At 36.9% G+C, this 576,716-nt stretch overlaps 4 protein-coding genes, 2 non-coding genes and 1 pseudogene across 11 annotated transcripts; 3 read left to right on the plus strand and 4 right to left on the minus strand.

Annotated features, from left to right (window-relative positions):
- Window positions 1-48,006: 48,006 nt before the first annotated feature.
- On the plus strand, window positions 48,007-89,013 carry XPO1 (exportin 1). The gene is made up of 25 exons (XM_043917699.1): window positions 48,007-48,788; window positions 52,126-52,257; window positions 57,374-57,475; window positions 61,002-61,074; window positions 74,178-74,239; window positions 74,468-74,512; window positions 75,191-75,372; window positions 76,725-76,773; window positions 76,857-76,976; window positions 78,070-78,198; window positions 78,852-79,010; window positions 80,002-80,199; window positions 80,536-80,674; window positions 80,879-81,060; window positions 81,140-81,296; window positions 81,388-81,551; window positions 81,858-81,992; window positions 82,322-82,505; window positions 82,985-83,091; window positions 85,077-85,271; window positions 85,968-86,136; window positions 86,545-86,679; window positions 86,765-86,924; window positions 87,004-87,100; window positions 87,940-89,013. Exons 2-25 carry the CDS (start codon window positions 52,132-52,134, stop codon window positions 88,084-88,086), a joined length of 3,216 nt encoding a protein of 1,071 aa, XP_043773634.1. The 5' UTR covers window positions 48,007-48,788; window positions 52,126-52,131; the 3' UTR covers window positions 88,087-89,013.
- A 32,790-nt stretch (window positions 89,014-121,803) lies between these two features.
- Window positions 121,804-346,454, plus strand: USP34 (ubiquitin specific peptidase 34). Of its 5 annotated transcripts, none has more exons than XM_043917700.1 (80): window positions 121,804-122,378; window positions 163,250-163,337; window positions 173,311-173,731; window positions 179,511-179,561; window positions 179,720-179,869; window positions 190,850-190,917; window positions 194,380-194,572; window positions 196,033-196,094; window positions 206,437-206,518; window positions 206,603-206,695; window positions 219,029-219,154; window positions 219,340-219,469; window positions 220,120-220,155; window positions 220,518-220,648; window positions 220,923-221,527; window positions 223,932-224,146; window positions 227,835-227,950; window positions 228,043-228,170; window positions 235,410-235,499; window positions 237,814-237,909; window positions 242,801-242,883; window positions 246,861-247,015; window positions 248,481-248,594; window positions 250,334-250,433; window positions 250,567-250,726; window positions 253,536-253,662; window positions 253,759-253,906; window positions 260,875-260,975; window positions 261,187-261,396; window positions 265,422-265,547; window positions 266,437-266,559; window positions 266,680-266,763; window positions 267,275-267,361; window positions 273,662-273,862; window positions 276,958-277,040; window positions 278,351-278,391; window positions 278,551-278,675; window positions 279,679-279,831; window positions 280,775-280,879; window positions 282,767-282,822; window positions 282,914-283,034; window positions 287,308-287,491; window positions 287,991-288,151; window positions 290,319-290,384; window positions 292,374-292,520; window positions 292,610-292,666; window positions 292,762-292,839; window positions 293,254-293,348; window positions 295,341-295,513; window positions 298,109-298,262; window positions 300,188-300,266; window positions 301,526-301,579; window positions 301,688-301,783; window positions 307,772-307,836; window positions 307,932-308,007; window positions 308,099-308,146; window positions 308,237-308,302; window positions 310,045-310,125; window positions 312,008-312,093; window positions 312,448-312,616; window positions 312,716-312,790; window positions 313,886-314,037; window positions 317,624-317,672; window positions 317,757-317,861; window positions 317,946-317,990; window positions 318,733-318,837; window positions 320,251-320,398; window positions 324,661-325,295; window positions 327,027-327,184; window positions 328,416-328,494; window positions 330,021-330,147; window positions 330,828-330,935; window positions 332,056-332,160; window positions 332,277-332,401; window positions 333,418-333,541; window positions 341,218-341,297; window positions 343,640-343,780; window positions 343,888-344,031; window positions 344,942-345,101; window positions 345,285-346,454. In XM_043917700.1, exons 1-80 carry the CDS (start codon window positions 122,336-122,338, stop codon window positions 345,890-345,892), a joined length of 10,635 nt encoding a protein of 3,544 aa, XP_043773635.1. In that variant the 5' UTR covers window positions 121,804-122,335; the 3' UTR covers window positions 345,893-346,454. The 5 variants fall into 5 exon arrangements, 4 of the variants coding, with proteins under 4 accessions (XP_043773635.1, XP_043773637.1, XP_043773638.1 ...); XM_043917702.1 differs by having other exon boundaries at window positions 122,194-122,378; window positions 253,837-253,906; XM_043917701.1 differs by lacking the exon at window positions 220,120-220,155 and having other exon boundaries at window positions 122,195-122,378.
- Window positions 245,253-245,885, minus strand: LOC122702533 (annotated as a pseudogene).
- Window positions 346,455-347,046: 592 nt separating the features above from the next.
- LOC122703431 (activator of 90 kDa heat shock protein ATPase homolog 2) lies at window positions 347,047-367,034 on the minus strand. Of its 2 annotated transcripts, none has more exons than XM_043917704.1 (9): window positions 366,814-367,034; window positions 365,369-365,559; window positions 352,446-352,531; window positions 350,602-350,716; window positions 349,440-349,528; window positions 348,598-348,708; window positions 348,119-348,220; window positions 347,511-347,562; window positions 347,047-347,358 (listed from the first exon to the last, which is right to left on the minus strand). In XM_043917704.1, the coding sequence occupies exons 1-9, from the start codon at window positions 366,891-366,893 to the stop codon at window positions 347,186-347,188; spliced, it is 999 nt and encodes a 332-aa protein (XP_043773639.1). In that variant the 5' UTR covers window positions 366,894-367,034; the 3' UTR covers window positions 347,047-347,185. The 2 variants fall into 2 exon arrangements, with proteins under 2 accessions (XP_043773639.1, XP_043773640.1); XM_043917705.1 differs by lacking the exon at window positions 366,814-367,034 and adding an exon at window positions 365,689-366,288.
- Window positions 367,035-375,623: 8,589 nt separating this feature from the next.
- LOC122704089 lies at window positions 375,624-375,730 on the plus strand. The gene has a single exon (XR_006343721.1). It is a non-coding gene; the product is annotated as a U6 spliceosomal RNA (small nuclear RNA).
- An 8,663-nt stretch (window positions 375,731-384,393) lies between these two features.
- Window positions 384,394-386,065, minus strand: C11H2orf74 (chromosome 11 C2orf74 homolog). Its single transcript, XM_043916116.1, is given in 4 exon segments — window positions 384,394-384,567; window positions 385,370-385,508; window positions 385,588-385,737; window positions 385,971-386,065. Coding segments are annotated over 4 exon segments (558 nt in total).
- Window positions 386,066-441,083: 55,018 nt separating this feature from the next.
- On the minus strand, window positions 441,084-441,155 carry TRNAY-AUA. The gene has a single exon. It is a non-coding gene; the product is annotated as a tRNA-Tyr (tRNA).
- Window positions 441,156-576,716: the final 135,561 nt, after the last annotated feature.

The raw sequence follows: 576,716 nt of genomic DNA on the forward strand, positions 1-576,716 counted from the left end.
CACCCAGGACTGATTTCCTTTAGGATGGACTGGTTTAATCTCTTTGAAGTCCAAGGGACCCCTAAGAGTCTTCTCAACACCACAGTTCAAAAGCATCAATTGCTATCAATTCCTTCTTGCAGAGGTGCTTGCTTTCTGGTCAGTAGAATAGCATTGCTAATTCTGTTGACAGAATGAGACCTAGGTGGATTGAGTTAATTTTGCTATCATCAATCCATATCATTCTCAGGTCTGTTAAATATTAATACCTCAGGCCAAGGTGACCTCATGTTCTCCAAGAGGTATCCAGGTAACACAGTTCAACTACATCAGCAACTAGAACTAACATAAACATATAGACACACAGAACTGTATTGACAGAGGATGAACTGAACTTAGTTGTATTAGGGAAATAAAATTATTTTATCCTATTTTTCAGTATAATACTTTTGAAATTTAAAAAACTACATATTGGGTTTTTGTAAATGTAGATCACCAAGAAGTATTATTTAATTAATTTGTGTCATAAAACTCCAAACAATATATCCTATAGAGGAGATTGCTTTTTTTTTTTAATTCAGTTCATCAATATAATATGTAGCCATTAAGATATGTTGGAGAGGACCAACGAGTGACTGAGAGAATGTTCAGGATACATTGTGAAGTGAAAAAACAATGAGTACTATATAGCAACATTAAATATTTTAATATATAAGGACAGAATGAAAATGAAAATGACTAACATATTAAGTATTTACTCTCAGAAGATAAAGTTACAGATGGTTTTAATTTTCTTTGCACTGATCTTTATTTTCAAAAACTTCTACAATGAGTGTATATTATTTTTGTAATAAAAAAATTATTTCAGTTTTGTGTTCATTAAAATTCAGCTGCCTATCAGTTCTAAAAGTCAAATTAAATTTTCTAATTAGGAATACAGATGAAGCAATTGAGAAATCTACTTTCTCTCCTGGAGAAAATGGCTTGAAAAAGGCACACAGTCATGAAGATTTGTGCCACTGCCATTTGACAATGACAAGCACTGATTCCGTGATAGGTACAGTTGTGAGTGCATTGCTTGCATTGCCTCACCTAATCTGCACAACAACCCCATGAAGAAGGTCCCATTATGGAGCCCATTTTAGAGATGAGGAAACAAGAGCAGAAAGGATAAGTAAATTGCCCAAAACTAAAGTTAGGAAGAGGTACAGACCCTGGCAGTGTGGTTCCAAACCTGAGTCCTCACTGTGGTTGGCTGCTCACTACCCCTCTTTGCATCCAGGCAGCCCTTGTCACCTGTTTATCTAGTGGCCTCAACAGTTGCAGCAAGTCTAGCCCTCTCCTCAAAACCCCTGCTTCCCACCTTCCTTCTCCCTTTCAGCATGTCAGGCGAGTTTATGCTCCTCGGCTCTTGTCTCTTCACACCAAGGATTTGGAATGACGGACATTAAAGCCCCCTCGGCGTTTCACAGCTCTCGGTCTTTGACAGACCATGTTGTAGCTCTCAGGTCTCAAACAGACTGTGTTATAGCTCTTAGACAAATCAGTGTTACAGCTCAGTGTTACAGTTATATTTTATTTAGAAGATAGCAGGCCAATCCATCTTCGAAATGTGAGGGCACATCCATCCAAAGATGCGAAGAGAAGATTGCCCCAGCACGGAGTGGGGACAGCGTACACACTCGGGGGCTGGGGGAGAGAGAGAGAGTCCTTTGGCTCCTCTTTTATCTGTTTTTTTATTCCCCCTGGGCCTGCCCTATGCAAATTGGGCTTAGTCAGGAGTGCTGTTCTACCTGAAGTCCTCACTCAGGTCCTCGGACCTTCCTTTGTTCTATTTTCGTGGGCTTTTCCCTTCCTTGTCTTTTAGCCACCGCCACTTTGGACTCCTTTTCCCTATTCTAACTACCTAACAAGCAGCTGCTATCATTTTAGAGAAGAGGAACTTCCTGGACTTTCCTGACAGAGCACTAGATAAGAATCCACCTGCCAGTGCAGGGGACTCAGGTTCAATCCCTGGTCTGGGGAAGATTCCACATGTCGCAGAGCAACTAAGCCTCTGTGCCACAGCTACTAAGCCCGTGTGCTGCAACAGCTGAAGCCCGCTTGCCTGGAGCCTACACTCTGCAACAAGAGAAGCCATCACAGTGAGAAACCTGAGCACTGCAACAGAGTAGCCCAGCCTTGTCTCAACTAGAGAAAAGCCCACACAAAGCAATGAAGACCTAGTGCAGTCAAAAATAAAAGTAAATAAATAAGGAGCTTCCTGCATTCTCCCCTAAACTTATCTATTCTCTTTAAAAAGGAGCAACTATATGATTGCAATATTTGGAACATACTAAAAAAAAGCATTCATTATTTATCTGAAATTCAAATGTAACTGAGTGAGTGGCCTGTGTTTTGGGCAACCCTACTCAGAGAAGATTCTCAACTATCTTTCCTCCAAAGAAAACACATCAAATCTTAATTCCTCATCCCTCTCCAACAACCAATCACCAAGCCAGGTGATGCCTATCACATGTACCACATCCACATCTCCCAAGGTAAGCTTTATGACAACAAACCACATCTGCCCTTGACCTCTGTGTTTGAAGCTGTCAGGATCTGGCCTTGTAGCTGATGGAGGCTGACCCAGGGGATTATTTCAACCTCCACTTCTGAACTCACAGCCTGTCCACTGTTCTAACCAAGTTGCAGCTGCCTTCCATTTGTGGCAGTGTCAATATCTCAGGAGACCTCTGGTCATAGGTTGCCCTTGGTTTCCTCTGGATATTTCAGACAAGGCCTCTGCCTGACTCAGTACTTCTCCACCATAACCCTGGCATTCCTTGTTGTTGTTCAATCTCTCAGTCATATCAGACTCTTTGTGATCCAGTAGACTGCAGCACACCAGTCTTCCCTGTCCTTGAACATCTCCCTGAGCTGGCTCAAACTCATGTCCATTGAGTCGCTGATGCCATCCAACCATCTCATCCTCTGTTGTCCCCTTCTCCTCCAGCCTGCAATCTTTCCCAGCATCAGGGTCTTTTCCGATGAGGCAGTTCAGACTGCCCTCCACCCAGCCCCACCTCCTTCCCAGGAGATCACCTCTGCTGGTAATTTATTTGTATCCTTCTTTTATGATTTTTGAAAGTATATGTAAATCCTTTTGAGGTACTTGAATCTCTGTGTCTATTGTTAGTTGTAAAAGTCCCCACTGATCACATAAATACTCATTATGGGGAAAGGGAAGTTTTAAAATAGGGGAGCAATGGTATTTGTCATAAACTAGTCCAGCAGCAGGGAAAACCCCAGGCCATTTTTAGATCTCTGAGAGCAGGACAGGGATGACTTAAGGTAACTGGCCAGAGGCTGGGAGTGGACAAAGAAAGGAAGTCCAGAACAATAGGGTCACTCCACCTCTGCCCTTCTGGAGGTGGGGCCACTATAGTCAGTGTAGAGTCAGCCTAATTAATGTAATTTAGGGATTAGAAAGTTACCAGGGTTAAAATATTAAGTCATTACCTTGAATTCTAAGAGAATATGGTGAGAAGAGTGGAAAAGTCTCTGTGTTGGATGCTTCTTTAGATCCAAACACTGCACTGGAGTTAGAAAAGGACACAGAAGATGGTGCCACTTAAGTTATTTTGCTGCTTATAATTATAATAGGGTTAAAAACATATGGGCATCATAGAACCCTTTCATTTAGAAAGTTGCTTTCTGCATCATTTTTTATTATCAGCCTATTTTTCCAAAATATTAATTTATTCTCCTGATAGGGAAAAAAAAAAGACTGAATTTTACCCTGTTCAAGCTAGGAGATGTATCTAGAGAGTTGGGAAATTCCTAATGTGGGCCTCTGATTTAATGGGGAAAGTCTGATACTGGGACTCTAGTCTTTACCAGCTGCTACATGATCTCTCACTTAATTGCTCAATGCTTCATTTGTCTCACCTGTAAAATGAGACTACATATAAGGGATTTCTATCATCCTATGGCTTGAAAATCTATTAGTTGAATCCATCTCGTTAATATTAAGACTGTCAGCCTGAATCATATACTCAAAATGAAGTGGAGACTTGGATCAATTGTATGGATCATTCTGGAAAAAAATGAAAAGTAAGTTGGACCTCAATTAGATATATTTCAGGCCAAATTATTTATTCTGTTTTACTTTTCTGGGCCTAGAAGACAGAATCCTACCAGATGGATCGAGGCAACTGGCTTTCTCAGATTCATTCTCAGCTCACCTAGGTGGGCCCCTCAGAGATTCAAACACTCATACCTAAAAATGCCAGGCATAGTTTTGCTCTCTAGGTGCTGGAAAGACAAAGATGTTCTTAAGATATCACACGTAGTGTCTACCACCATTTAGCTAACCAGCCCTTCTCTTACTTTATAAAGTGCCTAAAGAGTCACGTGGAGACCTCTTAAAATGCAGCTTCTGACTCTTTAGGTCTGGGATGAGGCGCATGCATTTCTAACAAGCTCCAAGGTGATGCGATGCTGCTGGTCTGTGTTTCAGACTTGAAGAAGCAAGGGGCTAAACCACTAGTCTCTTGCTGTCTTTCATGATCCTCTGTTTCAAATGCAAGCTATTTTTCATGAAAAATAACAAAAGCTTTAACTGACAAAACCAATGCTACTTTCAGATAGTATTTGTGAAATAAAGCCAGAATTAAAGTTATTCCTAAAATAAATGTGCTGGGTCTGGATGCCTAACACTTTGCTAATAGGTTAGGAAACTTGCAAGTGTGTTCCTTTTTCTTTCTATCTGTAGACAGACACTTTATACAAAGGCAAAGATTTATTAATAAATGTAAATCCCTTGACCCCCAAATCCTTTGACTTCCCTGGTGGCTCAGCTGATAAAGAATTTGCCTGCAATATGGGAGACGTGAGTTTGATCCCTGGGTTGAGAAGATCCCCTGGAGAAGGGATCAGCTACCCATTCCAATATTCTGGCCCAGAGAATTCCATGGACTGGAATCCATGGGGTCTCATAGGGTCGGACATGACTGAGCAACTTTCAATTTTACTTTCTGACCCCAAAAAAGATTTAAGGAAGTAAGTTGTGAAATAACCTGCATTAAAGTCCTTAGCCTCATGTCTAGGACTTACAAGATACCTAACCAAAAGACACATAACCAAGCAAGGTAAAAGATACAAAGGTGCATTTCATGGATGGGAAATACTGAAAGATAATAAATATTAGAAAAGATACATAACTTCATTGGTAATCTGAGAACTGAAAATTCAAACCACAGTGAAACACTACTTTGTAAATTTCAGATTGGTAAAAAGAAAAAATTATTTAATAGCACATGCTGGTGAGGATACATTTGTTATACACTGCTTACAGAATTTAACCCCTTCATGGATCACAGCCTTGTTGTGGCAAAGGGGCTTGGGTAACTCAATGAAGCTATGAGCCATGCTATGCAGGGCCACCCAAGATGGACAGGTCATAGTGAAGAGTTCTGACAAAATGTGGTCTGCTGGAGGGGGAAATGGGAACCCATTCCAATATTCCTACTTGGAGAACCCCATGAACAGTATGAAAAGGCAAAAAGATATGACACTGGAAGATGAACCCCCCAGGTTGGAAGAGGTCCTATATGCTTCTGGAGAAGAGTGGATGGTGATTACTAAGAGCTTCAGGGAGAATGAAGGCGCTGGGCCAAAACAGAAACGATGCTCAGTTATGGATGTGTCTGGTGGTGAAAGTAAAATCCAGTGCTATAAAGAAAAATAATGCATAGGAACTAGGGGTGTTAGGTCTATAAGTCAAGGTAAATTAGATGTGGTCAAGCAGGAGATAGCAAGACTAAATATCGACATCTTAGGAATCAGTGAACTAAAATGGACAAGAATTGGTGAATTTAATTCAGATGACCATTACATCTACTACTGTGGGTAAAAATCCCTCAGAAGAAATGGAGCAGCCCTGATGAGAGAGTCTGAAATGCAGTGCATGCTAAGTCACTTCAGTCATCTCTGACTCTTTGCAACCCTATGGACCATAGACCACCAGGCTCCTGTGTCCATGGGATTCTCCAGGCAAGAATACTGGAGTGGGTTGCCATGCCCTCCTCCAGGGGATCTTCCCAACCCAGGGATCAGTTGGATTCTCTTATGTTTCCTGCATTGGCAGGAGGGGTTCTTTACCACTAGTGCCACCTGGGGACTCCAGAAATGCAGTATTTGGGTGCAGTCTCAAAAACAACAGAATGATCTCAGTTTGTTTCCAAGGCAAAACAATTAGCATCACAGTAATCCAAGTCTATGGCCCAATCACTGATGCTGAAGAAGCTGAAATTGACAGGTTCTATGAAGACCTACAAGACCTTCTAGAACTAACACCAAAAAAAGATATCCTTTTCATCATAGGGGAATGGAATGCAAAAGCAGAAAGTCAAGGGATACCCGAAATAACAGCTTGGCCTTGGAGTACAAAAGGAAGCAGGGAAAAAGCTAACAGAGTTTTGTCAAGAGAACATGCTGTTCATAGCAAACACCATTTTGCAACAACACAAGAGACAACTCTACACGTGGACATCACCAGATGGTCAATAATGAAATCAGATTGATTTTGTTCTTTGCAGCCAAAGATGGAGAAGCTGAAGACAGTCAGCAAAAACGAGACATGGAGCTGACTGTACTTCAGATCATGAGCTCCTTATTGTAAAATTCAGGCTTAAATTGAAGAAAGTAGGGAAAACCACTAGGTCATTCAGGTATGTCCTAAATCAAATCCCTTACGATACATAAATACAGTGGAGGTGACAAATAGACTCACGGGATTAGATCTGTTAGACAGAGTGCCTAAAGAACTATGGATGGAGGTTCGTAACATTGCACAGAAGACAGTGACCAAAATCTTCCCAAAGAAAAAGAAATGCAAGAAGGCAAAGTGGTTGTCTGAGGAGGCGTTACAAAGAGCTGAGGAAAGAAGAGAAAAGAAAGGCAAGGGAGAAAGCGAAAGATACGGTCAACTGAATGCAGAGTTCCAGAGACTAGTGAGGAGAAATAAGAAAGCCCTCTTAAGTGTACAATGCAAAGAGTTAGAGGAAAACAGTAGAATGAGAAAGACTAGATCTCCTCAAGAAAATTGGAGATATCAAGGGAACATTTCATGCAAGGGTAGGCATGACAAAGGACAGAAACAGTAAGGACTTTACAGAAACAGAAGAGATTAAGAAGGAGTGGCAAGAATTCACAGAAGAATTATACCAAAAAATTTTTTCTTAATGACCCAAATAACCTGATGGCGTGGTCACTCACCTAGAGCCAGACATTCTGGAGTGTGAACTCAAATGGACCTTAGGAAGGATTACTACAAACAGAGCTGGTGGAAGTGATGGAATTCCAGCTGAGCTACTTCAAATCAAAAAGATGATGCTGTTAAAGCGCTATACTCAATATGTCAGCAAATTTGGAAAACTCACCAGTGGCCACAGGACTGGAAAAGGCCAGTTTTCACTCCAATCCCAAAGAAAGGTTATGCCAAAGAATTTTCAAACTAACATAAAACTGTGCTCATTTCACATGCAAGGAAGATTATGCTCAAAATTCTCCAAGTTAGGCTTCAGTTCAACTCATAACAATCACTCAGTCATGTCTGACTCTTTGTGACCCCATGGACTGCAGCATGGCAGGCTTCCCTGTCCATCTCCAACTCCCAGAGCTTGCTCAAACTGATGTCCATTGAGACGGTGATGCCATCTAACCATCTCACCCTCTGTCATCCCCTTCTTCTCCTGCCTTCAATCTTTCCCAGCATCAGGGTCTTTCCAATGAGTCAGTTTTTCACATCAGGTGGTCAAAATATTGGAGTTTCAGCTTCAGAATCAGTCTTTGCAATGAATATTCAGGACTGATCTCCTTTAGGATGGACTGGTTGGATTTCCTTGCAGTCCAAGGGACTCTCAAGAGTCTTCACCAACACCACAGTTGAAAAGCATCAATTCTTCAGTGCTCAGCTTTCTTTATAGGCCAACTCTCACATCCATACATGACTACTGGAAAAACTATAGCTTTGACTAGATGAACCTTTGTCACAAAGTAATATCTCTGCTTTTTAATATGCTGTCTAGATTGGTCTTAGCTTTTCTTCCAAGGAGCAAGCATCTTTTAATTTTGTGGCTACAGTCACCATTTGCAGTGATTTTGGAACCCAAGAAAATAACGTCTGTCACTGTTTCCATTGTTTCCCCATTCATTTGCTGTGAAGTGATTGGACCACATGCCATGATCTTAATTTTTGAATGTTGAGTTTTAAGCTGGGTTTTTCACTCTCCTCTTTCACTTTAATCAAGAGGCTCTTTAGTTCTTTGCTTTCTGCCATAAGGGTGGTGTCATCTGCATATCTGAGGTTATTGATATTTCTCCCAGCAATCTTGATTTCAACTTATGCTTCATCCAGCCCGGCATTTCTCATTATGTACTCCACAAGTTAAATAAGCAGGGTGATAATATACAGCCTTGATAAACTCCTTTTTCCAGTTTGGAACCAGTCTGTTGTTCCATGTTCACTTCTAACTGTTGCTTCTTGACCTGCATACAGATTTCTCAGGAGGCAGGTCAAGTGGTCTGGTGTTCCTATCTCTTGAAAATTTTCCACAATTTGTTGTGATCCACACAAAGGCTTTGGTGTAGTCAATAAAGCAGAGGTAGATGTTTTTCTGGAATTCTGTAGCTTTTTCTTTGATCCAACAGATGTTGGCAATTTGATCTCTGGTTCCCCTGCCTTTTCTAAATCCGTGACCATCTGGAAGTTCACGGTTCACATACTTTTGAAGCCTGGCTTGGAGAATTTTGAGCATTACTTTGCTAGTGTATGAGATGAGTGCAATTGTGTGGTAGTTTGAACATTCTTTGGCATTGCCTTTCTTTGGGATTGGAATGCAAGCTAACCTTTTCCAGTCCTGTGGCCACTGCTTAGTTTTCCAAATTTGCTAATGTATTGAGTACAGCACTTTCACAGCATCATCTTTTTGGATTTGAAATACCTCAACTGGAATTCCATCACCTCCACTAGCTTTGTTTGTGGTCATGCTTCCTAAGGCCCACTTGACTACACATTCCAGAATATCTGGCTCTAGGTGAGTGATCACACCATCATGATTATCTGGGTCATGAAGATCTTTTTTGTATAGTTCTGTGTATTCTTGCCACCTCTTCTTAATATCTACTGCTTCTGTTAGGTCCATACCATTTCTGTCCTTCATTGTGCCCATCTTTGTTTGAAATATTCCCTTGATACCTCTAATTTTCTTGAAGAGATGTCTAGTCTTTCCCATTCTGTTGTTTTCCTCTATCTCTTTGCATTGATCACTGAAGAAGGCTTTCTTATCTCTCCTTGCTATTCTTTGAAACTCTGCATTCAGATGGGTATATCTTCCCTTTTCTCCTTTGCCTTTCGCTTCTCTTCTTTTCTCAGCTATTTGTAAAGCCTCCTCAGACAACAATTTTGCCTTTTTGCATCTTTTTCTTGGGGATGGTTTGATCACTGCCTCCTGTACAATATCATAAGCCTCCACCCATAGTTCTTCATGCACTCTATCAGGTCTAATCTCTTGAATCTGTCACTTCCACTGTATAATCATAAGGGATTTTATTTAGGTCATACCTGAATGGCCTAGTGGTTTTCCATACTTTCTCCTATTTAAGTCTGAATTTGGCAATAAAGAGTTCATGATCTGAGCCACAGTCAGCTCCTGGTCTTGTTTTTGTTGACTGTATAGAGCTTCTCCATCTTCTGCTGCAAAGAATATAATCAATCTGATTTTGGTATTGACACCATTTGGTGATGTCCATGTATAGAGTTGTCTCTCATGTTGTTGGAAGAGGGTGTCTGCTATGACCAGTGTGTTCTCTTGACAAAGCTGTTAGCCTTTGCCCTGCTTCATTTTGTACTCCAAGGCCAAACTTGCCCATTACTCCACGTATCTCTTGACTTCCTACTTTTACATTCCAGTCCCCTATGATGAAAAAGACATCTTTTTGGGTGTTAGTTCTAGAAGGTCTTGTAGGTCTTCATAGAACCGTTCAACTTCAACTTCTTCAGCATTGGTGGTTGGGGCATAGACTTGGATTACTGTGATATTGAATGGTTTACCTTGGAAATGAATAGAGATCTTTCTGTTGTTTTTGAGATTGCACCCAAGTACTGCATTTCAGACTCTTTTGTTGACTATGAGGGCTACTCCATTTCTTTAAGGGATTCCTCCCCACAGTAGTAGATACAATGGTCATCTGAATTAAATCCGCCTATTCCAGTCCATTTTGGTTCACTGATTCCTAAAATATTGCTGTTCACTTGACATCTCCTGTTTGACCACTTCCAATTTACCTTGATTCATGGACCCAACATGCACTATTGTTCTTTACAGCATCAGAGTTTACTTCCATCACCAGTCACATCCACAGCTGGGCACTATCTTTGCTTTGGCTCTGTCTCTTCATTCTTTCTGGAGTTATCTCTCCACTCTTCTCCAGTAGCATATTGGGCACCTACTGACCTGGGAAGTTCATCTTTCACTGTCCTATCTTTTTGCCTTTTCATCCTGTTGATGGGGTTCTCAAGGCAAGAATACTGAAGTGATTTGCCATTCCTTCTCCAGTGGACCACGTTCTGTCAGAACTCTCCACCATGATCCATCTGTCTTGGGTGGCCCTACATGGCATGGCTCATAGTTGCATTGAGTTAGATAAGGCTGTGATCCATGTGATCAGTTTGATTAGTTTTCTGTGATGGTGATTTTCATTCTGTCTCCTCTCTGATGAATAAGCTGTCTGGGTCCTGGTTTTGTCTGAACCCTCCGAGCATCTCTGGGGGGAATGGGGTATGATTGTAAACCTGATTTCACCCCTCCTACCATCTTGCTGAGGCTTCTTTGCCTTTGGATGTGGGGTATCTTTTCTTTTTTTTGGGGGGGGGTATCTTTTTTGGTGGGATCCAACATTCTCCTGTCGATGGTTGTTCAGCAGCAAGTTGCAATTTTGGGGTTCTCGCAGGAGAAGATGAGTGCACATCCTTCTACTCTGCAATCTAGGGCCCATTCTTCAACAGCATGTAAACCGAGAACTTCCAGATGCACAAGCTGGATTTAGAAAAGGCTGAGGACCCAGAGATCAAATTGCCAACATTCGCTGGATCATAGATAAACATTGCCAGGAGAAATATCAACTACCTCAGATATGCATGTGATAACACTCTAATGGCAGCAAGTGAAGAGGAAATAATGAACCTCCTGATGAGGGCAAAAGAGGACAGTGAAAAAGCTGGCTTGAAGTCAATGTTCAGAAAACTAACATCGTGGCAACTTGTCCCATTACTTCATGGCAAGTGGGAAAAAAGTGGAAGCAGTGACAAATTTTATTTTCTTGGGCTCCAAAATCACTGTGGACAGTGACAACAGCCATGAAATTAAAAGACACTTGCTCCTTGGAAGGAAAGGAGCAAACGTAGACAGCATATTAAAAAGCAGAGTCATAACTTTGCTGACAAAGATCTGTATAATCAAAGCTATGGCTTTGCCAGTAGTCATGTACAGATGTGAGAGTTAGATCATTAAAAAGGCTGAGTATGGAACAATTGATGCTTTAGAATTGTCATGCTAGGGAAGATTCTTGAAGAGTTCCTTGGACTACAAGGAGATCAAACCAGTCAATCCTAAAGGAAATCAACACTATATATTCATTGGAAGGACTGATGCTGAAGCTGAAGCTCCAATACTTTGGCCACCTGATTCAAAGAGCCAACTAATTGGAAAAGACCCTGGTGCTGGGAAAGATTGAAGGCATAAGTAGAAGGTGGCAACAGAGGACAAGATGGTTAGATAACATCATTGATGCAATGGACATGAATTTGAGTAAACTCTGGAAGATAGTGGAGGACAGAGAAGTCTGGCATGCTGCTGTCCATGGGGTTGCAATGAGGTGGACATGACTTAGTGACTGAACAACAACAACAAATAGAATTTAAGTTGGTATAATTAATTTGAAAACAATTAGGTATTATCTGATAAAGTTGACAAATAATATCCAACCACCTAGTGATTAAAATCAAAACTGGAAATCTGAGAAAAACTCTTCCACTATATACCAGTAGACATGCTCTAAGTCGATGGTATCAATGCTCTTAAGAGTGAAAAATGAAAACAACCCAAATGCTCTTTCATAGTAGAATGGACAGGTAGTTTTATCCTGATGTGATTGAATATTATATAACGGTGAAAATTAAGCACTATAGTTACATATATTATCATGGATGAATCTCACAAACAATGTTGGGGCACGTAAAATGTGAAAAATGCAATGAAAGCATGAGACATTTAATACATATATATATGTGTCATAAAACTGAAGGAAAATAAGAGAGTGATGACTACAAAAATCAGAGTAATGATTATATTGAAATAAAGAGAGGAACAAAACTGAGGTTGGGCACTATGAGAGCTTCAAATATTGACAAGGATTGATTTCTGTTTTTCAGCTCACTGATGAAATGTCAGTTATCCTCAAGGCTATCTAGGCAAGATCTCATTCCAGAATTCAGCTCCTAGTTACAGCACAATGACTCTCAAATCTCTGACTCTAGCACCTCTCTGTTGAAATCTAGATTTGTTTGCTTGGTTTTTCTTTGTTTTTTGCTTCTTCCTATCTTCATTATCAAAGACAAAGTGTTCAATATTAAAGTTACTACGTGATTTCCCTGGTGGTCCAGTGGTTAAGACTCTGCACTCCCAACGGAGGGGGCAGAGATTTGATTCCTGTTTTGGGAAATAAGATCCTATATGCTGCACGTCATTGCCAAAAAATTTTTTAAATAAAAGTTATTATCCTCACTTACCAGTCTATGTTCCTTTCCTGTTGTCTGAGGCTGGACATTTAGTCATCCAACCTCTGTCTACATCATAACGAATTCTTGTGTTATCTGTCTCCGTTAAGGATGCCATTAATCCTATCACCCACACCAGAATTGTGAAGGTCATGTTTAATTCCTCAACCCTACCTCGACTCAAGTTCTCTCATCTAGAGATCTCTCAGATCTCTGCCTTCATTTCCAATCTTATCACCACTATTATGTGTTATGTGCTCAATCTCAGACTATTGGCATCACTTCCTACTTTTTCTTCCCACCTCTGATCTCTCTTTCTCCAATTTTCCCCTCTATCCTCTTTAGCCAATAACTTTTCTAAAATGAAATCCAATCTTGTTCCTTGCCTAGAAATCTTAAACAGCTCCTCATTTCCAGGATGAAAAGCATACCCTTTGTCATTAAAGAGGGCATTTTAACCTTACAATCATTAATACTAGTAACTAACATTTAGTCAGTACTTACTTTGGGTCGAGCATCAATCAAAATGTTTTACATTTATTAACTTGTCCTCCCAACAACCCTATTAGACAGGTATTTTTATTAAGTGCTTGGCCCATAGCGGCTGATCAATAAATACTGCTGAATGAATGCATTCTTCTTTTACAGATGGGGTGACAAAGCTGAGGCTTAGGATGTTGAGTCATCCAAGATTTTATAGCTGCTGCTACTGCTAAGTCACTTCAGTCGTGTCCAACTCTGTGACACCCCATAGACGACAGCCCACCAGGCTCCTCCGTCCCTGGGATTCTCCAGGCAAGAACACTGGAGCGCATTGCCATTTCCTTTTCCAATGCATGCATGCATGCTAAGTCACTTCAATTGTGTCTGACTCTGTGCGACCCTATGGACGGCAGCCCACCAGGCTCCTTTGTCCATGGGATTCTCTAGGCAAGAATACTGGAGTGGGTTGCCATTTCCTTCTGCAGATTTTATAGCTAGAAAATAGTAAATTAGTTACACAGGGCAGTCTGACTCCAGGGCCTAAATGTCATCCATTATGCCACAAGTATCTTTGAAATTGGGCTCTTTGGGTACAGATGGAGTGAGGGGAGGTGACAGGCAAGCACACAGCCCCAGCAGAGGCCCCACTGTCTTGTCTCTGGATTCCTTTGCTGGGAAGATGGGAGCTCTGCTTCACCAGGAAAGGGTAAGTGAGAACTCCAGGAAAACACACACACATAAAGTTCATTCCAACGTTCATGTCTGTGCAGGCATTTGGTAAAGATCACCTGTAAGTATCACAGTTCCTATAGAGTCTTGCCTGTCAAAATCATAACAAGCAACACACAACCTTCACTTTGCAAAGAAAAAAAATTAATAATAAATAAATAAATAAAGTTGAGCCCTAACCTACTTTTCTGGCCTCATCTCAGGATACTTCCTAGTGTCCTTTTTCTATCCTAATGACTGTTCTCAGAATTTATGAATCCATGCTTGTCCAGCTTTATTCATTCAGCTCTTGGCTCTGGAAAACCTTTCTCTTCTCCCCTCTTGGTCAGGGTAGCCCTTCTCAACCTTCAATATCCAACTTTCTTCTGTTGTCCTATGAGAAGCCCTCCTTTACCTGGAGGCTGAATTACTCGCTCTCTTTCTGCTCCCATAGCACTTTATTTGTGCTTTTAATTACAGACACTCTAACACTGTATTATGATTTATTTATGTGTCTGTACCTTCCTAGGTTGCATTCTCCTTCAGGGCAGGCACTGGGTTTCATTCATGTTTGTATCCCTAGCCTGCCATGTAATCAAGATTCAATAAATATTTGTTAATGAATTAATGGATGTCTTTGATTTGACTTTACAAAAGATACAGGAAGCATTTCTTTGAAAAGACATTTCCTATAGTCACCTTTTTATAAAAGCTAAGAGTATAAGATTAAATCTTAATTTATCAAGGGCCCTTGGCAGGAAACTATTTCAATATCAACAAGTATCTTGCTTTTTGACATTACTTAATATGAGAGTGCCAAGGACCAGTTACAAAGACAAATCATAAGTGTACTGTAATGGAGGGGGCTGAACAAATAAATAGGAATGATTTGCTGATACTTACAATCCAGGGAATGAAGCCTAGGGAAGTAGGAATGAAGCCTAGGGAAGGCTCTTCCAAAAGAGCCTCAAATATTTTCACTTATTTTTTTTAAACTTTAGACAAAGGATTTGGGAATTAAGAAAACATATTACTGGGCACCCCATGCTAAGTTTATTTTTATGATTTCCAGTTCAAATGCCTTCTCAAAAACATTAAGGACTTCTAGTCCCTTATTGTGGATTATGTGTCATCTTTTCTTTGTCTATGAGGTGTAGATAACAGCGAGTTCAGTTTCTGAGACCAGTCATTTAGTAGGTTATTTGGATCCCTGGGTCTCTGAAAATTGTTAATTTCTGCTAACCCGTCTTACTAACTACTAGCTTCAAGAGAGATGCATCTGACTCATCAGCAGATCCAGAAGTTGGGCCATCCTTTTCATTGTTGTCCTTATATAATACTTTACAATTATTCCAATATTATTTTCAGTAACTATGTTAAGTCTTTTCACCTTCTCTCTCCCCACCTTTCTCTGTGTAACTAAAAGCATCAGTTATAAAAACTCTGAAAGGAACCTTCTCTCCATTCCATTTCACAAATGTGACCCAAAGCATAGTAATTTTAAAGTTTTTTTTTTTTAAGCTCCAAAAGAACTATATGCATAGAGATTTCTTCTAGCTTTTTGTCCCCGCTTCTTTGGTAAATTTAAGTTGCTTGTCAAAGGAGCCAGCATAAAGAAAAGAACGTTTGGGTCCATGGGCCTAGGAGCGTCACAGAAGTGCCCACAAACAGACAGGAGCCTTCATGGTGACTCAATCAAATTGTTGAGTTATAACTGACTGAGTGAAAGGCTAGTAAGCCACAGCGATTCAAGATTCAGAGAGAGAGGATGATTAATAGTGCAAAGCCCAAGACAACAGGAGTGGGGTGTGTGATCCACAGCATAGGTGGAAAAAATAGCCTTAATAGGTGGAAAGGAGGGGTGTTATTTTGGAGGCAGGAAGTTGGGGGAGTTCCTTTTAAAGCTTTCTGTTTTCACTAAAGTAGGAGGTGAGGTCATTCTTTAAGGGTGAGGCAGGAGGGTCAGAGATTTGTGGAGGTTTGAAAAGGCAGTTGTAGAGAATGGGAAACACTGCTTAGCCTGGCTGCCCAGAGGGCCCCTTTGCAGGTGGAACCACAAGAAGGCAAGGGAACTAAGAGCTCCAGGCTGAAACAGGGAGGAATGAAGGCAGAAAGAAATTGGCTCAAAGGGAGGGAGAGAGAGAAGAGGAGGTCAAAGGACTCACGTCTGAGGAGCAACTGAGGAAAGGGCAGCGTGGGGGAAAGGCTTTGGCCCAAAAGTGGGATCCAAATCATCATTATCATTTGAAGTGTAAGAAACACTATCAGGTTGAAACAAAATTAAATATACTGTAATTTTATAATCCTGCATTTGAGCATTTGTTTTATTTGTAGATTGTGGTTTTCAAACATTTTTTTAAAAGAAATTTTATACAGACCCACTTGGTTGGATACAGAGTGGATGATCTAGAGCCCACCTACCCTCTGCCAGCCTTATGCCCCCCACAGCAGTCCCTGGGATGCTTTCACTGTCTCCCTGGACTCCTGAGACCATGGTTTAAATATCATTGTTATTCAAGTTTTTTTTTTTTTTTTTTTTTTAAATTTTTTTATTAGTTGGAGGCTAATTGCTTCACAACATTTCAGTGGGTTTTGTCATACATGTTATTCAAGTTTTAAGGCTGAAAAAACATTTACATAGAATGAACACAATCCTGACCTTGTTCTGATAAGGTCACATATTTACTGTCAAAGTCATGATATCTTCTCAAGAGCACATTTCTATATTTTCCACAGTGGACGTGTGTTACACTTAGAGTTCATTTTACCTGGACTCAAATGGATTCTGGGACTTCCCTGGCAGGTCAGTGGTTAGGACTCCACGCTTCTACTGCAGGGGTTGTGGGTTCAATCCCTGGGCAGGGAACTAGGATCCTGCATGTGGCACTGCTTGGCCAAAAAAAAAAAAAAGAATTCTGGATTCAATAAGGCACCAAAACCTACAAAAAGAATTAGTATTTGGGAAATCCCCCCCAGATATGGAAAAATTCCTCCCCAGCTATGGGAAAGAAACAGGTAACTTCTATACTATTAGTACTATCAGACAGAAAGTAAGTTTTCTGTCTGAACTGTTTCCTTCTTATTTAAAATATTAGAAAATAAGACTAGTCCTTTACTTCCTATGTCCCAAATGTAAAATATTTTGCACACAGGTTAAAGAATTAAACATAAAAAGTTGTAATATATAATTAGAAAAAAAAATGTGAGAAAAAATTTATATAAACTTATGGTTAAAAAGACCTAAAAACTTGGAAAAGTCAGAAGCCCAAAAAAGAAAAGAACAGACATATATGACTACAGAAAAGGATGAATAATAACAATAATGAACAAGGCCCAAAGCCATAATCAAAATCCTGCTAAAAATATTTGCAACACACATGGCAGCATTTTTGAACAATATTCTATCAATATCTATAAACTTTCTTAAATAATATTAAATGCAAAAATATATTTTTAAATTTAAAAGTGATCAAATCTATAGAAAAGTTTCACAATTTCATTCCTAGTGAGATGTTTTGCCCTTGAATTAGAACAACAAAAAACACAGCAGTAAGGTGGGGAAACAGACAAATAAACAAACAAATAAGATGCTCTAATGGATTTAACCTAAGTAGGGAGTTATTATGAACACAAAGGTGGAGAAGGTAAACCAGTTTGATCAATAAGGAAAGGCTACTCAAAGGAGGTAATATTTAGGGTGCTCCTTACAGATGAGTAGAAGTTAGATAGATGGATAGTATTCTAATCAGAGGAAGCAACATTCGTTCATTTATTTATTCATTCCAAGTTACAGGGCTTACTATGTGCTGGTCAGTGGGCTCTGGAAATAGATCAGTAAACAAAGAGTCAAGTCTGTGCCCTCCTGGGGGGAAAGATAATTAACAAGTAGGCACATAAATGTATAACTGACAAACAGGATAAAGGATGAGAGAGGGTCTAAGGTGGTGTGTGCCATTTTAGATAAGATGGTGAAGAGAAGCACTCTCTAAGGAGATAACATTTGAGCAGAGACTTGAGTGAAGTAAGGGAGAAAGTGTGGAAGGAGGACAACAGCAAGTGCAAAGGCCCTGTGGTGGGTAGTGGGGACAGAACTGTGTGAGTGGGAGACAAATACAGCAGAGGATTAAATTAGAGAAATATGCAAGGGGAGATCACGTAGAGCCTAGCATTCATAAGCATGGGACTTTGATGGGATCACCAAGGACGTGAATAGAGTTAGAAGTCTCACAAGTGAGCTGGGAAATCCTAATATTTAGGGATCTGGAAAAAGAGAAAGACCCAGAAAAAGAAACTAAAATAAGAGAAAAACCAGAAATGAATGATGTTTCAGAAGTTTAGTGGGTGTTTTAAGATAAAGTTATTTACTGTACCAAAATGTAAGGAGTGAGAAACCCTAGAAAGTTCAAGGAACAGGGAACAGATCAGGATAGAGGGACAAATTCTGGACAGGGCAATGGCATGAGAGGATGGTCACAAAGCAACGTTCTCAGTCACTACTTTGACAATAATATTAACAAGAAGGCCTTAAACATAATACAAAACAAATGTAGAGTAATCTTAAAAACGTACTTTTACAAAAAAACAAAAAACAAAAACGTACTTTTACATACATAGGATGAGTTGGCTCTGTCAGCGACACTATGCAGGAAAACCTAAATTAATAGGTGAGGAATTTGGGGCTCAAAGTCAGGGGAAACGTGACCATTTAAAAGATACAATGACCAATGACACAGTTAGGTCACCCCTTCTCTGATTCCACCTGCAGTGCCCTTTCTGCTACCTCTGCCTACCTCCTCTTAATGTTACAACATCCAAAGTAGGCATAAATCTGATAAACAACTTATTTTTCTAGATTTGTTTTTCTCATAAAAATTTCCTTAAACAATTCTATCTATTTTTAAATCTATTAACAAATCAAGAATAAAATCAACCCATAAGAGTCCTGATACAGGTAACACTGAAAGAGATGAATCTGTCACCATGAGGCTTTATTCCTAGAGGCTAACTGGGGTCAGAACCTAATAGATTCAGCAGATGGAGCTTTCTCTCTCTCAGATGTCATGGAAGTCAAAACACTCTACTTTTTCAGTGGGTTTTTACCATATATTTTACTGAGTTATTGAATGTTTTAGCAATCAGAGACAGTGCTTAGAGACTTGAAAAAAAAGTAAACTTGGGAATTCCCTGGGGGTCCAGTGGGTAGGACCCCATGCTTTCACTGCCAAGGGTAGGGGTTCAATCCTTGGTCAGGAAACAAAGATCCCACAAGACACCTGGTGAGGCCAAAACAAATAAATAAACAAAAATTTTAAAAATTAGAAAGCATGAATTTGATGTTTCTAAATATTTCCTCATTTATTGAAAATTGGATGAAGCACAAGCTGGAATCAAGATTGCTGGGAGACATATCAATAACCTCAGCTATGCAGATGACACTACCCTTATGGCAAAAAGTGAAGAGACATTAAACAGCCTCTTGATGAAGGTGAAAGAGGAGAGTCAAAAAGCTGGCTTTAATCTCAATATTCAAAAAATGAAGATCATGGCATCTGGTCCCATCACTTCATGGCAAATAGATGGGGAAACAATGGAAACAGTGACAGAATTTCTTTTCTTGGGCTCCAAAATCACTGCAGTTGGTGACCGCAGCCATGAAATTAAAAAGATGCTTGCTCCTTGGAAGAAAAGCTATGACCAACCTAGACAATGTATTAAAAAGCAGAGGCATTACTTTGCCTACAAAGGTCTGTCTAGTCAAAGCTGTGGTTTTTTTCAGTAGTCATATATGGATATGAGAGCTGGAAAATAAAAAAGGCTGAGCGCCAAAGAATCGATGCCTTCAGACTGTGATCCTGGAGAAGACTCTTGAGACTCCATTGGAGTCTAAACCAGTCACCTAAACCAGTCAATCCTAAAGGAAATCAACCTGAATATTCATTGGAAGGATTGATGCTGAAGCTGAAGTTACAATACTTTGACCACCAGATGCAAAGAGCTAACTCATTGGGAAAGAACCCAATGCTGGGAAAGATTGAAGGCAGGAGGAGAAGGGGAGGACAGAGGATGAGATGGCTGGATGGCACTACCGCTCAATGGACATGAGTTTGAGCAAACTCCAGGAGATGGTGAAGGACAGGGAAGTCTGGCGTGTTGCAGTCTATCAGGTTGCAAAGAGTCAGACACGACTGAGCAACTGAACAACCACCATCTCATACAGAATAAAAGTCCTGAGTATCACTTTTTTTCAGGCTATGATGGGTCTTTGTCGTGGTGCGAGGGCTCAGTAGTCGCAGCATGCAGGGTTCTCTTGTTGTGGCTTAGCTGCTCTGGGGCATGTGGGATCTTAGCTCCCGACCAACGATCGAAGACAGATCTCCCTGCTTTGGAAGGCGGATTCTTTACCACTGGACCACCAGAGAAGTCCCACTGATTATCTTTATTATTTCTGATTTTAACTAATGTACAAACCCACACCTAAGATCCTTAACAAAATTCTGAGTATGTTAGTGATGGGTTGGAGTTACTTTTTCAGCTTCGTAAATGCCTGGCTGTATATCCTTGTGGGAAAGGTATTGTGGTAGGGATGTATGAGGAATATGTGTAGAAATTAAAAATAGATGAAAATTGCTGATATATAGATGTTAAGTTTACTAAAATAGTTTATATATATATATAGTTTACAAAACAAAGTTTACGTGCTCATTCCACTTTTCCTTTGGACAACCTTTATTTAATGCTATTGGCCAAACAGCCTGCTAATTTTAATAACTTCCACATGCCTGAGAATCTACATCTACATTGTCCCTAATTTACAGCACTTATCTTGTCCATTTTCACTCAGGGCAAACAGTAGGAGCTTAATAAATATGTTTTTAATAAAGATAGATCATCAATGGCTGAAAGAAGAAAGGATAGATAATATATTATTTCAACTGGATAAACAGGTGGGAAATAATTCATACATAGCCAAAAATTTTTTTAAATTCAAAATATCCCATTTATTTTGTTCTTTTAATTTTGAAAGTCTTATGCAGTTATAATTGCAAAAGACTTCAAACAAAACAAATGTAAAAGCAAAGCAAAGGAATCACTTGAGATAAACTGTATGATATTCTATAGCAGATTTTCCAATATGCATTATTAAAGTATTTTTGCTTATATTCTTATCGTTTTACTTTTTATACATTGGTAGTTATCCTAGTTACAAATGGTTGGGTCCACAGACTCTAAAGGCAAATTGTCTGGATTTAAGCCCTGCCCTGCCACTCTCTAGTTGTATGTATGGCTTTGAAAAAATGACTGACCCTCCAGGTGTCTCAGTTTCCTCACCAGTTAAGTACCATGGATCTAATAGGATTAAAAATATAATTAACTGAATTGATATACACGAGGAATTTAGAAAATGCCAAGCAGAGAATATATACTACCTAAGCATTAATTCTTATTAAAATTATAATTTTTCTTCCCCAATTATGTTATGTGCCTCTTGTTATTATACAGTCAGCCCTCTGTATCCATACACTCTGCATCTGTGGATGTATCATTTTATGTAAGAGACTTAAGCTTAAGTGGATTTTGGTATGGGTCCTGAAACCATTAATCTCCCTGAAGTTACTGAAGGACCACTGTGTATCATCTACCTATTTCCAGCTGGATACGTTTCTGGATGACTGATTCATCTGTTTAATCTTGTCCTTATACCACACTGCTTTAATTAATATTGTTGTACAATATATGTTAACATCTGTTATAATATATGTTAACACAATGACTCCTTAGAATTAAAGCATATGTGTATATATACATATGATTTTTCATTTTTATACATGAAAATACTTTCTCAAATTTAAAATTACTTAGTTTTGTTTTAATGGCATTAAACCTATAAAATAATTCAGGTGACCTCTTTCAAATATGTAAGCTACTCATTCAATACATTAATCTGTGTTTTCATTTACTCAAGTCTTCTTTTTATAAAGAAAACAAATTAAATTTTATATTTTATTTTTATTCATATAGGTCATACTCTTTCTTTGCCAAAATTACTTCTAGGTACTTTCTATTTCTTATAGTTATTGTGAATTAATTCTCTTTTTCGTCATATTTTTATTATTCTTAGCATGTAGAAATGGTGTTAAGCTGTGTATATTCTCTTATATCTTCTTTTTGGATCCTCCAGCATTTTCAGCTTCCTGTATCAAAAGATATTCCATTAATTGTATTAATTTTTAAAGTTATCTAGCTATATAATCATGTTCAAATAATGATATATTGCCTTCTCTTTTTGCATATTTTTACATCACATCTAATACATGTTCTTATGCATTGGTCAGAACTTCTAACACATTATTATAGGAAAGTGGCTAAAATTTATATCACAGGTAAAAACTGATCTCCCTTATACAGAAAATGCTTCTGCCAAACCCAGAGAAAAAGACCAACCAAAGAAAAACAGATAAAGGATGTAGATAGTTCAGAAAGAAGGAGATATAAACTCATAAACGTTAAAAAAAAAAAAAACACAATCCACTCAACTTCACATATAATGCAAAAAATGCTGTAGTGCCATTTTTTACCCATTAGCCTGGCAAATAACCAGAACTTTGTTAACACTGTGTTGAGAGACCATGGGAAACAGGTGCTCTCATTCACTGCTGGTGGGAATTTAAACTGATTTAATCCCTACAGAGGGCAATTTGGCAGTATCTATTAAAATTATACGTGCATATGCACTTTGACCCAGCAGTACCACTCCCAGGAATTTATCCTGCAGATATAGTTGCACACGTGCTAACTGACCTATGTGCTAGGTTATTCATTGCAGCATTGTTTGTAATAGCAAAACATTGGAAACAGTCCAAATATCTATCAATAAGGAATCATTCAAATAAATAGTAGTATATACATGAAATGAAATACTATGATGCCAAGAAAGAATGGTGTACTGACAATACAGAAGGATCTCCAAAATATAAATCACTAACTGAAAAAAACAAAGTGTGCAACAGCAAGTATGTATGCTATCTTTCGTGAGGGGAAAAATGGGGCAAATATTCTATAAAAGCTATAAACAGAGTATAACCTTTAAAAATTGTACACCTATAACTTATATTATACATCAACTATACTTTAATTTTTTAAATTGAAAATAAAATTTAGGGAATTCTATGGCAGTCCAATGGTTAAGACATCACACTTCCTCTGCAGAGGGCAGAGGTTCAATCCCTAGTCCAGGAACTAAGATCCCACATGCTTTGCAGCAAGGCCAAAACAAATTAAAAAAATTTTTTTAATTTAAAGGCAAAATAAGAATATATATTTGTATCTGTATATTTATAAAGAGATTCTGGAATAATACATGAAGTATAATAGGGATTAGTTTTGATAATCTAGGTTTGAGCTAATGGGAGATAGGATGGACAACTTTTTTATTCAAGTATAATTGATTTACAATGTTATTTTAATTTCTGCTCTACAGCAAAATGATAGTTATATACATATATATATGCATTCTTTTTTATATTCTTTTCCATTATAGTTTATCACAGGATATTGAATATAGTTCCTTGTGCTATACAGTAGGATCTTATTGTTTATTTGTTCTATATATAATAATCTGCATCTGCTAATAAACTGTGGAAAATTCTGAAAGAGATGGGAATAGCAGACCACCTGACCTGCCCCTTGAGAAACCTATATGCAGGTCAGGAAGCAACAGTTAGAACCAGACATGGGACAACAGACAGGTTCCAAATAGGAAAAGGAGTACGTCAAGGCTGTATATTGTCACCTGCTTCTGTAACTTATATGCAGAGTACATCATGAGAAATGCTGGGCTGGAAGAAGCACAAGCTGGAATCAAGATTGCTGGGAGAAATATCAATAACCTCAGATATGCAGATGACACCACCCTTATGGCAGAGAATGAAGAGGATCTAAAAAGCCTCTTGATGAAAGTGAAAGAGGAGAGTGAAAAAGTTGGCTTAAAGCTCAACATTCAGAAAACTAAGATCATGGCATCCGGTCCCATCACTTCATGGCAAATAGATGGGGAAACAGTGGAAACAGTGTCAGACTTTATTTTTCTGGGTTCCAAAATCACTGCAGATGGTGATTGCAGCCATGAAATTAAAGACGCTTACTCCTTAGAAGGAAAGTTATGACCAACCTAAACAGCATATTAAAAAACAGAGACATTACTTTGCCAACAAAGATTCATCTAGTCAAGGCTATGGTTTTTCCAGTGGTCATGTATGGATGTGAGAGTTGGACTGTGAAGAAAGCTGAGCGCAGAAGAATTGATGCTTTTTGTATATTATCTATGGTGAAACAGATCACCAGCCCAGGTGGGATGCATGAGACAAGTGCTCGGGCCTGGTGCACTGGGAAGACCCAGAAGAATTGGGTGGAGAGGGAAGTGGGAGGGGGGATCGGGATGGGGAATACGTGTAACTCTATAGCTGATTCATATCAATGTGTGACAAAACCCACTGAAATGTTGTGAAGTAATTAGCCTCCAACTAATTAAAAAAAAAAAAGAATTGATGCTTTTGAACTTTGGTGTTGGAGAAGACTCTTGAGAGTCCCTTGGACTGCAAGGAGATCCAACCAGTCCATCCTAAAGGAGATCAGTTCTGAGTGTTCACTGGAAGGACTGATGCTGAAGCTGGCCAAATATTTTGGCCAGCTGATGCAAAGCTGACTCATTGGAAAAGACCCTGATGCTGGGAGGGATTGGGGGCAGGAGGAGAAGGGGACAACAGAGGATGAGATGGTTGGATGGCATCACTGTCTCAATGGACACGAATTTGGGTAAACTCCGGGAGTTGGTGATGGACAGGGAGGCCTGACGTGCTGCGATTCATGGGGTCACAAAGAGTCAGACACGACTGAACAACTCAACTGAAATGAATCCCAAATTCCCAATCTATCCCTCCCAACCTCCCAACTCATCCGTCCCAAACTTCCTCCCCCTTGGTAACCATAACATTGTTCTCTATGTCTACTCTGTGTCTGTTTCATAGGTAGGTTCATTTGTGTTACATTTTAGATTACGCATGTGAGTGATATCATATGGTATTTGTCTTTCTCAGACTTCACTTAGTATGATATTCTCTAGGTCCATCCATGTTGCTGCAAACGGCGTTATTTCATTTTTATGGCTGAGTAATATTTCACTGTATATATATGTACCACATCTTTATCCATTCATCTGTCAATGTCCGTTTAGGTTGTTTCCATGTCTTGGCTATTGTGAATAGTGCTGCTATGAACACAGGGGTGCATGTATCGTTTTGAATTATAGCATTGTCTGGATATACGCCGAGGTGTAGGATTGCTGGATCATACGGCAACTTCATTTTAGTTTTTTGAGTAACCTCCATACTGTTTCCTTACCAGCTGCACCAACTTACATGGAGTGGGAAACTTAACTAAATCTGCTTATTTTTTGATATGTTTGAATTTTAAGAATGCACTGTCTATTCAGAAAAACATGTGGGAAAAACATGTGAATGTATTACATATTAAACATTTAAAAAATTTAAGTCAATATTTAAATTGGCTATTATGGCCCCCTTTTAAATTGTTAACAGAGCGCGGTGAAGTGGCTGGACATATTCCCAGGGACTCATTGTGTCAGCTGTTGTGTTTCTATGTGTAGCTTTGTGCTTTGAAATAAGAAGACCTGGATAAGCTGGATTCAAATATTGGCTGTAGCCTTAGGCAAGCTATTTAACCACCACATGGGGTTGTCATTAGAAATTGAATGAGGAATGTAACGTTGTACAGGTTTTAGTTCAGAGCCCAGCATGCACTAAGTGGAAATGTTTGTTTTCATTTTTCTGAGAGTTGGTGCTTGTTCCTCCCTCCACCCAAGGCACCCAGTACCCACTTCCCTTCAAAGCGCTTGTGCTCTGTGGTTACAGTTGTTTGCAAGTCTGATCCCTTGAAGACAAACACCCTATTTTACTCAGCTCTGTCCCTGCAGTGTCCAACATACCGCCTGCCAGGTAATAGGCTGTAGTGAGCTCGTGTTCCTTCTTTCAGCAAAGATCTGTTGACCACCTACTATTTGGCCAGGTACTCTGCTTGTTGAGCACTGAAGAGACCTGTGGTCGTGTTGACAGTCTAGCAGAGGAGACAGACGTGCAATAGATACCGGACTGAAGTGGAATGAGGATGAAGAAGAAACTGTACCTAAAGTACAAGGAGACCCTCCATGGAGGGGTTGATCAGGGAGTGTCTTCCTTAGAAACTGGCTTTTAAAGTGAGAATTGAAGATAAATGGGATTGCTTTAGCCAAGATTATAAAGAATGTTGCATGGGAGGGAACTGCCTCCTCAAAGAAGCGTTTTATGCCAATGGGGAGCCAAAAGATCAGCTGACCCCTAGGGAGGGAGGAAGAGAGAAACTTCTGCAGCAACCCTGGAGGTAGACTTGATAAGACTTGTTAACAATGGTGTGCTTCATGTTGAGAACAATGGGCTTCCAAAGAGGGTTTTAAGCAGGAGAAAGAATTGATTAGATTTGCATTTCTTCAAATCTTTCTGGTTGCTCTAGAAAAGTCAGACAGAAGTGTGTGAATGAATGAGTGAAAAAGCTGGCTTAAAACTCAATAATCAAAAAACCAAGATCATGGCATCCCGTCCCAACACTTCATGGCAAGTAGATGGGGAAACAATGGAAACAGTGACAGACTATTTTTTGGGTTCCAAAATCACTATAGATGGTAACTGCAGCCATGAAATTAAAAAATGCTTGCATCTTGGAAGAATAGCTATGACCAACATAGACAGCATGTTAAAAAGCAGAGACATTACTTTGCCTCCAAAGGTACATCTAGTCAAAGCTATGGTTTTTCCAGTGGTCATGTATGGATATGAGAGTTAGACCATAAACAAAGCTGAGCGCCAAAAAATCAATGCTTTTGAACTGTGGTATTGGAGAAGACTCTTCAGAGTTCCTTGGACTGCAAGGAGATCAAACCAGTCAATCCTGAAGGAAATCAGTCCTAAATATTCATTGGAAGGACTGATGCTGAAGTTGAAGCTCCAATACTCTGGCCACCTGATGTGAAGAACTGACTCATCCGTTCTTCACTCAATAGGAAAAGACCCTGATGGAAATACTGAAGGTGGGAGGAGAAGGGGATAATAGAGGATGAGATGGTTGGATGGCATTATCAACTCGATAGACATGAGTTTGAGCAAGCTCCAGGAGTTGGTGACGGACAGGGAAGCCTGGTGTGCTGCAATCCGTGGGGTCGCAAAGAGTTGGACACAACTGAGCGACTGCACTGAACTGAAACAATAATCCTTTGCTAATTATATTCAATAGACTATAATACAGATTTACTTGGTTTGCACATTCTTTTTTTTTTTCTCATTTTTTTTTTTTTATTAGTTGGAGGCTTATTACATTACAATATTGAAGTGGGTTTTGTCATACATTGACATGAATCAGCCATGGAGTTACATGTATTCCCCATCCCGATCCCCCCTCCCACCTCCCTCTCTACCCGAACCCTCTGGGTCTTCCCAGTGCACCAGGCCCGAGCACTTGTCTCATGCATCCAACCTGGGCTGGTGATCTGTTTCTCCATAGATAATATACATGTTTCGATGCTGTTTTCTCGAAACATCCCACCCTCGCCTTCTCCCACAGAGTCCAAAAGACTATTCTGTACATCTGTGTCTCTTTTTCTGTTATGTATATAGGGTTATCATTACCATCTTTCTAAATTCCATATATATGTGTTAGTATGCTGTAATGTTCTTTATCTTTCTGGCTTACTTCACTCTGTATAATGGGCTCCAGTTTCATCCATCTCATTAGAAATGATTCAAATGAATTCTTTTTAATGGCTGAGTAATATTCCATGGTGTATATGTACCACAGCTTCCTTATCCATTCGTCTGCTGATGGGCATCTAGGTTGCTTCCAGGTCCTGGTTGCACATTCTTTTATATTGCACTGAGACCGTGTCCTTTCTAGATCTAGGAATTCACAGATCTCTTTGAGCTATAGATTATTAACCATTTCTAGAGTGGTTTCCCAGGTGGTCCTAGTGGTAAAGAACTTGCCTGCCAATGCAAGAGACATAGATACAGGTTGGATCTGCCATGCCCTGGAGGAGGGCATGGCAACCTACTCCAGTATTCATGCCTGGACATAGACCGAGGAGCCTGGCAGGCTATGGTCCATAGGGCAGCAAAGAGTCCAGCGCAAATGAAGTGACTTAGCATGCACACGAGCAGTTACCGCTATAGATAGATTCTGCTACCTGTTTTTGTAAGGGTTTACTTTAGAGGATAATTCAACCTTGAAACTCTGAGGCGATCTCTTCTACTCCCGTGTAGGCAGGCCAGCCCTTCCCCCTGCTTTACTTCAGGACAAACCTCAAAGAACTTGAGAAGAGAAATAGTTCTAGGAAAGAAGCAAAAGCAAATATGGAAACTAAGGAAAAGCAGAGTAAAGCCAGTTTGCCTCTTAATTAATGTGATTTTTACAGTAACTCTGATTGCCTCAAGCATCTAGAAATGAATTTGGGTAACAGTTCAGGAAGTGGTACTTGGAACTGTAGTATAATTAGGGAGCTTCTGGTCTAACAATAGCTAGCTAATATACTTGGCTAAAGTTAATCAATTAAAATGATGTAACAGAATACTCTGATTGTCTTATCAAAATAATAATAATAATACATATAAATTGTATTATTGTATTACAGTTGTAATAATAGTAATACAATTTTAAAGTCGGGAATACTTTTATTCTGTTCTTCATCTTGTAAAGAATTTGACATTATTGCTTATATAGGTGCTAAGTGATAAAGTTCTGAATGTCTGTTTAGAGGGTTATGACCTTAGAGGAAATATATTTTCTTTTCCTCCTTTGACATTTTTTTAAAAAGGGGAAAAAGCCATTGTTTTGTAATATAATTAATGATGTAGATATAAATTGTGGTGCTTTAAGCTTTTTAAATCTGAATGAATGAAAAGTCCAAGGACAACAAGCAAGATTTTAAATATCTTGTAACAACACATTTCTTCAACAAAGGGAGAGAATACAAACACCATCTGAAAATGCATCTCAAACATTGGACTCTCTTTTCAGAGAGACTTGATGAGGTTGATAAGCACTCTCTGTGAGAAAATTATTCTTTGACTCTGAGGGGGTAGTTACTTGGTAATTATATAGAACATGATTTTTTTGTTTGTTTGTTTTAAACCAAGGGAAACACTGTATTTTGAAGAAGTGACAGTTCTGTGTCTCACTGATACTTAAGTCAATTTGTCATGGTTACAATTTATCAATCAAATAAAAGATGAGTCATGAGAGCAGTGTGTCTTTGGAATACTCGAGAATGCCTGGTACCATAGATTATACATCGACATCAAGAAAACAACAGGTAACTAAAAATAATAATAATAATGGGGTAGAACTGGATGCTTACCAAATGGTAGGTACTTTATTCTCTCTTACAAGTACCATGCATATTAAAAACCAATTCTTACAACGATGTAGATCCTGCTCTTATCCTTAGTTTACTGGTGGAGAGGCTGGGTCAAAAGAGAATGGGAAACTTACACAAAATCCCAAAAGTAGAAGGCAGTGGAGCTGCCCCTAGAGTCTTTAATTAACCGTTATGGTTCCAAATAGAAAAAGGAGTACGTCAAGGTTGTATATTGTCACCCTGTTTATTTAACTTATACGCAGAGTACATCATGAGAAATACTGGGCTGGAAGAAGCACAAGCTGGAATTAAGATTGCTGGGAGAAATATCAATAACCTCAGATATGCAGATGACACAACCCTTACAGCAGAAACTGAAGAAGAACTAAAGAGCCTCTTGACAAAAGTGAAAGAGGAGAGAGAAAAGGTTGGCTTAAAGCTCAACATTCAGAAAACTAAGATCATGGCATCCGGTCCCATCACTTCATGGCAAATAGATGGGAAAACAGTGGAAACAGTGGCTGACTTTATTTTTCTGGGCTCCAAAATCAGTGCAGATGGTGACTGCAGCCATGAAATTAAAAGACACTCTTTGGAAGGAAAGTTATGACCAACCTAGATAGCACATTAAAAATCAGAGACATTACTTTGCCAACAAAGGTTCGTCTAGTCAAGGTTATGATTTTTCCAGTAGTCATGTATGGATATGAGAGTTGGACTATAAAGAAAGCTGAGCTCCAAAGAATTGATGCTTTTGAACTGTGGTGTTGGAGAAGACTCTTGAGAGTCCCTTGGACTGCAAGGGGATCCAACCAGTCCATTCCAAAGGAAATCAGTCCTGAATATTCACTGGAAGGACCAATGCTGAAGCTGAAACTCCAATATTTTGGCCACCTGATGCGAAGAGCTGACTCATTTGAAAAGACCCTGATGTTGGGAAAGATTGAAGGCAGGAGGAGAAGGGGACGACAGAGGATGAGATGGTTGGATGGCATCACTGACTCAATGGACATGGGTTTGGATAAACCCCCGGAGTTGGTGATGGACAGGGAGGCCTGGCGTGCTGCGGTTCATGAGGTCGCAAAGAGTCAGACACAAGTGAGTGACTGAATTGAATTGAATGCTCTTTATAAAATGTGGGGTAACTAAAGCTGAGATTTTCGAACAGCAGGTCATAGCCTACTGTTTTAGCAAGTCTTTAAAACATAATTAGAATAGAACAGAAAATACCAGAGTGCATCGTGGTAATGTCTGGTAGAACTACTGTCCTGTTTCAGTCCTTTATGTACAGGCTTGTGGATTAGGTCATAATGTAAAATGTATTTCTTACTGTGGGTTGAGGTTAAAAAATTTTTTTTGCAAGCCCACTAGCCTGAAATATAGTTGACGGTGTTTTGTTTTTTAATTATCAAATCAAAAGCATTGAATTAACTAGTCTTTTAAGTTCTCTTTATTAATTAAATTGTAAAAAAGTTGGGAAAAGACCATTTAAATTTTATCTGTTATTTAAAAACTTGACCAACTAAAAGTTTTTAAAAACCTAGAAGTAAATGAAAATTCAAGGCAATAAAATTAATAGTTTGAGGTCTTATGTGGTAAAACATCTATCTTTCAATTACAATTAAAATATGAACATCATAGTTCAAACTAGCCTCATCTTTGGTCCTCTTTATACTTTTCAATATTTTCAAATGGAACTTCCCTGGAGGTCACAGTTCAGTTCAGTTCAGTCGCTCAGTCGTGTGCGACTCTTTGCAACCCATGGACTGCAGACGCCAGGCTTCCCTGTCCATCACCAATTCCTGGAGTTTGCTCAAACTTATATCCATTGAGTCTGTGATGGCATCCAACTATCTCAGCCTCTGTTGTCCCCTTCTCCTCCCACCTTCAATCTTCCCCAGCATCCGGGTCTTTTTTCAATGAGTGAGTTCTTCACATCAGGTGGCTGAAGTATTGGAGCTTCAGCTTCAGCATCAGTCCTTCCAATGAATATTTGGGACTGATTTCCTTTAGGATTGACTGGTTGAATCTCTTTGCAGTCCAAGGAACTCTCAAGAGTCTTCTCCAATACCACAGTTCAAAAGCATCAATTCTTCAGCGCTCAGCTTTCTTTATAGTCTAACTCTCACATCCATACATGACCACTGGAAAAACCATAGCCTTGACTAGATAGACCTTATGGACCTTTGTTGACAAAGTAATGTCTCTGCTTTTTAATGTGCTGTCTATGTTGGTGATAGCTTTTCTTTCAAGGAGTAAGCGTCTTTTACTTTTATGGCTGCAGTCATCATCCGCAATGATTTTGGAACCCAAGAAAATGAAGTCTGTTACTGTTTCTATTGTTTTCCCATCCATTTGCCATGAAGTGATGGGACCTATCTTTGTTTTATGAATATTGAGCTTTAAGCCAGGTTTTTCACTGTCCTTTTTCACCTTCATCAAGAGACTCTTTTGTTCCTCTTCGCTTTCTGCCATAAGGGTGGTGTCATCTGTGTATCTGAGGTTATTGATATTTTTCCCAATAATCTTGATTCTGTAGATTATGCTTTATCCAGCCGAGCATTTTGCATGATGTACTCTGCATATAAGTTAAATAAGCAATGTGACAATATGCAGCCTTGATGTACTCCTTTCCCAATTTGGAACCAATCCGTTGTTCCATGTCCTGTTCTAACTGTTGCTTCTTGACCTGCATACAGATTTCTCAGGAGGCAGGTAAAGGGGTCTGGTATTCCCATCTCTTTAAGAATTTTCCACAGTTGTTATGATCCACACAGTCAAAGGCTTTGACATAGTCTGTAAAGCAGAAGTAGATGTTTCTCTGCAATTCTCTTGCTTTTTCTCTAAGATTCAGTGGATGTTGGCAATTTGTTCTCTGGTTCCTCTGCCTTTTCTAAATCCAGCTTGAACATCTGGAAGTTCACGGTTCACATATTGTTAAAGGTTAGCTTGGAGAATTTTGAGCATTACTTTGCTAGTGTGTGAGATGAGTACAATGGTATGGTAGTTTGAACATTCTTTGGCATTGCCTTTCTTTGGGATTGGAACGAAAACTGACCTATTCCAGTCCTGTGGCCACTGCTGAGTTTTCCAAATTTGCTGGCATATTGAGTGCAGCACTTTCATAGCATCATCTTTTCGGATTTGAAATAGCTCTACTGGAATTCCATCACCTCCACTAGCTTTGTCTGTAGTCGTGCTTCCTAAGGCCCACTTGACTTCGCATTCCAGGATGTCTGGCTCTAGGTGAGGGATAACACCATCGTGGTTATTTGGGTCATTAAGTTCTTTTTTTGTATAGTTCTGTGTATCCTTGCCACTAGATCCTGGCATTCTAGTGGTTGAAAAACCACCTACCAAAGCAGGGAACACAGGTTCCATCCCTGTTCATGGAAGATCCCACATTCCCTGGAGCAACTATGCCGTTGGATAACAAGTACTGAGCCTGTACTCTAGAACTCTTGTGCTGCAACTACTGAAGCTCGCATGAGCCCTAGGGCATGTGCTACACAACAAAAGAAGCCACATCAATGAGAAGCCCATGCACTGCAACAAAGAATAACCCCTACACACAGCAGTAAAGACCCAGCACAGCCAAAAATAAATACATAAAACTTAAACATTTTCAAGCAAGTAGAGTTGGACTGATGTGTAGTTAGACTTAATTGTCTAGGTAAAAAAAAAAGATAACTGTGACACAGGCCGATAAATCAAAGAGGTATTGAGGCAAGGAATATGACATTATTTGGAAAACTGGCTGAGAAGAGGGCGGACTATTGTTCTTCGAGTTGCTAAGTCATGTCCAACTCTTTGCAACCCCATCGATTGCATCATGCCAGGTTTCCCGGTCCTTCACTGTCTCCTGGAGTTTGCTCAAACTCATGTCCGTTGAGTCAGTGATGCTATCTAACCATCTCATCCTCTGCCACCCTCTTCTCCTGCCCTCAGACTTGCCCATCATTAGGGTCTTTTCCAGTGTATTGGTTTTTCACATCAGGTGGCCAAAGTATTGGAGTTTCAGCTTCAGTGTCAGTCCTTCCAATGAAAGCAGACTAATGTCTCAAAATAATCATTTGTGAGGGTCTGGATGCCAGGTTCTTGTACAGAGATGGGGAGGAGTTGAGGAAGTAAAGACCATTATCTTGCAAATATCTCCTGGAGTAGGTGATGGACAGGGAATCCTGGGGTACTGCCATCCATGGGGTCGCAAAGAGTCAGACGTGACTGAGCAACTGAACTGAACTGAACTGAACTGAACTGAATCTCCCAGAATGACCAACCTCAGGGAGGGGATGTGTTAATCTCCTCAGTGGAGGGGCAGGGTTCCCTCAGGCAGCCCATTATGTATAATTATAATGACAAAAATAATGAAAAACAAAGGTTAAAGTTGAAGAAAAAGATCCATCTTGGAGTCAGAATTGGCTTTTCCCTACAATAATACTGTCCCTTTTTGGAAAACTGATTCTGTTAGGTTCTTATCTATATTCAGGTATTGTAATGTACTTTTCCATTTGACATTTTCATGTTTTAAAAAATAATCTATGCTCCTTTCCCGGTTTATCACCAGGAGTATGGAAAAGATGGACTAGTCTTCGTGACTTTGTCTCTTATTTGTGTGTATGACTAATTAGGACCTGTTTGAAAATGTTTTTAACAGGATATTGAACTTGGAAACAAACTTTTGTCATCATTTCTTTGTGGAAATAAGTAAATGTTGACAATGAATCAAAGCATTCATTATGTAGGCTAAGTGTGTTTATTATGTTAATTATTAAGATTATTTCTAATTTCCAATTATGGGTTATTGATTAATCCCCAACACATCTTTTTGTGAGCTGGTTTGCCCTATAACTTCTAGAATCATATTTCAATATTTCATGAATTACAAGAACATTTCTGGAGGGAATCTGAAATGTATTCAGGATTTTTCTGTATGGAAAGCACAGAACATTGTTTCTGACGTTTCTGACATATCTTAAGTGACAAGATTTCTCCAAACAGAGGTAGCATATTATAACACACAATATACTTTTACATTGGTTGGACAAGGGATCTCTATGTAATGTGATTCTAGGTGGCTAGTTGCACAGACTTTTCTCTTTGTACAAATTGTGTAAAATGAGGTCGTTTTAAGCATTTGCTTTAGAATGAGTCTTCTTCCTTTGAGGAATAATAGAGGACTTTATAAGCTTACTGTATTTGTCTTTTTTGATAAGAGGAACAGTCCACTAAGCTAGCCTTTTCAGTTGTCTCTCAGTCTTGTATATCTAAGTTGTGTGAGTTATATATATATGTTGGTTTGTTCTGAACAGTAAGCATTTATCAGCTTAATCTTGTGTATAATTACAGTTTCATTCATTCATTCATCTATCTATTAATTCAATAAATATTTATTGGACACTTAGTCTATAGGTAGGCACCATAGACAATTTCAGTTCAATTCAGTCGCTCAGTTGTGTCTGACTCTTTGCAACCCTATGGACTGTAGCACACCAGGCTTTCCTGTCCATCACCAACTCCCGGAGCCTACTCAAACTCATGTCCATCACGTCGGTGATGCCATCCAACCATCTCATCTTCTGTTGTCCCCTTCTTCTGCCTTCAATCTTTCCCAGCATCAGGGTCTTTTTCCAATGAGTCAGTTCTGCACATCAGGTGGCCGAAGTATTGAAGTTTCAGCTTCAGCATCAGTCCTTCCAATGAAATATTCAGGACTGATTTCTTTTAGGATGGACTGGTTGGATCTCCTTGCAGTCCAAGGGACTCTCAAGAGTCTTCTCCAACACTACAGTTCAAAAGCATCAATTCTTCAGTGCTCAGCTTTCTTTATAGTCGAACTCTTACATCCACACATGACTACTGGAAAAACCGTATTTGACTAGACGAGACAGACCTTTATTGGTAAAGTAATGTCTCTGCTTTTTAATATGCTGTCCAGGTTGGTCATAACTTTTCTTCCAAGGAGCAAGCGTCTTTTAATTTCATGGCTGCACATTGCTTGAATCTTTTCACTTCGTGTATCCTCAGTGCTGCTAAATTAGTTCAGGCCATCACCAGCTCCCCTTGGTTTTCTGCAATAGTCGCTCTAACATATCTCCTCATCCCCTGTCTTGCTTCCTTCAAATCTATTCTTCACAAGGTTCTCTTTCAAACCATAATCTAATTACTCCTTTTCCTAAGACCCCTTACATTACTGACTCAATGGACGTGGGTTTGGGTGGACTCCAGGATTTGGTGATGGACAGGGAGGCCTGGCATGCTGCAGTTCATGGGGTCGCAAAGAGTTGGACACAACTGAGCGACTGAACTGAACTGAACTGAACTTAACGACTGAACTTAGTGACTCACTATTGTCAAATTATCAAACTGGCTGCATCTGTCCTTGCTTCTCTCTTTTGTCCCATCTCTAGCCATTCATCTTCTACTATGTTTTCCATATACTCTGAATTCTTTCCAGAGACCCTAATGCACCATGCTCGTCTTTTCTCATTTTGTTCTCCCGGCTAGGAATGTCATCTGTAAATGTGTGCTCATTCATTCATCACTCAAAACTTTCATTAAGGGTATCTATGTGTCTAGCCCTGTACGTTGTCCTGAAATTTCCCTTTGTGGTCAGGAACTAGAAGTGTCAGTGGGCCGTTGTACTGTACTAGGTGAGTCCCAGGATGTGATGTAGGCACAGGAATTGTGGGGGTCATGGTGATAAGTGAAGGCACCAGAAGGAGGAAGAGGGTGAAGAGTAATCTTCATTGAAGGAGCAGCATGGATGAAAGCCCAGAGCTGAGAAACTGGGAAATGACAATCAGCACGGCCAGAGGGGACAGTGTGCAAGCCTCAGAACATGAACGGGACTGGGGGAGGCAAGGTCCAGTCACAAAGGGGATGTGCTGGAGAGCTGGGGTTTCTTTTCTTGTGAAGTAAAGGGTAGACACTGAAAGTTTTTTGTTTTGTTTTTAAGTGGAACAAATGTATGGGGAGCTAGAAAGAAAGAAGAGTTAAATGGTCACATTTATTTTAAAATCAACTCACTGGCAGCATTGCTAGAAAAAGTGACAGTTTGTCACAAATTGTCTAAATAAGAAAACACAGTCCTGAGTTGAAAAAAGAAAATCAGCTGAAAAATGTCAGGGGTACCTTATGAAGCTGGGGCAATTGACTAGTGTGATGAGAAAGTTTAAACTGCATGAGTGCAAACTAGTTTTAAGTTTTCATGCTTTCATAGACCCAAGATTATGAGTCTTTGATGGCAAGGCCTCTGCCTGTCTTGTTTTTACCATATTCTCACCACTTACAGCAAATCCAGCATGCACTAGATTATCAACAAATATTTCTGACTAAGTGATTCTGAAATGTCTTTTTCTAAGATCATTCAGTGAAAATAGCTCCCAGGTATTAAAAGAAAGGCAACAGTGCTCCCCCAGTTGTTAAGGATAACATGTTCAAATTTATGAAGCAATGTGTGATTACCTAGAATCTATTGTAGGCACAATTATAGGAAAAAATCACATCTGAAGAAAACATTTTTATCATTAGGTCTTTTTCTGTCCAGGGAAGTGAATAGTTTTTCCCATCATTGTATCCCCAGCCCCAGTACAGTACCTGTTTCATGACGGGGACTCAGAATATTAGCTAAATGAATGAATGTCTGAACAGGTATAGGGAATGCATCTTTAAGGCACTTGTATTCACAAAATTGCTAGTAAAGATTTTTTTCTGCACTTTTCTTTATCAGCTTTAATCTTCCAGAAGAAAGCAATGCACAGAAGTTAGGGATTGTCTATAGGCCAGAAAGGACTTCAGGAATCTTTTAGCAGTAGGAATACTTCACGGATGGTGAAGAGCTCTGCCTGAGAACAGGGAGGAGAATTCAGCTCTCCTGATCCAAGACATTTTTCACTGTGTCATTTTGTAATTTCAATTTTAAAAGCTGTGACAACATTTATTAAAATACTGATTGATCTTGTGAAACTCACTTTTTTGGTACAGCTCTGACCTATCTCATTGGAGCTACTAGAAAGTCATGTATTTCCTGGAGGAGCAAAATTTTAAATGCAGATGTGGAATTAAAAAATGAAAGTGTCTTTGTCCTTCAAGTAAACCTCATGTGTTTTTCTCTATGCCAGTTATTTCCACAGTAAAAGTTGTTGACTTCAGTCTTCAACAACCAAGGAAGTTTATGTTGTACACAAGACCTCAGGGATTTCATGTTTGCTGAAGCCAGTAAAAGCAAATTCTCTCAGTGCCCTCCTACCGAGAGTTCTTGACGACATTCTGCCAGTTGCCTTCTAGATTTGGTAGTGATTCTGGTTCTCTCTCTAGACCCCAGGATGAAGCCCCATTTACTCTATCCTTCCTCACTGGGTCCCCATTTTGTCCCGTTAGTTTCCCTTGGTGGTCTTCTTTTCTTCCCTTAGCCACCCTGATCACACAAGAAATATGTTTTCAGATTTCTCACTCCCACTAAAGCTTTTTTTTTTTAATATCTATTTTTATTTATTTTTTGGCTGTGCCAAGTCTTAATGGCAGCATGTGGGATCTAGTTCCCTAACTAGGGATTGAACCTGGGCCCTCTGCATTGGGAGAGCAGAGTCCTAGTCACTGGACCACCAGGGAAGTCCCAGCTCCCACTAAAGCTTAAATGTCTGAAACCATTCTTCTACTCTCTCCACCCCGTGCCATTCGTTTGTGAGAAAAAACTAGAAGGGAGAAATAACAGCTGCCAGTTCTTTGTCTCTAAAGGCAGGGACTAGAACACAAGTCTTTTAGGAGCTCCCCTGATGGCCTTAGGGCTGCCCACAGTCTTTTGGGTCCTCTCTGGAGAGGCCTGGTTAGAAAGTGAAGAAAAGCCCTGTTGGCCTATCTTCTTATCTTAGTTCCTGTCTGTGGAAAGGCATTCACATCTCCTGCCTTGAGGGTTCAGCCAGAGGGCCCAGAGGATCCTGCTCCTTAACAAGAATAATAGGAGGCTGGGAGCTAAACAGGCTACAGTCCACATTGTTGATAAGGTGTGGGTGATAGGTAAGTTCCTGTTGAAAAGATGATCTAGAGCTGTGTGACCTTCCAACAGCCCCTTGCTTGTTTATCAGACGCTTACTTCAAGGACTAGCTTTTGTGTTTTCATATTTTCTTTTAGCATCAGGGGTGACACCGACAAGACTGGACAAATTCTCCTGACACAATGAGTGACAAGCTCTACTGACCTGCCTCCAGTTTTCTCTAGCTGTACCAGTGGAAGCAAGGACTCCTCAAAAAAGTGAGGCCCTTTTGGGCCATCTTGGACTTTGAAAATGCTATAGTAGGTACATCCTGGAGGAAGGCATGGCAACCCACTCCAGTATTCCTGCCTGGAGAATCCCACGGACTGAGGAGCCTGGTGGGCTACAGTCCATGGGTCCCAGAGTTGGACACAACTGAAGTGACATAGAAAACACAGTAAGTACAAGGCCTGGGGGCTCTCCAAAACCCTGACTAATCTGGGTAAGGCATGAATTTCTTGGTCTCCTGACCCACTCTCTTTCTGACCAGAAAACTGTAAAGCTTTGCATGAAACAGGAAGATTTATATCCTAGTGATAAAAGATGAAGCGGTGGGACTTCCCTGGTGGTCCAGTGGTTAAGATTCCGCACTTCCAGTGCAGGCAGCGTGAGTTCGATCTCTGGTTGGGGAACTAAGATCCCATATGATACGCAGAACGGCCAAAAAAAAAAAAAAAAGATATTCTTGCCTGAAGAATCCCATGGACAGAGGAGCCTGGCGGGCTACAGTCCATGGGGTCTCTGAGAGTCCGGCACAAGTGAAGCGACTTACCACGCACGCACACACTCATCAGGAAACTAGATCCCGCAAGCTGTGTGGTGCAGCCCCCAACAAAACGCAGCTGAAACTGTTAATGCCCATATCCTTCAAATGTCCCCCTCTTCCTTCCCCATAGCTTTCTTGAGTCTGTTGGTTTATTATTAAGATTATGCTTCTGCCACCTGGGTAATTAAGTCTGTGATCTTCACTGTCTCCCACCTCATTATCTCAGAAGGCCAACCCGCACTGATTTGTTACTTCCTCAATCTGGCGAAGTTGTGGGCTTGTTTTGACTCAGCCTCATGGATAGCATACGGTTCCTGCTAAGGCTGCACCTCCCAGCCTGTGACTGCGCACCCACAACCACCCTGCCCACCGCTGCAGTGGTCCCCTTATTCCAATTCCACCACCCTGCTTCAGCCTCAGCTTCATACACCTTTGTTCATTTCACTTGCTTACCCTGTGCTCGCCTTGTCTTTCTAAACTCATGCAAAACCCTCCTTGGGGAATCCTATTGTTACCCAGTAAAGAAAGAAGTGCTGCTGAGAAAAGGCTGTGTAGTGCATTAGTGATGAGCTCATCACTTAGTTTCTACACAAAACCTATAGATGAATTATTAGGACAACTACTTCCAGTGTGGCCTTTGGTATAATTTGACTTAGGTAGGAAAGACAAATATTTTCATATATTTCAGTTTTCATAGATCTCAGAATAGATTCAAAACTTTTAAATATTAAAGCACATTAAAATACTTTTTACAAAGTGTGTTCAATAGGCTACAGGCAAAAGATGTGTGAGATAATTATCTAGATAAATCAGGAAAAAATAATTTTGCTTTGAATTTATAGTTATACATTTCCTGTGTTTATGGTGTTATGTTACAACCTAAATTTCACTGTATATAAAGATTTTTAAATTTTGCTTTTTATTTTATTAAACATTCAAATATTTAGAAATTTGAATTTACTTAGGTATTATTTCTAATTTATTTGTGACTTTCTACATGTACAAAGCATCTGGCAAATAGCAGATACTGATAAATGGTCAAATTACCAAGGAATTTCTTTTCTTTCTCTTTTTTTACTGAAATATATTAATAGTTGATTTAAAATGTTGTGTTATATATATAACTAGTTATATATATATAGATACATGAAACTGAATATATATATTCTTTTTCATATTCTTTTTCATTATAGTTTATTACAAGATATTGAATATAATTCCCTGTGCTATACAGTAAATTCTTGTTGTTTATTCTATATATAGTAGTTTGTATCTTCTGCTCCCAAACTCCTAATTTATCCCTCCCCATCCCCTTTTGTAACTGTAAGTTTGTTTTCTATGCCCGTGTGGGTGTGCATGCCAAGTTGCTTCGGTTATGTCCAACTCTTTGTGAGCCCGTGGACTGAGCCTGCCAGGCTCCTCTGTCCATGAAGTTCTCCAGGCACAAATACTAGAGTGGGTTGCCATGCCCTCCTCCAGGGGATCTCCCCGACCCAGGGATCGAACCAGTGTCTCCTGTGGCTCCTGAATTGCAGGTGGATTCTTTACCACTGAGCCACCAGGGAAGCCCTCTATGTCTGTAAGTCTGTATTTATTTTGTAAATAAGTTCCATTATATAATTTTTGTAGATTCCACATATAAGTGATATCACATGATATTTGTCTTTCTCTCTCTGACTTACTTAACTTAGTAGGAGGATCTCGAAGTTCATCCATGTTGCTACAAACAGTGTCATTTCATTCTTCTTTATGGCAGAATATTATTTCATTATATATATCACATTTCCTATATCCATTCATCTGTTGATGGACATTTGGTTTGTTTCCAAGTCTTGGTTATTGTAAATAGTGCTGCTGCCAATATTGAGGTATCTTTTCAAATTCGAGTTTTCTCCAGATATATGCCCAGGTGTTGGGATTGCTGGATCATATGGTAACTCTATTTTTAGCTTTTTAAGGAAACTCCATACTGTTTTCCATAGTGGCTGCACCCATTTACCTTCCTACAACAGTGTAGGAGGGTACTACCAGGGAATTTTCTTATAAACAACTATTACTATTTAATTTCCAGTAAATTACTTTATCCAACTAGAAAAAACCAGTTCAGTTCAGTTCAGTTGCTCAGTTGTGCCCGACTTTTTGCGACCCCATGAACCACCGCATGCCAGGCCTCCCTGTCCATCACCAACTCCCAGAGTCCACCCAAACCCATGTCCATTGAGTTAGTAATGCCATCCAGCCATCTCATCCCCTATCATCCCTTTCTCCTCCTGCCCTCAATCTTTCCCAACATCAGGGTCTTTTCAAATGAGTCAGCTCTTCTCATCAGGTGGCCAAAGTATTGGAGTTTCAGCTTCAGCATCAGTCACTGGAGAAGGGAATGGCAAACCACTTCAGTAATCTTGCCTTGAGAACTCCATGAACAGTATGAAAAGTCTATGAGGCCAGGATAACTTCAAATATTTTATAATTAAATCACAGTTTCTCAACCTCTGGACTATTGATGTTTGGGACTGAATAATTCTTTGTTGTGGGGACCTGTTCTGTGCATTGCAGAATGTTTAGCAGCATCCCTGGCTGCCACCCACTAGATATTAGTAGCACCCCAACAATGTCTTTGTGTTGTTAGGTTGGTGCAAGAGTAATTGTGGTTTTGTATTGTTGAACGTTGCCATTTGATATTGGAATACATTCTTAAATAAATGTGTTATGTTATAATCATTTTAATGCACATTTCTCACTTTATATTTTTTTGTTAATGACATTATGTGTTGGGCTTCCCTTGTGGCTCAGCTGGTAAAGAATCTGCCTGCAATGCAGGAGACCTGGGTTTGATCCCTGGCTTGGGAAGATCCCTTGGAGAAGGGGAAAGCTACCCACTCCAGTATTCTGGCCTGGAGAATTCCATGGACTATATAGTCCATGGGGTCACAAAGAGTCGGACACGACTGAGCGACTTTCACTTTCACTTTATTACTTGCTATTTATTTTATATTTATTTTAGACTATAGAAATTTAAAAAAAGCAAATTTGATCAGTTTTTTTTTTAAATTTGAGTTAAAAATGGGTTGTACAGCAGTGGAGACAACTCAGAACATCAATGCATATGGCCCACGTATTGCTAATAAACATACAGTGCAGTGGTGGTTCAAGACGTTTTGCAAAGGAGAGGATAGCCTTGAAGATGAGGCGTGCAGCAGCCTGCCATTAGAAGTTGACAATGACCAACTGAGAAGAATCATCAAAGCCAATCTCACAACCACACGAGAAGTTACCAAAGAAATGACTCTCAGCCAGTCTATGGTTGTTTGGCATTTGAAGCAAATTGGAAAGGTGAAAAAAGCTTGACAAACTGGTGTGTCATGAGCAAATCAAAAAAATTGTCATTTGAAGTATTGTCTTCTCTTAGTTTATGCAGCAACAACAAACCATTTCTCAATCAGACTGTGACATGCAGCAAAAAGTGAATTTTATGTGATAACCAGTGACAATCAGCTCAATGGTGCTCGGTGGCCTGCTGCCCATCTAACCCACTACAGTTTTCTGAATCCCGGTGAAACCATTACATCTGAGAATATGTTCAGCAAATTGATAAGAGGCACTGAAAACTGCCTTTGGTCAACAGAAAAGGCCCAATTCTTCTCCAGGACAATGCCTGCCTGCACGTTGCACAACCAACCCTTTGAAAGTTGAAAGAATTGGACTAGGAAGTTTTGCCTCATTTGCCAAATTCACTTGACCTCTAGCCAACTGACCACCACTTCTTTGAGCATCTCGACAACTTTTTGCAGGAAAAATGCTTCCACAACCAGCAAGATGCAGGAAATGCTTTCCAAAACTTCACTGAATCCCAAAGCACAGATTTTTATGCTGCAGGAATAAACAAACTTATTTCTCATAGGCAAAAATGTGTTGATTGTAATCGTTCCTATTTTGATTAATAAAGATATTTTGAGCCTAGTTATAATGATTTAAAATTCATGGTCCAAAACCACAACTACTTTTTCATCAACCTAATATTATTACACTTTCTGATCTATCTGGGCATGTAATGTCCTCTGTTTGGTTCTGGCATTGGCTAATAATGTTATTTTTGCTAAATGTCTCCTTGGGGATTAAATTGCCCCCATTGAGAACCACTGAAATGGACCCACTAACTTTGCTATGTTCTTTTCCTCCAAAATCAGCGTATGTGACAGGTAATTTTTTACTCTTATTAGAACTTATTTTCAGTTTATTATAAGAGAGTAAGGTTTTGAAACATAATTTTGATAAAACATTATCAAAATTTGGTAATATATTACTATTCTTATCTTCTTTTTAAGTTTTCTGCTTCTGATCAGACAACTAGAAACAACTAGACAACCAGAAAGCTGCAGAGCAGTGTCACTACCAAGTGGTGAGAACTAAATGAAGGAAAATGGACCTAGTTTGGAGTGACATCTAGGAGTTTTCCGCCTTTTATGACTCTCCAGAGTCATAGAGTCACAGAATTTCACATCTGGTAACATCTTCTCATCAACATTAATTTCCAGCACTTTGTTCTATTACAAAAGCCAAAAAAGATTAATTCATGAATTCAACAAATAGTTCTCAACTCAACTAAGAAGCTGGTACCAAGCCCCTGCCTTTAAGGACAGACAGTGAGAAATTGAGATCCTTATTCAGCCCCATTCACTTCAACTTGTGTCTCCTGAAGCCCATCTTGGAAAATGGAAACTACACCTTTCCAGTCACTGAAGCCAAAAATCCACGGAGTCATCCTCAAATCCTCTCCTTCACACATCCCAATTCAATACAGTTCTTTTGACTCTCCTTTCAAAATATGAATATATTCAGACTTTGAATACTTCTAAGACTACCACTACTATCCCTGGATTAATGTAGAGTCTCCTAATACATCTCTCCTTTTCTGATCATGCTTCCCAGTCTAGTCTCATCATAACACCTAGAGTGATCCTGTTATAAGTTGAAGTCGGGTCAAGTCATCTTGTCTGATTTCAAACACTTGGCTCCCAAACTCACTGAGAAAACACGTCAAAGCATTTTCAACAGCCTAGAGTAAGGCCCTATATTATCCACCCGCTTTGTTGCTATAACTGACTTCCATGGTATAAGTATTCCCATTATGGCGAATTTCAAGCTACCAGTGATTGTCACAGGTTATGAAGTTGTGAAGACATTTGCCATAGCACATCATTATACAGTATTTTCATTATGCAAATACCATTGATATAAATAATCTCAAGAGCATGAAAGTGAAAGCTGAAAGTATTAGTCATTCAATCATGTCCGACTTTTTGTGATCCCATGGACTATAGCCTACCAGGCTCCTCTGTCCATGGGATTTTCCAGGCAAGAACACTGGAGTGGGTTGCCATTTCCTTCTTCAGAGGATCTTCCTGACCCAGGGATCCAACCCGGGTCTCCCACTTTGTAGGCAGAGGCTTTACTGTCTGAGCCACCAACAGCATAGATAATACTAAAATGAAGTAATTAAGAAGTGATAATTTTGAGTATTTATTACCTTTGTTTTTCATATAATTTATTTACTTAATAGTAAGTTTACATAATTTAATTTTTTAATAATGACTATGTTTGACAACCAGCTTGCAAAATTCTTGAAAAGTTAACAATTGGCTACCAGGAATCAGTTGAACTGGCTCTAACTCATAGTGTAAATAGAGCACCAAACCTGCACTTGCCTACAGGTCTTTATTTTTCCATTTTCTTAGAAAGGTCATCTCCCAAATACTTGCAAGTACTTCCTCCTTCATTTCTTTCAGGTTTTTTATTGAATGTTACATTCTAGGTATCACCTTCCTCAATCACCCTATCTAAAATTGTACCATCCCTTGATTCCCTTCTCCAATATCCATATTCATTTATTTTTATTTATTTATTTTTCTGTGCCAGGTCTTAGTTGTGGCATGTGGGATCTTTTAGTTGCAGCTGGTGAACTCTTAGCTGAAGCACATGGGATCTAGTTCCCTGACCAGGGATCAAACCCTGGCCCCCTGCATTGGGAGCATGGAGTCTTAGCCAGTGGACCACCTGGAAAGTGCCCTAGATTCATTTTTAACCTTACCACTTATCACTGTACTATATAACCTTTCTCTGACTTGTTATTTACTCCCAGTGTTCTGCATTAAATTCAAAGTTCAATAAAAGTAGATATTTTGGTAGAATTTGCTCCCTCTCAAATCATTAGCACTTAGGTCTGTGACCAGCAATTACTGGGACCTCAATATAATGTTGTTGAATGAATGGATCAGTATCAACTTTTCCTTTATTTTACTTCCTTTCCTGATTCTAACTGCCTAATAGTTAATGGTATGCTTTTATGTGAAAGAAATGGCGTCTTTCCAACCCACAGGTACCAACTTTACCTTCCCCTACACTGTTTGAGTTGTTAACCATAATCATGTGTTACTTTTTAAATTAAAAAAATTTTTAATAGAAATAAGTGACAAGTAGTGAAAAGGAATTTATGGGTTTCTGTTCCTCTTACTTTGGATGTGTTTTGTGAGACAATGTGAACCAGTAAAAAGAACACAAACATGGGTTCTAAATTGACTCAACTACTGTGGGGCCATAGGTACCTGTGCTAAATGTACCTGATAGAGGGAGCAACAGTGGAATCTGAAAAAGACTCCTTCACAGGGTTGCTTTAAGAATTCAGTGAAACATTGTACGGAAAAGTCTCTAACTGCCTGCTATCTAGCAGGCAGACACTCAATACTAATTTACTTACACTTCCTTATTCATATCCCACTCCAAGGCTTGAAGCCTGTTTGATTCCAACAAATGAACACAATGAAAAAAGGATTAGAAATATGCCAAACCTTTGTTCTGAATTTGATTCTTAAAATACAGAGATCAAACATAATCATCTGCTCCTGTCACTTCTTCTTGCACTTTTTGGCTAACTTTAGGCAAAAATAATGGGCTAAATATTTACATCTGATTCACTATGGTGAGACAAATACGACTTCGTAAGGGCTATGATTTAAACACGGGATTAAAACAGCCAAAGAAGGGGTCAGCAATAATTCGACCTTTACAATCCACAAAGTGCTTTATGGGTCGCACTGCTCCTTCACATCCGTTTGATTCTTACATGGATGAGAGGCATGAATTGGTGAGAAAGAAACTGAGGCCCAAAGAGGTGAAGTGACTTGCCCAAGATCACAATCTGAGCAAACGCAGGTCTTAGGACCAGTCAGTTTTTATTCCTATTATTCTGTCATCTAAAAAAAAAAAAGAAAAAATCAGTGACCTGTTTGTGCTAAGAGCCGAAAACATGGAGGGAAAATTTTTTTTAAAGTTTTTATGGTAATAGAATGGAACTATTCCAAGTGATCAGTGTGTATATCATGTATATTATACAACTTGGTTTGATATGATTCAGTTAGGCAATGAATAAAAATTTTAGGTCTGAAAGGAATCCAGTATCATTTTGGTACATCTAGTGGAAGGCGAGGGAGTTATGTTTCAGTCCATTGTGAGAATTTGCTGCAGAAAATTGCGATTTAATAAACCATTTATCAACCTCTTGGTGGCACAATGGGCCTACTAAATTTGGTGGGCTGCTTGCTATTTCTTCAGCAAAGAACAATCAGTAAAGTACTTGATGGGCACTTGGGGACAAGACAGGCAACCATGTGAAGGGCCACGTGCATGTGGTATTTTCATAGAAAATACTATTTGGTGATGATGAAGTATGCAAAGGGCTGCTATGCTGAAAGAAAAAACCTAGGGTAGGGGAAGATCAAGGGTGGTTGGCATGGAAGCTTACCCAGCAAAAACACGCGATGTTAAGCCAATTACAGGGATTACATAGTGTCTTAGTTTTTAGGAAGGATTCCTTGTTGAAGAGGCCACATTCAGCCTGGGGAGACATCGAGGTAAATTTGAAAGACTTGACCACGAACTATTAGGTACCTTTTCTACATCTCTGAGAAAATTACGAGGCGAAGAGTGCGCGCCCCACACCCCACCTCAAGTTCTCAACATTCTGGTCCCCAAACCAGGCATTTAAAATGGATTAGAGAGGTCTGGGGCCTACAGTTGGCCTCCACTGAGGTCTTTTTGCTCCTTTTTTCCACCCCACCCTTCCCCGATGAAAAACACAGCTGGGTGTGCCCTCTCTTTTAGGAGCGCAGCCCCCATCTGAGGGGGGCGGGCCCGGATCCCGGCGGGCTCAGGCCCCGCAAGTTGGCGGGACCCAGCGGGGGCGGGCCAGCGCGGGTCTGAGAGAAGCCGAGAGAATGCTGGCTGGCGCGCGCCGCGCTCAAACTCGCGCCTCCACTAGCTCACGAGCTGCGCCCCACTCCCTCCGTCACCAAAGGCGCCCAGCCAATGAGCGGGCCGGAAAGGCCGGGCCTGCGGGCTAAGCAATGGGAGGGGGAGCTGCGGGAGGGGGCGGGAAGTCGAGGGCGGGCCAAGTTTGATTGACAGCTCGTTGTAACCAATCCTCCGCACGGCTTCTCTTAGCTCTCCTCTCTGCTCGGCTCAACTCTTCGTCCCACCTCCTTCTCCTCCACCCCCCTCCTCGTTCCTTTGCGACCCGCCCCACTTCCCCTCCCCCATTCTGCGGGCAAATCGCTGCTGGAAAGAGGCGGGGGCCGAAGCAGCGGGCTTGTGTGGCGCCTTGAAGTGGGATTGACAGGCAGCCTGGCCAATAGAAGGTACGCTGATGGCGCGGCTGTGGCTGGAACCAGCCAATGGGCGGGCGGGCTGGGGGCGGAGGCCCAGGTTCCAAACGCTCCGCGGCGCCATGGGCTGAAAACTCAACCGAGATGGAATCTCCCAGTCTGAACCGGTTTCAACCGGTTCCGAGTTTGAGGCACTAGGAGGAGGGGGAGAAGCGGCTGCAGCGGCCGCGGCAGGAGCAGCGGGAGCTACAGCATCAGCAAGAGCAACAGTAGCTACAGCCCGGGCGGCGGTGCCTGTTCCAGTCTTTGCTGCTGCAGTCCGTGCAACCACCCAGAGGGGGAGGGGGGAACCACCAGTCGCTGAGGAGCAGGAGAAGGGGGGAAAGTTTAGGCGAGCCTGGGTGGGGGGGGGGCCAGCGCCGGAGCCGCGTGAGAGAGGGAGCCGTATTTTGGTAGGGGGAAATCGGACTGCAACTGGCAGCAGAGCGTCCCCCGGCCTTGTGGACTCTACAGCCCCTACTCCTGCCGCTCCTGCTGCCGCCTGTGGCTGGAGGGTCCCCCTGGGGCTGAATCTTTGGGACTTGACCCCGTTCCCCTCCCCCTTCCCTCACTCCCCAGCCAGGCGGGAGCATTTATCCACAGATTAATTCCCCTTCTTTTTGGGGGGGGCGGGTGAGTGTGCGTGTCGGGGGGAGGTGTCCCTGAAATAGTAAATATTGTTGAGCCTTTTTTTTTTTTGCCCTTATCCTCTTCGTTTGTAAATTTCTTTTTTAAGGTGGGAAAACTGTGAAACCCACCTTGATTTTCCTCCCCTCTTCCCCCTCCCCGTCCTCCCTTGCCCTAATACCCCGACAAGGAAGGAAGAAGCAGTTGGTTCAATCTCTGGGTAAGTCGACTGTGTCTTCGGGGCCGAGGGTCGGGCGGCGGCGCGGCTGGGCGGGAGGAGGCTGGCGTGGGGCGCGGCGGCGGCGGCCGCGGGAGGCGAGCCGGGGAGGCGGCGGCGGGCCCACAGCAGAGCTTGAGATTGAATGGAGCCGCTTCTGTTGCTGGGGGATGGAGGCGGGGAGGCGGCCGCGGGAGGGGAGCGCTGGCTGGGTCATTCGCGTGTGCGGGGAGCGGTGGAGGAAGGCAAGGAGCGAGATAGTGAAGTGGGGCCCGGCGCGGGGGTGGAAGGGCTTCCCCCAGCCCACTGGGCTGGGGAGAAGTTGGGGGAGATTTCAGGAACATTTCTGTAAATTATTAGGAGTGGAAGTTTCCAGAAATATTTAGTGCAGCAGCATTGAAACGTCCGCCTGCATCACGTGGCCTTTCGGTGGAGAGCTTGGGATCGCGGGAGGGAGGGGCTGTGGAGTCCTTGCTCTTCCTGCAGGTAAACTCAGAATCTCTGGGTTTTTTACGAGTAGAATTAGGAGAAGGAAAGGTTAGTTGATTTTTCAGGGATCTGCAGATGAGGTTCCGTGCTGTAGCTTGTTTGGGGGACTTGGGTGTGTTAAAAGTGATCGACTCATTTACTGCTGGCATTGTACGGTAGGTGATAACCTGATTCTCCTTTATTCCGATGCCTGAGTTTGGGGTGGGTGGGAGGAGATGGTGTGCTGGAGGAAGTATTAAACGATTTGCCCATCGCGGACCTCCTCTGATCACGCAGAGGCCATGCTGCATAGAGAATGGGGCGGTGAACTTCAGGCGCCTGGTCTAAATGCCTCCTCCGAGTATGGGCGGGGTGAGAGCGTGCTCCAGTCTGCTATAGTTAGAAGTGCTGCACTTCGCTTCGGCTGGGAAGAGAGGGGGAGGGCGGGCCTTAGTGAGGTGTGTTTCTACTGAATGAAGCAGGCAGTTGCTCACACACCTAAAGTAGCAGTTTTTCCTTGTAGAGACTTGCTTTTTTGACCTACTATGTAGTTATCATAAAGCAGCGGTTATGATTTTCTGGTTTGGGGATGGGAACCCGCAGTGTGTAGTTGCCTGCCTCTTCAGTTTGAAGTGGCAGTGGAGGTATTTTGGTAGTCACTTCTGGAGTCACCACATGGCTGGTTAATACTTTATATTTACTATACTGTGAGTGGAATTTAGGATTGGATGTCTCAAGAAGAAAAGGCTTTTGTGGTCTCTTACCTCTCCCTCTATGGCTTTTTGCTATCTGCCTGATTGTATATCTTAAGCGTGTGGGACACTGCTGTTAGTGGAAAGAATGTTTTGGAAGCTATTTGATTTGGGAGACTAAATGTGCTTGGCATTGACCAGAAAGCCGCCATTTCTGTACTACTTACAGTTCAAGAATAGGTAGGTCATTTCGAAGATAGCACCTAGTTTTAAGGGTGGCATTCCCTGCTGTATTTAACACAGTCTTCTATTCTGAACCTGATTTTTTCGCAGGAGTTTGTTTCAAAGGAATTTGTAAGGACAATGTACTTAAAAACTTTTTAAGAGTCACTTTTTTTTGGTTTTGGCTATTGCATTGTGTTAGGACTAAGGAGAATAAAAGTTCGTTCAGTATTTAACACCTCCCCCCCATCGAAAACTTTTGATGTGTAGAGATATCTTGGTTCTTTGTGGACTTTGCTTTTCAGCCTCAAATTTTTAAGATTGCTCTGATTTTTAAAATTATGGCACTCGAATGGGGGGAATTTACATTTGACATTTGTACAGTATATATATTTTTATTAGTATTTAGATCAGATAGTGTGTCCAGTATTTTGTATTTGAAATACATTTAATAACTACTGTAGAAATTTTTGAAATCTCACCACTGTCAATAGTAGATGGAAAGACTTAATAATTCTTAAATTCATAATTCCTCAACTTCTACGTTATATCTAACCTAACTGATTGATCCTTCAGACTTTTACTTTGTTGTAGCTGACATCATTAAATAAAACATTTGAGTTAAAAACTTAAATTGCTGCCGTTATTAAGAACGTTTTTAAACTGTTGTAAAATACCTAAGAAATAAGCCTTTTTCCTAACAAGCTAGTTTGTTCAGATACAGTGTAATCCGGTTAGCCACCCCGTTTCCTGGTCTTGGAAGGTTAAAAAGAGGGGGAGAAGTAGAGACGACCATATGACCTTGTTGGGTCTAAGTATTGTAAACCAGGAGTGCTTAACCCAAGGTTTCATGCGTGGCTTTCTGAGTATCCTGAATCGTCTGTCTGTGATTGTATACGAAGTTGTAATTTTTTTTTTTTTAATTGGCAAGAGCTGTCCTGTTCCGTTGATGTGAGGCATCTTGACCCAAAAAAGGTTGAGTACTGATTTAGCCAGACTTAAGCATCACTGACTTGGAAGAAAAGTAAAGGGAAAGATTTTTTGTAATGTTAGACAATAAAAATGTGCACATGTGCCAGCCCCTTGGAATAGAATCCTCTTAAAAGGATACCATTGCATATGAACCAGTAGATTGCAGCCAGTACATTATTTGAAGAAGCTCCTTTTTCTGTTACGATAGAATTTGTTTTTTTTTGCAGGGTGGGTTGCCAGGGGATAGTTAGCAAGCTTTTTGCTTTGCTAGCGAATACCTGGACATTTTTCTAAAACATCTTTAGATATTACTATGAAGTTTTTTCTTCTAGACCATATATGTTCAAGGAGCTTGTGCACTTGTAATTTAAACCCCCACGTTTATTCAAAGAAGAAACAAATGTAGATGGTTTCATTGTATGTAGAAGCTTAAATTCTATAGAAGTTAAGGGTATGAGATCTGTTAGACTTGTGGTTCCTGCAAATCATTGCTATATATAGGAAAACTTCGATACTACATTTAGTTTTTAAGTGTCTTCGATATGTTTTGAAAATTAAAGTAGCATGAAATAAGGAAAGTGAACTTTTACTGAGCTAAAAGGCCCTGCTTAGGAAGGGGGGACATCCATTTGAACTTCATCTCCACTTAAAAATTTGAAATCAAGACTTTCAATTGTATCAGGTTTTAGGGCCGTTAATTCTTTAATAATGTTTTTAAAAAGGGTTAAGATAACTTTATATGCATGTTAATAGAAAGAACAGTACGATTTTTCTCAGGTCTAAAAGTAAATCCTAATAATCAATGCAGTTACGGAGTACCTAAGTAGCTTCAGGATTTGCTTTTGCTATCTCAGTTGTTTAGGTAAAAATCTCCAAAATACAAAGTAAAGTATTTGTAAGAGCATGGTGGAAGTGAAATAACTTGAGTAAAAACTTTTTGACTGATAATGTCATAGGTGCCTTAAACTTTTTTTCTTTATTTTCAGTAATCTATGCCAGCAATTATGACAATGTTAGCAGACCATGCAGCTCGTCAGCTGCTCGATTTCAGCCAAAAACTGGATATCAACCTTTTAGACAATGTGGTGAATTGCTTATACCACGGAGAAGGAGCCCAGGTAAAGTAGCTGACCAAAATATTATTGCAACGTAATAGTTGCTGCATTTAGAATAGAATTTGAAATAACCACCTTTTAAAGAAGTGTTCCATAGTTTGTATTAAGTTGGAATTATATATTAACTCAGAGGGGGTCTGTAAAAATAAATTGCATTATATTTTGAAACGGTTTAGAGTGGAATGTTTTGGAATATTGTTCTGTCCTTCAACCTGTATCCCATTTACTAAAAGATCCCAATGTATTAAATGTTTTGTAGATACTAAAGGTTGTATGTCCCCTATATATTGAAATTAATAAGTCTTCTATTTTGAAACATTTAAATTGCGGAAGTACTTCACAGATAAAACTTATTTTAAAAATCCAACAATACCAAGTGTCTGAATTTTAGCACGTGTAAAAGTGCTACTGTTAAAGTAGGAGATTGTCTTAACATACAGTGTTTTGATAAGTTTAAGGCGTTGGTTTTTTTTTTAAACAAGTGTTTGTAACTTTAAACTTACATGTTATAAGAAACAACAATCTAAGGAAAAAAAAAAAACAATCTTGAGTCTTCACCCTGTGGACTTAATAACGTAAAGTTTTAAATGAGTAAAAGTTTTTGCTTTTGGATTAAAAAGATCTTTTAAAGTGATGTGACCGATATTTTATTAGTACAATTTTGTTGCCAGAAAGTACATTTCTGGGAGATAGTATATCTTTAAGATACTTGGTTATATTGAATACTTGCCTAATTAAACCCTGGCTACTTTCATAATTTTTAGAAACCTCTAAAAGGTGGACATAGTAGAAAATAGTCTAAAAAACATGGTACATAAATATTAGCAAGTATATAAGTATTTCTGTTCCTTCTAAAATCTAACATTGAAGACCATGTAAGTTGTATGAGTGGAAAAAATAACTCCAGTGATTTTTGTAAGCTTGTTAGTGCAGTTTTACACCCTAGGGGCTTTTGATCAAGAGCATTCTGAAAAGTATTTCTGTTTACTACACATACCATGTAGTAGTTGTTTCCTGATGATTATATGTTCAACGTGAAGTTTTAAGCTCCATTTCATCCCAACATGAATGTATGGAAAACAGCTGCTTTGGGAAGAAAGTATGAAAGTAAGATTGAAATGCATGAAGTGAGGGGTATGGACTTCCTTGGTGGCTCAGTGGTAGAGAATCTGCCTGCCAGTGTAGGAAACACAGGTTCTATCCCTGGGTCAGAAAGATCCCCTGGAGAAGGAAATGGCAACCCACTCCAGTATTCTTGCTCCGGAAATCCCATGGACACAGGAGCCTGGCGGGGCTACAGCCTATGGGGTCACATGTTTAGTGACTGAACAACAAGGTTGGGCTCAACTTTGTATTAGAAGCACAAGTCTGTAAGCCACTAGGAAGATTGGTGTTTAATTGTATCACATCATTAAGCTACCACTGCTGTTTAGTCTGTTCTTTTTTAACCTGTCTCACAGTGCCTGAAAGTATGATAACTAAATAGACCAGGGCTCCATGCTTATAATTGGAATAGTGATTATGAAGAATAGGGTGTAATACTACTATTAGTAATGTTTCATACTAATGTGTGGAGATATAGTGATTTGTTTTAAATTTGACTTCTGAATAAAGAGTACATTTAGAAAAGTTTTTACAAATATTTTCCCACTTAATAAAAGCAAAATTAACTTTCCCAAAAGTAAAAATTTTATGTTTAGTTAGATCTCTCATAGGACAAATCAATTGTATAAAGATAATCAGTAAACTGATAACTTGTTACAGATTAGGAAACAGGCTTAGAGCCTGAAGGCAGCTAAGAACCCCTTTTCTGATTGGGGTGTCTTTAAACTTCCTTGTTCAGTCAGTTTTTTATATACCACATCTTATGGGGGGGTTTAATGTTAGATGTCTTAATTTTATTCCAGTAAGGTTTCTGGTCATTCCTCTGGAGTCTCATCCACAAAGTGTTCCCTACCTTGGAAGAGACTAGAGGGTTAGTGATGAGGTTTTGTAAAGCACTTGTTACCAGTGACTGCTACTTTAAGGGTACTTTTGAAAGTGTAGTAAAGAAGATAGGTGATGTAAATGCACATATATGTGATGTGAACTCATTGTTTTAATATATGGTTTGATGGGGAGTGTTTGGTTTTGGTTTGTCATAAAATATGTACTTAAAATAGCAACTAGAAATTATGCTAATTAAGCTTCCAAACTCACCTTTATGTAGCCTAACTTTTAAAAAATGATTACGTAACTTTGTAGGGAAAGAAATTATTAGAAGGGTGTAGGTAGAACTTCTGCTTAGATGGGTAGTATAGTAAACTTTTAGCACTGTAATATTAGGACTACCTTCTGTTACAAACATTTTTAGCCAAGTAAGCCGCCAGGAGAAAACAAATGATAGAGTTGGGTGTTTTCTTTAATTCTGTGTTAAGTGTCTTGAACTCTTTTATCTATTGCTTAGCAACTAAAATACTTTCACCATTCAGTTAGTAACACAGGGAGATGGATGCCAGGTTTTCTCTTTGGTTTCCTTTTGTGTCTTTTAACCCCTCCTGGGCTTTTAAATTAAGAAAAGAATGTTATGTAAGGGGACAGTGGGATTGGGACAGTTTTTAAATTTTTTTTAGGACAGTTTTTTTAAAGGATGCAAATATTAGAAGTAACTTTTGAGAGTAAAATTATGACAGAATGAATGACATAAAAGGAAGGAACATGATTTATGCAGTTTGAAATGAATGGTAATACTGTGGAAAGTATTCATTTATAATATATAGAATGCTCATCACTTCAAAACTGATGAAGTTGTGTCATGACCAAATAACTTGCTAGGCGTGGATGTTTAATACACCTTATCCTCTTAATATGGGTTACTATATTACATTCAAGTCTTTATCTAGTTGTATATTCTTTCTAGTTAGATATTCTCAGGGGAAGAATCAAAACACTGCTAAAATGGGCTTTGACCCTAAATAACTCGCATAACTATTTTTTCTACTTTTGTTGGTTGTTTATGATATAATACAGTTAGAACCCTTTAAAGCCATCAGTGCTTTAATGAAACCAAATTTTAAATGTCTAGTTGTATTTCAAGACTTTACATTCTGGCTCTAACCCTGGACCCTTAGGGTGAAACCCAGGCACCTGATTTTTCTTTCAAGTTCCACAGTGTTTCTGGTGTTATTGTCAGAGTACAGAACCATTATCTAATTTAGTGAGTGTGTATTTGTCAGAGTTTTCTTTTAAACAGTTGTATTGCTAGTTGATTAATGAGAAAAAAAATCATGAATGTGCTATCTGTTCCCTGAGGAAAAGACTTCTTTCTTAACATCAAAGCTACAAGAGAAAAACGATTTTTTTTGTAAATTGAAATAAAGCCAACTTAATATCATGAGGTGTCTCTGTCAGAGATGGTTTAAATAAGAATGTTTTTCTCCCCCCTTTTTGATGATTTCTTATTAATTACCCATAGAGTCAAACCCTTGATCAACTAAATGATATAATCTGAAGGATAACTGACTTTTGTTTTTTGGTTATGACATGTGGTAGAAACAGGCAAAAGATAATTAGGATCCAGTTGAGCTACGGATCAGCCTTAAAGGTGAAACAGATTAACCTATTGGCTTTGGGGGCGGGGGGGGGATCATTAGACTTCAGCCTTTGGTAAAGCATAGTGTTCATATCATATGAAAAACTAGCAGTTAAAATGAAGAAACTAGATAATGTCAACATGGCTGCATCTTTAAAACTGTCAGGTGTCAATCATAGCTCAGTAAAGCTGAGGGGAAGAACTGTCAAATGGAAACAGCAAGTTGCAGAAGGATTTCCATAGTATACTATTAATATAAAATTCAGTAACCATACAACTGTATTTATGAAATTCATACACATGCTGTGAAAATCAAGGAAAAGACACCAGATCACGAAAGTGATTGTCTAGAAAGAAGGAACAAAGAAAGGAAATGGCATTGAAGAAAGGTACAAAGTTCCATAAGTTTTAGATCTGACATTTAAAAGGAAAACATACAAGTGTACAGCAAAATGTAGAATTGACAGTGTTTGTTTTTTTTTTTAAGTTTTATTTATTTATTTATTTTACTTTACAATATTGTATTGGTTTTACCATACATTGACTTGAATATGCCATGGGTGTACATGTGTTCCCCATCCTGAACCCCCTTCCCACCTCCCTCCCCATCCCATTCCACTGGTCATCCCAGTGCACCAGCCCCGAGCATCCTGTATCATGCATCAAACCTGGACTAGGGATTCGTCTCACATATGATAATTTACATGTTTCAATGCCATTCTCCCACATCATCCCGCCCTTGCCCTCTCCCACAGAGTCTGAAAGACTGTTCTATACATCTGTGTCTCTTTTGCTGTCTTGCATACAGGGTTATCGTTAACCATCTTTCTAAATTCCATATATATAGAATTGACAGATTTTAAAAACACTAATTTTATTAATGTTCTAGATGATGTTTTTGTAGGTTAAATTATTTCTGGGTTTGCATTTTAGAAATACAAAAGCAAAAAAGAAATCTCAAACTAGGAGTTAATATGTAAAATTAGAAGATTTCTCAGAGATAAAGCTGTGTTTACAATAAATGAAGAGACTGTCTTAATGTTTTGTATGTATCAACAGGTATTTGAGATTTGTAGACTTACTTAGACTTAGCTTTTGTCTGTCTCCCATGAAATACAATTTTATAGATATTGTTGAAGGTATCTTGGTGACTCTTACAAACCAGAGTATACCATTACAGTTTATCTACTAGATGTGAATTTTTCTGTGTTGCTTTTTTTTGTTTGTTTTTGGTTGATTGTGTGCTGAGAACCCCTTTATGTCAGAGTAGCTCTTTGTTAGAATTGATAGAATTTAAGTTCAGTTTTGAGAATACCAAATAAGGCAGATTAAGGGGAAAAAACGCTTCTGTGTTTCAGAGGTATATTTCCATTCTTAACTGAAATTTTAAGACCGATCATGGACACATTTTTATTTCTGTGAGGAGTTTTTTTTCCCCCCAGTATTTCCAAAAGTTGATAAAATCATTCTCCTATTTAGACTTTTGTCTTGCTCAATAGCTTTGAAAAGAACAAGTTAGCTTAAAATTCTTTTTGTGTACTATTTTAGCAAAGAATGGCTCAAGAAGTACTGACACATTTAAAGGAGCATCCTGATGCGTGGACAAGAGTCGACACAATTTTGGAGTTTTCACAGAATATGAACACGAAAGTAAGCAAGCGGTGGTTTTAAAATCCATTATTTCTTCTTTTCTTCCAGTCATAAACTTTGAGGAAGGTATCTCATTTTTAGTATTAGCCTTTGTTATCTCAAATCATTTAATAATGTTGAGTTATTTCAAAATTTAGTCTTAAACATAGAATTAATTCTTGCAAATAGTCCTAAGAATTATGAATGAAGTTTTGTAATTGGGACTAGTATGCAAGGTGGCTTTTTCTTTTTGTTGTTTCGGGGGTTTTTTTTGTTTGTTGTTTTTTTTTTTTTTTTCTTTTTAGAATATGTGTACAGATCTCAGCATAAATTCTGAATGTTATTCTGAATGTTATTCAGAGATGAAACATCAGAAGAGTTATTTTGGGCAAGTGATCAATATAACACAGGCTAGGCACCTCCAAAACCAAGTTTTGTGGGCAGCGTAAAACCCGACTCCATGGTACCAATGTTTTTAATGGGACAGCACTCAGTTTTTATTTGCAATTGAAAATGTTATCATTTGGGTCCTTTTTTCTTAAGTTTGAACAGAAAGGTTGATCAAAATGTGTTTTGACTGTTTAGGCTTGATGATTCACACTTCTCTTTAAACTGCCTTAAAGTAATAAAATACCATGCATGGCATTCTGTTTAAATACACACAAGGTTTCCACTTGGTATACATTGTGTTAAAACAGAAATTAGCCATGTTCACCTCTGTTTCTGAAATCAGACTGTGTTAATTAACAGTTTTAAAATATTAACTAGTTTTGACATCTTATAAATTTTAGGGCAAAAATACAGTCCAGAACTTCCTCAAAGTGCTAACCTTAAGTAACATAACAGTGTTTGCCTGTTTGCTTGCCTGGTAAATTTTGCTTTTTATACTGACAGACATTACTAATGTTTAAGTTGATTTATCAACAGTATTTTTAAAAACTCAAATTTGTCTTGTGAAAAATGAGATGATTAGAGGAACAGAAAGAAAGCAACAGGTAAAGAATTCTTCAATTTACATAAATTACAAATGATTTGGTGCTAAATTTATGCACTATGACATTTGGCTTTTATGCAATCATTTTTTTTTCTTTAAAGATGTTAACACTACCTGATATTAATCATAATGTTCCATTATGTTGATTGCTTGTAATAGGAAGAAAAGGGGTGTCTTCCTGTGCAACTGACACAGCTAGGCTTTGACGGCAGGCCTCCACAAGGTCTACCCTTTTGATTCCCTTTAACTGAATTCTGTTCATCAATTGTTTTTGTTTCATGGGTGGTGGGAGGGGAAAGGGGAATTCAATGCATAAAATAAGTATTTCTAAGGGCTCAGTAGAAATTTCTACCATAGGGATCATTTCATGCATTTATTTTTTTTTCATTTAGTCTTTGCTGTTATCTGTCCCTCATCTTCATAACTCAGCAGTGGATTTCTCAAGTCCTGAGATGTAAAGCAGAAATGTAATACTTCAAAATGATACTTGGATTATTTATGTATATTTCCAAAGTAGTTGTTTATCATTGGCCCTCAGATTTGGCTGTCACGTCCAGATTTTCTCATTAAAATACTCCTTTTCAAAGAACTGAATTCTCATCATTTGTGAAGTCTCAATGTCTAGGAGAGATTGGATCTTAGGGTATTCTGAAAGTTATCTGTGTCTTCCTTTGAACTAACTTGTAAGCAGATTTTATTGGGCTTCCTACTGCAGCCCTCCTAGCAGAAAGATGAAAATATGAATTGTATCTTCAACAAACTTGTGCTACTTTTTTACAGTTGAAGAAAGGACTAGAGGTCAGTAGATTGGTAATTTAGGTAACAAAGTGTCAGATATAAAGGCAGAAGTAGATGAATGCCCCAAAATAAAGGGGGGATATCCTTAGATTAAAAAGGGGGTAAGCTAAAAATATATTGGCTAAATATGGTGAAGTTGTTAGGATTATTACTTCTTAACTGGTGTATTTATGGTGGGTTTTGTTTCTTAGTTTCTTAAATATCTTTGTAATTGGTTGAAAATCGGCAAGAGGGTGTATATTCCATGTAGTAGGAAGTGCATTTGTTTTGACTTAGTAAAACTTTGACCACTCTTGACTTCATGACTACAAAATTAATTTAAAGCAAGTTTAGAGTAGTATGTTTTTAAAGTTAATTTAGAATTTAGTCAGTGAGAAACTTACCTTTGTTTATTTACATGTGTCAGAGCTAGACATTTAGAGAAGTAGATGAATAGGATAGAAAGCTTCACCATTTGCTGCTGATTATGAAACTTTTAATAGCGTCAAATTTATAATTTCAGAATTTTGCTTTGGCCTTGTTTTTATTTATGAAGTCTTTTTAAGGAATGTTCTGCAAATGTAGGATTTGGGTTGAAATGGCAAAATTTCCCTTAAGTACAAAATGTTAAAAATGAAAGAAAACAGCAAAAACATTGTTTGAGCACAATGTAGTTTGGGACAGTCTATATTGTGCTTTGGATAAAGTGTGCATTCACATGATCCCTTTGGTTGAAATACTAATGCTCCTATTTTATTGTGTGGTGACTAACCATTTTAAAGATGAACTCTTATTCTCAGCCAAAACTTGCAATCTGAGGTTATATGTCTATATATGAATGAGTTTGCCTTTCAGGTATTATAGCTGATTCTTCCCTAGTTCAACCAGTTGAAACATACCACAACAATTTTGACCCTTTTCTTCCTCCTGTCTATCCACACTAATTGGTCATGGTAATAATTTTGGGTAGTAACTCCTGTAGCCTTATAAATTGTTATAAATATTGTTGACTATTTAGAGTGAGTAATCAACAGGGGGGACAAAATGGCTTCAAAGTGGTATTTGTATTTATTAATTTACATTTTTAGTTATTTCTATACTTGGAAGAAATACCTGAAAGGTAGATACAGATTGCAACATGCATTTGTGTATTATTTTGACTGTGCACAAAAGTTTATCTTTAAATTAGTAGAAATAGCAACTATAAGGGTGGGGTTAAATTTTTAAATTAAACCCGTGGGCTGTCTTGCTGCTCCTTAAGTAACACACCAGTGATGTTTGTAAGCACTTTTCTATAGAAAGTATCTGTGACAATACTTTTAGTACTTGGCCGAGAGTTTACAACTCCTAGAAGATGGTAGGGAGCTTGAGAGCATCCAAGCTGCTAAATTCCTAGGAGCCTGGTTCTGTTAAGTACGCGAGCCTGTACGCAGTCATTTATGCTGTGAGCTCATATCTGGCTGCTGCTTTCTCCTTCTGCAGACCAAGCCCATTTGGCTGCTAAGGGCTTTTTATTTGGTTCTTCCTCCTGGTGTGAGCATGTATAAACAGCAGGACGTTAAATAGAGTAGTAAACAATAAAATGAGGAAAATGCATGAAAACTCAGTATATGGGCGAATGAATAGATCCTTGTTTAATATATGTAATTAAAACTTGGTAGCATACTGTTTTTGAAACTTTAGATGTAAATGTGTGAATGTCTGTCCATTTGTGAATCCTGGAAATTGCCAGTCTTACAGCAATATATTCACATACTTTTATTCTCCAATTTTCAGTATTATGGACTACAGATTTTGGAAAATGTGATAAAAACAAGGTGGAAGATTCTTCCAAGGAACCAATGTGAAGGTAGGAAAATGTTTTAAAGAATTGAAAATTCAGAATTTTTATTATCCCTGGCATTTTTGTTAGTTGACTATTAGGAGGAATGCGTCAAATCTTTAGTAGTTTATTATGCACTAATGGTTTGTTTCCTGCGTTCATCACGTTGCAAGGCAGATTCTGATTATATTTGGGGGCAGGGGAAGGATAAAGTTTTATTTGGGAGAAAGCAGAAATCAGACTGGTTCAACTTTCTCCAGTAAATATTGTGAAAAATTTTTATCAACTCATAGTTAATCTGGACCATGTTTGAAGTGAATGAAATTTGACTATGTGCTCTTATGCTTTGTTTTAAATTCATCGCATGGAAAAAAAAATAAATTCATCACATGGTAACAAGTAATGAGTATTAGAATATAAGGAATAACATAAACATAACAGCACAGGAAAAACCAAGTTTTAAAAATCATAGGACTTTATCTTTTGAAATTCTAAGCATACCTTATAAAAGATTTGCTTCTAAAATAGGAAAGATTTTTAAAAAATGAAGATTTGATGATGCCTGGTATTAATTTTTTAACTTTTCCCTTTGTACTACCTTGATAAAAGTAGTCATGGTTTAAGAAACAAGGGTCAAAGTTAGTCTCTTGAAATTCTTTAATGTGGTTTTCACATACTGCCTTATTATCTACTTTGTTACTTGTTTGCCTGGACGTTATAATGGGGTTACTCTACTTTTGATGGTGTTCTATTAAATCATGTTCCCTTTCTTGGACTATTGCTTTTTAAGATGTCGTCTTTGACCTGCTTTTTCATATCATCTTTATAATGGGATAGTGACCTGAATTTATGAAATCCTGACTTAAATCTTGACATCTTTATAGCGCATGTAGAGGTGAATGGGACAGTTTTTTAACAGCAATATCCCTAAAACATCATAAACTGAATTAAGAATGATAGTATGGAAGTATTTGAACACTGCCACCCAAAGAGGTTCTTCAGTGTTTTATTTTGGTTTGAAACCATTTTAGATGATGTTCTGTGACTTCTTTAGAAATTAATAAGTATGATTTGACTCCTGTCCCAAATAGATCCTTTGTACTTCATCACTACTTACTTTTAGGGACTTCAGTGAAGTCCTGGTTCCTTTACTATTGTTGTTTTATACTTGTGGCTTGAGCCATGGCTTACCGTACCAGCAGAAAGTGTTTATTTTTTATTTCATTGCCATTGTACTGTGGTAAGTCCCTCTTTAATTTCTAAACACATAAACCTTTGCTGCTTACTACATAAAGATTATGTTCGATGATCCTCCCAAGTTATTTTCCAGCTGTAAAATTAAATGATTTGAAGTAATATGTGCTTATCAAAGTCATGGTGGTATTTGTTACTGAAAAAATTAGAGGTTACAGTTCTCTTTGAGAACTTGACATTTTTTGCTTTCCACATGAATAAAGGGAGTGGCATGTTTCGGCTTTTATCACACAGTCAAAAACTTCCACACATTTCTATGCATATTCCAGGACATAAGATTTTTCAGTTTCGAAAGTCTTGTTTGGAAAAAAACTGGTGGAGGAGGATTCTTCATGTGTTCCTATTCTGTATTAATGAGACACTTCATTTTTCTGAAAGTTATACTTAAAAGAAAACATCTTATCAGAATCACCTTTCTTTTTACATTTCCGCTTAACCCTAGTGGTAAGATTGAGTGGGATGTAAATCTTTTCTGAAAATACCTGAAGTTACTATCACCACATACATGGTTGTTGCTGTCAGTGAAGTCATTACATGGAGGGGCAAGTGTAGTGTAATTTCTAGGGTGTTTCAGAGGTTCAATATCAGAAGAGGATGTAAAGCGGCTCTCAGAGAATGTTAGTGAACTTTAGGTCCACAACAAGTTGGCATGGTGAATTTAGTTTGTGTTTTTAAAGTAATTGTTCTAGTTTACAAAACATTGAGACATAAATTTATTCATTACTATATTTATGATTCTTTGTAATTTTGTCATTCCTGAGAGGCTTGTACCATCCTAAGATTTTATATCTCACCAAATATACTAATATTTCCGAATGTTAATTTTTCTTCATCTTTAACTTTGACATTGGAAATAAATTAGTATAACCCCTGAAATACTGTGCATTCCTTTTGTTTATAATTGTCAATCTTTTAAGCTGTTACCTTCCTTTTGTTAGCTAGTCTTAGTATATATGAGTGCTAGCATGTGGTGAAAGAAAAAGGAAAATCTGGTTGTCCCCTTTAGACAGGCTTATTCACAAAAGTGGCAGTGCTTGATGTATTTTCAGGGAAGGATAGGTTTGGCTGTACAGCCAGCCAAAATAATTTTAAATCATTTATTTCGGTCTAGTACATATTTTATCACCTTTCAGTTTCTTATCCATAAGCAGATGTTAATTTCACATGTTTTTAGGGGAATGGCATTTTCAATTTAGGCCATTGTCTAAAGCACTTTGCCAGAAATACACCTGACAGTTCTAGACTGATGTTAGATGTCTCTTGCCTTGGTTTCTCTTAGTGTATCCTTACTGCTTGGTATGTAGGTGTTTGGTATCTAATTATTCAATTAATTGCTCAGTATTGAATTATTTCAGTGGCTAACACCACTCCTTATTTGGAGTTCAGTCCTTTATTTAAGAGCCTAATGACTTTCCCAATATTTTTGCTTTTACATTTTTAAATTACGTGTGTACATATTAAATATAATTGATATCTTTGAGGTTAAGTTTTGAAGTGAATATTTGCATAGATCAGTTACTATAAGTCAAGACAAGTTTTTAAAGCTACTGAGTATAGTTCCTTGTGCTGTACAATAGGTCTTAGTTATCTATTTTATATATAGTATGTATATTTTAATCCCAAATTCCTAATTTATCCCTCCTATCACCCTCCTTTTCTTTTGGTAGCCATAAGTTTGTTGTTTGTTGTGAGTCTGTATCTATTGTATAAACTTCATTTGTATCATTTTAAAAATTCCAGATATAAGAGATATCATATGATACTTTGGTTTGCTTTACTTGGTATGATAATCTCTTGGTCCGTCCCTGTTGCTGCAAATGGCATTATTTCTTTCTTTTTTTTGGCTGTCATTGTGTTTTGCATCTTTATCCATTCATCTATCACGGGCATTTAGATTGCTTCCATAGTTTTGTTTCATTTATTTATTTTGGGGTGCACTGGGTCTTTGTCGCTGCGAATGGGCTTTTTCTGGTTGTGGCAAGTGGATGCTACTCTAGTTGTGTTGGCTTCTTTTGTTGAAGAGCATGGGCTAATTCCTCCACCCCCCGCATGTGGAATCTTCCTGCACCAGGGATCACACTCCTGATACCTGTGTTGGTAGGTGAATTCTTAACCACTGGACTGCCAGAGAAGTTCACTTCCATAGTTTCTTAAGGAACCTCCATACTGATCTCCATGGTGGCTGTACCAATTTACATTCCCACTAACAGTGTAGGAGGTTTCATTTTTCTCCACACCCTCTCTAGCATTTATTATTTGTAGACTTTTTGATGGTTGGCCATTCTGGCCATTGTGAGGCGATACCTGATGGTAATTTTTACTTTCATTTCTGTAATAGTAATGTTGAGCATCTTTTCATGTGCCTTTTGGCCGTCTTGTGTGTCTTTGGAGAAAATAACAGTTTAGATCTTTTGCCCATGTTTTGATTGTTTTTTTGGTCTTTTGAGAAGGGGTTTTTTATATTAAGCTGTGTGAGCTGTTTGTATATTTTGGAGATGAATCTCTTGTCAGTTGTGTTATTTGCAAATATTTTCTCCTATTCTGTAGAGTGTCTTTGTTTTGTTTATGGTTTCCTTTGCTGTGCAAAAACTTTGAAGTATTAAGTCTCAGTTTATTTTTGTTTTTATTTAAGGTAATGGTTTCAACTAAAGAAAAAATTGAATTTTAATATATGAAGGGAAGTAATTTCCAAATAGGGAGTAGTTCATTTAAACCAAAGGATTATATTTTAATCTGTTAGGACATGTAGCTTACAGATCATTACATTTTTGTGAGATACATACAGACTTGCTGACATTGAAAAGAGCAGTGGTGAAGAAGAGTTCAAAGTGATAAAGCCATACTATTTTGATTTTCTTTTATGGTTATTGGGACATGATATAATAAGTAATGTGTGTAAAATGCTCTGCATATCTGGGTGCTCACCATGGATAAACGTGTGTTGTCAGCCCCTTTCCATAAAAAATACTCCAACTTCTCTCCATTTCACCAAATGCTTGTATACTACTCTCAAGTTGCCTTGAAATTTCTGCAGTAACATCCTAACTGGGCTCCTTAACACCCACTTATGTTTGTCCCTTGTGATATATTTTCAGCAAAGGGTTTAATATATTTTAGAAACAGAACTAATCAGGTCATTCCTATGCATAAAATCACCCATTGTACTGAATATCACGTTTAACTTGTTGCCTTTAAGCAGTAGTGACTTTTAAAAAATTGTTTGCTTTTTTTTTTATGGTTTTATTAAGGTATATTTAACATATACAATGAACTATCCAAGTTCAGGTATACAGTTTGATACATTTTGACTCATGCCTGAAACCACCACTGTAATCATGACCTTTTTCTGGTGAATGCCTTCTCCTTTACCTCCCCAGCCTCCAGTCTGCTTTCTGTCACTCAATTGATCAGCTAGGAGTAGAATGGATAGATCATATGGTAGGTGTATATTTTTAACTGCCCAACTGTTCTCCAAAATGATTGTATCACTTTACATTCTCAGTAGCAGTATGCTTCCCATCCTTGCCAAAGCTTGGTGTGGTCAGTTTTTAAAAATTCTAGCCATTGTAGCACACACATAATGGCTTCTCCCTGTGACTTACACTGTTGAGCATCCTCACTCACATCATCTCTGTCTGTATATTTAAGTTAGTATTGTTACGCTCTACTGAACAGAGATAGTTGTTTCCGTTGTTGGTCATTTTGAAAAGCACTTCTAAGTGTTTGGACTCTTAAGGCCATAGCTTTTAAGCAAATCCATGAGAAATTCTCCCCCCACTCTGGAATGTAATGTGTGAAGTACCAGTCTAATCTCAGATTAAACAGGCACTATTGGTGTATTTTTGCCAGTTTTATAACATGATGGGATAATAAAGATAATATTGATTACATTTTATCCAATAAGACATTTTTTACAATATTCTTTTGAACTTCAGCATCATATGTAATTGACAAAAACTGTTTTACTACCATTTCTATTTAAGGTATAATGACAATGTGGTCCCCCCCGCCCCAACATTTCCTGGTTATGTGGAACTTCATAAGCGGTCTTTACTTGAGACCTCACAATGCCTAATCCTTACCTTAAATCCACACAGGAGGAGATGCGAAACACTTACAGATTTTATTAAAGAGATTTGGAGAACTGGTGGTCCGGTGGTTGACTCCACACTTCCAATACAGGGGGCATGAGCTTGATCCCTGGTTGGGAAACTAAGATCCCTTATGCTGCCAGGCGTGGCCAAAAAATTATTTAAGTCCAAGATTTTCTTTTAAAGAGCTGTGGATTTTTTTATGATTGTTCTTTTGTTATAGAAAATGTTGAATTTTTAATAAAATAAAAACAGTTGTGATTAAATGTACATATTTACCATTTTAAGTGTATTATGGTTCATTGTCAGTAAGTAAATTCATAATATTGTGCAACCATCCTTACTATTCATCTCTGGAATTTTTTGTCATCTCAGTTGAAATTACCCATTAAACATTAACTCTCTCTTATATACTCTTCCCAGTCCCTGTTAACCATTATTGTACTTGTCTCTATGAATTTGCCCATTTGGTAACTCATACGTACAATCATTCTTGTGTCTGCCTTATTTCAATAGCATATGTTGCCAAGGTTAATTCATGTTGCAGCATGTATCAATTTTATTCCTTTTTAACACTGAATATTTTATTCTACTTTGTTTATCTACTTGTGGGTTGTTTGCAAATTTTGTATATTAGGAATTTAATAGAATTTTAATTGCTCTATCTCATTAGGAGTTCTTGTTCAGTACTATTTGCAGTTATAAACCCTTTTAAGAAGAATAAATAATAAAGATCCATTCCTCTTAAAACTACTGAACATATAGGCAATAAATTACAGTCTAATTCCAATTTATAATCTCTGGGGACTGTAGGTTAAGAACCCCTGCTTTTGAATTATTTTTTTCTATTTCTCATTTTGCTGTTTGTTTCCATGAGGATTTCAGTGAAGGAGGAATAGGAACATTGTTCTGGATTCCTTTGGATGATAAAGTAAATAGGACAAATAGCTATATTTTAGTGACTCTTTGTGATTATTGGTGGTGGTTTAAGTCGACAGGTTTGTAATAAGAGTATGACATGGGAAAAGTGCCTTCCTTTCTGGCCAACAGGCACATATAAAGATGCTCAGTATCACTAGTTATTAGAGAAATGAAAATTGAAACTACAATAAGGTATCACCTCACGCCATCATCAGAAAAGCCTACAAATAATAAATGCAGGAGAGGATGTGGGGAAAAAGGAACTTTCCTATACTGTTAGTAGGAACGTAAATTGGTGCAGTCAGTATGGAGAACAGTATGGAGGGTGCTTAAAAAACTAAAAATGGAGTTACCACATGAGCCAGTAATCGCACTCCTGGTCATATACGCAGAAAAGATGAAAACTCTGATTCAAAAAAAATATATGAAACCCAGTGTTCATAGTAGTACTGTTTACAATAGCCAAGACGTTTTTGCTCAGTCACTAAGTCGTGTCCGACTCTTTGCGACCCCGTGGACTACAGCACACCAGGCTTCCTCTCCTTCACCATCTCCGGGAGCTTCCTTAAACTCCTGTCCTTTGAGTTGGTGATGCCATCCAATCGTTTCATCCTTTGTTGTCCCCTTTTCCTGCTTTCAATCTTTCCCAGCTTCATAGTCTTTTTAATGAGTCGGCTCTTTGCATCAGGTGGCTGAAATATTGGAGCTTCTGCTTCAGCATCAATTCTTCCACTCAATGTTTGGGGTTGATTTCCTTTAGGATTGGCTGGTTTGATCTCCTTGGTATCTCAAGGGACTCCAAAAGAGTCTTCTAGCACTACAATTCAAAAGCATCAAATCTTTTTCCATGCCAAAGAAAATAAAGTCAGTCGTTGTTTCCCCATTTATTTGCCATGAAATGATGGGACTGGGTGCCATGACTTTTTTTTTTTTGAATGTTGAGTTTTAAGCCAGCCTTTTCACTTTCCTCTTTCACCTTCGTCAAGAGGCCAAGAGCCAAAACGTGGAAGTAGCCTAAATACCCATGGGCAGATGAGTGGGGAAAGAAGTGGGTTGTGCATGCACTCAGTGGGATATTACTCAGACATAAAAAAGAATGAAATAATGTCATTTGCAGCCACTTGGATAGACCTGGAGATTATCATACTAAGTGAAGTAAGAGGACAGATGTATCATATGTGGAATCCTTAAAAGTGATACAAATGAGCTCATTTAAACAAAGACATAGAAAACAAATTCATGGTTACCTAAGGGTTTGAAAGGGGAGGAGGGATAAATTGGGGATATGTGATCAATAGAAGTACTACTATATAAAATAACAGAGACCTACTATACATATAGCACCTATATTGTGGTATATTGAGTGTCAATAATCTTGTAATAAACTGTAATGGAAGACCATCTGAAAACACGTGTGTTGTTGCTGTTGTCACTAAGTCATGTCCAACTCTTCTGCAACCCCAGGGACAGTGTAACCCACCAAGCACCTCTATCCGTGGGATTTTCCAGGCAGGAATATTGTAGTGGGTTGCCATTTCCTTTTCCAGGGTATATTCCCAATCCAGGGATTGAACCTGTGTCTCCTGCACTGGCAGGAGAGTTCTTTAGCACTGAGCCGCCAGGGAAGCCTATGTGTATACAGGCATGTGTGTTATGTATATATAACTGAGTCACTTTGCTATGCATCTGAAAGTAACATTTCTTTCTTTATTTCTTTTTTTACGGAAAGGAAAAAGTTTCAGTTACACATGGCTTTTTGATGAAGGGATGTGATTATAGAGCACACATTTAAAGTGAGTTTAAGCATTGCACAATGGTTTGGGCCAGACTGAACTCAGTGTTGCCTGATTGTAGCTTCCTTTTGTGATAGTGTGTCAAGGCGCTCCATTTTCTGTGGTGTATGAAAGTTAGCTACTATGAAAGCAAGGGATGTGATTCTGCAACTTTTTCACTCGTATTTTTCTCTTAATGGGTAGAATTCTATACTTGGTTGAAAATATAATGATATTAATGATATAAAGATAGTCTGTATCACTGATTAGCTAAGATGCTCATGAACAAACTTAAAATTTAAATTTAGAAAGGGCATTTTGCCTCTATGGGAATATGGCACCATTGGTGTGTTGTAGTCAGTAAGTTCCCATTTTAAAGGGTTTTAGTGAATCACATTCTGTTAATGCATTTCTTTTACCTTGTCGTTAAGTGTTTAATATTTGCAAGAACTTCCTGGGGGGGGGGGCGTGGTAAGACTGTTAATATTGTTGTGTAAATAACTTTCAAGATGATATATATAACTATTAAGTCCGATGGGAGTTCAGTTCAGTTGCTTAGTTGCGTCCAGCTCTTTGTGACTCCATGGACTGCAGCACCCCAGGCCTCCCTGTCCATCGCCAACTCCTGGAGTTGACTCAGACTCATGTCCATTGAGTCGGTTATCCCATCCAACCATCTCATCTTCTGTCATTCCCTTCTCCTGCCTTCAATCTTTCCCAGCATCAGCGTCTTTTCCAATGAGTCAGTTCTTCGCATCAGGCGGCCAAAGTATTGGAGTTTCAGCTTCAGCATCAGTCCTTTCAAAGAATATTCAGGACTGATTTCCTTTTGGATGGACTGGCTGGATCTCCTTGCAGTCTAAGGGACTCCAGACAACACCACAGTTTAAAAACATCAATTCTTCGGTGCTCAGCTTTATAGTCCAACTTTCACATCCATGCATGACTACTGGGAAAACGATAGCCTTGACTAGTCGGACCTTTGTTGGCAAAGTAATAATGTCTCTGCTTTTTAAAATGCTGTCTAGGTTCGTCATAACTTTTCTTCCAAGGAGCAAGCGTCTTTCAATTTCATGGCTACAGTCACCATCTGCAGTGATTTTGGAGCCCAAGAAAAGATAGTCTGTCATAGTTTCCATTGTTTGCCCATGTATTTGCCATGAAGTGATGGGACCAGATGCCATTATCTTAGTTTTCTGAATGTTGAGTTTTAAGCCAACTTTTTCACTCTCTCAAGAGGCTCTTTAGTTCTTCTTCGCTTTCTGCCATAAGGGTGGTGTCATCTGCACATCTGAGGTTATCGATATTTCTCCCGGCAGTCTTGATTCGAGCTTGTGCTTCCTCCAGCCCAGCCTTTCTCATGATGTACTCTGCATATAAGTTAAATAAGCAGGGTGACTATATACAGCCTTGACGTACTCCTTTTCCTATTTGGTACCAGTCTGTTGTTCCGTGTCCAGTTCTAACTGTTGCTTCCTTACCTGCATACAGATTTCTCAAGGCAGGTCAGGTGGTCTGAATTTTCCAGAGTTTGTTGTGGTCCACACAGTCAAAAGACTTTGGCATAGTCAATAAAGTAGAAATAGATGTTTTTCTGGAACTCTTGCTTTTTCGATGATCTAGCAGATGTTGGCAATTTGATCTCTGGTTCCTGCCTTTTCTAAAACCAGCTTGAACATCTGGAAGTTCAGAGTTCACATACTGTTAAAGCTTGGCTTGGAGAATTTTGAGCATACTTTACTAGCATGTGAGAGGAGTGCAGTGGTGTGGTAGTTTGAGCATTTCTTTGGGAATTACATGTACTTAAATCTCACCTTTTTAGCTAGCTACTGTTGTTGTTATCCGTTTATGAAATTGTGTGGATTATTTGGTGTTGCTTTGTTTTTATTTGAAATGAGACTGTCAAAGACATTTTTCTTGATAATGAGAAAAATAAGAGTTATGAAAGATTATTAACACACAAACTCTTGGATAAGGAGCATTCATGTGCCATAAGCCACCTTCCAGTGAGTATTTGGGCATTTTTATACTAGTGTACCATATTTTGAAGAAACTATGCATGGATGGTCCTTAAGTTTTCTTGGTTTCTAGAAAAGAGCTTAGAAGGCTGCTGGAAGGAGTATCCTGGTCTCTCCATTCTGAATAATTGGAAAGAGATAATGTCTGATTAGTATGGTTTTTATTGGATATGAAGTCTTGTAAAGATAGTTCTTGTTTTAAGAAATTTGTTTTATTTATAAAACAACTGAAGAAACTGAAAATTTTTTTTCCCCCCAACTGGCAGATGAGTTAGCTCATTTGGCACAAAGAAAGAGATGCTGGGAATAAAGGAGTTTTGTTTTTGTCAAGTCTAGGATAGTTTTCTGTTAAATCTCAGAAGCCGAGCTTTCTCTGTTACTTGTAAACATCTGACTTTTCTACCTTGATATGTGTGACACCATTTATTTATTTATTCTTTTGGCTAAGCCACATGGCTTGCAGAATTTTACCTCTCAAACAGGGATTGAACTGAAGCCATGGCAGTGAAAACCCCAAATCTTAACCACTAGGCAACCAGGGGATTCCCACCATTTCTTTTTTCAAAGGTGTAATTCACAATTTTAAAACTATTCCTAATTGACTTCTTTTACTCTTTTAATTTTGGTAAATAATGGGAAGAAGTTTGGGGAGGGCATTATGGTACTTAATCATACAAGGTGCATAGCAGGAGGAGATTCTAAACAGACACTGTGTGCTGCAGTACTTGATGGAAAAGGTCTTCACATGTAGTTTCAGTGCTTTGAATGGACACTGATCATTTTAGAGTGATATTTAGTGATACTAAGTTGAGACTTAGTTTTGTCTCTCAGATCCTTACAGGTTGTGTGTGTGTATTTACTACTTATTTCACATTTTTCCCGTTTCATCTTTTGCTCTTTACTCCATCTTATACATGAATTTCAGAAGTCTCTGAAAAAAAGTTATTTAGTTGCTATTAGAGTTGTAGACTTAGTCTGATTCTGTTTTCTTCTGAGGCTGAGAGAAGCCTCCAAACTCATATGGAGGTAGAAATTGTAGTTCCACTACTGTTCGATGTTTTTGCCTGAATTTAGAGGTTTCAGAGTGATGTTTTCTGTTTATTCAGAATGACTCTTTTTCTTAATTTTTTAGGGGCCTTAATGACAGTAATTTCTCTAAAGAGCAGAAAGGTCAACAATACCAGAATTGTTTTGATATGATCTAATGGATATTAAGGACACGAGATTGTTGTGTGGGTTATCCTAACTAAATGGTATGATTTAGCACTCATTTTAAAATAAAACTAGTTCCCCTAGTTCTGGGTGTTTCTTTCTTTTTAAATCACTTTATTGAATCTAAGCTTGGTTTTATTTTGGGTGTCCACAAAGCCTCTTTTTTTTTTTTTTTTTTTTTAATAATTTTAGACAACAGAAACGTTGTCTAAAATGTTGCCCCCATAAGTACAGAATGTACTTATACCATTTAGTTTTTCCTACTAACAACTTAGTTTGTCCTGGAAGTTTTGCCGATTTGTTTTATCATTCAGTTCATTCATTGGGGCTTTCCTGGTGGCTCAGATGGTAAACAATCCACCTGCAATGAGGGAGACCTGGGTTCGATCCCTGGGTTGGGAACATCCCCTGGAGGAGGGCATGGCAACCCACTCCAATATTCTTGTCTGGAGAAATCCCCATGAACAGAGGAGCCTGGTGGGCTACAGTCCATGGGGTCACAAAGAGTCAGACACGACTGACTAAGCACACACCGCATGTTCATTGGTGGATCCTGTCTACAACAGTTATTACTGGTGCCTTTGCCTAGTGTAGAAGTTTTTAAAATGTCAGTAACAGTTTTCACTGGATTATATGTGTTTGTGTATATATAGTTAAATCTTTGGTAACTGGCAGGCAGTTTTTCAAATGATTCTTATATTGTGGATATTGATAATACTTAAGGTTACATTTTCAATTGATTAATAACCTTTACTATGTGTCTTTGTTTTACTTGTGAAATTTTTCATCAATTAGGAAAATATTTTTATAATTAATGCTTTTTAAAAGTTTTGTTTTTATTTGGAATGTTGAAATGGCCAGTTCCACCATAATTAATAGAAATAATTTTCAGTTACCAATGAAGGAACCGTGGGGTCAAAGAGTGAATTTAACACTTAACATGATCATGAAAATTGCTCTATTGGGGTAGTTTTACAATCAAATAGGCATTTTGTTTCCTAGGGTTGATTATATTTCTGGGTAGCTGTTTCTTATAAATTAGCATTGGTCAATGGATATTGAGTCCAGTGTAGATTTGTTAGATGAGAGTTGGGACACAGTTTTATAAACTTTAATTTGTATTTCTGAAGTTCAGATAGCTTTGAAAATTTGAAAGTCTTCATAAAGCATTTGGTGGCAAAAACTAAATTATTAAACAGATGTGAAATTAGTCTTTATTTTTCATAGGGAGAGATAATTTGTTGGATTAGGAAATCCTGTTTCAGATCCTTTCGGTATATTAATTTAAGGTGAACTACATTACTTTAAAATTTGGAGGGGACGTATAGTAGATAGATGCCCAGTAAATTCTGAATGATGCAAATTAAAATCAAAGACATGAAATGTTAACTGTTGAAAGAATAGGTAATGCTATAAAGGTATCCTTAAGAATATAAATAAAAACTTTTTTCTTAACTTTTTTTTCTACATTGTAGAACAAACAAGGTAAAATTACTTACAGGATTAGCTTAGTGCTGTAAATAAATTGACAGGGATTAACATCTGACTTTGTGTTTCTTTAAAGGAATCATAAGTTTCCCGTTGTGGTTTGTTGTTTTTTTTTTTTAATTTAAAAATCACAGTTTGGTATAGTTGGCTGTGTAGCATTAAAGAATATCTTAGAAGATAATAATTCATAGTTGTCAAACCAATATTTTGTCTTTCTTCACAAAACTGAAAAAGTAGTAGTACACATTTTTCCCCATAATGTCATAACTGGTGATTGGATTCAGGTGTATGATCTGATCTGATCTTTACTCTGCCCTCCCCCTACCCAATTTTATAGCATGCTATAAAGTTCTGAATAATTTTTTTTTTAATAGGGATTAAGAAATACGTTGTGGGCCTCATTATCAAGACATCATCTGACCCAACTTGTGTAGAGGTAAGAGCTTTTTTGGAAGCTACTGTGAGAGTGTAAAATCATTTAAATATTGGATCTTGATCTTAAACCCACTTCTGTCACAGACATATAGACACATATGCAAATCATTTATGATAGATCTGCAGTCACTTTGTTCTTTCTGCCGGGCATGGATGGGGGGCTGCCTGCATTTGTTATTTATTATATCAATTTTTTTAAGTCCTCGTTTAAACTTCTTTCTTTTCTTAGAAAGAAAAGGTATATATCGGGAAGTTAAATATGATTCTCGTTCAGGTGAGATTTTACTTGATATATTGTTTTCCCTGAGAATTAAGTGCTTTCCTGAGAATTAGGCTGATAAATTGAACAAAGTATTCTATTTTATTGATTAACTAAACATCTTGCAAAGTGGTGATAGTAGTCCTCACAGTGTTTACAATAGTTAGCCCATTGTCTAACATTTAAGGTTGTTAATATGCTGTGGTAGTATTTACAAAGAGCACTACAGTATTTACAAGTACTGTAAAAACTTCACTTCTTTGGCTCCAATATGGGTTGGACTCATTAAAAAATTTTTGCCTCATATTTTTTCTTTCTTTTCCATGTCAGCTATCTCAGTCTTAACTGATGCATTTAAAAATTGCTTTGAGTTCAAGCATCCGTTTAATTGATCTTTATACTTTACCTGTTTTTTAAACTTTCTATATATCTAACTAGAAATTTTTAATTTACATAACTTTTAAAATATGTACAAAAATCTTCCTGAGAATGGAGCATTTAAGACATAGGACTTTGTAGTTTCTACTCAGTATATTCTATATAGAGACTGGAACGTTTCCTGTCTTGATAAAGGGGAACAAAATGAAGGGTGGTTGATAATTTGCTTCTGCTTTTGGTATCACAGTTTCTATGAAGTTTGTTTATTTGCACTTGACAAGTGAAAAGAAATTAACACTTTCTATTTTATTTTAGATACTTAAACAGGAGTGGCCAAAACACTGGCCAACTTTTATCAGTGACATTGTTGGAGCAAGTCGGACCAGTGAAAGTCTCTGTCAGAATAATATGGTGATTCTGAAACTCTTGAGTGAAGAAGTATTTGATTTTTCTAGTGGACAGATAACCCAAGTGAAAGCTAAGCATTTAAAAGACAGGCAAGTAATTGCTTTAGAATTTTTAAGCAATTTTTCAAACAATTTCAAGAAATTGGAGGTAGATTATAAATATTTAAGAAACAAGTTAATACATTTTAAATTCTTTTTTACTTCAAATTTAAATAATGCTTAAATACCCTAATATTCTAAATTGGGGAGGCTTGAAAAATATGTATGGTATTACAGCAAAGTAACTTCATACATGTTATGTGGAAAGAATATAGATTAAGAATTCCCAGAAAGCTCTTGGAAGTCTGTTTTATATGGTGCCTAGTTAATTACAGGTCCAAGGATATGACTTGTGTCCAAATGTCTACTGAATTCTGCTGTTCCTACATTTTATCCATTTTCCTATAGTTAACACCAGAAACATGGCAGATTTTATTTTCTTCAACATAGTAATAAAAATGTGTTTAGTCATTATGGAACAAATATTTTACCTTTGTGTGTTTAAACTAGCTTCAGAATTTAGAATTTTTATCTCTGGTTCGGTGTGTAAGCACAATGGATTAGGGATATTTAACACTGCTTCTTTCCATTTGGAGAGTTTTATTTCAACTGTCTGGATTTAAAAGACTAGATTAAAAAAATAATAATAATAATAAAAATAAAAGACTAGATTGAGGGATATCCCTGGTGGCCCAGTGGTTAAGACTCAGAATTTCCACTTCAGGGAGCACTGGTTCAATCCTTGGTTGGGTCATTAAGATCCTGCAAGCCATGCTGCATGACCAAACTAAAAAAATTAGTAAAAGACTATGTTAATTGAAATTTTTCAAATAGATTAAGGATGACATAAAAACCAAACCTTTAAGAAAGGAAATTAACATGCCCTTTATAGGTGAGTTTTAAAAGAATATTTACTCATAGTTTTAGTAACTAATTTATTTAAATATTTATTTATTTACCTGGTGGCTCAGACAGTAAAGAATCCGCCTGCAGTGTTGGAGACCTGGGTTTGATCCCTGGGTTGGGAAGATCCTTGGAGGAGGACACAGCAACCCATTCCAATATTCTTGCCTGGAGAATCCCTGTGGACAGAGGAGCCTGGCAGTCTCCAGTTCGTAGAGTTGCAAAGAGTCAGACACAAGCAGCTTAAGCACGGCACATGTATTTATTTGGCTGTGCCATGTCTTAGTTGTGGCATGTGGGTTCTAGTTCCCTGACCAGGGATCAAAGCCAGAGTCTTAGCCACTGGACCACCAGGAAAGTCCCAACTTCATAACTTTCGATGAAATTATTGATACCTGTGTTTATAAATAGAAGTAACTCGGGTTTTAATGGCTGCTGAAATGTTGTTACTCTAAACAGTTACAGCATTTCTTCTAAACTGATCACTTTTTTTTCTTTAGCATGTGCAACGAATTCTCACAAATTTTTCAGCTTTGTCAGTTTGTGATGGTAAGTGTTTTTAATTTCAGTTTTTAAAAAATAACTATATTATTATAGGAAGATGTTAATTGAAAAACATGTTTTTATTGTAGGAAAATTCCCAAAATGCTCCACTTGTACATGCGACTTTAGAAACGTTGCTCAGATTTCTTAACTGGATTCCGCTTGGATATATTTTTGAGACCAAGTTAATCAGCACATTAATTTATAAGGTATGTGAATGCATTTCAGTTATTTTCTTATAAATAAAGTTTGCACAACTATGCTTTTGAATAGAAAAACCAATCTGCATTCATAACCATAATCAGCCTTATTTCTGAGATGAGAAAACTGCTGAGAACTTTTCTGCAGTTTCAGCTACTGATTTTTAAAAACAGTGTCAGAATCTTTTGATACTGTCACTTTACTAGGCAGTCTCTTATATTCTATGTGAACAACTAATTGTTTGCAGTAGCATGTAATGCCTATATAAAGTCTTGTAATTGTTTATCCAGAGATATTCAATTAACAACTGGTTGTATTTTCAGATGTTTTCTAATCAAATGTAATGAATAAATTATGTATTTAATCAAGACCCTCTAAAAGCAGACTATTATAACTTATATTTGGGGCTTTGTAGTTCAGGACTTGATGGGGTCATGTTCTAATGTGAATTTACTATGTTGGAGCCACCATTTTATCAATAGAAAGTTTATTTTAAATTGCTTGCTGTTGTCAACAATACCACGGGAAATGTTGGGCATTTATGTACTTGTACAGATACTTACTTTGTGCAAATTTTAATACATGTAAGTGTTGGTCAATAAGTATGTCCATTTTTAAGGCTTTTGATGCTCATCAAATTGCCACCCACAAATGGGAGGCTACATTTATTCCTTCTTAACAATAAAATATGAAAGAGCCAGTTCCCTACATCTTTGTTAATCTTAGGTATATTGCTGATCTCTTAGAATCTTAAACAATTATAATATTTTCAGATTATACAGAAAACATGTCTTTAAAAGTCATGTAGTAGATGATGAGAAAAGTTTCTAAGCAACTTCGTGTTTTTCAGATGTCTAAAGACACATCAAAAGAAAGCACAGTTTGCTTTTAAATTTTACTGTCCATTGGGTGGATAATGAAATTTCCTTAAAATATAGGTACCAAAAACCTGTATCACCACCTATTTGCCAGATTTTTTTCCCCCAGTGTTCCTGATTTCTAAATCCTTCATTGTTTTTTTAATTGTTAATTTTAAGTAAAGTGTTCCAGGCCATTTAATTTTATGCTCCCTCTCTCCCCCCATTCTTTTAATTAAAATAGTTCCTGAATGTTCCAATGTTTCGAAATGTCTCTCTGAAGTGCCTCACTGAGATTGCTGGCGTGAGTGTAAGCCAGTATGAGGAGCAATTTGTAACGCTATTTACACTGACAATGATGCAGCTAAAACAGGTAATGTAACACTCTTATTAAACTGACTAAACACTTTTAGTGCCTTAGAAAAAGTTGGATTTCAGTTGAAACATTTCACCACAGCTTAACATTAATAGATCAGTGCAATTTTGTGTTTATTATATAAAATGAAGGGTAAGCTAGAAATTTTGAGAATCCTTGAAATAAAGGTTCTGGGAATGTTTTGATAATTAATTTCTGAAGAATTTAAAGTTTTGGTCACTTGGGGTTTAATATTCTGCCTTTGACCTTCCATCTTTTAAATAAAGGAATCAGCTAAGTCCTAGTTTGACTAGGTATATATGAAATTATCTAGAAGGTTAATCATAAAACTACATTGCTACATAATATGTTTGTAATCTGAATCAACTACATATTTGAACATTTTTAATAACACTAAGGTGGGAAAACTGATTTAGGAAAAATTTCAAAGGATCATCTTTAAGGAAATCTTACTATGCTATTGATTTAAAAAACAAAAGCTAGGACAGAAAGGTACAAAAATGGATATAATAGACCAAGGCATTTTTTTTAAAGATAGCTATTTAACTCCATATGTTTTAAAATTAATAAAATGTGGGGGAAATTTAGAACTTAAATGTAGTATCTTTGTTGTTATTTTGAAGGCTTATGATCCATATTTAAATTTGCAGATGCTTCCTCTAAATACCAATATTCGACTTGCATACTCAAATGGAAAGGATGATGAACAGAACTTTATTCAAAATCTTAGTTTGTTTCTCTGCACCTTTCTTAAAGAACATGGTCAACTTATAGAGAAAAGATTAAATCTCAGGGAAACACTCATGGAGGTAGGCTTTGTGGAGCTTTTGGCTTCTGAAATTAATAATAATTTTTTTTTTTTTTTTTTTTTAATAATAATTTAAACTATGCTTTTGTTCTAAAATTCTTTTGACTTACTCTTTGACATATCTTATTATTTGTCTGCACAATACAAGTACATGCTGTCAATTCTGAATTCTAGTCAGAAGCCAAGTATCCTGATTTCTGTGTTCTATTCAATGCCAGATCAGTAATTTATAATGAAAATTAAATTCCAATAAATGTGCGTATGGGTCATTTCTAAGATGAAAAGTCTAAAAACCTTATTTTATAATAGAGGTGTAACAACATACAACTTTTAAATTGCGTGGGTGGTGTTTAGTACATTCACAGATTGCACGACTGGCAGTTAGTCCATTCACAGTGTTGTCAGCCATCTATCTATTCTAAAACATTTGTTCATTACCCACGAAGGATAAAGGTACCTGTTGAAACAAGTCATTCCATTCTGCTCTTCTCTCTAGTCCCTAGCAACAAGTAATTTGCTTTACAACTCAATGGATTTACCTATTCTAAACCTTTCATATAACTGGAATTATAATGTATGGACTTTTATTGTTACTGCTTTCTTGCACTTAACATATTACCATGTTATAGCACATGTCAGTACTTCATCCCTTTCATGCAGAATAATATCCCTATGGATATACATCATTTTTTGTGTCTGTTCATCTGTTGAGCATTTCAATTATTTCTCCCTTTTGCTGTTACCAAATATCATTTGATGTCCATATTTTTTTACAGTCATGTAAGTTTCTTAGCATGTTGTAGGACATGTCAGAAGAAAGCACACTTTGCTCCTATACAATTTCTACTGTATATTTGGTAAATGATGAAACTTGAGAGTGTACAAAAAGCAATGTGAAATTTTATTTCCCATTAACATAGCAAATGGAAAGCCGTTTAAGGTTGATTAGTAATGTCTAAGGATTGTTTTAATAGTTTTGGTCTTCTGTGTAGGCCCTTCATTATATGTTGTTGGTATCCGAAGTAGAGGAAACTGAAATCTTTAAGATTTGTCTTGAGTACTGGAATCACCTGGCAGCTGAACTCTATAGAGAGAGCCCGTTCTCAACGTCTGCCTCTCCATTGCTATCTGGAAGTCAGCATTTTGATGTTCCTCCTAGGAGACAGCTGTATTTGCCTGTATTGTCCAAGGTAACAACAGTGTGTGGTTGAGTGTGCTTTCTCTGATTTTGGAGGACCAAATGAAAATGCTGGCTTTTATTTTTTGGCTGAATCTATCCAAGCACAACCTGTGAGTTTGTTAGGAATGCAAATGAGATGCAGGAAAGTTAACAGTTGATTTTTGTCCATGTTTAGATTGAAAATTATTGTAGAGTTACATTTTAAGTATGTTTATTGTTTTATATTGTGGGCATGATTTTGTTCGGTATGTTGGTGTTGAGTGCCATTTTTTTGAGAGTGGGAGTTATATTTGATGTAACTGATTTCAGAGATCTAACAGATTTTTTTTTTTTAATTGTTGAATAGGTCCGTTTATTAATGGTTAGTAGAATGGCTAAACCAGAGGAAGTATTAGTTGTAGAAAATGATCAGGGAGAAGTTGTAAGAGAATTCATGAAGGATACAGATTCCATAAATTTGTATAAGAATATGAGAGAAACATTAGGTAAGTAAATAAATACTACTAATTTAATCCTTATTTTTAAAAATTCTGTTCTTTTGTGGAAATACTGTTTAGGCAACAAGGCATGCTTAGTTTCTGAGTCTGTTAATAGCCATCCTTATTAGGGTGCTGTTGGTCTTAGTAAAAATCTTTTTTGCTCATTAAGTTTTGCATTTTAAAACATGGAATTTTTTTCCTTCCTTGTAGTTTATCTTACTCATCTGGATTATGTAGATACGGAAAGAATAATGACTGAGAAGCTTCACAATCAAGTGAATGGTACGGAGTGGTCATGGAAGAATTTGAATACATTGTGTTGGGCAATAGGCTCCATTAGTGGAGCAATGCATGAAGAGGATGAAAAGCGATTTCTTGTTACTGTTATAAAGGTATGCAAGAGATAGGTGTGAACTGGAACCTTGATAGTGTATTTTACTGTAAATGACTGAAATTTTTCTCACTTTACAGGATCTATTAGGATTATGTGAACAGAAAAGAGGCAAAGATAATAAAGCTATTATTGCATCAAATATCATGTACATAGTAGGTCAATATCCACGATTTTTAAGAGCTCACTGGAAATTTTTGAAGACAGTAGTTAACAAACTCTTCGAATTCATGCATGGTAAATCCTGTTTGCTTAATAGATTTTATTTTTGCTTAATGGAAAAAGCAAAATTTTTTTGAATTTTTTTTTTTATTTTTGTTTTGTTAAGAGACCCACGATGGAGTCCAGGACATGGCTTGTGATACTTTCATTAAAATAGCACAAAAGTGCCGCAGGCATTTCGTTCAGGTTCAGGTTGGAGAAGTAATGCCATTTATTGATGAGATTTTGAACAACATTAACACTATAATTTGTGATCTTCAGCCTCAACAGGTATGTGTATCAGTAAGCATATTTTTCTTTTTCTTTTTTTCAGTAAGCATATTTTTCTTAGAAAATAACTACTGCTTTAATGAGAATTCATTAATAGGGGTAGAACGCCACTAATGGATTAAATTCAAGTGTTTCTGTGTTCTAATTTTTATAGTGAGGCAGAAATTCAATCAGAAGTGTGTTAAACTGATTTACTGTTTATCACTGACATGTTAACAAAATTAGCTTAAGTGTGTAAGTGAATTATTTGTATGTGATTTTCCTTATTATGATGTATACAAGTAAAATGTCTGTCTTTTAACATAGGTCCATACATTTTATGAAGCTGTGGGGTACATGATTGGTGCACAAACAGACCAAACAGTACAAGAACATTTGATAGAAAAATATATGCTACTTCCTAATCAGGTTTGGGACAGCATAATCCAGCAAGCAACCAAAGTAAGTTTTAGTTACTTTTTGTAAAAGTTCTGATGGAATCTAAGAAAGTTACATTTACAAAAGTAGTAAATTTAGTACCTTGACATGTATATCTGATCCATAGTGCTTTGTGTGCTTTTGCACATTGAAAGAATGGTAACATTTTTATTCTGTTTGGATGATATTTTGGGAAATACTTTCCTCCATTCTTTAGTGATAAAGACTTTTGCAGTACTTTTACACTTTAGGATTATATATGTGATGGTGGTTTGTAGTAATGTGGGTAATTTTTTTTGCTTCAGCAAAAAGAATTCTGTTACAATAAATGGAGTTGTGGTTTGTTCTTACAGAATGTGGATATACTTAAAGATCCTGAAACAGTCAAGCAACTTGGTAGCATACTGAAAACAAATGTGAGAGCTTGCAAAGCAGTTGGACACCCATTTGTGATTCAGCTTGGGAGAATTTATTTAGATATGCTTAATGTATACAAGTGCCTCAGTGAAAATATTTCTGCAGCTATTCAAGCTAATGGTAAGCAATTCTGAATTCTCATGAAATGATATATTAAGTCAGTTCTACATTCACTGCCTTAGCCATAAGCATTTAGCACTTTTGACAAAATACCTCCCATGCTTTAGGCAATCTTCAACAATTTTTAATGAGTCGCACTTGCCCCTTTCCCTTATAAAATTAGTCTCGTTTCCCAGGAAATTAGTCTGTGTCCTCTCGTTTTTTGGGGCATTCTGGGTGGCTGAGTCGGGAAGATCCCCTGGAGGGGGAAATGACAGCACACTCTAGTACTCTAGTCCTCTTGCCTGGAAAAATCCCGGGGACAAGAGATTCTGGCAAGCTATAGTTCATAGGGTTGCAAAGAGCTGGACATAAATGAGCACTAGCACTCTTTGTCTTTAGGTTTTCTAATGGAGAGTGGAAACAAATATTATCTGAAGTACACTGCCAGTGTAGAATTTTAGTTGTCAAATTGGATTCCACCTGATTCTGTTTTTTAGGTGAGATGGTTACAAAGCAACCATTGATTAGAAGTATGCGAACAGTAAAAAGAGAAACTTTAAAGTTAATATCTGGTTGGGTGAGCCGGTCTAATGATCCACAGATGGTAAGTGAGATGTCATTTTTGTTTTTTAAAGTTGATACTGCACTCTCTAGAATGTGTGCATTTAGCTATTTAAAAGGTAATTTAGATGTTTACATTTGGTGTTACTTTATAGCATTCTATTTATTGGAGTTCTGGAGTTTGTTAAAATAGTAAGATCCTTTCTCCAGGGGATCTTCCCAACCCAGGAATTGAACACAGGTCTTCTGCATTGCACGCAGATTCTTTTACCCGCTGAGCCACCAGGGAAGCCCAAGATATATGCCTTCTTCCAAAGAAATTTCTGTTGGTAGGGGGAGGGTGGTGATTTTTTTTGGGTCATTTTTACTTTCCATGGATAGAGTTCAAATGAAATTTTTTTTCCTGATGGTTTTGGGAGCCATTTGTAAAGCTGTCATAAGAGCTGTTTACCTTCTTAGTGGGAATAAGCAGTTTCCTAGTTGAAAGTCTCTTTTGTTGTCTTATTCCTGTCAGTCTTAAATGGTTTTCAGAAAGTAACTAGCTCCATATGCGTGAACTTGGGAGAGCTGTTTATGTTTAGTTATTGTTAAACCTTTCGTTCTTTGGGTCCTTGGAACATTATGATAAATCCTTTCCTGTTCATCACTATTGTGTGGAAGTAGCATTGAAAACTGCGCTACTTACTTTCATAAATTTGATATTTTACTACTGTTCCTATTGATAATGGAAAATTTTTTCAGGAAATTACCAAGGTATCAAACTAGTTTGCAGCTAAGATTTATGTTGAACTTTGGGGCTGTGAATTCAAAGATAGTCAAATAATTCAGATCCAGTGTGTAGGAAAATAAATTCAATGTTAAGAGTGGAAATATGAGAGTGGGCAAGGAAAGGATAAGTGAGGCATGGGTATGAAGTATACAGTATGGGAAATAGTGTATAATAGTCAAGAACTAATATCTTTTTATAGTGACAGACCATAACTAGATTTAATGTGATCATTTTAGAATGTATAAAAATATTAAATCACTAGACTGTGTTAATAGGAACTAATGTCATGTAGGTCAAAAAAAGGATGTAACGTACAAACCTGGTATATAAAATTTACACTGCTGTATGTTTTATAAGAAAGTTGAGTAAATCTTAAAACATTTTTATCACAACTTTTTTTCTGTTTGTATCTATATGAGGTGTTATATATAAGATATCTATGATGATCACTAAACTTATCTTCTATAATCATTTCATGATGTATGTAAGTAAACTTGTACAACTTAATCACGTCTGAGTAGAACTTAAAGGAAGAAAAAGAAGGGAGAATCGGTTCTAGTTAAGAGAAAACCTAGTAAGTAAAAGAAAAATAATTTTGTGCTTATCCTTCAAATCTTACTAGGCCTGTTTTGTGTATTGGGACACTATTACTGTTTAGTTAAATGAAACATGATCATATTTATTGAGCACATCTTAATGGAGGATGTATTATAAAACATAAGAGTTTACACCTTAGACTGTTTATTGGGAATCTCGGAAAGCCTACCACGGTCTTTCTGGCATAGTGTAGTTCCTTTTTTGAGAGTAAGTAATGGTTATTATTTCTGATAAACTATCGGTTCGCATTCATTAAATTTAAAAAAGCATTGATGGTGGATGTCTGATTTTGGTTAGATATGAATACTTTGGTGTACAGTTAGGCTTTACCCTCCCCATGCCTCACACACAGACACACAGTATCCCTAGAATCCTGGTCCTGCCATAATACTTAGAGCTAGTCACTTGATTGCAGGCCCCAGTTTTCTTTAATAAGTATAGATTTAAACTGTACAATGGCCATGGCCCTTTTCTGCCTATTTTGAGTTCTTGATTTTTCTTTGTAAAGTTCTAATACACCAGAATTAAAGCCATAAGAGTTTCCATTTTTCAGTAGATAATCAGCCTAAATTAAGTCTTACAAGGTGACATTGACCTAGCTGCTTAGTAAGTTAGCAAGTGCCTGGATTAAAATTAAAAGTTTTCTTATTTTTTTTAAACAGGTAGCTGAAAATTTTGTTCCTCCTTTGTTGGATGCAGTTCTCATTGATTACCAGAGAAATGTCCCAGCTGCTAGAGAGCCAGAAGTACTTAGTACTATGGCTATTATTGTCAACAAGTTAGGAGGACATATAACAGCTGAAATACCTCAAATATTTGATGCTGTTTTTGAGTGCACATTGAATATGATAAATAAGGTATGCATTTTACATTTCAGTTACATAATGGCAAGTTTTACAGTTATTCATATAACTTTTAAAAGCGTAAATGATGGCTGTCTATGAGCATAGCATAAATTTTAGGCTCTGATGTTAAAACATTTGAACTTCTAGATAAGAAAAGTACTTAAGAAAAGTACTTGTTTTTAAATTTGCCGAAGTTTTTTATTCAAATAGCAGCTAGCATTTATTTAAAACTTGAAACATTTTAGTCACTGGGTTTTTAGTAAAGTGTAGTATATGCTTATAAAGAATGGGAAAATGTATTAACCAAAAGAAAAACATGTAAATATACGTGTACACATTTTACACAGTAGACTTTTCTAATCTGTGTTACTGATCTCAAAGTCACTTTAAAGTGGTAGCACATCTCTAGCAAGTCTCAATGCTAATAGAAAATGTGACAGTCTTTGTGGGTTTTGTTAAGTTCTCTTTATAATAAGATGACCTTGTATTCCTTCATATTGACAATTCATTTGTGTAATGGATAGTAATTTTGTTCTCCCTTACCAGGTGAATTGTATTATCTGTGAGTTTGACTTTCAGTAGGCCATATATCTTAGGTCCACTAACAACTCCAAATATTTATAATGAATTAGGGCTTGCTTTCCCTCTTCCATCTAATACAGTTTAAGGCATTGAAACTTCTATTTTGTTCCCACCATTTATTTTTAGGACTTTGAAGAATATCCTGAACACAGAACGAACTTTTTCTTACTACTTCAGGCTGTCAATTCTCATTGTTTCCCAGCGTTCCTGGCTATTCCACCTGCACAGTTTAAGCTTGTTTTGGATTCTATTATTTGGGCTTTCAAACATACCATGAGGAATGTAGCAGATACAGGTAAATAACATAAAAATGATGTTCTTTATTCATTTGCCTATCAACCCACAATCCACATACAGACACTTAAAGACAGACACCCATCTATCTATGTATTCATAGTTGCAGACAAGAGGTATCATCACTTCACTTGTCATGGTTTTGTTTGAGTGCATCAGTAATGGATGTGGAGAGAATCAACTAAACCTTAAGAAATAATGGAAAGGTGGTAATGGTTAGATTAGTCTGTAAGTAAGCAGTCATTGATTCTAATTTAACTCCATTACTGAGTCAAGATAATTTAGGCAAATAATTGTCTTCAGTTTAAGAAAAAAAAAAAACAAGAGGGACTTTGAATTGTTTAATAGCTGAAGTACTATTGTGAATGTTGTCAGTATGAAATAACTTGGTTGGCTTTATATCTTTTAGGCTTACAGATACTTTTTACATTGTTACAAAATGTTGCACAAGAAGAAGCTGCAGCTCAGAGTTTTTATCAGACTTATTTTTGTGATATTCTTCAGCATATCTTTTCTGTTGTGACAGACACCTCGCATACTGCTGGTAAGAATTTAAAGCTGTAAAAATTCTATGTTCCTTCTGATTGTTATTACATCTTAGAGTTTAATGATGTCCTTCTTATCAACAGGTTTAACAATGCATGCATCTATCCTTGCATATATGTTTAATTTGGTTGAAGAAGGAAAAATAAGTACACCATTAAATCCTGGAAATCCAGTTAACAACCAAATGTTTATTCAGGAATATGTGGCTAATCTTCTTAAGTCCGCATTCCCTCATCTACAAGAGTAAATATCCCTTTTTATAAACTTAAATTTTTTTCAGGGTTTTTTTTTAAGCGATTAATCATTGTGTTTTAACTTGCAGCGCTCAAGTAAAGCTCTTTGTGACAGGACTTTTCAGCTTAAATCAGGATATTCCTGCATTCAAGGAACATCTTCGGGATTTCCTGGTACAGATAAAGGTATGTATTTTATTTGCAGTTTCAGAAATATTGAGAGTAAATACTGATTGAATTCTTGCATCCAGAATTGACCACTTTTTGTAATGAGCAAAATAAGTGTGCTTTTAAAATAATGTACAGTCTTACTCTTGAGATAGATTACAGAAAGGAAAACTTTAAATCAAGGCCAGAAGAGGAGATAGGTTTAAAATGTTTGCGGTAACTTATGTCTATTGCAACATTGTGATTGAATCCCATAGATATTTTTAAAGGAGTAGGGGGAAGGAACTACATTGATAGTTCCTCTTGGGATTTTCCACATTGTTAGTACAGAATTCATTTTAGGGGGAACCATGATGATTAGCAGATACCAGCCTGTTTTTTACTGCTGTTAGAATGCTTTGTTGACTTATGGGAAGAGGAATTTTTGTTGTATCACATCGTGTTTTAAAGAAATCAAAAAGAGTTGATGAATTCTTGTCCTTATCTATTAAATAAGAATTGATCACACATAACATATGCAGGTTTTCCCCCCCTCCAAAATACAAAGTTTTTTTTTTTTAATTAGGTGTAAAAAAAAAAGCTAATTCGTAGAGTTATAAAGGATGAAGATTGATAACATAGCTATGAGGACACTGATAATATACTTAAACTTGATCATTAGTCTTTCTTATTATCATTGCTCTTGAAGTATGTTTTATATGGGGCATTATACTATCCCTCTTTTGTAATCTTTCCCTCCCAACTAACACATTTAGTTTTTAATTCAACTGTGTAGAATTATATATATAATTTAAGCCCAACGATTGATGGATAAATTACATTGCTAAGTATGATGACAGTTAACTATCTTTTCACAGGAGTTTGCAGGTGAAGATACATCAGATCTCTTTTTGGAAGAACGAGAAACAGCCCTTCGACAGGCTCAGGAAGAGAAACACAAACTTCAGATGTCTGTCCCAGGCATCCTCAATCCACATGAGATTCCAGAAGAAATGTGTGATTAAAATCAGAAGTCATGCTGGGTTGTTTTTTTTTTTTCTTCTTCTTCTTTTTTTCTTTTCCTCTGCAACTCTTGTTAGCAGATGAAAACAGCATCTGGATATTTGTCGACCAAAATGATGCCAATTTGTAAATTAAAATGTCACCTAGTGGCCCTTTTTCTTATGTGTTTTTTGTATAAGAAATTTTCTGTGAAATATCCTTCCATTGTTTAAGCTTTTGTTTTGGTCATCTTTATTTAGTTTGCATGAAGTTGAAAATTACGGCATTTTTAAAAATTTTAACTTCATCCCCATTTTGTGGCTGGGATGGGGGGAGGAGGCAAATCCAATTTGAACATATACTTGTAAATTCTGATGCGAAAGTATACAATTTTTTCCTGTAAACAATACCAGTTTTTAATTAGGGAGCATTTTCTTTCTAGCCTGTATTTCAGTCTAGAAGAAAAGATAATGAGTAAAACAGATTGCGTTGTTAAAAGGATTATAGTGCTGCATTGTCTGAAGTTAGCACCTCTTGGACTGAATTGTTTGTCTAGACTACATGTATTACAAGTCTGTATGGCAAGTTTGCAGCAAGATCATGTGCATATCATCCCATTGTAAACGACTTCAAAAAATATGGGAACACAGTTAGTTATTTTTACACAGTTCTTTTTGTTTTTGTGTGTGTGTGCTGTCGCTTGTCGACAACAGCTTTTTGTTTTCCTCAATGAGGAGTGTTGCTCATTTGTGAGCCTTCATTAACTCAAAGTGAAATGGTTAAAAATATTTATCCTGTTAGAATAGGCTGCATCTTTTTAACAACTCATTAAAAACAAACAAAACAGAACTCTGGCTTTTGAGATGACTTATACTAATTTACATTGTTTACCAAGCTGTAGTGCTTTAAGAACACTACTTAAAAAGCAAAATAAACTTGGTTTACATTTATTTTCCCTTTATTGGCTCAAACTTATTCCTGTATTAATGAAAGCGGTTATTTATGTTTAGGTATTAGGTAACATTTTTAAATGAATTTTGATAACTGTTGACTTCCAAGTATTATTTTTAAGGTTATTGAGTAAAGGCAGCACTTGTATAAAATGAACATGTTCCTGAGATACCTTCTGTTCCCAAGAAACAAATCCCTCCTGTGACAGCTTGCTTGGCGCACATTTTACCTTTACTTGCAGTTAAAAAGCATCTTTCCTCTGGTTAGGAGCTGGGGGTAACAAAGCTGTAGAGTCCCTACAAAATATGAAAAGGGAATAGAAAAAGGAAACCTGCTTGGGTGAGCCTGTTTCCAGATGATTAAATTAGCTTTCTATGTATCTAAACTAAAACCTAAGCATTTGAAGTGCCTCATGTTTGTGGAGAATCAGCAACTTCATATAATTGTTATTCTCCTAACTTTTTATATAGGTCTTTGGCAAAGATTGGCATTATTTCAGTAGAATATAATCATGCATAAAAGTCTTTTTAAAATAACAAATAGTAAGATGTTTTAAATATACAGAGAGGAATATTGAAGTACTTTGTTTAATACTTTAGCTTTGTTAAAAGCTTTGATTTTCTTACTGGTGTTTGCCTATAGATAAGTTTTCTTGGAACAGTTCAAAGAGTTCAGTTTCAAATCGTATGCTGTATTTGAAATCAGCTTTCCATCAGTGGTTATGTATAATGTTCTTACCCTATAGCCCCATTGCCTACCTTGATATGTTTTGAATGTTAAAGAAACCAAACTTTGGCCAAAATGAGAACATGCTAATAGAAAATTAAATCTATTGTGGGCATTTCTTGCTTGAATAAAAGTTAATCATATCAGGCCAGCCTCAACGTGTTTTACAAGAAAGCATACTGATAAACTGGCCATTGGAAATGTTTGGCTCGGTGGTGTTTAACTCTTGCAACAAGGCAGCGTCTCAGTTGTTATAAATCGTGAGAGAGAACAGGAATTGTCTCTTAAGTATGTCTGAATCTTGGTTTAGACACCCATTAGAATCATAGGCAAGTCATTTGATCTGAAGATGGTATCACAAAAGCTAATTCCTGAGTCAGTTATGAGGATATCAACAGTAGGATGCAGTTCTATCATTTTAGCATGTCTGAAAATCTGTGGCACCTTAAAAACTGTGGTGGCTAGGCAGTACTGTTGATATATTTCCCTGCTTGTCCATGTGTGAATTCAATTAATAATTGTATGCATTTATTGCTATTTATAATTGTCTTACAAAAAATATTAAAGTGTCTTAGACTGGTCAGCAACAAAATGTTACTTCTATGCAAAAAGGCATACGAAGGCAGAAGGATATAAACTTGATGAGGGGGAGGAAATAATCATTGGAAGAATAATCACACTTCCATATTTTCTTAACATTAGTGGCAACCAAGTTTTTCTTGGGACCTAAGCAGGGAAACTGTCCATAAGCTATAATGCAAAGAATTGTTCACCAAATGCCAAGCAGTGCAATTTTATTTATAAGAAGTTGATACTGAAGTTTCAAAAAGGCTTCTGTAACTAATTTTTATTTTTAGTAAGGACTATTGTCATAGTTGAAAGTGTTTACTTGTTCTTGATGGTTTATAAAAGTACATCTTGCAGTTAATACTTTAGAGTTGGGGAAAAAAAGCAGAAAGTAATGAAAAAAGTGTGAATTCAAACTTCACTGGCTATCAACCCCACATTGAATCAGGTCTATGATAGGATCTAGGATACAGATTTGATGTCAAAAGACATGCAAGGATAGACTTGGTAAAAATGCAGTATTAGAATACTGCAAGATTAATTGGTCTGATGTGGTGGTGTATGTATTGGATTTTCCTCCCAGAAAGTTTCCAGCAGAATTCCATTCTGTAATGTGTGAAGACTTAAGTCTATAGAAAAGTTTAAAAAGTTAATGTCACATAGTCAGCCTTTTTCGATGTTCTGATTAGAAGAAACTCAAGGACAAAATGGATTATAAACAGTTACATAAAAATATACCTAAAAATAGTACTTTTGGTATTTAAAGTACTATAGTAAAATGAACAGTAATTGATGGGAGTTGTAAAGTTTCTTACCACTTTTTGTGCTTTTCATCTCTGATACATTCTTGGTAAAGTTAACCATAATTCCATAATATATCTAGTCCATGTTTAGGTTTCCCCAACAGTTCCTAAGAATGTTTTTCATAGTTTGTGTTTTTCCCAAATGAGTTACCCAATTTAGGTTCATGCTTTTTGCATTTGTAGTCTTTAATTTCAGTGATTATTGTTCTCTTGAAAAATATTTGGTTATTACGCACATCTGTTTTTTAAAAGTATATTCTGTTTTTTCATGTTTATCTAACCATAGTTTATATTCTGTATTATCTGCTGTCCCAACTAACAAATCTCTCCTGCGTACCTTTTCCCCGATAACTTTGCTTTCAGAGTACACTTAACATTTTTATTTACTATTTTATTATATAGTCCACAGGGAATAAGCCTCTATAGCTTGCAAAATAGTTAACATATTTAATAATATTTTTATAAATCAGCATTTTGAGGTGTTTTTGCTCATGTTACAAGAAATTTAATAGTTACTTGTAGTTTATTTTGTGGTGCTCATATCAGTGATGTCTAGAGAACCAATACAGATCTTTGGGAAGTGTAGCTTTATGATAGAAGGTTTAGGCAGTTTAGAAATTTTTTTCTATCCCCAGAACCTGATTATACCCCAAGGTCAAATATGGTTGTGGGAATTTCAGGTTTTATTCTTGGATCCTGGGCAGCATGGAAAATAAAAAGGTTCCCCTTTTAAGATCCAGAAAAAGTTGCAGAACACTTTGGAATATTCCAATTTCCATAACCCCACCCAATAAGAGAAGCTGAGAAATACCATGTTGAAGCTGTATGCATTGCTGCTCTGAATAAAACTGGTGTTCTATTAATGAGAAAGCAGGAGAGTGAATTCAAAGTATTAACCATAAAAGTTGAGTGAAAAAGACAAAAGGCAGTTGACTCCATGAGAAAAGAAGTCTCTATGCTTTGAGGTATTGAAAATGCCAAAGAAATTGCTCCTCTTACAGTGGCAATTGTTTTTGTCATTCACTGTACACAATTGTCATTCACTGTACAGGGTGGCAAACAAAACTGTTACTCCTTGTCTTGGTTACTAATGGCCTTTACTTTTCAAGATGAGGAAACTGCTGAAGCTAGTATCCTGACATTCCAAGATGAAGACTTGAAAACCTAAAGGAATGGAGGCATTACAGAAGTTGAGGGAGTTAGGCCATGCCTGGGAGTTGGGAAAGTTTATATGGGAAACCTATTATTTACTTTGTGAAAAAGGGTTAGAGCCATAGTTCCATGCAAGTCGGGATACACTTTTTATTTTTGTGCTCTGGCAGGATTATCCATAAGAGATCCATTATGGGTGGACTGAATGTTAATTTTCTATACTTGCTATCCTAAACTGAAGTTACTGACCCAGACATCCTTTTTCTGCAACTGTGACAAGAAAAGAAACTAGGCCTTCCTCACTTTGATCTCAAAAGTTCTGAGATCAGACATTGAAAATGATACCAGACTTACTCTGCAAGGCTGCATCAGGTAAGAACCAACCATTCCTAAGTATTTTTGGCCTCTTTGTGATTCATCCAGCTCTTAGACACAGAAAGTAGTGGTGTGTTTTCCATCTTGTTCTTCAGACTATTGGCCTACAAGAAACCGTATCCTTGAGTCCACCTCAAGTGTGAGTCTTAAAGACATTTGAAAAGTTGGGACCAAGTCCTGAGCTTTGGCTTTGACAAGCCTGCCCTTTAGGTTACATTAAGCATTACAACTGATGTGTTTGCTTGCTTATTTTAAAGACTAAGAGCAGAAATGGTTGGTCTGTCTATCGGAAGAAAAATTTCTGCTTCTGAAGGTGTTTACAACTAGATCACAAGTGAGCTGTTAAGAGGCTACAATATTAAAAATAGACCATGTAACAACTACTTACTATCTAATTTCTCTGTGCATAGCCACAAACAAAATCATCCTGATTTTAGTAAGCTAGATTGCTCCCCCAGGATATTCCTCTTTATTCTGTGAGGTGATGTGCAATAAATCTCCACTTGCATAAGTATTTACACATATTGTGCTCCATAGAGCCTTAGCTGACTACACATTGCTTTCACTGGGCTGGGTAGGCTCTGCTTGTCTCTTAATTTAAAATCTCTTATGCTTTCTGACCATCAAGATAAACAAAGGACTCCCTTAGAAACAATTCTTTTAAAAATTAATTAAAAAAAAATTTTTTTCACCTTTCATTAATTCAAGCTCTCCAAAACTTGTATTAAAACAAATTTTGTTTATTCAACTACATATAGTTTTAATACATAGCTAAGGTGGGAAATTGTGTTAATTCATAAATTGTACCTGTTAATACTCACCTAAGTTGTCAAGTTGTGAATCTCCTTAGTTCTTTTGTTATTTTATTTCTCATGTTATTTTGTCTCCATGAAGCAGGTGTGTGAATCTTCTATCATTTAAAAGAACTTCCAGAGTTTTTCTGAATTCAGTCATCATGTCACAAAATAAATAGATGATTAATATTAATAAGTTTCCTAGATTCAAAGAAACCATAATCATTGAGTAGCTACAGGGTTCTTTAGATATAATAAAGTTACAACCTCAGGAAAGATTCACAGTTTTTGGCAAATCTGAACTATTAAGTTTCTCAGGCTGCCTTTGCAAATAAATTTGAGAATGTGCCTGGGTTTTTGGTCATCTATTCCATCAAGATGAATCATTTCAGAACATCTGTGGAATTTTGAAGATAAGAGTTTTAGAATAATCTTGGAAAAATTTGCATTCAAACTGCATAGTCCAACTGAGGTTCTGTGAAAGTGTATTCTTTCATGAAACTTCTAAAATAGAAGCTGAAAACTCTTAAGTTTGAAAAATACTGTTTCTCACTGATTCTTAGAAAAAGGCTTTCTAAGAAAATTCCAATAAATATGCATTCAAATATCAAGAAACCATGTATTCACAACTTTCTTCTGATTTTTGAATTTGAAGAAGAGGAAGAAAGAGACAAAGATGACAGTGTGAAACATCTTACCTGGAGTTTTTACCAGCATGATAAAGTTACAGCCCCCCTCTTCCAAAACCTTTATACTTTGCTCACAAGGAACTTATGAGCTATGCCTTCTGGAATTGTCCCATGGAAATTTTCACACTGTGAGCCAATAGAATGAATGAGAGGTATGACTTGTAAAGTGGGAGATAGAGTATTTGAAAGAGAAATGAGTTAAACTGGCAAATGGCTGAAACCTTTTGGGGCAGATCACTTCATAAAGTTGATATTGAGGTTGATTCCCCTTAAAAGTACTAGAGGGTACCTTTAGACAAGCATTTGTGTACCTAAAAGAAGCAAGTAATCCACTGTGAAGACCTGATCTTCAATATGCAGTATGGTTCAGGCTATACCTGTTAGATTTTCAAGTTTTGCACATAGAGAATAATTAAACATGAGGTTTATGAAATTTAGACTTCAGAGGCCCTGTCTCATAGGAGTCCTTTCCAAAGCCCTTCAGGGATCTTAGCTGTTCATAGTGATGGTCAATTCTTTTGATTTGTGATTTTTATGATTTCTGTTCTCAGAGTATTCACTTTTGTACATAATTTTATGTTTAATTTTGTATTCTTGAATCACCTCCTCCCTCCCTTAATTATGTTAGCTTTTGGATAACTGCAGAACCTGGATCCATCACTGTTTACACCATTTGTTACTTGTTTTCCTTCAGTTCCACAGTTACTTTGGGGGGGGATGGGGTTATTCTTTTGAAAACAGGAAAATTAAATGAACCAGTGCATCCTAGATATTGTGATTCTTAAGCCTTCTTTCTTGGTTCCCAGGAAAACTAGTAGTTAGACCCTCAGGCTTCTGGCAGGAGACTCCAAGAAATCTCTGGAAATCTGACGAGCTCAGAGGGAAGGAACTAAACGTGCTGGCAGAAGTTCTCCAACTTTAACCTCAGTCAGACCCCTCTCCAATGAAGATCACAACAGACAAGCCCCACTCAGGGACAAAGCCTTCCGGTTAATTTTTTTATTCTCATGCTTTAAGTATGAACAACTTAAGGATTACCAGGCATCTGAGGGCAGCCTCAATAGGAAAGGATAAAACAGGAAACAAATGGGAAAAAAATGAAAACAATGCACAGGCAAGTAAAGTAATACAGACAAAAACTATTACCAATAACTTCAGTAGTTAAGCTATAGCAACCAAGAAATAAGAAAATAGTAATACATTAGAAATTTAGAGAAAAAAGCTTAATTAACAATTTTTTTAAGATTTGGAGTTTGTTTATTTTGACTGTACTTGGTCTTTGTTGCTTTGTGAGGGCTTTCTCTAGTTTTGGCAAATAGGGGCTACTCTTCATTACAGTGTGTGGGCTTCTTGTGGCTTCTCTTGTGGAGCACAGGCTATAGGTGTGCAGGCTTCTGCAGTTGTGGCACACGGGCTTCGTTGCTCTGAGGCATGTGGAGTCTTCTCAGACCAGGGATCGAACACAGGTTCCCTGCATTAGCAGATGGCTCCCTATCTCCTGTACCACAGGGAGATCCTGCTAATTAAATTTTAAATTTCTGCTATTCTGTAAAGGTTTAAGTTGAAGTCTTCCCAAAATAGAGTAAAAAGACAAATCACACAAAATAGAGATAATGACATTTGCATACATAATGAAATGAATACTGCTTTAAGTCTAGTAATCATCTGTCCCCATGAGAAGTTATTACAGTATTACCATTTTCCTTATGCTGTATATTACATCCTCGTGGCTTATTTATTTTGTAACTGGAGGACTGTACCTCTTAATCCCTTCACCTATTTCACCCCAAGTCTGTTTCTGTTTTATGTTTGTTTTGCTCTTCATTTTTATTTTATTATTTTTTGTCTGTGCTGGGTCTTCATGGCTGCTTGTGGGCTTTCTTTAGTTGCAGCGAGTGAGGGTTGCTTTTCATTGCAGCACACATTGTGGTGGCTTCACTTGTTGCAGAGCACGGGCTCTAGAGTTGTGGCATATGGGCTCAGTTGCCCCACAGCATGTAGAATCTTTCTGGACCCGGGATTGAACAAATGTCCCTTGCATTGCAAGGCGGATTCTTAATGACTGCATGACCAGGGAAGTCCCTGTTTTGCTTTTTAGATTCCGCCTTTGTAATCATTTTAATAGTTGGCCCATCTGGAATTTTAGTGTAAGATGCTATTATTCTACTGCATATATTTCATATTTTCCTATTCATATTTTTATAGATAGATGTAATCCTAGTATATATACAATTTATATATATTCCTTAGTCTGGAGACTCTTAAATTATTTTGGAGGAAAATGTAATGAAAGTTAGTAACCCTCCTTGTAGGCAAATGCATATGTTCCCTAAATTTTGTATATAATTTCAGGTCTCTAATTTGATGTAGTTTTTACACAAATACTACCTTACATACACTGGGCTTTTTCACCTAGTGAGGTGACATATCTTGCCTGTTGTCCCATATCAGTATGTAAAGAGCTTCCTCTTCATTTTTTAGGGCTGTGTTATATTCCATTAGAAGAATATACCGTCAGTAATTTAACCATATAGTCTATAAAATGGGAATAACACCCACCCATAAAGTACCTGCACATAACACTTACCCATAAGGTTACACCTACCCATCTGTAAGATGGGAATAATACCTACATCATAAGGTTATGAAGATTAAATGAGTTTATACATATAAAGCATTTAGAACAATGTTCAGTCCAGAAATAAGTGATAATTTCTTGCTACTACGCTAAAGAAGCTTATACATGTGTGACTATATACAAATGGTAAATTTCCAGAAGTGAAATAGTTGTATCAATGGGTTTGTGTGTTTGTAACTAATGGATATAGATATAGGCTGAAGTATGGCTTTAGTTGCTACAATGTGAAAAATTGTGTGAATTCTTTAAGTGCATTAGTTCAAGCTAATTATTCTAACATACCATGATCACTGATAAATGGGTCTCCTGTGATAGTGACATCTGAGAAACATTTGCAGCATTTCTGGCAGTTCAATTCATTTCAGAACAGGAAACCTGCCGTTTAGAAGGATCTGTTTATCCTTATTATGTATAATAGTTGCTGCTATTCCTAAATAAAATTTTTACTCTGGTTTTATTTTTGTTGTAATTTTTTATATGTATACACTGGATACCTTATAACAAAATATTAAAAACAAACACCCAGGATATTAAGACAGCAGAGTTGGAAAAGTTTCATAACTGTCCTTTAAAATATAAAGTTGAATCTGCTGGAGGACAAAAGGGAGATAGTACTACTGATGGACTGAAGCCTGAATTTGGGACACCGTACAAAATAAGAACAATCCAGAATGTCTTTTGATACTGTGGAAGAATTGGTACAATAATAAAGCAATTAGTTGTATTTCCAGAATGAAAAATAACTTATTTTAACAATCTATATTGTTACTATATATTGCTTATTGCAGGTTACCTAAATGTAGATACAATTTAAAATAGTTAAATATATTATTAAAGGTTTAAAGTGCTAATAACTGCATATTCCATCTAAATGGCAATTGTTACAGGTTATGAGTATTAAAACAATATCATGTTTATATTCAGCAATAGAAGAAAAAATAGTAGTTATGTATGCAATAAAAGGGTACATCTCAAAAGCATTATGTAGATGAAAGAAGCCAGACACAAAGGAGTAAATACCTCCAACTGCATTTTTATAAAATTCATGAGAAAACAAAACTAATGTAAAATAATAGTGATTACATGGGTACTATACAACTTTCAAAACTCATCAAAATAAAGATTTAATAAGTATATTTTTATATTAATTAAACATTAATTGAAAAACAATAACAATTAAGATATAATAGCATGTTTCTGTGCATGCTTTATGTACAATAAACGATTAGAAACCATAACTTTCAAGAGTTTTAAAAATCAAGATGGTGATAAAAGCAAGAAAAGTTGCATGTATTTACATTTATGTTGATATGTAAAATATATTTAGACATATATTTACAACCATCAACTGATTTTAATTCTATAGTTAAAATAACTGCAACAACATTTTCAGGTATAAAATATTTTTGAAGACTTGCAAAAAACAGAACATATAATGATCTAGATAATGGTTCTGCTTTTTTGCAAAACACATCTACTGAATTGTGAAAACTTAGGAAAATATATATCAAAGTGGTAAAATTTTGTCATTGATGACATTTCAGGTGTTTTATAAGTAAATTGTAATAATTAAATAGAAAAAAAATCACTTTAAATTACTAAGTTTCAAAGACGTTAGTTGTTTTTACTGATTTTATGGACTTGATAGAAACATCTGAAATAACAGATCAAACTTTATTGCTAGTATGTTAAAAATAAGTTCAATAAGAAATCTTACATAAAATTCAAATTGAATTTAGTATAGACTGGTTAGAAAGAAAGTTTGGACTTCTAACCAAAAGCTTAGAAAATTTTCTGGATATTTTAAGCTAACACTAATTTACTGTACGCAACTATCTCTGGATGATGTGATTTAAAAATGTAAATCACTATAGATAGTTTGATTTTTCTATATCAAATCAAAAGATCAAAGAAATTATATGGTTGAAAGGTAGGGAATTGAAATAAAAAATAATTGAATAATCAAAATAATTTTAAAATTGGAAGAATATTTGGACTTCCACAGGCAACCTGTTGTACAAGAGCTGAAAAAGCAGTTTAGAAATTGAATCAAGCCTCATATATTTAGTTTAGAAATTTAGAAAATTTAGAAATTGTGGGGACTTCCCTGGTTGTCCAGTGGTTGACTCCGTGCTTTCAGTCCCTGATAGGGGAACTGAAATCCCACAAACTTCACAGTGCCACCAAGAAAGAAAGAAATGGAATTATGTAATTGGAGACTTTGGGAAATAAAATTTTTTAAAAGGTTTAACTGTAAAAAAATATTCCAATGTCAGTTTTTTTGGCTTTATCAGAAGCCACTTTGAGTTATTAAAGCTGATAGATTAATTCAATAATTGATTTAAATGATTAAATGTATACAAATATAAAAAATTAGGAAACTATGAAAGACAAAGTGAAAGATATAAATGAAATGAAATATTAAAAAATTATCAAAATTACATATGTATAAGCACGTTTGATCATTAAAGTGAAGTGAAAAATACAATGAGCAGTTCTTTCAACAGAGTCTAGAACCTTGGCCAGACTATTAGCAGGTTCTACAGATTGAAGCTGAGTGAAAAATAATATTACTAAGCTAAGTAATTATGGGATTCCAATAAATAAATTTATGACTTACTTGATAGAGAAATTAAACATACAAAATTTCAGTATGATAAAAGTTAGAAAATTTTCAAAGTAATTTTTAGGGTAGTTCAGCAGAAACTGAGAGAAATTCTCAATCTTTTTAATATAGCTACTGACTTAGTTTAATGGGGAAGACTTTGGAACAGTTGTTAAATCTTTGTAGGGCTGCATTTACTTAGCTAAGTGACAGTTATATCAAATAAAAACTAACATCAATAATTTCTTAAAATCAATCAAAGACTTGGTAATTATAAGGACAATTTCATGATTACGTCCTAACTTGATACTATCTATAATTATGTATTTTTAGTTTATTTAGGGAATAAAAAGGAGTATATTAATTATTTAATTAAATTAATTTAATTTAATTTATTAATTTTTGAATATCATTCCTGGCTTGCATAAATATTGTATTTTTTTCCCCTTCACAAGCATTTATGAGAATTACTGTTTCTCTTCTTTTTTTTTTTGAAAAAGTGTTTTGTTGCTTGGAACGTTTTGAGAATTTTCAAGGACAGAAGGTAAGTACAGATTACCTTCCTTTCATTTAGTATTTTCCATCTGACTCAGGTTTTACAAAGATAAAATTTTTTTAAAATAGTGCAATTTCACCTTTCATAAGCTTCTTTGCTATTATTTCAGTTTGATAGGGATCTTTCAGACTGATCTTTTAGCCTGCTAGGGCTTCCCTGGTGGCTCAGAGGGTAAAGAGTCTGCCTGCCATGCGGGAGACCCAGGTTTGATCTCTGGGTTGGGAAGATCCCCTGGAGAAGGAAATGGCAACACACTCCAGTATTCTTGCTTGGAGAATCCCCATGGACAGAGGAGCCTGGCGGGCTACAGGCCATGGGGTTGTAAAGAGTTGGACATGACTGAGCGACCACTCAAGGATCTTTCTAATCCGTTGACTATCTAATAGTGGGCACACATTAGAAAGCAATTTCAGTGTCCCATTATCTTCTAAACTTGTCTAACAGACTGCAAGTTGCTGTCATTCTCTATAACCCAAAAGTGGGTTGGTGGTCTTATGGCTGTAGCCTGGCCACCATGGCAACATTATGAGCCCCTGGTACTTCTGAGGTGAAGTTCAGGAAGATGTTTAGTAAGTAAATGTTTTTCAGTTCTACAAATGCTGAGTCTGATTTTTGTGTACTGGGTTCTGTTAGTTGCTAAAATTGCAATGACGAGTAAAATACCTGGGGCCCTGTGTGCCACCAAAGATAACAAAAAAAAATAAAAAAGCGTTCAGTGCCATGAAAGGAGTGTGTACAACTTGTGGTAAGGTACGAAAGTGGCGTACCTAATCCAGAATTGATTGGGCATGATGGGGAAGGCAAGGGACACTTTTGAGTAGCCTTCGAGAACCAAGGAGTCAGCTTCATGGAGAAGGCAAAAGAGGCAGAGGTAACAGCAAGAGTGAATGCCCCAAAGCACAGAGTGGTGTGATGTGTCTCCAGTACACAGAAGGGAACACATAGAGGCAGAGTGGTTCTTCTCTCCCTCATTAGCCATCCTCCTGTATAACAAGGGTGGGAGTTTTTGGGGATCTGTTGATGACTAATAATAAGCTGCTGTAACATTTAATCCTCTCAAGAAACTTGTCAGATGCCATCATCCCTGTTTTACAGATGAAAGGAATCTAAACAGGTCAGGTTTTCACTTGCCCATGGTGACAGAATGAAGGAATGACAGAACAGTTAGGATACAAATCCTGGCCTTCTGGCTCCAGGTATTCTTTCCACCACTGTTAGGATGGCACAGTGCAGTCCAGTGGAGGAAGACAGGGATGTGTGAGCATCAAACAGGATTACAAATAAGGTGTGAAAATGATGCTTTGATGTTAGAAAATTCTGTCTGAAAGTAATAGCATTAGGTCTTTTAAGAATGATCTGTTGCTCAATCTCAATAGTAATCTTGAAAGTACAATTTAAAACAATGAGACAACATTTCACACAAAGATTAAAGGTCTTACAAGACCAAGTTTGGTGAGGATATGAAAAAACAGGAAATCTCATGCTTGCTGCTGTGAGTATAATTAGCACATTCACTAATGTGGAGAGCAATTTAGCAATATCTAGAAAAGTTGAAGAGGTATATATTTCTGAGATTCTTTTGCGCACATATCCAAGGAGTTGTACAAGAATGTTTATTGCACTATTGTTTCTAACAGCAAAAACTGGAAATAAACTAAGTGTCCAACACAATGGACAAATTGTAATATAGTCATATACTGGGATACCATGCATAGTTAACAATGAATGAACTAAGATAAATTTCAAAAATTACTTGAGTGAAAAACTCAATTTGCAAAATAGTATACCATCTACGTGGGCTTCCTAGGTGGCACTTGTGGTAAGAACCCACCTGCCAAAGCCGAAGAAGTAAGATCCCCTGGAAGATCCCCTGGAGGAGGGCGTGGCAACCCACTCCAGGGTTAGGGTTAGGGTTAGGGAAAATCCCATGGACAGAGGAGCCTGGCGGGCTACAGTCCATGGGGGCACACAGAGTCAAACACAACTGAAGTGACTTAGCACACACGCATACTATCTACTTAAAGTTTGAAAAATACGCCAAATTGTTGTATATTTTTTAATTCATATAATGCTATGTATTGGTAATATAAAGACACATGTAGTTCTGGGAAAATACCAAATTTAGATAAGAGATTATGATTATTTGGGAGAATAAGGGTGTAAAAAGGTTGTTGGGAAGAGGGAGTTTGATGTTTTGTTTCATAAAAAAAAAATAAACCAAATGTGGATAAAGGATTTAAAAGAGCAGAATAGTTGATAGATGGGTATTGTGTTACTGTCTACTGCAATATTTTACAGAAATTTTTGAAAAACAAGGAAACTGACAGTTTATCTGCAAAGTGGGAATTTTTTTTTTTTTTAACAAACTGACTTTTAAAACTTTTATTTATTTATTTATTTATTTATGCTTTTTTACTTGGCTATGCCAGGTCTTAGTTGCAGCATTCAGGATCTTGGTTGTGGCATTCCAGACCTTTAGTTGTGGCATACAGGTCCTAGTTCCCTGACCAGGAAAACCCGAGCCCCCTGCATTGGGAGTGCAGACCCACTGGACTGCCAGCGAAGTCCCAAGAGTGTTGTTTTGTTGGTGTTTTCAAAATTAGTTTGTAAAAAAAAATACTGTAATGCATTAGAAGGTTGCTAAATCAAGTTAGTATTTTTTAAATGACTAATTTTTTAATAACTTGACATATAACCATGTAAATTTAAAGCTTAAAACACACTGATTTGATACATCTGTGTACTGCAGTTTTACTGCCATTCCAGTGATAGCGAGCATCTTTATCATGTTACATGATTATGATTTCTTTTTTGTGGTTGAAATAATTAAGGTCTGGTCTCTTAGCAAGTTTGATGCTTATAATACAATGTCATTGTCTATCTTTACTATCCTGTGCATTAGATCTCCAGGATTTATTTACTGCTAGTTGCAAGTTTGTATCCTTAAACAAATGTTTTCTATTCCCCACCCTCCCAGGCCCTGGTAACCACTATTTTACTGTTTTTATGAGGTTGGCTTTTTCAGGTTGCACATGTAAGCAGTGTCATATGGTATTTGTCTTTCCCTGATTGAATTATCTGATTTTTATGTCTTCAAGGTCCATTCATGTTGTTACAAATGGCAGGATTTCCTTCTTTGTCATGGCTGAATACTATTCCAGCATGTATATGTATGTGTATACACGTATATGAATAAGGCTTTGAAAACATGAGAGTGCTTATATCTCCTTGACATCCTATTTTCATTTCCTTTGGGTTTATACCCAGAAGTGGAATTGCTGGATCATAGGTAGATATATTTTTAATTTTTAAAGGAAGTCCATACTGTTTTCCGTAAAGGCTGAACCAATTTACGTTCCCACCAGCAGTATACAAAGTTTCCCTTTTCTCCACATCCTCACCAACACTTGTTAACTCTTCTCTCTCTCTCTTTTTTAAACACCCCATTCATTTCTGAGAGTTTACTTTTTAATAAATAGTCTAATTCATTTATTTATTTATGACTGTGCTGGTTCTTCCTTGCTACACGGGCTTTTTTTTCTCTAGTCGCAGAGTCCGGGAACTACTCTCTAGTGCAGTGCGCGGGTTTCTCACTTCAGTGGCTTCTCTTGCTGCCGACCACGCACTCTAGAATACAGGCTCAGTATTTGTGGCAAATGGGCTTAGTTGCTCCATGGCATGTGGGATCTGAGGACCAGGGATTGCACCCGTCTCCTATATTGGTGGGCGGATTCTTTACCACTAAGCCACCAGGGAAGCTCTCTTGTCTTCTTCACAATAACCATTCTAAGAAATCTGAAATGTTATCTCATTGCAGTTTTGATTTGCATTTCCCTGGTGATTTGGGATGTTGAGCATCTCTTCATTTATCTGTTGACTGGGTGCCTTCTTTGGAAAAAATATTTGTTTAGTTCTTCCCATTTTTTAATCAAATGTTTAGTTTTTGTCACTTAGTTGGATGAGTTCTTTTTATGTTTTGGGTAACTAATCCCTTATCCAATATATGGTTTGTAAAAATTTTCTCCCATTCTGTAGGTTGCCTTTTCATTTTGTTGATTGTTTCTCTTGTGGTGCAGAAGTTTTAAGTTTGATTATTTGTTTTTCTTGTGCTTTTGATGTCATTTAAATGACTAATTTTTAAAATAAAGTAGAAATATAAAGTAGAAATATCAGCTACATTGTATATAGTAACGATAAATATTTTCTCATGAAACATGTTGCAGTTATACTAGATTATACATATAGATGGTCCCCAACTTACAATGGCTACATTTATGATTTTTCAAATTTATGACAGTGCAAAAATGATATGTATTCAGTAGCAACCAGACTTTGAATTTTTAATCTTCATCTTTTCTTGGGCCTAGTGATTTATGCTTCAGTTCTCCTTCATGGTTCTGGGCGGCAGCAGGCGGCCATAGCTCCCGGTCAGCCACGTGACCATGAGGTAAACAGTCAATTTACAATCATCCTGTACCCACACAATCATTCTGTTTTACACATTGAGCACAGCATTCAGTAAACTACATGAGCTATTCAACATTTTATTATAAAATAGACTTGTTATAGATGATTTGCCCAGCTGTAGGCTAATGTAAGTATTCTGAGGACATTTAAGGTAGACTGGGCTTTGATGTTCACAAGATTAGGTACAATAAATGCCTATTTGACTTACGATATTTTCAACTTACAGTGGGTTTACTGGGATTTTAACCCCATCATACATAAGAGGAAAGTCTGTACGTATGTTTGTGTGTGTGTTGTGTATGTGTGTAAGCTGTGTGGAAGGGTAACCACATTTCCTAGTTTCTCTGGGAAATTCCTAGCTTATGCCTGTTAACCCAGGGTAATTTTCAACTGTACCCCTTTAAATCTAAAAATATCCTCATTTAGGAATATAAATTATATGATCATCCTGGTCCTAGGTCTTGTTATAAATTTACTATGAGTTGCAATTCTTTAAAAACTATGAAAAATCCTGGCCTACATGATACCTGATGCACCAGTCTTTCCACACACCTATGGGATGATATCAGTATCCCACTGACCAAAATCAGAGGACGTCCACATATTGAAATGCTACCCAGAAGGGGAAAAACAATGCTATCCAGTGAAATCTCCTATATAATCATGATTTATATTTATATACATTCATTATATATATGTTTTCTAACATAATATGTGCCATTTATTGAGCACTTGTATATGCTAATTATCATGTTAAGTTTTTTACATGTATTATCTCATTTAATTTCTAACAACTCCTGTAAAAGATGGATTCTATTATTAGTTCCATTTTACAGATGAAGAAACTAACACAAATTAAAAAAAAAATTTTACTGGAATATAATTGCTGTACAATGTTGTGTTCATTTCATGAATTGGCCATATGTATACATATATCCCCTCCCTCCTGACACAAATTAAATAACTTGCCTCAAATCATACAGATGGTAATGTGGTGGAGTTGTATGGAATTCCTACAGTCTTCACCTGATTTTCATAATATTAATTCAAAGAAGCTTAATAAAATATATTTGTTGTAAACTATTGTGTTGGAATATAATAGAGGGGAATTCCTAATAAATACTTAGAAGTGATCTTCCTTTGACATATTACAAGCACAACACTGTAAAAATTTACTCCCAAAGTGCCCATTACCCTTACATGTTTGTTTGTTTATTGGTTGGAATTGTTGAAAAAAGATCTGGTAAGATTTGGGTAGTGGAAGTGAGGCAGTAGTTAATGATGTCTGAAGGCCATATTGATTAGAGGTGATGAGAAACAAGGATTCTAGCTTGACCATCAATAAAGCTATGTTCTTTATTAGCATACTTTATGATTAATAAGAACTTCTATTATTTAAAAACTGTAATAATGATATCTTCATTGTAGAAAATGTGCCAAATGTAGATAAGCAAAAAGAAAATGTTATCTGTAATCCCTTCAATAAAAGTTAACTGTTAACCCATTTTTCCCCTAGTCTTTTTAAATAAAAAGGTTACCAGGCTTCCTGGTAGCTCATCTGGTAAAGAATCTGCCTGCAATGCAGGAGACCCTGGTTTGATCCCTGGGTTGGGAAGTTCCCCTGGAGAAGGGATAGGCTACTCACTCCAGTATTCTTGGGCTTTCCTAGTGGCTCAGCTGGTAAAGAATTCACCTGCAGTGCGGGAGACCTGGGTTTGATCCCTGGGTTGGGAAGATCCCCTGGAGAAGGAAACAGCTACCCACTCCAGTATTCTAGCCTGGAGAATTCCACAGACTATACAGTCCATATGGTTGCAAAGAGTCAGACACGACTGAGAGACTTTCACTTCTTTTTAAATAAAGTAGAACAATATAGTTCATACTGTTTGATAACTTTAAAAGAACTTATATGCCCATTTAAAAACTATTTTTTATTATTTTTGGCCGTGCACATGGCTTGCGGGAACTTAGTTCCCTAACCAGAGATCAAACTCATGTCTCCTGCAGTGTAAGTGCAGAGATCTACCTATTGGACCACCAGGGAATTCCCTGTTTTAGTGACTACATCATATTTTCCTGCATGGACACATTATAATTTCTCCATTACTACTAGACTTTTAGATGGTTGCTGTTTCTTTTCCACTTGAACAAAACTTTGATGAGCATTTTTTTTTTTTTTTAGCAAAAGCATACTTCTTTATTTACAGGTATTTATCATTTATAGTACAATAAGAGATACGAAAATTACCAACAAATCAGGGGCTGCTGCTGCTGCTGAGTCGCTTCAGTCGTGTCCAACTCTGTGCGACCCCTTAGACGGCAGCCCACCAGGCTCTCCCGTCACTGGGATTCTCCAGACAAGAACACCGGAGTGGGTTGCCATTTCCTTCTCCGATGAGCATTCTTGTAGCCAAGTCTTAGCTTGCTAATTGTCCTTAGATAAATTATTAGATATGAATTTTTTAGGTCGAAGCATATATAAACATTAAATATTTTAGTATAGTTTCTCTCTAGAAAAGCTGACCAATTTTGTGTTCCAACCAATAATACAGTTTGTGATTTCTCTCTACCTAGGCACAAGCTAGAAATTATTATTAAAATTTTTCCTTTCATAATATTGAACGAGGTTGAATTTTTTAACTTTTTAAAATATGCTTCCAACTTATGCCAACCTATTTTTGTTCCACTTGGTTTTTTGTCATTTTCTTTCTATTTATGATAGTTATATAAAAATTTTAAAATGTAGTCAAATCAGATTATAGATTATACTTTTTATGTCATGCCTAGAGTAAAAGTCCTCTAACAACCTATGACTATATAATATTCCCCTAAATTTTTTTAGTACCTTTATATTAAGAGTCTAACTCTACATTTTTGATAAATGAGGTGAGGTAGGGAATATTTTCCCCCCAAATGACTAAACATTTGTCCAAATATCACTTCAGCCATCTTTATAATAAAATCTTACATACACATTCTGTTTCTGGATTTTCTTCTTTACAACTTTGTTTTACTATTCCTGTGTAAATACTGCTGTTTTATGCTTTATTTTTCATCTTGCTATCTATTATGCCCTGGTCAATACAGGCACGTCTGTAGTGGGAAAATTTGCTTGTGACAGTGTTGAAAATTATTTATTTGGTTGCATCTGGTCTTAGTTGCAACATGAAGTATCTTCAGTTGTAGCATATGAATTCTTAGTCACGGCATGTGGGATTTAGTTCCCTGACCAGGGATTGAACCTGGATCTCCTGCATTGGGAGTGTGGAGTCTTAGCCACTGGATCACCAGGGAAGTCCCTGCTTGTGATAATTTAAATATCGGATGACTCAGTAAGTACCCTTGACGGAAACTCTACCTTTATGTGGATTCTTACATGAATATTTTGTTATAACTTTCCTGGTGTTCTGCTTCCCATTTAACTTGCCTTGACTTCTTATACTAAAGAAAAAGAAATCTCCAAAAGTATGGTCTTGCTGAGTTCATTGACTTAAAGTGCCTGCCTCCTTTATTTTCAATAATCCACCCAGTCCCACACAAGTACAGGCAAGTGATGGCATTTGAGAAACATTTTTTGATAATGATTTCTTTTTAAAGCTGTAGCTTAAAGGAATTTAAATTAAGCTTCCAATAAAATCAAAGGAAGAGAAAAAAGAAATAATTTCATATCTGTGGAAGCTCAAGAAAACTTTGATTATGTTCACATGAAGAAAATATTTAAGGCTTCAGTCAAGGAAAATAATATACTGGAATATGTGTGTGTAGGGGGAAGGCATAGAGTGACAGCACGAAAGCTAAAAGGATAATTAAGACAAAAGGTGCAGGAATGAGGAGAGAGGTGAAAGGATAGGGAACCATGTGGCAAATTCCAGGGCGAATGTTGGTTTGGTAAAGTTCAATCCATGGAATGTGCTCTGCTGTTAACTTGGGTTATGGTAAATACGTTAATACCTGTCATAAATGGTTCTCAAAATGTTGTTCAGCAGTGAGATATACTTATTAAACTTTCAATTGTTTAATAGTCAAATTGAAAGAGCCATTATTTTTATCTTTTAGTGGCTGGTGCCAGGGTAGTATCTCTGAGCAAAGTCAGATGAAATAAAACTGGTTTTATATCCTGAATCATAGATGAATTTTGACACTTATGAATCTGTCTTGAACATCAACCAAACAGAGTAATATCTAGAAGTATCTCACATAATAACCTAGTCTTGTAGAATGGATTGAGAGGCAGAATTACAGTTAGACACATCTTGATATAAAAGGGTAGTACGCTTTAATTTTATGTTCTGCCTTATTCTGAATTTGAGTTATCAAAGATATCTCTGCTTCTTAATGTACAAAGACCATGACTTTATAGAAAATAGGTACGATACATCAATGACTTCAGAACATTTATACTTCATAATTTAGAATCAGATTGTAAAGAAAATACCTAAAAAGCATGTATCTCAATCTCCTTTCCAAGACATTTCAGCTCCAGGTCATTTACAGGTCATGTTGCATGTTTAGTGAATGCATTGACCTATAGGCACTGTATAGCAAGGGACAAGTGATGATCTTGATCACTGTTTTAAATTGGTGAGATTCCTGAGGCAGACATTTCCCATAGGCATGCATCGTAAGTCACTTGGACAGGGCAGGGAAAAATTATTATTTTACCTAGGGGAAGACAGGGTAGTGAATATTGAGAACAGTAATGTGATTTATAAATAGCAGTGTGTTGACACCAGTTTACTAAATGAACTTTCTTCAATATCCTATTGAATGGCATACAGAGGTTTTTCAAAATAGTATTATATGTCTACCTACTACGTGTCAGACAGCTGAGATAGATTAAATAAGATATACTTCTTGTCATTGATAAATTCACTTTTAATGAAGGCAGATATGGAAGAAGATAACGTACAATAAGAAATATGAACAAAATATTCTGGGAGCTACATGAATTCCATAGGAGATACGCTTCCCAAAGGAAGTGACATATAACTATGTTATTAGCTTGCTATTTAAAAATGAGGAAACATTTTTCATCACTACTAGAAAACTATCTCATGTTATTCTAATGGCAATTTGATATAGTGAAGTTTAGCAATAGCCCTGGTACACTGAAAGTTCCTTGTTTGATTTAGAATTTCAGGTTTATTTTTCCATTAGAAACTTGCCCTAAAACTGTGTTTCATAGTAATCTTTTTTTCTTTGTTTCATAGTAGTCTTATTATTCTACCATCAGATGATTACAAGTACTTGAAGTAAGAGTTGAATGACACACCTGAAGTTTCAAGAAAAAACATTCTGCTAGACAGAATGAGGAACAAAAAATTTGAAATGACTATATTGACAGTATAGTCAAGATATAAGGAAATGGGAACTCATCATTGTTGATAAGAGTATAAACATGATATAACCTTAATGTATTCATTAATTCAACAGATATTTAATGAGTGCTTACAGTGTGCTCAAGATACAAGGAACAAAACAAAGGTCCACTCTCATAGAGCTTATTACATTACTCATAGAGGGAGGAGAAGACAGATAATCAAATGTATTCATAACATAGGTATAGTGGGTGACTGTTGGGGTGCTATCTTACATAGGGAAGGTGGTCAGGGAAGGCTTCTCTGATAAGGTGACTTTTTGAGCAGCAAGTAAGGAAGCCTGGCATGTGGTTACCCGGAGGAAGACCATTCAAGGTAGGAAGCAGTGAGATCAAGATTTCTCAACCGCAGCACTAATGACATTTTGGACATGGTAGTTCTTTGTTAAGGGTGCCGTCGTGCACATTGTAAGATATTTAGCCACATCCTTGGCCTCTATCCTGCTTCCCAGGTGGCACAGTGGTAGAGAATTGCTTGCCAATGCAGGAGATGTAGGTTTTATCCTGTGGAACTGGGTGGGATCTCCTAGAAAGTAAATGAGAAGATTGATTGAGGCTTGGACACTCCAGTCTTCAGAGATGAAAGGAAGCCAATAAAGGAGATAGAAAACAAACACCCAGGACACAAAGGTTCTATCTGAAGATGGTTATAGGCAGTAACTCCATTTGTAAGAATTTATCCTAAGAGAATAAGTGAAACAGTACACAAAGATATACGTATCAGGGTCTTTGTTACAGTGTTTGTTGTCTTACTAGAGGAAACTTGGAGACAATTTATTAATAAATGTTCATCAGCTGGGTTTAGTTTAATGAAATTATTGTGAAATCTATACAATGAAATGCCATGTTAAGGACAATAAAACCGTATGTATCTGTTGTTGTTTAATTGCTGTCATATCTGACTCTTTTGTGACCCCATGTACTGTAGCCTGCCAGGTTCCTCTGTCCATGGCATTTCTCAGGCAAGAATACTGGAGTGGGTTGCCATTTCCTACTCCTAGAGATCTTACCGACCCAGGGATCAAACCCAAGTCCCTAGCATTGGCAAATGATTCTTTACCACTGAGCCACCAGGAAGCCTGTTATGTATCTATACATGTTAATAAAAAAAAAAATACTTCCTTAAACATTTTAGTCCCATTTTGATAAAAAAGATATCCATCCTATTTAAAGAATGAAAGGACATGTGCTTACATGTTGATAGTGCCTCTGACTGGATACTGGATAATGGTCAATATTTTGTTTCTTATTTCTCTGTTTAAACAAAAAAGTTATTATTACAATAATAAGAAATGCAAAATATTGCAAATAGGTTAAAAAAAAAACACAATTGTACAAATACAGGGAGAGATCTGGCAGCAGGAAAGGTGAAAAAGACCTAGATATATTTTCATTAAGTGTGGTTTAGAGTTGCAAAATATTATTGCTGATTGTAGTGTTTCAAATAGATAGGGTCAGACAAGAACCATCTGCATCAGAATTACCTCAAGTTTTTATTAAAATAGTTGATTTCTGGCCCCAACTCAGGCCAACAGAATCAGAATCTCTGGGAAACAGTCGAAGAATATGTTTCTTCTCCCCACCCTTCCACACCCCCCACCCCCCACCAAAAGCAAGGCACTCTAAGATCTCTTCTCATTAGAACCCAAGTTCAAGAATTACTGCAAATAATTTAAGAGTAACTCACCAGACAACATAAATTCTGATGCATTTTTTTCCTCTCTCAAATAATAGATCATTTAATTCTGTGCTTAGTGTGAGTCAACCACCACTCTACACATTTCATCTGCATTAATTCATTTAATCCTTCCAACCCTGAGGTAGCTACTATCATTAATCCTCATTGTATAGCTAAACAGAGGCATGGAAAGATTAAGTAACATGATCAAGAACACAAAGTGGTGGTTATACAAAACATTCTTAGATGGAATGAAAGTCCTCTGCTCTGTAACATCAGGACCATAAATTAAGGATCAAATCCTGTGAATATTTGGAATCTTTATGCCTTAGCTAGGCAACAATGCAGAGATTTCAGAGCAGTGGTTTTCAGACTAGGGTGCACATACTGAGTTATATGGACACTTTCCAGAAGTGTCCATACACCACTTTCCAGGGGTGTATGGGTAACAAAATGACAATTCTAATTATTGGTTTTGGGGAAGTCTCCTTTAGGATTAGTTAAATCACTCCATGCTTTTATAGGATCTTTCTTCTCTGCTATACATATTTTATTAAAATGTCAGGCTCTGGCCTATGGTCAGGTAATACCACATCCATCAGAGATACACTAAGTTGGGTCTCAGACTGCTGCAATGAACCTGATATTATAATTTTATTTATTTTTGACTGTGCTGGGCCTTCGTCGCTGTGCAGGCTTTTCTGTGGTTGCAGCAAGTGGGGGCTACTATCCAGCTGCGGTGCATGGGCTTCTCTTTTGCAGAGCCTGGGCTCTAGGGCACCCGGGCTCTGGAGAACAGGCTCCATGGTTGTGGTACATGGGCTTAGTTGCTCTGTGGCACGTGGGACCCTCCTGGATCAGGACTGAACAAAGCTGTGTCTCCTGCATTGGCAGGGAGAGTCTTTCCCACTGAGCCACCAGGGAAGCCCTAATCTAGATATTATAATTAAATAAGTTACATGGATTTTTGGTTTTCTAGTGCATCTAAAAAGTATGTTTAGAGAATTTTCTGGTGGTCCAGTGGTTAGGACTCCGCACGCTCACAGTCAAAGGTCTGGTTTCAATCCCTGGTTGGTGAAATGAAATCCAGCGAGCCGTGTGGTGCAGCCAAAAAAAAAAAGGTATGTGTACAGCATACTGTAGTGTGCAAAAGCATTATGTCTTTAAAAATGTACATACCTTAATTAAAAAACATTTCATTGCTAAAAATAATAGTTTATTGTTGGAAAAAAATGCTGAGCATGCGGTGAGTGGTACTCTCTTTTCTGGTGGAGAGTCTTGTCTTGATGTTGATGGCTATTGCCTGCTCTATCAGGTTGGTGGTTGTTCGAGGTTGGGGCAGCTGTGGCAATTTCTTAAAATAAGACAACAGTGAAGTTTGCTACACGGATCAACTCTTCATGAATAATTTCTCTGTAGCACATAATGCTGTTTGACAGCATTTTATCCACTGGAGAACCTCTTTCAAAACTGGAGTCAATCCTCTCAAACCTGGCTGCTGTTTAATAAACTCAATTTCCATAATATCCTAATATTCTAAATCCTTTGTCATTTTAACAATTAGTTGTCTGCCACCTTACATGTGTGCTGTTTGTGACACCCCAAAACAATTAACAATAGCGACATCAAAGATCAGTGATCACAGATCACTGTAACAAATATAATAATACTAATGAAAAAGTATGGAATATTTCAAGAATTTCTACAATGGGACAGAAACATGAAGTGAGCAAGTGGCATTGGAACAATGTTGCTGATAGATTTGCTAGATGCAGGGTTGCCACAAACCTTCAATTCATAAAAAAAGGCAGTTATCTCGGAAGCTCAATAAAACTGAGATGTGCTTGTATGTAGATTGGTCTGGTCAGAGTGACTTGTCTCTTTCATTCCCAACAACAGTCAAGAAATAAATAGCTCTTGAGAGAGTGACCTTGTAGGCAAAGAAAGCCTCAAACACACCAAAGTGGCTCATCTCCATCCCATATTTAAAGGTAAAAAAATTTTTTTTCAGCTATTCAATTATTGATTTCTTAGATGTATCATTGGCTAGAAGGAAAATCATATTTGAATAGAAGAAGCAGTGTATTTACTGGTGATGGTGTTTCTTTTTAATTTGGGGAGGGGATTATTGGGTACAATAAATAAAATCGACTTCCCTGGTAGTCCAGTGATTAAGAATGTACTCCAATGCCGGGGGCCCAGGTTCGATCACTGTTCAAGGAACTAGATCCCACATACCACAACTAAAGATCCTGAATTCCGCAACTAAGACCCAGCACAGTCAAATAAATAAATATTCAAAAATAAATAAAATCAAAGTTAAATATTTTTATAGAATTTCTTTCAGGTAAGGTATAAATTGATCAAGAAGGTAATTACAACTTGTTTGTCAAATTATATAATATCTTTATTCAAATTATAGTCAATTCTTGTCTTATCTCATCTTATTAAATGTTTTATTTCCTACTCATTAAAAACATAAAATTATCTGCTAGTTACTAGGTTAATTAGAATTTAGCAATATATATTTTTGTTTCACTAAATACACAGGAGGACTTTGACCATGATCTGCCAAAATAAATGTATTTATTTTTGATTTTTGCATGTATTCTTAAGTCTGCAAAGTGCAGTGCCAAAATATGATACATGTAGACATATAGTCTCCCCAATCCACCATTTTGCTTTCTGCAGTTTCAATTACCTGGAGTGAACTCTGATCCAAAAACATTTAAGTATAAAATTAATAGAAATAAATAATTTTGTCTTTTATTTCAGGAAAAAACCCAAGTCATTTGATGGGAACTCCCTTGACTCCTGATCATCAAATGTACACATGTGGGTACCCACAGTTTTCTTCCTTCCTATTATCAAAGGTCAGTCTTTCCCTCTGTGCAATGATATTGATTCCATCTCCTCTTACCTTCTTAGAAAACTTATAGGAACCACTCTGCCTTTTCTGTCCTAGTATCAACACCTTCTGTCTGTGGGACAAGTTACTTAACCTCCCTGTGCCTTATTATTCTCTTTTGGGAAACAGGGAGAATAGAACATTCCACACGCATGGCTATGAGAATTAAAGGAGTGCCGTAAACAGTGTGTCACACAGCATGTACAATGAAATTTACCTATTATTTTCATGTTTCCATTAGCATTTATACATATTAGTCTTCTTCCTCATCTAGTTACCCCACCTTCTCTTTAGAGTCCCAAGTCTTAAAATAGTTTTCTATTTTAAAAGTTTCTATTATAAATGGTCTTCTGTCTACTGTAATGAGGCTTCAGCATCTAGAATTCCTCCTCCCATGACCTCCATGCACTAAATCTAATAAATCTAATGAATATTGGATAGATCTCATTTTAGTTGACTTTGCAGTACTCAACAAGTGTAATTTTCATCCTTTTTGAGTTCTATTCCCTTGGTTTAGTGAAAGTGAAGTCACTCAGTCGTGTCTGACGCTTTGCGACCCCATGGACTGTAGCCTACCACGTTCTTCCATCCATGGGATTTTCCAGGCAAGAGTACTGGAGTGGGTTGCCATTTCCTTCTCCAGAGGATCTTCCCAACCCAGGGGTCGAACCTGGGTCTCCTGCATTGTAGGCAGATGCTTTGGCTTAAATGGTACCAAAATCCCCCCTCCTTCTCCCACCATGTTCTTTCAAGTCTTTGGGGCATCCTCTCTTCTACCCAAATTTTAGATGTTAAGAGTTCTTTGAGGCTCTCTTTTAGGTATTCCCTCTCCCTGTACGATCCCGTGGCTTCATTTACCACTTGCAGCAGATACTGTAAACTCAGTACTCGCTGCCAGCTAGTTTTTCCTTCTTCCATCATGCAGGCTGTAAAGTGAAACAATGGATTTTCAAGCTTTCTTTGAGGCTTAAAGGAGGTCATGTGACAGAGTTTTGGGTAATAAGACCAAATGTAAAGTTAGAATTTCTGGAAAGTTTTTGCTTTCCTGATAAGAGAACAGTTGAGGGAACTGGTTTTTTCCTACTTCTTCATGCCTGAAACTTGTAATGCTAAATATCCAGCAGTTTTCTTTTCCCCATAAGGCAAAGAGCTAGCATACTAAGAATTGCTTTCATATTAGCACTTCCAGCCTAGAATGTTCTTCTGTGCTTTAGATTCAAACAACTGCTTAATTAACAACTCCTTTTGGTTACCTCTCAGGTACCTCAGGCTGAGCACTTCTAAAATAGTACCTGTGGGCTTCTCTGATGGCTCAGTGGTTAAGAATCCGCCTGCCAATGCAGGGGACACGAGTTCAATCCCTGGTCTGGGAAGATCCCACATGCCTCGGGGCAACTAAGCTCATAGGCTAGAGCTACTGAGCCCTGTGTTCTAGTGTCTGCACTTCGCAACAAGAGAAGCCACAATGAGAAGCTTGTGCACTGCAACAAAGAGCAGCTTCGGCTCATGCCAACTAGAGAAAGCCTGTTAGCATCAACAAAGACCCAGCACAGCAAAAAATAAATTAAATCTTAAAAACCAACAAAAACCATAGTACCTGTCACTACTGACTACACTTAACTTCCCTTTGGCCTTCCTTTAAATGATCCCTGTCTTGGTGAATGGCACAGCACCACCGTTTACCCACCTGGGCAACTCACAAATTTGGAGACGGCTCGAATACTATCGTTTCTCCCATACCCATCAACCAAGTATTTATTTATTTTTGGCTACGCTGGGTCTTAGTTGTGGCACTCAGGATCTTGTTGAGGTATGCAGGCTTTGTAGTTGTGGTGTGCAAGCTTAGTTGCCCCATGCATGTGGAATCCTAGCGCCCTGACTAGGGATCAAACCCTCATGCCCTGCATTGGAGATTGAATTCTTAACCACTGAACCACCCAGGAAGTCCCTCAACCAGTCTTGTGTTTGTTTTTTTCTTTCTACCTCTAAAACAATCTTAGAATGGGCTCTCCATTTCTTTCCTTTTCCCTTTCTCCAAACTATCATCATCTTTCTGGATTAATATTAACAACCCTCAGCTGTCCCTATCGCCAGTCTGTTCTCTACAGATTAGTCGAGTATTTTAAAATACAACTTGATTGCCTTGCTTCCACACTTAGAAGCTTTCCATTGCTTTTGGGAAGATCTGCTGGAGAAGGGAATGGCTACCCATCCCAGTATTCTGGCCTAGAGAATTCTATACAGTTCATGGGGTCACAAAGAGTTGGACATGACTAAGCAACTTTTAGTTTCACACAATTTTTAACGACAGCATTGTGCCACAAAACTCCATTAGTGGCCTTAGGGTTTAATTCTTTGTTGGACCATCAAATGTCTTATATAATAACAAGTAATTGCTAGCACTGTTTCAACTGCTCAACAATGCCACCAGGGACCCAGACCTTTTCTCTTTCTACTTTGTCATTTTCAATGCCTTGGCTTTTGCTTTTTGCTTATAGATTTATTGTTTTGAAATCGGGGCTGCTTCTCCAGATACTGTCCCTGTACTGAAGGCAGGCAGAAGAGGGAAGTGGGGCATATCACATACTGACAGTACTCTGCCCATAATCCCTAGATCTTATCACTTCATGCAGGGGCCAAACTCCCAAATGCTAGCACCTGCATTTCTGTGTCTGAGGCTGTTCTCTGCCTGCCTGAGCAAAGCCAAGCTGGCTTTGCTGCTCACACTCCTCCCTCCTAACAACAAACAATCAGTGACTAGAGGGAGAAGATGTAAATACCCAGCTTCCTTTTCTCTCAGGTAGAATGACTTTAAGACATGTTTTATACTGGTTTGGTTTCCCAGTGGAATCAGGCTCCAGTTACCCTTGGGAGTAAAGAGCTTAATGTTAGCAATTCTTTACTGATTAGTATCCCCTCCCCCAGTATCCCCTCCTCCAAATTTCCTTCTCACTTTTCAGTATCCTGTGTTTCTTAGGATGACACCAAAATAAATTCTCTCCATTTGTGTCTTTGTCTCAGGGTCTGCTTTTCGGGGAATCCAATCCAAGACAGGACATCACCATCTTTCCTTCTTCTTCTTGTCTTTAAAGTAGACAGTCGGTGCTGTGGTGTCAAGTTGGTGCTATGGTGGCCATCTTACGAGATTACAAGCCAATATACAGAAGTTAGAATCAAAGAGCTTGGGTCCATACCCTTGAGCCACTGTATCGGCCCTGAACTAGCTACTGTTGTCTGTTACAAGAGGAAAACAAGCCCTATTTGTTTAAGCGATTTATTCTGAAAAAAATTTTACTTGCAGTCTAATGCATCCTGATACAAATAAACAGAAATAAAATTAATATAGGAAGAGCTACAGTGGGAATAGTGCTGTGATAAAATATTACAGGGGAGTTTTTTAGATGGTGTGTAGGTTGAAACCTCGAGGATAAGAAGTTAGCCATTTCAGAATTAGAAAGCATGTCCTAGAAAGAAATATTCATCAAGAACCAGAGCAGGACTTTTTTGTTAGAAAGCACACTAGTGTGGTTGGAATGTAGCAAGTGATGTTAAAAACAGGATAGGTGGGGAAGGCCCAAGTAGAGTTTTTTCTAAATGTAATAGGAAATACTGAAGAGATCTAAGTAGGGAGGTGATATAATCCAATTTATGATAGCAGTTTAAGAACCAAACAGCAATTTGCTGAGTTAGTGTACAAAGCACTGATCTAGGTGCTGTGGAGAGAAAACAACAGCTTACTTGCCTTCTAAGAATGGCCTTAAGTTTCACAAAATGACAATGAGTGTGGGTGTGAGGGAGAAGAATTTTGTAATAACTGTTTTTGGATAGTAAAACTGTTTTGGATAGTTTGGGGCTTTAGCCCCAAACTCCAGAGACAAAAATCCTGTGTTCAGTAACTGCAATCAGAATGCTAAGAAGAGCAAGTAATTTCCATGGCAATATTAATTTTCCAAGGTGTTTATGTGGGCTGGCTTTCAGGCAAGTACTTAGGAATATACCACACATATACTACAAACTCAAGAATTAGAAATTTCAAAGTAGATTGTATATTTTTACTGAAAGCATAATTCTACCACTAGATGGTGACATGTATACAAAATAATGAAGACAGTCATCTTTATCAATCTAGCTGTACAGGGTGTATGGTGGTTGCTTATTATTGGTTTGAAAATTCAGATTTGCATGAGGAATTTAGGGGGTATTTTACCACAGATTCAGCTTTATTCTTTTGGAATGCACATCTTTCAAATATATTCAAAGGTCTCTCTTGATACATTTAACAAGTCAGCACAGAAGAGTGAAGATTCTAGTTAGGAGGCAGGCAATCTTGTTTTACTGGCTTCTATACTTTCCTCTCTCAAGCAACTGAAGTGGATAAAGGGATGGTGAACTACAGCCCATGGGCCAAATCTGGCCATTTTCACATTTTTGTATGGACTGTAGGCTAAGAATGGTTTTTACATTTTTAAGTGGTTGGAAAAAATCAAAACAAAAATAGTATTTTGTAACACATGAAAATATGAATATCAATTTTCAGTGTCCATTATGTTAAAATTTTTATTGGAACACAGCCACACTTATTCCATGGTGTATTATCTACGGCTGCTTTTGTGCTAACAGAGTTGAATAGTTGTGATGAGAGACTTGGAGTGCCTGTGATGCCTAAAATATTATTTGGCTCATCACAGAAAAATTTGTGAGCCCTAAAGTGATGACTGAAGCTCCATGATCATGACAAAAAATCTCTAGACTCTCAAAAGGATTTTAAACTAAGCATCATTTCACACAATTTCTTAAAGTAAGACAATTGGGTGGCAATTGTTAAGAAGCTATTTCTTTAAAAATCTGAGTGTGTCTTGTATATATCCTGCGTGTGCTAAGGCTCTTCAGTCGTATCCAACTCTTTGCGACCCCATGGACTAGCCTGCCAGGCTCCCTTGTCCATGGGATTCTCCAGGCAAGAATACTGGAGTGGGTTGCCATTCCCTTCTCCAGGATATCTTTCCGACTCAGGGATTGAACCCCCATCTCTTATGACTCCTGCATTGCTGGGCAAGTTCTTTAGCACTAGAGGCACCTGGGATGTATTACATCCTAGTACTCTGCCTTTATGGTATTAGTTGTCCTCATTTTCAAGAACTGTTATGGGTTCTCTCTGGTCTTAAACCATAGTGGACCCACATGAAAATAACTATCAGTTAGCAATGTGTTTGGCTACAAATAATGGAAATATAAGAGTTGGTTAAGGAAAAAGGGATTTATTTTTTCTTGCATAGTCAGTCTAGGGGTGGAGAGCTGCTCAAAGATGCATCAGGGTCCTATACCTTATTATCAATTGTACGGTTGGCTTTTACCCTGTTGTGGTTTTGTTGTTTAAAAAAATCACAAACCAGATGCTTTATTAGAGTATCAAGATCATGTTTCAGGCAGAAAGGGTTAAGGGGCAGGTCTACTGATATTTGTCCTTTTCTTTTATTAGGAATGGGAAATTCTTTCTCAAAGACCTGTTATGAGTCCAAGCTGGCTCTGTTCGCCACAAGACAGGCCAATAAAAAGGAGATGAGGTGTTTAGGCAAGGACTTTATTTGGAGAGCCACGGCTGATGGATAAGATGGCAAACTAAAGTCTCAAATGACCATCTTGCCAAGTCTGGATGCTAGGATCTTTCACAGATCAGAGATAGGGGGTAGGTGAAGAAACAAAGTAAAAAGGCCATTAATCTTGCAAATATCTCCTAGAACGGCAAGCTCTGGGGCAGTGTATGTGTTAATTTCTTCCTTTCTGCCATCTACAGGTGGACAGGGTTCCTAACAAAGGCACTTTAACAGTAAGGCGGAGAAGCAGGATTTTGTGAAGCAGGCCATTATGTATGATTCAGATAACAAAAGCAGAGAAAAGCAAGTCATCCAAACACTCCACTGTGGAGTCAGAATTGGCTTTTCCCTGCAACAGACCTGCTCTCCAGATTTCTGCTTATATTTCATTGGCAAGAACTCAAAACAACATGGGTAACCCTAGAGAAACAATTACATGATGTTTAAAATTTTTTACATTGCTGATTAACAATGTTGTATTAGTTTCAGGTGTGATTCAGTTATACATATACATGTATTTATTCTTTTGCAAATTCTTTTCCCACATATGTTATTACAGCATACTGAGCAGTGTTCATGACGTTTTAAAGCAAACACCAAGAATCCCTGGGGCTTTCCTTTCACGCATCAAGCTTCCTGACTCTGAGCTGCCACCAGTAAAACAAACTAGGGTTTGGTAAGTTTCCCTGTGGGAAGAGAAGAGGGATGGGTGGGAATGGATGTTGGATGGACAATGGCTGCTACAGGATCCAGTCTGCAGAAACCCAAGTTTTGTGGGAAAGCTGGGAAGAGAAGACAATGGCAAAATAGTTACAGCTCCTAAGGATCACCTGCTCGGATGGAACAACTCAAAACAGGTTTAACACAAACTTTACAGCATCAACTTAAAGCGGCAGAAAGGCAAAACGGGTAAGGTGGTCCTCGAGTGAAGGGATGGTGTGATCTAACCGCGACAAAATCTGTAAAACAACTCCCACAAGGCCTCCAAAGCTCTCTGGCTATGGATCTCAAAGATGCTACTATGTAAACTGGACTTCTCAGTCATATCTCTAAAGGAACGTACTGGATATAGAAATCAGTGAGGACAGTATCAGTGCAGGCGAGGAAGATTTCCCCCAAGCTCGCTACTTGTTACAACAACAAACTTCAGCTGAGTGGCCCCTTCCCTCCACCTGTTCTTCATTCTCCGCTCTCCGACTTAATTCCCGTATTATTTGCTCTTCGCGGAGAAGCATACTACGCTGTTTCAGGTGAAGACTCTTAGGGTAATTCGTAGGGGGCCCTCTTGCGGAAAAAAGAGGAGATGGCCTGGGACACTTCACTCCGCCATTTCTGGTCACATCAGTGTTATCACTGCTCGCGGACAGACGAACTGCACAGAGGCGGGCGAACAACACGCCCGCAGGTTAAGCCAGCCCTGGGGTGTCCGTCCAAAACCCCGCGGGGAGAGGGCTGCGGCGTCGCTCCAGCCGGCTCTCCCGAACCCCAGCCTCCCGCAACTCCAAAAGCCTGAGTTCGGGTGAGGGGGACGGGACAAATGAGTACCAAGTGCCCCCGGGGGACCCAGAGTTAAAATGGCGAAGCGCAGGGGCGGGGGACAGGGCGGCGAAAGTGACCCGGCGCTTGCTGAGTCTCGGGGCCCGCGGAGCGGCCTCGGTGGGCGACGCCGCGCAACCGCGACCTGCTCGGAGCTCCGCCATCTTCTCCAACTCACCCGGACTCCCCCCGCGGCCGCGCTGGCTTCGCGCTTCCCTTCCGGCCGCTGACAGAGATCCGGGCTGGGCGGGGTGGGCGAGCGCGCGGAGGGGGTGGACCGAGGGCGGGGAGGCCCGACGGAAGAGGAAAGGGAGGGCGGCAAGCCGGCCGCGGCGGGGTGTGGGGCGTGCGGCGTGTGTGCGGAGGGAGAGGTGGGAGGCGAAGAGAGGGAGGGAGGCGCAGGAATGAGAGCGCGAGGCCCTTCTCGTCTGCTCCTTCGCCCGGACGGAAAAAGCCGAGCGCAGCCCGAACGCTCTATTAAAATGGCGGCGGCGTCGGCGGTGGCCGCGGCGTCTGGTCGGTGAAGTGACTCTGCTGCTTCGCTCCCCACCCGCCCCCTCCCTCCCTCTCCCCTCCCCCCGTCCTCCCCCCCCTTCCCCGCCGCCGGCGCCTCGGCGCCCCTCCGGCCCGCGCACCTCCCCTCGCCCCCCTCCTCTCCCCCGCCCGCTCCGGGGACCGCCGGCCCCCTCCCCCATCCTCCAGCTCCCCGCCCCGTCCCCGCCGCCGCCCGCCCTCGTCGCCTCCCCGCCCCGCCGGCCGGCCGGCCCCCTCCTCCGCCTCTCTCCCCTCCCCCCCGCCGATCGGGATCAGTCAGTGCGATCCGAAGCGGGGGAGGGGGGGGGGCGGCGGCCGAACGATGTGCGAGAACTGCGCAGACCTGGTGGAGGTGTTAAATGAAAGTAAGTAGCCGCGGCGGCGGCCTGTCGGGGTGTAGGGTTTGGGGTCCCCGCGCCGCTCTCCGGCCTCCCCGAGCTGCCGCGGCCTGCGGGAGACGGCGGCCGAGCCGGCCGGCGTGCGGGCCTAGCGCCCCGGGAAGGTGCGCGGTGGCGCGGCCGCCGCGGCGCCTCGGGCCCAGCCCGGCCCGGTTACCTGGGCGCCCGAGAGGGGCCCGCCGCGGAGCTCGGCCAGGCCTGGCCTGAGCGGTGTCCGCTCTCGGAAAGTTTCCTCATTACAGGTGTCAATTAACGAAGGCACTAATGAGCCTTCGCCTCCTTCGCCCTGACGGGAAGGTGAGGCGAGGTGGGGTCCGAGTACCAGTCTCTCTTCTGCAGTCCGAACCCTTCGACCCTCCGGCCGCCCTCTTTGATTTTCAGCGTGCGGCCGAGGCCTCTTACCTGCTAATTTTCATTAAACTCCTTGGGAGGTGGTTGGTGGTTTTCCCCTCCCTTGGGGGTGTGTAGGTGTATTAAACCTTTCTGCCTGTCCTTAAATAGCTGAAAATGAGCAGTGATAGTGATTATTGGAACCCTTATATCTGTTTTTTTTTTTTTTTTTAATTAATGATGTCTCTTAGTGTACCAATCGTCGTTTTAATGATCAATTCTCTTATATCAAGGAGAGCACTGTAGTACAGATACCATCCTGGGATAGTCATGGCCTGTCTCCTGGAATGAAAGGCCTTATTCCATATACTTTTGATTATTACAAAGCGTGCATTGCTCTTTTCTAGTTAGATTCCTTTAATTTATTTCACTCCAGAGTCTTGTAAGATGGTATCTTAGCTTAAAGAAGCAAGACATGTTGCAAGTTAACTATTTCTGGGCTGAAAGGCCTAGTTGGGCGAGGTGAATTAGATAAAAGATTAATTTACAAAAAGTTGAGGGTTCAGAAAATGTTGATTTACGAACAGCTTTTGTGGATTTTGAATTTGTATTTTGTGTGTGGTATTCGAAAGACTGCCAAACTGTTTACTTTCTAATCTTTAAAACAACTTGATTATAAAATGTATCGTCTAGTTTGTGTTTAATGAGCAAAGGCAATAATAAAAGTGGAAGAGTTCTACTTTACTTTCGCCTCTGTTTTCTTCCTGACAGGTGGAAGCAGGCTTTTGCATAAATTCAAACTATACTTTCCAGTACGTTTCATTCTAATTTTTCCTGAAATTTTAAGGTTATTGTATATATATATATATATATGAAAATTTCATAATTGAAGGATAATTGCTTTATAGAATTCTGTGGTTTTCTGTCATACATCAACAAGAATCAGCCACAGGTACACCTTTGAGGTTATTTGTATGTATTTTAAGATACTGTTATTTTTGGTGCAGGTGGTTTATGATATGATAAACTTAAGTCCTTATTACTTGTTTCAGTGAACTGTATTTTATATATCTCAGATGCAAGTTGTGGGACTATGGCTTGATAATTTTGAAACTGGAAACGATAGCTTTGTTATTTTATATATTAGAATAACCTGCTTTTGAAATATTTTATTGAAGGATAATTGCTTTACAGAATTTTGTTGTAAGAACCTGCTTTTAATAGTTGTTTAAAAATTAAAAACTTTAGACGTGCTATCTAGAGACACTAAAGTTTGTTAATCTTTATCTTTTGAAAAGAGACATAATGAAAGAACCCCTAGAATTTAGCACTTTAGGGAAACCCTTAGAGCAGTTGATTTATGGAGAGTTAGAAACTTAGCTTTTGTTACCTTTAATTAAATATGGTTAGTTGAGCCAGTTTCACAAAACCTGGCGGTGCAGACCCTCTAAAACTTCAGTTTAAGAATTTGACTTTTAAACACTAATCTGACAAAGAAGCTTCCTTTAAAAAAAAAATTACTTCAGCAATTTCATTTGTTGGTATACCAAGCTTTGACATGTTCTTCCCCCGTTCCTCCTTCTCTTAGTTGTTTTACAATTGTTTTCATTTTTCCTTTGTTTAGTTACTGTACCTCAAACATAAGATGCTTAAGTTTCCTGAGAACAGGGGGTATTAACTGTATCTCATTATAGTAACATTTATCCATGACTGGGTTGGAGCATGATGGTTGGAACTTGATAAAACTTGTTGTAATTAAAGTAAGTTATAAGTCTGTCTTGTAACCTCATTCACAATAATTGTACATGAAATCTCTTTTTTATCCTCCATACAGTTCTGCAAAGATGAACATCACTTTATCCTAGATTAGAAATTCAGTTAAAGCCCCCAAATACTGTACTCAGATTTTTTCTTTCACTATAACTCCCTGAACAGTTTAACCAAAAGGAGAAATAAAATTAGTATATTTTTTAGGTGGTGTGTTGGGAAGATAGAATTAAAATAAACTAAAAACTTACTTCTTGTTTAATTTGCAAACTGATCAAACTTCAGTCTGTCTGGACACACTAGTAAATGTATAATGTAAAAATTTCGTGTTTTAAGTGAAAAGATAGACATGATGTGGATAGTAGAGCTTTATATCTAATACACTTAAGAGTTTTGATAAGGTTAATGACTTGCAGTGAAGTGTTTATTTTAAAAATAACAAAATGTAATGTAGTTAAAAATAGATGACAAAATACAATAGCTTCCTTTTGTCATCAGTTTTTGATGAGGATATTAATATTACCAGTTATACCTCTAGTCCTGCTGAGAATCTAAACCTCTCACCATAGAAATATGTACAGTATACAGACAGAATTTTGTAGGTTAAGGGACCACTGAAGTAACGTCTGTGGAACCAGGCTTAGGACTTGGTAATAAGGACCACTGCATTCCCTTTTTTCAGTATAGTCTTGACAGATATCCTGAAACTTGAAATTAATTTTCAAAATAACATTTGGCTTTAGTGTTAGAATAACCAGTTTCAACAATACTAACAGCAACAAAAAAAAATAACAATACTAACATACTCGAGTTTTCATATTCTTTCCAGTGCTTTGTTTTTAATGAGGAAGATGTCTTAAAAGTTTGGAATATATTGAGTGCATTTTGCTCCTGTCAGTTTGGAGAGTTTCGTTCAGTTTAGGAAATAATTTTAAGTTTATATTCCTTTACTTGTTGAGTTTGTATATTTTCTGCTTTTATAGCTACTTTTTTGAACTAGGTTAACTAACATTTGTGGATGTTGATGAGAAGTTATGTTTTGGGCCATTTGCATATAGCTAGCTCAGCTAGTTAAGTGAGGTCATTGTCTTGGTGAAGTAAATTTCTCTATAGCAGAGTGAAAATGGCCTTAAGTGTACAGCCATCTTTTGAACCATTTGTTTGCTGTGGATTTTACTCTGTGTGTGTCTAGTGAATTAGACTTTGCCAGATGTTTTAAATGGGCATTTCATTTGTCTTTCCTAGCTGTCCTTTGTGATAGGCAGGAGTAGGTATTAGTATCACAGTTTTTTTTTTGGCCTTGCCACGTGCCTTCCAGGATCTTAGTTTCCTGACCAGGAATGGAACCAAGGCCCACTGCAGTGAAAGCATGGAGTCCTAACTACTGGACCACCAGGAAACTCGAGTATCTCAATTTTGAAGGTGAAAAAGTTTGAACCTCAGAAAGGCTAAGTGATTGGCTGAAGATCACCTGTCACCTGCTTAGTAGTCTTATCGAAGTTAGAACTCAGGCTACTCTGATACCAGTATTGGCAGAATAATTGTTTGCACTTTTTTTTCTTAATGGGTTTCCCTGAGAGCTCAGTTGGTAAAGAATCCACCTGCAATGCAGGAGACCCTGGTTTGATCCCTGAGATGGGAAGATCCGCTGGAGAAGGGATAGGCTGCCCACTCCAGTATTCTTGGGCTTCCCTGGTGGCTCAGCTGGTAAAGAATCCGCCTGCAATGCGGAAGACCTGGGTTTGATCCCTGGGTTGGGAAGATCCCCTGGGGAAGGGAAAGGCTACCCACTCCAGTATTCTGGCCTGGAGAATGCCATGGACTGTATAGTCCATGGGGTCACAAAGAGTATAAGGCTAAGTGATTGGCTGAAGATCACCTGTCACCTGCTTAGTAGTCTTATCTAAGCTAGAACTCAGGATACTCTGATGTCAGTATTTGCAGGATAATTCCGTTTCCATTTTTATTTTTAAAGAATATTAAGCCATTTGTGTTGGGAACTTTATGAGTTCTTTGAGGTAGGTACCTTATCACCCGTTTTTAGGTAAGAGAACCAAGGATTAGGGTCACTAGACTTTATTTGGTGGAGTCAGGATTTGTAGAGGACTTAATCTCAGGGCTTCCCTGGTGGCTCAGAGGTTAAAGCGTCTGCCAGCAATGTGGGAGACCTGGGTTCGATCCCTGGGTCGGGAAGATCCCCTGGAGAAGAAAATGGCAACCCACTCCAGTACTGTTGCCTGGAGAATCCCATGGAGGGAGGAGCCTGGTAGGCTACAGTCCACGGTGTCACAAAGAGTTGGACACGACTGAGCGACTTCACTTTCTTTCACTTTCTAATCTCAGTTTGGGCTAAAAGCTCATGCTCTTTAATAATTAGGCTATGCTGTAAAAACTTTATGATGATCTATTCAAATGGAAGACATTATGAATACACTGGCAAAATAAAAAATTACTAAACTTTTAAGTGTTTTCACAAGTTTGGGCTTGATTCTGTGCTCACTGTAAAAAGAATTTATAAGTCGTGGTAAATGTAGCCGAATGGTAATCTGTCTTAATATATCTTAATATTTATCAGCAATGAGCTCTTTAATAAACTACACATTTCTAGGGTTTTAAAAATATAAGTATATAGGCATGAAATAATTAGTAATGTAACATTTTTTGGTAGACATTTAATTCTAAAACTTGAACTGATTGGAAATTTGATTTTACTGCAATAAAGTACCAAATTGCTAAATTTTTTATTTCAGTAAACCTTGCTAAGATTATAGTCTCTTAAAATAGTTACTATTTGAAATATTATTTTTCAAAAATAGTTTCAACTCATATATCTTTATAATAACTTATAAAGCACTAGTAGATTATTACTAGCCAACTATCTGCATTGTCGATGATAACTATTGATATCTAGCTTTAGCACTATATTTATGAAATATGTTAATACTTTTTATATGTTTAATAATGATAGTATCTATATATCTACAAGTGTTTATGTGTAGGTTGAACGTGTATTAATGAGAATTTTTATTTTTTTCAGAAAATGTGAAACTTTTCAGTAATGACCAAGGTGTGATAGACTGTTGCCAAACGGGCTGTGCTCCCTTTCCCTTTTTCACTTACTCTTATTTTTCCTGATTGCAGGTTGCAGGGACTTCCCTGGCAGGCCAGTGGTTAAGTTCCATGCTTCCACTGCAGAGTTGTGGGTTACTTTCCTGGTGGGGGAACTAAGATCCCATGGCATGTCCCCTCCTTCCCAACCCCCCCCCCCAAACTATTCAAGTTTAAGTCACCTGTAATCTTACTATCCAATGATGATTTCTGTTGATACTTTGAAGTATTTTTACATCTTATTTTTTAGGTACATATTTACACTTTTTTTTTTTTCCGACTGTACCACTTGGTTTGTGGACTCTTAATTCCCCTGCCAAGAATTGAACCAGAGCCCTCTGCAGTGACTGGACCTCAGCCACTGGACCACCAGGGGGTTCCCAGCAGTTTTAAAATTGAGAATGAGACACACACACACACACACACACACACACACACACACACACACACACTCTTAGTGTCACACACACACACACACACTCTTAGTGTCACACACACACACTTAGTTTCACCTTGTTTCACCTAAGATTGATCATTTCCCTTAACTTTCTTAAACTGAGAATGAGAGATACACACACACACACACACACACACACACACACACACTCACACACACACACACTTAGTTTCACCTTGTTTCACCTAAGATTGTTTGATCATTTCCCTTAACTTTCTTAAATTGAGAATGAGAGATACACACACACACACACACACACACACACACACACACACACACACACACACACACACACACACACACACACTTAGTTTCACCTTGTTTCACCTAAGATTGTTTGATCATTTCCCTTAACTTTCTTAAATTGAGAATGAGAGATACACACACACACACACACACACACACACACACACACACACACACACACACACACACACACACACACACACACACACACACACACACTTAGTTTCACCTTGTTTCACCTAAGATTGTTTGATCATTTCCCTTAACTTTCTTAAAACATGTTTTTGTCTGTATGATGTTCTATTTTGTATGCAATTTAATTTTTCCCCATGGTATTCTTGTTTTCAGTTCTTCAGTATTATAAATAAAGCTGCAAATGAACATCCTTGCATATAAATCTTTTAATCACTGGGTTTTTAAAAATAGATTCTTAGAAGTGGTTAAAAATACAGACTTTCAGAAGTGGTTTTAAAAATGTAAACTTCTTTGTTTTATATTGTCTAACTGCTTTCCAGAGAGGATATACTGATTTCTATTCTTTCAGTGGTGTTTTTGCAACTTAAGCACTCTCACTTTTGCTGAATATTTCAGCAAAAAATGTGATAACTGATTTTAAACACTTTTTTATTGGCCGTTTGCATTTCTTATTTAATGTGTTGGTGGTGTTCTTTTCCTACTCTTTAGGTTTTAATGTTTTGTATTATAAGAGCTGTTCACTTACTAAATGTATCAACCCTAGGTTTAGTTTATCATGTACTCCCCCTGCCTTTTTTGTGTGCTTTTTCACTTTGTTATTTTTAATGATGTGCTCAGTTGCTCCTCAGTCATGTCCAACTCTTTGCCACCGTTTGTAGACCGCTAGGCTCCTCTGTCCATGGAATTTCCCAGGCAAGAATACTGGAATGGATTGCTATTTCTTCCTCCAGGAGATATTCCTGACCCAGGGATCAAACCCGCATCTCCTGTGTCTCCTTCATTGCAAGCAGATTCTTTACCCACTGAGCCACATGAGAGCTCCATCACAGCACAGTTTGGAGCAAACTCATGTTTCTAGCCTCAATTCTCACTTTTTTCTGTGAGGCTTTCTTAAAACTTTTCCAGTCTCTCTTAAAATGACAACATATACCTTTCGTTTAGAATATGCACATAAGTTACAGCCCACCCCCCTCCCCCCACTTTGTTTTTTAAAAAAACAAGAGCCTGCCTTGCTGGATGCTGAATTCCTTAAAGTCAGGAATCATGTTTTGTTTCTTTTCTTAGTACTAATTGGGCTTCCCTGGTGTCTCAGGCGGTTGAGAATCTGCCTGCAATGCAGGAGACCCTGGTTCAGTCCCTGGATTGGGAAGATCCTCTGGAGTAGGGAATGGTAATCCACCCCAGTATTCTTGCCTGCAATATCCCATGGACAAAGGAGCCTGGTGGGCTACAATCCATGGGGTCACAGAGTCAGACATAACTGAGCAACCATATTAGTAATAGTATAGTGCCCTGTAGAGAGTAGGTGCTTAGTGAACATTTTAGTTCATGAAAAGTTCTTGAAGAATATGATTGCCTAAGTAAACCAGTGTTCTTGGGCCTCTTGTGAGTAGTGATGTAGATATAAGAGTTTGTGGATGAATTATACAGATTGTATCACATATGTTATGTATTTATGCAAAATATCCACACCAAGCAGCTACATTCTAAATTAATAGGAAATGCAAAAAGGCTATATATATTTTTTCTATAAAGACGGTGAGATTTGAGTCTGGGATGAAAGTTTACTAAATTACATTTATTTAAAACTTTATATACCAGGAAAATAATTGGACTTTTAACTTTAAAGTGATTAACACTTGTTACTGTTATTTTTCTTTAAAATTCTGTAGAAATTTTTAAAAAGTCTGGAGAAGGAAATGGCAACCCACTCCAGTATTCCTGCCTGGAAAAGTCCATGGACAGAGGAGCCTAGCGGGCTGCAGTCCATGGGGTTACATGACTGAGCATGTGTGCATGAGGGTGGAGGGAGATGGGCTGGTAGCAATAAACTGGTAGAACTAAAAAAAAAAATGTCTTCAAATGTAGGTTACTCAGTTAATTGGGATTTGATGTAGTTTACACCTGGCCTCCTCTTGCACTTTTTTTTTTTTAAACTGTGGTAGAGACAGCTTTCTCTTGTCCTGGCTATAACCTCTTCTAGAGAGAGACCTTATCTAGCTTACATCCCCTGAAAGGCCCTTCTCCTTGGCCATCGCTGATTGGATTCCAGATAGACTCCTGACCTGGTGGATTGGTGGGACCAATGTCCATAAATCAGATATTTCCTGCCAGAATGTTTGAACTGAAGAACCAGGTAGCTGTGAGTAGCCAAACTAGAATTAGTGCTTTGGGTAGCTGACATGAAGGAGCAGCAACATTGAGCAAGTGGAGGCAGCTATTTACAGAAGAGAATTGGGGCAAATTGTGAAAACAGTTGACATGGAAGCTCTATAAAGAGACAGAAGTTAATATCCTCATGGCTTGCTTTCTTTATCTACATACACACACACACATATACATATATATATATTTACACACACACACACATACATATATATGTATATATATTTTGTTTCTTTTTTGGCTGTGCTGGGTCTTAGCTTTGGCATGTGGGATCTTTAGCTGCATGTGGCATGTGGTCTCTAGTTCCCCAACCCGGGATTGAACCTGGACCCCCTGTATTGGGACCATGGAGTCTTAGCCACTGTACCACCAGGGAAGCCCCCATTCCTGCCACCCCTTCCCCAGATGTGCCTTTCTAATACTGAAGCCAGAGCTCCTTTTTAGTTGTCTCCTCTGTGCATACCATTTGAGTTAATGTGCAACCAAAAGAGTTTTGATTCCAGTATTGCCACATGCTGAGCTCTCCAGTATTGGAGACTAGGTGTAATCTTTACCTGTGAGTGCTTCTTTACCTGTGAGTGCTTCGTTATAGTCTGGTTTACTTTCTTGGAACATGTTGAGCAAAGTGTCATCTGTAGTGTTTGGTGGCAGGAAAACATTTAGGAACCCGTATTGTTACTTACTTATCTCTCTACCAGGGTGCTTAGTCTTTGAAGAGAATGAAAGTAGCTTTGTTGCTTTTCTTTCTAAAAAGGATACCTGCTTTTTTAGAAAAAACCCAAATAGTGCAGAATATAAAGAAGAAAATTAGGATAACCTGAAACTCTGCTTTCATGTAAGAGATCATGTTTTAGTAAACATCTCTTAAGTCATTCTTTTTCTCTTTCCTCAGATACACTGTTTTATGTAGACAAACTAATTACATGTTACTCTGTTACTTTTATTGATACGAAGTAGGTTCCTTGTTAATATGTACTTACATTGTCATTTTTATGGTTTTAGTGTAGTAGTCCATTGTTCGGTCATACACTAACTTAACCAGTCCTCTCTTGAGGTGTTTGGGTTGTTACATGACTTTGGAATTGTCTAGTTATTATTTTAAATGTAGCCTCTCAAATCAGATTGCTGAGTAGCTCACAGAGCATATCTGGAAGGAAATCTGGCAATATGATGAAACTTTATTTTTAAAAAAATTTATTTAGAGAAAACTTTAAAAATTATCCTTCCAGCGTTAGAGCATGAGTGTAAAGGCTTCGTAGTCTTTGAAGTGTTTATTCTGACTCTGTGGTTTGTGGGCTGTTTTAGCAGTGTATTGGTTCTAAATCACCACAAGACAAAATTGGAAGGGACTTTTTACTCTGGGTAACTTTGCTGCTAGACTCATGAACTTTATTCTGATCATTGAGAAAGGCTCAGTAACCAGTGATAAATGTAGCAGTTTAAGAGCAGTTGTAAGAAAACTAGCTCAGAATAAATTGAGAGTTAAGAAAATACTTAAGACAATAGAGCTTTTGCATTGTGTTCAATGTAAGATAAATAAGGGGACAATGGACCCACTGCTTGGTAGAGTGGTATAATAGAGGGTGGTGGTCAGCAGAATGTTCTTTTACTCTAATACTTTGTTTCCATTTTCCCTTCTGAGAGGAATCCCCTAACTGTAAGGATAAATTATATACTAAGAGGGAATCTAACCTCTAGATTGGTAAGGAATGATGAGAGCTTTCTTACAGTGTTAAGATAAAAAATTTTCAGGAATGGTACATTCCTTTCAGTGAAAGAGAGAAAGCTATGGTTCTGTGTAATTATTAACCTTTAGCTTATTAAGTTTCAAGAAAAGCAGAAATTGGCAAGTATTATCTTTGGTTATTCCTCCCACCACCTCCTCACTTTGGGAGCTGTGAGAGAGACTTGCCACTATTAAATAATCACTCACTGAAGAGTGAAAGGATAGTGTAAAAATTGATGTGATACTAGTAATTTATGTTAAACGTATCATATTTTGATTACATCAAGTCACACAGAATCTGAAGCTCTCCTTGTAAAAAAGATGAGGTTTGTTTGTGTTTTTTTTTTAGTTGACTTGGAGAGACATCATTGGTGGCAAGCCATAGGGTCTTATCATTAATTTTTTTCTTCTTCAAGATTTTCAGTAATGATCCTAGGTTTATGAACTGTTCTTGGAGTGGCATTGTTCCTGTTCCAGTGGAGTGAAGGTGACTTTGGAATCTCCTCCTCTGTTTCAAAGTGAAAAACTCATTTTGATCTATTTTGTGATTTGGAGTTACATTAAGATTTTGGGAGGAGAAAGAGGGGTAGAAGCTGCTTTATAAATAAGCTTGAAAACCATTAACAATATTGGTGCTCAAAAAGCCAACACAGTCTGAAACTCCAAGTATAATGGGTAGTAGTGCAGTGCTTGTGAGTTGGAATATTGTGTTGAATTGTATACAACACAATGATGATCTGCTTGTGAAGCTATTTGAATATTGTGTAATTTCACATATCTTCATGGCACCTCATAAAAATCATGAGAAATATAATGATTTGGCCAAGATTACACAGCTAATAAGTAGCAGAGCTAGGACTAGAATTTAGTTCTTACTCCTTCAGTATACCTTTATCTAACCATGCTCTTTGTTTTTTTTTTAAAAGAGAAACTTGACAATGGGAGTTGGAAGTGAATTGAAGTCCCTCAGTCGTGTCTGACTCTTTGTAACCCCATGGACTGTAGTCTACTAGGCTCCTCCATCCATGGGATTCTCCAGGCGAGGATACTGGAGTGGGTTGCCATTTCCTTCTCCAGGGGATCCTTCCAACCCAGGGACGGAACCGGGTCTCCCACATTGCAGGCAGACGTTTTACCCTCTGAGCCACCAGGGAAGCACTTGAAAACCTGTTAAAGGAATTACAGACATTGTGCATGTGCGTGTTCAGTCGTGTCTGACTTTTTGCAACTCCATGGACTGTAGTTTGCTAGGCTCCTCTGTTCTTGGAATTTTCCAGGCAGGAATACTGGGGTGGATCACCATTTCTTTCTCCAGGGGATCTTTCCAACCCAGGGGTCAAACCTGTGTCTTATGCATTGGCAGGGGGATTCTTTACCACTGGTCCACCTGGGAAGCTCATAGGCAGATTGTGACTAAAGTGGATTAGGCAAGGTTTCAAGGAAAGTGAAGGATGAACTGATCCTTCAACTGGATGGGATAGTTACTACTGTTTGTGGATCTCTGCATGACACAGGCACTCGCATCTCATCCCCAAACCTGCTTTGTTCTTTTTCAGTGATGTTCTTTACTGCCATCGAGCCTTTCTTTTCCCCTGGAACTTAATCGCCTTTCTGTGCCTGTAATTTTCAGAGAGGCCTTTATTAAACATCCAGTCTGAAGTAGTTCTAGTTCTTACCCTTAGTAGCATTTACCATAGTTGAGAGTTATGTACTTACTTTTATTTACTTGTGTAATGTCTTTTTATTTTTGGCTGCTCTGCCTGGCTTCCAGAATCTTAGTTCCCTACCAGGGATCAGAGCTGCGCCCTATGCAGTGAAAGTGCAGAGTCCTAACCATTGGGATTGCCAGGGAATTCTCTTCAATGTCTTTTGTTATGTAGGGTTACAAGTTCTATGGTTGTGACTGTCTTAAATTAACTGTTTCGCAGTGCCTACACATACTGGGATCGATCCGTATCTATTAAAATATTTGAAAAATCTTAAGATCACTGTAGGTGGTTAATGGAAGATGAGGGTAGGCTGGATGTGGTGGTTTTTCCTGTTTTCTCAGTTTTGGGGGATGTTTTAAAGTACTGTCAGTCCTTTTGTGATGTCCTGCTTTGTACCCCAGCTTCATTAAAAGGTACTTCATTGATTAAAAAAAAAGAAACTCTCATTTCGTCAGTCCCCGCCCTGGCCCCCCCCCCCCCTCCCATGTTCCTTGATATTAGCACCTATGGAATAAAAGTCTAAGTTTGGGAATTAGTTTTTGAAGCCAAGTTAGGACTCTGCATGGACCAGGAAGAGCACCCTATTTAGCAGAAAGAAATGAAAGCCAGTCAAGGTGTGTGCTGTGTTCTGGTGTGGTCTACTCTTTGTTTGATTTTGCTTTTTGTGTCATATTTTAGATTCCACATATTTTATTCTAACTTACTTGACTTAGGGTGATAATCTCTGTGTCCATCCATTTTGCTGCAAATGGCATTATTTCATTCTTTTTTATGGCTGAGTAGTAGACCATTGTCTAGATACGCCACATTATCTTTATCCATTCATCTGTCAATAATTATTTACAATGTTCCATGTCTTGATATTGTGAATAGTGCTGCTATGAATATAGAGGTGCATGTAGCTTTTTATAGTTTTGTCCAGATATGTGCCCTAAAGTGGGATTGCTGGGTCATTTGGCAGTTTTATTTTTAGTTTTTTGAGGAACCTCTATACTGTTACCCATAGTGGCTGGACCAATTTACATTCCTACCAACAATGAAGGAGAGTTTTCCTTTTCTCCTGGTGTGGTCTACTCTTGATCTAAGATCCATATAATATTACAAAGACTCATTTCTCTGTGGCTTGCTTTGCTGTACTTCCTTGGTTTGGCATTTCTCATAGTAGCAGAAATGGCTACTGCACACCATCTTTATACCACACTGGAAGCCACATATTTATACTACGCAAAGCAAAACAGAATGTTCTCTGAAACCTACTGTACAAGAACAAAGAAGCTACTTTTTCCGAAACCTTGCTAGCAGATAATGCTTCATAGATCATCGGCCTTATTTCTAAAGTAGAGTTCAGAGGGGATGGATTTTGGTTGACTTAAACTGATGACCCATTCCTGAAGCTGATCCCAGCAAACCTCATAGATTTAAAAAAGGTGTTTTCCCCAAAGAAATTTGGCATGTTGTGATTATAAAGAAGGTGAAGTTGTTTTGGGACAGCAAGGACATAGATACCTAGTACACTATACTATTCTGAAAACTCCCTTTTTTTAACTTTTGGAAGTTTTATACTTTTATTTGACAGTCAATGGTTAGTTCTCATCTACATTGACTATAAAGTTTTGAAAGTGATGACAGGTACCTGAGTAACCAATGTATTGAGTTTGTTTATTGAATCTTTATCCTCATTGTGTTTTCTGGATAACCACACACACATAAAATATGGGACATTTCTTATTCCTTTGGCCCTTACTGTTTTGTTGAGCCCAGTTTCAATGGGCTCATCTGGACATCCTATCTCCTTAATGGCAAATTTCTGGATCTCTTTCAGTGCCTGAGGGGCACAGTTCTTGATGCTCACTCTATGGATGCACTCATGAGTGTTGGTGGTATATTTTCTCATCGCTAACCAGAATGGTTGAATGGTCTTATTCTCTTCACCCATCTTTGTGGGAGTCATTCTGCTGGGTCCAGGTTGGAAAATTGAAAATCACTTCTAAATATCCTGTTTACTGACTTGATTATTTTTTATGTCTTTTACTTTTTCCAATATATAACATGTATTGAATATTTAACATTTGTAAAGCATTTGCTGGGTTATGTTATTCTGTCACTAAGTTATGTCCGACTATTTGCGACCCAGTGAACTTAAGAACGCCAAGCTCACCTGTCCTTCTCTGTCTTCTGGAGTTTGCTCACACTCTTGTCCACTGTGAGTCACTGATGGCTATCTAACCAACCATCTCATTCTCTGCCTCCCCGTTCTCCTCTTGCTCTCAATATTTCCCAGCATCAGGGTCTTTTCTTGTGAGTTGGCTCTTTGAATCAGGTGGCCAGTGTATTGGAGCTTCAGCATCAATCCTTCCAGTGAAAATTCACGGTTAATTTCCTTTAGAATTGACTGGTTTGCTCTCCTTGCTGTCCAAGAGACCCTCAAGAGTCTTCTCCAGCACCACAGTTCGAAAGCATCAATTTTTCAGCGCTCAGCCTTCTTTATGGTTCAACTCTCGCATCCAAACATGACTACTGGAAAAATCATAGCTTTGACCAGATGGACTTTTTTTGGCAAAGTAATGTCTCTGCTTTTTAATACACTGTCTAGGTTTGTCATAGCTTTTTAAATTTCATGGCTCCAGTCACTGTCCGCAGTGATTTTGGAGCCTAAGAAAATAAAATCTGTCACTGTTGCCACTTTTTCCCCATCTATTTGCCATGAAGTGATGGGTCCGGATGCCATGATCTTAGTTTTTTTGAATGTTGAGTTTTAAGCCAGCTTTTTTAGTCTTTCTTTCACCCTCATCAAGAGGCACTTTAGTTTCTCTTCACCTTCTGCCATTAGAGTGATATCATCTGCATATCTGAGGTTGCTGATATTTCTCTGGCAATCTTGATTCCAGCTAGTGATTCATCCAGCCTGGCATTTCACATAATGTATTCTGCATATAAGTTAAATAAGCAGGGTGACAATATACAACCTTGGCATATACTTCTTTCCCAATTTTGAACCAGTCAGTTATTCCATGTCTGGTTTTAACTGTTTCTTCTTTTCCTGCATATAGGTTTCTCAGGAGACAGGTTAAGTAGCCTGGTATTCCCATCTCCTTAAGAATTTTCTGCAGTTCATTGTGATCCACACAGTCAAAGGCTTTAGCATTGTCAATGAAGCAGAAGTAGATTTTTTTGGGGGGGAATTTCCTTGCATTTTCTATGATCCAGCAGATGTTGACAATTTGATTTTTGGTTCCTCTGCTTTGTCTAAATCCAGCTTGTACATCTGAAAGTTCTCGGTTCACATAATGTCTAAGTCTAGCTTGAAGGATACTGTGGTAGATAGAGAAATATATTTAGATATGTATCTACCCTTAAGGAAGATTAGAGAATAATACAGTTGAGGCAGTATGATAGTTGAGTGATGTCTATGACAGACCTGAGTTCAAGTCCTGTTTCTGTCATGTATTAGGTCTCTGGCTTTGGTTAAGTTCCTTAATCTCTTAGTGTCTTCTTATTTACTTGAAAATGAGGGTGATAACACCTAAATGCAGGGCTGTGTGAGGATTAAATAAGATAATGCATATCAACACTTAACATAGTGCCAGTTTGTAAGAAATATACAAATCTGGTTTTAGAAAAGGCAGAGGAAGCAGAGATCAAATTGCCAACATCTGCTGGATCATGAAAAAAGTAAGAGAGTTCCAGAAAAACATCTATTTCTGCTTTATTGACTATGCCAAAGCCTTTGACTGTGTGGATCACAATAAACTGTGGAAAATTCTGAAAGAGATGGGAATACCAGACCACCTGACCTGCCTCTTGAGAAACCTGTATGCATGTCAGGAAGCAACAGTTAGAACTGGACATGGAACAACAGACTGGTTCCAAATAGGAAAAGGAGTAATTCAAGGCTGTATATTGTCACCCTGCTTATTTAACTTATATGCAGAACACATCATGAGAAATGCTGGGTTGGAGGAAGCACAAGCTGGAATCAAGATTGCCGGGAGAAATATCAATAACCTCAGATATGCAGATGACACCACCCTTATGGCAGAAAGTGAAGAAGAACTAAAGAGCCTCTTGATGAAAGTGAAAGAGGAGAGTGAAGAAGTTGGCTTCAAGCTCAACATTCAGAAAACTGAGATCATGGTATCTGGTCCCATCACTTCATGTGAAATAGATGGGGAAACAGTGGAAACAGTGGCTGACTTTATTTTTTTGGGCTCCAAAATCACTGCAGATGGTGATTGCAGCCATGAAATTATAAGACCCTTACTCCTTGGAAGGAAAGTTATGACCAACCTAGACAGCATATTAAAAAGCAGAGACATTACTTTGCCAACAAAGGTCCGTCTAATCAAGGCTATGGTTTTTCCAGTGGTCATGTATGGATGTGAGAGTTGGACTGTGAAGAAAGCTGAGTGCTGGAGAATTGATGCTTTTGAACTGTGGTGTTGGAGAAGACTCTTGAGAGTCCCTTGGACTGCAAGAAGATCCACCAGTCCATCCAGAAGGAGATAAGTCCTGGGTGTTCATTGGAAGGACTGATGCTGAAGCTGAAACTCCAATACTTTGGCCACCTGATGCAAAGAACTGACTCATTGGAAAAGACCCTGATGCTGGGAGGGATTGAGGGCAGGAGGAGAAGGGGACGACAGAGGATGAGATGGCTGGATGGCATCACTGACTTGATAGACATGAATTTGGGTAAACTCCGGGAGTTTGTGATGGACAGGGAGGCCTGGCGTGCTGTGATTCATGGGGTTGCAAAGAGTCAGACACGACTGAGCGACTGAACTGATGCAAAAAACAATGGTGTGAGAGGAAAAGTATTAAATTCCATTAATGTATGTATAGCTAAAGTGCAGTGAAGGGAGTAACTTTGGTATATATTACTCCAGCTAATTTTCTGTGAGTACTTATAAAAAATTGAGTTCATTTGTATTCCTCTCTGTCTTATGAACATTTTTTCATATCCTTATGCTTATTTGAGAACAGAACTTAATGGCATCCTACTTTTAGTCTTTTGAATGTAACACATATTTAACTAGTGTTTTTCCTGTGAAGAAAAAAAAATTAAAATATCCTTGAACGTAGAAACCTAGGTCATGTGGTCAACAGGTAAAAACTTCTAAGACTTTTATTGCTGAATTGGCTTCTAGAAGGGTTCTACTAATTTACGTCCCAACAGCAGTGTTTGAGAGTGCCTGTTTATTTGCATTAGATATTTTTAAAATTTCATATATAGGGGGAAAACAGATATAGTTACTATCCTAAACTACTTGATTCCTGCAACAGTTCAGATATTGAGGTGTTATTGCATTGTTTGTATTGATGTATTTGGTTCTTAAGTTTTAGTAACGAGTAGTCTATTATTTAGAAAGACTTTTCCCATTCTGAGATCACATATTCTTCGCTATTTTTTCCAGTTTTTATGAATTTTTTAGTTTTTAATCCATCTGGAATTTCTTTTGGTGTGTTATAAAGTGGATCTAATATTAGTTCTTTCAAACTGCTATTCATTGATTCTGGCATCCATCTGTTTTTTTCACTGTTTTGATATGCCATCTCTGTGTTACACAGAATTTTTGAGTGTATTCCTGGAGGTCTATTTTTAGCTGTTTATTGTTTAATTGCTCGGTTTTACTTTAGCCATGTCACGATATAGTGTAGCACCTGACAATATTAAACCACATTACTAGTGAAAAGTTAGTTATTCCTTGAGATAAAACTTCAGAATTCTTTTGTTGTTGTGTTGCCCTCCTCCACATTCTGTTGGTATTTCAAGTTTTTTTTTTTTTTGGAATTTCTATTGAAATTGCATAATGTTTATAAATAGCAGGAGTTGACATCTTAACAGTATTGATTCTGCCACTTCTGGAAGCATAATGTGCTTTCCCATTTATATACTCTTCTCTGTTTCTTTGTGAAATATTGTGGGGGTTTCCCTTTATGTAGATTTTGTGCATTTCCTTTATAGTTATTCCTAGGTATTTTTGTTTCTTAGTATTAATGGAATTTTTACACACTTTTATCATTATTTTTGGTAACAATTTTATTGAGTTACATACAAGTCACTCATTAAAACTGTACAACTTGATGGCTTTCAGTGTATTCACAGAATTGTGCAATCTTCGCCACAAGTTTAGCGCACTTTCATCACCTCAGAAAGAAACCCCATACCTTTTAACTATCACTCTAAATCCCCTGTCCTCCCAGCCCTAAGCACCAGTCTACTTCCTCTATGTATTTGCCTATTGTGACTCTTTCATACAAATGGAATTATAGTATATCTTGTGACTGACTTCTTAATTTAACTTGGCATTTTCAAGATTCATCCTTATTGGAGAATGTATCAGATCTTCATTCCTTTCTGTGACTGAGTAATATGCCATTGTATGAACATACCACATTTTGTTATTAATAATTCATTCATCAGTTGATGGACATTTGAGTTGTTTCTACCTTTTGGCTCTTATGAATAATGCTTCTGTGAACATATGTGTAAAAAGTTTTCCATGGACTTAGTTTTTATTTCCCACAGGTTATACCTGGGAGTGGAATTGTTTGGTTAAGTGGTAACTCAGTTTTACTTTTTAAAAAACTGCCACCCTGAGATGGAGGTTCAAGAGGAAGGGGGCTTATCTAATCTATGGCTGATTCATGTTGATATATGGCGGAAACCAGCACAATAATGTAAAGCAATTATCCTCCAATTAAATAAATTTAAGTGGATTTATGGTAGCACAGTATTTCCAAAAAAAAAAAAAAATAACCACCAAAAACTGCCAAACTATTTTCCAAAATGCTGCAGCATTTTATATTCCCTTTAGCAGTGTATGAGGATTCCAGTTTCTCAACATCCTCACCAATACTTGTTATTTTGACTGTTCTAGCCATCCTAGTGATCTTACAGTGGTATCTCATTGTGGTTTTGATTTGCATTTCCCTGATGAATAATAATGAATATCTTTTCATATGCTTATTTGTCACTTGTGTATTGTTTTTGGAGAAATGTCCTTTGAGATCCTTTGCTCACTTTTTAGTTGGGTTATTTATATTTTTATCATTGCGTTGTAAGAGTTTGCAATTCCCCTCCCCCCATACTGTAGGTAGTTGTGTCACTTTATCAGTACTGTCCTTGGAAGCACAGGTTTTAATGTTGAAGTTTAATTTATTTGTTTATTTTGTTGCTTATGCTTTTAGTATCTCATCTATTGCCTGAATCTATTGCCAAATCCAAAGGCATGAAGACTTACCCTATGTTTTCTTCTAAGTTTTATAGTTTCGGCTCCTATATTTAGATCTTTTATCCATTTTGAGTCAGGTTTTTGTACATGATTTGGGATAAGGGTCCAACTTCATCTGTTTGCATGAGGCTTTCCAGTTGTTTTAGCACCATTTGTAGAAGAAGGCGTTTTGCTTTGAGTGGTCTTGGCAGCTTTGTTGGGATCCTGTGACCATGGATGCATGGCTTTGTTTTTGTATTCTCATTTCTGTTTTGTTGATTTGTATGTCTTGATTACTGTAGCTTTTGAAGTGGGAAAGTGTGGATCTTCTTTTTTGAAACTCTTTTTGGCTGTTCTGGGTCTGTTGAGTTTCCATATGAATTTTACAATTAGCTTCTCAGTTTCTACAAAGAAGCCAGCAGGGATTCTGATAGAGTGCGATAAATCTATGGATAAAGCTGAAGAGTATTACTATTTTAACAACAGTAAATCTTGTTACATGAACATGGGATGTCTTTGCATTAAATATTTTAAAAACTTTTTTCAACTATCAGTATAAATTTTGCACCTATTTTTATTAAATATATTCCCAAGAATTTTTTTTAATGCTATTGTAAATGGAATTGCTTTCTAAGTTTCATCTTTCCATTGTTTGTTGCTGGCATATAGAAATACAGTTGATATTTGTATATTGATCTTGTTACCTGCAATCTTGTTAAAATTGTTTATTCCCTTTAGTGATTCTTTAGGACTTTCTTAGGATTTACATAAGATCATGTTGTCTATGACTAGAAACAGTTTTACTTCCTTCTTTTCAATTGGGATGTCTTTTGTTTCATAATATAACCCAAATCTTACATCTTTGGCTGGCTCCATCAGTGGTTCTCAAAATTTGGTGTGTGGACCCTGGGGGTCCCAGAGAGAGCTTTTCAGGGGGTCTGAGAGGCAAGACATACTTGCCTTTTGGTTGATGTTTTCACTGGTAGTGCAAAGGCATGATGGATAAAACTCCTGGTTATGTTGCAAGAAATAAAGACAGTGGTGTTAAATGGTTAATGTAATCTTTGCTGCCAAGCACTTGCTGTTAAAAAAAAAAATTTCACTTGATGCCTTTGAAGTAATGGAAATTAATACTATTAAATCTCAAAAGCTTGTGTGCATGTCTTTAATATTCTGTGATATGAAAAATGCATATAAAGCATTTCTTATGTGTAGTGCAGTATACAGATGGTTGTTGTAGGGAAGTGCACTCATGTGATTGGGTTGTAAGCTGAAGTAGTTGCTTTTTCATGAAACACCATTTTTGTTTGAAAGAATGATTAGCTCAAGTTATCCAGATATGTGTGTGTGTGTGTATAATTCCTTGGGTGGCTCAGAGGTAAAGAATCCACCTGCCAAGCAAGAGATGCAGATTTGATCCCTGGGTTGGGAAGATTCCCTGGAGAGGGAAATGGCAGCCCACTTCAGTGTTCTTGCCTGGAAAATTCCATGGACTGAGGAACCTGGCAGGCTACAGTCTGTGGGGTCGCAGAGTCAAAGGACTGAATGACTGAATAGCAAAAACAGTATGGTGTGCATTTTCTGGAATGAATGAAGCAAGCATGTCACTTCAGAGAAGGCTGAAAGTATTAGTTTTCAGTTACAAAATTGAGCTTTCAAGAAAAAAAACTTGGAGAACTTGTACCTGTCATTGTGAGTTTGACAGCTGCCCCAAACAGATTTATTGTGAGATTGATGGAATTGTTAATGTATTTTTTTGATATTGTAAAATGAAATATGTGAACATTGGAAAGATAGGCTTAACTTAGTGAATTGATCTTTTGCATATCTCCAGTGCGTGATGTTATATAGTCATTTATGGACCAAAGATCTATTCAGAGACCAAGATAGATCAACAGATTTTCAGTTCAGCTCAGTTGCTTGGTCGTGTCTGACTGTTTGTGACCCCATGGATTGCAGCACGCCAGGCTTCCCTGTCCATCACCAACTCCCAGAGCTTGCTCAAACTCATATCTATCAAGTTGGTGATGCCCTCCAACCATCTCATCCTCTGTTTTCCCCTGCTCCGCTTGCCTTCAATCTTTCCCAGCATCAGGGTCTTTTCAAATGAGTCAGTTCTTCACATCAGGTGGCCAAAGTATTGGAGTTTTAGCTTCAGCATCAGTCTTTCCAGTGAATATTCAGGACTGATTTCCTTTAGGATGGACTGGTTGGATCTCCTTGCTGTCTAAGGGACTCTGAAGAGTCTTCTCCAACACCACAGTTCAAAAGCATCAGTTCTTTGGTGCTCAGCTTGCTTTATAGTCTGTCACATCCATACATGACCACTGGGAAAACCATAGCTTTGACTAGATGGACCTTTGTTGGCAAAGTAATGTCTCTGCTTTTTAATATGCTGTCTACGTTGGTCATAGCTTTTTTCCCAAGGAGCCAGCATCTTTTAATTTCATGGCTGCAATTGCCATCTGCAGTGATTTTGGAGCCCCAAAAAATAAAGTCTGTTACCGTTTCCATTGTTTCCCCATCTATTTGCCATGAAGTGATGGGACTGGATGCCATGATCTTAGTTTTTTGAACGTTAAGCTTTAAGCTAATTTTTGCACTCTCCTCTTTCACTTTCATCAAGAGGCTCTTTAGTTCTTCACTTTCTGCAATAATGGTGGTGTCATCTGTGTATCTGAGATTATTGATATTTCTCCCGGCAGTCTTGATTCCAGCTTGTGCTTCATCCAGCCCAGCATTTCTCATGACGTACATGCATAAGTTAAATAAGCAGGCTGACATTATACAGTCTTGATGTACTCCTTTCCCAATTTGGAACCGGTCTGTTGTTCCATGTCCAGTTCTAACTGTTGCTTCTTGATGTGCACACAGATTTCTCAAGAGGCAGGTCAGGTGGTCTGGTATTCCTATCTCTTTAATAATTTTCCACAGTTGTGATCCACACAGTCAAAGGCTTTGGTGTAGTCAATAAAGCAGAAGTAGATGTGTTTCTGGAACGCTCTTGCATGTTCGATGATGTAACAGATGTTGGCAATTTGATCTCTGGTTCCTCTGCCTTTTCTAAAACCAGCTTGAACATCTGGAAGTTCACGGTTCATGTTCTGTTGAAGCCTGGCTTGGAGAATTTTGAGCATTACTTGGCTAGCATGTGAGAGGAGTGCAGTTGTGCGGTAGTTTGAGCATTCTTTGGCATTGCCTTTCTTTGGGATTGGAATGAAAACGGACCTTTTCCAGGCCTGTGGCCACTGCTGAGTTTCCCAGATTTGCTGGCAGCACTTTCACAACATCATCTTTTAGGATTTGACATAGCTCAACGGATTTTAGTGTAACTAGTGCAACAGTACTAATAAGGTCTTAGAGTTCACATTGCAGTTTTGGTATAATATTGAAGAAGAATATCCAAAATATCTGACAAGGCTATTGAAATAGTCATCCTTTCTTGAATTTCCATATTCACATACTTGTAAGGAGGGATTTTCTTTGTTTGCTTTACCAAAACTATGTGCAGCAATAAAATGCAGAAGCAGTTAATGAGAATCCTGCTGTTTTCTGTTAAGCGAGACTCTAAACATATTTTCAAACATTTAAAACAGCAGCGTTTAAGTCACTGATGTTTTAAACTGGAAAATGGTTAATGAATTTGTTGTTTCTAAATTAGTAAATATTCCTAAATTTTAGTTCAAAACACAATAAATGATAAATATAAATCACCTAAACATAAGTTCTTTTAGGTCTTCAGTTTTTAAGCAGGTAATGGAACCCTGGAAACGAAGTTTGTTTATGCTTGGCTGCCTAATCTTAAAAATTTTCTCTTGCTTATTTGGGACTTTGTTACTCTAATCCCTTCATCATGGAGATTACTCAGGGTTTAGTTCTTTGCTGTGTATATTATAAAGAGGTTGAAGCAAGGGTTCAGTCTACTCCCATGACTTCATTATGTTTCAGAGTATATTTCCTACCCGGATTGATTTTCCAAGTGTCAGAACAGTGTCCTGAACTTAGTGCTAGACATTTCTGTTTTAGTATCCTTTGTCTTCAAAAGGCTTCCCTTGTGGCTCAGTTGGTAAAGAATCCGCCTGCAATGCGGGAGACCTGGGTTCCATCCCTGGGTTGGGAAGATCCCCTGGAGAAGGGAAAGGCTATCCACTCCAGTATTCTGGCCTGGAGAATTCCATGGACTGTATAATCTATGGGGTCGCAAAGAGTTGGACACGACTGAGTGACTTTCCCTTTCACTTTGTCTTCAGATTCAGCAGAAGTGAAACTGAGTACTTCCGTGTTGTGCTCATACTCATTTTCCTGCTTGCTGCTTTACCTGCATCTTGCTTAATTGTGAATTTCTCACACTGGAGTTTATTTTAGTACATGTCCTCCCTTTCAGACTTTAGAATAGTGCTTCTGAAACTTTAATGTACATATGAATGACCGGGAGATTTTTTTTTAAAACACAGATTAACTCAAGCATTCTGGAACTTTGCCTGACATTCTTCATTCAGGCAAAGTTTGCAGATGCTGCTGATCTCATTGGTTCTTAGAACATTCATTGAGTAGCAAGGCCTTAGAGTACATTAATGTCATTATTCTGCTCTTGTTTTTTTATACTGTTGTTGTTATTTTGATTACATATATTTTTAAAGTTCCAAAAGACGTTAATCAAGTCAATATTCAATTAGGTTTACCCACATTTATCCTTTTAGTTGCTCTTCATTCTTTTTTGCATCTCTGGGCTTTCATCTGGGATCATTTTTCTTTCAGCATTTTCTTTAATGTGGTTATGCTGTGGATGATCTTTCCTGTACTTGCTTGTCTTTTTTCTTAAATTTTAAGAAGTTTATTGTTTTCGCCGAGCTGGGTCTTCGTTGCTGTGCAGGCTTTTCTCCCGCTGCAGAGAGCAGGGGCTGCTACTCTCGACGTGGTGCTCAAACTGCCCCTCGCGGTGGCTTTTGTTTTGGAGCGCGGGTTCACAAGTTGCACCTCCCAGGCTCTAGAGCACAGACTCAATAGTTGTGGCAAACAGGCTTAACTGATCCTCCCGGCTTGGGACTAAACCCATGTCTCTTGCATTGACAGATTTTTTTTTTTTTTTAAACCATTGAGCCACCAGGGAATCTCCTGTTTATCTTTTAAAATGAAAACAAAATATATTTTCAGACAAGCAAACACTGAAATAGGGTATTGAATTACAAATTTGTGAATGCTATTGCTGCTTTTAATAAGTCATTTTATTAAAAAAATTTTTTTTGGCCTGTCTGCGTCTCTCTTTGTATTTATTTGCTTGGGATTCATTCTTGAATCTGGTTTAAGTTTTAAAAAATTAGTTTTGTAGCGATTATTTCTTCAGGTATATGTCCTGCCACATGATTTTGGCCTTTTGGAGCTTGTTTTATAAACTCTGTGCTTTTCAATCATCTTCCTTGTCTCTTTTGCTCTGTTCTGTGTTTTCCATCCTTTTGTCTTTTGTGTGTGTACTTCAGTCTAGATACTTTATTTAAAAAATATTTATTTACTTGATTTTATTTTTGAGTGCATCGGGTCATAGTTGGGGCAAGTGGGATCTTTGCTGCAGTTTGTAGACTTCTCTAGTTGTGGCGCGTGGGCTTAGTTACCCTGTGGCATGTGGGACCTGAATTCCCCAGCAAGGATCAAATCCGCGTTCCAGGCATTGGAAGGTGAATTCTTAACCACTGTTCCACCAAGGAAGTCCCTAGATACTTTTTTATATTTGACCTTTCTTCCTTTTCCTTATCCTTCCTTAAATTGTATGTAATCTAGTATTAAAGCCATCTATTGAGAGCTTAATTTCAGTTACTGTATATTTAATTCTAAAGCTTTTGATTCTCTTTTAATAGATTTTAGAACTTTGTTGTAATTCTGTATCTTGATATTTTGAACATGCTGGTATTATAAAATTCAGGTCTGATAAATCTATCTCATTTTTTGTCTTACTGTTTTTTTTTTCCCCCCTCTTTGTTTTGATTATGTGGTTTACGGTCTTTTTTTGGGTATACTTTAGTGTGTTTTTTTTTTTTTTTTTAACTTTGTTATAGAAAGAGTTAAACAAACAAAGAGTTAAATAGTCATGTGTAGAAGTAGGAAGACTCATATTAATGATATTTATGAACCTCTCACCCAATCAGTAATTATTAACTCATAGGCAATTTGTTTTTATTTGTTACCTTTGTACATTTCAGTGTAGCTCTCTAAAAGACAAATGCTTAAAAAAATATGTATTCATAGTATCATTGGTACAGTTAAAAACTTAATATACAGAGTATCTAGTGAGCAAATTTCTGTCATAGTCTAAAGTTTTTAAAGTTTTGTTGTTTAATTTTTCCTTTATTTTGAATCTAGATTCAGTTGAAGTCTATTGTAGTTGCTAATTCTTCTTCTTTTTTTTTTTTTCTTGGTGGCTGTGCTGCGTGGCTTTCAGGGTCTTAGTTCCCTAACCAGGGTTTGAACACATCCCCTTGACAGTGAAATTGCGGAGTCCTAACCACTGGACTGCCAGGGAGTTCCTGAATTTATTCATCTTATAACTAGATGTTTGTACTCTTTGACTGACATCATCTCATTTATCCCGCCTCCACTCTGCTGGCAACCACCATTCTGCTGTCTTTTTCTCTTGAGTTGAGCTTTTTAAGATTCATGCATAAGTGAGACCAAGTAGTGTTTGTCTTTCTCTGACCTATTTCACTTAGCATAATGTCTTCAAGGTCCATCCATGTTATCACAAATGGCTGAATTTATTCCACTGTATGTATGAACCACATCTTTCTTACCCATTCATCCATCAGTGAACATGTAGGTTGCTTTGAGGCTTTTTGTTGTGAAAAATGCTGCATTGAAGATGGGGGTATAGTATAGATGTCCTATTGAGGTAGTAATCCATTTCATTATGATACGTACCCATAAGTGGGATTACTAGATTATGTTCTATTTTTGCATTTTTTGAGAAACCACCATACTGTTCTACACTGTGGCTGTACCAATTTACATTCCCATTTACTGTGCACCAAGGTTCCCTTTTCTCCAAATCATCACAAATTACTTGTTACCATTTGTCTTTTTTTATAATGGTCTTTCTAACAGATGTGAGGTAATAGCTCATTGTAGTTCATTTGCATTCCCCTAATGATTAGTAATGTTGAACATCTTTTAAGTAACCATTGGTTATTTGTATTAATATGTTGTCTTTGGAAGAATGTCTGTTCAGGTCATTTGTCATTTTTAATTGTTTATTTGATTTTTTTGCTTATGAGTTTCTTGTATATTTTAGATATTAACCATTTATAAAATAAATGGTTTGCACATACTGTCTCCCTTTCTGTAGGCTGATTGTTTCTTTTGCGGTGCAGAAGCTTCTTTGATTTAGTCCTACTTGTTTATTTTGTTGTTGCTTCTTGTGCTTTTGGTTGTGATAGCCAAAAAAATTGTTAATCAAGACCACTGTCAAGTAACTTTTCCTTTATGATTTTGGTTTCAGATCTGATACATGAGCCTATAATCCATTTTGAGTTAATTTTTGTGTCTGATGCAAGCTAAGGGTCCAGTTTCATGCTGTTACAAGAGCTATTCAGTTTTCCCAGCACCCTGTGCTGAAGAGACTGTTCTTTCCCCATTGAATATTCTTGGCTTCCTTGCCAAATATTAGTTAACCATTTATGCATGGGTTTATTTCTGGCCTTTTCTTTCTGTTCCATTCATCTGTGTGTCTGTTTTTATGCCAGTGCTGTACTGTTTTGATTATCATAATTTTGTAATATAATTTGAAATAAGGAGTTGTGATGCCTCTAGCTTTGTTCTTTCTCAGAATTGCTCTGGCAATTTGGAGACTTTTGTGGTTTCATGTGAATTTTAGGAATGTTTTTTCTACTTTTTTGAAAATGCCTTTGAAAGTTTGAGGGATTGCATTGAATTTTTATTTTTATTTTTTATTTTTTGCATTGAATTTTTAAATGGTTTTAGGTATTATGGACATTTTAACAATGTTAATTCTTCTGCTCTTTGAACACAAGACGTCTTTCCATTTATTTGTGTCTTCTTTAGTTTCCTTCCTCCTTGTCTTATAGTTTACAGATTTTCCACCTTCTTGTTTTTTTTAAATATGAATATTTTTACTTCTGAATATTTTATATGATGCTACTGTAAATGAGATTTTTTTTTAAATGAGATTGTTTTCTTTTTCAGATAATTCGTTAGTATATTGGAAAATAGCTTATTTCTCTATGTTGATGTTGTATCCTGCTACTTTAGTGGATTTGTTCACTCTTAACAGTTTTTTGTTTGTTTTTGGTGGAGTCTTTAGAATTATTTTATTATACTGTTTTATATTTTGACTCGATCTTCATTGTGTCATGTGGGTTTCGCATTGTGGTGTTGGAGCTTCTCTTGTTGCAGTGTATGGGCTTAGTTTCCCCCAGGGTATGTGGGCTCTTAATTCCCTGGCTAGAGATCGGACCTGTGTCCCTTGCATTGGAAGGCAAATTCTTAACCAGTGGACCACCAGGAAAGTTCTAGGATTTCTTTATGTGTGAGAGGTGATCATGTCATCTGCAAACATGATACTCATACCAGGGATGAATCCCACTTGATGATGATGTGTTGTTGTTCAGTCACCAAGTTGTATCCAACTCTTCTTGACCCCATCAACTGCAGCATGCCAGGCTTCCCGGTCCCTCACCATCTCCTAGAGTTTGCCTAAGTTCTTGTCCATTGAATTGATGATAATTGTGTACAGTCCTTTTAAGGTGCTGTTGAATTTGGTTTGCTAGTTGGTTTTTTTTTTTTTGGTTTGCTAGTATTTTGTTTAAGAGTTTTTGCATGTATGTTCATCAGAAGTATTGACCTGTAGCTTTCTTGTATCCTTATTGGACTGTGGTATCAGGGTGATGCTGACAGGTGATAACGGTAAATGAGTTTGGGAATTTTCATTTTTTTTTTTCAGTTTTTTCTTTTAAGGATCTGAAAAGGATTAGTGTTGATTATTCTTTAAATATTTGGTAGACTTTGCTAGTGAAACTATCTGGTCCTTGGCTTTCATTGTTGGGAAGTTTTGATGACTAATTCCACTCCCCTGATAATTATTGGTCTGTTCAGATTTTGTTTATGATTCAGTCTTTGTTGTATGTTCTTAGATATTTGTCCGTTTTTGTAGGTTGTCTAACTTGTTGGCTTATATTGTTTATGTTCTTGCTGTTCAGTCACTCAGTTGTGTCCGACTCTTTGTGACCCTATGTTCTCCAGCACGCCAGGCTTCCCTGTCCATCATCTCCTGGAGCTTGCTTAAACTCAGGAAAACATCAGGTTTACATCTTTTTCTATTGGGTGTCCATTAACATTATCTTAGCTATATTTATTTTTAGCAGTTTTGCCACTTAACCTTTATGCTAAGAGTTAACTGATTGATACACCACCATATTATAGTAAAAGCCTTCATTTCTGAAGGACAACTATTCTGGGTTTCTTGGTTGGCAGTTTTTTTCTTTCAGTGCTTTGAATATATCATCCCATTCTTCCTGGACTTGTAAGGTTTCTTCTGAGAAACCCACCAATATAGCCTTATGGGGTTCCTTTGTGAGGAAACTCTTTTTTTCTCTTTCAGATAATTTCATTATAATATGTATGGGGGGATCTTTTTGAGTTGAAATTTTTGGGGAATTATGAGTTTCATGAACCATGGAGGTCCAAATATGTTTATAGATTTGGACAGTTCCCAGCCGTTATTTCTTTGTAAACTACTGCTCCTTTACCTTCCTTTTCCTTCTTGGACTTCAGTAATGCGTAGGTTATTTCTCTCATTGGTATCCCAGTTTCTGTGGGCTTCCTCTACTCTTCTTTCTTTGTTCTTCTCTGCTTGGATAATTTCAATTGAACTGTCTTCCACTTCATAGTTTCTTAATCAAGTCTGCCATTGATGCTCGTTACATTTTTATTTCATTCATTGTATTTTTTAGTCCTGGAGTTTTTGCTTGTCTGTTTTATTATAATTTCTTCTTTTTTTTTTTTTAACTTCTCATTTTGTTTGCATTATTTTCTGATTTCATTGAAATTGTCTTTCTGTGTTTTCTTGGAGCTCACCAACCTTCCTTAAAAAAACTTCTTTGAAAAAAAAACAAAAACAAAAAACAACTTCTTTGAATTATTTATTTGACAAAATTGCAGATCTCCATTTCCTTAGAGTTGGTTACTGGAAAATTATTGTGTTCCCTTGGTGATTTAATGTTACCTTGATTTTTCATGTTCTGTGGTGCCTTGAGTTGCTGTTTTTTCCTGTAGGGATGCAGTAGTCTTCAGTTCTTTACTGACAGGCTTTGGGAGAGACATGTCTTTTGTGAGCCCTGTTAAGAATTGTGAGGCTTTCTCAGACCTTTTAAAGTGGATGTGTCTGTTCCTCATTTCTTACTCTCTTTTGGAGCATCATTCTAAGATGGTGTATCCTCTCCTGACCTTGCAAACCCAGGTTGAGCGCTGACAGCCTCTCATGTGCTTTTCCTGCAGCTGTGCTGACTTCTCAGGTTAGTCCTTTCTCCCGCCCTGCGGAGTCTGGCCAGCTGTTTGCTCACGCTCACTAACTGTCTGTGAAGGCTTGCTTTTGCTGCCCTTAGGGGTGCAGTCAAGGGACCAGCCACAGGGTGAGAGTGTGTGAGTGAGGTACATGGAAAGTCCTGGGTGCTTATGTGGGGTTGGGGCATCTTCAGACAAGATCTCTCTTGGCACTGTGCTGTGTGAACTTGGGGGAAGGGTGTCACAGGTAAAGTGAAATTGTTCCTCTTAATCTCTTAAGTGTGTCCCAGTCTTGGATTTTTTTTTTTTTTTTTTTTTGCATCAGAACTTCTCTGCAGTACTCCTAGACATTCACAGAGGCACTGTTATCTGTGGTGATTCTTAAAATCAGTGTTCTTTGGAAGATGGTAGAAAGCTCCCATTTTGCTATTTTGATGACATCACTATCTACTGATGTACTTATACAACTCAAGCTTAGATTTGTCTTTTGTATAATATTAATATAACTAATTAAAATGGAAATAAACTATGTTGTCTATGTATCTGACATTTTTTTTCACTTGTATTCATTGTAAGTTATCCATGTTGCTTATTAGCATATCAGTAGTCTGTTTCTTTTCATTGTTGACTAGAAAACTGTAGTTTTTTTCTTCTTTGGACAGGTGGTTTGTTTCTAGTTTGAGGCTGCTTCAGTTCAGTTCAGTCGCTCAGTCGTGTCCAACTCTTTGCGACCCCATGGACTGCAGCATGCCAGGCCTCCCTGTCCATCACCAACTCCCGGAGTTTACCCAGATTCATGTCCATCAAGTCAGTGATGCCATCCAACCACCTCATCCTCTAACGTCCCCTTCTCCTGCCCTCAATCTTTCCCAGCATCAGGGTCTTTTCCAATGAGTCAGTTCTTTGCATCAGGTGGCCAAAGTATTGGAGTTTCAGGTTCAGCATCAGTCCTTTCAATGAGTATTCAAGACTGATTTCCTTTAGGATGGACTGGTTGGATCTCCTTGCAGTCCAAGGGAGTCTCAAGAGTCTTCTCCAACACCACAGTTCAAAAGCATCAATTCTTTGGTGCTCAGCTTTCTTCACAGTCTAACTCTCACATCCATACATGACCACTGGAAAAACCATAGTCTTGACTAGATGGACCTTTGTTGGCAAAGTAATGTCTCTGCTTTTTAATATGCTGTCTAGGTTGGTCATAACTTTCCTTCCAAGGAGCAAGCGTCTTTTAATTTCAGGGCTGCAGTCACCATCTGCAGTGATTTTGGAGCCCAAAAAAATAAAGTCAGCCACTGTTTCCACTGTTTCCCCATCTATTTGCCATGAAGTGATGGGACTGGATGCCATGATCTTAGTTTTCTGAATGTTGAGCTTTAAGCCAACTTTTTCACTCTCCTCTTTCACTTTCATCAAGAGGCTCTTTAGTTCTTCTTCTCTTTCTGCCATAAGGGTGGTGTCATCTGCATATCCGAGGTTATTGATATTTCTCCCGGCAGTCTTGATTCCAGCTTGTGCTTCTGCCAGCCCAGTGTTTCTCATGATGTACTCTGCATATAAGTTAAATAAACAGGGTGACAATATACAGCCTTGACGTACTCCTTTTCCTATTTGGAACCAGTCTGTTGTTCCATGTCCAGTTCTAATGGTTGCTTCCTGACATGCATACAGATTTCTCAAGAGGCAGGTCAGGTGGTCTGGTATTCCAGTCTCTTTAAGTATTTCCCACAGTTTGAGGCTGCTTAAATAGTTTTTATTTATTTTGCTTTTTTGTGGTGGTGTTGCTTCATTGGCTACCTGCCCAGACTAATTCTATAAATTCTGGTTGCCCTGCTGTTTGTAGTCACTGATGTGTGTTTACAGACAGACAGACCAAGACAGCTTTCTGTGAGTCCTTCCTCACTCAGGATAGCTTAGTGGTTTTGCTTATTTGTTTCTTGAAACTATTTTAGTTTCCTGGTACCCTTGTTATCCTTTTTTTGGTTTGTTTATTCTTGCTATTTATCTGTTCAAGAAACTACTGATTACCTGGATCATTCCACCCATAAAGGTTTTTCATTTTGGATCTTGCTGTTGTATCCTTGTGAAATTATAGAACATTTTTCCTGTCTCCTGTATTTTTATAATTCGATTATTAGATTTAGAGGCTGGATTAGATTTAGATTAGATTTCTTGGCAAGACTTTTATAGAATGTGTTGTATTCTGTCAGAAGGCAGATAATGTCGTGTTGTTGCTTTTTTTTTATAATGCCAGCAGCCATTGCCTAGATCTTTTACTTCATTATTAGTTGCGAAATAGTGATATTCTTTTTATTTTTTTATTTTTTTTATTTTTTATTTTTGATATTCTTTTTAAAAATAATTTTATTTCTTATTTTTGGCTCTGCGGGGTCTTTGTTGCTGCATAGGTTTTCTCTGATGGCAGAGAGTGGGCGCTGCTCTCTAGTGGCGTGCGGGCTGTCACTGCAGTGGTCCCTCTCGTGGAGCACCGGCTCCCGTGTCAGGGCCAGTGGTTGTGGCGCGTGGACTCAGCAGTTGGAGCTCCTGAGCACAGGCCCCGTAGTGGGGACGCATGGGTCAGTTGCTCCGCGCGTGTGGGATCTTCCAGGATCAGGGACCAAAGCTGTGTCCCCTGCAGTGGCAGGTGGATTCTTTACTACTGAGCCACTAGGGAAGCCCCCAAATGGTGATATTCTAATCCTGTCTTTTGTTTTTTTTTTAATTGGCTGGTCTATCTGTATAAGTAGAAACTTCCTTTTAGTACCTGTTACTCTGAATTACTGTTTGTACAGAAAGGATACATTTCTCAGTTTTCTCCTTTTATTTTCCAGTTTCAAACAGTGAATTCTTTAAAACTTTTAATATCTGATTGAAATTGGTCCCTTTATTTTTCAGGATTATTCTAACATTATGTCATTAAAAAGTAATGTTTTTAGTTTTATTCACCTAACTTTTGGAGAGTTATTTTATATCAGTTTATAAAGAGAACCCTCTTTTTTCCTAATGTATAGTTTTTCATGGTCAGGATGACTTTAACTTGTATTGGTAGACTTTTAGGTTATTTCCAGTCTTTTGGTATTCAAAACAGTGTTAAGTTGAGTATCATTGGGTGCTATTTTAGATGAGAAAAAGTGTGTTAGAAAAAGAGGATTAAAATAGTACTCGGGATCAATGTGTTTTTCATTTTGATAAATACTGTCTAATTTTTACTGATGTATGAAAGCATAAGTATGTATCTAGGAGGAGAAGGGGATGACAGAGGATTAGATGGTTGGATGGCATCACCAGCTCAATGGATATGAGTTTGAGTAAGCTCAGGGAGATGGTGAAGGACAGGGAAGCTTGGCATGCTGCAGCCTGTGGGATCACAAAGAGTTGGACATGACTGAGCAACTGAACGATGACAAATGTTTTCTTTTGAGTTTATCAATACTAAGTGTTATTTAAACTTTTTGCAATCTATTGGTAAGAAAATATTGTACTTGAGTGGTATGTTTGAACCTGATCTGTATCATTTTTTCTTTTTTAATCCTATTTACTTTTTAAACCTATTACTATTTTAATCCTATTTACTTTTTTTTTTACCTATTTAGTTTTTCTAATGTTTTCTAATGTTTATTTGAGCTCAAAGAGGTTACTGTTTTGTAAAGACTTTTCCTGGTTTGTGGTTCCTTTGAGGTTTTGCTTTTTGTTGTTTTTATCTATAATTAAACTTTTTATGTGCTCAGTTGTATCAATTCAGAACAGTTTAAAAATGCCACTGCCATCTTCTATGTTATCTAGTATTTCAGTTGACTTTAAAGACTCCCAAACTACAGATAGGACCTGACTTGCAACTTTGTGATGGTGAGAAAGTGATATACATTCAGTGGAAACTACTTTGAATTTTGGTCTTTTCCTGAGCTAGCAATATGTATGATACTCTTGTATGAGGATGGACAGCAACAGTAAGCCCCATAGCTTGCAGTCAACCTTGCTCCCAGTCAGCTTTGCAGTCTTGAGGGTAAACAGCTGATATACTTACATTCTGTACCCTTAGAGCCACTCTGATTTTAACTTTAAATACATTTATTAGATAAATTCCATGAGAGGTTCAGCAGTTTACTATAAAACAGGCTTTGTGTTAGATGATTTTGCCCAGCTGTAGGCTAATATAAGTGTTCTGAGCATATTTAAGGTAGGTGAGGCTAAGCTATGATGCTTGGTAGATGAGATGTAATAAGTGACTTTTCACGATTTATAGTATTTTCAACTTACAATGGGTTTATAGGTATGTAATCACATTGTAAATCAAGAATAGTCTGTAATAATTATTTGTTAATTTTTCATGAGTTTGCTCATTTAGATTTACCCATGTGTTTATTTCCTTCTTAGGGATTTTTTTTTTTCTGCTTTTTGCTCTTAGATTCTTTTCCTTTTCCCCCCTTCTTCCCCATTTGGAAATACCTCTTAATCTTTTTTAAAATTTGATTTTCTATTCATGACCAATCAGTGATAAACATAATACATTTGTCCAAAGTTTTGTTTCACCCTTCCCCTTGAGGTCTACCCTTGGTATCAAATTCTAGATTGAGGCTTACTTGGGTGTACAATTGTAGATTAACCATTATTTTAACATTGTTTTAATGTTTTAAAGAACAGTTTTTTCTTTTGGTTAGAAGTCTGCCTCTCAATCCGTGTTGTCGTTACTCTATGTAGTCTTTTTCTCTGAAGATTTTACTAAAATTTTCTTTGGAAAATTTCTAATATGTGCAAAAGAATAATATACTTACGGTATTAAAAGGTAAAATTTGTCAGTAGTTCATCCAAATTCATAACTATGTAGTACCTTTCTTTAATTGTCTTGTATTCACTTAACTGGCCCCTTGAATGGTCTTTTAAATGTGTTTGTAACTCTATGTCAAGTAGTTAATACTTTACCTTCAAGGCAGCTGGTTTTAAAGAATTTATGACATGATTGTTGACAGAATTTCCTGATAGCATCTTGTTCATTATTTAGTGAATCAAGCCTTAGATATATTAGCTGCCTCAACAGCTTTATCTTCACATTCCTTTATTGAGCTGTTACCTAGTACATTATGTTTCTGGTAATTGTCTCTTCCTTTGCACATAATGATCCTTCTGACTAGGATTCCATCGCCTGTGAGCTTCTTTGTCATCACTCCTCCTTCTTATTCCTTTTCCACTGTCCTTCTTGCTTCCCTTTTTACTAATTCCTGTCTTTCAGTTATTTCTTTTAGGGAACTTTCCTTAATCTTTTCCAAGACTTTGTTTCCACTTCCTGCTTGTTAGGTTAAGAAAAAAAAGTTGGAGTTAATGATGATGAATTGTACTAAAAAAGTTTTCTTCGACTAGATATTGTTCAAATAGGATTGGGAAATTTTTTAAAAGTGTAGAAAGTATTCTGTATTTAGATTGCTTTGCAAATTGTTTAAACTACTGTGATGGCTGAAGTGGAAATGACAACCAGTGTACTGCTTTTATTCTTTTGAAATACAAGATGCAGAACTCCTGTCAGTGGACCAAAATCCTAAGAAAAGGTCCTGTGTCAAAAGATCAGTGAATATGTATTATTCCAAGTTTTAAAATGATGCATTAGTTGTAATTTCTATATACCCAAGGAACAGCTCAGGCTAGGTGTGCTAGCTGGTTCTGGTCTCCTGGGTTGTTCATACTTATTTTAACCATTTTACCCACCTGCATAGGTCTCTGTGGCTAACCTTGCTGCTGGCTAGGGTTCTGGATAGGGCCCAGCTTCTTGCACGTACCATTCTTTTGGGACTTTGCTGAGAGTATGCCGTCTCCTACATACAAATGAGTTTCATTTCAAGAGTGTGTTTTTAAGTCCAATGAAGTTAGCCTAGGTACCCAACTAATACAATCAGCTATATGGTATTGTACTATAATAGATTTGACACTTTTCACAGAAATAATACATATAAGACAAAAATGAAAACATTTTTAATCTTTTAAATTTTAATTTCAAGTACAATACCTTGAAGAGTACAGTAGTATAGTACAACAGCTGGTAACAGGGTCTGGCATCGAGTGAAGAGAAGAGTCGCTGACTGTGGGAGGGAGAGGAGATGGTAGAGTACTGCTGTCCTCCGCGCACTGTACAGTCCAGGACACACGCACAGCCGCTTGTAGGGGATGCGTGCATGGCATCATTTGTGAGGCACGTGAATTGACTTAGGTGATTGGGCATGCAAACACACGTTCACATCTCTGAAAGTTTGCAACTTGAAGGTTCATATGTAGGGGGCTTTTGTACCCTTCTTACTGGCTTGTAAGAAGTATATGAGGTTGTGTTCAGCACTTTTGGCCTGGTCGGTGGTCATGAAGTTTTTCATCTGATAATTGTGAGATTGTGTATGGGAATACTTACCCTTTGCTTGGGGTAAGATCTTGGTCGTATCTACTAATGGTTTCTTACTAGACTTGTGGGTTTATGCCTCCTATCATAGGTTTCCTTTTGGGATTGTGCTTGCCATCATATCATCATAATGTCCATTTGTGGTTTTGAAGTTTTCATGAGCATTTTCTTTTTAAATCTTAAGTGATGAGAACCATTTACTTTTCACCTTATTTCCATCCTGCTACCTCACACATTGTGTCAGTTGGATATATTTCTTTCAGCTACTGAACTTTCTTCCTTTTGAGGGATGTCTGATTACCCAGCCTTAATGTTTCCAATTCCACTTTGATCTCTTCTCTTGGGCTATTATTTTTGGTGTTCTCTAGCTCTTGCCTGGAAAATTCCATGGACTGAGGAGCCTGGTAGGCTTATAGTCCATGGGATCGCAGAGTCGGACACGACTGAGCAACTTTACTTTACTTTACTTTAGATCTGTGTGACAATCCTCCCACTGTTCCCTCTTATCTGTCTGGGTGGTTGGCCCTTTAGAGTTGGAATACAGTTTCTCTTCTATAGGAAATGGTGGAAGGATTTCTTAAAGTTGCCTCTCTTCTTTCCTTTATTTATTATATTGTGGACTTTAATGGATCTTTTGTAAAGATCAGTGACTTCTTTTAAACTGAAATTTGGGCTTCTCTTTTTTTTTAATTGATTTTTAATTGTAGAAAACACATAACATAAATTTTCTCAGCTATTTTTAAAAAAATATTGGAGTGTAGTTCATTTATAATGTGTTAGTTCCTGGTGTACAGCAAAGTGACTTGTTTATATATAGATATATATTTATATTTTCATGATAGGTTATTCCAAGATATTGAATACAGTTCCCTGTGCTGTACAGTAGGAATTTGTTTATTTCATCTTAACCATTTTTAAGTGTACGGTTTAGTGTTAAGAATATTTACATCGTTAGGCAACAGGTCTTCAGAACTTTTTCATCTTGAAAACTGAAACTCTGGGACTTCCCTGGTGGTTCAGTGGCTAAGACTCTGTGCTTCCAATGCAGGAGGCCCGGGTTCAAACCCTGGTCAGGGAACAAGATCCCATGTGCTGTAACTAAGACCTCATGCAGTCAAATAAATAAATAAATATATATTAAAAAAAAAAAAACTGAAACTCTGTACCCATTAAACAATTTCTCACTTCTATCTCCCACTGACAACCACCTTTCTACTTTGTTTTTGGTGGATTTGTTTACTCAAGATCTTTTATAAGTAGAATCTTAACAGTATTTTGTTTTTTTGTGCCTGGCTTATTTACTTGGCATGATGTCCTCAAGGCTCATTCATGTTGTAGCATGTGATGGGATTTTCATCTTTTTTTAAGGCAAAATAACATTCTTCTGTATGTATGTAGCACTTTTTGTTTATTCATCTGTTTGTATACATTTGAGTTACTTCTATCTCTTGCCTATTGTGAATAATGCTGCTATGAACATAGGGTACAAATATCTCTTTGAGGTTCACTTTTCAATTCTTTTTCATATATATACCCAGAAGTGGAATTGCTGAATCACATGGTAATTCTTTTTGAAATCTTTTGAGGAAGTACTGTATTCTTTTCCATAGTAGTCGCACCATTTAGTATTCCCACCAGCATTGCTCAAGGCTTTCAGTTTCTCCACATCCTCATCTATATCTGTTATTTATTATATTTTAATAGTAGCTATCTTAAAAAAAATTATTTAATGGTTGTGCTGGGTCTTCGTTGCTCTTGGCTTTTCTCTAGTGGCGAGCAGAGGCTACTCTCTAGTGGCCATGCATGGGCTTCTCAGTGCAGTGGCTTCTCTTGTTGAAGAGCATGAACTCTAGGATGCGTGGGCTTCAGTAGTTGCAGCACTTGGGCTCAGTAGTTGTGGCTCCGAGGCTCTAGAGCACAGGCTCAGTATTGTGGTGCATGGGCTTAGTTGCTCTGCGGCATGTGGGATCTTCCTAGACAAGGATCGAACCTGTGTCTCCTGCATTGTCAGGCAGTTCTTTACCACTAAGCCACCGGGGAAGTGGGGAAGGCAGTGGCAACCCACTCCAGTACTCTTGCCTGGAAAATCCCATGGACGGAGGAGCCTGGTAGGCTGCAGTCCATGGGATTGCTAAGAGTTGGACATGACGTACTCTTGCCTGGAAAATCCCATGGACAGAGGAGCCTGGTAGGCTGCAGTCCGTGGGGTTGCTAAGAGTCGGACATGACTGAGCAACTTCCCTTTCACTTTTCACTTTCATGCATTGGAGAAAGAAATGGCAACCCACTCCATTGTTCTTGCCTGGAGAATCCCATGGACGGGGGAGCCTGGTGGTCTGCCGTCTATGGGGTCGCACAGAGTCGGACACAACTGAGGTGGCTTAGCAGCAGCAGCAGCAGGGAGACCCAATAGTAGCCATCTTAATGGGTGTGAAGGGATAGCTCATTGTGGTTTTTTATTTGTGTACTTTGTTTTGAAATCATGAGATTTGAGCCTTCCATCTTTGTTCTTGTTTTACAAAATTGTTTTGGTTATTTGGGATCCTTTGAAATTCTATATAAATCTAAGGGTAAAATTTTGTATTTCTGCAAAAACACTGTTGTGATTTTGGTAGGGATTGTATTGATTGTATAGATCACTTTGGACTGTGTTGACACTTAATGACATTAAAAGTTCCATGGATATGTGACTTCTGTTTATTTGTATCTAATTTGTGGAACTCCATGGACTGCAGCATGCCAGGCTTCCCTGTCCATTACCAGCTCCCAAAGTTTACTCAAACTCATGTCCATTGAGTCGGTGATGCCATCCAACCATCTGATCATTCTCTGTTGTCCTGTTCTCCTCCTGCCTTCAGTCTTTCCCGGCATCAGAGTGTTTTCAAGTGAGTTCATTCTTTGCATCAGGTGGCCAAAGTATTGGAGTTTCAGGTTCAGCATCAGTCCTTCCAATGAGTATTCAAGATTGATTTCCTTTAGGATGGACTGGTTGGATCACCTTGCTGTCCAAGGGACTCTGAAGAGTCTTCTCCAACACCACAGTTCAAAAGCATCAATTCTTTGGCGCTCAGCTTTCTTTATAGTCCAACTCTCACATCCTTACATGACTACTGGAAAAACCGTAGCTTTGACTAGATGGACCTTTGTTGGCAAAGTAATGTCTCTGCTTTTTAACATGCTGTCTAGGTTGGTCATAACTTTTCTTCCAAGGACAGGCGTCTTAATTTCATGGCTGCAGTCACCATCTGCAGAGATTTTGGAGCCCCCCAAAATAAAGTCTGTCACTGTTTCTAGCGTTTCCCCATCTATTTGCCATGAAGTGATGGGACCGGATGCCATGATCTTAGTTTTCTGAATGTTGAGTTTTAAGCCAACTTTTTCACTCTCCTCTCTCATTTTCATCAACAGGTTCTTTAGTTCTTTTTCACTTTCTGCCATAAGGGTAGTGTCATTTGCATATCTGAGATTATTGGTATTTCATCTGGCAATCTTGATTCCAGCTTATGCTTCTTCCGGCCCAGCGTTTCTCATGATGTACTCTACATATAGGTTAAATAAGCAGGGTGACAATATACAGCCTTGATGTACTCCTTTCCTGACTCGGAACCAGTCTGTTGTTTCATGTCCAGTTCTAACTGTTGCTTCTTGACCTGCATACAGATTTCTCAGGACGCAGGTCAGGTGGTCTGATATTTATTTGTTTATTGTTTATTGTGATCCACACAGTTTATTGTGACCCATACAGTCAAAGGTATATAGTCTGATCTAGAACAGGGAGAGGTTTTTATTTTTACAAATGAAAGTTAAGCCATACACAGTTGGTAAGTAGTGGAAGGATGTTAGTATAATGGAACATCTTACTAGTTCATAAGAGATTTTCCACCATTACATTGTTTTATAGTGATTCATGCAAGGTTTCTTGTGATTAAAGACAAGACTCTAGTAGTATATGAAAAAAGAGTAACAAAGCTGACATTCCTCAAAAATGCCTTCTTGTGCATGTGATTGCTTTATTGCCTTCAAGAACTCCTGTATTTTCTACTTTGTAGAGCTGTGTGGCGATGCAGTCATAAAAAAATGATAGATTCATGAGAATTATTACATTCGATCTTTAATTTTTTGGAAATGATCTTTGTTAGAATTGAATGCCCTCAAGCACCTTCATATCAAAAGATGAAGCATGAACCTCATGGTTTAAAGCTGAAGAATGTTGATTGACACTAGTTAGCACAAATGTCAATAGGTTTAACTGTGCTTGTATTTTGTAAAAAAGCTTAAATCAGACTAGTTACTGCTTTTATCAGTGCTCTGGTTATGGTTTCACAGGTTGTAAGTAGTCTGCTGGTAACATTTTATTGTTAGTCTCATTTTCTTTATTGCAAGATTTTATATTATGTGAGGATTCATAGCAATGTTTACATGACACAGTAGGGAATGCCTGTACAGAGAGATTAAATGTTTTCAATATGAAACTCTTGGCTTTCAGCTATCTGAATGTTCCAGACCCAGCTCTCTCTGGTTCAGCATCTCCAGAGAAACTTTTGGAGGTCCTGTGTGTGTGTGTGTGTGCACGTGTGTGCCACAAAGGTGGGTGGGGTGGGAGGGCAGTCAAGGGTATGGGGGTTTGTCTAACTCCTTCTTAATAAGACTCTACTATTTTTTAGCCTCATTTATATTCCTCCTTTTAGAAGTACTCAGTGTTTCTAATTTCTGAGTTTTTCTGAGACTTTGTGGACAAAGTATCATATTAGTCATTAATTAAACAGATCTATTTTCTTTAGTGAAAGCAAAAGCAGATTACGTGAAATATCTGTAAGTCTAGTTTTTTTTTTTTTTTTTAAGTATTGGCTTTTTTTTTTCCCGGCTACTGTGTATAGCATGCAGGATCTTAGTTCCCCAACCAGGGATTGAACGTGTGTACCCTGCAGTGGGAGCATGGAGTCTTAGCCATTGGACTGCCAGGGAAGTCCCTGTTGACTTTAATATTGGTTTAGCATTGTTTATTCATAATTTAAAAGTTACTTTTTCTATTTTCTTTCAGTATCCGATATAGAAGGTGGTGATGGACTGCAGCTCAGAAAGGAACATACTCTCAAAATATTTGCTTATATCAATTCCTGGACACAGAGGTATGCGTCTTTAAGTACTTTGAAGACTAACTTTGTGAGTTGTATTTTACTTTATATTTTAATTTTTTGTTTTTTTTGGTCACACCCACGTCGCTTATATTATCTTAGTTCCCCAACCAGGGATTGACTTTCACTCTTGGCAGTGAAAGCATGGAGTTCTAACCACTGGATCGCCAGGGAATTTTTAGTTACATTCTTTTTTTTTTTGAAAAGCTTCATTTATTCATTTAGGCCAGGCCGCAGGGCTTATGGAATCTTAGTTCCCTGACCAGGGATTGAACCTATACCCCTGCAGTGGAAGCTCAAGTACTAGACCACCAGGGAATTCCCCCTTGTTGTATTTTAAATTAACATTGTCATCAAATTTTTTCTTTAGGGTTTTGGTTACCTTTTGTCATTAAATCACAGTTTATCAATATTAAATCTTCTCCAGTTATTCTTGGGATCATTCATGGTTTTGTTTTTAAAACATGAATTGTTTAGAAATATGGGAATGATTCTGTCATTACTTAGAAACATGGAATTGACTGGAATGGTAAAAAATAGTTATTTTGAGAGATTGAACAATCATTATGTCATAGCTAGAGATCTATAACAAGCTTAATCTTTTAAAACAGTATTATAGTAGAGGACACTTTGACCGTTCTGGAAGCTACTTTCTATTTGTTCCTTCCATAATAATTATGTATATTAGGTTAATTTTTACATTTCATATATATATATAGAAAGAATAAAATTTTACAGAACAGTCATTAATATAACCAGTGTTTAGCAGGGATTTGCAAATTACTGTTCCTTGACATGAGTTTAGCTGGTCATAGCTAAAAAATTTGTTTACTTATGTACCTATTTGTTTAAAGATTCTTAGCTCTTCTGAAATTTTTTGGGAAAAGAAAATGTTTGAAGCATTGTGTGCAGTGATTAATGAACACGTTAAATACAGTAATAACATAGGTGAATGTCGTGAGGTAACAGACTGATCATGGAGTTTATCAGAATAGTTTAATTTCAAATAACATTTGCTCTACAGTAACATCCCTTTATCCTGCGTTTTCTCTTTCTCTCTTGTCAATAAAGCGGTGCTTGTATTTGTTCTAAAAAGATTGTAGATTTTAAAACATAAGTGCCATTATTATTGGGCATTTCTTTTCTGAGTCTCATTGACCTGAGTTTCTTTTGACTTAAGTTTATCTGTGCTTGCTGTTTGTCCCTTTCATTATGGGTAGGATAGATGATTGGATATTTCGTAATACTAATATGTTAATGGTTTAAAATTAACATTAACAATCTAAAGTATTTGCTGAGAAATGATGCATTTGAGTCATAATTTTGAATTTATTGGAACTACAGCTCGGTAGCAACATGTTATTTACTGGGATAAAATCTTATTCCTGATTTCAGGATTTATAAGTGCGCCACTAAATAAAATGAAATTCAGAGAATTACCCTTTTCCTGGCGCCTCACCACTAGTTATCAGTGGAGCTGAATGAGTCCTTTCCTATTTCACATTTATCCTGGATGTATACTCTTAATCCTTTTATCAGGAAGCTTTAACTTGGAGTCTGTGGATTGGGAATGAAAATATAAATGAAATTTTGATATGTACAGTTTTAGGCAGTAATTTGTAGCTTTCACTGTAGAGATTCTGCCTTTTATCTGATGCTGTTCCAGAATATAGTGGTTAAGAGTGTGGCCTTGGAGCTGGGTAGATGTGGCTTCCAGTCCTCCATCACCTGTGTACTAGGTGATTATGACAAATTAGCTAACTTCTGTAAACTCTTACTTCTTTATTTGTGAAATGAGTAATAATAAAGCTACTACTGTCTTCATGGGTTTGAAGAAACAAGATACTTAGTACAGTATCTAAACAAAGGAACTTAATTAAACACCTATTTTAATTCAAATTGTTAAAACTTATTTTAGAAAATGAAATGTATGTTGAAGGGGTACATAAGCTAAAGAATGAAATGTCAAATTGGAAAACAGTTTGTCATATCTATAATGCTGTTCACATGTTGATAAGTAGCAATAGTTTTTAGCTGATAGTAAAAAGTACCAAAAAGTAGAATATTACACTTTTAATCGTTCATACTGATAGAAGAGAGAAGTGACAATAAAATATCCAGTTGGATCGCAGTGCTGTATAGTAAAAGTTGTTGCCTATTCCCCTGCTCTGCCCTCCTGCTCCTATTTCTCTCTAGGGCATCAAAAAATATTGTTGCTTAGGTTAAGATTATGATTCTTGTAGGGGATAATTGGCTACTAATAAGACACAGTTAATTTACAAAAGAAGTTCTTAACTTGGTGGCTCATGACCAAGAAAGGTCCCTCAATGTACCTTAGTGCACAGATGGACCCATGACATCTCATACAAAATGTTCTTTATAGATTTTCTGGGAGAAAAGTGTTAACTTTCAAAAGATTATCAGTGATGAAGAATCATTTTTCTGATATATTGATTGGCCAGGAAATAGGTGGAGAATGTTCACTTGAAAATGCAGTATGTTAAAAGTTTAATATTTATAGAAATTGCTAAGCCATTAATATTTTATAAATTTCCTCCTGTTTAAAGGATATATTTACTGTGAAAATCTTTTTAGAAAATACAGAAGGTCAAAGTTTAAAAGAAAAATATGCCATCACCCAGCTTAACAACTGGTAAATTTTTTTGGCATAACCTTGGTGTAAGATTGGAAACAGTACAGTTTAAAGTTTTACAAAAATGTGATTATAAAACTGTATCTTTTATAATCTGACTTTTTTCATGTGAACTGTGATCAGTCTCTATATCATTTTTTTTTAAACTGTTTTATATTGGAATATAATCAGTTAACAATGTTGTGGTAGTTTCAGGTGCACAGCAGAATGACTATGTCATCCTTATTTTGTAATCATTTTTAATTACTTTATCACAGTAATATAGCTGTCACTTCTTTGTAAGATTTAAGAAGTTATGTATGTTACTTTAACAGATTATCATTATTTTATCACTGTTGGAATGGGAAATTGGAATGAAATGGGAAATAAAATGAATTCTCTGAGAAAGGGGAGAGAATATTAGAATAAGTTTAAGAATATAAATTTGGAAAAGAGCATATATGAATCTGAAAGGAAATGTCATTAATGATGAAGACATTTGCTCCTACAAGGCAAAGTCCTTCTTGTTGGAATTACTGCCAGTTCTTTTTTTTTTTTGACTCGTTTAAAGCCTATTATAAAATAGGCTTATTATGTTTATATCTTGCAGATGCTTTAGTAGCCATTCAGGTTTCCTCATTGTCTCCTGCCAGTCTACTTTCTAATCTTATTTCTCCCCTGAAAGAGTTCTGAGTGCTGCTGCTAAATCACTTTAGTCGTGTCCGACTCTGTGCGACCCCATAGATGGAAGCCCACCAGGCTCCTCCGTCCCTGGGATTCTCCAGGCAAGAACACTGGAGTGGGTTGCCATTTCCTTCTCCAACGCATGAAAGTGAAAAGTGAAAGGGAAGTCGCTCAGTCGTGTCTGACTCTTAGCGACCCCATGGACTGCAGCCTACCAGGCTTCTCCATCCATGGGATTTTCCAGGCAAGAGTACTAGAGTGGGGTGCCATTGCCTTCTCCCATTTTGAGTGCTAGGTAGGGGGTGATTCTTTGTATTTTCAGGCTAAAAACTGTACCTTTCTTACTTTTCATTTGTTAGTTAATAAATATTTGAGGCTGTTGCTTATTTTCATTGTTTTAAACAGCTTTATTTTTAAACTGTTTAAGAATGGTTTTAGATACTACTGCTTTTGAATAGGTTCATGTATATTCTCCACTGTTTAAGAGTTTAGTCTTTATTTTGGTATTAGGAAATGTGGCCAGTGGGATATTGATACTGACCACTATTCAAAATAGTGCTTTTCAGAAATTAGCTCATAAATAAGCTTTTGCTAAGGTTGGATACTGTGGATGAACAGTTCTTTCTCATGTTTAGCAGTACCAGGCCAGGAAAATGTTAGATCCATTGGAATATTTGTTAGATCAAATTATGGAATCCAGGTTGAAATAATTTAATTTTGACATATAGCTTCTGCATGAATGTGTAGTTATTATTTTTATTATATTAATTAATGCTACATATTTTATGTTGTGGGCTTCCCAAGTGGCTTAGTGGATAAAGAATCGGCTTGTAATGCAGGAGACATGGGTTCGATCCCTGGGTTGAGAAGATTCCCTGGAGTAAGAAATGGCAGCCCACTCCAGGATTCTTACCTGGAGAATCCCATGGATAGAGGAAGCCTGGTGGGCTACAGTTCATAGGGTCACAAAGATTCATATATGGTTGAAGTGACTGAGCACACATGCATTTTATGTTATCATTTAGAAATTTTTATCATTCTGTGTTCTTAAGTGTAAGCGTACTCCACTCACATAGGCAGCTCAAAATTCTACCTAAGTAATAAAGTCTTTATCAGGCTGGTAGTAATAGGGGTAGGACTGAGAAGAAAATAGGTTAAGCTCAGGTAGTCAAAGGTAATGTATGATTTTGACATTATGATTATGACAAAGCAATATGTGTAGAGTTTAAAAAATAAAATGGGAGGAAAAGGCCTATAAAAAAGTCCATTGTCTCCTGTCTCCTCAGTCCCATTTCTGTTTTCAACTCTTTAAAATGTTGGTTTTGATATTAACTTATAAATAGTAATTATATTTTAGTTATGTTAAATCATATTGCTATTGCTTTATTAATTTTAGATATAATTTGTGAACTTCCTTTTCTGATGCATAACTGTTTCACCCACTTAACCTTCCCCATCCTCTCAATATAGTTATGTCAGTTCTTGAGGTAGTTCTAAAAATGAAAATAATTGCTCAGTGATTGCCAAAAAAGAGTCTGTGATTCACTTTATATCTTAAAAGATAGAAATTGTTTTTCTTTTGTTATTGTTTGTTTCATAGAGTTTACTGGCTTGTTTTTCATTTGATTAACTTTCTGGGTGGGAATCGTTTAATCTCCCCCCGAATCTACAGCCCTAGCCCAGTACTAGTTTTCACATTTTACACATCAGTAAGTCATCTGTTATTTCTTTCCTTCCCTTCTTCTCCTTTGGACTTCATCTTCCTACTCCAGTCTGTATTGATTTCTCATTAGGGTTATTGAAACAGCTATCTTCTCTTTAGATCATCCTTGAAACTTCTTTTGCTTTTCTATTGTATTGGATCGCTGGTTTCATGGACTGCATGCCCTCTTTATTAGTTTACTTCTTTGTTTTGTTTGGATGACATGTTGTCTGAGAAAAATTACATGGGAGATAAATGGTTTTTAGACCTTTGTGGCCTAAAAAAGAAATGTCTCTTCTGCCCTTACTTTTATTGATAACTTTTGTTGGATACAGAATACTAGGTAGAAAATTACTATCTGTCAGAATATTGAAAGTGTTATTCCATTGCATTTTATCTCCTAGGATTACTTTTGAGGAAGTATGCACTGTTTTTATTCCTGAGGCTTTTCCATGTTACTCTTTTCACTCTCCCTGCAAGCTTTTAGGATCTTTATCCCTCCTTGGCTTGAGAAGTTTCATGATGATATGTGTTCTGGTGGGTTTTCAGTTCTGAATTTTATTTTTATTTCATAGTTTCCTTAGCTCTGTATTTTCTGCTGTCTTCTTGCAAATATCAGTTAGAAATTATACATCCTTGATTGATAGTTTTTCTTTTTCTCCCCATTATTTTTCTTTGTCTAGTCTACTTTCTGGGAGGTTTCTTCAGTTATACCTCTGGATCTTCTATTGAATTTTACAAATTGATGTAATTTTAATTTCTTTTTAAATTGTGAATGGTATATAAGCAAAAGCTATATAGTGCACATCTGTACACATTAAAAGGCTCTGTTTTGTAACTGGAATGCGTTTTTTAACAGTGTTCTGTTGTTTCAGTAATCGAGTATCTTTCGTTTCTCTAAGGATATTAATTAAAACCTTTTTTCTTGCAGCATTTTATCTACTGCCTCTAAATTTCTTTTAATTTTTTGCTTTGATCTGTTTTTAGTGACACAGTTTTTCCTGGAAGGTCTTATTATCCTTGGCTATCTTTTCGTGGTTAAGAGAGGGCCACTGAAAAATAGATTGCAAGTTCTGTGTGAATGGGGCATCTCAGATTTTGGCCTGTACTGTATGATGTGGTAAAATGTTGAGCAGACTTTATTATAGGCATTTTCTCTTGCATTGTTCACATTTTCTAAGTCTTTCCCCTTGAGATACATTAATCTGATGGTTGGGCAGAGGATACTTGAGGGAGGTTCACCATTCAGTCATAATTTTACAGAATTCTCTGACTTTCAGTTACTTATATCCCTACCTTTTTCAGTATCTTATGTTCCTGAGTTTATCTTGTTCATTTTATGTACAGTAAGAATTTCTTCTTTTCCAGGGTCAGGTAGGGGTAGTATTCCTGCTGTCTGGAATGGGAGTCTGCAGGTTTTATCAGTACCTTTCATTTAGTTCTATTTCCTCTTATGCTTTATTTCTGCCTTCTGACGTGTCTGAAGCTCTTTAGTCCTGAGCTTTTCCACTGTTCTGTGGGGTGAATCTTGTTGCTGATAGTTTTCTCCTGTAGCCCCTTCTAATTTTTTTTATTTGGAACACAGTTACTTATTTTTCCTCCCTTTTCTATCATCCAGAATTGTTTGTTGTCATCTTTTCTTCCATTATCTCTTTAATGATTTTTTTCCTTATGTATATTTGTAATGTGATTTACAACATAGAAGAAATAAATTTATTTGTAAAATCAGGTTGGGCTTAACTGAAAAAGTGATGTTTTTGTTTTAAAAAACTAAATTTCTTTCCCTTCTTGTATTGTGGGTGTGGATACAGAGAGACATGCTGAATTGAGAATTCAGATACCTAGACTTCTCAGAATTGAGTAGGCAGTACAGTGTATAATTTATGTAGTATATAATTATTTTAAAGATGTGTGTTTGTGTATTCACTTAGATCCTCAACTCTCCTTGAACGTGTGTATTTTACATCCGTAAGAACCTAGATCCAGTTTGTTACTGTGTTCATATATCAATTTAGTACTTTAAGATTAGTTTCCTAGTCAGTTATTAAACAATTTAATGCTTATATCATGATAGTGAATTTAAATTTTATTTTTTTATTTCTTTATTTTATACTGGAGTATAGTTGATCTACAATATTGTATTAGTTTCAGGTGTATAGCAAAGTGTCTCAGTTACACATATATCTATTCTTTTTCAGATTCTTTTCTTTTATAGGTTATTACAGAATATTGAGTAGAGTTCGCTGTGCTCTATAGTAGGTCTTTGTTGATAATCTGTTTCATATATAGTAGTATATATATGTTAATACCAAGTTCCTAAATTATCCCTCCCCCTACCTTTCCTTTTTGGTAACCATAAATTCGTTTTTGAAGTCTGTGTTTTGTAAATAAGTTCATTTGTGTCTTTTTTTTTTTTTTTTAAGTTTCACATGTAAGAGATTATCATATGATATTTGACTTTCTCTGTCAGATTTACTTCACTTAGTATGATAATCTCTGGGTCCATCCCTGACGGTGAATTTTTAAAGTAAATTTGACTAACTCTTTGGTTTTACTGATCCGAAATCTGACCTTAAGTTTGTTTTTTGAGGAGAAACTCAAGATGCCATTTACACTAAAGATAGTCAAATGTGTGATTCTTCCCTTTGACCTTGGTTTTTCCTAAACCTAAAGAAAGAAGCTATTCAGAAAAATGTTGATTAATGTGTTTATTTTTCTTCTTGTAGGAATTTGTAATATTATAGAACTTAAATCTGGAGGAGGCCTTAGAGATAAAATCCCTTTCATTTTGCCATCTAGAAAATAGTCCTGATGTATCATTTATGTATTTCTATGTAACAAAGTACTCCTAAATTAGTGTTTTAAAAACAGCAATAGGGAATTCTCTGGTGGTCCAGTGGCTAAGACTTTGTGCTCCCAATGCAGGGGCCTGGGTTTGATCCCTGGTCATGGAGCTACATCCCCCATGCTGCAACTAAGTCCTGGCACAGCCAAATAAATAATTGAAAAAAAAAACAAAAACACACACAAGCATTTATTGTCCTGAGAGATACATTTATTATCTCAATTACAAACATTTATCATCAATCACTGTATGAGTAAGAGTTTGGAGGTGGTTTAGTTGGTTGGTTCCTGTTGTAGTCATGACCTTACATGAGACTGGAGGATCTATTTCCAAGTTGACTCACTTTCATGGTTGGCAAATTGGGTGGTTAGTGGAAGGCTAGTTTTTTCTCATGTGGACCTTGCTGTGGACTCCTTGAGTGTCTTACGTGTTAGCTGGCTTCCTTCAGAGTGAGTGATCCAAAAGAGCAAGGCAGAAGCAAGGTCTTTTATGACCTAGTCTTAGATGTCACACATTGTCATTTCTGCCACATTCCGTTCAGTAGTCATTAAGTCCGGTCCACATTCAAGAGGAGGAAAATTGGGCTTCTCTTTTTAAAGGGAAGAGTGTTAAAGAATTTGTGGCCATACTTCAAATCTTCCACACGTAGAGAAAATGAAATAATTCTTACATGGCCATATAGGAAGTTGGTGATCTTTTTGGTACAATAAGAGTTTTGATTTGTTTTGATAAATAGATGCAAATTGTGATAGTCGCTTAACTGTCATCTGTCTTTGGATACATTATAACCTGGTACTTGTGTATCATTTACTTACTGATTCACCAGACCCCTTTGATTATTTATAAAATGCTAGGCATTGTGCTAAGTGAACATGTCTAAGAGAACTGTAATTTTGTGTAATAATTAGACTCTTATTTTATTCTTGTTTTTCACTGGAACTGAAGTAAGTGTGTATGTGTGGTATTCCTAGACACTTTGGATCTGCCAGAGAGGGCAGGAATGTCCTTCTAAATAACCTCCAAGTAAACTGTTGTTTTTGGCCACTGCACAGCTGGCATGTGGGATCTTTGTTCCCTGACCAGAGTGGAAGCAGAGTCTTAACCATTGGGCTGCCAGGAAAGTCCCAAGAAAATGATTTTTATTTACTTATTTTTATTGAAAAATTTTTGTTGGCAGTGCTGTGTCTTCATTGTGGTGCAGGGGCTTCTTATTGTGGCATGTGGGATCTTAGTTCCCCAACCAGGGATTGAACCTGCATCCTCCCTTTTGAAGGCAGATTCTTAACTACCATACTACCAGGGTAGTCCCCTGCAAATTTTTTTTAAATGTAACTTAAAAAAAAAAGCTTTTATTGGGGTGTAGCTGATTAACAGTGTTGTGATAGTTGCAGGTGAATACCTAAGGGATTTGGCCATACATACACATTTATCCATTCTCCCCCCAAAATGTAAATTTTTTTATTAGTTGACAGCAAAATCCCTTATGTAAGATAATGAGTCAAGTTTACTAACAAGGTATTCTATTATAGTCAGTTTCCTCATAACTTATTAAGCATGCATTAAGTACTTAGTACTTAGAGAAGAAAGATAACAGCCATAATTCTTTTTCTTAAATAGTTCTTTGGAAGGATAAGTAAGTAAGTGTTAGTTGCTCAGTCATGCCTGACTGTTTGCAGTCCCATGGACTGCAGCCCACCAGGCTCCTCTGTCCATGAGATTTTCCAGGCAATGATACATACTGGAGTGGGTTGCCATTTCCCTTTCCAGGGGATCTTCCCAACCCAAGGAATGAACCCGGGTCTCCTGCACTGCAGGCAGATTCTTACTGACTGAGCTACAAGGGAAGGGAAGTCTGGAGGGATAGATAAAATATAAAACTGAAGATGATAGCTGTCAGTCTAATCTAATGACTTTTTACTGGTACCAGTTTTGGTGTGATGCTGTCTTTTAAAGTTTTTATAGTGCTACTCTATCAGAAGGGAGGAAATACAATTATTTGAAAAAAATATTTGAGTATTTACTTTTTTAATACTGTTTTTTAAGAAGGATATAATTGTTGCCTCTTAAGGAAGCATTGATTAAAGATTTTTTTTTTCTCTTGTAGGCAATGTCTGTGCTGCTTCAAAGAGTATAAGCATTTGGAGATTTTTAACCAAGTAGTGTGCGCACTTATTAACTTAGTGATTGCCCAAGTTCAAGTGCTCCGAGATCAGCTTTGTAAACATTGTACAACTATCAACATAGATTCCACGTGGCAAGATGAGAGTAATCAAGCGGAAGAACCACAGAATATAGAAAGAGAATGTAATGAAGGAAGTACAGAAAGACAAAAATCAATAGAAAAAAAATCAAACTCTTCAAGAATTTGTAATCTGACTGAGGAAGAATCTTCGAAGAACTCTGATCCTTTTAGTTTGTGGAGTACAGATGAGAAGGAAAAACTCTTACTGTGTGTGGCAAAAATTTTTCAGATTCAGTTTCCCTTATATACTGCTTACAAGCATAATACTCATCCTACTATAGAGGTATGTAAAAATAGGTATTATGAATTTTAAGTAATACCAAGTCATGGTTATGTTGGTAATTTCTCACTTATGAATATATATGAAGATAGTCATTATTGATGGAAAATTATAAAAATCACTATTGTCATAAGAATTATTTTGGATTTCTTCAGAGCATTTCTGTAGCGACTTGTGTTGAACATTTGCTCAGTGTAATTCTAATAAGGAAAAATTTATAAATTGAACTCATAAAAATTAGATACTTTGCTAATGTATATCTGTGCTCTACTTCCTGTGACTTTCAAAAACTAGCAATTGAGGAAAAAGAGGAAGATGGAATTTCATTCTTAGAAATGTAGGTTAACAGAATTTGGAATTCCTTTTATAAAGAAAAAATGCTTAACAAATTATCTGTTATTTCTAGTTTTAAATAATAGTATTTTCTTTTGCACTCAAGATGCTTTACTTATTCCACTAGTGATTTTTTTTCTCTCCTCCCCTGCCTTCTTCCCTCCTCCAATAGTAATATTTATACAAGGCTTTCCATCTTAGGTTTATTTAGATAATGACATTTATTTCTCCAGATAGTAGGAATTGAAAAGTTATGTGATAATGTATTATAATAATGGCTTAAAAACAATAGTGATTATTTCTCATGATTCCATGGCTTGCCTGGGCAATTCCTTTGCTGGTTTCTGTATGGCCTCACTTAATGCAGTTGCCTTTATTTTGGGAGTTGGATGGGTTTGAAAGCCCAAGATGGTCTCATTCACAGGTCTGATCGTGCTGGCTGCTCCTGAGGGCTCCTTGGGTTTTTCTCTGCATGGCCTCTCATTCCTTACTAGGGTAGCCTGGCTTCCTTACACAATAGTCTTCGCATTGATCCAGGAAGGCAGAAGTGGAAGCTGTAAGGCCTCTTACAAAAGTTCAGCCTCGGAAATCACACAGCATCAACTTTGCCATATTCTGTTGATTGGAGCAGTTCACAGGACAGTTCAGATCAAAGGGGTGTGAAGTAGATTCTGTATGTGAGTGGGAGGAGAGGTAAAGTTTCATTTTAAACTTTAAAGTACATTGTGTTTTTCTATACATCCAGGAATAGGTAGAGTTGTGGCCATTAACAAATCTACCACATGCCTTTTTTTTTTTTTAAGGCTGTTTTCTCCAGCTTATTTTTTCTATAACCTCCATACTGACTTCTCTTTCTTCCTTCATCTGGAAAAAAATTGTTCTTTACTGACAATGTTTTCAACACTGAATTGAGACTAAAAATATAGCCCAGGAGGTGGGTATTTTCCCTATTAGAATTCACCATAAATAAATCAGATGGTGCTCTCTCTTCTAGTATTCTTAATTGTTATTTTCCCATAGAGAAACTGGAGAAGGAAATGGCAACCCACTCCAGTGTTCTTGCCTGGAGAATCCCAGGGACAGCGGAGCCTGGTGGGCTGCCATCTACGGGGTCGCACAGAGTCGGACATGACTGAAGCGACTTAGCAGCAGCAGCAGCAGCAGCAGCAGCATAGAGAAACCTTTTAATAAATCTTCTCTATTGACATCAGATGTTTCTTAATCATTCTAAAAAATGTTAACCTTGGTCAACAAAAAGGGGATCAGTTCATGCAAAACTGCAAAATTTAGTCTTGAGAACACCACATGAATAGTGAGTGTTTTTAATGCCTTACATTGATAATTGAAAGATGCTAAAAATCATTTGGTTAGGGATGTAAATATGTGAAATTTATTCAAAATGTTTCAGAAATATTTTTTGTCCAGTTAAAAAAAGTCTCTTGATAAGAATTATAGCAATACTAAATATGTCATTTTGTTCCTAAAATCAGTTTCCTTGTCAGTATTTTTTAAAAAGTGATTTTCAAAAATTATCTCCAAGTAATAGGAATAGTCACCCTTCCCTGTACTTTTCCTTGTGCATTGAAATGCCCTATTACCATTTTTGAGGATCATTCCATGTAACTACTTGGTTGAAAGCAATGACTTTATGATCTTTAGGTAAAATTCTAATAAACACCACCCTTGGATAAAATAAAGGAGGACTTTCCTTTTACAGAATTCTATATTCTTATACAGAATTCTCATCTCTTTATATTGAATTTATATGTGCATCTTTAATATTCTGTTTATAATAGCTGTTTCCCAAGTTTCTGTTATCTTAGTGAGATGTTACCGGTATTCTCAAATTTCTAGTTTCTGTCCAATGGCCATGTTATTAAATATGTTAAGGGCCAGCTGTTTCAAAGGGTCTTTGATATAGTGTACATATATATTATAAAATTATATGTATGTGTTTCTATATACATACAAATGTCATAAAGCTAATATTTATTATGCAGTACTGTAGAGTTTACTAATGGTTTAATTCCATCTTTTATAAAGAGGTAGTTCATCTAGTCTTTTCCTCATACAGCTCTATGCATCCTTTCCTGATAAGGCCTTTTACTTTATTTATTTAAGAGGAACAAATTGACCAAGACTCTGAGAAGATGCACTGCTCCTCTGTTAGTGTTTTGACACCTTTAGAAACTTAGTAAATGTTCTTGTTGCATATAAGAGAAGACTGACTTAGAGAGGTTAAAAGTTCTGGTAGGGTTGCATAGCATATTGCTGAGAGAATTCTATAATTCAGGTCTTAATTCTTCATTGCTTCTCAAATGTTTCAGACCTAATCACTGTAACTATTGTAACTCACTGTCAGTAGTGAATAAGATGGGAACTTGGAGTCTCTCTTCCTTCTCCCTCTCTCTCTGCATCCTTCTTTCCCTCCTATAAAAGTTGAAAATATTTTGAAAGATGTAGTCATTTAAAATAAGTAGTAATAATTCTGAGGGTGAAGGAGGGGCGTGAAAGAGCCGGCTAAAAGCTAAATATTAAAAAAAAGTTAAGATCGTGGCATCCGGCCCCATTTACTTCATGGCAAATAGAGGGGGGAAAGGTGGAAGTAGTGACATATTTCCTCTTCTTTGGGCCCTAAAATCACTGCAGATGGTGACTGCAGCCGTGAAATCAGAAGACATTTGCTTCTTGGCAGGAAAGCTATGCCAAACCTAGACAGTGTGTTGAAGAGCAGAGACATTACTCTGCTGACAAAGGTCTGTGTAATCAGGGCTGTGGTCTTCCCAGTTGTCTCGTACAGTTGTGAGAGCTGGACCATGAAGAAGGCAGAGCGCTGAAGAATCGATGCCTTCAAACTGTGGCGCTGGAGAAGACTCCTGAGAGTCCCTTGGACAGCAAGGAGATCCAACCGGTCAATCCTCAGGGAAATCAACCCTGCGTACTTGTTGAAAGGACTGATGCTGAAGCTGAAACTCCAGTATTGTGGTCAGAAGATGCGAATAGCTGACTCATTGGAAAAGTCCCTGAGGCTGGGAAAGATTGAGGTCAGAAGGAGCAAAGGGCATCAGAGGATGATGAGGTGGCTGGGTGGCATCACCGACTCAGTGGACATGAACTTTGAGTAAGGGAGATGGTGAGGGACAGAGAGGCCTGGTATGCTGTAGTTCATGGGGTTGCAAAGAGTCAGACACGACTGGGCAACTGAACAACAACAATTCACAGAAAAAGTTTGTGGAGACCAGTGACATTGTTTCCCTAATCCTGAATAATATAGGTAATTCTAGCAGATGAATTACTGCTCTAATATTTTTTTCTCAGTGTGAAATGAGTATAAGATTATAGAGAGAAGAGAGATCATGCCCTCTGTTGTTGTTCAGTCACCGAGTCATGTCTGGCTCTGTGACGCCATGTACTGTAGCACACTAGGCCTCCCTGTGTTTCACCATCTCATGGAAGTTTGCCCAAGTTCATGTCCATTGAATTGGTGATGCTGTCCAACCATCTCATCCTCTGCTGCCCTATGCTCCTTTTGCCTTCAGTCTTTCCCAGCATCAGGGTTTTTTCCAACGAGTTGGGTGTTGGCATCAGGTGGTCAAAGTATTGGCCCTTAAGCTTCCGCATCAGTCCTTCCAATGAATATTCAGGGTTGATTTCCTTTAGGATTGACTGGTTTGATCTCCTTGCTGTCCAAGGGACTCTCAAGAGTCTTTTCCAACACCACAATTTAAAAGCATCAGTTCTTTGGTGCTTGGCCGCCTTCACGGTCCAGCTCTCACACTTGAACATGACTGCTTGAAAAGCTGTAGCTTTGGCTATATGGAATTTTGTTAACTTTGTTAACCCATGTTAACTCTACATAATACTTAAAATGAGATTATAACACCACCTTAGGGTAGTGGCTTTGTGTGTCCAGAGTAGAAATATGAAATGGTAAAACAGATATTTTGAGGAGCCAGAATACTTGTAACCAAGTCCATGAGTAACACTGTGCACACCAGCATAGAGTTCTGTTATGAGAATTTCTCGCTTGGTCCATGATAGGTGCTAGAAATGTTACTCCAATCTGATATTCCAGCATGGTTCATCTGGTCCATGAATTATATTTAGTAATACCACAGGAGTTCTTATATTCTGAATTTTTTTTAAGACAAAAGGTTTGTTAAGAATAACTTAAAACTTTAGCCTGGTAGTAGAGGCTTGCGAATTCTTTGGTACAGTTATTTTGATGTGTGTTTACCTCTCTGAGAACCCTTTAGATTGTTTGTCAGTGTTCTGAGAGTTTTATGCATGCCTCAGTCAGTTGTTTTCAAACTTGATTTCAGCAGTTGAACTTAAAATGGGTAACAGCAATGAATTGAACAGGTTCCTTTAGCTAACTTTTCAGCTGAAAATATCTTTCTGATTATGAAAGTAGCAGCTTCAGACTATACAAAATAGTGTTTAAAAAGCTTTGAATCTTCCAATTTCTCCATCTTTTCCTAAAAAAAATTATGAAATTAGTGCAGATTTTTTCAGGCTTTTAAAAAATTATGAAAATCAGATCATGTTTATAAATTCTATTTTTAACAAATATATTCTGTTTTTATGGATGTGTATATGGAATTCAGTTTTTTTGGATTCACCTTATTTTAACAGTATTTTAGAGATATACTTTAATCACCCTAAAAATTAGTTCCTTAAAGTATATATTATTTTCATAAATTTATGGAGTTGTATAACCGTTACCACATTTCAATTTGAGAACATTTTCATCATTCCAAAAAGATCATCTCTCATGCCATTTTGCCTTACTATTTTTGAAGGCTGCATAAGACCCTTGATGGTTATGTCACCATTTATTTAGCCATCCTATTGATGGATATTAAAGTTGTTTCTAATTTTGAGATGTTATAAATAATTGCCTTGAGCATCATTATTCATACTCTTTACTAGTTGTTTAGGATAAATAACCAAAAGATGAACTGCTAGGTCAAAGGGAACATGCATTTTAAATGTTAGGTAACTGCAACATTATCATTCAGAAAGATCATACCTTTTATTCACACCACCAGTGGATGAGATGCTTTCAGATAGTTTAAATCTTAATTTGTGGAGACACCTTGTGAAACTTTTGAGTATACCTCTAGAGAATTACAGTTTCAAAACCACTTAACTAATAAGTTAAACATGTATAAAAAACTACCCCACTTAGTTAAGGAAAGGTTTTTGTTTAAGAATGCAAAATGATGTATAGCATGTAGTATAGAACAATTTCTTTAGAGAAGAGTTAAAATATACTTTAGAATTGAATCATATTAACTTCAGTCAGAATACTACTGTTCATGAAGAGTAGTAGTTGTAAAATCTGAGTTTTTATAAAATCGGTTTTTAAAAAATTGTAGTTTTAAAAGATGGTCATGTAATAGTGTGATGCAATTTTATTTACCTTTTTTTTCTTCTTCTTAATCAGGATATATCAACCCAAGAAAGCAACATTTTAGGGGCATTCTGTGATATGAATGTAAGTGTTTACCTTTTTTCATTTTTAGATTTATGGAAATTTTTATTATTTTGTTCATACATGTCTGAGTTTGTGTCTGACCAGTATCTTTCCAGTACTGGTAATAAAATGAAAATTACCCCAGATAAGTTTTAAAATAATTTTTTTTTTTTCTTCAGGATGTAGAAGTACCATTGCATTTGCTTCGTTATGTATGTTTGTTTTGTGGGAAAAATGGCCTTTCTCTTATGAAGGACTGCTTTGAATATGGAACTCCTGAAACTTTACCATTTCTGATAGCACATGCATTTATTACAGTTGTATCTAATGTAAGTATTGTTTGAAATTGATTTTAATCTTGGGAACAAAGCGCATTATATTAATCATATGCATTTTTATGTCCAGAAAAAGGTTATGAGTGATTTTTTATGTACAATACTCTTTTTTTTTCTGGATTATACTTTGAAAAAGTTGAGTATACTTCTTTTTTTTTTTTTCAGTCTTCACTAAAGTAAAATTAGAATTTGTGTCAGTGGTTATGACTCAGTGCTTTCACTGCATGGCTTGGGTTCAATTCCTGGTCAGAGAAGTAAGATCTTACAAGCTGTGTGGCATCGCCAGAAAAAATTAATGAATTTAAGTAAAAAATGTAAATTTATCTACCTCTTTTGTTTGAAAGATAAGATGGATAGCTTTGCATAGTCTTATGCTGATTTTTAGCTTTCCTTGTCTGGAATTTTGTACTGGCAAATTTTTGACTTCTTAGGGTTTTTGGTTACTTAAATAATGGTTAGCCTAGCCCAGGACTTTATTACAGTGTGTCTGACTTCCCTCTGTATTACAGGTGAAAAGCTAACATTTCTTTTTGCCTTTGTAAAGGAGATAATTCCTTTGTATGTTAATGTCAGTTACTGTGAAGCACAGTATATGCGGAAACAAATATTTTTTATTGTCTGTATATTAAAATTTAACCTGAAATAACCTTTTATTCTGGACATCATTTTAAAAAATGGTACAGTGAAACTTAAATCTAACTTTGCCAAAGCCAGAATTCTTGTGTTAACTGAGTCACCTTAAGTAATAACTACTGTGAAATATTTCAAGTGTGTATGTAAAATAAAAATACAAGGTGAAAAAAAGACCCAACAAAATAACTTTGTTTCATTGTTTCCAGTGTAGAAATAAACTGGAAAGGACACTGACTTTCTAAAATTTTTTGAATACCTGGATTTCCATAATTGAATTATTTTTAGCCCCCAGATTCCTTGGTTCCTTGGATAGGTTGAAAATACTACCTGTAATGGCAATGTAGCTTTGTAGGTTAGGAATATACGCTTTGAATTCATAGTTGGCATTTGGATTAACAATTGTGTTTGAATTCTGAATCTGAGCTTCAATTTTTTAGTTTGTAGAATGGGAATGATAAGTATGGTGATCTGCCTTTAAAGATGGTAGTGAGGTTTTAAGATAGATCTTAAATTCTTATTAGTAGTACTTGACAAATAGTAAGTACTTAGTGACTGATAGCTGTTATTTATTATAGCTGTTATTAACACTTAATTCTGTTAGTCTGATTGACTTTGTTTGAAAGGAAGTTCTATTCAGTTTGGCTTCCTTTGATAGAAAAAGGAAAAAATAAATTTTTGAGTGAATCCTGTGTTGACATTTTAATTTTAAGCTGTAATAAATTTAGACAAGGTATATAACTGAGTTTGAAATTGAAAATTCACACAATAATTTATTAACAATTTTTCTTAGAAATATTACCTGAGTTAAATTTATTTCTTGAATTAATTTTACCAATTCTTGGTTAAAGTCTGTTACAGAAGCCTCATTAAAGACTAATTTATTATTCTCTCTTGAAAAGGAATCACTTACTAGAGAAAAAATTTGGATTCTGTTTCAGTTTTCTGTTCCCAGCCTGTTTGTGACTGCTAACTATGGGCTGTTGTCAATTTGCATAATGTTATCTTGTAGCTCAACTGAGACCATTAAACCAAAGTTAAAATTAGTCATACTGTTTTAATTAATAATATAATTGTTTGGATACTAAAATGATGTCTTTTTTTTTTTTCTGAAAGTATAACATAATGTACTTTCCAACCAAAGATTTTATAACTTGATTGGGTAACGATCATTTGGCACTGTTTCCTCATAAAAAAATATTTTTTGATTTTTCCCTTTTTATTCTGTTTTTCCAAATACAGTTAATACTTTGGTGCAATTAAGAGCTTAAATTGCTGGGTTTTTTTGGTAATTAAGTTTTCTGCAGACCCTGTAGTTAATTTTTTTCAGTGTTTGGACATTTAAAGCAGTATGAGTTTTGGCATGATTTCTGACCTATCTTGGGGTTTTGACCACTCTGTCTGAAGTTTGTATGAAAGCACTTAGTGATCAGTTTAAGCAATTGAAATAGACATCCCTTTTTAGGCCTTTAAATTTCAGGATTTTCTAGTCACATACAAATTGATTGAGAGCAGAGTAGTTTTCCTTTAGTGGAACATTGCAAATTATAAACCTGGTGGTTTCTTTATGTCTCATTATTTATTTATTTTTGGCTGCACTAACAGGAAAGAAAAAAGACCTATATTATATGATTAATAGTGTATGGAATTTGATTCTTGTAATGTTTTGCATTATAGTAGTATTAGAGAATGTAGATTTTACAGAGAAATAATTCTGGGCTTGAATTGTAGTTCTGTTGTACTATCTTTTTGGTGTTGTTTGCTTAATATTACTTAATGCTTTTTATTTATTTTAAAAATTTATTTACTTTTTATTTCTTGGCTGTGTTGGGTCTTTGTTGCTGTGTGGGCTTTTCTTTAGCTGTGGCGAGTGGAGGCTACTCTTCAGTTGCAGTTCCCATGCTTCTCATTGCAGTGGTTTCTCTTGGCACACGGGCTCAGTTGCTCCACAGCATGTGGGATCTTCCTGGACTCAGGATCGAACCTGTGTCTCATGCATTGACAGGCGGATTCTTTACCACTGAGCCACCAGGGAAGCCCACTTTTTATTGATGTACTATCTAATTTTGATTACATTGTAAACTTCACTTTTTTCACCTATCAGAATGAGAATATTAAGGTATCAGCAAATGGTAGCTCTTTCTATTAAAAATTTCTTTCCAATGTTGACATTTTTCCCTTGTCATTTTTATTTACATTTTTATTCGTTGATGTCTTTATCTGCAAATAAATGGTATCGCTGTACCTATTTACATTTTCACCATCTCTAATGTGCATAATTGAATGTGCTTTAAAAATATTTGAAATACACGTTCAAACAGAAGAGTGCACAGAACAAGGTTTATGATTTATCAAAGTGAATACCCCTTCTAAATCACTACCCTTCTAACCACTACTGTGCCAAGAAACAAAACACTGTTAACTCCCCAGAAGCCTCCTTTATGATTCCTCTAAGTCACTATCCCATCTCTTTGCCCTTAAAGGTAAACACAATTCATATTTTTATTTCTTGCTTTTCTTTCCTGTTTTATTACTTAAGCTTATAGCCTTAAATACTGTAATTTAGTTTTGTCGCTTGTTAACCATGTATGGTTAACCATGATTGCCGGGAGAAATACCAGTAACCTCAGATACGCAGATGACACCACCCTTATGGCAGAAAGTGAAGAAGAACTAAAGAGCCTGTTGATGAAAGTGAAAGAGGAGAGTGAAAAAGTTGGCTTAAAACTCAACACTCAGAAGACTAAGATCATGGCATCTGGTTCCATGACTTCATGGCAAATAGATGGGGAAACAATGGAAATAGTGACAGACTTTATTTTTGAGGGCTCCAAAATCAGTGCAGATGGTGACTGCAGCCATAAAATTAAAAGACGCCTGCTCCTTGGAAGAAAAGCTATGACCAACCTAGATAGCATATTAAAAAGCAGAGATATTACTTTGCTGACAAAGGTCTGACTAGTCAAGGCTTTGGTTTTTCCAGTAGTGTAATGTATGGATGACTTGTAGTCATGTAAGGGCTTCTCTTGTGACTCAGCTGGTAAAGAATTCTCCTGCAATGCGGGAGAGCTGGGTTTGATCCCTGGGTTGGGATGATCCCCTGGAGAAGGGAAGGGCTATCCACTCCAGAATTCTGGCCTGGAGAATTCCGTGGACTTTATAGTCCATGGGGTTGTAAAGAGTTAGACATGACTGAGCGACTTTCACGTCACTTCATGTATGGATGAGAGAGTTGGACTATAAAGAAAGCTGAGTGCCAAAGAATTGATGCTTTTGAACTGTGGTGTTGGAGAAGACTCTTGCGAGTCCCTTGGACTGCAAAGAAATCAAACCGGTCAATCCTAAAGGAAATCAGTACTGAATATTCATTGGAAGGACCGATGCTGAAGCTGAAACTCCAATACTTTGGTCACCTGGTGTGAAGAACTGACTCATTTGAAAAGACCCTGGTGCTGGGAAAAATTGTAGGCAGAGGATGAGATGGTTGGTTGGCATCACTGACTCAATGGACATGAGTTTGATCAAGCTCTGGGAGTTGGTGATGGACAGGGAAGCCTGATGTGCTGCAGTCCATGGGGTCACAAAGAGTCGGGCTTAACTGAGTGGCTGAACTGAACCGAACCATGTATGTGAAATCACACATAATGCATCATGTATGGCTAGTTTTATTTAAAATTGAGATTGCATGTAGATGAAGTAGCTCAATTTCATTGTTGTATAATACTCCTTTAAAATACACTTCCATTGATCTGTTTTACTGGTGTTGGACATTTAGATTATTCAGAGTTATGTGGTGTCAGCAACCTCTTTCATGTCTTTTGGTGCATATGTGCATGTGTTTTATTTTGATATATATCTAGTAGTGGAATTTGTTGCTGACAAGTTATGCATAAAATCCCTTACACATTAATGTTAAGGTTTCCCTAAGTGATTGTATTAGTTTATACTCCTACCAGGAATGAGGTTTCCCATTGCTCCATATCCAAGCAAACATCTAGTGTTCTTACTCCTGATGGATGAATAGTGGTATCTCATTATGGTCTCCTTTTGTATTTTTAAATGACTAAAGAAATTGAACCCAATTTCATGGGCGATTAACCATTTGAATATTTTTTGAGAAGTGTCAGTTCAGGTTTATTAAATTCATTTAAAAAATCAAATTGTTTGCCTTTTCTTTACTGATATATGGAGATTCCTTATATGTTTTTTATACAAGTCTTTTGCCTGACATCCATGGATTACTAATACCTTCTTCAGCTCTGGTTTTGCTTTCCGTTCTCTTGTATCTTTTAAAGATGATTATTTTTAATATAACTGGCTCAGTGGTAAAGAGTTCATCTGTAATGAAGGAGATGCAGCAGTAGTAGTGGATTTGATCCCTAGACTGAGAAGATCCCCCAGAGAAGGAAATGGCAACCCATTTCTTGCCTGAGAAATCCCATGGACAGGAGCCTGGGGGGTACAGTCCATGGGGTTGCAAAGAGTCAGATACAAGTTAGCAACTGAAACAACAACAAATAGTTGATTTATAATATTATGCTAGTTTTAGGTATACAGCTTCATTTTCACTATAGGTTAGTACAAGATCCTGAACATTGTCCCATGTGCTATACAGTAAATCCTTGTTTATTTAAAAAAATTTTTGCTTATTGATATTTTTGGGTGTGCCGGGTCTTCGTTGTTGCATGCATTTTTCTGCAGTTGCAGTGAGTTGGGCCTGGCTTCTCGTTGTGGTGTGTTCTCACAGGCTCTAGGGTGAGTGCGCTGCAGTGGAACATGGGCTCAGTAGTTGTGACACAAGGGCTTGCTTATTTGCTCTCCAGCATGTGGGATCTTCCTAGACCAGAGATCTAGGAAGAAGATCTGCCTGCACTGGCAGGCAGATTCTTTACCACAGAGCCACCAGGGAAGCCCTTATTGTTTATAAGCCCTTATTTATATCTAAGGTGTGGTATGTATCTGTTAATCTCATTGCTGTAGTTCAGTTGCTCAGTCGTGTCTGACTGTTTGTGACCCCGTGGACAGCAGCACGCCAGCCTTCCCTGTCCTTCACTGTGTCCCAAAGTTTGCTCAAATTCATGTCCATTCTTTGGTGCTCAGACTTTCTTATGGTCCAACTCTCACATCTGTACATGACTCCTGGAAAGGCCATAGCTTTGACTATGCAAACCATTGTCAGCAAAGTGATATCTTTGCTTTTTAATATGCTGTCTAGGTTTGTCATAGGTTTCCTTCCAAGGAGGAAGCATCTTTTAATTTCATGGCTGCAGTCAGAGTCTGCAGTGATTTGGAGCCCCCAAATATAAAAGTCTGTCACTGCTTTCACAGTTTCCCTTTCTATTTGCATGAAGTGATGGGACCAGATGCCATGATCTTAGTTTTTTAAATGTTGAGTTTTAAGCCAGCTTTTTCACTCTCCTCTTTCACCTTGATCCAGAGGCTCTTTAGTTCCTCCTCACAGTCTGCCATTAGGGTGGTATCATTTGTGTATCTGAGGATGTTGGTACTTCTGGCAATCTTCATTCCAGCTTGTGATTCATCCAGCCTGACATTTTGCATGATGTATTCTGCATAGAAGTTGCATAAACAGAGAGACAATATATAGCGTTTTTGTACTCCTTTCCTAATTTTCAACCAGTCAGTTGTTCCATGTAGGATTCTAACTATTGTTTCTTGACCCACATACAGATTTCTCAGGAAACAGATAATGTTGTCTGGTATTCCTCTCTCTTAAAGAACTTTCCACAGTTTGTTGTGATCCACGTAGTCAATGAAGCTGAAGTAGATGTTAATCTCATACTCCCAATTTATCCCTCCCTCTCACCTTTCCCTTTGGTAACCGGAAGGGTTCTGTTTTGTACAGAAGTTGATTTGTATTATTTTTTTGGATTCCATATGAGTGATATAGAATTTGTCTATCTCTGCCTGACTTTCTTCACTATGTATGATAATATCTGGGTCCATTCCCATGTTGCTGCAAATGGCAAGTTTTTTTTTTTTTTTTTAATGGTTTAATAATGTTCTATCATACACACACACACACCCCCCCACCCACCCACCCCACTTAATGGATCATAGTCTTGTGGTAAAGGGGCTTGTGTAAATCAAGTTACGAGCCACACTGTGTAGGGCCACCCAGGATGGATGGATCGTAGTGAAGAGTTCAAAGAAAATGTGGTCCATTGGAGGAGGAAATGGGAATCCATTTCAGTATTCTTGCCTGGAGAACCCCATGAACAGTACGAAAAGGCAAAAAGATATGACACCGGAACCTGAGCCCCCTAGTTTAGAATGTCCAATGTGCTACTGGGGAAGAGCGAAGGACAATAAACCAGAGTTCAGAAAGAATGAAGGGGTTAGATCAAAGCAGAAATAATGCTCAGTTGTGGATGCGTCTGGTGGTGAAAGTAAAGTCTGATGCCATAAAGAAGTGTGTTGCATAGGAACTTGGAATATTAGGTCCTTGAATTAAGGTAAACTGGATGTGGTCAAGGAGGAATTGGCAAGATCGAACATTGACATCTTAGGAATTAGTGAACTGAAATGGATGGGAATGGTCAAATTTATTCAAATGACCATTGTATCTACTGCTGTAGGTAAGAATCTGTTGAAAAAAATGGAATAACCCTCATAGTCAATAAGAGTCCAAAATGCAGTACTTGGTTGCAGTCTCAAAAATGACAGAGTGGTCTCAATTTGTTTCAAAGGCAAACCATTCAACATCACAGGAATCAAGTCTGTGCCACAACTACTGATGCTGAAGAAATTGAAGTTGACTGGTTCTGTGAAAGACCTACAATACCTTTTGGAACACACACCAAAAAAAGGTGTCCTTTTTATCATAGGGATTAGGAAGTAGGATTAAAAGTAGGAAGTCAGGAGTTTTAACAGGCAAGTTTGGCCTTGGAGTACAAAATGAACAGCACAGAGTCTGAGTTTTTGTCAAGAGAACATGCTGGTCATAGCAAAAACCCTTTTCCAACAACCCAAGAGACTCTACACAAGGGCATCACCAGGTGGTCAGTACTGAAATTAGATTGATTATGTTATTTGCAGCCAAAGACGGAGAAGCTCAGTACAGTCAGCAAACACAAGACCTGGAGCTGACTGTGGCTCAGATCATGGATTCCTTATAAAATTCAGGCTTAAATTGAAGAGAGTAGGGAAAATCCCTAGATTGTTGAGGTATGACCTAACTCAAATTCTTTATGATTATATAGTTGAGGTGACAAATAGATTGAAGGGAGTAGATGTGATAGAGTGCCTGAAGAACTATGGATGGAGGTTTGCAACATTGTACAGCAGGCAGTGACCAAAACCATCCCAAAGAAAAAGAAATGCAGGAATGCTGTTTGTCTGTTTGAGGAGGCTTTACAAATGGCTTAGGAAAGAGAAGCCAAAAGCAAGGGAGAAAGGGAAAGATACACCCAACTGAATGTAGGGTTCCAGAGAATGGCAAGAAGAGATGAGAAGGCCTTTTTAAATGAACAATCCAAGGAAAGAGAGGAAAGCAATTAGGTGGGAAAACTAGAGATCACTTCAAGAAAATTAGAGAGATCAAGGATGCATTTCATGCAAGGATGGGCCTGATAAAGGACAGAAATGGTAAAGACCTATCAGAAGCAGAAGCGATAAAGAGGAGGAGGCAAGAATACATAGAACTATGCAAGAAGTCTTAATCACCTGGATAACGATGATGGTTTGGCCACTCACTTAGAGCCAGACATCCTGGAGAGAGAGATCAAGTGGGCCTGAGGACGCATTACTATGAATAAAGTTAGTGGGGGTGACAGATTGCAGCTGAGCTATTTCAGATCCTAAGTGATTGTGTTAAAGTGCTGTGATCAAAGGAATTCCAGAAAAATACTACTTTTGCTTCATTGATTACGCTACAGCTTTTGACTTGTGGATCACAACAAACTGTGGAAAAGTCTTAGAGATAGGAATAACAGACCACATTACCTTTCTCCTGAGAAACCTGTATGAGAGTCAAGAAGCAACAGGACATGGAACAAAGGACTGGTTCAGAATTGGGAAAGGAATATGAAAAGGCTGTATATTGTCACTGTGTTTATTTAATTTCTGTGCAAAGTACATTATACTAAATGCTGGGCTGGATGAATGACAAGCTCAAATCAAGATTGCCAGGAGAAATATCAACAGTCTCAATATGCAGATACCATTCTAATGTAAGAAAGTGAAGAGTAACTGAAGAGCTTCTTGATGAAGGTGCAAGAGAAGAATGAAAAAGTTGGGTTAAAATTCGATTGTAAAAAATCTAAGATCATGATACCTGGTCCCATCACTTCATGGCAAATAGAAGGGGAAAAAGTGGAAGTGGAAACAAATTTTATCTTCTTGGGCTCCCGAATCACTGTGGCTGGTGACTAGTCCCATGAAATTGAAAGATGCTTGCTCCTTGGAAGGAAGGCTATGACAAACCTAGAGAGTGTATTAAAGAGCAGATATATCACTTTGCCGACAAAGGTTTGCATAGTCAAATATATGGTTTTTCCAGTAGTCTCCAGGTGTGAGAGTTGGACAGGAAAGAAGGCTGAGCACTGAAGAATTGATGCTTTCAAATTGTGGTGATGGAGAAGACCTTGGACAGCAAAAGATCAAACCAGTCAATCCTAAAGGAGATCAACCCTGAATTTTCATTGGAAGGACTGATGCTGAAGCTGAAGCTCCAGTACTTTGGCCATCTGATGTGAAGAGCTGACTCTTTGGAAAAGTCCCTGATACTGGGACAGATTTAAGGCAAAATGAGAAGGATATGGCAAAGGATAGCCTCATCAACTCAGTGGACATGAATTTGAGGAAACTCTGGGAGATAGTGGAGGATAGGGGAGCCTGGCGTGCTGCAATTCATGAGGTCACAAAGAGTTGCACTTAGCAACTGAACAACAGCAACAAATGTGTATACCGTATTTTCTTTCTTCATTCATCTGTCGATGGACATTTAGATTACTTCTGTGTCTTCACTATTGTGAATAGTGTTCTTATGAACATTGGGGATGGATGTTTCTTTTTGAATTAGAGTTTTTTTTTTCTTTCTTTTTAGAATATATGCCTAGAAGTGGGATTGCTGGATCATATGGTAACTCTATTTTTAGTTTTTATCAGAATCTCTAGACTTTTTTGTTGTGGCTTCACTAATTTACATTGCCACCTATGCTGCAGGAAGGTTCCCTTTTCTCTCTATCCTCTCCAGCATTTGTTATCTGTAGTCTTTTTGATGATGGCCATTCTGAATTATGTGAGGTGATAGCTCATTGTAATTTTGATTTTCAGTAAGGATTGCCTTTAATCTTAATGGAGTATAATGTATAAGAAATTTTTTCTTATGGTTAATATTTTCATTAATGGTTAAAAAAGTCTTATTCTCAGGTTATGAAGATATTTTTCCATTTTCTGGAAGTTTTGTTGTGTTACTTTGTCATTTTGACCTGTAATTCCATGGTAATTGACTGTGTGTGGTGTATGTGAGGGATTAGGATTCATTTTCTTTTTCATATAGACAACTGCTGGTCCTGTCACTATTTGTAGCGAAGACAGTTCTTTCCTCTTTGTTTTGCAGCATCATTTTGTCATAAATCAAGTATCTTTATGTGTCTTCTTGAGCATGGTCTCAGATTTCTATTATGTTCCATTTGTCTATTTGATTAGTCTTGTGCTGTTTTTCATACTATCTTAATTTTTGCTTTTTAAGAAGTCTTGTTATGCGGTAAAGCAAGTTTTACCTCCTTGTCATTTAAAAAAAACAATTTAAGATGTAATTGACATTTAGGGCTTTCCAGGTGGCTCAGTGGTTAATAATCCATCTGCCAACACAGGAGACATGGGTTTGATCCCTGGTCGAGGAACTAAGATGCCACATGCCATGGGGAAACTCATCTGCACTCTACAACCACTGAGCCTGTGTGCCACAACTAGAGAGAAGCTGGAGTGCCACAACGAAGACCCAACATAGCCTAATAAATAAATACATACATAATTTAAAAAACCAAGATGATTTATGAAAAAATTATATAGTTATATTGTATTTGGGTTGCTACCATGCAAAGAGGTATAGAATAGCAGGTAGTAAGATACTTCTTGGATTGATGGTTCTCCCTTTTTATCAAGATGCTGATGGTAATTCTTCAGGTTGATTTTAGGTATATGTATTAGAAATATATAGGTTAAACTACTTGTATGTATTCAGTCATATTTCTTAGTTTATCCTTTACAAAATAGATATTTAGGTTTTAGATGTAGCAAAATACTAAATGTTCTTGTTCTTAAAGACATGTACTTCACATATTCATTATACATTAATATTGCTTTTATGTTTCTTTATAGATTAGAATATGGCTGCATATCCCTGCTGTCATGCAGCACATTATTCCTTTTAGGACATATGTTATCAGGTAAGTTTATAAAACTTTTCTCCCCTTGTTGTCAATATAGTAGTGTTTAAACTGTTCATATAATAGTACAGAATTATATTGTTTGAAAGTCCTTTGTATTCACATTGTCCAGAGAAAGTTTTAATTGAAAATTTATATTTTTTAATGAGCATATGTATTTTTATATTTAATGTTTACTTTTAAGCAATTCATGTTGGAATTTTTTTTCAATGAGTATAAAGAATGAGAGATTTAACAGTGGTTGCATGATATTCTGCTATATTCAGTAAGCAAATATATACTAAGTTTTATAGGCACAGGGAATATAGCAGAGAAGAAAAATTACCTCCTTTTGTGTAGTCTGTGTACACAGTAAAAATAATAGAGTCCATTAGAAAGTCATGAGTACCAGCTATTAAAAAGAATGCATTTGAATCAGTTCTAATGAGGTGGATGAAACTGGAGCCTATTATACAGAGTGAAGTAAGTCAGAAAAACACTGATACTGTATATTAACGCATATATATGGAATTTAGAAAGATGGTAACGAAGACCCTATATGTGAGACAGCAAAAGAGACACAGATGTAAAGTACAGTCTTTTGGACTCTGTGGGAGAAGGCGAGGGTGGGATGACTTGAGAGAATAGCATTGAAACATGTATATTACCATATGTGAAACAGGTCGCCAGCCCAAGTTCGATGCATGAGACAGGGTGCTCAGGGCTGGTGCACTGGGATGACCCTGAGGGATGAGGTGGGGAGGGAGGTGGGAGGGGGGTTCAGGATGGGGAACACATGTATACCCATGGCTGATTCATGTTAATGTATGGCAAAGACCACTACAATATTGTAAAGTAATTAGTCTCCAATTAAAATAAATAAATTAAAAAATAAAAAAGAAATTCATGAGTACTACAGAGAAAAATAATGGCAAGGGTGGGTTGAGAGTTCTAGAAGGTGGGTCACGATTAGTAACTGTGGGTATGGAGAAGGTCTCATTGAGGAGCAAGTGATACTTGTGTTTTCTAAGTCTCAACCTATGAAGGAAACCTACGACGAAGATAGAGAAGAATTGTATTGTTTAAATGTAGGGTGTAAGCTGTTGGTGTTCTCAGATTGTGTTTCTTGATAATATTTAAGAGTTCTTTATAATTTTTCTTATTCTTGCATTTGCAAAAATTTAGTGCTTACTATTTTCCAGTTACTATCTAAGTTATTGGAGAAAGTATCAGGAAAAGAATCAGATAATGCTGAATCCTGTGCAAGTAAAGATATAAGGTGATAGAGAATATGAGGCCTTTCAGAAAGGTGACATCTGAAGAACATGAATCTGCTCATCAGATATTAATTAGAAGGACATATTTCAGGTAGAAGGAACATAAAGGCATAGGCTTTGAAGTTGGAAGGAATATGACATTAAAAAACTAGACGTAGATTGACAGAGAATAATGTACAGGGAAGTTCGATTATGATATGATTGATAAATTATTTAGGACCTTCAAGCTGTTGCAAGGAATTTGAATTTACTTTTAGCAGTGGGGTCTATTGAAGGGCTTTAAGTGGATGAATCCTGATGGTTTTGTTTTTTTTTTTAATAGCTTAGTTTTCTAAAAAGATTTGGTTATTTTGTTTATGGCTGTGCTGGGTCTTCACTGAGTCAGGCCCGTGGGCTCTGTCCAGCGGCGGAGAGGAGGGGCTTCTCTTGTGGCAGAGCGCAGGCTCCAGGTGCACAGGCTTCAATAGTTGTGGCACACGGGACTCAGTTGCCCTGCGGCATGGGATCGTCCTGGACCAGGGACTGAAAGTGTGTCCATTGCATTGGCAGATGAGTTCTTAACCACTGGATCACCAGGGAAGCCCTCATAGTGGTTTTTAAAAGATCAGGTTGGCCTTTCAGTAGCTTGGAAATTGCCTCATAAATTATAGGAGGGTTGAAGGAGAAGCTGGGAGACCGACTGAAAATGCAGTAGTCCTGGAAAGAAGTTACAGATACTTGTACAAGGATTGTTGATAAGCAGTAAACTTGTACAAGGTTCTTGTTATATTTTGCAGATTCATTGGATATAGTTGAGAATGAAAGCAACAAGATTGGTGATTGTGGAGTTTAAGAAATGACACTTAACCCTCTTCTTGATTCCTCTTTTTGCAGTTGGTATCATTAATTGACATGGGAAAGACTGGGAGAGTTTAAAGACTTCATTTTTACATGCCTGTGGGACATTTAAGTGACAGTAGGAAATTGGGAGTAAAAGCATGTAATTTAGAACAATAGCATTAATTTAGGAGTTGTCAGCATAAAGAATCCCTTTTAGAATCTTCTGGAGTAAATGAACTCATCTAGGGAGAGAATGTAGAAAGAGAATAGAAATGAATCTAGGATGGAGGCCTGTATCAGGTTGCTTTTGCTGTGTAAGAAAACATCCAGCACTAGTAACTTTTTAACAGCCATTTATCATTTCTCACAGGTCCCCAGTTGGTTAGCTCTTCCAGTTTGTGTTGACTTGGCTGGACCGGCATGCTCTAGGATAGATAACTTCATTCATTTGTCTTGTGGTTGGCAGGAGGAATGGTCTCGGGTGGAGATAGGTGCTCATATATTTTTTGGCAGTTGGCTGGATGTTATTTGGGGCATTAGCCATGTGTCTCTCATCCAGTAGGCTTTCCTGAGTCCATTTTCTTGGTAGTTGAAGAGTTCCCAGCAATAGAGAGCAAGCCCAAATGCTTTTTAAGCTTTTGCTGTGTCACATCTCTTTGTGCCATTGGCCAAAGGTACTTTCATGGCAAAGTTCAGGAGCAAGGAAGTAGAGAAATGGCACTTTTGATAGGAAGAGTGGTGAAGTCACATTGCAGAGACTGCTGTATGAAGTGATGGGAGGGATATGGAGCCTTTTTGCAATGCATTATGAGCCCTGAGGACCAGTAATGTTGAAAGGTTGGGTAGAGGAGGAGGAACCAACCAAATAATATAGGAAGGGCCTGAGAAGAAAACCAGTGGATTGTGATTTTTGAAACCCAAATAATGCTGTTTAAAAAGTACACATTTTGAAGGATTTTGGCTGTGTCAGGAAGTAGATATGTTGTTTGTATGACGTTAACTGAAACTTACTAAAAACAAGAGCTATATACATGGCAGGTGTTAGAGAATAGAAAGCTTTACTGGAGGTGTGGGTACAGAATCTGATGTTAAACAACTTGTCTCTGTGTAGTTTCTTCCTCCTTCCGCCCACCTTCTATGTTGTGTTAGACTTTGCAGTTTCTAATTTCATGTTGAACTCTCAGCAAAGGACACATTGCCACAGGTCACAATCCTTGAAGCATCACTTAGAAATAGTTTAAATTGGGGATATTAATCCCAGGATGTCAGGTTCTGTTGTACTAAACATTTTGAAGTTAGGGAGCAAAGGAATATTATTGAATTTTTAAGTGGGATTAAGAAATAGTTTGCAAGTTTTTGTGTATGTTGTATTTCTGAATCATTTCAGGTATTTATGCAAGCTCTCTGATCAGGAGTTAAGGCAGAGTGCGGCTCGCAACATGGCTGACTTAATGTGGAGCACAGTGAAAGAACCGTTGGACACGACGTTGTGCTTTGATAAAGAAAGCCTAGATCTTGCATTTAAGTACTTTATGTCACCTACGTTGACTATGAGGTTGGCTGGACTAAGTCAGATAACTGTAAGCTATTTTTGTTTTATTTTTGGTAATTTTTTGTTTGCCTTCTCAGGCTATCATAATCATCATAACACCTACTGCTTATGGAGCCACCTATGCCATGCTCGGCATTGTGCTAAGGACTTTAGGTGCATTACTTTGTGTGGTCCTTACAAATCATTTCTTATGTGTTCTCTTTTCTCCTATTTTAAATGTGAAAGGCAGGGACTTAGAAGGGTTTATACCTTAGGTCTTTCTGATTTCCAGGTCCAACTCCTTCAGTTTTATATATATGTATATATTTATTTATTTATTTTTGGTAAATTTTCCCCCTTCTTTTTTCAAAAAAATATTTATTGTTATTTATTTCATTGTGCCAGATCTTAGTTGCAGCATGTGAGATCTAGTTCCCTGACCAGGAATTGAACCCAGGCTCCCTGCATTTGTAGCATGGAGTCTTAGCCACTGGACCACCAGGGAAGTCCTAACTGTTCAGTTTTTTACATTTAGAAAGCAATGTTTTCAGGGAGAAAAAGAATTGAAGATTATGACTAATTCATTTCAGGTAGAAGCTGCAGATTATTGGGCCATAGGCCAAATTTGACTAACAGAAACATTTGGTTTGCACAGTAGCAAATACTGTTTTAAGTGGTGAGAAATGCATATTATTAGCTTCTTTCAGAGGGGCGGGTGGCAAGAATCTGGTGTTCTTGAATCTGTCTTCTTGCATGACAGTTTGCTAGAGCTAAGTAGTTAGCTGCATTTTTCAGGATGGATATGCTTACTCTGGTTTACAAAGGTGTGTATTAGATTTACTCCTTTATATTTACTATCTATTTTTATAGTGTAGTTATTCTGAAGTGGCTAGATTTTGCCCATGTATTAGACTGTAAATGTAGAAAACCATGGCAGTTTCCCAAATCAAATCTTAAAAAGTATAGGTCTGGGAAGCCTTTCTCAAAATTCACTGGGCTTCCGAGGTGGCGCTAGTGGTAAAGAACCTGTCTGCCAATGCAGGAGACATGAGAGACAGGGTTTGGTCCCTGAGTTGGGAAGATCCCCAGGAGGAGGGCATGGCAATCCACTCCAGTATTCTTGCCTGGAGAAATTCCCATGGCAGAGGAGCCTGGCAGGCTACAATCCGTGGGGTCTCAAGGAATCTGACACTACTGAAGTGACTTGGCATGCACACAATGACATGTTACTTGCCGCTTTGCATTAAATTTTTGTGATTTTCCACTTATTCAGCTTTTTTCTAACATTCTCAGTGAAATAAAGCTGAAGTATTGCTTGTAGAATGGATTCATGTTTAAAAATTAAAAACGAAATAGGAAGTATATATGTATATTTGATGATCTTATATTTTATAATTTTGATCTGATTATTGCTTTCTGATCTACATATCAAATACATAAAACTGTGTTTCTTGCCAGTTGCTAACATGCAAGAATAATTTTGGAAAAATATGTTTCTTTTCTGTATAGAATCAGCTTCACACCTTCAATGATGTGTGCAATAATGAATCATTGGTATCAGACACAGAAACGTAAGTAATTTATGCATAAGTACACCATTTCAATGTGTAGCTGTTTATATGATAAATATAACTGTGACTTTATTTGATTTGAAGTGTTCACTGGAAATATTTTGCCCTGTGGTATAGCCTTTAATAAGCTTTCAGAGGAATATATTGCAAGACTTAAAACATATAGTGTTATTTTTCACAAAATACAAAGAGAGACTATATAGGAGAACTTACTAGTAAAGAATATGGTACTGATAGTTTTCAGAAACCACACTTGATGCGGGAAAAGCTCTCATTTAACACATTTATTTTGGGGAAAAACCAAGTTCATGATGCTCATGTGTGAAAAGAAGTAGTTTTAATAACCTACAGCTTTTTAAAGTACTTAGAAATGCTTATTTTTCTAATATTCTATTTAGTTGTCCATCCAGCATAGAAATCGTTTTTTAAAATCTCAGTTGGGTAGTAATATTTTCTGCTTTAACAGAGTTCATTAGTTTTATTTTTGCTGTGCCACTGCACAGCTTGCAGAATCTTAGTTCCCTGTGGTGGTTTTAGTGGCTGAGTTGTGTGGGACTCTTTTGTGACCCCATGGACTGTAGCCCACCAGAGTCCTCTGTCCATGGCATTTCCCAGGCAAGAATACTGGAGGGGGTTGCCATTTCCTTCTCTAGTGGATTCTCCAGAACCTAGGGATTGAAGTCTCTTGCTTGGCAGGCAGATTCTTTACTTCTGAGCCACTGACTAGGGATCAGACCCACACTCTTGGTCGTGAAAGTGTGGAATCCTAACCACTGTATCACCAGAGAATTCCTCAGAGTTACATAGTTTTGTGTGCATTGATCTTTGTTCTGCTCTATGGTGCTAATTTCAGTTGAATCCATCCCTCCATGAGTTTGGAAACCAGAGACTATGCCTGTACTTTTTTTCCTCACATATTACAGTTATTAGATATATGGCCTGGCAGGTCATTCACTTTTGGCAACATTTTTTGTCAGTTTAAGTCACCTTAAAATGTGTGGCCCAAAAAAAAAAAAAATGTGTGGCCCAGAATTGGTGGTAGCTTTATAAATTCTGGTTCATGCTAGGAGTCCTATTTCACACAGTCAAGACAGTAAGTAGATGATATCCAATGTATATTAAACTACATGTCTGTATTTCCCTTTTGACATCTCATTGCATCCCCTTGCACCCCTTCAGACTGCCTTTAAGAGAATTTTAAGATTGCGAATGAAGTAATCACTCCCCATCCCTGCAAAAAGACAGAAATTAAAAGTCTTGGACTCACCAGTGCAGTAACCCCACATGTACAGGCTAGGTTTTTATGTTCCTGCGGATAGAGAGTAAGAAGGAATTCCATTAAAAAAAGTGTGAAGTTTATACATACTAAAGACATGCTTAAGAGGGAGGGGATTAAAAGTTTTGAGAAATGGTTAGTAGAGATGCTTTAAGTTGGGAAGAGAAGAGTTTGTACAGTGTGAAAAGATTGGAGCAAATACAAAAAGTGTGATAAACATTGTTGGAGCCAGTGAATTGTGTCTGTCTTTTTAAGCAGTTTTATTAAGGTATAGATAATGCACATATCATAAAACTCACCTGTTTTTATAATGAATTTTAGCAAATTTACAGAGTTGTACAACTTTCATCACAGTCCAATTGTAGAACATTTATATCACTTCAGAAAGATCCGTTTTGCCCATTTGTAGTCAGTTGTATCCCCCCCACTCGTCCTGTACCATGGCATGTGGAATCTTAGTTCCCTGGACAGGGATTGCACCCATGGCCCCTGCAGTGGAAGCTCAAGAGCCTTACCCACTGGACTGCCAGGGAATTATGTCAATCCCCATTCTTTGCTTGTTTTTTTTTTTTTTTTGCTTGTTTTTTAAAATTAATTAATTTATTTTAATTGGAGGCTAATTACTTTATAATATTGTAGTGGTTTTTGCCATACATTGACATGAATCAGCCGTGGGTGTACATGTGTTCCCCATCCTGAACCCTCTCCCCACCTCATCCCTCAGGGTCATCCCAGTGCACCAGCCCTGAGCACCCTGTCTCATGCATTGAACTTGGGCTGGCGATCTGTTTCACATATGGTAATATACATGTTTCAATGCTATTCTCTCAAATCATCCCACCCTCGCCTTCTCCCACAGAGTCCAAAAGACTGTTCTTTACATCTGTGTCTCTTTTTCTGTTTTGCATATAGGGTCATCGTTACCATCTTTCTAAATTCCATATATATGCGTTAATATACTGTATTGGTGTTTTTCTTTCTGACTTATTTCACTCTGTATAATAGGCTCCAGTTTCATCCACCTCATTAGAAGTGATTCAAATGCATTCTTTTTAATAGCTGAGTAATATTCCATTGTGTATATGTACCACAGCCTTCTTATCCATTCGTCTGCCAGTGGACATCTAGGTTGCTTCCATGTCCTGGCTATTGTAAACAGTGCTGTGATGAACACTGGGGTACCCGTGTCTCTTTCAGTTCTGATTTCCTCAGTGTGTATGCCCAGCAGTGGGTCAATCCCCATTCTTATCCCCAGCCCCATTAATCATCTTTGTCTATAGATTTGCCCATTTTGGGGATTTGCTGTAAATGGAATCATATGATAGTGTTTATTTTCAGTTGCCACCTTTCACTTACACTGTTTATTTTGCGGTTCATTTATGTTGTGGTGTGAATCAGTACTTCATTCCTTTTTATTGGTGAATAGTGTTACGTTATGTAGGTTTATCGCATTTTGTTTATTCTTTTACCAAATTGATGGATATTTTGATTGTTCTACTTTTTGGTTAGTATGAATAATGCTACTTTAAACATTTGTGTACAAGTTTTTTTGTGGACATATGTTTTCATTTCTCTTGGTAGATAAGTAGGAGTATGATCAGCTGGTTTGTAAGGTCATTTTGTTTTTAACTTTTAAAGAAACTGTCAAAATGTTTTCCAACATTCCTGTATTATATTTCCACTAGCAATATATGAAAGTTTCAGTTTTTCCCCAATCCCATCAACACTTGTTTTTACCTGCATTTTTGATTATAGCCATTATAGTGGGTGTTAGTGTCATTTCATTATGACTTTAATTTGTATTTGCCTAATTACCAGTGATGTTGAGCATCTTTTTATATGGTTATTTGCCAGTCTATTTCTTCTTTGGTGAATTGTTTGTTCACTTTTTGCCTTAGTTTTTAGTTGGGTTATTTGTCTTGTGTTACAGATTAACATACAGTCTGTACCACAGAATGTTCATGTGTGCTTAGGAAGACTTTATTCAGCTATTGTATGGAGTGTTCTATAGGTATCTCTTAGGTCTAGAGAATTTGTAATGTTTGTCTTCAGTATCCTTGTTGATTTTTTATCTACTTGTTCCAGTCTGTTCTTAAAAGTAGGACATTGAAGTCTCTGACTGCAGTTTATTCTCATTTTGTGGATTCTGTTTTTATTAATTTGCCTGTGTGCTACAGTTTGTTTGTAACCCCTAAATCAGCACTTGTGGTTCTTCACAGTCTTGCTGAAATGCATAGAGCAATAAGAAGGTCTCCCAACATGCACATTCCCCAGCTGAAGTCATATAAGGTGATGCTCTGTTTTCTTGTTTTAGCATTGGTTCAGAAAGGACCAAGGGATGGAAGTGGTAGGAGGCCATGCAGTATAGTGCAAGAAGCTGTGACTCTGGGCCAGTTGGAGGGATATGAGTCTCACGTCCAGTACTTAATATTGGGGATGTCATGTGTGGATGTGAGAGTTGGACTGTGAAGAAAACTGAGCACCAAAGAATTGATGCTTTTGAACTGTGGTGTTGGAGACTTTTCAGAGTCCCTTGGACTGCAAGGAGATTTCACCCAGTCCATCCTAAAGAAAATCATGCCTGAATATTCATTGGAAGGACTGATGCTGAAGCTGAAACTCCAATACTTTGGCCACCAGATGGGAGGAGCTGACTCATTTGAAAAGACCCTGATGGTGGGAAAGATTGAAGTCAGGGGGAGAAGGGGACGACAGAGGAGGAGATTATTGGATGGCATCCCCGATTTGATGGACATGAGTTTGAGTAAACTCGGGGAGTTGGTGATTGACAGGGAGGCCTGGTGTGCTGCAGTCCATGGGGTCGCAAAGAGTTGGACACGACTGAGCAGCTGAACTGAACTGAGCCATCTGACTGAACACTTATGAAGCTCATTTTCTCTTTTGTAAAACGAAAATAGAATCTGAAAAGAAGTTCTTTTTTTTTTTTAGAATTTGATATTCAGGAGTTCAATATGAGTTTATTCAGTGCAGGTATTTTATAGCATTGAGTTGCCATGAGTAAAAAATGAGAATTGACTGTATTTATTTGTTCTTTCAGTTCTATGGTGAAATAGAATATACAATGGAATACTATTCACTCATAAAAAGAATGAAATTTTGCCATTTATGGTAACGTGGATGGGCCTTGAGGGCATTATACTAAGTGAAATAAGTCAGAAAGATATCATATGGTCTCATTTATATACAGACTGTAAAAACCAAAAACCCTAAGCTCAAAGGTAGAATATATTGGTAGTTGTTAGAGGTGTGGAGGTCAGAGGAGGGCAGAAGAGGTGAGGGAGGTCAAAAGGTACAAATGTCTAGTTACAAAATAAGTAAGTTATGGGAGTGGTAATGTATAGCATGGTGGCTATAGTTAATAATATTGTATTGCATATTTGAAAATTGTTAGAGTAGATCTTAAAAGTCCTCATCAGAAAGGAAAAAAAAATTTTGTAACACTATCATAGTGGATGTTAACTAGATTTACTCTAACAGTCATTTAGCTATATATACAAATATTGACTCATCATGTTGTGCATTTGGAACTAATAATGTTATTTGTCAGTTTTACCTCAATTATAAAAAGTTTTAAGAAAAAGAGGATCAAAGAAAACAACATGGTAACACTTAACTGAGAGCCATGTCTCTTTTTCCGGAGGGAATGGGGAAGGGGAAGGATGTTGATGAACTTTTTATGATGACAGTTTTACATAAAGGGAAAAGTCTCCCTTGCATTGTTCTGACTGAAGTGGAAACTTCAAAACAAATATTAGTTTTGTGAAACAATATTTCTTTGAAGAATTTCTGCAAATGAACTGTAGACCAAATTGTGTACTTAATGTTACTATGTGAGATTTGCATTTAATCAGAGTCCTGTTCTTTCAGTCAGTCTAACCAGTGAGGCACATTATTGCACTGAGTCATTCTTTTAAAGAGAACCCACTCTAGGAAGCACTTGATGCTAATAACATGTTCTTTTTATTCATTAAAGCAGTGGGTAATAGTAATCTAAAAAAAACATTCAGGGGTTCAGTATTAGCTAACTCAGCGCCGTGACATTGTAAGATACAACTACCAGGGGTGATGAGAATTGGCTGTTCTGTCTCAGTTTTTGTTGGTTTTGGCTGCATGTACTTGAGAACATTTTGTTGGGTACACTCTGTTTATAGTTACTATGTTATGTTGATAATTTCATACTTTCATCATCCTAAAATGTCCCTCTTCGTCTCTTTAAAACAATATTTTGGAAACAACAACAACAACAACAACAGCAACAACATTTGGCTTAGTTCATTTCGTTTGATGTTAGTATAGCCAGTGTAACTTTATTATGTTTACTCTTTTTCCACCCTCTTACTTTCAACCTGTTTGTATTTTTGGATCTAACATACATCTCTTGATGACAGCATTTGGTTGGATTGGAAAAAAAAAGCCAACCAAATGTACTCTTAACAGTACTCTCTTATGATTGTATTATTTAATTCAGTCATTGTATAGTTGGAGTTATGCCTGCCATTTTGCTTTTGGTTTTTTAATGTCTTAATTAAAATTTTTTTTCTGTTTCTCCTTTACTGCCTTATTTTGTAGTGTATATAGTAGTATAGTTGTCTCTTGGTATGTGTTGGGAATTGGTTTTGGACCACCTGAGGATACCAAAATGTAAGTGTTATGTAAATAGTTGTCAGCATGTGGCAAATTCAACTTTTGCGTTTTGGAACTTCCTGGAATTTTTTTAAGAAATATTTTTGATCCTCTTTTGTTTGCATCTATGGATGCAGAATCTGTGGATATAGAGAGCCAACTGTATACCATTTTAATTCTATTTTTTTATACTTTAAAAATTAGTGGTTGCCTTATGGGTTATAGTATGCATCTTTATTACTGTCTACTTCAGATTAATAACAATTCTGTAAAATATAGGAACATTGCTTCAGAATAGCTGTATTTTCTGATAAAAAGTCTGTTGCTAACCTTATTGTAGTTCTTCTGTATGTGTTTTTTTTGTTTTTGTTTTTTTTTGCTGTTTTTAAGATTTTTCTGTTGGTCGTTGGCTTTTAAAAATTTGATTGTGGTGTCTCTGGGTGTTGATATCCTTGTGTTTATCTTAAGTAAGTAAGTGTTAGTTGCTCAGTCCTGCCCGACTCTTTGCGACCCCATGGACTGCAGCCCACCAGGCTCCTCTGTCCATGAGATTTTCCAGGCAAGGATACTGGAATGGGTTGCCATTTCCTTCTCCAGGGGATCTTCCCAACCCAGGGATCGAACCTGGGTCTCCTGTACTGCAGGCAGATTCTTTACCAACTGAGCTACAAGGTTTCCTGTGGTTCTTGAATGTGTAGATGAACATTTTTCTTCAAATTTGGGATGTTTGACCATAATTTCTTCAAATTTTCTTTCTGCTCCCCTTAGTCCTTATGAGAGTCCCAGTTGTGTGTATGTTTCCAGGGTCCTGAACGGTTGTTATTAATAATGTTGTCCAATTTTACGCTTACTTTGAATGTTTTTCAAGAAACTGAAAGAATTATTTTTAGTTGTTGAATTATCTTTTTCTATGTTAAAGAAATCATGGAGTTGATTTGTGGATCATAGCTTCTGTCAGCCTACTCAGAAATAGGTAAAATATACCACTAGTAGTTTTATTTTAATGTTTTACCCTTTGAGGCCATACATCTAATTCATAGCTTCTTTTAAAAATATTTATAATAATTTTTAAATTAAAAATAATTCTTTTGTGGATAAACAAGAAAAGGAATTGTTCATTTCTTCCCAGTTTTTCTGTGTATAATTTATGTTATTGAAAGAACTTGGGATCTTTTCACTACACATCCTATTTTGAAAACTATTTTCTTCTACCCACAATATATGTAACACTACTTTTTTCATTAGGTGTTCTTCTGTGGTAACCATTTAAAAATTTATTAAAACAATCTGAAAGGGCCTGGATCAATTAAAGTGAATCAGCAATTAATAACTTTCCAAAACAAGTACCAGGTCCAGGTGGGTTCACTAGTAAAATTAACCAAATATTTAAGGAAGAAATTATACCAGTTCTCTATAGTTTCTCTCATGAGAGAGCAGAAGGAAGCCTTTCTCATTGAGGCCAGCATTACCTTAATAGCAAAATCAGACAAAAACATCATAAGAAAAGGAAACTACAGACCAGTATTTCTCATGAACATACATGTAAAAACCCTTAGGAAATATTAGCAAATTGAATCCAGCAAGGTATAAAAAGAATGATACACCATAGCCAAGTGAGGTTTATCTCAGGTGTTTAAGGCTGGTGCAGCATTTCAAAGTCAACTAATGTAAAGTCAAAATTTGACAAAGTCAGACTTTACCATTCATGGTAAAAACTCTCAGTAAATTAGGCACAGAAGGGAACTTCATCAACCTGATAAAGGACATCTGCAAAACCTCCTACTGCTGACACCATACTTAATGATGTGAAAGTCAAAGTTTTTCCACTAAGATCAGGAACAAAGAAAGGGTATCCCTTCTCACCACTGCTTTTCAGCATTGTATTGGAAGGTTGGAGGACTGACATTACCCACCTTAAACAGTTACTCTAAATTTATAGTGATCAAAACAGTGCAGTTTTGGTGATAGAACAGATAGATCAGTGGAACAGAATACATGCTCATAAATAGGCCCATATAAATACAGTCAGCTGATATTTGACAAAGGTGCCAAGATAGTACAATGTAGCGGAGATAGAATTTCCAACAAATAGTACTGAAATAATTGAACAACCATGTGGAAAAAAAAATCTAGATGTAGATCTCACACTCTTTACAAAAGTTAATTCAAAATGAATCACACACCTAAACATAGGATGCAAAACTAGAAAACTCCTAAAAGATAATATAGGAAAAAACCTAAATGACCTAGGCTATGGTGGTGACCTTTTGAATACAACACCATGATCCATGAATTGATAAGCTGGACTTCTTTAAAAAAACTTCTGCTCTGCAAAAGACAGTGTCAAAAGAACGAGAAGACAAGCCATAGACAGGGGAAAACATTTGCAAAAGACATCTGATAAAGAATTGTTATCCAAAATATACAAAGAACTCTTAAAAATTTAACAGTAAGAAAATGAACAATCAGATTAAAAATACGCTGACTTTAGCAGACAACTACACCAAGGAAGATATACGGATAGCACATGAGCACATGCATACATCAGGGAGACGCAAATGAAAACAACAATGAGATTCTACTACACACCTATTGGAATAGTCAAAATCCACAACACTGATAACACCAGATGCTGACAAAGAGTAAAGCAGCAGGAACACTCATTCATCACTGGTGGGAATGCAAGAAGGTACAGCTACTTTGGAAGACAGTTTCATGGTTTCTTACAAAACTCAGCATAACCATATGATGCAGCAGTCTTGTTCCCTGGCATTTACCCAAAGAATTTGAAAGCTTAATCCACACAAAAACTTGCACATGAGTGCTTATAGCAGCTTTAATCATAATTGCCCAAACTTGAAAGAAACCAATGGGTTAATGACAATGAGGGAAAATGGATTATGCTGAGTGAAAAAAAAATTAAATTATAGAAAGTTACATACTGTATGTTCTTTTTACATGAAATTCTAGAAAATGAAAACTAATAACAAAGCAGATCACTGATTGTCTGGGCAGTGGGTGTGGGAGCTGAGAAAAGATAAAGTGGCATAAAGAAACTTTTTGGGTTGGTGGGTTTGTTATCCTGACAGTGCTATGTAATATATATATATATGTATGTACATATAGATGTATATGTAAGCTTGAGTTCACTGAACTATATACTTTAAATATGTTCAGTTTATTATATTTCACACATATCTTAAAGCTGTAAAGGACAAATTAACTGATAAACTGACACTATGTATTGTTGGGCTTCCCTGGTGGCTCAGTCAGTAAAGAATCTGCCTGCAATGCAAGAAACTTGGGTTCGATCCCTGGGTTGAGGAGATCCCCTGGAGAAGCGAGTGGCTGCCCACTCCAATATTCTTGTCTGGAGAATCCATGGATAGAGGAACTTGGCCGGCTACATAATAGTTTAATTTCTGTGTCAGTAATTTAGTACTCTAAAAGAGAGTTGATAGCTCTTTTCCAAAAATGAAGGAAAATCTAAACCTGTTTAGAAATAAAAAGCTCACATTTTGAAATGAAGGGTGAATTGTTCATGATAAGTGTAGCCAAGTGTTCTGAACAGTCAGTTGATACCTGACTCTTTAGCAGAACCTTTTTGAGTATCAGGCAGGGGGAGTTACAGTTTGGCTTGGATAGTCTTCTTCCCCCGCCCCCCCCCCCCGCCCCCTTGGTAACCTACTTTTATGATATCTACTCACAGTGGCTCATGCTTGATCACTCATACGTGTCTGACTTTTTGTGACTCCCTGGACTGTGTAGCCCACCAGGCTTCTCTGTCCATGGGATTTCCCAGGCAAGAATAATGGAGTGGATTGCCATTTCCTTCTCCAGGGGAATCTTCCAAACCCAGGGATTGAATCAGCATCTCCTGCATTGGCGGGCAGATTCTTTATCACTGAGCCACCAGGGAAGCCCAGCTATAGCAGACCTACGGGAAAACCTTCCCTGAATGCTTCAGTGCCTACTGTGGAAATAATGGGAAGGCATGATCTTTGAGTCAGAAAATGCATTGCTTTCTGGGTGTTACCCTTGGTATTCTCCACTATATACCTGGTATTAGTTAGCCTAACTTCTCAGAATTTTTTTTTGTTTGTTCATAAATTTAGGTAGTAATATCATTTCTTGACTTCTGTTTCAGTTACTCTTTGTAGTACTATTAACAGTTAATTGTATATAGTCACTTCTTTATACTCCAGTATCTTTGCCTGGAAAATCTTATGGACCCAGGAGCCTGGTGAGCTGCAGTCCATGGGGTCGCAAAGAGTTGGGCATGACTGAGCGACTAACACACTAACACTTATAATTTGTATGTGAGCAGTTTTGGGTTTTCACCTGAGTTTGCTTTTAGACATGGGACAGAATGATACCAATAGTTTTTGAAATGTATAAACTTTTTTTTTTATTTGACTTTAGGTCCATTGCAAAAGAACTTGCAGACTGGCTTATAAGCAACAATGTGGTAGAGCATATATTTGGACCAAATTTACATATTGAGGTTTGTGGACTTTTATATGACTTATCTGCTCTATTAAGAGAGAAGGTTTTTAAAAATTAACTATAATAAGGTTTTCTTTCCCAGATTATCAAACAGTGCCAAGTGATTTTGAATTTTTTGGCAGCTGAAGGGCGACTGAGTACTCAGCATATTGACTGCATTTGGGCTGCTGCACAGGTAATATCAACAGCTTACATTTATTAAACACTTCCTTATTATATGTTCTAAGTGCTTATTCCCTTATAAGTTGAATTCTGTTATCATTTTGTAGCTAAAGAAACCAAAGCATGGGAAAAATTGGGGATCAAATCTGTGAATCCGTGTCTTATCTTACTATACAAGTGGTATAATTAAAGGAAGTGAGAGCTAGTCAGTTATAGGTTCTTGGTTTATTAAGAGACATTTTCCTATTATTACCATTTATACAATCAGTGTTTCTGTCCTTAACATTGTATTCTTATGTTTCTTTTCTATTATATTATCTTCTTTTTTAATTTAATTTTTGAATAGGCTCATATCCATATGGTTTAAATTTCAAAAAATTGATATCTTTTCAAAAAAGATATGCTATACATTTTCCCCTTTCTTCCAGTCTCTCATGCATGCAGTTCCTTACCTCACAGGTGCATCATAAATTTTCTGTATAAATTTCTAATTGTAAACAGTAAACATTTTTCTTTCCTTGTTCTCTTTTCCACAAATGTATCATACTAAATGGACTTGATTTTTTTTCACTTAACATTTTGTCCTGGAGATTATTATTCCACATAAGTAACATAAAGCACTTAATTTTTTAAGGACTGTATAGTGTTTCATTATGTGCATGTACCATAGTTTATTTAACCAATTCTTGTTCATAGGCACTATCTTTTTCTAATCTTTTCCATTACAAAGAGTGCCACAACAGGTAACCTATTTACAGTCATTTCGTCCAAGTGCAAAACCATTATGTAGGATAAATTCCTACTTGTAAGTAGAATTGTCATGTTAAAGTTTATGTGTGGTTTACTTATGGTAGCTCATGGTGTGATAGTGCCACTTTGACCTTTCGCTGTTAAGTTGCTAAGTCGTGTCTGACTCTTTGCAATCCCATGGACTGAGGCATGCCAGGCTTCACTCTCCTCTGTCTCCCAGAGTTTGCTCAAATACATGCATGTCCACTGAGTTGGTGATGCTATCTAATCATCTCATCCTCGGCCATGCTTTTCTCCTTTTGTCTTCAATCTTTTGCAGCATCAAGGTCTTTTCCAGTGAGTGGACTCTTCGCGACAAATGGTCAAAGTATTGAAGCTTCAACTTCAGCATCGTTCCTTATCTTTTCACGTTTAAGTGAAAGGAAGTCCTTATCCTTACCCTCCTCAATTAGTTGTATTCTTAAACTCCTTTTTATTTGCTAAACTAGTGAGTGAAAAGTGTTATCATTGATGTTTTAAATTTGGATTTCTTTAGTGTGAATCAGGTTGAAAATCTTGTATTTAAGAACCCTTTTTGTTTCCTTTTTTGGGAATGTTTATATTCTTTGCCGTTTATCAGTTGCTTTACTTTTTTTTTGTAGGAGATCTTTATATATCAATGAAATTGGACTTGTTGTCTGTTAGGAGTTATGACTACATTCTGCTTTGATGTCTCCTTGCTTAATTCAGGTGGTTTTTGCAGTTGAGTTTCAAGTATGTGGTTTCAGACTTGTGGTTGAAGTTTTTGTGGCCTGTGGCTTTTGTGTTATGGTTTGAAATGCATTTCAAGATTACAACAAAATTCACCTTTAGTTACTTTCTGTACATTTTGTTTCAATTTTGTTTTTTAATCTTCGATCCATTAGGAATTTATCATATACATACCCAATATTTCCCCTCCCAATTTTTGGTTGTGTTGTCCCCATTCCATTTGTTAAGTAATTCTTCTCCTCACTGATTTGAGACACTAGTTTAATCTTGACTGGGTCAATTTCTGAACTTTGTAGACTGACCTATTTGTGTATATAGTCATGATCTGTATACCAGGGATTGGTAAAATTACAGCCTGTGGGCTTGTAAATAGTTTGTTTGCCCCATGGCTTTGCCTCTTCATTTTCATATTGTCTGTGGCTGCTTCCACACTGCAGTGGCAGAATACAGTATCTGTTACAGAGAATGTATCACCTGTAATCCTAAAATATTTACTGTCTGGTGCATTGAGAAAACATTTGTTAGTCCCTGCTTTTATACTCATATATTTTCTTTTTTCACCTTGTGTCTGTGTAACATTTCTTAATATCTGGCAAAGCTGATCCTTTATATATTTTTTAAAGAATCTGTGTCTCATTTATTTTTTCATGTGAGTTTTAGTATTGACCTACTCTTTAAAAATATTATTTTCATTGTTTATTTCAATGATTATTTTATAAAGTAGTGTCTTATCCAAGTTGTTATACGCCATTTGTTTTATTTTGTATCTTTCAGCATTTCAGAGTTACTTGTATGTAGATTTTACCATATGTTAAGCTCATTCTTAAGGGTTTTAATTTTATATATTATTGCTATTAAAATAGCCATTTCTCCCCTTATACTTGCTTTCATCCATTATATTTTTGTTTAATCCATATTCTTAATGATCACAACATATATACATAAACTTGATATACTTAAGCTTTTTCAAATTTTTGATTTTTAATTTTTATTCATAGCAAGACAAAATATGAGAACAATGATATATTAAGTAATACAGAATAAGTAACTAGGAGTAGTGAAGCATTGTTTATTGAAACTGAAGTTCATCACGTTTTAATTGATACTATGTATTAAGACTTCTAGCATTTTATCCTGGCAAAAATTTGAATTTACCTAATAAGGAATTTACCTAATAAGGAAATTTAAAAATTCTGGCATAATCTGTAATATAGTCGGAAATAACTTAAAATATTTATAATAAAGGATAGTTTAATGAGATGAAATAAATATATTTGAAAGATCATTTTATTTGAGTATTTCTGTGATTTGTTACTGCTTAACTTTTGGCTGTACTACAGATTTCAAATTATCGGGAATTTTTACATTTTGAGTTCTTCTGTTTGAGCACCAACTATAACAGACATCAGGTTACAGGTTGTCTAGGGTTGGTTGGTTGTTTTCATAGGGTCTTGCCTGAGTCTTTTTTCCTTCCCTCTGGAGTAAGTTTTTGAAATCACTTTGCACACTTGATACGCATACATACACACACTTCACCCAGTAACAATTGGATTGACTGCTAATTTTTTTCATTATTTGTATCAAAACTCTTCTGTTGGAATCCAAGGAGAAAAGAGATAAGGGTGACATATGGGAAATAGAAAAAAAGTGTAAAGTGCTTTATAAATATTTGAAAAATGCTTATCTTTGATTATAATTAAATGTAAATTAAGCTAACATTTTACCATTTTCACCTACTAGGTAGTTCTCATTATGTTTGACAATACACTCTGTTGACCACAGTGTGGTGTAACTTCAGGAGAACAACATAGCAGTTCTCTTTCTAGTTATTTGTCTTCTAAATACATGTACATGAAAATGTTTGATATACCATTGACTACGCTAGTAGACCATGAATGTCTGTCACTGTGGGACTAAATGAGTTTTGGGAAAGCCATCTAGTAGAATGTTTGGTGGCCATGAGAAGAACTGAACTTGATGTATTTTGCTCATGTGGAATGACCTCCAAGATATATTTTTATTAAATAATATGGTAATAAATCTTTTATTAAGAGAAATAGCAAGTACCCAGTGTATTCTCCCACTGTGTATTAAAATAGTGGTAAAAAGAGAATGCACATACATGTATATGTACTCTTTGTACTTGTGAGTGTCTGGAACAAATTTGGAAAAACACACAAGAAATTTTAATAGGTTTGCTTTTGGGGAAGTGGCCTGATTAGGTGGGAGGTTTTGCCCACGTTTATGTCAACTTGAAATATTTTACATGTGTTTACTAATTTTTCAGTAAATATAAAAAGTTGTATATAAAGTTATGGTAAACATTTTGACATTTAAGTGACTTTCTGTACCATTTAAACTTACTTACTATTCTGATTTGAGTTACCTCTCTACGTCTCTATTCATATCCTTTCATATAAAATCTTGTAGTCATAGGACATAAAAAGGTAAACTTCAGAATCTTTCTACTATGTTGGAATTTATCATTAAATGCTTTCCATATTTGAAGAACTTATATATAGATTTATGTAACTTTTATATAGATTTATATAACTTTTATATAGATTTATGTAACTTACTGAGATGATAATTTTGTCTTAAAATGCAGCTAATAGCTTTTTGGGGATAGATTTTTATGTCTCAGTGACAGAAGTAACATTTCTTAGGTCTTAGAATTTAAATATCATCTGATTCAGTTGTGCAGTATGTACATTTTGAAGGGCAATAGTTCATACTTCTCATCAGGTTCTCAAAGGGAATATGTGATGACTAATTTTAGAAACACTGATATATACTCCATTGGTTATTAGCTTCTGCTTGTATATTTGTATACACATTTAAACTGCTGCTTTTTGAGACTGCATACTGTCAGCGTGTGAAGTTATGATTGTACTTCAGTTATAATCTGGCCACTGCAATATCTGTCATTGTGTTACATCTTATGATTTGAATTCTGTTCATTTATGCCTATTTTAGGAGCTGTTTATATGAATAATGATTCCTTCTTGTACTATATATTCAAACCTCTTGTCTATACTATATTCTTTTTTTATGTTGTTGGGTATTTCCTTTGTTGTTCATATTTAAGGTAGACGACTGGTAAGAGATCTTAGTACTTTCAGGTGTTGTGAAATATTTTTCCATTAGAACTCTTAAATGGACTTCTGGAAATGGGAAAACAGGATTTAATGTCCATGTATCATTCCTGCTGTCCATCAAATCTGGTGCTCAGATAAACTCAAAATTTTCCAGTTACATTGCAGAGATAGACCCATCTCCTCTGCAACTCACTCACAAATATTCTGAGCTGTAGCTTTCTCTCTCTACCTTGATCCTCACTCAGTTGTGTCCGACTCTTTGCAAACCTATGGACTGTAGCCCACCAGGTTCCTCTGTCCATGAGATTTTGCAGGCAAGAATATTGGAGCAGGTTGCCATTTCCTTCTCCAGGGGATCTTCTCAACCCCAGGATCGAACCCTCATCTCTTGCATTGGCAGGCAGATTCTTTACCACTGAGCTACCAGGGAAGCCCCTCTTATCTGTTACTGATTCTCATTTCTTTGTGGGTTTGTTTCTTTTCATTCTAAAATACAGTAATGAATGAGTTTCCTTTATGGAAGATGAGGAAATTCTCATCATTTTTCTCTTCTCATTTTCCACTTTGTAGTTATTTATATTTAATCAAGTTATGCAACTTTTAAGTGAACCATAATTTCCAGTTGTTTCATATTAATTTTGTGTTTAGGTATATGATTTACCACAAATCCTTTTTCCTCATTCCTGTTTTCCTTGTTCCTTTTTCTTTATTCGAGTTAATTTGGGCTTATTTTTGTGGCTTTCACGGAGTAGACTTTTGTTTTACTTTGTTGGTTTATAAACTGGCCTTTATACACAGTGGTTTGGGAGAACGAAAGAGGTGGAGATCACTCCAGATTGGTAGGTGGCAGGTTTAAAAGCAAGGGAAGTTAAGAGGCTTGTCTTCAGTGGCTGCAAGATGAGTAGATCTCGGCACTCGCCTGCCAAATCTTACAAGTTTATAAGTGAGGTCTTAACTGGGTTTAGGCACAATTACTATAACCTTGGAATAGTTCCCGCTTAAGGAGTAGCAGGCAGGCAGAGTGTATATTCCAATGACAGGGGAGGAAGTGAGGTACCTCTCTTTGCTCAGTTTCAGCTCAAAAGTCAACTGGCAGTTATATCCTCTGGATTATTTTCTCCAACATCTCTGAAGAGGAACTTGTGGGTATCTTATTCTCGGTTTCCACATACTTGAGATGTCTGATCTCTGTACTTGAAGCGTTTGATTGAATATCATACACTGAGCCACTCTAGCTTTCCGTACGAACTGTGTAGTATATATGAAGAGTAGTCCTTTGTTTTCTGAACAACTTTTATTTTTAATATTAAAAAGAATATTTACTATATATCACATCATTCTTTGTTGGCAGAATTTTTCTCATGTTGTTTTGTAGGTGTTCATTAATCCCATGAGGGTTTTTCTTTTTTTTTTCAAATATTTTTTCATTTATTCATTTGACTGAACTGTCTTAGTTGAGACACTTTGAATCTTTGATCTTGCTGCAGCATGTGGGATCTTTTTTAGTTGCAGCATGCAAACTCTTAGTTGTGGCATGTGGGATCTAGTTCCCTGACCAGGGATCGAACCTGGGACCCTGAGGGGAGTGCAAAGTTTTAGCCATTGGACCATCAGGGAAGTCCCAGAGGGTTTTCTTCTTTTTAACTTGTTTTGAATTTTTGGTTGATGGCCTTTAACAAGTATTTTATTTAAAATTTTTTTATTGTGGTACAAATATGTACAACATAACAAACCATTAATTTACCATTTTAGCCATTTGTAAATGTACAATTCAGTGGCATTAAATACACTCAAAATGTTTTTTAACCATCACTTAACCTGTATACAAAACTTTGACATCACCTCCAATGAAGACTCTGTGCATATTAAACAATAACTCTCCATTCCTTCTTCCCATCTCTCAGGGAACTTTTGATTTCCTTTCTTCTACATTATATCTTTATGAATTTGACTATTCTAGGTACCTCATTTTGGTGGAATCATACAGTATTTTTTTACTTATTTTACAGTATTTTACTAAATAGAGCTTTTTTTACTTATTTTACTAAATAGAGCTTTTTAGGGTTCATCATGTTAACAGTTCAGTTCTGTTCAGTCATTCAGTTGTGTCCAACTCTTTGTGACCCCATGGACTGTAGCTCGCCAGGCCTCCTTGTCCATCACCAACTTCTGGAGTTTACTTAAACTCATGTCCATCGAATCGGTGATGCCATCCAACCATCTCATCCTCTGTCATCCCCTTCTCCTCCAGCCTTCAGTCTTTCCCAGCATCAGGGTCTTTTCCAGTGAGTCAGTTCTTCGCTTCAGGTACCCAAAGTGTTGGAGTTTCAGCTTCAGCATTAGTCCTTCCAGTGAATATTCAGAACTGATTTCCTTTAGGATGGATTGGTTGGATCTCCTTGCAGTCCACGGGACTCACAATTCAAAAGCATCGGTTCTTCAGCACTCAGCTTTCTTTATGGTCCAACTCTTCCATTCATACATGACTACTGGAAAAAACGTAGTTTTGACTAGACAGACCTTTGTTGGCAAAGTAATGTCTCTGCTTTTTAATATGCTGTCTAGGTTGGTCATAACTTTTCTTCAAAGGAGCAAGCGTCTTTTAATTTCATGGCTGCAGTCAACATCTTCAGTGATTATGGAGCCCAAGAAAATAAAATCTTGTTACTGTTTCCATTGCTTCCCCATCTGTTTACCATGAAGTGATGGGACCGGATGCCATGATCTTAGTTTTCTGAATGTTGAGTTTTAAGCCAACTTTTTCACTCTCCTCTTTCACTTTAATCAAGAGGCTGTTTAGTTATTCTTCACTTTCTGCCATAAGGGTGGTATCATTTGCATATCTGAGGTTATTGATACTTCTCCCGGCAATTTGATTCCAGCTTGTGCTTCCTCCAGCCCAGCATTTCTCATGATGTACTCTGCATATAAGTTAAATAAGCACGGTGACAATATACAGCCTTGATGTACTCCTTTCCCTGTTTGGAACCAGTCTGTTGTTCCATGTCCAGTTATAACTGTTGCTTCCTGACCTGCCTACAGGTTTCTCAAGAGGCAGGTCAGGTGGTCTGGTATTCCCATCTCTTTAAAGAGTTTTCCACAGTTTACATATGTAAAATTGATTGCTGTTGCAGAGAAATAGCTGAATTTTGCTTGTTGAGCTTGTACTCAGTGTAGTGTGTAACTTTGAATCTGCTTTTAGCACAACTTCCTTTTCTCTATATAGAATCATGTCATTATGAGTAGTTTTACATCTTCTTTCCAATGTATTTTCATTTTTTAATTGATTTATTTACTTTTGTGGTCTGATATCTGTGGCTAGTATTTCTATGTACTGTTGAATGGCTATCGTGTGTGTGAGCGTCATTGTCTTGTTCCTGATCATAGGGGAAATTTTTTTCAGTCATTGCGTACTGGCTGAGATGTTAGTTGTGGAATTTATAAATAACCTTTATCATGTTCAGGAGTTTTTCTTCTCAAAATGGGGAGAAGGCAATGGCAACCCACTCCAGTGTTTTTGCCTGAAGAATCCCAGGGATGGAGGAGCCTGGTAGGCTGCCGGCTATGGGGTTAACACAGAGTCAGACACGACTGAAATGACTTAGCAGCAGCAGCAGCTTCTTAAAAGTACTGAGAGTTTTTATCATGAGAGGGTGTTGGATTTTTGTCAGATGCCTTTTCTGTGTCAGTTGAGATTATATGGCTTTTTTCCTTCTTTCTATTAATATGTTGTATTACAGTAATTAATTTTCTTTTTGAACTAGCCTTGTATTCCTGAAGTAAATCTCATTTGGTCCTGGTAAAAATTTTTTTACTATGTGGTTGTATTTGATTTGCTAGTATTTTGTGAAGGACTTTTTGTATTATTAAAAGAGATACTGCTCTGTCATTTTCTGTTCTTAAGAAAGTTTTGGTATTGGGTTAGTGCTAGTCTCATAGAATGAGTAAAGTAGTTAATTGTCTTCAGTTTAGGGGAAGTGTTTGAGAAGGATTGGTGATAATTTTTCTTTAAATGTTTGGTAGAATTCACTAGTTAAACCATATATTTTAAAATGTACTTTGGGAGATTGATTACTGACCCATTCTCTTGTTAAAAGAGACATTTTTCATTGCTTCTTGAGTCAGTTTAGGTAATTTGTAAGCAGTTTTTTGGCATACAGTGTCAATGGTATTTTCTTACAATTTTTTTTTTAACCTTTAAATTTGGTAGTAATATTCCACTTTCAGATTTTAGCTATTTACATTTCTCCTCTTTTTATTTTTAAAAATTATTTTTAATTTAGCAAAAAGTTTATTACTTGTTTAGAAGAACCAGCTCTTGGTTTTGTTAATTAAAAAAATATATATATATTTGTTTGGCTGCATGGATCTTAGTTGCAGCATGTGAGATCCTTAGTTTCAGCACGTGAGCCTGCGGGATCTAGTTCCCTGACCAGGGATTGAACCTGTATCCCCTGCATTGGAAGACAGATTCTTAACCACTGGACCACCAGGGAAGTTCTGGTTTTATTTATTTTTAAAAGTTGTCTTCCTAATCTGTGTTTTATTATCTTTGTCCTAGTCTTTGTTGTTTTCCTTCTTTTAGTTTTGGGTTTAGTTTATTATTTTTCTAGTTCCTAAGTGGTAAAGTTAGGTTGTTGATAATGAGATCTTTTAAAGTTTACATTTAATAAATTTCCTTCTGTGCAGTGGAATGTCAGCATTTCCTTTTCTTGGTTTCATGATTATTTTATTGTCTTTGGCTTTCAGCAGTTTGATTATAATAATATATCTTGGGGTAACTCAGCTCTTACTAGGAGTTTGTTGAAAATTTTGAATTTGCCAACTTGTGTCAAGTTGAGAAGCTTTTGCCATTAGTCTTTAAATATACATTGTGTACGGTTTGTTTTTTTTTTTTTTTTTCCTGTGAGATTTCTACAACGATTATATTGGTAGACTGGATGGTGTTCCACAGGTCCCTTAGACTCTGTTCACTCTTCTTTATTCTTTTTCTATTCTTTAGACTCAGTAATTTCAGTTTTCCTTTTTTCAAGTTTGTTTATTGTTCTGCTTGCTCAGATCTGCTTTTGAGGTTCTGTAGTATATTTTTTATTTCAGTTATTTTACTTCTTAGCATTTCTCTTTTGGCTCCTTTTTATGTCTTTAATGATATTCTCATTTTGTTCAGGCAATATTTTCCTGTCTTCACCCTTTTCCTTTAACTCTTTTAACATTAAAATGTTTCAGGATCTTTTGTCTAGTAATTTCTTTGAATTTGCATTCTATGAATGATGGTAGTTTTGTGTTGATTTATTTTATTCATTTGAATGTGCCATCTTTTCCTGTTTCTTTTTATATTTTGTGTTGGTTTCTTTACTTTTTTTTTTTCTTTTGGTTGTAAACAGTGTGAATTTTACAATATGGTAACTTTGGAAAAGAGAGTCTCTTCATTTTTCAGAGTTTGTTCTCTGCTGGTTGTTTTTGGGCTAATGATCAGTCTAACGTGAATCTTTATGACCTTTTCAGGTTTTCTTCTGAGCCTGTGTCTTTCCCTGACAATGTGTAATACCTTTCTAAATTCTTCTACACATTCATTCTTTGTTGAACATCAAAAAGAAAAAAAAAACATCCTGGTGTGACTCCTTTAATTCTTCCAGTAGACACTTCACCTTATTTGGGTTGAAACAATGCCAGTTAACGTACACCTCAGCCATCCAATGTAGTGATCCAAGTTCAGAACACAGAAATTTATTATTTGGAGCACAAGATCATTATTGCCCACCCATGGCGCCAACAAACTGTACTAGTGTCACATTGCTGTCCCCACAGCTTCTTGCCATAGCGTCAAGGACTGGGAAATGGGTAGCCGCTATCACTCTGAAGGCTGAAAACGGCCAGCATTAACAACAGTGTGGCAGCCAAGTTTTCCTTTGGGAACGTAAGAGTTCAGATTGGCAGCTCCAGAGTTTCGGAATAGTTATATCAGAGTTTTCTGTAGTACAGTTGCTTTTTAGGTACGGAGATGGATTCCTGGCACTTTCTGCCCTACCATCTTCCATGACATCCTTTTCCTCTCTTTTCTTTTCAATAACTAGTGAAGAGTCTGTGAACCAGCTCCACACTGCTATTTTTACCAGTAACTAAAGCTGTCAATCTTAATATTTTCTCCTCACTTTTTGGGTGTGTTTTCATAATGTGCATCTTGTAAAGAGCCTTATGTGTCTTTTGCCTCAGCTACAGGATTATGTAATTATCTTTTAAGGGTCTTTATTATTTAAAAATAATCAAAATCATATCTATTATGAAAATCCCATTTTATTAATCATTTAAGTTGTTACAAATCATGTTTATTACACAGAATGTTTTTAAGTCACATTTTAATTAGGAACGGTATAAATCTAACAGTTACTTGTTGACATAAAGCAAGTATAAACTGTTGGTACAGTCTTAATTACAATGTTAATATATTAAAACTAATATTCTTAGTAAAATCTGTAAAATGGGCAGACTTATAACTGATGATTCACTTCTCAAAATCTAATGATGTTTTGGTCTTAAAGTATTGAAATTGTGTAAGTAAACACTGTTGAATCAAATAGTATATTGAGGTAAATAGAGTCATTTATTAAAAGTCACCTCACCATAGAGGACTTTTTCCAATGTTATTTTATTTTACCTCTGTTTCAACATTAGGTTGTACATATTTACCTTGATAAGACGATGCAGTATAGGAAAGTTACATGATTTACACTTGAAAAATATGAAAGTCAGTGTTTAAGAATAGAAGAATCTACATTTTCTAATAGACTTTCAGTGTATTGAAGATAAATAGAATATGTTTTACTTTTGGAGTCCTGAAATTGAGTATTTCTGGCCTAGTCATATTTGTGGCATATCTTGATTTAGCAGTTAGCAGCCTTGTAGCTATATAACATGCTTATTTTACTGACATTGTAATATTTAGTAGTCATATCTTTTTAAAAGTTATATTTTCTCTCATATTTACCTAATTCTGTTTAGTGTAACAAAGGAGACTTTCCTAGTTTATATTATGTAGTCTTTGACTATAAGGGGGCTTCTGTTTTGTACTCTCTTTTAATAATGAACATGTTATAGAAATACTTTATAACCACTTAATATAAGAAAAATAATCCAGTTGATCTTTGATCAACATGAGGTTTAGAGGTGTCAGCCCTCTGCACAGTCAAAAGTGTATGTATAACTTTACAGTCAACCTTCCACAGTATCTGTAGTTCTGTATCTGTGGAACATAGCATTATTAGTGGGGGAAAAAACCAACCTTGTATAACCACACAGTTCAAACCTGTGTTGTTCAAGGGCCCACTATACACTTAAAAAATAATATTTATTTGGTTTTCTCTCCTAATAGTAATTTATTTTGTTTTTTATTTCCTGCACTTTAATTTGCTATTTGTTTGTATATTAGTGATACATTCCTAAATTGGAATTCTTTTTATACTTGGAATTTACAAATCACTTACTGTGGGCCTCTCTCTTGAGGTTAAAAAGTTGTGCTTGTGGTTTGCTTGGATAGGGTGAAGTTATGCTAAAGTGTAATTTTATTTTCACAATTTTATGTACTGTAACTTTAATATTTGTTAATTTAGTAATTAATATTTTCTAGTATTAAACATCTTAGCATACTAGCCACTTTGTTCGCTTTTAAACTTATACAACTATTTTGCTATCAGCTTATTTATTTATGCAGTATCATTATATTTGACTATTGTCGTTACTTTATTTTCTAGTTGAAACATTGTAGTCGATATATACATGACTTATTTCCTTCACTCATCAAGAATTTGGATCCAGTACCACTTAGACATCTTCTTAATCTGGTCTCAGCTCTTGAGCCAAGTGTTCATACTGAACAGGTAATTGATTCAAACCGTAATGAAATTTTTTTTTTGTTAAGTTTCTTAAGTGAAAATTTATTTGTTATTCACATAATTTAACTTGTAGTTTATTACTGTTGGTATTTCATTTAAGCAAAAGGGTATTAAATTTGTTACAATGTTTCCTAAAACCTCTAATTTCAACTTCTCTCTCTTTTTTTAAGACATTGTACTTGGCATCGATGTTAATCAAAGCACTATGGAATAATGCGCTAGCAGCTAAGGCCCAGCTATCTAAACAGAGTTCTTTTGCATCTTTATTAAACACTAATCTTCCCATCGGAAATAAGAAAGGTTCGTAAAGTATAATGTAATTTGAAGTGAGTTGTCCCTAGTTTTTAACTCAAATGTGAAGTAGTTCCTGCAAATTAGTTTAAGTTTAATCTCAATTTTGAAATGAGAGCTGTTGGTGTTGTGAAAAGGTTAATAAATTGGAGTGAGCTCATGCTTTTGGTATACTGTTCAAGTAATAGCAATGAAGTTTAAGTAGTTACTGGATCTTCTTTCATTGATATTCTTCCCTTAAAAAAACCGTTTCATAAAATCTCTAGAAATTTAAGTTAGAAAACAGTCAACATGCTTTGTTTTAGATACAGTTTTGAGAATAGAACATAATGATACATTTATCTTTTCATGTTTTCTGCTTCACACTTTTCTGTCATTTTAGGTGTTTTGTGTGTGCTTTTACACATATAGCTTTCTAGGGTTTTCTAAAACTTTACCAACATTACCCCTCTTTTTTGTCTCCTGACATCATATACTACTCTTTCCTTAGGCTTTTCTGTGCAGGCTCCCACAGCTACTGTGGCAAGTGGTGGGGTCTTATATTATTGCAGGTTTCCCTACCTATATCTTGTTGTTTATGTAATAAGAACAACTGATACATGTCCCAAAGAAATTCAGTCACTTAGAGTATCTCCGTCCTGTTTTTCCTTTTCCTTCAGAGGAAGAAGAGCTCAGAAGAGCTGCACCATCACCTTGTAAGTTGAGTCTTAGAAATGTATGGCAAGATGACTTGTAGTTTTATTTTGATGGTTGAGTTAATTGATTTTATATATGTGTATCAGAGTCCTGAAGTTCATTTTGTGCAGGAGATGTAAATCCGTACTAGTTATCGGTCTTACCCTTTTTGTTTAAATCATTAGTGTCTTGACTTCTAATTGAAATCATGTATATTTTCTTTAGAAATAATTGGCAAGTGTTAACATATTTCCAGATTATGTTTTTGGCTACTTGGCATGAAGCTTTGGTATGTCAGAGAATCAAAGGATTATGACATTCTGATAGATGCATATTAATACAAGTAAGAAGTAAAAAAAAAAACCCCATCGTTTTAATATAGGGTCACCTGCAGCCAGTCCTCAAAGCAGTGATAACAGTGATACCCATCAAAGTGGAGGCAGTGACATTGAAATGGATGAGCAGCTTATTAATAGAACCAAACATGTGCAACAGCGACTTTCAGATACAGAGGTATGAAAAACCTTTTTGCCTCCCCCTGTAGAGTTTTTTGGGTTTGTGCCATGTTTATTCTTTGAACTGGGAATATAAACTTGAGACCTGTTAAGGCCTCTCCTATCTTATTAGTATCATTTAAGTTCTTTAGTTTTCTTTGAGTTTTTAATTCCATTTTATATTGTTCAAGGAAATATGTCAGTACTGTGGCAATCTTTTTAAAAAGTATAGTGTGTTAATGTCATTTCTTACTGCCTTAAATATTTATTTAAATCTTCATTTCTAAATGTAGGAATCCATGCAGGGAAGTTCTGATGAAACTGCCAACAGTGGTGAAGATGGAAGTAGTGGTCCTGGTAGCAGCAGTGGACACAGTGATGGATCTAGCAATGAGGTGAATTCTAGCCATGCAAGCCAGTCAGCAGGGAGCCCTGGCAGTGAGTTACAGTCAGAAGACATTGCAGATATTGAAGCCCTGAAAGAAGAAGATGAAGATGATGATCATGGTCATAATCCTCCTAAAAGCAGTTGTACGGATCTTCGGAACAGGAAGTTAGAAAGTCAAGCAGGCATTTGCTTAGGGGATTCCCAAGGCCCATCAGAAAGAAGTGGGACAAACAATGGAACAGGAAAGGACCTGGTTTTTAATACTGAGTCAATGCCATCAGTAGATAATCGAATACGAATGCTAGATGCCTGTTCACACTCTGAAGACCCGGAACATGATATTTCGGGGGAAATGAATGCTGCTCATATAGCACAAGCATCTCAGGAATCTTGTATTACACGCACTGGGGACTTTCTTGGGGAGGCTATTGGGAATGAATTATTTAATTGTCGGCAGTTTATAGGTCCACAGCATCATCACCACCACCACCACCACCACCACCATGATGGGTAAGTCCACCTAAAAATAAAACAGCTTACCTTTTCTTCAGGGAGTTAATTATAGCCTCCATTTATTCAGTTGTGATAAATTCTAGATCAGTGCTGTCCAATAGGAATATAATGTAAGCTACAAATGCATGTTTCAGATATGTAATTTTTAATTTTCTCTATTTTTCTTTCCTTAATGATTTATGGCTGCATTGTGCAGCTTGAGGGATCTTAGTTTCCCAGTCGGGGATCAGACCTGCGATCCCCTGTGGTGGAAGCATGGCGTCTTAACCACTGGACTGCCAGGAAAGTCCTAATTTTTAACTTTCCAATGGGCACATATAAAAAAGCAAGATAAAACAGAAAAGATTGATTTTTAATTGTAAATTTTATTTACAGCAGTAATATCCATGTCATCAGTGTAAAATTAACAAACATTCTTTTTTTGTAATGCTAAATTTTCAATAATCTGTGTATATTTACTACTGCTAACATATTCTGTTTAGCCCAGCCACTTTTTCCATGTGCAGGGGCCACAGATGGCTAGTGACTGTTGTATAGGAAGTACAGATTTAGATCTTCAACTCCTTGTTATACTTGCCTAAAAGTAATAAAAAAATTGCTTGTGGAAACTTCCATTAAAGTATGATCATGAAAAGGGGAATTTTATGCACATTCCATTTTTAGGATATCAGTAAGGTTAAAGCCTCAGCATAAAGCTTTTTGATCATCTGTGAAATACACCGATTGTGTTTAATAGTGATTCTGTCACTTAGTAATGTTACAGTATTAGGCAGAGTAGTCAATTGTTCTTTCAACATCATTTTCTTGTGTATGCAATAGGAACAATAATACCTGTCTCATGAGCTTTATTGTGAGCATTTCATGGGCTAATGTGATTGGCACATAATCAGAGCTTAATAAATAATAGCTACTATTTGTTCTTATTGTCATTACAAGTAGTAATATTTGAGTTAATGATGAAATAGGGATGAGTGGTTTATCAGAATTTTTCTTAGACCTGACTGTTTGCCAGGCCTTTCAGAATTTAAGATGGTGGTTTGGGAGAATTACATATGCATACATATTCCTACTTTATTTCCTTTGCTTTTTGGTTCTTGAATCTTTATCCCATATGAGTATATGGTAATGTTTTCTTTTTTATTTTATTCATATATTTATTTTTGGCTGTGCTGGGTCTTTGTTGCTGTGCAGACTTTCTCCCTCACCCTAATTAGGGTTAGGGTTAAGGTTAGGGAGAAGTTAGGGTTAGTTGGGTTAGTTGTGGTGTGCAGGCTTCTCATTGCATGGTTTCTCTTTCTCGTGGAGCACAGGCTCTCGGGCGTGCTGGCTTCAGTAGTTGTGCCATGTGGGCTCAGTAGTTGCAGCTCCTGGCCTGGAGCACAGGCTCAATTGTTGTGGTGCGTGGGCTTAGTTGCTCCATAGAATGTGGGATCTTCCTGAAGCAGGGATTGAACCCATAACCCCTGCATTGGCAGGTAGAATCCTTACCACTTAGTCACCAGGGAAGCCCTGATAATGTTTCTTCATCTTCACAGTATTGATGGTTTGGGCCATGTAGTTTTGTGTTTTGGATTTACAGCAGTGTGAATGCTGTCCAGTGCGTTGTAGCATGGATGTTTAGCAGCATCCCTAGGCTGTGTCCCTGTATACTAGAGACATCTCCTATATTGTGATTACCAGAAATTGTTTCTAGACATTCCTGGATGCCCCCTTGGCCTTCTGATTCAAAACCACTGGTTTATGGTCTGACATTACAGAAATGCACTTCATGATTCTCCCCAGGACATACTGAAGACAAAACAGTTCATAAAACCAATGTGGGTAGCATATTCAGTTTGCCACATTTTAAATCTCTTTTAGTGTTCACAACAACCCTCACCTGAAAAGACCTAATGATTTAATTTTTTATGTTAGCCATTTCCATATTCTCTGTGTGTGGTAACCACTTGTGAAAGTCCCCCAGTTAATACCAACCAAATCTGGATTGCAGCTTTAAATTGAAATTTTTGTTTCCTGGTAGTTATTTGATTCTGCAGTTGGATGAACAAAAGTAAATAAAATTTGAGGTTTCACTTTAAGATCTGAGTTTATAAAATAATTATCTAACAGTAAGTTTTACTGATTTTTCTCTAAAATTATTCCCTTTGAAGTTGTTTTAGTGAAGTGTTGATCAGCCAGATAATATGTGGGTATACTGTAAAGTTAATACATAGTGCTGACTTTGTGGGCTTTTATATTTTGTAAAGCTGTCAGTATCCCATAGTGTTAACAAACAAAATGTAGCTTCATTCTTGAGTATGTCGTAACTTGTGCTAAATGTTTTGAGAGAGATTTTTTGTGAATCACAATGTGTGTTTAAATTGTAATTGCTAACTTTGTGCTGCTCTTCTTTGTGTTACAGTCATATGGTTGATGATATGCTCAGTGCAGATGATGTCAGTTGTAGTAGCTCCCAGGTCAGTGCAAAATCAGAAAAAAATATGGCTGATTTTGATGGTGAAGAATCTGGGTGTGAAGAGGAGCTAGTTCAGATTAATTCACATGCAGAGCTAACATCTCATCTCCAACAACATCTTCCCAATTTAGCATCTATTTACCATGAACATCTTAGTCAAGGTAAGGTTCTGTATTAAGTAAAATGTATTCCTTTATTTAAAATGAATATAACATATTGTTAAAAGGGATCAACAGTTAATGTTTTTATATTTCATTGTTTTTGCCAAATAACTTCATATTACAGTCTTTTTTACAAAGAAATGAAATTATTATGGATGCTCCATCATGAGTATGAAGGCTAGAGTTCCACCAAGAGATATTTAATAAGAAAAGGAAATAAAAAAATAACATGTAAAATTATAGCTTGTATTTGAGAAAATGTATGGCTATATTAGATTTTATATTCTGGAAACTTGGGACTTAAAAGTAGGCGATTACACAGAATTTCATATTGTATGGTTCCATTTATATCAAATAACTAAGATATGTGGTTAGTGGTTCCCTGTGGCTAGGGGGAATTGGGGGACATAAGAGGGGGGGTGACTGATAAAAGGGTAAGGTGTTTCTTTCATCTGGGGTGATAAAAATGTTCAAAAAATGATGTTCTGGTCACTTTAAAATTAATCTTAAAAAAAAGTGATAGGACACGACCAAACTTGAATGAATAGAGATTAGAGGATGTTTAAGAATAGTGGAAGATGAAGGAAGAAAAAGGAGAAGTTAGGAGGGAAAACAGTTAAAGAATTGGCAGTGTCAAGGTCGGTATTCAACCTCTTGCTTGGTTACACACCATCAACACTTGCTAGCCTAGGAAATAGGTTTTGGGATGCTAGTAAATGATAAACTAAGTACAACCTGATAGATTAGGTATATGCTGTTAATGCCGTGATTAGACTTAAGAGAGCAGTTTGTGAATCTTGGAAACAACTTTCTGATTTCAGATGTTACTTGTATAGAATCTAGATAAGGTTACTTTGGGATTTTGGGGGATGGGGGATGTGGGAGGCATGCCTCATAGCCTGTGGGATCTGTTACTCGTCCAGGGACCAAACCTGGGCTCTCAGCAGTGAGAGTGCAGAGGCCTAACCACCGGACAGCTAGGGAATTCCCTGTTCTGACACTTTTGTTTTTGTGTTATTGTGGTTGTTGAGAAATGAATGGGTTAAGATTGAGCTCAGTTGAATTAGATACCATATTTATTAAATTTTTTGCCATTCTTCTTCTATTATAAAGAATTCTTCCAACACAGGAAGACAAATAATTTAAAAATGGGTGAAAGATGTAAGTAGTTAATTTTGTTAATACATAACTGAAGATAGAGAAATGGTCAGTAAGTACATGAAAAGATACTCAATATTGATAGTCATCTGGGAAATGTAAATGAAAACCACAATGAGATACTTCTACTCACTTGGGCTGGGTAAAAAATTAAGGACTTAATACTATCAAATGATGCTAAAGATGCAAAGCAACACTCTCATACAATGCTGTCAAGGAACATAAAATAGTACAGCCAGTTTAGAGTACTGTTTTGTTAGTTTCTTACAAAGCTAAATTTGTACTTACCATGTGACCCTGGAATTCCTGTTCTACATATTTTACCCAAGATAAATGAAAACATATATCCACAGAAAGAGTTGTATATGAATGATAACTAGTTCATTTATGAACCTCAACTGGAATTAACTGGTAGATAAACAAATTGTTGTATATTCACACAGTGGAATAAAGAGGAAGCAGCTACTGATATATTCAACACTATAGATGAATGTAAAAAGCATTCTAAGTGAATAAAGCTAGACAGAAGAGTACATACTATGTATTATTTATATGCACTTCTAAAATTTCCTGAAGTGATTTGCAATGGTTGACATCTACTCAGTGGTTGGTGGTGGGGACTGATTGTAAAGGGACAGAACATAACTTTTGGGGGTGATGGAAGTGTTCTGTATCTGATTATATATTTAAATTGTATTTTAATAAAATTAATTTTAAAAATGCAAATACCAGAACAGACAAACCAAAAAAAAAAACCCCCACAAACTTAAAAAGTCAGGCTACAAGCTGGGAGAATACTTGCAAATCATGTATCTATGGCTGTATCCAGACCATATAAGAACTTTTACCTTACAACTCAGTAGTAAGACAACCTAATTAAAAATTGGGAGTTGATTTATTTCACCATAGTAGGTACACAGGTGGCTTAATAAGCACATGAAAAGATACTTAGCATCATTAGTCATTAGAGAAATTCAAATAAAAAACAGATTCTACTTCATACCTATGAGAATGGCTAAAATTAAAAAGAAGGACCATAGCTATGTATTGGGAAGAATTTGGAGGAACAGTAACTGGTGGTACAACCACTTTGGAAAACAATTTGACAGTTTCTTCAAATTGTAAACGTATATGTGTTTATGTGTTTACCTTATGACCCCACAATTCTGAACATTTACCCAAAAGAAAAGAAGGCATATGTCTGTACAAAGACTGGTTGCATCAATGTTATGGTAGCACTATTCATATTAGACAAAAATTGGAAACTTCAAATTTTCATTAATTGGTAGATATATAAGCAAAATAATATTTTCATATGATGGAATATTGTTCTGTATTTAAAAGGACCACACTACTGATAGGTACTTAACAATGTGGACAAACCTCTAAAAACATTCTGCAAAGTGAACAAAGTCAGACATAAGACTATACATGCATATTGTATAATTTCATTTATATGAAATTTCTAGAAAATGTTAATTTGTGGGAATAGAAAAACAGACTAGGGCTTGGGAATGGGCTCAGGGATTAAATATAATTAGGTATGAGGGAATGTTTTAAGGTGGTAAAAGTGTTCTAAAACCCTATTCTAGTAGTGGTTGCATAATTCTCATTTTTATGAAATCAATGTATATGTACAGTTTAAGAGGAAAATTTCATGTAAAGCTGCTAAAAAAGACAAGCATTTTTGCTTAATATAACAGAGCTAGGGAGAATTATTTACTAGAATTTTTGAATTTAATTGAATGTTTTGAATAAATTGTCTGCCCACAATGTGGGAGAACTGGGTTCAGTCCCTGGGTTGGGATGATTTCCTGGAGAAAGAAATGGCAACCCACCTCAGTATTCTTGCCTGGAAAACCCCATGGATGGAGGAGCCGGGTAGGCTACAGTCCATGGGGTCGCAAAGTGTCGTTAAGTGTGCGACTTAACTTTCACTTTCACAGTTCAAAAAAGTGTTTCGATATAAGACACTTAACAGAGTTATATCCCATGGCTATATAGTTAATTAATTAGTGTTAGTTGCTCATTCGTGTCTAACTCTTTGCAACCCATGGACTATAGCCGTCAAGCTCCTCTTTCCATGGAATTCTCCAGGCGAGAATATTGGTGTGGGTAGCCCATACCCTTCTCCAGGGGATCTTTCTGACCCAGGGATCAAACCCTTTCCTGTGTTGCAGGCAGACTCCTTACCATCTGTGCCATCAACAGTCATTTTTATATTTAATTTGGGTTTCAGGTATTTGTATATAGTTCTTTTGACATGAGGAAAACATTAAATAATAATACTTAATAGAGCAGAGGCTATGAAATAGTGAAGAGGCTATGAAAACTCTTCACTTTAGTAGTATCAAACTAAACAATACTATTCTCTCACTTATAAAGCAACTGTTGTAATTGTTTTTATCGTTTTTATTGAGATTTATCATTATACTTCACTTTGAATTTGTTGTTTTTATGAATGCTGTAATTCATTTTACAATTTCAGTCAGCTGCATTCCTCTATAGTGTGGTATATTTTGCTCCTCAGGACCTGCAGTTCATAAACATCAGTTCAACAGTAATGCTGTGACAGACATTAATTTGGATAACGTTTGCAAGAAAGGAAACACTTTGTTGTGGGATATAGTCCAGGATGACGATGCAGTAAGTTATTTAATAATGCCAAAAGACTATAATTACAGCAGAATGCGATCAGTATAAGTAGTAACTTAATGTGTGTACATTCTTTTTTGTAGGTTAATCTTTCTGAAGGATTAATAAATGAAGCAGAGAAACTTCTCTGTTCCTTAGTATGTTGGTTTACAGATAGACAGATTCGAATGAGATTCATCGAAGGTTGCCTTGAAAATTTAGGAAACAACAGGTAAATAGGGATTGAAAGTTTTTTACATGGTAATCATACTCGTATAATATACCATTATTAGCCTTAAAATTTTTTTTTAAGTAATGTTGTATTAGTTTGAAACTCTTTCCACCCATAGTGTTCATATGTTATCACTTGGTCTTGGTTATTTCAACACTTTTTGGCAGTCTTGATTAGATCCTTCCTAACAAAAATAAGGGGATAATAATACTGTCTTCTTGATTCTGGGAATGATGGTGATTATTTTCAGATTGCAGTTAAATATTCTTGAACTATATATATAAAGGAAGCTAAATATGATAAGTAAAGTTAAACAACTAAGCTGAAATACATACATTTTGATAAACGGCATTTTTCTTCCTTCTGAGTGGATACTTTGATTCTGTAGTGCATAGAGAATTAGATTAGTGTTTTTTTATCTGGTTTGAATTCTGCTGTATATTTGTATACTTCTTATTGGGGCTCAAATTATTACAGATTTCTTGATTTTCAGTTCTGCTTATTGATACATTTTCCAGTTTCCCATGTCTTATACTGCTTCGATAATATTGTTTCATTCTCTTTCATAGTGAATTCAGTTATTAATTGAATATATTTTAATCTTACCTCTGCTCAGGCTCCATCTAAATGTCTAATTTTATTGAATATTTATATAAAAATTTTTTTGACCTAATTGAATTAGAAAAAATATGTTCAGTATTTTATTTTCTACTTTTGGTCTTGAAAGGTCTATAATTTGAACGATCACAGTAGAAAAATTGCTTATTCATGCAGGTATAAGAAACTACTAATAGGTTCCTGTTAGTGGATCAGTTGCCTCATTCAACATGTATTCTTTAAAAGGAACACTTTTAATGGCTGGATGATATTTCATCACTTATATACGTATTACAGAAGTTACTTTTAAAATGTTAATTGTCTTTTAATAGTCGTCTTGAAGCTACTGAACTTTTTAAAGTTGTATCAATTTTTATTCCCCATATGTGCATCTGCATATGTGTGGCCCAGCAGTTCCACTGCACAGTATGTGCCTTACAATATAGTACATCCAGATGGTCACCAAAAGACACATTAAAGGATGTTCATAAAAACATTATTCAAAATAACTATTCTTTGTACTGCAGTGCACATGCCAAAAACAGAATAAGAAGGAAAAATTAAATTGTGGACTGTTTGTTAAATAAAATGTTTATAACAGTAGTAATGAAAGAACTGCAACTGTGCAAGGAATAGTGTGGTTGAATCTCACAAAAATAATGTTGAGTGAAGGAAGCTATATATAAAAAGGCTTATTTCTGTTATTCTCATTATGTAGAGTTTAAAAACAGGAAAGCTATTTAATAGTTGGGATAATGATTACTCTTGGGTTGTCAGTGACTGGAAAGGGGGGTCTTCCCAAGGCTTCTGGGATGCTGGTGAGGATTTCTTTCTTAATGTGGGTACATACTACACACATATGTTCACCATCTCATTTTGAATTGTCACTTAGGTTTATACATGTTTTTACATGAATGTTACACTAAAATATAAAAAGCTATGTGAAAGAGGAAATATCATGTAGCCTTTGAATCATATATTTTCAAAAGTTGTATAATAATATGGGCATATGCTCACAGGCCCATTTGTTGTTAATAAGATTACAAGCAATATTTGAGGCTGTAGAGTAGTTACTTCTAGGAGGATTCAGCTCTTTTTTTTTCTTCTTTACGCTTTTCTATTTTCTAATTTTTCCATAATGAGCACTTATTTCTCTAAGGGTATCTTAACAGAGACAGAAGGAAAACTGTATATAAAACTGTATGGGGGGAAAAAAAAACTGTATGGAAAATTGCCAACTTGAATTTTTAGTAAGTTTTAATTTGCTCAATCCCAAATAACTTGAAAAGATGAAGCATTTTCATTTGTTGGAGGCAGTCCTATACCCCAGTTTTAGTTACTTAATGGTGTATTGAAAATATAGTAAATATAACTATTATATTGGGGTTAAATTTGCCCTAGAATTTACTCCTTAGAGGGTTCTTGTGTTTATTATTTTAGTCTTACTATTAATGTATCATATATACCAATGCTTAGAGCATAGTAGCATTTTTTAGCGTGGACATATACAACATATCCAGTGTATACCACCTGAACTTCCTGAAGTTATGTGAATTAAAAAATAATTAGTTTTGAACATCTTTTTAGAAAACCATTATTAGTTTCAGTTTCCTGATGAATCGGTGGTTTTTAAGTGAAGTGATTGTTTTCTCCCTTGGCAGTATCAGTACTTGGAGATATCTTTGGTTGTCATATTGATGAGTGGAATTGGAGGTGTTACTTTGAGCCAGGGGTACTACTAAACATCCTTCAATACAGAGGATAGCCTTTCACAACAGAGAGTTGTGTGAAATGTCAGTAGTGACATCAGAGTCTGAGAAATCCTAAACACAAGAATACTTTCTCCAAGCCTAGCCCCCTGTGTTTGTCATCTCTGTAGGAAAGGAATGTTACGAAAGGGTGTTAATAGGAAAGCTCTGCCGTATGTTGAAACAGATGGACCACTGCAACCTTTACTCATACACCATTTTCTGACATGTGACCCCAAAATCCCCACAGATGTCTACTTCTTGACAATGTCAATTTTTTATATACTTTACAGAGGTTTTATTTTTAAAAAATGTTCTCTGTGCTGATTTTGATTTTCTTTCTAGTTCCTCCCTTGCCGTGGTTTACAGACCTGTCAGCAATTTTTGTTTTTGCTTTTCTATGATGGTATTACAATTTATTTTACAGAATGAACTTAGCTTTCTTTTGAACAGCAATATGGCCTCATTATTTCTAAGGGGGCTTAGAGATCTAAAAAAGAAAAAGTCTTCCATAAATTATCCATAATTCTGCCATTTATATGGAACCCACCGTAAACACTTTAAAACATGCAGCATGTGCCTTATGCACTTTTAGCTTTAGATTGTTTTATAAGGTGTATAATGACATTTCAGTGGTGCAGGAAGTTTAAAGTTACACACAGAAACACTTAGTAGACTAGTTTGCAGAATGTTGTCATAAAGTGAGAGCATGAGGTGGACAGTGACTCCCACTATGAAAAGTCGATGACTTTCCAGCTTAGTATTTGTTACTTTGGGTCAGTGAGATACGACTGCTGTCCAGTGAGTAGGGTGGAAGTAGGGGTTGAGTTGTAATCAGCCCCTTTGATGTTTCATGTTTATTAGAAGACAGGTGTTCACATCCTGTACTAGGTACTCTCTGAAGTTCTGTGGGTTCTCAAGAATTGGTTTGAGACTCTGAGAACCTGTCCATTTTGTGCTTTCTTTTTTTTTCTATTTTGCACTAGATAGTTTAATCCATTTGTTAATTTTTTTGCCTTTGAGTACATAAGTGAAAATACTTGTACATATTAGGGATTCTTTTAGAGGTTCATATAATTAAGAAATGGATGGTACTGTGTACTTTTATTTGGTTTTGTTTTCTCTCTGTAAAGACAGTATTATATATAGCATTTCATTTCAACTGTTGGTATATACTATAATTTAAAATGACTGAATAGCATTTTGTAGAACACACCAGTCTTCTTCAAATATGGAGTCTAGGAAAAAAACCATCCAAATGTGACTTTTTAAACTGTGAAGCCCACCAGCAAATGTGTTCATTCTTCTAAGGCAATGTAAAGTTGCATGGGTAATTCTTAGAGTCATACCACACTGTTGTTTAGTAATAAGCTTCTGGTTACAACAAAAACTTGGAATCAAGCAAAGAACCAGAGCAGTTTTAAGATGATAGCATTTTTCCTGATTCTAAACTTAGTGCAGTGGTCCCTGGCTATCTGTGGGGCACTGGTTCCTGGATTCCTCTGCAGATACCCAAATCTACAAGTGAGCAGGTCCTTCATATAAAGTAGTGTAGGACAGTCAGCTCTCTGTATCCGCAGATAAGGAACCTGTGGATATGGAGAGCCAACTATATGTTGTTATTCAGTACTGTTGTTCCTTTTTATCTTAAACCTGTTGTTGCCCAGGGTTGTATGTTTTGATATTTAAAATTTTCACTCTTGGAAGAATTTGTGAAATATAAGTATGAATATAACAGTAATTTCTGTTTTTGTAAGCATATCAGCAATGAAAACTATTTGGGCAAAAAAGTTGATAAGTCAAGGTAACATAGTTCTTACAGGAGAAGTGCTATAACATTTTTAAAAAACTGGGAAAAGTTTTATTAGAGTGTGGTAGATACACAGTGTTGTGTTAGTTTCTGCTGCATAGCATGATATGATTTTAATTGGAACAAGTTGATATATGTGTTCTTGTGAAGTTTCCATAAACATTGAAATATAAAACATTGCTGTCACCAAGCAAGTTAATTATCTTCCACTGTTACCCACTCAGAGCCTGGCATCCTGTTCTCTAATGTCAAGCATCATGTGCTTGCTTCTACATTACATTTTATAAAATGAAATCATGTTCATTGTAGAAAACTTGGAAAGTAAATTTAAACAATTTAGACTCTTAACAGCATTGAATGGAAAAGAGGAAATAAGATTTTCAGAAAATATACAACTGTTGCACAGTATAAGACTTGCTTTAATGAGCTATGGTATCTCTAGTCTGTCTGTATATTTTAAAACTATTGAAATTACACTAGGCAAATAATTTTGGAACTTACTTCTTTGATTTTAGGTGAAATTTTCCTGTGTCCTTTTTTCATTGTGTTATCTCACTGATTTTGTGCTTATAAAGTCAAAATAATGTATATGTATACATTCTAGTTTTTTATGTCTTCAGTTCAGTTCAGTCACTCAGTTGTGTCCGACTCTTTGCGACCCCATGAATCGCAGCACACCAGGCCTCCCTGTCCATCACAAACTCCCGGAGTTTACTCAGACTCATGCCTATAGAGTCAGTGATGCCATCCAGCCATCTCATCCTCTGTCGTCCCCTTCTCCTCCTGCCCCCAATCCCTCCCAGCATCAGGGTCTTTTCCAATGAGTCAACTCTTTGCATGAGTTGGCCAAAGTATTGGAGTTTCAGCTTCAGCATCAGTCCTTCCAATGAACACCCAGGACTTATCTCCTTCTGGATGGACTGGTTGGATTTCCTTGCAGTCCAAGGGATTCTCAAGAGTCTTCTCCAACACCATAGTTCAAAAGCATCAATTTTTCGGCGCTCAGCTTTTTATGTCTTAATTTTTGGGAAAAACTCTGCTAATGTTTCCGAAATTTTGACAAAAGATTTTAGATAAATAATCTAAAATTGAAACTGATTTCTCCTGATCCTCTATCTTCGCAAGCACCACTACTGTGCAACTTGTTGAGGAATATTAAAAATTTTAATATTTAAAAGTATACTAAACGTTTTAAGTGTTTTTTAATATTTAAAGAATCTTTACTTTGCACTTAATAGATATCAGGCATTTACTCTCTTTATTTCTTCACTGTATGCTTATTATTATTGGACATACCTTGAGACATGGGGACCTTCTCCCTCCAGAGATTGAATCTGTGCCCCTGCAGTGGAAGCCCAGTCTTAACTATTGGACCACTGGGGAAGTCCACTTTATATTTTTAAATATATATATACTAATGTTGTTTTGATCTTCTGACATTTTCCTAGCATGCTGTCTTCCGGTAGTATTTTCCTCTTTGTACTTCAGAACTGTAATATAACATTGTACATTGTTGTTTTTCTTCCTTCCTTGAAAATCTTGCCTTTAAGTTCTTTGCTGGTTTGTCATTTGAAGAAATATATACTCAGCACGCATGATATGCAGGGATTTTTAGTGAATAAGACAGTCTGCTTACATAGAGCATATTCTAGTGGTAGCATTAAATAAAGGAATATTCATTAGGTGATGATGATTGAATAAAAATTGTAAAGGAGTCAATAAAGAGGTTCGTGGAGCAGTGGGAAGGTGTTATTTAATTATTGACTTGTCAGGGTTATTGTTTCTGTTGACAGTTGAGGGAACCTTAATACAGTGGGGGAAGGAGTCCTTCAAGTAGATATTTAGGTAAAGAGCATTCCAAGCATAGGCAGTAGCAAAGGCCCTGAGTCAGGAATGTGCTTGTGTGTGCTGATGGAATAGCTCAAGGAGGATGGGAAGGAAAATAGGTTACACTGATAGAAGAAATGGGGACAGATCACATATGGCTTTGTATCCAATTTAAGTACTTTGGATTTTATTTAGAAACATGAAATTTTGTAGTTTATCCTGCTTAGTGTTCGCCATGGTTTTCCTCCTATTCAGAAGTGTAGCCCTGTATACTAATATTCCTGGTACTCATCTCGAAAAGAGTAGGCATTTTTGAGGACTTACTTGTACTCCATATATGGTTAGTAGGGTGCCAAATTAAAAAAAAAAAAGGAATTCTTTCATGAAGCAATACTGCTCTTAAGCTTAAAAATAAAATAAATTCAGTAACTTATTAGAGTTTGTTGTGCTTCTTTCAGGGCTCATGGAAACAGCCTTCTTGCCTACTAGGAATTCTGGGATTTGTATGTCAGTGTGTTCCCTGTCCCCCTTTTCTTCCAGAAGATAGACATACTCAGATCTTCTTGAGGTCTTTGAGTGATTTCATGTTGCCTTTTGGCTCCTTTATTCTTGAGGTTTATGGTGTGTTTCCATTATTAACATTGCTCAAAATGCAGCGATTGTCAGTTCAGATGTAGTTTATATTAAGTGAGAAATAGGGAGAAAGTGATAATTTATGTAGTTTGAAAAGTGTTCTCTACATTTATTGTTTGTGGTCCACAAACTAGCAGTTGAGTATCACTTGTGAGCTTATTAGAAATGCAATCCGGAACCTACCCCAGACCTACTGGATCAGAGTTAGCATTTTAAGACTAAACTTTGAGAAACCCTGCTCTAGATAATTGACTCAACCTGCTGCTTCTTGTTTTCCTTGATTAAATCCTGAGAAATACCTATGACTGTTAAAGAAAACTTGCATTAAAAATTTTTATATTTAAAAGCACTTCACTTTTCTTTTATACTCAAATATTCATATAGTATATTTTACTTTAAAAGTTTTGGATTGAATTTTTTAAAACTTGGATTTCTTGCCACAGTGGATAATAAGCTGAGACTTTAGAGAAAAAAACCCTAAATTAGTTTGCATAAAAGCATCTGTAAAATTCGTTAACTCTTTTTGTGTTTGATTTTAAATAACTGAATTTCTGTTAAGAGCTAGAATTACTGATTGTAGTTAAAATTATTTTATTCTATAAATATCTGTTTTTGTAATTTCAGATCAGTAGTAATTTCACTTCGTCTTCTTCCAAAACTCTTTGGTACCTTTCAGCAGTTTGGGAGCAGTTATGATACACATTGGATTACAATGTAAGTAAATAAAAGAAAATATTCATTTTTAAGACTTTTTCCAATCATAATTCTCAAACAAGGTTTTTGAGTAACTTACTAGCTATTAATTTGTACCAGGAAAATTTGAATTTTGCATAATTCAAGTGTTTTCTTAGATTTCTGAGGTGCTTTCTCTGCCACTTAGCACCATGGAGATTATATATACCCCTGTCAGTAGGAAATCTGACCTTTGTATTCATTGTAGCTTGAGAAAAATAGTGTAGCAATTAATGCTTTAATTTTCAGGTAAAGATTTTTTAGTGTGTTTGATCATGGCAAAAGACTCCTGAAGAAGATCCACATGTTAAGCGTTCTAGGATGCTTTTAATTTTTACCCATTATTGGAATTGGTTCTAGACATTACATCATGTTAGGAATAATTTTGAAACCACTGTGTTACTCTTTTACGTATATAGAGAACTTATGATTAATGTTAAACAATTCTTGCAACGATAGTATGCTGCTGATGTGATATTGATCTAATATTTAAGAAAATTCTGGAGAAAGTTCACTATCATGAGCACTTCATTAACCTCTGAGAATGTGTTACTTGCTTTATTCAAAATAGCCTTTTTGGAGAGATTTCAGAAACTTAAAATTTAGGAAAAATTAGACCTGTTGAAGGATTTATTTATGAAATCATGTAGGATGGGATTTTATCTAATTCCTTCTCAAATCTAAGATTATTTGGTAGGAATACTTTCTTTCAAAATGAGTATGATTTTAAAAATTCTTTGACATCTAAATAAAATGGGACACTCCTCTGGAGAAGGGAATGGCAATCCACTCCAGTATTCTTGCCTGGAGAATTCCATGGACAGAGAAACCTGGCGGTCTACGGTCCGTGGGGTCGCAAAGAGTCTGACACAAGTGAGTGACTAATACACACACAAATAAGGTGAAATTAGTTCTGAGTTACAGCCCTTACTGTTTATTTTTTTTTAAATAGGGGATCTATTTAACCTGAACCTCTATTACTGTTTTTTAAAAAGCATCTTAGAAAAGCTTTTTCTTTGATTAATTTTTACAGTGTGATCCTAGTGACAGTTCTATTTGTGAGTGCAAGGAGGGTCTTTGAGATGCTGGACAGAGCAGTAGGGGAAAGCATTTAGCATCCTTTAAGTACAAGAGTAGCATGAGTTTTATTTCATTTACTCTTCTCTTAGTTTTTAAATGGCCAAATTACAAAATTCAGAAGCATTAAAGTGATTCAGTTGTAGCTTACCTGGGCAAGTTGGTATTGCAGTCATTTGAGGAGGTTTATATTAAGGAGTAACAGAGGCTAACATTCTTATGGAAGTGGGAAGCTCTGAATATTCAGTTACTTATCATGTATATTGGGGCTCCCTGGTAGCTCAGATGGTAAAGAATTGCCTGGGTTGGGAAGATCCCCTGGAGAAGGGAATGGCAACCCACTCCAGTATTCTTGCCTGGAGAATTCCGTGGACAGAGGAGCCTGGTGGGGGACAGAGGAGTTCATGGGGTTGCAAAGAGTTGGACACAGCTGAGTGACTAACACTACTTACTTACTTAGCAAGTATATTGAGTTGAAAGCCTTTCAGCTGGTTCCTTGTGTACTGTGTGCTCAGTCACCATTTCTTCCTCCAGGGGATCTTCCCAACCCAGGGACTGAACTGGAGTCTCCTGTTCTTCTGCATTGACCGGTGGATTTTTAACCACTGAGCCACCTATAAAGCCCCTAGCTTGTTCCTTATTTAAAGTGGATTTTTAACCACTGAGCCACCTATAAAGCCCCTAGCTTGTTCCTTATTTAAATGTAAATAAGCTCTGTTAATTCCAATGTGAGACTGGTGTCCTTAATCTTACTAGGTGGATCACTTAAAAGAACTCTGAGCTCCTGCAGTTAATTGGCATCAATAATAGCAAAAACTTGCACTTGGTGTGAGTCTGTTATATGCAATAGCACTCAACACTTTATTTGATATGTATTATCTCTTAAACTCTTAGGGCCCCTATTTTTTTTTTTTTTTTTTAGGGCCCCTATTTTAAAATTGGAAATTATCTCTGATCATCTTAGTAAATCTTCAGGTAACCTACAAACTGACAGGCTGGCATGGACTGTATTGTACTTTTTTTTAAAATATTAACTCATGTTAGTCATTTATTTAGCATTTGACCAGACATTTTATCCCCTTCACAGAGATTGAGATTTAAATGCAATGATACTATAACTTCATAAAAATGAAGGTTCACTATAGTGTTTTTTCCTCTTCTAGAATAGATTTATCTTACCCTGTGCCTCTGAAATTATTTTTTCTTTTAATTGGTTCAGGTGGGCGGAAAAAGAACTGAACATGATGAAGCTTTTCTTTGATAATTTGGTATACTATATTCAAGCTGTAAGAGAAGGCAGACAAAAGCATGCACTGTAAGTATACTTTAACTCGGTAAGGTATGTGTAAGTGTTGATTGTCTTTCCTTTGAAAGATAAGATAATTTTTCAGTTTTCTGTTCCTTTTTTTTCATATAATAAATATAATGAAAAATTTAGTTACAAGAGGAAGTTTCTTTTTTAATTTGATGAGTTTTGTAAGATTATTTTTATAATGCTTAACCTTAGGGAAAGACAAACTATATAACTTTAGGGGTTGATTTACCTTCACTATTGAGTTCTGTTCATAAGGTGGTGTTTTCAGGAATCATATTTTTTTCAGAGGTCACCAGTATCCTTGTATTAGGGCATTGTAAACATAATATAATTTAATATTATTTAAAATAATCCAGTTGTACACGTGACTGGTGATAGAAGCAAAGTGCGATGCTGTAAAGAGCAAAATTGCATAGGAACCTGGAATGTTCATGGGGTCATAAAGAGTCGGACACGACTGAGTGACTGAACTGAACTGAATATTATTTAATGATTTCTAATAATTAATATTTAATAATATAAATGTTTATTTCTGAAAAAGTGTTTTATCATAGTTAATTTAAAACATTTTCCTTCATTATTATAGTTATATACTAGTATTAGAAAGTTTATGATGTGAAAATGGAAATTGTGATGGTATAGATGGTTAATATTTTATCATCAAAAATATTGTCTGGATGTATTGAAGTGAGTTTGTGTAAGAATTAGTAGAAGTTGGTTAGTTGTATGGCTGTGTTTAAAGTTTCTTATAAAGGGAGATTTCTGCATAGATGAAAACATGTAGAATTCAGAAAGCTTCTACTTGTGTGAGTCAGTGGAAACTGATAGTTATGGAAACCAGCTAAATGTCACTATAGCATGTCTGTAAATAAGAGAAATATATACAGTATTTATTGAGAAAACATGTACATAGAAAACTTTTTATGTAGATAACTGATCAGATTGTAGAAGTTTTCAGAAAAGCCATGGATCTTTAAGGCATGCTTGTTCACCTCCAAAAATTATATCATGTCTACCCTCTTCCTCCCACCACCCCCCATCAGTTATTTCTCCAAAATTTACTTTCCTCTTCAGTGTACTGCCATCCTCCAAGTCATCTAAAACTTGGGGCCCTTTTTGTATATGTGTGTTTCCAAACATGAATAATGGCGGATTATTCACATTTTAAGTATTAATTTCAAGGTACACAACAACTAATTTGAAGTAGGAATCCTGATTTAAAAAGTTAGAACAGGAACTTTCCTGGCAGTTCAGTGGTTAAGACTCTGCGCTTTACAAGTGGACATGCCCACAAACACTGTTCCAGTTCTTTAACCAGCCTTTGGATCAATTTTCTTCCCTCAGCCTTCTCCATAATTGTTAATTACTCATCCTTATGAATTGCAGAAGGCATTATTGATAGTGGTAGAAAAAACATGGGCCTGAGAATCACACAGATCTGGGTTTAGGTTATGAATCTATTGTTTCACCTTATTTCAGTTACTTAATGCTCTAATAAGTTCTAATTATTTAGTGTATGAGTTTTTTTTTAAGAAATAAGTTAGTAAGCTCTATCTGGCACATAGTAGGTCATCTATAAATTGTAGTTACATCACTAAAATAAACTATGTTATATAACAGGCAAGAAACTTGCCTCCTACCCTCATTTAGACTCTTCGCTGAATAAAAAATAAATTGTAGTTTATTTTGTCTAGTATTCTGGGCCCTCTAAAATCTAAACTCCACTATCCTTTCCTGTTTCATTGTTCAATGATTTTTTTTTCTTTTAGACTTTGTTCTTTATGCTTGTTAAATTATTTCTGAGATACTTCCTTAAGTTTATTCTTTTTTTGTGTCTTGGCTTACACACTTACCTCTGTAAAGGTGCATTCTCTTTAAATCTTTTAAAAATTCTAAGTATTCTTCATAGTCTGTCCTCTTTCATTTTTTCTTCTTGAAGCATAGGTAAAGATTATTGCCTTCTGAATCTGTATCTCCATACATTTTCTATAATAGCCTTAAAATCAACAAGGAGCAGGAATAAAACCATACTGACGAGCATTTTTATGAGGCAGAATTCAAATTACCTGTCAACAGAGAAACAGTTAAATTGTAAGAGAGCTCCCATCAGAACCACAGCCGGTGGGCTTGAAGAGCAGGGATACGAACTTAAGAGAGGGGCATGGCAGACTCAGATAAGTCATACTCAGAAAGAAAAAGTCCAACATTAAGTGCCAGAAAATGAACACATGTCTGACACTTGGTTATTGACAGCATTGGCAACAGTGAAGTTGCTTACTTTGTTAGTGGAGCCAGAAGTAGAGCCTCATAGCACTGATGCCTACTTTTTTTGTTTGTTGTTTTAAAGAAGCATTGCTTATGTGGTACTCTTTGGAGATGAGTATAAGTTTTACACTTTTCCTAGGGTATGTCAGAGTATCCTTCCAGTCCTCTAGTCTGCTTTGTTACTTGCCATTTTAAGAGAATAAAATCTTAGGAGAGAGAGCTGTCTGGACTAATTTGGCATAATCCGCTTGTTTCTTCAGGCTGAAAACTGAGTTGTACATTTGTTGCTCTTTGATAAAGTGTACTGATTTCATAAGTTTGTGGCACATTACTTTCCATTTGTTCAATGGAGATTATAGTAGGCAAGTTCTAAGATTTTTATGTAGGACAAAAAGATTGTTGTCGTGTTAAAGATAACATTTCATTTCATAAATAGACATAGTATATATTCCTTGAATACAGCTGCCTCTAGAGAAAACCCTGTGCCAACATTTAGGCTATAACGAGATTAATTTTTTGTAGGGTGGCAGTTTTTCACTAGAGTTTCATGCCTGTGGCGAGACTGTTTTTGTCCTATATTTTCTGTAATATTGGGAGCCATGGGCAAGCCCAGGAGAGTTTATCAGTATTGATAACACTTTTGGTTTGCATCCCAAGAGATTTCCTGGCTGGTGATTTCATCAGCCAGTGGGATCCTAACAGAGCAGGCAAGAGTCCTTTGAAATGTGGAGCCAGCGGCACTACGGTGGAAGTGGAAGAAGGAAGGACAAAGGGACTTGATCCATACCTTCTAAGGTTATATGTCCCTTTACTCTCAGGGAAAGAAGGGAAGGAAGTATTCAGAAAGTAAGGGCACTTTGTAAAGGACAAGGCATTATTCCTTTTTTATTCCCTACCCTCAGGCTCAGATAAGTGCAGTAATTTACTTAAAATCCCAGAACTGATGTATGATAGAACTTGTATTTGAACCTATACTCCAAGGTCTCTGCTACAAAATCTGCCCTTTTAGTAAAAGGATGAAAACTGTTAAGAGAAGTTCTTGAATTTCATCTGAATAGTGTTCTAGTTTGTGAGTTGCTTACAGTATTCCACCCTACCACACCCCCAGTTCCCAGCCAGCTTGGCACAAGTACTTTGAACTTCAGAAAGGACACTGCAACAGTAATGAAGCAAATATTCATCCTTTCTTTGCCAGTGTTAATATGAGACAGTAAAGAAAAATTAAGCTGTATCAAGCAAACTCAATCTTTAGGAAAGCTTAACTTTAAACTTCAGTGGCAAATCTAGTGTAATTTTTGAAACCAGCTAACTTTAGGAAGCTTTTAGAATTTTGCACCTGCTTACAGATATTTAGAAATTGAATTAAGAGACACTATCTGCAGACCGGGATATAGATCATAGCTCAGAGTGGCTGCTCTCTTTTGTTGGCATGGTAATTTGGGCAGTTCATCCCCAGCCAGCCTTTTGATTTGTAACATAAAAACTCATCATTGATTCAGTCTCGTTGATTGGGTACTCAAGTGCTTATGAGCCAGCTGTAGCTCAGATGGTAAAGCGTCTACCTGCAATGCAGGAGACCTGGGTTCGATCCCTGGCTTGGGAAGATCCCCTGGAGAAGGAAATGGCAACCCACTCCAGTACTCTTGCCTGGAAAATCCTATGGACGGAGGAACCTGGTAGGCTGCAGTCCACGGCGTTGCAAAGAGTGGGACACGATTGAGCGACTTCACTTCAAGTGCTTGTGGGAACTAGAATGTTGTGATATCACAGTCACAGTTCAGTGTGCAGTGCACAGAGCTGCTAAAGGAATCCTGAAATGCACATCTGATCATTACCCCTTTTCTTTCCCCAGCATCCTTCACCAGATAAGTGACTTTCTTATCTGTCTGTAACAGTGTCAAACTCTTCTGACATTCAGGCTGACAGCAGTTTGGCCCTTGCTTGCTTCTTCAGACACATCTCCTACCTTTTCTGTACCACAGACCAAGCTTGATTCTTAAAATGCTTTCCTTTGCAAATGCTGACAAACTGATTCCCAGAGAACCATGTGAAATTACCTACTAAGTAAATACAAGCTTTCAAAGCAACTTTTACATTATACATTGAATTTTGTACACATGAATTACAGTTACTTGGATTTGAAATAGCATTCAGAAATGCTTATTTTGTATCAGCTGTTTTCTTTATGAATTGTATTTATGGAAATGATATATCATTAACATTTCTTGTTTAAGGAATATAGTAGTATCCCTGGAGGGACAGTGACGGTGAAACATGGTATTTCTAGATGGAAATGTATTAAATATTAAAATTAATGTATGTATTGCATATTTTAAAGTAACATTTCTTCCACTGTTGTTCTTACCTACTTACCTAATTTGAAAGTTTGTTTTCTAATAATTTGTAGATTTTTATAATATTAAATAGCAATTCTTTCATGTAACATTTGGCTTTGGCCATTTTTTGTGTGTGTAGCCAAAGATATAATTTGAAATACTTGATAATTGAGTTCTTAAATGGAATTTTATTTATTTGGTACAATTTAAGATTAGGACCATTAGATCTTTAAAAATAATTAAAAAATAGGATCTCTCAGCTAATTATTTTAACGATTTTTTAAATGCAGGTATAGCCATAGTGCCGAAGTTCAGGTGCGACTTCAGTTCTTAACTTGTGTCTTTTCAACTCTGGGATCACCTGATCATTTCAGTAAGTTTTTTAATCAATATTTTAATAAGTTTTTAGATCTTCGTTGATTCTTGAAAGAGTCCAGTTAAATGTACTCATACCTTTAGATTTCTGTGGTAATCAAATTATTCTCAGTACTAAACGTCCTATCTGTATGTATGGCAATAGCAACTTGTCCCTGACATGTTCTTGTTTCAGTCTCTGAATGTGTTAGTTTCTTAATGAATGAATGACTCATTGCATGAACAAAATATTTGGGATAGGAGAACATATCATGTTAGAGTGACTGTATTTTTCTTTTTTTTAACCTCTGGTTAATAGAATATTCCTTTCACTCCAGTTGGAAACAGCCACTGTCTGTATATTATTATCAGGGCTAATCTTATCCCAGATTGGTTGACTTCATAGGTGACAGAAATTTAGAGACACGTTTAATTTAGATGAATCTCAAACTCAATTTCATTAATAATTAATCTTAAAACAGAGAGATTGGTCTGGTATATTAAGATTGTGGACCATTTCTAAATCCACATGCAAGATACCCTCACAAGAAAGGAGGAAGGTTGATTTCTTTTGGCCAGATCACCTTTCCTCTTGCTAGACTGACTTATTTTCTTTAATGCTCCACATGCCTCGTTTTCTGTATGTCTGTGTCAGCAACCTCATTTGTTAGTAGGACATTCTTTTTTTTAGCTATGGTTAATGTCAAACTGCTGGGTGAGTGTTTTGCTAGCCTGAGAGATGTCTTCATGACTCTTTAAGTCCATATCTATGCTTGAGGTATGCCATGTGTTTATTTTACAGTTTAAGTCTGTAATTTCTTTAAGTCAAGGTGTTTGTAACAAATGTCACTAACATTATGATACCAGTAGATTTCAAAATGAAGGCACCTGTTTTTGATAGGAAACCCCTGTTTCATGTTACTGGGTCATTTATTATACCCATTATGATTCAGGATATACAAGAAATAATATAAAATATTAAAAAAATCTTTATACATGGAGAAATCAAACCCAAACAAATATTTTCAGTATAAATAATTTCACATGACTATTGTTTCATGTTTGTTGAATATATATTTTCATTGGAAAAAGTTAATTATTTTTTTCAGTATTTGAATAATGAGTTATTTATTTTGCTGCTCCCGTTCCATTAAACACAGAATATGTTCTTTCTGTGTGGGCTTTCAATAGCTACTGCACATTTAGAATCCTCTTTGAACTTATCCCACATCATAATTGTACTTCTCTAACTGGCACAGTATCTTTCAAGTATAATATGGTTACTCCAAAGTTACAGATTTTTTTAAAAAGATTCTTACCTATCTGCATTTATCTCTTCTTAACTACTTACTGTGTTTAATTTATACACTAAAGGTTGTTCCTAGGTTTTTTTATGTTGGCTCTCAGGGGCACAGATTGTTAGAATGAACAAGACATGTATTAACTATCTATGATGATCTGATTGGATACATTTTGTATACATTTTTCGGATCAGTCTCTTAGACTGATACTGCTACTAGGTAAATATTTTCTGAGGTGGTTTTGGATCTCATCTGGTTTTCGAAGTAGGGGGAGGGTTGCGAGTGGTTTCTTTTTTTTTGGAAGGAATAATATTTCTTTTTATTCTTGGTTCCACATTTCAAAAATTTCATTATCTGCATTTTGAATTAAGTGAAAGAGTTGAGAAAGGTCACTTTTTTTCCTTTATATCTCAAACCAACTTTTAGTTTCAGATGCAAAACAAGAGGTATACCACATTTATTTTAACAATGTTATTTACTATTCCCTCTTTCTTAAAAGAGTTCTAGGAATCAGTGGGCGACTATGGGCTAACACCATCTTTATCAAGTATTGGCAGAGTTTGTAGAGGGGAAAGCCTTTGCTTGTTGAATGGAAAAGGTATCACAGAACTGAGTAACTGATAATATTTCGATCTTACATTTGGTTGGGACTTGATCTGCTTCTAGCCAGTTGATCTCTTGGAATATGTGGACTGTGCAATAAGTTTTTGGTTCTTACGATTTTCTTCTTGCTTCTGGATTTCACATATTCTTAATTTGTTTTACAGATTAGTCTTTTTTCTTTGGAATAAACCAGTGTGGATAAGGAAGACCAAAAGGGAATTAATAAGTGTTAAGATTGGTTAAGATTAGTTTTAAGGTTTTGGTGCCTGTTTTGAAGACATTTTCATGGAACATATTGCTCTAAAGTTAGGGTTAAAGCAAAACTTCCCATTAGGAGAATGCAGAGGATAACATTCTCTCAGGAGAAAGTAAGCATCCGAAGCTTTCCTCTCCCAGACATCTTCCCTCTGACACTGAGACTGCAGCCATCCAATCCATGGGGACAGGCAGAAAGAGACTACAAAAGTCAAATATATTTCAACAGCTAATTTTTGGCAGGTCTGGCAATGAGATCTTTCCATTCTTCTCTATTCTTTGTGATGTATGTAAGAGTGAGTAGCTGCAATAGTGATTCTGGCTGTTGTCTAAAGAAGTTCTGACACAAGGCCTCCGTGTTACATACCATGTATATCACAAGTTATAGCTGTTTTGTTGAGCACTTTCTCTTCCACAGAGGCCAGTTTGTTTCCTTTTCTGCCTGAGAGAGCCTCTAGTTTCTTTGCTACCTGCTTTGCATGGAATTAGTTGCTACTACCATAAGAATCATAATGAAAAAAGCCATTTTTGTCTTGGAGATAAACCAACAAGCTCCAATGGATTCCGCTAGCTGTGTGGTTAGAATTATCATTGATGGCTAAAAATAATAGCTCTTTATTGGAGAGGTCCAAGGGTTCAGGCAACATGGTGATCCCTGCTGGGTTGCCAGTGCACTTGATAAACTGAGTGACTTTGGGGCTAATGAAGCAGACATGGTCAGAGCAGTCATGAAACTGACTATTGGCAAAGTACTCAAAGGCAAACCCAGTAACATGGATGTTGAGCTAGCTTGGAGGATCCAGTATGAGACAAAGGACTGCCACAGAAGACTGTCCATGTAACTCAAGACTACTGGGTCCATCTTGTATCGACCAGGGCTGCTCAGAAATTCCAGAAGCTGCTTCAGACCTCACCACCCCAACCAGCCTCCAAGCAGCTCCATACTGGCCGGAAAAAGGATGGTGGTGGTGGTTACTTAAGATTCTATCATCTTCTCAGTGCCTTCTGATTCTGAGGAATAAGCCCTTGCTCTTGAATCCCTTATGATGTACTTTAGAAATCCCTGTGATGATTTTATTCTACACTTTTGGATTGTCTCACTTATCAGAGTTGTGATTGCCCTAATGCCTTTTCTTTGATTCTGAATAGTTCTGATTCCTTCTGACACACTTTAGAATTATCTAATACTTGGGTCAAAGTATTAATACCATACAGATTTTGTCTGATTACAGTGGCTTCTTAGCTAATTGTTTCCTGTGATGTGTTGCTGTTCTGTTTTAGGTAGTCAGTTCCTTTTTGTTTTATTAATCATAAGGTTAATTGTTTCCTGTGATGTGTTGCTGTTCTGTTTTAGGTAGTCAGTTCCTTTTTGTTTTATTAATCATAAGGATCCCTTTTTCATAATTTACAAAAATGATGCTTATTGGCATTTATTGTTTATCTCCTATTTGCATAGAATTAGCTTTGAATATGGTATCCACTGTATTCTTTACCCTTAAACCTTAGAACTGACTTAACTTTTTTGGGATTACTTCTTTTTAATCATGTTTGCTATAATACAATGATTGTTCATGTCTTAAAGAAAAGGACTTTCCAGAACAAATGTCTCTTCTAGGATACTATTCTATATAAGTCTTGTTTTTAAAGATAGTTTATCTGTGGAGTATATTTAACTACTTTTGAAAGCATAAATTATATAAAGTCTCTTATGAAATAATTTTTATAAAATGCTATGAAATATCTCTAATTTTTCTGTATATATTGGTGCTTCTAAGTATATTTAATTAGGATGAAAGTGTTGTATGTACCAGGATTTAAAATATGTAATTTTATCTAGGGTTAAGTTTGGAGCAAGTTGATATTTTATGGCATTGTTTAGTAGAAGATTCTGAGTGCTACGATGATGCACTCCATTGGTTTTTAAATCAAGTTCGAAGTAAAGATCAACATGCTATGGGAATGGAAACCTACAAACATCTTTTCCTGGAGAAGGTAATTTTGTTTCTTGACTATATGTATTATTTTTCTATATTTCCTTTTTCTCTCTTGAAATGTAAACTGTAATGTTCATTTCTTTCCTCTTTTAAAATATTTTAATTTTTAGAAAAAGTTTGTTAATATTTAATTATTTTAGTTGGGTCTTCACTGCTGCCTGGGGCTTTCTCTTGTGATGAGCGGGGGTTACTCTGCAGGTCCAGTGCCAGGGCTTCTCACTGCAGGGGCTTCTCTTGGTGCAAAGCATGTGTAGCCATGTGGGCTCAGTTGCCTCGCGGCATGTGGAATCTTCCTAAGTCAGGGATTGAACCTGTTGCATTGCAAGGCAGATTCTTAGCCACTGGACCACGAGAGAAGCCCTGGAATACTTTTTAAAAACGATGAATATACTGCTTCTCTGCAGTCCTTGTATAATTTTTGCCACTTAGATGTTGCTTTAGTTTTGTGCTCTACAGTGTTAATATATCTAAATGAATACTTAGTTTAGATTTACAAAAAGGTTATGTTCCTTAGCTAAAGTACTTAAACTAACAGTAAGTAGAATAACTTGGTGAACAGTAATAAGAGGTGTGTGTGGGGATTTGTTATGTATTTTTTAAAATCATTAGTAACAACACTGGGTTTCAATTTTTGAGGGGTGGTGCCACACCTACTAGTGTGAGAGCCCTATTCTGCAATTTTTAATTAAATGGTATGGTTTTAGCCAGTCTTCTGGCAGATATAAGCTAATGTTCAGATTTGTCGATTTCTGGGGGTGGGGGGGTGGGGGGGGTGGGGAGAGCATTTGTAGGAAGGGCTGTCATGATATTAAAGACACACATCTATCCAGTTTTTATATTTATTTATAAGATGCTGCATTTCACACATCTATCCAGTTTTTATATTTATTTATAAGATGTCGCATTTGGTTCAGTAGATAATTTTCCATTTAAATTTTAAAACTTTGATAATAAACCAATACACTTTATTTTTTATATGCTGATTTTTGAGATTATAAAGGCTCTAGAAAGTCTCTGTGGTAGCCTTGAGTTCATACGAATGAGTTTTGGTGATAGAAACTAACTCACTTAATAGATTTAAGATAAAGCTACAAACAAGTCTTCAGTTATCTTAATTTCAAACTCTGACTTATACAAAAACTGTATTTATCTATATGTTGTAAGTGTGTCTGGTGTAAGTATATAATAACTAATAAAATTTTAAAATTTCCTCTGGTTTGGGTCTATAATACATCTCAAAAATTGAAGCACGTATCAGACAGGTTTCAACTTTGTGATTAAAATTTTTTATGAAATTATTTTGTTATCACTAAAAATCTCAGTTATTACATTTTCCTCTTCAGTGTTTTCAGTAAAACAAGGTTTGTTAACTTAAATTGTGTTACGTTAAATCTAATAAAATGAAATCTGCTAAATAAATTATTACACCTAAACTACCGTGACAACTTTTTTTTTTTTTAAAGATGCCGCAGCTAAAACCTGAAACAATTAGCATGACTGGCTTAAATCTGTTTCAGCATCTGTGTAACTTAGCTCGACTTGCTACCAGTGCCTATGATGGTGGTTCAAACTCTGAGGTATGAATTGAGATTTGTCCTTTTATTGGGTCAGCTTGTGGAATTTCTTTGTTGTTCCTCAAATTAGATTACTACCAAGCATTGAATTTACTGACTCAGCAGACTTTTATTCTGAAGTCTTAAGAAGCTTTATCTTTTGGGTTTTAAAAGTTCTATAAAGCAAATATGGTAATTTTTATTACTGAAAATAATCTTTGTTGTGCATAATGGAAACGTGATACACACTTCAAACTGTGAAACAAATAAGTCACAAAGATGTAACGTCCACTTAGGGAATATAATCAATAATTTTGTAACAACTTCATATGGTGCTGGATGGTAATTGATCTTATTTACAGTAATCATTTAATCATGTATAAAAACATTGCATCACTGTGCTATATACCTGAAACTAATAAGACTATTGTGTGTTAATATAACTGAAGTAACATAATTTACTGTATGTTCCTTGGTTAATAAAGGATTTTGCTGAGTAGAAGTTTGATTTATCTAAAATCTGTTTTTCAGGCCATTTTTGTGGCCAAACTTTTAGTTGCTCTTGGGCAACTTCAGAGTTCCTGTCAGTAACTTCTCTTCTGGAGTGGAATATGCCTAAATCATTACTGACCATAAGGCGTGATGATCAGATCATTAGCTGAAGACTGTCACAGAGTGCTAGTCTTATTTCTGGCTCTTATTTGGCTAGGTTGGATGACTGCAAGTTTTTGTTGAATGCGTTATTTTCCTAGACTCACCTAACATAGACTGTTGTTTGAAAGTCTTGCATATTGGACTTTTCAGTTTATTAATGATGGCTCTGATTCATGCCATCTGCACTCCACCTTTATTTTTCATTAATTTTCTTTAGAGATTGAGTTGTGTTATAGAGAGAAAAGTAAACTGTTGTAAAGTTTGTGGTAAAGGTAACTGTAATTGTATTTAGAGCAAGCAGTTGTATATTGCTTTCATAGTATCTTCCTACTTCTTTCCTTGTTTGAGTAGTATTTCGTTTACTTATTTTTGTTTTTAATGTTTTGGTTCAAGCTCTTACTTTGATAGCACTATGAAAAGTTTCAATTTGGTGATTTCAGACAGTTGGACAGATCTGATTTACCTAAAAGGTCACACTCTAATTTTGAGATAATACTGCTTTTTAAGTAGATGACATGATCACTAAAGCTATTCTGTCACTTATCAGGTGATTATCTTTTCTTCACCCTAGTTACAGTTTTTGAGAACTTCCACTGTTTACTTTTTCTGTAATTTTCACTGAAAACATTTTTTTTCATCTCATAGTTTAAGTCATAAATTATCAGTTTCAGTTAGTGAATCTTTTAAATTTTTTGTGAATACCTGAAATCAATGACTTTCAGAATAAGTTGGATGAAAGCATTAACATATTATGCTAATAATTATATCAGTTGTTATTCCTTTGTAGCATGTTTTGAGGACTTGACTTTTTCTCACTGTGTAGTCATAACTTTTGAGTTAAATGTTACACACATACATAGCTGATTTGTAAGTAGGTATTTTTATAACTAGTACAGGTATATTTCAGAAATTGAAGAAATTTCCAAGGTTTTTATCATTATTATTTAATATTAGTTAATAATACTAAGTAATTAGGAATTGCCTTTTAAATACTTTATAAAGTATTAAAACTCTTTGATATTGAGTGCCTTTTAAATTTGTAACTTTGGTCTTTAATTAAACATTGTTTGACAGTTAACATTTATAGATGGCATATTTTTGTTTCTTAGCTTTGTGGTATGGACCAATTTTGGGGCATTGCTTTAAGAGCACAATCTGGTGATGTCAGTCGAGCAGCTATCCAGTATATTAACTCCTATTATATTAATGGTGAGTGATTTGAAATACTGTCTGATAGGTAATTTTTATGTAAGTATTTTTCTTAGCTATAATTAATTTACTTTAACACAGCTAAATAAGAATATAAGGTTGATAATACATATCTAAACATCTGATTTTTTAGGTAAAACGGGTTTGGAGAAGGAGCAAGAATTTATTAGTAAGTGTATGGAGAGTCTTATGATAGCTTCTAGCAGTCTTGAACAGGAATCACACTCAAGTCTCACTGTTATAGAAAGAGGACTCCTTATGCTGAAGACACATCTGGAAGCATTTAGGAGAAGGTAATTTTTTTAAACCACATTATTAGAATGAATTTTAGGCTTTTTAAAAAAATTGCTGATATGTCCGAAAGTATTCTTAAAACTAAAGGTTTTCTTGGGGGCAGCTAGAAAACATAACTTACCAAAAGTGAAGAGTTGGTAATGGAAGTAATTTTTATTCATGATATGTACCATATCATCGTGGAATCAGCAATATAGGTTCCTGGTAAATACTGCAGAGCTGTAAATATCATGACTCTGAGAAGATGTGCATGAATAAAAATCTCTAGACGGAATTCCATCTCTAAGAAAGTATTACTATGATTGAAATGGCAGAACACCACTACCAAAAAAGTTTTCACTAAAACTCTCACCAAGAACATCAGATAATCTCTCATAGTTGAATCAAGTTGAGTCATTTGTTTCATTTGCTGTTTTTTTTTCTTCCTGGACTAGGAGACAGTATTTTAATTTTGAATTTCCATTTACCATGGAAACATGATCAAAAAATTCTGTGTTAATGAATATCTATATAATTAATTTAGACATACCCTGTGTAATACAGAAATAAAGCAAATTAACATTTATGAATATATCGACTGAATTAAAAGGTGAGTAGATAGTTTTAATTAAGAAATTCTGTTTGTTAAAAATCATGAGTAAATGTAAAAGTACAAAGAACTGTTGAACAAAATTGTTAAAACTTATTTCAACTTCCGAGCTCAGTTTGATAATGAAAACCTATACCATTTATATATATTGACCTTTGTTTAAAATGTCAGAAAATACTGAATAAAGATTTTCTACACATTCCTTATAAATAACATGGCTCTGTGATTTAAAACATTTAGGCTTTGCAAAATTCCTTATTTTGATTACAGTTGTAAATTGTGGAAATTCTACTTAAATAATTCCTTGTGTTTTTAAAGAATGTGTAAGGGAACTCTTGAGTCTTTTTCAACAGAAACTTCACACTACCTCATAATTTTTATCACTTTAAAAGCTAAAAATAAAAAGTAAATGTGGTATGTCTTATTCAAATTAATAAAAAATTAATACATACTCATTATAAAATTCAGATATTACACTAAGATAATACTAAAGAAAATCAAGAGTCTCTATAGTCTACCTTTTCCTCTCAGATATTTATTGTTAATGATAACAGTAGATGGTTTTCTAAAATTTTCTCTGTGCTGCAGGGTCTACAAACAGCAAACCAAAACAGTCCTGTTGGTTCGGGCCCTTATACAGCGTTAACCCATGTTTTTAAAATAGGCGCTTATTTAAAAGTCTTTTCAAACAAATTTTTCCTAGGATTCCAGTGGTGCGTTTTATAAGTTTAATGAATTTTAGTTCAGAAGTTCCTGCTCAGGTGTACAAACTTTTTCAAACTCAAGAAAATTGTTTATAATATCCTTAATAGAAACCTTTGTATTTGTGTATGTTTTCCTCTAAATGTTAATGTTGGTGCTAAATAATTTATATAAATACTTTTTGGATGGCAAGTAAAGAATCTAGGAAACAATTGAATATTCAAAAACTGAGAGCTAGTTTAAAAAAAAATTATATAGGAATTTTCAAGCAAATCCTTGTGTAGTATCATATAGTTTCAGGTGCTTAATGTGCTTAGTGCTAATCCTAATAAAAATTGCCTAACATTTATAAAATGAAAACATAAAGTAATTATTGTGTTTATTCCTTATCTTAAAAGAGTAAATAAAAATGTCATTTTCAAAGATTGCTGTTTCTAATTTAAATTTGCCTAAACATTTATAAAATGAAAATATAAAGTAATTATTGCACTTATGTATTCCTTATATTAAAAGAGTAAATAAAAATGTCTTTTTCAAAGGATTTTCTTTTTAAAAAGAGATAAGGTTATAATCTTAACAGTGGTTCTCAACCAGAAATGATTTTGTTTCCCAGAGAACATTAGGTAATTCCTGGAGACATTTTTGGTTATAACAGCTTAAGGGAGAAGGCAATGTTACTGGCATATAGTAGCTAGAAGACTGCCAGATATCGGTAGTGCACCAGATAACCCCCTCATTACTTAAGAATTATCAGGCTCCAAAAGATAGATTACGCTTTTGCTCATAGAAGGTGGATATTGGATCACATCTTGGAAATCAAGTACATTTATTTGCTTATTTGCCCTTTTATTCCAGAATTGCTGATTAGTTTAACATTGATTTTTTTTTTTTTCCTTAAGTAAATTGAGGTACCCTGGATCCTGTCTTCAACTGAAAATCAGTTAGAAAATTAATATTTAGTGTCTTGCTTAATTCCCTGTCTCCTCTGACATATTAATCTTTATTATTCATTTTATGATTTTAGCAGTCATGGAATCGGCTTTCTAAATTGTTAGGCTGGTTTACATATATTTACTGCAATACAGTTCTTTCTTTGAAAAATCTTTCCTAATATCTTTTTTCTTCCTTTGAAAATAGGATTGACAGCTTGCCATTTGACTTACCAAGATTAATTTATCTCTTTAAATTCCTCCTGTCTCTGCTACTCCCCAGTCCTCCCTCCGTCTTGTTAAAAGTACACAAAGAAACTCCATAATATTCTTAATGGGCCTTTTCTTTCTTTTTTTTTTGGGTAATTTTTCTTGGAAACTAATTATTAAGGCACTCTGAACTATATTTACACATTTGAGTTTGATTCAGTGTCATGAATCCAAACTTTAAAATTTAATGTTGTAGGGTAAATTGTAATGTATTGGACCCTTTTGTGGGCTCTTTCATTTTGTAAAATAGCAAAAACTTCTGTAGCATTAAAATAGTTTAAAATGATACCCTTCCTGTATGTGGTTTTTGTGTTTTAGGTTTGCATATCATCTCAGACAATGGCAAATTGAAGGCACGGGTATTAGTAGTCATTTGAAAGCACTGAGTGACAAACAGTCCCTGCCGCTAAGGGTTGTGTGCCAGCCAGCTGGACTTCCTGACAAGGTAGTTACATAGTTTCAGTTTCCAAGTTAATAACATTTCCCAGTTCAAATATATGTTCTTTTTGTATTTTTAAATTGGTTGCATCTCATATTTCAGATGACTATTGAAATGTATCCTAGTGACCAGGTAGCAGATCTTAGGGCTGAAGTAACTCATTGGTATGAAAATTTACAGAAAGAACAAATAAGTCAACAAGCTCAGCTTCAGGAGTTTGGTCAAAGCAGCCGAAAGGGAGAGTTTCCCGGTAAGTCCATCAGTTCAAATTTTTCTGTTTTCTAGGTTCTATCATACATTGACTTCAAACCTTTACTTGTTTAAATAAAGACTACGAGCCATGTTCATGACTCCTCCCCTCCCACCCTTGGTATGGTGCCATCAATTCCTAGGCAAGAGTTAGTAGTTCTCTTTTTCCTTTTTCTTTAAGATGTTATTTCCAAACACTTGTACTCATTTTTCTCAAAAAAAAAAAAAAAAATCTCCTTTTGTACATTATTTGATAAACAGTGTGGGAATTAATAAGTTTGTGTCCATACACTACCTAGAACCCAACTTTGAAAGTGAAAGTGTTAGTCGCTTTAAGTCGTGTCTGACTCTTGGCAACTCTGTGGACTGTAGCCCTTCAGGCTCCTCTGTCCTTGGGATTTCCCAGGCAAGAATACTGGAGTGGGTTACTTCTCTAAGTACCCAGTCTTACTCAGTAGTTTTTTGTTTTTTGTGTTTTTTTTGCTATTTTGACATATTTTTTGAAGCATATGAAAACAATACATCATTGAATTCCCACCTATGCATCTCCCCTTCCCTCCAAAATAGTATCATATTAAGGAATTTTCATGTGGGCCTGAAAGGTATATTTGATTACTCCCTTTTAGTGTCTTTACATAGCACATAAAATAGGGGCTATTCAGAGGAGCAACCAGAAAAACTGCTACATTTTACTTACAGGTTAAAGGTCTGAATTATAACAGGCTAAATATATATTTTAAAATGCTTACCTGGTAATGTCACTTTGATTGATAACATTAGCAGAAAAAAATCTTAAAGTTTTAAAAGCTTCTTTTTAAGACTTTTAACTTGCCTGTGTGCAGAGTGATAATTCTTTGGTATCTTTTAGTAAGGAGCCAACAGTTTTAGTACACTGTGCTTAAGATGAAAGCACATGTACATTTAAAATATATCAGATCCAAAAGCCTGCATATAAATATGGATCTGCACGGTTCAAACCTATGTTGTTCAGAGGTCAGCTATGTAGTTAAAACACAAGTATAGTAGCATTCAGTTTATACTCTTCTATATCTTGTTCATTGTGCTTATTAGAGAACATTCCATATAGTTAAATATAGAAAGTTACATCATTCATTTTAAGATCAATATTGTCTGTAGTATGGTGGTACCATGATTTATTTTACCTGTTCTCTATTAAGGGATATTTAAGCAGTTTCCCTTCTTTTGATTTTATAATGTTGTGCTATGACTATGACTACAAAGTCACTCAGTCGTGTCTGACTCTTCGTGACCCCATGGACTACATAGCCCACCAGGCTCCTCTGTCCATGGAATTTTCTAGGCAAGAATACTAGAGTGGGTTGCCATTCCCTTCTTCAGGGGATTTTCCTGATCGACAGATCAAACCTGTGTCCTGCATCGTTTATTGTCTTGTCTTTCCTTCTAGAATACAAGCCCAACAAGGGCATCGACTTTGTATTTTTCTTGTTCACTGTTATACAGAGTATCCTTAATACATACATTATCTGACAGGAGTTGGCTAAATACCTAGTTATGGAGTTTTCAGATCAAAAAGTATATTTTTGTTACATTGCAATATATATAAAGAGAATATGAAATGAGTCATAATAAAATGAACCACCAATGCACCTACCACCCAGAATAAGGACTGGAACATTATTAGAAGCTAGTTGTTTGTCCCTCCCTGATATCATTGTTTCCTCTTCCTCTTAACACTATCTTGATTTTTTTTTTTTAATATTCTTTATAGTTTTACCTCCAATATATCTATTCCTAAAGGATGTATTTAGTTCTGTGAAACAAAAGCACAGAGAAACTTGATGGATTAAGGAAAAAGGGAGTATGGTCCTGTTAGGCAAAGGGTCACCGAAGAATGCAAGCTAAAGAAGGTATACTTTCATCTCTTTAGTAAGAAGTGAAAGTATTAGTCACTCAGTCGTGTCTGACTCTTTGCAACCCCATGGACTGAAGCCTGCCAGGCTTCTCTGTCCATGGAATTCTCCAGGCAAGAATACTGGAGTGGGTAGCCATTCCCTTCTCTAGGGGATCTTTCCAACCCAGGAATTGAATCCAGATCTCCTGAATTGCAGGCAGATTCTTCACTGTCTGGAGCCACCAGGGAACCCCAAAAGATGTGTATAAAGCCTCATTGAAGGTTCAGTGGGAAAGTTCTCATGGTTAGGTCTTGGCACAGTGAAGACATATCTTAGAGCTATGAGGTTGACAAGATGCTGAAATACTCAACAGAATAGGCTTTTCTTTTTCTGATCTTTTCATTCAAAATGAAATTTCTTCTCTGAGATGATAGGACTTGAAGGTGAGAGTAGAAACTTGATAGTCTGGGTAGAGATCAAGATCCTGGGCCCATTTCACTTTTGCATTCCTTCCTTAGAGATGGTATTGTGAAGATAGCAGAGATTTTGGTCTCTTGGCCCTCAGGAATACGTTTTTCTAGTCACACTGATCCTATCGATTGTTTTCCACATGTGACTCCCAGTAGTTGGCTTTCCTTTATCATCTTCCTTGTAATTCTTTGTCTTTCTCATGTGTTGACTATTCTGTTTTCAATATCCCATACCTTCCTTATTGGTTCACTTTTTTTTTATTTGACTGGAATGTAGTGCAAATTGTCCAGTAATTTCTTGAGAGATTCTTTGAATGATAAAAAATATATTTCTGATACTTGGTAATTTGGCTGAGTATAGAATTCTAGGTCAGAAATAATCTTGTTTCAGAATTTTAGAGGTATTAATGAACTTCGTGGTTCTGTTGCTGTTTCAAATTTTGAAGCCATTTTGATTTCTGGTAGCTTTTACACATCCTGTTAATATTTTTTCCCCGTTTCCAGAGCTTATTGAACCTTCTTGTGCCTGTTTTACAATAGTATGCCTGAGTATGGATCTATTTTCAACAACTGTAATGGGTACTTTATATTCAGAGGTCCCTTTTAGTTTGACAACTTGTATCTTTTAGTTTGGGGAAATTTTCTTTAATTACTGATTTTCTGTGTCCTATTTTATCATTTCTTTCTAGAAATTCTTTACATGTTTCATCTCTTGGACTATTTCTAATTTATTTATCTTTTCTTTCCTATGTTTCATTTCTTTGAGTCTTAGCTCTGAGATATGTTCTCAACTTTATTTTGCAGTTTTTTTGAGTTTTTTTCATTTTTGCAGTGGTGCTTTTAATATCTAACATCTTTTTTTTTTTTGGTCCTCAGGATACTCCTGTTATCTTAAAGTATTTTTTTTTGAGAATATTGATGTGTTTTGCCTTAATCATTGGATCTTTAAAAATCCAGAGTGACAGCGTGAGCATTTTAATCAGAGTGCTTAGCTAATTACCTAATTATTTTCTGTTAACCTTATCTCATCTTTTACCTTATGTATATATACTACTCTGGCATTCTTCATTCCTGTTGTGTAGATTTGAGAAATTTCCATTTATCTTTTTTCTTCTTTCTAATAAATTTCGCTTAAAAATGTTTATATTGCAGATCTAGTGATGAATTTTCTCAAGCTTTTATTGTTTGAATAAAAAGTTTGTTTTGCCTTCATTTTTGAAAGAAATTTTCACTGGATATAGATTTCTAGGTAAAGAAATTATTTCTTTTCAGAACTTTGTGAAAAATTTCCAATTATTATTTGGCTTGCAGAATTTGTAACTGAAAGTCTCTCATTTTTCTTATCTTTTATCTTTTATATACAGTATGTTCTTTCTAACTGTGCTTGGTTTTAAATATGTTTCTTTAACATTGATTTTCAGCAGTATGATTATTAATGTGCCTTGTTGTGTTTATGTAGTTTGGATTTAGTTCAGCTTCTTAGGCCTGTGTATTTGTAACATTTATCAAATTTGAAAAAGATGAGCAATTATATGTTTTTAAGAAAAATTTCCCCTTTAGTCTCACCATAATTTCTGGACCTCTGATGAAATTTAGCAGTATTCGTGCCTTATAGATCACTGAGGTGCTGTTCTTTGCATTTTTTCCTTTCCCTTTTCTTGTTCTTTTCATTCTCTTTCTACCTCTTACTTCACTCTTCTCTTTTCCTTCTTTGTCAGGTGTTGATCTTGTTCCTCTGCCAAATCAGTGTAAATAAGATTATAGATTATAATTTTGTGTCTGCTTTAGGGTTTATCTTTTTTAGATCTTGATGGTTACTGTAAGTTCATTTGATTGCCAGCTTGCAAACCTGTATTATCTATTCCCTTTTTTCTCTGTCAGATAGTTGTAGAATTGTAAAAATTTACTTCATTGCAGTTCCAGAGGCTAAAAAGTAGATGAGTGTTGTTTAACATAGCATCATAACCTAAGAATTTTTAATATTTCCTTTTCTTGTTCCTTCCTTGTTTGTTGTTTCCAATTCGTTGCATTAAGATGTTGAATTTTTAAAAGATAGCAACTTTTTTCAGAACTGTTAAGGAATAAGCAATTAGGTTAAAAATCCTCTCAAAAGTAGTGGAAGATAGAAAGCTGCTCAGTTAACTCTAAAAACCAATTTACCAATTATAATTAAAGGGAGTACACAATGTATAAGCCTAACTCATATATCAGGTAGAAACCTGAATCCTAAATAAAGTACTAGCCATCTTAGTTGTATTTTGGAGCAAAGTCATGCATGCTTAGGGTATTTAGAAGGAAACAGGAAGCAAGTCAACTCTATATTGTCTTACAAATCCAACACAACTAAGGATATTTTATCAACTGTTGTAAAAAGATCGTTACAGATTGTATTAGAATATCTCAATAACATGGAAATTTAATAAAAATCTACCAAAGTATTGAAGGTTTAGTATAGAATTTCTGTTCCATGTAGTAGCTCAGGTTTTTCTTGAGGATTTACTTTCTGCTGAATAACTGATTTAGATAAAACAGTATCAGAAGAAGGAACTCAGTGATAGTTTGCGGGTAATATAATGATGAATAGGAAGCCTGAGAGATATCAAGTACTTTGTAACAATTTTTTAAAACATTATTAAGGTACTGGTTTTTTTTTTTTTTTTTTTTGGTCATGTGGCTTTTTTTTTTTTTTTTTTGTCATGTGGCTTGTGGAATCTCCCCAAACAGAAATTGAACCCAGGGCCACAGCAGTGAAAGCGCTGGATGCTAGCCACTAGACTGCTAGGAAAGTCCTTAGTGGGTACTCTTCATTACTGTGTTTGTGTAATATATGAGAATAATACTTTGCGAGATATATGAATGAACACCTGAATAAGTGGTTATACCTAGCATTTCTGTGTACAAAATATGGTAGAGATGCCAAATTAATTTCTTTCTTAATATATTTTACCAAAATGAATGAAGTTTTACTTTAAATAGGATGAAACTACTCCGAATAGTAAACTGTGTGAAGAAACAAAACAATACCTATTATAAGTTCTGAGAGGTTAAAAGGATAATAGATGAATTTTAATATTAGCTAATATACATTTAAAAACTACAACATTATGATCTCTTGAAGAGTTGTGAAGTAAATCACAATAGGTAACAAAGAAATAGTCTTCAGGCAGAAAGAAAAACCCTGTTTCTTTCTAATAATCATGATGAATTTAAAGTCTTTTTTTACACACACGTGTGTGTACACACACCCAATAAACTACAGGAATATTCAGAAGATACAGGGTTGAATATTCATCAAACCACTGGGAGGACCAAGGTTTCTAGGTTTAGAAATGGCAAGAAGGATAAGAATCATAGATTTAGCTCCACAACAATTAGCAATTTTGTTGCACAGCAGTTATACTTAAGGAAAATAATTGAAATGGATCTTACTAGAGGAACCCGTTTTCCTCACCAGAAATATTTTCTGATAGAATTTTTTTGAGTGGAGGGAAAATGTGTTTTTAAAATGTTGTATGTCATTATGGAAAGCAGTAGTCCTGCTTCACTCATTACTGAAAGTAGTTGTTTTTGTGCATATCCAATGGAATCTTCCTACATTAAGTTAATAAAATTTAACAATACTTAAGTTTATTCATCAGCTATTTCATCATTTTACTTAATTTTCTTCTATCAAGCATTTTCTTTAAATTTCTCTCATGGATTAAACAGTAATTTGAATACCTGCTGTTCTAATGTTGGGAATACATACCTGCTTGTGGAACTGTTTTTTTTTTTTAATGAGAGACAACTTTAATATCATATCAGATACTAATAAGTGCTATGAAGAATGATAAAGCAGAGTAAGGGGTTAAGAGTGAGATGCAGCTCTTTAGATTTAGGATGAAGGCCTTTTAGAGCTCACATTTGGTGAAAAACTTGAATTATGGAAATGATCCATATGAATTTCTGGGGTGGAGCATCTTAGACCTGAGATGGGAACATACCAGTGCTTTAAAGAAAGAACATGCTTGGGCAACTAAAGCATATTTTGGTACGGATGATGGTGGGAAGTGAAGATGTAGGCAGCAAAGAGGACTTATGCATTCTAGAAATGAATTGCCTCAATCTATTGAGGTCATTGAATTTACTGTAATGTAGAATGTTGTAGCTCATCTTTTTTCATTTCATGCCAGAACTTTATACTGTCCTGTATTCTATTTTATGTTGTTTTGATGGGTAATAATCGTGAAGAGAGAACTGGATCATTTTAAATACATGTTGATTACTTGTGAACTAAAGCATTAATGAATCTGAGTCTCACGTATTGCTGAGGGGAAATGCTGTAGGTTCTCAGAGAGCTCTGTAGTGTTTTTTTTTAATTGTAAATTTTTCATATTATTAAGCAAGCAGAAATTGATTAATTAGACTGGTGCTAAAGGAGGATTTTCTTAGAATTTCTAACTGTCTAAGGCTAACCTCGGACAAGCAAATTATGCAGGAAGCATGCTTAGTGCCATTTCCACTTTGCTCGAGAATTATATTTAAGCTTAATGTCCAGTGGAATTAATTGCTATAACCATGTATTCATGTTGGCAGATAAATTAACTCTTACAAAAAGTTGACTTTCATTTTCTGCTATTTTTAAGGAGGCCTTATGGGACCTGTCAGGATGATTTCTTCTGGACATGAATTAACAACAGATTATGATGAAAAAGCACTTCATGAGCTTGGTTTTAAGGATATGCAGGTAAACATAAATGTGGTTTGAGTTTTAATCATCTTTTGACTTACAGTCAGGAGTTGTTTAGTTGAGGTATAGTACAAAATCCGTTCTTAACTGCTTTTGTTAAAATTGTAAGGGGAGTTATTTTCTACATCACAGATTTATTAAACCAAAAACTTACATGTCTAACTATATGTTGATTTCCCCCCCTCCCCTGTTGCTCCTGTTTTTATAGATGGTATTCGTGTCTTTGGGTGCACCACGGAGAGAACGGAAAGGGGAAGGTGTTCAGCTGCCAGCATCTTGCCTACCACCCCCTCAAAAGGACAACATTCCAATGCTTTTGCTCTTACAAGAACCTCATTTAACTACTCTTTTTGATTTATTAGAGATGCTTGCATCATTTAAACCACCCTCAGGAAAAATGGCAGTCGAAGATAGTGAGGTGACTATATCATTTTATTTTCACAAAGTCTTGTTTTGTCTTTGTTGAGTGGAAAATAATTTTCTCAGTAATCTCTTAAATATCAATAAAACCAAGGAATCCATTTATTGATTCATTACGTATTTAAGTGCCTAATATCCCAGGCATGCTGTTTTAAGTACTATTATACAAGGATAAAAATAGACACAGTTTCAGCCTTCATTGAATCCAGTGGGGAAAATGGATAATTGCCATGCCTAACAGTTTCAAGTAAACTAACAGATAAACAGTTTTAGGTAGACATAGTTGCCATGACTTGACATTAAGAGACTGGTGATAGACAAAGACCCATGAAATTAAAAGATGGCTTGCTCCTTGGAAGAAAAGCTATGACAAACTAGTTAGCACATTAAAAAGCAGAGACATCACTTTGCCAACAAAGGTCCATATAGTCAAAGTTACAGTTTTTTCAGTAGTCATGTATGGATGTGAGAGTTGGACCATAAAGAAAGCTGAGCACTGAAGACTTCCTGCTTTCGAACTGTGGTGCTGGAGAAGAGTCTTGAGAGTCCCTCAGACAGCAAGGAGATCAAACCAGTTAATCCTAAAGGAAATGAACCCTGAATATTCATTGGAAGGACTGATGTTGAAGCTCTGGTACTTTGGCCACCTGATGTGAAGAGCTGACTGACTGGCAAAGACCCTGATGCTGGGAAAGACTGAGGGCAGGAGGAGAAGGGGGCAACTGAGGATGAGGTGGTTGGATGACATCACTGCCTCAATGGACATGAGTTTTGGCAGACTCTGGAAGATTGTGGAGGACGGGGAAGCCTGGTGTGCTGCAGCCCACGGGGTCGCAAAAAGTCTGACATGACTGAGCAACTGAACAACAACAACATTTATATATTATTAATGTTTGGTCAAGGAAGGTTTCTCTGAGGGAGACCGTATAAACCTCAGCTTTCAAGATGAAAAGGAGGCTACTCAATGAAGAGAATGGAATAACTTGGATAGAGTAGACTGATTCCTGAAGTCCTTGATAATAAGAAGGAGTTAGTCAGGTCTGGGAATTGTTTGGGAGCTAGTAAGTAGAGTGAGGAGGGTAGTGGCAGAGTGAAATGAGGGAAATGAAATGGAAAGGTAAACAGCCAAGCTGGCCATTGCAAGCTGTTTCCAGTTCACTGAAAATGGACAGCATTGGAATGGCGTTTTGTTTTGTTTTCAAATTTTATTAATTATCTATATTTATTTATTTAGAGTCTTTGTTGGTGAGCATGGGCTTTCTCTAGTTGCAGCAAGCAGCTGGGCTGGTCCCTAGTTACAGTGCATGGGCTTCTCATTTCAGTGACTTCTCTTTTTGTGCAGCTTGGGCTCTAGGGCCCTTGGGCTTCAGTAGTTTTGATACACAGGCTTAGTTGCCCTGAGGCATGTGGAATCTTCCCGAACCAGGGATGGAACCCATGTCCCTTGCATTGGCAGGAGGATTGTTAATCCCTGGCCCACCAGGGAAGTCCACCATTGAAGTATTTTAAGCAGAGGGAGAGACATATATCTTAATTTTCCTTAAAGGTAATAGATTTGTTTGACAGGGATAGAAAAACAATAAGGAACCTCACGTACTAGCATGGAAATAGTACATGGAGGAAGAATTGACTTTATTTGGGTAGAAACCAAGACAATACTGTAAAGCAATTATCCTTCAATTAAAAATAAATAATTAAAAAAATTTGACTTTAAATACCATCTTTTTAGTGATAACTCTCAAACTCACTTCTCCAGACCAAACCTGTTCTCTGAGTTCCAAACTTAAACATTCAGTTGCTTACTTAACACTTCCACTTAATGTCCCACAGGCATCTGGGTGAAATGGAATCCACCCAGTTCCTCAAGTCAGAAACCTGGACTCCATTCTTCTCTTCTTCTTCCTGAACCCAAGTCTATCCCTCCTCCTGATCCTGTCTGCCACACCTGATGTTTTGACCTGTTGTCCTCTTAATTTATTTTCACTGCCACCATTCTATTTCAGGGGACCATCTTTCTTGGAAGAATCATCATTTTGAGATTGGCAGATAAAATAGTGGTGCCTTTATGACTTTTCTATGTTAGGCTAACAGAGTTCTTTCCTGAGAATGTTAAGTGGCTTCTTTCTACATTTCCAGGATGTATTTGCTTATGAATTATCAAATTGAGTCATCTGTTCCCCATAATCTGGTTTCTCTTGTGGTGGCACACTCTTAAATTCCCAAGAAATCCCCTTTTTATTCAAGCAAAATAATCTTGATAATAATAGATGTCCATAAACCTTCATTTCCTTACCTTTAAATTGTATGCCATATTTAATGACCTTTTACTTCCTGTCAGTGTTGTATGGCTAGTTTAAAAGTAAAAGATGATTATAAGAACTTCCTGCTTTTTTGAGAAGGGTGCTAGTAATCTATAAAGTGTGTTACGGGAGCATAACATAAGGAGGAAACAAAAATTTGAAAAACTGGGAGCATGATTATAATGTAATTCAAATATAAGGACAGAAAGACAGATTGTAACCCATACTACAAAAGACCTTAAGAGGTTTTTATTTATATTAAAATGGATTGTTATTATCATGGAAGCTTTTAAAGCAACAAAAAGTCACAAAGTTTAGATGTTAGTTTGGAAGATTATGTTAAGAGAAAACCAGAGGTAGGCGACCAGTTAGTGGCCCGTTGTAATTGACGATGTGAGGCCTAAACCAGAGAGAAAGCATTCACTTTTGGACAGATAAGTTATTGAACACCGTGACCAGTGTGCAGCTGATGGTGTGGGGTTTCTTTGATGCACTAGATCGGTTCAGTTTTGAAGAGGATTACCAAAAACAGTGGATTTTTACTATGTATGACGTTGTGTGGCCTTCTAGTCACAACGTAGATCATAGTCATGTACACTTGGGGAGTATTTTCCCCCTCTAGATCATGTGTTGCAGAGTTTAGTCCCTTCCTTTTTTCCCTCCCTCTCCCCTTCCTTCTCTTTTTCAAACTGAGTGTTTAAAAGGAATGAATTCTAAATTACTGAAGAACTGTCAGTGCCTTGCCTTCAACTAAACTAACAGTATTAACTTGGGTTGCTTCTCTTTTTCATTAGGTCTGTGTAAAGCAAAGTTTACCTTGAAATTCCATCTCTAAAATTCTCTTACCTTCAAAGTACATTAGCTTTATACCATTATACAGAAAGAACTGAATTATTTTTTTGTAGATGTGTAAGGGTATTCCTTTGGCGTGTGTTAGGCTAGGTGAATACCTCAAAATCATTATGTGACAGCAGCTAATAGTAGAATAATGAGTACAAACTCATACTCTGGAAAATTCCAGAACTGTACATTTTAGCTTTCATTGTTTGTTTACCTCCTAGGGTTGTTCTTTAATTAAAAAACAAAACACAAAACCCCCAAAACTTGCCTATTACATTGTTGTTTTTGTTCAGTAGCTGAGTCGTGTCCGACTCTTTTTTTTCTTAATACTTTCTGTAATATTGTTTAGCTTACTGTTATCTCAGTATCTTAGAGAATTCAAATTTAACAAGTGATAATGGGAAAAAAGTAGGTTTTTAAAAGTGTTTGCTTTTCTTTTATCTCTGCTTATCTGCGATTGAAATATAAAGTATGGATTAGGAAAATAAGAGAAACAGGTGTACTCTTTCCCCAAATTAAATATTAACCAGCATTTTATCATTCTTGGAATAGTGGCCTGCAAAGAGGAGATAGGTGATAGTCTGATTGAAATTTACTTGGATGACTTCATAAAACATTTTCACTTCTGTTTGAAAAGTTTTTCTGAGGAAAGTGGCCAGAGTTGCAGGTCACTTTTTCCTAGAAAAGTGTTCAGTAGAAGCAAGTTGAAAAACCACTGCTTTGACATAACTAACTTTACTGTGTAACAAATGGTTTATTCTCAGTTTAAAGTAAGATTTTAATATATTATAAAACTTGATAGTGATTCGATGCAGATCGAAATTAAGTTTAGATTTAACAAAAACTGATCTGTTTTGATAAGCAGTTGTTCTTATTTTTGTAGAGCTTAAGATGTGAAGAACTTCATCTTCACGCAGAAAACCTTTCCAGGCGTGTATGGGAGCTACTGATGCTTCTTCCTACATGTCCTAACATGTTGATGGCATTCCAGAATATCTCAGATGAACAGGTAAATTCACAAAATATTTTTACTTCCCTGGAGGATGATACCAGTTTACATTTCTACTGGTAGTATATGAGATTGGTTATTAGCCTGTAACCTCAGTAAAATTTTGCCCATTTAATAGGTTAAAAAGTGCCACTTCATTTTAATGTTCATATATTTAATTATTAGTGAGCTTGAGTAATATGGGCTTAGTACAAGGCAAGGATGGTCTCTAAAATTATCTCTGTAAACAGTAAATTTGCCTTTATATTAGTGTTTTTTCATATTATTGTATGTTCTGAATATTGCTTTGTTTTTGACAACAAAGAATAATGTTTAGAGAAAATACATATGGTTTAATGATATTTGTATCAGTGCTTGTTTTGGCTGCTTATACACGGCACTGGTAGAAATAGAGAAAAAGGGAGGCAAAGAAATTTAATATACATTAATATTTCCAGAGGCATGACCTTACATGTATTAAGTATCAAATATCTTTGTAAAGATGTCTGTTAAAATTAAAGATTATTTTTAAAAGTTATATATATAATAAGGGGTTACTTAGTGGAGTACCAAAAGAACACCTATTAAACTAACGGAAAGACAATGTCCTAATGTTATACTAATGGTTATCTATGATTTGGGATGTTGTTAGGTGATTTTTCAAGACTCTGTATTTTGAATGCAAGTTTGTGTATTTGTATATGACTTTTTAAATGGGTAGGTGTCACAAAATGTTAAATACACACTGTACTACTGTATCCTTAAAAGTTGACACATTCAGTTAAGCTGTGTGTTTTTCATTCAGAAGATGGTGAATTACCTCAACTGCTTTGGAGGATAACATATATTTTTTTCCTATGCTGCTATTACATACATTTGAGAAACCTGTATTTTTCTTTCTTAATTTAAGAGTAATGATGGACTTAATTGGAAAGAACTGCTCAAAATTAAAAGTGCTCACAAGCTGTTATATGCCCTGGAAATTATTGAAGCACTGGGAAAACCTAACCGAAGAATAAGGAGAGAGTCAACGGTGATTGCATTTCCATTATCATCATCAAATGTTTGTTTTCTCTCTGGAGCAAAATTCCAGAGTACATTATCTTTTAATCCTCCTGCCACCCTTCCTTATTTATTTTTGCCATTCCCACAGGGAAGTTATAGTGATCTTTATCCAGATTCAGATGATTCAAGTGAGGATCAAGTGGAAAACAGTAAAAATTCCTGGAGTTGCAAGGTTTGATTATACATGTTTTGCAGTGTCTTGGTAAAAATAATTGATCTCATGTACCAAAAGTAGGTACCTTAATTATTGTTTTAAAGTAACGTACCATTTAAATAAAGCATGATTTTTAAATTATGTATTACTTTAATCACATTAATTAAACAGATTATTTAAGGCCCTGGTGCTTCTGTTTTTAGCACTTATTTTTTTCCTTCATTAGAATACTGTGTTAGGACATCCCAGTGCCTGAAATTAAATGGTTAATGGAATACAAAGATATGTATATAGATTTTTGTAAGAATCTTTTCAAAAAATTCTTGAAAATCAGCTGGCTGTTCTTACTTTACTGTATACAAGTTATATTGGTTATTTAAGCCAAAGAATAATTTCCTAAATGAAAGATACGTAGTATTTTACTTACACACACAGACATACACACACATCCAGTCACTGAATCAAAAAGCAGATTTTACTGCATTATATAGCTGCTTTCCTCTTACTATACTCTCGCAATTGCTTACAGTTTGTTGCTGCTGGAGGACTTCAACAGTTGTTAGAAATTTTTAATTCTGGAATTCTAGAGCCAAAAGAGCAGGAATCCTGGACTGTGGTAAGTGAAAATTCACCCTTTGAACCAGTTACAGTAGCTGATTGCCACTTCCATAAGCCAAATCCATGAGCCACTTGCAAGTGTAACTTTTGCTGCAAACTTTATTGTAGTAAAGGAGTGTGGTATACAGTAGAAATAAATTTAAGGAAAAACAAGGAATCTGGTGAGCTAATTATGAGTAAGAGTTCTCAGTGTCAACTCTATAAATTTTAAGTGCTAATATTAACGGTGCTGAACTATAATTCATGAACATTTTTTCATTAACTTGGTAAGTTAAATATTAATGTTTATATAGTCTTAAAATTTGGGATGCTTTTTAAGAAACTTGGTTTGTCTTTAGTTTTTTGAAAATATTTTTTTTCTTTGTTTTGACCATTTTTTTCCTTTAAGCAGCAGTACTCCAAATGTATTTCCAGACCATTTGTGACTGGTCTGCAATGAAATAGGTACAGAATTTGAGAGTAAGCCTTTAGAAATTTTTATAGCAATTGGACATTGATGCAGTATTTTTTAAATAGTATTTTACAAAATTATTGATCTTTAACAAAATGGAAGCTTTAGGAAATAGTACTTATTGCTGTTAACTTGAAGAAGCACTGTCCTATAATATTAGGAAAATAAAATTGCTTACTTGTGGAATATTTTAAAATTCATAATGATGGACCAAACTGCATAATCCAGTTTTGTATGAAATGGAAAGTATGCTCGTTTCCTGACCTCCAGCAAAGCAGAATAGCATTATGAAACATTGCATTCAAAAATTAATTTCTTAGTACTTGTTTTATAGAATTATTTTAGAGTCTAGGAGTCAGATGTTCTTGATTTACTATTGAATGCTGCTGCATCCAGTATATTAAAGAAAATATACTTTTTAAGACGTGTATTGCTATCTGTTAAGATTTTGTTAATCTTACCATTGGTTTCAATACTTCTTTGCCATTTTTATTTTACATATTTTGCTACAGATATTTTCCTTCTTAGATACCTCTGCAATAGTAATTGTTGTTTTTTGACTTTTAAAACTCAAATGTCTTTTGTTGTGTTTTATTATTGTGTTTTTGTTTTCTCACTACTCTTTCAGAATTACAAGGTGCCTTTTAGTTCTCAGGCAAAGTGAGAGAATTTAAAATTTTTAATGACTAGTTACGTGTTGTTCATAGGACTTTTGCTTAAAAACTGTTCTGTGTTTGCTTTGAATAAAGTTTACAGATAATCATGTGCTAAAGATTTTCTCTGTTTTGCTTTTTAAAATTATGGATACTTTTATGAAGTATTAAGAAAAATTTACTACCATATGGCACACACTGTAGCTTGGCAACGCTTGAGGTGCTAGTTTGCCTAATACATAGATTGCTTTCAGACTGACTGAGATCCACTATTTATAATGTATCTCTCAATGTATTAAAGAATACTGTGAATAGTCTTACGATTCACAAACTAAATTTTCGTGAAGTCCAATTTTTCTATTTTTTCTTTTGTTACTTGAGTTTTTGGTATACTCTCCAAGACATCATTGCTAAATACAGTGTCATGACCCTTTGGTTTTGTGTTTTCTTTCAAGATTTTTATTGTTTTTTAGGTCTTATTCTTTGGTCTTAGATCCTTGATTCACTTTGAGTTAATTGTTGTATATGGTGTTAGGTAAAGATTCAACTTTGTTCTTTTGCATGTGGAGATGCAGGTTTTCCAGCATCTTTCCTTGAAAAGACTCCTTTTGCCACAGTGAATGTTCGTGGCATCCTCATCAAAAATCATTTAACCATATAGATGAGGGTTTATTTTTGGGCTATAAGTTCCATTCCCCCCCCCCCCCCCATTTATTTTTATTAGTTGGAGGCTAATTACTTTACGATATTGTAGTGGTTTTTGCCATACATTGACATGAATCAGTCATGGATTTACATGTGTTCCCCATCCCGATCCCCCCCTCTCTCCTCCCTCCCCATCCCATCCCTCTGGGTCTTCCCAGTGCACCAGCCCTGAGCACTTGTCTCATGCATCCAACCTGGGCTGGTGATAGGTTTCATCCTTGATAGTATACTTGTTACAATGCTGTTCTCTCAGAACATCCCACCCTCACCTTCTCCCACAGAGTCTAAAAGTCTGTTCTGTACATCTGTATCTCTTTTTCTATTTTGCATATAGGGTTATCGTTACATTCTTTTTAAATTCCATATATATGTGTTAGTATACTGTATTGGTCTTTGTCTTTCTGGCTTTCTTCATTCTGTATAATGGGCTCCAGTTTCATCCATCTCATTAGAACTGATTCAAATGAATTCTTTTTAATGGCTGAGTAATATTCCATGGTGTATATGTACCACAGCTTCCTTATCCATTCGTCTGCTGATGGGCATCTAGGTTGCTTCCATGTCCTGGCTATTATCAACAGTGCTGCGATGAACATTGGGGTACACGTGTCTCTTTCAGATCTCCATTCCTTTTTTTAAAGCTATCTTTATGCCAATACTTCACTGGTATCAGTTACTGTAGCTTTGTAGTTAAGTTTTTAAATCAGAAAGTGTGAGTCCTCTAGGTTTGTCATTTTCTTTCAAGATTGTCTGTTTGGAGTCCCTTGAGATTCCTTGTGAATTTTAGAATGAATTTTTCTGTTTCTTCAAAAATCATCATTAGGATTTTATCAGGGATTGCATTGAATCTGTAGGTCACTTTGGGTGGTATTGATATTTTAATAATAAGTCTTCCAGTCCATAAATGCAGGATATGTTTCCATTTATTTGTCTTTAATTTCTTTGAGCAACTTTTTTTAGCTTTCATTCTAGAAGTCTTTCAGCTCCTTGGTTAAGTTCCTTCCTAGGTATTTTATTCTTTTTGATGCTATTTGAAATGGAATTGTTTTCTGTCATTGCCTTTTCATATTGTTCACTGTTCATGTACAACTGAATTCTATAGTTGACTTTGTATCCTTCTGCTTTGCTGAGATAATTTATTAGTTTTAACAGCTTTTATGTGGAGTCTTTAGGGTTTTCTGCATCAGTAACAAACAGATAAATTTATTGCTTCCTTTCCAATTTTGATGCCTTTTATTTTTCTTGTGTATTGCTCAGGCCAAAACTTAACACTACAGTGTTGAATAGAAGTGGTGAAAGCAGTTGTCCTTGCATTGCTCCTGATCTTAGAAGAAAAGCTTTCAGTCTTTAACCACTGAGTATGATTTTCACTGAGTTTTTCATACATGACTTTTATTTATTATGTTGCACTAGTTTCCTTCTGCTCCTATTTCATTGAGTATTTTTATCATAAAAGGGTGTTGAATTTTGTCCAGTGCTTTTTCAGCAATAATCAAGATAATGTAGTATTTTCCTTCATTTTGTTAATATGGAGTATTTACATTGATCAGTGCTCATATGTCGAACTATCCATGCATTCTAAGAATAAATCCCAATTGGTCATCCTTTTAATATGTTGCTGAATTCTGTTTACTAATATTTTGTTGAGGACTTTTACATGAATATTCATAAAGAATGTTAGCCTGTAATTTTCTTGTAGTGTCTTTTGTCTAGCTTTGGTTATGCTTGCTTCATCAAATGAGTTACGGAGTTCCCTCTTCAGTTTTTTGGGAAAGTTTGAGGATTGGCATTCAGTTCAGTTCAGTTCAGTTTCTCAGTCATGTCCGACTCTTTGCGACCCCGTGAATCGCAGCACGCCAGGCCTTCCTGTCCATCACCAACTTCCGGAGTTTACTCAAACTCATGTCCATTGAGTTGGTGATGCCATCCAGCCATCTCAACTCCTGTCGCCCCTTCTCCTCCTGCCCCCAACCCCACCCAGCATCAGGGTCTTTTCCAGTGAGTCAACTCTTCGCATGAGGTGGCCAGAGTATTGGAGTTTCAGCTTCAGCATCAGTCCTTTCAATGAACACCCAGGACTGATCTCCTTTAGGATGGACTGGGTGGATCTCCTTGGAGTCCAAGGGACTCTCAAGAGTCTTCTCTAACACCACAGGTCAAAAGCATCAATTTTTTGGAGCTCAGCTTTCTTCACAGTCCAACTCTCACATCCATACATGACCATGGGAAAAACCATAGCCTTGACTAGATGGACCTTTGTTGGCAAAGTTATGTCTCTGCTTTTTAATATGCTATCTAGGTTGGTCATAACTTTCCTTCCAAGGAGTAAGGGTCTTTTAATTTCATGGCTGCAGTCACCATCTGCAGTGATTTTGGATCCCCAAAAAATAGTCTGACACTGTTTCCACTGTTTACCCATCTATTTGCCATGAAGTGATGGGACCAGATGCCATGATCTTAGTTTTCCTAATGTTGAGCTTTAAGCCAACTCTTTCACTCTCCTCTTTAATGAAGAGGCTTTTTAGTTCCTCTTCATTTTCTGCCATAAGGGTGGTGTTATTGATATTTCTCCCAGCAATCCTGATTCCAGCTTGTGCTTCCTCCAGCCCAGCGTTTCTCATGATGTACTCTGCATATAAGTTAAATAAGCAGGGTGACAATATACAGCCTTGATGTACTCCTTTTCCTATTTGGAACCAGTCTATTGGTCCATGTCCAGTTCTAACTGTTGCTTCCTGACCTGCATATAGGTTTCTCATTGGCATTAGTTCTTTATGTTTGTTAGAATTTACTAGTGAAGCTGTCAGGTTCAGGACTTCTCTTTTTTGGGAGATTTTTGATCACTGAATCTATCTCCTCACTAGTTATAAGTCTGTTCAGATTTTCTGTTTCTTTTTGATTGAGTCTTTATAAGTTTTGTGTTTCTAGGAATTTGTTAATTTTGTATAGCGTATTGAGTTTGGGGACATAACAGTTGTTTGTAGTACTCTTAAAATCTTTTTTATTTCTGTAGAATTAGTTGAAATGTTCCCACTTCTATTTCTGATTTTACTAATTTGGTTCTTCTTGTTTCTTAGTCCTCCTAGCTAAAGGTTTGTCAATTTTGTTCTTTTCTAAGAACCAGCTGTGATTTTCAGTGATTTTTTTTTTTTCTTTAGGTTTTTCTATTCCCTATTTTATTTATCTCTGTTTTGATTTTTATTATTTCCTTTTTGCAACTACTAGCCTTGGGTATAGTTTGTTCTTCTTTTTCTAGTTTGTTAACCTCTAAAGTTAGATTAATGAGATCCTTCTTGTTTTTTCATGTAAACATAGTTGTAAATTTCCCCATTATCATTTCATTTGGACCATGTTTTTTATCTTCTTTTGTAAAGTGTCTGTAAATATCTTGGGGATTTTTGTTTTGCTTTCTTTGGGGTTTTTGTTTTGTTTTTTTTCTCTTAGTAAAGAGCTGTAAGACTTTTTTCCTTAATGAATTTGGACAAATTTTTTTGGTCAGGTATATGTATTAAGAACATTTGCATTCAATCTGTGGTTTGTCTTTTCTTTATATTTACAGTGTCTTTTAAGCAGAGAAGTTTTCAATTTTAATCCTAGCTGAGAAATCTTTTTTCTAAGGTCACAAAGATATTCTCCTATGTGTTCTTCTATAAATTTTATAGTTACCTTTTACATTTAGATCTGTGATACATTTTGAGTTAACTTTTGTATATGTGGAATGAAGTTGAGGTTTTATTTTTCCATATGGCTATCCAATTCTTTTAGCACCCTTTGTTGTGAAGACTTTTTTTTCTTCACTGAAATTTTGTGATACTTTCTTGAAAAATCAGTTACATAGTATTGCTGTGTTTCATGGTATATTGGTATAGTTGTAACACTTAGTAGCAGTATTAGGAAAAGAAGAGAAAAAGGACCATTGAAGAGAAAGCTCTCATACATAGATGATGTTCTTATTTATTTGAAGGAATTGCTTTATTTAAAAAATTTTAATGTAGAGCTTTAACTCACTTAGGAGTTTTATTTTACATGTACATTTGTAAATGCAAATTTCCAATTGAAAGTTATCAAATTATTGAGAATAGTTTTCACTTCCAAATATTAGAGTATATGCCACTTAATGTGTAGAGACAGCTTCTAATATTTTTGCCCTTAATGCTAATTTTGTAGGTAATTTAATAATTTCGGTATTTCAGTTCATTTCAAGCAGTATTTTGTTATATCTTGTTATTATATACATTTGTGATTATTTCATGATAGAAATACAAATATCATTTTCATTTCATTGAATACACGTTCTAGTTATCTAGTGTCTATTTTTTAAGATTGGGTTGTTATTAACCGTAATACATGAACAGGAAAAATTTCATTACCTCATGGATTAAGTACTAGCTATAATTATTTTCAGTTTCTAGTCTTTAATTTCAGTTTGTATAGTGGCCATGTGAAATTAATAGAAATTAAGTAAATGACATTGTCTTCTTATCCACAGTGGCAGCTAGACTGTCTTGCTTGCTTGCTGAAGTTAATATGCCAGTTTGCAGTAGATCCATCTGATTTGGATTTAGCTTATCATGATGTCTTTGCCTGGTCTGGTATAGCAGAAAGCCATAGGAAAAGAACATGGCCTGGCAAGTCAAGAAAGGCTGCTGGTGATCATGCTAAGGGTCTTCATATACCAAGATTAACAGAGGTAAAGTAGAAACATTACCATTAAACTGTAGTAATACACTTGTCTTTTAAGAGAATTTGTTTATTTTTGTTTTTACAAAGTGAATAACACTGATATCTATGAAATGCTATCCTGGATCACCACAGTATGACCTCACAGCAGAAGTCTTGCCTTCATTTTAAATCAGTAGCAATTACGAAGGAGTAAAAGTTTTCAGTTCATCATCCAAACTGCAGAGTGAATTTTATGCCATTTTATATGTTATCTAACTGTAGGGTTGAATTCATTAGTTGGTCTCAGTAATTTTTATGCTGAATGGAGGGAGGATCCATTCAGAAAAACCAACTACACTAGGTATTCCAACAGAGTAAATTTAAGATTGAGAACTAATGTTATTCATATGTTTCAGAGTTGTTTAGTTGCTAAGTCATGTCCGATTCTTTTGTGACTCCATGGACTGTAGTCCCATCTGGGATTTTTCCCAGACAAGAATACTTGAGTGGGTTTCCATTTCCTTCTCCAGTGGATCTTCCCGACCCAGGAATTGAACCTGTGACTTCTGCATTGGCAGGTGGATTCTTTTCCACTGAGCCACCAGAGAATCCTATGTTTTGGAGGGCTATAAATTAAAAAGGGAATGTTAAGGTAATGCAGGCAATTTCACATATTTTTGAGGAATATGTGTAAAAGATTATAGTTACCAGAAGTGAGAAGCTTATAGATGGGATCTTGCTGAACTGGAGTTTAGGCCTCTGAGGAACTCATTCTGGTACTGATTCTGAAACCAGTTTCCTCATCTGGTTAAAATACTTCTGGAACAGTGTTAACAGAAAAAGCAAGAATTCCCTGGTGGTTCAGTGGTCAGAGCTCCATGCTTTCACCATCGGGGGCCCAGGTTTGATCCTTGGTCAGGAACTAAGATCCCACAAGCTGCGTGGCACAACCAAAAAAACCTCCCAAACCAAAACAAAACAAACAAAAATGAAAAAGCACGTAAGTTATCTCTTGAGTATCCCAGCTTGACAAACTTAAAAGAAAGTCAGCTGGCAGAGGAGAAATTTTGCAGCCATTGTAATGGCAGAGCCAGTTCACAGTATGGTGGGTTTGGAGCTGAACAGAAGTGGCACGAGAGCCAGCACATCCAGCAATGAAATGAAGTCTTTCTGACTGTGGGTTCTGTTGTTCATACAGTCAAGTGTGTGCCCTTCCACTGTTTCTGTCAGTGAACTGAACCGGGGGAGGTTGAAGATAAGTTTTTATTCAGTCTGTTCCTTATTTTGTAATCATTTGAGGACAGCAGCTTACCCTAATACCTGTTCAAGAACCTTCAGAGCAATGAGTTGTTACTGATAGAGAAATAAAATACATATACTCATATATGGGATTTTTAAATAATTGGCTAAAAAAATTTTGTTCAAGTACATAATTACTAAAAATACTTAGAATGTACAATTGAGGAAATTCCCTAACGGCTCAGTGATTAGGACTCTGCACTTTCACTGCTGAGCGCTCAGGTTCTGCCCCTGGTCAGGGAGCTAAGATCCCGCAAGCTGTGGTGTGGCAAAAAAGAATATACAAATGAACCTTCCCCAGAGTCACAGGTCATTTACCATGGGTTTTCTTTTTATGTGCATATTTTTTTCTATGCATATGTCACTATTACAGTTTTAGTCTAGAAAAAGCATAAATTTTTTCATTTGTTTATCATAATAATTAGAGCATAGTATGTAAATCTAAGCTATTTGAGGGGAAATTTTTGTTACTCTTTTTCTCGAGACGAAGTCATCTAATAGAAAGAAACACTAATTCTTTTACTAATTTATTGTCATGGAATATTTCATTTATTCCCCTTCAGTAGCCTTTTAGAAGTTTCAGATTCCAAATTTAACTTTCAAATTCCAGCCTAAGTATAGCTTGTCTTTTTTTTTAACTTTTAATTTTGTGTTGGATATAGCCAATCAACAATATTGTGATAGAGTCAGGAGAACTGGAAAGGGACTCAACCATACATATACATGTATCCATTCACCTCCAAACTTAAATATAGTTTTTCTTAAAGCTCTCCTTATTTAGTCAGGGACAGCTTTAGTTGCCTCTCTCTTCCATTGATCATTTGGCACATTGCATATACTTGTGCTTCATTCCTTTTTTTTTTTTTTTAATGTATTTTTCTCTGCTCTGGGTCTTTGTTGCTGCAAGGGCTTTTCTCTAGTTGTAGCGAGCAGGAGCTACTCTTCAGTTGCAGTGTGCAGGCTTGTCATTGCCGTCGCCTCCCTTGTTGTGTAGCACAGGCTGTAGGGCACGCAGGCTTCAGTAGTTGTGGCACATGGGCTCAATAGTTGCAGCTCCTAGGCTCTAGAATGTGCATTCAATAGTTGTGGCTTATGGGCTTAATTCCATGGCATGTGGGACCCTCCCAGGTCAGGGATCGAGCCTGTGTCTTCTGTATTGGCAGGCAAACTCTTCGCCTCTGAGCCACCAGGGAAGCTCCTGCACTGCTTTGTATGTTATCTGCTGCCTTGGGCTAATTTCCCCAGGATAGGAACAGTACTTTTATAGAGTTTAGTGCCCAGAATGAGTTTGGGCTTGCAGAAGAAATTTAATAATTCTTTATTAAGTTAGCAAATATTTTTTCTATTATATAGATTAAGAACTGAGAAATCCAGTATTAGAGTCATACAGCTTGAAAATAAGGAAACAAATGTTGAACCTCAGGATTTTTAATCTGGATTCAAAGCTTGGTTAACTATAGTATTTATTTCACAAGTGAAAAATGTTACTTCATCTACTGCCCCCCAGAATCACTGCATGTATAATATATAATTTTTTCTCGCTCTGTTGGGTGACATGCAGATAATCTGTGGACCAAATGGAATTTGCCTGTGTATTTTCTAAATTTGTATTATTTTCTTTTTAAAGTTGCTATTCTTACATTTGTTTATGAAAATCTGTTTTTCTAGTATTTAATACTTTTGTAGTATTCTCCAATAACCAGTTTTAGAGTATTCTTTATATTTTTATAAATAAAAATCAAAGTAATATGGAGTCTGTTTAAAATGCAGTTTTGTGCTTTAGTGTATTTACAGATTTTTTTTTTTAATGTTTTTATTTTAAAGGTATTTCTTGTTCTTGTCCAAGGAACCAGTTTGATTCAGCGACTTATGTCTGTTGCTTATACATATGATAATCTGGCTCCTAGGTATGATGTTTTTACATTATGTATGTATGTGTTTTAAAATTTTAATTTGGAAAAACTTGAAATCTAACAGATGAGGGTATTTTAGTGAACTTTCATATTATTCGTGTAGACTTGCATATTGTTACCAACGTTTTGCAAGTTTTTATAGCATTTTCTGTGGGTGTCCCTGTGCACACGTTTATTTACATGTTATCCTAAATTCTGTAAGAGTTCAGATATTATGGTCACTCACCCATAAATAGTTAGATGTATTTCCTAAGACCAAGGACAATTTCCTGACGAATATAGTGAAATACTCAAATTTTGGACTCCATTAATATTCTCTATAGCAATTTTTTCTTCATCCAGGATCACATACTGTGTAATAGTCGTATTTCTTCCATTTCCTTTAATAGGGGATATTTCTTATCCTTTCTTTCATGGAACGGACATTTTTGAGCATCCCAGGCCAGTTCTTTTATAACACCTTTCAGTTTAGGTTTTCCTGATTGTTCCTTACAGTTTAACTGATAAAAGTTAAACTTGAAATATGACCAGATCTTGATTTACAAGTTTTAACTTTTCAGTACCTTTTACTTTAACTCAGTTATATAGATTTTGAACTTTTCAAAGGCGTTTTTTATTATAACAATTTAATTATAACAAAGGTAGGTATCTAGAGATCAGTGCTTTTCTTAAGGGAAAAAAACCCAGCAATTTATTTGTAAGGTGAATACTAAAATCCTGTGTAATAGTGTTATTAAATTGAAAAGTTTTACTGTTTAGTTTTCTTTAAATTGAGGTAATACATTTTCCACTGAAGTTACTAAAAGTATCATGGGGAAAAAATAGAACTGAAGGAATATAGAATTAAATTAGTTATTTTTCTCTACTTTTCAATAATTTCCTTTTAACTATTCCCGATGAAAATTGAACTTACCCATAGAAAAAAAAGGGCATTTTATGCCAGTTTATGACTTTTTTCCTTTTAGGAGTCTTATATTTAGATTCTAAACCATTACAACCTTTCTCTTTGTAATCCATATCACTGCAGTAACCAAATTTTTAGGCACTGTGAGAGTGCACTTAAGTCAATATGGGATTCACTCATTTTATTTATTAAATATGAAGACATTTAGTGTCTGTTATAGTAAGATTTTGCCAGTGATTCGTTAAGCAAAAATGAAGACCATGGAAAAATAAATTGGTATCTTTCATAAAGATCTATAATCTTTTGGGAAAGTTAAATGATAAATATAGTAAGAAATAGAGTTATTTTTTAATTCATTGCTGAATTTAACTATTCCTGGTGGTATGTTTTTACTTTACAGAGTTTTGAAAGCTCAATCTGATCACAGGTCTAGACATGAAGGTAAGGGTTCCACAGAGTTGATTTTTAATAGATAAAGATTTGGATGGCTGGAAACATTTACATATAATACCTTTCTTTAATAACAAACATTTTGTTTTCTTTATAGTACAAGCCTTTTATAATAATTTTTATAGTAACTTTTTTCCAATTTTTCTTTAGTTTCACATTATTCTATGTGGCTCTTGGTGAGTTGGGCTCATTGCTGTTCTTTAGTGAAATCTAGCCTTGCTGATAGTGATCATTTACAAGATTGGCTAAAGAAATTGACTCTCCTTATTCCTGAGGTAAGCTAAAGATTGAAGATTAGTACTGCTCTTCATATTTTTTTCATATTATTAGCATTGATAATAAAAAGAGCTAATGGAAACAAAGAATGTGATTCCATGAATATATCCTGGAAAGTACTTATTAATCCTTTAAGATCTAGAGTATTTTGAACTATGTACACTTAAGTGTGAATGTTACTGTGTAGCATTCATATTTTTCTTTTTTCTGTAGTGTTTGTTTACAGAGTGGTTCTTTTGGGGTTTTTTTGTTTTCTGAGGGTTTAGAAAGATTTGAGCCTTTATTTTTGTAATTTATATTTTAGTGAAATTTATTTTGCTTTATCTAGTTGAGTGTATCCTTAGATGCAAGAGAGACCGACAATAAGTTATATGTATTTCCTTTTGATTTCATTGTTGACACTGAAGTCAATATAATTTTCACCGATTGTATCTTGATGTTACTCACACCATATCCTAAATGAAATAGTAGAAACACTTACTAGTACACTTAGCCACGATATTCACATCTTTTTTAGAGAACATTTTCTAGAATTATTAGCTATGATTGAATGCATATGTGTTCTTGTTCTGGCTCTGTACCAGGTAACTATTCTAACATTTGAACAAGATTCTAAAATCTGTAAAATATTTTGTTTTAAATACTTTCTAAGTTGCTTCTAGTTCTGAAAATATTTTTCTTGTTACTTAGTCATGTAAATAAATTATTATGAATATTCTCTTCTCAATCCTTTTTGTATTTATCTGTTCTTGTATTTATTTGGTTTGTTTTTATGGCCATATTTGGGAATTTCCAAAATGTTTTTACGTATTACTCTATATACTTTGGGGTACTTCATTTGATCGTGTATTATTTACATGCCTGAGTATGTGATCAGGACATTGTGTTTTAAAATGTTATTAAAGAAGCCATCTAACATGTTATTTCTGGCAACGTATCAACTTTAAGATTAATTTCTTAACACTGACTCAGATTATCTTTGGAACTTGCTTTTTCGTTTAGACTGCAGTCCGTCATGAGTCTTGCAATGGTCTTTATAAGTTATCTCTATCAGGGCTGGATGGAGGAGACTCAATCAATCGCTCTTTTCTGCTACTGGCTGCGTCAACATTGTTGAAGTTCCTTCCAGATGCTCAAGCACTCAAACCTATCAGGGTAAGATTTTCCTGTGTTCAACAGCAGTTTCTGTTTCTGCATTTTCATTTGCCCCACGTTTATCATTGTATTATTCTTGCAAGTAATTTTGAATACCTGTTTACTATTTATAGTTTTCACCAGGAGGATGATAGTTATATAGTTCTTAAAATAACAGCATTGTGACATATTGTGTCCATGTTACACTTTAAGGATAGATTCTATGTGCTTTGGTTTCAGCTCTGTGGGATCTCTCATGGGTATTCTGTTTTGGAAATAACATTCGTCCTTATAGGTTTTGAGCCTTGTGTTGATAAGTTGAATGATAGAAACATCATAAATGTAGCACTCTCTTTACTCAATCACAGTTGTTTTATCTTTGTGATACACTTTATTCATAGTTCCCATGTATGTACTAGCCTTGTAAGCCCCTTCTCCCACATAATAAATTCAGGGCCCATTAATAAATAAATTGTACTAATCTCAGAAATATGATGCATTGTAGGATTTTTCTTCTCCATATTTACTGTCTCATTGACTGTGTAAGAAATGTAATGTTCTTTATTTTTCAGATATGAAAACTATAATAGACCATTACATGTGGGTAGATTTATAGATACTCATTTTCTGTAGGTTTCTTGTGTTTTCGCATTGTCATTGAATTTTTAGTTGACACTACATTATTTAGTATTATACATTATTCATATCTTTTCCAAGTAGTTTATAAATAATTTAAGAGTAGTGTTTTCCTCAAACTTCTCATCATTCACTTATGTACATAGTAGTTTTAATATTAAAGAAACCAGGAGTGTCTTCTTCAGAATTTTCTAGTTAAATTTTGAATACTGTTTAGTTTGTAGGGATTTAATTTTTTTTAATAAACCCTAATAGTTTTTAAAATATAATTTTAAGTTCATTTTCCCCTTTTAAACTATTTTCACAAAGTTTAAATTTTTTTTAATAGATAGATGATTATGAAGAAGAACCAATGTTAAAACCTGGATGTAAAGAATATTTTTGGTTGTTGTGCAAATTAGTTGACAACATACATATAAAGGATGCTAGTCAGGTATGTTCAGAAAATTTTATATTAACTTGTTAATAGAGCTGAATTATGTACATGTATATTCATGAATTTATATGTCCTTATCATTAAGGGCATTTTTATCAGTCTGTAATGAATTGAAAATGTCATAGTTTTTCTACTTCATTTGTACCTTTGTGTTTTGCTCTCATTCCTTCATTTTATTTTGACCTTAGTTGATATGTCTTTACTTGGTACTTATCAGTAGTTTCCTATGTCTTTGGGTATAAAATCTTATTTGGAGTATGAAATTTAGACTTTAAATATACAGATTTCTGTAAGAGTAAATGGATTTTGAGTATATAAAATAAAGTTGCAGTTAATAGCAATCACTTTAAGCTAAAGAGCACTATCAGTTTTCTGATCTTCTAATTTTGTTATATGAGACTACAATGATACTCCTGTCTAAACAAAGACATTTAAAACAAGTCCATTTTGAAGAAAATCTTGGCCACATAAAACATTTTTTTTCCTTTTTATAAATTTAGTAAGCTAAAATAAATCTAATTGATCTCACAGAAAAGTGAGAAACACTTGAAAAATTTACATGTAAATATTTAGGAAACCTTTTCTGTCAATTTTTTTCAAGTATTTCAATCAAAGTCCAATATATACACTATATATTTTAAAAATCCTTTTAACATTTGAGCTTTCTACTTTTAAGGAACAGTAGTCTACTTTACATTTGAGAAATTTAAAAATCAATATTGAACCTGTTTTAATTTTTTCTTTCAATTTTACTGAGTTATAATTGGCATACAGCACTGTGTAAGTTTAAAGTATACAGCATAATGACTTACATACATCATGAAATGATTACCACAATAAGTATAGTTGAAGATTATCATCTCATACTGATATAAAATTAAAGAAATAGAGATTTTATTTCCTTGTAAGGAGCACTTTACTCTTTGAACAAATTTATATAACATATAGCAATGTTAATGACATTTACCATGTTGTACATTACATCCCTAGTATTTACTTATCTTACTTCCTTTGATGACCACTTCCAGGTCTTCCTCCTCTTAAAACATATTTTAATGTATTTGACTTTATCCATAAAATACTAATGCCAGGTAGACATGGAATTTTTTTTTTTTTTAACCTATGGTTGCCCATTTAAAGTAGGAATCTGGTATTTCTTGCTTGGTAGTCAAAGTAATTTTCCTTCTTGGTGATCTGAATTTCTTTTTTTTTTTTTCCATTTATTTTTATTAGTTGGAGGCTAATTACTTTACAATATTTGATCTGAGTTTCTTTGAGAATCTTCTTTTTTTTTGTTGATGGCTGTGCCACATGGCTTTCAAGATTTTATGGCCCCAATGAGGTACTGAACCCACACCCTCTGCACTGAAAGCGTGGAGTCCTAACTACTGTACTGCTAGAGAATTCCTGTGAATCCTCTTAAATTAGATTCTGTTTTACGAAATCTGTTTTAATTTTTTTCCTCAGTTATAATGAGAATAAAGATTTCTGAAGTGAACTGTACATTTAAGTTTATTTCAAAAGGTGCTGTTAGAAGCAAATCTTGGTGAATTGTATGGTATGTGAATTATATCTCAGTAAAATTGTTAAAAAAATAAGTCAAACCTAGTGTTTTCTCATTGAATTACTATGGCTGTCATAATTTATTGCCAATATTTCATTTTTATTTGAAGGACTATTAATGATGTGTTTACAACTATAATTTCATTGATATTATGTATAAGGAAAGAGTAGTTATATATTATTTATAATTTAATTGGCATGTTAACGAATTTGAAGAATTCTTGTTACTTAAAAGGATTTTTTTGTTTTGTTTTTAATAAATACTTAAATACTAAATGTAAAAATCTGTATTTGAATTTTGTATTTTCTTTTTGTATTAAGACAACACTGCTTGACCTGGATGCTTTGGCACGGCATTTGGCCGACTGTATTCGAAGGTAAAATTTGATGTGAAATTGACGGTTTTGTTGTATAAAGATAAAGGATGTAATTGCATGACCTATCTTGTTTTGCTTGTATTTTTTGTAGCAGGGAGATCCTCGATCATCAAGATGGTAATGTAGAAGATGATGGGCTTACAGGACTCCTAAGGCTTGCAACAAGCGTTATTAAACACAAACCACCCTTTAAATTTTCAAGGGAAGGACAGGTTGGTAATAACACATTCAAGTATTTGTATGAAATAAGACTAAGTTTTTTAATATTGTTTCCTTGTATGTGGATATGTTAAATCTTCTTAAACATACAAATATAAAGTTTGTCAGAACTTTATTACTGGTAGGAACAGTGAACTTTGAATAAGATGAATCCTAGAAGTATAGATCTTAGCCTTGTTTTTAGAATGCAGAACAAGTATTAATTACTGTGACTGAGTATGAAGAGGCAGTCTGTACTTAATAGATTTTTATAGAATTGAGTATTTTGAACTAATAGCACATGGAATTAATGTAGTCATTGTAGAATGCTTATTGATTTATACCTTAAAGGCCCATTTGACACAAATTCTATAATTGACTGATAACACCTAATAACTCTATACCAACAAATGTCTAATTTCTCTTTAGATTGTGTTATTTCCTGTCACTGGCACTTTTGTCAGTGCTTTCACTAAGGAAAGTAAGTTATGGTTTGGAGGATTGCTTTCCTGAGGTTACTGATTGTCTTAGGAAACAGGAATAACCAACAGAATGGAAGATTGTCTGTCTCCCATGAACATGGGCTAAGGGATTCTTAAGATAAACTTAAAAGTGATAGTCTTACCTGTCTTAAATCTGTGCTACTACCCCTATTGCACAAAGCCCTGTTTTGTGGGTTTTCTCCTGAATCTTTAAAAATTTTTCTATTATTCTCACTGGGAATAACTTGACTTATTTATAGTCTTGCTTGGTGGAAGTCTTACGTTATATTTAAAGCAACGTGTAATTTTTATTCCAGAGTGTAAATTATTAATTGATCTTTCTGATAACATATCATTATAAAGCAAAACATCATTTTAAAGAAAAAGTAATTTTTAGGTAGTGCTGATAAATGTAAGATTCTTATATATTTTAATTTCAAGTGATATTTTGATAATGGCCTTCCAGAACTTTCTGTGGCTGTATTAAATACAAAGGTATATGTTATGTAAATACGATTCTGTGATTTGTGTTCATCATTTAAAATGAATCCAAAAAAAGAGAGAAAATACATTAAAAACTTGAATACATCAAAAGAGAAATTATTTTACTATTGACATTGATGTTGTCTATATTTGTTTAAAAAAAGAACTGCAGTCAACATCTTTGTATACTTGTTCCATTGTATATTCATACTTGTTTTCATGTGTTTGAAAGCCATTTACTTGTATTATTTTTTCTCTGAGTTGCTCAAATCCTATCCTCATTTGCCTTTTATGTATGTATGTATATGGTCCATTTCTTGATAATTTGTAGAATTTTTGTATGAAGGAAAGTGCCATGTATATTTGGGGATGTTTCTGGTCTTTCTGTTTCAATCTATGGATCTGTTCATTCTCCAGTGTTGTATTCTAATTAAGTAGAGTTACAGTTTTCAGTTAATGTCTTATGGAGATTGTCCATCTTCATTATTAGTCCTTTTCAGAATTGTTTTGGTTGTTTATTTTTCCACAGCGAACTTTAGAATCAGTGTGTCTCATTCTTTCAAAAATTTAAATTCTGATACTTTTCAAATTGGGGTTGTGTTAAATTTATGGCTTGATATAGAAAATATTAAAATTATAGTAAATTGCCTGTATAAGAGCAGTATTTGTCTTCTTATTTATGAAGACCAGTCTTTTTGTGTTTTCCAATTTAATATTGTCATTTAGAATTTGAATTTTAGGAATTTTTAATTAAGATTCTTCTTCAGAGTTTTCTTTCTTAGGTATCATAAATGGACTCTCTTCTTCAATTTTGTTTTCTAATTAGCTGTTTATGTAGAATAAGGATTTGTGTATATGAATTTGTTGCAGGCCACCTTAAGTTAACTTATTGTTTTTAGATTTTCTGTTCCTACTTTATTTTTCTAGAGATATAAATTGTGAGAAACCTTGTTTACATGTTGTTTACAGTAGGAATGGAAGGAGTTTTAACAATGTTATTTAACTCTTCAAATTTCTTCTAAATTACGTGTCAAACATTACACTCAGACCTATTCTCTCAGGTATCTGTTTGAGATTCTTCTTTCTGTGAAGTATACCGAAATGGCTGTACCATTATAATGGTACATTACAATTTTTGAGGTTCTTCTTTCTGTGAAGTGTACAGGAATGGCTGTACTGTTAAAATGGTACATTATAATTTTTGATCTAGATAGGTCAAAAAGAGTATAATCTTTGACACATAATTCAGAAGAAATTCAGAGAAATAGCATGGTTAAAACTCCTTCCATTCCTACTGTTAATATGGGCTTTAGATGGTAAAGAAGTTGCTTGCAATGTAGGAAATGCAGGTATGATCCCTGGGTTGTGAAGATCCTTGGAGAAGGGAATGACAGCCTACTCCAGTATTCTTGCCTGGAGAATTCCATGGACTGAGAAGCCTGATGGGCTACAGTCCATGGGGTCACAAAGAGTCAGACATGACAGCTACTAACACATGTTAATGTATGTATTACTCTTTGACTTAAGGTCACCTGCTTTCCTGGTAAACTCAGAGTGAGGAAAATAAAAGTATTGTTCATTTCAGCATGGTTTTACCAACCCTAATATTTTAATTAAAATACTTTTATCACAGGCCTTAAGTATATTTTGTCAAAACTTTGAAGCTATGGATATTTAGCTTTTTTAGTTTCTGTATTTAAACTATGAAAGATAGTTCATTGTTAAACTAGTTACTAGGCAATTTTATTTCTGTTTGAGTGAGTGATTTATATTTTCCAGTTCATGTGAACATGCCACTCTGTGTCTCCAAGACAGTCTTCTCCTTCTCAATTATAGAAGAGATGAGACATAACCTCATTGTCAGTGTATCAGCTATATAAAATAAGCCTCTGTTCACCTTCCGTATTTCTTAGCCAGACTTAGTTTTCTTTGCCAAGTCGGGAACTATGCACTGTACTCTCTTTGACAACAGTGAGATGGAGGACGTGAGATCATTAATGGGAAAATATTCTAAATTGTCCTTCATTTGGTACCTGTGTCAGAGGGTCCCAAGGCCACTCCCAGATTTGGTGATTCACTAGAAGGACTCAGAGGACTCAGCATGTAATTGTATTCATGACAAAGCTGTTATTCAGCAAAGAAAAAGTATGGGGCCAGATGTGGTGGAAACCTGGTATGCCCTTCTAAGAGTCCCCTTCCAGAGGAGTTGCATAAGATGTGCTTAATTCCCCCAGCAGTGATTGTGACGTTGAGGTGCTGTCTGCCTGGGATGCTCTCTTCAGCCAAGCAGTTCAGGGGTTTTATCAGGGGTTGCGTCATGTAGGCACACAATACCCTGCATAACTGACCACAGTTACTGAAATTCCAGACTCTCAGATGAAAAGCAAGTATTCTGCATAAACCAAATACAGATAGCTATAGTAGGCCACTTTTATCACTTCAGGAAAGTTTTATAACAGAGGAGGGAACTGTTCAGCATTCAAGTGTTCAGACAACAGCCAAGAGCCAAGCTTAAAATGCAGCCTTTTCTAAGGATAGCAGTTTCAGTCTTTAACAATATTACCTCTTTTCTACCTAGTAGCCCAGGAGGTTTTATACCCCAGAGTAGTATACCATTGTACTACTTGAGATGGGTGAGGGAGATAACTTTCTTTGGAATGGTAGGAAAGGACCAATTAAAGAACATGTGGGAAAAGTGATCCTTTCTCAGGCAGATTAGGGAAAAACACCTGTAGGATGTATTTTACATGGTTAAGCCTTGCACCTCAGTTTGAACTTCACTGTTATTGAAGTTAAGAGCTTGGTGTTGTAATTCCTTACTACAGCACCTTCCTGGTCTAACCTTTTTTGTGCTTTGTTTGTTTTGAGGCTTCTGAATAGTATCTGGCATTTGTAAGTGCACATTATGAGTGAATTGCTGCTGTTGCTACTACTACTATAATTATTAGAGTGAAATGAGGAGAAACTTAAGTAAATACAGAGAAAGTCAAGATAGGGAGTAATGAGTCCTAAGTTAAAATGTTTGATCACTGAATGGTGTGGAAAACAATATACTGTTGTTGGGACTCGAAACGATCAGGTATTAGGAGGGAGAGAAAAGTAAAGTTGAGCGCCTTCTTCCATTTTACTTTCTCTAAGAGAAATGAGGTTTGGGAATACTTTCAGATGATGGTATGTGATGTTCCTTTAAGTTTTAAAACAGTCTTTTAGTAAACTTTTGATTGTCATATAGTCCAATTTATTCTATAGAATTTAACTATATTTGGGATATCATTAATTTCCAAGTTTGGATAATATACTTGGTCTTTTTTTTTCCCCCCAGGAATTTTTAAGAGATATCTTCAATCTCCTGTTTTTGTTGCCTAGTCTAAAAGATAGACAACAGCCAAAGTGCAAATCACATTCTTCAAGAGCTGCTGCTTATGACTTACTAGTGGAGATGGTAAAGGGATCTGTTGAAAACTACAGATTAATACATAACTGGGTTATGGCACAACACATGCAGTGTAAGCATTCTTCTTTTCCTTTAATCTTTGTCAATTTTGTTCATGGAAATAAGATTTTGGAGGGCATGATTTAAAGACAGAATTCACCATTCATATGGTGAAGACAGAATTCACCATTCATATGTTTTAACATTGTAAACTATTGATGCTAGGATCTATGAAGTTAAAAAGGAAATACTGATTTTTGAATTTAAAACAACAGTGTGATAAACTTTTTCAGAGGTATGTGAAATACGTTGGCATTTTTGGGTTAAATAAATTAGTGTCAAGTAAAGTCATGTTCTGACAGTCTTTTGAATACTTAGGAATGAGTTAGTTTTACTGTGTGTTTAAAATGTACCAAATATTTTAGGTATGTGAACTAAATGAGTAATATAAAATAAATAATATGTATATGAATTAAATAAGTAACAGGTGTAGTGACTGTTAGTGAAAGCAGAATACATTATGTTTAATAGTTTGTTTGGGGGTGTCTTTTTCTCCCTCCTTTTTTCAGCAGCTCATGCACCTTATAAATGGGACTACTGGCCTCATGAAGATGTCCGTGCTGAGTGTAGATTTGTTGGCCTGACTAACCTCGGAGCTACTTGTTACTTGGCTTCTACTATTCAGCAACTTTATATGATACCTGAGGCAAGACAGGCTGTTTTCACTGCTAAGGTACAGTTTTCTGTACTTTAAAAGTTAAAACTTTAAAACAGAATTTTAAAACTTTGTTGATAGACCCTGATTCAGTTTAGTAAATATTGTTTGAGAAAATAATTTTAATTAAAATTGACAAAATTGGATATTTTGCTAACATATATATTTGAATTATTTTAATATTTCAATTGATTATTCCAAACACCACAGTATAATTTATTTAGCAAAGGAAAATACAGTTGTGGAATATACACACTCAGTGCATTGAATGAACACGGTATTTTCAGTAAAAATAAATATAAATTTTACTTACATAGAAAATAAGCAAAGCCTAAAACAAAGTAGGAAATTATTATTAGAATCACTGAACTTGTTATTTTTTAATATTCTAAGGTAAATTTGATTGTGGCCTAGTTTATTTAAGCTCTACTTTGTGTTATTTTTGTTAATTTTTTCTTTGTAGTTTTCATTCTTTGTTTGCCATGGGCTGTTTTTTAGTTTGCCTTCTGGACTGCTTTTATAAGTTTTTGACAGACTTTCTTTATGCTTGAGTTTTTGTTTTCTTCCACATGTCATCTTGATGTCCTTGCATTCCCACCCCCACCCCACCCTCCACCACAAAGTATTGAAATTCTTTGTATATCTTCAGTGAATACTTCCTATGTTTAAGGTGTCCTTCAGAGTCTCCAAATTTACAATATACTCAAATGGGTTTCTTTTTTTTGTTGTTGGCTTTAGTTAAATTGATGTCTTTATCATCTAACTGATTATAATTAGAAATTGATTTCATTAGGCATGTGTAAAGTTTTGTGACTAAAGGTTGTCCCCATTTGTATAACTATAGAACCACTTATTAAAGAAGCGTGTTTTCAGTGATTTTCTTTTTAGGAGATGACTTAACCACACTTTATAGTTTTATCTTCTTCATATTAACAATCACCTTTTAGCCATTAGCATTGTCAGGAATTAGTATGTAGAAACAGAAAGAACAATCACATGTGTTAACTATGAATGAATGTCAGAAATGGTAATTTTGGATAAAAACTAAATTTAGACTTGTCTCTACATAAGGAATTCTTACAGAATAGAAATTTGACATGATTTTGGAAAGTGCTTTCGTCAAATGAGCACTTGATTATTTACATGAAAATGTCATTTTTATTATTTCCTTTTCAGATTTGCACGGAAAGATTAAAGAAAACTGCATGTATTTTAATTGTGGCTGAATATACACAGTATAAAGTTTATCCTATTAACCATTTATAAGTGTACAGTTGTGTGGTATTAGGTATATTCACACTGTAATCATTAACACATCAAACTCCAGAATTTTTTCACCTACCCCAAGTGAAACTCTGTATCCATTAAATACTTTGCTCCCCATTCTTTTTTCACCCATATCCCTTGCAACCACTGTTCTACTTCTGTCTCTATGAATTTGAACTACTCTCAGTACCTCATAAGTGGAATCATGCAATATTAGCCCTTTTGTGACTGACTTATTTCACTTAGCATAATGTCTTCAAGATTCATCTGCTTCTTCAAAATTATGACAGGTAATAATTTGTAAAGAGAATATTAACTACTTTATTGGTTATTTTAAAATTTTAATGAGATAGAGTATATCTAACAAGTGCCCTAGCATGAATGTGAGACGCTCCTATAAGGCTGGTGTTCTGATCCAAGTCTCCAGTAAATGAGTGTAGCCAGAATCCTAAATCTCAGTTAATGTACTTGAAAATTTAGAGGATTTTCAAAGAAATTGGCCAGTATTACCCTGCAGTGTTAAGGATCTACTGTTCTAGAAAAAAAATGAAGGTATGACTAGATGAGTGTATTTTTTAATGTGTGGATTTGTTCCTGGAAAAGATGTTTTCTGTTCTTGCAAAACTGCCAACTTGTAAACCAACATTGAACCAAATAAGTACTGATAAGTAAAGTAGTTTTAAGATTTCCTTATTTAGTTTCCTTACATAATAATGATGGCTGTATTTGTATAATGAACAAAATACTTCAATTTTTAAAATGCTAAAATTGCTAAAGAAAATAGACTGTGTGTTTTTCCTACATGTGGCTAAGAGAATGAAAACAGTGTTGAGCACATTTTAATGCTTTCTTTTCTAAAATATCTAATTTACCATCATCATCAGTATGTTTTAATGGAAGGTTTTTTCTTTATTTACAGTATTCTGAAGATATGAAGCATAAGACCACTCTTCTGGAGCTTCAAAAAATGTTTACATATTTAATGGTATGTTTGAGAATCAGATATGGAAACTAGTTAGATATACCCATTGACCAAAGAAAACTTTAATTGGAATTCAAGAGTATTGGCCTGTCGTGACTATCTACTCTGATTTTTCAAACTGACTGTCAGTTGCTGATGTTCTTTATCATAGTGAATTTTAACTGTCATATTTCAGTCATCTGCATTTTTGTTAATTTATCCTTTGAAGAATTTATTATATCCGATCCATCTTTCATCACAAGGTCACCCCCACCCTTTAGTCTTAGGATTTTCTGACTGGTTTTTCTTTGTCTTTCTTAGTTTCTGCCCGTAAAACTATAAAATTAATCGTTAAAAAATAGCAAATCTTAAAATACTACTCCTCTGGTTAAAATTCCTCAGTGGTTCTTTATTATGAAATTAATTTTGGTGTTCAGGTCCAGCCAGGATGGCATGTATTCCCTTCCCGTCAACCTCCTTTTTTATATCCCGCCCCACTGCCCACATCCAGCCTCACCCTGTAGTAACTGGAAGCCAGAGCAGTGCGTCACTTTTTGCTTCCTCGCTTGTGCAGTTATTCATGCTGCTCCTACTGCCTGCAGCTCTCCTCCATGAGCACTCTTCTCCATTTTCTTCCCTTTCTCATCCTTCAGGAAGCAACTTGGTTTTCTTGAGAAGGTGTCCCCTGAGTGACCAAGTTCCAGAGTATCTCCTTGTCACCATACTTTTGTTATACAAGTACTTGTATTGAAAGTTACTTGTCTCACCTACTAGAATTTTGAGGAAAGAGGTCTTATTTTATTTATTCCTGTGTATTTCATCTTTTGAGACTTAATGAAAACTCAGTAAATGAGATTTTTGAAACAAAATTAAAAAATTTGTTAGTTATCCCTTGATTCCACTTATAATCTTTTAACAGAGTTGGAACATGCTATTTGAACTGACAAAGCAGTTTTACTGCTTTTTATTGTTTTTTTAAATCATGGTTTTCACAATTTATTACCTGGGGTAAAAAGCTGCCACATGACATCTGGTTGATTCTTTGTAACACAGTAATAATCATTTGATATTAGTTATATAATTGATTTCTTTGAGTATTAGTGAGCTGTATTATTGATGTGGAAACTTGAAAAAGCAGAAATAGCTTTTAGGTAGCAAATTTGGGGGCTGTAGGAAAATAAGACAATAAAAGATAACTTCTGCTGATTCATTATCTTGTTTGGTCAAAGACATACGTGCTATGATAGGGATTTACCAGAGGAAAATACTTCCTTTTTTTCCCCTCTCTTGACAAACATCAATTGTTGATAGGCTTGCTGAAGTCACATTTATTGATTTCTATTCTGCTGTGGGAGAATTTTATTGAATTAGAGTCACAGATGCAGGCTTTGAGTATTACTGCTGTTTTAAACCACTACTAAACCAAAGTTCAGATAGGAAAGTTTATTCACCCTGTAAAGGCTTTGATTTTATGCTTCACAAAACAAGTCTGCATCCCAAATTCCTTCCTAGAAATTCCTAGACTTAAAAAAAATGAAAATTTCTTAGCTTATGGTACCTTAAGCATCTTCTGGCACCAAGACTATTAAACTGAAAATGCCATGTGCTGTGCTTAGTCGCTCAGTTGTGTCTGACTCTTCGCGACCCCTTGGACCCTGCCAGGCTCCTCTGTCCATGGGATTTCCCAGGCCAAGAATACTGGAGTGGGTTGCCATGCCCTCCTCCAGGGGATCTTCCCAACCCAGGGATTGAACCCAGGTCTCCCACTTTGCAGGTGGATTCTTTACTGCTGAGTCACCAGGGAAGTCCATGAATACTAGAGTGAGAATCAAAAACAAAAATGAAATAGAGTATATAGTTCTTTCTATGTAGATTTACAAAGATTTTATTTACCTGTTTTATTGTTGTTTATTCAAGAATCTTGTGATACTTTTTTTATTGTTATTTGAGAGGTACATTTATTTGATTGCTTGATAATCCTCCTCCTTACACAAAAACCCTTTTCTTTCACAGGAGAGTGAATGCAAGGCATATAATCCTAGACCTTTCTGTAAAACATACACCATGGATAAGCAGCCTTTGAACACTGGGGAGCAGAAAGATATGACAGAGTTTTTTACTGATCTGATTACTAAAATTGAAGAAATGTCTCCAGAACTGGTTAGTACTGTAATGTTCCTTTGAAATTTTTAGAGATTTGGTCAATTCTAAATTACTGAATTTTGTTTGTATTTTTTTTTTTTTTAAAGAAAAATACTGTCAAAAGTTTGTTTGGAGGTGTAATTACAAACAATGTTGTGTCCTTGGTAAGTATTCTTCCTGTTTTTTGCTTTTTGAAAATTTTTATGTATGTTTTAGCTTATTATGAGAATTTACCAATTTTTGGCTATTGATTGACTAGGATTGTGAACATGTTAGTCAGACTGCTGAAGAGTTTTATACTGTGAGGTGCCAGGTGGCTGATATGAAGAATATTTATGTGAGTAATGTATATATTTTTAAATTTTTTTCCTGCTTTTCAACTATTTGTGTATATATACACACACACACACATATATATTTTTATATATAGAGAGAGAGCAGGCTTCTGTTTGTTACTTTGGGGAGAAAATTTTCATGTTTTCACTTATTTTCTTCTTGCGATGTTACTCAAATAAGAATTAAAGGTAGACCACAGAACTGATTTTTCCTAATCAAAATTTAAATAGTTGAGTTTTAAAAATATTTAGTAAGATTCCGAGCACCTTGTCAATTTTTTACTAAATTTAAGAGTTCATTTTTAAAAATAAAAACTTTGTTTTCCTCTGTGCATTCTGTTCAAATTGTAATGAATGCTTCTTGTGGTTTTTGCATGTTGCAAATAATAATATGAAACTCTTAAATGTGTAAACAGGAATCTCTTGATGAAGTTACTATTAAAGATACTTTAGAAGGTGACAACATGTATACTTGTTCTCATTGTGGGAAAAAAGTACGAGCTGAAAAAAGGTATGCTTTTTTGAAACCTAATTTTTGTCATTTTGATAAATCATCAAATAGAAGTAAAACACAAACTTAGGATAAATTAATGTTATATTTTTATGAAAATTACATGATTACATGATATAATCAGCTGCTTGGAGCTCATTCTTACACAGCAAATTTTTGTTCAGTTATTCAAGTAAACATTCAAACTCTCTTAATTTTTTTTTTATTAATCAAATATTTAACAAGGTGTGTATGATTGCTTAGTCCTTTCCCATGCACTCAGTGGAACATGATAAAGAATCTACTCATGAGCTGAAGATTTTCTCTGAACTTCTAAAGTGAGATTTTTTTCTGTAGAGCCAGCCACGAGATGGTTGGTTTTAGGACAGAGAGTAGTTTCGGTAGAGATGTTTCAATCCTACCCTTGAACACTGAATAGAAATTAGATTGAAAGATTATGTAGTTCATTACTAAGAACACAGGCAGAGAAATAGTAATGACCTTATAAGTACTAAAAGTCTGGGATTTGACCACCTTGCCTTAAGTAGAGGATTTGCATTTATGGTAATAGAAAATAAGATTGCTAATACACAGTGACACCAAATGATTAACATCTGGATTTGAGGATTATTTGCATAGTTGATTGAAGCCATCAGAACATTTGCCTGAGAAAGAACATAACTGTTGCAAAGAACTCAGACCTTTGCCAACCTAAAAATAAAGAAGAAAAAGTGACAGAATGAAAGTCAGGAAGGGAAAAGAATCAGGATATTATGGTAACCCAGAATCTGGGGAAGAGAATTTCAAGAAGGTATTCATTCAATTGACATAGTTCGCAGAGATGAGGAAAAAAATAACAGCTAAATAAAATCATTAAATTTTTCAAAAAGATAGTTTAGTGATGTTTCCGTCAGGTTGTAGTAATAGAAGCAGAGTCATCAGAGAACATGACACAAAGTATATAGATCATCATTTTAGAAGTTTGGCAGTAAGAAACAGAAAGAAAGATGGACTTTAGAAAGAACTTTGAAATCAAGCAGAGGAGTTTTCTACATGAAGTAGATCTGAGCATGTTTGAAGACAGTGAATGAAAAGCTTTCTTTTCAAATTGCTTAATAGAAGACTTTTCCCAGATAAATATGCACTTGAAAAGAATGGTATTCTTTTTCTCAGTCTCCAGAAGTCAAGTTGGTTGCAAAAGAGAAAAGTTATAAATGAATACACTCAAAGCATAGCTGTGCAGGCAGTTACATGTAGAAGACAAACTCATCTGACGAGAGGTTAGGCCAGAAGTTAAGGAGTTAAAACAGACTGGAGTCAGGCAAAAGTTTATTACTGTGGAGTAATGTAATTAGAAGTCCATGAAAGATAATTGAGAGGCTCCATTCTTATAGAATCTCTTATTTATTCATTAAGTTTGGAATAAGCTTATTGAATAAATCTATTGTTCTTGATAACTTTCCTTTTGAATCATTCCTTTAATTTGGCTAATACGATTCTACTGTGTTTTTTAAATATTGTCAAATTATCTCCCAAGAAAAATATTATTCAGTCATTTTGTGCTCTTATCATACTTCTAGATGTCTATAATAACATAGTAAGTGTTTAACCGATTATACTCTGTTCTGTCTTCAAGCACTGGTTTTCTCAGTTTACTCATTTTTTGCTGAAAAATTTTATCTACTACCATGCCACTCTCTACTGATATGCTAATGGTTCCCAAATAATCTTATCTAACTCAGAAGACTGTGCTTTGCTCTCCCATCCTCCTCATGGCATATTCTACAGTCTACTGTAGTTTTTCATTTGTTTTTCCTATCTAGACATGGGGAAGTTATTTCAGAATAGAAAATCTCATAAGGGGATAGATTGATAGATTTAATAAGAGCATGATTCAGAGTACTATTATTACTCTGAATAGAATATGGAAATAAATGTAGCATAAATGTAATTGATAATAGCTAGAATACTTTTGAAAGATAATTTTTAACAACTTTTGTTTTTGTCTTTCAGAGCATGTTTTAAGAAATTGCCTCGGATTCTAAGTTTCAATACTATGAGGTACACATTTAATATGGTCACAATGATGAAAGAAAAAGTGAATACACACTTTTCCTTCCCATTACGTTTGGATATGACACCCTATACAGAAGATTTCCTTATGGGAAAGAGTGACAGGAAAGAAGGTAATGGAAAATTTCTTTCTCTTGCCTATGTTTACTATAAATCACCATGACAATATAGTCCTAATTACAACATTGTAATTAAATATACATTTAAGAAAATTAAATTGAATCTTAGAAAAATGTTTCTAAAGACAATATGGTATATTCAGACAGTTGGCCAATAAACATTTTGTATCTACTAGGACTGTGTTGCAGATACCTTTCTAGGCATTGGGGACACAATAGTGAATGAGATAAACATAGTTCCTGGTCTTGAAAAGCTTAAGTCTATTGGGCATGGCATATTTTAAACAGGGAATTATTAACATGAAGTGTTGTCAGATTGGTTGAGGGGAATCACAGGGTTGCTTTTAAGAGAAGGTGACATTTAAGCAGAGCCTGAGTATCAAAAGCTAAATTGAGAGGAGCGAATAATCTTGTTGGAGGGTGGGGGGTTAGTTAGGGGGTTGGTGAAATAGGCAAAAGAGTGGCAGTCAGATTAATCTTTTGTAGGCCAAGTTAATGATTTTGATCTTTATTTCAATGTGAAGCTATTGGAACATTTTAAGCAGGAAACCAAGAAAACCAGGTGAGATCTTGAGAAAGTTATTCTAACTGTAGTAATAGAAATGGATTAGAGGCTGAATAAAAGGAGTATGGGGAGGCTATAAGGCAAAGTCCGGGAATAGAAGCGACTAGTAGGTAGGAGGGAAGTGTATGGCAGTAGAGTTAATAAAACTCAATGACTGAGTGAAAAAATGAAATAAAGTTCCTGAACATCTGTCCACTATTTAGCTTGCTATCATAATAATGAGAATATAATGACAACAAAGAAGAAGGTGTCTACCCCTCTAAAGCTTATAGTTTAGTCAGTCTACTCCTAGAGGAAGGAAAAGTTGAGAAAGGTTTCTGCTTGATCAGTTAGGTGAATAGTGGGATCAGTACTTCAAGAGCTCAAGAAAGAGGGAATGTGGTCAGAAGTATTGAATGCTAAAGAAAAGGAACAGTTCCAGTAAGACCACAAGGGTGGTTGAACATGTTGAAGATCTTTGGTTATCACAGCAATTTAATATGGGTATTGTGTTAGGAAGGCAGTTTGCAGTGAATTTAAAATGGCACTTGAGTTACCTACAAATTGCTGTTCTTTCCATAAGACCAGTGATTTTCAAACATATGTGTACATGGCCTAAGAACCATGATGATGAATGGGAATAGATGAGGAGAGAGAAGAAAGCAGAACTGGTTTAGCCCTTACCTTTTCCATTCTTCTTTGGCAGAGAGAAATTCTGTTTTACATAATAGGCCTGGTGGTATTTTGCTTGTATAGAAAGTTATACAGATTTAAATTCTTGAGATTTGAAGAGCCACCATATTATAAGATTTAGGAAAAAGAACCATATTTTAATCTTTATACTGTATTGCTGGGCACTTAATGAGCATCCAATGAATGTTTTACTCTTCACTAAACGAGAAATGAGAGATACAAAGCAATGAGTGAGCGCTATTATTTCAAGAGAATAACATATATCTTTGAAAAGACAGGATGGTGATTGTAACTATGAAGGGATACAGGGTTAAGGGAGGGAACTTTGTAATAAAGTTGAGTACAGTTTAGGAATTTCAGGGAGTGACCGAAAAGAGGTAAGTTTGAAAATACAGACAGAGTTAAGAAGTTGACATTGTATATATATGTCCTACTCTTCAGAATGCTTTCAAACCATTTGTAAAATTATAGCAAGACTGCATAGTAACTGTGCTTCATTGTATTTTTCATGATGCCACCATGCGGGAAAATAACAAAAATGCCAAGATAAAGGAGTTTATTAGGTTGCAGAATCAGATCCTAGTATACCCAAACTCCTCAGCCACTGCTTTGACACTGTCAGCCATTTCCTCCTCTTCAGCTAATTGTTGCTTCGCTTTTCATGTTAGACTGTGCACTCAGGTGAAACAAATCTGCTCTTTCTTACTTGCTTTTAATTACACCTTTCTTTCTTTTGATGGTGGAAATACAGATCGTAAATCATACATCTTCTGAAGGTTTTTCCTTAGTATCTATTATAATAACCTTTCAAATTGAAATCTCTATGGTTGGAAGTATGTTTTATTTTATTTCTTTGTACATAAAGCTTATAATACATAGTGTTTTTTATTAATTGATAAAACAGTTGGAAGCACGCTACCAGTACAGTGCTTCATTTTCCTTAACATGAGACTAGCAGGCATAAATATGTTAATATCTTTCAGATCTTGTGTTTCCCTATTCCTAGTAAAGAAAATATACACTGTTTCATTCAAGTTTATCTATTTCGAAAGGAATAGCCAGGTTAAACCAAAGGGGAAAAAAAAACATATTTTACATTTACTTGTTATGTTGAGATTGTCCCTAGTTATGCACTAACAACGTGGTTGTTTTTCCAGTAATGTGTATAAAAGTTCCTTAAAATTGTAGGCTATAAATAGCGAGTGACAGCAAATAGAGTTGTTTTGTGCCTGTTTGAATATATAAAGTATCTGTGCCTATTTCTGTGCATGACGTATAGTCTATCAAGTGATTCTAAGATGTCACTGTGTGCTGTTTTCAAAATTATTGCCATTTTATGTAAATCATTTCAGGTTTTAAGGAAGTCAGTGATCATTCAAAAGACACGGAGAGCTATGAGTATGACTTGATAGGAGTGACTGTACATACAGGAACAGCGGACGGTGGACACTATTACAGCTTCATTAGAGATATAGTCAACCCACATGCTTATAAAAACAATAAATGGTGAGTTTTAAATATTTTTTTCTTGGGATTTAAAAAAAAAAAATCTTTTTCTGTTTCTAAAGTATAAGTTTGATAGTTTTTTTCCTGAGATATGTTTTCAGATTTTTGTTTTCTAAACTTTATCTATGTCTGGAAAGGAGGCACATAAAATGTTTAAATGAAAGCAGCTTTCAAAAGAGAACATGAATCCGTTGTTCTTAAGCTTTATAGATTTCCACACTTTTTTGAGAACTTGATAAATGCTTACTCAAGAAAAATGAAGACCCTCAAGAGTTTTGCACACAGCTTAAGATTCATAGACAATATTGAACCTTCTGAATCTTACCTGTGTTCACTATAGGATGGCCACAAAGTCCTTATATATTCCAGTTAGAAATTACCTGCATACTCGATTTTCTTCACTTTACTTTTCCCCTCTAAGCACATTCTTTTTTATCACCTTTTATCAAGTTAATGGCTGGAAGTCATTCAGTCAGTCCTTAATAGCTGGTTTTTGGCCTTCGAATGTTGTTGGGTAAATTATCATATGTAGAGACTGTTGCTGTTCTAGGCATTGTTCTAAGTGTTGGGGATATTGCTTTGAACAAAGTGTACATTGGTAAGTTGATCTGTGCTTAGCAGAACTCTTGCCTGGAAAATTGCATGGACGGAGGAACCTGGTACGCTACAGTGCATGGGATTACAAACAGTTGCACACAACTGAGCATCTTCACTTTCTTAGCAGAATGGTTTTGTTCAACTGTTTCTCTTTAAGACATCATGTCTATGGTATCTTTTACTTTTTCTGGTCCATTTGAATATAAATTTTGAAATGATACCTTTATCTTTGTAAGTTTTCCAGGCTCTTAATATTTTCTGTCCCAATAGCTTTACATGTTATATTTATACAAACTTTTCATTCCTTGCTTATATGAACTCTTTTGTTACTCCTAGACTATAAATAGATCTATGAGATTTTAAGGTGATTATGACTATGTTGTGAAACTATATTCCCAATTTCTAGTGGATTAAAATTGTCAAAACAAGAGCTTAGTTAGAATTGATTGTGTATTAATGTTTGATCAATATTTGTAATATATTAGAATGTAATCTAAATATTTAAAAAATAGGCACAACACAGATAAAGTACATATTGTTGTTTAGTCACTAAGTCATGTCCCATGAACTGTAGCATGCCAGGCTTCTCTGTCCATCACTGCTCCCAGAGTTTGCTCAAATTCATGCATGTCCTTTGGGTTGGTGATGCTGTCTAACCACCTCATTCTCTGCCGTTGTCCTCTTTTCCTTTTGCCTTCAATTTTTCCAAGCATCAGGGTCTTTTCCAATGAGTCGACTCTTCTCATCAGGTGACTGAAGTATTGGTGCTTCACCATCAGTCCTTGCAATGAATATTCAGGGTTGATTTCCTTCTTTTCTTTTTAATACACTGTCTAGGTTTGTCATAGCTTTCCTGCTAAGAAGCAGATATCTTCTAAGTTCATGGCTGCAGTCACTATCTGCAGTGATTTTGGAGCCCAAGAAAATAAAATCTGTCTTTTTCCACTTTTTACCCTTCTGTTTGCCAGGAAGTGATGGGACCAGATGCCATAATCTTAGGTTTTTGAATGCTGAGTTTTAAGCCAGCTTTTTCACTCTCCTCTTCCACTGTCATCAAGAGGTTCTTTAATTCCTCTTCATTTTCTGCCATAAGTGTGGTGTCATCAGCATATCTGAGGTTGTTGATATTTCTCCCAGCAATCTTGATTCCAGCTTGTGATTCATCCAGCCCAACATTTTACATGATGTACTATGCATATAAGTTAAATAAACAGGTTGACAATAGACAGCCTTGTCATACTTCTTTCCCAATTTTGAACCAGTCATATATACATATATTTATATATAGTACATATATACTTGATCAATACATATATGCTCTGCTTTAGGTATCTTTTTAATGATGCTGAGGTAAAACCTTTTGATTCTGCTCAACTTGCCTCTGAATGTTTTGGTGGAGAGATGACGGTAAGTTTTACTCAAAAATTTTTAAGTAGTTTGTGACTTTCCAAGTACTTTACAGTATCATAAAACCCAAAAACAGTCATTTAACTTTCCTTTAGTTCCTAATTAAATCTAAAATTTGTTATTTGTTTAGTATAGTTACTAAGTTTGGAGCAGATACCAGACATGGCAGTTTTTAAAATATATATATATATTTTTTTTTTAACTTTTTTTTTCATTTATTTTTATTAGTTGGAGGCTAATTACTTTACAATATTGTAGTGGTTTTTAAAGATTTCTTCAACTGATTAAGAAGGTTGACTTACAATTGAAAAATGAAAGTATAAGAGTTGAATTACACTGACACAAGACATTATTGAATACGTTGTTTCCTTAAATGCTCTGGGATTAGAGCAGGAAGAAATTGCTCTTTACTGACTGACTGTGAGAAATCTTTGACCAGGAAGTTGGCTTAAGCTGAACTTTAAAGATCGTTCCTTGGTGCTTTCTGTAACAGTAGCAGCTGTTATTACTAACACTACTAGTGACAGGATAGAAAAGGGTTATCTGTTACGTAATTAGCAGTTAAGATGTAAAAAAGACAGATTGGAGTAGTCTTAAAATAATTTCACTTCTTCATATGCATTTTACCCTGGTAGCAATTTTCTGAAAATTTAAAATTTTCCCTGTTGATTCTCTAAATCAGATATTAAAAAGTAATTTATATTTCACAGATAAGCCCAGATAAAGTTATATTTTCCTTTAGTAACTATGTTCATTGTGAATAACTGGTTGCCATTCTGGATTTTAATGAAAAGGCTTTCTTATTGCTCTTTGATGTTCTTATGTACTATTCTGAATTGAAAAGAAGTAGACAAATTCTTAACACTTTGAAAATGAGTAGAAGAAGGAAGTAAATAATGTGTTACTATTGAAGGCATAGCTAAACGTATTGCATCTCTAGGTGTTATTCCTAGAATAGTTCCTTAAAAAAAGATTAAAAAGAAAACAAACTTTGCAAAACTTTCCTCTTAAAAGGTAGTTTTTCAGATTGCAGTCCATTTTATTAAACTTTATATTTTGGTGGTAAGTACCTTAAAAATATTTTGATCTTTTCTTTGCCAAAAATTTCTGTCAAAGATTTTTATGTGATGATGCTATTTGAGAACTGTTTACAAAATTACTATAAAGTTTTAAATATCTGTTAGTAAAATATTTTGTATATAAATACAGCTGAGTGTACCCATTTCTTAAAGAAGGAAAACTTTCATTGTTTTATACAGACCAAGACCTATGATTCTGTTACAGATAAGTTTATGGATTTCTCCTTTGAAAAGGTAACCATTTCTTTCATATATTTTACATTGTTTTCTGACTCCCATATTATCTACTTGTATAGTTAAACTATGTCAAAATGAAAATATACTATTTTTTCCCTCTTAAAGACCCACAGTGCATATATGCTGTTTTACAAACGCATGGAACCAGAGGAAGAAAGTGGCAAAGAGTACAAATTTGATGTTTCATCTGAATTGCTAGAGGTATGAGTTAATTTAAGTTTAGCAACAATTTAAAAGCATGTTAAGTATTTATGCAAGTATTCTATAATATAAAAGCAGGCTCAAACATTATTAGTATCTGTAATCCAAAGTAGACTGTAACACTATTTATTTTACAAATAGTCTTGGTAATACTGACTTATGACAGGTGAACATAAAGTGAATGAGATTAAAGGGAGTGGAAAACAATTATTAGTAACACTGAAGAAAAGAGAGGTAAAAGGTTTGTGGAATTAGTGCAAGCTCACAAATAACTTGTATTATCGGTGATACATTTGGATTGGGTGATAGGACTGGGAGTATTCCTTTTCTTATGCTTCATATTATACACAAGTGTATTTTAAATGCATTTAAAATGTTTGTATATATATTTTAAAATGTGTCTCATTTGTAGTAATGAAGCTCTCTTCATTTAATAATATATTAAGTGATATTGTTAGGGATTTATAAAAAATATTCATGCTGAGTATGTTGTATCAGTGTTATAAGCTGACTCAGCCAAAAGTACAGAATGTAAATCTGCAGGAAGGTTTACCTGGTAAACATGTAATCTTCCATCAAGACAATTAAACTTTCATTGTTTGAATGACTGGTATTTTGCACTGTTTTGGTCAAGTCTTAAAGCTGAGGAGATTTTGTGCCCCACTCTTAATGGTATCTTGCCTGCCTATAATTTTCTGATGCAGTGCCAAGAATATTACTTTCTCCCAAACCCCTTAATTGGGTTTACCATCAGAACTAGAAATCAAACTATGAAACTCACCTGTTTATACAAAAATTTGTTTCAACTTCTATCATAATAGCAAAATTATTACATATTATCATCATCATTATGTGCAAGACTTTGTGTTCCCAAGGTATTCAGGTAAATGTAGACTATGTTCTAGATGAGGCCCTAACAATATTTTATGATAGTCAGCCCACTTATTGAAGTAAAGTAAAATTTTAAATAAAATCTTAATGATGTACAGTTGACATATGAACAGCACAGGCTTGAACTGCAAGGTTCTACTTATATGTGTATTGTTTTTTTTTCTTTTCAATAAATGCAGGATGTATAAGTAAATATGAATTTATTTTTCACGTTCTCTTTTCATGTTTGATGTGTAGTTTTCACAATACATATAATATCTACAGTGTTTTGTATAAGACTATTGAGGGGACTTCCTTGATGTTCCAGTGATTAAGACTCCAAGCTCCCAATGCAGAGGGCCATCCATGTTTGATCCTTGATCAGGGACCTGGATCTTACATGCTGCAACTAAAAAAGATGCTGCATGCCAGAACTAAACATCCTACCTACCAGAACTAAACTAAAAGACTTTGCCTGCCACAGCTAAGACCAAGTGCAGTCAAGTAGATATATATTTAAAAAAAAAAACCCAAAAGCTGTTGATGCAGGTATTGAGAGTTCGTCTCGTAAGCAGACAACATAAACATACCAATATACATGAATATAATACAGTACTGTAAATATATTTTCTATAGCTTATTTTGTTGTCAGAATACAGTATATAACACATACACAATATGTATTAATCAACTGTTTATGCTCTCAGTCCAAAGGCTTCCAGTCAACACAAGTAGGCTATCAGTAGTTAAATTTTGGAGAGAAAAGTTATATACACATATTTAATGCAGGACTTTGGCAATCCTGACTCCCTCATTGTTCAAGGGTCGGTCAGCTGTAGGGACTTCCCTGGTGGTCTAGAGGTTAAGACCCTGCCCTCCCACTGCAGGGAATTTGATCTGTGGTCCAGGAACCAAGGTCTCGCATGCCACACAGCACAACAAGGGTCAACTGAATATTGCTTATTTACATCTCAAGCTTCCTGGTCTCAGGACTTCTTTATATTCTTAATATTGAAAACCTTAGAGTTTTAACTATTCATTTTTATGTGGTTATATGTATCAATATTTACAATATTAAAATTAAAGCAAGTTTAAAAAATTTATTTTAAAAAATAACCCATGACATGCTGGTATAAATAATTGTTTTTAAATGTCCTTCAGGACAAAACAGTTCAGTGAGGAAAGTGGCCCTGTTTTGCTTTTTTTTTACAAATCTCTCTTAATACCTGATTTAATGGAAGACAGCGGGAGTCTCATAACAGTTTCTGCATTTGGTCTCTTGTGATCTCATTCATCATTGAACCTCTGGAAAACTCCATTGTACACTCAGAAGAGAATGAGGTTTTTTTTTTTTTTAAGGCTGATAACATTTTAGTGTTACTAATAAAATTGTTTGAATCCTTTTTTTAAAAAATTTATTTTAATTGGAGGCTGATTACTTTGCAATATTGTGGTGGTGGTTTTTGCCATACATTGATATGAATCAGCCATGGGTGAACATGTGTCCCCCTCTCCTGAACCCTGCTCCCTGCTCCCTCCCCATCCCTCTGGGTTGTCCCAGTGCACTGGCTTTGAGTGCCCTGTTTCATGCATCAAACTTGGACTGGTCGTCTATTTCACATATGGTAATATACATGTTTCAGTGGTATTCTCTCAGATCATACCACCCTTGCCTTCTCCCAGAGTCCAAAAGTCTGTTCTTTACATCTGTGTCTCTTTTGTTGTCTTGCATATAGTTTTGTTGTTACCATCTTTCTAAATTCCATATATATGCTTTAGTATACTGTATTGGTGCTTCTCTTTCTTACTTCATCATGTATAATATGCTCCAGTTTCATCCACCTCGTTAGAACTGATTCAAATGCATTCTTTTTTATAGCTGAGTAATATCCATTCATCTGCTGATGGACATCTAGGTTTTTCCGTGTCCTGGCTATTGTAAACAGTGCTGCGATGAACATTGGGGTGCACGTGTCTCTTTCAGTTCTGGTTTCCTCAGTGTGTATGCCCAGCAGTGGGATTGCTGGGTCATATGGCAGTTCTGTTTCCAGTTTTTTATGGAATCTCCACACTGTTCTCCATAGTGGCTGTACTAGTTTGCATTCCCACCAACAGTGTAAGAGGGTTCCCTTTTCTCCACACCCTCTCCAGCATTTATTGTTTGTAGACTTTTTGATGGCAGCCATTCTGACCTGCACGAGATGGTACCTCCTTGTGGTTTTGATTTGCTTTTCTCTGATAATGAATGTGTTTTCATGTGTTTGTTAATAATACATGTGTTTGTTAATAATCTTTTCATGTGTTTGTTAGCCATCTGTATGTCTTCTTTGGAGAAATGTCTGTTTAGTTCTTTGGCTCATTTTTTGATTGGGTTGTTTATTTTTCTGGTATTGAGCTGCATGAGCTGCTTATATAAAGTTGTTTGAATTTTACAGACACCCTATGAAGGTCACTGTACCTACATGCCACCCCCACTCCCAACTCCTCCCCTCCCTAAACCATTCTTTGAGGACCACTGATCTACATTGTGACAAAAGAGAATCCCAGACTTTTACTACAATAGAAAAATAAGCTGAACCGCATTACTCTTTTAAAAAATAATAGTTTTATTTATATATTTTCATCTGTGTTTGGTGTTTGTTGCAATGTGGGCATTTCTCTAGCTTCAGAGAGTGGGGGCTACTCTCTAGGCTTCTCATTGTGCTTCTGTTTTGGAGCACAGGCTCTAGGGCATTCAGGCTTTCAGTAGTTGTGGCATACGGGCCCGGTGATTGTGGCTCCCAGGGTCTAGGGCACAGGCTCAGTGGTTGTGGCACACGGGCTTAGTTGCTCTGCAGCATGTTGGATCTTCCTGCTTCAAGGATTGAACCCCCCTGTCTCCTGCATTGGCAGGCGAATTCTTTACTACTGAGCCACCAGGGGCAGCCCAGCATTATTTTTGATTGCAGAGCTAAACCAAACATTTTCTCCTATCTTTGTTGTAGCTTATTAATTTAAAATGTTTGGCTACATATATGTTTTACTAAAAATTAAATAAAATATAATATTTTTATTGTATTATTTAACATTAACATAGATTTTAGACATAAACTAGAATCTGGTCCTTTAGATTTCTTCAGTTGAAATATAACTGGGAGCAGACTTTCTCAAAGGGAAAATAGACAATTTTAGAACCATAAAATATATTAAGTAAACAAACGTAAATTGTAGTGATTGTTACGGATAGAACAAGCAGAGTGCTCAGAAATGGAACGGAGTTGATCAGGATTGCTGGAGGGGGCAGGTAATCTGGATATGTTTTAAGTTAACCTTAAACTGAGACTTGAAAGTCAGTAAGGAATTAATGATGTGGTAAGTTCTCCAGGCAAACAGAACATGATGTATAAATCTCTTGAAGAAGGATGGAGCTCATTGGCATGTTTCAGAAGCTGAATGATGATCTCTGTGACTGTGGTGTTTAATAAGTGCAAGGAGGAATGGCCCAAGGTGAAGTTGGACAGATACATATAAAATACCCAGGAATGTTCTCATCAGTGTAGTGCAGTAATCTAGTACTGAGACATACTCAGTGGCTCCACATACATTGTATGGATACAACGTAAAAAGGGCCATCAAAAAACCAAATGAATATTTCTGTAGGACAGAAATTGTGCCCAGTTGCTCAGTTGTGTCTGACTCTTTGCGACGCCATGGACTATAGCCTGCCAGGCTCCTCTGGCCATGGAATTTTCCAGGCAAAAATGGAATAGAATGAAAAGCATTGAGCCTGGTGGAAACCAGGGTCTACCAGGCTCTAAGACCAAAGCAGTAGTGGTTGAGAGTTAAGTTCTTGTGGGGTAAAGGGTGACAAACATGATACAGGAGCTGAGCTCGTGGCTAAAAGCAGGAAGCTTTAATGGGGCTCTGTTGCTGTGAAAAGGCACTGCATTGGGATAGGTAAATGCTGTCAGTCTCCCCGGGGCTATAAGAAAGCTGCAGTGGTTAGAAATGCTAGAGGAACAAGAACTCTGAAGCAGGCCAAATCAGGTCTGTGATTTTTCCAAATATTGATAACATGGAGCAGGAGCCCTAATTAGTGATTGTAAGACCTGATTCTGAACTACAGTAGTGGACAGGGAAGGCAGGTAGAGGTGGTTTCAAATCTTCAGAGGGACGAAGAGAGTAATACCTATAATCAAAATATAGGGGACCTCCCTGTGGTGGTAGAGTGGTTAAGAACCCGCCTGCTAGTGCAAGGGACACGGGTTTGATCTGGCCCAGGAAGATCCCACATGCCACAAAACAGTTAAACTGGGCACCATAACTACTGAGCCCTTGCCCTAGAGTCTGTGCTCTGCAACAAGAGAAGCTACCACAATGAGAAGCCTGTGCACCCCAAGGAAGAATAGTCCCGCCCTCTGCAATTAGAGAAAGCCCATGTGCAGCGATGAAGACCCCAGCACAGCCAAAAATAAGTAAAACTTACAATAATCAAAACATAACTTTATTCCAGATAAAAGTAATTTATGGAACTGTCAGTTACTTAGATCATGTTTAGGGTATTCAGAAAAGGAAAAGACATTAAAGTCAGCAAAGCAATTCTATAGGACAAATATCAGAAATATTTTTTCATGATTATTGTAAACAAAGAAATTACCTCTCACTAGATCTGCGAACCTGAATAACTTTTTTTCCAATTTTTAAACATAAACCTTTATAAAAATATCAACCTGCCATCATTTTCCTGTGTTATCAACATAACATAGTTTTGTTTATTATATGTTATCTCTTCAGACAGGTGGAATTTCAGAGTTCGTACTTCAAACATTTTCATAAATTTAGAATAGTTTATTTATTTATTTTATTTATTTCATAAATTTAGAAAAAAAGTTTATTTTTATCACCACCAGTGTGGTGGCTTGAGTTAGCCAGATAAGTAATGATAAATTGGATCAGGTTTAGTGACTACTTCCATATTCCATTTACCTGGAAAAAAGTCAACATGAATTTTAAGTGCATGTATTTTTTTGTTTTGTTTTGGTTCCTTCTAGAACAAGTCTTATTTTGTCTAATAAAAATATTGGTAAAATGTTATGAAACATGCTTTCTGATACCTCATGTTAACATTTTTTTCTTCAGTGGATTTGGCATGATAACATGCAGTTTCTTCAAGACAAAAACATTTTTGAACATACATATTTTGGGTAAGTTTGGTAGATTTTAATAAGAGAACTTTTATTACACAATTTAAAAAAGTCTTACTTCGTGAGAATTTTAACCTGTTATTTTCAAATTCTAGGTTTATGTGGCAGTTGTGTAGTTGTATCCCCAGTACATTACCAGATCCTAAAGCTGTGTCTTTAATGACAGCAAAGGTAATACATGTATAACCTTAGATAATTTCTTCAAAATTGATGACTTTAAAATAATTAAATCTTTTTTGCTTAAATTTGTCCTTTCTTGCAGTTAAGCACTTCCTTTGTCCTAGAGACATTTATTCATTCAAAAGAAAAGGTGCATATTTTATTTTTTAAACTTTTGTGCTATTTATGTCATTTATCAGATAGCTCTTAAAACCTCCAGTGACTTCTTTTTCTTTTTTAGCCCACAATGCTTCAGTGGATTGAACTGTTGACCAAGCAGTTTAATAATAGTCAAGCAGCTTGTGAGGTGAGGTGAATAATTCAACAAAACAATGCATAGCTTAAAATTCACTTTCTTGTTTTCTTTTATTCTTAACTTAGATGCTACAGCAAAATTATTTTATCTGTTATAAATCATAGAGAGCCCAGTGTTGATTATTCCTAAAATTACTTGATAGCCAAGAGAAATTTATAATTATGTATCAGCTTCATTACACTGAGTAAATAATTGATTTTTAAGTTACTTAAAAGTTCTTGTGTTCTCCCTGTCATGTATCAGAAGGAAAAAGTGTAGAAGATTTAGGAATGCACCAGGTATTTCTTAACTCCTTCTGCATATTACCAGAAAACACTAAAAAATACATACCTCCCTTACCTCCTGAGGAAAATAGTAGATCCCTTACCCCCTGAGGAAAATAGGAAAATCTGTCCCAGTAGATCAATTTATGTCCTATTTTATCTTTTCCAGAATTGCCTTATAAGAGAAACATATCCCTTAGGATAATATGCACACTGTTAATAATCACTTAGCCATATTGTCATCTTACTATTGATTATCATGTTTATGGTCTTGCAGAGTGGTATGTATCTTTCTAGGAATGCAAGTCTTACAAATTTCCAGAAATGGGAGACAGCAGCATAGTGTACAATGAGATTAGTTGAAGATTTTTTTTCATATATAGGTTTTTAGAGAGATTTTGAGTTTTTTCAGTTGGTTTGTTTGAATTAGCATTCAAACAAAATCCTTTCCACATTTTACTTTTGTCTTATAAATCTTTTTTCACCTATAATACAGTTGACCCTTGGACAACAGGGGTTTGAACTATTTGTCCTTTCACACATAGATTTTTTTCAATAGATATGTACAGTACTGTACAATCTGTGGTTAGTTAAATCTGAGAATGCAGGGGAATCTCAGATATAGAAGGTCAGCTATGGAACTTGAGTATTTGCAGATTTTTGTATATGCTGGGACTCCATATCAAGGAGCAGCTGTAGTTACCTTTTTTCCTTGCTCCGTACCACTTTGTCATTTGTTCTGCAGGATTTTCCACATGCTGGTTTTGACCTATTGCATCTTTTGGGTATTCTTTGACATACTCCTCTATTTCCCCTTCCTCTTCATGATTTTTAAGAAACTGGTAGATGCTGAAGCTATATTAGGTCATAAATTTGTTTTGTTTTTGTTGTTTTTTAATAAAGTTGTCACTTCAGTTTTTTCACTAAGGATTGGCCCTTAGAACTCTCTCAAGGAGTTAAAATTCTCTACAGTTGTCAGCAATTATGTGTATGCATTAATGAGCAGTACAGTTCAGTAAAGGAGTTAAATATATGATTAAGAGAGATCTTGAAATTAATAGGAAATTGTCTAAGTAAGTGTAAAATGTTTTGTGTTATCAAGAGAACATAAATTGGTTTTAAACAGAGGAAAAGTGAATCATCAGATCCTATCTTATTAATAGGAGCAAAAGATCCTACAGTGTGACATTTAAGAAGTCTAAGAGGAAAGTAGTATTCCACTTTGTTAAGCACTGCCACTTGTTATCATGTGGTTTGTACACTGTAATGTAAATGGCATCCATGGAATTCTGTATTGAGAAGACTTTGATTATGACTTTAGGCATTTTAGATTTTAGACTTTCTACCAGTTGAAAAATCTGTTTTGGTAAGAACTTAAAATAATTCAAATGTCAGTTAAAATTAAAATCCTTGTGTAATGTTTATCCCCAAGTGTTGGTTGAATATTAAAATCACATGATTTTCTTACAGTGGTTTTTGGATCGCATGGCTGATGATGATTGGTGGCCAATGCAGATACTAATTAAGTGCCCTAATCAAATTGTGAGACAGGTAAGAAAAATTTTCTTTGAAAAAGAAGTAGTTTTCAAGTAGTTGATTACTCTGAATTTGCCCATGAATATACTTTAACCCAGCATTGAAAGCATTGAAAAGATTGAGTTCTTACCACAAGAGTCACTTTGCTGTTATTTTTACCAGCCTCTTGGCACATCAGCTATCATTCCATTCAAGTGATTAAAATAATTCACATTTCCTCATTATGGGAAGATAGCTATAACTACCTGTTTTCTCAGTTGTGTGTATTGTACTCTGGGGACAGGATCGATGTGTGACATGTGAATTGTACTAATACTTTTTCAGTTGCTTAGATGCTCTACCCATGGTAGGGTACGGTAATAGCATTGAAAGTTAAATGAATAGTATATAACTTATTTCTGTGACAGATTCTGAAATGTCACATGAATCACTTTATTTTTCTTAAACCAATGGAAAAATTAACAAGGAAGAAAAAACACATATATCCACTTACGATACAAAACCAAAAATTTAATCTGAAATATGCTACTTTAAGTTATTCTTGATATATAATTCTTATAAAACCTTTTGATGTGTAAAATTTAGTGGTTTTTAGTCCTGTTCCCAAACATGCAACTATTATCTGTGTATAATTTTATAATACCCTGAAAAGAAATCCCATACCTATGAGCAGTCACTTCCATTTTATCCTTTTCCTTCTCTTCAGCCCCCGGCCACCATTCATCTACTTTCTATCTCTATGGATTTTCCTATTCACCATTTCACTTGAAGAAAATCACACATTATGTGTTTTTTTGTGATTGGCACGTTGTGGCTTATATCCGTAATTTGTTTCCTCTTACTGCCAAATAATATTCTATAAATGAGATTTTGTTTCTCTCTTAAGCAGTTGATGAATGTTTGTGATGTTTCCACTTCTTTGCTAGCTTGAATAATACTGCCGTGAACATTCATGTACAGATATTTGTGTGGACATATGTTTTCAGTTGTTTTGGATATATACATAGAAGTGAATTGCAGGGTTGTATGGTCACTATGTTTGACATTTTTAGAAACTATCAGATTTTTTTTATCATGGAGTCTGCACCTGTTTACATTCCCAGCAGCAATCTATGAAGGTTCTAGTTTTGCTACATCTTCTTCAACATTTGTTATCATCTTGATTTTAGCCATCCTAATGGGTGTGAAGTAGTATATCATGGTTTGGGTTTGCATTTCCTTTGTAATTAATGATATTGAACAACTTTTCATGTGCTTATTGGCTATTTGTATATCTTATTTAGCGAATTCTTAGACTTTATTTTTTAGCTGCACTGGCTGTTCATTGCGGCACATGGGGCTTCTCTAGTTGTGGCGTGCCGGCTCAGTATCCCGGCAGCATATGGAGTCTTAGTTCCCCAACAAGGGATCAAACCTGTGTCCCCTGCATTGGAAGGTATATTCTTACTACTGGACCACCAAGGAAGTCCCACCTCAGACATTTTTAATCCATAATTTTTTGGATAAACTTAAATTGTTTTCTCCTTGTCATTGAGGTTCTGATAAGCAACTACCCTTCCCCACGCCACTTTTCTGAAAGAAGTGGATGCCAGGTTTCTTTCTACTGTATCTCCATTAGTAAAGGTTTCATGAAGCTTTGTAGTTAGTAATCTCTACTACTAATACCTATAGTTTATTGTTGCTTTTTCCATTATAAAACTGAACATTGCTTTTCAAGCTAACTCTACCTTTTGTCCTCAGTCTGTAGTGGAGACTCCAGGAAATCTTTAGAATGTCAAAAGATAATCTGTGAGAAAAATATAAATGAGCAACAGAATTTTTGATCATGTTCGTTTTTCAGTATCTTTGTTACCTGACATGACTTGTCTCTTCGGTTGTCATATCTTTTCACTTGTAGATGTTTCAGCGTTTGTGTATCCATGTAATTCAGAGACTTAGACCTGTGCACGCTCATCTCTATCTACAGCCAGGGATGGAAGATGGGTAAGAAGTATACCTTTTGAACTGAACATTTTAAGCTTTTTTATTACCTGCCTGCAAAGTATTTTTAAATATCCACACTGAAATATTTAGGTTCTCCTATTTTAAAAAGTCTATAATAATATAAATCAAGAAGGAAAATTTTTGTTTTATTTTTATTTAATTGCATTTTCGAAATCCTCTACAGGGAACTTTGATTTAGTCTTTTTGTTTTGATTTCAGTGAGAGAGAACTGGAATCCAACTGTTTGTATTGCTATACAAAGATGATACATTCAGATTTTTAATATTTCTTCTCCCAGAATATCTATTCCCAGACTTCATAGTTTCTCTAAGATACATAAAATTATGTTTTCAGGTCTGATGATATGGATGCTTCAGTAGAAGATATAGGTGGTCGTTCGTGTGTCACTCGATTTGTGAGAACTCTGTTATTAATTATGGAACATGGTGTAAAGCCTCACAGTAAACATCTTACAGAATATTTTGCTTTCCTTTATGAATTTGCCAAAATGGGTGAAGAAGAGGTGAGGCTGTATCTTGTTTATTTTTGGTATTATATACTTATTTTCAGTATTTAAAACATAATTGTATTTATATTTTTAAATCAATATTTTTGTTTTTAGAGCCAGTTTTTGCTTTCATTGCAAGCCATATCTACAATGGTACATTTTTACATGGGAACCAAAGGGCCTGAAAATGTAAGTACAGTTCTGCTTCATATCAGGGATATTTAGAGGTCATAGTTTCAAGTTGCACCATGGAAAGATAGTGGATTTCCTTTTAAGTCCCCTCTAGCCCTGATATTAAATGATTTTAGGAGTCTGTTCGGTTGATATCTTTAATGGATCTAGTAAGAGAAGAAACAATCAAGCAATACATTTCACTGGTATGGCCCAGGATCAAAACCAATAAATTTAGCAAAATGACCATCACCTGCTTTAGTTTCCTATCGGCATTTGTGTTTCGGTGAACATTTTTTCTGACCATATTTTTAAAGCCCTTTGCTGTATTAAATTTGTAAGTCTCCTAAAAATTCAGGTAGCTAGTCTGTTCATAATATTGGAAGTATTTCATCAATTTTATATTGTTTGTAATGACCACATTGGATTGAATGCTCTATTTGTTCTATCTTATTAAATTCTTGTTGCAGCCTAAGTGGTAAGTACTATTGTTATCTCCATTTTACAGACGCGGAACTTGAGGCATAAAGAAGTTAACTTATTTTACATGACAGTGAGTTAGCATTTGATCCTTGATTAGACTCCTGAACAAACCTATTAGCCACTATGCGGTCATGGTTCTCCAAATATATACTGTTATTATCTAATTCCCGCCTAGGTGGCTACTTATTCAGTATTGCATTTCAAACTCCTGATGAATTTCTCTTTGAAATGCCTACTGTTTGGATTTTCTGAAAATTGCAAATATAGATTCCTTTATTTGTGTGACATTTTTATTAAATACTTTCTTATCATATTCATATGAACTTTGATCCTGATTTATCTTCCAAAGAACTTACCTATAAGAAAAAGTTACTATTAAAGAATTTATCTCTTTAGGTAAGGTAAATACTCACAATATTGGGAATTATTGTTCTTTACAACTCTGCCTGTTAAATCTAAAATTGTCCTGAGTGTCATTTAGACTTTTAAAGTTAGGGTGAGGCCTTTGAATGTTATTTTTCCTGCCATCATCTACCCACCATCTACCCTGTATAAAATAATCAAGCTATTTGCTGTCAACCTAATGTTAAAAAACAAGTATATTAAAAATGAATTGTGTTTATGTTCTAGCCTCAAGTTGAAGTGTTGTCAGAGGAAGAAGGAGAAGAGGAGGAGGAGGAAGAAGATATACTCTCTCTGGCAGAAGAGAAATACAGGCCAGCTGCCCTTGAAAAAATGATAGCTTTAGTTGCTCTTTTGGTTGAACAGTCTCGCTCAGAAAGGTGAAATGTTTCAACATTCAAAATGCTTAAAGCATGTTTGGTTTTATTCTTTTTACATATTTGTTTTATCATTCTTAATTCGGTGGCTTTTGTTACTTAATTCTTTTTAAATAATAACATGATTCATCAACTCTTGTAGCATAAGTATTTCAGTCCTTTGTACCAAACTTTTACTTTGCCTCTGAGTCATGTTAGAAATATACATTGAAGAAATATACAGTAAAATATCTAGCAAAATTATATGTGCATTCATCTTTTAACCTAGCAACCCCACTTCTGGGATTCTGTTCCCAAAATACAGAAAGATGTATATTTATTGAAGCAGTGTTTATAAACAGCAAAAGACTGAAAATGTCCACAAAGATGGGACTAGTTGAAGAAACAGCATCCCCTCTATAAGAGTACTCCATTGCAGAAAAAAGAAGAATATGGAATCTGTATATTACCATGAAGAAATCTTCAGGATAGATATTACTAAGGTGAAAAAAATGAAGGTGGACAAAAGTATATATAGAATACTATATATTTTTTTTTTTTTGGGCCGCATGGTTTGGCTTGCAGGATCCCCGAGTCCTAACCATTGGACTGCCAAAAAATTCCCTATAGTATGCTACTTTTTAAGACAGGGGAGGCTGAGAGAGACAAAATGAGTGAAAGAGTGTGTGTGTGTGCATGCGCGTTCGTTTGTGTGTGTGTACGCGTGTGCGCGTTCGTTTGTGTGTGCGCACGCACATGCATACGCACATAACCAAGCCTCCTCATACATGGATCTCCAATTTGCAAATTTGCCTACTTAGCTGAAATTTATTTGTAATCCCCAAATCAATACCTGTGAAGCTTTTATATTCATTTGTGGATTACAGAATGTACCAAAAATTTGGAGTTGACGTGACAACACAGTTCCCCAGCTGAGGTCAGATGTGGTGACACTATGCCTTCTTGTTTCAGTTCTCATATTGTAAACAAACTTTTTTGCGGTATGTGCCACATTTTTCACATTTATGCTCTTTATTTGGTCATTTGGCTGTTTAAAAATGGTCCCAAGCATAGTGCCAAGTGCTATCTAGTTTGTTCCAAAGTTCAAGAATGTACTAATGGTCAACATTAAATCAGGTGTCTTGAAACAGAAGCACACATCTGAAACAAGGTAACATTGATTTATCAATGAAAATGTTATGACCCAGAGGGTCACAGGAACCAGCTGTGTGTTTTCCCTATGAGCAATGATTCAGTGTTCACTGATTCAGTGTTTGCATCTCCGTATAGAACATAAGTACTGCAAATGACAGGAATTGAGGTTTTTTTTTTTAATTGAAGACTAAGTTTTTAAAAATAAACTTTAAAAACAAGTTTCCAGTGGTTGGGGGGAGGAGAAAACAGACTGGAGGGGACAGGAATGGAAGTTTGACTTCTTTGAATGTAGTACATTGTTTTGTTTTTTAGATTTATTTTTGGAATCATGTGAATGTTTTATATAATTATAAATTTAATAAAATGCAGTCCCTAAAAATCAAAAGCAGACTGAAATAAATGAGACTAACTGTATATTGAGTTGGTGACATAAACATTGGAGAAGAATTAATTAAAGTGACTTTAGAACACGTTGATTTAACTGTAATTTTTAGTGGTATGTACCTGAAAGACAAAGAAAAATTGTAAAATTATCTTAAAGTGTTTTGCTAATTATATTGTTAGTATTAATATAACTAGAATTATTATTTTGAAACTATGTTATAGAATAAAGTAAATAGATAATTGTTAACATCATTAGAAACCAAGATTTTCAGAAAAAGAAAAGAGAAATATTAATATAAAATTGTAGGATGTTTATTTAACTTCTTTAACACTAAATTTGAATTTGGCAATATCAGTAGAATTCATGGTATATTTTGTCTTAAGCAAGCAAAAAATGTATTATGTATCTCCATTTTCTGAAAACATCTAGAAACTCTGTCCAACCCAAAATCAATGAGTGCCACTGGCATCTAGATATCATTTACCACTGAAAAAAATCAAGGTTCCTTAGGAAAATGGCCAGTTCTAGGTTTTGGGCAAGAAATGAATGGGAAGCCTTGAACATTTTGTCATTTTGGAAAGCAGGGAGGCTATCAGAGACTTTTGGGGTCTTGTTAAAAGGTCTCAAGAGTCAACTTGAGGAGGTTTCTACTGGTCACAGACTGGACAACTTGAACATCAATAACAACAAGAAGTAACTGCAAGTGGACTAAAACATTTCACGGATGTTTACATCCATGAGTTCATAATGATACCTAAAAGCAAAATTTTAAAAATTATTGGCAACCTTTGGAGTATATTAAGAAACCAAACAATAATTTTGAAAGCATATTAATAAAGGAACAGCATCAAGTATTTATCTTACCTGCAAGAATTATACTTCATGGCAACCAGATTGTAAATGAGAGATGCTCGTCGTCATAGAGGTATTTGAGCTAATAAATGAGCAAGTAGTGCTGGAATTGGGATACTAGTATTTTGCATCCCAAATAAAGTAATGGATCTAGGAAATGATCATTGTGGGCTGAAAACTTTAGAAAAAGAGGGACAGCTTTTCATTGTGCCTCATGATGAAAGTTCATACCACTGCTTACAAGGTATTCTTAATTAAAGGGTCAAACCTAGATCTGATCAAGTTTCTGGGTTTAACTACCAGTTTACAGGAAATACGGGGACAGAGGAATATGTTAAAACAACACAATGAGGATATAATCAGCAAGATGGAAATGTGGGAAATTCTACACGACAAACTACCTCCTCTTCAGCAGATTAAATTGCAAGATAAAAAGAAAATCGGAGGGGAAACCAGTTGTCTAAGAGAGATTTAAAAGACATTTCAACCAATGGCAACAGAGGACTTTATTTGGATCCTGATTCAAACAGATTATAACTTTTTTTTTTTTTTTTTAGAAACTTGAGGAAATTGTACATTGACTGGATCTTGTATGATAATAAGGAATTTTAATTTAGGTGTGAATAATGGTAGTGTGTTACATTTTTGAAGTTTATGTTTGAGAGATATATTGATTGATGGGCTCAGTGATACAATATCTGGAGTTGTTTCAGAATAGTTCAGATTGATTAAGTAGGAGGTACAAATGAAACAACACTGACCATGAGTTGGTAATTTGACTGTTGGGATGCTTACACTATTTTTGTATGTGTTTGAAATTTTCTTTACTAAGTTGAAGAAATATGCAGTAATTTTAAACTTGAAAGTGAAATTCTTTATTTCTTCAAAGTTTGGTTTGTTTTAAAACTCCTCATGTCAGAAAAGCTCTCTAAATTATAAATTAGATCCATTCTCGTGCACGGACATATTGAGTTAATTAAATGGAAATGGAAATAAAGTAGATTTGGACTTCCATATATAAATCTTGGAATTTTGAAAAATTGTCCAAAAGGTGTCTAGTGAACAGGTCTAGCTAGCGGAAAGTTCAAAAATCATTTTATGATGGTGTCTTGGTATACTTGTAACTGAATCAACAATGTTGTTATGTATCATGACTCAAATGGCTCTAAATTAGTATAGAGGAAAGAAAAACTTATTTCTACTAATGTTTTCTTTCAGGCATTTGACATTGTCACAGACTGACATGGCGGCATTAACAGGAGGAAAGGTAATGCCTTCTTAATATTAGACCACTTGATAATCCAAAAAGTAACAAAATCGTTCTTAAATGAACAACTTTTGCTTTTGACAGGGATTTCCCTTCTTGTTTCAACATATTCGCGATGGCATCAATATAAGACAAACTTGTAATCTGATTTTCAGCCTTTGTCGATACAATAATCGACTTGCAGAACATGTAAGTACTGAGAAACAGTCAAAGTTTTTTGGTAATTTTTGGAAGAATATTCTGAAATTCTCCCCCTCCCCCTTCTTGTTTCAGATTGTATCTATGCTTTTCACATCAATAGCAAAATTGACTCCTGAGGTATGTAGACATTTGTTAACTCATGTTTTTCGAATTACTGTGAGGACTAACAATGCTTTCAGGTGAACCTTTCTAACCGTTCTTGAGGAAAAGTTTATCAAGACTTCCCCCATAATACAGTAACCTATTTTTAACTATATAACTTGAATAAATTGAACTACCTCTTCATGTCTTATCACAAATGTCATTTTCCCAATTAACATAATTTGAACATATCAGTGTGTCACCTAGGTACTAAGCTTTAAAGTTGTTTGGTTTGAAGCATATATCATATTGTACCTTAGAAGAAAGTGAACTAACTAAAATTCTGCTTAGGTGGATAAGTTTGTATTTTTTAAAAAACTAAAATGTTATAGCTACTTTGAGAATACATTTCAAATATTAATATGAATTATACCTCAGAGAGCACAAGTTGCTACAGGAAACTTTTAATCTAAATTTTTCTATAAACATGGTTGTCTCTTCTCATTAACTAGAGTTTTTTTGCGCCTGCCCCCCCGCCCCAACCAGTTGACCTCCAGAAAACTATATTTTCTGTTACATGTGGCTCCTGCGCAATTGACACTGTGTCCTGAGCTCATCCTGCTGCTTCATGGTAGTTGAGGTTCATACATATGAGTACTAATCTCTCTAACCTAATACAACAGATTTAAATGTGATCTGTAGAAGAGTTACATTTGTTTTCTAGTGAAAGTGATTGATTCACCAGATCTAAATATGCAGTCATATATGTGTCTTATAGGCAGCCAATCCTTTCTTTAAATTGTTGACTATGCTAATGGAGTTTGCCGGTGGACCTCCAGGAATGCCTCCCTTTGCATCTTACATTCTGCAGAGGATATGGGAGGTAAGTCTTGTAGATGTTCTAGTATTTATTTTTCTAACACAGTCACTCCCATTTTAAGTACTAGTTTCTTCTTGCTTGGGTAACTCAGTATGGTTTTAGTAAATCATAGGTCAGGAGAAGAAAAGATACTTTAGTCAGAAGATCTAGAGGAAGAAGATTTCCTGGCTAGTTAGTGTCCCAGATGTTTAAAGACTTTCTTGTAGAATCATAAACAACCTTTACTCAGTATGAGGTTCTCATTCCCCTACTCTCAAAGATTCCATGAAGTGGTAGAAGCCCTAGAAATAAAAACTAGTTGCTTTCAGTAGTTGATAGAAAATACAGAGGAAGCACCAACCACTACCTGTCTTCCAGAATTACTGCTGAGGTTACAGAATTTCTTAGTGTTGGAAATGCCCACTCGCTGGGCCAGGGGCTTGGTGGACTTTTTCTCTTGATAAGCCAGATAGTAAATATTTTAGGTTTTGTGGGCCATATGGTCTCTGTCAGAACCACTCAACTGCTGTTTTACCATAAAATCAGCCATAGACAAATATAAATGAGTGGGCATGGCTGTGTTCCAATACAAACTCAAAAACGGGCAAACCACAGAATTTGTCCTGCGATCCATAATTTTCCAACCGCTGCTCTAGATTCCTGAGATTTCCTTTTTCCATGAAAAAAATCTTTCCAGCAGTATAGTGAGCTAATTTTCATTCTCAATTACAGTAGCAGATTGGTCAAACTATAAGAAAAATGAAGATGGAAACATCAAGGAATTAAAGCACTTTTAATGAATACTTTTTTAACATTAATTTTATTTATTTATTTTTGTCTGTGCTGGGTTCTTGTTGCTGCACAGGCTTTTCTCTAGTTGTGGCAAGCAGGGGCTACTCTCTAATTGTGGTGTGAGGGCTTCTCATTGCGGTGGCTTCTCTTTTTGCTGAGCATGGGCTCTAGAACATCTGGACTTCGGTAGTTGCGACATGTGAGCTCAGCAGTTGCAGCTTCCAGGCTCTAGAGCACAAAGTGTCAGTAGTTGTGGTGCACAGGCTTAGTTGCTCTGTGGCATGTGTGATCTTCCTGGACCAGGGATTGAACCCATGTCATCTGCACTGTCAGGCAGTGTAGTTGTAAACTTAAGACCTAAAAGTCATTGGGTTTCTCTTATTGGTCCTGTGCTAGAATCCTTGGTTAATATAATTTGATTTTGTAAACTATTGAGAAATACTCTTTGAACATATTCCTGTTAATAAAAATAAATTGCTTTAAAAATGGGAGAAAAAAACATGAGTGTGAAACTTCTTTCAGGTTCCAGTTTTCAGGAAACTGTTTTAGCTTTCAGGTGTCTAATGTATATACCAAAAGTAAGTTTGAAAGAGTAACTGCTCATTCACCTAGACTTATATTCTGTTCTTGTCATTTTACTTGTAGGTGATTGAATACAATCCTTCTCAGTGTCTGGATTGGTTGGCAGTGCAGACACCCCGAAATAAACTGGCACACAGCTGGGTTCTACAGAATATGGAAAACTGGGTTGAGCGGTTTCTTTTGGCTCACAATTATCCTAGAGTCAGGACTTGTAAGTCAAATATTCAGAATTTAACAAACCATTTGTTGTTCCAAGTTTTGTTTTTAAGGTGATTACAGTATGCTCATTGTATATAATGTAAAAAAACTCTTAGAGATACAGTTTGTTTTTGAGATACTGTTTTAAAGGCCAAAGTTTTATTAGTATTTGAAAACCTATGACAGTATTTTACAAATATCTGTAATTGTTTTTTTTTTTTAAAAGGATAGGAAACTGTCTTTTCTTGGGTTACATCACCACCACTATCATTTTTGTTTCCTTTTTTGGTAGAGTCACAAAACATGATCAGCATTAGTGAAGAGAGTAAAGGGTCAGAAAATCTTGTCTTAAAAATAACTTGAGAAGGCCAAGAGTAAAAGTAGCAATAAAAACACAACACAAGCTGAGAGAAAATATTCTCTATAGTTATGGAAGTTAAATGATGACTATCTTTATTGTATTCAGGCCAGAAGGGAATAAGCAAAGATCTTGGAAGACAGATGGACAAATAGCAAAAATAGATATTTCACATAATAGGAAATTGCTTGTAAATACACACAGAGTGTTTTCTTTTGATAGTATTAAAAGAAATAAAAATCAAAGTGGTTAATTCTTAAAAATTCTTTAATCATTCAATTTAGTCATTAAAATTGTATTTCCTAGTTTTCTGTTGAGAGCGCAATGAGTGACACTCCAATAGCAGCATTTCCTAGTTTTCTGTTGAGAGCGCAAACAATGAGTGACACTCCCCAATAGCAGCAAGCACATCGAATACCCAGATCCATGTTTTTAAATAACGTTTCCAGTAAAATGAATCACAGTTCCTGGGAGAAATGGCTGATTATAGGACTGGGGCAGGGAATAAACAAGATGAGCCTGGAGCAACTTGTAGAACCAGAAAGTAATGAAGTGCTCCAAAAACAATGATGGGGATATGTTGAAGGGACATAGAACCAACCTGAAGAGTTCCCAGTCTCCAAACCTGGAACAATTTGAGTCAAAAAATAATTAACACAGCACTGAATCATAATCCAAAGCATAAAATAAATGTCCATGAGTCCATGCTAATATAAATGAATGATTGAATAAACAAATAAATGAAGAGGCACATCCCCCACACAGAAGAATTCCAAATCATTTTTGTGTATCTTTCCCCTCCAAAGGTGGAGTATAATTCCATACCCTTTGAGTATCAACTTTAGTGTCTTGCTTTCAAAGAACAGAGTATTAGGGATAGAGAAAATAACTTTTTAAGTGAAAAAACTTGACAAACATTAACTCTGGCAGGTAATTAAGGTTCAAAGTGTCACTGATAAGTCCTACTGATAGTATGTGCCCTTGGTATAATGTGATACAAGGGGCACTTCATAATGTGGTTTTCCTCCCCAAATCCTATAACCTGAGTCTGCTCACGATAGACGTCAGTAAACTCAGTTTGAGGGACATTCTACAAAAAATACTGAACCACTACTCAAAACTACTATGGTCTTCAAAAGAAAGTCTAACAAAGTGTCACAGTCAAGAGGAGGTTAAGGAGACATGGCATCTGAATCGGGTGTATCCTAAATGAGATCCTAGAAGCAGAAGAACATTAGGACAGAACTATTGAAATCTAAAGTATGGAATTGAGTTAATAGTAATGTGCCAGTGTTGGTACACTGCAAGTGTCCCGTAGTAATAATGTCACAGTAGGAGTGGGAGAACATGCGTCAGTCTTGGGTACACCTGGATTGGCAGTGGTGCTCTGCTCGTAGGCCTTTTTTTACTGTCAGTTTAATAAGCAACACCACAGTAATGGGATATTTGTAAGAGTGGACACACATGCTGGTTGGTATTTATGTCCTGACTCCAGACCATAAAACAATTAAAAACCTATGTTGAACCACCTTTCTTCCTCCCCCACCAAAAAAAGGGAAGGAAAAGCTTTTTAGCTAGCTGGTATACCTAACATACATAATAGTGCTGAAGAAAGCATCTCATGCATTGCAGTGACTTTGTAAGTTAATATTATCCTTATGAAATGCAGTTTAGCAGTACATACCAAGATCCTTAATTTTTTTTTTTCCCCTTTTTAAACTCCGTAATACCATTTCAGGGATTCCAGTATAAGTAAGTCATCCAATATATGAATGTCCAATAGCATTATTTATAATTGTGAAAAATTAAAACTAGATGTTTAGATAGGAAATAGTTACACATCATTTAAAAATTAAAATAATGAAGACTGTAGAAATACGAAAGCAGGCTTTTGAATGTTTTGAACATAGCTAAATATTTAAATAGTCAATATAACTCAATAAGAATTAGGGTAACATGTATAGAAGAAAAGCTACAGAGAAATACTTTAAATCCTACAAAATTTTAAAGAATAACTGTTTAAAATGTTTAGAGAAAAGAAAAATAGTGACATGATAGATGGCTTAGAATAGTTGAGTTACCTTGTAGAAATGGAAGTTTTATTCTAAGTTCTCTACAACTGGGAATTCTTAAGTTATATTCTAGCAAGGCAGCTTTTAGAAAGATGGTCTGTTCTTTCACATTGACCTTCATGTTTGTTCTCAAAGATAGATATAACTTAAAAGTTGTGTTTTTCTCCCTAGCAGAACTTACCTTTTTATTTAAAAGCACAGAGCTTTTATAGAAATAAGTAGATGGTTAAGTATCTGATAAAGCAAAATAAAATGTTAATTATAGAATTTATGTGGTGGTTCCATGAGTAGTTGTTTGGTAGAGTGTTTTCAACCTTTCAGGGTATTTGAGATTTTTTTCACAATAAAATGTTGGGTTAAAAGTATTTAACTTAAACTGAATAATTTCTTGAATCAAATTTTTTTTTCTCAATTGCAGTTTTATACAAAATTATTCAAGATGACACCTACATGCCAAGTTTTTATATTTGAAACATACCAAATTGAGCCTAACTGAAACAGACTAACCAGAGCAGTGTATAGTTAGGGATAAATACATAGAAAATGGAGTGTTGTGCAAAAGTAAAGTCTAATTTGAAGTAAATCTGTAAAAGAGTTTACAGTTAATTTAGAAACCCTAACATCATTTGCTTTGGCCGTACAAAGGAAGTTATCAAATTATAGGTAGAATAGTGGGAGACAGAATTAGTAGGTATATTGAAAAGGGTTGTGCTAAGCTGTTAGATGCCTTGCGAAGGCTCTGGAGTGAATGTTGGTAAGAAGATTAACTGATGGGTCTGACAATCAGTGTTTGAATTCCATTTCTGCCATAACTGTGTAAAATGGGGTAGTCTTAATATTTTAAGTCTGAGTAAAAGTGGAGATAATAAAAGTAATACTAAGTACATAAAGCTGTGTTGTTTAAATTTAAGCATTTGATAAATTTTAGCAGTTCTTGTTTTTGTTACCATTATCATTGATGTCATCATCATCATTTCTCAAGGTCAGAATCTGGGCCCCCCCCCTCTTTTTATCTGTGTGATCTTGGTCTTTGCTTCTCCAAGATTCACATTTTCCAATGTATCATCACTTACGTCCAGAATTATTGTGTGGATTAAATGAGATAATATTTATAAAGTACCTAGCTCATACTAACTCCTTTTACAGATGGACTCAACTAATGAGTCATCCTCTCAGAATTATACCATAGGCTTAATAACATTTTTCAGATATGTTGAAGGAAGGGATTCTTTCTTTGCATGCAGGATTAGCCTAGAAGACTTCTAAAGGTTTTCCAAAGTTGGTGTTCTCTAATTGGCATATGTATATATAATCTTTATACTACAAAATTCTTTTAGATAAATCTCATTCTATTTTTATAATGTAAGTTTACCATTATCTACAAAATAATACTATTTTGTAATAATTGATAAGGAAGAAGAAAACTAAGGCCTTAAATTAAAGATTTGACCCTGTCAGGCAGCATAGGTCTTCCGGCCCCAAAGCTGTGTTCTTCCTGTTAAACTGTGTTATTCCCTGAGAAGAAATAAAATGATAAAACAAATGGGAAAATTCTGTATCTTGGGAAAGCTAAACAAAAGAGGTTTAAAACTTTCTGTTACTGTAGTCGTTGTCACCACTTAGAAATAGTAGTGACAGAATGGAAAGCGTCTGTTTTTGTCACTCCTTGGGATCTTTCTCTGGTACCAACGGTAGAGCAGAAAGATATTAAAAGAGATGTTCATGTCTCTTTAATTTTTATTCATTTTGACTTTTACAGGGAAGAGTGGCTTTGTGTTTAATGACTGCTCTTCAGTCTATTTCATATCTTATAAACATCTGACAGTTTTGTTTTACATTTTATAGCTGCAGCTTATCTTCTGGTGTCCCTTATACCAAGCAATTCATTCCGCCAGATGTTCCGGTCAACAAGGTCTTTGCACATCCCAACCCGTGACCTTCCACTCAGTCCAGACACAACAGTAGTCCTACATCAGGTCTACAACGTGCTCCTTGGTTTGCTCTCAAGAGCCAAACTTTATGTTGATGCTGCTGTTCATGGCACTACAAAGCTAGTGCCCTATTTTAGCTTTATGACTTACTGTTTAATTTCCAAAACTGAGAAGCTGATGTTTTCCACATATTTCATGGATTTGTGGAACCTTTTCCAGCCTAAACTTTCTGAGCCAGCAATAGCTACAAATCACAATAAACAGGCTTTGCTTTCGTTTTGGTACAATGTGTGTGCTGACTGTCCAGAGAATATCCGCCTTATTGTTCAGAACCCAGTGGTAACCAAGAACATTGCCTTCAATTACATCCTTGCTGACCATGATGATCAGGATGTGGTGCTTTTTAACCGTGGGATGCTGCCTGCCTACTATGGCATTCTGAGGCTCTGCTGTGAGCAGTCTCCTGCGTTTACACGACAACTGGCTTCTCACCAGAACATTCAGTGGGCCTTTAAGAATCTTACACCACATGCCAGCCAATACCCTGGAGTGAGTAAAATGATAACTCTTGTATCTGTATCCTCAAATTAATTGGAAATGCCTGTTTTTCCCCTTGTGGGGTGTGGTGACAAAATATGGGAGTATAGTCTAATTAACTGTTCTTAAAGAGTTAAGTTGTATTTGTTTTCTTGATTATATTTGTAAAATGTTGTTATAAAATTGATAAGTGGGGAAAAAATTGATAAGTGCCTAGATAATTTTTTTTAGTTTGATTGAAATTTTATCTCTAATGGAACCTATCTATGTTAATTTGTGATTTTGTTAATGAGTCTTTCATATATACCTAATCAGAAAATGCAGCTTTGTGGTGTAGTTTTAAGGAAGTGAGTATTTACTATTGAGATATTTATTATCAAGATCTGCATGCTTTGCTAAGCTGTGAGCTAGACAGTATTTTCTTAGCTGTAATGTTCCCTAGGGTTTTTTGTTTTTTTGGTTTCTTTGTTCACGTTTGCTTGCTGGGTTGCTCAGTTGTGTCTGGCTCTTTGCAACCTCATGGACAATTCTCCAGGCAAGAATACTAGAGTGGATTGCCATTCCCTTCTCTAGGGGATCTTCCTGATCCAGGGATCAAACCCAGGTCTCCTGCATTGCAGGCAGATTCATTATCATCTGAGCCACTAGGGAAGCCCATTCACTTATTCACACTATGTTCAAGTGAATGAAATGGTTAAGAGGTGGGCCTGTCAGAATACAAATATGTACCATCTAAGTCTGATTCCTTTTTCTTTGCAGACTGTAGGTTTTATATTAAAGTTTCCTCTGTCCATGTTAGGTTGTCATTCTTGGATATTTCTTTCCATTATTGCTTCTTACTCTTCGTTGTAAACTCAAGTTTACACCAAGAGGGTATAAATCTGGGAAGGAGGTTGGAAGCAGAGTGCAGAACCCTTTTTCAAGCTGTTGTCAACCCAAAGGCCATAAACTGCTAATAGAAATTCTTTGCTAAATGGGAGGTGATGGGAGGGTAGAAAAGGAACTTTTTAAGACATTCAAGGTTTACTTAAAAGCTCAGTCAAATGACTATAGTAAATGATATTTTAAATATTGGTGTCCTTGAATTGGGTGCTATACTTTTTTCCTGTTGAAGGAATAAAGGACCTTAACTGTCCTTTAGATACAATGTAGTGAATTGTTTTTCTCACCCAGAAAGAATAACCTAATTTTTTGTCAAGAAAGTTAGAATGCCTATAATAAGGAAAGTGAGTATATTAAGTACCAAAAGTGGTTCATCATCAGGTGACTTGAACTGGATCATCTGTCAGTCTGGAAAGATCACTCTAAATATTGCCACAAAGAGTTTCTCAAAAACAGTATTAATTCAGGTGTAATTGAGGTGTGTCAAATCTTTGTGACAAAGTAATAATTTCTCATTTAAAAGGGACAAAAGATTGGCGTTGCGTCTCTGGAACATACATTTGACATTACAAAACTAATAATTTAAATAGTTTTAGGACTAAAGTTGAACTGTATTTACTTGTACTTTTTAATCTTGAAAGTCTATTTTAAGATAATTTTCTTCTAGTGAGTAATATATTAAATTTTTTAAATAGAATTCATTGCTGATTTTTTAATTGTTTATGAATGCCACTGCAATTTAAGTTAATTTGTATAATTTTAAGAGCTAGCTAAAGGAGCACAGTACTTACAAATGAGAAACAGATACTATAAAATATTACAGGGATAAAAGGTCATCACAATGCTTTTTACCCTTTTCAGGCAGTAGAAGAACTATTTAACCTGATGCAACTGTTCATAGCTCAGAGGCCAGATATGAGAGAAGAAGAATTAGAAGATATTAAACAGTTTAAGAAAACAACCATAAGTTGTTACTTACGTTGCTTAGATGGCCGCTCCTGCTGGACTACTTTAATAAGGTAAAAAGATATTTTTTGGTGTTTTTGTTTTGTTTTTCCAAGTGAGGGAATATCATTTTGACATTTAAATTATTTATAAATGAAAGTTTACCAGTTCTTTAAGGTTATTGGGAAAGCATTTAAACCTTTTGACACTTAGGCAGACTTTGTATTTTGAGAGTTAATTAGCTACTTTTGAATAGTTTTTATTTTGAATTGGATTGTCTGTGTGTGTTTTATCATAATCATTAAGGTTGGAAGGAACCTTAATGTATGATCTTCCACCTAAAGCTTGAATTCTTCTCTCTTGGCAGGTCATCCTAACTTAACGCTTGGACAGTTCAATTCTAGAGGCCTCTAGATAGCTTACTCCATCTCTGAATAAGTTTCACTGTTAAGATACTTTTATTTAGCCCAGATCTATCTATCTTTTTTAACTATAGGAATTAGCCAAAATAACAAAACATCATCTTTACAGTTAATTATTCAGAGCTACAGAAATTACTGAATAGCTATAAAGGAACTGCTACAAATTACACTTAATTCCCTTTAACTGTAGAAATAAAGTCTAGATTAACTTCTTTTCTGTGTATTGCATCAGAGACGTGGGACTGATGTCTTTTATTAGACACACATTTTTTTGGCATACTCTCTTGAACACTGTAGAATCTTAAGGTAATCAACCCACAATAGATAAGGTTATCTTCTTCAGAAAACTTTAAAATTTGAATCTTTGTTAGTACATAAGATGAAATTAACTGCTTTTGCCAAGACTTTTTAAAGAAACTTTCAAAATTTTATCATTAATTTTGAAACATTGTTTTCCCAAGATTTGCTACTTAAAAGCTTATTTTCAAAAGAAGATTTGAAGTTTTCCTGAGTACTGTTTTTAAAAAGGAAAGAAGAACATCTCACTAAAGTAGAATTTCCGACTGTACTATATAATAGCAGTTTCCAGTACTAATAGTGGAAGTCTGTTAATAAAATAAACCTACTTATAGATGATGATTATGTAGATTATTTTCAGCACCAACAGAAGGTTTGGGGTCCCCCTCCCCCCCAGGTTGCATTGAGTATTTCTTTTTAAATATTATCTTTTTATTAAATTACTGAGAACTAGATGTAGCTGTCTTTTTTCTAGGTAAGAAAGTAGAGAACCAAAATGACAGTTTATTTAGTTTTTTTTTTTTCCCCACGTAAGTGTTCTGTTCTGATTCAGAGTTCTCAAACTGGACTTTATGTATTTTTCTAGTGCCTTCAGAATACTATTAGAATCTGATGAAGACAGACTTCTTGTTGTATTTAATCGAGGGTTAATCCTGATGACTGAGGTAAATGCTTTATTGTGTTTGACTATAGATTTACTCCAATTCAGTGTTCTCACCAGAACTTTTTTTGTGTATATTTAGAGTTTATTATAGGTTGTTTTATAGGTGTCTGGATTTTAAATATGCAAATCAGTAAATGCTAATTTATATTCTAAGAATAACTGTATCATGGTACTAAGGGTGCTATTTTCTTTTTCCATAACAATTACATACATTCATTTCATTTGTAGGACTAGAATGAAATTTGTAGGATTTAATTGAGGGCACACAGTTTCTCAAGAGTGCACTTATTTGAGTTCCTCCTTAGAGGAATCTAGCGAGGCTGCTGTAGGTGGTTAAAAATCAACTGTTCGTTCTTCCCATAATTACTGAACATCCACAACTCTAAGATGATTTTAAGTCCACAGAGGTGCATTGTACCCTTTACTCTAATAATGGAGATAAGGTTAAAGAGTACATACCAAGGGCACTGTGAAAATTAAGAGGTAGGATAGTTTTTTCAGTTGATGGTATTATAGAATAAGAATACAGTGTGTGAAACTGTGCTTTGAAGAATCTGAACCTGCAGAGACAAAATAGGAAAAGATTAACATAAATGATTTAATCAACACAAAGGTAAGAAAGTATTGGTTGTATTCAACAAAAGCAAAGTCTGTCTGGCTAAAACAAAAGTATGTGAAGAAGAGTAATGAGAACTTAATTCTTCAACAGCTGTTTGAATGTCTACTCTGTCAGGCATTGTGTTAGGCACAGGGGATATAGCAGTGAACAAGATAGTCACGGTTTCTGTCCTCACAACTAACAGGTTAAATGTCACATGAGTACATTGTTCAGATTATGTACTGTCATAGATTCTGGGTTATGAATTTTCACCTGTGAATTGTGAGAAGTGTATAGGCTATGGGGAACTGATTTGACAAGATTAGGAAGATGATGCATTGGTGTACAATGAAATAGAAAGAAACCAAGGGTTTCATTAGCTAGTACAGTTAAAGGAATCGAAAGGTTTAACAAGCCAATGTGATTAAAGGAATTTTACCTTTGGAGTTCTTTTACTCTTTTAGACTGACCATTTTACTGCTACTCTTTTAGACCTACTATGACTGACAGCAGTTTCACCATTGTCTTTCATAGAAACTCTGGAAAGTCAGTTAAAGCAGTAGCCTATTCTCCCCAGTCTTCCTGTTGTTACTGCTGCTTTGTAATCTTTGAAACTTGCAGTCTTAGAAATGTATACTTAAAGCAAACAGTAAACCACCACCCCCTCCCCGGTAAAAATCTAATTAAATAAATTATTCGTTCAAAGTAAAATGTAAACACAAAATATCAGACTGAGAGTGAGGACTGTTGTGTGCTTTAAAAGAGCTGAATGGGAGACTTTGACTTGTAGGTAGAAAGCAGATACATTTGCTTTGTGCACACTCATAGTCTGAGTCTGAAAACATGTCGTAGAGGATGAGCGGTACTATTTTGTGGCTCCATAAAGTAAAAGTGGAATGAAGTTTTTCATTTTTTTTAATCACTTATAGTCTTTCAACACACTGCACATGATGTATCATGAAGCCACAGCTTGCCATGTGACTGGAGACTTAGTAGAACTTCTGTCAATATTCCTTTCAGTTTTGAAGTCTACACGCCCGTATCTTCAGAGAAAAGGTTTGCTTAATCCTACTTATTTTTATTAGTTTAACAATTAGAGAGTGAAATAAGACTTTTTAAACCACATGCTTCAGAGAATTTGTCTTTACATGGCTGATGTTAGCTAACCATTAGGAAAATGTGACCTCCTGATGTAAAGCCGGAATGTTCTTGTTTATTTTCTTTGTTCGTGCCTAAAAAATAGGCAAGCATGCTAGTGGCTGATTCATGTTGATGTATGGCAGGAACCAGCGCAATATTATAAAGCAATTATCCTCCAATAAAATATTAAAAAAAGATTTAGGAGACTGGAAAATACTTCCAAGCACAGTAACAACATGAGTATTTGTGAAGGTTCACCAACTGGAAACTATCATGGCTTAGATTAAATTATTTATTTTCAAGAGAAATAACTACAAAACAATTATTTCTTGTGTCCCTGTAAAATCATGTAAACTTTGAAATGTATGTAAATTTCTAGAAAATGGGACATACAATCACTGAAATGTGTTTTAAGAAATCTAGCAAGTTTAATAATAGTAGCTATCTTATAAAAATAATCACTTAGCTTTCACTAAAGATGTTTATGTAATAAATTTGAATGTTTTAGTGTTAGCATTCTGTAGTTTACAATAGAAAACAATTGTGAAGAAGTTTAATTTCAGATGGCATATTTACGTATGCTTTTGTGTTTACAGATGTGAAGCAAGCGTTAATTCAGTGGCAGGAGCGAATTGAATTTGCCCATAAACTGTTAACTCTTCTTAATTCCTATAGCCCTCCAGAACTTAGAAATGCCTGTATAGGTAAGTTACCTGGAAAATATACCTATGTAAAAGCCTAATGGAAGAACATTTTTATGGGATCCTGTGTGTGTATGTGTGTGTATATAAGATGTAATGTTAGTTCTGTAGAGTTTGGAAGACATTCGTACTTTTTTTTAAATTTTATTTATTTATTTATTTATTTATTTCAGTGGGTTTTGTCATACATTGACATGACATTCGTACTTTTTATGAGTGACTTACACTGGCCAGCAGACTCTTAAGAAAATAGAATTCTGTTTTTTAACATATTAGTAATTAACTCTTGTCATCATAGGCCAGGTCACTTCATATATCTGGGCATGCTGACCTAAGGTTAGATCTCTTCCAGCTCTGAAATCTTCTGATCTATATAAATAGTGTAGAATCATGCAGCTGTTTACAGATTAGAACTGACATTGTAAAGAGTTGGAGTGATTATTTCAGTGAGTCTTTTTGCCTAAAGATACTTCCTAGTAGCTGTTCTTGGACTCCTGAGTATTTTAGCTTTTTATTAATTGCATACTTATAATAAAATGATAATTTATATCTATTAAAGGAAAACCTTGGTTTAAATTCATACTGCATTTTTTTTATTGTCTTATAAGCCTTTTAAGTCATCTTTAAAGACTAGCTATTTGTTTACAGTTTCTCAAAATGATAGATATATGTAAGCAGTTAATCTTGGCAGGTTGCCTGATGTTCTGTAGAATTACTGGCCTGTACTGCTTCATCAAGAAGAGAGGGTTACTTCAAAGTTGATTAAGGAGTCACAGATCCAAAGAATTTCAAACCTTGGATTTCTTAACTGCTTTGGTTGATTTTATGAAGAAACATAATCAGTGTGCATTAAATATTTCCTTCATTGTACTTGTCCCTGATGCTTCTCTTAAGTTTTAAACTTTGGTTTCTTAATGATGCCCTGTTGTGGTTAATAACTCTGTAGATCCATTTTTGGTTAAGCATCAGACAGTTTGTCCCGGAGCTGAGAGCTCAGACAGTGAGACTCATTAAAACTTATTAGCTGCCACACTACCATCAGTTACCCTAGTAGGACTGGTGCATTTGAAGATAGCAGGTCCACACTCCAGTTTTAATGCCCACATTGTGTTTTTATTTTCAGATGTCCTCAAGGAACTTGTGCTTTTGAGTCCCCATGACTTTCTTCATACTCTGGTTCCATTTCTACAGCACAACCATTGTACTTATCATCACAGTAATATACCAAGTATGTATTGATCTAGCACAGTACTTGAACATGGTTAGCATTTAATCTTTCTGCACACTGAAACATGGAGATTTATTTTTTCCATTTATTCTTATTGTACACTTTTAATGTCTTAGTGTCTCTTGGACCTTATTTCCCTTGTCGAGAAAATATCAAGCTAATAGGAGGGAAAAGCAATATTCGGCCTCCGCGCCCTGAACTCAATATGTGCCTCTTGCCCACAATGGTGGAAACCAGTAAGGTATGTTGGGATGCCAGGAAAACCATGTTTCTCTAGTACACAGTAATTTAGAACTTCCCCTCTGGCCATTATGAGTATATTAGACTTAAATGATCATTTTCTGGATCCTGAGGAGATTAGACTCATTTGGATTTTTTCCTGCTCTGAAATGTTGGTTGAATATTTGCAAAATCAATAATAAGCACAAGTAGTAAGTTTTTTTTTTGCCCCTCAAAAAATATCCTAACAGAAAGTCTCATTAGTATTTGTCACTAGGCTAAATTATAAATGGGTCATATATCTAAATCTGAAAGGTCTAGTTAGGTACTGACTACTGTTTATATTTCGCCATATAATCAATGACTTCTTTTACTGCCCTTTAATTATAATTCTTTGACCTAAGCCTAATTATCACTGATTGATGGATTTATCATCATTTGTAGCCTGATTCTGGTTCTCTAATACTTATTCTAAAATAGTGCTAATTCTAAATTATAGAGAGAAGGAACATCCATACAGGATAATTTATCTTAGTTCCAAGACTTTTCTAAACAATTTTTTCACTAATTTATCTTTCCTCACCCACTTTATTCACATTCTCTCTTGCCCACTATCTTTGGATCTTAAATGCATTTAAGAAGTTTGTATAAAATAAAATATTTAAAATAATTAATACAGTAGAAACTATTTCAGAAATAATCTGAAATTTATTTCAAAAATCAAATTTAATTCACTCTTCTTGATGATATGTCTGTAGAACTCAAGTGTCACATTTTAAAATCCTGCAGTAGTTTTACTTTATTAAAGTATATAGAAATAAGGGGTAATTTTAATTGACAGCATTTGCACATGAAAATAAACTTGTGACAGTTAAGATCTTAATAACATTAATAGAAACTTGGAATTTAAAACTAGGTTCTTATAGAATTTAAATATTTAATCAGCTTTTTAGTTAAATTTATTACATTTGCACAAAATATGCTCTTTAATTTATTATACAATTTAAGTGCAACCATTTTATCATCTTTAACCTTCAGGGCAAAGATGACGTTTATGATCGTATGCTGCTAGACTACTTCTTTTCTTATCATCAATTCATCCATCTATTATGCCGAGTTGCAATCAACTGTGAAAAATTTACTGAAACATTAGTTAAGCTGAGTAAGTATAAAAGATGAGCAGTAAATTCCACTGAATTATTTTAAGCCCCTAGCCATTTAGGAAGGGGAGGAAAAAAATGAGCCAATCCTTTTTTTCTTTTTTAAAGTGAATGTTGAAAAATATTAATTATTCTTGGGAACATTTTTATTTTTATTAAGAAAACACCAACTTACTGGTTTCCATTGAATAGTTCTGCCCAGAGTTTCAGCTGGCTTATAAAGGAGTGTGGAATAGGCTCATCACTTTTGTACACAGAAGCCCAAGTCCTCCTCCATCTGCCCAGCAGAATTTAAAAACCAAAAACTGCTCTGTTTAGGGAGGCAGGCTTAGAGAGATGGACTTCCCCAGCCCTGATCTTGAGGATAAGATAAGATCAATAGTGCCAGCTGTGCTTTGGAGCTGGAAACACCAAGAGCAAGCTAAGTGGGCTTGCCAGAGTGAAGCAGAGGTGCATATATGAGTGAATTAGGAGGTAAGTCTCATAAAGTAGAGGCATGAGTGAGAGGGGAAGTTGGAAAAGGAAGATATGAAAAATAGAAAAAAAAATCAGTGAATTATAAAAGGGGGAAAACCTTGAATTATTTTTATGTAATATTGTCTGTCTGCAGATGCAGCTGAGAGCTCTTAGGAGACTGCTCCCTTTGGGTGACTTTTTTCTAGCTGATAAGTCTTTAGAAGAAATGTAGCCCTCCAGATGTCCCCTGTTTCAGAATCTCAGAGTTCTCAGACTCTGTGTGTCATATGAGTCTATTACTTTAAGGGATGGCCCAGGATCCTCTCCAGTGTACTATAGTTTTTATGTCAACAGCATGGCAGGTGAAATACTCATGGAACCACCATCCAGGTCAAGTAGAATATTACTGCACCCTGGAAGTTAGGCATTGTGCTCCTCCTCAGTCACAATCCCCTCCTTCCTTTGGAAAAGGTTTTGATCCATTATAGGTAGGGCCAAAGATGTGAATATACCTTAGGTTTTGTTATCCAAGAAGGAAGTGGTAACAACTGTCAGGGATAATTTCTCTTCAGAAAAACCAGCTTGTTGGTAAGTGATTAGAATGTCTTCAGATTCGAAAGGGTGTTCCTTCCACCTGCTGCCATTAGCTAATTTTTTATATATGTGACTGAAGATTGGCGAGTGGGCAGATGAGGATATGTTCATATCGGCCATTTCATGATTATATAATTGGGTTGTGGCACTTGGCTATAAAAAGCTGAAATCTAGCAGTGGCAACAATCAAGTGTAGAGAAATACCCAGGAGTTCTAATAAGACAGTCTTGCTCCCAGATAAGGAGGAAGACTTAAAAAGATGTTAACCTCAAGAAAAGTTCTTAGTAATTGTGTCCATGTGATTTATACCAAAAGTTATGTGAGGAGCTGTTTATCTACTTGAAACAATGAATGTTTCACCCTGTGAGACTGTCTTCCTCACTAACACAAATAGACAGTCTGAGAAATTAAACATAGGAGAGGGAGGAAAAGAAAGGACACACAAACCTAGCCATCCCCATTAGCTGACTCAACTTTCATCATATTTTATGCTCCTCATCACTTACACTCAGGAAGCACATTTATGCTGGCTCACGGTGTTTAGTTCTCTACATAGGACTGTTCTTTAGAATTTTCTAGCAGGATGGAAGTATTCTTCAACTGCATCAACATCCACAGTATGATAGCCACTGACCGTGTGAGTGTTGAGAACTTGAAATGTGATTAAGGAACTGAATTTTTTATTTTAACCAAATTAATTTTAAATAGCAGATGTGACTTGGTGGCTACTGTATTGCATAGGACAGCTCTGGATATATATAAACTGAAACCTGTAACAAATTGAGCAGGAAAAGAAATTTTTCGTGGTTATATCTTAATGAAGAAAATTGGACATTATTTTGGATATGAAGTAAAACAAAGAACTAAAAGCATTACAAATGGAGAGATTATGTCCCAGTCTTCTAGCTGAAATAACCATTTCCAGGGAGAGGCAACTAGGAGAGAGCTTGAGAAAGCAAAGCCCACATTAACAACTGGGATGGGAAGCAGAGAGTTGATAAGGAGTTTTAATTGTATAGTTTCTTCAAGAAACTATATTTGACAACAAGAGGGGAGGGTTGAAGTGCTGTTGAAGTGAGGACAGTTGGGCATGGGGATAGAAGAGACAAAGTTGGGAGAGGATTCAGGGAATATGAACAAAGCTGCCGATTGCCAAGTGAAATAATACTAGTGTGTCTGAGACCGCAGAATTTTAATATGTAAAAATTTTATTCTTTTTTTTTTTTTACATAAAAACAGCAAGTATGGGTTTATTTTTTCCTCTTTCTTACGTAAATAGGCTTCCCTGGTGGCTCAGAGGGAGGGTAAAGAATATGCCTGCAATGCGGGAGACCTGGGTTCTATCCCTGAGTTGGGAAGATCCTCTGGAGAAGGGTATGGCAACCCACTCCAGTATTCTTGCCTGGAGAATCCCCATGGACAGAGGAGCCTGGCGGGCTACAGTCCGTGGGGTCACAAAGGGTCAGACACAACTGAGCGACGAAGCACAGCAGCACCTGTGTAAAATATCCTCCATATCCTCAGAAGGCCAACTGTGGATTGAAATTTCCACTGTAATCATTGTACTACCATTTTATATAAGGGTCTTAAGCATTATATAAATGCTTATATTAATGGGGACTCCTGGAACCAGTCCCCCATTAATACCCAAGGAATGATGAAACTGATTAAAACCATACAGTGCAGCTGTGGAAACACATGGATGGAACAGCAGAAAAACAGCCCCCAAACAAACATAAGGATACACAAGGATTTGGTAGATAATAAAGATGACATACCAGATTAGTCGAAAATGGGTAGTATTGAGATATTGGGTAGCTTTCTGGGAGAGGAGAGGTGAGATTTTAATACCATCTTTGCTCCTTCAACCAAAATACATCCTAGAAGGATTAAGTATTTAATTGTGAAAAATAAAATCCTAGAAATATTAAATAAAAAACAGAGGATCATATGAATACCATTTTGGGATTTGAAGGACCATGTAAGCAGGACACAGAACCCAGAAACAATAAATAAATTGAAATTTTTGACTATGTGAAAATTGAAAATACTACATGTTGAAAATGCCATGAATTGAATTAAAATACATACAGCTAATGAGTGAAATATTTGCCTTCTTATCAGATAAATGGCTAGGAATACCAGTATAGAGAGTTTTTAGGGTTCAGTAAGATGGTAAAGAATATTAAAGAAAGTAAACAGTTATTTCTACTCCCACCCTCCCAACTATGAGGTAAGGTTTGGATGATACTACAGTTTGGGCAAAAAGGAGATCTATTAATGGGGTTGGTTTGGAGAGGCAGTTTAGATTGTTCATGCCCTTTGCCCCAGCAGTACCAAATCTGGGGATCCACCCTAAATCTACTCATTAAATATAGTAACATACATAGGATGTTTATTTTAACTTGGTTTGTACTGGGTAAACTGGAAAAAACCCAAATGTCTGTCAATAGAAGCTTAGTTAAGTTCACTTGTATAGTATAGTCTTTAAAATAAAATGATAGGAAATAACTTTGGATCACATGAAAAAACAAATTGGAAAATAACAGAATATGACCACATTCTTATGAACAAGGGGGAAGATCATGTTAAAAAAGAGGATTATATTCTTAACTGTCTTAGGATAAAATTATGGGATGCTTTTATTTTCTAGGTTAAATATAAATTATTTGTAATGATCAGGCATTGATCTTATATTTGAGGAAAATTTTTTCCAAACCAGAAAATTGGTAATGCAAACCCTAATCATACCAAGTTTTTTAGGTACCTTAGTAGTGCACATGTAGATTAATAAGATATTCAAGTAAAATTAAACTAACAAATCCCTAGATTTCATAATTTAATTTTCATTTTTACACACAAAGGGAAAATCACCTTGACATTAGTTTTTGAAAGCTTTCTTAATACTTTAATAAGTGAAAGGTGGTTTAAAATACTTTTGCAAGTAACATAATATACCTAGAAAATCCATAATCTTCAAAGTTTCTAGAATTAAATTAATATAGTTGATGTAAGTAAACAGATTAAAATTCAAATTATGAAAGCACAACTGTTGATCATGTTTCAGCTTTTTTGATATCAAGGTACTCCAATACTGATTGGAGAAACAGCTCATTTAGCTGTTTCCCCAAAGGTTTCTTAGGATGAATGTACTTGAAACAAGTGCCAGTCATTCAGAAGCCAGCTTTTATCCATCCAAGGGCAGATCCACCTATGTGAGGTCATACAGAATCATTACATTTAATAGACATATGTATAATTTAGGGGCTGGTTACCAGTCTGTTAAATTTACAGAGGAGAATGAGCGCAGCAATCTGAATGTTACATGGTAGGCCAGCAGAGTTTTTCCAGTCACCTGCCTGGGAAGCCAAGTAAACAACAGTTTGCTTAGTGGGTATGAGGTCAGAAATAGGGGAATTAGAAGAATCAAATGTGGTATTCTCAGGCTAAGATGCCTTGATTCAGTCTTGCAGTGGAGCATTAGCTGTGGGCTTCCATCCGTTGGCCAGAGCTCCCACTTCCCATGAGTAATGCTTGAATGGGATAAATACTCCTATAGAAAGCTGGACAGAGAATCATAACACGGTTCAGATAGGAGAAACCCTAACTAGTAAATATACATATAAAGTATTTTATCCTCACAGCAACCATATGTATTACTATTTTACCTACAAAGGCTGTCTTTAAAAGATTTATTTTCTTTTAAATAACATCCCCAACAGCTTCTACAGTATAAGGTGCCACTATTGAGGAGAAAATATGTTTGGAACAGCTTTTTCATTGTTGAACATGTTTCCTTCACGAGTGGGAACGGGGTGAGATAAGGACCCTTGTTAAGGACGCCCAAAGTCACAGGATTAAGAAAGATGAGTGATAATACAGGAACCAGTGTGTTTTAGGTCTCCCCATCCTGTTTGCTGAGGTAAGGCTTGGAAACGTGCCTGTGAATGCTGGTGACTGCATCTCCCTGTGCTTTGCACCCAGTGAGTGGGATACCCCTATTGGAGGAGGATGGACTAAGATGTGTGGACTAGGATGGCATTGGCCTCTACCTTAAATTGGTAGAGACTAGATACACCTTATCCTCGGTGCACTGTGAAAATGCTGTAAAGAAACTGGGCTCCTGCTCTGAAGGGATGGCCTTCCTTCCGGAGGTGCAGCTCAGTAGGGGTTAGGTAGGGTGTGAAAGAGGTGTCTTTAGCTCACTGTGGGTGGCAGTGTTTTCCAGAATGTAGTGTACAAGATGGCCCAGAGAAAATAATTTTCATGTTAAGAAATAGATCTTACTGTATTACAAAGTAAATAATTCCTACCAAAGGCATGATTTTCCTGAATGTTACATTGCCTAGGACAAGGACAACATAGGATTAGCTTCTCTGAATGAATCTAAAGCAAAGTTATCAAGTAAACAGAGATGATGGACAGATATGAAAACAGTGATGAAAATTATACATGAATGACTAAAGCTTGGGAAACTGATTATTGAAAAGATGGTGGGCTTTAGACTCAGATAAGTCTGTGATAGATAAAACTGTATCACTCACTGGCTTTGGGGATGAAACTGAGATTAGTGATTTCTCCGAGCCTCGTTTCCTCATTGAAAACAATGGGGAACATGAGGGTAACATAACGCCTCCCAAAGTTGATGAGAAAATTAAACGTGATTATCTGACATACCCAGCACAATAGATGTTAGTATGTTTATTCCATTCTTTACTTGTAAAATAAACATATTTGAATCAGTATTATTTGAAAACAATCTTATATCATAGACGTCCTCTGTGTTTTTTTGTTGTTGTGGTAGTGCTAGCTTTTTAGTAGTTGTGGAAAATAGGAATAAAGTCTAGAGGATCTTAAATTGTAGTTAAAGCCTATTTTCACAGAGGGTTTATGTCAGGGCAACCTCTAGTTCAGGGGTTGGCAGACTCTGCGAAGGGGCCAGAAAAAATGGGCTGTGGGCCTATTGCCAACCCCTGCTGTACTTTTATGAATAATTATAATGCTGAAATATGGGAACATAGGAACTTTCTTCTCTGTAGCCATCAGTGTTGATGACATGCCTTTGTTTGCTTCTGTGTATTGTGATGTTATGATTGGTAAATGCCTCCAATCCCAACCAGATTAGGTTAGGATAATGGAGAAAGGTGAGAGTTTCCTTGGGTCTTTAAAACGGAATTAATCTTGACAGGAAAATAAAAGAAGATAGGCTTTCCCACAAAAGGGAGTCTAGGCATCCTTCGATGATTAAACTGTATGACTGATCTGGTTTCTCTAAGATTTTCTCAGACCTGTAGTCTAATACAGAGGTTGGCAAACAGAAACTTGTGTGCTGCCTGTTTTGGACAACCAGTGAGCTGCCTGCAAGCTAAGAAGAGCTTTTACAATTTTTAATTTATTTTTCCTGAGATTCTGAGTATGTTCTGATATGCATGAAAATTACATGATACTCAAATTTCAGTGTCTTAAATAACATTTTATTGAAAGACCAGCCACACCCATTCATTTAGTGCTGTCTGTGGAGCAGTTGCAACAGTTAAATAGCCTACAAAGACTAAAATACTGGTATTCCCAAATTTTTCAAAGTTTGCTTTATGCCACTTCACTTTTATGAAATATCTACGTTAGTACCTCTTTTTGCTAACCAAAAGAAATGCAAAGGGGATTTTTGCTTTTATGGAAAAAGGTAAATTGCTTTTTCACTTTATGTTGTTTCAGCTTATGAAAGATTTCATAATTGGGGGAAACCTGTAATTCCTATTTGGTCCTGTACTGAAAATGTTTGCCATCTTCAGCTGTTACTCATAATTTTTTTAACTGTAGGAAGATAATTTGTGTTATATTTCTCTTCCATGATTTCCCTGGGGGATGGGAGTGTTGGAGGATGGAAAGTTTACTTATGACTGACTGTGGCATTACAACTTATGTGTTTTGAGAGAGGTAGGATAGCAGGGGCTAGGTGAACTAATTTCTTAAGGAAACATTTGATATCTGGAATAGTCAAGTGAAGGAAAGGTTAAAACCTTGGATGTTTCAAATAAGATGCTGACATACAGCAGCTAAGTGTGATCCACCTGAAGGGTCCTGGGGACAAGGCTAGGGGCTGTTAAGAGCAGAATCTACTACAAAGGCATTCATCTTATCCTTGGAGAAACAAGATAAAAGAGGAGAGAATGATGTGTTTCCTACTTCTTCACATCCACTGTTTGAACTTGTACCCCCTTATCCCCACCGGACTCTAGCAATTCCATGTAATATGATCTTATATGTGGAGTGGTACCTTAACCCAAGAAAGCTTCGGACCACCTGCAGTAAATTTTATTGTCCCAGATAAAGTTCTAATTCTCAAAAACCTGAATTGGTTTAAGTTGTCGAAGGTCCTTCTAGGAATGAGGTATGGGAGATAAATGAAGTCGAAGTATACTGAACTCTAAAAATTATTTCACTGGTTAAAACATTGTAATGAATTCTTCCCCTTTAAATATTTTCTTTAAATATTTTATGTATTTCTAAAACATAGAAAATATGCAGTTATGACTAGAAATAGCCATACTATTGTACCTGCAGAGTTTAATATCTCAGTAGTGTAATTTTTAATTATAACCTATTCTGGTTTCTTTTCAAATATTAGGTGTCCTAGTTGCCTATGAAGGTTTGCCACTTCATCTTGCACTGTTCCCCAAACTTTGGACTGAGCTATGCCAGACTCAGGTAAAGAAAATGAGTTTTAGATGACTTGGTATTTAATCGCATCCAACCAGGTGGTCAGTAATTTTAGCAACACTGGGTTGAAAATTGACTAGAAATTGGGGATGTTTTCAAATCTTGGTAGGTAAGACACTGTTAATAGAAAAAATAACTATTAAGCAATGGACATCTAGTTTGCCCTGTGAAATTTTTTTTTCCATACATTTGTTATTACAAAGGATATTTCAGACAAGCTGTTTCTAGTTGAATCCCTCATTTAAAGGTCAATATAAATAGTTGTGGTGAAAGTCTGAGACAGGGAGCTATTAGGGCAAGAGCCATGTGCCACTTCTTGGTCTTGCTTACCTCTCCCTATTTCTTCTCCCTGCCACCATTCCAAAACCTCTAACAGAAAACATTTCAGCAGACTGTTCATTATCTCTCGCTTATCTATTACCTCAGAGCAGTTTTTGGAGTCTGGTGCACTTGTTTTATCATTAGCAGTCTCATTGAGAACAGGAAACACTGTACCCTATAATGCTTGTTAAATTGTGGAGGAAGAATGGTGGGGAAAGAGGAGGAAATCAGATTGATTCTAAGGTTTGGCTCATCCTTGGATCAGGCATAAAGGACCCCACTCTTTAGACCCTGAAAAAACTTCCAGTTTCTTGCCTGAGTGCATTTGCCTATTTCCAGATGTGAGTGGATTAATTCCTTTGGCATGGACTTTTACCCACATTTAGCACCCAGAATACTTTTGAGTCTGGTCCGGCCTCCTGTATGCTTTCCTAATAGATACATGTCACATGGTACTGTAATTGTTGATTCTCTGCCTCCCTGTCCCAAACTGTGAATTTCACAAGTATAAAGACTACCTGATTCATCTGTATTCCTAAAGAAATGTCATTTTGTTTTCTATACTAGGAATGTTTGATAGGCTAGTCATATGAAATAGTACATAGTAAATACACAGAAAACAACTTGCTGGTTGACTTCTGAGCTGAGTGGTTTATTCAGTAAATTGGAACAGATATCTGCCCCCCGCCCCGAAACTCTGCCACTTGCTGCTGCTTTTTTCATTTTTCTTGATTTTGGTGGTTGCTTGCTTTGGTTTCTGTGTTCTGCCACTGCCTGTTGCTTCCCTATTGCTTCGTCTGCTGCTGCACTGCACTGCTCTCTTGGCTTTCCCCCCACAGAATTCATCACCCCCGCCCCACAACTTCCCTTAAAACAAAGTCAAACCGCCTCGAGCTTCCAAAGCCCCGAGCACCCCTATAGAAAAAGCCATTGTGCTGTGCAGGAATCACAGGCAGAGACTGTTACTGGCAGAGTAAGGCAGATTTTCCTGACACCAAGGATCTGAAAACCTGGGTGCCAGGTGAACTTGACTCCTAATTTCTTGGGTTGACCTTAAGCAGTTTACTTACAACAAGTATATGCATGTACAGTATTATCTAAGCTTTGTCCTATTTTTAAAAAATAATCCATTTTTTCTTCCATGTAAATGATCTGTTATTAAAACACATGTAAATAATCTAGGGAATATACTTAAAGACATACTACTTGTGTTTAAGAGCCATGACCATTTGAAAACAGGAAAACCAAATTTTAGTACCATATCTATATATTTTGAGACCCATTGATTTCTGTGTGAAACAATTAGGAAAAGAGGTTTGCTGTTTACTATTGCAATATTTATGAAGGTGTGGGGGAAAGGGGTTTACCAAACAAATTACTAATGTTATGACATTATACAGTGCAAGTTTTAACTCATTTTAGGGAATAAAATTATTTCTTAAAATTTATCTTTTCTCTGTGGGTGGTTTGGTTATCTCTTTTCCCCTGAAAACATCATCCTATTTGTTAGTCTTATTTTTCCAGTCCTTATTAACTCTTAATGCTAGGTAATAAGGCTGCATTTCTTTTAGAATGTATTTGTTCAGTTTTGCCTTTCAGGCTTTTTACAAGTCTCTTTTTAACACTTACCCATTTAAGTTATTGGGAGTATAGTCGTAACCAAGAGCTGAGTAGATTAAAGTACTGGGCTTGCCAAAAACTTTGTTCAGGTTTTTCTATAACATCTTACACGAAAACCTGAATGAACTTTTTGACTAACCCAGTAGAAGTGGCTTTTCTGGGAATTCCCGTGGTGGTCTAGTGGTTAGGACACTCTGCTTTCACTGCCGGGGGCCCAGCTTCAATCCCTGATTTGGGAACTAAGATCCCACAAGCCACATGGCATGGCCAAAGAGAGGTCGTTTTTCCAACAGCATGTTAAGTGACTGTGAATGTGTATCTATCATAAGCAGTGTATTTAAGACTTATTTCAGTGCTCAACCAATCAGTGCTTTTTTCCCCCACTTTAGTCTGCTATGTCAAAAAATTGCATCAAGCTTTTGTGTGAAGATCCTGTTTTTGCAGAATATATAAAATGCATCTTAATGGATGAAAGAACTTTCCTGAATAACAACATTGTCTACACATTCATGACACATTTTCTTCTAAAGGTATGTCACAAGTTGGAAACTCAACTTGTTACTTCCAGTTAGTTAATGGTTGTGTTTTCATTGTGTTGGGTCTTTTGGAGATTTTTTTTTTTAATCATCTTTTTCAGGTTCAAGGTCAAGTGTTTTCTGAAGCAAACTGTGCCAGTTTGATCAGCACCCTTATTACAAACTTGATAAATCAGTATCAGAACCTGCAGTCTGATTTCACCAACAGAGTTGAAATTTCCAAAGCAAGTGCTGCTTTAAATGGGGTAAGAACTATACAAGGCAGTAATCATGTACTTTCAAACTTTCCTTATTATATCAACTCTAAATCTGGCCTTAGTATATACATAATTTTAACTTCTTAGTCAAACTCTAGAAGTCACATATGATGAAAACCTAACCAAATGAAAATGTGTTCCGTCTGCCTTTTATGTATGTAGCATACTTTCTGTCACCTTAAGACATGAGCCAATGTCATAAAATGCTAAGGGTAGTAAAACCACTAAGAGGAGACATTCCCTTTACTTGCTCAAATTTTTTAAAATGTTACTTGTGATGTTTCTGTTAGTGCCTGTGACTTATAAGGAACTGAAAAATCAAGTTAATAATCTGCCTATAAAGCTAGTTAAAGCTGGGGAATTGGTTGCTTGTATAGACTTCATGAAAGCCATGTTATAGAAAAATGAAATACCCGCCAGCATGTGCAGGCACACCTCCAGCAGCTGCCTCCTAAGTAACAAAAGGCTTAGAGGCCAGGGTAGATTATAGTGCTACATGAAGATGACCTGTGGTACCCACCAGAAATCAAGCATCTTTGAGAACTGACTCCTAGATTAATGAGGCCTAAATTATTCATGGATCATTCAGGGTTTGTTTTTAAAATTCCTATATAAGTTTTATTACTGATTTTTTTTTTTTCATTTTCAGAAAACACTGTTTAGGTCTTCAGTCAAGTGGTGTGGTGCAAAGAACAATGGTTTTAGTGACTTAGAACCAATGAAATACAAAGACAGTAGTATCATAACACTGGCTTTCTAGTTTTAGCATTCTTCTAAAAATACCAGAGGAACCAGGATGGATTCCTGGAAGAGTAATAAACATGTGCATTTAAACTACTAACAGTTGTGTCAAATGTTGGCTTTGGAATTTAAAATGTTTCTGTTTGGATTTTTGTAGGACTTACGGGCACTTGCTTTGCTCCTGTCGGTACATACTCCCAAACAATTAAACCCGGCTCTGATTCCAACTCTGCAAGAGCTTTTAAGCAAATGCAGGACTTGTCTGCAGCAGAGAAACTCACTCCAAGAGCAAGAAGCCAAAGAAAGAAAAACTAAAGGTTAGCTTTGCAGACTAATAAAATATTGACTTGAGGGGGTGGAAGAAGGGACAAATACACTCTGTGCTACTGATTTTACAGTAGTTGTGTGAGCCTCCTGAATATAAATGCTAAAAAATGCAAATACCCCCAATATGATCTTAATGACTCTCTTCAGAAAACTTTTCATGTTCGTTTTCACAGATGATGAAGGGGCAACTCCTGTTAAAAGGCGGCGCGTTAGCAGTGATGAGGAGCACACTGTCGACAGCTGCATCAGTGACATGAAGACAGAAACCAGGGAGGTCCTGACACCAACTAGCACTTCAGACAATGAGACAAGAGACTCCTCGATCATCGACCCAGGAACCGAGCAAGATCTTCCTTCCCCTGAAAACAGTTCTGTTAAAGAATACCGAGTGGAAGTTCCATCTTCGTTTTCAGAAGACACATCAAATATCAGGTCACAGCATGCAGAAGAACAGTCCAACAATGGTAGGTTTGAAGACTGTAAGGAATTGAAAGACCTCCACTGTTCCAAGGATTCTAACCTCGCTGAGGAAGAATCCGAGTTCCCTTCTACTTCGCTCTCTGCAGTTCTGTCTGACTTAGCTGACTTGAGAAGCTGTGACGGTCAAGCTTTGCCCTCCCAGGACCCTGAGGCGGCTTTATCACTCAGCTGTGGCCATTCCAGAGGACTCTTTAGTCACATGCAGCAGCACGACATTCTAGATACCCTGTGTAGGACCATTGAATCTACAATCCATGTGGTCACAAGGATATCTGGCAAAGGAAACCAAGCTGCTTCTTGACATTAGATGTAGCATGTCTACTTTTAAGGTCACCCCTCCCCCCACCCAATGCTGTTTGTATAAGTTTTGCTTATTTCTGTTTTCGTGCTTCAGTTCGTCCAGTGCTCTCTGCTTGAATGGCAAGATAGATTTATAGGCTTAATTCTTGGCCAGGCAGAAACTTCAGATGAAAAAATTTGCATCTTCAGTATACTTTCTAAAGGGCAATCAGATAATGAATATGTTTTACGTAATTAAGAGTTCACTGTAGTGGCTTTCATTTAATATGGCTGTCTGGGAGGCACAGGGTTCTCTGGCCCTGTACAATGTAATTTAAACTTACAGCATTTTTACTGTGTATAATATGGTGTCCTCTGTGCCAGTTTTGTACCTTATAATAGAGGCAGATTGCCTCCGATCGCTGTGGTTCTTATTATCAAAATTAAGTTTACTTGTATACGGAACAACCACAAGAAATTTGATTCTGTAAAGAATCCTCTTTAGCTGTGGCCTGGCAGTATATAAATGGTGCTTTATTTAACAGAATACCTGTGGAGGAAATAAAGCACACTTGATGTAAAAATAATTGTTTTATTTTTATTGACATGACTGATTGCTATTCTATGCACTTAATTAAACTGATTGTGATGACTTTTTTAATTGTTTACATACCTTGCTTCAGTCTTCTCAGATGAAAGTAATGAGAAAACTGTGAATTGGGAGATGTACTTATCCAATGTATTCTACTTCATCAGAAGTGTAGTGGCAGGCCAAAAAGTACCTTTTTTCATAGACTTTTCAGTCCTCGCCACTCCAAAGTGCATAACTGCTGCAGGGAGAAGCATAACAATACAGCCTGCTCGCCCTCACATCAACATGCTTCTGAATGCAACATGCCACTGTTTCACGACCTAAGAGCTACACACCTTAAAAACCCTGAAGTAAAATAAAGGAAGTACCAACATGCCACTTGTCTCTTCCTGAATTAAAAATTACAGCTAAAAGTAGGTTTGCTAAGATAAGCTTTAGCTTGGGACACTTCAACTATCCATACTCGGAGACGCAATCTATCCCCAGAGGAGCATCTATGGACGGTAACGTTAACAATCTAATTTCACATTGCTTGCTTTTAGCTCAGTGCAGAGTCTAGTCATAGTAAATAAAGATTCAAACAATGCTTTCAATTCTGTATTAGTTCGTGGATTTCATCTAGTATAAATTAGAGTATTTTTTTTTAAAGGAACAATAGAGGAAGAGGTAAACATGATACTTTGTTTACAAAAAGTAATGCCCTTATAAAATCTCCTAACTAACTCAACCATTTAGGGTGGTCAATTGCAGTAAACCTTTTATTTCTTCAAAATGCTGCTTCTGCCAACAAAATTTCATGTTCTCTTCTTCACAGATAGGAACTCCTTTACAGTCCAATTGTAATTCCGTTTGCTCTAGCGTAGGCACAAAATTCAGTGCGACTATTGCATAGTGTTCTGGAAGAAAAAAAGGAAAGTTCATTACAAAAAGGAAAGTTTATTACTCTACTATGAAAAGAATTTATCCATACAGTACCACTATTTGCTTTTCATAGTAGGGGGTAGAATACTTGAAGTGTTTTTGGACTTAAAAGGTGCTAATAACATACCTTCTGGCCAGTTCCTACATCTCCATTTCATGACGATCTTTTTATTTGTTAACTGAAAACAAAGGGGAAATTCCACTGAAAACATCTTTTAAAACTGTACAATACTACAAACACCAAAGAGAAAAACACCAAAGAAAGCCCCTATGGGAGAAATACAAGAAGTAATCAATGCACATACACTCTCAACTTTGGGTGTATGTGCCAGCACCATTGAGGATTCACTGTCCCTAGTGCCACAACGTACCAGCGGTGACCCCAGACAGAAGTGTGCCAGCCAGCACAGAGCTGCTGTCAAGAGGAAGGCAGCTGACATTTGGCAGCACACATACTAGTGGCAGAGACCAGAAACTTCTAGACCCAAGAGTTGGGAGGAATTGTACTTGCATCTTCTAAAAGTCATAAATAGTGTACAATTACTGTGAAACTAAGGCTTCATCTTCATTATTACTTAGTAAATGTAAATCTTTTATTTGCCCTATAACCAACTTTATAACACGCTCAAGTTTCTGTGAGCTCAGATAAAAACCAAAGCGCTTTTAAAAACAGCATGAATAAAGCATTTTAACTGAAGAGTCTAGCTTACTTTCCTTTAACCTAAGATTACTTACCAGTTCTGTATATTCACCGGAGATGTTTCCATCAAACATTTGGAATTTCCCTCCCTTTTCAGCTTCTAATACAGCAGGAGATTTAGAAAATTTTTGCACCAACTAACCAAGCAAAACATACAATAGGCATGTTATTCTGGCATGTTGCTATGTTTTCAACCTAAATGTATAACATAACAGTTACTGTGGTTGGGTTTGTTTTTAATTGTGAATACATAGCTTTTAAATTACAGCTTCAGTAGATTGTTCCAAATCTCAATGCTGATAAACTCCTCCACCCCAGCTCCCAAACACCCATCTTTTCTGCCCTCAAATCCTTAGGATAGCTTACCCCTCCTTGAGCTATCCTAAAGATTACTAGATCCCTTCAATCAGAAAAACATAGTCATGAAGGAAACCAAAAACCAGCTTCAGTTCTTAGTGGCATATTCTCTCCCAGTGTCAGCATTTCTGATTCCAGATACTGAGATGTTACTTACATCTTTCACAGTGAAGATTCTGTACAGCTGCTCAGTAGCTGTGTCAAAGAGTTCTGTCATGCGCAGGGCCACGGTGGGAATCCTTACACCCAGTGCCACCGGGGAGGAGGCCTGAATCGCAAGAGGTTCCAGGGCATAATTAGCATGACAAGAGATTTTAGAAATGCAGTTCTACCGTCTCAGTAAAGTACCATAATGTCCCAAACACTATCCTTCCACTAAAAAGCCTTTTTAGGCACCACCAATTCTAGTCTATTTTGGAAACAGAGCTTCTTTGCTCTGTTCCACTCCCAGACTGGGGCTTCACAGCCCAAATCCTACTTGGATATGTAACTATGGCCCAGGGGGCATAAAGATAAACAGGTGAAGGACACAGCACTTAAGGCCAAAAGGTGTCAAACTCCCCATCACCATAGTCCAAGAACAAGATCTAAAACCTCCCAATCCTCCAAAAGGGGAGAGATGCTCCTTCCATTGTGGTATGTGAACTTCAAAGTCACTTTTGTGACTTTGTAGTGTAACGAGTACAAAACAGCACTGTCCTGAACTAAATTAAATATTTAACAAAATAGTTTATACAATCCCTTCCATCAAGGATGAAAGTCTCATTTCATCATTTCCCCTCACAATGGCAGAAGATGCAAGGGTGGGTTAACTGGCCCTCCTCAGTATCTTGTATAGTCCTCCATCGTCACAGGCTTTCCAAGCTTTGAAGCCTTCGAGCCTGGTGGGCTACAGCCCATGGGGTCTCACAGAGTAGGACATGACTGAGCTTGCACGCATCCACACACCAAGCACTTCCTTCCCCCCTCCCTACATACATGGTCCACCAGAGGTCACACCTGCAAGGTATTCTCACTCAGTTTCCTTTTAACTGTCAGTTCCTGGGCTGCCATAGCTTTGGTTGGTAAAATCATTCCCAGTGTAAATTCTATAAAGGAAACATGAGAAATGACTTTAATAACACATCTTTTCCCTTCCAGCACAAATAGGCAGAAAACTGAAAACAGTATATAAGAATATAAAGAAACACATTTATAGAAAGAATTCCTATAGCATTTTGAGAATTTCAAGACCATTCTGAGTGTATCTTTACATATAAACTTAATCATTGAGTTCCACAGCAACAAACGCCTTTTATCCTTTTCTTTTTACTGAATGCCTCACTTTTATCTAGTTCTTGATAAAAACAGCATTTTCAAATGCTGTTTTCCAAAAAGCTCCACTTAATACACTTAACTACTAATAGCTTTATGACTGTCACTTACTATCAAAACCAGACACTTGGCTCACTGCTTCACTACCACCAACTCAGAAAGCTTGGTCTCCATTCAAGCCTGTGGCAGCAGCATGTGTGATCTCGTGAGAAAAGTAAACCCCAAACCCATCTATGCCAACACTGAGATACTCAGCAGAGTCCAAGGATGAGGTGCAGACATTCAAGCCCTGCTGGCTATTTTACCTGGCAGGGAGCTTCTCTAATTTAGCAAAGAAGACAATAACCTCAGTTCCACTCAGTGCAGGGATTATCTGAGTAAGTTTCCAACTACACCTGCAATACCTATAGTCACTTTCATTCGCTCATTCAACAAAGATTTATTAAGCATCTACTATATACATCAGGCATTGTGCTAGACGTTGGAGATACAGCAGTAAAACAGGACAGAGTCCTTCCATGCCCTCATGAAGCTTATAGTCTAGCAGGGAAGACAGACATTAGACAGATAATTATAAAAACAGTTGACATAAATAATTATCATTCCAGAAACTATCAACAATTCTGTAGGCAAAATGGTTCATGCTGTTTAAAATACTGATAAGCACTAATTATGGTCTAATTCATGACTAGATCTCAACCTCCAAACTACAGTTTATCATGCAGCATAAAGAGCTGTCTCTGGATCCTGGGACATTGGCCTAAACTGGGAATCCAGACTACAGTGCAGAGCATTATTTGGGTAAATGGAAAAGGGACCCTCTAGTTCACAAGGATGCCTTCTTTACCCGTCTTAAGTGCCTTCAGGTAATCTCCAAGGGCTTCCCTGACCTTGGCGGTGCCTGCAGTTTTCATAAGATCCTTCAGAATATCCCCATCTCCTTTCTTTTTACTCACGTTCACCTACAAATCAGAAAAATACAAACCAAAGAAAAATCTGGTTTGACGTATTCTTACAATACTGGGACAAATGGACGAGGGAACTGTGATGGCAAGGGACAGGAAAGAAGTGAGAGAGAGAGGCGTGACAGGTTTTTTCAAATAGTTTGAGAAGATGTAAGAGTTTTTTATCAAGTGTCTACTGAAACTGGTGGCCAAAACTTGAAGGGACTTCTTAGAATGTGAACCCCTAATCTGCATATATTTTATGTGTATATGTATCATACTGATGACGTAGTCCACAGCATTCAGAGTCTAGAAACGTGCTGTTCAATATGGCAGCCACTTGGCCACCTGTGGCTACTGAGCACCCACTGAGATGCGTTCAAAGTGTAAGATCACACACATACACCAGACTTTAACGACTTAGCACCAAAGGAATATAAAATAATCTCATGAATAACCTTGATACTAATTACATGTTAAAATGGTATTTTTATATTTTGGGTAAAATAAAAAGTATTAAAACTAATTTTATCTGTTTCTTTTAAATATTTCTAAAACAGCTGCTAGAACATTTTAAGTTCTTTATGTGGCTTCCATTATGTATCTATTGAACAGTGCTTGTCTAGAGTCCCAAATTCCATTAATTAGGAAAATCAGGTCCCCACATATCCTGGTCTTGGGCTACATTTTTTTTTTTTTTTGGCAAGGGGGAGAGATGGGAAAGAGAGAAAGGGGGGAGAAAAGGAGGGAAGGCCAGGACAGGAGGAGGGAGAGGGAAATGTCAAAATGCTGTTCTGGGGGTGCCTCTGGTATTCTCAGAAAGAAGTGGTACTGGTTTGAAACTCCCTTCATGTCCCTGTGATTCAGTTGAGGTGGGCCTGCTCCCAGGGCCCAGTTCTACATCAGAGAGTTTGCTCTGCAGTACTACCAAGGGCTGAATCGAAAAGACCAATTTAATATCCTGCTAAAACACTTCTGAGCTGATGGATGTGGACAGAGCAAAGTGAAGTCACAGGCCCTGAGTGCACTGACCACACATTTGAAACTACCACTTTTAAGGCAGTTCATAGCCTTTAAGAAAGGCAACTCCTGGTAGTTCGGTGTAACTTACTATCCTGAAGGCCTTCACACTAAATATGTTCACAAATCAAAAAAGACCCTGTCAGACTGTCATCTGGAAAATATAGCTATCATACAAAAGTTTTTGCCCCACAACCAAGCTTTTAGCTTACAAGTAGACACTGATGCAAACCAAGCATGGGAGTTACACAGGCTCTCCCCGCTGACGATGAGAAGAGCCAGTCAAAACCAACACACGTACTAATTTATGTCCAAAAAATGTGATACAACCAAGGGAGATCATGGCGAAAAGCCGAGAATTTTCACTATTAAAGGGAAAGAGTAAAGATGCAGAGAAGGGAGATACAAAATCCCGTTCACCAAGCTGTGCACAATACCTGAGCACTTCCCAGTATATATACAGTTGCATGCATCTGATGACACCTTTGAAAGGTGACGATGAGGCCATGGAGGGTGCAGTCCACGGCTTCCCAGGCATGCCCTTCCTATCACATCACTGCCCACACCTCACCCTGCCTCCCCACAGCGCAGCTTCCTTCTCAGCAAACGAGCCCTTCACTGCTCACCAGAACTGCCACACAGGCACAGGTTTTCAGCTGCCCAATACGTATAGCAGAAACTTGATTTAAAAACAAAGAAAATAAAGAAATTCCATCAGATACCTCACCTCAGTGTCATCTACTTCATTTTCTTCAGACAGGCTGGGTATTTCAATCAACCCCTTGTGCTTCGCACCAGATTCTCTAATGATACCTAAAATGAGCAAAATGTCTTCTTCAATTACAAAGTAACAACTAGTCTATGGAAAACTGCCCTGCCTAACTGAACAGCCCACCCTCCTCATAGGGCGCAGCCTTCCCCCACAAACGCCCATCACATGCATGTCCAAACCAACTCTGCTCTCCTGGCCCACATCAGAGGTTAAGTTCCTAAGAAAGCTGGGTTGGGGGGGGGGGGCAATTAAAGTGCAGACAAGGGAATTCCCTGGTGGTCTAGTGGTTAAAAATCGGTGCTTCCACTGCAGGGGGCAAGGGTTTGATCCCTAGTCAGGAAACTAAGATCCCATGGGCCGCATGGCAGGGCCAGAAAATTAAAAAAAGAAGAACAGTGCCATTATTAGGCTTCTTTTTTTTTTTTTTTTTAAAGTGCACATGAAATCAGGGTCCACATGGAAGCATGACAGTGAAGTAAGTAGGTCTGTTAACCAGTGTTTCTTTTTTCATCCCCCAATATTCTTTAACAAGTCAAAGCATGATAAAGGACTATCCTGAAGAAAAGTCACAAAAGGCACAGGAAGGCAAAAAGGGACACTGAGTTCTGATCACAGAAAGAGGGAAAGGAAGGGAGGTGGGGACCTCTGTGTGGAGCCCCCATGCAGCTAGTGTCTTTCAACACCAGGTGTTGACTTCAGTGACATCAAGATGGTGTCACAGGTCATTCTCAACTTCAGCCCCCTCACAAGAAGAGCAACTAGCAACCACACAGGGACAGGACACCACTGAAAATCCCAAACCCAGAGGTGAGGCTGATGCACGCTCTGGACCAGAGACAGAAGAGGACTGCAGTAGAGGGTATGAGGAGTGGTGACACTCTGACCAAACTGCCCCGAGGCCAGCACAGAGCCCCACGGGAGGCCCCCACTGAAGTTTTCCAGCAGCAAAGAGGGCAGGCTCCCCAGCATTGTTGGATGCTTCCTCGGAGGCCAGCAGGGGTCTCAACATGTGGGAGCCACAGGGACTCGGGCTTTCAGCAGCCAATGCTCAAACCTGGATGGACCGTGTTCCTGCTTGAGGCAGTATCCGAGCAGAGCTCAGCTGGCAATTCTGCTTGATGTGGGTCCCCATGCAACAGGCCAAGGCCAGCTGGGGAGTCTCACAAAGGTGGGGAAGCAAATTCACAGCTCCACTCAACTGCTGAGTGTGGCTTCCCAGCCGGACCGTCCAAGAAGCCGGACCGTCCAGGAAGCCGGACCGTCCAGGAAGCCGGACCGTCCAAGAAGCTGGACCAGAGAACCCGGGCAGCCCTGGAGCCCATCCACACAGCCCCCTTGGGCAGGGAGCCACACCAGCAGTCTTGCCCAACTACAGAGTATAGCCTCCAGCCCTGCGTAGCCAGGGAGCCAGAACAGTGACCCCAAGTGGCCTCGGAGTGGAGCCTACAGCCCTGCCAAATTGCTTAACATAGCTTGGGGCTTGTCCAGACAAGAAGCTCAGCAGCGACCCTACCCAACAGAGAACAGCCTCTAGCCCCTCAACTGCAGGAAACAGGTAGAAGCCTCTCTTGACCAGAGAGCCCAGCTAGGAACTTTGTTCAATAGCGGAGCATACCCAGCGGCCTATGGATGGTGACACCAACCCTGCAGCCCTGCCCAACTTCAAGGCACAATCTGTGTCTCCATCTGATCACAGAACACAATGGAGGTTAAGGCCTACCAAGAACTCTGCCTGAAGTTCTGCCTCAACAAAGTCCAGCCAGGAGCACCACCTGTCAGGGAGCAGAGCCTGAGACCCCACTCAACCAGGAGCAATGGCAGAGCCCAGCTCAGAACCCTGCCCAATCATGGAATCCAACCAGTGGCACCACCCTGCCAAGGAACACAGCCAGTGACTCGGCTGACAGAGGTAACTGCAGAGCTGATGCCCCATGCAACCGTGGAGCACAGCCAGCAACCCGCCTGGTCAAGGAGCCCACTGAGCAGCCCCGCTTGAACGTGGAGTCGGCTGACTCACCCCACCATCAAGGCCAGCCATTGGTAACCCCCCACCCAGACCTCAGAGCACACTCAACTGGAGACCCTGGCAGCAAGTCTTGCCCACCCATGGACATGACGAGCTGACACATCCAATAACCCAAGGTAAAAGGTGATGGATTTTCCCTGCCAAAGCAAACCTGTAAAACATGGAAGAAGAGACCAATGACTTACACATGCAACTACTAATGCGAGGAAACAAGGTTCAAGAAAAAAATCAGGCAAACATGAGACCACCAAAAAACCCAGTAAAGCTCCGTAACTGACCCTAAATAAATGAAGATGCATGAACTGTATGACCTGGAATTCAGCATAAATCTCTCTTTTTTTTTTTTTTCAGCATAAATCTCTTAAAGAATTCAGCAAACTATAAGAACACACAGACAACTAAACGAAATTAGGAAAACAATGCATGAACAAAACAAGTTCAAAAAAGAAAGAGAAAGCGTTAAAAAAAAAAAAAAAAAAGCCCACAAACTGTTGGAGCAAAAGAATACAATGACTCTACTGAAGAATTCAATAGAGAGCTTCCACAGCTAACTCGACCTAGCAGAAGAAAACAATGAGTACACTAGAAGACGGGTTATTCGAAAATGTCCAGTCAAAGAAACAAACAAAAAGAAAGAAAAAGAGTGAAGAAAGAACAGGAGACTCATGTGATACCATCAAATGAAACAACATGCTCATTATGGAAGTTCCAGAAGGAGAAGAGAAAGAAAGGGCCAGAAAGTCTATTTAAAATAATAATGGTTGAAAACTTCCCAAACCTGGGAAGAGAAATGCACATCCAGATTCATAAGGCCGAACAGTCCAAGTAGGCTGAACTCAAAAAAAAAAAAAAAATAGGCTACATCAAGACACATAAGAGTTGAACTGTCAGAAGTCAAAAACAAAAAATTGTGAAAGCAGGAGAAAAGTGACTCTTCACAAACAAGCGAGCTTCCATAAGGCTACAGGTGGATTTCATAGCAGGAACTTGACAGGCCAGCATTGGATGATATACTCACAATACTGAAAGAAACAGTATGTCAACCAAGAACACTACACCCAGAAAAGCTGCCTTTCAGAAGTAAAAGAGAGACAAAGATATTCCCAAACAAATAAAAGCTGATGGGGATTCAAAGTCACTAAATCTGCCTTACAAGAGATGCTAAAGAACATTCATCAAGCTGAAATAAAAGGATGCTAATTAGCATGATAAAAACATATGAATGTGTAAAACTCATTGGTAATGGTAAATATACAGTCAAAATCAGATTATCTAAAATTGCAGTGGTAATATGTAGTTGTCTTACAAGTCTGCATTAAAAGTTAAAAAACAAATGTACTTAAATAACCATGAGAATTTAACTATAACTATGAAAACTTATACAATGTAAAAATATGTAAACTGTAACATCAACAACCTAAAATGTGATAGGTGAAAAAGTATTAATTTCTGTATGCTATCAAAATTAAGTTGTTATCAGTTTAAATAGGATGTTATAAATATATTTTATAAACACCCCAGGTTAACCACAAAGGAAAACCACAAAAGATTATGGTAAGAGTCAAAGCACATCACCTCAAAAAAGTATCAAAGGACTATGGAGCTGGCAAGAGAGGTGTAAGTCCTTACCTATCAATAGTTACTTTAAACATAAACAGATTAAATTCCTCAATCAAAAGGCACAGAATGGCTTTTTGGGTTAAAAATCAAGATCCAACAATGTGACAGTCTCTCTATGATAGTCTCTCTACAAGACTCACTTTAGCTTTAAGGATATACATAAACCAAGAGCAGAGGGATGGAAAAAGAAATTTCAAGCAAATGTTAACCAAAAGAAAGTAGGAGTAGCTATACTTATATTAGACAAATGGACTTTCAGCTAAAATGATCAAAAGAAAGAAGGTCATTATATAAAGCTAAAGGTGTCAATTCATCAATGATATAACAATTATATTTAAGCATCTAATAGCACCTAAATAAAGCAATTACTAACAACTTATAAGGAGAAATAAACAGCAATACAATAATCGTTGCGGACATTAATACCCTCCTCTCAACAAGGGATATATATCATCCAGACAGAAAACCAGTAAGGAAACACCAGATCTGAACACTGCAGACCAAATACACCTAACAAATGTATATTGAACAGTCCATCGAACAGCAACAGAATATGCATTTTTCTCAAGCACTCACAGAACATTTTCTACAATAAATCATGTTAGGCCACAAAACTGGTCTGAACAATTTTTTTAAAGATAAATTATAACAAATATCTTTTCCAATCAAAATGATTGAAACTAGAAAATTCACAAGAACATGCAAATTAAAATACTCCTGAACAACTAATGGCTTAAAGAAATCAAAGGCAAAATTTTAATATATCTTGGTACAAATAAAAATGGAAACACAAACACTTATGAGATGCAGCAAAAGCAGTTCTAAGAGGGAAGTTGGTAGCTGTAAACTCGAACAAGAAGAAATAATCTCACATAAAGAGCCTAACTTTACACATCAAGGAACTAGAAGTAAAAAAGTAAAAGTAAAAAAGAAAAAAGTAAGCCCAAAGTCAGCAGAAGAAAATAAATAACAAGCAATCTACAGATTCAATGCAATGCCTGGTAAAATTCCAACTACATTTTTCACAGAAATAGAACAAAAAAATCCTAAAATTTGTAGGGAACTACAAAGACCCCAAATGGCCTAAGGACAAAGCTAATGGCATCACACTTCTTGATTTCAAACTATATTATAAAGATATAGTAATCAAAACAGTATAGTACTGTCATAGAAACAGGGACATAGATCAACAGAACTATAATAGAGAACAGAATAGACAGAATAAAGAGCCCAAAAATAAGTCCATGCTTATGTGGTCAATTAAGCTAAGACAAAGGAGTCAAGCATATACAGTAAGGAAACGATTGTCTCCTCAGCAAATGTGGAGAAAACTGGCATCATAAGCTAAACAACGATACTGGACCACTACCTCACACCATACACACAGAAAGATTAATCAAAGTGAACTGAAGACTTGAACCTAAGACCTGAAACAAACAAACAAAAAAGTCCTAGAAGAAAACACAGATGATAAGCTCCTGGACACTGGTCTTGGTGATGATTTTGGGACTTAACATCAAAAGCAAAAATAAACAAGGAGGATTAGTCAAACTAAAAGCTTCTGCACAGCAAAGTGAATAAAGTAAACCTAATGAATGGGAGAAAATGTTTGCAAATCATGTAACTGATAAGGGATTAATATCCAAAGAACCTGAAAGACTCAATAACAAAAAACAATCTGGTTAGAAAATCTAAGAGATGTTTTCCAGAGAAGACATGCATACAAATTCCTCTGGGACAACATTAAATGCACTAATATTCACATTATGCTGGAAGGAGAACAGAGAGAGAAAGGACCTGAGAAAATATTTGAAGAGGTAACACCTGAAAACTTCCCAAACATGGGAAAGGAAATAGTCAACCAAGTCTAGGAAGCACAGAGTCCCAGGCAGGATAAAACCTGAGGAAGACACTGAGACACACAATATTCAAACTGACAAAAATTAAAGACAAAGGTAAAATATTAAAAGCAACAAGGGAAAAATGACAAATAATATATGAGGGAACCCCTGATTTCTCAACAGAAACTCTACAAGCCAGAGGGAATAGCATGATCTATTTAAATTGATGGAAGGGAAGAACTTACAACCAAAAATACTCTACCCAGCAAGACTCTCATTCCACTTTGATGGAGAAATCAAAAGCTTTATAGACAAGTAAAAGTTCAGAGGATTCTGCATTACCAAACCAGCTTTACAACAAATGTTAAAGGAACTTCTCTATGCAGGAAACCCAAGAAAAGGAAAAGACCTACAGAAAATAGAAAGTGAAAGAAAGAAAGAAAGTGAAGTCTCTCAGTCGTGTACGACTCTTAGCGACCCCATGGAGTATAGCCTACTAGGCTCCTCTGTCCATGGAATTTTCCAGGCAAGAGTATTGGAGTGGGTTGCCATTTCCTTCTCCAGGGGAGCTTTCCGACCCAGGGATTGAACCCGGGTCTCCCGCATTGCAGGCAGACACTTTACCATCTGAGTCACCAGGGAAGCCCCAACCCAAAACAATTAAGAAAATGGTAATAGGATCATACATATCTATAATTACCTTAAATATAAATAAATCAAATGCACCAACCTAAAGACATAGACTGTCTGGGTGGATGAAAACATGTGCATGTAGCTCGCTTACCACATCATCCTGCTTGACTATGTAATTATTTTACACTGTTAGGTTAATCATGTTCCCATGATGGCTTGCGATTATAATGATCTTTATATTTTGTCTGATTGATTTTGGCCATTGATTGTGAAAACTGATAAACACCTTTACTACTGTGATTTATTTATTTATTTTCACTTTTTCTATTTCATATTCAGTGTTCCCATTCCATTCAGTTTGTTTTCCAATTTCTCCATCTCTTTTTCTATCTTGCTCAAGCCTTTATCAATCACAGTAAAAAAACTTTTGTATACCTATATATAAATAATATGTATATATTTTAGAAAACTTGTAAGAATTTTTGCCTAACTAACAAATTTATGACACTTTGATTCCACTTGTTTGACTTAGTAGGAATAGAATGCTAGATTTCTAATTAAAAACAATAGCTATGCAACAAACAACAAAGGTCTACTGTATAGCACAGGGAACTATAGTCAGTAACATGTAATAACCTATAATGGATAATAATTTCAAAAATAATGTATGTGTATTTATGTATAACTGAATCACCCTGCTATGCATCTGAAACACTGTAAGTCAACTATATATCAACAAAATACACATATTAAGGAAAAAAAGAGGTACAAATGGCCAACAGGTACATGAAATTGTGCTCAACAATGATCATCAGGGAATTATGACTTCACACCTGTTATACTGTCTGTTATTAAAAAGCAGAGAAATAGTAAGTTGGCAAGGACGTGGAGAAAAAGGAACCCTTGTGCACTGTTGGTAGAAATATAACTGGTGTAACTGCTATGGAAAACAGAATGAAGTTTCCTCCAAAAATTAAAAATAGAACTACCATACGATCCAGCAATTTGACTTCTTGGTATATACCCAAAGGAAACAAAAACACTAATCCAAAAAGATTCCTTCACCCCAGTGTTCATTGTAGTATTATTTACAACACTGAAGACATGGAAGAAACCTAAGTGTCCACCAACAGATGCATGGATAAAGAAAATGTAGTGTATACACACAATGGAATATTATTTAGCTATAAAAAAGAAAAATAAATTTTGTCATTTGCAGCAATCTGGACCAAACTTGAAGGCATTAAGTAAAGTAAGTGAAAGAAAAGTAAATACTATTTGATCTCACTTATCAAGTGAGGATCTCACTTAAGTGCAATCTAAAAGAAAACAAAAAAGTCATAGATACAGAGAAGAGATCAGTGATTGCAAGAAACAGGGAGTGGCAGAATGGGTAAAATGGGTGAATGTGGTCAAAAGTACAAATTTCCAGTTACAAAAAATAAGAGAGATGGAATACACAGTATGGGAACTATAATAAGACTATTTTACATATTTGAAAGGCAAATCCTAAAAATTCTCATAAGAAAAAAGAAAAACTTGGAACTGTATGGTGATAAATATTAACTAGACTTATTGTGGTCACCATTTCTTGATGTGTACAAATATAAAGTATTTATAACCCCAATGAATATAATATTATTTGTCAATTATATCTCAATAAAAAAGGGAATAAAGATTAGATCAAAAATAAATGAAACAGAATAAGAAAACAATGGAAAAGATTAATAAAGAGCTGGCTCTTTGAAAAGACAAAAATATTGACAAAACTTTAGCTACACTAACCAAGGGGAGAAAGAGAGGACTCAAATAAAATTAAAAATGAAAGATGAGACATTACAACTGATACCACACAAATACAAAGGATAATAAGAGACCACTGTTAACAATTAAATGCTGTAAAACTGGACAACCTAAAAGAAATGGATAAATTCCTAGAAATATATTTCCTACCAAGCCTGAACCATTCAGGAGTAGAAAGTCTGAACAGACCAATTACAATTAAGAAAACTAAATCAGTAATAAAAAAACACTCCCGACAAAGAAAAGCCCAGGACCAGATGATTTCAATGGAGAATTCTATCAAACATTTAAATAGCTAACATCAATCCTTTTCAAACTCTTCCCCAAAACTGAAGAGTGGAAACATTCTCAGACTCATTTTAAGAGGCTGGTATTACCAGGATACCAAAGTCAGTTAAGGATGCTACAAGAAAAAATTACAGACAAATATCCCTCATAAATAGAGATGCAAAAATTCTCAACAAAATACTGGCAAGTTGAATTCAACAGCATTAAAAGGATCATATACTATTATCAAATGGGATTAATCCCTGAAATGCAAGGATGGTTTAATGCCCAAGTCAAATCATGCATCACATTAAAACAATGAATAATAAAGATCATATGATCATCTCAATCCAAGCAGAAAAAGCTTTTGAGAAAATTCAATGTCTTCTGATAATAAGAACTACCAATAAACTGGGTATAACAGAAACATATCTCTGTTATAATAAAGACAATATAGGTAACAACCCCACAGCTGACATTATACTCATCATATGAAATGTCAGAAGCTTTTCCACTAATATCAGGAACAAGACAAGGGTACCCACTCTCACCACTCCTACTGAATATATTCTAAGTCCTAGCCAGAGCAAACAAGCAAGAAAAAGAAATAAAAGCATCCAAATTGGAAAGGAAAAGGTAAGATTACTTCTATTTGTGTAGGACATGATCATATATACAAAAAATCCAAGAGATTGTTAGACTAAATAAATTCAGTAAAGCTTTCAGAATACAAAATCAACATAAAAAATCAGTTGCTTTTCTATGCACTAACTTAATGAACTATCTGAAAAAGAAATAAATATTCCATTTACAATAGCAGCAAAAATGGTATAATACTTAGGAATAAATTTAATCTAGGAGGTAAAAGATCTGTAGATGGAAAACTGTAAGACAATGATGAAAGATAACCCATGTTCATGTCTTGAAAGAACACTGTTAAAATGTTCCCACTACACAAAGGCATCTGTACATTCAATGCAATCTCTATCAAGATTCCAGTGGCATTTACAAAATTAGAAAAAAAATCCTAAAATTCACACAGAATCACAAAATACTCTTGATAGTCAAAGCAATCCTGAGAAGGAACAAAGCTGAAGACATCACAATTCCTGATTTCAAAGTTTACTACAAAGCAATAGTGGTAAAACATTATTGTACTGGTGTAAAAAAAGACACATACCAATGGAAAAGAATCAAGAGGCCAGAAATAAACCCTTGCATACATGGTCAACTAATATATGACACATGAGACAAAACGACTCCATGGCTATAAGCTACTATCCTCAGTAAATGGTGCTGGGAAAACTGAATATTCACATGAAAAGGATGAAAATGAATCCCTCTCTTACACTATACATAAAAATGTACTTGAAATGGATTAAAAACTTAAATGAAAGACCTGAATCCATCAAACTCCTAGGGAAAAATGGAAAAAGCTCCTTGATGTCAGTCTTGCAATGATTTTTGGATATGATACCAAAAGCACAAATAACAAAAGCAAAAATAAACAAGAGGGACTAGTCAGGCTAAAAAGCTTCTGCATGGCAAAACAAAAAACAAAATGAAAAGACAGCCAACAGAATGGGAGAAAATAGTTGTAAACTGTATCTGATAAGAAGTTAATATCTAAGGAACTCATACAACTCAAAAAAAAAAACCATTAAGATAAGCAAAAGACCTGAATATCTATGCATGTAAAATATTCAAATGCCCAACAGGCATATGAAAAGGTGTCCAATATCGCTAATCATCAGGGAAACAAAAATCCAAACCACAAAGAGATACCGCTGCACCCCTGTTAGAATGGCTACTATCAAAAAGCGATAACAAGTGCTGATGAGAATGTGGAGAAGAGAGACCCCTCATGCACTACTGGTGGGAAAGTAAACTGGTGCAGCCAACTATGGGAAACAGTAGGGGTTCCTCAAAAAATTAAAAATAGAATTACCATATGATGTAGCAATTCCACTTATGGATATATAGCCAAAGAAAATGGAATCACTATCTCAAAGAGATATCTTCACCACAATGTACAAAACGGCATTATTTATGGTAGTCAAAACATGGAAACCTAAGTGTCCATCCATGGATGAATGAATACAAAGAACAAGACATATTTACACAATGGAATATTATTCAGCCACAAAAAAGAAGGGAAATCTTGCCATTTGTGACAACATGGATGGACCTTCAGGGCATTATGCTAAGTGAAATAAGTCAGAGAAAACCAAATACTGTATGATCTCATTTATATGTGTAATCTAGACAAACTAAACTCATAGAAAGAGTAGACTGGTGTTTGCAAGGTGGGGGAGGGAAGGGCGGTGAAGGTGGTCAAAAGATACAAAGTGTACAAACTTCAGCTTATTTGATGAGTAAGTTCTGAGGACGGTAATGTACAGCATGGTGAGCAGTACAGTCTTATTCACTTGAAAAGTGCTAAGAGAGCCGATCTTAAAGGTTCTCATCATACACACAAAGAAAACGACAACTCTATGAGGTGATGGATGTTTTAACTAACCTTACTGTAGAATCACTGTGCAATATATGCATATAGTAAATCATCACACTTTTCACTCATACAATGTTATAAATCAGCTATATCTCAATAAAGCTGAAAAAAGCTAAATTTAATATAACTAAAGTTCAGTTAAAAAAAAAAAAGCAAGACCAGAGTACTGCCTCCTCCTCAGCGGGGCCCACTAGCCACCTCTAGGACTCACTACTAGAAAAGAAAGCACATGGGGTCAGGAAAGCACTGGTGTGCCTGCCCTCTGGCTCCTGCCAGGGACTTATCCTGCAAAGGAGTGGTTGCTGCTTTGAGCTAAGGGAGATGGAAGCGACACAAGATCAAAAGCTTCCTTGGGGCTCTCAGAGCCCTGTCTTGGGGAGCTGGAATGTATAAGGAACCAGACCCTGCTATGATCCAGCCAGCAGGAGCAACTGATAGGCAACCTCCAGCCAGAATCTTCCAAGGCAGGAGTGGGGCTGTTTTTGATGCTCACTAAACACCTCCCTGGGCTCTGGCCTGGCTCAAGTCAGCAAGACAGGTCACTAGGACAGAGGCCCAAGGCCACTAACTGGGCAGCTCTCAGGAATGGAGATGACTCGAGCTGAGGTCTGAACTTTAACACAGCACAATCCTCCAGAACCAAATCTTACCCTTGCTCCTCGTTTTTTCAACAAGGATTTACTGAATATAGGCTGTCTACCCAGCAAGGAGCTAGGTACCATGGGAGAAATGCATTCATTCAACAAATACACAACCTTTCAGGCAGTAATCTGTAAGCAAAACTAATCAGTCCCTGACCCAAAGACCCAAAGAGTGAAAACAACCAAAATGTCTATCAACCGATGAACAGATAATCAAAATGTGCTACATCTATACAACAGAACATCAGTCAACCATGAAAAAGAAGGAAATGTGCTGTAAGACAGATGAACCTTGACAATATTATGCCAAATAAAAGTCACAAAAGACCAAAAACTGTGCAATAACATTCATAAGAAATATCCAGAATAGGCAAATCTGTGGAGACAGAACATAGATCAGTGGTTGCCAAGGACTGGGCGAGTGACAGGAGAGATGAAAATGCTCTATAACTGACTGGAGTGATGGCTGCGTATTCTGTGAATATACTGAAAACCAGAGAATTGTATACTTTAGACAGGTGAACTGTGTGGTATGTGATTATATCTCAATAAAGATGTTACTTTAAAAAGTCTCTGCCCCAATGCATGGGGACAAAAGGGGGATCCAGAACAATAATAATATAACTGCATGTAGTGTGCCAAGGATAACTGCTTTCAGGAGAAACAAAGCAGAGAAGGGAAACAGTCCAAGAAAAGGATCTGATATTTTTTATAGAATGGAGACAGGTGACATTTTTATAGAATGTACTCAGGATGCAAACCTGAAGGAGCCAAAGGAGCCAGCATGCAACAATCCAGGGGAAGAGTGGTCCAGGCGGCAGCTCCAGGAAATACTAAGGTTCACAAGTGCCTGACCGACTGAGTCCTGCTGAGAACAACCAACCAATTCAATGGGCGTGAGTTTGAGCAAATGAGATGGTGAAGGGCAGGGAAGCCTGGCTTGCTGAAGTTCACAGGGTCGCAAAGAGTTGGACACAACTGAGTGACTGAACAAGAAGAAGCTCCGAATGCCCCACTCCCATAGCAGGTGGGGCAAGAACTCCACATGTACTACGTGTGTCTGCAACCACAAACACCAATTTAGGGGCCCAAGCAGGAGTTCTAAAAATATCTGTTGGACTTCTCTGGTGGTCCAGAGGATAAGAATCCACCTGCCAGTGAAGGGGACACAGGTTCAATCCCTGGTACAGTAAGAATCCACATGCAGCTGAACCACTAAGCCTGTGAACCACGACTACTGAGCCCACGTGCTGCAACTACTGAAACCCATGTGCCTAAGGCCTGTGCCAGGCAAAAAGAGAAGCCACCACAGTGAGAAGCCGGTGCACCACAACGAAGAGTAGCCCTGGCTTGCGGCAACTAGAAAAAGCCCACGCACAGGAACAAAGACTCAGTGCAACCAAAAATAAAAATATCTGTTGAATGAATGACTAATGAGTCAACCGTATCTGCTGAATGAATGACTAATGGAGTCAACCAACTCTGCTCCACCAACACTGCACTCTCCCCTACCAGTACCTGGAGGCCCCTGTTACCTTTCCAGCCCAGCTTGATGTTCCACTCATAGAAGAAAATCAGCTTTCCTTTGCGGCTGCTGCAGGAAGCCTCGCCTTCCACCTGCTTCAGCTCACTGATCTCGCAGCGGCCAGCCTCATTCTCCACGGTGATACCCACCAGGAGTTCACGAAGCCTCCCCTTGGACCAGCTGGTGGCATCCCGCTCTGTCCTGCCAGGACCAGAAGGGCAGAGCCATGAATGAACACCCTTGCTGGTATCCACACGCTCATCCCCGGCCCAGTCCAGATCTGCCCAATTCCTCTCAACCATGTGGGAGACCTGCCACCCACAAACTTACAAGCACATTTCTCAGACCAGTTTTCTACCAAACATCTTCTAATTCTCATCAGTGCTTTAAGACATGTTGGGAGGCATGGCTTATTTGGGAGAAAGGAGGTCTAGAAATTTCACCTGTTGGAAATGGAGGGGCAAAGCATGGGCCACATGAAAAAGTAGTTATAACTGAGAGAATTTTCATCATAATAAGACAAATTATTAAGTGTTTTCACACGTATATTATCTCACACAATCTTCCCAAATAATGTCCCCATTTTAGGGGAGTGAAAATAAGCTGAGATAAGTCTACTAAGTGTTCATGGTGGCAAGGCTGGGAAAGAAGAGGTCAGCCCTTCCCATCCTCAGGCCAGGACGTCCCCCCCACCCCCCGACCCTTCCGGGACAGGATGCCCTCACATGCTAAAGCCTTGCTCTGCCCTGGACCTGCCTCAGCATCGCCTTGATGGTCCCGAGGTAGCATAGCCCTAGCCTTCAGAGAAAAGGAGCACAGAACATCACTTCCTGAAAGCTCAGGCGGAAGGGGGAGGGGGGCAGAAATTGGCCCATACTCTATAGATGAGATTGAGAAAGGATGAGTAACTAGTTCCAACTTCTAGAAGGCAGACTCACTAGAGACCCATCAAGTTTGATGTGGAGTTCAGATCCAAATTCCTGTTCTTCCCACTACAGACGTGAAACACACACACCAAACTTTCCAGCTTCATTTTAATTCTCCCCAAGACTTCAAGGGTCTGGGGCGGAGGGCCACGGAGGGTAGCTCCTGAGGTCACGGACAGCCAAAGCTGAAGAGATAAGTCAGGAATGACTGCTACTCCTGGGGCCCAACCCAACTTTCAAAGAGCAAAGTCAAGTCCCAGAGCCAGTGTGGGTAAGACCCCAGGTCTCCAGGCTCCAAGGGCTCCCCAAGCCCCGAGGCTAAAGACAAGCATCTGCACCTGTGCAGCCCCACAACCCTCCCCGCTCCTCCCGCCCGGGGCTCGCCGCGGCCAGGGGAGCGCCCTGAGACCCGCGGCCGCCCCGCCACCGGGAACCGGGCGCTTGCTGAGGGCCCCTCCCGTCCCTCCCGGCGGCTTGCGAGCGAGGAGGCCCGCCCGGAAGCCGCGGCCCCGGCCCCGCCCGGCCGCACCAGTGCCAGTTGTTCACGTTGGTCCCGTCCTCCCGCTCCTCCACGATCCAGCGCGGGTCCCCCTGTCCCCACTTGGCCATGTCAGCGGGGCGGCGCGGCCTCGGCGGAGAACAAGGAACGGCCGCGGCGGCGGTGCGGCTCCGTCGCCGACGTTTCCGGCCGGCGAACCCAGGAGCACAGCGTTCGCGGCGCCCAGAAAGTGCCAGAAATCCCCGCCCTCTGCGCCAGCCTGCCCCGCCCGCCCCGCTGCGGAGCGCCCGGGGAGAGCGAGCCGGGCCCGAGCCGAGGGGCGGGGGCGCGGGCAGGGGCCCGAGCGGCGGCGGGCGTGTGGGCCCAGGAGGCCGGCGCGCGGGAGGGGACCGGGCCGGAGGTGGATTCGGCCGGGGAGGGGAGAGGTCACGGCCTGGGAGACCCGGGTGGGGGGCGGCGGCGGCTGCGGGTGGGAGAGAGGTCCGAGCCGCGGCGCTGCGGAGAGGCGACCCAAGAGGCCGGGGCTGGGCCCTGGAGGCCGGGTGGGGTCTGTGGAGGCTCTGGGCTCCGCCGCGGGACTTGCGAGTGCAGTGGCTGGGAAGGGGGAACCTCCGCCGCCTCCGGAAGGCCGGACGCCTCTCCACGACTCACTATTATTACCGCAGTGATTGCCTCCAGTGTTGGCAGAGGGGGGCGCTGAGTGAGGGGCGCCTGAGAGCAGCACCCGGCTGCAGGCGGGAACCGCCCGCGCTGACGGCCTTCGGTCCTGCCGGGGTCACTGCCCGAGCACTTGTTGGCTGTACGACCGACTTGCCGAGGTCGGAGCGCGCCGTCTCTACACCACAGCTCTGTTGTGTGGAAAGTTCTCAGGGGTTGGTGCCCTCTGGCTCTCCCCTGGACGCCACCTCTCACGCCTTTCCAACACTTGTCCAAGTAGCACGGGCCACCAAGGTCCTAGTTACTTCAGGAATGTTTACATTTTATTCATGTCATGATCCTTTGGAGATGACGAAAGAAGGAGATTGCAAGAGTGTATTATTGCAGCTTGATGCAATTTTACAGAAATTAATGATTCCTGTAAGGAATTTCCACTTTCCAGCAAAAACTTTGTGTCAACTGTTTGGAAAATGTTGCCGACAGGTCTGAGGATGTTTAGTTAGAAGGCAGCACACGTATGAACGTTGGAAGTCTACAGGTACTTCTCTGTCTGATCCGCTGTGATGACCTGTCCTCTCCCTGTGGTCTGTTCTTCTCAGAACTGGTGGAGGATATTTTTCTCCATTTGCTTACTGGAGATACTACGTTCCAACCTCATTTCCAAAACCTACCACAATTTTGTAAACAGACTGCCTCAGGGTGTTTTGACCCCCCAAACAAAATGGCATTTTGATTTCACCCTTTACACTTTGTCAAGAGCACGGAGAGCTAACACAAGGTATCTAGTAGAAAAGAATTGTATTAGCAATACAATGAAATACTATTCCATCCTTAAAAAGGGAGGAGATTCTTACATAAACCACAACACAGGTGAAATTTGAGATTCACATTATGCTCTTAATGTGAACTTAGCATCTTATATTAAGTGAAGTAGGCCAGTAACAAAAAGACTAATACTGCACGATTAGACTTATATGAAGTATTGAGAGCAGCAAAAATCATAGGGACAGAAAGAACAGTGGTTGCCAGGAGTTGAAGGGAGGGTGGAGCATTATAACTTAGTGGATATAGAGTTTCAATTTTACAAGATGAAATGAATTCTGAAGATGGACAGTGGTAATGGTAGCACATTATGAATGTACTTAACACCATTGAACTGTAAACATAATGGTTACAGTGGTAACTTTTATGTGTGTTTTACCACAATAAAAAATTTTTGGATAAAAGGCACCTAAATCAATGAATAAGAAGTTTTTGGGGAAGAAGATAATCATGCAATATAAAGATAAACATACCTACACTTAGCTTACTAACTACATTGTAAAGGGAAAAGTAAACTTTACAGGGGAGAAATCTGTAACTCATCACCTTAACCAAATGATCAAACTCAGCATCACCAGTAATGGAGCAAAGACATGATAGGTGTACACCATCACCTACCTAGTATTTCTGCCAAAAATGCTTATTCTGAATCTAATCATGAGGAAACAATCACCTAAAAGAGCTTCTGGGTCCAAACAAACAATTTAAAATGACATAATTGGGGAAATTTAAATTTCATTTCAGACTACATACTGGGTAATATTGTATCAACGGTTACATTTTCTGAATGTTAATCTGGTTACAAAGAAGAGCATTCTTTATTTATTATAGAAGAGCATTCTCGATCTTGGGAGACATGCTGAAATATATGTGGGTAAATTGTCATGATGTCTGCAATGAACCCAGTGCAGAGAGAAAAGACAAATGAAGCAAGTGTGGGGGCAAAAGGGTGACAGCTGCTGAACCCAGGTGAAGTGTATCTGAGGTTCCTTAAACTATTGCAATACTTCTGTAAGTTAGATTATTAAAAAAAAAATTTGGCAGGAATGAGTCAAGGTATCTTCAGGGTCAATGCGTGGGTTCTAGACTTTTGTAACCATCTAGTACTAGGTGGCTAAACATTATGCCACATTTATTGAGCATCTACTGTGTGTCCAGTTCTGCTGTATGCTCAAGTCATCAGAAAAATGAGTAAGACATGGGGGCTCAGTCACTAGTGAAGAGACCAGTGTGAATTCAGCTTCAGGGTAAACCCAGTGTGCCTTGGGAGCACAGAAAAAGTGCCTCTCCCTCAGGGAGTGTGATGCTCACATAGTTCTTTTCTCAGAGGAGGCCTGTAAAGTTAGGACTTTTTTTTTTTTTAGCTGCCTCAGGTCTTAATTGCAGGACTCGGGATCTTCACTGCATCATGCAGGACTTTTACTGTGGCGCAGGGACTCCCTAGTTGTAGTGCACAGACTTAGTTGCTCCGCAGCAGGTGGGATTTTAGTTCCCCAACCACAGATCGAACCCTCATTCCCTGCATTGCAAGGAAGATTCTTTTCGTTTGTTTTTGTTTTCTTTGTATTTTGCAAGGCAGATTCTTAACCATTGGTCCACCAGTGGAGTCCGTGTGAGGGCTTTGTGTTCAATAGAGGAAAGGGGACACTAGGTAGGAAGAGCAGCAAGTGTCCACCCAGGCACAAAAGCCTGGAGAAGCACGCTGCCCAAGGGGGCTCTAACCGAGACATGGAGTGGGGGCTGCAGGAGATGAGTCTGCAGTGAGGCAAACTGTCACCTCATAACAAGCCCCATTTGCTCTGCTGAGGATCACAGACTTTGTAGGCGACAGGAGACCACTGAGGTGATATAAATGGAGAAATGACACGTGGTCAGACTTGTGTTGTAGAATCATTGTTATGACAATTTGACAGGGGTGGGTAAAAACTGGAAGGAGGGAATATTTGTCCAAGTGAAGAGGAGACGAGATATGAGAAGCATTTGGAAACTAGGAGTGAATCAGATATTGAGTGTATTTGAGGAAGTGTTTTTAAGAGACTGAGACTTTCAGCTTGGTTAGACACCATCATTCTGAGAGACTAGAATGAAAAGAGGCTAGAGGAGGACTTAGGTGATTACCTCTGGAGACCAGCATGCAGGGGATTGGCAGAGAAGATGGAGCTGAAGAGGGAAACCAAAAGAAACAGGAAGAAAACAAAGATATTTGATCATGGAAGCCAAGGGCTGAGATGGAGGGAGTGGTCACAGTGTTAGTTTTGGAAGATGGCAAGTAGGATAATAGACAAATTGTTCTTTGGATTTGACAGGACGGCCATTGGGCTCTTTGCAGGGAGCAATTTTGATGAATGACTGGGCAGAAGTCAGGTCATAGTGTACAGAGGAATGAATGGGAGGTGAGAATGTTGAGACCATGCTTTTAAAATGTTTGGCAGGATGGCTAAGACTAGTGGGCAGTAGCTGTGTAGAGATATGTGGAGAAGGGAGATTTTGCCTTTTCCGTTTAAATGTTTTCCTGTGTTGATGGGAATTAGCTTGTGAAAAGTGGGTCAGGTGGTGGAGCAGAGTCCCAGAAACAATCGAAGGAGATGAGCACAAAGGCAGGTGGGGCTCAGCAACTGCTCTCTGAGCTGTGTCCAGCACACAGTAGGCACCAGTAAATGTTTGTTTGGATAACTGAATGGAAAAGGGAATGAATAGTTCTCAAACCTGTATTTCCAACCTGTGAGTAGGCTGTAAAATCAATTTAACAGGCATTCATCATCATTTTTACCTTAATGAAATAGAATAGAGTTTAAATATCAGAGTGATTACCTGTGGTAAAGATAAACGTTGCTTCTTAAGTGAAAGTCACTCAGTTGTGTCTGACTCTTTGCGACCCCATGAACTATACAGTCCGTGGAATTCTCCAGCCCAGGATACTGGAGTGGATAGCCTATCTTCTCTCCAGCAGATCTCCCCAACCAAGGAATTGAACCGGGGTCTCCTGCATTGCAAGTGGATTCTTTACCAACTGAGCTATCAGGGAAGGCCTGATATGTTTAAGAAGAAACATTGCTTCTTAAATCATCCCATATATGAAATATGCTATAGTTACATTAAGTGAGATTGTTGTTTTTATTTTGTTTAATGTTTGAAAGTCACTGCTGTGGCAAACACAAAGATAAATACACTAGCTTATAATTAACTTGATCTGTTTTGCACATAGTAGAATCCCCAGTGCTTTGCACACAGCAGATCTCAATAAATTTTGGTTGAATGAGTGGGGCCAAAGGTAACAGAAGAAGTTAAGGGGATTTATTTTAACATGGTTCCCATAGATTAGTTTATATAATAACATGAGAGGCTGTTTAGCACAGGAATTTCCTGTCTTTAGCTTTTCCATATGCTGTAGATTGAGCAAGTCATTTATACTGACTTCAGTTTGCATGTCTATTATTAACCTTTCTCAACTGGAGCTCCTCGTATGAACTATAGAACACAGAAAATAATTTCAGTGACTATTTTCTTGATTCTTCCTGGGATGATATATAAGTAGTGTCATTCTTAATACATAGGGGAAAAATATTGGTTGAAGGAATCATTTCATAGCAGTAAAAGAAGATGGGGTTGACAGCAATCCCACTGCTGGGCATACACACTGAGGAAATCAGAATTGAAAGAGAAGTGTACCCCAAATGTTCATCGCAGCATTGTTCATATTAGCCAGGACATGGAAGCAACCTAGATGCCCATCAGCAGATGAATGGGTAAGAAAGCTGTGATACATACAGACAATGGACTATTACTCAGCAATTAAAAAGAATACATTTGAATCAGTTCTAATGAGGTGGATGAAACTGGAGCCTATTATACAGAGTGAAGTAGGCCAGAAAGAAAAACACCAATACAATATACTAATGCATATATATGGAATTTAGAAAGATGGTAATGATAGCCCTGTATGTGAGACAGCAAAAGAGACACAGATGTATAGAACAGTCTTTTGGACTCTGTGGAAGAGGACGAGGGTGTGATGATTTGGGAGAACAGCACTGAATCATGTAGCTTATCATATGTGAAATGAATCGCCAGTCCAGTTTTGATGCGTGATACAGGGTGCTCAGGGCTGGTGCACTGTCATGACCCAGAGGGATGGGATGGGCAGGGAGGTGGGAGGGGGTTGCAGGATGGGGAACACATGTACACCCATGGCTGATTCATGTCAATGTATGGCAAAGCCAATACAATATTGTAAAGTAATTAGCCTCCAGTTAAAATACATAAATTTTTTTTAAAAATTAAAAAAAAAATTTAAAAAAAATGAAGATGGGGTTGAAGAGATATGAAAGCGCCTTGAAGACAGAAATGGGAGAGGTCGGTCCAGACCAAGAGAAAAAGCATTAGCAAAGATGGGAAAGTAACTGGGGGGAAGTTGGCTGGACGCAAGCAGAATGGGCACTAAGACTTCAATGAGGACATTTGGAGGAGGGTGTGAAAGCCAGTGTGAGGAGTCTCTATACCAACGTGAAAAACTGTGTACTGAGCTGTACCTGCCATAGCAGAATCAGACCCTGCTGGCAGGCTCTGCTGCAGCTCAGTGCTTGGATGCAAGTCTCAGCTTTCACTTAGCAGCCAGGAGACCTTAGGCAAATTCCCTAACCTCCTTGTACTTCATCACCTCTTTGTACTTTGTAACATGGGGATAGTATCACCACCTGTCTGTGTTATCATTAGATTCAACTGCTAGTAGCAAAGTAGCAATAACAAAATGATACTAAACAAGATAGCCCTTTCCTTTCACATAAAAATAGGCAGTCCATGATGAGTTGAAAGATACACAATCATCAGGGCCCCAAGTTTACATCAGCAATCCCCAAAATATGGCTTCCATATCAGGATCTGACTCCAATCAGTACAACCACATTCTAACCAGAAGGAAGAAGAAAGAGCAATGGCACATATTCAACCTGTAAGACACAGCCCAGCACTTCTACTTTGATCCTATTGGTCAGAACAGTTCACATGGCAACACCCAGCAAGGAAAGCTGGGAAGCATCATCTTTATTCTAGTCAGCTACATGGCCGGCCAACACCTGGGAGTTCTGTTCCCAAGAAAGAATAGATATTGAGGGATAACTGGCAGTATCTGCCCCCAACCTCATAGGCAGTGTGAAGTTAAAGGAAATGAATACAACTGAAGCTCTTAGAACAGTTCCAAGCATGAACGAATCACTTAAAAATGTTTTTTTTTTGTCTTATCCTCACCTTCCCCTATGCATAACACCTGTACACCACCAAACTCCAAACAATCCTAAATTGACACTTCTATTACAGTTCATGGGGTCACAAGAGTTGGACATGTCTTAGCTACTAAACCACCACCAGTCTAAATTTCCCAACCACACCAATGGCAGCACCTACAGCCAGTGTTCCTATTGAAGGAGTCCTGAATCTTGCCAGTAATCCTTGCCAGTTCAGACTTGGTTAGGAGCACCCCAAGGGTGGTCTTTGCACAATTGCATAAAATGGGCAAAAAGGGAAATTCCCTCATGGTCCAGTGCTTAGTATTCAGTGCTTTCACTGCCAGGGCCTGGGTTCAATCCCTGGTCAGGGAACTAAGATCTTGCATGCCTCATGGTGTGGCCAAAAATAAATTAATTGAAATAGGCAAAGATAATATATGCAGGCATAAAAGTAAATGGCCAAATGTTTAAATGCTCATCCTGACTTCATAATTTTACAAAAATTACCATTTTAAGTAACTTACATTTTTCTTATTTCTATTGGTGAAATAATTCTTATGCTTCTGAGTGCTCTTAACAGTTTCTTTATAAATATGGAAATCATCCTTTTGTCACAAATGTTCTTAAAAATAGGCTTTTCCACAGAACTAGAAGAAGAAATTTTAAATTTGTATGGAAATGCAAATTTTGACCCCAAATAGCCAAAGTGGTGTTGGAGAAGACTCTTGAGAGTCCCTTGGACTGCAAGGAGATCCAACCAGTCCATTGTAAAGGAGATCAGTCCTGGGTGTTCATTGGAAGGACTGATGTTGAAGCTGACACTCCAATACTTTGGCCACCTGATGTGAAGAGCTGACTCATTTGAAAGACCCTGATGCTGGGAAAGATTGAGGGCAAGAGGAGAAGGGGACGGCAGAGGATGAGATGGTTGGATGGCATCACCAACTCAATGGACATGGGTTTGGGTGGACTCCAGGAGTTGGTGATGGACAGGGAGGCCTGGCGTGCTGCGGTTCACGGAGTCGCAAAGAGTCGGACATGACTGAGCGACTGAACTGAACTGAGGCAAAGCAATTCTGAGAAAGAAAAATAGAGCTTGAGGAACCAGGTTCCCTGGCTTCAGACTACTGCAAAGCTACAGTAAACAAAACAGTGTGACACTATAACAAAACAAAAAATATAGATCAATGCAACAGAATAGAAAACCCAGAAATAAACCCATGCACCTATGATCAATTAATCTATGGTAAAGGGGGGAAAACTATATAATGGAGAAAAGTCAGGCTCTTCAATAAGTGGTGTTGGGAAAACTGGACAACTTCATGTAAAAAAAAGAAACTAGAACATTCTCTAACACCATACACAAAAATAAGCTCTAAATGAGTTAAAGACCTATATGTGAGACCAGATACTATAAAATTCTTAGAGGAAAACATAAGCAATATCTTTTTTGATTCATCTGCTGGAGTAATGAAAATAAAAACAAAAGTAGACAAATGGGACCTAGTTAAACTTAAAAGCTCTTGCATAGTAAAGAAAACCATAAACAAAACAAAGACAACCCACAGAATGGAAAAAAATATTAGCAAATTAAGCAACTGACAAGGGATTAATCTCCAAACCATACAAGCATCTCAGGCAGCTAAATATAAACAACAACAACAACAACAAAAACAAACAGCCCAATCAAAAACTGGGCAGAAGATCTAAATATACATTTCTCCAAAGAAGACAGATCAAAAAGAACAAGAAAAGATGCTAAACTGCTAATTATTAGAGAAATACAAGTCAAAACTATAATGAGAGGGCTTCCCTAGTAGTTCAGTGGTAGAGAATCTTCCTGCTAATGCAGGAGACACAGGTTTGATCTCTAATCTGGGAAGATCCTACATGCTGTGGAGCAACTAAGCCTGTGAGCCACAACTATTGAGCCCATTCTCTAGAGCCTGGGAGCCACAACTACGTACTGAAGCCCGTACGCCTTCGCGCCCTTACTCCGCAACGAGAAGCCACTGCAATGAGAAGCCAGTGCACTGCAACTAGAGAGGAGCCCCCATTTGCCACAACTAGAGAAAAGCCTACACGAACAAAGACCCAGCACAGACAAAAATAAACAAGTTTTAAAAATGGTCCACATCAGTGCTCGCTTCGGCAGCACATATACTAAAATTGGAACGATACAGAGAAGATTAGCATGGCCCCTGCGCAAGGATGACACGCAAATTCGTGAAGCGTTCCATATTTAAAAAAAAAAAAAAAAATGGTCCACATCAAAAATAAATAAATGAAATAATTAAAAAAAACTACAATGAGATACCATCTTACATCAGTCAGAACAGCCATCATCAAAAAGTACAAACAATAAACGCTTGAGAGGTTGTGCAGAAAAGGGAATCCTCTAACACCGTCGGTGAGGGTGTAAGTTGGTACAACCACTATGGAGAATTCTGGGGGGGTTTCCTAAACTAATCAAATAAGAACTACCATGTGATCCAGCAATCCCACTCCTGGGTGTATATCTCACAAAGAACATAATTCAAAAAGATACACAAACCCAATGTTCATTATAGCACTTTTTACAATAGCCAAGATATGGAAGCCGCCTAAATGTCCATCAGCAGATGAATGGATAAAGAAGATGTGGTACATATACACAGTGGAATAGCTACTTACCATGAAAAATAAAATAATGCCATTTGCAGCAACATGGATGGATCTAGAGATTATCATACTAAGTGAAGTAAGTCAGACAGATAAATATCATGAAATCACTCATATGTGGATTCTAAAAAGATGATACAAATGAACTTATTTACAAAACAGAAACAGACTCATAGACTCCAAAAATGAAATTATGGTTACCAAAGGGAAAAGGTGAAGGGGAGGGATAAATTATTTTGGGGTTAACATACAGCTACCCACTCCAGTATCCTTGCCTGGAGTATTCCATGGACAGAGGAGCCTGGCAAGCTACAGTCCATGGGGTTGCAAAGAGTCAGACATGACTGAGAACTTAACGTTTACCATTTTAAAACATATACACACTATTATATATAAAATAGATAATTAATAAGGACCTACTGAATAACTAGGGTACTCAACTCAATATTGTATAATAACCTGTATAGGAAAAGAATATGAAAAAGAATGGATATATGTATATTATAACTGAATCAGTTTGCTTGGTACCTGAAACTAACATTGTAAATCAGCTATATTACCAATATAAAATAAAAATTAAATTGAAAAAATTATTTAAAAAATAGACTTTCAAAAAAATAAACTTTTCCAGTATAATAATCACCAAAATCAGTGGAGCCAGGGATATGTGGCCCTGTGTTTGCTGAATAGTGACATACAGAAATAAATATGAAAATACAGAAATAAATTGAGTGTAAAGGGAGCCAGGTTTCTCACTATCAGGGAAGGAAATTATGGAGCAGGGGAAGCTAGACTAGACCTTGCTGGATTGGAATTGAAAGTTTGGTATGAGCTCATGATCTTTTGTAAGGATAGCTATAGATATTGATACTGTGGTGGTTTTAAAGTAGGTCCACATTTTGGTGGGTTTTTAAAAAATTCTTTTCCCTCAAAAGGTAGAGTATAATCTCCTTGTCCTTGAATGTGGGCTGAACTTAATGTCTCACTCAGTTCAGTTGCTCAGTCTGACTCTTTGAGACCCCATGGACTGCAGCACACCAGGCTTCCCTGCCTTTCACCAACTCCTGGAGCTTGCTCAAACTCATGTCCATCGAGTCAGTGATGCCATCCAACCATCTCATCTTCTGTTTTCCCCTCTCCTCCTGCCTTCAATCTTTCCCAACATCAGGGTCTTTTCCAGGGAGTGAGCTCTTCCATCAGGTGGCCAAAGTATTGGAGTTTCAGCTTTAGCATCAGTCCTTTCAATGAATATTTAGGACTGATTTCCTTTAGGATGGACTGGTTGGATCTCCTTGCAGCCCAAGGGACTCTTAAGAGTCTTCTCCAACACCAGAGTTCAAAAGCATCAAATCTTCAGTGCTCAGCTTTTTTATAGTCCAACTCTCATGTCCATACATGATTACTGGAAAAAAACTAGTTTTGACTAGTTGGACCTTTGTCAGCAAAGTAACGTCTCTGCTTTTTAATATGCTGTCTAGGTTGGTCATAGCTTTTCTTCCAAGAAGCAAGCATTTTTTAATTTCATGGCTGCCGTCACCATCTGCAGTGATTTTGGAGCCCAAGGAAATAAAGCCTGTCACTGTTTCCATTGTTTCCCCATCTATTTGCCATGAAGTGATGGGACCAGATGCCATGATCTTAGTTTTTTGAATGTTGAGTTCTAAGCCAGCTTTTTCACTCTTCTCTTTCACTTTAATTAGGAGGCTTTTTAGTTCCTCTTTACTTTCTGCCTTATAAGGGTAGTATCATCTATGTATATGTTATTGATATTTCTCCTGGCAATCTTGATTCCAGCTTATGCTTCCTCCAGCCCAGCATTTCTCATGATGGACTCTGCATATGAGTTAAATAAGCAGGGTGACAATATATAGCCTTGACAAACTCCTTTTCCTATTTGGAACCATTCTACTGGTTGATGTCTGGTTCTAACTGTTGCCTCTTGACCTGCATACAGATTTCTCATGAGGCTGGTAAGGTGGTCTGGTATTCTCATCTCTTGAAGAATTTTCCATAGTTTGTTGTGAGCTACACAGTCAAAGGCTTCAGCGTAATCAGTAAGGCAGAAGTAGATGTTTTTCTGGAATTCTCTTGCTTTTTCTATGAGCCAATGGATGTTGGCAATTTGATCTCTGGTTCCTCTGCCTTTTCTAAAACCAGCTTGAACATCTGGAATTTCGGTTTACATACTGTTGAAGCCTGGCTTGGAGAATTTTGATCATTATTTTGCTAGTGTGTGAGATGATTGCAATTGTGCAGCAGTTTGAACATTCTTTGGCACTGCCCTTCTTTGGGATTGGAATGCAAACTGACCTTTTCCAGTCCTGTGGCCATTGCCGAGTTTTCCAAATGTGCTGGCATACTGAGTGCAGCACTTTAGCAGCATTATCTTTTAGGATTTGAAATAGCTCAAGTGGAATTCCAAAACCTCCACTAACTGTTCATAGTGATGCTTCCTAAGGCCCACTTGACTTTGCATTCCAAGATGTTTGGCTGTAGGCGAGTGATCACACCATCGTGTTTATCTGGGTCATGAAGATCTTTTTTGTGTAGTTCTTTTGTGTATTCTTGCCACCTCTTCTTAATATCTTCTGCTTCTCTTAGGTCCATACCATTTCTGTCCTTTATTGTGTCCATCTTTGCATGAAATGTTCCCATGGTATCTCTAATTTTCTTGAAAAGACTCCTAGTCTAGAACTTAATGTCCAGGCAACCTCCAATGCTAGGTTATAAGAAGGATGTAAGAATTCACCTTCTTTCTCTCTTTCTTTCTCCCTCTCCGTACTTGACTTTGGAATCCAGTCACCAATTTGTGAGGAAGCCAGGGGCCTATGGCAGGCCATACGTAGGTGTTCCAGTGATAGCTCCTGACCTGACGGCCAGCAGCAAGTGCCACACATGTGAATGAACAACCTGTGGATGATTCCAGCCCCAAGGACTCAAACATCATGGCACAGAAACTAGTCATTCCTCATTGTACACACTTTGAATTCCTGGCCCTCATAAACCATGAGAGATAATACAGAATTATTATTTAAGCCACTAAGTTTGAGGATAATTTGTAGATAATTAATATGTATTATATATCTGCATATGTGTGCATTATGTGTTTGTGCATACATATATTTCCTACCTCTGTCTGCTGAAAAATTCTAGAAACAATGATAACCCAGGAGCTATGAGCATGCCTAGCATGCAGATCTTGTTTTTGGAATAGCATTTTCCTCTAAAGAAATAGCTGATTCCAGGGCTGGGAGACAAAGTACAAGATGAGCTTGGAACATCTTATACAACAGAGTGCTCAAGTATATCTAAAGGACCAAGAGCCAACTGGAAGGGGCTTCCTTGGCCATATCTGGGGACATGTGAATATACAAATAAATAATGCTCGTAAAGGATTATAACCCACTGAACAAAACAGGAATCTAAAAGTTCATACTGATATATTGAATAAGTGATTGAATAGGAGGGAAGAGAAAGCTTTCCTTTCTGTAGGCTGTCAACTAATATTGTTTATTAATAAGTAAAAGCCACTTATTAATTTACAGGAGAGAAATCTGACAAAACCAAGTGGTAAAAATTAAATTACACCAATACATTTGACAGCACATGCCTCCTGATATGATGCACTGAGATCACAGGGATCACCTCTTGAATATTCTTGCTAAAGGCAAATGACCTGAACCTAATCATGAAGTTACATCAGGCAAGTCCAACAGTGAGGGACATGCTAAAAAGTAATTGATCTGCAGTCTTCAAACGTGTCAAGGTCAGAAAAGTCAAAGAAAGTCTGAGGAACAGGTCCAAATTGAAGAGACTAAAGAGACACAATGGCTAAACAGAAAGTGTTATCCTGAACTGGATCCTGAGCCTACGAAGAATATAACTGGGACAACCAGCAAATTTTGAGTGAGGCCTGGGGATTAGACGGCAAGTGTATCAATGTTAATTGATGGTTGATTGTGTGGGACGATGTCCCAGTTTGTTGGAAATTTGTGCTGAAGTGCTAAGGCTGAATGATACAGTATGTTTGCATCTGACTCTCAAATGCTTAAAACATATGGATTTTATGGAGAGAGGGAATGGTAATACAAATATGGCAAACAGTTAACTGGGGAATCTGAGTGAGAGCGTACATAGTTCTCTGTACTACTTGTGCAACTTTCCCTGTATATATTTTTTTAATGGAAGGATGATTGGTTTACAATGTCCGTTAGTTTCGGCTGTACAACAATGTGAATCCACTCTAAGTATACAAATGTCTCCTCCCTGTTGAACCTCCCACCACCCCATCCCACCCCCTAGGTCCTCCCAGAGCACCGGTCTGAGCTCCCGTCCTCTAGAGCAGCTTGTCACTAGCTATCTGTTTTACAAACACGTGTATATACGTCAATCCTACTCTCTCAATTCATTCCACCTTCTCCTTCCCTCGCTGTTCCACAGGTCCATTCTCTACGTCTGCGTCTCTATTCCTGCCCCGCAAATAGTTCACCAGTGCCATTTTTCTATATTCCATATTTATGTGTTAAAATGCAATATTTTTCTCTTTCTGACTCACTTCACTCTGTATGACAGTAAAAGTTTTTTTTTTTTTTTTCCAAAAATAGGCCTTCTTGGTTTTGTTGTTGGTCTTTTGACTTTAAAAGCTTTTCTAAAAATACTTCAATTTATCTAGCTTTTCCCTCTTGGCTTTCGGGTGATGTGTCTTGCTTGGGGTAGTCATTTGAAGAGGGTCCTTGAGTCCACAGCTAATTAAAGAGGAAAGGTGGTAAGTTTGACCCCACTTCTACAAGAGAAATACCAATGGGCACTTTTAACAGCAGCTTTTAACAGGAGCCACAGCTTAGCAGATGGAAATGGGGAGTCCCACAGCTTTGGTGCCCCAGGCATCTTCAGCTGAATTTCTGGCAAACATCTCAAATTCGGCAGAGCTAAAATCTAGCTAATCATTTCCTTCCAATCAGTCACTTCTTTGGACTTTCCTATTTCTGACAGTCAGGTGTCCAAACTCAGGAGTCGCTGTTGTGTCCTCTCTTTTTCCACATCTAATCAGAAACTGACATTCTTTAGTCTTTGTGTTTTGCCACCTCTCTATTCCAGACCCTCATCCTTAAACCCTGAATTGTCACTAGAGTCATCTCCATTTATCGCCAGGTGCTGCTCATCAATAACCTAATTCCGTAATAGAATTCTTAGGGACTTACCCCCCCAAAACACACACACAATGACCTTGAATTGTTCATTAAATATAGTGTTACTTTAAACTGTATTGAAACATAAAACTGAATATCAATTCCTTAGTGCTCTCATTCAATTCTAAAATCAAAACAGGGACTTCCCTGGTGGTCCAGTGTCTAGGACTGCATGCTCCCAAAGCAAGGGGCCCAGGTTCCATCCCTGGTCAGGGAAGTGGATCCCATATGCTGCAACAAAAGACCCCTGTGTGCCACAACAAAGATCAAAGATCCTGAGTCCCCCACCTAAGACCTGGTGCAGCCAAACTAATTAATTAACTTTTTTCAAAAAAAAAATCAGAGCTGTCTTGAACATTTTTCATCAGGTATCTTTTAAAAAAAATCAAATCAAAACAAATTTACTAACAAAATACAAACAAAAGCATAAAAACTAATAAAATTCAAGTAACATTGAATTTGACTCAGCCCATAGTGGTGGCATATTGATTGGTCTTTTTGGAATTTCGGGTGTCTGTACTATCAGAGGCACTGATGACCCATTTTCCTACCATTTTCTTCTACTGAAAGTTTTACAAAACTTCAGCTAGTACAGTCCACACACGAGGAAACTGGCCTTCACTTTGGCATAGATGCATCATTTATGGATTCATTCCTTTAATACTCTAGTCAGTTTGTGAAAAAGTAACTTGGTTTTATAAATTCAGATACAGATATAGGCAATGAAATCATGACATCATATGGAAATGAGAAAAGAAAGTGAAAGTGTTAGTAGTCACTCAGTCGTGTCTGACTCTTTGCAATCCCATGTGCAACCCCATGGACTGTAGCCCACCAGGCTCCTCTGTCCTTGGAATTCTCCAGACAAGAATACTGGAGTGGGTTGCCATTTCCTTCTCCAAGGTGTCTTCCCAACCCAGGTGTCGAACCTGGGCGCCACAGGCGGATTCTTCACCATCTGAGCCACCAGGGAAGCCCTCATATGGAAATACTCATACGGAAATAAATGGTCATCTAGGTCTGAAGTTTCATATATTAGAATTTGAAACATTCAGAGCAGCATTATTTACAGTAGACAAAAAGTGAAGCAACCCAAAGTGTTCATTAATGGATAAGTGTATAAACATTTGAAATATTAAAAAAAAAAAAAGGAATATTATTCAGGCTTTAAAAGAAAGGAAATTCTGACACATGGATAAACCTTGAGGACATTATGCTGGGTGAAAGAACCTGCTCACAGAAGGATAAATACTGTAATTCCACTTGTATGAGGTACTTAGAGTAGTCAAATTCATAGAGATAGAAAGTAGGTTGGTGGTTACCAGAGGCTGGGGTGCTGGGAAATGAGGAGTTAGTGTTTAATGGGTAGAGTTAGAGTGCGGCAAAATGAGGAGTGCTGTGGATGTATGTGATGACTGTACAATGTGAGTGTACTTAGTATTACTTAACTGTGCACTTAAGATCGTTAAGATGGTAGATTTTATGTGTATTTTATGATAATTAAATTAAAAAAATTTTAATGTTGGGACTTCCTTGGCAGTCCAGTGGTTAAGATTGTGCTTCCACTGCAGGGGGCACAGGTTCCATCCCTGACAGGGTAAGTTGGATCCCACATGCTGTGGGATGCAGTCAAAAAAAATTTAATGTTACCGTCAGGTGAAAGATCATTATTTTTCAGTGATTGTAGACAGTTCCTGGACTCTAGCGCTCTGGATGGATATTACTGTAGACCCCCAGCCCCAGTGCACACTGCTTTACTGCATTCTCTACCCAATACCTCTCTCTAGCCTGGGATCCTCAGAGTTACCTTACTCTGACCCCTCACCACACTTCACTGTGAACTCTCAACACTCCTCCAGCTGACTGGTGCCCAGTAGACTCAACACACATTCTCACCTCTCTGCCTTGGCTTGTGCCTGTCACCGATTGAAATACACTCTTCCCTCTGCTTGTATTAGCCAATCCTTCCATTCCGTTAAGTCCCTTCTCTTCCACACAGTGGAATGGTCCCAGACCACAGGGACTTCTCCCCATCAAAAGGTGTCAATAGTTCCATTTAGCATTAGTCACACATTCTACATTATTTTATCACTTATTCTCCCAGTCACCCAACAAACATGTATTAAACGTATGACGTAGACATTGCAATGTGCTAGGCCCCTGAATCAGATGCTGTTTTCTGCTTCTTATCTCCTCTCATAGCCCCTTACACATCTCACAAATGTTTACTGCAATGGTTTGGATGATATTGTACTGGTCTGTAAGGTCATATTTCACAGATTAAAAGCAAATTTTTAAATTATTGAAATCAAGAATAGTATAGCCTCAGGATTTGCCTAAGTAACAGGATATTTTGTTGGTGGATGGTATCCGCCATCCTTTACTTGGTATCAATTTTAAAAATCAATTGTCAGGGGACTTTTCTGGTGGTCCAGTGGCTAAGACTCTGTGCTCCCAACACAAGGGGCTGGGATTCAATCCCTGGTTGGGGAACTAGATACTACGTGCTACGACTAAGACCTGGTATGGTCAAATAAATAAATAAATAAATATATATATATATTTAAATTAGAAAAAAAAGCAGTTGTCAGGACAAGAAAGATTTCAGGACTGAATTCAAAGGGAACTATCTTGTAGGAGACCCTAGTCCTACTTACTGGAAGTTTCCATGATGATAGCAGTAATGTTATTTGATTGTAAATGCCTATGATCAAAGCACCAAGAACCCGGGCTGTTTCCAAAATCCTGCTTGAATATGACTTACCTAAAAGACATTTGCACAAACACAAATAACTTTATTCACATGGTACAACAGTGTCTGAGTAGACAGTTTTAAGGACACTTAATACAATCAATTTCTTGAACTCACATTTGAGTTGCCCTGGGTATTTTACTTACAGAATTTTGCACATAGTCCACCTTTTCTGCACAAAGATAAAATATTATCCATATTTGCTTAATTCCCCATTATTTTGCTTATTCAACATGATTTTGTACCCCCAGTCATTTCATTGTTAGTCTAAGGTTACATTTCTTTTGCTCTCAGCCTTTTTGGAGCTTCACTTTCTCTCTCTATGTAATCGAGTATAGCTTCGAGCTATAGGATTGTCCTTTCCAAGGTCCACAACGATTACCTCCCTAGAAAATGTTACTCCTTTTAAGGGTCTTTTATGGTTATCAACAACTGAAGGACTTCCAGTGACAGGTATGAGTGGTTTTTGCAAATAGTCATCCTGTAAGAGAATGTAACAAATAGTATCAATGATAAATTTATGAATACAACAAGCCCTGCTTTTAAAAAATATGGGTTATATATACATTGTTAGTAAGAAACAGAAAAAGGATTTCTAAATGATACATAAAAGCAGTAATAATCCATGAAGATATAATTTTTATGTTTCTATGGTTATAAAAGCACACACTGCTATATTTAAATAGCATCTGGCAACATGTGTTATTTTCTCTACAAAGGAGTTAAACCCAAGAGCCACCTGGATCACCATTCTGTCTCGGAGTGGTCATGGGTCTCATGTTAGGAGGACATGTGAGTTGCTGTTATTAGGCAGCCCCAAACATGAAGTTCAAGAAGACCCTGGCAATGTTTACAGGCTTTTGTAGAAGGAACCCAGAAGTAGAGCAGATATTTGGCATCTGGTCCTGAGCCTGGCCATGGAGGAATGACTTCAACAATTCATCTTATTTTCTCATTCGTAACACGAGAGTGCTGGCTCCCTAAATGATCTCCTCCAGCTCTAACATCTTAGGATTCTGAATAAAGCAAAATGAAAGGGAAATATTAAGAAAACCACAAATGTAAGGATGAAGATGGAGCAAGTGTCCAGGCATGGCATGTGTAATTGGTTTAATAAAATGAACCAATAAGGTAAGAAGGGTGGTTTAAATGATTGTCAACACTGCACTCCTTCCAGATACAAACCTAAGTTACAAACAAGACCATCCTTCAATATACCTAGCCAAGAAATGTACTGCTTCTTTAAACACTAAATGCCTCTTAAGAGTAGAAAAGCCTATCACCTCTTGACCATTTTCTCCAGCATTCTCAGGCTTTCGTTTCTCTTTTGTTTTGTTCTCTTCTTCACCCTCCACATCCTCTCTATTTCCTAAGGGTGTGGTCATCGCTTCTTTACTCCGTCTCTGGACAAGAATGCCATGCCTTGCAGGTGCAGGAGTCCTAGAAAATCAATCAGCAAGGTTTTAAAAATTTATGCATCTTAGCCCTCATGGTCATACACAAAAATGGTGTTCCACCACATCCTAAGGTGCAGACTTACTTTTCTTGGTTGTCTAAATCATTCATCTCTGTATGAGTAGCTGGACAATCTTCACCTTCATTTTCTGTACAAGGACCTTTTTCTGTCTCTTCATCTGTCCTGCTTTGGGAACTATAATCACAAAGGAGAAAGTGTGGGAAAGAAAGAAAGGTCTTGGTGTTAAGACTTGGAAAGGAATTTCACTTTTAAGCAGGAAATTAGCATTTCTAAAACCCTGAAATAGAAAAAACCAGATAGCTATAGCATTATTATTTGGTCTATTTTAAATTGCTTTATATTATTACTAGATACATTTGCTAGTGTGACTTATAATCTGATCCCAATTTATCAGCATGGATTTATACCATTTATATAAAAAAACCACCAATAAAAGGAAGATGCAACTGAGGCAAATTAGAAGGATGATGAAGAAAGTGAATTCTGTGGTTTCAAAGTTCATATGGTTAACTAGAAGACTCATCTACTCTCACAATCACAGATTGTCCAAATATGTTTTCCAGCTCAGTGTGAATGTAGTTAGTTCTCTTGTTCTTTAAGTTTTCTAGAAACAGAAGAATAAAAGGATGTTTTTATTGTTGTTCTTTTGATCAGCTTCATAAAAGATGCTCGGCTTGTTCTGGTGGTGTGGACTCACCCTGGTTAATTTCTCTCCATAAATGTGGTGGGGGCTGAGGTTGGCTAGAGGGGAGACTGAGCTGGGACACGCGGGACTCAGCTCATCTCCCCTCATCCCAAAAACTGTCAAAATCCAGAGGACGGAGGAATTGGAGTAGCTGGAGCGGAGCCCAGCTCCCCATTCTTCCCTCTTCAGTGACATCATAAAATCATGGAACTGTTGAGTTAGGGGGATCACAGCACCAGCCCAACCCTGCCCATCACCTGAAATCAGAAGAACCACAAAAACTCTCCCCTGGGCTGCAGTCCGTCTATCCTCTCTGGCTATCTATTTTACATAGGTAATGTAGGTGTTTCAATGCTACTCTCTCAATTCATCCCACTTTCTGCTTCCCCCGCTGTGTCCACAAGTCCGTTCTCTATGTCTGTGTCTCTATTCCTGCCCTGCAAAGAGGTTCGCCAGTAACATTTTTCTAGATTTCATGTATTTGCATTAATATATGATATTTGTTTTTCTCTTTTTGACTTACTTTATTCTGTATAACAGGTTCTAGTTTCATCCACCTCACTAGAATGGATTCAAATTCATTCCCTTTTATGGCTAATATTCCATTGTATATATGTACCATAGCTTCTTTATCCATTCATCTGTCAATGGACATCTAGGTTGCTTCCATGTTTGGCTATTGTAAACAGTGCTGCAATCAACATTGGGGTACATGGGTCTTTTCGAATCATCCTTACTTCTTTTTTCCTCTACTCTTCCTTTAATCTTCTTTATTTCAGACACGTGGTTAATTAGCTGTGTGTCCTAGAGCATGTACCTCTCTTTGCCTCAGAATGTTCATTGTTAAAACTAGAAAAAGAGTAACTTACTAGTTACTTACTAGCTTTATTGTATGGATTTAGTGAGTTAATCTGAGTAAAGCTTTAAATGGTAACTTCTAAGTATTCCCTAAGTATTTTACTACATTTAAAATTTTCTATGAATAGTCTCTGAATGATATGTTAGCTTTACATAATTAAATATTACATTCAGGGACTTTCATGGTGGCACAGTGGGTAAGAATCTGCTTGCCAATGCAGGGGACATGGGTTTGATCTCTGGCCTGGGAAGATTCCACATGCCCCTGAGCAACTAAGCTCATGCGCCACAACTACTGAGCCCGCGCTCTAGAGCCCGCGAGCCACAACCACTGAGCTTGTGTGAGGCAACTACTGATTATGCATGCCTAGAATCTTTTGTCTAACAGTTATTAAGAACTCTATTAAGTATTAAATTCATATTACAGCTGCCTCCTTCACATCTCACATTGCTATTTAATGGGCATCACAAATTTAACATATATACAGAGGAACCCTTATGTTTCAAACCCTTGCCACCAAGCAAATGTGACTATTCTTTCTAATTTTTCTGATTTGGTAAATAGTGTCTATACCTCTCCTGGTATATTTCAGAATTATGAAGGTTTCCTTGACATTCTTTTTTATTCACATATGCAACCCTCAACACATTGCAAGATTCTGTCAGTTCTACCTCCCCCAAATATTCGAAGTTTATACATCTCTTTTCAAGTCCACTGCTGGCACGGTTATACAAACCATCACCAATACTTCTTCACACTATATCTACTTGTTACTCTGTTCATCGCACATTTGTGCTACCCCTGAAATTTCATACAGCTAACTAGGTGATATTTTATTTGTTACTACAAATACCTCGTATCTCTCCTTTAAAAAAATTTGATTGAATTATAATCTAATTTAGAATAAAATAGAATCCTTTTAAGATTCCCAGGTGGTTCAGTGGTAAAGAATCTGCCTACCAAGCAGGAGATGTGGGTTCAATCCTTGGGTGGGAAAGATCTCCTGGAGAAGGAAAGGGCAACTGACTCCAGTATTCTTGCCTGAAGAACCCCATGAACAGAGGAGCCTGGTAGGCTATCATTGATGGGGTCATGAAAGAGTTGATCAAGACTTAGAAACTAAACAATGACTCTTTTATCTACTGTTGCTCTATATGATTTTCCTTTCCTTTCAAAAACCATTCCAAATCATTTTATTTTTTTCTGGCATTCATTGTACTTCAGCCATGTGAAGTCACTTAGTCACATCTGACTCTTTGCGACCCCATGGACTGTAGCCTACCAGGATCCTCCGTCCATGGAATTTTCCAGGCAAAGTACTGGAGTGGGTTGCCATTTCCTTCTCCAGGGGATCTTTCCAACCCAGGGATTGAACCCAGGTCTCCCACATTGCTGGCAGATGCTTTACCATCTGAGCCACCACTGTCTTTTGGTTCTTCAAACACCAATTATTTTCCCAGTGTAGAGAGAGGCAAGCTATTTCCTCTATATGCAATTTGTCCCAGTGATTTCCCACTAACTCTTCACCTGATTAACTCAACAGTTACTTCACAGCTTAACTATCACTTCTACTGAGAACTCTTTCCTGACTACCTGATATAAATTAGGACCCCCTATATCACTATGGGCTTCCCTCATAGCTCAGTTGGTAAAGAATCCACCTGCAATGCAGGAGACCCTGGTTCAATTCCTGGGTTGGGAAGATCCCCTGGAGAAGGGATAGGCTACCCAATCCAGTATTCCTGGACTTAACCTTATGGCTCAGCTGGTAAAGAATCTGCCTGCAAAGCGGGAGACCTGGGTTCCACCCCTGGGTTGGGAAGATCCCCTGGAGAAGGGAAAGGCTACCCACTCCAGTATTCTGGCCTGGAGAATTCCAGGGACTAGACAGTCCATGGGGCCCCAAAGAGTTGAACACGACTGAGTGACTTTCACTTTCTATATCACTATTAAAGTTTTTTTTCCTTGCACCATTTCTCAAGATTTGTAATTTTATAATGTTTTTCCATATATTGCTTAATGACAATCTCCCTTAATATATGGGAAATAATATATGCAATGAGAAATAACAGGTAATATAGATCGAAGAAAAAAATAATATGAAGGAAGTTTAATGTAGAGAGAGATAAAGTTGAACAGACAAGTGTAATTTGTTTTGATGAAGTCAAGAAGTCAACCAATGGGAAAGAAAACAATGAATTAAAGGTGGTCATGAAGAAACATTCTTCTGAAATAAAGGGAAGTTATTCTCAATATGAAAAGAGCACTATGCTATTTAAAAAAAAAATTAGCCCAGAAAATTGACATTTAAGTTCTAGGAAAAGAGAGAAATGCATACATATTCAGGAAAATGACAAATTATCTGCAAGGGTGAAAAGTTCTGTCTGACTTCATCCTTTTCCACTGTAACATATGAGCCAGAAGACAAAGAAATTATGTTTATAAAATTAAATGAAAAATAAATGTGACTAAATTATAAATTATCCAGCTGATATGAGTTTCAACTATGAAGGCAATTAACAGACATCCACAAACATCAGAAGACACAAGGAAATAACATTTAGTGACTCTGCTAGGAAAATTTTCCCAGTGGTCAAATGCAGCTAATTGAATATGGAATCAGAATGCAGAAACTTGAAAAGAATAAATTGTGGTAAAGGAAATGATGATGAGCATTTAATTAATTTTCACATAAAATTAAGGCTAAGGACTTGTTGGAACTGAGAATAGAACAAAACATAGTTGTAGTAAGAGTGTAAAAGAGTAATAGAAATAATAATATTTGGTAGGGGGAGGTAGAAGGAAGTATAAGGGCACCAATTATCTCATCTTTTATGGTTACACAGTCAATAATTGCTTAGCATCTAAAAACAGTGTTATAAAGATTCTGTCTTCAGAAGTATTACATTCTAGTGAAGGAAAATGTAAATAAATAATTTAACTTAGTCATACATGCTTAAGGGAATCAAATAAGGTTACTTAGATAGAGACTTCCCTGGTGGCTCGGATGGTAAAGCGTCTGCCTACAATGCAGGAGACCCGGGTTCAATCCCTGGGTTGGGAAAATCTCCTGGAGAAGGAACTGGCAACCCACTCCAGTATTCTTGCCTGGAAAATCCCATGGATGGAGGAGCCTGGTGGGCTGCAGTCCATGGGGTCGCAAAGTGTTGGACACAATTGAGTGACTTTACTTTCGCTTTCACTTAGATAGCAACAAACATGGGAAGGGAGAGAAAAATTAGCTAGAGTTTTGAAAAAGGACTCTTTGGGAAAATAATTTAATTTTCTAAGTATCTAACATACTGTTGCTGACAATACCATCTTGATGTTTCAAGATTAAGTTTATGTATCAGTTCAGTTTAGTCAATCAGTCGTCCAACTCTTTGTGAATCCATGGACTACAGCACGCCAGGCTTCCCTGTCCATCACCAACTCCCGGAGCTTGCTCAAACTCATGTCCATCCAGGCAGTGATGCCATCCAACCAGTTCATCCTCTGTCTTCCCCTTCTCCTCCTGACTTCAATCTTTCCCAGCATCAGTGCCCTTTCCAGTGAATCAGTTCTTCACATCAGGTGGCCAAAGTATTGGAGCTTCAGCTTCAGCATCAATCCTTCCAGTGAATATTCAAGACTGATTTCTTTTAGGATTGACTGGTTTGATCTTGTTGTCCAAGGGACTCTCAAGAGTCTTCTCCAACACCATAGTTCTCTTTGGTTATACAAGTGTAAATGATTTTTTATATTTTCTTTTTCTCATAGTTCTTTATTAATGCAGATAAATGTATATAATTTTTGCCTATTGATCTTTTGTCTTGCAATTTTACTAAATTTCTTTATTCTAATTTTTTGGTGGAGTCTTTAGGGTTTTTATTTATAAGATCATGTCATCTGTAAATAGGGATAATTTCACTTCTTCCTTTGCAATTTGGATACCTTTTGCTTTGTTTTCTTTTCTAATTGTTCTAGCTAGGACTTTCAGTACTGTGTTTAATAAAAGTGATAAAGTGGGCACACTTGTCTTGTTCTTGATCTTAAAGGAAAATCTTTCAGAATTTCACTGTTGGGGACATTAAATGTGGGCTTGTCCTATATGACCTTTATTATGTTGAGGTATGTTCCCTTTATGCTTAAATCATTGAGAGTCTTTTTCATGACAGGATGTTGAATTTTATCAAGTACTTTTTCTGTGTTTATTGGGATGATCATATGGTTTTTATTCTTCAATTTTTTAATGTGGTATATCTCATTGACTCATTTGCATATATTGAACCATTCTTGCATCCAAGGAATATATCTCAGTTTTTCATGGTGTACAATCCTCTTACTCTACTGTTGAATTCAGTTTGCAAATATTTCTGAGGATTTTTTGTATATCTATGTTCACTAGGGTTATTGGCCTGTACTTTTCTTGTTGTGTTCTTGTCTGTCTTTGGTATCAAGGTAACACTGGTCTCATGTAATGAGTTTAGAAACATTTCTTTCCAGAGAGAAACCAGAAGATGGGCATTTTTGCCCACTCCCTCTGAACTGAACCCAGAGGTCATAGCTGCAGAAAATGCTGTGTGCCTGTTTCAAAACTACTTGTTATTTACTATGGCTCTATGGACTTGTGGGGGCTTCCCTTGTGGCTCAGCTGGTAAACAATCCACCCGCAATGTGGGAGACCTGGGTTTGATCCCTGGGTTGGGAAGATCTCCTGGAGAGGGGAAAGGCTACCCACTCCAGTATTCTGGCCTGGAGAATTCCATGGGCTGTATAGTCCATGGGGTCGCAAAGAGTCAGACATGACTGAGTGACTTTCACATGGACTTGTGAATTCTAAACCTATAGACTTTGTTAATAGACCTACGTGATTTGAAGGTCCGTCAGTTGTGTGGACCTTGAAGGGCTAAAATTTGAAGTGCTAAATGTGTGGACAAGCTCCTTTCGAGGAGAAGCTGGAGACTTGGTTTTATTGTTGAGGCCATGCAGAGGGAAAATTTGAGGGTAATGCCCGCTGGCTCTTTGGTTCTTCCAGGAGGATCCCAGTCAGCACCTAGATGCAGGCTTATTAGAAACTAGACCCTGGGGCAGAAGCTGGGAATGTATTTGGTCAACTCCTTGCAGGGAGAAACCGGGAAATGAGTGTTTCTTTTTCCTGCTCCCTCTGCACTGAGCCTAACATAGAACCATAGGGAGTGCTCAAGTAGCAGTTTTAAAACAGAGTTTGTTTGCTATAGTACTGGGGGACTAATGAATGCAAACCCTGTTAACTATCAGAACGAGATGATTCAGGGAATGTCCCTTGTGTAGCAGCCACAAAAGTTGGTGTGCTAGATGTATGAATAAGCTCCTTCCAGGGAGATGCTGCTGACTTGCCTTTATTGTTGGAGTGAGCTGGAGAGAGAAGGCTGGGGAAGTACCCACTGATTCAGGCTCTGTTTAGGATCCTAGTCCATACCTAGACACAGTCTGGTATGTGGGTATCTGATGTGGATATTTTCTCAGTCACCCGAATATGCAGGGATCACTCAACTACTTTTTGGATTTCTGTCAGAGGGAATTGATCTGTATATTAATGTATATCTGTGGGAAAGAGAAAGTTAGAAACCTCTTATGTAACCATCTCAGTGACATACTTAGGGGATGCGGCTACTTGTGTGAAAGTGGGGACATTGTTACCAGCATCTGTGGAACTTGATATTACTTGTTATGACACCTACATGAACTGTCTGCTAATTTCTACATTATTATGTTATTTTAAAATGTATTTATATGTTTGGTTTATTTACAAATATATATTTTGTAACTGATGTATATTTGCTGTGAATTGTAACACACTATATTCACTCTTTGCAGTTTTCCTTTTTAAATGTTATTTATTCAATGGCAACCCACTCCAGCGTTCTTGCCTGGAGAATATCAGGGACAAAGGAGCCTGGTGGGCTGCTGTCTATGGGATCACACAGAGTCGGACACGACTGAAGTGACTTAGCAGCAGCATTCAATCTTGCCGCTGTGTCTAAGACATTTTCTGTTGCATTAATTTTATTTTGTTGTTAGTATTACTTTTAAAGTGGCATTCTCTGTAGTGTTGATTTTTCTTTCAATTCTTTAACTTTGTCAATTTGGTTCCTTTTTTTTTATTCTGTTTAATGAAATCCTTTGCTTTGACTTGTACTCTTTAAAAAATTTTTTTTTGTTTGTAATAAGAATTCATGTTCTGTGATATCTCTTAGAGAATGAAGAATAGTTCTTTTAATTCTTAGGTTTCCAAGGGTAAACATTGTACATTCTTTTTTTAAGGTGGCTACAATTATTTTCTTTTTATAATTAAAAAAGAAATTTGCAAATGGCATTATTTCATTCTTTTTAATTGATGGTTAATATTCCATTATCTATATATACACACATATGTATGTGATACCTTCTTTATCCATTCATCTGCTGATGGATATTTAGGATGCTTTCATGTCTTGGGTATTGTGAAACAGTGTTGAAATGAACAGTGGAGGGTATGTAAACATTGAGGCAACACTGATTCAGTGGACATGGGTTTGAGCAAACTCAGGGAGATAATGAAGGACAGGGAAGCTTGGCCTGCTGTAGTTCATGGGTTCACAAAGAGTCAGAGACAACTGACCGACTGAACAACGGTAACGATAAACACTGTATATGCTTTTAATTTGCCTTTACTTATATTTTGTCCCCTATGTTTTCTTTTTTATTTTACGAATTTTATTAAACTTATAAAAGCATGTAGTGTAAAAAGCCAAATAATGCTATCATATAAGGAAAAAAGCTACCTGAATCACCACCACAAATTCTTCATACTAGAGGCAATCTCCTTTAATAATTGTAAAGTGCTCTTTCTGTTATATTCTTCCATATTTTTGTACAAATTTCATCTCTCTGATGCTTTTAAACTATTTGTTTATTTTCAATGTTTTAGATTATATATGACACCCTGCGTATATTGCATATGTTGTAAACTCATATGTACTCCTTTCACTTTATGTAATATATCCCTCTAACTATAACCAGTGTCCCTTTCTTTTCTTGAGGCTAACTTACTCTGCAGACCGTTAAGCTATGGCTGCACCCAGGGTAAGAATGAAATACTTTAGGAAGCTTTTTTTTCTGCTTATCTGTTTACTTCTATGGATCTGCTGACATTGGACACTTCACTCCTGTGCAGCAGATTAAAGTCAGTAGTATTAGGCTGAAGATATTGAACTCCCTCAATGCTGTGATTTAAACAGCTTTATTCCTAAAAAAAATAGATTTTACATATATTTATATAGAAAGTATATTATATAAATATTATAGGCTTATATATAATATTTAATATTATATGTAAATATATAGACATGTATATGTGTATCTCCTTCCATACTCACCACCAATTATTTTTCCCAATTACCTCAGTATATTTATAACACAATTTTGTTAAATCATTATTTGATATTTAATATTATTATGATTATATAAGCTTTAAAGTGTACTAGGAGCATGTTGCCTTTCTTGTACAGTCCCTTTTCTGCCACTTGAAGCTAAAAATCCTGGACCTTTAATTTAAAAAATATTGTCTTGGTTCCTATGTGTTTATTATTAATTATAAATTCAACCTATAATTTTCCAAAATAGCAAATAAAAAAAAATAATACCAAGCACACCAGATTAGTCCTCCATTTGTTGTTGTTTAATTGCTAGGTCATGTTTGACTCTTTGTGACCCCATGGACTATAGCACACCAGGCTTCCTTGTCCTTCACCATCTCCCAGACCTTGCTCAAACTCATGTCCATTGAGGCAGTGATACCATCCAACCATTTCGTCCTCTGTCATCCCGTTCTCCTCCTGACGTCAATCTTCTCCAGCATCAGAGTCTTTTCTTAGGAGTCAGCTCTTCCCATCAGGTGGCCAAAGTATGGGCGCTTCAGCTTCAGCATCAGTCCTTCCAATGAATACTCATGACTGACTTATTTTATTTTATTATTTTTTTTTAACATTTTATATTATTTATTTTTTTCATTTATTTTTATTAGTTGGAGGCTAATTACTTTACGATATTGTAGTGGGTTTTCTCATACATTGACATGAATCAGCCATGGATTTACATGTATTCCCCATCCCGATCACCGCTCCCGCCTCCCTCCCCATCCCATCCCTCTGGGTCTTCCCAGTGTACCAGGCCCGAGCACTTGTCTCATGCATCCAACCTGGGCTGGTGATCTGTTTCACCCTTGATAGTATACTTGTTTCAGTGCTATTCTCTCAGAACATCACACCCTCGCCTTCTCCCACAGAGTCCCAAAGTCTGTTCTGTACATCTGTGTCTCTTTTTCTGTTTTGCATATAGGGTTATCATTACCATCTTTCTAAATTCCATATATATGTGTTAGTATACTGTATTGGTCTTTATCTTTCTGGCTTACTTCACTCTGTATAATGGGCTCCAGTTTCATCCATCTCATTAGAACTGATTCAAATGAATTCTTTTTAACGGCTGAGTAATATTCCATGGTGTATATGTACCACAGCTTCCTTATCCATTCATCTGCTGATGGGCATCTAGGTTACTCCATGTCCTGGCTATTATAAACAGTGCTGTGATGAACATTGGGGTGCACGTGTCTCTTTCAGATCTGGTTTCCTCAGTGTGTATGCCCAGAAGTGGGATTGCTGGGTCATATGGCAGTTCTATTTCCAGTTTTTTAAGAAATCTCCACACTGTTATCCACAGTGGCTGTACTAGTTTGCATTCCCACCAACAGTGTAAGAGGGTTCCCTTTTCTCCACACCCTCTCCAGCATTTATTGCTTGTAGACTTTTGGATAGCAGCCATCCTGACTGGCGTGTAATGGTACCTCATTGTGGTTTTGATTTGCCTTTCTCTAATAATGAGTGATGTGGAGCATCTTTTCATGTGTTTGTTAGCCATCTGTATGTCTTCTTTGGAGAAATGTCTGTTTAGTTCTTTGGCCCATTTTTTGATTGGGTCATTTATTTTTCTGGAATTGAGTTGCAGGGGTTGCATATTTTTGAGATTAATCCTTTGTCTGTTGCTTCGTTTGCTATTATTTTCTCCCAATCTGAGGGCTGTCTTTTCACCTTGCTTATAGTTTCCTTTGTTGTGCAAAAGCTTTTAAGTTTCATTAGGTCCCATTTGTTTATTTTTGCTTTTATTTCCAGTATTCTGGGAGGTGGGTCATAGAGGATCTTGCTGTGATTTATGTCTGAGAGTGTTTTGCCTATGTTCTCCTCTAGGAGTTTTATAGTTTCTGGTCTTACATTTAGATCTTTAATCCATTTTGGGTTTATTTTTGTGTATGGTGTTAGAAAGTGTTCTAGTTTCATTCTTTTACAAGTGGTTGACCAGTTTTCCCAGCACCACTTGTTAAAGAGGTTGTATTTTTTCCATTGTATATCCTTGCCTCCTTTGTTGCAGATAAGTTGTCCATAGGTTCGTGGATTTATCTCTGGGCTTTCTATTCTGTTCCATTGATCTATATTTATGTCTTTGTGCCAGTACCATACTGTCTTGATGACTGTGGCTTTGTAGTAGAGTCTGAAGTCAGGCAGGTTGATTCCTCCAGTTCCATTCTTCTTTCTGAAGATTGCTTTGGCTATTCGAGGTTTTTTGTATTTCCATACAAATTGAGAAATTTTTTGTTCTAGTTCTGTGAAAAATACCATACCAAAAATTTAGAGAAGAGCTAACACCTATCTTACTCAAACTCTTCCAGAAAATTGCAGATGAAGGTAAACTTCCAAACTCATTCTATGAGGCCACCATCACCCTAATTCCAAAACCAGACAAAGATGCCACAAAAAAAAGAAAACTACAGGCCAATATCACTGATGAACATAGATGCAAAAATCCTTAACAAAATTCTAGCAAACAGAATCCAACAACGTATTAAAAAAATACACCATGACCAAGTGGGCTTTATCCCAGGAATGCAAGGATTCTTTAATATCTGCAAATCAATCAATGTAATACACCACATTAACAAATTGAAAGATAAAAACCATATGATTATCTCAATAGATGCAGAGAAAGCCTTTGACAAAATTCAACAGCCATTTATGATTAAAACTCTCCAGAAAGCAGGAACAGAAGGAACATACCTCAACATAATAAAAGCTATATATGACAAACCCACAGCAAGCATTGCCCTCAATGTTGAAAAATTGAAAGCATTTCCCCTGAAATCAGGAACAAGACAAGGATGCCCACTCTCACCACTACTATTCAACAGAGTTTTGGAAGTTTTGGTCACAGCAATTAGAGCAGAAAAAGAAGTAAAAGGAATCCAGATAGGAAAAGAAGAAGTGAAACTCTCACTGTTTGCAGATGACATGATCCTCTACATAGAAAACCCTAAAGAATCTACCGGAAAATTACTAGAGCTAATCAATGGATATAGTAAAGTTGCAGGATATAAAATTAACACACAGAAATCCCTTGCATTCCTATACACTAACAATGAGAAAACAGAAAGAGAAATTAAGGAAACAATACCATTCACCATTGCAACAAAAAGAATAAAATACTTAGGAGTATATCTACCTAAAGAAACAAAAGGCCTATACATAGAAAACTATAAAACACTGATGAAAGAAATCAAAGAGGACACAAACAGATGGAGAAACATACCGTGTTCATGGATTGGAAGAATCAATATTGTCAAAATGGCTATTCTACCCAAAGCAATCTATAGATTCAATGCAATCCCTATTAAGACTGACTTATTTTAGTATTGACTGGTTTGATTTCCTTGCAGTCCAAGGGATTCTGAAGAGTCTTCTCCAACACCATAGTTCAAAAGCACCAATTCTTCAGTGCTCAGCTTTCATTATGGTCCAACTCTCACATCCATACATGACTACAGGAAAAACTATAGCTTTGACTCTACAGACTTTGTTGGCTTTACAATACGCTATCTAGGCTTTTCATAGCTTTTATTCCAAGGGGCAAGTGTTTTTTAATTTCATGGCTGCCGTCACCATCTGCAGTGATTTTGAAGCCCAAGAAAATAAAGTCTGTGACTATTTCCATTGTTTCCCCATCTATTTGCATGAAGTGATGGGACTGGATGCCATGATTTTTTTTTTTTTTTTTGATAGTTGAGTTTTAAGCCAGCTTTTCATTTGCTTCTTTCATCTTCATTGAGAGGATCCTTAGTTCCTCTTCACTTTCTGCTATAACGGTGGTGTCATCTGCATATCTTTATTGATATTAGCTATTATTGAAATTTCTCCTAGCAATCTTGATTCCAGCTTGTGCTTCATCTAGCCCAGCATTTCGTATAATGTACTCTGCATATAAGTTAAATAAGCAGGGTGACAATATACAGACTTGATGTACTCTTTTCCTAAATATGAACCAGTCCATCGTTCCATGTCCAGTTCTAACTGTTGCTTCTTGACGTGCATACATATTTCTCAGGAGGCAGGAAAGGTGGTCTGGTATTCCCATCTCTTGAAGAATTTTCCACAGTTTGTTGTGATCTGCACAGTCAAAGGTCTTAGTGTATTCAATGAAGCAGAAGTAGATGTTTTTTTCTGGAATTCTTTTGCTTTTTCTATGATCCAGTGGATGTTGGCAATTTGATATCTGTTCCTCTGCTTTTTTAAAATCCTGCTTGAACATCTATAAGTTCTCGGTCACATACTGTTGAAGCCTAGCTTGAAAGATTTTGAGTATGACCTTGCTAGCATGTGAAATGAGTGTGATAGTGCAGTAGTTTGAACATTCTTTGGCATGGCTCTTCTTCATGACTGGAATGAAAACTGACCTTTTCCAGTCCTGCGGCCACTACTGAGTTTTCCAATTTTGTTTTGGAATGCAGCACTTTAACAGCATCATCTTTTAGGATTTGAAATAGCTCATCTGGGATTCCATCACCTCCACTAGCTTTGTTCATAGTGATGCTTCCTAAGGCCCACTTTACTTCGCACTCCAAGATGTGATGTGAGTGATCACACCATCGTGGTTATCTGGGTCATTAAGATCTTTTTTGTGTAGTTCTTCTGTTTATTCCTGCCACCTCTTCTTAATATCTTCTGCTTCTCTTAGGTCCATACCGTTTCTGTCCTTTACTATGTCCATCTTTCCATGAAATGTTCCCTTGGTATCTCTAATTTTCTTGCCGAGAGCTCTAGTCTTTCCCATTCCATTGTTTTCCTCTATTTGTTTGCATTGTTCACTTAGGAAGGTTTTCTTATCTCTCCTTGGTATTCTCTGGAACTTTGCATTCAGATGTGTATGTCTTTCCTTTTCTCCTTTGCCTTTAATTAGGTGAGAGGAAGAAAGAGAGGCATACTATACAGTAATGGGTAATGTAATTCTTTGAAATCAAAGTTGTAAAAGAGAAAACTAACACATTATTCATTTTATATTAAATATAGCTCACTTTATGCCTATCTAAGGATAGGCATAGTATCCTTATACATTTTATGCACCCCTAGCTCCCCTTTTTATTAATTTTTTCCATGTTTCTAGTCTACAGAGTTTATCTGCAAGTTTTTCAAACTGTCATATATCTCCAAACATTTTTTCCAATGTAGTTATTGAAAAAAATCCATGTATATGTGGACCTACACAGTCTAATCCAATGTTGTTCAAGTGTCAACTGTATGTTAAACTGTGGGGCCTTCAGTTCCTATGCAGGAAAGAATTCACTGCAAGCGTTTGAAAGGCCTATTTCCAGGTGAAGTAAAATGAGGTGCTTTGCTTGAAGTAAAAAAGATGATTTTGTCTCCTTGTATCTTATTTTTGAAAGTCTTGTTTTATGTGGTGAGGCAGAGAATGTTGTACCTATTAAAACTTTTATTTTTATTAGGTCATTAAATAGAACAAAGCCTCAAGCAGCAAAGATTCTATTTTCATGCAAATTTTCTTCTAATAAAAGGTGAGCAAGAAGAAACTAAAGAAAATATCTGTAAGGAGTCACCTCCAAATTTAATGACATTTAAACAATTCTCATCATAGTTAACAAAAGAGTCTGAAATGCAGTACTTGGGTGATATCTCAAAATTGACAGAATGATCTCTGTTCGTTTCCAAGGCAAACCATTCAATATCACAGCAACCCAAGTCTATGCCCCAACCAGTAATGCCAAAGAAGCTGAAGTTGAACAGTTCTATGAAGACCTACGAGACCTTTTAGAACTAACACCCAAAAAAGATGTCCTATTCATTATAGGGGACCGGAATGCAAAAGTAGGAAGTCAAGAAACACCTGGAGTAACAGGCAAATTTGAACTTGGAGTACAGAATGAAGCAGGTCAAAGGCTAACAGAGTTTTGCCAAGAGAACACACTGCCATAGCAAACACCCTCTTCCAACAACACAAGAGACGACTCTACACATGGCATTACCAGATGGTCAGCACTGAAATCAGATTGATTATATTCTTTGCAGCCAAAGATGGAGAAGCTCTATACAGTCAGCAACAACAAGACCGGGAGCTGACTGTGGCTCAGATCATGAGATCCTTATTGCCAAATCAAACTGAAATTGAAGAAAGTAGGGAAAACCAGTAGACCATTAAGGCATGACCTAAATCAAATCCCTTAATGATTATACAGTGGAAGTGACAAATAGATTCAAGGTATTAGATCTGATGAACAGAGTGTCTGAAGAAGTATGGCTGGAGGTTCGTGACATTGTACAGGAGGCAGGGATCAAGACCATCCCCAAGGAAAAGAAATGCAAACAGGCAAAATGGTTGTCTGAGGAGGCCTACAAATAGCTGTAAATAAAAGAGAAGCTAAAGGCAAAGGAGAGAAGGAAAGATATATGCATTTGGATGCACAATTTCAAAGAATAGCAAGGAGAGATAAGAAAGCCTTCCTCAGCGATCAATGCAAAGAAATAGAGGAAACCAACAGAATGGGAAAAACTAGAGATTGCTTCAAGAAAATTAGAGTTACCAAGGGAACATTTCATGCAAAGATGGGCACAATAAAAGACAGAAATGGTGTGGACCTAACAGAAGCAGAAAATATTAAGAAGAGGTGGCAAGTATACACAGAAGAACTACAAAAAAAAAGATCTTCATGCCCCAGATAATCACGATGGTGTGATCATCAACCTAAAGCTAGACATCCAGGAATGCAAAGTCAAGTGGGCCTTAGGAAGCATCACTATGAACAAAGCTAGTGGAGGTGATGGAATTCCAGTTGAACTGTTTCAAATGCTGAAAGATGATGCTGTGAAAGTGCTGCACTCAATATGTCAGCAAATTTGGAAAACTCAGCAGTGGCCACAGGACTGGAAAAGGTCAGTTTGCATTCCAATCCCAAAGAAAGGCAATGCCAAAGAATGCTCAAACTACTGGACAGTTGCACTCATCTCACACGCTAGTAAAGTAATGCTCAAAATTCTCTTAGCCAGGCTTCAACAGTACATGAACCATGAACTTTCAGATGTTCAAGCTGGTTTTAGAAAAGGCAGAGGAACCAGAGATCAAATTGCCAACATCCGCATTGAAAAAGCAAGAGAGTTCCAGAAAAACATCTATTTCTGCCTTATTGACTATACCAAAGCCTTTGACTGTGTGGATCACAATAAACTGTGGAAAATTCTGAAAGAGATGGGAATACCAGACCACCTGATCTGCCTCTTGAGAAATCTGTATGCACGTCAAGAAGCAACAGTTAGAACTGGATATGGAACAACAGACTGGTTGCAAATTGGGAAAGGAGTACGTCAAAGCTGTATATTGTCACCCTGCTTATTTAACTTATATGCAGAGTACGTCATGAGAAACGCTGGGCTGGAGGAAGCACAAGGTGGAATCAAGATTGCCGGGAGAAATATCAATAACCTCAGATATGCAGATGACACCACCCTTATCGCAGAAAGCGAAGAAGAACTAAAGAGCCTCTTGAAAGTGAAAGAGGAGGGTTAAAAAGTTGGCTTAAAGCTCAACTTTCAGAAAACTAAGATCATGGCATCTGGTCTCATCACTTCACGGCCAAAAGATGGGGAAACAGTTGACAGTGACAGACTTAATTTTTTGGGGCTCCAAGGTCACTGCAGGTGGTGGTTGCAACCATGAAATTAAAAGATGCTTGCTCCTTGGAAGAAAAGTTATAACCAACCTAGATAGCATATTAAGAAGCAGAGACATTACTTTGCCAACAAAGGTGTGTCTAGTTAAAGCTGTGGTTTTTCCAGTAGTCATGTATGGATGTGAGATTTGGACTATAAAGAAAGCTGAGCACCGAGGAATTGATGCTTTTGAACTGTGGTTTTGGAGAAGATTCTTGAGTGTTCCTTGGACTGCAGGGAGATCCAACCAGTCCATCCTAAAGGAGATCAGTTCAGAATATTCACTGGAACAACTGATGTTGAAGCTGTAGCTCCAATTCTCTGGCCATCTGATGGGAAGAGCTGACTCATTTGAAAAGACCCTGATGCTGGGAAAGATTGAAGTCAGGAGGTAAAGGGGATGACAGAGGATGAGATGGTTGGATGGTATCATCGAGTCAATGGACATGAGTTTGAGTAAACTCTGGGAGTTGGTGATGGACAGGGAAGCCTGGTGTGCAGCAGTCCATGGGGTCGCAGAGTCGGACACAACTGAGCAACTGAATTGAACTGAACTGATCTGAAATTATTCTCATCAACTCTGAAATCTTTTACATTTGATCTTCAATTTTCTGAAATATGTGTGGTTGCTCTTTCTTTCAGTTGCTCTCTCTTTTTGACTCTTGACACAAAGAAAGACTTAAAATTTCAAAGAATGTTGATTTTTAATTAGGATATTGGCAATTAGTTTACTCATTTATATCTCATTTCTTACCTTCACTGGGTTTAAATTCTGTGTGTCTTCAAATTAATATTCTAAGTAAAAAAAAGTGCATTGTTTCCTATTCTCTAATAATATCTTCTCACATAATTATGTTAGTATAGTGGAGTAATTTTCATTATAATTGTAAAGAAATTTTAATCCTGCCACAGAAGGAGAACTCAAATTTTAATTGTGAAGTTTGCTGAATAAACTATTGCCAAAGACTGATTTATGTGTTCTATCAGTAGAAATTGATATTTTCTTATGGTCTTTTTTGTCAGAGTAGTAGAACATCTTAATGGTTAGCTAATAAGAGGTTATAAGAAAGAGGCTACAGTAACTTATTTATGTTTGAAATGTAAAAATTATAGAATATAGAAAATAAAATTATAATCCTAAAAAGAAATGCCTTTTCCAGACCTGTCACCAAAGCAGCCTAACAGCAGTAGCGGTAGCAGTAGCAACAATGCCATTTGCTTACCAGGAGCTCTGGTGATTTCTCCAGACCCTGACAAGTGGTCTCTGTCATACTTCCTTCCATTGAGAGTAGCTGACTTTATGTCCTGCCACAGGACAATAACACAGTGGACTTGGGACTAGCCTCGTGATGCCAGAAGCAAGTATAATTATAAGACTAGAGCAAGTAATGTTGAAATGTATAGGACCAACTTGTGGGCAGCCTTAAAGACATGTTTTGACCATTTTAGCAACATATGATTATTGAAAATGTGAGCAATTTAAATCTCTGAAAGGCCCTAATGATACTCCAAAAATAAGAGTTTAGATGAAGGATACAAAGTGGTAATTTATATCGCTGGGGCATTCTCCACTTAGACTCTCATTAGTTATTCCTTCCAAATATGTACAGTGTTCAAACTGCAAAGTTTCCTGTTTAAGGTTTTGTTTTTCTTTCTAATCACATTTCCACTGATAGTTTGTTTCTTTGGATACATTTCAATGTATCTTATAGAAAGGCTGCCTGGGCAACTGTCTTTCTGACTAGTCCTTTCATTATGCTCTAGTTCTCAAATTATATCTTATATTTTATTAAATACTAAATAATTACTTATTTATATATTTTATTTATTAAGTAAATATAAATTAATTAAATAATTTATTAAATCATTAAAAATTAAACACATATTTTATTAAATATTAAATAATAAATACTATTAAATACAATTTAAATTGAGGCACAACCATACGATATGTACCTAAAACTTATACTTGACAAACATGAACTGCAACCCATGACAATACATGAGATAAAGGACAAAATGCTCCTCAACTTCATCATTTCCATGCAGATTCCAAAACAATTCTATATACATTATAGGATCTGACTTTGGAACACTCTGGAAAAGGGATAAGAAATGAGAGTTTACTTATCCCCATATATAGCTAAGTAAAATAAAAATCAAAGAGTTAAACACTAAATCTCAGAACTTTGTATAATTAAAGAATGATTTAATTCTGGTACATTGGTGTGAAAAGTCTGCTTCCACTACACAATGCAAAATGTTAAGTGATTTTCCAGCAAATACTTTTTTTAAAGTCAGTGAGAGACACAGGATTAAAAAAAAATCTGTCATTCCTAATCCCGAACAAATCACCATCATGGTTCCCTTAACACAAACCTGGTACCAAATTACTGAGATCTTGAGCTAATCTGTTTATCTCTGCATCTACTAGCTTATCACATGAGTGGAATCAACTACATGGATGAGACTATTTCACCTAGCTCTAAAACAAATTGCTTCTCTTGAGGTAGTTTGAGATCAAAATATACGAATTCAGGAAACTGAATTAACTTTAAACAGGATAAAGCTGAAGAAATCCATGTACATAATTAAACTTCTAAAAGCTAAAGACACACACACAAAAGTCTAACATTCAGAAAAACAGGACATCTTACCTATATGGGGAAAAGTTCAAATTATAATGAATTTCTCATTAGAAACCACAGAAGCCAGGAGGAAATAACACAATATATATTAAGGATGAAAGAAAATAATTGCTAACCCAGAATTATATACATAGCAAAAAGTATTCTTCAAGAATTAAGGAGAAATAAAACATTCTCAAATGAAGGAAACTTAAGAAAATATGTTATCAGTAGCAGTACACTTACACACACACAGTCGGAAGCTCTTTAAACAAAGGGAAATGATAAAAGAAGGAATCTTAGAATGTAAGGAAGAAAGAAAAAATATAGTAAGCAAAAATATGGATGACTATAATTGACTTTTTTTCTTCTTTAATTTTCCTGTTTGGTGATTGAATAGAAAAATGAACTCTGTCTGATGTGATTCTAAATCAGAGGAAATATTTAAGGCAATTATATTGCCTTATATAGAGCATAAAAAGATGTAAAGAAAGGTAAGGCTTCTATTATTCATGAAAACTAGTAAATAGCAGCACAAGTAGACTAATATAAGTTATCAGTACATAGTATATTAACTATAGAAACCAATATAAAATATATTCAAATAGATAGACTCAGTTCAGTTCAGTCGCTCAGTCGTGTCCAACTCTTTGCGACCCCATGAATTGCAGCACTCCAGGCCTCCCTGTCCATCGCCAACTCCCGGAGTCTACCCAAATTCAAGTTCATTGAGTCGGTGATGCCATCCAGCCATCTCATCCTGTCATCCCCTTCTCCTCCTGACCCCAATCCCTCCCAGCATCAGGGTCTTTTCCAATGAATCAACTCTTTGCATGAGGTGACCAAAGTATTGGAGTTTCAGTTTCAGCATCAGTCCTTCCAATGAACACCCAGGACTGATCTCCTTTAGGATGGACTGGTTGGTTCTCCTTGCTGTCCAAGGGACTCTCAAGAGTCTCATAGATAAACCTAAATAGAAATTTTAAAAATGTTCTAGTGATTCACAGAAAGTTATGTATGAAAAATAGAAATAAAAGATAGAGATAACAGAAAACAAAAATGAAATGACTGGCTTAAGCCCTTAACAAAGATATAACAACACAATGCAAGTGTTCTAAATATACCAATTAAAGCAAAAATACTGGTGGAGAGAATTAAACATGGCCTAGCTATATTCACAAGAAATTTATTTCAAGTATAATTATATAGGTAGATTGAAAGAAAGATGAAACAAGATGTATAAAAAATAGTAATCAATAATCAACAATAAATAAGAAAACAGGAGTGACTATAGTAATAATAAAATAAGTTTGAAGCAAAAAAAATTATGAGAGACAGAAATGAACATTGTATATTGATAAAATGGTCAATCAGTTAAGAAGACATAGTTATCCTAAATGTGCATGCACCAAACAATGAAGCTAGAGAATATGTGAAGCAAAAACTAACTGAATTAAAAGAAGCAAACAAACCCACAACTAAAGTTGGAGACTGCAACATCCCTCTCTTAATAATTGATAGAAGAAATAGAAAATCAGCAAGAATACAGAACTCAGTAATATCAATACATTTAACCAACAGAATCTGATCGATATTTGTAGAACACCCTAAAAACAAAGGAGTATGCATTCTTTTTCAAGTGTCAATAAACCATATCAGTCAGTCAGTTCAGTCGCTCAGTCGTGTCCGACTCTTTGTGACCCCATGAACCGCAGCACATCAGGCTCCCTGTCCATCACCAACTCCCGGAGTCCACCTAAACCCGTGTCCATCGAGTCGGTGATGCCACCCAACCATCTCATCCTCTGTCATCCCCTTCTCCTCTTGCCCTCAATCTTTCCCAGCATCAGGGTCTTTTCAAATGAGTCAGCTCTTCACATCAGGTGGCCAAAGTACTGAAGTTTCAGCTTCAGCATCAGTCCTTCCAATGAACACCCAGGACTGATCTCCTTTAGGATGGACTGGTTGGATCTCCTTGTAGCCCAAGGATTCTCAACTGTCTTCTCCAACACCACAGTTCAGAAGCATCAATTTGTCAGTGCTCAGCTTTCTTCACAGTCCAACTCTCACATCCGTACATGACTACTGGAAAAACCATAGCCTTGACTAGACGGACCTTTGTTGGCAAAGTAATGTCTCTGCTTTTTAATATGCTATCTAGGTTGGTCATAACTTTCCTTCCAAGGAGTAAGCGTCTTTTAATTTCATGGCTGCAATCACCATCTGCCGTGATTTTGGAGCCCAGAAAAATAAAGTCAGCCACTGTTTCCACTGTTTCCCCACCTATTTCCCATGAAGTGATGGGACCGGATGCCATGATCTTAGTTTTCTGAAAGTGGGGCTTTAAGCCAACTTTTTCACTCTCCTGTTTCACTTTCATCAAGAGGCCCTTTAGTTCTTCTTCACTTTCTGCCATAAGGGTGGTGTCATCTGCATATCTGAGGTTATTGATATTTCTCCCAGCAATCTTGATTCCAGCTTGTGCTTCCTCCAGCCCAGCATTTCTCATGATGTACTCTGCATATAAGTTAAACAAACAGGGTGACAATATACAGCCTTAATGTACTCCTTTTCCTGTTTGGAACCAGTCTGTTGTTCCATGTCCAGTTCTAACTGTTGCTTCCTGACCTGCATATTGGTTTCTCAAGAGGCGGGTCCGGTGGTCTGGTATGCTCATCTCTTTTAGAATTTTCCACAGTTTATTGTGATCCACACAGTCAAAGGCTTTGGTATAGTCAATAAAGCAGAAATAGATGTTTTTCTGGAACTCTCTTGCTTTTTCAATGATCGAGCGGATGTTGGCAATTTGATCTCTGATTCCTCTGCCTTTTCTAAAACCAGCTTGAACATTTGGAAGTTCATGGTTCATATATTGCTGAAGCCTGATTGGAGAATTTTAAGCATTACTTTACTAGACCATATAATAACATATGTAGTCCCAGGATTATAACTGGTAATTAAGAATAGATATTATCAAATTTAAAAGAATTTAATTTAATAATAAGCATAAAAGGAAAATCATCTAACACTTGGGAACCAAGCAACATTTCTAAATAATTCATAGGTCGAGGATGAAATGTCATGGTGAATATATTTATAAATTTAAATTTGGAAAGTTTTGTGTGTGTGTGTGTATATGTATATATATATGAAAATACAAGATAAAAAATTGTGAGATACTGCTAGAGCAATGTTTGTTTTTGTTCATTTGCTAAGACATGTCTGACTCTTTGCAACCCCATGGACTGTAGCACACCAGGCCTCCCTGTACCTCACTATCTCTAGGAGTTTGCCCAAATTCATGTCCATTGAATTGGTGATGCCATCCTACCATTTCATCCTCTGTTACTCTCTTCTCCTTCTGCCTTCAATCTTTCCCAGCAGCAGAGTTTTTTACAACGAGTTGCCTGTTAGCATCAGGTGGTCAAAGTATTGGAGCTTCAGCTTCAGCATCAGTCCTTCCAATGAGTATTCAGGGTTGATTTCCTTTAGGACTGACTGGTTTGATAAGAGGGAAATTTATAGCACTAAGTTACAAATGACACAAAAAAGAAAAGCCTGACAACAATAATCTAAATTCTACATCAAGAACATAGAAAAAGAAATCCAAAGCAAAGAGAAGGAAGGAAATAAAGGTCATAAATGATTGAAACTGTGAAAGAAAAGTGAAAGCTTGTTTTTTGGAAATTTGAATGAAACATACAAGTATCTAGTAAAATTGACAAGAAAAAAAAAAAAAGAAAATACAGATATTTAATATCAGGAATGAAATAAAGGCTATCACTACAGAGCCTGACAGTAAAAAAGATAAGGAAATAGTACAAACAACTCTATATGCATATATTTGACAACTAAGATGAAATGAACCACTTCTTTAAAGCCATAAACAACTCATTCATTATGAAGTAAATTGAGTAATCCTATTAAATAAATTAAATTTGTAATATAAAAATTTCCATGAAAGAAATTCCTAGACCCAGCTTGTTTCAATGAACAATTCTACCAAACATAAACAAACAAAACACTAATTCACCACAATTTCCTCCTAAAAACTGAATTCATTTTATGAAGATCCTATTCCCTTGACTCCAAAACATAAAATGAGAAAACCAATTAACTATATCTTTCATAAATATAGATGCAAAAATCCTTAACAAAATATGAGTAAGCAGAATTATACAATGTACATACCCTGTGACCAAATGGGATTTATAGGAGGGATGCATGGTCACTTTAATATTTGAAAGGTAATACAATCAAATCATATTGAAAAGCTCTAGAAGAAAAATAGCACGATCTTATCAGTGCAGAAAAAGCATTTAAGAAAATTCAACACCCATTCATGATAAGAACTCTTAGAAAATTAGGAATAGAAGCGAACCTCAATTTGTATAAGAAAATATACAAGGACTTCTGCAAAGACCATGTAAAACACTACTACCCCTTAAAGACTATCTAAAAGTGAGACAATGCATTCTCTCTAAGACTAGGAACAAGAAAAAGATATTCACTTTCACCACTCTTATTCAACATAATGCTGGAATTTCTACCAACACAATAAAATAAAAGCAAATAGATTGTATATATACAGTCATACAAATTGTAAAGGAAGGGATAAAACTTTCCCCGTGGCAGATGACATGACTGTCTACACAGAAAATACCAAGGGATCTACAAAAAAAACCCCAAAACCAACCAAACAAAAAACTAACAAAACAGCATCCTTTTACTACAGACTTCAGAAATATCACTAATATAAAAATGCAAAAATAAATTATATTTCTATATACTAGTAGTTAGCATGTACTCAGTAAACTTAAAAGGACAATCATTCCCTTTTTGAGTATCTTCATTTAATTCTTATACTTGGCACTTACACTTTGAGTAAGTGATCTCACTGTTTTTCTTTTCTATTTTTCTATGAATATGTTTGTTCATTTGTTTTGAATTCCAGATATAAGTGAGATCACAATGGATTTATTTTTCTCTGTCTAGCTTTTTTCATTTAGCATAATGCCCTTAAGGTCCACCTATATTGTCACAAATGGCAAGATTTTTTTTCTCTTTATGGCTTAACTGTATTCCATTTTTACTGAATAGTGTCCTATTCCATTATACATGTCTAATAACCATACATGAGTTTGAGTAAACTCTGGGAATTGATGATGGACAGGGAGACCTGGCATGCTGCAGTCCATGGGGTTGCAAAGAGTTGGACAAAACTGAATGACTGAACTGTACTGAATAACCAGAAGTGGAATTTCTAGGTCATATGGTAGTTTTGTTTTTCATTTTTTGAGAAAACTCCATAATGTTTTCCTTAGTGGCTGTACCAATTTATGTTCCCAACAACAGTGTTCCCTTTTTTCCACATCATTACCAACAGTTTTAACTTGTCTTTTTGATAATATACATCCTAACAGATGTGAAATGATATCCTATGTGGCTTCAATTTGTATTTCCCTGATGATTAGTGATGTTGAACATCTTTTCATGTACCTATTGGGAATTTAAATATCATCTTTGGAAAAATGTCTTTCCCAGGTCCTTTGCAAAATTTTTAAATTGAATTGTTTATTTTTCTGCTATTGAGTTTTATGAGTTTCTTATATATTTTGCATATTAACTCCATATCAGATGCATAATTTGCAAATGTTTTCTTCCATCTATAGTTTGCTTTTTCATTTTATTGAGCATTACTTTTGTTGTGCATGAACTTCTACAATGTGCTCCATCAATTCCATTTCTAGGCATATATCCAAAGGAAACAAAATCACTATGTCAAAGAGGTATTTGCACCTCTATGCTCTCTGTAGTGTTATTTGCAATAGCCATGGCATAGAAATAACTTACAGGTTCACTGACAGATGAATGGATAAGATGGAGGCAGGGACATGTTATATATGTATTAAATGTATATTATATGTATAATATATGTACATGTATATTTCTACATGTATATGGAATATCCATTAAAAATGAGTGATATCCTATCATTTGTGATAACATGGATGAACCTTGAAGGTATTATGCTAAGTGAACTAAGTCAGATAAAGAAAGACAAATGCATGATCTCACTCATAAATAAATCAGAAAATGAAAACAAAACCAAAAAATCTTGTAGAAAAAGGAGAAGACATTTGTGGTTTTAAGAGATGGTAGATCGGGGATGGAGGAATTGAATAAATATGGTCAAAATGTACAAATCTCTAGTTATAAGGCAAACAAGAACTGGGATATAATAGATAATATGGTGACTATAGTTAACATTTCTGTATGGTGTTTTTAAAAGTTGCTAATAGATAGGGCCTAAAACTAGTTATCACAAGGGGGGAAAAACATTTTTTTGTAAATGTATGAGGTGATGGATGTTAATTAAATTTATATTAATAATTTCAGACTGCCATATGTATATCAGTCATTAAGTTGTACACCTTAAACTTATAAGTGCTGTATGTCCATTATATTTCAATAAAAATGAAAAAAAGTGGGAAAAATGCAATCATTTAAAAAGAAATGTTTACATGTTAGTCTATCAAAACATTTTAGATTTGCATTCTGAAAACTACAAAATGCTGAAAGAATTTAAAGCTCTATATAAGTGGAGAGACATACTTTCTTCATGGATTAGAAGACCTAACCTATTAAAGATATCAATTCACTCAAGATTAATATCCATGTTTAATGCAATTCTTGTAACCTGCCAATTTCATGTTTAATGCAATTCTTATAACCCTTGGACTGTAAGGAGATCAAACTAGTCAATCCTGAAGGAAATCAATATTCATTGTAAGTATTGATGCTGAAGCTGAAGCTCTAATACTTTGGCTACCTGATGCAAAGAGCTGACTCATTAGAAAAGACTCTGATGTTGGGAAAGATTGAAGGTAGGAGGAGAACAGAGGATGAGATGGTTGGGTGGCATCACCGACTTGATGGACATGAGTTTGAGCAAGGTCTGGGAGTTGGTTATGGACAGGGAAGCCAGGTGTGCTGCAGTCCATGGGGTCATGACTGACTGAACTGAACTGATGCATAACTGTCATTATCTTGTTGCATAAAGAAAGATAAATTCATCTCATTTTATTTGCTTTAGAAAAACTGTTGTATTTGGAGGTCCGTATTAGATTTCTACAGCTACTATAACAGATTTCCCCAACTTTAGGAGCTTAAAACAACATAACTATATTATATTTCTGTAGGTCTCAAGTCTCCAATACAGTTCTCACTGGGCTAAAATCAAGGTGTTAGCAGGTTATATTCCTTTTTGAAGACTCTAGTGGAGAATCTGTTCCCTTGCTCACTTTGGTTGGTGGAATCCAGTATCTTGCAGTCACAGAACTGACCTCCATGTCCTTGCTGGAGGTCATGCCATCCATGACCCTGATGCTGGGAAAGATTGAAGGCAGGAGGAGAAGGGTATGACAGAAGATGAGATGTTTGGATGGCATCACTGACTCAATGGACGCGAGTTGAGGAGTATCCAGGAGATGGTAAAGGCCAGGGAAGCCAGGTGTGCTGCAGTCCATGGGGTCACAAAGAGTCAGACACAACTGAGTAACTGAACAACAACAAATAACCTGCCCAGCAAAAACATTTTGCAGATATAGATAATATTATTCTAAAAATTTATATGAAAGGCAAAACAACTATAATAGCTAACAATCTTGAAAAAGGAGAATAAAGTAGGAAGAATGAACATTATGTAGCTAGTGTAATCAAGACTGTATAAAGTAGGTAAAGAGATAGACACATCAGTGAAATAAAATAGAGAAGCTAGTATAACAGATGTAAGTAAATTTTTGATGAAAGTACAAAAGAAATTAAAAGGAAAAATAATAGTCTTTTCCAAAAATCATGCTGGAATAATTAAACAATCATATGCAAAAAAAGAAAGAAGAAGAAAAGAAAGAACCCCAATCTAAGTCTCAAAACTTACATAAAAAATAATTCTAACCGGGTTATGGATTTAAATGTAAAATTCAAAATTATAATTTTGAAAGAGTTGCATAGATCCACATGAAACTCAGTAGGATGAAGGAAGAAGGGGAAAAAGAGGAGAGTGAACAGAACGGACCTCCACCCAGGGGGTAAGAGAACTGAAGCAGGGGTCAATCCCCACATCAGGGAAATTGTTTGGGACAGTGGAGGAGCATTTGAAGCTGTGGGAGAGTGCAGAAGCTGACCTGTGACAAGTTGAATGGAATAAGAACCACACAGACAATACTTGCTGTTGCCCCACATACCCTGGACAGGGACACAAGTTCCCTGGCATGCTTGGTGGCTGGGAGCTGGATCATAGAGATTGGAGAACAATCCCAGGGCAAGGTCTGCTGTTGACTGTGGGGAGACAGTATGAGGGGACATGCAGGAGGAGATCACGGTAGGAAATGCCTTTGCAGGAAAGCAGAGCAGCCATAGAGACAAGGCAATAATGCTGAATCATGTACACAGGATGAAACCATCACTGTCGCCTCTCAGTTGACCAGTAGAGAAAGACTCATAGTGAGTGGCCCTTCAAGTGCCTGAAGCACTGGGAAACAGAGAACGACTCCAGCCATGGTGCACTTTAAGTGCCTGATGCACCAGGGAGCAGATAAGGAGCGGTCAAAGAGGTCCTTTGAATGACAGCTTCCAGAGTCTAGAAAAGGACTAATGGTGCCATAGCTCCTGTGGCTGAGATGGCCAGCATTCCTACACACTTGGCACTGCCTGGGTACCAAGCAGCTACCTCCACACCCACTCTTCGGGACAGAGCAGCCAGAGGCTGGAAAACAAGCCTAATAACACCATATCTACACATGGACATCACCAGATGGTCAATATTGAAATCAGGTTATCATCTTTGCAGCCAAAGATGGAGAAGCTCTATACAGTCAGCAAAAACAAGACTGGAAGCTGACTGTGGCTCAGATCATGAACTCCTTATTGCCAAATTCAGACTTAAATTGAAGAAAGTAGGGAAAACCACTAGACCATTCAGGTATGACCTAAATCAAATCCCTTATGATTATACAGTGGAAGTGAGAAATAGGTTTAAGGGACTAGATCTGATAGAGTGCCTGATGAACTATTGATGGAGGTTTGTGACATTGTACAGGAGACAGGGATCAAGACCATCCCCAAGAAAAGGAAATGCAAAAAAGCAAAAGGGCTATCTGAGGAGGCCTTACAAATAGCTGTGAAAAGAGGAGAAGCCAAAAGCAAAGGAGAAAAGTAAATTAATACCCCTTTGAATGCAGAGTTCCAAAGAATAGCAAGGAGAGATAAGAAAGCCTTTCTCAGTGATTGGTGCAAAGAAATAGAGGAAAAGAATAGAATGGGAAAGACTAGTGATCTCTTCAAGAAAATTAGACATACCAAGGGAACATTTCATGCAAAGATGGGCTCAATAAAGGACAGAAATGGTATGAACTGAACAGAAGCAGAAGATATTAAAAGAGGTGGCAAGAATACACAGGAGAACTGTACAAAAAATATCATCACGACCCAGATAATCACGATGGTGTGATCACTCACCTAGAGCCAGATATCCTGGAATGTGTAGTCAAGTGTGCCTTAGGAGGCATGATTATGAACAAAGCTAGTGGAGGTGATGGAATTCCAGTTGAGCTATTTCAAATCCTAAAAGATGATGCTGTGAAAATGCTGCACTCAATATGCCAGCAAATTTGGAAAACTCAGCAGTGGCCATGGGACTGGAAAAGGTCAGTTTTCACTCCAATTCCAAAGAAAGGCAATGCCAAAGAATGCTCAAGCTACCACACAATTGCACTCATCTCACACTAGTAAACTAATGCTCAAAATTCTCCAAGCCAGGCTTCAACAGTACATGAACCGTGAACTTCCAGATGCTCAAGCTGGTTTTAGAAAAGGCAGAGGAACCAGAGATCAGATTGACAACATCTTTTGGATCATTGAAAAAGCAAGAGAGCTCGAGAAAAACATCTGTTTCTGCTTTATTGACTATGCCAAAGCCTTTGACTGTGTGGATCATAATAAACTGGAAAATTCTGAAAGAGATGGGAATACCAGACCATCTGACCTACCTCCTGAGAAATCTGTATGCAGGTCAGGAAGCAACTGTTAGAACTGGATATGGAGCAACAGTCTGGTTCCAAATAGGGAAAGGAGTATGTCAAGACTGTATACTGTCACCATGATTATTTAACTTATATGCAGAGCACATCATGAGAAACTCTGGGCTGGATGAAGCACAAGCTGGAATCAAGATTGCTGGGAGAAATATCAATAACCTCAGATATGCAGATGACACCACCCTTATGGCAGAAAGTGAAGAAGAACTAAAGGGCCTCTTGATGAAAGTGAAAGAGGAGAGTGAAAAAGTTGGCTTAAAGCTCAACATTCAGAAAACAAAGATCATGGCATCTGGTCCCATCACTTCATGGCAAATAGATGGAGAAACAGTGGAAACAGTGACAGACTTAATTTTTTTGGGCTCCAAAATCATGGCAGATGGTGATTGCAGCCATGAAATTAAAAGACGCTTATTCCTTGGAAGAAAAGTTATGATCAAGCTAGACAATATATTGAAAAACAGAGACATTACTTTGTCTACAAAGGTCCATCTAGTCAAGGCTATGGTTTTTCCAGTAGTCACGTATGGATGTGAGAGTTGAACTATGAAGAAAACTGAGCGCCGAAGAATTAATGCTTTTGAAGTGTGGTGCTCGAGAAGAGTCTTGAGAGTCTCTTGGACTGCAAGGAGATCCAACCAGTTCACCCTAAAGAAAATCAGTCCTGAATATTCGTTGGAAGGACTGATGCTGAAGCTGAAACTCCAATACTTTGGCTACCTGATGTGCAGAACTGACTCATTTGAAAAAACCCTGGTGCTGGGAAAGATTGAAGGTGGGAGGAGAAGGGGACAAAAGGAGATGAGATGGTTGGATGCCATCACCGACTCAATGGACATGGGTTTGAGTAAACTCCAGAAGTTGGTGATGGACAGGGAGGCCTGGCATGTGCTGCAGTCCATGGAGTCACAAAGAGTTGAACAAGACTGAAGCGACTGAACTGAACTGAACACCATATCTCCTAGGCCGATGGCTGTTGGCTCCCCTGCCTATGTGGCATTGCCAGAGTCCCTGTGATTCAAGCAGCTGTACCACCTACTTGCTTGATCCCCATTGGAACAGATCTGCGAGAGGCTAGAAAAACCCTAATGGCATCATATCTCCTGCTCCCTTGGCTGCAGGATCCCCTGTGAACCTGGTGCTGCCAGGGTCATTGTGATCCGAGCAGCTGCACCTCATCCATGTCCAGCCCTCACTGGGACAAACCCAAATCCTCCAGGGCAGCCTTGGGAGCAAACTCCTGTGGATGACCCACATAGAGAGGTGGAGATAAAACCACAGTTGAATCCCAGGGGCAATGTGGCTAAGGAAGAGGATCAAAAACCTTCCTACAAGCTGTTCAAGCTGCAGATTAAATCCACATGATCAAGTAGGCAGACTCTGTGTCTATGCGATATATAAATTGACAATGAGAGCTCCCACAAAGGAAAATTTACTGATTCTGTCAGCTGTGGACTGCAGAGGCAAGAACACACAGGAGCAAGGCCAGATGAGACTCTGAGCTGTCCCCACAGCAGGTCCAGGGAAAAGCCCAGTATTGGAGGACATCACAGGGAGACAGAAGTGAACTGTGACTCAGAGAAGAAAAGGACATTTACAACTGGTATTTGAGAAAAAAATTATTATTCTTATATTTTGATTGGTTCTGTAGTTGGTTCTGGAGTTTTTTTCTTCTTTTCCTTCTCCTCTGTTGCTGAGGTTGTTTTTATTATTACTATTAACTCTATTTAATCTTTTGAGAATTTATTTAATCATGCTTTTTATTTCCTTTATAAACTTCAACCTCTACTTTGGCCTTTTGTGGTTCTGTGGGTTTTTTGTTTGTTTGTTTTTGTTCAATTATTTTTTTTATTGTTCTTCTGCTGTTCCTTTAATATATATAAATCTGTTTTATGTAATTCTGTTTAACTTTGTTTTTCTATGATTTTTTTCTTTTCTTCTTTTTCTTTCTTTTTTCAACATGTTTGTTAGTTTGGTTTTTTTTCTTTGCTTTATTCCCCAGTTGACATTCTGCTTTGGTTTTATTTTCCAGTTTGCATTTAGTTAGTTTTCTTTTAATTGGTTGATATAATTTCTGGTTTCCTTTGCTTGCTGGGTCACTCTCTTTTACTTTCTTTTTTGGACTGCTGTGATTTCATTTGTATGTGTGTATGTGTGTGTGTGGGTATGTTTCATTGTTTTTGTTATTACTTGTCTTATTTTGTCTTTACCATTTGTGTGGGATCATCCTTTGTTTCTTTTTATGTTTTGTTTATTTGTGTGTTTGTTTTATTCCCCCTTTAATGTCATAACAAATGACATGGAATTTTGGATCTCCAACCAGAGATTGGGCCTGAGCTTTTGGAGTGGGATCACTGAGTCCAGGACACTAGGCTGTCAGAAAACTCCTAAATTCAGGGAGTATTAATTAGTGAGAACTCCCACAAAGGCCTCCACCTGCATAAAAGACCCAGCATCACTCAACTGCTTGCAGCACCCAGTGCAGGATTCTTCACTCAAACAACAAGCAAGACAAAAAATACAGATCCAATCATCAGCATACACGATTCACCCCCCAAACATACTACTTTACATATCCTTGCCCACTAGAGAGAGAGAGAGAGAAGAAAAAACAAACTCAACTTCTCCCCCAGAACATGGGCACAAGTCACTCTCAACACGAAGCCTACACAAATAACCAGACCAGCCTTATCTGCCAAGGGCAGAAACCAGAAGGAAATAGGAATACAACCCTAAAACCTAGGAAAAGGAGACCTCAAACAGAGTAAGTTAGAAAAAAATGAAAAGACAGAGAAATATCATGCAAATAAAAGAAAAAAGTAAGAACTCACAAGACCAACTAAATTAAGAGGAAATAGGCAAACTTCCTAAAAAAGATTTCAGCGTAAAGATAGAAAAGATGATTCAAAACCTCAAAAATAGAATAATAAAATGCAACAATCAAATAACACATTCATCAAGGACCTAGAATAAATAAAGAATAAAAAGACAGGGATGAATAACATGTTTACTGTAATTAAAAATACCCCAGAAGGAATCAATAGCAGAATAACTGAAATAGAAGAAGAGATAAGTGAGCTGAAAGACAGAATGGTGGAAATAACTGTTCAAGAACTGAATAAAGGGAAAAGGAAAAAAAATTGAGGGTAGTCTCAGAGACCTCTGTGACAATATAAAACTGACCAACATTCAAATTATAAGGGTCTCAGAAGAAAAAGAGAAAAACGAAAGGTCTTAGAAGATTTTGGAAGAGATTATAATCAAAAGCTTCCCCAACGTGGGAAAGGAAATTAACAATCAAGTCCATGAAGCACAGAGCGTCCCAACAGGATAAACCCCAGGAGAAACTTGCCAAGGCACATGCTAATCAAACTAAGGAAGATTAAACACAAAGAAAAACTATTAAAGCAGCAAGGGAAAAGCAACAAGTAACATACAAGGGAAACCCCATACAATTAACAGCTGATCTTTCAGCAGAAACTCTACAGGTCAGAAGGAAGGGAATCACCAGATATATTTAAAGTACAGAAAGGAAAAAAAATATCGACAACCAAGGTTACTCTACCTGGCAAGGATCTCATTCAAAATTGATTGAAAAATCAAAAGTTTTACAGACAAACAAAAGTTAAGAGAATTTAGCAACACCAAAACAGCTCTACAACAAATGGCAAAAGGACTTCTTCTATAGGCAGGAAGCACAAGAGCAGGAAGAGACCTACAGAAACAAACCCAAAGCAATTAAGAAAATGCCAATAGGAACATATATATCAATATTTACTTTAAAGGTAAATGGACCAAATGCTTCCAACAAAAGACACAGACAGGTTGAATGGATACAAAAAGCAAAACCCGTATATATGCTGTCTCTGGTTACAAGAGACCCACATCAGACCTAGAGACATAGACAGACTGAAAGTAAAAGGGTGGAAAAAGATACTGCATGCAAATGGAAAGCAAATAAAGCTGGAGTGGCAGTTCTCATATCAGACAAAATAGGCCTTAAAAGAATATTATAAGTGATAAAGAAGGACAATATGTAATGATAAAGGGATTAATACAAGAAGAACATATAACAATTAAAAACATTTATGCACCCAACAAAGGAGCACCCCAATGTAAAAGCAAACACTAACAGATATAGAGAAGAAAATTGACAGTAACAAAATAATAGTAGGGGACATAAAAAACCCCACTTATACCAATTAACAGATCATCAAAACAGAAAATTGATAAGGAATCGCAAGCCTTAAATTAACTTTAAACCTGATGGACCTAGTTGATATTTTCAGGACATTCCATCCAAATGCAGAAGTGTATACTTTCTTCTCCAGTGCACAGGGAATATTCTCCAGGATAGGTCACAAATGAAGCTTCAGTAAGTAAGAAAATTGAAATCATATCAAGTATCTTTTCAGACCACAATTTTGTGAGACTAGATCAATTACAGGAAAAGACACTGTAAAAAAGACAGATACATGGAAATTATACAATCAGTTCATTCAGTTCAGTCACTCAGTTGTGTCTGACTCTTTGTGACACCATGAACTGCAGTATGCCAGACTTCCTTGTCCATACCAACTCCCACGGTTTACTCAAACTCATGTCCACTGAGTTGGTGATGCCATCCAACTGTCTCATCCTCTGTCGTCCCCTTCTCCTCCTGCCTTCAATCTTTCCCAGCACCAGGGTGAGTTTTCTAAATTTGCAGTCATATTGAGTGCAGCACTTTCACAGCATCATCTTTTAGGATTTGAAATAGTTCAACTGGAATTCCATTACCTCTGCTAGCTTTGTTCATAGTGATGCTTCCTAAGGCCCACTTGACTTCGCATTCCAGAATGTCTGGCTCTAGGTAAGTGATCACACCATCGTGATTATCTGGGGTTTTGTTTTTTTTTTTTTTTGATATTTTTTGTTTAGTTCTTCTGTGTATTCTTGCCACATCTTCTTAATATCTTTCGCTTCTGTTTGGTCCATACCATTTCTGTCCTTTATTGAGCCCATCTTTGCATGAAATGTTCCCTTGGTATGTCTAATTTTCTTGAAGAAATCTCTAGTCTTCCCCATTCTATTGTTTTCCTCTATTTCTTTGCGTTGATCACTGAGGAAGGTTTTCTTAGCTCTCCTTGCATTCTTTTGAATTCTGCATTCAAATAGGTATATCTATCCTTTTCTCCTTTGCTTTTGGCTTCTCTTCTTTTCACAGCTATTTGTTAGAAAATGATAAAGGCCAAGAATATAATGACAAGAGTAGAACAGCATTTGACATAGTGAGGCCTAGGAAGGGGAGGGCAGGATTAACTTTCAGAGTTAAATGGAGCATTCAGGAGAGGCCACATCAAGAGGGTGAGGATTGAGAAAAGCCTTGAAAGAAGTGAGTAGGGGAACTAGGCATGTATCTAGAGAAAGAATATACCAGGCTTCTAAAGCAGGCCCTAAGGAGCAGGTGCAGTATCCAAGCTGACAAAGTCAAGTCTGCTGATTTTAAAAGTTTTATCATTGTCATTATTATGCTCCACTGATTACTCTGAGTTTTACTGTTTCTCATATTGGCATGGATGATTAGACACAACTCATGTGCATAGAAACAAAATTTTCCCTTTTAAATATCTAATTTGTAATTTAATATTTTATATCAGTCATGTATGGTCCTAAAATGAGAATAAATTGAGATCACACTATGGGTTCAACTCACAGAAATATCAGGAAACACTTAAGCAAAAGGATGATTTACAGAGATTTAAAGCCTTTCCCACCTTTCTTATCATGGGACACTTATAAAACCCACTTCTTTCCAAAAGTTGAATGCATTAAATCCTGGGTAAAGGAAATAGAAAAAGTGATGTTGCTTAAACCTGGATCATGTTTTCTCTAGCGTATTTCTAAAACAATATTGGGAAGCTTTTTCTAAAACCCCCTCTTTTCTAGGAGAGTTACTCAAAGAAAAACATGTTTTCTGGCTTTTAAAAATGTAATGTATCTGTAAAGAAAGAAGGGGGAAAAAAAGCCAGTATTTTAAAATGTAGTATGACGTTAAAAGAGAAGAAAAACCAGACCAGAGTCCACCTAGGGGATTTGTAGAGGAAAAAGGGAAAAGAACAAGCATTGCAACTGTTATCCTCCAAAAGTATGCTGCCATAAGGACTTAAGTTGTTTTAATCTTCTCTCTATGTATCACGAGACCTTGCAAAGTCATTCAGTATTTGTTCATGTATCTGTGAAAACAAGGGCAATGATCCCTTTTCTTTGTGAATCCTTCAGGATAACTTAGTCACTTTAATATCTAATACCAACTATTATTATTCCCATTGGCTTTGTTCTCAAAACTCACACCACTGACCTAATAATGAACAAAATGATAGTCACGTCTGTAGCTACTTGTAACAAAAGACTCTCAGTAGTGTTGTATTGCAGTTTAACGAAGAAAGATTACAAATGTGTAGAAAGCAGCAACTACCCAGAGACAATCTGAGGACAGAATGAAAAGAACAGTCTTGATGGTGTCCTTATAAATGTGCCACCAGGCTAACGAGAGAGAAAGCATGATTTCTAGTTAATTTTCCATATTAGTGTAATGAGAAGAAATAGACAAACTGTCACAGGGTTCATTTGTCTAATGTTTCAACCAGCAGACACAGCACAGCTTCTACTAAAACAGGACAAAGGTGGAGGGAAAAAAAATTCTAAACTGCTTCTTTTAGCCTTATAAAATAAAATAACAAAACAGGGCCACTATGGATTGTGGTTTGAGGATGACACCAATCATTTATAGTTCATTTTTTCTATCCAAATATGACTTTTACAAAACATTTATTTTAATAAGCTGCTGGCTGAATTACACCTAGAGCATCAAGGTTAGCCCCATATGTCCCATTACTTTGAATATCTCCCTGGGCAGTCAAATACTTTTTTTGTTTGTGGATACTTATTCTGTTGCTTTTTGAGTAGTGAGTATTCATTGTACAAACCATATAGCAGCTATTCAACCTAAAGAACAACTTCCATTGAATTTTGACAAAGAACAAATAAATATTAGTATGTAGTAAATATTTTGGTTACACACTAGAAAAAGTGCTGATTCCTCACACAAATGCCTCATATTGTAGCCATAGAACAACTGGTTAAAGAATTGTCTTATGTCTAAACATTGTAGATCCACTGGGAATACAATAGTTGTCTTATTTATATGGCATAGTTTACTAAAATGCTCTGTAATCATTGACTATTTCTGACAACACTTCCGTTGAAACAGCTCTATGTGAGGTACTATCTGCTCAGTGCCACTTTGGGAAGTAAGGTATAGATAGTATCTCTGAAAATTACAGAGCAATCAATAATGGGAGGAACTGGGTTGACATAGAGATTTACTGTTACTATCAGTTCAGTTCAGTTGCTCAATCATGTCTGACTCTGCGACCCCATGGACTGCAGCACACCAGGCTTTCCTGTCCATCATCAACTGCTGGAACTTGCTCAAACTCATGCCCATTGGGTTGGTGATGCCATGCAACCATCTCATCCTCTGTCATCCCCTTCTCCTCCTGCCTTTACTTTCCCAGCATCACGATCTTTTCTAATGAGTCAGCTCTTTGCATCAGATGGCCAAAATGTTGGAATTTCAGCTTTAGCATCAGTCCTTCAAATGAATATTCAGGACCAATTTCCTTTAGGATTGACTGGTTTGATCTCTTTGCTGTCCAAGGGACTCTCAAGAGTCTTCTCCAACACCACAGTTCAAAAGCATAAATTCTATGGTGCTCAACTTTCTTTATAGTCCAACTCTCACATCCATATATGACTACTGGAAAAACCATAGCTTTGACTAGATGGATTTTTGTGGGTAAAGTAATGTCTCTGCCTTTTAATATGCTGTCTAGGTTGATCATAGCTTTTCTTCCAAGGAGCAAGTGTCTTTTAATTTCACGGCTGCAGTTACCATTTGCAGTGATTTTGGAGCTACGTAAGTAAAGTCTCTTACTGTTTCCATTATTTCCCTATCTATTTGCCACAAAGTAATGGGGCTGGATGCCATGATCTTCGTTTTTTGAATGTTGAGTTTTAAGCCTTTTTCACTCTCCTCTTCCACTTTCATCAAGAGGCTCTTTAGGTTCTTTTTGCTTACTGCCAAAAGGGTGGTATAATCTGCATATCTGAGGTTATTGATACTTCTCCCTGAAATCTTGATTCCAGCTTGCACTTCATCCAGTCTGGCATTTTGCATAATGTACTCTGCATATATGTTAAATAAGCAGGGTGACAATTTATAGCCTTGCCGTACTCCTTTTCCAATTTGGAACCAGTTCGTTGTTCCATGTCCGGTTCTAACTATTGCTTCTTGACCTGCATATAGATTTCTCAAGAGGCAGGTAAGGTAGTCTGGTATTCTCATCTCTTTAAGAGTTTTCCACATGGTCAAAGGCTTTAATATAGTCAATGAAGCAGAAGTAGATGTTTTTCTGGAGTTCTGTTGCTTTTTCTATGATCCAGCGGATTCTGGTGATTTGATCTCTGGTTCCTCTGCCTTTTCTAAATCCAGTTTGAACATCTGGAAGTTCTTGGTTCATGCATTGATGAAGCTTAACTTGGAGAATTTTGAGCATCACTTTGCTAGCTTGTGAGATGAATGCAATTGTGTGGTAGTTTGAATATTCTTTGGCCTTGCCTTTCTTTGGGATTGGAATGAAAACTGACCTTTTCCAGTACGACCTCCTCAGACAACCATTTTGCCTTTTTCATGTCTTCTTGGTGATGGGTTTTATCACTGCCTCCTATACAATGTTATGAACCTCTGTCCATAGTTCTTCAGGCATTCCATCTATCAGATCTAATCCCTTGAATATATTTGTCACTTCCACTGTATAACTCTAAGGGATATGATTTAGGGCATACCTGAATGGTCTAGTGGTTTCCCCCACTTTCTTCAATTTAAGTCTGAATTTAGCAATAAGGAGTTCATGATCTGAGGCACTGTCAGCTCCCAGTCTTGTTTTCGCTGACTGTATAGAGCTTCTCCATCTTTGGCTGCAAAGAATATAATCAATCTGATTTCAGTATTGACCATCTGGTGATGTCTATGTGTAGAGTCACAACCCAACAACTGTGTTGTTTGAAGAGGGTGTTTCCTATGAGCAGTGTGTTCTCTTGGCAAAACTCTGTAAGCATTTGTCCTGCTTCATTTTGTACTCCAAGGCCAAACTTGCCCGTTACTCCAAGTATCTCTTGACATCCTTCTTTGGCATTCCAGTCCCCTATGATGAAAAGGACATCTTTCTTTTGTGTTAGTTCTGGAAGGTCTTTTAGGTCTTCATAGAACTGTTCAACTTCAGCTTCTTTGGCATTAGTGGCTGGGGCATAGACTTGGATTGCTGTGATATTGAATGGTTTGCTTTGGAAATGAACAGAGATCATTCTGTCATTTTTGAGACTGCACCCAAGTACTGCATTTTGGACTCTTTTTTTGACTAAGAGGGCTACTCATTTTCTCTAAGAGGTTCTTTTCCACATTAGTAGACATAATGGTCATCTGAATTAAATTCACCCATTCCAGTACATTTTAGTTCACTGATTCGTAAAATCAATGAAGAGTTCTGACAAACTCTTCTGGAGAGTTCTGACAAAACATAATCCACTGGAGAAGGGAATGGCAAACCACTTCAGTATTCTTGCCTTCAGAACCCCAAGAACAGTATGAAAAGGCAAAAAGATATGACACTGAAAGATGAACTTCCTGGGTTGGTAGGTGCCCAATATGCTCCTGGAGGAGAGTGGAGAAATAGCTCCAGAAAGAATGAAGAGGCTGAGCCAAAGCAAAAGCAACACCCAGTTGTGGATGTGACTGGTGATGGAAGTAATGTCCATTGCTCCAAAGAATAGTATTGCATAGGAACCTGGAATGTTAGATCCATGAATCAAGGTAAATTGGAACTGGTCAAATAGGAGATGGCAAGAGTGAACATTGACATTTTAGGAATCAGAGAGCTAAAATGGACCAGAATGGATGAATTTAATTCAGAAGACCATTATACCTACTACTGTTACTATATCCACAGTTAAATCATTGCCCAAGCTCCTCATTTGAGAAAGCAGTTATTGCTTCATGTTCATTTTGTCTTTAAAAACACTGAACACCCAAGACTATTTTAGATAACTTTCTTTTTTTAAGAATCATAAGAATTTAAAGATATTGATTATATATAACTAGATTACCTTTTATTGATTATCCACAATGATCATGACTAATATGATTGGTGTAATGGAAAGAAGAGAATATTTAGAATAAAGCCTAGCTCTGCCATTAATTAAATTCCATCAAATAACTTCACTTCCTTTTGTTCACTTGAAAGCTTAAAGATTTTGAACAACTGATTTCTAAGGTCCTTTCTGGCATTAAAAGTCAGTCATTTTATATCCTTATGTTCATATAATGGTGAATTCTATAACTGAATTCTTTTTTCATGCTTATCTTCTGGAAGAAAATCTGATATTATCTAATACTTTAACCTATATTTCAGTGACTGCCTTTTTTGGAAGATGATTATGTGTGAGCTGACAAAGTACTTGATCTTAACTGACTCTGGGTTAATGTAACAAATTCATATCAACAGGAGAGATGAATTAGAGGTACAGGTAAATGACAAGGAACTGTAATTAAATGCAGGACTCATTGTGCATGTTAATAAAATCTATCAAATTTACCCTCAGTGGAAGATAACTGGAGAAATACTCCTACATTAATTACATTCCTAAACCATATGTAAATAGTCCAAAATTGTTTTCAGCTCACTTTAAGATAAACAATTGTAATGTGGTCATGCTAAAACATCACTTTTCTTTGGGTGTCTAATGACCCTGAAATAATTCAAACTAATTTGATGGTGTGAGCTGTTGCTAAGCTTTCAAGCTACAGAAGTAAAATGCTGAAATCTTTGAGCAAGGTATTAGAAGTTTTAATTGGTCATTAACACTTGAGAGAGAATTAATTTCTATGGTTTGCTAATCAGACTATAAAGGAATGGGACATAAGCAAGTGACAGTATAGTAGACAATACAGTACAATGTTTACAACTAGAGCCTAATTTAAGGAGGGCAGGAATAAATAAGGGCTTCCCTGGTGGCTCAGATGGTAAAGGATCCGCCTGCAATGCAGGAGACCTGGGTTCGATCCCTGGGTTGGGAAGATCCCCTGGAGGAGGACAAATAACCAAGAATAGGTACTGCTGCTGAGGAAGTGATTCCAGAATCCTCAGATTGATTCCAAAAGAAGAAAGGAGTATAGAAAGATAGAGCAATTTTGGGCATCCTTGTGTCTTTTTCATTTTTGCCTCTGGTTGATTTTGGCTTTATCAAACCTTTTATGGAAAATCAAATTATTGGTACTGATTTTCAACTTTCCTTGTTGAAAGTGGGCATCCACATTCTTATCATGTCATCATGGTGAAATTCCATATATTTTTCCTTTGGGCTTGGCTATGTGATTTGCTTTGGTTAATGGAATATTAGTGGATGTGATGCTAACAGAGGCTTGAATTATGATTTCTCATTTTCATTTGCACTTTCTACTTGATAATTTGCCTTAAGGAAAATATACACCAGATAGGAACTGACCAAAGGAGAATGAGAGGCATATAGACACTAGCTTCAGCTTTCAGTTAAGTTCAGCTAACCATAGTATGAAGCAGTGCCATAAAGCTGCACAGTGAATGCAGGTTGTGTTACCAGCAGGGATGCAGTTGGCCGACAAACCCAGCATAAAAAATTCTTACTATTGTAAAACGCTGAGTATTGGGATCTTTGTTTCACAGTATGTTCAACAACCATAGTAAATTATACTTTAGTGATGCCTTTTTATGCTTTCAGAAAAGTTTTTTCTTGCCTTTTTCTTAAATATCAAAACAATACTTATTGCAAAAAATTTAGATAGTAATTTTGTATATTCTGTTTTAACAAATACATGTACATATCTAAGCTTATAGCTGTTTTTACTTGAATACAAATATCAAAAGCAAATAAAATAAATGTTGTGTCTATAAAAGAAGTCCATATTAATTAATCCTACTTTCATGAATAATGGCACATGTATTATAGATCTACAAGAGATATTAGAGTTGAAGCTAGTCTTCAACTAGCTAGTAGAAATAAAAATTCCTTGCATGTGAACTAATTTCAAATAGGTAATAAGCAAAACTTTGTTACAGAATTTTTAATGAAAGTAAATAATCAGGTTACTTTAAATTTTTTGAACTATATGTTGACAGAGTTTGTGTATATCTGAAAATACAAACTTCTGGAAAATTCCTGATAGTTGAAGAGACAGATTTGCTACACACTCTCAAAAATGAGATCCAATAGTTATATATAATTTTCTTATTAATTGTATTTAAAACTGTAATTTTAATTGACACTCCATTTTAATTTTACTCAGGGGTCCAAATATCCTTAATTAAAAAATTTTTTTAAACAATTTAATTTTATATTGCACTATAGTCAGTTAACCGTGTTGTGATAGTTTCAGGTGCATGGCAGAGAGTCTCAGCCATACATATACATTCATTCATTCATTCATGTGGCAACCTCCCATCCAGGTTGCCACATAGCATTGAGCAGAGTTCCCTGAAGTATAGAGTAGGTCTTTTTTGATTATCCATTTTAAAAACAGCAATGTATATGTATGGATCTCAGACTCCCTAACTATCCCTTCTCCCCTACTTCCCCCCTGCCATAGCTAAATTTCATTCCTTAAGTCTATGACTCTGTTTCTGTTTTATAAATAAGTTGAATTGTATCATTTCTTTATAGTTTTCACATGTAGGGGATGTCATATGATATTTCTCTGTCTGATTTTACTAAGTATGACAATCTCTAGGTCCATCCATGTTGCTGAAAATGGCATTATTTTGTTCTCTGTTATAATTAATATCCCATTGTATATATGTATCATATCTTCTTTATCAATTCCTCTATTGATGGACATTTAGGTTGCATCCATATCCAGGCTATTGTAAATAGAATTACAATAAAAATTGGACTGTGAGTATCTTTTTGAATTAGGATTTTTTTCTGGCATATGCCCAGGAGTGGGATTGCAGGGTGATATGGTAACTCTTTTTAGTTTTTAAGGAACCTTTGTATTGTTCTCTATAGTGGCTATACCAATTTACATTCCCACCAATGCTGTAGGAAAGTTCTCTTCTCTCTGTACCCTCTCCAGCATTTATTGTTTGTAGAATTATTTTATTTTTTAATTGGGGGATAAGTGCTTTACAGTATTGTGTTGTGTTCTTCCATACATCAACATGAATCAGTCACCCATCCCCCTTTGAAACTCCCTCCCATTTCCTACACAATACCATCCCGCTAGGTTGTTACAGAGCACCGAGTTTGAGCACCCTGCCTCATACAGCAAATACCCACTGGCTATCAAATTTTTTTTTTTTTATGGCTATCAATTTTACATACAGAAAAGTATAAGTTCCAATGCTACTCCTAATTTGCCCCACCCTTTCCTTCCCCAACTATGTCCACAAGACTGTTCTCTATGTTTGCATCTCCATTGCTGCCCAGGAAAATAGGCTCCCCAGTACCATCATTCTAGATTCAATGCATACTTGTGTGCCAAGTCGCTTTAGTCACTAGATTCCATATATATGCATTTATGGTCTGTCATTCAGTCGTGTCCGACTCTGCAACCACAGGGACTGCAGCATGTCAGGCTTCCTTGTCTTTCACTATCTTCCAGGGTTTATTAAAAGTCATGTCTATTGAGTCAGTGATGCCATCCAACCATCTCATCCTCTATTGCCCGCCTTCTTCTCCTGCCCTCAATCTTTCCCAGCATCAAGATCTTATCCAATGAGTCGGATCTTCACATCAGGTGGCCAAATTACTGGAGCTTCATCTTCGGTATGTCTTTACAATGAGTATTCAGGGTTGATTTCCTTTGGGATTGACTGGTTTGATCTCCTTGCTGTTCAGGGAGTCTCAAGAATCTTCTCCAGCAACATAGTTTGAAAGCAACAATTCTTAGGCACTCAGCCTTCTTTATGGTCCAACTCTCACATCTGTGTATGACTACTGGAAAAACCATAGCTTTGACTAGATGGACCTTTGTTGACAAAGTGATGTTTTTTAATATACTGTCTAGGTTTGTCATATCTTTTCTTCCAAAGAACCAGTGTTTTTTAATTTCATGGCTGCAGTCACTGTCTGCAGTGAGTTTGGAGCCCAAGAAAAGAAGAGCTTCCACTTTCCCCCCATCTATTTGCCATGAAGTAGTGGAACTGGATGCCATTATCTTTGTTTTTTGAGTGTTGAGTTTTAAGCCAGCTTTTTCACTCTCCTCTTTCAACCTTATCAAGAATAGCTTTAGTTTCTCTTCACTTCCTGCCATTAAAGTGGTACCATCTGCATATCTGAAGTTATTGATATTTCTCCCTGCAATCTTGATTCCAACTTGTGCTTCATCCACTCCGGCATTTCACATGATGTACTCTGCATAGAAATTAAATAAGCAGGGTGACAATATACAACCTTGAAGTACTCTGTTCCCAACTTGGAACCAGTCCATTGTTCCATGTCTGGTTCTAACTGTTGCTTCTTGTCCTGCATACAGGTTTCTCAAGAGGCAGGTAAGGTGGTTTGGTATTAACAACTCTTGAAGAATTTTCCACAGTTTGTTGTGATCCACACAGTCAAAGGCTTTAGCATAGTCAATGAAGCAGAAGTAGATTTTTTTTCCCTGAAATTCTTTTGTTTTTTCTATGATCCAAAGGATATTGGCAGTTTGATGCCTGGTTCCTCTGCCTTTTCTAAATCCAGCTTGGACATCTTGAAGTTCTTGGTTTACATCCTGTTGAAGCCTAGCTTGAAGGATTTTGAGCATGACCTTGCTAGCAAGTAAAATGAATGCAATTGTGCAGTAGTTTGAACATTCTTTGGCATTGCCTTTCTTAGGGATTAGAATGAAAATTCACCTTTTCCTGTCCTGTGGCCACGGTTGAGTATTCCAAATTTGCTGGCATATTGAGTGCAGCACTTTCACAGCATCATCTTTTAAGATTTGAAATAGCTCAGCTGGAATTTCATCACCTCCACTAGCTTTGTTTGTACTGATGCTTCCTAAAGCCCTCTTGACTTCACACTCCAGGATGTCTGGCTCTAGTTGAGTGATCACACCATCTTGGTTATCTGAGTCCTTAATATCTTTTTTGTGTAGTTCTGTGTATTCCTGTCACCTCTTCTTAATATCTTCTGCTTCTGTTAGGTCCATGCCATTTCTGTCCTTTATTGTACCCATCTTTGCATGAAATGTTCCCTCGGTATCTCTATTTTTCTTGATGAGATCTCTAGTCTTTCCCATTCTATTGTTTTCCTCTATTTCTTTGCATTGATCTCTTAGGAAGGCTTTCTTGTCTCTCTTTGTTGTTCTTTGGAACTCTGCATTCATATAGGTATATCTTTCCTTTCTTCATACCCTTTCTTTTTCTCTTCTTCTTTTGGGACCCCTATCATTTGATTGCATTGATTTGAGTTATCTCTCTTTTTTCTTCATGAGTCTGGCTAAAATTTATCAATTTTTTAATCTTTTGAAGAACTAGTTTTTAATTTATTGATTTTTGCTATTCCTTTCTTTCCTGTATTTCATTTATATCTGCTCCTATATCATGCTTTCTTTCCTTATGGCAACTTTAGGTTTTCTTGTTATTCTTTTGCCAATTGCTTTAGATATATGTTACTTTGCTTATTTGCGATTTTATTGTTTCCTGAAGTAATATTATATTGCTATAAACTTTCTTCAAGGAACTTCTTTTGCTGCATCCCATAGGTTTTGAACCTTGTGTTTTCATTTTCCTTGTGTCTAGGTCGTTTTTGATACCCTCTTTGATTTCTTTAGTGGTCCATTTGTTGTTTAGTAGAATATGGCTTAGCCTCCATGTATTTGTGGTTTTTTTAAATAGTTTTTTTTTTTTTTTGGCGGGAGGGGGGATCGGGATGGGGAACACATGTAAATCCTTGGCTGATTCATGTCAATGTATGGCAAAAACCACTACAATATTGTAAAGTAATTAGCCTCCAACTAATAAAAATAAATGGAAAAAAAATAGTTTTTTTGTAATCTATTTCTAATCTCATAGTGGTGTGATTGGATAAATTGCTTGATAATATTTCCATTTTCCTGAATTTACTAAGGCTTGCCTTGTGTCCTAATATGTGATCAATCCTGGATAATGTTTCATGTGCACTTGAGAAGAAGGTGCAGTCTGCTGCCTTTAGGTGGAATGCTCTATAAATATCAGTAAAATCCATCTGGTCTAATGTGTGCATTTAAGTCCTGAGTTTTCTTGTTGATTTTCTGTCTTGATGATCTGTCTATTGATGAAAGTGAGATATTAAAGTACCTCCATTATTTTATTGTTACTGTTGATGTTTCCTTGTATGACTCTGGCATTTTCTTTATGTATTTAGGTGTTCCTATGTTTGGTGCACATATATTTATAATTGTTATATTTTCTTCTTAGATTAATCTCTTGATCATTACATAATTACCTTTTTGTCTCTTACAATAGCTTTTATTTTAAAGTCTATTTTTTCTGATATGAATATTACTGCTCCAGCAGTAATATTACTGCTCTTCTGATTTCCATTTACATGGAATAGTTTCTTCCATCCTCTTACTTTCATTTTGTATGTTTCCCTAGTTCTGAGGTCTCTCTCTTGTAGACAGCATATATATGGGTCTTATTTTTGTAACCATTCAGGCAGTCTATGTCTTTTGGTTAGTGCATTTAATCTATTTATATTTAAGGTAATTATGTATCTATTTGCTGTTTTCATAATTGTTTTGGGTTTGTTTTTGTAAGTGTTTTTCCTTCTTTTTCTCTTTTTTTCTCTTCTATTGTGTTTTTATGATCATCTTTAGTTTTAGGTTTTGGTTGCTTTTTCTTTGTGTGTGTGTGTGTATTTATCATAGTATTTGGATTTGCTGTTCTAATGTGGTTCTGATATAGCAGTCTATATATGTCTAAGGTTTTATTTTTATGTTGCTATTCTCTTTCCTGCCTGGAGGAGCTCCTTTAGGATTTGTCACAAACCTGGCCTGATGTTGCTGGGTTTTCTTGACTTTTGTTTGTATGTAAAGCTTTTTATTTCTCCATCAAATCTAAATGAGAGCCTTGCTTGGTACAATATTGCTGTATGTAGGCACTTCCCTTTCATCACTTTAAATATATCATGTCATTCCCTTTGCATGTGCAGAGTTTCTGTTGAGATATCAGCAGATAACCTTACGGGAGTATGCTATTTGTCAGGTTTCACTTGCTGCTTTTAGTATAGTTTTTTTGTTTTTAATTTTCATCAGTTGGACTGTTATATTTCTTGGTTTGTCTATCGTTCAGTTTATTTTGTCTTGGACTCACTGCTCTTCCTGTTGAATATTTCCTTACCATGTTAGGGAAATTTTTAGCTATTATCTCTGCAACTATTTCCTTGGGTCCTTTCTCTCTCTCTTCCTCTTCAAGGATTCTACATTGTAAATGTTGGTACATGCAATGTTGCCCAGAGTTCTCTTATTCTGTCTTCATTACTTTTCATTCATTTTTCTTTGTTCTATTCATTAGTAGTGTTTCCACCATTCTGCATCTTAGGCTATTTATCCATTCTTTTTCTTCAGTTATTCTGCTATTAATTGTTTCAGTTTATATTTTCATTTGAGTTTTTCATCTCTATTTGTTTGTTCTTTAGTTCTTCTAGGTCTTTATTAAACATTTCTTATGTTCTCTAGATCTTTTCCTCCATTCCTTTTCTTAGATCCTGGATCATTTGCACTATTATTACTCTCAAATGTTTTTCTGGATGGTTATCTATATCCTCTTCATTTAGTTGTTTTTCTGGGATTTTATGCTGTTCTTTCATCTGAGACATAATCCTCTGCCTTTTCATTTTAACTAACTTACTGTGACTGTGACTTTCATTATTCAGGCTGCAAGGATTGCAATTCTTCTTGTTATACTGTCTGCCCCCTAGTGGATGAGGCTATCCAAGAGGCTTGTGCAAACTTCCTACAGGGATTTTTGGTGGGTAGAGCTGAGTCAGCTCTGGTGGGAGAACCATCTTCAGTAAAACTTTAATCTACTTTTCTGCTAATGGGTCAGTTCAGTTCAGTTCAGTTGCTTAGTCGTGTCAGACTCTGTGCGACCCCATGAATCACAGCACGCCAGGCCTCCCTGTCCATCACCAACTCCCAGAGTATACTCAAACTCATGTCCATCAAGTCAGTGATGCCATTCAGCCATCTCATCTTCTGTCGTCCCCTTCTCCTCCTGCTCCCAATCCCTCCCAGCTCTTTTCCAATGAGTAAACTCTTCGCATTAGGTGGCCAAAGTACTGGAGTTTCAGCTTCAGCATCAGTCCTTCCAATGAACACCCAGAAATGTACTTTAGGATGGGTGGTTGGATCTCCTTGCAGTCCAAGGGACTCTCAAGAGTCTTCTCCAACACCACAGTTCAAAAGCATCAATTTTTTGGTGCTCAGCTTTCTTCACAGTCCAACTCTCACATCCATACATGACCACTGGAAAAACCATAGCCTTGACTAGACGGACCTTTGTTGGCAAAGTAGTCTCTGCTTTTTAATATGCTATCTAGGTTGGTCGTAACTTTCCTTCCAAGGAGTAAGTGTTTTTTAATTTCCTGGCTGCAATCACCATCTGCAGTGATTTTGGAGCCCAGAAAAATAAAGTCAGCCACTGTTTCCACTGTTTCCCCACCTATTTGCCATGAAGTGATGGGACCAGATGCCATGATTTTAGTTTTCTGAAAGTTGAGCTTTAAGCCAACTTTTTCACTCTCCTCTTTCTCTTTCATCAAGAGGCTTTTTAGTTCCTCTTCACTTTCTGCCATAAGGGTGGTGTCATCTGCATATCTGAGGTTATTGATATTTCTCCCAGTAATCTTGATTCCAGCTTGTGCTTCCTCCAGCCCAGTGTTTCTCATGATGTACTCTGCATGTAAGTTAAATAAGCAGGGTGACAATATACAGCCTTGATGTACTTCTTTTCCTATTTGAAACCAGTCTGTTGTTCCATGTCCAGTTCTAACTGTTGCTTCCTGACCTGCATACAGGTTTCTCAAGAGGCAGGTCAGGTGGTCTGGTATTCCCATCTCTTTCAGAATTTTCCACAGTTTATTGTGATCCACACAGTCAAAGGCTTTGGCATAGTCAATAAAGCAGAAATAGATGTTTTTCTGGAACTCTCTTGCTTTTTCAATGATCCAGTGGATGTTGGCAATCTGATATCTGGTTCCTCTGCCTTTCCTAAAACCAGCTTGAACATCTGGAAGTTCACGGTTCACGTATTTCTGAAGCCTGGCTTGGAGAATTTTGAGCATTACTTTACTAGCGTGTAGATGAGTGTAATTGTGTGGTAGTTTGAGCATTCTTTGGGATTGCCTTTCTTTGGGATTGGAATACAAACTGACCTTTTCCAGTCCTGTGGCCACTGCTGAGGTTTCCAAAGTTGCTGGCATATTGAGTGCAGCACTTTCACAGCATCATCTTTTAGGATTTGAAATAGCTCAACTGGAAGTCCATCACCTCCACTAGCTTTGTTCGTAGTGATGCTTTCTAAGGCCCCCTTTGCTTCACATCCAGGATGTCTGGCTCTAGGTGAGTGATCACACCATTGTGATTATCTGGATCGTGAAGATCATTTTTGTGCAGTTCTGTGATTCTTGCCACCTCTTCTTAATATTTTCTGCTTAGGTCCACACCATTTCTCCTTTTTATTGTGCCCATCTTTGCATGAAATGTTCCCTTTGTATCTCTAATTTTCTTGAAGAGATCTCTAGTCTTTCCCATTCTGTTGGTTTCCTCTATTTCTTTGTGTTGATCGCTGAGGAAGGCTTTCTTATCTCTCCTTGCTATTCTTTGGAACTCTGCATTCAAATGGGATTATCTTTCCTTTTCTCCTTTGCTTTTCACTTCTCTTTTTTCACAGCTATTTGTAAGGCCTCCTCAGATGACCATTTTGCCTTTTTGCATTCTTTTTCCATGGGGATGGTCTTGATCCCTGTCTCCTGTACAATGTCATGAATCTCCGTCCATAGTTCATCGGGCACTCTGTCTATCAGATCTAGTCCCTTAAATCTATTTCTCACTTTCACTGTATAGTCATAAGGGATTTGATTTAGGTCATACCTGAATGGTCTAGTGGTTTTCCCCACTTTCTTCAATTTAAGTCTGAATTTGGCAATAAGGAGTTCATGATCTGAGCCACAGTCAGCTCCCGGTCTTGTTTTTGCTGACTGTATAGAGCTTCTCCATCTTTGGCTGCAAAGAATATCATTAATCTGATTTCAGTGTTGACCATCTGGTGATGTCCACATGTAGAGTCTTCTCTTGTGTTGTTGGAAGAGGGTGTTTGCTATGACCAGTGCGTTTTCTCAGCAAAATTCTATTAGCCTTTGCCCTACTTCATTCCGTATTCCAAGGCCAAATTTGCCTGTTACTCCAGGTGTTTCTTGACTTCCTACTTTTGCATTCCAGTACCCTATAATGAAAAGGACATCTTTTTTGGCTGTTAGTTCTAAAATGTCTTGTATGTCCTCATAGAACTATTCAACTTCAGCTTCTTCAGCATTGCTGGTTGGGGCATAGGCTTGGATTACTGTGATATTGAATGGTTTGCCTTGGAAACGAACAGAGATCATTCTGTCATTTTTGAGATTGCATCCAAGTACTGCATTTCAGACTCTTCTTGACCATGATGGCTACTCCATTTCTTCTAATGGGTCACCTCATGCTAAACAAGTAACAGGTCTGTGTTCCCTCCTTGTTAATTGTTTAGCCCGAAGTGACCTGTCAGCCTACAGGCTGTATGATGGGACCAATGGCAGGCTTCATGAGGGCTCATACTAGTGAGTACTACCCAGAACTGCTGCTGCCAGTGCCCTGTCCCTGCATGAGCCACAGCCACCCCTTCCATCTGCAGAGGACTCTCCAACACTAGAAAGTAGGTTTGATCTGTCTTCAGTGGGGTCACTGCTCTTTTCCCTTTGGTCCTGGTGCACACAGACATTTTGTGTATCCTCTAAGTGTGGATTCTCTGTTTTCATCAATTTTCTGGAAGTCCTTTAATCACATTCTGCTGGCCTTTGAAGTTAGATTCTCTGGGGATTCTTACTCCCCTTTTCATATCCCCGGGATGGGAAGCCTGATATGGGGCTAAGAACCTTCACTTTAATGGGAAAACTTTTGTGGTTCTCCAGTTTTCAGGTTCCCCACTTGGTGGTTATGGGATTGAATTTTATCATTATTGTACCACTTCTACCATCTCATTGTGGCTTCTTCTTCCTTTTTGGATGCAAAGTATCTTTTTAGGTAGTTCTAGTGTCTTCCTGTCAGTGGTTGTTCAGCAGTTACTTGTGATTTTGGTGCTGTCACAAGAGGTGAGGGCATGTCCTTCCACTCTCACATCTTGAACCAATCTTGAATTTATGCATTTTGGCTCTGTATTTGATCTTGGGTGACCTCAGAGGCTTAAAGCAGGATTTCAGTTCCCAGCCAGAGATTTAAGTCAGGTTGTAGCAGTGAGAGCACTGAATCCTAACCACTTGACCACCAGGTACCAGTCGCCAGTGACGAGGTCCTGGTCCATCAGGTTTGTAGGAATATGTTTCCACATGGAGACAGAAAGTAGTGAAATAAGAAAAGTGTTTATTAGCAGAAAAAAGAGTAGGTGTGGATAGACAAACAGGCAGGCACAGAAAGAGTTGCCAAAAATAATTTATTGTAAATTTATACATTTAATCTGAGCTCTTATTTGTAATGTATTTGTACTGAGTTTTTTCTACTCTTTGACTTTGCCAGACCATATAAAATCAAACCATCTCACATCAGATGGTCAATGAATAATGTGTGATAAGTATGTCATGCTGCAAGATACATAAGAGGCATGGGTTAAATCCCTGGGTTGGGAAGGGATTATTCTTGCTTGGAAAATTCCATGGACAGAGGAGCCCGGCTGGCTAGAGTCCATGGGGTCACAAATCATTGAACATGATTGTGTGACTGAGTCTGCACATGCTATGCTATATCTAGAAAAAAATTACATGTCAAAACCTTTGTATTATACACTGATGGAAATAAAATTAATGTAGAAGGCACCATTTTTGAATGAAGTAATGTTATATGCCAAGCACCGTGATAAGCATTCTACATGGTTTATTTGTTACAGCAGCACTTTGACTAATCCCTATCAATATTTTTATTTTAATAGCTGAGGAAGTTATAGCAAAATTCTCCATTTTTCTTAGATTTGTAAGCCTAACTGAAAAAAGCTATCTTGGTGTCTGTTATCAATATTAAAAAATATGATCTATTGAAAACAACTGATTTATATAAATAATAGCTGCTTCATGTTAGACAACCGTAGAATAGGGTAGACATCTCCTAACCCTATTATTGACATTATGTCAAAGATTCTCCAAATTTCTGCCAACCCTGCTAATAAATGAGAGACTCCATCACATTTTTCCTTGTTTGGTAATGATTGATGGTGTTAAATGGAATAGCACTGAAAACCTTGTTAACATCAGGATATATTTAATCTATTGCTCCTCCTTGATCTCCTAAGTCACTTTGAGATATAAGGAAATTAGATTAACTTGACATGATTCATTCTTTATCCAGCCTTGTTTATTACTCCTCAGTATGAGATAGCTGCTGGTGTTCATTTAACTCTTGCCAGTTGACTTTTGATGATAAATTCTATTTCCTCCTCTCCCCCCCCTTTTTTTTGCATTCACATTTAGTTAAAATATGTCATTACTTTGTGATCCCTATTTTAAGTTGGGGAAAGTGTAAGAGTATATTTAATTGTACTGATAGTTTTATTAAGAATTCTTAAATTTTAATTTGATGATTTTCTCAGTTTGATGTGTACAGTAAAATGTACATATGGTTCAATTAATATTTTCATTATCAGAAGCTGTTGGTCACTACCAACACATAAGATTTAGTCCTTATTTTTAATCTCATTTAAATTGATTTCCTTCCATTCTTGATCAAGTGCAGCATTTTTTCCCTTTCTATGTGTGGATCTTTCAAGTTTGATAATTTAGCTAAATGACCATTTCAGAATTATTTTTGAGAATCCACCACATTGTTCCTTACACTAAAAGCATTGTGATGAAAACAAAATGTATAATACATCATACTTGTCTTCAAAGACCTTACAATGTTTTTAGTCAAAATAAACCAAGGATAGGTTAATATTCAGTCATCAAAGTGCATAGGGCTGTAAACCTTGATAGGAAACTTAGTCCCTTTGATGCCCTTACACTCATTTTACAAATTAGGAAAAGGACACTCACTGTTCTACAGAGGGGTAGAATACAGAGGGGTAGAACAGGTGTTGAATTCTTGTGATCATTTTAAATCTTACTCGTTCAAAAAGCATACCTAGAGCATGAGGCTTAGGGTGGAGCACAGACATTTATCACCTTTCTATTCATTTTCTGGCTATTGTCCACCAGTTGACCATACCTTTGGCCACTTGTTCAACAATGCACACTGTCTTTTCCATGACACAACTTTCTGGGTATCACTTATAGAAGTCTCCTAACCAGTCCTTCTGGATGCCAAAGGTTTAAAGATCAAGCACTATTGGGATAAAAAGAAAATCTAAGATAATAATAAATTCTAATTAAATATTTAAAAACAGAAAGCAGAACAGAGGAGAGCAATTGTGTCTCAGAAAGAGCAGACAGTAGGGGTGTGAGGACATGGTTATGAGGATGAACAGAGAGGTATGTAAATGTTTTGCCATCCCCTAGCTCCCTTGCAGAAATATGCACCCAGAATCTAATTTCCAAGTTGCCTCTGGATAATCCTTTGTTAATTTACTCTGAAGATGTCATCCTTTCAGTCAGTACTGTTCAGTTGATGTTTTCCCAAATTGGCAGCACAAAAAATGTATTAAATTAAATTAAGTAATGTAGGTAGAAAGTGTTTCACACATTTGTTGAATATAAATATAATACACTTTACTCTAGCTCTAAAAATTCTTTCTTTGCTTAGCTTTTCTGATTATATCCTAATGTAGCATTTAAAATTTTTTTTCACATTTTTAAGAAAAAGATCTTTAGTGTCTGTTTAGTTTTATACTTCTTCCTACACTTCCCTTATAGTTTGTTGTAGGGGCTGGAATGTTTTCTCATCTAGCTATCAGTAGTTTTTAATGATTTTCCTAAACTCTTATGATGCTTAGACGGCCCTTCCAAGGATTGTCTCCTGTGATCTCCATTAAAGGCTTTTGAAATTTACTTTCAGCACAATATACTGAAAATTTCTAATGGTCTGAAAAATGCACAGAACAACATCAAATTGAAGCAGCAGAGAGAGGAGCTCAACAAAAAGTTCCTCTCCCAAAGTTCAAAGCCCTTTTATACATTCAGCTGACTATTCATAGCAATCCTTTCTTCTACTAAGGCGTTGGAAGCAGCTTCTGAAGAATTTGCAGAGATTGCCTCATTATATCTAGCTAGGCATATTGAAAACATACAAAAAACGTCATTCTAATATTACATGTTATATTTTGCTCCCAATAGTAACCATGGAAGAATACATATATCAAACTCTGACTAAGGTCAATGAAATTCTGGTGGTTAAATAGGTGCGAATAAAAAAAAAAGTATGTTTCCTGAATATCACCTTTTTATTGCCATAATGAAAGCATGAAAGTACTTTAGAAACATTAGATATTTTTTCTGATACCAAAAAAAAAAAGAAAAAAGGGAAAGGAAGAAAAAGGAAATTTCTTAAAAAATGTCACTGGTACATACACTTTTTGAAGAAAAAGGACAAAATTACTTGCATCAAAGTGATTTTCTAGATTTTACAATTATATTTGTTATTTAAAGTTGTTTCCTATACATTTGGTAATTTCCCTGGTTTATTAATTTGTATTTTGTCTTTATTAGAATGATTACAATTGCAAACTATTTTGTTTCTCCCTCCCCCTGCATTTATGATAAATGAGAGATTGAATTTGCTTGAAATTTTAGGAGTTTGAGCCCAGTAAGAGTTAACTTAAATTTAATTACAACTTATCTAACCTTTTACTGTTTTTCAGTATGATATGCAATAAGGTTATCAGTAAGATAATATAAATAATGATAATACAGTTGATAGTCAAAAACATGAAGAAGGTAAAATAAGGGTCATAAACAGGAACTATTAACAACTGTTCAACATCAGTCCAAATATTCCTATCAATGGACAGATAGTAGTCATAAAATATTTGCCAGTATTTAATTATATATATTAATAATATATTTAATATGTAAAATTTGCATGATTATAAAAGGATACAATAAATCTGAAATAAAAAAGGAAGATATTGCAGAACTTAAGGTCAAAATTTTTTCATGAGGCAATAATTCCTTACAAATAATCCCTCTGAAGCTAATGGAGGCAGAGGGTTTTTTCTTTTTTATTTGAAAGGTATTTACTTTATGAAATTATGATGGTTTCTACCATACAACAACGTGAATCAGCCATTAGTAGACTCCTTCTTGAATCTTCCTTCCTCTCCCCACCCCATCCCACCCATCTAGCTTGTCACAGAGCACTGGATTGAGCTCTCTGATTGCACAGCAACTTCCCACTAGCCATCAGTTTTACACACGGTAATATATATGTTTCAATACTACTCTCTCAATTTGTCCCACCCTCTCCTTCCCACACTGTGTCCACAATCTTCTCTATGTCTGCATCTCTATCAGCAGAGGAGTTTTGAAATACATCCAAAACTGGAGTTATTGTAGCTTGTCTTTTATCCATGGTCCCCAGATGCCTAATATTTCCAACATTTTTAATATTTCCAGTATTAACTTCCTGCTATGAAAGAACAGAAAACCAGTGTATTGATTCCTTTACCTCCCTTTCTCCAACCCTATGATCTTATGTGTTTATCATTTTTTTTACATTAGTAAGGTTCTTAAAGTATAATTTCTACAGTTACAGGACTTTTGTCATTTTAGTGATTCATTTTTGTTCTTTCTTCCATGAAAGTGAAAAAGTGAAGGTGAAGTCGCTCAGTCCTATCCGACTCATTGAGATCCCATGGACTGTAGCTCGCCAGGCTCTTTCGTCCATGGGATTATCCAGGCAAGAGTACTGGAGTGGGCTGCCATTTTCTTCTTCAGAGGATCTTCCCGACCCAGGGATCGAACCCGGATCTCCTGCATTATAGGCAGACGCTTTACCGTCTGAGCCACCAGGGATGTCTTTCCTCCATAACAGGCTTCATAATTTTGATAATCATGAATCTGTCACACAAGTGCTCAATAAATACTTCTTTTCCCTTTCCTTCCCACTGATAATACGAGTGATTTGTTCTATTACAGATCAGATTTTTTACTGGTTTTTCTTTTTTAAGCTAATCTTTACTCTTCCAGTGATTTCTCTGAGTCAATAGGTGGACATTTATATCTCTCTGAATATATTATGATGAATCATTAGAATTCTTTTTTCTCTGTGTCACATATAAGATTTGTGTGTGCAACAAAAACGCAAATCATTACTATTTTTTGTTACTCACATAAAATGCATTCCAAAGGGAGGGAAGGAGAGAAATCTAAATTATGATGATTTAAAAGAACGTTCACTTCCCAGGCAACATACCAGGAAGATTATTTCACTGTAGCATAAAAATGACTGATGACCTTGTAGAAATATATCATCTAAATATTTTGTCTTTGCAAAGTCCATATTAATATGACTAGTAAACATTTGGGATTTATATTATGCTCGATAAACTGAAGCATCATAAAGATAAACCACATAGCTGATCTTCATTTTAGAAATGAATAAAAGGAATAAAATATGAAATACAGGAGGTTTTATATGACATTTTTGCATAGTTTAGAATTTTATTTTGGAGCAATACTTTTGCAAGAAAAATTGCATCCACACAGAAGTGACATATCTTTTGATAATTATTGCTCCCCTCAATTCCAAGTTTTGTAGCATCAATAGAAGAAACAATAGTAACATACATTTCTAATGTTTTTATCCTCTGTGGGCACACAGATTTTCAATAAATGTAATTTTAGCAAATGTAATGTTCATCTTTGCAGTATACACAAAAAATGGGAAGATAATTATAATAAGCAAGTGGTAGGAAAATCATGCTGATCACAGCTTTAAAATGATTTTAAAGGCCAAATAAGATGTCCTAGAATAAACTATGACACAATCTAAGACTCTTATTTCTAGTTAAAGATAGAGAAGACTAAGGAATGGGCAAACTAGAAACAAAACCCATAGAAAAGGGAAAATAAAACACACACACACACACATACACGCACACATGTATAAACACAGGTGCACACATCCAAGTATATTTTTAGGTTTTCAAATAAAATTTAAAAATATCACATGTATTTTTGTAATATCTCTTAATTAAACATGTCCAAAATGATAACATCAGCAATAAATCAAGTAAATCACAATACATTTTACATATTTAAACTACCAAAGAGTCTTTGATATACAAATAACAGTATTCATGTACTCTTGTAAATTTTGCTAACTGTTCACTATTGGAAAATTTTAGTATTTTCAATGCCTTCTAAATTTTTGGAATTCTGAATTTTCCTGTTAGTTCAATGAATGCCCTTTTCTGAAACTTTCTTATGTGCAAATCAATGCTATTTTACTTAGTCATATAATGGTAGTCACCATTTGTTTTATTAAATACTTAGCTTTTACTGAGAATTCATGAAATGAGAAAAGCATAAACATTTAGAAATAATTTACAACAAAATATCAATCCATATCAGAAAATTCTATGAAATTCTGATTTTGTCTAGCATTCCTTGTGTTGAAAAATTTCTGGATATTTTCTGAGCAGATAAGACTTTTCTGACAGAATAAAATAATATGACATGTTTATAGTTCAGATGTGAAACTCTTACAAATTGTACTCATGTCTAAGATAATTTTGTGCTAGTTAGATTAACCTCAGGTTTAAAATCTCTGCATTTCTTGTAGGGCCAAAATTTTCCTCCCTAAATTTAAGCCATGAGCCAAAACTCTTTCTGCTTCAACTGGTTATTAAAAGAAAATGTTTTTTTTTATTTTTTAAAACTTTTTATTTTGTATTGAGATGTAGTCAATTAACAGTGTTATGGTAGTTTCAGGTGAACAGGGAAGGGACTCAGCCAAAGTAAGTTATTAAAAAAAAAAACCACTCCACTTTTAATGTCATAGCTGTGAATTAAAACCACATGGAGAGACAGTACTACTGTGGACAGTAGAGTTCCAATTTCTGAGACAATCTACAATCAATCAAGGGCTTGTGAGGCTATAAAGCACATCTCCTTCTGCCAAAGATGGTTAAATAGCTACCAGGAAATCCCTGGCATTTTCCCCATAGAAATGTTCCAAGTAACAAACAGTGGAAGCACAACATAGACAAAAAACATAGAAGTGGATCTTGACTATTTGTGACTGGGGAAAAGAAATCCAGTTTATGAGACTCTACAATTTTGTGTGGGCATTACAGAAGTAGTAATTAGAGCCATTTCTATTATTTCATTTACCCCTTACATTTCTTTTAAAATGTTTAACATTAGAACTAGATTTAACCATGGGGTGTTTATAAATTAAGCTCACCTAAAAATCATTTTGTAGTTAGGATCACATTCAGAATTTATCAATCATAAATATCAACATATATAATTTTGGGCTTCTTGGCTCAGATGGTAAAGAATCTCCCTTCAATGTAGGAGATCCAGGTTCAATCCCTGGGTTGGGAAGATCTCCTGGAGAAGGAAATGGTAACCCACTCCAGTATTCTTGCCTGGAAAATTCCATGGACAGAGGAGCCTAGTGGGCTACTGTCCATGGGGTCACACAGAGTCAGACACAACTGAGCTACTAATATATTATTTTGACTGAGCAGCAGTCTTTCCTGTGAAATAAAATACTCTCAGAATCCAAATGTACTTTTAATTACCAATGTATTTATAAGCAACAAAACCACATTTAGCCTACATTACAATTACAAGCAGTTTGATATTACTTGCAACATATATAAACTAATATTTTATCTTTGTCAACATGGACTTTATGGTTATGTTGAGAAAATATGTTGATGATAGCTTTCCTTATTTTGCTTTACTTGTCCAAACAGTTCTGATTTTGCTGCATTTTTAACCTACAGCAGGCTACTCTGAAAGGTAGAAAAGCTTGGTTTGACCCATGGGATTTCAGTGTCTTTACTGTGTGTTTCCACAGTACTCTATAAAACACTTTGGCCTCTATTTCTTATATTCTAGCTGTTTGCTCTAATGTCTGATTTTACATCATTGCCCAATTCCAGGAAAGCTGGCTTTGTTTCTTTTTCTTCTTATTCATTGTTAGATAAATCCTAGAAGCTGACTCAATACAGAGCTAATGTTGGCTTTTAAACATATTCAAAATTAGATAAATTAATTAGCCTAGCAAGATCCTGAAATATCTAACTTAAATTTAAGGCACATTCAAGCCACCACTGAGAAGCAAATAAACTAATCACTGAGGTATAGAGCACAAGCATAACCCATGCAACTCCAGGAATTTCCTTCAGCAATCATTATAAAAATCATTTTCTATGCCATTTTTTTTGGGACTCTATCAAATATAAACCTCTAAAATAGAAGAATGGGCATAACGATATAGCAAACAGATGAACATTTGTTAGAACTGCAGACTAGTAAACCCATCTCTCATGATTAGTGAATCCATTTTATATTTTATCTCACTGGCCTCTCCAAAGCTCATGCCTCAAGTTCTGTTTTGCCTCTTAGAAGTATCTTCTAAATATTTTATTGTCTTTTACTCTTGAATAATAAACTTATATAATGTTGGTAATGTTTTTGTGAATAATTTAAAATACTAAAAGCATGTGAGACCAACAAGCAGGTGTATTACTTACAGTATTCTACCATGTTCTTTCCATCTGTTTGAGTTTTTGATTCAACTTGATAGGAAGTAAATATGCTTAATTCCTGTGACGAATAAAGTCCCCTTGATGATTACTTTCAACGGGAGTAAGGAACATGATGTTAAAATTAAAGTCAGGATTTTATTCCACTTGCCCTGAAGATCTTGTCTCCCCAAGGGCAAAACATATTTCTGAGGAAAAAACAAGGAGAATGCTGTTTTACTTGATGCCATCAACTCAAAGTAAATGTATTTTGATCTTCAGTACTTGTTTATACGTACAATCTTTAAATATAATAAGAAATACAGAAACTTTACTCTAAAATATTTCATTGCCTGCCAAGAGGAAATTTACTCAGATTTATTGCTACAGGGAGAGAGTTAAGTATTTTCAAGAGGTTGTTTGATTTGACACCTGACTTTTCCTGTTTGTGAAGTGGGTAAATAATACCTCCCTAATAGAATGTTTGTGAAGGCTGCATGAGAATGTAAATATAAATTGAATGTGATATTTAGATTAAAATGCCTAGAATGATTCTTCAAAAAGTGCAGTTGCCTCACAAATATTAATCTCACTAATCCGTCCTTTTCATTTTTAATTGAATTCATATTTATTTTTTTCCTCTATTCCACTGGGAAACTGAAAAAATTTGAGAGACAGTATTCAACTGTAATTTGAAAGATGCAGAAAAGAAACACCTAGTCGTGTTGAGCAGTCATGGGACTAGTAGATTAGCTAGGACAATGAACCATACTGAAAGTTACAATCAAGCCTTTCTTCACTTCCTGTGATAGTACAGTCAGGTGGCAAAAATAAGCTCCAGCTTTCCTTGAGATCTGCCACTCTAAACCTTATCACTGCCTATGACTAAGCTAGATCATTTACACATAAGATTTTTGCCTGGAGCTGGACTTCTCAGGTCCTTCTGTGGATGCAAAATTGGAAAGCAAGGGAATTTCAAGATGGCTGAGCAAGCAGTAGGAGGATATAGAAAATATCTCTCTCCACGAATGCATCAGGAATACACCTAGAGATGCAACAATTACCATAGAATACCAAATAAATACTGTTAGAAAACCTTGAACACTAGAAAGGACTGTAAAGATCTCTGCATAATGGGTCTCTGAGGACAATGTTCCCCCGTTTGGTTTGAATATTGATTTTTTCCTTTTTTAAAAAAGATCATTTTTGTCTATTTGTTTTATTCTTCCATTGGTACTCCGCTTTGGTTTTTGGTTTGTTTGTTTTGTGTTTTCATCAGATTTTTTTTTAATTGTTTGATTTTGTTTTTGGGTTCATTAGTTTATCTTGTTGGTATCTTGGTTGTTGTTTTCCTTGGTATTTGTTTTCGTGACTTTTGTGTGTCATATGTATGTGTTTCTTTGCTTTTTCTGGTTTGTTTGATTTTGTTTTTAACATTTGTCTGGGGTTTTGTTTAACTTTTAAAAATTTTACTTTATTCTTAATTGGAGAATAATTGTTTTACAAAATTGTGATGGTTTCTGCCATACATCAACATGAATAAGCCATAGGTATACATATGTCTCCTCCCTCTTGAACCTCCTTCCCACCTTCCTCCCCATCCCACCCCCTAGGTTATCACAGATCACTGACTTTGGGTTCCTTGCGTCATACAGCAAATTCTCACTGGCTCTCTGTTTTACATATGGTAAAGTATATATTTCAATGCTACTTTCTCAAATAATCCCACCATCTCCTTCCCCCACTGTGTACAATGTATGTCTACATCTCCTTTGCTGACCTATAAATAGGATCATCAGTACCATCTTTCTAGTTTCCATTTATATGCCTTAATATACAATATTTGTCTTTATTTTTCTGACTTAATTCACTCTGTATAATAGGCTCTAGGTTCATCCATCTCATCAGAACTTACTCAAATACATTCCTTTTTATAACTGAGTAATATTCCATTGTGTATATGTATCACAACTTCTTTATCCATTCATTTGTTGATGGACATCTAGGTTGCTTCTATGTCCTAGCTATTGTAAATAGTGCTGCAATGAATACTGGGATACATGTGTCTTTTCAATTCTGGTTTCTTCAGGATGTATGACCAGTAGTGAGATTGCTGGATCATAGGGTAGTTTTATTCTTGGGTTTTAAAGGAATCTCCATACTGTAGCTGTATCCATTTGCATTCCCACCAACAGTGCAAGGGGGTTCCCTTTCATGCACATCTTCTCCAGAATTTATTGTTTATAAACACTTTATGATGGCCATTCTGACAATTGTGAGATGATCCCTAGTTGTAGTTTTTATTTTCATTGCTCTAATTATGAGTGGTGTTGAGCACCTTTTCATGTGTTTAATTAGCCATCTGTATGTCTTCTTTGGAGAAATGTCTGTTTAGGATAGACATTCTTCTTTAGAGAAATGTCTTCTGACCACTTTTTGATTGGGTTTTTTGTTTTTCAGATATTGAGTTGAATGTGTAGTTTGTATATTTTGGAGATTAGTCCTTTGTTATTTATTTCATTTGCTATCTGATTCTTTACATAGAAAACCCTAAAAATGCCACCGTAAAATGATTAGAGCTAATCAATGAATATAGTAAAGCCACAGGATATAAAATTAATACACAGAAATTCATTGCATTCCTATACACTAAGAATGAAAAGTCAGAAAGAGAAATTAAGGAAACAATCCCATTCAACACTGCAGCAAAAAGAAATTATTCTTTTTGCTATATATTATATATAAGTATATTAATATTTAGGAATAAATTTACCTAAATAGAAAAAAGACCTGTATGGAGAAAACTATAAGACAATGATGAAAGAAATCAAAGATGACACAAACAGATGGAGAGATATACCATGTTCTTGGATTGGAAGAATTAATATTGTGAAAATGAATATACTACTCAATGCAATCTATATATTCAATGCAAACCCTATAAAATTACCAATGGCATTTTTCACAGAATTAGAAAAATTAATTCCATAATTTAACTTTAAAAAAACATTTTTATTGCCATGCCTAGAGGGTTTCATGGTGTTGGTTCCCCTAACAGATGTTTGACCTGAAGCTCTGGTGTGGGAGCAGTGTTCAAGAAGCTGGCAGTCCCAGCCCAGAGGAATATTAATTGGTCAGTGCTGTCATTGAGGCCTCTACTTCAAATCCAAGACCCAGTTCAATCCAGCTACCTGCAAGCCTCAGTGCTGGACACCTCACACCAAACAGCAAACAAGACAGAAATGTGAAAGTACTCATTAGTAGACAGGCTATCTAAAGTCTTACTAAGCTCACAGACATGCCAAAACACACCAGTTGACACAGCCCTGCCCATCAGAAGGAAAAAACTCAGCTCCACCCACCGGAAAACAAATACCAGTCCCTCCTCCCAGGAAGCCTACACGAGTCACCGGACCAATCTCACCCACCAGGGGCAGAGACCAGAATCAAGAGGAACTACAATCTTGCAGAATATGGAAATGAGACCATAAACACAGTTAAACAAAATGAGAAGACAGAAAATTATGTATCAGATAAAGGATCAAGTTAAAAATCCACATGGCCAAATAAATGAGGGAAAAGGCAATCTCCTGAAAAATAATTCAGGATAATGATAGTAAAGATGATCCAAAGTCTCAGAAATAGAATGGTGGCACAGATCAAGAAGATACAAGAAATGTTTAACAACAACTTAGAAGACTTAAAAACAATCAGTGATGAATAGCACAATAATTGATATGAAAAATATACTAGAAGGAATCAATAGCAGAATAACTGAGGAGGAAGAACAAATAAGTGAACTGGAGGAAAGAATGGTGGAAATAACCAAAGTAGAGCAGAATAAATAAAAAAGAAATGAGGACAGTCTCAGAGACCTCTGGGACAATATTAAATGCACAAATATTTGAATTATAGGGGTCACAGAAGAAGAGAAAGTTTCTGTGAAAAAATATGAAGACATTATAGCTAAATTTCCCTAATATGGGAAAGGAAGTTGTCAATCAAGTCCAGGAAGCACAGAGAAACTTATACAGGATAAATCCAAAAAAGAAAAATGCCAAGATACATATTAATCAAACTAACAAGAACAGCAAAAGATAAGCAACAAATAGCATACAACTGAATCCCCAAAAGGTTAACAGCTGATCTTTTGGCAGAAACTCCATAGGCCAGAAGGGAATTGCAGGATATATTTAAACTGATGAAAGGGAAAAACCTACAACCTGCAAATATTACACTCCCCAGCAAGAATCTCATTTAGATTTGATGAAGAAATCAAAAGCTTTACAGATAAGCAAGAGTTAAGAAAATTCAGCATCACTAAACCAACTTTACAACAAATGCTAAAGGAACTTCTCCTTGCAGGAAACACAAGAGAAGGAAAAGACCTACAAGGACAAACCCAAACAAATAAGAAAATAGTGATAGGAACATACATCTAGATAACTGTCTTAAATATAAATGGATTAAATGCCTCAACCAAAAGACACAGACTGGCTGAATGGTTACAAAAATAAGACTTGTATATATGCTGTCTACAAGAGGCACATTTAAGACTAGGTAATACATACAGATTTAAAGTGAGGAGTTGGAAAAAGATATTGCATGCAAATGTAAATTAAAAGAAACTTGGAGTAGCAATACTCATATATGAAATACAGTTTAAAACAAAGACTATTGAAAAAGACAAGGAAGGACACTGAAGGACACTATATAATGATCAAGAGATCAATCCAAAAAGAAGACATAACAAATGAAAACATTTATACACCCAACATACAAGCAGCTCAATACATAAGGCAGATGCTAACAGGCATACAAGGGGAAATTCACAGTAGCACATTAATAATAATGGACCTTAAGATCCCACTGACATTAATGGATAGATCTTCCAGACAGAAAGTCAAAAAAGAAACACAAACCTTAAATGGCACATTAGATCAGATAGTCTTAAACTGATATTTATAAGACATTTCATCCGAAAGCAGTAGAATACACTTTCTTAAGTGTACATGGAACATTCTCAAGAATACATCACATCTTTAGTCACAAATTAAGCCTCAATAAATTTCAGAAAATTGAAATCATATCAAGCATCTGTTAGGACCACACAATGTCACATTAGATATTAATTGTAGGAATAAAACTGTAAAAAACAGACACACGGAGTCTAAACAATGTACTACTAAATAACTAAGAGGTCACTAGAAACTACTTAGAAAAAATGACAATGAAAACACAATGACCCTAAGCCTATGGAATGCAACAAAAGCCATTCTAAGAGAGAAGTTTATAGTAATACAATCTTACCTCAATAAGTAAGAAAAATCTCACTCAACTAAACATTACACCTGAACCAATTAGAGAAAGTAGGAAAATAAAAGGAAAAAAAACTTAATAGAAGGAAAGAAATCATAATGATTAGAACAGAAATAAATGAAAAAGAAATGAAGAAAACAATAGCTGGGATCCATGCAACTAAATCTGGTTCTTTGAGAAGATAAATGAAATGAATAAACCATCAGCCAGATTCCTCAAGAGAAAAATGGAGAAGATGGAAATCAGTAAAATAGAAATGGAAAAAGTTATAACAGACCCTAGAAATACAAAAAGATCATAAGAGATTACTACGAGCAACCATAAGCTAGTAAACTGGAGAACCTGGAAAAAAAATGGACTAAGTCTTAGAAAACCATCATTTGAAAAGACACTTATACCTCAGTGTTTATTGCAGCACTATTTACAGTATCTAGGACATTGAGGCAACCTAAATGCCATTGACATATAAATGGATAAAGATGTGGTGCATATATACAATGGAATATTACTCAGCCATACAAAGAAAGAAAATTAGGTCATTGGTAGTGATGTGGATGGATCTAGGATCTGGAGTGAAGTTTTTCAGGAAGCAAAAGAAACATATATTAACACATACATATGGAATCTAGAAAAATGGTACAGATTGACCTATTTGTAGGGCAGTAATATAGATGCAGATGTAGGGGATGGATGTGTGGACACAGCAGGGGAAGGGGAAGTTGGGTTGAATTGGGAGAGTAGCATTGACATATATACACAACCATATGTAAAATACAGAGCTAGTGGGAAGCTATTGTGGAGCACAGGGAGCTCAGCACAGAGCTTGGTGCTCTGTGATGACCTAGAGGGGTGGGATGGGGGCAGGGAGGCTCGTGAGGGAGGGGGTATGTGTATACATACAGCTGATCCGTGGAAGAGAAAAGAGCAATCCACTCCAGTATTCTAGCCTGGAAAATTCCATGGACAGAGGAGGCTGGTGGGCTATGGTTCATGGGACCACAAAGTCAGACACAACTAAGCATGACGGCGTGTCCCTGATTCACTTTATTGTACGGCAGAAACTACTACAACCTTGTAAAGCAATTATACACCAAGAAAAAGAGGGAAAAACTGGAAAGCAGCTCACTCACATTAGACAAATACATATGTGCTAGAGGAAAAGCCCTTGCATTTCTAAATTACAGGGTAGATAAAAAGGACTTCAGGAAAAAATGGATGTGTCCAGTTTGGGGGTAATATTTAAATAGATTGTGGTACATCCACATAACAATATGTTAAGTAATAGCTTGAAGAGTGTTTTCAAGAACAGTTAATGAAAATATTTGTAGTCATTCTAGTCTGTCATTCTAGTGTCAGTCTAGTCATTCTAGTCTGAATCTAGTATAGAGTCAGAACCCAATTTATAGATATATCTATGTATGTGTGGGTGTAGCCTTGAGGAACATTTTTGCATCTGGGTATGTTCAGTCACTCAGTCATGTCTGACTCTTTGTGACACTATGGACTGTAGCCTGCCAGGTTCCTCTGTCCATAGGATTTTCTCAGCAAAAATATAGGAGTGGATAGCCGTTTACTTCTCCAGAGGATTTTTGTCTAATGTTAAATGTAGCTATTTCTGGATAATTGGATTATGAAAAAAAGCTTTGTAACGTCATGAGATTTAACAAATTCTCAATAATGATCATGTATAACATATTTATTAAATATATTATTATACAGGCAAGTATTAAAACTTTAAAGATATGGTGTCTTAGCAAAGAAAAAAGATGCTGAGAAGCCTGCAGTGGTACACTTGTTATCACTCTCAGCACAGGCAGATGGAGCAGATGAAAGTAAAAGAAGTCCCAGATGTGAAAAAGAAAATTCATTGGAACCTGCCTCTCCATGAAACTTATGCCTGCTTCTTTGTTGAGCTTTTAGCTCTTTTTTTGTGTATGTGTATAAAAATATTGTACTAATTTATTAATATATTAATTAAGCAAACTAAACATGAATTGATTTGTAACAAATCATATTTGGAAGGACATGGGGGAAGAAAGCACTTTTTGAGATTAAAAAATGGAATTATGACTGTTAGTGATGAACCAACCACTTCTTTACTCCCTCCATATTTAATCCTAGACCCTAAACTGACTTCCTTCTTCAGGGGTGTGTGTGTAGTTGAGTAGCCTCCTGATTCTCTGGGTGCCCACCAGAGAGGCTTGATCTTACTGTCTTTCTGTAAATGTAACGTCTGCCATTTCCATTGTGATGCATGCCATTGACAAACAAGGGGACTTGAGATCATCACCGCACTTTCTCTATTTTGCATCATGTTGACAACTTAAATTGTCCCCTAACAGCACAATCCTTCCATGACTTTTTGACTTTATAAAGATTTGTTTCAGAGGATTAAGAATTCTTCATCTTGGCCTCACCCTTTCCTAATCTGTGGTCTTGTTCTTGACATTCAAATTTTATTTTCCTCAAGAAATTCAAAGACTGAATTACTGTCATTTAACAAAGAGGAACAGACCCTGAAATAACAAAGGACTACACAGATTTTTCCTGAAAAGCTGATGAAGAACTGATGACATTAATTCTGTTTCTTTTCAGAATGATTCTTTGCCCATATGGCTGTTTCCTTCCTGTTCAAAATAATCCAAAACAGAAGCAAGTAAGTTTCAGAATTACTGGAAGCTCAGCTTGTAATCACTGAGCAAGTTAATCAAGAGAACACATTTATCACATTTATATCAATATGAATATAATTTTTTAAAAAACAAATTCCATGTGTAATGAATGTAGACAACCATGTACTCATTGACAAAGGCCAGAAGGTTGGATAGCTCTCTTTTTTTTAATTACAAAATTGCCTTTAACCTTACTAAGCCACTTTCTCATTTAGATAGATATACAATAATGGAACTTTTAATATTTTAAGAGTTTGATTATGTACCTCATTTCATTCAGACAAGAGGAGAAATTGGTGCCAAGCTCCAAGGTATTTTAGAAGAGTAGACTACCTCATAGAAACAAGATTATAGTGGAGTCTCATGCTATGAAGATAGGTGGAATGTAAGGTTTTCAGTGAAAGAAATAAAGAAGGTATACATGGTCATGAAGAAAGCAACTTGTGTTCTTCTGATTGTTTCTTTGATTTGCCTTGAACCCCATTATCTCTGCAGAATGTGGTAGGCAGCCCTCTACTGTGATTGAGACATCACCGCCTTTGGGAAGTCACACAGGAGTCAGGATAAAGACTAAGGGAAATAAGAATCTGCTTATCTGTCCTGCAGGAGTGACGGCTGTGCGGGGCAGGAGCGGCAGAGAGGACATACCCCACATCCAAGGTCAGGAGCCGAGGCTGTGAGGAGACAAGACACCCCATGTCCAAGGTAAGGAGCAGCGGTTCCACTTTACTGGAGCAGCTATGAAGAGATACCCCATGTCCAAGGTAAGAGAAACCCAAGTAAGATGGTAGGCACTGAGAGAGGGCATCAGAAGGTAGACAGACGGAAACCACAATCATAGAAAACTAGCCAATCTAATCACATGGACCACAGCCTTGCCTAACTCAGCAAAACTAAGCCATGTCATGTGGGGCCACCCAAGATGGACGGGTCATGGTGGAGAGGTCTGACAGAATGTGGTCCACTGGAGAAGGGAATGGCAAGCCACTTCAGTATTCTTGCCTTGAGAACCCCATGAGCAGTATGAAAAGGCAAAAAGATGGGACACTGAAAGATGGACTCCCCAGGTCAGTAGATGCCCAATATGCTACTGGAGATCAGTGGAGAAATAACTCCAGAAAGAATGAAGGGATGGAGCCAAAGCAAAAACAACACCCAGTTGTGGATGTGACTGGTGATGGAAGTAATGTCCAATGCTTTAAAGAGCAATATTGCACAGGAACCTGGAATGTTAGGTTCATGAATCAAGGCAAATTGGAAGTGGTCAAACAGGAGATGGCAAGAGAGAATGTCAACATTCTAGGGATCAGCGAACTAAGATGGACTGGAGTGGGTGAATTTAACTCAGATGACCATTTTATCTACTACTGTGGACAAGAATCCCTTAGAAGAAATAGAGTAGCCATCATGGTCAACAAGAGTCCAAAATGTAGTACTTGGATGCAATCTCAAAAATGACAGAATGATCTCTGTTCATTTCCAAGGTGAACCATTCAATATCACAGTAATCCAAGTCTATGCCCTGACCAGTAACGCTGAAGAAGCTGAAGTTGAACGGTTCTATGAAGATCTACAAGACCTTTTAGAACTAACACCCAAAAAAGATGTCCTTTTCATTATAGGGGACTGGAATACAAAAGTAGGAAGTTAAGAAACACCTGGATTAACAGGCAAATTTGGCCATGGAGTACAGAATGAAGCAGGCTAATAGAGTTTTGCTTAGAGAACGCACTGGTGATAGCAAACACTCTCTCCCAACAACACAAGAGAATACTCTACACATGGACATCACCAGATGGCCAACACCAAAATCAGATTGATTATATTCTTTGCAGCCAAAGATGGAGAAGCTCTATACAGTCAGCAAAAACAAGACCGGGAGCTGACTGTGGCTCAGATCATGAACTCCTTATTGCCAAATTCAGACTTAAACTGAAGAAAGTAGGGAAAACCACTAGACCATTCAGGTATGACCTAAATCAAATCCCTTATGATTATACAGGGGAAGTGAGAAATAGATTTAAGGGACTAGATCTGATAGACAGAGTGCCTGATGAACTATGGACAGAGGTTCATGACACTGTACAGGAGACAGGGATCAAGACCATCTCCAAGAAGAAGAAATACAAAAAAGCAAAATGGCTGTCTGAGGAGGGATTAAAAATAGCTGTGAAAAGAAGAGAAGCCAAAAGCAAAGGAGAAAAGGAAAGATATACCCATTTGAATTCAGAGTTCCAAAGAATAGCAAGGAGAGATAAGAAAGCCTTCCTCAGCGATCAGTGCAAAGAAATAGAGGAAAAGAATAGAATGGGAAAGACTAGAGACCTCTTCAAGAAAATTAGAAATATGAAGGGAACATTTCATGCAAAGATGGGCTCAATAAAGGACAGAAATGGTAGGGACTTAACAGAAGCAGAGGATATTAAAAGAGGTGGCAAGAATACACAGGAGAACTGTACAAAAAAGATCTTCACGACCCAGATAATCATGATGGTGTGATCACTCACCTAGGGCCAGACATCCTGGAATGTGAAGTCAAGTGGGCCACAGGAAGCATGACTATGAACAAAGCTAGTGGAGGTGATGGAATTCCAGCTGAGCTATTTCAAATCCTAAAAGATGATGCTGTGGAAATGCTGCACTCAATATGTCAGCAAATTTGGAAAATTCAGCAGTGGCCACAGGACTGGAAAAGGTCAGTTTTCATTCCAATCCCAAAGAACAGCAATGCCAAAGAATTCTCAAACTACTGCACAAGTGCACTTATCTCACACGCTAGTAAAGTAATGCTCAAAATTCTCCAAGCCAGGCTTCAGAAATACGTGAACCATGAACTTCCGGATGTTCAAGCTGTTTTTAGAAAAGGCACAGGAACAAGAGATCAAATTGCCAAAATCCACCTGGTCATTGAAAAAGCAAGAGAGTTTCAGAAAAACATCTATTTCTGCTTTATTGACTGTGCCAAACCCTTCGACTGTGTGGATCACAACAAACTGTGGAAAATTCTGAAAGAGATGGGAATACCAGACCATCTGACCTGCCTCTTGAGAAACCTATATGCAGGTCAAGAAGCAACAGTTAGAACTGGACATGGAACCACAGACTGGTTCCCAATAGGAAAAGAAGTACATCAAGGCTGTATATTGTCACCCTGCTTATTTAACTTATATGCAGAGGACATCATGAGAAATGCTGGGCTGGAGGAAGCACAAGGTGGAATCAAGATTGCCGGGAGAAATATCAATAACCTCAGATATGCAGATGACACCACCCTTATGGCAGAAAATGAAGAAGAACTAAAGGACCTCTTGATGAAGGTGAAAGAGGAGAGTGAAAAAGTTGGCTTAAAGCTCAACATTCAGAAAACTAAGATCATGGCATCCGGTCCCATCACTTCATAGCAAATAGATGGGGAAACAGTGGAAAAAGAAGCTGACTTTATTTTTCTGGGCTCCAAAATCACTGAAGATGGTGAGTGCAGCCATGAAATTAAAAGGTGCTTACTCCTTGGAAAGAAAGTTATGACCAACCTAGACAGTATATTAAAAAGCAGAGACATTACTTTGTCAACAAAGGTCCGTCTAGTCAAGGCTATGGTTTTTCCTGTGGTCATGTATGGATATTAGAGTTGGACTATCACAAATGCTGAGTGCTGAAGAATTGATGCTTTTGAACTGTTGTGTTGCAGTAGACTCTTGAGAGTCCCTCGGACTGCGAGGAGATCCAACCAGTCCATCCTAAAGGAGATTAGTCTTCCATGTTCATTGGAAGGGCTGATGCTGACGCTGAAACTCCAGTACTTTGGCCACCTGATTCGAAGATCTGACTCATTGGAAAAGACCCTGATGCTGGGAAAGATTGAGTGCAGGAGGAGAAGGGGATGACAGAGGATGAGATGGTTGGATGGCATCACCGATTCAATGGCTATGAGTTTGAGTAAACTCCGGGAGTTGGTGATGGACAGGGAGGCCTTGCATGCTGCTGTTCATGGGGTCGCAGTGTTGGACATGACTGAGTGACTGCACTGAACTGAACTATCTGTCCTGACTCCTCTCTAAGCCAAGAGGCAAGAATATTTCTTAGATCTTCTAGTATGGGAGCAAGGAAGTTTACTTAGAAAGAAGATGAGGTAGAATTTAGAGGGTAAAAACCACGTATCATTTGGTCAGTTTCTTATCTTTCTAATTCATTTAGCTCCAGGATGACTGAGTTAAAATCCTGCCTCTGTCATTCATAGCAGTGTGATATGGTTACACTTCAAACTATCCTGATCGTCAGTTTCCTCATACGTAAAATGAGGCTACTACTTCGAACTTCCCTCAGAGCATTGCAGAGATGATTAAATGAGTCAGCACATGCCAAGGAGGGCCTAGTACGTGCTGTGTACTGGATGTGTTTGTCTTTTATCATTCTCTTTCTCTAATTGGTTGAATAATCTGTGTTCTGAGAGATTTCTGTTTCTGTCAGAACAGAAATCTCTGAACATTTCTTTACTTAGAGAAATGATTAATCATTTCAAAATATCAACTTTATTGTCTCATCTAAATCACTGCTACTTTACACCCAGGATGGGAATAGTCTTTAGCTAACAAAAGTGATATGGTACCGTGGACATACTGTGGATTTATGGGAATGCAGAGCAATTGCTCTGTGATCTCCCCCAGATCAAATTTCAAATAAGTAAGCATTATGGCAGATTGACTAGTTTAAAAAGTTTTTATTCCAATAATATTATTTTTGTGCTTAATAATGGTTTCATTATAATTTACCTGAGATACACAAAATTGCTTGGTTCATAGTACACTGTAAGCATTGGTTTGCAAACTTTTCATTAATTTTATTGTTATTATTATTTCATCCAATATCTCCTATCTACTTATTTCCCTCTCCTGTATAGGCCTTGGGCTAGTCATTACCTGTTGACCCTCAGATCCAACAACTCTGTATTCCCCTGGCCTTCCCTTGACCTGCATTTTAAACAAAGAACAGACCCCCTCTACAGAATACATGTCCAGACTCCCTTATCTTCTGGTGTCATGTTAGGCTGGGTCAATAGAAGACACAAGAAAGGAGAGAAGGGGAAAATGCAGGTGATTTTCCTCCTTATCTCTCTATATTAAACTACCTGGCATGGATTCCATTTTCTTGACTGGAGTCTGACTCTATACACACCAAATCTAGAGTATTTAAAATACATTTTAAGTTATGCATACATTGTTGAAAAGTATATGCTGATACTTGCAAGTTTTAAAAATGAACATTAATAGACTTTCTTACTTTAAACTTATTACTCTTTTAAAAATCTAATCATGGTGCTGTATAAATTTTACTTACTTTAGAACACTTTACAGTATTCCATCCCTTACAAAGAAAAGAAATTCTACTATTATTTCCCATAGTAATAGATATATAAATTGTTTTCAATTCCTCACTGCACATCATGATACCAGGACATTCCCTATATCTCATCCTGTTGTTTTTGTTCAGTTGCCAAGTTGTGCCTAACTCTGCAACTCCATGCACTGCAGCACACCAAGCTTCCCTGTCCTTCACTGTCTCCCCAAATTTGGTCAAACTCATGTCCATTGAGTTGGCGATGCCATCCAACCATCTCATCTTCTGTCATCCCCTTCTCTTCCTACCTTCAATCTTTCACAGCATCAGGGTCTTTACCAGTATGTCAGTTCTTTATATCAGGTTGGATTTTCAGCTTCAGCATCAGTCCTTCCATTGAATATTCAGGGTTGGTTTCCTTTAGGATTGACTGGTTTGATCTCCTAGCTGTCCAAAAGTCTCTTAAGAGTCTCCTCCAGCACCACAGTTTGAAAGCGTCAATTCTTTGGCTGTCAGCATTCTTTAAGGTCCAACTCTCACATCTGTACATGATTACTAGAAAAAATATAGCTTTGACGATATGGACCTTTGTTGGCAAAGTGATATCTCTGCTTTTTAATATGCTGTCTAGGTTTTGTCATAGCTTTTGTTCCAAGGAGCAAGCCTCTTAATTTTTGTGGCTGCAGTCACTGTCTGCAGTGATTTTGGAGCCCAAGAAAATAAATTATGCTACCATTTTCACTTTTTCTCCATCTATTAGCCATGAAATGATGGGATTTGATGCCATGATCTTAGTTTTTTGAATGTTGAGTTTTAAGCCAGCTTTTTCACTCTCCTCTTTTACCCCCATCAAGAGTCTCTTTAGTTCCTCTTCACTTTCTGCCATTAGAGTGGTATCATCTGCATATCTGAAGTTGTTGATATCTCATCCTAATGTAATGCATTAAAAGGTTTGCTATTGCCATAAGGATTAAAGAGCCTGTTGATGAAATTGAAAGAGGAGAGTGAAAAAGTTGGCTTAAAACTCAACATTCAGAAAACTCACATCATGGAATCTGGTCCCATCACTTCATGGCAAATAGATGGGGAAACAGTGAAAACAGTGACAGACTTTATTTTTTTGGGCTCCAAGGTCACTGCAGATGGTGACTGCAGCCATGAAATTAAAATACGCTTGCTCCTTGGAAGAAAAGTTATGACCAACCTAGACAGCATATTAAAAAGCAGAGACATTACTTTGCCAACAAAGGTCCATCTAGTCAAAGCTATTGTTTTTCCAGTAGTCATGTATAGATGTGAGAGTTGGGCTATAAAGAAAGCTGAGCAACGAAGAACTGATGCTTTTGAACTGTGGTGTTGGAGAAGACTCTTGAGGGTCCCTTGGACTGCAAGGAGAACCAACCAGTCTATCCTAAAGGAAATCAGTCCTGATTATTCATTGGAAGGACTGATGCTGAAGCTAAAACTCCAATATTTGGCTACCTGATGTGAAGAATTGACTCATTTTAAAAGACCCTGATGCTGGGAAAGGTTGAAGGCGGGAGAAGGGGACAACAGAGGATGAGGTGATTGGATGGCATCACCGACTCGATGGACATGAGTTTGAGTAGGCTCCGGGAGTTGGTGACGGACGGGGAAGCCTGGCATGCTGCGGTCCATGGGGTCGCACAGAGTCAAACACAACTGAGCGACTGAATTCATTATCATCAGGGTAAGTTATTTCTTTTTCAAAATAAGAAGATTCCCTTTTACTTCTTATATCCTGAAATTTTCTATCAGAGACTAGGATTGAGTCTTATCAAATGCTTTTCTTGCCTTAATGAAATGATTGTAACATTTTCTCTTTTTTCCACGAAAAGGATAATTTACATAAACAGATGTTCTGAAGTCTTAACTTCCCCAGAGATAAAATCTACACAATGTTATATTATGTGCTCTGTACATTTTTCTGTACTTCTAAAGTTGATTAATAAAATTACACCTTACTAGGCAATCTATTCTTCTCCTTAGTTTATATAGCAAAGATTCAGAATAAATCTTAATTTTCTACTTTTACCCTTATTAATCATTTCTTATTATTTTTGTCCTAGCTACTTCTTTGCATTCACTTTTCTACTCACTGTGCAGTTTCACTAATATTCTTCAGAAAACCTTAGCTATATGCCATACTTTTAATTTAAATTACTACATTTTATTCAATATTTTATTGTCTTTCTTCTTCAATGAAGAAGGTGGGAGGGAGATTCAAGAGGGAGGGGACATATGTACACCTATGGTTAATTCATGTTGATGTATGCAGAAATCAAACCAATGTTGTAAACCAATCGTCAATCAATTAAAAATAAAAAAATATCAAAAAGAATTATTTAGTATAATTTTTACAATATATGGAATTGTTTAGCTATAATACATTAGCTTTTATAGTTATTGGATTCTAATATATTTGCATTATGGTAATATATATACATATATATACCTTTAGAGAGAGAGAGACAATATGTGATTTATTTTGCAATTCTGAACAGATTCATCTTTTGAAAATGTTATATCTTGCTTTTATATTCTAAACAGCTTGATTAATTTATATCTTTTTGATAAACCAGCTTCTGAGTATTAGAATATGTTATTAAATTTTCTGAATTCTAATAGATATTGATTTATTTATGATTTTATTTTTAAATTTATATACATTCAGATTTTTTGATAATCTCTTTTTAGTTATTCTTTTAGCCAGTATAGTATTCCTCTCATTTTCTCTTTGCTATTTATCACCTAAAATTATACTTTTTCCTAATATTTAGATGGTTATCATGGCTGACCTGTATTTGGTTTATACAGAGAGGCTTTATCTTTTAAATTTGCAGTCTAATCCTTTTACATTTATTATATTTACTGTTATATTAGGACTTCTGCTTTTGTATGTCCAATTTTCTATATATCATATTTATTTCAGACTCTAGTTACTTTATGTTCCTTCTTCACTCTTAACAACATTAAATAATTTAAATTTTCTTTCTTTTCTGATTTAAAAGTTTATTCATTTGATTTTTAGTCTTGGTGACTCATACACATATTTAATTTTATATATACTTATGTGTATTTCTTCCCATCTCTTAAGGAGAATATTAATTTCTTTCTTCCTTCTGATAAGCAGATGACCTCACCGAGTATATTTTTCTCCCCTTTCTTAATTCGGGGATATTATTTATTTAGACCACTTTAAAGCTTTTTAAACCCACTTATCCAATGTTATCTTCTAAATTTTGTTTCTTCCTGAGTCCATTTCTATTTCTGAGTACTTCCTCCAAAAGTGTTTTCAAAGAAAATTTTGCATATTAAATTTTATGCAGTCTGATATGCCTGAGGATAATATTTTGCCCTCACATTTAGATTATAGCTTTACTTGATAAAAAAATTTATGTTCAGATTTATCTTCCATCAACTCATAAATAATATTATTCTATTACTTTCTGTTATGCAATGCATTTGTTGGGAAATATGATTTTAATCTGATACTTATACTTTTGTAGGCTATCTGTACTTTCCTTTCTGGAAGCCTTTAGAATGTTTTCTGTATTGGGTGATCTCAAATATTATAGCAATATATATATGAGTGGACTTTTACCTTTAAGTTTAAGGTTATAGTTGCATTTTTCATCTTCTTTTAAACAGAAGACATATATTGTTTCAAATATTCCTTTCTACATTCTTTTCTCTGTCTGATACATGCATTCTATGGATGATGGCTCTTCTATTTTTATATTTCATATCTCTAGACTTATCTTTTATTTTGCCAACTTTTAAATCTTTTTGTGTGCTTTCTATAAAATATTATATGATCTCAGCCTTCAGTTACTCATTTTTTTCTTTATTCTATTTTTAGTTGTTTATTTCCTATTTTATATTCTTCATACCTATATTGTAAATTGTTTTTTATATACTTAAATGTCTGCTACCAATTGTATATCCTATCTAAAAGAATTATATGCTAAGACTGCATGTAAGTGATAGATAACATATTTCTCTTTTGCTATCTGACTTGTTTCACTCAGTATGACAACCTCTAGGTCTATCCATGTTGCTGCAAATGGCATATTTTGTCTTTATTGTAAACCTGGATGTCACAGTCCTATGCTAGGCCTGTCAAAGTGAGTTTAAAAGTGTCTTTGGGATAATACTTCAGGGCCAAGAATATCTGGCATTCCCATCAAGTCTCAACTCATTTTAAGTGACTTTTCCCATCAAAGACCATCAAGTACGTCCACTCCTATTTTCAAAGTGCTCTTTCCTTAGGTTGACATTTTGTGACTCCTGGGGTGGGACAGGATCATTGCAAGAAATCTGTCTTTTACCCCAGCTGGACTTCGTTAGTTTACACTGTAATGTTTTCTTTGTTGACATTGATGAAGAAAAGAGTGGAATGCACCAGAAAGCACTTCCACAGTACGTTATCTCATTTGGTTTTGGTCCTGCTCCACCTCAGGCCCCCAGTTTGTTCCCTCAAACATACCCTACCAACGTTCTGTTCCCCAAAGGTCTTTCACAATTTTGCTTTATGCTCTAGATTCCATCAACTTCTTTCTAACTTCCATAGTATGTTTAAAGCTAGTTTCATCAGCAGCTTAAACAAAGCTGTGATTTGTTTTCTATTTTATTAATATTCAAAAATGAAGGAATTGTGTCCCTGGCACATATTGATAATATTTGATAATGTGTCATAGCCACTCCCTAGTAAGATAGACATTTATTAAAAGTAGACCAGAGCCCTGAAATTGAATTGATTTGTTTTCATATGAGATCCAGATTTACACGTAAAGTTGAATGGATCTGTGATAGCATTCGGAGCTTTCTTTTTCTCTCTTTTTTATGTTCTGAATGTTTTATAACTTGGAACTATTCAGGTGAAACTTTAGAGCTATGTTAAGTTGTTGTTGGTAATTTATTGATAATACCTAAGTGACTGTGCCTGGTATCAGAGTCAAGATATCCTGACATTCTAAAAGCTATTTGTTCAGAATTTTGCAAAGCATTATCTTAGTGGCTGATAAACAAAGCAGTAAAGCAAGCTTTATTATAATTCTTACTTTATGGATGAGGAAACCAGGGTTAAGAAAGACTTTGACTTTTCGAAATTACTTAATCAAGAATGAAAGGCGGGTAAATAGAAAAGACAGAAAAACCAGAGATTGTCAGCATCCTTTGGATCATAGAGAAAGCAAGAGAATTCCAGAAAGAAACATCCAGTTCTGCTTCATTGACTATGCTAAAGCCTTTGTCTGTGTGGAAAACAACAAACTGTAGAAAATTCTGAAATATATGGGGATACCAGAACACCTTACCTGCCTCCTGAGAAACCAGAGGAGGTCAAGAAGCAACAGTTAAAACTTGACATGAAACAATGGACTGGTTCAAAATTGGGAAAAGAGTACGTCAAGGCTATATATTGTCACCTTGTTTAACTTATATGTGGAGTACCTCATGCAAAATGCTGGACTGGATGAATCACAAACAGAATCAAGATTGCTGGGAGAAATATCAACAACCTCAGATACACAGATGATACCACTCTAATGGCAGAAAGTGAAGAGGAACTAAAGAGCCTCTTGATGAAGGTGAAAGAGGAGAATTAAAAGCTGGCTTAAAAGTCAACATTCAAAAAACTAAGATCAAGCCATCTGGTCCCATCACTTCATGGCACATAGATTGGGAAACAATGGAAGCGGTGGAAAGTTTTATTTTCTTGGGCTCCAAAATCACTGTGGATGGTGACTGCAATCATAAAATTAAAGGACTCTCCTTGGAAGAAAAGCTATGACAAACCAAGACAGTATATTAAAAAGGAGAGATATCACTTTGCTGACCAAAGTCCATCTAGTCAAGCTATGGTCTTACCAATAGTCATGTATGGATGTGAGAGTTGGACTGAAGTGCTGAAGGCTGAAGGCTGAAGGCTGAGTGCTGAAGAATAGATGCTTTCAAACTGTGGTGCTGGAGAAGACCAACAGTTCCTTGGACAGCAAGGAGATCAAACCAGTCAATCCTAAGGGAAATCAACCTTGAATATTCATTGAAAGGACTGATGCTGAAGCTGAAGCTCCAATACTTTGGCCACCTGATGCAAAGAACTGACTCACTGGAAAAACCCTGATGCTGGGAAAGATTGAGGGCAGAAAGAGAAGGCAATAACAGAAGATGAGATGGTTGAATGGTATCACGGACTCAATGGACTTGAGTTTCACCAAACTCTGGGAGACAGTGAATGACAGGGAAGTCTGGAGTGCTGCAGTCCATGGGGTGGCAGAGAGTCAGACTTAGCTACAGTCTGACTTAGCTACAGAACAACAAATAACATAAAGAAAATCACAAAACCTGGACTACCTCAAGTGCAGAAATAAGCAGGCACAAGCACTGAGTATGCTAGCATAAACAAAGCCAGCAGATGGCAGCAAATGCAAGGAATAGATTTATCCTTATGGCTGCAAAACCTGAAAGAACTGTCTGGCTATCAGAATTTAGCCTTAGTTATGTGTATGTGCTTAGTTGCTCAGTCATGTCTGACTCTTTGCAACCCATGGCCTGTATCCCGCTAGGCTCCTCTGTCTGAGGAATTCTCCAGGCAAGAATACTTGAGGGGGTAACCATTCCCTTCTCCAGGGAATCTTCCCAACCCAGGGCTTGAACCCAGGTCTCCAGAATCCATGCGGATTGTTTACCAACTAAGCTACCAGGGTAGCCTTAGCCATATCTCTGTTAAACAGAAAAGAACTAGAAAATAGTTACTAGAAAATAATAAACTCTGTTAAACAGAGTTTAACAGAAAATAATAAACTAGAAAATAATAACAGAAAATAACAGAAAAATAACTAGAAAATAAATGTAAGACAAAGAACACACTTAGTTTAAATTGTGTTAGCAGTGGGGAAGCAGTGGGTGGGAGGGCCATTGGTAGAGCGAGGTGGAAAATCTGAGGGGCTTTCCACACAACTTTCCAAAGAGGAAAACATTTTGATTTCCACACTTAATTTTTAGTTTTTTTTTATGTCAAAACGACATTTTCCTTCTCTCCACACTACTTCTGACTTCTGTTTCTATCTCCAATTTTTCTTGACTGTTTTTTGTACTACTTTCCTTCTACCTTCCCATTTCCCTATACATAAATTTCTTGAATATACATTTTCTTATGCCCTCCACCTGGTTGAAGATGTTTTAAGACTACATCCAAATACCAGAAAGCTAGATGAAGGAGGAAAGGGAAGAATGCTCCCTTTCTTTAAAGCAATGATTTGGAATTTGTCCACATCACTTCTACACACATACCGATGCCCAGAACTTAGTCACCAGGCTACAACTACTTAGGGAGACTGGATTATACAGACCTTAGCTAGGCAGCTTGTGATCAGCTAAAATTCAGGATCTTAATGCCTGCAGGAAGAAAGAAGAATGGATATTAGGAATCAACTCCTTTTCTTCCTCAGCTACATTGTTTGGAATGCCTATTAGATATTCACATGTCTGCCTCATATATCATCCCAGAACTGAAATCCCACAGTGCATGTTTTATAGTTAATTTTCCATGTAAAATGCATGATCATATTTCCACAGCAATAAGCATCTTAGAGTAACCTGAGATCTAATGTTGCAACAAGCTTTGTGTTACTAGAACTCTGTAATGTGCTTAATCTGTCTCTTGATTCTAGAGTTTTTTTTACTGCTTCCAGTTCTCAGTAGTAAAATTAATGTTTCATATAGAGAAGATCTTGCATACATGCTTAATTTTTTTGGTTTAAAGTACATTCTGAAAAACTGTATTACCAGTGAATAATTGTGATTTAAAAATTTTTTGTGTTGACAAGCTATACTCTCATACTATAAATAATCTAAAATGGTCTGTGAGAATGTCTGTGTCCTCACACCTTCACCAGACTGTTTTTATTTTGTTTCTATTATTTGTTCATTTGTTTAAGTCATTTGCAATTTTTCTTATCTATATTTTCTTAAAGTATATTGGAATATATTGCAATTATCTTGATCAGAGATATGTCATACATATAAGTATGGTATATCTCTATTACATTTTTAAATGGAATATTTTTGGTATATGGAAATTATTGATATTTATACATTCACTTTTTTTCTATACAAAGTACTTGCCTCTTTATGAGTCTCTTTGGTCTACCAGTTTAATCTTATATCATCTAAAAATAATAATCACATTGTCATCACAGTAATACTTCAAATTTCTTTTTTTATTTTGTTCCCTCAGCTAAAACTTCTGAAACACTATTGAATAAAGGTGGAGCCACTAGTTGACCTTATCTGGTTTCCCAATGGGCCTCCCGGGTGGCTCAGCTGGTAAAGAATCCACATTCAATGTGGGAAACCTGAGTTTGATCCCTGGGTTGGGAAGATCCCCCAGAGAAGGGAACAGCTACCCACTCCAGTATTCTGGTCTGGAGAATTCCATGGACTATATAGTTCATGGGTCCCAATATAATTAAAATGCCTACTTAATTTCACCACTAAGCATGATAAGAGGACTTCCCTGTAGCTTAAATGGTAAAGAATTTGCCTGTAATCCTGGAGACCAGGGTTCAATCCCTGGGTCAGAAAGATCCTCTGGAGAAGGGAACGGCAATCTGCTCCAGTATTCTTGCCTGGAGAATCCCATGGATGGAGGAGCCTGGCAGGCTGCAGTCTGTGGGGCTGCAGAATCAGACACGACTGAGCCACTAACACACACAAGCATGATAATGCTATTGTTATTGCATTGTAATAATAAATAATAATAAATATTATAAAATTTATATATTAATTAAATTATTATTAATTATTATAATATAATATAAATAATTTAATAATAAAAATAAATAAATATAAAAATATAATATAAAATAATAAATATATTATTAATTATATATAATTAAATAATAATAATAAATATTATAAAAATAAAAAATAATTGTAATAATAAAACTGTTATTGTTCATCATAATTGAGAAGAATCTTTCCATTAACAATCTATCAAGATTTCATTGTCCAAATTCACGTAGTTTTTCCTAGCCAGGGCATTTTTGTCATTAGTGGTCCAGCTAAGATCAGGCTGTATACATATTAAAGTCTCTGTGAAGCTGTAGAGATGGTGGGATGGGTTAACAAAGCTTATAGGTGAGGAGGCACTGACCTGACATAGCCATACCTAAACTGATGGAAGCAATGACAAGTATGACCTGGAATTACAAATCGAAAGAAAGCCAGTCTCAACCACATGAACAATCCAAGAAACTTTACTTTTCATTGTCCATGGATATATATATGTATATATACACACACACACACACATATATATATATATATGCGTGTCTATATACACATATACACATATATATACACACACACACATATATACATATATATATATATATATCATACATGTCTGTTTTAACTCTAACATCTAAGTGAGAACTTAGAACATAGTAGGTGCTCAATACACACATATAACTGAATTTGAAGATTATATTTTTGAGAATGTTCTATATACACAAAACTCATTCGTAATATTGATTAGAGAAAGAACTGATGCAAAGGGTTGTTCTTAGATTAAGCTTGGTTAGAAAAAAAGACTAGCCATTTCTGTCTTCAAAACAAACACATTACAAAAGAGTGAATACTCAAAGGAGACTCAAGGAAACACTTTAGAATTCATTTATTAGTTTGTCTGCATCCAGAGCTTGGCTGTGTTCTAAATATGACTTATGAGTTCTTTGACACTTTCATTAATTTTTGGTGTGACAATTATATCTTTTCTGAATGTACTTTTATGCCATAGTTTCACTTTTTTATTGTATTAGAATGTTTTGTCTTCAGCAATTCATGAGAAAGTAAAATTCATAACTCTTAATAAATGTCTCTGAAACCTGAGGCCTGCTTTCTATTTGAAAGCCTTAAGTGCTTACACATACAAGTGCCCTGCCCGACTTCAGGGCAATAATTCAGATATAATGTCAAAGAAATATATTGTCCCCCTTGAAGCTTTTGACAGTCACTCTACCTGCCAAAGCAAGGCTCCTTTGAGATACAGACTTTTTGAGCACAAAGTCAAAAATTTCAGTGCATCACAGGCATTTCACTATCCCCACCATTTGTCAACAGAGGAAAAGTCCATACCCTTTCCTCTAATAATCTTCTTACATTGATAAATACAGCTAAAGAGAAATAGACTTCACAAGTAAGTCACATCTTAGGGCTTAAATTAGCTGAGCTAAGTTTAAACATTTTAACATATACCTGGTGGTTCCAGCATGTGATCATAAGTGGTTTCTGTGCTGCTGGTGAGTAGAGAAAGCTTGATGTCTGAACTGCATTTGTATAAGTTCCAGATGCTATAAAAGTATAAGTGGTTTCAGCTGTAATCATGATTCAGACCATACATAGCATGGGAGCAACCCAGAGGACATTAACACTGATATAAATATTCATCAAGAGACTCATTGCGAGCATATTTGTGAGTTTTTTCTTTTATAAAAATATATCAGTTCAGTTCAGTCGCTCAGTCGTGTCCGACTCTTTGTGACCTCATGGACTGCAGCACATGCCAGGCTTCCCTGTCCATCACCAACTCCCTGAATTTACTCAAACTCATATCCATTGAGTTGGTGATGCCATCCAACCATCTCATCCTCTGTCGTCCCCTTATCCTCCTGCCCTCAATCTTTCCCAGCATCAGGGTCTTTTACAATGAGTCAGCTCTTTGCATCAGGTGGCCAAAGTATTAAAGTTTCAGCTTCAGCATCAGTCCTTCCAATGAATGCTCAGGACTGATTTCCTCTAGGATGGACTGTTGGATCTCCTTGCAGTCCAAGGGACTCTCAAGAGTCTTCTCCAACATCACAGTTCAAATGCATCAATTCTTTGGCGCTCAGCTTTCTCTATGGTCCAACTCTCATATCCATATATGACTATTGGAAAAGCCATAGCTTTGTCTAGATGGACCTTTGTTGGCAAAGTAATGTCTCTGCTTTTTATTTTTTTTCATTTATTTTTATTAGTTGGAGGCTAATTACTTCACAACATTTCAGTGGGTTTTGTCATACATTGACATGAATCAGCCATGGAGTTACATGTATTCCTCATCCCGATCCCCCCTCCCACCTCCCTCTCCACCCGATTCCTCTGGGTCTTCCCAGTGCACCAGGCCCGAGCACTTGTCTCATGCATCCCACCTGGGCTGGTGATCTGTTTCACTATAGATAATATACATGCTGGTCTTTTGAAACATCCCACCCTCGCCTTCTCCCACAGAGTCCAAAAGTCTGTTCTGTACATCTATGTCTCTTTTTCTGTTTTGTATATAGGGTTATCATTACCATCTTTCTAAATTCCATATATATGTGTTAGTATGCTATAGTGTTCTTTATCTTTCTGGCTTACTTCACTCTGTATAATGGGCTCCAGTTTCATCCATCTCATTAGAACTGATTCAAATGAATTCTTTTTAATGGCTGAGTAATATTCCATGGTGTATATGTACCACAGCTTCCTTATCCATTTGTCTGCTGATGGGCATCTAGGTTGCTTCCATGTCCTGGCTATTATAAACAGTGCTGCGATGAACATTGGGGTGCACGTGTCTCTTTCAGATCTGGTTTCCTCAGTGTGTATGCCCAGAAGTGGTATTGCTGGGTCATATAGCAGTTCTATTTTATTTCCAGTATTCTGGGAGGTGGGTCATAGAGGATCCTGTTGTGATTCATGTCGGAGAGTGTTTTGCCTATGTTCTCCTCTAGGAGTTTTATAGTTTCTGGTCTTACATTTAGATCTTTAATCCATTTTGAGTTTATTTTTGTGTATGGTGTTAGAAAGTGTTCTAGTTTCATTCTTTTACAAGTGGTTGACCAGTTTTCCCAGCACCACTTGTTGAAGAGGTTGTCTTTTTTCCATTGTATATCCTTGCCTCCTTTGTTGAAGATAAGGTGTCCATAGGTTCATGGATTTATCTCTGGGCTTTCTATTCTGTTCCGTTGATCTATATTTCTGTCTTTGTGCCAGTACCATACTGTCTTGATGACTGTGGCTTTGTAGTAGAGTCTGAAGTCAGGCAGGTTGATTCCTCCAGTTCCATTCTTCTTTCTGAAGATTGCTTTGGCTATTCGAGGTTTTTTGTATTTCCATACAAACTGTGAAATTCTTTGGTCTAGTTCTGTGAAAAATACCATTGGTAGCTTGATAGGGATTGCATTGAATCTATAGATTGCTTTGGGTAGAATAGCCATTTGACAATATTGATTCTTCCAATCCATGAACACGGTATATTTCTCCATCTGTTTGTGTCCTCTTTGATTTCTTTCATCAGTGTTTTATAGTTTTCTATGTATAGGTCTTTTGTTTCTTTAGGTAGATATACTCCTAAGTATTTTATTCTTTATGTTGCAATGGTGAATGGTATTGTTTCCTTAATTTCTCTTTCTGTTTTCTCATTGTTAGTGTATAGGAATTCAAGGGATTTCTGTGTGTTAATTTTATATTCTGCAACTTTACTATATTCATTGATTAGCTCTAGTAATTTTCTGGAAGAGTCTTTAAGGTTTTCTATGTAGAGGATCATGTCATCTGCAAACAGCGAGAGTTTCACTTCTTCTTTTCCTATCTGGATTCCTTTTACTTCTTTTTCTGCTCTGATTGCTGTGGCCAAAACTTCCAACACTATGTTGAATAGTAGTGGTGAGAGTGGGCACCCTTGTCTTGTTCCTGATTTCAGGGGAAATGCTTTCAATTTTTCACCATTGAGGGTGATGCTTGCTGTGGGTTTGTCATATATAGCTTTTATTATGTTGAGGTATGTTCCTTCTGTTCCTGCTTTCTGGAGAGTTTTAATCATAAATGGCTGTTGAATTTTGTCAAAGGCTTTCTCTGCATCTATTGAGATAATCATATGGTTTTTATCTTTCAGTTTGTTAATGTGGTGTATTACATTGATTGATTTGCAGATATTAAAGAACCCTTGCATTCCTGGGATAAAGCCCACTTGGTCATGGTGTATGATTTTTTTAATATGTTGTTGGATTCTGTTTGCTAGAATTTTGTTAAGGATTTTTGCATCTATATTCATCAGTGATATTGGCCTGTAGTTTTCTTTTTTTTGTGGCATCTTTGTCTGGTTTGGAATTAGGGTGATGGTGGCCTCATAGAATGAGTTTGGAAGTTTACCTTCTGCAACTTTCTGGAAGAGTTTGAGTAAGATAGGTGTTAGCTCTTCTCTAAATTTTTGGTAGAATTCAGCTGTGAAGCCATCTGGTCATGAGCTTTTGTTTGCTGGAAGATTTCTGATTACAGTTTCAATTTCCTTGCTTGTGATGGGTCTGTTAAGATCTTCTATTCTTCCTGGTTCAGTTTTGGAAAGTTATGCTTTTCTAAGAATCTGTCCATTTCTTCCAAGTTGTCCATTTTATTGGCATAGAGCTCCTGATAGTAGTCTCTTATGATCCTTTGTATTTCAGTGTTGTCTGTTGTGATCTCTCCATTTTCATTTCTAATTTTGTTAATTTGTTTCTTCTCTCTTTGTTTCTTAATGAGTCTTGCTAATGGTTTGTCAATTTTGTTTATTTTTTCAAAAAACCAGCTTTTAGCTTTGTTGATTTTTGCTATGGTCTCTTTAGTTTCTTTTGCATTTATTTCTGCCCTAATTTTTAAGATTTCTTTCCTTCTGCTAACCCTGGGGCTCTTCATTTCTTCCTTCTCTAATTGCTTTAGGTGTAGAGTTAGGTTATTTATTTGGCTTTTTTCTTGTTTCTTGATGTAAGCCTGTAATGCTATGAACCTTCCCCTTAGCACTGCTTTTACAGTGTCCCATAGGTTTTGGGTTGTTGTGTTTTCATTTTCATTCATTTCTATGCATATTTTGATTTCTTTTTTGATTTCTTCTATGATTTGTTGGTTATTCAGAAGCATGTTATTTAGCCTCCATATGTTTGAATTTTTAATAATTTTTTTCCTGTAATTGAGATCTAATCTTACTGCACTGTGGTCAGAAAAGATGACTGGAATGATTTCAATTTTTTTTAATTTTCCAAGACCAGATTTATGGCCCAGGATGTGATCTATTCTGGAGAAGGTTCCATGTGCACTTGAGAAAAAGGTGAAGTTGATTGTTTTGGGGTGAAATGTCCTATAGATATCAATTAGGTCTAGCTGGTCCACTGTGTCATTTAAGGTTTGTGTTTCCTTGTTAATTTTCTGTTTAGTTGATCTACCCATAGCTGTGAGTGGGGTATTAAAGTCTCCCACTCTTACTGTGTTACTATTAATTTCCTCTTTCATACTCATTAGCATTTGCCGTACATATTGCGGTGCTCCTATGTTGGGTGCATATATATTTATAATTGTTATATCTTCTTCTTGGATTGATCCTTTGATCATTATGTAGTGTCCTTCTTTGTCTCTTTTCACATCCTTTATTTGAAAGTCTAGTTTATCTGATATGAGAATTGCGACTCCTGCTTTCTTTTGGTCTCCGTTTGCGTGAAATATTTTTTTCCAGCCCTTCACTTTTAGTCTGTATGTGTCTCTTGTTTTGAGGTGGGTCTCTTGTAGACAGCATATATAGGGGTCTTGTTTTTGTATCCATTCAGCCAGTCTTTGTCTTTTGGTTGGGGCATTCAACCCATTTACATTTAAGGTAATTATTGATAGGTGTGGTCCCGTTGCCATTTACTTTGTTGTTTTGGGTTCACGTTTATACAACCTTTCTGCATTTCCTGTCTAGAGAAGATCCTTTAGCATTTGTTGAAGAGCTGGTTTGGTGGTGCTGAATTCTGTCAGCTTTTGCTTGTCTGTAAAGCTTTTGAATTCTCCTTCATATCTGAATGAGATCCTTGCTGGGTACAGTAATCTAGATTGTAGGTTATTCTCTTTCAGTACTTTAAGTATGTCCTGCCATTCCCTTCTGGCCTGGAGGGTTTCTATTGAGAGATCAGCTGTTATCCTTATGGGAATCCCTTTGTGTGTTATTTGTTGTTTCTCCCTTGCTGCTTTTAATATTTGTTCTTTGTGTTTGATCTTTGTTAATTTGATTAATATGTGTCTTGGGGTGTTTTGCCTTGGGTTTATCCTGTTTGGGACTCTCTGGGTTTCTTGGACTTGGGTGGCTATTTCCTTCCCCATTTTAGGGACGTTTTCAACTATTATCTCCTATTTTCTCATGGCCTTTCTTTTTGTCTTCTTCTTCTGGGACTCCTATGATTTGAATGTTGGGGCATTTCACATTGTCCCAGAGGTCCCTGAGGTTGTCCTCATTTCTTTTGATTCTTTTTTCTTTTTTCCTCTCTGCTTCATTTATTTCCACCATTTTATCTTCTGCCTCACTTATCCTATCTTCTGTCTCCGTTATTCTACTCTTGGTTCCCTCCAGAGTGTTTTTGATCTCATTTATTGCATTATTCATTTTTAATTGACTCTTTTTTATTTCTTCTAGGTCTTTATTAAACATTTCTTGCATCTTTTCAATCTTTGTCTCCAGGCTATTTACCTGTAACTCTATTTTGTTTTCAAGATTTTGGATCATTTTTATTACCATTATTCTAAATTCTTTTTCAGGTAGATTCCCTATCTCCTCCTCTTTTGTTTGACTTGGTGGGCATTTTTCATGTTCTTTGACCTGTTGGGTATTTCTCTGCCTTTTCATCTTGTTTAGATTGCTGTGTCTAGAGTGGGCTTTCTGTATTCTGGAGGTCTGTGGTTCCTTTTTATTGTGGAGGTTTTACCCAGTGGGTGGGGTTGGACAATTGGCTTGTCAAGGTTTCCTGGTTAGGGAAGCTTGCGTCAGTGTTCTGGTGCGTGGAACTTGATTTCTTCTCTCTGGAGTGCAATGGAGTGCCCAGTAAAGAGTTTTGAGATGGGTCTATGTGTTAGGTGTGACCTTGGGCAGCCTGTATGTTGACGTTCAGGGGTATGTTCCTGCGTTGCTGGAGAATTTGCTTGGTATGTCTTGCTCTAAAACTTATTGGCTCTTGGGTGGTGGTTGGTTTCAGTGTAGGTATGGAGGCTTTTGGACGGTCTCTTATTACTTAAAGTTCCATGTAGTCAGGAGTTTTCTGGTGTTCTTAGGTTTTGGGCTTAAGTCTCCTGCCTCTGGATTTCAGTTTTATTCTTCCAGTAGTCTCAGGACTTCTCCAACGATACAGCACTGATAATAAAACTTCTAGGTTAATGGCTAAAAGATTCTCCCCCGTTAGGGACACCCAGAGAGGTTCACAGAGTTACATGAAGAAGAGGAGAGGGAGGAGGGAGATAGAGATGAGCAGGAGGAGAAAAAAGGGGGACTCAAGAGGAGAGAGACAGATCTACGCAGTTGTCTGTTCCCAGAGTGTTCTCCGTAGCCCAGACACCCACAAAGATTCACAGAACTGGATTGGGAGGAGAAGGGTAAAGGAGGAAATAGAGGTGTTCTGAGGTAGAAAAAGGAGAGTCAAGATTGGGAGAGAATAATCAACACACTCCTGAATAAAAATGGGAACTGAATATTGGATTCTTAAATGTCCACAATTTATATCATATACTAAAAAACAAAGATTAAAAGTCTAGAGTAGAGGTTAGACTCTTAAAAATACTATATTAAAAACAAAAACCAAAACACACAAAAAAATTTTAGAAATATATATGAAGTTTGGTTTAAAATAGGGCTTCTCTCTCTTTTTTATTGTAAGGTTATAGTGTAATGAAAATGAAAATTAAGGAGTAGTAGAGGAGTAATAGAGGACTTTAAAAGGAAATAAGAGAAAAAAAAATAGAAAATAGAAGATAAAAAGGAAAAAAAAAGAAAAAAAATTTTTTTTCCTAATTAAAAAAATTGTAAAAATCTATGAAAATGAAAGTTACGGAGTAATGGGGGAGTAATAGGGAATTTTAAAAGAAAATAAAAGAGAAAAAAGAAAAAAGAAAAAAAAAATTTTTTTTCTTACTTAAAAAAAAAAAAAAGGTAAAAATATATCTAGGAATTTCTCTGGAGCTGTTGCGGTCAGTGTGGGTTCAGTTCAGTTTCAGATAGCTCCTCGTTCCAGCTTAGACTTCTCGATATCTACAGGCCCCTTCCGGTGTAGTCAGTGTTTTCTACAGGGATTTTAATCTGTTGCACCGGTCCCTTCTGAAGCGGTTCCCTTTGTTTATTTGGTTTCTGTTTGCCGGTCTCTTCAGTGCCTAATTTCCGCCCTGACACAGGCGGGCGGAGGTGGGCTCTTATTCAGGTTGCTAGTTCCGTCGCGCTGCGGGGAGGGGCTGGCACTGCTTTCCCTGTCTATGCTGCTCAGGCTCCCGGCTGCTCTATATGGAGCGTGCCCTGCGCTGCGCGCAGTTCCAGCCCTCGGGTGTTCCACAAAAGTGCAGAACAAAAAGCTGCGCCTGCTTTTTGTGCCTTCCCCGTCAGAGCGGCTGGGGCAGCCAGGAGCTTGACGGGCGCATTCCCCCCGTGTGCAGCGCGCCTTCTCCCTTCCGTGGTCCCAGCCTCAGTTCCTGCCCATGCCAGTTGGGTGCGTGCACCTTCTGCCCTCCGCGTCCCTAGCTGCAGTCCCCGCCCGCGCCGGTCGGTGCCTGCGCCCTATGATCTCGCCGCGACCCTCCCGGCGGATGTCTACCATCCAGAATCTCAAGAGGCCTTTGATTAGAAACTGGGGGCCTGTTTGCAGTGCGGTAGGGGATGCGGTCTTTGGGGAAGAGCCTGCCCCTTTCCCCTCCCCCCTGCCTCCAGCCTCTGGCGGGGCTGGGCGGGGCTGGGCTGGTCTGGAGCCTGCGAGCTCTTCTCTGGACTTGCTTGGTCCCTTTGTTCTGCGAATGGCCGGCAGTGTGTTCGGGCCAGTTAATTTTCTGTCTCTCTTTTGCTGTCCCACAGTTTAAGTTGGTAACTCACAAAAGCTCCCTCCGATTGTCCTCAGGGCACTCAGGCCCGGTCCTTACCCTAAGCAATGCTGCCCACTCCTCTCCGTTCGGCCCCCAATTGCTGGTGGCGGATGCGGGTGTCTGGGGTACTTTTCTGCTGGGAGTTGCTTTTAGGCACGTAATCTGTGGGTTTTATTTATTGTTCCCCTCCCAGTCAGGTTGCCCTCCGAGATTCAAAAACTTCCCCCAGACCTGCCAGTGCAAGGGTTTCCTGGTGTTTGGAAACTTCCTCTATTAAGACTGCCTTCCCGGGATGGATCTCCGTCCTTAGCTCTTTTGTCTCTCTTTTTCTCTTTTATATTTTGTCCTACCTCCTTTCGAAGACAATGGGTTGCTTTTCTGGGCGCCTGATGACCTCAGCTAGCGATCAGAAGTTGTTTTGTGAAGTTTGCTCTGCGTTCAGAGAGCAAGAATTTGTAGGAGAGAAAGTGGTCTCCTCATCCTATTCCTCCACCATCTTGGCTCCTCCAACAGCTGTCTCTGCTTTTTAATATGCTGTCTAGGTTGGTCATTGCCTTTCTTCCAAGGAGCAAACATATATATATAAAATGTACTACTGTCATTATTAGTTTCAAATTTAAATAATGCATAATTATACTTTATTTAAATAGAATATGGATTTCAATAAAAGTATTAGGGAAAGAAACAATAAACCGTAAAATAATAACATTTGTGGAAGACAGTGAATTAATGTTTTTGCTATGCAGAATAATTTTTAGAAACAAAAGTTAAAAATTTAACATCAGTACAAAAATAATATTGGAACGTTGACTCACAAAGTAGGAAATACAAATGGTTAATAGGTATTTTTTGGGGAAAGAGGTTTTACTTTTAATAGAAGAAATGCATTTTAAAAAAAGCCATTTTTCTTAAGTTTTAAAATATCCAATGTTTCAAAAATAATTATCTTCATCATCAATGAAATGAGAGCTCTCATACAGTTCAGATAATTGGAATATAATTCTGGAAGACAAGATATAAATTCACTACAATACTGCATGTATTAGGTTGGTGAAAAAGTAATTATGATTTTAGACTGTGAATTTTAAATTATTATTAATAGGCTCAAACACATCTTCATTAATCAAAATAGGCTATATTACAGTCAACACATTTTGCCAATGAGAATTAAGTTTGTTTATTCCTGTAATGTAAAAATCCATGCTTCAGGATTTGATGAACTCTTGGAAATTGTTTTCTGCCTCCTGCTGGTTGTGGAAGCATTTTCCCTGTAAAAAGTTGTTGAGATCCTTGTCAATGGTAGTTGGTTGGTGAGAGTTCAGGTGAATATGGTGGATGAGGCAAAACTTTGTTGTCCAGTTTGTTCAGCTTTTGAAGTGTTGGCTGTGTGACCTGCAGTAGGGTGTTGGTCGAGGATAACAATTGGGCCCATTCTGTTGCCTAATACCAGCTGCAGGCACTGCAGTTGTTGGTGAACCTCATTGATTTGCTGAGCATACTTCCCAGGTGTAATGGTTTTGCCAGGATTCAGAAAACTAGAGTGGATCAGACTGACAGCAGACCACGAAACAATGACCATGACCATTTTTTGGTGCAAGTTTGGCTTTGGGAAGTACTTTAGATTTTCTTCTCGGTCCAACCATTGAGATGGTCATTGCCAGTTGTATAAAATCCACTTTTCATCGTACATCACAATCCAATTGATAGATGGTTTGTTGTTGTATAGAATAAGAGAAGATGACAGTTCAAAATGACGATTTTTTTTTTGATTTGCAGTCAGCTCTAAGGCACCTACTTATTGAGCTTTTTTACGTTTCCAATTTGCTTCAAATGCTGAACAACCATACAATGGTTCATGCTGAGTCCTTCTGCAACTTCTCATGTAGTTGTAAGAGGATCAACTTCAATGATGGCTCTCAGTTGGTCATTGTCAACTTTCAAAAGCCAGCCACTGCACTCCTCATCTTCAAGGCTCTCATCTCTTTTGCAAAACTTCTTGTACCACCACTGCACTGTACGTTTGTTAGTAATTCCTGGGCCAAATGCGTGTTGATGTTGCCAGTTGCCTCTGCTGCTTTATGACCCAGTTTGAACTTAAATAAGAAAAAAGCTTGAATTTGCTTTTTGTCTAACACAATTTCCCTAGTCTAAAATAAATATAAAATGAACAGCAAGTAAATCATTAGCAAAAAACTTCTACTGAGAAATGTGCATTAAAATGATGTATAACCGCAGTCATTTAAGAATGTTTTCCAATATCAAATGGCAAAGTTCAACAATGCAAAATTGCAATTATTTTTGAACCAACCTAATATATACATGGAGGGAGGAAGAAAATTTTCTGTGCCTTTTAGGTTTTTCTGACTGATTTTAGAATTAAATTGACATGAGACAGATTAACAGGAGAAAAATGAGATGTGTATGTGGGAGAGACCAAGAGAAACAGTCAGTGGCCAAGATGGCAGAAGCCCTCACATTAAATACCATTTTCAATTAAAGACAAAAGAGAGTGTGGGGGTAGTGGTTTGGGACTTAAAAGGTAAGGGAGGCAGTTTGAATTGATAAATAGAATATTGACTGCCATATCTGTAAAAGGATGTTACAGTCATCAATGATTGCAGCCACTACCCTGATAGTGAATACTGGGAATACACAAGAAAGAAAAGAATGCTTGCCATCTACCAGTCATCAAACTGTAGTCACTCCTTACAGTGAGCCCTGAAGAAACTCAGGATATGAAAACACAGGATATGAAAACACCTATAGGTCCAAGACAGTTGAGCTGCATATCAAAGGGATGATTTCAGTAAGCTCAGACTCTTATATCTTCACACAGAAAAGCAGTAAACTCCTTGAGATTTCTAGTTTTCTTTAATTAATAATAATCTTTTGACATTTATGATACCTGCCATTTGTTGCAAAACTCCTATATATCCTGGCTTCCCACCTCCAATCTCCTCAGAGCAGCTCTCTCAAGTTTATTTGAGATGCTGTCTTCCAGGCTTGAAGTGTTAAAAATTCTAGTCAAATAAGATGAGATGAAATATTTCTTGCCATATCAGTAAACAAAAAAGTCACAGTCATCAATGGTTGCAGTGCTCCACTATGAGCTGGTTAGCCCTAAGGGCACTCAGGAAGGAGAAGAATACCTGTGATCTACCAGCCATCAGAATGCAGCCACTTCCTACAGTGAGTTCCAAGAAAGACCAGGATGTGAAAATACAGGATACTGGCTCCAGGTAGCTGAGGTGCATATGAAGGAGTGATTTCAGTGAGTTCAGGCTCTTGCATCTTCCCATACAGAGAAAACCACTATATTCCTTAACTTCAGCTATCTGGCTTTCTTTAATTAACAATGACCCTTTAGATGTATGGACTACCTGCTCTTTGCTGCAAAACTTCTATAAAACCTGGCTCCTCCCCTTGCCTCCTCAGAACATTTCTCTCAGGATCACTCAAGATGTTACCTCCTGGGCCTGAAGCCCTAAAATTTCCTACTGAAATAAAACATAACTCAACTTTAAGGTTTGAGACTATCTCTTAAGTCAAAAGCTATGGTGACCCCCAAAGGGGCCAGAGCAGATTTCTCTCCTTCACCTGAATACTAATAGGACCCAGAGCCTTGGTACCACCCAAGGCTTCTTGTGTCCACCTGCATCCTAAAGGAGTCCACATGAATTTGAGTGAGTCTCTCTTGGTTCTTGGATATCCTGTATTGGTTGATGATCCTGAGTTTTGTTTGGTGAGATATAGTAGGTCTGCCCCTTCCCAGCTGAGAGATACTGGATGGGGCTTGATTGAAAGATGCTGAAGAATACCCACCTAAGTGAAAGATACTGGGGACGGGGGTGATTGAAAGAAAGACACCAGGGTCTGCTCAGTTGTAGGAGACTGAGTGGTCTTGCATGAGTGGTTAAGTAAGAGCCTGATCTGATGCTCTTTTTTTTTTTTTTCCAATTCCACTGCCTTAATAGAATTTTTCAGGGTAAAGGTGAAGATATTGCATGAGAGCTTTGCTCCAGGGAAAAGAGACAAGGTTTCTCCTGGCCAGTTATGACTTTCTTAGGTGACTGAGAAATTTACCAGATTGATAGAGACCAAGTCCTCATACTATGCAGTGGTTCCATACGGAAATCCATTCATTAATTAAAACACTTGCTCGCCCAAAGATCAAAAATTAGAGTTGGCCATTCAGCCATCTGAGCACCCATGGTGGTCTTAGACTGCTGGAGGAAAAAGCTGAGACATGTAATACAAGCTGAAAGGACTCTGGGGTGATGCCTGGAGGACTCAAGCTCACAAGTATCACACAGGTCTACCACCCGATTTTACTAGTAAATTTTGTTCCTGACAAATTCCACTTAAGATGGTGATAGCCTATGGTGAATGGTTTTGCCTTTGTGATCTCCAAAGAAGAGAATTTATTTTCAGGATCAGAGATGAGGCTTCAGGCACTCAGAACTTGGTGTGGCAAAAGTTTTATTACAGTGAAAAAGGAATAGAGAAAGCTTCTGACATAGACATCAGAAGAGGGCAGAGAATACCCTCTTAGTCTTATTAAGGCCTTATATACTTTTCTAAGATTGTAAAGGTCTTACCAGACCAACTCCCACAACTTACATCTTAAGATAATAGGATTAGTCAGAAATCCATGCGACCCCATGGACTGCAGCATGCCAGGCTTCCCTGTCTTTCACCAATTCCCAGAGCTTGTTCAAACTCAAGTCCATCGAGTTGGTGATATTACCCAGTCATCTCATCCTCTGTCGTCCCCTTCTTCTCCTGCCTTCAATTTTTCCCAGCGTCATGGTCTTTTCAAGTGAGTCAGTACTTCGGATCGGGTGGCCAAAGTATTGGAGTTTCAGCTTCAGCATCAGTCCTTCCAATGACTATTCAGGACCAATTTCCTTTAGGATGGACTGGTTGGATTTCCTTACAGTCCAAGGGACTCTCAAGAGTCTTCTCCAACAATACAGTTCAAAAGCATCAATTCTTTGGTGCTCAGCTTTCTTCATAGTCCAACTCTCACATCCATACATGGCTAATGGGAAAACCATAGCTTTGACTAGATGGGCCTTTGTTGACAAAGTAATGTCTCTGCTTTTTAATATGCTGTCTAGGTTGGTCGTAACTTTTCTTCCCAAGGAGCATGCATCTTTTATTTCATGGCTGCTGTCACCATCTGCACTAATTTTGGAGCCGACCCCCCCAAAAAAAGTATCTCATTGTTTCCACCATTTCCCCATCTATTTGCCATGAAGTGATGGGACTGGATGCCATGACCTTTGTTTTCTGAATGTTGAGTTTTAAGCCAACTTTTTCTGTCTCCTCTTTCACTTTCAGCAAGAGGTTGCTTAGTTATTCTTCACTTTCTGCCATAAGGGTGGTGTCATCTGCATATCTGAGGTTATTGATATTTCTCCTGGCAATCTTGATTCCAGCTTGTGCTTCATCCAGCTGGCACTTTGCATGATGTACTCTGCATATAAGTTAAATAAGCAGGGTGACAATATACAGCCTTGGCATACCACTTTCCAGATTTGGAACCAGTGTGTTGTTCCATGTCCAGTTCTAACTGTTGCTTCTTGACCTGCATACAGATTTCTCAGGAGGCAGGTCAGGTGGTCTGGTATTCTCATCTCTTTAAGAATTTTCCACAGTTTGTTGTGATTCACACAGCCAAAGGCTTTGGCATAGTCAATAAAAGCAGACATTTTTCTGCAACTCTCTTGCTTTTTCAAAGATCCAATAGATGTTGGCAATTTGATCTCTGGTTCCTTTGCCTTTTCTAAATCCAGCTTGAACATCTGGAAGTACACGGTTTATGTACTGTTGAAGCCTGGCTTGGAGAATTTTGAGCATTACTTTGCTAGCATGTGAGATGAGCGCAATTGTGCGGTAGTTTGAGCATTCTTTGGCATTGCCTTTCTTTGGGATTGGAATGAAAACTGATCTTTTCCAGTCCTGTGGCCATTGCTGAGTTTTCCAAATTTGCTGGCAGATTGAATGCAGCACTTTCACAGCATTATCTTTTTTTTTTTTAGTTTTTTTTTTTTTCATTTATTTTTATTAGTTGGAGGCTAATTACTTCACAACATTGCAGTGGGTTTTGTCATACATTGACATGAATCAGCCATGGAGTTACATGTATTCCCCATCCCGATCCCCCCTCCCACCTCCCTCTCCACCCGATTCCTCTGGAACTTCCCAGTGCACCAGGCCCGAGCACTTGTCTCAACAAGTGCTTATCTTTTAAGATTATCTTAAAAGATAATCTTTTAAGCAGCATTATCTTTTAAGATTTGAAATAGCTCAACTGGAATTCCATCACCTTCACTGGCTTTGTTTGTAGTGATGCTTCCTAGGGCCCACTTGACTTTGCATTCCAGGATATCTGGCTCTAGTTGGGTGATCACACCATCAATTGTGGTATTGGGGTCATGAAGATGTTTTTTGTTAGTTCTTCTGTGTATTTTTCCCACCTCTTTTAACATCTTTTGCTTCTGTTAGGTCCATACCATTTCTGTCCTTTATTGTGCTCATCTTTGCACGAAATGTTCCCTTGGTATCTCTAATTTTCTTGAAGAAATCTCTAGTCTTTCCCATTCTATAGTTTCCTCTATTTCTTTGCATTGATCACTGAGGAGGGCTTTCTTATCTCTCCTTGCTATTCTTTGGAATTCTGAATTCACATGGGTATATCTTCCCTTTTCTCCTTTGCTTTTCACTTCTCTTCCTTTCATAGTTGTTTGTAAGGCTTCCTCAGACAACCATTTTGCCTTTTTGCATTTATTTTTCTTGGGGATGGTCTTGATCACCGCCTCCTGTACAATGTCATGAACCTCCATCCATAGTTCTTCAAGCACTCTCTCTAGCAGATTTAATCCCTTGAATCTATTTGTCACTTCCACTGTATAATTATAAGGGATTTGATTTAGGTCTTCTGAATGATCTATTGACTTTCCCTACTTTCTTCTATTTAAGTCTGAATTTGGCAATAAGGAGTTCATGATCTGTGCCACAATCAGCTCCTGGTCTTGTTTTTGTTGACTGTATAGAGATTCTCCATCTTTGGCTGCAAAGAATACAATCAACCTGATTTTGATGTTGACCATCTGGTGATGTCCATGTGTAGAATCTTCCTTGTGTTGTTGCAAGAGGGTGTTTGTTGTGACCAGTGTGTTCTCTTGGCAAAACTCTGTTAGCCTTTGCCCTGCTTCATTCTGTACTCCAAAGCCAAATTTGCCTTTTACTCCAGGTATCGCTTGACTTCCTATATTTGCATTCCAGTCCCCTATAATGAAAAGGGCATGTTTTTGGGGTGTTAGCTCTAGAAGGTCTTGTAGGTCTTCATAGAGCCATTCAACTTCAACTTTTTCAGCATTATTGGTTGGGGCATAGAGCTGGATTACTGTGATATTGAATGGTTTGCTTTGGAAATGAACAGATATCATTCTGTCGTTTATGAGATTGCACCCAAGAACTTCATTTTGGACTCTTTTGTTGACTATGAGGTCTACTCCATTTCCTCTAAGGGATTCTTGCCCACAGTAGTGGATATAATGGTCATCTGAGTTAAATTCACCCATTCCAGTCCATTTTAATTCACTGATTCCTAAAATGTCGGTGTTCACCCTTGCTGTCTCCTGTTTGACTGCTTCCAATTTACCCTTGATTCATGGACCTAACATTCCAGGTTCCTATGCATTGTTGCTCTTTACAGCATTGGACTTTATTTCATCACCAGTCACATCAACAACTGGACATTGTTTTTGCTTTGGCTGTCTCTTCATTTTTTCTAGTGTTATTTCTCCATTCTCCTCCAGAAGCATATTGGGCACCTACCGACTTGGGGAGTTCAGTTTCAGTGTCATATCTTTTTGCTTTTTCATACTGTTCATGGGGTTCTCAAGGCAAGAATATTGAAGTGGTTCGCCATTCCCTTCTCCATGGACCACATTTTGTCAGAACTGTCCACCATGACCCATCCATCTTGGGTGGCCCTTCATGGCATGGCTCATAGTTTCATTGAGTTAGACAGGGTTGTGATCCATGTGATCAATTTAATTAGTTTTCTATGACTGTGGTTTTCATTCTCTCTGCCCTCTCATGGATAAGAATAAAAGGTTTATGGAAACTTGCTGATGGGAGAGACTTCTCTAAGATGAAGTAATGTAGGGAAGAAAAAAGCAATACACATTTTTCCTTTTCTCCTCCTTGAGGTCCCTGGTCCCCTTTCTGCTCCTTGAAGGCTCTGGACCCCTTTTTTATCCTCAGGGGCCTTGGACTCCTTATCAACTTACCTAAGAATTAACTATCTCAATGGGAGATAGAATCTCTGAAAAACAAAAACAAGGGGCGTCAGAAAGCCACCCTCTGACTAACACCCCAGTCAGATTCATGTATTATATGTATGGAGTTCATACTTGCAAATACCTAGTTAATTGGGGAAATTATACTAAAGGAAATCTCGTCTTAAAATGAGGGTGTTTTTTAATTGCATAAGCAGTTAAGTTAAAGTACGGTTAAAAATTGGCTTTGTAAAAATATCTTATCAAAATTCTGACTTTAAAAAAAGACCTTCTAGGGGAAACTTCCATTTCTCTTCCTGGGTCTTTGAGTTGTAAATGTTCTACCTGATCTTCCCAGGATGTTCTGTGTATATGTGCTTTTGTATGTATGTGTTTTGAAAACTTCATCTTTGCCATACTATTTTTTAAGAGTAAACTCTCCAGATTTAGGTTACATTCTCTCCCAGTCTTATGGGGAGGACTCTTGCATCTTAATAGTTTGAATCACTATTGATATATATTTTAGTGATGGCCAAATGATGGATCCTTTTAAATTTGGAGAAACTAACAAATGAGTGAATCTGAAGTGCTTTTATTATAAACAGCTGTTTATTGTTTAAAACAAGTAAGAAACACTGGTTTCCAAAGCTTCATTGGTAGTCCATGTTTCCCCTCAATGGATCTTAACAGATGCTAATAAGCATATTTGAATAATTAATGTTAACAAGAAAAACTTGTAAGGAAAGTCTAACTACTATTTTCCAACAAGGTAGAAATTTTAAAAGGAATTATCTCGAGTGAACAAATTCATAGATGATTATTTAAAATGGGATAAATAAACTGGACATTTTGTGGCTAAAACAAGATTTAATATTACCACACCACCTAGGGTTAAATGGGCCTGAAAGGGGACCCCTGGTGGTTCCCAACATCAAAATCCAAAAAGTCTGTTCTATTTACATCAGTTTTAAATTATATTTAAGGGGCTAAAACATTTACCATGAGACATATGCTCAGCAATTATTTGGCAACAGTTAGATCAAAGGCCTGATCTCTTCAGCTCAACCCCACTCTGGGGAATCTCAGAGCTTTTTAATATAAAAATGGATAAAAGGGACAGGGAACAAAAGAAGAAAAACCTCTAAAACTCCACTTGTAAGATCAAGGCTTGTTAATTGTGTTCTAATGAAAAAACTAAAGTTAAATTTATAGAAGTTGATAGAACTGAGATGAGATGAAAATATATTAAACTGATATATTTAAATGGGCTTTATATAGGATGTTTATACCTCTTTTATTTAATTATATTATGGGATTAGCATGTTCAAGAGGAATGCTTCCCCTGCCTGATTTTATAAAATACATATAAATCCATTCCTCAGGAAATATTAACTGAACATACTAAAGGAAACCAATAGGATTACCTAAATCATACAAAATAAGTGAAAACTGGGAACTAACATGTAAGGTGTTGGAGAAGACTCTTGAGAGTCCCTTGGACTGCAAGGAAACCCAACCAGTCCATCCGAAAGGAAATCAGTCCTGAATATTCTTTGGAAGGACTGATGCTGAAGCTGAAAGTCCAATACTTTGGCCACCTGATGCAGAGAACTGACTCACTGGAAAAGACCCTGATGCTGGGAAAGATTGAGGATGGGAGGAGAACGGGACGACAGAGGATGAGATGGTTGGATGGCATCACTGACTCAATGGACATGAGTTTGAGTAAACTCCAGGAGTTGGTGATGGACAGGGAGGCCTGGCATGCTGCAGTCCATGGGGTTGCAAAGAGTTGGATACGACTGAGCGACTGAACATGTAAGGACTTATAAAAATAAAAGTAGTGATTTTGCTTTGAGTTTTACTTGTAAACACAGAAAGGTCTTTGCTGAGTGCCTTATACAAACTTTTGAAGGCATAACAAGTTAAACTCTAAAATTATAGAACATAGAACTTGTAAAATAAATTTGTTTAGTTAGAAATCTTGTCACTGATAAAACCTTTTAGTATCTTTTAAGTGACAGACCTGTTTTTTGGGGAACTAAAATCAACTGTCTTTCTCTTAAAAATCTCTAAAATCCAGAAATGTAAGTACATGCTATAGGACCTGAGACTGACTGAGCCTAATTAGCTCAATCAAGCAAGACTTGATACTAAGGGGAAAAAATTGGTAGTTTTAAAATTCAAACTGCTGGGAATGCTCCCTCAGTCAAACCTTACAGATAGCAAGCCTTAGTCATCTGAGCAAACAACTTTAAGGCACTGACTGTTTGTAAACTAGTAAGTTTATATTGTAATATCTGATTCATAACTAAGCTTTTAAATAAAGCCAAGAGATCTCTAGTTTGCCTATTTATGTCTGTACACATTATACATGAGATATCTCTACTTGTAAAAAGTACTATCAAAATTGAATTTATAAAGATTTCTATTTAGTAAAAAGTGCTACATTTAAAGAAACAGTCCAAGATGATTTTCAGGTTCATGTACAATGGGAAATATTCAGTATTAGGTTGACTTGTGTGCTAAGTCTCTTTGTGTCTGACTCTTTGCAACCCTATGGACAATACATAGCTTGCCAGGCTCCTCTTCCATGGGATTCTCCAGGCATAAATACTGGAGTGGGTTACCATGCCTTCCTCCAGGGGATCTTCCCAACCCAGGGATCAAACCCACTTTTCTTATGTCTCCTACATTGGCAGATGGGTTCTTTACACACCTGGGTGGGTAGTGCCACCTGGGAATCCTGATATTAATTTTTGTTTGTTGATCTAATTAATGTCATTAAAATTCATCAAAATTAAGTATAATACTTTATTGTACTTAGGTTTAATAAATAAGACATTATATCTGTTGCAAGGAAAATAATGATATGATGAAACTTTAAAGAAAAAGTAAATGACATAAATGTTTTGGGATAAACTCTTTAGTAATATCTTAGAAATATCTACTTAAAATGATCTTTCCAGATATTTGGCAACTGGAAATTCTAGAGTTCTGCTAACTCAAGTGATAAAAGTTTATTAAATAGCTAGATAACTAAAAATTAGATACTGAGACATTAATTACCAATTAGAGATTCTAAAGATATTTAGGACTGTTAGTATATTTGGTATCACCCTGAGATGTTATTTATAAGAAAACAAGTTTTAAAAAAAATAATCATTGGTATTTATGCTCACAAATCTATAGAATGCTAGTGTAAAAGACAGTTCATAATTGCTTACTTCTTAGCTTTCACTATAAATTAAGGTTTTAAGAGTTGAGGATTCTAATTTAAATATGTTATTAAAGGTAATGGAATAACAAACATCTCAGTGTACAATAAGAAAGTAGAATGTATGTTTTTAGTAAAGAAGGTATGAGGAAAGGAATTACATTTTACTGAGGAAACAGAAGGAATGAACTGGTTGGTTTTATTTGTATGGAAAATGAGAGAAAGGCTGTATACAAAAAGTCATGAGAGATTGTGGAAAAGAACCTTGAGGATAAAAAGAAATTATGCATATTCAGCATTAACTAAATATAGATGAGGTTAACTAAATGGATTTTGTTAGATAAGCTAATGCAGGACTGAAATTTGATTTAACTTTCTGATTAAAAAATCACTTTCTCTGCCCTTAAGTGATCTATATTTATTTTCTTTTCAATGCTGTTGTGACTTTTGTTAAGTGAATAAGTATTACTTCAGTGACCTATGATCCTGTGTGTTTAGAAACTTTTTTGATATTTCTAACAAATTCCCCAAATATAAAAATGTAACTAAAGCTCTTTTCACCTCCATCTAACTCTGGGATGCTTTGAAAAAACATCTCTGAGACATCTCAGAGAAGAATGTTAAGCTAAGTTTACTTGGTATTTTAACTCAAAAACATTTTCAAGTGATTGAATGTGGACTTTGTAAAGTATGGGAAAATGTCATTAATATAGATATTCCAAGGTTTATATGAATCTCTAACATCTGGTATGTCCTGATAAAACCTATCAGTTGTAATTCTAGTTATTATCCTAAAATGCTATATGTTGTCAAAATATCCAAGTTTCCTGCTAACTGCATTGTGTTCAAATCTTTAACCATGCTACCTTAAGTTTTGTTCTTTACGTGTTAGTTGCTCAGTTGTGTCCAACTCTTTGCAGCTCCTTATTCTATAGTCTGATGGGCTCCTCTGTCCAAGAAATTCTCCAGGCAAGTATATTGGAGTGGGTTGTCATTTCCTTCTCCAAGGGATCTTCCTGACCAGGGGATCAAACCCTGGTCTTCTGCATTACAGGCAGACCCTTTACTGTCTGAGCCACCAAGGAAGCCCTTGTTCTTTATTGGAGATCATAATTTTACACTGCTTTTACAAAATGAATATTTTCTAAGATTCATAAAAAGAACTTTTCAATAAATATATTTCTGTTGGTTTTTAAATAACATCGCTGAACTGGGTAACAAATGACAAACTCTTAATGGAAAACCTGATTACTTCATGTAGCTCAACAGGAACCAATTACATGGGACTGATATAACTTACCACTTTATGACTTTGGAAAATATACTAACTTGAATCTTGTTTTTCTGTAAAACCTTTTGTCTTATGCTATGATGTACAAGTTGATAAAGCCTGCCTTTTTAAATAAAGATGAAACATTTGTATTTTTATCTCTACCTGATCATGTCAGAATTTGTCTTCTCCAAATGGCTCTCCTGTGGACTTAATGGTTTATTCCAACTGGATTGCAACTAGTTGTACTTATTGTTTTATACTCCCAGCTCATTTCCACTGTGCAACTCTGCTAATTATTGTTTTAATTTGTTCTTTGCTTCTAAATTATTTATGCTTTGTGTCCCTGCTACACTATGACTTCGTCAATGTTACTAGCTGCGTTTCTTATGTCCTGTCTATTTGATAAGATTGTTGTCTCTTACAGCACCCAGTGTGTAACCAGGCCTCAAGCAAAAATAATAATAACTAGGTGACTTAAAACAATTGATCAAATACTAATATATATAGTTCTGTATGTGACAGATAATTATAATAGTGTGATTCTAGGTATAAGAAGAAGCAACAAGGAGATTATTTCCTGGGTCATATTAATAATAGATTAGAAGATGGAGTATCCAGAGAATTGTTTATTATCTAGCAATGGGCCTAATCTGGAAATTAACACCTGGATTGGCATATCGACAAAAACTTTTGCCTGATCTATGATGAGCCTCTGAGCATTATGGGACAAAGATTGGTCATGAAATGTCTCCTAAACATTGGTTGAATTCCTGACTAAGATGAGGAAATTAAGAAATGAAATACTTCCTACCAGATCAATAAACAAGAATGCCACAGTCATCAATGATTGCAGCCCTCCTGGTGAGCCTTAAGGTCACTCAGGAAGGAGAAGAATACTTGTGATCTAGCAGCCATCAGACTTCAGCCACTCCAAACAGTGAGTCCTGACAAATCTCAGGATATAAAAACATGGATACTAGCCCTGGACAGGTAAAATGCATATGAAAGGAATGATTTCTGTGAGCTCAGACTCTTTCATTTTTCCACACATAGAAAAGTACTAAATTTCTTTACTTGGGATATCTGATTTTTCTTTAATTAATAATTTTTTAAATATATATTCATACTACCTGCCCTTCCTGGCAAAACTTCTATACAACTTGGCTCCTCCTCTTGCCTCCTCAGAGCAATTCTCTCAGAGTCACTTGAGATGCTGTCTCCTGGGCTTGAAGTCCTAAAAATTCCTACCAAACACCATAACTGTCAACTTTTAGTTGTGAATATTTTTTAAGTCAACAGAGACGTAACTCTCAGTTTTTAGATTGTGGAGTTTTTAGTTGACAACATGATGATGGAAAAGTAAATGTTTGGTAAATAAATATTTGCTGGGCCATGCAGAGACACTGGGGCACAGACAGGACTCTGATCCCTAGGTTCTGCTCCATGCAGCACACATAGCCCATACTGTCAGAGAAAAGAGGACCCCTTCCAGGGTCAAAGAGTGGGCTCTTGTCAAACACTCAGAAATAAATTGTCCAAGGAGACATGTATTGATAAAACAAGAGATTTTATTGGGAAGGGGTGCCCGAACAGAGTAGGCGCATAAGGAAACCCAGGAGAACTGCTCTGCCACATGTCTTACAGTCTCAGGTTTCACGATAATGGGGTTAGTTTCTGGGTTGTTTCTGGCCAATCATTCTTACTCTGGGTCCTTCTTGATGATGCATGCATTGCTCAGCTAAGATGGATTCCATCAAGAAGGATTCTGGGAGGTTAGTAGGACTTGTGGACTGGTGTGTTCTCTATATTTTGAACTTTCCTGAAGTCTTCAGGTCGTTGGTAGCTTATGCATATTGTTAGTTCAGAAGCTTGTGTTAGTTGTTAGTTCTGCATGCCTTACCAGGACCTCCTGCTGTAAGGAAACTCATGCAAGTGATTACTATAGGGCCTGGCCAGGGCAGGCAGTTTCAGGTAGGTGGTTTCAGTACAGAAATGATGCTCAGTTGTGGATGTGTCTGGTGGTGAAAGTAAAATTCGATGTTGCAAAGAACAGTATTGCATCAGAACCTGGATTATTAGGTCCATGAATCAAGGTAAATTGGATGTGGTGAAGCAGGAGATGGTAAGAATAAACATCACTATCTTAGGGAAAGAGTTTATTCATTTATTTAATAAATATTTAATTTGACAATACGTCCACATAGTGTATTAAAGGTTCTAAGAAAATATTATATGTTTTTGGTAATTACTGTATGTCAGATGTGCTAAATAAGTTACAAATATTTATATTTTTCTTATCTTCTTTAATCCTTGCAAATGATATGTATTAATTAATATTGCTTCAATTGTAACTGATGAGAAAACTGAAATATAAGAGTTCAAGTAACTTGTCCAAAAGTTTATAGAAAGTACATGAAAAAATCTGGAAGCAAGTCTGAAAGCTGAAATGTGTGAGCAATACATTTTCATAATAATATGAGCAATTAATTTTCATAATTAGCAATAAACTTTTATGATAATAGCAAAGAAATAAACTTTCATAATAATAACAAAGTTAGAATGCACTTGTTAAATGTCAAAACTGTTCTGAGACCTTCAGGTATTTCATTTCATTTATGGTGATAACAGTAAGATGATACTATTATTATACTAATTGATCACATGAGGAAAACATGTACAGAATGATAAAGTAACTTGCCCAAGTTCTTCATATGGGAGGTGGAAACTAGGATTAAAAATAATCTGATTCTAAAGAGCAAACTCTTTAAGTTCAGGTCCATCCTTAATTATCAATAAAACCTCACTATTGAAAATGATTTAAAACTTCACTCAGTTATTTCTAGTTGATGAATTATATTGACCAAAATATATAATTTGATAATATAACCTTTTCTTTCATCAACATATTGACTAACAAATAGTTATTCAAACTACTAAAAAAAATACAGAAATTTCTAAAAGTGGAGCACAGGGAATACACAGAAGAAATAAGAAAATAAGTATAGTAGAAGAAAAGGTCAGTGTCTTCAACTTAAAAGAGTCCCTTAAATACTCAGTAAAACTAATTAAAAGACATATTGGCTTAAGTGAAATGTAACTGCTTTTCTAAATTTCAAAAACAAAGAGTAAAATACTTAAATATATTCAGATAGAAAAATATAGGCAAAATGTAAACATAGAAAATATGTATTTAATATAGTATCACTTTCTCAAATACTAAATGTTGAAAGATGATGGAACAGTGTTTTAAAATTTTAGTATAAATTTTCACTCAGACAAATTATATGTGAACCATCTATAGAAAAATATGGGCTATTTGTTAAATCAAAAATTTTCAAAATATACTACCTTGTCTGGAAAGTAAACGCTTGACCTAATACTCCATCTAATCAAGAAAAATCAAGACAGCAGAACACACACTCTCACATATAAATTCATACATGAATCAAAAGTAGGGAAGACACGAAATAAAATTATAAACTGGGTCTAATGAAAATAACAAAATGAACATTTACTTTTAAATACTTAATAGCTTTTTACTAAACAATGAAATATGGAAGAGAGTTTTTGAAAGAGAATATGTCATGCTGTATGAAACAACTAATTAACAAGTTGGGTCTAAGAGTCACAAATTACTTCAATAGTTTTGGAACTCAGGATTGTTGAGAAAAGTTGACGACTAGTTAAAGTTATTAAGAGAGATAAATGAAACCTATTAAGAGAGATCTTTTAGAATTCTTTGACTTTCAGATTAATGGAAAATCATATTCACTTACAGTTCAACAGAAAAGTAAAAATAAAAATTCATAACTAATTCATGAAGATAGAAAGATATTTTAAAAGAAAATAGCCAGAATTTCTAACACATAGAAAACATGGCATAAACATATCAAAAACAAATTGATAGGGCAAAACATCATGGAAGGAGTAAAGATAATATTAGAAAAAATATAATTTAAGTGAAAGAATATGCATTAAGACTAAAAAGTCTTCAGATTAAATACTAATATGTGTATTTTACATGAACATATATAGCCATATTTATATATTAAATAATATAATATTTATAGACAGATATATTCATATTTATTAAATATAACATTCACTATTAAATTGTAAAGTTCCTGAATGTGGATATATATATATAAAAACTTCATACAAAGAATAAAATATTGAAGCAAAACAAAACAACTGTAATGTAAAAGATGGTTTGATATACAATAAATCGTTGGGGGAAGTGAACATATGTTTAAGGCTTTGTAGCCACCTGTGCAAGTAAAACTCTCTCCCCTACATGTCCAAAGATCCACACTAATAGATAGAAACATAATTGATTGACAAAAAATTTATTTCAGATAATCAAAAATTTAATTATATTCACAACAACCACTATTCAGTTCAGTTCAGTTAAGTCGCTCAGTCGTGTCCGACTCTTTGCAACCCAGTGAATCGCAGCATGCCAGGCCTCCCTGTCCATCCCCAGCTCCTGGGGTTCACTCAAACTCATGCCCATCGAGTCGGTCATGCCATCCAGCCATCTCATCCTCTGTCGTCCCCTTCTCCTCCTGCTCCCAATCCCTCCCAGCATCAGGGTCTTTTCCAATAAGTCAGCTCTTCGCATGAGGTGGCCAGAGTACTGGAGTTTCAGCTTCAGCATCAGCCCTTCAAATGAACACCCAGGACTGATCTCCTTCAGGATGGACTGGTTGGATCTCCTTGCAGTCCAAGGGACTCTCAAGAGTCTTCTCCAACACCACAGTTCAAAAGCATCAATTTTTCAGCACTCAGCTTTCTTCACAGTCCAACTCTCACATCCATACATGACCACTGGAAAAACCATGTCCTTGACCAGACAGACCTTTGTTGACAAAGTAATGTCTCTGCTTCTTAATATGCTGTCTAGGTTGGTCATAACTTTCTTTCCAAGGAGTAAGCATCTTTTAATTTCATGGGTGCAATCACCATCTGAGTGATTTTGGAGCCCCAAAAAATAAAGTCTGACACTGTTTCCACTGTCTCCCCATCTATTTCCCATGAAGTGATGGGACCAGATGCCATGATCTTAGTTTTCTGAATGTTAAGCTTTAAGCCAACTTTTTCACTCTCCTCTTTCACTTTCATCAAGAGGCTTTTTAGTTCCTCTTCACTTTCTGCCATAAGGGTGGTGTCATCTACATATCTGAGGTTATTGATATTTCCCCTAGCAATCTTGATTCCACCTTGTGCTTCTTCCAACCCAGCGTTTCTCATGATGTACTCTGCACATAAGTTAAATAAGCAGGGTGACAATATACAGCCTTGATGTACTCCTTTTCCTATTGGGAACCAGTCTGTTGTTCCATGTCCAGTTCTAACTGTTTCTTCCTGACCTGTGTACAGGTTTCTCAAGAGGCAGATCAGGTGGTCTGGTATTCCCATCTCTTTCAGAATTTTCCACAGTTTATTGTGATCCACACAGTCGAAGGCTTTGGCATAGTCAATAAAGCAGAAATAGATGTTTTTCTGGAACTCTCTTGCTTTTTCAATGATCCAGCAGATATTCACAATTTGATCTCTGATTCCTCTGCCTTTTCTAAAACCAGCTTGAACGTCTGGAAGTTCACGGTTCACGTATTTCTGAAGCCTGGCTTGGAGAATTTTGAGCATTACTTTACTAGCGTGTGAGATGAGTGTAATTGTGTGGTAGTTTGAGCATTCTTTGCCATTGCCTTTCTTAGGGATTGGAATGCAAACTGACGTTTTCCAGTCCTGTGGCCACTGCTGAGTTTACCAAATTTGCTGGCATATTGAGTGCAGCACTTTCACAGCATCATCTTTCAGGATTTGAAATAGCTCAACTGGAATTCCATCACATCCCCTAGCTTTGTTCTTAATGATGCTTTCTAAGGTCCACTTGACTTCACATTCCAGGATGTCTGGCTCTAGGTGAGTAATCACACCATTGTGACTATCTGGGTAGTGAAGATCTTTTCTGTACAGTTCTTCTGTGTATTCTTGCCACCTCTTCTTAATATTTTCTGCTTTTGTTAGGTCCATACCATTTCTGTCCTTTATCGAACCTATGTTTGCCTGAAATTTTCCCTTGATATCTCTAATTTTCTTGAAGAGATCTCTAGTCTTTCCCATTCTGTTGTTTTCCTCTATTTCTTTGCATTGATCGCTGAGGAAGGCTTTCTTATCTCTCCTGGCTATTCTTGGAACTCTGCATTCAAATGGGAATATCTTTCCTTTTCTCCTCTGCTTTTCACTTCTCTTTTTTCACAGCTATTTGTAAGGCCTCTTCAGCCATTTTGCCTTTTTGCATTTCTTTTCCATGGGGATGGTCTTGGTCCCTTTCTCCTGTACAATGTCACGAACCTCTGTTCATAGTTCATCAGGCTCTCTATTAGATCTAGTCCCTTAAATCTATTTCTCACTTCCACTGTATAGTCATAAGGTATTTTATTTATGCCATACCTGAATGGTCTAGTGGTTTTCTCTACTTTCTTCAGTTTAAGTCTGAACTTGGCAATAAGGAGTTCATGATCTGAGCCACAGTCAGCTCCTGGTCTTGTTTTTGCTGACTGTATAGAGCTTCTCCATCTTTGGCTGCAAAGAATATAATCGATCTGATTTCAGTGTTGACCGTCTGGTGATGTCCATGTGTAGAGTCTTCTCTTGTGTTGTTAGAAGAGGGTGTTTGCTATGACCAGTGCGTTCTCTTGGAAAAACTCTGTTAGCCTTTGCCCTGCTTCATTCCGTACTCCAAGGCCAAATTTGCCTGTTACTCCAGGTGTTTCTTGGCTTCATACTTTTGCATTCCAGTCCCCTATAATGAAAAGGACAACTTTTTTGGGTGTTAGTTCTAAAAGGTCTTGTAGGTCTTCATAGAGCCGTTCAACTTCAGCTTCTTCAGTATTACTGGTTGGGGCATAGACTTGGATTACCGTGGTATTGAATGGTTTCCCTTGGAAAAGAACAGAGATCATTCTGTCGTTTTTGAGATTGTATCCAAGTACTGCATTTCGGACTCTTTTGTTGACTATGATGGCTACTCCATTTCTTCTAAGGGATTCCTGCCCACAGTAGTAGATATAATGGTCATCTGAGTTAAATTCACCCATTCCAGTACATTTTACTTCACTGATTCCTAGAATGTCGGCATTCACTCTTGCCACTGTTCATTCATCCGGCCACATTCATTCACTGTTTGACCACTTCCAATTTGCCTTGATCATGGACCTAACTTTCCAGGTTCCTATGCAATTTTGCTCTTTACAGCATTGAACCTTGCTACATGTACACAATTACATATACCTATATCATGTGTAAGGATATTTATACCAAACATTTCATCTGTAAATAATGAATATAGTTTTGCTTTACATATATGCTTGAAAAGAATAGACTCTAATAGTGTATTAGGCACTAAGAAAATTATAGAATATTGTCTATTTAGAAATTCTATTAACCATGTTCTTCAACTTCAATCAGTAGAAGTATAGCTTAACTTTAGTGATTGTTTATTGAGCATATGTTATTTTAAAAGCAACACAATTACTCAGAAAATGATAGACTTCTTGAATTGTTGTTGTTCAACTGCTAAGCTGTGTCTGAGTCTTTGTGACCCCACTATAGCAGCAAGCCAGCCTTCCCTGTTCTTTACTATCTCACAGAGTTTGCTCAAATTCATGTCCATTGAGTCAGTGATGGCATGCAACCATCTTATTCTCTGTCACTCCCTTCACCTCCTGCCCTCCATCTTTCCCAGAATCAAGGTCTATTTCATTGAGTCAGCTCTTCCCATCAGGTGGCCAAGGTATTGGAACTTCAGCTTCAGCATCAGTCCTTCCAATGAGTATTCAGGATTGGTTTCCTTTAGGAGTGACTGGTTTGATCCCCTTGCTGTCCAAGGGACTCTCATGAGTCTTCTCCAGCAACCCAGTTCAAAAGCAACAATTCTTAGGCACTCAGCCTCTTTCATGGTCCAACGCTCACATCTATATACAACTACTGGAAAAATCATAACTTTGACTATATGGACCTTTGTTGGCAAAGTAACTGCTGAATAAACAATAAATAATCTAACAACTTTGAAATTAAAGAAATTTGTCTCTTTTGGTCAAATAATCAAAATTTCAAATTTGCATTTCAAAGTAACCACAAGTTGTTATCAATGAGAATAATTTTTATCAAAACTAAAAAGATATTGGGAAAGATGTACGACAGGAATATCTAATAGTCTTTTTAAAAAAAGATTTTTAAATGAGATAGAATAAAAAGAATGAAATGAAGCTAGAAGAAGTAATTAATAATGATAGTGATAAAAATCAACACTTAATTTGTTAAATAACAGAAGAATAAAGAGTTGACTAAGTGAAGACTTAACTTGTTAGACAACATCAATAAAATAGATAAACTCTGTTAAGATTGCTCATGATGCAATATGAGCAATATATTATGTATAAGAAAAGGAATATATTAACGCTGATGTCTTTATGATATTAAAAATATAACTAATGTAACTAATATGCTAATTTGAAATTAAAGTGAAATAGGCTATTTTGAATGGATTTATAATTGAAAATATTCAAGACTGGGTAGAATAATTTAATAACTAATAATAATATTTGAATAACAACACAAAAACTTTAAGAGTTGTCAAAGAGCTAAGCAGAAAAGTTGTATCTCACACAAATAGTTTTATTACTAGGTTTTATAAAAATTCATTTCTATTGTATTTTAATTGCTTAAGTCATTAAAAAAAATCTTATAAAAAGTAAACCCATTCATAATGGAATGACTTCCATGACATCAGCACTGGGGCTTGAGGGAAGGATGCCCAATTTCATGCCATTCTCTGTTTTATCCGACCTCCAGTGACTGTCTTAATAGGTTTGGGCGGCAACATCTTTGTAACTACATTTTTTTAAGATCCTCCATCTTGACATAACCTTCAGGTATCAGGCCACACAATCTTCATTGAAATCCTTCCAACCACACAGCTCCCCACTATGGAATATGAACTCTCTCAGGCACACCCACAGCAGTGTTTGGGGCAGAAGGAAAGGGCAGATCACTGAGCTGCTATCCACATACATTAGTGTTTGAGGGATTAGAATTTGAGTTCCTCTGGCCCATTTGTTTATACATGTGCCTGGCCATGACTACTCTTTTCTCTATTTTCCATGCAATATTTCTATTTTTTCTATGCAGTACTTTAAACTGACAGGAACACTTACTTTCTGACTTTTATTTTCTCTTGCATTCAAAATGCATGGATTTTTTAAAAAAGTTTTTGCTTTGTGTTGGAGTGTGGTTTATTGACAGAACTGTGTTGGTTTTGGGAGTCAGTCAGTTAGGCAGCTCAGTCGCTCAGTCATGTCCAACTCTTTGAGATCCCATGAACCACAGCATGCCAGGCTTCCCCGTCCATCACCAACTCCTGGAGCTTGCTCAAACTTAAGTCCATCAAGTCAGTTATGCCATCCAACCATCTCATCCTCTGTCGTCCCCATCTCCTCTTGCCTTCAATGTTTCCCAGCACCAGGGTCTTTTCCAATGAGTCAGTTCTTCGCATCAGGTGGCCAAAGTATTGGACTTTCAGCTTCAGCATCAGTCCTTCCAATGAATATTCAGGGCTGATTTCCTTTAGTAACATGCATCCAGATAACTGCAATGGTAGGTTTTGGGAGTAGAGCAGAGCAATTCAGTTATACATAGGCATGTGCTGTTCTTCTTGAATTCTTTTCCCATTTAGGTTGTTACAAAGTATTGAGCAGAGTTTCCTGTGATGTGTAGTGTATTCTTGTTGGTTGTCTATTTAAATATAGCAGTATGTACATATCAACCTGAAACTATCCCTCCATTCCATCCTCTGCACTTGGTAACCATAAGTTCATTCTCTAGTTGGTGAATCTGTTTTTGTTTTATAAATAGGTTCATTTGAATTATATTTTGTATATATACAAATATATACAAAATCTTCCTTTTTTTTTTTTTTAAATTGTGTCTTGTTCTTATATCAGTGATGAAGTATTTATCTGAGAATATTAATTTTAATTTTTTTTTCCAGCTTTCTTCTGTCCCCTGCAATATCTATATCCCCTCAGAGTTTCTTTTTTACTTTTTTCTTGTTTACATCATTGTCATACATGCTATAATTCCAGAAAAACATCTACTTCTGCTTCATTGACTACACTAAAGCCTTTTACAGTGTGGAGCACAACAAACTGTAGAAAATTCTTAAATAGATGGGAATACCAAATCACCTTCCCTGCCTCCTGAGAAATCTGTATGCAGGTCAAGAAGCAACAGTTAGAACCAGACATGGAACAACGGACTGGTTCCAGACTGGGAAAGGAGTACGTCAAGGCTGTATATTGTCACCCTGCTTATTTAACTTATATGCAGAGTATATCATGAAAAATTCTAGGCCAGATGAAGCACAAACTGGAATCAAGATTGCCGAGAGAAATATCAATAACCTCAGATATGATGATGATGCCAGCCTTATGGCAGAAAGTGAAGACAAACTAAAGAACCTCTTGATGAAGGTGACAGAGGAGAGTGAAAAAGCTGGCTTATAACTCAACATTCAAAGAACTAAGATCATGGCATCCAGTCCCAACACTTCATGGCAAATAGAAGGGGAAACAGTGGAAACAGTGACAGATTTAATTTTCTTGGGCTCCAAAATCATTGCAGATGGTGACTGCAGCCATGAAATCAAATGATGCTTACTCCTTGGAAGAAAAAATTTGACAAACTTAAATGGTGTATTAAAAAACAGAGACATTACTTTGCCAACAAAAGTTTGTATAGTCAAAGCTATGGTTTTTCTAGTAGTGAAGTATAGATGTGAGAGCTGGACCATAAAGGAGGCTGAGTGTCGAAGAACTGATGCTTTTGAACTCTGGTGCTGGAGAAGACTCTTGAGTCTCTTTGACAGCAAGGTGATCAAACCAGACAATCCTAAAGGAAATCAATGCTGAATATTCACTGGAAGGACTGTAGCTGAAACTGAAGCGTCAAAACTTTGGCCACCTGATGAGAAAAGCTGATTCATTAGAAAAGACCCTGATGCTGGGTAAGATTGAAGACAGTAGGAGAAGGGGACAACAGAAGATGAGATAGTTGGATGGCATCACAGATTCAATGCACATGAGTTTGAGCAAGCTCCAGGAGATGGTGAAGGATAGGGAAGCCTGGCGTCTGCAGTCCGTGGGATGGCATAGAGTCAGACACGACTGAGTGACTGAACAACAACAAATACATGTTAGAGGCATTCTTCAAATGACTCTTATTCTTGGATGTCCATATATAAGAGAGAGATACAGTACTTCAAAAGTAAATTAAAGGCCCATGTCTGAAGACAAGCCTTATTGAAATTTCTGGATATTCCACGGGAAGTCCTCAATATATTATGATTATCCTCTCTGTCTCTTTGTCCTTGTGGTCTGTGCCCTTTTATTTATTAATGTCATGAAGGTAGGGAGAAAGGACATGGTCTGGAATGAATGGAGATGAATTCAGGTGTTCAATAAATCAGATTTTCCCTGGCTTGTATTATCACAACATTAAATGGACACTAGGCTTGATGAACCCCAAGCAGGCAAAATCAGTAAAAGTATATTAAAAAAACCTTAATGTAGCTTATTTCATGAATGTTTGTAAAACTTATTTTGTGTTAAAGCCTCTGATAATCATAAAGTTTAAGTCATCTTCCTAAAATTGTATGATTACTTTTAACTGATCTTCTGCCATCTAGAAATCCTCATTGTAATAACCAATCATTGTAAAGGTTCATGTTCACTTTATAAGCCATCCTGTAACACTATATCTCAGAGCTTCATATAGTTTCAGGTTTGAAGTCTCTGTTCACAAACAGCTTCTTTGTCACTCAATAAAATAATCATATTAAAAAAACACACATTCACACACAAAAATTATGGATGTGCCATACATATGCCATTAATCCTAATCCTAAATATATTAGCAAACAAAGCCAACTATATAATTGATGTCTACTCTGAAAATGGAAAGATAGTAAAATATTATATAGTACTTTAATAGAAATTCTTATATTCTTTATAATGCATAGAAGAGAGAACCTTGCCTGTTGCTAACATACCACTTCTTTCCTAATGACTATAACAATGCCAATTTTGTGTTAACTATTTGATAAATACTGTCTGAATGACTTTTCATTATCAATAAGTGAAGGAGAAAATATAAATGTATAATAATGTTAGCAGTTTATTGATTTTTATTGTTTTTTTTACCACCTATGAAGTAGTGCAAAAATGCTTGAGTAAAGGGAGATATTAAGCCCATAATTTATGAAGTCAAGTGATGAGTAGTCAATGGATGTAGTCTGCTTCTAAATTCCTAGAAACCAAACTGTATTGCTTATATGATTAACATGCCAGAAAGGCAGTTGATGGAATTCAATATTCATTATTGATTAAAAATTATTTTTAAGATATGTTTAAATAATACTACAAGATGGGTTTTTCTTAAGGCCAAAATGAAAAAAAAGATAGATACACAGATATGCCAACATTATAGTGAACCATATTAATGACTATGAAACGCCAGAAGCATTCTTTTTAACATCTGAAAATAATATACAGAATTACTACAAAATTATTTATAAGTATATCATAGTTTTCAATGAATTAATAATTAGGAATTCACACATGGAAAAGCAGTTAACGCAGCTGCTATTTGTAGATAATTTTATTTTGTTTTTCATATAAATTTTTTACAAAATATTCAAAATATAGATTAATGACACCATGCTATCCACCGCCAAAATAAAATAGTTATGAGAAGTTTCCTTGATAGTTATCTGATATGTTTTTTATTAAAAACAAATTAAATGGAATATTATAGTAAAAATAAAGATTCACTCCTGAAAGACCCTAGACACTGCCCCTGCCATTTCCAAGTCCCTATTGCTGTCTTGATATTGCTACAAGCATTTCCTATACAGGCTTGTAGTAATTTCCTACACAAAGGTATCTTATTAACTAAAACTGGGTAGTTTGATTTACAATTTCTATAATTTATATAAGTGGATTTTTTGTTTTCTTATATGAAGTCGCTTCCACAGCAATATATTTTTGAGTATTTAGGGACTTGATTTATTCACTTCAAGTGCTGAAACTATATTTTTTCCATGTGAACACATTATATATGGTTTACCATTCTTTTATAAAGGGACTTGAAGAATAAACATTATTGCACAGGTCTACTGTCCACATATACAAGAATTTCTCTAGAGTTATCACTTGGATATGAAATGCCAAAGTTTGATAATGTAGGCAACTCCAATATAATTAGATATTGCCAAAATTGTTATACAAATTTACCCTTCTTCCAACAAAATTGGCAACTCTGTTATCCCCACCAACTAATAATTAGTTTCCCATCCTGATTGGTAGGGAATGTCTCATTGAAAAAAGACATTTGTCTTTCTCTGTGTTGAAATGTGTCAAAAAAAAAAAAAAATGTATGAGGCCGCTCTTGCCTGGTGCCATGATAACAAGCCAAAACCTGGGTAACTTTCAAGTCAGTATCAATTCTCCCCTGGACCAGAAACACATTATATCCCGTCAGCCAGTCCCCAAACAGCCAAGTCAACTCTGGGCTCTATGCTTAGTGTCTTGTTCTCTATTCACTTTTTATTTTTGTCTTCCCTGTTCCTTATTCTTTATCCTATAAAGGCGTCTTCTTCCCTTCCATTCTATTTTTCAGCTCTCTGCACTCTTCTGAAGAGAAAGCTTGCTTCACAAAGTGTTAAGTAAAGATTGTATTAATTGATAAATGAAAAAAGCTAAAACAATTTTAAATAATGAATTTGATGTACTCAAGGGAGCTTGAGTACAAGGGAGAACAATCTATGGACTGAGGGAGTTCAGTACCTCACTTGCAGTGGAGCGCTATTCCTGAGGGGTTGGGGGCAAGAGTCAGTTTTACAGAGATCAGAAGAGCAAGATGGGCTACGAGGCCGGGGATTTCCTTAGAAGGTGAGCAGGTCCTGCTTTATAGGGTAAGAAGAACTTGAGAAAGAAGAGTTTGAAGACTGTGGTTAGGGTATGTTAGCATTACATGAGGGAAGCTTCTTGTAAGTGCAACTGATTTAGGTTTGGATTTGTGTTGTGGGCTGGCCACTGGAGCAGTCTTTATTTTGTGAGTCCATGTGAATTAATTTTATCACAACTAAATTGTCTTCTTTGATCATTTTTAACATGTATAATTTACAGACAACAAGATGCACTCATTTTGAACATACAATTTCTTGATTTTTGACAACTCAAGTAAACAAATATCTACCATCCAACAACATTCCCTATATCCCTTCTCAGTTTCTCCCTTCTCCCTAATTCCAGGCTTTCTGTCACAATTGCCTAGATTGTGTCCTACAATTGTATCCTATCTGTGTCCAACAACTTTTGGTCTTTGTAGGTAATTAATTTTTTTTCTAGTTGATTTTAATAACTATCCTAGGTTCTTCAGGTTCACTGTTATGTATCTAAGTTGAAATATATTTTAAATTATTTTCCTTAACAATAATTCTCCTTAAAACTTTCACCAATCTTGGGGAATCCTCAGCCACTATCAATTTTATTTGAGGAAATAAAAGTTCACATTTTAAAATAAGATAAAAAAATTTAAGCATAAAACTTTTTCTATGTCCTTTGGCTTTCTCCCTCCCCTCAACTGTGTGTTATGCTTCTGTATTATGTGTTAACCAGACTTCCCCTATGGCAGAAATACCTGCTCAACCATAAAGATTCATTTCTCTCCTTCTGGCACCAACCATGTAATACTTAAAAGATAACATTCCCTTTTCAATCCTGGAAGGGATCAGGATGACTCACCACTCTCTTTGTATGTGCAGATACCTTTTGTGAACTTTATGTACAAAGCCAATATATTATTTCCCTTAAGATAGTGATTGGTGAAGAACCGATCGGTTAGCGAACCTGGGGAGACACTAGGCCACACCTAATGGATGTTCCTAGCTTAAATACTTACTTATGACTTTATTGATGTTACTAGCAATATTGCTTGTATTCTGCCTATTTTACAAGACTACATTACCAAATGTGTGACAGAGCCTGAGAGGATATTGATGATAATTGGGCAGCTTGAAACAATTGGCCAAGTATGTAGTCTTACAAGATCAATTTTTGTAATAGTGTAGCTCTAGATATAGGAAGAAGCAACAAGAGAGAAACATTTCCTGGACCATTAAAGACTAATAAACACAGGGGTCCCAGAGGCTTTTGATTACTGTTGACAGAGCCTAGCCCAATAACACATTAAGTGGCCTTTCAACAAAATCCTTGCCTAACCTGGGAATGAGCATTTCTAATGCCATGGGACAAATTGGTCACAAAATGCCTCCCAAACCTGAGTTGAAATTAAGACTGAAAGGGAAGGGGTTGTAAAATAAAGAATGTTGCCTACCATCCAGTTCTACACAAATCAAGTTACTGGCCACTGCAATTGTTGACTTTTAATACTGAAGATTGGGGCAGAACTAGCAGAATAAGTCTTCAGATAGTTAGATATTTTCAGAGGAAATTTTTTATGAACCTGGATTCTTACAATTTCTGATATTCAGGAAAACACCAAAACCATTAACTAAGGTATCTCTTCCATCTGGCTAGTTGCAGCCTTCTGCTGAGATGTGTGCTTGATTGCACGTATTCATTTCACCAAAATCACATATATACTGATCTCCCCCATTACCTCTTCAGAACAGTTCTCAGAACTCTCTGAGAAGCTGTCCCTTGGGTTATGTTCCTCAGTTTGTCTCAAATGAACTTTTCCATTTCTTTCTTAGATTGACTATTAATTGATGTTTTGTTGACATAGTTTCCCCACAATTATCTTTCACACTATTTCTTTATTATCTTTACTGCTAAGTCCTAATATTCACATGTAGCACTTTCTCACTCTATCCTTAAAACTCATATCATTAGTCCAAGTTCATGTGCCCAACACACAATGTGGCCAAACACATGAAAACATTGGAGTTTGCAGCAGAGAAAGGTTTATTGCAGGGCCAAGCAGGGAGGTGGGTGACTCATGCCCTAAAGCACCATGAGTTTCCCAAAGGGTTTTGGCAAAGCATTTTTAAAAGCCAGGCGAGGAGGAGGGTAGCAGGGTATGTAATCAGCTAATGCACAATTCTGTCATAGGGGTTAGTATTATCAGTCCTTAGGCTGCTGGAGGCCTGAGGCTACATGTTCATGGTCATCAAGTAGTTGACATCATACATTTGGTGGGAGAGCTTTTCACATCTGTAAAACAATTCTGAAAATGTGTATCAAATGTTATCTAGGTACTTCAGACAAAACGTGGTCCACTGGAGAAGGGAATGGCAAACAACTTCAGTATTCTTGCTTTGAGAACCCCATGAACAGTATGAAAATGCAAAAAGATGGGACACTGAACAATGAACTCCCCAGGTTGGTAGGTGCCCAATATGCTACTGGAGATCAGTGGAGAAATAACTCCAGAAAGAATGAAGAGATGGAGCCAAAGCAAAAACAACACCCAGTTGTGATTGTGACTGGTGATGGAAGTAATGTCCAATGCTTTAAAGAGCAATATTGCACAGGAACCTGGAATGTTAGGTTCATGAATCAAGGCAAATTGGAAGTGGTCAAATGGGAGATGTCAAGAGTGAATGTCGACATTCTAGGAATCAGTGAACTAAGATGGACTGGAATGGGTGAGTTTAACTCAGATGACCTTTATATCTTCTACGGTGGGCAAGATCCCTTGGAAGAAATGGAGTAACCATCATAGTCCACAAAAGAGTCTGAAATGCAGTACTTGGATGTAATCTCAAAAATGACAGAATCATCACTGTTCGTTTACAAGGCAAACTATTCAAAATCACAATAATCCAAGTCTATGTCCAGATCAATAATGCTGAAGAAGCTGAAGTTGAATGGTTCTATGAAGACCTACAAGACCTTCTAGAAGTGATGCCCAAAAAAGACGTCCTTTTCATTACAGGGGACTGGAATGCAAAAGTATGAAGTCAAGATACCTGGGGTAACAGGCAACTTTGGCCTTGGAGTACAGAATGAAGCAGGGCAAAGGCTAATAGAATTTTGTTTAGAGAACGCATTGCTGATAGCAAACACCCTCTTCCAACAACAAAAGAGAAGACTCTACACATGGATATCACCAGATGGTCAATACTGAAATCAGATTAATGATATTCTTTGCAGACAAAGATGGAGAAACTCTATACAGACAGCAAAAACAAGGCCAGGGGCTGACTGTGGCACAGACCATGAACTCCTTATTGCCAAATTCAGACCTAAATTGAAGAAAGTGGGGAAAACCACTAGACCATTCAGGTACGACCTAAATCAAATCCCTTACAATTATACAGTGGAAGTGACAAATAGATTCAAGGGATTAGATCTGATAGAGTGCTTGAAGAACTATGGCCAGAGGTTCATTACATTGTACAGGAGACAGGGATCAAGACCATCTCCAAGAAGAAGAAATGTAAAAAGGCAAAATGGTTGTCTGAGGAGAGCTTGCAACATATATGAAAAGAAGAGAAGTGAAAGGCAAAGGAGAAAAGGAAAGATATACCCATTTGAATGCAGAATTCCAAAGAATAACAAGGAGAGATAAGAAAGCCTTCCTCAGTGATCAATGCAAAGAAATAGAGGAAAAGAATAGAATGGGAAAGACTAGAGATCTCTTCAAGAAAATTAGAGATACCAAGGGAATATTTCATGCAAAGATTGGCACAATAAAGGACAGAAATGGCATGGAAGTAACAGGTGCAGAAGATATTAAGAAGAGGTGTAAGAATACACTCAAGAACCATACAAAAAAAAATCTTCATGACTGAGATCATCATGATGGTATGATCATTCACCTAGAGCCAGACATCCTGGGAAGCGAAATCAAGTGGGCCCTAGGAAGCATCACTATGAACAAAGCTAGTGGAGGTGATGGAATTCCAGTTGAGCTATTTCAAATGCTGATAGATGATGCTGTGAAAATGCTGCACTCAATATGCCAGCAAATTTGGAAAACTCAGCAGTGGATACAGGACTGGAAAGGGTCAGTTTTCATTCCCATCCCAAAGAAAGACAATGCCAAAGAATGCTCAAGCTACTGCACAATTGCACTCATGTCACATGCTAGTAAAGTAATGCTCAAAATTCTCCAAGCTAGGCTTCAACAGTACGTGAACCATGAACTTCCAAATGTTCAAACTGCATTTAGAAAAGGCAGAGGAACCAGAAAGAAAATTGCCAACATCCATTGGGTCACCGAAAAAAGCAAGATAGTTCCAGAAAAACATCTATTTCTCCTTTATTGACTATGCCAAAGCTTTTGACTGTGTGGTCATGACAAACTGGAAAATTCTTAAAGAAATTGGAACACCAGAACCCCTTACCTGCCTCCTGAGAAATCTGTATGCAGGTCAAGAAGCAACAGTTAGAACGGGATATGGAACAACAGACTGGTTCCAAATCTGGAAAGGAGTAAGTCAAGGCTGTATATTGTTACCCTGCTTATTTAACTTAAATGCAGAGTACATCATGGAAATGCTGGGCTGGATGAAGCACAAGCTGGAATCAAGATTTCCAGGAGAAATATCAATCACCTCAGAAATGCAGATGACACCACCCTTATGGCAGAAAGTGAATAATAACTAAAGAGCCTCTTGATGAAAGTGAAAGAGGAGAGTGCAAAAGTTGGCTTAAAGCTCAACATTTAGAAAACTAAGATTATGGTATCCGGTCCCATTGAAAGTGAAAAGTGAAAGTGAAGTCCCTCAGTCTTGTCTGACTCTTTGCAACCCCATGGACTGTAGCCTACCAGGCTCCTCTGTCCATGGGATTCTCCAGGCAAGAATACTGGAGTGGGTTACCATTTCCTTCTCCAGGGGATCTTCCCAACCCAGGGATCAAACTGGGGTCTCCCACATTGGAGGCAGACGCTTTAATCTCTGAGCCACCAGGGAAGTCCCTCCAGTCCCATTACTTCATGGCAAATAGATGGGGAAACAGTGAAAACAGTTTCAGAGTTTATTTTTTTTTGGCTCCAAAATCACTGCAGATATTGACTGCAGCCATGAAATCAAAGGACACTTGCTCCTTGGAAGAAAAGTTATGACCAACCTAGACAGCTTATTTAAAAGCAGAGACATTACTTTGCCAACAAAGGTCCATCTAGTCAAAGCTATTGTTTTTCCAGTAGTCATGTATGGATGTTAGAGTTGGACCATAGAGGAAGCTTAGCACTGAAGAATTGATGCCTTTGAACTGTGGTGTTGGAGAAGACTCTTGAGAGTCCAGTCCCTTGGACTGCAAGGAGATTCAACCAGACCGTCCTAAAGGAAATCAGTCCTGAATATTCATTGGTAGGACTGATGTTGAAGATGAAACTCCAATACTATGGCCACCTGATGCAAAGAACTGACTCATTTGAAAAGACACTGATGCTGGCAAAGATTGAGGGTAGGATGAGAAGGGGAGGACAGAGGATGAGATTGTTGGATGGTAGCACTGACTCAATGGACATGAGTTTGAGTAGACTCCTGGAGTTGGTCATGACAGGGAGGCCTGGCGTGCTGCAGTCCATGAGTCCAAAGAGTCGGACAAGACTGAGTGACTGAACTGAACTGAGGTGAACTTCAGATAGGAACTAAAGCAGAAGTAAGGGGAAAGTCTGACCATGAAGTCCCCATAGTTTCCTCCTTGGAAACTGTTACATATTTTATAACATTTTTGCTATTTCAATCTTCATAGTTTCCTCAGGTCTAACTTGTTGCTTCCTAGATGTATCTAACATTATAAGACTCATTTACAGCTTTTAAAATTCATTTATATATTTAAAAATGTTAAGACATTCTGTTTAGCTTTTTTGATATCTAAACTTTTTTAGTAAGTAAGTAAGTGCTAGTTGCTCAGTTGTGTCTGACTGTGATCCTATGGATTGTAGCCTGCCAGGCTCCTCTGTCCATGGAATTCTCCAGGCAAGAATTCTGGAGTGGGTTCCTGCTCCCTCCTCCAGGAGATCTTCCCAACCCTGGGATCAAATTTGGGTCTCCTGCATTGCAGGCAGATTCTTGAGCATCTGAGCCACCTAAGGTGTGATTAATAATTTATGTGCTTAATCATTGTGAAAAGTATTTCATATTCTACTTCTGATATTTCTCTCATTATCTGAAATTCATGCTGTCCATATTTCTGTTACTTCCTATTGCTGTTTACATTTATTCCATGCTTAATCTTGCTTTGTGTATTTGGTAATTTCTGAAGGTTAGTTCATATTGGTCTTTTATTTGTTTCTTTTTAGTTCCTTTTGCCTAGGTTGTCAAAGTATCATCCCTAGAGTGATTTTAATCGTCTTCTACAGGAACAAAATGCACATAATTGGATCAATAGCACTATTGATATTAATTTCTCAGATTGTAAACTCCAGGGCCACTCATGTATGTTGACTTAAAAAATGCACAACATGAAATTGTGAGTTAAGTTTTATTGGGGGCAAAATGAGGACTGCAGCCTGGGATACAGCACTGTGTATAGTTCTGAGAAACTGCTTCAGAGAAGCAGGGAGGAAGGTCATTGTTTTGGTGAAGGGAGAATACACACAATAGTATTAGTGTATCTATGTCCTTTTGGTGAAGGGAGAATACAAGCAATCAAGCACATATTTTTCCAGAAAGTTTCTGTTAGTCTCATGAAGCTTTGCTAGCTAGTCTCGAAGTATGGTCATCACCATGAGGGACTTTAATACTTTTCTAGTTATGAGGTGATTAAAAAATCAGGCTATATAATTGGCACCTGAAATTACATAGCCATCTGAAGACTTGTCCTTCCAGTATTTCCCTGAGCACAGAGTGCCTAATTTCTGCTCTCCATCCTGAACTTCTTTCAGAGGGCGTTGAAAGTGTTGAAAGTCAGTAGTGACAGCAGTACATGATTTAATCCTTGTAGAATAGGTGACAAGCACCAATTTGCAGTTGACAGGGCCCACTCATGGTAATAAATTTGAGCATACTTTGGGGAAGCATTTCATGACCATTTTATCCCACGGTGCTAGGAAGACTGATTCCTAGGTCTGGTGAAGGTTTCACTGATAGGCCATTCAATGTGCTATTACTGGACTAGATCTATCAACAGTATTCAAAGAGCTCTAGACCGACCTGTTTTACCTAAACTGTTATAGTCCAGGAAAAATTCTCTATTGATGTATCTTTCCATATCTAGAGTAACACTATTACAATCATTAATCTCATTTAAACTACATATATTTTTATCAGAGGTTCTGTCACACATATAGTAATTAATCTTGAATTAATAGAATAGGAAAAGTACAAGTAACATAACTAGCAGTAATATTAAAGTCATAAATAAGAATTCAGCTGAGAACTTCTGTTAAGTGTAGCTCAGTATAGTCTCAGGTCATCCAACTTAGTCTAGTCTGTACCAATCTTTGTCTTTCAGGATAATTTTATATTGACACTGTCCATAAGGCTCCCAGTCTAGTTTCCTATTGTTACCAGGCTCCTTTCCTTAGTATAATTTAATTGTTCCTAAGATAAAGGAGGGCCTTAAAACTTAAGTGATCACAGCCTGGTTTAACCACATAAATTCATCCCATAGTTGTGGGAGGATTTATTCTTTGGCTGAATTCTTGCTTGTTACCCTGATTGAGCTTGAGTAAATTTAGAGGAAATTCATATTTATGGCCAGGGTCAGAGCAGATATTATTAATTGGTTAGTGAGAGCATACCACCTAGTAATACCAATAGCAGCCTGAACAGACTGAACTTTCTTTTTTCTAAAATAAATTTTCTAAGGGTCATCCAATTAGAGCCTTGGAGTACAGAGATTCAGCAAGGTAATCTATAAGTATTAGATACAGGTAATAGGCCACAACTCAACATATGGAATGCTTTTTCAAACTAGCATAGGGCTGTGTCTATTATAGTAAAACACTTGATTTATATACAAAGGTCCAAGAAGTCAAGAAAACATTATAAACAATCAAACAAATCAGTTCATTATCTTGCTTAAGCTGTCTACTTCTGATGTTGTGTTATTCTCCTTCTCACTGAAGTATAGTCTCCTCTGTTTGAGCACCTTCTTAATGTGAGTTTGAGGTCAGCAGTCTGCTCTATAGACCAGTTCAGTGTAGGGGCCTCTGAAAATAAGAATTAATTCAAGAGTCAGCTTGCTTTCAGTTTCACTGTGTATGAGCTAATTAAGAGTTCCTGATAAAAGTCTTTCCATCCAGTTGGAGATAATCCTTTAAATTATGTCTTCCAGTACACATAATCCCCTGGTTGCAGGCCATGGGGCATCTGATCTTCATTCAAAGATTACAAAAATTAGCTTCAGAAACAAAATTTATAGTGTCCTTTTAATAATACAGTTAACTTTTATTAATATAGCGTAACCACAAGAAACTATCTGGGGAGTGACTTAGTACAAAATTTGGACTTAACATTCATTGGAACACTCTTTTTCTCTCCAAAATTACCCTCATTTCTACCAAATATACCCAAATTGAGACTAATTTGTTTACAAAATAAGTCTAGCTTCAAAAACTTGACCTGATAATTTATATAACTATAATTTATCACATAGATCTTTTGCTTTACTAAAACTTTTATAAGGAGTCTCAGCCTGAACTTTTTAAAAAAACCCCTCAGAGGTAGGAAAGTCACATCAAGAGCTTATCACACGTTTCACTTTGGTGAATTCTTCCCTTATTAAGATCCCCAAAATACTTTGAGATTACTCTACCTGTTAATGAGGTAGCTTTCCTAATTTATCTGATAAAACTACTGGAAACATAACAGTTTACAATCTCTGGAGGGAGCAGATAGACAAAAACAATAAATGTTTCAATTTTGCTTTCAGTTTCAGTTCAGTTGCTCAGTCGTGTCCGACTCTTTGCGACCCCATGAACTGCAGCATGCCAGGCCTCCCTGTTTTGCTTACAAAAGCATAATTTACAAAATTACTGTATGTTATAATTAGTTCAAGGTGAAGGTTTTCTTTACACCTGTGATACATGGATTCAAATCATAAACTTTTCAGACAGAAACCATAAAAATTATAACCAGTTCACACAGTCTTATGTAACTAATCCTTACTGTTCACAGCTTTATGAAGCCATCAGGATTTCCCATAAGATTTTTGATTTCTTACCCAATTCAACACTATAGTCTGAAAGCCAGAAATTTGTATTTATCCAAAAATTCTTTCTAATCTTCATGGAAAGGAAGCATTTTTCAACAACATCAGAATTTAACCATAACTGCCTATAATTACAAAAGACTTAAGGCACATTTACAATCGAATCTAATTACAATGCAATTGACAAAGTAACTTGGTGGCTGCTATGACACATAACATTTGTAGATAATAACCAGAATTAAGTCTACCAACATTTTACCAGGACACATCAGAATTTTAGGAATTCCATATAATTTCTAGGATGTCTTTATTAGTAACATTTGGGAAGTCTTGGTGGCTCAGCAGTAAAGAATCCGCCTGCATTACAGGAATCTCAGGTTTCATCTCTGGGTTGAAAATGTCCCTTGGAGAAGGAAACGGCAACTCACTCCAGTATTCTTGCCTGGGAAATCCCATGGACAGAGGAGCCAGGTGGGCTAGAGTCCATGGGGTTGCAAAAGAGACACGGCTGAGCAACTAAACAACAACCATAGAATATAACCTAAGAAGATTTATTACTCGTTTGACCATACTTTCCACGTAAATTAACACACCAAATGAACCTAATTAATTTAATATCTCTTTTTGGGATGTTCCAGGGGCCCTTTGAAACATTCCAAAGTTAGCCAGAGGTCAAAAGATTTCATTAAATTTTGATTTAGGAAGTTTTGTCAATAAATATCTAAAGGGTTTAGAACAATCGGTAGGATAGGCTCATAGGTTACTTTGAAATGAAGAAACAAAGTGAAAGTCACTCAGTTGTGTCTGATTCTTCGTGACACCATGGACTATAGAGTCCATGGAATTCTCCAGGCCAGAATACTGGAATGGGTAGCTGTTTCCTTCTCCAGGGCATCTTCCCAACCCAGGGATCCAACCTAGGTCTCCCATATTGCAGGCGGATTCTTTACCAGCTGAGCCATCAGGGAAGCCCAAGTTTACTTTGAAACAATAGTAATTCACTTAGCCAAATTACAATAGATGATTTCAAAGATGAATACATAACAGATCACTTAAGAGGTAAAGAAACTTAAAATCTCTTATTAAGAGAAGTTCAACATCTTGACTACTTGTAGTATGCATAAAACTCTTTTCTAGGGGTCCACTTTTCACAAACTTTCCTCACTTTCTGTAGCCATCACTTAATTTGCTCATCTAGAGATAGCCACCTATAAAACAGACCTACTTCCTTTTCCCTTAATAAAATGCAATTTCAATTCTCATGCTTTCTTTATTGAAAACACACATCAAACTTTCCTTGAGCAACCACAAACTGTCCATCATATTAGCATTCTGTAGATTGATGAACATAAATATCAGTGATAATTTCTAAAAACATTTGTTTTCTTATAGACATCACCTCAGGATGGTACCAAACATACTCATGAATGGTCCTCAATATCCTTAGTTTCACTGTAAGAGGAAGCCAGTATTCAGTTATTAATGTTTCAGCATTTTATTTTATTTGGAAGTCACTTAGTTATTCAATAAACTTCCATCACTTAATTTAGCACAACCTTAGAAATTCAAGTTACCAAAATCTGGAGAGACTAAAATAAGCATTTCTAAAACATAATTGTTATTAATAGAATTTATCTAAAAGCTTTTATCTCATTTACATTTTTTCCTTAAAAGTTTCTTCACATTGAGTTATTTTGTTTGCTGACAAGTTTGCAACAGATATAAGATCTTTTTTAGCTTATATTAAACCTAGGCACAATATTGATGTTGATGACTCCAGACACGTCTATACTATATTAGATGAAAAAACTTAAACTTTAATAATGTATGTCAATTTAATATTAAATACTCTCCAGTTCATGTGAACCTGAAATTCATTTAGCTTAATTTCTCTTGTATTTAGAAGTATTTAGAATTGTTTGATTTGTAAGTGCTTACTTTTCTTTAGGCCAGTTAAATAAAATTCATTTGCAAATTAACTTCAGTAATATTATCCAAAGACAAAGATACATACCGAGACATACATATATTCATACAGACACAACAAGAGATCTACCTTCATTTTCTAAACTTAGTCATGAATCAGATATCAAAGTATGAAACTCACTATTTGTAAACAACAGGTGGAATAAGAGATGAATTAGGAATCACAATATAAAACTTACTAGTTGTAAATAACAGATTAAGAAAAAAATTTTAAATATTTTTGTTCATTTTTTCCCTTCAGTTTCAGAAATTAGAGATGGTGTATACAAGTGATTCTGAGAGCTCTGGTCTCAAGGCACAGGGAGCAAAAATCTGGTTCTCCTAAGTAGGACTTTTTTTTCCTTCAAAGTAGCATTCTTTTCTGGTTGAGAATTAAACTGCTTGGGGGTTGGTTAAACTTGAACTGGAACTGTGAACTTAATTAGTATAATTGAAGGTTCATAACTTTTGTAGTTATTCCCTTTTATTTTAATGGTTTGGAAAAGTTGGTCAGCCAGTGCAACAAGAGTGTGTATGATGCATATCAATCTGGATGGTCTTTTGACTCAAGTAGCCAAATCCTCATCCAAGGCTTCTAAAAAGACAGAAATAAGTAAAGACCATTTTGGTGGTTAAAAAATAACTCAGATTTCAAGCTGGAATGTTGTTTAAAAGGTATTTTTGTTTGTTTTCCAAATATTTCATAATAGTCCGGAATTAATTCGTTTGATCTTTGCTTGCACTGTTGAATCTACAGTTTTAGGAAAAACCTCTGAGATAAGTTTGAATTATTTCTGAGCTAATTCCTTGCATTCAGTACGAGCTTCTGAATGTGATTCAAAGTACATTAAGGGATGTTTCCATTCTGCTTTCTTTGTTCATTCCTTTGCTTTGTTTTCAGAAACTAAGAGTGGTATTAGTGATATAGATCTGAAAACCTGGGCTCATAGGACCGAATGGGTCACTTGACTTCCTGAGCAAATCTCAATGATCCTGACTTGGACTGGGAAATTTCTCAGCCAAGGCTCTAAATTCTGCTCAGGAGCTGAGAATGGTTCACTTCTCCCTGTAATAGATTTTTTCTTAAAAAATCACTTCTGATTTAAAAAAAATCTTCCTTTGCTGGGAAAAGGGGAGCAGCAAGAAGTAGAAGAGTTTGAAGAGAAAGAAGAGATGGCATGTAGCCTTCCCTGGTGGCTCAAATGGTAAAGAATTGGCTTTCAATGGAGGAGATGCAGGTTCTAACCCTGGGTCAGGAAGATCCCCTGGAGAAGGGATTGGCTACCACTCCATGATAGAATATCATGGACAGAGGAGCCTGGTGGGTTACAGTCCATGGGGTTGCAAAGAGATGGACACAACTAACACTTTCACATTTTCCAAGTAATTCAGATAGAAGAAGATATGTGGGAGGAGCTGAGGGAGAGACAGAGTCAGTGACGAAGTGCTAGTGACCTTTTTGTTCTGATATAGTTTTAAGAGAAGCTTCTAGATACCAATCGAAGTAAGTATTCCATTCAGTCTGTTTGATCTTAGAACCAGCTTTCTCTAAATTTGTGTGCAAAAATATCAATTTTGGAATATCAGATGAACCCCAATATTTGGTAATTTTATGTTAAGATCTCCTTTAGTATAATTTCCCCAATTAAATAGGTACTTGCAAGTATAAGTTTGATAGGTACATAACCCTGGCTTGGGTGTTAGTTAGAGGCCGGCTTTCTGATGCCTCTTGTTTCTGAGAGGCTCTATTTCCCACTTTACATTGAATTTGTCAGGGATAAAATTCACTAGTGTAATTGTGTGATGTGCATGTATCCTGCTTGTGAGTGTCCTCCTCTGAGTACCCTGGAGTCATTTCGGCTGTCTTATGTGACTCAGATTCTACCTTTAGCAGTCTAGGACCACTGTGGATCTTGGATTGCTGAATGGCCAATTCTTCTCTGTGACATCTGAATGTGAAAGCATTTTAAAAATGAGTGGTTTCCTTATGGGAACATTGCATGGTATGAGGACTTGGCTTCCATCACTCCCATAAATTTCTCAGTCACCTGAGAGAGTCATAACTGGGAGCAATCTTGTCCCTTTTTTTTGGAGCAAAGCTCTCATGTAATATCTTCACTTTTATCCTGACAAATTATGTGAAGGCAGAAAACTTGAGGAAGAGCATCAGACAAGCCTCTGACCTAATCACTCAGCACAGACCACTCAGTTTCCTACAACTGAGCAACCTTGGTATCTTTCAACCAAGCCCCACCCAGAAACTTTCAACTGGATGGGTATGCCCTAGTATCTTTCAACCAGGACACTCTAGTACTTTTCAATTGGTTAGGCACTCCTCAGTATCTTTCAACTGAGCCCCACCCACTACCTTTCCACTGGGTGAGTCTGCCCTGGTATCTTTAAACAAGCCCCTTGCTCCATATCTTTCAACTAGGAGGGTATTCCTTTGTATCTTTCAATCAAGTCCCACCCAGTATCTTTCCAATGGGTTAGGATGCCTTGGTATCTTTCAACTGGGTACATCCCAGTATCTTTCAACTGGGAGAGGGCAGGTACCTGCTACACTGACAAATAAAATTCAGGATCATCAACCAACATGGGAGACTTGAGAACCAGGACAGACTTATCAAATTTGTCTGGACTGTCTGTGAAGGTAGTCAGGCAAAAGGGGCCTCTACTCGTACCAAGACTCCAATCCCTTGTAGAGTTCAGATGAAGGAGAGAAATCTACTCTGGGCTCCTTCATGGTCACCATAGGAATGATGACTTAAAAAAATGCACAACATTAAAGTTGTGGGTTAAGTTTTATTGGGGACAAAATGAGGACCACATGCTGGGAGACAACACCTCAGAAAGCTCTGAGAAGCTGCTCCCAAGAAGCAATGAGGAAGGTCAGTATATGCACAATTTTGGTGAAAGGAGAATAGAGGCAATCAAGCACATATTTTTCCAGAAGTTTTCTGCTAGTCTCATGAAATTTTCTGTTAATCATGAGGAACAGTCATCACCATTAAGGATTTTAGTATTTTTCTAGATATGAGGAGATACAAAATTGGGCTCATAAAAATAGGTCCTGAATGTATCTATCTGAAGACTTGTTCTACCAGTTTTTCCCTGAGCACATGTGCCTCATTTCTGTTTTCCACCCTGAACTCCTTTTAGGGGATTTTGAAGGTCAGCAGCTGCAGCAGCACATGATTTAATCCCTGTAGAAGTAGGTGGCAAGTTCCCACGGCAAGTGTCAATTTGTAGTTGATATGTCTAGCAAATTGAAACACCAAACCTAAGTAAATTATAAACTAGAGGTTTAAAATTATCAGAGTCAAATGTCCACACTCAGACCTCAAGCAAAGATGTATATTTTTGTCATCTTGCCTCAATTTTTGACATTTATATTTGTTTACAAAAGTGAACAAAATTTCTGAATCCAGGCAGATTATCATTATTACAGAAATAACATCAGTTTCCCATTTCCCCAATTTTTCCCTCTTCTAAAGTTATGCATTATAAGAGAGGAAAATTGAACTAGGAATTTGGGAGTTTTTCTAAGAGAGCTTGCCCAGTAGCCTCACCTCCCCACCAAGAGAGGAGTAGAATATTTTATCAGTATAAACAAATCCTTTGTAATGTAAATGATAGCTCCACAAATAATCTCCCTTTGAAATGTAAACACATACCTCCAGGGAAGTAAATCTGTGCTCCAGAGAGATCCAAATCATCTTTTGACTTCCAAAACATCCTTTAATCCACATTTCAGATTTCTTTGTTTAGAAAGCCATAACCATGCAAAAACATCAAAATATTTTCTCAACAGTCCTACAGTTTTCCCATGCAGGTAAGTGAATTTTTTGAATATTTCCTGTTCATGAAGGATATATGCAGGCTTTTGAATAGTTCTAGACAAATACAGGGCTTACATTCCAACTTTGCAACTCATTGAATATGAATGCATCATTTGCTTTACCTGCATGGGTATTGAAACTCAGCCCTTAAACTCCCAGGATGTGTAATAGCTTCAAATTCCAGTTGAAGTCAATTATAGTAATTCTCAATTCTTTATTCCTAGCACCTGAGGATTTTCCTTTCTTTCTTGCCAGTTCTTCTATTCATCATTTACTTATGTTCAAAAGCCTCACACAGTATTTCTAAGCGTACCTGAAATATATTCAGGTTATGTTTACCATATCATAAGAAATGAGCAACTGATGATTGTGTTTTGTAATTGTAATAATAATAGGTCCATGAGATGTCTAAGATAAAACATCAATATCAATAGATGTCCACACATTGAACTTCAAGTTGGTCTGTCCCTCATTTTTAATTTGCAGCCCTGAGGATATAGAGTATCCACAGTGTAGACAAAGAATGACAGCTGCCATTTTCATAAACAAAGGGTGTTTTAGCTATAAGGCTGTCCCCTGATAGTGCACCCAGAGGGATATTAAGGATGAAGAAAAACAGGATATTGACCCTAGGTAGTTAAGGTGTGTATCAAAGAAATAAATTCAATAATTCCAGACTCTTGCATATTTCCATATATAATAAAGTACTAAAATCTTTAACTTGAGATGTCTGTTGTTTTGTGATTAGTGCTAATCAATAACCTCAGATATGCAGATGACACCACCCGTGTGGCAGAAAGTGAAGAACTAAAGAGCCTCTTGAAGAAAGTGAAAGAGGAGAGTGAAACAGTTGGCTTAAACTCAACATTCAGACAACTAAGGTCATGACATCCGATCCCATCACTTCATGGCAAATAAATGGGGAAACAGTGGAAACAGTGACAGACTTTATTTTTTGGGGCTCCAAAATCACTGCAGATGTTTATTATTGCAGCCATGAATTTAAGACGCTTGCTCCTTGGAAGAAAAGCTATGACCAACCTAGACAGCATATTAAAAAGCAGAGACATTACTTTGCCGACAAAGGTCTGTCTAGTCAAAGCAATGGTTTTTCCAGTAGTCATGTATGGATGTGAGAGTTGGACCATAAAGAAAGTTGAGCACTGATGAATTGATGCTTTAGAACTGTGGTGTTGGAGAAGACTCTTGAGAGTCCCTTGGACTGCAAGGAGATCCAACCAGTCCATCCTAAAGGAAATCAGTCCTGAATATTCATTGGAAGGACTGATGCTGAAGCTGAAACTCCAATATTTTGGCTACCTGATGTGAAGAGCTGACTCATTTGGAAAGACCCTGATGTTTGGAAAGATTGAAGGCCAGAGGAGAAGGGGATGACAGAGGATGCGATGGTTAGATGGCATCACTGACTCAATGGACATGAGTTTGGGTAAACTCCTGGAGTTGGTGATGGACAGGGAGGCCTGGCGAGCTGTGCTTCATGGAGTCGCAAAGAGTCGGACATGACTGAGCAACTGAACTGATACTGATTGCCACTAGTTACATGCAGCTATTTAAATTTAAATTAGTTAAAACTTGTGTTCTTTAGTCACATAGACATGTTTCAAGTGGTCAGTAGTCTCATGTAACTAGTGGTTGCCATAACAGTATTAGCATAATATGTAAATGTCATTATATAGTATTTCTATTATCACAGAAAGTTTAATGAGAGTGCTAGTGCTACATAGACTTTTCAAAACAATCCCCGAATTTCTAAGAAAATATAAAATAAAATGAGCGATTAAAGCTTTATATTTAAGGGAATAAATTATTAATTTTTAACAATACTGTTTATATGCTGACTCAGTCAGAGAAGAGTTGGGAGTATACAAGCCACCCTAGACATTTCAACCAGAAGAGATTTCATGCAAGTAATTGGCACATAGATATTTAAAGTCTGAATAAACAAAAGGGTACCAAATAATAGTTATTGCAAGAAGCAGATATTATTCATAAGACTAGGGCAACCAAGGTAATAATAACTGAGGGATCTCAAAAATGGAAGAGGTAGTGGTATCTAACCTGGGGATTCACAGGAGAGGCCACACACTGTTGCTTCTTGGACCTTGAAGGATACATTACATGGTTGGAAGATGGACTGCTGAGGGAAGTGTGGCCAGCTGGGGCTGGTGCTTCCAGAGCTGGAAGTACCAAAAGGACATGTAGGATGATATTGCAGCTGTCATCTGAAACTGAAGTGGTACTAACATGAACTGTGAACAGAAAGTGAAAGTGAAAGTCACTTAGTCATGACCGACTCTATACAGTCCATGGAATTCTCTAGGCCAGAATACTGGAATGGGTAGCCTTTCCCTTTTCTAGGGACTCTTTCCAACCCAGGGATTTAACCCAGGTATCCCGCGTTGCAGGCAGATTCTTTACCAGCTGAGCCACAAGGGAAGGAACTGTCTATTCTCCCCTCATCCTGCTTTCCTACTTTCCTCTAATACAGCTAGCAGACATCATAGCAAAGGGATCTAAAAATTTTACTTAGAGATTTCTGTAAGCATACCAGAGCCAAATATGGAAGAGAAGATTTGAAGCTGAAATATAATATAAATAGGTGGGTCATCTGTATACACTTTCACAAAATAAACCTGAAATCACCTTATTAGATATGGTCCTCTGAAGAGAATAATTGCATTTAAATAAAACAAATATATATCTGTGTACATTCATCTATATCATATATTAAATGTATATGCGTGTGTGCTAAGTTGTTTCAGTCATGTCTGACTCTTTGCGTCCCTATGGTCTGTAGCCCACCAGGCTGCTCCTTCCATGAGATTAGTCAGATAAGAATACTGGAGTTGGTTGCCATGCCCTCCTCCAGGGGATCTTCCTGACTCAAGGATCAAACCTGCATCTCTTACATCTCCTGTGTTGGCTGGCAGTTTCTTTACCACTAGTGCTACCTGGGAGGCCTTAAATGTATACACAGACATATATATCCCACATTCAAGGGCAGAGAAGCCCCAGAAAGATGGTAGGTGATGGTGACTGCATGGCACTGGGGAGACTTTGAGGAGAAACCCAACATCCAAGGGCAAAGAAGAAGCCTCAGCAAGATGGGAGGAGGAGCAAAATCATGTTTGGAATCAAACCCCATACCCGCCAGAGATGCTCAGAGGGCTCAAACATACCTTGTGTGCACCAGAGACCCCACAGAGACTGAGACAGAACTGTGTTTGAGTGTCTCCTGAGGAGGTACAGGTCAGCAGTGAACTGCTGCAGGGTCAGGGGCTCTGAGTGCAGTAGATCTGGGTATGGCATAAGCCCCCTTGTAGGAGGTCACCATTAACCCCACCATAGAGTCACCAGAACTTACACAGGACTGGGGAAACAGACTCTTGGAGGGCACAAACAAAACCTTGTGTCACCAGGATCCAGGAGAAAGGAACAGTGACCCCACAAGAGATTGACCAGACTTGCCCTTGAGGGTCTAAGAGTCTCTGGCAGAGGTGTGGGTTGGTGGTGGGGGTCGGTGGTGGCCTGCTGCAGGGTTGGGGGCACTGAGTGTAGCAGTGCATGCATGGGACCTTTTGAAGGAGGTCGCCATTATCTTCATTACCTCCACTAAAGTTTGGCCTCAGGGCAAATAACAGGGAGGGAACACAGTTCCATCCATCAACAGAAAATTGGATTAAAGATTTCCTGAGCATGGCCCGCCCATCAGAACAAGACCCAGTTTCCCCCTCAGTCAGTCTCTCCCATCAGGAAGCTCCCATAAGCCTCTTATCCCTCTCCACCAGAGGACAGACTGAAAACCACAATCACAGAAAACTAACCAATCTGCTCACATGGACCACAGCCTTGTCTAACTCAATGAAACTATGAGCCATGCCATGTAGGGTTACCCAAGATGGACAGGTCATGGTGGAGAGTTCTGACAAAACGTGCTTAAGGGAATGGCAAACCACTTCAGTATTCTTGCCTTGGGAGCCCCATGAACAGTATGAAAAGGCAAAAAGATAGGACACTGAAAGATAAACTTCCCAGGTTGGTAGGTGCCCAATATGCTACTGGAGATCAGTGGAGAAATAACTCCAGAAAGAAAGAAGAGATGGAGCCAAAACAAAAACAACACCCAGGTGTGGATGTGACTGGTGATGGAAGTAAATTCTGATGTTGAGAAGAACAATGTTGCATAGGAACCTGGAATGTTAGGTCCATGATCAAGGCAAATTGGAAGTGGTCAAATGGGAGATGGCAAGAGTGAACATCAACATTTTAGAAATCAGTGAACTAAAATGGACTGGAATGGGTGAATTTAACAAGAATGACCATTATATCTACTACTATGGACATGAATCCCTTAGAAGAAATGTAGGAGCCATCATAGTCAACAAAAGAGTCTGAAATGCAATTTGGATGCAATCTCAAAAATGTAAGAATGATCTCTGTTCATTTCCAAGGCAAACCATTCAATATCACAGTAACCCAAGTCTATGCCCTGACCAGTAATGCTGCAGAAACTGAAGTTGAACAGCTCTATGAAGACCTACAAGACCTTTTAGAACTAACACCCAAAAGAGATGTCCTTTTCATTACAGGGGACTGGAATGCAGAAGTAGGAAGTCAAGAGATAATTGGAGTAACAGGCAAATTTGGCCTTGGAATACTTATTTAACTTATATGCAGAGTGAGTGAGTGAGTGAGTGAAAGTTACTCAGTTGTGTCCAACTCTTTGTGACCCCATGGACTATAGAGTCCATGGAATTCTCTAGGCAAGAATACTGGAGTGGGTAGCCCTTCCCTTCTCCAGAGGATCTTCCCAACCCAGGGTTCAAACTCAGGGTTCCCACATTGCAGATGGATTCTTTACCAGCTGAGCCACAAGGGAAACCCTTAGTAAGTAACGTAAGTGTTAAAACTAGTATACAACTAAATCAAATAGAACTATTTTAAAGAAATAATTTGGAGGGTTAAGCAAACTATTACCTATTTTAGACCTATATAACTAAAATAACCTTAGGTGTGCAATCACCTCTTTTAATGCAACATTGTACAAACCACATGAACACGATCTCAATCTACATGCCTTCTCTCTATGGGTTTTCCTCCTTGACAAAGTTGAGAACACAAAGCATTCCCTACAATTGCTGCCAAATAACCCACTGAAGGTGTGCATATCTCACCTTAACTGATGGATCCACTGGTTTTCACCCCAGTATATGCAGAGTACATCATGAGAAGTGCCTGACTGGATGAAGTACAAGCTGTAATCAAGATCACCGGGAGAAATATCAATAACCTCAGATATGAGGATGGGACCACACTTACAGCAGAAAGTGAAGAACTAAAGAGCCTCTTGATGAAGGTGAAAGAGGAGAGTGAAAAAGTTGGCTTACAACTCAACATTCAGAAAACTAAGCTCATCGCATCTGGTCCCATCCCTTCATGGCAAATAGATGGGGGAAACAATGGAAACAGTGACAGACTTTTTTTTTTTTGGCTCCAAAATCACTGCAGATGGTTACTGCAGTCATGAAATTAAAAGACACTTGCTTTTGGAAGAAAAGCTATGACCATCCTAGACAGCACATTAAAAAGCAGAGACATTGCTTTGCCAACAAAGGTCTGTCTAGTCAAAGCTATGGCTTTTCCAGTAGTCATGTATGGATGTGAGAGTTAGACTATAAAGAAAGCTGAGCACCAAAGAATTGATGCTTTTGAACTGTGATGTTGGAGAAGACTCTTGAGAGTCCCTTGGAAGCAAGGAGATCCAACCAGTCCATCCTAAAGGAAATCAGTCCTGAATAATCATTGAAAGGACTGATGCTGAAGTTGAAACTCCAATACTTTGACCACCTGATGCGAAGACCTCACTCAGTAGAAAAGACCCTGATGCTGGGAAAGATTGAAGGTGGGAGGTGAAGGGGACGACAGAGGATGAGATGGTTGGATGGCATCACTGACTCAATGGACATGAGTTTGAATAAACTCTGGGAGTTGGTGATGGGCAGGGAGACCTTGTGTGGTACATTCCATGGGGTCACAAAAAGTCAGACATGACTGAATGACTAAACTGAACTGAACTTAACACACAAGTTAAAATATATATTCATAGAATAGCTTTACTGAGAATTCACATCCAGGAAGAAGAAGGCTGATATAAAAACTGAATAATTAGCCTCCATTGCCATCTGGCAATAAGGGATAGTCTGAGGTTGTATGCTCCTAGCACTCATTTAATACATAATATTTTGCCTAATTATTGTTTGAAAATTGAAGACAAAAAATCTAATGAGTAAAGTGTTAACACAGTTGTAGGCACTTAACAAAGATTCATGTAACTGCATACTAATTTTGACTTTTTATACATAAAGCCTTGGAATATTTAGGGTCCTATATTAGTCAATGTATGAATATTACATTTAAAACATTTTCCCCTGTCATTTTTATTTCCCATAATGTATCATTTTATTTATAATGTTAGAAGAATTTTTCCATGAGTCATCCAGGGAAATGATCATTCCAAAGATCATTGTAACTGATTTTTATACTATTTTTATTTTGACAGGATATTATGCATGTGTCAACAAGGACAAAAGAGAATGTAACAAAGGGTAAAAACAAATGTTCAAGTATCATACTGTATCTAGAAACATACATACTTTTAGGATCATGAGTTTTTGTACAGAACTGAAATTAAGAGTCTGTAAGAGAGTAGAATATGAAAATGAAAGGGAACCACATTTTATTTCATTCTTTTTATCTGGCAAGTGTCCTGAATATGTGCTTTCCATTAATCATTAAAGTAAGCTTTTGAGAGAAATATATTATTTTACCTTTGACAAGTAAGAAAATAATTTTAGAGGGCGGGATGAGAGGTGGAACGGCATAAGTAGGGTTGGGAATCCAGTCCAGTTTGACCTCACAGATAAAATTCTCTCCTCATATGGATAGGATTCTAACTTTCATTTGGTGTTGGATTCGCTCCCTATTCACTGATTAAACATAACTTTCAGAACCTACTATATTTTATAGGCACTGTGCTAGTAAAATGGAGGAAATGGCAACTCACTCCAGTGTTCTTGCCTGGAGAATCCCATAGACACAGGAACCTGGTGGGCTAGAGTCCATGGGGTCACAAAGAGTCAGACATGACTGAGCAACTAACACACTCACACACTGCTAGTAACTAGAGATGCTGAAGACAGACAGTATTCCCAACAAAAAGAGCTCTGAGCCAGAAGACGTAGAAGAGACATGCAACCAGAGAAGCTCATCCCAGTGAGATAATTTCTAAGAGGGCCACTTGAATCCTGCAGAGGAGATAGAGGAAGCCTACTGTTTCTTTCGAGTTTGGGAAGACTTTCCGGAGGATGTGGTAGACATTTACAGTACAGCAGAGAGTTGTCTATTAAATACATAATGCTTCATGCCTGGTGCATTTCTAGAGGCAGCTGCAAGTTCTGACCATACGCCATACCATTCCCTTTTAAAGTTTGCAGGGATCCCTACATGGGAGTAACACAAATTTAAAGTTATGTATTTAATTTTTGGCATCTCATATCTCCCTTGGAGATTTCACAATTATCACTATACTTAGTAATATCAAATATTTGAAGAAATCTTGCTGTTGTGTTCAGTCACTCCCCTGTGTCCGGTTCTTTGAACCCCACGGAATGCTTATGTTTCCCTCTCACTGTTGATCTGACAAAAAACTCTATTTACTCTAGTTTTGCCCTGATTCATTATTCAGCACTCAAAGACTTAGATAAACAGTGATATAAAATATGTAACATATATTAGATACTGAATAAAGGGATTTCCCGATGGCTCAGTAGATAAAGAATCCGCCTGCAATGCAGGAGACTCAGATTCAGCACCTGGGTCAGGAAGATCCCCTGGAGGAGGAAATGGCAACCTACTCCAGTATTCTTGCCTGGAAAATCCCATGGACAGAGGAGTCCCTAGGACTACAGTCCATAAAGTTGCAAAGAGTCAGACATGACTGAGGTTACATAGCATACTATACCATAATAAGAAAATAGAAAATTTTACTAATGTCTTAAATGTTTTAGGATATCCTAGGATAAGCTATTTTATAGCATAATTATCTTATGTTATTTAACCTCAAATATGTCTCTAAATGGGGGCTTCCCTGGTGTCTCAGACATTAGAGTCTGCCTGCAATGCATTTTCCATTCGTGAACATCATCCCATGCTTCCAAACTCCAACCCACATTGAATTTCCTCATTTCTGAACGAGCCCTTCTCTCATGACTGTGCATCTTTTCTTTTTCACCTATGCTTTCCCTGCCTGGAATTCTCTTATTTTTCAAATTCATGAACCCTTCAAATATTACTTCTCGTGCTTTCTTCTTTAGTCACTCTTCTAGGTCAGCAAGTAAAGACATATATTTCTTGTTTTTTTTGTAAGGTTTCTGAAATGTATTTGTTTGTGTGAGTTCTGCTTACGTGTTCCCCAACAGCTCAGTGTTTTAAACAGGGTCACATTAACAACAGTATCTCCTATTTTCTTTATTCCCAAGTACTACTTCAGGAATTCCATATTATTCATGAACTCTTATTACTCTGATTTTCCTTAGTTACTTCACATGTGCCTCAACGAATAAAGCTGTTTAGCTAAACTATACTTAAAAATAATAAACTTCTATGACTTTTGTGATATTTTAGGATTGATAGCAGAGGCAAAACTACTGTCAGCTTTCCTACCCTTACACAACTTGATCCACTGATATTTTCCATTTCTTAGTGTCAGTTGCTCAGCTGTGTCTGTCTCTTTGCAACTCCATGATTTGTAGCACACCAGGCTCCTCTGTCCATGGTCTTCTCCAGGCAAGAATACTGGAGTGGGTAGCCATTCCCTTCTCCAAGGGATCTTTTAAACCAAGGGATAGAACCCAGGTCTCCTGCATTGCAGGCATATTCTTCACTGTCTAAGCCATGTACCACCTCAGTTTCCAAGTAAATCTTTATCAGGTGGTCAGTATAAAAATATATCCTTAAGAGGTTAAAAGTAAGCTCACCAGATGGGGACTTAGGTTTACTAGTATATGTGTATCTAGGAAAATTTTCATGTCCATGCTCATTAAAAATCATCACTACACATTAACTGTTTGTTCACCAGTGTAGGTCTCTCTTTTCTGATTTAAGCTTTTTAGATACAAGAATAAGCCAGATAAATATTTGTTAAAAGATAAGTTAAGGATATAAGGCAAAAAGATATGACACTGAAAGATGAACTTCCCAGGTCATCTTTATGCTACTGGAGAAGAGCAAAGAAATAGCTCCAGAAGGAATGAAGAGTCTGAGCCAAAGTGGAAACAATGCCCAGTTGTGGATGTGTCTGTGGTGAAAGTAAAGTCCAAAGCTATAAAGAACAATATTGCATGCATAGGGCCCTGGAATGTTAGGTCCATGACTCAAGGTAAATGGAAGTGGTCAAACAGGAGATGGCCAGAGTGAACATTGACATTTTAGCAATCAGTGAACTAAAAAGGACATAAATGAGTGAATTTAATTCAGGTGACCATTATATCTATCACTGCAGGCAAGAAGAAATGGAGTAGTCTCCATAGTCAACAAAAGAATCCGAAATGCAGTGCTTGGGTGCAATCTCAAAAATGAAAGAATGATCTCAGTTTATTTCCAAGGCAAACCATTCCATATCAGAGTAATCCAAGTCTATGTCATAACCACTAATGCCGAAGAGGCTGAAGATGAACAGCTCTATGAAGCCCTACAAGACTTTCTAGAACCAACACCAGAAAAAGATGTCCTTTTCATCATAGGGGACTGGAATGCAAAAGCAGGAAGTCAAGAGATACATGGAGTAATAGGCAAGTTTGACCTTGGAGTACAAAATGAAGCAGGGCAAAGTGTAACAGCATTTTGCCAAGAGATCATACTGGTCATAGCAAACACCCTCTTCCAACAGTACAAGAGATGACACTACACATAATTATATTCTTTGCAGCCAAAGATGGAGAAGCTCTCTCTCTCTCTCTATATATATATAGACTATATAGTCAGTAAAAACAAGACCGGGAGCTGACTGTGGCTCAGATCATGAACTCCTTATTGCCAAATATAGACTTACATTGAAGAACATAGGGAAAACCATTAGGCCATTCAAGGATGACATATATCAAATCCTTTATGATTACACAGTGGAAGTGACAAATAGATTCAAGGAATTAGATCTGAAAGACAGAGTGCCTGAAGAACTATGGATGGAGTTTCATAACATTGTACAGGAGGCAGTGATCAAAACCACACCAAGAAAAGGAAATGCAACAAGGCAAAATGGCTGTCTGAAGAGGCCTTACAAATAGTCGAGAAAAGGAGAGAAACTAAAGGCAAAGGAGAAAAGGAAAGATACAGTTTTTTGAATAAGGAATTCCAAGGAATAGCAAGGAGAGATAAGAAAGCCCTCCTCAGTGATCAATGCAAAGAAATAAAGGAAAGCAATAGAATGGGAAAAACTAGAGATCTCTTCAAGAAAAATAGAGATACCAAGGAAACAGTTCATACAAAGATGGGCACAATAAAGGACAGAAATGCTGTGGACCTAACAGAAGCAGAAGATATTAAGAAGAGGTGACAAGAACACACAGAAGAACTACACAAAAAAGATCCTTATGACTCAGATAACCATAATGGTGTGATCATTCACCTAGAATCAGACACCCTGGAGTGTGAAGTCAAGTGGATCTTAGAAGAAATCACTAGGAACAAAGCCAGTGGAGGTGATGGAATTTCAACTGAACAGTTTCAAATCCTAAAAGATGATGCTGTGAAAGTGCTGTACTCAATATGCCAGCAAATTTGAAAAACTCAGCAGTGGCCACAGGACTGGAAAAGGTCAGTTTTCATTCCAATCACAAGGAGGGGCAATACCAAAGAATATTCACACTCCTGCACAATTGCACTCATTTCACATGCTAGCAAGGTAATGCTTAAAATCCTTCAATCTAGACTTCAACTGTATGTGAATTATGAACTTCCAGATGTTCAAGCTGGATTTAGAAAAGGCAGAGGAACCAGAAATCAAATTGCCAACATCAATTGGATCATTGAAAAAGTGAGAGAGTTCCAGAAAAATATCTACTTCTGCTTCATTGACTATGCCAAAGCATTTGACTGTGTAGATCACAACAAACTATGGAAAATTCTTCAAGAGATGGGAACACCAGACCACCTGACCTGCCTCCTGAGAAACCTGTATGCAGGTCAAGAAGCAACAGTTAGAACTGGACATGGGACAATGGACTGGTTTCAAATTGAGAAAGGATTATGCCAAGGCTGTATATTGTCATCCTGCTTATTTAACTTATATGCAGAGTACATCATGCAAAATGCTGGGTTGGATGAAGCACAAGGTGGAATCAAGATTGCCAGGAGAAATATCAATAACCTCAGATATGTAGATGACACCTCCCTTATGGCAGAAAGAGAAGAAGAACTGAAGAGCCTCTTGATTAAAGTGAAAGAAGAGAGTGAAAACTGGCTTAAAACTCAACATTCATAAAACTAATACATGACATCCAGTCCCATCACTTCGTGACAAATAGATGGGGAAAGAATGGAAACAGTGACAGAATTTATTTTCTTGGGCTCCAAAATCACCGAGGACTTTGATTACAGTCATGAAATTAAAAGACGCTTGCCCCTTGAAAGAAAACTGTGAAAAAACTACACAGCATATTAAAAAGCAGAGACATCACTTTGCAGACAAAAGTCCATATAATCAAAGCTATGGTTTTTTCAGTAGTCCTTTATGGATGTGAATGTTGGACAACAAAGAAGACTGAGCATCTAAGAACTGATGCTTTTGAACTGTGTTGGGGAAACTCTTGAGAGTCCCTTGGGCTGCAAGGAGATCAAACCAGTGAGTCCTAAAGGAAATCAACCTTCAACATTCATTGGAAGGACTGATGCTGAACCCGAAACTCCAATACTTTGGCCACCTGATGGGAAGAGTCTTGGAAAGACCCTGATGCTGGGAATGATTAAAACCAGAAGGATATGGGGATGATAGAGGATGAGATGATTGGATGACATCCCTGACTTAAAGGACATGAGTTTGAGCAAGCTCTGGAGGACAGTGAAGGACAGGGAAGCCTGGTGTGCTGCAGTCCATGGAGTGGCAAATATTCGGACATGCACTAGTGACTGAACAACAACAACAAAGGCTATATCAAGGTTTTGGAGTGAGCCGTGTACCTAGCCAATGTGATAATATTAGCATCACATTTCTGATTTCTTACTTACAGCCAAACTGGCTGATTCTCTAGGCTCTGCTCCTCCCTGTCCCTTATTCTCAGCTCTTTTTTATACCCAAACTCACAATATCTCCCATTAACTTTGGAATATTCAAACTTTGGAAACAATTCAACCTCTACTTTCAGCATCACAAACTAAACTCATCATCTTTCTTTTATTCACTGATGATGATCAGTAACAACTTTCCTTCAATTTTCACTCCCAGCCTTCTCTGCTCGAAATTATAATAAACTCATAGTCAGGAAAATAGTGCAAAGAAAGTCCTAAGTAGATGATTTTATGTTAACTCATGAAATCCTAAACACTGCCTAGATGTTATAAAAGTCACCGTTAAAAGGAAAATCAGCATAATACACAAATTAACGTTTATTTTATTTACTTAGTTTATTTTGTTTATTTCATACATAAAAGTACATATCCATTTCATTTAAAAATTAATTAAAAACTTCTTTGGTACTTAAGAGCCCCATGTAATTAAGAACGCAAGTCTAAATACACTTTAGAAATTATTTCTCTACTAGTGGAGTCTAGGAGAGTTTTTGTTGTAATGAGTTAAGATTAAGACATGATCTATAAGCTCCCTATTCTTTTATAATGTTAAACTATGTCTGCCACTAGCTAAATAATTAACTCAGGACTTCTTTTTCAGTACTTTTCTGTCTCTAAGCTTATTGTAATTTGTAATATAGACAGATGGCTAAGTGAAAATTGAAGGAAGGTTATGAATGATCAATATCAATTATAACAAGAAAATGATGTGGGTCAGGTTTTTAATTCTGGAAATAGAGGTTTAATGGTCCCAGAAGTTTGAATATCCTAAAATTTTTGAGAGATGCCATAAATTTTGCTATAGAAGTTCATATACTACCATATATTCATATTACTATATATAATTTTTCATCCTTGAAGTTCATGAAAATTAGCCCTAAATCCAAAATATATATGGTGATTGAACTGCACATATAAAAATTTCCTAAATTTGATTGTCCATCATTACCAACAGATTACTTCTGTTATAAGCTATCAAATTCACCTTCAGATCCTGGAATATCTCCAGTGACTCAGAAGAGTAAAATGCCACACTAGGCTGTGGTTTAGAATAGTATGATTTGAACTGTCTTCTTTCTTTTAGAAAACTTGTATATACAAATTACCAGCAAAAGGAAAACCACTTATCCTAACAGTAAATATCACTTTCCCTCAAGTTTATTTTCTTTTGAGCTAGTCTCCAGAAAGAGATTTCTGCTTTAACAATAAACTACAGCATCTGAAGCAGAGCCAGAAATAATATTTCCCATAGTTATCGCCACTGCTATTTAGCTACTCAGTTTAAAGTATGGGAACTTTATTAGTCGATTTCCCAGCTTTTCTCTATATATTGAACTATGCTTGGTAAGATATGGGAGAAACTTGCCAACTTATAGGATTTCCATGACATATCCCATGCCCAGTTGTTACTTTAAATTAAAAATGAGTATTAGATAGCTTTAAAAACATTTGGTAAGTTACAAATAGGTTAATTTGATTTTACTAACACATAATGTTATAACCAGTTTCCAAGTTTCCTTGTGCACTAAACACACATTTTCAATTTACTAGAGCTCAGCCAAATCCATTTTAAATTTTGACTCGCGCCTCAGACCAAAGCTATTTGAATTTCCACAATTGTATTTTATGAGACACAGAAACATGGCCATATCAAAAGGTCACAATTAGGTTGTGTCTCAGACCCAACAAAGACACGATCATTATCTTTCAAATTATTATTAGAGTAGAGAACACAGATGGCTTCCCTTGTGGTTCAGCTGGTAAAGAATCCATCTGCAATGTGGGAGACCTGGGTTCAATCCCTGGGTTGGGAAGAGCCCCTGAAAGGAAAGGCTACCCACTCCAGTAATTCTGGCGTGGAGAATTCCATGGACTGTATAGTCCATGGGGTCACAAAGAGTTGGACGTGACTGAGAGACTTTCAGAGAATACAGAAAAGGGCATTTTCATATGCTTATTTCCCCCTTTATATTCAAGCCCATTTGGTGCCCCTGTCCATGGAATTCTCCAGGCAAGAATACTGGAGTGGGGAGCCATTCCCTTCTCCAGGGGGTCTATACAATTCAGGGATCAAACATGGATCTCCTGCATTACAGATGGACTTTTTACTGCCTGAGCCACCAGAGAAGCTCTTATATTGAAGAGGAAACATCATATACAAGCATGCTAATCAATTAACTGACTTCTTATTTTGGGCTTATTTAAAACTTATTGCTCAAAATTATTAGTGAGCAAGAGAAAATGTAAGGCATAGCCTTTGCCCTCAGTGAGCTCAAAATCTAAACAGAGATGAAAACCAGTTCTTAAAAAATTAATACATAAAAGAAGATAAGGACTAAGATGGGTCAAAGGATGTTAGCAAAAATTATAAAAAGGGAAGGTTTCTTGAAAAAGTTAGAAAGTAGGGAAAGCTAGGAAGACCAAGGGCTTCCCTGGTAACTCAGAGGTAAAGGATCTGCCTGCCAGTGCAGGAGATGTGGCTTTGATTCCTTTGTCAGGAATATCTCCCAGAGAAGGAAATGGCAACCCATTGCAGAGTTCTTGCCTGGGAAATCCCATGGACCGAGGAGCCTGGTGGGCTACAGTTCATGGGGTTGAAAATGAGTTGGATATGACTTAGTGACTAAAATAACAGTGATGAAGACCAAATCAAAAGAACTCATTCGATGGCAATATAATATGAAATTCTTGTTCTCAAAGTCAAATCAGACAAGCTCCCAGAACCTCTCACGACCTTGTTATGTCATTATTCAGTTCAGTTCAGTTCAGTGGCTCAGTCATGTCCGAGTCTTTGAGACCCCATGGGCTGCAGCATGCCAGGCTTCGCTGTCCTTCACCAACTCATGGAGCTTACTCAAACTCATGTCCATCAAGTCGGTGATGCCATCCAGCCATCTCATCCTCTGTCGTCCCCTTCTCCTCCCGCCTTCAATCTTTCCCAACATCAGGGTCTTTTCCAATGAGTCAGGTCTTTGCATTAGGTAGCCAAAGAACTGGAGTTTCAGGTTCAGCATCAGTCCTTCCAATGAATATTCAGGAATGATTTCCATTAGGATGGACTGGTTGAATCTCCTTTCAGTCCAAGAGATTCTCAAGAGTCTTCTCCAACACCACAGTTCAAAAGCATCAATTCTCCAGTGCTCAGCTTTCTTTATGGTCCAACTCTCACAACTGTAAATAACTACTGGGAAAACCATAGCTTTGACTAGATAGACTTTTCTTTTTTTGCAAAGTAATGTCTCTGCTTTTTAATATGCCTTCTAAGTTGGTCATAGCTTTTCTTCCAAGGAGCAAGTATCCTTTAATTTCATGGCTGTTGTCACCATTTGCAGTGATTTTGGAGCCCCCCAAAATATTGTCTCTTGCTGTTTCCATTATTTCTCCATCTATTTGCCATGAAGTGATGGGACCAGATGCCATGATCTTAGTTTTCTGAATGTTGAGTTTTAAGCCAACTTTTTCACTCTCCTCTTTCACCTTCATCAAGAGGCTCTTTATTTCTTCACTTTCTGCCATAAAGGTGGTGTCATCTGAGGTTATTGATATTTCTCCTGGCAATCTTGATTCCAGCTTGTGCTTCATCCAGTCTGTCATTTCTCATGATGTACTCTGCGTATAAGTTAAATAAGCAGGGTGTCAATATACAGCCTGATTTGGAAGCAGTCTGTTGTTCCACCTCCAGTTCCAACTGTTGCTTCTTGACTACATATAGGTTTTTCAGGAGGCAGGTCAGGTGGTCTGGTGTTCCCATCTCTTGAAGAATTTTCCATAGTTTGTTGTGATCCACACAGTCAAGATTTTGGCATAGTCAATGAAACAGAAGTAGGTGTTTTTCTGGAACTCTCTCGCTTTATCAGTGATCCAACGGATGTTGACAATTTGATTTCTGGTTCCTCTGCCTTTTCTAAATCTAGTTATGTCAGTCAACTGTGAGAGATTTAATCTCTCATTATTGCTTCCTATGAGAATGTGAGTATTTAAAAAATAGGTCTACTGGTAACAAATTTCCTCAAATTTTATTTTTCTGGGAAGTTTTTTTCTTGTCTATACTCCTCTACAGGTTATTATTATTATTATTATTTTTGTTTGTTTGCTTGCTTTCCCTAACTTCTTCAAAATTTTCTTTGAAAATTTCTTTGTCTTTTATTTTCTTCAACTTGAATTTTACTTCTTAATTATAGGCTTTTTAAAAGCACTTTTTATGTTTAGTGCTCTCTGACATTCCTGGATTTGTGGTTTAGTTTCTACACTAGTTTTGGGATATTCACACTAATCAATTGCTTCAAATATTTATTCTGCTTCTTTCTCTTCTTCTTCTTGTAGAATTCCCCTTAAGCATATGTTACATGCTTTGTGGTTCTCCCATAGTTTTTGGGTATTCTGGGTTTATTTTGTCTTTTTCACTTTTTTCTATTTTTGATGTTTTTATTGATATAGCTTTAATCTCACTGATTTTTTTTTTCAGCTGTGCCCAGCCTATTAAAAAATCTATCAAAGATATTTGTTCCTGTTACAGTGTTTTGATTTCTTGTATTTCTTTTTGATTCTTTTTAAGACTTCCCATCTGTCTGCTTACTTTACCCATGTGTTCTTGAATGTTGTTCACTTTTTCCATTAGATCCCTGGGCCTATTAAATACAACTACTTTAAATTTCTGGTCTGATTATACCAACATTTCTGACATATCTCTGTCAGGTTCTGATGCTTCCCCTGTCTCTTCAAACTTAGTTTTTGTCCTTCAGTATGCCTTGTTTTTCTTTTTTTTTTTTTAATGAAACTTGAACATTATGTACTGGATAAAAATATCTGAAGTAAATATTCTTTTAGTGTGAGGTTTGATGTTTATCTGGCTAGGAGTATAATTGTGTTTACCATTGCTGTGGCTGCAGGTGTCACAGGCTAAAATTTCCCCTGGCATTCTTCTTTTTATCTCCCCCATTGTGTTTGGAGTTCCCTAGAGACTTGTTCTTCAGTTCATTTCAGTCGCTCAGTCATGTCCGACCCTTTGAGACCCCATGAATCGCAGCATGCCAGGCCTCCCTGTCCATCACCAACTCCTGGAGTTTACTCAAACCCATGTCCATCGAGTCGGTGATGACATCCAGCCATCTCATCCTCTGTCATCCCCTTCTCCTGCCCCCAATCCCTCCCAGCATCAAGGTCTTCTCCAATGAATCAACTCTTTGCATGAGGTGGCCACAGTATTGGAGTTTCAGCTTCAGCATCAATCCTTCAAACGAACACCCAGGACTGATCTCCTTTAGGATGGACTGGTTAGATCTCCTTGCAGTCCAAGGGGCTCTCAAGAGTCTTCTCCAACACTATAGTTCAAAACCAACAATTTTTCGGCACTCAGCTTTCTTCACAGTCCAACTCTACATCCATACATGACCACTGGAAAAACCATAGCCTTGACCAGACAGACCTTTGTTAGCAAAGTAATGTCTCTGCTCTTAAATATGCTATCTAGGTTGGTCATCACTTTCCTTCCAAGGAGTAAGCGTCTTTTAATTTCATGGCTGCAGTCACCATCTGCAGTGATTTTGGATTCCCCAAAAATAAAGTCTGACATTGTTTCCACTGTCTCCCCATCTATCTGCCATGAAGTGACGGTACCAGATGCCATGATCTTAGTTTTCTGAATGTTAAACTTTAAGCCAACTTTTTCAGTCTCCTCTTTCACTTTCATCAAGAGGCTATTTAGTTCCTCTTCACTTTCTGCCATAAGGGTGGTGTCATCTGCATATCTGAGGTTATTGATATTTCTCCAGCAATCTTGATTCCAGCTTGTGCTTCTTCCAGCCCAGCGTTTCTCATGGTGTACTCTTGTTCTTAAGTAAAGTTAAATATGCAGTTCTTTCAGTTGTGTTCCTCTGTTGTTATGCAGGAGCCCTACTGATGTGGTGGTAGGAAGAGAGAGAGAAAACTTTACATTGTCTTATTTCTATAATGAATTTCAGTCTTTTAGTGAGCTTGTATACTTGGGTTGTGACCTTTGCAAGTGGTTTAGTGCTTGTCATTCTTGTGCCCTCCCCTCTTGGTTTTGGCAGGAAGGCTAGAGGGGCCTGGAATTTATATTTCCCTTCTCCTTCATGGAGGTCTAGTAGGGGCTAGATTTAGGTCCTTTTCCCCCCATATACAAGGCTAGGATGGGCTTCTGGTGGGTATTCCCCTTACTCCAGGTTGGTGAGGCTTGGGTAAAATCCCAGTCATTTAACCTCTGGAGAAATAGGCTTTTCTGAGAGCAGATTTTGTTAATAAGAGCTGAAATCTCTGGAGTGTTTCAGAGTGGTGATATATCCCCTGTCCATGCTGGAAAGAATAATTATTTCTCTGATCTTTACTGTGAGAACTTGGGGGAAACACTCATAAAAGTGTAGGTTCCCCACTAAGATTAGGCTCCTGCCCTTGAGTTTCAGTTCTAAACTTGTCCACATGCAGTCTCCAGAAATTTGCCAAGTATAATTTAGGTATTCCTATCCTGGTACTGGTTCACATGGAGGTGTCTATTAATTTGTGATTCTTTGACTCTGACTGCATATCTCTCTAATTTTTGAGACAGTAGTTTGACACAAGATTTCAATTAAAAACCACATCAGGGACAACCATCCCACTGTAGCCCTTTTTATTTACTGGTATTCTTTTGTTAGAACCAGATATGGAACAACTAATTGGTTCAGATTTGGGAAAGAGTACCATAACGCTGTATATGATCACCCTGTTTATTTAACTTCTATGCAGAGTACATCATGTGAAATGCTAAGCGGGATGAATCACATACTGGAATCAAGATTGCTGGGAGAAATATCAACAAGCTCAGATATGAAGATGATACCATTCTGATGGCAGAAAGTGAAGGAGAACTAAAGAGCTTCTTGATGAGGGTCAAGGAAGTAAGTGAAAAAACTTGGCTTGAAATTCAACATTCAAAAAACTAAGATCATGGCATCTGGTCCCATCACTTTGTGACAAATAGAAGGTGAAGAAGTGGAAGCAGTGACAGATTTTACTTTCTTGGGCTCAAAAATCACTGCAGACAGTGATAGCAACCATAAAATTGAAAGATGATTGCTCCTGGGAAGGAAAGTTATGACAAAACTAGACAGTGTATTAAAAAGCAGAGATATCACTTTGAGACAAAGGTCTGTACAGTCAAAGTTATGGTTTTTCCAGTACTCATGTACAGATGTGAGAATTTGGTCATAAAGAAGGCTGAACACTGAAGAATTGTTGCTTGAACTATGGTGCTGGAGAAGACCCTTGAGAGTCCCTTGGACAGCAAGAAGATCCAACCAGTCAATCCTAAAGGAAATCAACCCTAAATATTCACTGGATTGGCTGATGCTGAAGCTCAAGTTCCAATATTTTGGCCACCTAATGTGAAGAGCCAACTCATTGAAAAAGACCCTGATGCTGGAAAAGATTGAGGGCAGGAGGAGAAAGGGGTGGCAGAAGATGAGATGGCTAGATAGCATCACTGAATCAATGAATATGAGATTATGCAAACTTAAGGAGATAGTGAAGGACAGGGAAGCCTCGAGTGCTACAGTCCATGGGGTTGCAAAGAATTAAGTGATTGAACAACACTTTTCTTTTCTTTTGTATATCTGTTAGCCTACTAGGTCCTCTGTTTCTTAACAATATTTAATCTCAGCTAACTTGATGATAAGTTGGGTATTCCTTTTGTGTTCCATTGAGCAGGACTCTAAATTATGGTTTATGAGCAGTATTCTGCTAGGAATTTTTCTATTCAAGTTCTTTAACTCTGTACACCTTTCTTGGTTAGGAATCTGTAAGCCAACTTTCATCTTCCCTCAACATCCCTACACAATATCTCATCAAAATTATTCTATTTTGTGTCATTCAATTAGCACTTTTTCTGAGTTTCCATCACTGGGGAAGCCCATCAAGTCAACAGATTATATGTGTGTATGTATTAATGTCTCTATCTGTCTATCTATCCATCCAGCCACAGTAATATATATTCATATATATTTCAGTCCTGTAACGGAAAGGAGCTTGTGTGGGAGGGTAAACATTTATGCTGAAGTTAGGACCTTTTCTAGATATCTTAAAATCTTCTTCTTCTTTAAACAGCATTTAGTAGCTTATTAGGAGTCTCCAAAATACCTTGAGAAATTGGTCATACAGAACAAGAAATCCCAATTTGACAACATTTAGTAGAGGATAGTCTGGTCCCATTGGGCCATGCCTTACATAAAATCATAGACTGATGCCCATTTTGAGACATGACACCTCTGCCAACATATAGGGCAAAAGATACTATCATGCAGATTTATTAACTGGTAAGGTTAGGTTAGGGCATCTAAGGGCACTCATCTGAAGCACAATATGGCATGTGTGGGGTTTGTCAGCTGAATTGTGCTCTTTTCGTTAGCAAGGACAAATTATTGCACAAAGCCAAAAAGGTTTAAAAAATAGCTTTGAATACAAGAGAATAAAATGTAATATTTGTTTGGGATGTTATGGTAAGTAATCCATAAACTCAAGCCCAGGAATAAAAGAAGAACCATAGCATCTCTTAATATAACCCAAAATCAGTTTTATTACCATAATCTCCCAAGAAACTCAAGCTAGAATAACTGACTGCAAACAGATTCTTGTGAGCACAAGTTCATAATCATAAATGATATAACATGTTTCAAACAAGTTGGAGTAATGCTTAATATGCATTTATTATAAGCTCAAGCTCCTAAAAGATGACAAGTAGGAACTATGGGTTAGACTGACAGTTGAATACATGAGTCCATGTTGTGATATTTATTAGGTTGCTTCTGAAGCCTGCAGCTTCATATTTAACTGATTACATAACTGATATTTAACTGATTACATAAATAGTTGTTGCTATTTTGACTAAAATTAGGTTTGTTATTTATGAAGGCTTTATTGAATATTATTGTCATTGAATTTGATGGAGCAATAAGTTCCAATGCTTACTGACCCACCAGAATAAAAGAGCTCATGAGTTAAGCATCATATTGAGATACATACTCTTACCAATTTGAGTCAAGTAATGAGGATAAAGAATTTGCTAAAAACAGAAAACATATGAGAGAGAAGTTCTGTGCTCTACTGTTCCTCTAACTGTAAGACTCCTCTTAGTTGGGTCCTGTGTTCATTTCAAAGTAAGAAGTTGTATTATGTAAACTGTTAAATTTTTTTCAACCTTGATACCTCATCAAAAATATTTAGGGAGCTTTTGATAAAATTAGGGATACTTAGTTGTCATCCTAAAAGAGATCTGTCCTGGGTGTTCATTGGAAGGACTGATGCGGAAGCTGAAACTCCAGTACTTTGGCCACCTCATTTGAAGAGTTGACTCATTGGAAAAGACCCTGATGCTGGGAGGGATTGGGAGCAGGAGGAGCAGGGGACGACAGAGGATGAGATGGCTGGATGTCATCACCGACTCGATGGACATGAGTTTGAGTAAACTCCCGGAGTTGGTGATGGACAGGGAGGCCTGGTGTGCTGCGATTCATGGGGTCACAAAGAGTTGGACACAACTGAGTGATAGAACTGAACAGAGTTGTCATCTAGACCAATGGGAACAGACTATCAAAGAATTAATCTATTTATGTACATATTGTTTGACTTCTCATTTTCTTTGGTTTCCTCTCTTCTTTTTTTTTTTTTTTAATTCTATAATGACTCTGATACATAATCAACATTTAGAACCCCTCTTGTATGTATCCTCTAATTTAAAAATGGATTAGTGTAAATATGGCATTAGTATCCTCAATCAATTTCCTATCCAACGGTACATCTCAAGAGAATAAAGACTAAATCTAGAAAGAATCTGAAGCAACTACCCAGGTAAAAATGGTGACAAAGTGTAAGAATGAAATCTTAAGTAGGAAAAAGGGAAAACTTAAGTAGGAAAAAGGGAAAGCTTCAGACATCTTTTTTTAAAAAAATCAATTTTATTTATTTTTTCATTTATTTTTATTAGTTGAAAGCTAATTACTTTACAATATTGTAGTGGTTTTTGTCATACATTGACATGAATCAGCCATGGATTTACATGTATTCCCCATCCCGATCCCCCCTCCCGCCTCCCTCCCCATCCCATCCCTCTGGGTCTTCCCAGTGCACCAGCCCTGAGCACTTGTCTCATGTATCCCACCTGGGCTGGTGATCTGTTTCACCCTTGATAGTATACTTGTTTCAGTGCTATTCTCTCAGAACATCCCACCTTCGCCTTCTCCCACAGAGTCCCAAAGTCTGTTCTGTATATCTGTGTCTCTTTTTCTGTTTTGTATATAGGGTTATTGTTATCATTTTTTAAATTCCATATATATACGTTAGTATACTGTATTGGTTTTTATCTTTCTGGCTTACTTCACTCTGTATAAGGGGCTCCAGTTTCATCCATCTCATTAGAACTGATTCAAATGAATTCTTTTTAATGGCTGAGTAACATTCCAATGTGTATGTGTACCATAACTTCCTTATCCATTCATCTGCTGATGGGCATCTAGGTTGCTTCCATGTCCTGGCTATTATAAACAGTGCTGCGATGAACATTGGGGTGCACGTGTCTCTTTCAGATCTAGTTTCCTCAATGTGTATGCCCAGAAGTGGTATTGCTGGGTCATATGGCAGTTCTATTTCCAGTTTTTTAAGAAATCTCCACACTGTTTTCCATAGCGGCTGTACTAGTTTGCATTCCCACCAACAGTGTAAGGGGGTTCCCTTTTCTCCACACCCTCTCCAGCATTTATTGCTTGTAGACTTTTGGATAACAGCCATCCTGACTGGCATGTAATGGTACCTCATTGTGGTTTTGATTTGCATTTCTCTGATAATGAGTGATGTTGAGCATCTTTTCATGTGTTTGTTAGCCATCTGTATGTCTTCTTTGGAGAAATGTCTGTTTAGATCTTTGGCCCATTTTTTGATTGGGTCATTTATTTTTCTGGAATTGAGCTGCAGGAGTTGCTTGTATATTTTTGAGATTAATCCTTTGTCTGTTGCTTCATTTGCTATTATTTTCTCCCAATCTGAGGGCTGTCTTTTCACCTTGCTTATAGTTTCCTTTGTAGTGCAAAAGCTTTTAAGCTTCATTAGGTCCCATTTGTTTATTTTTGCTTCTATTTCCAATATTCTGGGAGGTGGGTCATAGAGGATCCTGCTGTGATTTATGTGAGAGAGTGTTTTGCCTATGTTCTCCTCTAGGAGTTTTATAGTTTCTGGTCTTACATTTAGATCTTTAATCCATTTTGAGTTTATTTTTGTGTATGGTGTTAGAAGGTGTTCTAGTTTCATTCTTTTACAAGTGGTTGACCAGTTTTCCCAGCACCACTTGTTAAAGAGGTTGTCTTTTCTCCATTGTATATTCTTGCCTCCTTTGTTGCAGATAAGTTGTCCATAGGTTTGTGGATTTATCTCTGGGCTTTCTATTCTGTTCCATTGATCTCTATTTCTGTCTTTGTACCAGTACCATGCTGTCTTGATGACTGTGGCTTTGTAGTAGAGTCTGAAGTCAGGCAGGTTGATTCCTCCAGTTCCATTCTTCTTTCTCAAGATTGCTTTGGCTATTTGAGGTTTTTTGTATTTCCATACAAATTGTGAAATTATTTGTTCTAGTTCTGTGAAAAATCCCGTTGGTAGCTTGATAGGGATTGCATTGAATCTATAAACTGCTTTGGGTAGAATAGCCATTTTGACAATATTGATTCTTCCAATCCAGGAACACGGTATGTTTCTCCATCTGTTTGTGTCCTCTTTGATTTCTTTCATCAGTGTTTTATGGTTTTCTACATATAGGTCTTTTGTTTCTTTAGGTAGATATACTCCTAAGTATTTTATTCTTTTTGTTGCAGTGGTGAATGGTATTGTTTCCTTAATTTCTCTTTCTGTTTTCTCATTGTTAGTGTATAGGAATGCAAGGGATTTCTGTGTGTTAATTTTATATCCTGTGACATTACTGTATTCATTGATTAGCTGTAGTAATTTTCTGGTAGAGTCTTAAATGCCCAATATTGGTTCTGATTCCAAGACTGGGATTCTAGAGTTGCAGGGAATTTCAGAGTTTTGAATTAAGAATCTTTAAGGTCTGTTCTTCAAGTCCAGATACTTAATCAGGATCATCAATTTTTGCAAGACAGGAAAGTCAGTGGAAAGTGTACAACTCTGGAGAGCTGGAAAGCCCTAAAAAAATTAGGACAGATTCTCATAAGATGATTCATTAACCAAGCTTAACATCCCTGGAGAGCAGATAGCAAGCCTCCATTAATTTTTCCACATTGAAACTACTGTATTTGGGAAACTATACATGTGGAGGTGAGGAGGAGAAAATGTTAGACTTAGATGTTAGATTAGTTCTAAAATGCCAGAAGGAGGACCTTAATTAGAAGTTTGGGTTTTAGCCCTAGAGCAAGAAATTTTCTCATCTCTATTATTTGACACAACAATATATGTCTTTCCAACCTGTAACATAAAATCTAGTTAAGTATTTCTCAATTATCTCCCCTTATCTCAAGTCCTCACTTGCTTGTCCTAGTTCAGATCCTTCCTTATTTCCAGTCTGAATTAGTGCTCCAGCTTCCTCATTGGGTTGCTCTGTCCACTCTCTCTATCATGAAGCCAGTTCACCTTCCATATTCATTAAAGTGTTTTTTTTTTTCTCTTTTAATGAAATATGAGATATGACTTGAAACTTTTAGTTGCTGCCTGTTACTGACAGGACAAATGTTCTCTGCCATGTGAGGCTGGTCCTTTACCAAGAAGCTGCTTGCTTCTCAAGACTCTTACTCTGCCTTCCACAAGTGCTCAATTCCAATTAGGCACATCCACTTGACTATTTCCTCCTAGTGATCCATGATGTCATGGCAAGTGGAGACTGAAAAAGATACCCCCCCCCAAATTAGAATGAGAAAATCAAGGTTTCTGGGGACTAAGGATGCCAGATATAAATGTGTCAGCCTCTTCCCTGTGTCACAGAAGATAACCCTACTCAGTCATCTACAATCCCCTCAGGGCCAGAGTCCCTGTTTGGTTGCATTTTAATTACTAACTGCCATACTTCTGACTCAGACCATTTCCTCTAAGGATATGAAGAGAGAGCATTGCTGAGTTTTCCAAGTCCAGTAGGGATGAGCCTAGCTGCATTCCAGAACTGATTCCTAACTTCTTTCCTGAAAAGAAGACTCTTCAAAACTCCTTCTTCATTAGCATTGGATCAATAGGAAAGGCAGGATTTTCTGAGTTACTGAAGAAAAGATGAATCTCTACTGATACTGACTTATAAAAGAACACAGTATAATTCTGCTCTTTGCAGGAGGAGGCACTGGCTGTCAGTCATGTTGTCTCATTACAAAGTGATAATCTCTAGATGCAGAGACACAGAGCTGTGAAGTGAATAGGTTGGGAAAAGAATCAGTGACAAATTTTAAGTTAATGCCTACCTTATTTTATGTGTTCTAGTATTCTTTTTCCTTGTGGTCTTATTAGGAAAATAGGAATTGATGGCTATGTCAACTATCTTTTTATCATCTTATTGTGTTGTTTATGATGTTTGTATCTGTTTAACATCTGTGAATAGTTCTTACTGAATCAAAACTCAAAAGTGGGGACAGTATTATAGCTTACTGGTCTCCCAAATTCAGTCAGTTGAAGAAAACATACAAAGCATATAAAAATCTGTACATTAACTTTTTACATATTTTGTTTCTAATTAGAAAGAGAAAACTCCCTTCTGATTGTCATCTTTCCTTTTAGCCTGTCCATGGAAAAAATACAGTGGTTTGGAGACTCTAGTATGTATTTTTATTCAGTATTTTTATATGAAAGTAACAAACTGGCACTTGTTTTGCATAGTATTTTCTAAGCATGTGGGGCTACACCCCAACCTTTACTGTAACCACCTTTCAGATTTCCCATCAAATTCACTTATGTTTTGAATAGTTTTAATAAAGATGAAATCTAAATCCATATGCTTTCTAAAACACAATGCTTGACAGCTGCAATTCTTTTGGTCCATACCACATGGTATGTGGGATTTTAGTTCCCTAACTAGGGATTGAACCCATGCCCCCTGCAGTACACTCACAGGGTGTACCACCACTAGACCACCAGGGAAGTCCCAAAGCTGCATTCTTTAGATGCTATATCCCTTCCATTATTTGAATACCAAAGTTCAAGGTCTGTGATGCTTTCCAATGATAATCGTTTATATATGTGCAGTACTCTTGCATATATCCCCAATTTTTATCCTCAAAAGAATATTTTGAAAGTAGGAGAGCAGCTGCCAGTCCCCTCTTTATCTTTTTTTTTGTTTTACAGAAGCACAAACTTAGAATTTGATGAGTTTGAAGATATGCCTAAAGTCACTTTAAAGAGTAAAAGCCAGTGAAAACCAAGTTCTACTAGGCTCAGGTGAGGCCATCAGAGCACCTGGTTATCTTAATTAAGGCTTTTGGTTTGCAAGTACTAATGGTGTTTTTCTAGGTAGTTGATGTGATTTAGATCTCTTAAATGAACACACTAGGGAAATGTCACAAGGTTTTGATTAGAGAAATTGCAGGATTTTGCATTTTTAAAGAATCATTCCGGCTGATTTTATGAGAATAGACTGTAGAGGGTGAAAGATGGAAGTAAGAACACTTGTTGGGGGACCATGGCCATAACCCACATAAGGGATGATGGGAGCTTGAACCAGGAAAATAAATAGTAAAGATGGTGAAATGTGATCTGACTGAATATGTTTTAAAGAAAAATTCAATAGGATTTGCTGATAACAATGGATATAAGATAAAAGAGAGGTAAAATATAACTCAGCTTTTCATGTGTGTGATACACAAAGTATATAGTTACATTAAGTAAAATGGGGAATAACAGGTGGAGAAACTTTGGAAAGGAAGATTAGAATTTAAGGCTTAGACATGTTATATTTGGAGAAGGCAATGGCAACCCATTCCAGTACTCTTGCCTGGAAAATCCCATGGATGGAGGAGCCTGGTAGGCTGCAGTCCATGGGGTCGCGAAGAGTCGGACACGACTGAGCGAACTCACTTTCACTTTTCACTTTCATGTATTGGAGAAGGAAATGGCAACCCACTCCAGTGTTCTTGCCTGGACAATCCCAGGGACAGGGGAGCCTGGTGGGCTGCCGCCTATGGGGTTGCACAGAGTCAGTCACGACTGAAGTGATTTAGCAGCAGCAGCATGTTATATTAGAAATACTTTTGGGTATCTAAATCAGGATGTTAAATAGACAGTTGTCTATGTAAGCCTGGAGTTCAGAGGAGAGGTCCAAGTAGAGATAAAAATTTAGGAGTCATGTCTGTTTTGTTCTTCTCTCTCTGCAGAACTTTCTGCTCACAGAAGGAACTATGCACCTTATTCCACTTAAGAGGCAGCATAGACAGAATAAAGTTCAGTCAGTTCAGTTGCTCAGTCGTGTCTGACTCTTTGTGACCCCATGAACCGCAGCACATCAGGCCTCCCTGTCCATCACCAACTCCCGAAGTCCACCCAAACCCATGTCCATTGAGTCGGTGATGCCATCCAAACATCTCATCCTCTGTCGTCCCCTTCTCCTGCCCTCAATCTTTCCAAGCATCAGGGTCTTTTCAAATGAGTCAGCTCTTCACATCAGGTGGCCAAAGTATTGGAGTTTCAGCTTCAACATCAGTCCTTCCAATGAACACCCAGGACTGATCTCCTTTAGGATGGACTGGTTGGACCTCCTTGCAGTCTCAGGGATTCTAAAGAGTCTTCTCCAACACCACAGTTCAAAAACATCAATTCTTCGGTGCTCAGCTTTCTTTATAGTCCAACTCTCACATCCATACATGACTACTGGAAAAACCATAGCCTTGACTAGATGGATCTTTGTTGGCAAAGTAATGTCTCTGCTTTTTAATATGCTGTCTAGGTTGGTCATAACTTTCCTTCCAAGGAGTAAGCGTCTTTTAATTTCATGGCTGCAATCACCATCTGCAGTGATTTTGGAGCCCCCCAAAATAAAATCTGACACTGTTTCCACTGTTTCCCCATCTATCTGCCATGAAGTGCTGGGACCAGATGCCATGATCTTAGTTTTCTGAGTGTTGAGCTTTAAGCCAACATTTTCACTCTCCTCTTTCACTTTCATCAAGAGGCTGTTTAGTTCCTCTTCACTCTCTGCCATAAGGGTGGTGTCATCTGCATATCTGAGGTTATTGATATTTCTCCCAGCAATCTTGGTTCCAGCTTGTGCTTCCTCTAGCCCAGTGTTTCTCATGATGTGCTCTGCATACAAGTTAAAGAAGCAGGGTGGCAATTCACAGCCTTGACATACTCCTTTTCCTGTTTGGAACCAGTCAGTTGTTCCATGTCCAGTTCTAACTGTTGCTTCCTGACCTGCATACAGGTTTCTCAAGAGGCAGGTCAGGTGGTCTGGAATGCCCATCTCTTTTAGAATTTTCCACAGTTTATTGTGATCCACACGGTTAAAGGCTTTGGCATAGTCAATAAAGCAGAAATAGATGTTTTTCTGGAACTCTCTGACTTTTTTGATGATCCAGAGTAAAGTTATTTGGTCTCAATTCTAATTTATTGAGGAGAAAACCTGATTTGCCTAGTGTTCCTCAGGAGTCTATACTTTGACCAATTAGCTACAGTCAGGGAATGGACTGGTGAGGCAGACACATGGTCTAGCCCAGTAACAGTACAAAGTACGTCCTGAACAAGAGTTAAATATACCACCCTGTAGGTAACCACAGTACACAACCAAGAGCTTTTAAAAGGTGAGAAAGCTTAATATATTTATGAGTTATAAGAAATCTGTTGCTAACTAACTTTGACAGGGTAGAGAGAAATATATACTAAAGGACTGTAAAGAGTACAGAGATGCATACTATAACTCTCAATTAAAATAAATTTATAAAATGCAAGAAAAATTGCAGGGAAAACAACCCAATCAACTATTACTAACATCAGCCCAGGCAAAATAGTATCCTGATAGTAGACACTTTGTTATATTCTAATTCGATAGCCAAATTCACATTCAGGTTTTATCTGGTGATGATATTGAGACTCATAATTTAGCTATCAGATTTGAATATAGCAGCTAATAGTGAGTCTCAATATTATTGTCAGATCACTGAATTCTCATTAAATTTTACTCAAAATCAACTTCTGAAATACTTGTTAAAGTAAATTATAAAATATCTTTATTTTATATCATACACTTATTTATTTTATTTATAATTTATGGAAAAGATACATTTAATAAGTTTTAAAAATAAAATTATAAGTGACTATGTATGCTGAGTTAATGATTAAAATTCCTTATTTCCTTCTGTTAAAGGACTGAATATCCATTCCATATTAACGATGGCCAAGGCTGATATTACCATTGACATTACCCAACAACTATTTTATATGTCAAACCATCAGAGAAATGGTAACATAATTAATTAATAGAATTTTCTTAGAACAAAAGTGACAGTGTATTGTTAATATTGTGTGTCTCTTTCCAAAAGTTAAAAAAAAAAAAAATTTCACTATAGCATCTCTTCTTAGAATGTGGCCTAGACAACACACTTGTGTTAAAAGTGCATATTTGTTTGTCTCACCCAGGTCTCTGAGGTAATAACCTAGTGTGAAATCTGTATTTTTAACAAGCTCTACAAGGTGACTCTTATGTGTAATACTTTAAAAGCCATTTGCTGAAAGTCAATATAACAATTTGTTTACAGATTCAGTATAAGCAAAAAAAAAAAAAAAAAAAAAAAGCCAAGCCAAATGGAGAATAAGATGACAAGTTGTGTTTCACAACTTTAAATGTTAGTGAGGAAAGGACACACGTTATGATAAAAGTGGGCAAAAAGCCAAGATCATTAAAATTCCGATTGAGTCCCTTCCTGATTTCTCAATGACCTAGTCTTATTTTAAGCAATTCATAAATCAAGAATAAATATTTAGTTAGAATATGCAGCATGCTCTAGGTGCAGTGTGATTTCTTCTAGTCCCTGGACATATGGACATATGTTATATTTGCGTGATTGATTATGCATGATATCTCAGTATTTATTCACCCCATTGGCAGAATGAAACTGCTACTATAACTAAATTGTTCTCAACAGGCTGCTTATAAAGGAGAGGGGAAAAAAAACACTAAATAAATGAGTAAGATTTACATATTAGGCAAATCCAATGGGACCATGTTGAATGTGGCTAAGATTTTAAATCAGTTTGGAGATGAACACAGGCTGGACTTGATAACATTTCTCTATTTTTTTCCTTAATCACATTGAGTAAACCATGTATTTGAAACTATACTGATTAAAATATATTTGTTATATAGACCAGTTGATGTTTAAAAACACACAATTTGGAATCCAGTGATCTAGGTTTAAACTTGACTGAGCTCAAATATGTTATGTTTAAAATGTGGAAAATTATGAGTTTCTTTAGGAACTTCAGGGACAATGAGAGAATGTGATATTGTATCAAATGGTGAAGCATCATGTGAAGAACTATACAAATATTACTTGAAAGAATCAACTGTTCATTTCAGGTAGATTCAGGGTAAGACTGAAGTTTAAAACTTGTCACTTGCACTAAGATTTGATAGCATACCCTGTGAAAACTGTGGGAAGTCAGAAATGGGCAAGAGTTTTGGCTCAATGCTTAGGAATTTTCTGAGGAAAGCATAGGGCTTAGATCCAATTAGGGCAGAAAACACCCAGCAAACAACAGGCAATGTGATGCTAGAGATATCTTGTGGAGTTTCACCATCCTTTGCTGCAATATGTCTATGATCATTCTTTATAGTGATTTTATCCATCATTTGTCACTCTTGATGTATTCTCTTGGTTTCTTCATATTTATTATTCACTACCAGGTATTATGCTGAGCAATTTACCTGCAATAGCTTTTTTAACCCTTATAGCACAAATCTGAAAAGCACACTAAAGTGGCACCACTTTCATTTGTAAAGAAAGTGACCTCCAGTAAGAAATAGTTTGTCCACCATTACACAGGAAGGAAAAGGTGAAGCTAGAATATAGAACAAAACCATGTTACTCCAGAACACACGTTGTGAAATAACTCATTATTCTTCCTTCTAGGGTTTTGAATTATTTTGAATTACATATTAAAAGATGTGCTAATTATGGTTTTTGTTTACATTTTAATAAATTTCATGTATTTCAAAGATTTTTTTCATTGAAATGTTTTTAGCAATTTAAACTGGATTCCTTGCATATTAAATTCTAAGCTTTAGAACTGGTTCTCAGAAATAATTTATCCCTGTAATAAGAAATAAGTGGGTGATACACCTTACATTTTATAATATTGGTATCTTCAATATTAATTTTTTTCAATAGTATACATCTACATCTGCTTCTAGGGTTAAAGACTCCAAAGAGTAGTTTTCCCTCTCAGCTTTTTTCCTGTCTCCAAAATAGTCACAGAGAAAAGATAAAGTTGTGAAAAGTTTGCTCCTCAAGTCAAAGGAAACCAGTGATCCAAGATGAAGAAAGAGCCAGGTATAGAGAAATATGGAAAGAATTGGCTGAGGCCTGCCTGTCATACCTGGATAGAGTCCAAAGACAGATAGGCCAGAGGGAGTGCTATCCTCTTAGAAATAAGCCTCAGAGTCTTAGCCATTCCCTCACTGCCAGTCAGTATGATGGCCAAGTATGGTGCAGTGAGTTGGGAAAAATGATGTAATCATCTAAACAAATCACAGATTATGTTCTAAATATTCTTTTTATAATATGACTGTTAACTTTAGCCCTGGTCCTGTCATTGGATCATTAGATCATCTTAAGATAGATTCTTAAATAGTCTCTACCTGAGTTTCCTCCTGAGTAAAATAGGGGTTCATAATAATGCTTAATTCATTAAGTTATTGAGAGGAATAAATGAGTTAATACATGCAAAATATAAAAATATATAAAAAGATGCCTGGTCCACAGTAAGTACTCAGTAACTGTTGTTGTTGTTCAGTTGCTAAGTCATGTCTGACTCTTTGTGACCACACGGACTGCAGCACACCAGGTTTCCCTAGCCTTCACTATCTCCCAGAGTTTGCTCAAACTCATGTCCAGTGAGTCAGTGATGTCATCCAACCATGTCATCCTCTGTCACCCCCTTCATCTCCTGCTCTCAATCTTTTGATACATCAGGGTCTTTTCCAATGAGTCTGCTCTTCACATCAGATGGCCAAAGTATTGGAGCTTCAACTTCAGCAACAGTCCTTCCAGTGAATATTCAAGGTTAATTTCCTTTAGGATTGACTGAATTGATCTTCTGATGTAAGGGACTTCAAGAGTCTCCTCCAGCACCACCATTTGAAAGCATCAGTTCTTTGGCACTCGGCCTTCTTTATGGCCCAACTCTCACAACTGTACATGACTACTGGAAAAACTACTGAAAAAGAAATAGCTTTGACCAGATGGATATTTGTTGGTGAAGTGACGTCTCTGTTTTTTAATACACTGTCTTGATTTGTCATAGTTTTTCTTCCAAGGAGCAAGTGTCTTTTAATTCTGTGGCTGTAGTCACCATCCACAGTGACCTTGAAGCCCAAGAAAATAAACTCAGCCACTGTTTCCACTTTTTCCCCATCTATTTGCCATGAAGTGATGGGACCAGATGCCATGGTTTTAGTTTTTTTGAATGCTGAGTGTTAAGTCAACTAGCTATTACTTTTGTAACCTATTTTTGTCTTTGCTAGTTCAGGCCACACTGCATGGAAAGATGAGTCTGGCACAATGCTTAGCACAGATAGTGCTCAGCAAATGCTCTTAAATTAAATAGTATATTTAAATTTTACTACTGAAATTACTTTACTGTTTATAAAAATACTAAGTGATCTATATTATTAGAAATTTATTAGGTTGGAAAGAATTTATATATAATCTTACCCTTATTGGATACTGCTAGAAATGTTTTATGAAAGTCAAACCTAAAACTGAGTATTTTCATAAAAATATCACAACTGATATTCTTCAAGATACATGAATCTTTAGATTTCCAGTAAAAGTGCTTTGATGAGAAGGAGAGATTTGGTTCTGGCTGCTCTCTTCTAAAAGAATCCTGAGCTACTTGTCTGGCAAATCATCACTAACAGAAATGCCTAGTTAAGACATGATTTTTGTCGGTAATAGGACTGTCTTTCAAAGCAGGTCTTGAAGAATTTTAGCCACCAAATTAAGGTCAAGAAAGTTTTATGTTTAATCATATTCTTTCTCTTTCCCCCTTTTAAAATAAATTGTATCCTCTTACATTACTGTATTAGAGGAATATAAAATAAAATCTCTCAGAACTAAGCATATCAGCAAGTTTGGCCTTATATCCACTCCAATTTTCCAGAAATTTAGTCCAAAGAGGAAATTTAGTCCAAAGAGGACTAAATTTGGAGGGGTCCCTCCCTTGTACTCCAAACTTGAGATACACACCTAGCACTTCCCTTTGTTATATAAATATCCTTCCCCTCTGCCTGAAAGAAATGACTTGAGTTTACTTGAATCCACAAGTTTATCGCTAAGTGATAAGGGAACAGTGCAAGGCTTACATATGCTCAGTACAGGCTCCACAAAGTTTTTCCCATTGGCTGCCAGTAGAGTTGTGCTGTTGGTGTCTGTAGCTCTTTTACAAGTCTTTCTTATACTCATTCTTCTTCCAGATAGGCATATTTTATGAAAGAAACTGATCTGGCAGCCATGGACAAAAATTGTAGAAGAATTAATAGTATTCCAGGTTTATTAGAAATAAGCTAGTAAGAACAGAGGTGCAGAGGGGAGGAGTCAAGATGCAGAATAAGAGAACATGGAATTAGTCTCTCCTCATAAGTACATCAAGAATACATCTATAAATGAATGTGAGAATACATCTCACAGAGCAGATGCTGACCATTTGTTAAAGATTTCAGACATCTAAAAGGACAAGCAGAATTCCCTCTCAGTTGGGTAGGATGAAAGAAAATAAAAAAAAAAGAGGAAACAAACAAGTGACCAGGAACCATGGTGGTAACCTGAGGGTGAGAAGAGGTTCCTGCACTTAGGAAATCCCCTTGCAGTGGGGAAATCGGCTGGGACAGAAAACAACCTTTGGGGATCAAAGGAGAGCTCAGTGGACAGTCTGTGGAAGACAGGACAAAATAAAACTGTGTACATGTGAAATTGTACCTTAGACTGGGACTCAAACCCAAAAGGCCAGAACTCAAACCTGGCCAAAACCCTGCCTGGGACTTGAACCCATGTGACTGGGACTTGAATCTGGCCAAAACCCATGGTCTTCCACCTGTGAACACAGACCTGGTTTCAGGACCTAATGAAACTCAAGTTCTCAATGTCTCATTGCAGAAAGAATTCAGTTAGTGACAAATGGATAGGTAAGAAGTGACTTATTCAGAGAGAAACACTCCACAGACAGAATGTGGGCATTGCAGAGGGTGAGTGTGGCCTCAAAATGTGGCACAGTTTGCTTTTGGAGTGGGTAATTTCATAGGCTCCATAGCAAAGGCAAAGGACAAAAGGATATACTCATCTGAATGCAGAATTCCAAAGAATAGCAAGGAGAGATAAGAAAGCCTTTTTAAGTAAACAATGTAAAGAAATAGAGGAAAACAATAGAATGGGAAAGACTAAGATTGCTTCAAGAAAATTAGAGATACCAAGGAAACATTTCATGCAAAGATAGACAAATGACAGAAATGGTATCAACCTAACACAAGTAGAAGATATTAAGAAGAGGTGGCAAGAATACACAGAAGAAACTATACAAAAAAGATCTTAATGATCCAGATAACCACAATGGTGTAATCATTCTCCTAGAGTCAGACATCCTGGAGTGTTAGGTTAAGTGGGCCTTAGGAAGCATTACTATGAACAAAGCTAGTGGAGATGATGGAATTCCAGCTGAGCTATTTCAAATCCTAAAAGATGATGCTGTGAAAGTGTCCCACTCAATATGCCAGCATATTTGGAAAACTCAGCAGTGGCCAGGATGGAAAAGGTCAGCTTTTATTCCAATCCTGAAGAAGGGCAATACCAAAGAATATTCAAACTAACACACAATTGCCTTCACAATTGAAGTGAAGGCTTCACTTCACGTGCTAGCAAAGTAATGCCTCAAATCCTTCATGCTAGGCTTCAAGTTCCAGACCTACAAGCTGAATTAGAAAAGGCAGAGGAACCAGATATCAAATTGCCAACATCCATTGGGTCATAGAAAAAGCTATAAAATTCCATAAAAACACATATTTCTGCTTCATTGACTACACCAAAACCTTTGATTGTGTAGATCACAACAAACTGTGGAAAATTCTTAATGAGATGGGAATATCAAACCACCTTTCCTGCTTCCTGAGAATCCTATATGCAGGTCAAGAAGCAACAGTTACAATCAGATATGGAACAATAGACTGATTCCAAATTGGGAAAGGAACACATCAAGGCTGTGTATTGTAACACTGCTTACTTAACTTATATGCAGAGTACATCATGAAAAATGCCAGGCTGAATGAAGCACAAGCTGGAATCAAGATTTCCAGGAGAAATATCAATAACCTCAAATACACAGATGACACCACCCTAATGGCAGAAAGAGAGGAAGAATTAGAGCCTCCTGATGAAGGTGAAAGAGGAGAGTGAAAAAGCTGACTTCAAAGTCAACGTTCAGAAGACTAAGATCATGACATCCGGTCTCATCACTTCATGGCAAATAGATGGGGAAACAATGGAAACAGTGAGACATTATTTTCTTGGGCTCCAAAATTACTGCAGATGGTGACTGCAGCCATGAAATTAAAAGACACTTGCTCCTTGGAAGAAAAGAAACGACAAACCTAGACAAGTATTAAAAAGCAAATACACTGCTTTGCTGACAAAGGTCCGTATAGTCAAAGTTATGATTTTTCCAGTAGTCATGTACGGATATGAGAGTTGGACAATCAAAAAGGCGGAGGACCAAAGAAATGATGCCTTTGAACTGTGGTGCTGTAGAAGACTCTTGAGAGTCCCTTGGATAGCAAGATCAAACCAGTCAATCCTAAAGAAATCAACCCTGAATATCCATTGGAAGGACCGATGCTAAAGTTCCAATATTTTGGCCACCTGTTGCAAAGAGCCGACTCATTGGAAAAGACCCTGATCCTGCGAAATTTTGAAGACAGGAAGATAAGGGGATGACAGAGGATAAGATGGTTGAATGACATAATTTACTCAATGGACATGAGTTTGAGCAAACTTTTGGAGATGGTGAAGGATAGGGAAGCCTGGTGTGTTGCATTTCATGGGGTTGCAAACAGTCAGACATGACTATGTAACTGAACATATTTCATAGGCTAATGAGTGGGAGGATTATTTCAACTGTTCTTTGTGGGAGAGAGATTTCCAGGAATTGGGCCACTGCCATTTTTTGGTCTTTTATGGTCAGCCTTGGAACTGTCATGGTGCCTCTGGGTGTGCCATTTAGCTTGCTGATGTGTTACAATGAGCATATACTGAGGATTAAGGTCTAGTTGAAATCAACTTGTCTGACATCTTGGACCCATTTGATTCTAATCATTTTATGTTATATCCTTGGGCTATGTCATTATTTCAAAAGTTGTGCCTCATCCCCTTTCCTCCAGTTTCATATGGTCTGTGCTGCACCCTTGGGCATTCCAGCCTGAGCTGTGTGTCTCCTATTACAGAGAGGGGTTGGGTGCTGGAAAGTAGACCCAGGGAGAAGACAGCTATTGGCTGTGAAAAGACAGCCTGGAGGAAGAGGAATAAAGAGCTCCTCAACTGGGAAAGTTTTTGGAAAAAGCCCAGGATACCACAGGGGCAAGGCATCATTGTTGAGCGGCGTGCAAGGGCTGGGGCTGCTATGGCAACTGCCTTCCTTGCCCATGAGCTTGGTCTCTGTGAACACTAGGAGGAGACCCATCTGAACAGGCTCCCTAGCACTTCAAGTCATGGTCTCCTCCACCTGTGTAAGCTCTGGGGTCCTGAGCACCACCTGTCACAAAGCCTCCAGAGTCTGTCCTGGACCCTCCTGCCTGAGACAGGAATCTGCCAATGCTGGAGGGGGATAAATGCTAAAGCATGGGGTTAAGAGAACAGATTCAGGAAGAGGATTGTTGTTGACCATGTGGATACAACACAGGGGTAAAGATTGAATGTCTTCTTGGCTGGGAATGCCCCTAGAGGAAGTGTGGTCTGCCTGGGAAATGAGGTGTCATTTTTGACTGGTGTGCAAGGGGTGGGGTAACCATAGCCCTCACATGCCAGCCCCTGCTTCTGTGGTCACTGGGAGAGACTCCCACCAGAGCAAGTACACCCTACTCTATTGCAACTGCCTTCTGGTCTCTGCCTCAGCAGGCACTTGGCACACACCTTAGTTGTGGCCATCATACCACCCACCCCCCTAATCAGAGTGCGTAAGTGCCCCAATCAGCAGCTGCTTTTGCTTCCTCTTGCCTGAGTAGGAAACCGATGCCTGAGGGTCACACACAGGCAGAGGTGGAGAAAAGCCAAAGATGAACCCCAGGAGTGGTGCCACTAAGGAAAAGGAATAGAAATCTGGCCTTGCTGCTACATAAGCTATGAATTAAATCCTCACAATAAGCTTGGTAAAACCTGCATCTGGACTATGTGAATAGACAACAAGTGTTCAGAGACCAGTCTGACTTTGGCAGCAGTGATATTGGGGGCAAGTATATGCAAGAGTTGGGCCAGGTCAGAGTCTGAGCTGGCCCCATAGTACCCACAACAGATCCAGAGACCTACCAAGTGATAACAAGAGGGCCTTCTGGAGAGGTAGGTGTTGGCTGCAGCTCACCGTGAGAGCAAAGATGCTGACAGAGGAGGCCACTGGAAAATATTCTTATTAGTATTATTCTTTTTTAATTTTGTTTAATTTTGTTCAGTTTTTGTTGATTTTTAAAATTTTTACTTATTTAAAAATTTTAATATATTAAAATTTTTTTCTTTGACTTTATTTTTGTTGTTTTGTTTTGTTTTTTGTTCTTTATTGTTTGTTTTTGGATCATTTTTACGTTTTTGCTTTATATTTTCTTTGTATATTTCAAATTTCCTTCCTGTTTTGGAGAAAGAGAAAGGGTCTGAGAAAATATTAGAAGAAATTATTGTAAAAAATTTCCCTAACATGGGAAAGGAAATAGCCACCCAAGTCCAGGAAGCCCAGAGAGACTCATACAGAATAACTCCAAGAGAAACATGCCAACACATATTAATCAAGCTAAAATTAAATGTGACAGAAAATATTAAAAGCAGCATATGGAAAGCAACAAATAACACACAAGGGAATTCCCATAAGGTTATCAACTGATTTTCAGTGGACACTCTGCAGGCCAGAACAGAGTGGCAGAACATATTTAAAATGATGAAAGAGAAAAACTTACAACCAAGATTGCTCTCCCCAGCAAGGATCTCATTCAGATTTGACAAAGAAATCAAATGCTTTACAGATAAGCAAAAGTTCAAAGAATTCAGCACCACCAAATAAAGTTACAACAAACACTAAAGGAACTTCTCTAGGCAAGAAACATAGGTCAAAAATAATTAAGAAAATGGTAATAGGAACATACATATTGATAATTACTTTAAATGTAAATGTATTAAATGCTCCAACAACAACAACAAAAAACACAGATTGGCTGAATGGACACAATAACAAGACCTATATATAAGCTATCTACAAGAGACCCCCTTCAGACCTAAGAATGCATACAGACTAAAAGTAAGGGGATAGGCAAAGATATTCTTTGCTAATGGAAATCAAAAGAATCCTGGTGTAGCAATACTCATATTAGATGAAATAGACTTTAAAATAAAGACTATTACAAGATATAAGGAAGGACACTATGTAATAATCAAGAGGTCAGTCCAGGAAAAAGATAAAGCAATTGTGAATATTTCTGCATGCAACTTACGAGCAGCTTAATAAATAAGGCAAATTCTAACAGCCATAAAAGGGAAATTTGACAGTAGCACAATATTAGTTGGAGATTTTAACACTCCATTTAAACCAATTGATAAGTCATCCAGAGAGAAAATTAACAAGGAAACACAAGACTTAAATAGGGATTCCCAGGTGGTTAAGTAGTAAAGAATCCACCTACCAATGCAGGAGACCCAAGAGATACAGTTTTGACCCATCGGTTGGGAAGACAACCTGGAGAAGGAATGGCAACCCACTCCAATATTCTTGCCTGGAAAATTCCAAGGACAGAAGAACCTGGGTCTTGAAAGTGTCAGACATGACTGAGCACATGATGGATGATGGATGAAGACTTAAATGACACATTAGACCAGAAAGACTAAATCTATTTTTATAGGACATTCCACCTGAAAGTAATGGAATACGCTTTCTTTTCAAGTGCACACGGTATATTTCCAAGATAGATCATGTCTTGGGTCACAAAGCAAACTTCAGTAAATTGAAGAAAATTGAAATAACACCAAGCATCTTTTCCAACCACAGTGGTATGGGATTAATAATCAAGTACAAGAAAAAAAAAAAAACTTAAAAAACACAAACACGTGGAGGCTAAACAACACACTACTAAATAACCAAGAGATCACTGAGGAAATCAAAGAGGGGAAAAAAAACCCAAAAACTAGAAACAAATGGCAATGAAAATACGATGACTGAAAGCCTGTGGGATAGAGCAAAAGCAGTTCTAAGAAGGAAATTTATGTAAATACAATCCTACCTCAAGATACAAGAAAAATCTGAAATAAACAACCTAACCTTACAACTAAAGTAACTAGAGAAAGAAGAACATCCAAACAAAAAAACCCCCAGAGTTAGTAGAAAGAAAGAAAGAAATAAAGATTATAGCAGAAGTAAATGAAATAGAAACAAACAGAATAGCAAAGATCAATGAAACTAAATACTGCTCCTTAGAGAAGATAAAATTGATAAATCTTTAACCATACTAATCAAGGAAAAAAGGGAGAGGATTCAAATCAATAGAAGTAGAAATGAAAAAGTTGAAATTACAAATGATACTGCAGAAATACAAAGCATCATAAAAGACTGCTACAAGCATCTGTACGCCAATAAAAGGAAAAACCTGGAAGAAATGATTAAATTCCTAGAAAAGTGCAAACTTCTAAGACTGAACCAGGAAGAAATAAAAATTATGAATAGAGTAAGCAGGACTTCTCTGGTGGCCTAGTGGTTAAGAATCAGCTTTCCAGTGGGTTGAACCCAGGGGATGTGGGTTCAATTCCCTGTTAGGGAACTAAGATCCTATGTTGAGGATTCTTAGTTGAGCCCATGTACCACAACCACTGAGCCTGCATGCCTCAATGAGAAAATCTGTGCACCAGCTACAAAGCTCATGTGTCCTGGAACACAAACCCACGTCCCACAGCTACAGAGCCCACTCACTCTGGAGCTTACACATCACAACTACAGAGAAGTCTATGCATTGCAAAAAATGGCTTGCATACCACAATGAAAAATCCCACATGCAGCAAAAAGAGCCTGTGTGATGCAACTAAGACCTGACACAGCCAAAAATAAATAGATAAATAAATAAAAATGAACAAACCAATCACAAGTATTGAAATTGAAACTTTGATTAAAAATATTACAAAAAAATCCAGGACCAGTAACTTAACAAGCACATTCTATCAAACATTTAGAGAAGAGCTAACATCATCCTTCTCAAACTCTTCCAAAAAGTTCATAGGGAGGAACCCACCCAATCTCATTCTAAGAGGACACCATGTCCTTAATATCATAATTACATGAGTGTAAAAGTGTTAGTCACTCAGTCGTGTCCAGCTCTTTGCAACCCCATGGACTGTAGCCCACAAGGCTTCCCTGTCCATGGGTTTCTCCAGGCAAGAAGACTGGTAGCTATTCTCTTCTGCAGGGGATCTTCTCAACCCAGGAGTTGAACTAGGGTCTCCCATATTGAAGGCGAATTCTTTACCATCTAAGCCACCATAATTACACAAAAATATCACACACACAAAAGGAAAATCACAGCTCAATAACAGTGATGAACATAGATGCAAAAATCCTTGGCAGAATACTAGCAGACAGAACCTACCAACACATTAAAAGGATCATACACCATGATCAAGTGGGATTTATCCCAGAGATGCAATGATTCATCAATCATTCTGATACACTATGTTAGCAAATTGAAGAATAAAACCATCCAGTTATCTCAACAGATGCAGTAAAAGCTTTTGACAAGATTCAACACTGATTTATGACAAAAACTCTTCAGAAAGTGGACATAGAGGGAACTAACCTCAATATAATAAAGTCATATACAACAAACCCACAGCAAACATCCTTTCCAATGGTGAAAAACCTAAAGCACTTCCACTAACATCAAGAACAAGACAAGGATAACCACTCTCACCACTTTTATTCAACATAGTTTTGAAAGTTTGAGCCACGGCAATCAAGGAAGAAAAAGAAATAAGAAGAATACACATTAGAGAAGAAGAAAAACTGTCACTGTTTGCAGATGACATAATGCTATAAATAGAAAATTCTAAAGATGCCATCAGAAAATTACTAGAGTTCATCAAAGAGTTTTGGAAAATTGTAAGACAGAAAACTAATACACAGAAATCTTGTTTTTCTATATGTTATCAACAAAAGATAAGAAAGAGAAATTAAGGAAACAATCACATTTACCATTGCAACAGAAAGAATAAAATACTTAGAAATAAACCTAACTAAGGAGGCAAAAGACATGTACTCAGAAAACTATAATATAGTGATGAAAGAAATCAAAGATGACACAAACAGCTGGAGAGATAAACCATATACTTGGACTGGAAAAATCAATATTCTGAAAATATACTACTCAAGGCAATCTGCAGATTCAATGCAATTCCTATCAATTTACCAAGGGCATTTTTAAAAATAGAATTATAACAAAAAATTAAAAATTTGTATGAAACACAAAAGACCCCGAATAACCAAACTAATCTTGAGAAAGAAAAATGGAGCTGGAGAAATCAGTCTATAGTACAAAGCTACAGTAATCAAGACAATATGCTACTGGCACAAAAACAGAAAAATAATCAATGGAACAGGATAGAAAGCCCAGAGATAAATCCACACACCTTTGGTCACCAAATATATGACAAAGGAGGCAAGAATATACAGTGGAGAAAAGACTTATCTTTAATAAGGGATGCTGGCAAAACGGGACACCTCCACGTAAAAGCATGAAATTAGAACACTCCCTAATACAGTACACAAAAATAAACTCAAAATGGATTAAAGACTTAAAGGTAAGACCAGTCACTATAAAACTTAGAGGAAAACATAGGTAGAAAACCCTATGACATAAATTGAAGCAAGATCTTTTTGACCCACTTCCTAGAATAATGAAAATAAAAACAGAAATAAACAAATGGGGCCTAATTACACTTAAATGCTTTTGCACAACAAAGGAAACCAAAAACAAGACAAAAAGATAAATTTCAGAATAGGAGAAAATATTTGCAAAAGAAGTAACTGACAGTGGATTAATTCTCAAAATGTACAAATAGCTCATGCAGCTCAATATTAAGAAGACAAATAACCTAATCAAAAAATGGGTGGAAGAACTAGACTTTTCTTCAAAAAAGACAAATGAAAAGATATTCAACACCACTAATTATTAGAAAAATGCAAATCATAACTACAATGAGGTATTATCTCACATCAGTAAGAATGGAAATCATCAAAAATTATACAAACAATAAATGCTGGAATGCATTTGGTGAAAAGCAAACCCTTTTACTCCATTAATGAGAATCTAAATTGATACAGCTACTATCAAGAACAGTATGGGGGTTCCTTAAAAAGTTGAAAATAGAACTACCATATGACCTAGCAATCCCACTCCTTGCCATACACCCAGAGAAAACTGTAATTCAAAAAGATATATGCACCCCAATGTTCACTGCATCACTATTTACAATAGCCAGTATATGGAAGCAAACTAAATGTCCATCAACAGAGGAATGGATAGAGAAAATATGGTATATATATACAATGAAATATTAATCATTAAAAGGCACAAAGTTGTGTCATTTGGAGAGATCGGATGGACCTTGAGACTGTCATACACGGTGAAGCAGGTCAGAAAGAGAAAAACAGAGCTTCCCTGATGGGTCAGTAGCAAAGAATCTGCCTGTCAATGCAGGAGACATGTGTTCGATCCCTGATCCAGGAAGATCCCACATGCAGTGGAGCAGCTAATCCCATGTGCCACAACTACTGAACCTGTACTCTATAGCCCAGGAGCCCCAACTAGTAAGACCACATGCCACAACTACTGAAGTCCATGTACCCTAGAGCCTGTGCCCTACAACAAGAGAAGCCACCACCATGAGAAGCCTGCATACCCCAACAAAGAATAGACTCTGCTCATCGCAACTAGAGAAAGCCTGTGCACAGCAATGACCACCCAGCACAGCCAAAAATAAATAAAGAGAGAGAGAAACAAATATTGAATATTAATACATATTGGAATTTAGAAACATAGTATGATGATCTTGTTATAAAACAAATAGGGACACAATGCAGAGAAACAATGTAAGGACACCAAGGGGGTAAGGGGAGTTGGAATGAATTGGGGGGTTGGGATTGACATATGTACACTTCTATGTACAAAATATTAATAGATAACTAATGAGAACCTGTTCTATTGCACAGGAAACTCTATTAAGTATTCTGTGGTGACATAATTGAGAATGAAATCCAAAATGAGGGGATATATGTATATGTACAAATGATTCATTTTGCCGTACAGCAGAAACTGATGCAGCAGTGTAAAGCAATTATACTCTAACTAAAAAAGAACAAAAGTGAGGCAGTGATATTAGAAAGCATTCTCTAGCCCAGGGCTACTTCCTTTGCTATCAAATTCACAGTCCTTTAGGCCAAGGTGAGACCTTGTTCAAAATCTTTTTATGTTAAATTTGGTGAACTCTTATTTAAAAATTAGCTAATTTAGAAATTCAAGTAGACATTAAGGTCTTCAGAGAAAAAAGGATTTCAATATGCCCTGAGTCCTAGATTATTCAGTTACTAAGTCATACCCAACACTTTGCAACCCATGGATTGCAGCACGTCAACCTTCCTTGTCCTTCACTCTCTCTCTCAGAGTTTCCTTAAACTCATGTCCATTGGTTGGTGATGCCATCCAATCATCTCACCTTCTGCTGCCCTCTTCTCCTCTTGCCTTCATTCTTTCTGAACATCAGGATCTTTTCCAATGAGTCGGCTCTTCAGGTGGCCAAAGTATTGGAACTTCAGCATCAGTCCTTGCAATGAATAGTCAAGATTGGTTTCCTTTAGTATTGACTGGTTTGATTTTCTTGCTGTTCAAGGGACTCTTAAGAATCTTCTCCAGCTCCACAGTTTGAAATCATCAATTCTTTGGCTCTCAGCCCTCTTGATGGTTCAACTTTCACATCCATAAAGGACTACGGAAAAACCGTAGCTTTGGTTATATGAACTTACGTCTGCAAAGTGATGTTTCTGATTTTTATTATTCTGTCTAGGTTTTCATGACTTTTCTCCCAAGGAGCAAGCATCTTTTAATTTTATGGCTGTAGACACTATCCACAGTGATTTTGCAGCCCCCAAATAAATCTGCCACTATTTTCACTTTCTCCCCATCTCTTTGCCATGATGTGATGGGACAGGATACCCTGATCTTTATTTTTTGAATGTTGAGTTTTAAGCCGGCTTTTTCACTCTCCTCTTTCACTTTCATTAAGAGTCTCTTTAGTTCTTCACTTTCTGCCATAAGGATGGTGTCATCTGCATATCTGAGGATATTGATATCTCTCCCAGCAATCTTAATTCCAGCTTGTGCTTCATCCAGCCCAGCATTTCTCATGATGAACTCTGCATATAAGTTAAATAAGCAGGGTGACAATATACAGCCTTGATATATTTTCCAAAAGTAATACAAAAACCCAACAAAGATAAGTGAGATAGACTCAGGATTATAATTTCAGTTCAGTTCAGTTCAATTGCTTAGTTGTGTTCGTCTCTTTGCAACCTCATGGACTGTAGCACTCCAGGCTTTCCTGTCCATCACCAACTCCCAGAGAGGATACAATTTCCAATCTAGGGTTCTTTCCATAAAACTTCATCAGAATTTCCCCTGGCTTATTTCCAGACATTATCTGACAACTCATGGAAGGAGTGTTTTAAGATTTAGAAAAAGACCTCTCAAGTCACTTAATTAATTTGGTGGAATGGATCCTGTGATCAGGTCAGGAAACTCTCAAGTTGATTCCTGTCAACTTCTGTAGGAATGGTCTGTTCACTTTACATCGAAATGTTTATAAGATGGGTGACAAGGTGGAGATGTTCAATCCCATAGGGTACAAGTATAATACATGTCTCCTAAGATAAAACCTGGATAAATTTTACCTCTTGAGAGTATTTTACAAAGGTAAGCAGCTGAGAATTATATCATTATACATTTACTGTCCTTTAGCCTCCAGAATTCAAGAACATATTCAAAGTATTTATTCTACATGATTTTATCTCATAATATATTCAGTTTTACAATTTTAACTTTGAGAAATTTCCTCTCTAGTATTTGAAATTTAGAAAATCTAGAATAAAAATTTCCTTCTAAAAACCTATTCTGTGAATTTGGCCGAGCTGAAATCCCCAATATAAATGAAATCCCTAGACATAATTGTGGTATCCCAGGGATTTCAAGATATCTTGATCAAAGTATCTCATGTATATATCATGAAGTCCAGGCAGAGAACCAGTCTTTATGAATTGTAACCAGTTTAGAGGTATAGACCATTGAAAGACAGGGTATTTTATCTTTCCTTATGAATATATAAGGAATGAAAATACATAATTGAAACAGATACAGTCAAGAGTATTGAGGTATTGAGGTGGAAAAAAAGGCAAGGCTAAGTAAATTGAGTCAATTGTTAAATAAAGGATAGTATTCAAAATTTTTTTCTTTCTATTCTCCCACCCTGGAGTAAACCATTCCCTTAGTAGATTGACTACATCAGTTTAGGCTAGATTATGAAACTATAACAAACAACCCCAAAATCTCAGTGACTCACAACAAATGTGTGCTTCTTTCTGAAATTGCTTGTCTACTGGCTCTGATTTTTTTCATACTATTTTGCTCCAGTATTCAGGCTTACTGTAGACCCTTTATGTAAGACATTACCAACCTCATGTATAAAATGTAATTTGGAACTAAGCCAAAATGATTTGAGGGAAATGAACATTGACGTTTTCTCTTATATCACACTGGTAACTGATTGGCCAAAGTAAGTTGAGTGTTTGTGTTTGAGGCCAAGAAATTTGAAATTATACTGCATAAAGTAGATCACCAGAAAAAGGAATGCCCAAGAAGGGACAAGAAGTATGTTTAGCCATAATGCAACTTATCACATTGACTTATATATCAGAAAAGGAATGAATTACAGTTAAAAACTTCATGCAGCCTCACATCACCACCCAACAAAAATAGCTATGAAAGTATATATCCGTCCCTGCAAAAGAAAAAAAAAAGAAAGTAAAGACTTGTACCAATCAAATACCAGACTCTTTTTAAAAAATATTTTACTTATTTTTAATTGATTGATGATTGTTTTACTATATTGGTTTGATTTCTGTCATACAACAACATGAGTTAACCAGAGGTGTACATACGTCCCTTCTGTCTTGAATCTCCCTCCTACCTTCTGCCTATTCTCACCCCCTCTAGGTTATTACAGAGCCCAGTTTGAGTTCCTTGAGTCATACATCAAATTCCATTGACATGTCAGACTCTTGATTGATGCCACTGTGTGTATTAGTCACTCAGTTGTGTCTGACTCTGCGACCCTGTGGTCTGTCCATGGAGTTCTCTAGGCAAGAATACTGGAGTGGGTTGCCATTCCCTTCTCCAGGGGAACTTCCTGACCCAGGGATTGAATCTGGGTCACCTGCATTGCAGGCAGATTCTTTACCATCTGAGCCACCAGGAAAAACAGATAACCAATTAATAATTTGTGTGTTGCTTGATCATGAGTCTCAGTTTGCCAGGACAATCTCCTTTTACTTCCAATAGGGTTTTGGGGTTGTATGTTTAGAATATTTTAAAATGAAATTTTAGATAAAACATAACTGTCTTGGACTTATTGTCAGTTATATGGTCATCTCTAGGGACATAATGACTGTTTCAATATGCTTGTGTTTCAGAAATGTAGATCCTACAGTCTTGGGATTAGGGAGTCATCAGTTTGCTCTTGGGTGATGTCTATGAGGGTCTGAAATGGCTCTTTTCCCACATATCTACTTGTTAGTGTTACCGAATTCAGAAGTACATGTGCCAGATGCACAGTGAGGCCCATCAATACTAAACTTTAGAATTCAGAACAAAGAAAAGTTTATTACAGATTCACATAAGGAGATCGGTGGCTCATGCCCTAAGAACCCCAAAGTTACTGAGAGCTTTCAGCAAGTCCTTTTAAAAGCAAAAGGATTAACTAACTAAACTAACCATGGACATGGTTAGTTATTGCAGACTTCTGGGTGTCAGATCCTTTGTTCTTGAGGTCAGGTCATGGTCAGGTAATGATGTTCCTGTAAGTCTCTTCCTGATGAATGTTATTGTTTCTTCTGACAAGGAGCAAAGTCCCAAGGCACAATTTTCACCCTCCAAGGGCCCAGTCCTAGCTAAGAGGAGACAAATCTCAGTTTGTAGCTCCTTCAGGGCCAGGTTTCCACATCTTGCCCAGCTGTCATCCCTGAGGGAGAAAGGCATCCCACACAACTGGTCCTCAGTCTCCTCAGGCTTCCCAAATGGGGAGACTAGGTCTCACAAACTGTGACCCAGACAGACAGCCACTGCTATTAGGTCACAGAGATTTGGGGGAGAGGTTTTCTGCTGCCTCAAGGCATGGGCCAAGATTTGAGGACGGGCTTAGTGAGGGCTCTGTAGCCCTGCAGGGCATGTCCCCAGTCTCTTCTCTGGGCCCTCCAGCTCACCCTGCTGGCCTCAGGCTGGGTAAGCTAGAGGGCCTCCAGGAGAAGGCCTGAATTTTCCTGTTACCTCACTCCCCACCTGATGACCAACACACCACCTGCCCTTGACTGAATCATTTCCCTAATGGTCCCTCACTGACAGTTAGCTGTGGACAGAAGCCACTGCAGTGCTGACCAATAGCTGAATAGGACAACTAACAGTTGCTCATTGACAGTTGGCTGCTTGTGGGCAGGGCCCACTGAGGCCCTGAGCAATGGCTGAGAAAGACCTGTTGTCTCCTAACAGAGTGCAGAAAAATGAGGCACAACAACGGTTACTTGCTAAGGGCTGTGTTTATCCTGCTCTGTTACATTCGTATCTTTTGCAATTTGATAGCAATAGCTGTACAAAATTTAACTATCTATTACACCAAGCAGAAGTAGGGAAGAAGAAGTCAAAAATGACACAGTAAATCTGCTTGAATATAGGAAGAATATTTGGAAATTGTTATTGCTATTTCCTCCTTCAAGTACAAATACAGAAAGTCAGGCTGCTCAAGAGCAGAAAATGAGATCTTTTCACAAAAGATGAGTAAAGTGGCACAACCCTTTAAAAGGGACAATTTGTTGATATTAATTCTAATTCTAAACAATAACAGCCATTTATTTCAGCAATTTTTCTTCCAGAAATTCATACTAAGGAAATAATCATAGCTATAAGCAAAGAAGTGTCGAGGCAATTACTTTCTATACCATTTTTAAAACACAATGGATAAAGACAGCATTAAACAATTTACACAAATTTTAAAATCTATTAATGACAATATCAGGTCCAAATGATCACCTCATTTTTCTAGAAAAGAATACTGTAGTCTAAAGATTTTTAATGTTATTTATCTCATAAGAAGAAATTAGAGAGTAAACATTTCAATCCAGACAGAATAGCTTCTCTACTCTGTTCTCAAAAAATTAGATACTGTCTAAAGGGGGAAAATAGCCATCTATCACCTACATTATATTTCATATATTCTGTAAGCAGTAGATAATTATAGTTATCAAAAGACTGTTTTAGAAAAGGCCATCAGTGCAAATGGCAGAGTAGGTAGCTCTAAGAATCCATTCGTAGCAACATTGAAAAATGAAGCAAAAACTGTTAGAATCAATTTTGTCAGAATGTTAGAAAATAGTCAAGTGATTGCAGCAACCAAGTCATCACTGAACATAAAGAAAATGATAATTTAGAAAAGTAGAAAAGCTCCATGGTGTTTTTGCTCGCATTGTCCAGCTCCCTCCTTATCTTAAGCATAATCTTAAAGATGGCACCTTACTTTCCATCATGGAACTCTGGTCCTTGGTTCCATAGGGAATAGAATAGACCTTATTCTCAAATGATCATGTTTATCTGTTCTAACATGTCTGGGGCTACATAAAGACTGGGATAATTGCTTGATTTCATTTTTCCTAACAGGATTCATACAATATGGAAAGTTGTACTCATTTCAAAAACAACTGTAAGGCAGTTGAATGATTTCCTGTGGCCTGTGGTTAAAGATTACAGTTATAGTAAACAATAAAATATCTAAATTCTGGAATAAAAGTTGAGGAAAGAGGTTTTCTTTCTCTTTTTCTTTTTGTTGTTTTTTGAAATTCACAATGGCTCATGTATACTGGAGACTTTAGAAGACCATATGCATCCTCAAGGCAGGACACACATTCAAAAAAGCCTGCAAGTACCCAATGCTGAGGTGAGACTGTGTAAATACAGACTTTACAAAAATATTATAGAAAAGTCACCAAAAAACAGCTGAAGAACACAGTAAACTTGAAAAATAAAGACAAGATGGAGGAAATTTGACTCCCAAAGTTATCACTTTATATAACACAAGATTCCAGTGTTTTATAAAAACTTAGAAAGCATGAAAAGAAATGAGAAAGCATGGCCTATTCCCAGAAGACATTTCTAGAAACTATCCCTGAGGAAGCATAGGCATTGGATTTACTAGGCAAAGACTTTAAGTCAATAATCTTAAATATGCTCAAAGAATTTAGACAGCACAATCAACCTACTATTTTAGCATAAATATATAGAACACTCTATATCAGAACAGTAGCATTCACAGTCTTCTCAAATGCATATGAGGCATTTTCCATGATAGACCATACATTAGGCTATAAATTCAGTCTCCATAGATGTAAAAATGTAAATATTATACAAAGTAACCTCTTTGACCATAACAGATGAAAGTTAGAAATCATCAAGAACTGGAAAATCCACAAAATCTTGGAAATTAAAAACACAATCTTATACAACCAATGGGTCAAAGAATAAATCACACGGGAAATTTAGAAAATATTTAGAAATTAATGAAAATTAAAATACAATATACTAGAACTGTGAGATGCAGCACCAAGGAAATAAACAAACAAAAGCTAAATACAGAATAAAGAAAGAAACATTAGAGATTAGAGCAGAGATGCATGAAATAGAAAATATAAAAATAATAGAGAAAATTAATAAAACAAAAAGTTCTTTGAGAAAATTGACAAAATTGTTAAAACTTTAGCTTGATACTAACAGAAAGGAGAGAAGACTCAAATTACTAAAATTCAAAACAAAAGTGGAGACAGTATTACCAATTCTATAGAAATAAAAAGGATTATAAGGCGGTAGTATGAACAAATCTATGGAAAAAACATTTGAAAAACTGAGATGAAATGGATAGATTCCTAGAACAGCAAAAACAACCAGGATTAAATCACAAAGAAATAGATAATCTGAAAAGACCTATAACTAGTAATGAGATTGAATTGGTAAGCAAAAAGCTTCCAACAACAACAACAAAAAGCCCAAGAATTGATGGCTTCACTGAAGAATTCTACCAAATATTTTAAAAAGAATATCCACCCTTATTAAACTTCTCCAAAAGAAATAAAAGAGTAGAGAACGATTCATTCTATGAGACCAGTGTTACCCTGATATCAAAGCAAAGCAAAGACAATACTAGGGAATAAAGCCATAGGCTAATATCTCTTATGAATATGAATGCAAAAATCAACTACTAAATACTAGAAGACAAAATTCAGAAGCATATTAAAAGAATTATACACAATAACCCAGTGACATTTATTCCTGGAATGCATGAATGGTTCAACATACAAAAATCAATCAATATAACATAGCACATTAACAGAATGAAGGGGGGAAAAAACACAATTACTTCAATTAATGCAGAAAAAAACATTTGACAAAATTAAATACCATTTTATGTCAAATATGCTCAAAAACTAGGAATAGAAGAAATTATCTAAATATTATAAATTCCATATATAAAAAAATAACTGTGAACACCAAACTCGATAGTGAAAGACTAAAAGGTTTTCCGCTATGATCAAGAAACAGGGAAATTCCCTGGTGGCGCAGTGGATAAGAATTTGCCTGCCAATGCAGGAGACACTAGTTCAATCCCTGGTCTGGGAAGATTCCACATGCTGTGGTGCAACTAAACTAAGCACCACAACTACTGATCCTGTACTCTAGAGCCTGCAAGCCACAACTGCTGAGCCTGCAAGTTGCAGCTACTGAAGTCCGTAAGCATTGAGTCTGTGCTCTACAACAAGAGAAGCTACTGCAATGAGAAGCCTCTGCACCACAGTGAAGAGTAGATCCTGCTTGCTACAGCTAGTGAAAGCCTATGAGCAGGAACAAAGACCCAGTGCAACCAAAAATAAATAAATAAAAAGAAACTGTCAAGGATGCCCACAAAAAGAAACTGTCAAGGATTCCCACTTTCACCACTCCTAGAACTGGAATGTTCTAGCTAGAACTGCAAAGTTCTAGCCAGACCAGTTAGGTAACAAAGAGAAATACAACTCATCCAAATAGAAAAGGAAGTAATATTGGGTTGGCCAAAAAGTTCCTTTGACTTTCAAGTAAAGAGAGACACATTTTTCATTTTCACAAAGAACTTTTTAAAGAACATGTTCACCATTTTGTTCTACTACCTTCTGTCATATTTTAGACAACTTCATAATTCCATCTTCCAAAAATGTTTTGTCATTTTGAGCAAAGAACTGTTTCAGGTGCCTTTTACAGTCTTCCAGGAAATGGAAATTTTTTCTATTAAGAAAATTTTGTAATGACTTAAGTAAATGGAAATCTGAAGGTGTAATGTCTGGTGAATGTGGAGAATGAATCAGAACTTCCCAACCAAGCTGTAACAGTTTTTTCCTGGTCATCAAAGAAACATGTGGTCTTGTATTATCCTAATGCTTTTTCTGTTGACTAATTCAAGATGCTTTTTTTCTGAGCAGTGATTTCAGTTGTCTAGTTGGGAGCAGTATTTGTTGGAATTGTTTGATTTTCTGGAAGGAGCTCATAATATATGACTCCTTTCCAGTGCTGCCATATACAAAACAACATCCTCTTTGGGTGAAGACCAGCCTTTTGTGTGGTTGGTGGTTGGTCATTTCACTTGCCCCATGATCTCTTCTGTTCCACATTATTGTACAGTACAGTATCCACTTTTCATCACCTGTTCTAAAAATGAAAACATTTTCATTATGTTTCAGTAGAAAATTACATGTGGAAATACAATCAAGAAAGTTTTTTTCAGTTAACCTATGTGAAAAACCCAAACATCAAAGTGATGAACATAACCAAACTGGTGCAAATGATTTTCAGTCCTTGATTTGGATGTTTTGAGTATGTTGGTTATCTCCTTCATGATATAGTGTTGATTGTTCTCAGTTAATGTCTTGATTTGATCACTTTCAACTTCAACTTGTCTACCTGACCTTGGAGCATCATCCAAAGTCATGAAACTTCATTAAACTCGAGCATGAAACTTCGCAAACCATTTTTGACTCATTTGATCAGTCACAGCACCTTCTCTATATACTGCACAAATAATTTTTTGTGTGTGTGTTTCGGTTGTGTTTTTACCTTTCTTGAAATAATAAGTCATACTATGCTGAAAATGCTGCTTTTTCCTTCCATCTTCAATATTAAAATGGCTATATAAAAATTCACCAATTTTGATAAATTTTAATGCATGCTGATATGACACCTGTTATGACAATACAATCTAACAAAATTGTTTCAAATGTAGTTGAACACAACTAAGCACTACTTTTTCATGTTACTGAGAAAACCAAACAAACCTGTTGGCCAACCTGATATTATTTGTTTGCAAATGATATGATCTCATATGTATACAACCCTAAAGATTCCACCAAAAAAATACCCTGATGGAAGTAATAAGATAAATTCAACAAAGTAGCAGAGTACAAAGTCAACATATACACACACATAATACACACACATGCAATTCTAACTATATACTAACTAAACAATATGAAAAGGAAATTATAAAAATTATTTAATTTGCAATAGCATCAAAAACAGTGAAACATTTAGGATGAACTTAGCCAAGAAAGTGAAATACTTGTACAATGAATATTATAAAACATTAAAGAAATTAACATTGAGAAATTAAATAAGACATAAATAAATAGAATATATTTCCTGTGAAATAGAAGACAATACTGTTAAGATGCTAATACTACACAATGAAATTTACAGACTCTATGTAATCCTCATCAAAATTTCAATGTTTTTTAAAAAACATAAAAGACATTCTGAAATCCGTGTGAAACCTCACAGGAAACTGAACAGCCAAATCGACTTTGAGAAGGAAGAATAAAGCTAAAGCACTCATACTTCCTGATTTCAAAATTTACTGCCAAACTAAAGCAATTAAAACTGTGGCACTGGAATAAATGCAGACATACGGAATGATTAAAAACAATGAAAAGTCTGAAATAATATATAGTAAAATTATGTTTTACAAAGGCATCAAGACCATTCAACTGGGAGAGGATAGTTTTTTCAAGACATGGTACAAGGAAAATTGGATGCCCACATGAAAAAAAATGAAGTTGGACCTTCACCTAGCACCATATGCAAAAACCAATTTTAAATGATTCAAAGATCTTATAGTAAATAAGAACTAAAACTATAAAACTCCTAGAAGAAAACACAAGGCAAAATCTTCACAATTTTAGAGTTAGTAATTATTTCTTGGATATGGCATCAAAAGATAAAATAGATTGTACTTTATGAAAATTTAAAATTGTGTGCATCAAAAGACATTATCAGTAGATCAAAAAGGCAACTCACAGAATGAGAGAAAATATTAGTAAATCATCTATCTGAAAAGGCATTAATATCCAGAATGTATAGAGACTCCTAAAACTCAACAACAGTATAATGAACTACTGGATTGAAAAATCAGCAAAGGACTTGAATAGGCCTTTCTCCAAAGAACGTATACAAATGGCCATAAGCATATAAAATGATGCTTAGCATTACTAATCATTAAGGAAATGCAAGTCAAAACTACAGTGAGATACTACCTCATACCTATTGGAATGGCTACTATCAAACAAACAAATAAATAGAAAATAACAAGTGCTGGAGAAGTTATAGAGAAATTGGAGTACTTGGCACCATTGGAAAGAATGTAAAATGGTATACCCACTGCAGCAAACAGCATGACAACTTCCTAAAAATGAAAAATATGATTACTATATAATCTAGCAATTTCACCTCTAAGTACATGCTCAAAGGAATTAAAAGTGGAGTCTTGAGAATATATGTGTACACACATGTTTGTAACAGCATTATTCACAGTATCCAAAATGTGGAAGCAATGCAAAGTCCATTGATAGATACAATAGAATACTATTCAGCCTCACAAAGGAAGGAAATTCTGATGTTTGTTACAACATAAATGAAACTTGATGACTGTTAAGTGAAATAAGTCAGTCATAAAGAGACAAACTGATTCCACTTATATGAATCATAGTAGCCAAAATCATAGAGACAGAAAATCAACGGTGGTTTCCAGGGACTGGGGGAAGGAGGTCATAGAGAATTATTTTTTAATGTGTATAGAATGTCTGTTTTATAAGATGAAAAGAGTTATAGAGATGTAAGGTATTGATGATTGTATAACATTATGAATGAGCTCAATGCTGTTAAATTTTACATTTAAAAATGTAAATCCATGGCTGATTCATGTCAATGTATGACAAAAACCACTACAATACTGTAAAGTAATTAGCCTCCAACTAATAAAAATAAATGAAAAAAAAATGGTTAAGATAGTAAATTTTATGTTATGTATAATTTACCATAATTTTTTAAAAAGAAGTCAAATAGAAATCTGGAATTGAAAACTAAAATAAGCAACATAAAAGCTCACTAGATAGTCTTAATATCAGATTTGAGCAAACAGAAGAAAGATGCAGCAGGCTTCAAGACAGGTCAACCAAAATCATCCAGTCTGAGGGACATGTGGGGCAGTATCTATCACAATAGCATATACAAAATGAGAGTCTCAGAAATAGAGAGGGAGGAAAGGAGAAAATGAAAATATTCAAAGAAATAATAGCTGAAAGCTTTCTATATTTGATAAAAAGACATGAATATACACATCAAATAATCTGAATAAATTTTAGCAAATTTAAACTAAAAAAAGATTTATGGAGACACATTAAAATCAGATTGTCCAAAGTCAAAGACAAAATGAGAATCTTGAAAGCAGCAGGAAGTGATTGTCATAAACAATAGGTTCTCAAGTTTAATAGTCAATTTTTCAACATAAACCATGAAGGCCAGAAGAAAATGGGACAGCAGTTTTAAGTTGCTGAAAGAATAATATGTAAAAGAAAATTTCATATCCAGCAAAATTCTCCTCCCTGAATGAAGGGAGGACTTTCCAAGATAAATAAGAATGAAGTTAGATTCTTACCTTACACGGTATACAAAAAATTCTCTCATAATGGATCAAATATCTAAATATAACACTTAAAACTTTTAAGATTTTAGAAAAGGATATAGGACTAAATTTTTGTGTTCTTGGATTTGGCAATTGATTCTTATATATGACACCAGAAGCATGAGAAACAAAAGAAAACAAGAGAAAGAGGGAGATAAATTGGACTTCATCAAGATTTAAAATTTTATGCATCAAAGAACACTATCAAGAAAAGTGAAAAATAATCTACACAACGGGAGAAAATATTTGAAATATCATGTATATAATAAGGAACTTCCCAGGTCACTCAGTGGCTAAAGAAACTGCCTGCAATGCAAGAGACACAGGAGATGTGGGCTTAAACCCACCTTTCCCAGTATTCTTCCTGGAGAATCCCACAGACAGAGGAGCCTGGAGGGCTACAGTTCATAGTGAAGAAAGAATTCATAGGGACAGGACTCCATCTCAGGCCTATCTGTGCTGATCATGCTCGGCTGCCTCTCCAGTGGACTCTGAACTCTCTGCTTAGTGCCTGTGAGAACGACAATGGAAGGATAAGACCCTCTCCGGGCAGGGGAATCTTGAAGATCACATCCTGGTTACTCATTGCCTAAGAGGAAACATACTGTAATCACCCCTGTCTCCGGACAGGTCATAAATTTTTTTCCGTATCTATCAGGATGTAATCACAGGCTTATCGATTATTAACTGGTTGGAACGTGATCACAAGCTTATTGATTATTAACTGTTTGGAATGTAACTGCGGGCTTATTGATTATTGACTGAACACATAACATGTGAATGATGGGGTTATTGTAGTTGTATTTACCCTTCCTTTGTTTATGTAAGTCTCAAGGAAATTGGGGTGGTGGGTTTGGACGCGTACACATGAGGTATAAAAGATTTTCACAAATGCTGGTCGGGGTCCTTGGCTAAGAGGAAACTCTGCCTTGGGCCCGCCGGTGTAATAAACTGCACTCCACTATCTGCATTGTCCTTCGGAGTGAGTTTGTTTCCCTTTGCAACAATAGGGTTGCAAAGAGTCAGACAAGACTGAAGCAACCGAGCGCGTGTATAATAAAGGTCTACTGTCTGGAATATATAAAGAACTCATGACTCAACAACAGACAGACAACTAACTTAAAAAATCAGCAAAGGACTAATGTAGATATTTCTCCAAAGAAGATATACAAAGAGGCGATAGTGTAAGAAAAAATGTTCAGTATTAGTGTTATAGCCACGCTTTCCAGGAAACAAACTCACTCAGAAGGACAATGCAGATAGTGGAGTGCAGTTTATTACACCGGCGGGCCCAAGGCAGAGTCTCCTCTTAGCCTAGGACCCCGACCAGCATTTGTGAAAATCTTTTATACCTCATGTGTACGCGTCCAAACCCACTACCCCAATTCCCTTGAGACTTACATAAACAAAGGAAGGGTAAATACAACTACAATAACCCCATCATTCACGTGTTATGTGTTCAAACAGTCAATAATCAATAAGCCCGCAGTTACATTCCAAATAGTTAATAACCGATAAGCCTGTGCTTACATTCTGATAGATAGTGTCTGTTTTCTCTTCTTCAAGATTCCCCTGCCCAGAGGGGGGGTCTTATCCTTCCATTGTCATTCCCACAGGCGCTAAGCAGAGAGTTCAGAGTCCACTGGAGAGGTGGCCGCACACGATCAGCACAGACAGGCCTGAGATGGAGTCCAGGCCCTATGAATTCCTTCTTCATTAGGAGCCAATAGGGGAATGCAAATCTAAACCACAATGAGCTATTGCTGGGGTCCAGCCTCGGCAGGATCCAGGGGATACCCTCAGGATGAACGGCGTAGGCGAGAGAGAGAGAGAAGACACGTGAGACCAGCCTTGATAGGGCCAAGTCTGCGAGGGAGAGAGAGAGAGAGAGAGAGAGAGAGAAAGAGAGAGAGAGAGAGAATGACCAGATGGGGGTGTTTGCAGGGTCTTGCAGAGTCTGGCAATGCTTTATTTTTTACCGTGGCTTTTATACCCTAAATTAGTACATTTCTAAGGGGAAGATAGTTTAACATTACATCAGCTTGTTCTTCACAAAACCAGGGTGTTTTCTGCATACTTCTTTGTTTATGAGGGTCTTGTACATTATCTTCTGGCCTTGGGGCCTATTGACATTTTATGACCTAGGTGAATGCAAAGCTGTTTTCCATAATCTATTCTTTAATGAACACAAAGGTCAGTCCTTTTGCAGAAGTTATCAGTTAAATTTATCTAAAAGGTTTACCACACAAAGACTCTGCAGCTCCAGTGAGGCAGCCCCTGTTTAGCATTCCTGGTTAAAATTAACAATTTTAAACTCTTATTTTTCTAAATCTTTAACTATAACCACTTTTAGAATAATATTTTTATGTTCTCTAATAGGGCTTCCTCACCCCCGAAGGGCTCCGTGCCTATTAGGGCCTTTATGTGATCAGGTTCTTTATGCTGTTTTATGATTAGGGTATTAAAACAATCATGCATATTAGTACCAAGGGCATAAATGCATTTGCCAAACAAACTAAAATACCAGCAAAGGAGTTTAAATTAAAACACTCCTTTCACCCTGGATAATCTCAGTATTCTTGCCTGGAGAATCCCATGGACAGAGGAGCCTGGTGGGCTGCAGCCCATAGGGTTGCAAAGAGTCAGACACCACTGAGGTGACTTAACACACTCACACAACTTTATGAGTATAATAGAATATTTTCACCCATAAAAAGAATTAACT

The sequence above is a fragment of the Cervus elaphus genome, chromosome 11 (assembly GCF_910594005.1).
Source record: "Cervus elaphus chromosome 11, mCerEla1.1, whole genome shotgun sequence".
NCBI classification, from domain to species: domain Eukaryota; kingdom Metazoa; phylum Chordata; class Mammalia; order Artiodactyla; family Cervidae; genus Cervus; species Cervus elaphus.

Coding starts and splice junctions, on each gene's coding strand:
- USP34 (XM_043917700.1), top strand. CDS start 122,336: ATGTGCGAGAACTGCGCAGACCTGGTGGAGGTGTTAAATGAAA. Junction 267,362..273,661: donor AGCAGGAATCCTGGACTGTG/GTAAGTGAAAAT, acceptor TCTTATCCACAG/TGGCAGCTAGACTGTCTTGC. Junction 308,147..308,236: donor TTATTCATTCAAAAGAAAAG/GTGCATATTTTA, acceptor TTTCTTTTTTAG/CCCACAATGCTTCAGTGGAT.
- XPO1 (XM_043917699.1), top strand. CDS start 52,132: ATGCCAGCAATTATGACAATGTTAGCAGACCATGCAGCTCGTCAGCTG. Junction 80,200..80,535: donor ATTTGCCTGTATTGTCCAAG/GTAACAACAGTG, acceptor ATTGTTGAATAG/GTCCGTTTATTAATGGTTAG. Junction 81,993..82,321: donor TAATCCAGCAAGCAACCAAA/GTAAGTTTTAGT, acceptor TTGTTCTTACAG/AATGTGGATATACTTAAAGA.
- LOC122703431 (XM_043917704.1), bottom strand. CDS start 366,893: ATGGCCAAGTGGGGACAGGGGGACCCGCGCTGGATCGTGGAGGAGCGG. Junction 352,532..365,368: donor CATCAAGCTGGGCTGGAAAG/GTAACAGGGGCC, acceptor TGCTCATTTTAG/GTATCATTAGAGAATCTGGT. Junction 350,717..352,445: donor ATGAAGTAGATGACACTGAG/GTGAGGTATCTG, acceptor TCTGATTTGTAG/GTGAACGTGAGTAAAAAGAA.